The 576,716-nt window shown below is 39.3% G+C and overlaps 17 protein-coding genes, 2 long non-coding RNA genes, 9 other non-coding genes and 1 pseudogene across 35 annotated transcripts; 1 reads left to right on the top strand and 28 right to left on the bottom strand.

The window, feature by feature from the left end:
• Positions 1-16,523: 16,523 nt before the first annotated feature.
• dmrta2 (DMRT-like family A2) lies at positions 16,524-21,051 on the bottom strand. Its single transcript, XM_084723489.1, has 2 exons — positions 19,146-21,051; positions 16,524-18,276 (listed from the first exon to the last, which is right to left on the bottom strand). Exons 1-2 carry the CDS (start codon positions 19,603-19,605, stop codon positions 17,390-17,392), a joined length of 1,347 nt encoding a protein of 448 aa, XP_084579615.1. The 5' UTR covers positions 19,606-21,051; the 3' UTR covers positions 16,524-17,389.
• Positions 21,052-40,165: 19,114 nt separating this feature from the next.
• Positions 40,166-129,262, bottom strand: faf1 (Fas (TNFRSF6) associated factor 1). The gene is made up of 19 exons (XM_084723488.1): positions 128,954-129,262; positions 124,981-125,049; positions 121,356-121,402; positions 116,995-117,257; positions 116,787-116,878; positions 115,126-115,217; positions 103,586-103,691; positions 95,733-95,819; positions 83,435-83,530; positions 83,148-83,271; positions 82,888-82,951; positions 82,702-82,783; positions 73,571-73,725; positions 67,304-67,440; positions 67,118-67,206; positions 61,092-61,172; positions 59,508-59,585; positions 54,136-54,351; positions 40,166-41,255 (listed from the first exon to the last, which is right to left on the bottom strand). Exons 1-19 carry the CDS (start codon positions 129,011-129,013, stop codon positions 41,172-41,174), a joined length of 2,022 nt encoding a protein of 673 aa, XP_084579614.1. The 5' UTR covers positions 129,014-129,262; the 3' UTR covers positions 40,166-41,171.
• A 3,762-nt stretch (positions 129,263-133,024) lies between these two features.
• On the top strand, positions 133,025-142,730 carry cdkn2c (cyclin-dependent kinase inhibitor 2C (p18, inhibits CDK4)). 3 transcript variants are annotated; one of them, XM_084722268.1, is made up of 5 exons: positions 133,025-133,190; positions 133,498-133,574; positions 134,726-134,855; positions 137,322-137,679; positions 142,481-142,730. In XM_084722268.1, the coding sequence occupies exons 2-5, from the start codon at positions 133,555-133,557 to the stop codon at positions 142,483-142,485; spliced, it is 513 nt and encodes a 170-aa protein (XP_084578394.1). In that variant the 5' UTR covers positions 133,025-133,190; positions 133,498-133,554; the 3' UTR covers positions 142,486-142,730. The 3 variants fall into 3 exon arrangements, with proteins under 3 accessions (XP_084578394.1, XP_084578395.1, XP_084578393.1); XM_084722269.1 differs by lacking the exon at positions 134,726-134,855; XM_084722267.1 differs by lacking the exon at positions 142,481-142,730 and having other exon boundaries at positions 137,322-137,687.
• Positions 142,731-152,038: 9,308 nt separating this feature from the next.
• rnf11b (ring finger protein 11b) lies at positions 152,039-173,405 on the bottom strand. Its single transcript, XM_084723487.1, has 3 exons — positions 172,825-173,405; positions 155,302-155,471; positions 152,039-153,770 (listed from the first exon to the last, which is right to left on the bottom strand). Exons 1-3 carry the CDS (start codon positions 172,945-172,947, stop codon positions 153,599-153,601), a joined length of 465 nt encoding a protein of 154 aa, XP_084579613.1. The 5' UTR covers positions 172,948-173,405; the 3' UTR covers positions 152,039-153,598.
• Positions 173,406-174,267: 862 nt separating this feature from the next.
• ttc39a (tetratricopeptide repeat domain 39A) lies at positions 174,268-215,058 on the bottom strand. Of its 3 annotated transcripts, XM_084723485.1 has the most exons (21): positions 214,858-215,058; positions 212,894-212,944; positions 212,716-212,766; positions 212,048-212,104; positions 201,052-201,156; positions 192,036-192,167; positions 189,033-189,073; positions 188,418-188,485; positions 188,248-188,312; positions 188,008-188,107; positions 186,085-186,150; positions 184,721-184,829; positions 184,562-184,629; positions 184,410-184,469; positions 182,127-182,288; positions 181,559-181,650; positions 179,597-179,717; positions 178,372-178,483; positions 177,756-177,870; positions 177,391-177,507; positions 174,268-176,814 (listed from the first exon to the last, which is right to left on the bottom strand). In XM_084723485.1, the coding sequence occupies exons 1-21, from the start codon at positions 214,905-214,907 to the stop codon at positions 176,700-176,702; spliced, it is 1,857 nt and encodes a 618-aa protein (XP_084579611.1). In that variant the 5' UTR covers positions 214,908-215,058; the 3' UTR covers positions 174,268-176,699. The 3 variants fall into 3 exon arrangements, with proteins under 3 accessions (XP_084579611.1, XP_084579612.1, XP_084579610.1); XM_084723486.1 differs by lacking the exons at positions 212,716-212,766; positions 212,894-212,944; XM_084723484.1 differs by lacking the exons at positions 212,048-212,104; positions 212,716-212,766; positions 212,894-212,944; positions 214,858-215,058 and adding an exon at positions 207,345-207,619.
• Positions 215,059-219,541: 4,483 nt separating this feature from the next.
• On the bottom strand, positions 219,542-254,684 carry eps15 (epidermal growth factor receptor pathway substrate 15). 3 transcript variants are annotated; one of them, XM_084723483.1, is made up of 26 exons: positions 254,571-254,684; positions 248,133-248,174; positions 246,533-246,622; positions 246,384-246,431; positions 246,180-246,275; positions 245,911-245,973; positions 245,316-245,441; positions 244,339-244,398; positions 243,735-243,965; positions 243,334-243,479; positions 242,025-242,181; positions 240,171-240,253; positions 236,433-236,505; positions 233,219-233,380; positions 232,877-233,074; positions 232,362-232,784; positions 231,174-231,254; positions 230,281-230,446; positions 230,080-230,124; positions 229,556-229,953; positions 228,755-228,824; positions 228,539-228,609; positions 227,746-227,881; positions 226,941-227,137; positions 223,617-223,641; positions 219,542-220,923 (listed from the first exon to the last, which is right to left on the bottom strand). In XM_084723483.1, exons 1-26 carry the CDS (start codon positions 254,622-254,624, stop codon positions 220,790-220,792), a joined length of 3,375 nt encoding a protein of 1,124 aa, XP_084579609.1. In that variant the 5' UTR covers positions 254,625-254,684; the 3' UTR covers positions 219,542-220,789. The 3 variants fall into 3 exon arrangements, with proteins under 3 accessions (XP_084579609.1, XP_084579606.1, XP_084579607.1); XM_084723480.1 differs by lacking the exon at positions 223,617-223,641 and having other exon boundaries at positions 219,542-220,920; XM_084723481.1 differs by lacking the exon at positions 223,617-223,641 and having other exon boundaries at positions 219,542-220,920; positions 228,755-228,821.
• A 1,167-nt stretch (positions 254,685-255,851) lies between these two features.
• LOC146324190 (calreticulin-like) lies at positions 255,852-265,371 on the bottom strand. The gene is made up of 9 exons (XM_084723479.1): positions 265,082-265,371; positions 264,436-264,537; positions 262,529-262,732; positions 261,780-261,874; positions 261,303-261,512; positions 261,084-261,197; positions 259,088-259,231; positions 258,649-258,741; positions 255,852-257,228 (listed from the first exon to the last, which is right to left on the bottom strand). Exons 1-9 carry the CDS (start codon positions 265,173-265,175, stop codon positions 257,001-257,003), a joined length of 1,284 nt encoding a protein of 427 aa, XP_084579605.1. The 5' UTR covers positions 265,176-265,371; the 3' UTR covers positions 255,852-257,000.
• Positions 265,372-265,895: 524 nt separating this feature from the next.
• On the bottom strand, positions 265,896-273,104 carry tor3a (torsin family 3, member A). The gene is made up of 6 exons (XM_084723478.1): positions 272,780-273,104; positions 272,463-272,585; positions 270,350-270,615; positions 268,974-269,149; positions 268,033-268,157; positions 265,896-267,664 (listed from the first exon to the last, which is right to left on the bottom strand). Exons 1-6 carry the CDS (start codon positions 272,943-272,945, stop codon positions 267,417-267,419), a joined length of 1,104 nt encoding a protein of 367 aa, XP_084579604.1. The 5' UTR covers positions 272,946-273,104; the 3' UTR covers positions 265,896-267,416.
• Positions 273,105-273,835: 731 nt separating this feature from the next.
• LOC146324186 (uncharacterized) lies at positions 273,836-275,170 on the bottom strand. The gene is made up of 2 exons (XR_014771219.1): positions 274,651-275,170; positions 273,836-274,405 (listed from the first exon to the last, which is right to left on the bottom strand). It is a non-coding gene; the product is annotated as an uncharacterized LOC146324186 (long non-coding RNA).
• On the bottom strand, positions 274,486-274,558 carry LOC146324188 (small nucleolar RNA SNORD47). The gene has a single exon (XR_014771239.1). It is a non-coding gene; the product is annotated as a small nucleolar RNA SNORD47 (small nucleolar RNA).
• On the bottom strand, positions 274,754-274,817 carry LOC146324187 (small nucleolar RNA SNORD78). The gene has a single exon (XR_014771245.1). It is a non-coding gene; the product is annotated as a small nucleolar RNA SNORD78 (small nucleolar RNA).
• A 761-nt stretch (positions 275,171-275,931) lies between the features above and the next one.
• On the bottom strand, positions 275,932-277,167 carry LOC146324181 (uncharacterized). The gene is made up of 4 exons (XR_014771218.1): positions 276,999-277,167; positions 276,754-276,807; positions 276,520-276,555; positions 275,932-276,331 (listed from the first exon to the last, which is right to left on the bottom strand). It is a non-coding gene; the product is annotated as an uncharacterized LOC146324181 (long non-coding RNA).
• On the bottom strand, positions 276,177-276,257 carry LOC146324185 (small nucleolar RNA snR60/Z15/Z230/Z193/J17). Its single transcript, XR_014771241.1, has one exon. It is a non-coding gene; the product is annotated as a small nucleolar RNA snR60/Z15/Z230/Z193/J17 (small nucleolar RNA).
• LOC146324184 (small nucleolar RNA snR60/Z15/Z230/Z193/J17) lies at positions 276,403-276,483 on the bottom strand. The gene has a single exon (XR_014771242.1). It is a non-coding gene; the product is annotated as a small nucleolar RNA snR60/Z15/Z230/Z193/J17 (small nucleolar RNA).
• On the bottom strand, positions 276,626-276,706 carry LOC146324183 (small nucleolar RNA snR60/Z15/Z230/Z193/J17). The gene has a single exon (XR_014771243.1). It is a non-coding gene; the product is annotated as a small nucleolar RNA snR60/Z15/Z230/Z193/J17 (small nucleolar RNA).
• LOC146324182 (small nucleolar RNA SNORD79) lies at positions 276,876-276,958 on the bottom strand. The gene has a single exon (XR_014771247.1). It is a non-coding gene; the product is annotated as a small nucleolar RNA SNORD79 (small nucleolar RNA).
• A 317-nt stretch (positions 277,168-277,484) lies between the features above and the next one.
• LOC146324180 (small nucleolar RNA SNORD75) lies at positions 277,485-277,553 on the bottom strand. The gene has a single exon (XR_014771246.1). It is a non-coding gene; the product is annotated as a small nucleolar RNA SNORD75 (small nucleolar RNA).
• Positions 277,554-277,892: 339 nt separating this feature from the next.
• LOC146324179 (small nucleolar RNA SNORD75) lies at positions 277,893-277,958 on the bottom strand. The gene has a single exon (XR_014771248.1). It is a non-coding gene; the product is annotated as a small nucleolar RNA SNORD75 (small nucleolar RNA).
• A 258-nt stretch (positions 277,959-278,216) lies between these two features.
• Positions 278,217-278,300, bottom strand: LOC146324178 (small nucleolar RNA SNORD74). Its single transcript, XR_014771240.1, has one exon. It is a non-coding gene; the product is annotated as a small nucleolar RNA SNORD74 (small nucleolar RNA).
• Positions 278,301-282,544: 4,244 nt separating this feature from the next.
• Positions 282,545-327,769, bottom strand: osbpl9 (oxysterol binding protein-like 9). 2 transcript variants are annotated; one of them, XM_084723477.1, is made up of 24 exons: positions 327,646-327,769; positions 324,297-324,347; positions 320,401-320,479; positions 310,037-310,113; positions 302,498-302,593; positions 300,043-300,090; positions 298,222-298,251; positions 298,081-298,131; positions 296,837-296,875; positions 290,176-290,269; positions 289,210-289,314; positions 288,258-288,417; positions 287,889-288,001; positions 287,105-287,223; positions 286,811-286,896; positions 286,518-286,698; positions 286,115-286,199; positions 285,781-285,891; positions 285,613-285,676; positions 285,388-285,528; positions 285,195-285,273; positions 284,373-284,464; positions 284,139-284,274; positions 282,545-282,854 (listed from the first exon to the last, which is right to left on the bottom strand). In XM_084723477.1, the coding sequence occupies exons 1-24, from the start codon at positions 327,754-327,756 to the stop codon at positions 282,780-282,782; spliced, it is 2,223 nt and encodes a 740-aa protein (XP_084579603.1). In that variant the 5' UTR covers positions 327,757-327,769; the 3' UTR covers positions 282,545-282,779. The 2 variants fall into 2 exon arrangements, with proteins under 2 accessions (XP_084579603.1, XP_084579602.1); XM_084723476.1 differs by lacking the exons at positions 282,545-282,854; positions 284,139-284,274; positions 284,373-284,464; positions 285,195-285,273; positions 296,837-296,875 and having other exon boundaries at positions 285,353-285,528.
• A 4,232-nt stretch (positions 327,770-332,001) lies between these two features.
• On the bottom strand, positions 332,002-364,776 carry abl2 (c-abl oncogene 2, non-receptor tyrosine kinase). The gene is made up of 11 exons (XM_084723475.1): positions 364,068-364,776; positions 344,391-344,555; positions 340,835-341,130; positions 340,467-340,739; positions 340,114-340,198; positions 339,638-339,815; positions 339,335-339,519; positions 339,078-339,230; positions 338,704-338,793; positions 338,081-338,263; positions 332,002-335,933 (listed from the first exon to the last, which is right to left on the bottom strand). Exons 1-11 carry the CDS (start codon positions 364,282-364,284, stop codon positions 334,111-334,113), a joined length of 3,648 nt encoding a protein of 1,215 aa, XP_084579601.1. The 5' UTR covers positions 364,285-364,776; the 3' UTR covers positions 332,002-334,110.
• Positions 364,777-366,579: 1,803 nt separating this feature from the next.
• On the bottom strand, positions 366,580-376,524 carry soat1 (sterol O-acyltransferase 1). Its single transcript, XM_084723474.1, has 16 exons — positions 376,386-376,524; positions 375,777-375,919; positions 374,071-374,129; positions 372,865-373,013; positions 372,696-372,755; positions 372,412-372,519; positions 371,697-371,982; positions 371,435-371,513; positions 370,693-370,777; positions 370,563-370,608; positions 370,334-370,463; positions 370,108-370,205; positions 369,912-370,010; positions 368,858-368,993; positions 368,510-368,655; positions 366,580-368,201 (listed from the first exon to the last, which is right to left on the bottom strand). The coding sequence occupies exons 2-16, from the start codon at positions 375,916-375,918 to the stop codon at positions 368,124-368,126; spliced, it is 1,701 nt and encodes a 566-aa protein (XP_084579600.1). The 5' UTR covers position 375,919; positions 376,386-376,524; the 3' UTR covers positions 366,580-368,123.
• A 1,413-nt stretch (positions 376,525-377,937) lies between these two features.
• LOC146324174 (uncharacterized) lies at positions 377,938-391,010 on the bottom strand. The gene is made up of 32 exons (XM_084722266.1): positions 390,906-391,010; positions 390,757-390,801; positions 389,469-389,576; positions 388,026-388,079; positions 387,783-387,836; positions 387,549-387,602; positions 387,317-387,424; positions 387,078-387,131; positions 386,630-386,737; positions 386,362-386,412; positions 385,413-385,466; positions 385,237-385,290; positions 385,060-385,113; positions 384,873-384,980; positions 384,734-384,787; positions 384,482-384,535; positions 383,980-384,033; positions 383,843-383,896; positions 382,942-382,995; positions 382,782-382,835; positions 382,626-382,679; positions 382,154-382,207; positions 381,905-381,958; positions 381,773-381,826; positions 381,672-381,689; positions 381,381-381,443; positions 380,505-380,684; positions 380,273-380,408; positions 380,065-380,171; positions 379,534-379,614; positions 379,224-379,433; positions 377,938-378,465 (listed from the first exon to the last, which is right to left on the bottom strand). Exons 1-32 carry the CDS (start codon positions 390,987-390,989, stop codon positions 378,313-378,315), a joined length of 2,478 nt encoding a protein of 825 aa, XP_084578392.1. The 5' UTR covers positions 390,990-391,010; the 3' UTR covers positions 377,938-378,312.
• Positions 391,011-391,039: 29 nt separating this feature from the next.
• Positions 391,040-395,370, bottom strand: LOC146324173 (uncharacterized). Its single transcript, XM_084723437.1, has 14 exons — positions 395,312-395,370; positions 395,163-395,199; positions 394,907-394,960; positions 394,714-394,821; positions 394,278-394,331; positions 394,116-394,169; positions 393,239-393,283; positions 393,092-393,145; positions 392,694-392,738; positions 392,430-392,483; positions 392,138-392,191; positions 391,500-391,553; positions 391,271-391,324; positions 391,040-391,142 (listed from the first exon to the last, which is right to left on the bottom strand). Coding segments are annotated over exons 1-14 (756 nt in total). The 5' UTR covers positions 395,314-395,370; the 3' UTR covers positions 391,040-391,055.
• A 73-nt stretch (positions 395,371-395,443) lies between these two features.
• On the bottom strand, positions 395,444-407,683 carry LOC146324172 (uncharacterized). The gene is made up of 19 exons (XM_084723435.1): positions 407,580-407,683; positions 405,747-405,845; positions 403,556-403,939; positions 401,972-402,784; positions 401,158-401,211; positions 400,158-400,277; positions 399,745-399,783; positions 399,502-399,555; positions 399,340-399,393; positions 397,938-398,045; positions 397,712-397,765; positions 397,379-397,432; positions 397,246-397,290; positions 396,918-396,971; positions 396,726-396,770; positions 396,324-396,377; positions 396,197-396,241; positions 395,623-395,676; positions 395,444-395,524 (listed from the first exon to the last, which is right to left on the bottom strand). The coding sequence occupies exons 1-19, from the start codon at positions 407,619-407,621 to the stop codon at positions 395,444-395,446; spliced, it is 2,253 nt and encodes a 750-aa protein (XP_084579561.1). The 5' UTR covers positions 407,622-407,683.
• A 12,646-nt stretch (positions 407,684-420,329) lies between these two features.
• LOC146324171 (uncharacterized) lies at positions 420,330-422,879 on the bottom strand. Its single transcript, XM_084723433.1, has 2 exons — positions 421,103-422,879; positions 420,330-420,625 (listed from the first exon to the last, which is right to left on the bottom strand). Exons 1-2 carry the CDS (start codon positions 422,877-422,879, stop codon positions 420,561-420,563), a joined length of 1,842 nt encoding a protein of 613 aa, XP_084579559.1. The 3' UTR covers positions 420,330-420,560.
• A 4,780-nt stretch (positions 422,880-427,659) lies between these two features.
• Positions 427,660-487,548, bottom strand: LOC146324170 (voltage-dependent R-type calcium channel subunit alpha-1E-like). Its single transcript, XM_084723431.1, has 44 exons — positions 487,454-487,548; positions 486,788-486,891; positions 485,434-485,592; positions 483,408-483,598; positions 478,483-478,586; positions 476,891-477,006; positions 476,578-476,631; positions 472,457-472,552; positions 472,021-472,230; positions 471,451-471,563; positions 471,116-471,228; positions 468,180-468,311; positions 467,495-467,564; positions 467,204-467,321; positions 465,961-466,028; positions 465,674-465,765; positions 459,141-460,022; positions 456,929-457,173; positions 454,819-454,930; positions 454,530-454,659; positions 453,986-454,045; positions 452,380-452,486; positions 452,138-452,149; positions 451,820-451,955; positions 449,852-450,012; positions 448,995-449,132; positions 448,162-448,363; positions 447,407-447,571; positions 445,369-445,479; positions 445,201-445,281; positions 444,600-444,785; positions 444,369-444,460; positions 441,806-441,968; positions 441,440-441,567; positions 439,938-440,034; positions 436,523-436,628; positions 436,333-436,440; positions 436,083-436,183; positions 434,940-435,046; positions 434,621-434,783; positions 433,801-433,929; positions 433,488-433,635; positions 432,524-432,705; positions 427,660-431,563 (listed from the first exon to the last, which is right to left on the bottom strand). The coding sequence occupies exons 1-44, from the start codon at positions 487,546-487,548 to the stop codon at positions 431,042-431,044; spliced, it is 6,609 nt and encodes a 2,202-aa protein (XP_084579557.1). The 3' UTR covers positions 427,660-431,041.
• A 38,443-nt stretch (positions 487,549-525,991) lies between these two features.
• LOC146324169 (voltage-dependent R-type calcium channel subunit alpha-1E pseudogene) lies at positions 525,992-526,789 on the bottom strand (annotated as a pseudogene).
• A 28,087-nt stretch (positions 526,790-554,876) lies between these two features.
• LOC146324168 (uncharacterized) lies at positions 554,877-575,067 on the bottom strand. The gene is made up of 2 exons (XM_084723429.1): positions 574,975-575,067; positions 554,877-555,443 (listed from the first exon to the last, which is right to left on the bottom strand). The coding sequence occupies exon 2, from the start codon at positions 555,408-555,410 to the stop codon at positions 554,877-554,879; it is 534 nt and encodes a 177-aa protein (XP_084579555.1). The 5' UTR covers positions 555,411-555,443; positions 574,975-575,067.
• Positions 575,068-576,716: the final 1,649 nt, after the last annotated feature.

Here is a 576,716-nt window from a genome sequence, read left to right as displayed (position 1 = left end):
CTGATGGAAATATCTGGCTCTTTAGCTGCTTAATGTTCCAATATGTTCACCAGCTAGTCACTAACTGTGTCTGATGTTTGGTGAGAGGCAGCTACTGTACGGTAAATTTTTGGAGCGTCTTTTGGTAAAAAAAAAATCTGCCTGCTGTGAATGAAAATCATGCTGTCATAGCACTGAGCGTGAACAGAAACAGTAAATTTGCAGACCAAAAAAACGAAACAATGAGCTGAAAGATGTTAAATGCTCGGACGACATGAAGGGAACTGCAGTGTGAGGTGATAATTCTCTGTGGGTTCATCACTGTGATTAACATCTTTCAGATTAGACAGTCATTTGATCCATTGTCAATGCCAATATATTGAAAACAGTAACTTTAAGGAAAATGTTACAATCTGGGAACCAATCCGCGATCATCTGATGAGTTTCTCTCCTGGGGACAACAGCCAATGATTCAGGGCTTCTGGGGTCTGGGAGAATACTTCAGATACCAAAATAGGTCCTTTGCCAACAAATTCTACATTTTCATATGCAGATATTTGTTTACAGAGTTTAGAAATGCTATGACCATCAGGTTGCAAAAACTTGTGCTCATTTGGGCTCACACTCAACTTTCTGCAGACGCTGTATGTGTTGTTATCAAAAATTCTTACACAAAATAGACATCTATATATGCTATTCCTAATTTAGCAATTTACCTTCAGGCTGCCAGTGGCTAAATAAAGCCTCGGGGGCAAATTGAACTCCATCCTGCATCCATCCGGTCCTCCCACTCCCTGAAGCCCACCAAGATGCTTCCTCCTGGGACGCTACTCCCACTCAGCCTGAGGGCTGGAGTACATATGGACGTGTTGGAACCACCTTGAAAATCACCAGAGAAGAAGAAAAAAGAGGAGAGAGAGAGAAAACTCAGTTAAAATCAGGTTTGCATATATAAAATGATGTATTTCTCTGGTGTTTGTGCACACTTTGGTAATTGTTGAAAGATGAATATAATCGCTTTAAGTTAAATAATGACTTTGGGAGGACACACAGTCAGGAATTGCCATCAGTGATGGCACCCAGTGTAAACTCTGAGCTGGGCAGCTGCCTGCATGTCGTTTATTTCCTCCAGTATCTGCCTCCAGCACACTCACGCATACCAGCCAACAGGCTCCTTCTGTTCCTTTATCACGCACACTGATATTCACACATACTGTAGGACTGCAAAGGGAGTAAATGAGCGCACACACACGCGCACACAGAGGAGAGAAGATGAAAGGTACAGCGACTGAGGGAAAAAATAAGAGAGAGAGACAGTGAAGATTGCAGCTTAACCTCTTGGCTGCACTGTAAAGCAGCACTCACTCACTGGAGCCTTGCTGATAGCCATCTGTCTGGCAGGGGGAGACGGCCTCACCTTCCCAACACATCAGCACGCTCACAAACACTCATCCCACAAACACAAGGGCAGCCACGCACACACAACAAGCCTGCACTCACGGGTGATAAGTACACAACGTAAAAAAAGATATTTTGAGTGTGACTTTGGTGCTGAATAATTTTCATTCAGCCAACAGAAGTCATCGTTTAGATGATTCATCAACTGGATTACACAAACAATGATTCATTTAATCCAGGTTTAGTTATGATCAGATTTTAGCAAAGCTAGGTTTAAAATGATTACAGACAGATTTAAAATGAAGCAGTGCTCAACTGCACAATAAAAATGATCTCTCTCTGCTTAGTAAATCCAAGTTTAGTGATGCAAACCAACATAAAAAAGAGCTTAATAAATATAGAGATGTTTGCTCATCAAAATTAAAATAAATGAAAAAAAATTAAGTGCTGTCGGGACCTAGTAAAGGGGAGGCTCCATTGACTGCTCTGTATTTCTTAACAAAATGTTACATTGTTTTTTTAGAGTAAAAACTAAACTGAGGATTAAAGCTTTAATTGTAAGCTAGTTTAAAAGTTTGGTGCAGCAAAACATTAAACCATGATTCAATCAGCCTTATAAATTAATCATTGTTGGTGCAACATCAGCTTTTGTGTGCAAAATGAATCCTGTGACCCCTTAAAGGTCCAGTGTGTAATAATTGAAGGAATTTATGTACATAAATGAGATATATTATATATAAGTTTGTTATTTATTATTATCAATAAACGTAAACTCATAATCTATATGTTCCTGTTACTTTAGAAATAGCCATTTATAGTTACATACTGTCAGGTCGACTTACGGAGATCATCATCTTGTGCCGTCTACGGCAGCGCAGAGCGGACAAACTGCACTAACAGTGAGTCTTGGGAAGCCCATGGCGACCTTAGTAGACGCCGCAGCGTAAACACAGAAGTAGACGGGGAGGATAGACGCGGGTGATTGCTGGCAGACCATTTAGCGTTGTGAACCTTGACTGGCACAGTTTTGACAAATGGAGGATCATACATACACTGTACCAGAACAAAAAGCAGCGGACAGTGAATCCCCGTCATCCAAGAAGCGGAGACGCGAAGATAGTAAACGCAAGCATGACAGGAAACAGCAAAAACACGAATCAACATCGGCATAGCGTTTACACGTTGGAAATCACTGATGGAGGACAAACGTTTTCACAGTGACGCCGAGGTTGCCTGTTCTCTGCTGGACAGGTAAATTCATCCTACACACATAATTGTAGTTTGTTACAAGATAGCTTTCACTCGCTATTTTGTCCGCTGACAGCCACCGTACTCTTGGTGAGAGAGGGGCGGTGTCGGAGGAAATCCTCTTAGTTGCAATCTAAGGTTTGAACGTTAGATGCCACTGGAAATCACACACTTCTCCTTTAAATTCAACCTGCACTCCCTCAAGTCTCAACATAAAGTTATTTTTCTTCATTCATAAAAAGTTAGCTTTTTAGGTATGCAGCGTGTGCACCCAAAGCAATGACTAACATCAATTTAGAGTGAGCGTGGGACATTCATTGACAAAGAATGAGCTATAACTTGGAAATCCTGAACAGAATCCAAAACACTTTAGATTTTGGCTATAAATCTGGAGCTTAGTCAATAGCTCCCTCTCAAAGTGATGGCTGAGCTAAAGAAAACCTTTGCTGTATCCTCACCCCCTCCTCTCCCTCAACTCTTCCTCCTCTCCTCATCCTACTATCCTTTAGCCCCACTCTTAAAACATAAATTCCTTGAAATCCTCCCACTTCTCCACCTCCGCGGCCCTCTCCTCGCCGCTCGGTGTCCTCTCCACCCCTCGATCCATCTCTGTCCTCCTGATCAATAATCAATCTGCAGGGGCCGAGGCCAGGGGCCCCGCGCCATCTGTCTCCATCGCCAAACCTGAGAGAGAGAGAGAAAGAGGGAGAGCGTGAGAAAACGGGAGGGGAGAGGGAGGAGATAGAGTTCAATCTATCTCCATCTATCTCCATCCGTGGTCAGGTCCACTCTGCCGGTATAGATCATAATTTGGAGAGGTGTAATTGCTGGTCAGAGACTGGGGGTGGACGCTCGAGGGGGGAGGAGGGGGTGTCAATAATGTTTCTACAGTCCAGTCCTCCCCTCTGCCCCACCTCCCCACTCTCCTGCCTGACCCAGTTTTCCTCATCTTCTCCTCTTCATCTCTTCCTCTCCGTCTCTGTCTTCTTCTCACTTCTCCCGCTATCTTTACTTTTCTCAATTCAATTTACAAAGATCCACAGACCAAAACAACATAATTTATCACTCCTCTTCTTCTACTCTGTGTTGGTGTGTGTCTGTATGTGTGCGAGTGTGCGTGAAGTTTGTTTTCCACTCTAATCCTGGAGGACCAGCACCAACAACGCCTACCTTCAGCGTCTGTGCTGCATTTGACATCCGTTTGAGCGTTTATGCGTCAGAGGAGGATGTCGCTGCTCTGATAATGATCTACCTAGTAACACCTGCCTCGGAAAAATAACTCTTGGCTCGATAAACGAATTCTCAAATGCACTTGAGAATGTTGCGCTGAGCCTGCCAAGACCCAGTGGAGATTTTTCCAACACCCTAATTTGATCACACTATTACCTAAGCAAGTGCGTGACGTGTGATAGCAGCTCTGAGAGAAGCTCATCCAGCAATGTGTTTGTTTAAAGCCAGAGTAAAACTGTTTTTGTTTTCTTTGATCCCTGTGGTAATTATGAGAACAGATCCATACATTTTGTTTTATTTTTGCCAATTTGGCAGAAAGCAAGTTACCTCATTTGTAACTCGAGGATATTTTCACTCAGTCAGGAGCAGGTTTTCTCTGATAAATGTTGTCATGATCCTCATACATCAACAAGACAAAGAGTCAGCTGCCGTGCTTGCAGCTCTGTGAGGGTGTACTTTGGCACGTCAGTGAGCTAAATGCTAACATCAGTTTGCTAACATGCTGATGTTAAACAGGTATAATGTTTACCATGATCACCATCTAAAGACATAGTACAGCTGAGCATGATGCAGAGTAATTTGGACCTGATGATTTCTCAGTATGGAAAGTGAAAGGATCATCAAAATTATTACAGCAATGTGTGCACAACATTTCATGGCAATCCATCCAATAGTTGTTTTTTTTCAGTGAAATGTTTGTTTGAGACATTTCACTGAAAAACGTAAATGTCAACCTCATGGTGGTGCTGGAGGAAAAGTCTGGGCATCAGGAGTTTCATTGTACCTTAGCATTCTACAAAGGTTTCTAAGGTAAGGTTTTTCAAAGGAACTTTCTTTCCTACGAGTGTTTCCGAGACCATCCCTTAGTGGATGCACTAAGGAGGAGCTGCTAAGATATATCGTAAGTTGTATCTGTATTTCACTGCGGTGCTGAAAGTGTGTCAATCAATGTTATCAATTTCTTTTTCACAAGTTGGATTAGTATTATGGAGGGGTCCAATATTTTATTGTCATCATGATGAGAATAGACAAGTAAAATGACAACATTCTTAAGATGTGCCATGCACAAAAACATTTTTCATGATTAATTTTCATGAAGTTCATTTTAAACTAATATAATTTGTGTAAGTAGAATGGATACGTACTATATTGCATGCCTAATAAGGTTAAAACTGTGACAGGATGAGGGACAGCTTATGAGTGGTTCACAATGTAATTCTAAAAGGTATAACTTTCAGAACGTATACCTTAGCTAAGGAGACTGTGGGAATCAGCCCGTAAGCTAACGCACTTACAGTACAGCTTATGATGCACGTAGCTCTAAGGAGGCTCTGGGAAACAGGGCCCAGGAGATTACCAACAAGTCTGTTTAGTATTAACACTGATAACAAGTGGAGAGCTCAGGTATGAATGGACCATAGACACACTGACAACATACTGAGATCTGATTGGCCAGACCACATTTGGAGCCACATTCTGTTAGTAGTGTTTATGCAGTGTGTCCTGAGTCACAAGGATGGACTGCCTACTCATCTGACATCCTGTAAGTACACTCAAAACAGCTGTTTGATTATGATGCTGTTCACTGAAATGCAAATTATGTGTTTGGGCTCTTGCCTACCAGGATAGGCAGCGGGTGTTTGTGAACACACTAGTGACCACAATATCCCATGACGCACTTAACAAATGTGCAATTTTGAGATTTACTGAGTGAAAAGAAGCTCTGTAAACTTTGTGAAAAGCTGTCCATGACAAATTCTTGTTTATTTGAGCCTCTTCATAAGTCGTGTTATTTATTTTATTTTTAAGTTATTAAGTTATTTCTCTCTTTGTATAAAAAACATTGTGTATGTTTGTTTATCTTGGCGACTCATCTTCGCCACGAGAACATGGTGGATACTAAATAAATTTCGCTGAAGGGAGCCACAGGGTGCAGACCTTTTTTCTCATCTTCTTTGCTACTGTTCATGGCCCAGTACCTGCCTCAAATGATTTTTGGATGTGTGCAACTACAATACAGTGGCCTGCGTGTATTTGCATTTAGAGTGGGGACGTGAAACAGCCAACACAAATTTGTAATCATTTGTGCCTTCTTTTAAATATGGTATTAAATGCACTATCAATGATATTTCTTTCCTTGCAAAGAACATTATGTTGCTGTGAAGAGCAGACTGGAGAGATGCTCCATGGTGCGCTGGGATGCACACTTCTGTTTTCTCTGACTTTGTCTGTGTCAAACTGCATCCCCTCTGACAAAAATCTGTCAGGCTGTAAATGAAATTGGAGAGAGCTTCTGGTTGCATGGCAACTAGTGGCACCTCGTGAGTGTTGCAGGAATTACACCCTATCATGCTAGCGATGTTAACTAGCATTAGTGATTTTGGTGGAAAAACTGCAGTACTGCATCAATTTAATGTGGAAGTGAAATGGAAAAGCTGCCATGGAAAAAAATGTTAATTCGGTACTCAAGGAACTGAACTGAACAATAATTAGACCAATCACAAATCGTGTTCAGGGGTTTTAATGTGAGGCCCTCAATCATATGCTGGCTCCCCAAATTGGCACTCAGTCACTATAATTTTGAGAACCCCTCATCTAGATGAACAGTTTAAGGTGCATTTCACATTTGTATTTGCCTTGAAGAGCACCCTCCTGTGTCTAAGACCTTTATCTCCACTATAAACCCATGTAAGTCCCCAGTGCAATCTTCAAAGTTCAGGCAGGTCCTACAGGTCTGACACTGAGTGGGTGTTGCAGGTAAAAGGTAATGCATGCTATCGCTTCTTGGTCCCCTCTGAGCTGTAAAACACTAATTCTTTCACCTAGTGGAGAAGAAACCTCTCTCCTGCTCCACCAAGCTGCGCTAACAACGCTGTTAACCTATCCCATCTCCCATCTTCAATTAAAACACCAGTAAGAAGGGATGTGCTAATTTGAGACTCAATGACTCATCAGTGCAGCGTGCGTGTGTGTGTGTTTGTGTGTGTGTGACATTGTGAAAGACAGGGCCCATTTAAATGTGTGTTTGGGTTGTTTGGTGGGGGGCAAGAAAGAGAAAAGAGTCAGCAGAGCACTTGAGAGACAACATTTCTGTTGTTTTTCACAGCTCAACCGAGAAGGGTGTGTCATAAACACATATTCTCAACCCTAGCACACACACACACACACACACACACACACACACACACACACACACACACACACACACACACACACACGCACACAGCTGCGTGGGCACTGACTGAGCTCCTGTGAGTGAGAGTACCTGGTCTGTGAAGGATAACCCAAAGGGGAAACAAAGAGCCAATGAAACTTTAATGAGCTGGTCACGTATGAGCTGAAGCCTGCTGCTGCAGCTGCACCTCCGCACCGCTCTCAGTCTCTGCTCTGCTCTCAAACCATAAACTTCTCCCCAATCAAACCAGTACGGAAACTCAAAACCTCTCAGACAAAACCAAACACAGAAACAAACAGAAGAACCAAAGATGAGGATATATTTAGCTTGTCTGTTTCAGGTTCTGCACTGTTCTTCCCTAACTGCTCCCAAGAGAGCTAGTATTTGTTGTGCAAAGCCAAGGACAGCCGAATGACAATATATACTTTAGAAAATATTCAAATTGCCACCAGGCCAGTAAACTCAGCATGCAGAAGTAGACAAAGAAGTTTGGAGACGCTTTTTTCTGATTTACATTAACCTACTTGGTGTGGATTTTTGGCAAAAATCAGCACCAGAAAGTGTCAATAACTACATGAAGTTCTACATCCCTACATGAAAGGATTCTTCCTGAAGGTCTGCGGTTCTACCCAGAACCATTTGCTTACAGTGCTAACAGTAACATTGATTATTAAATTGATGGATGACCACGATATACAACCTATGGGATTCAATTATTTTTTTGGCTTATGTGTAGAATATGGTTCCTCGTAGAACCCTCAGAAGAGAGGGTTATAGATGAAACCCTGCACACTGAAAAAATATCATCATGATAATTTTATGCTTACTCATTTGTACCCATCAAATTAGGAAAAGTCATGAAATATGAAGCAAAAAAAAGGTCAACTATTATTTTTTGAAAGATAAACATTGAATGGGGTCAAATTGACCCCAAGGATGATAGGAGGGTTAAAAAAAAAGGGTACTTTTAGATCACATTTGTGGATTCTAGATGAAACCCTTGGAATATATAAGAGTTCTTGGGAGGACCACCAGGGTGGATTCGTGTTAGCACCCTTCAGGGAAAGGTTCTGGATAGAAACCCCAGAAATGGTTCTGGCTGGAACCATTACACTAAAGAATGGTTCCGTGTATATCCTCTAGGTGGCTCTGTGTGAAACCTTTTACAAATGGTTCTAGCCATAACTCTTTCTGTTGGGTTGTAGGCAGAACCTCAAAGGGCTCAAAGTGGAAGTTTTATAAATGGTTTTACCAGGAACCAAAAAGAGTTCTCCGATCAAAGAACCCTACACAGTTCTAGTGCCACTTTTATTTTTAATAGTGTATGTGTCTGTTTATTATATGCCGTATGTATTTATATTTAACGGGTTATCTGGGCTGTCCCAGAATACCAAACTCTACCTACCCTGGGTCTCACACAGATTTTAAAAAGCTAAACAGTTGCAAATATTTGACCTGCAGCTCTTATAACCATACCGTTACTGTAACCAAAAAAAAGGCACTATTGCCATTCACCCCATCTCCTCCATATGTAATATACATACAGTGTACTATATGTGATATGGTAATAAATTCTGAACACACGTTAAAATGATGCCGGCCTCTCCCAGAGCCCCCGTTCTCGCTGTTCCTCATCAATGCTTTCTGCTGAAACGTACGATTTGCAATATGCAGTTAATGAGTTGTTGAAGGCTGAGAATGAATCCCATTCTAGCCGTAATTGTGTAAGGTTTCCCGAGGGGGGCCAGTGTGTGTGTGTGTGTGTGTGTGCATGAAAGTTTCTGCATGTGCACTTCAGCATGTATGTGTGTCTCTCTGTGTGTGCCTGCATGGTGCCTAACTGTGTGTGTTCCTATCTGTGTGTGTGTGTGTGTGCATATCAGTGTGTATGTGTCTGTGGAAGTAGAAGCATCTTTAATCTTCATTTGATGACTCTCACTCAGAGCAGGGAGGCTGAAAATACTGTAAGTGAAAAAAGAAAAAGAAAGAAAGAAAGTGAGAAAGAAAAAGAGAAAGAAAGAACTAATGGCAGAAAGAAAGACCTAGTGAAAAAAAGAACAATAAATAACACTGCAGAGGGCAGAGTGAGAAGAAATATAAACAGAGGGAGAGGAAGAGGAGTGGAAAAAAATCTTTCCATGATCGTGAGGAAGATGTTGAGGAGGAGATCTCACCAGGAAAAGAGCCAGAGAGGGAAGAGCTGTTTCCTCACAGACCTACTTCTGTCAGTCAGTCGAATGTTGCTAAAAGCAGGGTGAGAAGCTGCAGAGACACGCACACATGCTCGGCTAATACTTGGCAGACAACAACAAATATAAGAAGAAAGAAAAACATTAAAATTGTGCACTTTGTGTGTAGGAGTGGGGATCAAACAATTGCTGGAGAAAGTGTCTAAATTTAGCATTTTACACTTTAACAATGATGTGTGGCATGAAAGTTAGTGTGTGTGTTTGTGTGTTGAGGTTTGCTATGACAGTGAAAGGTTGGGAGCTCATCACGCTTGACAAGACAGACGTGCTACATGTCCTGTAGGATTTCACACACATACACACATACTGTACATGCAAACATTATGCACACACCACACACAAACAGAAATCAACCCAATGCAAACACTCACACACACACACACACACACACACACACACACACACACATATTCACATTCCAGCACACCTTATCTGCCCCAGCAGTGTTGACTGACACTCTCCACTTGAGGAGATTAAGTGTGCTCATGCTGTGTCGGCACAGCTTGACGTCCATTTATCCTCAAAACTCATATGAAGCGTCTCCGTGAGCTCCGTGTCAGCCATGTGCACACACACGCACACGCACCACGTGCATGTTCCCCAATTTCAATGTACACACCTGCTACTTTATTATCACTGCTGTCGCTGGATGAAATAAAGTTGCACCCTTCGAAATAAAGGTGATAACTAGAAACATATAGGGTTCTTCAGCTTGTCCCCATAGGAGAACCCTTTCTGGATCTTCGTGGAATCCTTTATAAAGGTTCCATCTGGTTCTACATAGAAGCCAGCACAAAGGGCTATACCTATAACCATCTGTGTTCTACCCAGAGCCACCTATGAATCTGCTTTCCCACCAAATTAGCTCCGGTTCTTGAACTGGTTTTGAGAAGAACCTTTGTAATCAAGGATATCATCAACAGAGAGCGTTGCACAATGCACATCAACCTGTAGAATATGACAAGACCACTTTGGTTCCCAAGGACATCCTGCTATTTTGTGGTTCCAGCTGGGAACCAATTTTGGAAATGCTCCATGTTGGTGGAAAAGACCTACGAGAGGTTCCATCAACAACTTTTCTATGGTGTAATGGTTCCACTCAGAACCCTCTCTGGAGGTCCTATCCAGAACCTTTCCACCTTCTAAGGGCACCAACAAGAACGCACCCAGAGGGTTCTACCAAAAACATTTCATATTCCAAGGGTTTCATCTAGAACCTATCCAGGGTGATCTAAAAATACAATTTTTTAGGGTTTCACCTACAACCCTCTTGTCTTCTGAGGGAACCACATTGTATTCTAAAGATTTGGCAAATACACAAGAACACAAGTAAAATTAATTAAAGGGATTCCAGTTACATCTACATTAAAAAATATCATTCGTAACATGGATAAAAACTTGAGTATTTGAGGATCTTTTAACACTCACACCTTCAACAATCCTTGAAGAACTTGTTCTCCCTAAAAGGGTTCTTTTCTTTGGATGAGGGGGTTGATAATGAAACCCTTACCCATGGCAAACCCCTTCTTCAAAACAGGACTTTCTTGTGAAGCAAACGGTTCTGGCTGGAACGTCAGCCCTTCAGGAAGAACGCGGTAGCTGCAGCTTGGCTTCTCTTCCCTCTTGAATCAGGTGTTTACACGGTCATTTGTGTGCTGACTTGATTTCGGGGACCAGTGGGACTGTGAAACTGGGTGAAAAACCCTCCCATTGTAGGTTTTTCAGAAAATGAGGATTCTTTTCTTTGCTCTTGAAAACATTTTGTAGGTATGTGTTTTTCATCCAACATCAGCTGTGTGCTGTTTAATTGCCACACAGAAAAGAAGAAGCCTGTGGCGTTTGTGGTTCCAACAGCAGCAGATTTAACCAACACACACTATAAATACACACAGGCCATCTGGATACTTGCAGGGTACAGATAACTCGCTGGCAACTGCTGCGGGTCTTTCTTTATGCCTGTTAACATTAGTATATTACTAATTTTTTACCATTTTACAGTCTGCTGAGCTAATAATGGGGCCGAGGTGGGCTACATGAGGAGCCCTCCTGGGACGGACTGAGCTTATTACAGCCCAGTGTGGTTATATATAACAACCTGGTTTTCATTTCTGGTTTTAAAAGTGATATCCCAGGTAGCCAGCCAAGTTTTGTTTATTGCAGCTGTGTTTTGGCTCTCTTTGTTTTCTGGCATCAGAGGACAGAATGTGAACTGGTTCTGGTAATGGTTGAATTACCAACCAGGCAAAGAGGACAAGGTTCACTTTGTGTCATTCGGCTTTTGTTAATTTCTTTGAGAATTTCCATGTACAATTTCAATACAGGTGCCACATAATTAAGTCTTCAGTTATGTTGTCTTTGACATTGACATGCACTGGTTCTATTTAGAGGAGATTTGATACTGGCATTGTTCAATCCATTGACAAGTTGCAGCTGTGGATGTAATGGATGGATGTTAGCTGTGCTGTTGATGATTTTAAGCATTTTATTTTATGCAGAAAATTTTTGCATTGTTGACTCTGTAGTCACATAGACTATGCCTTTTTGATGTGTTTTTGTCCCCACCACTTTTCATCACAAAGTGTTGCCTTTCACTGTCCATGAGGGGAACTTGGAGGCAACAAGAAGCCCAACAACACATTAAACCCAGGGCCCCCAAATAGGTTTATCCAGCCACAGTTCTAGCCCACATATGGCCATCTGATTTGGCCAGAGTTTAGAGTTACTGAATAAGAATACGATTCAGTTTCCACCCGGGTCAACCTTTGGTTTCCCAGATTCTAGGCTGTCATCGATGGCACTAGGCGTGCCAGATTTAGACCACTGCTGAGATGAGCATGTTTGCCTACCTGGAATTCATTCACAGTTGCCAACTGCATCTGTGTTAGCTTCAAAAATGTGGGCAGGTTTCCTTCCTCTGCTGCATCTCTGAAAGATCACACACTGCAGAGGACTGCTGCATCGTCTCAGCTGTAGACTCTGAGGGAAAAACATAAAAATGTGTCAATTTTAAAGTCAACGTGCATATTTTTACAAATATAATTATAGAGTTGTTACAATAAGGCATTTCTTTTGTAGATATGTGCTAAATACCCCTTTTTCATCAAAGTTTTCCTTTCTATCAAAACCTGCAAAACCCACATCATAAGCAACACTGCGCATCCAGGTCAGAAAAGCCCGTGTTGATCCATTCACAGCACAGAAAAACAGAGGTTATTCCCACACAGTTGCTTTGATGTGAAAGGGATGTCACGTATGATGGAAGGATGGCTTGAGAGAAGAGAAGAGAAGGAAAGGGGGCAATCTGAGGAGGGGGTGAGGTTGGTGAAGGGCGCTTCTGGGGCAGAATGATGAAGGGACCCTTTGAAGGACAGATGGGAATGAGATTCCCGAATCAATACCATCCAAGGGTGTTTTGTTATTAACGCATACAGCGAGAAGCCCACGCTCGATACTCCTCACCTGACTGCTCACACACACACAGACACACACACTCAGCCTTTTGCCTGTGCTTTTATCTCCCTTTCTTCCCTCAGTCACACTTCTTCACACTTTGTGACATTCTATCTGATGGTGGGAAGCACCACAGCTCTCAAAATTGCTCACTTACAGTGCAAAGTGGGAAACTGCCTGGTTCCCCAGACACTGAGGGGCTCCAAAGGCCTCAGGTTCATTTGTTACTTTGTTTTAATTAAATAAGAAGAAATGTAGCTTCGGGTGTGCACTGTTTAAACACAACAGTAGCTATCTTATAATATGAGACAGTAGCTGTTAATGAAATTGAGTTCACCTCATGTTTACAGCGACAGTTTGCAGTTATTTTAACACTCATAACTTTATTATTGAGACAAGATTATCGTTGGTGAGCAAGAAAAGCTGTAAAATGTCTGTATGCATACTGTAGCTCAACAAGACAGTATTTATTTATTTCACTGTGAGTGTGCTGGCCTGTAAGAATCAGGACTCTAAATTCAGTGCAGAATGCGCACAATTGTTTTTGTCTCAATGTTGGTTTGTTTTGCCGTTATCTATTTGTTATTCTGACAGTAAACCAAACAGCGGCTCTGAAAATGAAAATGGGTTTTATGTATGGAGTAATAACCTAAATGGATTTCTCTCTCTCTCTCTCTCTCACCGCTCAGGGAGCCTGTGGCCATTTATCTGCCAGTGTCTAATTATTCATTAGTGAACACAGAGAAAGAAGCGTGGAAAACAGAGTTGTGTATTCACTGCAGCAGAGCAGCAGACCTCTCCAAACTGATGCTCCTTCCTTTTGTCTCACACTCGACTACTTCAGCTGGACTGTCACACACTGGGGCTATAGTGGTCAAGGATCTAACACCTGACATGTTGTAGATGAAGTTTACTGTGATTACATTTCAGGCACTATCTCCAAATACAAAGGATGTAAAAACAGGGTGTTTACCTTTAGCTGCTGCTAGAGTTCGACCACAAGTTGATGTAAGTCACCAGTAACCAAACAGGAAAGACAACCACTGCTGTGTCTGACTAATTAGACTAATTAGGCTAATCTTGTTCAGGTTTGACTGTGGGGCTACATACTGTGACTTGGTGCACTGCATACAAGTGGCCAGCAGAGGTCAGTGTCTGAGCAGACTTACTTCAAATCAAAAGTCAAAGCCAGCACCTCAAGTGAGTAATGTCTGTTTACACGCAGGCAATGTACATTTTATTAAATCACATTTTTCAGTAGTTGTCTTTTATGTCAAGATGTTTAACAATACATATTTATCAGGCATTATAAGACACAATTTAACATAAGTCCAAAATGTCCATGCTGGGACTCATAAATGTCCATATGCTGAAACACCCAGGCTTTTGTCAAATTAATTCAACTGAAAAATAAATGTATCACATGAATAGAGTGTGTATATTTAAAAAAAGAACCTGTACAGATGATGGTAATTCACTGTAAGTTGTGTTTAATTCTCCAAAGTGCAGCAATGACTCATTAATGTCTGCAGCTATAGCATCCCACTGTAAACTGTGTCATATTCGTCTGTCATATCTTAATAGCGGCTCTGCAGAGGCTTATTTTTTAGACAAGACTGTCATCTAGTGGTCCTGTCTGTGTCACCGCAACTGTCTGAATGTGAAGGCAGTCAACATGTTCCACATCAGCAGCATTAACATTAATATGGCCAGTGATTATTTGATTTCTTGGGCTGTTTGATATGATGACTGTTCTGCTGGATGTTTGCAGAATCTGCATTGTTCTTCCAGCCTATTAGATCCAGGGACAGCTAAAGTGAAATTAACTAGCACAACCGAAAAAAAGAAATGAATAAAATGCCTCTGTACTGCTCATTTGGCGTCTTATAAAGCCCCAACGTGACAAGTGGAGGTTAATGAGGAATAAACTGAATTTACAGACTCTGCCCAACATTACATCAGTGGCATTATTTATAGAGTTAGGGAAAACAAACTGGGCCTCTATTAAAGCCAGCAGCTCACAAAAATTATAGTTCAAGACTGATTTGTTTGAACTGGTCCCAAAGAAGATGTTGGCTGAGGAAAAGGTTCCATGCGTGTTTGCATACTGATCTGCTGCGTGTCTGTTAAATTTAGATTGCGAAATATTATTTTCGTGATAATAACTGCCAACAAATCAAAGTTTAGGTTGTTGTGTGCACTGTGGGCTTGTGTTTTCAACCTCCTTGCTTACCTCTTTCCTCTTTCAACCAATCAGCGTTCAGCATTTAATTGGAGCTGGGATGCTGGAAAAAAAATCATGGTACTGACAGTCAATGACCAGCAGGTGGCGCCACCGCTGTTTGAATGAGCTCAACTTTCTCTGGAGGCAGTGAAATCCCTGAGTGGACAGAGAAGTGACGGCAGACACTCAAACCAGTGGGCTGTCTGGATACCAGTATAACCAGCGGCAGCAACTGTGGCGTCCAGTCGGACATCGGTATTTACAGAATTAAGTTATTTTAAGGTTTTGTGAGGGGAGGGATTCATGCAGATTTGTTTCATGTTTAGGTCGGTTTCTACTCCACGTTAACCCCGCATGGTCAGAAGATTTTCTTAGAATTATGCAAGTTTTTCACATTATACATTTAGTAAAGTAAAAACAAATAAAGCATTACATTTGTAAAAGCAAAACCGGCCTGACTTTGAATTCATTCACCAGTTAAATTTTGTTCCACTGTTACAGATGAGCCTGAACATTACACCTTTAAACTTAATGATTTTTTACGGGATTTTTTCACTGTCACTGCGCTTCTGATAGCAATTATATTTGATTACTTCATGAGTAGGGTAGTTTAGTCTGTCTAATCCAATTATTTTAAGTTGATCTAATAGTCTAATTGGATTCCGATGTCGGAAACTGACCTGTCTGCTGCTTATAGAAGTGTAGAAGTGTACAAATATTTTATTACTCGTCTTCTTATCACATTATTTCTTTTATATCTACTTATATGCTGCTAAGTAGAGTGGATTGCTGCAAAAACAAATTTCATCGTGTTCAACATGCAGTGACAAAATGTATATGTCTGTACTGCAACATCAGGCATGTTACTGAAGCGGAAGAAGAAGAAAGACAAACACATAGTCTGTCCTCTGTCAGTCTGTCCAGCCTTAAAAGACGTTTAAAAAAAAAAAAAAAAAAAAAAAAAAAGTCCATTCCGGAGCCAATACATGACACGTTTTAGTGCCAAAACAAATACACTAAAATGTGTGCAATATGGTGCTTCACTCAGGTTCAAGTCATCCGTGTGCTGCTAACACTGTTACAAAAACTTAAAAATATATCGGTACGTTTTATGCTTGCCGGCTTTATTTAGATTCTGTAGAATTAAGTTTATTTTATTTACCTGGCAAGAACATAAACTACATAAGAAGTCAGTGGATGTACATAAAAAATAGATTATCTATCTATCTATCTATCTATCTATCTATCTATCTATCTATCTATCTATCTATCTATATTTCAGTCTCAAAATTATTTTCATTATCTGACACGCATGCCGTCATTTCCTTCATGAAGTATCAGGAAATACGTGGCAGCAGCAGCCTTTTAACTACTAGATAGATTATTGTGTTTTGGGTTTTTTTTTTTTTCAGACAAAATAATTTGATCTGCAGATCTAAATATCTGTCTCTTTCGGAAGGCTTTCGGTTTCAGCATGGAGACACGACTTGTGTTTTTATGTGCCTTTTGCAAGTTAAAATGTGTGCAATTAAAATAGCAATCTCAATAGTAAATAATTATACATTTCCACTTTCTTTAAAATAACATTTATTTCCAGCATATTCATACAATGTGACAGCACAGCTTGTAACATTTGAAGAGGAACTGACTTGGTCCAGCACTTTGTCACAAAATATTGGAGCTGACTAACGAATAAATGAAAAGTCAAATATAGCATAGCATTTCATATTACCAAATGCAATATATAATACAGGCAGTTGGAAACGAACTAAAAAAAAAAAACAGAGGTGAGAAAAGTGAAATAATACATAAGAAAAAGAGGGATGGCATTTACACATCATTAGTTCAACTTTTACATCAGGAAATAGTGTTAACATTCGTATAAGCTACATGTTATAATAACTTAATTTTTGCCTCGTTTAATAATCCATGAGTGTGAGAGAAAGGCATATTTAAAGTTTGATTTTTAAAATTATATGCAGTTCAGTTTCACCAACCAGCTGAAAAATTTGATGGGCTATAACTCTGATAAATCATTTCTTCGTTACTTTGTTTTAAATCCTGCACAACTGACATATAAATCGGTAATAAAATCACATATATTTTAGCCTTTTGTGCAACTGGGTTTAATTTTTAATTTCTCTATCGTGATTTATTTTGGAATCTATAAATATCTTTTCAGTTTAATGTTATTTTATTGATGGAATAATCGGGGAATGTCATCCAAACGTTTGTACTCAAACATATAAAATTATTTTTGAAAATTACACATAAGTGAGTTAAGTTTTTCCTCTCAGACCATTTGACTACAAGCCAGATAATCCTATTATGTACAGCAGCCTGTAGCCAAAACACATCACAGATTTTGTCCAGAATATTCAACACTTGTGGCTACAAATACAACGGAATGTGTCTCTGTGTCTCAGTCCAGCAGCCTCACTGTTTCTCCGGCGTGTTGTTGACCAGAGGCCCGTACAGGCCGCTGGCGTAGCCCTGGTCCTTGTGTAACATTGTCCTGTCCCTTATCAGGTCGCTAAAGGCGTAGTCCATCGGGGGTCTGAAGCCCAGGGTGGGCATCAGCCCGGTGGTGGAGTAGGGCGTCATGAACGCCAGTCCCCGGCTGTGCGCGGAGTAGGCCAGCCGCAGCGGGTTCAGTCCCAGGTGGGTGCCCAGAGGATAGGTGCTGGGGTCGGCGCCGAAGTGCGGAGCGTTGGGCTGGAGAGGAGAGAAGGCTGAGCGGTTACTGAGCGTCATGGCTCCGGGTAACATGGGCCTGGTCGGGGCGGTGGTGGACGCGGTGGAGGGCGGAGGCTGCTGCGCGTTTTGGAGCATCCTCTCGGCCGTCCACGTCTCCTCCGGCCCGGCCTTGTTGGGGCCCTGAGCGCCGCTGTTGTTGAGGATCTGCTCGATGGCCTGAACCACGTCCTTCCCGCAGCCCTGCAGCACCAGCTCCAGGACGCTCCGCTTGTGGCTGGGGAACACCCGGGTCAGGATGTCGATGGCGTTCATGTGCCGGGAGGCCGCGGAGGAAGGGGAAGGCTCCTGCTCGTCTTTGTCGGTCTCAGAGCCGGAGTCAGAGCCGAGGGAGCTGACGGAGCCAGGGGTTTCCCCACCATCTTTGATAGGTTTGGACACCGGCGAGCTGATGAAGGACTCGCTGTCTCCGTTCTCTGAACCCGAGCCTCCGTGTCGGCCGTCCGGGGACGAGATGCCCGGGGCCGAATCACTCTCGGTGGACGCAGGTTTGCCCACAGTCTGCTGAGGGGTGGCGGAACCGGACAGCTGGTTCTTTGGAAACAACTCGTACTTCTGGATACTTGAATCTGTGGACACAAACAGAACATCAAAGTGTGTGAGATGAGGGACGAAGCTTGACAGAGGAAGTCATAACAAGTGAATTAACACAGTGGTTTTCAAACTGAGGTCCAGGCACTAAGACGGGTCCTTGAATGGGTCGTTGTGTATTTTATTTCATAGAATCTTTTGGAAGATGGAAAAACAATTGAAGGAATAGAGTTCGTCATTTTGACTGATTGCAATCTGACTGACTATCCTCTTCAAAACCTTAAAATTCAAACCAAAATAAATAAATAAATAAAAATACTCAAAGGGGATTCCCTGACACACGGTCCTCTCAGATTGGAGTTTGTGGTCTGTGCGTCTATTGTGACATGAAAAAGTTTGTTGAGTTCCTCAATTAAGCAGCAGCCGAGGTCCAAAGTCAGGAAATAAAACCAAATCACAGAGGCCCTCTGTCAATTAAATAACCAATATGAAAAGCACATATCACTCACTGTGACACAAGTCACTCACTGCAGTCTCAATGTAAATCACCTGATAGGCCTAATGCATCAAATATGCCAACCAAATATCACTATTCTGACAAGCCTCATCGCAGTACACGCGCACCAAAATACGCACAGCCTGTAACAGTCTAATACAGCTTAAAAGGAAGAATACTTTATGATATTTAGGCCTACAGTTATTAAGATCACCCATTTTAACTTAACCTAACTTCCTTTGATTACTGCAGCCTTGCGCCTGTGTTTAAAGCTGATTTTTAGTGAAGCTTGACTTCTCCAGCTGCTCTAAAATAACCGAGAATTACACTTATTAGGCTTTCAGGCCTATTAAAAGTATAAAACGGATATGGTACTATACCTATGTAACTGCAAATATGTACTTCACTCACCTGAGTTACTCTCGCTGCTGACGGATCCAAACACCTCATAGTTGGGTCTCGGTGGGATGATGCCGTTGGCGGCGGCCAGGGCGAGTCCCTCCGCAGTGCCGTAGAGCAGCTGCAGCTCTCGGGCTTCGTTCTCCTCCTGCGCCTGCTGCCGCCGCAGCGCCACCTGCGCCGCCATCACCCGCTGCCTCTCGGCGATCAGGGTGCACTTGGCGCACATACAGTCCTTCCAGCGGCAGTAGCGCTTGTGGCCCTTCAGTGCGGACACCACGCCGTGGTTCCGGCAGCGGGCACACTTCGGGGTGCGCGGGTACTTGTCCGCGGCGCGCAGGAGCAGCGGAGGGCCACGCAGCAGGTTGCCCGCCATGGACACCGGGATGGAGGCTGCCGCGGCCGCTGCTGCCGCTCCCGGGTGGACTTGTGATGCGGAGGAGACTGTGGGGAGCTCCGGTCTCAGATCCATGCCCGTGTTCCTCACTGATGTAACTAAACTATAACAAGACAACGACTTTCTGATCGATCTGTTTTAGTTAAACTATCAATGAACCGCTCACATCTGCTCAGTGGGTCTCAACATCTCTGGGCAACAGGTGAAGTCAATTGTCTGTCTACTGGTGAGGCTATCATGTAAAAAATCTACTCTGAAAGTGTTCAAGGAGTCTGTAGAAGAAAAAGCAAAAAAAGTGAAGATACAGTCGAGTTTAAATCCGAGAGGAGCAGCAGGAGCGGAGAGGAGCGATCATTCCTCCCCGACAGAGAGTGAAAAGTGTCCAGGAGGAGCCGAGGTTGTTACTGCCGCAGCCTGAGACACTAACTTCCTCCAGAGATTGTCAGTGGATACAGATCCCTCTCTCCCCTCTCTATTGTTGCTCCTACGTTTTCATTAGACAAATTTGACAACAATGTGGCGTCTGTCATTGGCCAAAGGGGGAAGGAGCGATCTGATTGGCTTGCCTCTTTTTTCAACTGTGTCCACCTGAGTTCTTATTCCAAATATCAAGTGTTAAGAATCTGAAGGGAGTTCCCGGAAAGCTAAAATCGATGCTGTGTTATTTCCAAAAAAGAATTTTATAGATTTAAAACAATAGCCTATACGTTATTCAATCTATTCAGCTGTATCATAGGATGATATGCTACCAGACAAGACAGTGAAATATTAAATGATAGCCTTAAAAGCAAGGAGCGTTTTCATACTTTCCAATAACTTTCTATATATTTCTCAAGCAATGTTCTGTATCATTTGGCAACATGATCTTCAGTTTTCAAGTCTCTGTGTTTATAATTACAGACTAGTTTATGTAAGCCTTGTTTTTTCCCCAAAAATAAAGATGATGCGTGACTGTAATCTCATCATCCTGGAAGGTAAGTATCATTTATTTTATTGATTCAAGAAGAGTAAAGATAATTTGATCTGTCAAATAAAAGTCTATATTTGCAGAGGGTTGTCATTGACTGCAGAGAGTGAAGCTATCGATGATGCTAAATGGTTAACTTGCACTCGGCTACAGGAAGACTGTACGGAGAGTTTAACCCTGTCCAAATTATAACCTTCTGGTCTCGTATCGCTACATGTAACGAAATATTTTGAATTTTTAAATTTCTAACAGTTTAAATATTTGTTTTAAGTATTTAAAGAGGAGAGAAAACCCAACTAACAATACAAAATTTAGATTAATATATGAGCTATATTCAAAATATTACATTTCTTATATTATTATAATATTATTATATAACTTATTATTTCAGTCCATTTTCGTTGTATGGAGTTGTGGATTAAATGAGCATGCCAAACAAATACAAGGTTTTCTGTGTCTTTATTTGCTTTTCCAAACGTAAAGTGACAATATCTTAAATGAAACTCATCTGTAATAACGATTATTCGGCTTGACGTATCGTCAATAATGTTTTAAAAATAATTGTTGCTAATTTTTCGATTTTTCTCTAATCAGTCTGACACGCCGCCGTGCCGCCAAAGAAACCAGTTTTTAACAAATTCATTTGTCCGCTTTTGTGCATTTAATTGTGCTATTAAATTAATTATAGAAATGGAACAAAAAACACGTTTTTTATTGTTTATATTATTATTCATTTACAATATCTGTTTTTTATATGTAGCGCAGATTCCTGGAAATTATTATTTGTTTTGTTAATGCTATTATGTGTAGTTAATACTGATACTAATTCATTCTTAATAAAGCATTTACGTTATACAGCCTATACAGTGATTAAAATGGAAAATTAGGAATATATTATTATTTTTATTGTTATTATTATTATTATTATTATTATTATTATTATTATTATTATTATTATTATTATTACTATCAACAACAATAGCATACTAAAGTCTAATTAAGTGGAGCCTAATGAAATGAATTTGTCTCTCACCGTGTACAGATTAAAATTAATCGCCCGATTCGGGAATAATATTACAACAAAAATCGAAGGCTATATATTTCAGTATTTGAAAGGTTAGAAAACAGGAAATGTTTCTATCTGGGCTACAATTTAGATATATTTTTTTTTTTCTTTATTCTTAATTCGTCAATTTCTCTAAACGTGAAAAAAAAGCAAGAGGATTTACAAAAAATCGAATCTGTCTTATCGTTAAATAAATGCTAAATAAAATGATAGTTTTGCGCTGGAGGTGCGTCGTCCTCCCACCGCCTCCTATTAACTAACTCACGATAATACTGTAAAGCGTCCGGAGATTTAAGGAGTCCGCGGCGCGCAGAGCTACAAAAGGGCAACTGCACGCAAACCACCTGCTTCCTCACCTGTTCACTCGGCAGATAATTCATGCAGCTATTTGAATTCAGATTAAAAAGTTATAGATGTTTTTGGGGAAATCAACAATTGTCAGTCCCTTGGAGGATGATAACAAGAGTCTTAGTGAAGAACAACAACTTGAGGCTGATGATGAAGAAAGAAAGAAATGGCTGCTGGCTGTGCAGCAGTGAGCTCTGCCTCTCTCTTCTCTCTCCGTCTCCCCCTCCCAGGCTCATTGTTTACTTTCTGAATCACTGTAAGCAAATGCCATCTGTTTCCCTCGCCGCTGTCATCTGCACCTTAATTACCTAGCCAACAGGCTAATAGAGACGATATTAAAACTACATCTTTTTGACATTCAAAGTAATTATCTGCATGGGCGACGAGCTCTCTCGGATGAAAATCGCACGTCCTGCATGGTAAAGTGATAGTTGCAAACTGCAGAGAGGGCCCGGCGCTCACTGGAGAGATTATAGGCGTATACTTTCACCTCAGGATGAATGATTGAAAAATAAAACAGCCTGCTGTACGTCTCATTAAAGGCTGGCTGCTCAGTGTGAAAACAAAAGCGAAAAGAGAACAGTTAAAGACAACTGACTGAGGGAACTCTTGGTCTGATAGATCAGCTCTTATCATCAATTTCAATAATAACAGTGGATTTTAAGTGGAAATTACTTTGGACTTGACAAGTGTTTACTGAGCTGCAGGGGAGAGCGGGACATCTTGTCACACTTTTTGCTTTCACTTCAATTTCTCGGTCTCCGGACATCAAAGACAATATTTTTCAATATTAATAAAATAATAAATGATTGTGCCCAAATGTATAATCTTAAGATTTTTACTTCTTACTTTAAAAGATTTATAAATGCCACAGAATGTGCAGCTTTGAAAAGTTGCCCCATCAATACATGGGATAAATTGTCACATTATATTTTTCAACACACAAGATAAAAGCAGAGTCTTGACACACTAATTTTTGTTGGTAAAACTCTGATTTATTTGAACAGATGTTTCAAATATTATTATTATTTTCCAGCTTTACCTCTCTCACTGCCCTTAATATTATGTCGGGTGGTGTGCTGCCATTGTTTGCCATTGCCATTCTTTCTCCATTCTTTACTTTTCTTTTTTTCTGTTTGCATATTAAAAAGAAGATATTTTATCATTATGTATTTTTTTTAATTGAAGGCTTAATATGGACCCTCCTGTGTATTTCAACTATTTTGTCACCAAATCACTTACAACAACTCAGTTAGGATACCACATGAATACTGTGTGAAGCAGTATATCAAGGCACACATGGTTGTATACATGTTGCATAGCAATCACCAAATTTAGCAGCTAGCAGGTTGGCTTTGATAATAAAAACTGAACCATCACATCTGATGATTTGCAACTTTCCTGGGAGTAGCATGTGTGCTATTGCTAGCTGTGCTGCAAGACTTTGATTGAGGTATCAAAATGCACCTTTTCTCTGCTATATTCTGTGCAAGAATAAAATAATTTAACAAACTTACTTATCAAAGTTTTATTACCTTTACAGTGCAGTTTGGTTGTTTTACTTTCATGTTGAAAAATGTGAAAATTGTTCTCCTGACAGATGACAGTCAAGAGCAAAATGACTCCTGACCGGCGTGTCACACATGCAACTTTTCAGATAGCGCCCTCTGGTGTGAGAGAGCAGGGTTACAACATACCCTTGTAGCAAGAAGCCCTGCTCTCCCCTAATATTAAGTGTAATGTTATTTTTGCTCAACAGATCTTTTTATCTATCTATTTATCAGTCATTGTCAATTTCCACTGATTGTGAGAGTGGATTTTAAGCTACAATTTCTTAGATTTGACAAGTGTTTGTTGAGTTATATTTACCCAAGGAGAACTAATACCGCTCTGTGTTTAATATGATCACAAGTGAATTAATTCTGAAGGGTGTCCACTTAAATCAACTGCATAAACTTCTGATTTCAAACTTTTGTCATATTAGTTTGACTGAGCCTAACGGCAAGTTCATTTTTCTGAAAAAATATGCAGCATGATAGGGATTATGTTCGCCATTATTCCTCCCGGACCAATTAAAAATGCCCCCCGCGCAATTAAAAGTGACTGTGCGCACTTAGAAAATCCAACATTCTTTTAACCACTTCATTAGGCCTATGCATCAAAAAAACCCATGCGATGCTTTCATTTCTTTCAGGAAGGCTACAGACGAGTGGGTTTTTAACACCCTTTTAAGATCACAACAAAGGCCATGCTTGACCCAACATATGTAGCAGCATGTTTCCGCTGCCCCTGCACCCCGGTGCGGCTTTCTAGCGGCCTCTCCCACTGCCGCTGCCCCGCCTGCAGCCCGCATGGGCCCGGCTCCCCTCCCGCGTTCTCCCGCTGCAGCAGCCGGCTCTGTCACACAGAGGCAGAGGTTAGAGTAGCAGTTAGACAAGGGGCCGCCGAGAAAAGAAACGCACGGGGTTTTTCACTCAAGTATTTACACGCTTGACGGGCACACCGAGTAGGCCCGGGCTTATGGACAAGAGGCTGTTAACCTGCCACTTCACACCAGCTCCAGCGCGCAGGCCGGGGAAGTGGATCAAGCTAAATGCATTCCTTTAAGTGCAGAGTCAGGGGAGCAGGCTGGAGACATTAAACACATTATAGCCTGTTTTTTAACGCTGACATACAACAGTAACATAAAAAAAACAACTGTTTTACTGTAGTCTCTTGGGGCATATGGGGGCCATAATGCGCACTATCACATATGAGGTCTATAATTAGTCATTTTCAACATTTACACTAATTCTGAGTAGAGCTGCGGCCATTAATATTTCGCTGTCAACTACTAAATTGATCGTCATCTATACTTTGACTACATTTTGATAATCGGTTAATTGGTTTGAGTCATTTTTAAGACAAAAACAATCAAAATGATCTGATTCCAGCTTCTTAAATGTGAATATTTTCTGGTTTCCTTACTCTTCTGCGACAGTAAACCGAAAATCTTTGAGTTAGAGGACGTCATCTTGTGCTTTGGGGAACATGAACGCTATTTGTCATGATTGTCTGGCATTTTATAGACCAAAAAACTGATTGATTCATTGAGAAAATAACTGAGATTAATTGGCAGTGAAAATAATCGTTAGTTGCAGCCCTAACTGCATAAGAGTAACTGAGGGAGGATGTATTCAGGATTCTTTGCTTAAGTACCAGAAAGTAAAACCTCTCCAAGGACCTGTATCCAAAATTAAAGTAGCTAAAATACAAAAGTGTTATGAGCAACATGCACTTAAAATATCAAAATTGATGAGTGATTCTGAGAGTATATTATTCCATGTAAAAAAAAAACAGTAATTCATTGGAATGAAGTAATCTTTTCTCATTAACATTTACATGTTTAATTTATTTAAGTTAATTAAACTTTTAATTTCCAGTATTTATTTTCAGAACATTAGAGAAGGTATAAACATGAGATCCTCCAAAGTCTTCATGCTTTGTTTGAGAGTTAAAACTCTCCTAAGACCCTTTTTTATAATGTGAAGAAAACTAACATGATGAAAATTTGCTGTGTCAGTAACACACAAGTCATGGTGGCTTGTTTTCACAATAATTAATACACTGCGAACCATGATGATTATTACTGGATTCAGTCCCTACCTTCTTAAGATTTAATACGTTCACTGGGACAGTTTCACATATTCAAACTTAGAATATGTTAAAAGAAATCAGATTTGTTTGTGATTTTTGCCAGAGTTGTTGGTTCAATTTATTTCTTAAACTTATTGAACATGTTTTTCAAGTCCACATTAAAAAGTAAAAAAAATAGACATAAGTTATGTACTTTGTTAAGTTGTGTTCTTACATCATCCTAAATGTTTCCAACAAACACAAAGAAAAGCTGTAATTTGTTCAAGTTAAAGGTGTGTTTCCTGCTAGCTGTTGCTAGCTACTTGTTTTTTTGTATAACATCCGGGAAAAAAACAGGATGATGTCAGACAGTAAGGAAGGGAGTCGACGTGATTAAAACTTCAATATTACCCCGTTCGTGAAAATACTTTCTACCAGTTATGTCTGATAGATTTTCATCAGCTATGATGGTGGTTTAAAAATGAAGCTAACAACTCCCATGATGCAACACTTCACAACATCATCAAACTACATCTTTTGCTATAATTTTAATGTGAGAGAGACCCCTAGCGGAAGAGGTCATACGTTTAATATCTTAAGGTTACTGAACATGTTTTCTCAAGTACAACTGAATTAATATCAAGTTTATTTGACTAGAAAGATTTATTTGTTTTGAATCATCACAAAATCAACTCGTCTTTTCAAATGCAGTCAATTTAAAACTTTAAGGCACCCTGGACACCATTTTTTTGAGGTAATGCAAAATGTACACACTGTATTACAGGACTATAATTCAGTCAGTAAACGTGTAAGCATCATTTTGTTGCATCTGATTGAGGTGGAGCTCATTTTATCCACTTTACAGACTGTTTGGCTTGTTACATCTATAACAATCCATCATAATATTCTATAAAAATCAGCAAAGTAACTACACCTCGAGTAAAAAAAAAAGAGGCAGAAAATGTAGGGGAGATCGGGGGCAATTGTAACAAACCCACTGCCTCTAATCAGAAACAAGTTAGACTGATGACACTTATTCTGCACATGCTCATTAGGAGTCTCTGTGTGTCTGTGGAAGAGGAGAAGAATAATTTACCCTCAGCATAAGTTTTTAACCAAAAAACAATTTTGAGGTATTAAAGTTATTTTTTGGATGTACAGTATTTTTCTTCTTCTGTCTAAAGTTTAGATGACTGTGAATTTCAACTTAATATTTTATCTCTAGGTTATTGCTTGAAAAAGAACATGAATACACTATGCTTATAGTTTTGCTAGGGAATGAAAGATTTCATCGGGGCTGTAAAATCAGTGGCTATTATAACACTGAGTTGCAACTGCCAACGAGCCTCAATGCTCCAATGTAAGCACCTTGTTTGCCTTGTTGACACAGTTTTCTGTCGGAAAACGAACATATTTCACTAAATTTGAGTGATGAAAATCTAGTTACTGCTAGAATAGCTGCTCAGAAAACATGAGCCGTGTGCCAGATGTGCACATCATGTCAATATTGCATCAGTTGGTCCAGGACCAGATCTGTATGTCTGTGTGACATGCAAATCAGGTTCAGTATCTGGACACATGACTGTGACCCCTCTTGGACGTCGACAGGGAGTTTAATATCTGAACGCCTAGCTTGGAGACTTCTGGATGTCTGCGGATGTGCAAGACAGGTGCAGGAAATTGACATGCGATCAGTGAAATATTTTTTATTTGTAATTAAACCTATAAATAATTTGTATAAATTATTAACAACATATTTATTGTTACTGGATGGAAGGAGTGCATGATTGAAAGAGTTTTATTGATGCCTGTGAATGTCAGCATGTTTAGAAGGTGTCATAAAAACTTTCATTCTTACTATGACCAAAGATGTCTTTGGCTGTATCTTTACTCAGTGGGTTGCATTCTGCAAAAATATAATAAATACAGAAGTCATCAAGAAAAAATGTCATCACTTTCAAGTAACTTATTAGTGATTGTCAGTCAATTTATTAGTGCACATATGTTTTTTATATATCAAATATGACTTATGTATTTCAAATGGCCTGTGAGTTATGAAGGAAAAAAAAAGGTTACAATTGCCCCAGGTCTCCCCTAAGTCAAAACTGCACTTGATAACATACTTAGTTACATCTGGAGAAGATACTCAAAAGACACTGTGCTGTAGAAGAGTGTGATTGGTTTATCTTGCAGCCTTGCAAAAGTCTCAAAGACAAACAGTCATATAGGCTAAATTTGATCGGGATTGGCTGTTTGAGGCCATGTGCTGCAAACACTTGAGCTGAAGAGGCAGAGAGAGGTCTCTCAAGCATCACTCCTCACCCGCTAGAATAACACTTATTTGTAAATGGGGGATAACCCTGCCATGGCGTATGAATATTTCAAAGATCTGAAGGGTCCCTCTCTGCCAAAGCTGTTGGCCAGCACTCAGGCAATCTCTCTCTCTCTCTCTCTCTCTCTCTCTCTCTCTCTGTCATACACACACACTCTCTCTCTCACACACACACAGAAAAAAAATACCGTTTTTGTGCCCCCGAGGTAGGTTGGCAGGGATTATCTTTGTTTAATGAATGGGCTACAAGTGTTCATCAACACGGCGAGATTATTGGGCTCTCTCGCTCTCCCTTCTGCAAGCCCTATAGTGGCATATAACTCCAGTGTGTGTGAGTGAGTGTGAGCGTGAGTGTGTATGTGTGTGTGTGTGTGTGTGTGTGTGTGAGAGAGAGGGGGAAAAAAGACAGAGACAGACCTACACACACTGCAGCCAATTAAAATGCACTCTCCCCTGCTCTATCCCTCCACATCTGCCTCCTTTTCTCCACCAAACGAAAGGCGCAGAAAAGAAGGAAGCTCATGAATAGGCGCTCATTGAGATCACAGATGGAGTATGGCTTTCTTTTTGCTAGAAATTTGAGAAACACCATTGTCCCCAATCAAAACTCAATGTGTTCGCCTACAATGGTGCCGGCTTTGAGCTCCGCCGCTTCAATTGGCCTTGTTTTTGAAACTTGAAGTGTTCAGCACAAAGACTTGGCCCTCCTAGATGTCACCACCGCTTCGCTTCAGCCAGTGTGTATGCGTGTGTGTGTGCGTGTGTGTGTGTGTGTGTGCGCGCGCGCTCAGAAAGAGAAAAAAACACAATTAATATGAAGCTGTAATTACTCCCCTTCACGCCACTGCACCCATTCAGGACCCCACTGGCCCATTTATTGCTTTATCCCATGCGGCTGATAATCCGAATACCACAGGCTTTTATAAGGCCTCTGCAGCAGAGGAACATTACTATAAATGAACTGAGCAGCAAGCCGACACAGGCTGACGACTGCGCTCATAACACGTTCATAAATTAATGCATTAATAATTAGGAACCATTTTTTATTCCTATTTGTTTTAAAGGAAGACACCAGCGAATAGGGTAAAAAAAAAAAAAAAACAGATATCACGATGAAACTTCCCCAGTTGATTACTTGTATTAAGACTTTTTTTTTTTTTTTTTTTTTTAGACTACTGGTTCTCGTAAATGTTCACGTTAAATATAGAAATGAGGCGTGCTAAATTTAGGTGAAATTTTGCGAAACCTACAGGCGCACAAAAACAAAGCGTCAAATAAACACCTAAATGTGCATTTTGGATGTTTTCTTTCCACTACATGTCATAGAAGCAAATTATACCAAAATCTCAAAATTGAACTATTAATAACTGATTAACTGAATTAATCAGTTATTAATAGCCTCGTCTTTATTAGCATGTTCATATTTAGTAAAAAACCACACGGCTGTGCGGGGATTTTTTTTTTTAGTGCAAATTTCTGCCATTCATTTGTATTAAATTACAGCTATATGTCTTATCAAATTTGCATCTGATATTTTACAGATGAAAAGGGAAAATAATTACATTGCTATTTTATGACATTACAGAATTGGAAAAATACTAAAATGAGCTACATTTCTGATGTTTGCATTTGAAACTTGACTGCTGGAGCCACATTTAAACCACCGTCTAATGAGACCAGGTGCCACAGCAGACCTGCAGTTTCTCTCCATCAGCGCCCCCTGCTACAGTCCAGACCAGAACAACCAACTGCTTCAGTGTGTTCACATTAAAAGACGCGTCGAGAAAAGAAAGGAGGTTATTTTGGAGTTACATTAAGAGGCTAGAGTGTAGCCTATTCATGGACCGAATATAATCAATATATTTTCTCTCTGATGAATATTTCAGCATCAGTTTTGAGTAATACAAACCCTGAAAAGGCATCAGCTGAGCTTTTTTTTTTTTTTTTTTCAAATAAACCACACTGCAAACTTTTTTTTTTAACTCATAAAATGTCACATTTTTGGTCTGTTTAGCGCGAAAAGAAGGAGAGCACGTAATTAGTCGGTGTTGTTTTTTTACACTGAAACTAATCCAAACCTAAACCACGACAATTTAAGACAATCTTAACCACAAAACACACAAAAAATACAAACCAATGCAGCACTTTCAAAGTCTATTAAATTCGTTGACAATTCAAACTGAGTAAGACATAATCCTGTGTCTGAAAAGGTGAATTCCGCAGAAAAACAAACAAAAGATGTGGCTTAAATCGACGTATGATGTGCACGAGAATTGGGCTGCGCTGGTCAAATTTCCTTTCTTTTTATTTTTTATTATACTTTATTTTTTGCCCGTTTGTTTTGAACGAACGACAGCAGGAGAGAGAATCAGAGTGTCTGCTGTGTGGACGATCAAAGCTCCAAATATTTCATTAAAGGCTGCAAACGTCTCTTATTAAAAAAAACATTAACCCCAATAAAACTGTACTGACAACACAGAGACAAGAGGAGCTACCGGCTCTGATCAAACTGATGTACTGTGTATGTTCTTCCAGGTAGTCTATATATGAGCGGAGAGGTTTTACAACATAAAAATTTTATCACGTTTTCAAATTTTATCATATATTTGGAGGACAGAACAACAAGGGAAGAAACAGGGTTGGCTGTTTTGATTGAGTGTAATTTATAGGTGATCCTAGTTTGATCACTGATTAATTATGGAGATGTATTAGAAATTAGTAATCATTATCATCATTATTATTAATTAATTATTTAATTATCTTCTTCTATCTATTAACCCTTCAAATTGGAGGTTCGTGGTCTATAATGTCCATCTGTTGTGGGGATCCTTGACACAGAAAAAGTTTGGGAGAAAAGGTTTTAACAATTATAATAGTGCAACTGTAAAAAGGCAAGTTGAACATGGCGTATAATGAAATCAATTTATGTTTTTGTCTTCTTATCGAATGCATTTTCCTTTTCAAATGAAGGTTACATTGATTTATTGATTAAATTAGGGCCTGTGTATTTTCTCTGACCAGCACCGTGGAGACCGAGGAATTTAATTTGGCCTCTCTTAAAATAAGTGCACATGTTAAAACCTTGAAAAAGGATCCTACACATCCAAGCCTTTTAAGAATTTAGACCCATTTTTAATCAGATTGGTTACATGGCTGCAAGGAAAATGTGTTTTGTTTTTTTCTTTCCTTGTCTATTGTGTCATTAACAAACAGTACTGTGAACAGAGAGACAGAGAGGGAAGAGATGACCCCCCTTTTGTGCCCAGCCAACAGTTTAAGCTGCATAGATTCTGTTTCTTTGGGCAGGGCCGGCGTCTCTGAGAAAGTAAACTTGGGGTGACCCTCCAGGTTAGGCCAGTCTGGGATACGAGCAGAGATCCTGTGATGCTCTGAGATCTCGGCGGGTCCCACTTCAAAAGGAGGGAGGAGAGATCACTTGTGTCAGGAATTTTGTTCCCTCGCCAGTGGGCTGCATTCTTGACCCCGGCGGAGCTGGTTAAACATCATGGAGCGCTTTCCCCTTTTGTCGTCGGAGACTCAAGACAGCAACCTGATGTTGCCACCACTGAATCTGTGGCAGGGAAGCCGGCAGAGTAAGCTCATTACCACACAGACACTTTCTCATCCCCCTGTGTCAGATTTAAGGGGCGCTGCTGAGGAGGCACTGATTAAGACATCCAGCCAAAGTTTGACTCATATGTCAAAAAGAAGACACAGTCCAAACACTGATGTCTTCTCCTTTATAAAAGAAAATTAGATTCCACTTTACAATGAGACCAGGCTTATAAATATTTTAAAAAGGTTTATAATGAGGTTGTAAACACTTTGTAAATTGTTAATAAACAATTATGAACCAGTTATGGCACAGTTTTCATACATTAATGTCCCTTCCTCATTAATCTTACTAATGACTTACTAACATGTATAACTGACAAAGGGAGCCTGATTGTAAAGTGTAAAACAATATATGCCGAAAATGTCAAATATGGCCATAGCCTTAGTCAGGAGTCAGAAACCTTTATTATCAAAAGACTCTTTTTTTGTCCCATAAGAAAAAAAAATCTGTCTGGAGCTGCAAAACATGCTTGAGCCACATAATGAAGTTGAGGCTATTAAGTCTAAATTAGCCTAAGAATATTATAAACAGGTCTAAATGAGCATTCATTAATGTGTTACATGCTACATGTGGCTACTCTGCAGTGGGCTGTTTATAATTATTTGTTGCTTAAACTTTGCATTTCCTGTTAACATTTTTTAAATTTTTATTGGGGATACCGTCACCAACCAAATACAAAACTGATCATAAATAAACAGAGCAGCTATTAAGAGCTATATAGGCCTACTTTGAGTGTTTGTTCAAAAGATGAATAAAATAACATATCCGACTTTGATATATACAAATAGTAAAAATAATCGTTAGAGCCGCAGGGAGCCACTGGAGAGGGGCAAAAGAACTGCACGCAGCTCTGGAACTGCAGTTTGCTGACCCTTGCCTTAGTGTATGAATCTAGCAAGTTGATTAATCGGATGTGCTACATGACACTTTTTGACCATTTAGATATGCTGCCGGTGGTTAAATACCTGGAACTCTTTAACATATATCTGATGAAGCTGTCAGGCTCGCTGACGGAGAAGCCAAAGTAAACTAAGTAAGCAGTGAGATCTGCCACAGTACAGATAAATGTAGGGCTCATTATTTGGCAAGCAACAGGTCACTGTTGCCTTTTACATCTAACGTGCTCATTAATAATTTAAAAAGTATTAACAAATTAATTAATACCCGATTCTAAACCATTTATAAATAATTTATAAGACTAGTTGTCTCGTAAAGCGGTACCAAAAATTTTAATGATTACAAGTCAAAGTAAAAAGGCCATAATACTGTCAATTTTGAGAGGATTTTATGAGATGTTTCATGCACTTAAGCTTCCTACAAAAATGGTAAATCAAATCACTTTTTCTCTCTTGGACACAGTTTGTTTGGTTCATTACTTTCTGAGAAGAGGCCCAGAACTGATAACACTATCTCTATTGTGGGAAAGGAAATTACAAATATTTGAAAGAGAAATATATAAGAACATAGCATTAAAAAATGAGTACTGCACTGCAGAAGTGAGTTGGAGCCACAGATGGAAAATTAAATAGATTGAATGCTTATTTAATGTACAGAGTTTCCTCCTGCTGACTCCTCCCCAAACTTGAAGATCAGACAGGCTGCCTGCACCAACACTTTACCTACACAAGTCCTACACTGTTGATGAGCTGTTTATACCTGTCAGTTGTCTGTCAGTGTAAAGCTAAGCCCATTATCCCAAAAACAAAATCCCACTGCTCTGAAAATACACACTCTGGAGTTTGAGTTCAGTGACTGCCTGCTAAACCCCATTAACATATTGCTCAAGTTAATCGTTATAAACATCTACTACTTCTAAAAGATTATTGACTATTTGTTACGACAGACACTGACTTGTTTGGCATTAATTTTAACTCTAATTAACGTGAAACTGGTGAACAGAGACAGACGTTCGGGCCCAGAATGGACATTTCAAAGGAGAACATCCTGGTTGTAGCACTGTTAGCCGGAGAAGCCAGTATTTCAACTCAGCATGTCTCCTTAATCTCTAATGACATATACATGTCGTTTTATGATTTAGTACATGAAATACATCACAAATTTATCCTTAATTCTGTTTGTTAAAGCTATACTATGCAAAATCTCTCTCAGTCATTACTTGGAGGTGTCTGTATCTGCAGAGACTCTGTCCTCTACCTGTATTTTCTTATTTTCTCAGTATTTTGCTGTGATAGGGATACTTTACCAACCCGATGTCCTGTTCATGAGACTCAACAAGTAGCTATCTTCCTGGTGCAAAACTGACAAATCCTGCATATTCTACCTTTGATAATTCAGCTCTGTTTTAAATACAAATGAATACAAATAGGAAAAAAGTACTTATTTATTTAATCAGGTGACAAACCGTGTTACACAACTGTCACACTTCTTTCCCTCACACAGTTAAAAACCTGATGACTTTTCCCAGTGAAACAAAAACAACTGATGACAAGTTTGGTCAGGTATAATAGAGGGATATCATTATGTCTCACTGGCATTTCCTACCCCATCACCATCATCAGCTGCAGCCGTACAACGGGAACATGCCTGTGCACATTAAATTCAAAAAGCTGCGTGATAGAAACTGTAATCTCACACTTGAGAGGAGCTGCACTATGTACAGTGTTCCCCCGAGGAGGAGGACACACTCACTCTGACAGATGAACAGAGGTGCACCTGTCCTGTCTCTTGCATAAACGCACCCGGCTTCACGCTCACTGAGCGCCTTTGCCCTGCTCCGACCTCGCCCTTGCCCCGAGCTGCACGTGTCTGTACGGCCAACACGCACTCTGCAGCCAACTCCATGATATATCTGCACCCTACATCTGGGTAAGACAACTGTCATCCTAACATTTACCCTCAGAGCATTTTCCTTGAACTAAACTGCTCAGGTATAACACACATTTCCATCATGAGGTATTTCCTCAAGATGGAAGCAGTCAAGTTGGGGTAGAGGAACAATCATACAGATTTGAGACTTAATCAATACTTTCTTAAACCAACCACATAACTTCCAGCTGCAAGATTAGTGAAATATCTTCATTAAGTCAGGAATCAATTTCCTGTTTGCAGGAGTTTCTGTCAGCCAGTGGTCTGATCACTGAAGGATATCTGGTGAAATGTAATTTAATGTAAATGCAAGTACATTTACTCAAGTACTTAGGTACAAATTTAAAGTACTTGTACTTTACTTAAGTCTTTTCTTTCCATGCCACTTTCTTCTGCTCCACGAAATCTCAAAGGGACATATTGTGCTTTTTTACTTCACTACATTCATCTGAGAGCTTTAGCTACTTTAAAAATTAAAGTTTTTACACACCGAACATATGAAAAGTTTATAAAACACAACGCTTTGTCGTAAATTAAACTACCCAACAGTTTATTTATATAAGTACAGCTGAAAGGATTACTTGATTAACTAGTTAGGTGACTGACAGAAAATTAAATGGCAACAATTTTGATAATGGTTAGCTTTAGCCTCAGTCTGTTAGCATGATATCATGAGTTGGGCCCTGAGATAATCATTTAAATACTTTTTACTGTCAAAACATCAAGGTTTGCTGCTTTCCCTTTTAAGTTTTCCTTTTAATCGTTTAAATGTATTTTTTTAATAATTTTGAAGTTTGGACAGACTAAACAAACATTGTCAAGGTGTCACTGTCCTTTGGCTCATCGTCATGGCATTTCTCAGTTTCCAGAATTGTTACAAAGCAAACATTCGATCAAATGAGAAAATAATCAGCAGATGAATCCATAATGAAAATAATCATTAGTTTATCTCAAAATAATCCAAATGACTTCCACGTCAACCAACTACAGCAGTAAAATCCTAAAAACAAACACATGATATAACATGTACTAGTATGGCGGTCCTGAGGACAGGACATTTTTCTATACAGAGTACTTTCAATTTAAATACTTACAGTACATTTTCAGTTTGGTTTGAGTACTTTTATATAAGTAAAGGATCTGAATAGTTCCTCCACCACCAGATATTTGAGCTCTGTTACCTGTTAAAGCTTCTTGCTGTCACTGCAGTGAACGCTGCTTCATCCTCTCCATCAGTCCCACAGCCAGCCAGAGTCAAGGCCACGTCTACGGCTCCACAGGGGGGAAATCTCTCTGGAAACGGCTGCAAATTTGCCACAATACATGCATTTCATGGATGGAGTCAATGCCACAGAGCTTTTACATTTTTAAATATGAATCTGCATTTTGCTTACTTGTGGTGTGGTCCTTGGTTGACAACTTTCAAGGCCTTGTTTTCAAGTTTTTAGGTCTTTTCCAAGCTCACGCAAAACCTAAACATTGCCAACAAATAAAGTTTTAGGCTTAGCTACGTTTTCTCCATCTTTTCTAGAAGACTTAAGATCCTCTTGTGAGAGATACCAATATTTGAGAATGAGGATATTTTTGTTGTATCATGTTTAACAATAATGCTTAGACATTACTGGCTAAATATGTTTTTGTAAACACGGAAACAGAGGCAGAAAGGCGAGAGAATTAGTCCCGCAGTGTTTCTCTCTCACTGTCTGTCTGTCAGTGCCTTAAGCAACATCTCCTGTCTGGTCAAACCTGCGGAAGTGTGGCTGGCTGAGCACATTAGATCGACTCATTCCTCGCGTGAGAAACAAGACGGCCACAGAGAAACTGACAAACAAATACTCACGCTCGAGGGATGCTTGTGTGATATACTCACCGTACGCATCACACAAGTTCTCCCAGTGTTTTTAGTATAACTTGAATTACCAGACACAACTACATGGCTGACAACGACCTTATTAAACATTTTTAGACTTCTACTTTCCAACAATAAACTCCAGAGGATTTTCTGGGAGCACTCACAGAGAGATTCAGGAGATAATTGTCTGTTTCACCCACAAGGATTAAGTTGAAGCTCACAGAACTCCCATTTGAAACTTGACTATCTGAAAACAGCTTTAACAGGCTGGGTTTCCTCCACTTGTTTAATCTAAATTAATCTTAACCAGTTCATGAAGAAGATTTATACTACTCTGGGACTAAACACGGTCTTATATTGTTCCGCTAATTAGACAGAGATCAGTCTTGCAGTCAGGTTAAGTGTTCTTTGCACTAAAAGAAATCTGAGTGTGTGTATATTATAGGGTTTATAACCACTGAGGTCTGACTTTGACCCGTGTAGAGATTAAAATTTCGGGATTTATGATTTAAGAAAGACAGATTGAATAATTCTACTGTTAATAGCTTCTGTTTATGGAATTAAAGACTTATCATTTTCTGACACTAACTTATGTAATGTAATTTGTGTTTTCTTTGGCCACTTTAGTATCACAGCACTAATCAGAAATCACATCAGATCTTGATTTAAGAAAATTAAGAAATTACTACTTTTGGCCATCTTCACTGAAAGAGTTAAAAGTGACAAACATACAGCATTTAATGAGTCAGCCTATTCTTTTTTTTTACTCAAGAAGAAATAAAGCATTTAAAGCAAACCATAAATGAATGTTGTCATCATTTCCAAGATATCCAACACAGACATTTAAAGGGTAAAAAAAAAACTTTTAAAAACCTGGGCCCTATCTTTAAATACAACACAGGAGTTGCTGGTCTATTGTTGCTCCGATCGGTTAGTTTGTTTGTGTCATTATGTAACTTTGATGTTTTAGCAAGCTAGCTTGTTCGTATTTTGCAGCTGGTTCAGATCCGAATCAAAGTCGCATAATAACACAAACTAATCAATCGAAGCAGAAACTCCTGTGTTCAACCAGGTAAAATTACAGATTTTTGTCAAAGGAGTCTGGTGGCTTTGAAGAGAGCGATATAAGAGCCTCAGTTCCCTGTCAGAAAGGGCTGTACAAAAGTACTTTCTCCTTTCTCCTTTCCATAATGTTATTGGACACAGAATAACAGTCTCAGCCTGTCAGTGGCAAAAGCAAAAACTTTGAGTGGACGTACTTTGACAGGAACATTTACCTCCAATGATTACACTGCAGCTTGTTTTGCAGCTGCTGGCTGAGAGCATCTACTGGACCAATTTCTAATACTTTCTGTCCCTCTTAGTCATTTAGACTAATAGCTGGACCATGTCTAATGTGGTCACTAAGAAGAAAGTGTGCATAACATCAGTGAAAAACTGCACATTTGGGGTCTACTACATACACCCTGTCAACAATGTCTATCCCTCTCTCTCTGTCCGTCTCCCCAAAGTTTCATGTCAGTGTCCACTGTGAACTATTTAAAAAAAAATACATACAGAAAAACTGTGAAATGGCAATTTGGTGCATCTCACTGAACCCCATCAGTTCTTGTTCTGTTTTTTTTTTTTCCCCCCGAAGCAGTTTGTTTGTGACGCGCGCTCTGATGGGGTTCTCAAACTTTGCCTTTAGCTGACAGAGGAGCCCTGCTGCAGATGGAGGGCTAAGCCAGTGTGATCTCTCCACGCTGGAGGCAGGAAATTAGCTGCGGTGTGGCTGATATTACCAGGTGGTGTGTGAGTGGGAATATTAAAACATTTGTTAAGAGAGGTATGCAAAACAGAGATGTGAAGATGCATATCTAAACTTTGGTATCTGTAAAAACTAAAATTGGACAAGCAGGGAAAGATTAGCAACGTGCTCAGATGATCTTGACTGCAGTCAAAATGGGAGTTCTGTCAGGTTCTTGTTTAATCACTCAAAGCTCAGACATTATAAGAAGTTGAACAGCACGATCTCTTGGAGCCACTGTCACAAAACTGTGTTTGTGACCTTCTTGTTTTGGCTCAGGTTTCTGGTGTCTCTCCAGTTCAAAGTTAAGAACTCTCAAAGTTTATAGAGACAAATTTCAAACAGGAAACCTCAGATTTGATAATACTGCAATATCCAGAGAAAAAAAACCCACATAAATCAAAAACATCAAACAAATGTTTTGATTCGCCTAGACATCTATGATGCAGGATTTATGCCCTACACTCCTGTTAACTAGCACCATAAAGGGTTCTTTGGTTTGGCCACACAAGCAAACCCTTTTTGGTTTCTGGTAGAACCTACAACAACAGTTCCACTTGGAACCCTTTCACAGGCATTTTCCACCAACATGCAACTGGCCTGTTATGGTTCAAGCATCAAACTTTGAAACGTTCAGAACATTTCCTCCAAAAATAAATTAGTACCAAACCCAAAAAGTTAGTTACCAGCTGGAACCAAAAATAAATAGCAGGTTTTCTTTGGGAACCAAAGTAAGCGTGTCATATTCTACAGGTCATTGTGCAACGCCATCTGTTTGCCATCTGATGATGATTCTTAATTACAATGGTTCCGCTTCAAACTAGTGGAAACGCCGGCTGGTTCTGTAGACAGCATCAGGTTTCCAAGAATCTTGAACAGAACCGGTTCAAGAATAAAGCAAATTTGGTTGGAAAGGACATCAAGAGAGTTCTACCTAGAACCCCACATAAAGGGTTATACCCAGAGTCCAAGGCCCTTTTCCACCAACATAGAACCAGTCCCATTTTGTTTCAAGAACCTAATTTTGATCAGAGCATTTAAACCAAAAATGAACTCGTTCGGAACCTGAACAGTTGGTTCCCTGCTGGTGCCAAAAATATATTTTTTTCCTGGAGAAACAAAGTGGGTATGTGATATTTTACAGGTTGTTGTGCAACGTTCTCTGCTGATGACATCCTTGATTATAATGGTTCCACTGAAAACTGGTGGAAGCAAGCACTGGTTCACAATAGCACCGAGGTTCCAAGAATCTTAAGCGAAACCAGTTCAAGAACCAATGTGGTGGATAAGGGCCTCAGACAGTTCGACCTAGAACCAAACCTAAAGGATTATGCCCAGAACCATCAGTGAAAGGTTTCACCTAGAACACTCTTTTTGGGATTTTCCACCAACATGAAACTGGTCTGTTTCTGGTTCAAGCACCTGATTTTGAACAATTCTAAGCATTTCCACCAAAAATAAATTGGTTCAGGAGCCCAAAAGTTGGTTCCCGTCTGGAACCAAAGTGGGTGTGTCATATTCCACAGGTTGTTTTGCAGCGCCCTCTGTTGATGATGATCCTTGATTACAATGGTTCCACTCAAAACTGGTGGAAACTGGCTCACTCAATAGCACAAAGGTTCTAAAAATTTTGAACAGAACCAATTCAAGAACCAGAGCTAATTTAATAGAAAAGGGCATTCAGAGAGTTCTACCTAGATCTAAACATTAAAGGTTATAGTCAAACCCCCTGTTAAATGTTTAATTCAAAACACTGTATATGAGGTTCTACAGAGAACGCATCTATGGTGTAATGGTTCCTCCCCAAATGCTCTCTGGGTTTTGTATCCAGAATCTTTCCATCTTCTAAGGCTGCCAGTAAGAATCCACCCAGGGAGATCGTGAACGGTTTTATGTTATGGTACAAAGAACCTGATGAAAAGGGTTTTTAAATGGAAACCTTAGTTTTAGAAGAACCCTTGACAAACTCTTTCTCGAAAAATGGTTCTTCACAAACAAATAGTTCTGGGTAGAACCTCATTCCTTCAGGAAGAACCTTTTTGGAACACTTATTTCCAAGAGTGTTACTACCCCTGAAAGAAATGTCACGATATAGAACTCGATATTGATTTTAAAGTTCATATAAAATCAGGTTTTTTCTACTCTGAAATGAAGATTTAGATCATAACTGGTGTGTGTATGTGTTTGTCATGATGTGTTTCAACAGATTTCCGGCCGAGACGAATTGATGTTCATATTCATATATTTTATATAATGTATATCAAACTAAAACTAATACAGCATCAAACTTAAAAAGGATCAAGAGAAAAAAAAAAAAGAAAAAAAAAAACAAAACTGAAAACTGAGCAATCCATTGGCTTGTGGAGCAGTGGATGTTAAAACCAGGGGGAGCAGAGACCGAGGGGACACTGCAGATGCTGCAGGTGTCCCGTCACGTCTCATTCATCCCCGCGGCAGACAGCGGACGGAGGGGTTCAGGGGGCGGGGGGGCGGGGGGAGGGCAGGGAGGGGTTGGAGAGTGGATTTTGGGAAGGTTCAGGAGGGTAAATACAGGTGGAGATGAGACAGCCCAGACTCCTGCCGGGCACCATCTCTTCTTGCTGTTTATTTATTTTATTTTATTTTTTAGCATTTTTTAGATTTCAAACACAAAAACCATGTTCTAAAAAAGCAGCCTTGGTGTTGAATGTGGAAACAAGGGGAATAAGTCCATGTTTTTGTTTTTTTGTTTTTTTTAATCCTGTGACAAAGATTTGTCTACTCAGTCTCTCAATGCTGTTTTCATACTGTGTTGTGTGTGTGTGTGTGTGTGTTGTGAGAGAAAACCATGACACTGCAGCTGGGAACGTGAAGGTGTGAAGTATGTGTGAGAGATAGAGAGATAGAGAAAGAGATTTGGGGGAGGTGAATGTTTGGCTGTGTGCTTGTGATACTGTCTTTGCTCCTCTGTGCAACACGTGTACACCAGGCATTCAAGTGCCACGACCAGGCCGAGGGCAGAGAAGCTTACTTGCACTTGTGTGTCACTGGATGTGCATGCCAGTGTGTTCATGTACGTCTGAGAGGATGGGTTTCTGTGTGTGTTGGTGTGTGTGTGTGTGTGTGTGTGCGTGTGTATGTGTGTGTACTGTAGGCCCAGACTGGTGTGAGCCCATGCTCGGTGACTAGTGTGTGTCCAGCCAGTTCATCAGTCAGTCAGTCGGTCCTCTCAGCTATCAGAGGACCAGTTCCTATTCTTTAGCCTCCAGGAAGAGCGTCTCCTGTGGAAACAACTTGGCCTCCAGCAGAGTTGACCCTGGATCCAACTGGGTGATCTGAGGAGAGACAAAGAGAAGGAATATATCAGACAAATTCCTAAACAGTTTAATGCTACAGCTACGACTCCTGATTAATGTTGTTAGAATCTGACAATTTTCCAATTTAACAATTAATAAGAGAAAAAAAACAAAATCTAAATCAAAGCATTTCTTAATGTCAAGTTGTGCAGACAACCACAGAAAAAACCAAGGCGCTCCATCTTGTGTTGAAATAACAGTGTAAATAATTTCTTCCAGCACAGGCAATTAAACAGATCCAAGTGTAGAGGCCCAATCTGAGGCTCACCACAAATCGCAGCTCAACTGTCATTGCAAGTTTCTGACCAACAGAGTTGTCATTTTCACGCCCAGCACCGATGTTCTTTAAGTAGCACATGTATTTAAGTGGGTTGTGGTCAGGCGCATTGTTGGCACATTACTTCCTTTGAGCAGCAGAAAGCGTTTGAGCCACAGACCAACAAAAATTTGGTTTAAAGCCAACACTGCAGTATTTTCCTGCTACTTAAATGAGACATTACCGAGGTAGTAAGATGCACCTACAAAGATGAGCTCAAAATGCATGAACACTTTCATGACCTTGCCCATCCAATCTGTGAATTGATCGCAGTGCCTGGAGTTTTAACTGCAGCCTACACATCACTACAAGTGGATCAGCTCACCATCCCTGTTCACTTCTCCAACTTTCCAGTTCCACCATTTAAATAGAAATGCACCTGATGCAGGTGCGACTGCCATTTAACAGGAATAAGACTTGACATTCCGATTGGTTAAATTCAAATTATACTGAAAAAGCACACAATAATTAATGAAGAGACTAAATACAAGTTCTTTGTGCTTTACTTTGCACCCAGAATATGCTTCGTTTAAATAGCTAAATAGAGATGACACGGCCTAAACGCACTTGTGCCATGCACTTTTTGGCTATGTTCGAAGAGCAAATTATTTTAACAGAAGATGGAGTACTGTGGCGCCCCAGTGGTTCAGTTGTTAGGGTGTGCGTCCCATGTACAGAGGCTATACGTTCTCAGCAACCAACACAAGTTTGATTCCAGCCTGCAGCTCTTTGCCACATGCCCCCCCCCCCCCCCCCATTTCCTGTCTGTCTATAGGTGGCCTTTCAAATAAAGGCTACGGCTCTGTAGTTTCACCTGTCCCACCGAAGAGCACCTGTTGGACCAGCCATCAGAGCTATGCAGTACTTCCTTCTTTCATTGTAAATGATTAATCATTCAGTAAATAACATGTCAGAAAATAGTGAAAAATGCCAATCACATCATCCCAGATCTAAAACTGTCATCTTCACATTGATTGTTCAGTTCAACCAACAGCCCACAGTCCAAAGATAATAAATTTACAATGGATAAAAGCAGCAAATCCTCACATTTGAAGAGACGGAACCAGCAAATCTGGAACCAGCAAATGCTTGGAATTAAAAATAAACAATAGTTAAATTTGTTGGCTTAGAATTTTCTGCCAATGGACTAATCCATCAATTGACGAACAGTTTCAGCACTCCTGTTTTGGCCTTCCATTCACACTGGGCTTTTAAGACATCTTAACCAACGTGCTCAGCAAAGTGGAGAGAAAACTCCAGTATTAGCAACAATACTGTTAGACAAAATTTTATGGCAGTCTGAAAGGGGCAATGTCACACAAAAAAATAAGTTTTGAAATCTCCAGTTGATTTACACCTGTTAAAGGACCAGTGTGTAGGATTTAGTGGCTTGTAGGAGGCTCCGGAAGTATCTATTTTCTCACATCTTCCTGACATTTTACCAGGGTAACAGTACTTTGGCAGTATTTGTGTAAAACTTGCATAAAACATCTCAACTTGACTGTACTCCACTGTACTTCATTACTCCTGCAACATAAACAGAGCTGATTGTAATGGCATCGCTACATTTACAGCCCTGTCACTGTATATTTACTGCCAGACCGACAGCTTCACTGCTCACCTTTTCCTCCACTCGCCGCACGTTCACCGTCACTATCTGCCACCACAGACAACAATCAGTCTGTCACCTGTCTTCTCTCACGCTCGCCAAAGTTACACACTCAATACAATATGCTACTCCGAGCAGTTAACAGTCTGCAGGGTTTTCTGTCTTAACTTTATCAGTGGGACTAAATCCAAAATACTCCCAGAGAGGGGCAGGAGATTTTTCTTCTTTCTTACTAGTTAGACCTGTAACTTTATTTCCTGGATGCCATGTTTCTCAGCTCTGGTGCGCTGCCTTGTCACACCAGTAGAGAGATTGGTCTCTGATCGCGGTTTCTGCATACTACAATACACAATCTACATATCAGTTTGATAAAAAAGAGAAACATCTGTCTTTTTGACAGTACTGAAAATCACACTGACAATCATTTCTTAATAACATGATATATTGTAATACCTTTATACTGCTCAAGCCTAGCATGTAGCTGTGAACTTGCAGATTGCAAACACCTTGACTCTTTTCTCCCCATTCTAACATGCAGGAGACCCTACAGTGGCTGTATCTAGTCTGCTCTAGTGTACTATAGACACATGGCAGAGCAACATGGCAGAGCTCCACTGAAGGGGACCCGTGCCCTCTGTTGATATGTAAGATTCGTAATAAGGTAACAAAAACACGATGATTCTTATTTCTATGTGATTATACAGAAATGAAAACATACTTATGAATACTAATATGTCAGAAATACATATGAATCCTACACACTGGACCTTTAAATGATTAATCATTTAGTAAATAAAATGTCAGTAAATAATGAAAAATGCCCATCACAACATCCCAGATCAAAGACATCTTCAGACTGATTGTTTAGTTCAGGCAACAGCCCATAGTCCAAACATAACAATTTTACAATGGAGAAAATCCTCACATTTGAAGAGACGGTACCAGCAAATGTTTGGTATTAAGAAAAAACAATCGTCAAATTTGTTGGCAAACAATTTTCTGCCAATGGACTAATCCATCAATTGACGAACTGTTTCAGCACTCCTGTTTTGGCCTTCCATCCACGCTGGGCTGCCATTTCACAAAACCTAAGAGATCTTAACCAAAGTACTCTGCAAAGTGGATCGAAAACACCGGCATTAGCGACAATACTGTTAGACAAATTTTAAAATCTCCAGTTTAACCACAATGTGTAAACCTGTTAAATGAAGTTTTCTGATTCATCCACATTAGTGTGGACGGAGTCACTCTGCGTTGCTAAATCTCTTGGTGATTGTTTCACCATACATGCCCTGTGATCCAGACTGGGGAACAGTGTAGCTTTGCTGCTGAGTTAATTTAATGTGTGTGTGTGTGTGTGCATGTGTGTTTGTAAGAGAGTGTGTACTGTGTGTATTATTCTAACATCATGTTTTAAAAAGTCTAGGCAGTAATCTGAGCAGCGAGAGCTTTGTTTCCCTAAGAGGACCATCGGGTTTGTTTTCTTAAAAAGGCTCCAATCCAGAACAAACTGATGAAGGTTACAGGACAGGAGAGAGAGAGAGAGAGTGTGTGTGTGTGTGTGTGTGTGTGTGTGTGTGTGTGTGTGTGTGTGTGTGTGTGTGTGTGTGTTGTAAAAGCTCTTTGGTGTGTGTGTGTGCGCAGCGAGGATTGAAAGGAGAACTTTGTATGTTTTTGATGGATAATAATGACTAATTTCAGCCATGACCAAGGTCAAACGGGAACATAGCTGACGTAGAGGGGAGAGAAACATTTATCTGTTTTCAACACTCTGCACAACAGCTATTGTTTAAAACCAGAGAAATAATGCAGTGCCACCCACAACGGAGCTGATCGAGTTAGCTGACATGAAGGGGGTCTGACCTATGTTTTTTAAAACAGGACAATCTGGCTCTCCCTCCGACACCCACCACCGCTGTGAGCCTCTTAGCTTATGTGAGCTAATCACCGGAGGGGTTGTGTTACATCGGGCCAATCTAACACCTGGGCTGGAGGGGCGAGGTGGTGTGACACTGAGATGTGTCCAGGGCTTATCTGAAGACTGCTGCGTCAGCCCCTCTGATTAGGGCCCCCATTCTAACCTCACAGCGGGATAATTAACCCGCTCCCTGTACCTGCTGTAGAAGGTCGGAGGGCGAGCCAGCGTGGTAAAGGTCAACCTCACAACAAGCAGAGTGACAGGGCCGAGACAGGCTATTGTAGGGAATGAAATGTGAACTCTGACCATGAACTGATCCACAACTTCACCTTCTGTATGGTATACGACAAGTGTCCTATCAAGGGATGGTTAACATTATTTTAAGTGGGGCTGCATGAGGTACTTAATCGATAGTCATCATACCAGAGAGGAGAAGCAGAGGAGCACCAGTGTAGGAATCTAAGCAAGGTACTGCTGGGGACGAGGTCAGCAACAAAAGGTATTTTACCTACTTAAAGCTACTCTATTTACCCTGTGGAGAAAAGTGGTAATTTACTCTGCCATCACCACAAAATATAACATTGAAAATAAAATTATCTAAAGAAAAATCTTCTCGTTTCACTTAAACTGGCTAACACGTGTAGTAACTGTGAAAATGTAAACACAGGCTCGATTCATCTGATTTCAAGGAGAATTTGACTTGTTGGCAGGTATTAAGAATAACTATGTAGAAAAAGCTGCTACGAAAAAGGTCCACCTAAAGAAATCAGTTTATGTGCATGCTACATTTCCAATATTTTCACAACTAGCCTTGCTGTCACAGCTTTCCCCAACAAAAAAAACTGCACCTACAACAGCCAATTATTGCTCTCTCCAAACCAACCAAACTCCATACGTAAATACAGCAATTTTACATTGCAGAACACAGGAGCTGCTGGTCTACTGCTGCCTTGATCTGTGAGTTTTTGTATTATTGTGCGACTGCAATGAATCCAGACTATCCTTTTACACTGATGTCAGATAATAATACAAACAAACAAACAGAAAGAGGCAGCAGTAGACCAGCAACTCCTTGGTTGGTTTGTAAAGAGTAATATTTGGCTTATGTAACAGTGGTTTCACATCAGGAGAAGTAAAGAGGTGAAAATGTTATAAATATAGCATACACTTTACCTGATATTGACTTTTTAAGCAGACCTTTTTTTATTGACTAAAATTTATTGCTGACCCTGTCCACAGCAGTACATTATTTAGCTTCCTACAAGGGTACTCCTGCTGCTTCTCTTAACCGGGGACGTGCCAACTGGCATCTACTGTAGGCAATATACTGTCCATAGATAAGTACTTCATACAACCCTTCTTCAAATAATCTGAACTAACTCTTTAAAAACTGCAAATCCTTATAAATGAACCTATCACTTTTATCAAAAGACGACCACTAACTTTTTATTTTTTAACTTCTAAAGGAGAATTAAAGAAATCCTACTTCCGTCTGTACTTTGAACAATCTCAAAACCGCATGGTAATAAACAATGAGCCTGTGTTAGCTCCTGAAAAACAAACACTCAAAATAATTAAAACAATCTACACATTGTGTTAACAACAAAATCTGTAAAACTAGAGTGTTCATGGACTCTGAGAAAAGGGTGAGAAAATAAAAAAAAAAAGAAGGCAAGTAAATTAGGGGAGGGTGAGGAGGACATATCAGCATCAGGCAACCTATCCGGCTCCCATGGGTGTTTGGAAATGTCACACCATGTGCACGTCGGCGGTCTTTGACTCCGCGTCTTTCATCTCCTTGTCCTCATTTCAACGTGTCATTTAGACTCTTGACTTATCAGCGGGGTCCCGGGGAGCCCGGCGCGGGCAGGGAGGGGCTGCCACATCAACCTTATGGCCCTCACCTAGTCAGCTGCCTCATAGCACAGCAGGGAGTGAGATGCCATGAAGAGAGGTAAAATGGTGTGTGTCTTCATGAGTGTGTGCGCGTGTTTGCTGCAAACATATTTCATCCCAATGGTGGGGAAAACGACCAACAGGGCTGCTGCGTTCCTTTTCCCACCTCAGGAGCAGCGCACCGCAAATGGCTGCCATGCTAATGAACCCGACAGGCTGTTATGACACCACAGCATCAGGCAGGAGTAAATGAGGCTTTGGGGTGGAGCAGGTGTGTGTGTGTGTGTGTGTGTGTGTATGTGTGTGTGTGCGGTCTACATATAAGCATGTGTTTGGATGTGTGTGCTCTCAGTGAATTCAGGATGAGAGTTGGTGCTCATGGTGCACCAGGGAGAGACGATGGGGGGAGAGCAGCATCTGACTCTGAAAAAGAAAAGTAGGGAAACAAGATGCCACACTGACACAGGAGACGGGCGCCATCGGTGATTGTTTACATTGTTATCCAATTAACAGACCATAAGCATGGAGGCATCTGTCAACAAACAAAGCTGTTGTTTTTCCTCTGCTCTGCCTAAGCCATATTCTCTCCTCCTGTGCCTACACAGCCATGCATACATTCATACATACATACATAAGACAGACAAAACCTAGCTCTCTGCTTTGCAGTTTGTTTTTAACCTTGAGTCAATATAATTTTCATCAGCCAATTTACAGCAAATCAATCAGCTGAATTAGGGAACTGTCGCACGATTTTATTTAAAAGATTAAATTTATTTAAAAAGATTTATTTCATCAACATTTGTGTGGAAAAAAGGTTTTCCAGCTGTTAATCTAAAATCCACAAATTAACAGAATAAAAACTGAATTGAACTGCAGGAAGCAAAATCTAAAGATCTGGAAGCTCGGCATTAAAACGCCTAATTTTAAAACTGGAACCAATTAAAAAGACAGATGGTGCTTCTCGGCAATCTTTGATATTTTGTCTTTATTTCCCTGTGAAAAATTGTATGACATAAAATAATCAAGCTAATATCAACCCAGTGTATTTGGCATTATCAAGCAGCAGATTTCATCGGTTAAAACCACATAATTAGCACTTAATGTGAAGTTTAAAATAAATACCACAATTGTAAAATCACTTGATTCAAATGAATAAAACACACTGATAACAGAGGAGGCGACACTAAGCAACGCTCCGCCGTGAAAGAAAAGAAAGGGAAAATAAACACAGGCCCTCAAGATGTCCGCTTCCAACATAATCAAACGTGCAGCTGAAATAACGCATTTTTAATGAAGCCATTACAGGCCCTACTATGTTAATTAAAACCAAATAACTTGTCTGTTTTAAACTAGTGTTGTCAAGTGTTTATTTGGCCAATTACAAAAGCAGTGGGAGATCATTATCTGCTGCCAGGAGCGTTGACAGCACGTAGCGCCGGGGCGTGAACAGAAAAGAACAGACCAGAATACGGCACTTCAAAGGGAGAAATGCACCGCACAGACTGGAAGGGGGGTAGGACTGAGGAAAAAACAGGAAAAAAAAAACAGGGACTGCGGAGGAAGAGAAAAGGAGCGAGCAAGCAAAGTGAGGGGAAATAAAGACAGACTAGTTTATGCTTAAAATCCACATTTAAAAGGGTATTTCTTAAAGGTAAAAAAGAATTTGATTTGGGGGGGAAAGTGACGAGGCACATGCAGAAGGATACAAAGGATGCAGTGCAAAACAAAAGTGTCATTAGAAGAGATGGAGACTATGAGAGCAGGGAGGTAGAGAGGCAGCAGGAGAAGGAAAGAGGAGGGAAACGAGAGACAGAGGGAGGGAAAGCTGGAAGAACGAGGAAGACGGAGAGGGCTGGGATCCTTTGGGTAAAACTCTGCTTTTAACACTCCCTGTAGACATGAGACATGAAGAAATATCCGGCTTTGAACTGGGCTGCAACTAACGATTATTTTCAATGACAATTAAATCTGTTGATTATTCTCTCAATTACTTGATTGATTGCTTGGTATCTACAATGTCAGAAAATGGTGTAAAATGTTGATCAGTGGCTTTTTGAAAACCAAAGGTGACATCCTCAAATGTATTTTTGTATTAAAAAAAAACAAAAAAAAAAACCTCAAACTGATAAATCGACTAACAAAATAGTTGGCAATTAATTTAACAGTTGACAACTAATCAATAGAATGATTAATCTTTGCATCCATCTGGCTGAAAATCTGCTCCTTTACCCTCCTTGAAAAGTACAGAATACAAATGTTCCTACTACGGATGCACTGATTGTGAAATTCTGGACCAACAATGTTCAAAATAGTCAATGTTTTTTGGTTGTTATTTATTTATTTTCATTTATTTATTCCTCCTTTTGTGCAAGCAAAACAAAAAAACTTCAATCATGAAATTAACACTTTCAATGATTGTTTTAAAGCAATTCAGCCCTTCATTACACTATTATCTTTAAATGAGCACATCGTACAGAATGTCAAAGTTCTGTCAAAGTTGTGTGGCTTCTTCTGTCAATCAATCAATCAATAGCTGGGTATTCTAACTACTGCTGTGCAAGTCCGACCACAAATAACCAACACGACATTTAACCAACACAAAATGAATGTGGCACAACAGATAAATATCGGCCACAACCATCAGTGAATGTCATTCTGTTTGTCAACGAGGCAAATATCGGCTGATGCCAAAGTTCAGTCAATAAATCAGTGCGTCTCCAGTTCCTACTTCACTGAAAAGCAGTAGACAAAAAATAGTATAAAAGTATGTGTAGTGGAGGATTTAATTTCCCACATCACACTTGTGCAAGCTGCATATTGAAACATGATGTGATGTTAGAGAATCAGCTTGTAAGTACAAAGTGCAGCCTTTGCCCTTCAGCAGATGAATGTGAATACAACTTTCTGCACGTACATCATTCTGCACAGTGAACCTCAAACAGCCAAAGTGAAGCAGCAATAATCAAAACACACTGTTTAGTGAGGCAGCAAGGCAAGAATCTGGCAATACAATACATCACAATATAGAAGTAAAGATTCAATATATTGTGAGGTGATTTACTGTAATTTTTTTTACACCTACTTATTCCTGTCTCAGATTATGTTGGAGTGAAACAGTCAAACAGCTGAAGAACTACACAAAATGAACCACTGCATGTAAACTGTTCAATAGCATTTTTGAAAATTGATACAGCATCACAAAACGTAATACTGTGAAACTCAAGTGTATCAGTAATTTCTTACACCTCTATTACTGAGTGAGGGAGGCCTTACTGTGTATATGGTCTAACACAGAGCCATGTTTCTCAGTGATGCTCAGAGTCGAAGCAGAGTGCCATTCGGCTCTGTGAAGCTGTGGGTTTCTGTTATGTGGTGATTATAAGAACAGTCCTGTGGAAGCAACTTTGAGTGAAACTTCTTTTAAAATAAACCGCCGTAGTTCTTCCTGTGAATACGATTTGTTCAGATATCGGGACAAGAAAAACAAAACACAGCAGTAAAACAGATGTAAAATCTATTTCAGCACAACGCACAGCTTCTTCTGTGCCATTGTTTATTTTCTCTGCATCTCCGGTTTTGTCTAAGAATTATTCGGGCCAATTCACTGACAGAGCTGGAAGAAGGATTAGGAGAAGGTGAAATAGAGTACAGTATCACAGTGAGAAAACTAATACGCTGCTTTGACAGTGTTTGGGTGTCTATGAGCGGCCGGGCAGGAAGAGCCGCCTGCCGATTATTATAGCGGCAGTCTAAACATGTTCACCGCGAGCTGGAGGAAGAAGACCTCAGGCCTTTCAGCAGCGGTTTGTGCTCAACAAGTATCAAAGAAAAAGGAGGAAATTCTTGAATGAGGAGCTGAAAACTGAAACACTAAAAGTCTCCCCCTCCTTCCTCAAACTCGCTGACAGTCATCGAAACGGAGAAAGGGTTAGTTCCCTGAGCACGGCTAAGCCTAGTACAAATGATGCCAGTGTAAGGCCTGCTGTAGTGCTGAAGAGATAAGCCACTGATACCAAATGTTGAGGAAGCGACTCCGTCCAAAAATTGGAGACTAATAGACGGTTATCCTCAAAGCTACAGGAAATCATGAATCAATCAGACATCTGATCTGGCTCTGATGTTGTATCTGTCAAAAGTTGATTTACAAAGGAGAATAAACTCACTGATTCGCACTGTAGCCCTTTCGCCTGATCAATAATGTTGTGGTTTTAGCCAAAAATGCTTAACACAACTTCACTTCGTTTTCTCAAGTTGGATTGAGTAGATCCACTGATTTGTGTCAGAGCCGACTGAATGGAGATGAAATAAAAGGAGGCTGACGAGGAGGGAAATAGCAAAAGAAAGAGTGACACTGCACAAAGCTGCTGAAAACTAGAAAAGGGAAAGAAGGTTTCAACAGTTGTGCAGTATTACAAATGCAATAGTGGTCTATCCTCTATCCTCTGATCCTGGCAGAGCAACAGTGAGAGCGTCTGGACGGGATGGAGGCTTTCTATGCTCCCTCTCATTTAATTACAACACAGAGCTGCAGGATTAGACGGGCCTGTGTTCACAGCCTCATACTGGCACTACCACTGAGCTGCTTCCCTCTTCTCTTTTCCCCAAATCTCTCGCCTTTCTGTTTTCTGGAATTATCTCCCATCTTCTTCTTTTTAATATCTTCTCCACTTGTCTTCTCTATCCGTCTCTCTTTCAGACTGTTTCTCTGATTAAATCTTCTCTTTGTTTAGGCTTTTGTCTTCTCTGTTCTCTTTTTCGACTAGTTCTGCAGTCACCATCCTCTCCTCGCTTCTCTACCCCTCTAATCCTCCCATCCTGTTTTTGCCGGAATTTCATCTGCGATGCAGACACATCTTTATCTCTGTCTCAAACACATGTTTACTCTTGATTATAAAGAGACAACTGTGAATCCTTTAAGTGACAAAGTTGTGAGCGGGGCATGTGTTTGCTTGAAAATATTTGTGCATGTGTTGAAGTGTGTGATTGTGACGAAATGAAGAGTGTGAGCTACGCGTTAATGTGTGTGTTAGTTGGAGGTGTTTGTGCCCCGGCGGTCTCTACAGACTACGATGGCACACTGCCTGGGCAAGCCTACACACACACACACATACACACACACACACCTCTATACACCCACCCCTCCACATGCACTCCGCTCTTGATTAATGGAAATCCCATTTTTGTTTCCAGCAGCATGGCTAATTAAACTGGTGGTTAAAACAGTGCTCATTAGCTCGCTACCACAGAGCGCGGCGACCAAGCCCTCTAATGACTGGTTGTAGCTGAGTGAGTGCTGCCGGGCGTCAGCAGAAGAGCCATAGAGAATACAACTGTTAGTGCTGACAACTGTATCCTAACACAGTCATCGTGTACTGTATTCACAACAGACTGATACTAATTAATATTCACTGAATAATGCATGCGTGCAGGTGGATGGATAAACAGTTGGCTTAAATTGCCCCATCACAGGTACGAGTAAACAAAAGCAGTGATACGCCAGTGCTGCTGCAGCACACAAACAATAAAAACGATAATAATGAAAAGCAAAAAAAAAAAAAAAGCAAAGAAAAAAGAACTTAATCATCCACAACAGATTGTCTTAACTACTGTCCCTGCTGCTTTCACTGAGGTTCAGCCCAGGCCCAAACGGAAAAGCCAATTACAGCTGTGGATCTCTCCAGCAGAGATGTGAGCTGTGGCCGAGAGCCCTTCATAACCTGCTGCTACTCTCTGCAGTCAGGACGAATTTAGCACTTGTTTGTGTGGGCAGAGAACTGTTATGAAAAGATGGCACAAAATGAGATTGAGAAAATTCAAGTCTTTCCCTAGCCAACTGAGAATTTAACAGCTTAGATGTTTTGGTCTTTTAAAGCCTTTTCTCTGGACATATATGACAGGGATCAACATTAACCATGGTCCATGGCCAATAAAGGTATTCTATCCCCTTTTACACTGGTCAAAAAACCCACTAACACTAACATCTGGCTTTTGTCTTCAGTGGGAAAGGACTGAATTGGCATTCACTCACGGGTCATATGGCTCTGCAGCAGTCACAGGTATATATCGTCTCCAGCTCTGATCGGCAGTAATATGACACCCTGGTGGACACGCTAATTTCACCCCTTTTTGGCGAAGGTAATCTCCGTCTGTGCTTCTGCGACTCTTTTGCTCCTTTTTCATACACATGTGCTGCTTGGCTTGACTTGGTTTTACTCAGCGTGTCAACCCACAGCAGCAGAGTTTGGACCCACTTGAAGGTGAGTGATTAACTGATGAAGCGTTCATCTTTATTCAAACTTTATAAGTCAGTGATTATCTTGTTATCTAAAAGCTTGTATTATGAAGCAGCAAAATCAGGAAATGTTTTTTTTCAGCAGTAACTTAAAATGACACCATCACAGCTGAAAGCAAACATGACACAGTAAAATAAAGAACATACCTGAAAATACAAACAGTGATGCAGGAGAGAAACTAAACTTCAAACCACAGAGATTCAGTTCAAAACTGAACACACAGACACTTTTCTCCTGCACACACAAGGGGAGTCTCTGCTTTCCAGTGCACATCAGAAAAAAAACAGAAAGGCAAAACCTGTCTACTGGCAATAGGAAATGGGTCAATGGCCTATTTTTAGTGGATTCAGCCACGTTTAAAAAAACAGCATTTATGTAAAAAAAAAATAAAATACATGGCCCCCCATGGCCACCATATTTTATCCCTATACTCACCATACAGACCCACATACTTCCAGATTCATTTGTGCCCTTTAGTTCAACATTCTACTAAAACAGCAAAAAGTACTTGTACTGTAGTCGGCTAGCTGCTGATATGTCAGGGCCACTGTACTATGTGTTGCCTAAGCTGACTCAAACTGCTAACTTTTCATGGGAAACAATGCCTTCAGCATCACAATTCACTAGAAAAATGGACAACACAACTATCATAGTTAAGGGAGCATGTGTTAAGATGTCTTAAATTGTCTTTTATGTATTGTTTTATGATGTTTACTTTTAGGGCATCAAAAATGTACTCTGGCCACCAGTTTAGGGGCTTGTGAAGCTGAATTCTTTTGTAAACATGTGCTTGTGTTCTCTGCATGAGAGTAAGATGTAACACTTACATTTCTACGAGGGAAGGTGGTGAGGAGCTTGAACTCCTCAAAGGGGTATCCCTTGGAGGCCACAAAGTCAAAGAGGACCTGGAGCTTACAGCTGCCAAGGAAACGCCTTTCCAGAAACTCGCCACTCGGTGTGCGGATTCGCAGTTTGCTGATTTGCTCTCCTGAATCCTCGTCGGGCTCCGGCGGTAGGGCCTGCTCCAATGACAAGCGGATTGCCTGCAAGAGGCGGGGAAGAAAATACAGTTGTGGTCAGAAGGGGACATTGATAATTGTAGAGACACCTCATATCCACAAGAGAAACGTCCAGATTTCTACTGTCTAACTGTTGAAAGTAGGATTTCCCTTTTGTAATGATGACAGTTTTTCCTCACCTCATAAACTGATGCATACTCTATATAAAAGCCCATTTAAACTATGCACTGGATAATTATTAACACATACACATATAAACCCAGGAAATAATAACTATATTGTTTTATTTTAATTTATTTTATCCTATTCTATTCTGAATTTAATCATCTGTATTTATGTTGTGTGTGTGTACCATAAAGGGACAACAAATTTCATTTCACTGCACAACTCTCTGTTGTATAATGATAAATAAGTGACCTTGATACCATGAAGTCTGCCAATGTTATTAAAAAAAAGAACAATGAGAACCTTGTTATTACTATTATTTTGATAAAGTTTCCCATCATGATGACTGACAGTTCTTTTTTTCCCATCAAACTGTCTGAAATGGAATTGCATACTATTCTGTGTGTACTTATACATGAAAATGAATCAGGGAAAATTTAAGAAATGGAGAATGAAGTGGTGGTTCACAGTGTTGTGAGAAAGCAGAGATGTTTACGTGCAGGTGCTCGTGGGATTCAGCTGGTGCTGCAGGTCTGTTAGCATTACAAAGTCTCTATTTATTTCAGAGTCAGCACGAGCAATATTGTGACAGGTAACCAAGATTAAAAAAAGATTGATTAATGTGGTGATAATCTAAAATTACAAAATTAGTGGGTAGGTCTGCAACTAATGATAATAATTGTTATAGATTAATCTGTACATTATTTTCATGATAAATCATTTAGTTCATAAAATGCCAAAAAATTGTGAATGATACTATCAGAATCTAAAGTGATGCCTTTTTTGTCCAATCAACAGCAAGAAAAGCAGCAAATCCTCACATTTAAGAAGCTGGGACCAGCAATTGTTTGACATGTTTGCTTGAAAAATGACTGAAACGATTAATCGTTTCAGAGCTCCAATGAAATTGATTAGTTATCACCTATTGAATTAATCAGCAACTATTAAAGTACTTTTTTAACAAAAAAAAGGCAAAATGTTCTGATTCCAGTTTCTTAAATGTGAATATGTTCTGGTTTCTTTACTCCTCTATGACAGTAAACTGAATATCTTTGGATTGTGGACAAAACAAAACATTTGAGAACGTCATCTTTGGCTTTGGAAAACACTGACATTCTGCCATTTTATGAACCAACCAAATTAATCGATTAAACAAGAAACAATCAAATCAATTATTAAAATAGCTGGCAACTAATTTTATTTTGATAGACGCATAGTTAGTGGGGATTTTTAGTAACAACAGGACAAATCCCCTCCTGATTAAAACATTTTCTAATTTAGCTTGTTTGCACATTTAAAACACCACGGTAAAAGACACAATAATAAAACTGAATGAAGTGCAGGAGAGGCAGGGAGCCATGAAGCTTACACAAAGTCCTCTGGAATACAAGAAAAAAAATGAGATTCAATAAAGTGTAAAGATATAAAATTGCTGCGTCTCTCTGTTTATAGCAAATTTAAACCGCAGATTCAACAGTAACACTGGCAGTTCTGAAGATGACGACAGGCTATCCAAACAAGTATGAAAGATAAGCCAAGAAGTTGATTGCAGCACATTGCCTGACATTAATTAAAAGTTTTTCTTGTCCTGAGAATGTTATTAAATTAAGTTGCCCTGTGTCTCACCCTGTTCCCTAAAGCATGGCGGAGCTCAGAAGGTTGCCAAGTAGCATTTCAGTACATTAAAAATAGCAAAGTGTGTCCTGGTGCTTCATGCTTTGGTTCTGGTGCTTGGTCTGTTTGGGAAATCTGAGACTCTGCCTGTTGGATGTTTCAATGTCTACCTCACACAGCTTAAAGTTTCATAAGAGTTCAGAGTTCATTTTATAGACAATAAATTTGGTGATACTGTCTACACAAAGACAAACATCAACTCAGAGCAGAGCATCAGCAGAGCTAATCAGCTCTCCTGCGCACCAAAAGCCGCGCTTCAGCCGCTCCCCCGAGCCTTCCTCCTCTTTCTCCTCCTGCCCCCTCACCTCCTCCTCCCCCAGCTTGTTGTTCCTGTTTGGCCAGCCGGGGAGCATATGCTGTGACAACACGCCCCGGCTTTATTTACACACCATAATGCAATTATATTTCATAAGAGTGTACAACAGTAGCTCATTAGCAGCTTCTGGTGTTGGGTGGGCAGGGTAGCACGCGTGCCGCTCCGCCATCAGCTCCCTCAGGTACAAGAGCTGATGCTGACTGAGTTAAAGGAGCCCCTGGAGACAAACTTACACACACACACACACACACACACACAAATAACAGAAAGGGTTGTGTGTGTGTGTGTGTGTGTGTGTGTGTGTGTGTGTGTGTGTGTGTGTGTGTGTGTGATGGTGGACATACAGACAGTCAACCGCAGACACAAGCATAAACACCCACACCAGTGAGAGGTAGCGTCCCTAAAGAAACCACAGGACACACGTCTGGTCGAGCCTCGGGCCCAGGCTGCTCCGCACAAATAATCAGAAGCATCTATCCGTCCATTTATGTGCCTCGCAGCTCCGCTCGGCTAACCACAGAAAGCAAACAGATGACGGGTGTGCACCTGACAGCCACACAACTGTATGCTAAGACCCCCTGAAGGAAGTAAATAGTAATGTCAACCTACACAGGCACATGAAACACCCCCCCCCTCAATTCAGCAGCTCCTACTTACATCTCACTCTTCTTTGCACAAAGGCACAAAATCACAGAGAAAGGATTCCCACTAGCATTGTCAGCTCTCTGGTGGCAACTGTTGTTTTTGTTGTGTCTGCAGTTTCTGTCATACACAGTAGTAGGTTACTATCTCAACTCAACTGAAAACTGTAAACAACAAAAACAGTTCAAAGTTAAGATGGTCCAAGAGTAAAAAGGCTCTATTTTATATAAATACATATAAAAATATTATGTCATTAATGTTACAGTAAAATAGTCTGTTTATGCTAAATGACAACAGATTAAGTCAGGAAAGGTAAAAGAAGCTGTTGCCAGTAGGGTTGAAACTAACAATTATTTTCTTCAGTGATTATTTTCCACATTAATCAATTAGTTGTTTGGTCTATACACTGTAGGAAAAAAGTGAAAAATGTTGATCAGTGTTTCCCAAAGCCCAAGATGACGACATTCTCAAACACAGCCAACAGAGAATTTTGACTAAAAATACTGAAAATATCAAAATAGTTTGTGATAATGTAAATACTAAAATCCAATGTCTGCTCTAACAGGCATACATAAATGAAGACTTTTTTTTAAATTTAAATTTCCTTGCTTTATGTAGAAAATGTAATAATTCAGTCATAATTCAGCTAGTGAGTTTTTAATGGTCCATTTTTCTTCTTACATTACTGCTATTGGTATTTAAGTTAGTATGTTTTTTTTTCTTCATCAAACATGTTTGTATTCTTTTTCCATCCAAAAATATATAAAAAATGACAAAACGAATCACTCAAGAATGAAAGAAAATTAATTGCTATTTTGATAATCAATTAATCTTTTTTTTTTCAAGCAACAATGTCAAACATTTGCTTTTTCCAGCTTGTTAAATGTGAGGATTGTCTGCTTTTTTTTGTCATTTATCAAAGTAAATGAGGTTTTGGACTGTTTGTTGGACAAAAGAAGCAATCTGAAGACATTATTTTACATTTATCAAGACCAATTTCAACCCAAATGAACAGAACAATAACACACACAGAAAAGACTGTTCCTCGGTGCATCCATCAGTGCATATCACACAGGACAGATGTAACAAGACCAAATCAACATAACATGACGAAACAGACAGGAGAGGGAAACTTGACTGTGGAGAAGAGGTGAGGTGAGGTTAGCTTTGTACAAAAACAGCTGGCAGAAATGTCCCTCAGGCACATGTTACATAAGTATCTGTACTTCTACTTGAGTAAATAATGTGTGTACTTTTGCCATCTATGTCAATTAATGATGAAAATAATCGACAGATGAATTGATAATGAAAATAAACGTTAGTTGTGGCCTCAGTTGTGATAAAACAAAAGGGTGGCAACTTCCTATTTTAGGTCCTGCTTAAGAGGTTAAGAAACTTCGGCTGCCGTTGTCTGGGTCTAGTTGTTGAGCCACATATATCATGACTGTAGCACAACATCAGTGTGTTAGCTCAGGAGACACTATGGAAACCATCAAGCTTGGGCAGAGAAAACTGATATAAGTAGGAAACACAGGGCCATTACAGCTATTGTTGTTTAAAATACACAAGCGTGCACACACAGTTTGACTAGTGGACTACAGTGATATAATTAAGAAGGGCCGGGGCCTGGGATTCTTTTGTTGTTGTCTGTTTAACTTAAGTGACAAATCACCTGAGCGAGCCGGGTCACCCAATACCTCTCCTCAGCGCCCTCAGCCTCTGTGCTGTTGAGTAAACAACAATCAGCCAGGACTACACTGTATTACTACAGACTGTAATACAACATTGGTGCCATCCTCACAGGCAATTATTGTTTTTCCTGCGTGCGTGACTGCGTGTCTGCCTGTGTGTGTGTGTGTGTGTCTGTGTGTGTGTGTTTGGCCCCTCTTCACATACAATAATTGTTTTCAAGTGAATATGTGTGTTTGCTTAGGTTGCGTGTGTATTTGTGCACGAGCCTGTGCACATGAATTGCCTCAGTCTTTTGTTCACATGGAGGCTGTGTGCTGTACCGATGTAAAGCAGTTAAATAGAACAATAACTGTGTGTATGTAAGGTGACATTTACAGGGACGGGCCTCGCTGTAATTAGGAATATTTCACTCTTGTGAAATGGCTGTATGCCTGTTCACCCACACAGCACATGCTTCAATGACTGGCAGGCTTCACCAAAACCACAAACTAATTGACTCATTATTGTGAAGTGAGAGCAAGACAGTAAAAAAAAAAAAACGACTGCACAATGGCGCGATCACCAAGCGCTGGCAAAACATATCACTGTTCAGCCTTGTCGTGATGAAGTTGGAATATTAATTTAGGTAATTTGCATAATGCGAGTACGGTGTGTGTGTGAGTGTGCGCGCGTGTGCGGCTGTTCTTCTCACCTCCTTCTCCTCCTCCTGCTCCTTTCTCATCTGTTCCAGGCGAACCAGCTCGGCCTCTTCTCTCTCCTGGGCTTCTCTCTGGAGAAGAAAGAAGAGCAACAGCAGAAACAAAATCAGAATACCAAGTGACATGCAAAGCTGAAGACTACTGCTATCAGGGGTGGGCGATACAGCCTTCTATCACCGTTTACATAATTTTATATCACGATAATGGTATACATCAGGTTTTAAAGTTAACAGGTGCAAATAAATACCAGTTTGGTTGGGATACTTCAATTTGACTCTCCTCCTCCTTGTCACTCTCGTCTTTTGAGGCGGTTGGCACAACAGCTTAAGGGAGATCCTATTCTAATAGTGTCCCCATAATGCGCCAAAAATTGTCATATCTGCTGTTGTGCCTCATGCAAATGCTCAGAAAGTTGTTGGATCGCTTGGTTGTACACCCGCACAAGCATTTGTATGACTCTTCAGATCACAGGGACAGCCAAACGGCTATTAAATAGTGGACGGACACAGCCACCACATTGGGGAAGGATGAGGCATTTTGCCGAAATATATGAGAGATCACTTTGTGAAAGCCAAAAAACAGGCCTAAGGAAAGAGTGGTGACCCGGGGGGAAAAAGGCAGATAATAATTTCAAAATGGAGGTGGCAACAGTAATAATTAAGTACACAAATGCAATGCTTGGTGGTATGTTGTTTTTACTGTTGCCAAGCAGCCTAGGTTACATTTTACTTCTGCCCTCTCTGCTTAGAGGTGCATGACCACCACCAAATGTCGCTCTCGGTTCAAGTGAAACTGTGGTAAGTAGTCCTGCTGCTCAAATCACTTTACCTTGTAAGGCAGCTGGATTGCAAGATCAAGCAAGAATAGCTCTCATGACAGAAATTTTATTGCCAATTCTCTACCTACATTTCTACTGTCACATGGTACATACTGTCATATCACTGAACCCTAGTTGCAAAGTTTTCAAGTGATTTTTACTTGATAAAGGACCTAAAACAGTTGATCAGTTGTCAAGATGAATTCCAAATCATCTTCTGTCAACTGACTAATCAATTAATGGAGTGATTGTTTCAACCCTAGAGTCACTGTATTCCATTAATAGGCTTGTTGCGCTCAACAGCATCACATCCTGGAAAAGACAGCAGCAACTGCAACTTACAGTTTTATGAGCAACACAAATTAGTCAAAACCATACAAAAAGAAAATGGAGGGGACGTAAAATCATAGTAGAAATGGAACTTACTAGGAAAGTTTTTGTGAAACCTCAGTGAATCAATAAACACAGCACATGCAGTATTAGTTATCCAATGAGGATTTTCCTTCATCATGACCGCAGATATTGACATTTTATTTTGATTATACTTGTAATAGTCAGAGTAAATATTATAAAGTATAACCATTATCATTATCTGTGCAGGTCCTGATATTAGCTTCAGCCAAGTACTTGCTCAAGATGAGTACTTTTTTTTTTTTTTTGGATTAAACCAAAAATCTCTGTACACTGTTTGGTACATATCACCTAACATGCATGGATTCATGTAGACATTTTGTTTTGTTTTGTTTTATTCTGAAATTACCTTTTTACGGTCAGCCTCTAAAGACAGACGGTAGGCCTCGTCCTGTTCTCTCTTCACTGTCTCTCTTGCCTCGCGCTCGTCCTGGGTAGAGAGGGGGAGAAAGAAAAGTGGGGCCCATTAACTAACAACATAATAAAGGACACACAAGGACAAAACATCTAAGGTGAGGTACCGGGTGTGGGAGCCAGACAGAACCGAGTGTGGTTAGGTACAAACACCAGGTATGAAAGAGTAGCACCAGAGGGGAATTCATTGTGACCGGGCTGTCATTTGCCAGACCCCGAGCCTCTTTTATGTTTCCTCATCTCAGTTTCACCGTCCCTTTCTCTTTCATTCACTCTGCGTCTCTCTTCCTGTTTGTACAGAGGGAAGGGGACAGGCGGCCCTCCTCTTTCTACCTGCTGTGGCTACAAAGTGATTTATAAAGACTAGGACTAAATACGAGTGTCCATTGTGTTAACAGTGCACAGCCATTAGTTTTCTATTTTCTGAAGGCCCATGCTGTGTGCCAGCCCGGATATGGCAAAGTAAGCTTATTGTGATGATCAGAGGGCTACTGTGAGGCAAAGCGGTGGCTAAGCAAAAGCACAGTGTGCATTGTTGTATTCAATCAGAAAATGCAAAGGATACATTTGTGCTTTTGGCTCGCATAATAGATGAACATTGAAAGGAAACTGTAAAAGAATGGAGGAGAGGGACAAAAGCATCAAAAGTGGCGACCTTCAATAGGCTGGCCCTGAGTCACGCAAACAAGTCGCACAGTAGCTCATGTTTGATACTCATTGTGAACTGTTGTGATATGTTTTCAAATACATCGTCTGCTTTGAATGACCTAATGTGCATGAGAGGAATGATGTGAAACTTTAATCTACCATGGATCTGCTCAAACACAATGGGACTCTAAAGAGCTTATCTTTGAAGGAAAAAAGAAACAGATTTTCTACATCTATATCTTGGCTACTTATCAAGTTGGCTAAACATGTGCTGTCTTATAGTGGTGCTAATAAGCTCAAAGTAAGAAATGCAGAGTGGCACATATTTAAAGCAACATTATGTAACTATCAGTGTTTCTACACATCTGCACTTTTCAAGCATTTGCATGATGCATTTTCAAGCTCTTCCAGCACCTTGTAGCTGTGGTAAATTCATAAACACATACTTATATTTCACTGCATCACATTAAACCAGCTAGCATTCTACCGGAGGACAACTAATTAAAGGAACACTGAACTATTCAGTCAGATAGCAATTTAGAATGAAAGCAATACAATTGCAATTTCAAGAGAGAAGGGCTGGTATTTTGCCAGAACCAAAGAAGAGTGAGCTGGCAATGTAATCAGGCATAGAGGCTTCATCAGGGAAGAGGAGAAGAGGCCAAAGGAGACGTTGATGCAGGAAGGAAGAGTGACCGAGCAGCAGGCTGCCAGACACAAGTTAATGTCAGACCGGCTTTTTATCACTGGCTACAGCTTCCTGAAATAAAAGGCTGCAGACAGATGCCTAGCTGGGCTTCTGGCTATTTTAGCAAAGTGGCCAACTTGCTAATTTTTGATCATAAGTGATGTTCTAATAGAAGATCTCATGCAAAGCTGTCCATATTTATGAGAGTGACTAGTGACAAGCACTCTGAAACTGCTGGTGCCAAATCGCAAAAAATACCAATGCTTACATGATGTTGCTTTAATTTTTGGACCAAATGGCTAAGAGTGACTTTAATTAGGACAAATTTTATGTTGGAGGTGGGGGGGGGGGGGGTTGGACAGTACTGTGGCTCCCTGTCACATCACTGCCAAAAAGTCCATAATTAAATCTCTGGTCCTTTCTGTGGACTTTGCATGTTTCCCTGATGTTGGGTTATGTTCCCCCCGAGTGCTTGAGTTTCCCCAAACACTAAAAGATATGCATGTTTGGTGACCAAAACCGAACGCTGGTTAGTTTTGGCTGCTCTTCACATGAAACGCATGTGAAATTACCCAACCAGAAAATGGCCCACTTTGCAAACCACAAAACCTGCAATGAGTCGTCAGTCTGCTACTAACTACTAAGCTAAAACACAGACAACCATAAGAATGACTGTCGAGTCAATAAGGTTGGTTGAAGGCACAATGTGGCTGTCCAGCTGCTCCATTTCCAGACAGACACAAAAGTCAGTGTCAGAGAGGAATGTCTGGGTTGGGTGGATGTCTGTGCTCGTGTCTGAGTTTGTCTTTGGAAAGGTGAGGTGGAGAAAAGGACGAGAACGAAAAGAAAGAGGAAAGGGAGCAAGGGAGAGAGGGAAGTTCACCAACGCCTGAGAGCTGCTACAGTGAAGATGGGATTAGTCCAGTGTAAGGTTGACTTCACCTTGGAGATGAGATACGTCCTGTCAGATACAGGATATACTAAAATCCTGTGGTTATTGGTACTAATCATGAATAATCACACTGGAACCTTACACTTCAACATCACTTAAACTCCCTACGCTTTCTTCTAATGACATTTTCATAAGCTATTACCTTCTGGCAAACCTCACTTGGGTAATTATCACACTTTAACAGCTTTTAAGAACAGCTTTACTGCAGTCTTATGCTATGGCAAATCTTATCTCTTATTTCTCTGATGGATCTCAAGCGAGGAGCCACAATGATTATAAATTCAGTGATAATAACACAGTGATAAGATATAAATATTGTGTGCAGATAATCTAAAAAAAAGGGAATGAAGAAATTGTCTGCTGCTTTCAAATGCACAAAAAAAAATCTGCCTGTATGAAAAGAAATTCATGTGCAATTATTTTCAAAACAAAATTTTATGTATTTGTTAGCCAACTATGGAGGAGTTAATTCCAGGTTTTCTTTAAGCACAATAACATACAAATATCAAAACAACTACAAAATATAGTTTCAATAATGCTATTATTTAATAAGATTATACAGTGACATAGTGAACCAAATCAGTCCTCCAGGGCTGGGTTTTGAATGTCAATACTTTTTTGTTACCAAGAAAAATGTGTCAGCAGCACAGAGTGTTAGACACTGTCAAGTAGTGAAAGGTGGCACCAGAAGACTGCTCAGATTCTTGTTTACTCATTCTCTGATCAGCCAGGTCCTGATTTAAATGTAAATTTTGCTAAATTTACTGTTCAAAGTCAGCAAAGTTCTTGTATGGCAGCTTGTGTTTAGACAACGTTTAAAATTTGAGAACTTTGGCTTATATTATGAAAACATGCTTATATTTACAAAACCCATACCAAAAAAGTTGGGAGGCTGTGTAAAGCGTAAATAAAAACAGAATGTATTGATTTGCACATCCTTTTCAACCTATATTCAATTGAATATGGTGCAAAGACAAAATATTTAGTGTTCAAACTGATTAACGTTATTGCTTTTTGTAAACACACACTCATTCTCAATTTGGCGCATGCAACACATTCCATCAAAGTTGGGACAGGGACACGTGTCACATCACATTGTCTTTCAAAATCATACAGTAAGAGTTTGGGAAATGAAGATACAACTTGTTTTGAAAGAAAAATTCTTTCCGGTCTCATGTCTCTGTTATTGTATTCTGCACTTCATAATGCACCACACAGGAGACAGGTCTGGACTGCAGGAGTGACACAACTCTTTTACTACAAAGCCACGCTGCTGCAACACAGAATGTGGCTTGATAGTGTCGCGTTGAAATAAGCAGGAAGGTCCATGAAAAAAGAAAAATCATCTGAATTGCAGCACATGTCGCTCCTAAACCCGTATGTACTTTTTAGCATTAATGGGGCCTTCACAGATGTGACAGCTACCCATGATGCCATGGGCACTAACACACCCCGATACCGTCACAGATGCTGGCTTTTGAACTTTATGCCGGTAACAATCTGGGTGATCCTTTAGTTCGGACACAACTTCAATACTTCCAAAAACAATCTGAAATGTTGACTCAGACCACAGCACCAACCAATTAACCAATTAACTTCAGTCTTTTGTTGCCCCTGATTTTTAAAAGAACAATCAAGTTGATTAGTTTAAACTTAAATATCTTGTCTTGGTACTGTATTCAATTGAATGTAAGTCAAAAAGCATCTGAAAATCAATGCATTTTGTTTTTATTTATGTTTTACACAGCATCCCAGCATTTTTGGACTATATCAAAATAAGGTAGTTAGAAAAGTATCCTTTTAGTATCTGTACTAAGAATTCAAATGACACCCAGCCTCAAGTGTCAACCCACAGTACACAGTCTGATCTGACACAAGTACATACTCTGAATACCTCTTGTTGCTTCTTGTCATTAATGATTATTTGATGTGTGACAAGAGTGACACATCCATAATGAATCATGAGCAATGTAGCAATAATAACAACATAAAGGGAACAGCTGTCACTCAAAACTCAGTGACCCACCTGAGGAAGTCTAACCCTCAGGGTGTGTGAGTGTGACAAGATTCATTCCTGAACCACAGTTCTCATAACTGGAAAAGCTATGACTAGTCATGTTAGCCTTGTTAGAGGCTTTTTGGATGACTGAATGTTCAACTGTTAAATTCCTGATGCCAACGGTGTGACATCTGTCACCTAAGGATACAGTAGACAAAAAGACACACAGCAATGTTAGAGAGAAAAGTGTGGGAATAAGAGAGGCTATGACAAAGGATTTTAATACTGACATAAAGACCAAAACATCTGTGTTTGTGATACATACGAAGAAGAAAAGGGGAAACTGTATTTTCTACATTGTTGCCGATTCTTAAACCTCTGACAATAAGTTATTAAAATGAAAGAGACAAAGAAAGCTTGGGAGGATTACTCTAATACTCAGCTGTCTGAAAATCTGTCTGGACAAAAACGCACAGTGTGTCGTTCATTCTCTCGTTTGAACTCACTGAGTAAACATATCAGCAAGTGGTTAGGAGGGTCAGGTGGAAGTCTTTCACAGCGGGAGGAACTCTGTATCACACTGTCCCAAATTTCTGTCTGTTTGTCCACTTTCTATTGGAGTAAAAAAGGGAGTTGACAGACACAGACCAGCACAGTGGTAACTACACACTGTAGTGAATGAGCCCTGTACCTTTAAAAACCTGTAGTGGGTATATTACACTAGAACTAAAGGGGAATGAGGTGAAATGGTTAAGTTTTCTTGTCATCACAAGTATGCTACTGTGTAACAATGCCGTCTGATCTGTCCCAGCATGTTGCCATTCATCTCTTAAGCAGGACGTGAAAGACGGGCTTGACTGTCCCACTATAGCCTTTGAATATAGTCATAGGCTACATCAAGGAAATTAGGGCATGAATTGTTTCTAGAGGTCTTTACAAGCCCCAGACAAAACCTATTCCAAATGTTGGACCTTGTCTGAAAAAGACCTGAGGATAATATAACCGAATTAATGTGTGGTTAGACCCAAAAGACTCAAATAGAGAGAAGACACAGACACTGACAGCAGCATGGAGTGCAATCAACGAACAGCCTCAGCTGAAAATATACTGCTAATTTTTTCCCCTGCAACTCACCAACTTCATTTTATTATTATTATGAGATTTAAGGGTTTAAGGGCAACCATTTGAAAAGTATGACATAGTATGACATATTACATACATAACATAAACATATGACATAACATAAAATGTTTCATGTTACAAGATAACTTACGATACTATAATGTCAAAACTATGTTATACCATAAAACATTCCACATTATTAAGAGCTAACCCATATCCCTATAATGTCATAACTTTTTGTCTAAACATGGTACTAATTTGTTTTTCTTTTTCTGGTGTGGCAGAAATACCCTTCTGAAAAAAAGGATATTGACACTGATGCTGGGACAGAAAATTATTATTTTTTGTCTAGAGTGAAGGTTTTGATTGGGATATTAGTAGGGATGAGAGTTTATTTCTGTCCACAATACGTATCTAAGATAAGCAGACTATTTCATTTAAAAGGAAAGAAGCTCCATCACACACAAGCAGGTTGCAGGCAGTTACTTTTCAAAGTAACACGTTTAAGAATCAGAGCTTAATATTTGCATCCTGACTGAATTTAATGCCTACCTCATCTTTGATGTCCTCTTGTTGCTGTGCTGTGAAGATCTCCATCGCTCCCATTAACCTCATCATCAGCTCATCCACTGTCGTATTGCCTGGAGAAGAAAAAAAAAAAATCAAATAATCACAATCTACAGTGTGTAGTTTCAGCTTTCTGCTTTTACATTATACTATTAATAAAGTCACAATTACCTTGAATAACATTTAGAACTTCGTTGGATGTGCGTTTGCCCATGACTATAAGGAGCAGGGGGAACTGGTCTGTCTTGTATGTCCGTATAGTCTGTGTCACCACACTGCCAAAGTGCCTCGTACACATGGTGAGTAGTCTGGAAGACAAAGAAACAACCCAATTAAAATTTATTCTTTAGTCTATTCAATCCACTTGAACACATATTCCAGAGCATGTAATTTTAAAAACATACACAGATCATAAAGCAGACACATACATACATATGCATATACATACACAAACATTTTTACAGGATAATGAAAAGGAGGCGTATATGTCAGGTTTTCCAACTGCAGCAGAAAAGAAAAATACACACAACTCGTGGCATTAAGGACTTTAAAACCAATTCTGCATTTTCTTATTCCATCAGAGTGACATGCTATCTCAATTGGAACCATAGATGAATTAGTATTCCTCACCAGACACCCAGAATTGATAGGGCAAGAGAGGATTTCTTATTCCATTACAAAGACAGAACTTTTTAAATTAACATTTCAGAGAGGGAAAAGGGTAGCAGGCAGCCGGGGCCCCGCCAAGCTCCCTGTAAATGTCATAATATTAATGAATTGCTATAGACTGAATGCAAATATAGATTAGCTTTTTCTCCCGCCTTTTAATAAGATCTACTTTAATAACTGGCTGGTAAAATAGAGAAGTAATGGAATGGATGGAGGGACAGCGGGTCAGAGGAAGAAGATAGATGGAAGGTGTGCTGTCTGAGAGGGGGTGTAACTCATTAAAACATGAAGCCAATGCTGAGCTACTTGCAGACTTTCTCAAACTGTGAAATTGAGTATTTGAGCTCATTGTGGTACTTTTTAAAGTAATAATCATACCAGTAAGTGCTAAAAAAATATAGAAGTGAAAAATGAGAAAGCTCCAGCGCCCGAGCTCAAAGCAGAACTGAATTTAAGATATTTCAGGAATATAACTCAAACTGAAGTTTTCAAAATGCTGAACTTTGAGTGACCCACGTCTCGCAATGAAGAAGTTGGGTACCCTAAATCCCATTGATCATTTTGTCCTGACATTTGTCCCCGTTCAGACCTCGACCCAGGCAGACCATAACAATAGTCCACAGGGAAACTCTAACCTGTAATGAAAGGCCAGGGAACAATGGACACTAACTTGAAGGGTAACCCAATCTTAAATCTCCCATCAAACACAAGCCAACCTGCTTCGGTTTCTATCTCAAAACTAAGGAAGTCAGTCCACTACGGTAAAAATCACCACCACAACCTAAAAACTATTCAATCTGGAATCACAGTCTAAACCTACTATCTATCAGAAGTGTGACCAAGTCATTGTTTTCCAAGTGTCAAGAAAAGGCTCGTTTCTGCCACATTTATGTAGAAAAATAGATATGTCTCTTTGAAACGATGTTACCATCAAAGAAAAAGAAGCGTCAAAGTTTCTGACAACAACAAATATGGCAACACTGGAGGAGGTCGTAATAATGTACCTCTAGAGAAAGAGTCTAAAGCGAAGGCATTGTTGATAGCAGTGGTCAGTCAGTCAAAATAAGGACAGAGAATTCTTTTCACTAACTAAACGATGATGAATGTCATTTCCAAAACTTTTTAAAACTACTTCTTCGTCATGTCCTGTGGTCGTTTCTAGCCCAAATTATTTTAACTACCAGAGTTACTGCTCTGTTTCATCCGTAAGCTTTCAGAAAATGTGCACAAATACAGACAAAACGAACCAAGAGTACGGACAGAAAGCTTTGTCTGTATCTGTATGCATATCTAAGCTTTAGCATAAATGAGCTTTAAGTTTCAAGTCTTTGACCTCAAGTCCCAAGACAAGACAGGTAAGTCTTGAGTCAAGTCCCAAGTCCTTTACTTTGAGTTTCAAGTCCTAGACGAGTCATAATGTAATAATGAGTTTCCAGCCTCACTACCTTACAAAGTTACTTGACTGTTAAGCTAGAGTTAGCTAAGCATTAGCTCACTAACTATTTTAATATTAGCCTTGACTTATTTTTCTTTCTTTCTTCATTTGGTGTACTGCAATTAATTTTTTGTTGACGACTGCACTGTTTTGGTACGCATCTCTGGTATCATTTTTTTCCTACTGGAGCTTAGTAACGGAGCGTTAGCTCTTCATGGTTCTCTCCTGTAACTTGTTTGGATACTTTTGGATTGGTTCAGACAAAATGGATCTACAGATTGTGGGAAACCGTGTCAACTTTCTGGGAATGAACAGCATTTAAGTTAGTTGATTCAGGAAATGGAGGGAAATTAATTAACCCTCACTTTTCCAAGTAGATGGTGAAATCCCAAGTCCGAGTCAGGTCATGAGTCACTGGTGTTTTTAACTTTCAAGTCTAAAGTCATCACATTTGTGACTCAAGTGTGACTCAGGTCCAAGTCAACTGACTTTAGTCCACACCGCTGCTATGTATCCACTGTAACCAACAATGACAGAAGTGCTGTGAGGAGGATATGAACTACCTGTGGAACAAGTATGGACACAACTCTGAGGCCAGGAGGAAGTCAAGCTACTGCAGGAACTGAGGTGAACAGTTCAGCACCATCTCATCCACCCATAACATAACGTGGTAAAGAATGTAGCATCGTCTGTACCAGACCTGTGGCCTTTAAAATCCTTCAGGGGTAACTAAAAGTAGAGGAAACACCTGCATGGGACTCGCAGCTAACGTGAGTTTCAGCCTTTGCTCCAATGATTAATTTGATTGACAGCTTCTAATTTGTGTCACCCATCCCATCTCCACGTCTAACTGCACATCCAGACAGCTAAAATAGTTAATGTTTCCCTGGTCTGTCACATCGTATTTCTTCACATCAAAGTGTTGCGTGAAGATGCGTGTAGACTGGTAAGACCTGACATTTGCTCCAGTGAGCAGCTGATGAGTCAGGCTAGTACAGTAGCACTGCAGGGAATGTTTTTGCCAGCCACCTGTACGGGAGTATGTATGGGAACCGGATGCTGATAGCTCACTGTGTCATACACACTTTGTTTCAGAGCAAACTTGGACATGTTTTGATTTGAAAATGACATTTTGTTCTCCCTCTAAACCAGTTATGATTTCAGGTCAGAGGATGTCAAGAAGAGAAGTGAAGTGTACAGAACAGGTTTGCATGTTGGTTTCTGACACCAACTTACACTCAAAGGTCATTAACAAAAACATGAACACCTGTGTTGCTCAATAATTGTACTGGTCTGCATTGCACTGTTCATATTATTGTGTCAGGCTCCTGCACGCTATTGAAGGTCCAAATCTCTGCAAAAAGAATCTGCCAGAGAGTTTGCATCTGTGCATGAGGTTCTGGTTGCTGAAACTGAAAATGATGGCCATTTTCAGTCACCTTATTTTTTGAGTAATTATATACAATAAAGTTAAATGTCCACAAACACATCTCTCTCACATCTGTCAAGCCTTTTTATAGATATTTCATGGTTTGTTTTAGCCTATTAATTTTATCTCTCTTGTTGTGCTGTGTTTGAATTCTGTGTCCTGAGTTGAAATTTAACTTAATTTTTGTATTCTTTATATTTTTTTTTGTCTGTGTGAAGCAGCTTGTGACTGTGTGTTTTAAAAGTACTATATAAATAAAGCTTTATTAACCAACTTATTTCTACTTCTGTAATTAAAATGTGACATGAAAGGATGTTTAAAAGCTTTATTACAGTAACCAAACAAATTTCCTCATAGTTTGTATTTTTAGACTTTGCAGATGCCATACTCCGTTCCTGACACACAAAATACCACTAGTGCTGCTGTTGTCATGTTCTTGACAAAAATAAATCCAGCAAGTCACTGATTGTTTGTTCATATGATCTCTTTGTGCCGATTCCTACCACAGGTCCATTGGCCCTTCAGCATTGAATTCTTGGATTGTGGATCCCTCAAGTGGCACCAGCATCAGCTTGTCCATCATATATTGCACTTGTTTAGGATGTTTTCATCCCACTGTTAAACAATCTAATTTTCTTCACCATTGTGTTTTAAACAGATGCCTGTGCACATGCAACTAAATCCACTAATGCACATGCAGCATTGTCTGGTTCTGGTTCTCATGATACATATATATATTATAAGACATATGTCTGGCATTTGTAGACATTTTAAAGCAGAAATGTTACATATGAGAACTATAAAAATTGGTTGCCACTGATAGCATCCAAAGACCATAAATGAATTGCAGATTTTTCAAAATGGTTGCTAATGGCATCCAAGCAACTGGTACTGTCGAGCTCTGTTAGGAGAAAATAATGTCACTTTAGTTTACTTTTTAGAAGTGCTTGTACAGGTATGTTAGCATGGAATAAAATGTGTAACAAAAGATTTGGGTAAGAACGGCACACACTGATAAAATTAGCTACTTTCAGTGCGTTTATCTGTTGATAGATTCAATATTTGTCATGTGCAATGACAGTACAGCATCTGTACGATACATCAGATTCATTTCCCATGGGTGACTATTACGCAGGCAACCAATCAGCAGAACTGCATTTATGCATAATTAATCATTTAACTGGGAGGCCTGTGAGAATTCAGAGGAAAGCAACAGGCACATTCCAATATCAGCAGGTTCATCTCTCACACACACGCAGGATACCTTTCTAACAGCCTGTGCGATTGATGCCAATCACCAGTCACTTTGGATCAACCAGAGAGCGTGAGAATGCAGAGAGGCAGTGTATGTGTGAGTGAGCGGGTGTGCACATGTGCATGCATGCGTTAGCAGCAAAGCTGTGACTAGCTGTGTGTGATGAAAAGCTCCAGATGTTGCCTGCCTTTTAATGCGCAATAAAAAGGCTCAGCTGGGGCAAAAAGCAAAGGAGGCCAATGGGAGAGAAAGGAGAGTGGAATGAGGGAAGGAGGGAATTTCCTTAAAAGAAATAATGGAGGGGTGAGGTCAGGGTGCGAGTCTTTCTTAAATGGCTGCTACCAGAGGGCAGGCTTAACTCTGGAGCTTCTGGGGAGAGGGAGAGTTTGAGGTAGTGGGATAAAGAGAAGGAAAATAAAGAAAAATGGAAGGATCAGGAAGGAGGTGAGAGGAGAAGGAAAAGATGTAGCAGAAAGATGAGGAGAAGTAGGAGAGAAGTGAGGAGGCTTGCCCTGGGCACAATGCTAATGAGCAAACCTAATCAAACCCTCAGCAGGTCCACCTTTACTGCCACCTCTCTGTAGCTCAACACTTGAACCTGCAGGGGATCTGATCATCTATTGCAGACTAGATTTACTTTCAAATTCTTTTCAAATATTTTTCTACAGTCTTTACTATCCAGATATAAATATATATCCTCGTAGCAGGAGCTGTGTAATAAACAGGTGTCGCACAGACCTGCCAGTTACCAACACAGACTGCTGGAGCTGCACCAGCACTCTGAGCGTAAATGGAGAGATAGAGATGTTTGGGGCTCCGAGGGAGTCCTTCATCTCCCACTGACCCTCTATTCAGACAGCTTAGTCAAGATTGCCCAATCAGGGGCCTCACCATGCAAACACAACGCCTTTTGTTAGCATGCAACCTCTGAGCTTCAAAAAAGAGAATGAAGTAGAAGACAGAGATACAGGGTGTGAGCAATGGAGTGAGAGCTGAATGCCAGCAATTAAGGACATGTCCACACTGACGCAAATAGATTTGAAAACGCTGTTTATGTGTCAAATGAGGTTCCGGCATCCACACTAACATTTTAGATCATTTTCTAAAAGCTTTCCATCCATATAGAAATGACAAAATGAGGCTCTCATCATCATCATAATAATTATAAAACACAATAAACTAAAACTCCATTAACCTTCTCTGGTAGACAGATATCAGAATGGTTTTAAAAGAGTATTCTGACAGTCTGCAGACAATCAAGCTGCTCTCCTATAGATATATATTCAATATCCTCTTTACTAGATACAGTTCACTATGCAAACAGTCCACTCCCCCTGACATTACTTCACATATAAATAAAACATAAGGATTAAGCATGCAGTCAGGGCTTAGACGTCCAGTTATTGCTCTGCTTAAGTTCTCCAGAACTGCACTTATCTAAACTATATTGCTTTATGCTATCAGTTTAGGGTGAGAAATTCTAATGTTTTAAAAGTAATATCACATAATCAGCAAACAAAAGAGTATACTGAAGTAAGTTACGTCTTTATTCATACCAAAACTGCAATGTTGAATAAAGGCAGCGAGACAAACAGAGATAAGACTACAAAATACAACATGACATATGTCCCCTTCATCATGCTGTACTACCTGGCTTTGTTAGCTTCTTTAGTGACGTCCCAGGCCCATGTAATGAAGTTCTGGCTCAGGTAGGAGACAATGGAGTCAGCACACATCATTTGGGAGCAGAAGACGTTGCTGAGGACACTGTCATCGTTGTGGAGGTAGATGGCCAGCAGCTTTCTCTGTGGAGAGGAGCAGAAATACAAAGAGGAAAAAACTGAATTAGAGGTTAAAGAAGGAAAACACGTGCAAAATGTACCACTGATTCCCTCTTGGTGTTAAGCTTGCTGACATGAAAAGGCTCTTCCAACTAAGGACGTCTAAAGTATGGATACTTTTTCAATACCATGTGTTTAAAATGATTACAGATCCTTTAATTATCGTGTCAAACATACCAAAAGCTATAAAAAATGATTGTTCGGACTGAAATATGTGTGGCTTTTGTTGTACCAGAACTGTATACAGGTTGTTAATAATAATTACTATTATAATAATAAAAAATCTAATTATGTATCTTGGATTTTGCTGTGGTAGCAAAAGAGGTACCAAGTGGTTTTAGGCAACTGGACGAAAAGATCAATGATTTTCTAATTTAACAGTCTGCAGAGCGAGAATCGCTGCCCGGTGACACATTCTCATTCACAGCAAAGTACAAACCCTCAACCCTGAGTTGAAGGATGCGCAGGAGGTAAACAACCCAGGGAGGGAGGTAACCAAACCAAGGTTGGTGATTGTTGGAACAGTAGAAAGAGTTTTGCGTGTTATACAATGATTTTTACACTTTAGGGTGCATTCAAATGGGGTCGTGAGTCATGATCACAACATCATGAACTGGAAGTTTTCTATTCGCTCCGAGTTCACGACATTCTATTCACAACTTCTCCGTCGTCGAGTTCACGAGATCCATTTGAATGTAACAATAAGTTGTAGTTTGGTAAAAAGGAAAAACTTGGATTCAGAAGGTGTACAGCTGAGAATATATTTTTATATCCATTTTGTTTACTTATAGACGTAGTGAATGAACTTAGCGTAAGCAATGTAGCTGTTAAGAGCTCCAGTTAAGAGTTGTTGATGGGCTGACAGTGTCCAGCTGGTAAATTTTAACATATCACCCAACCCTCTTATCGAGTGTCTTTTTTTTTTTTTGGCTAGCATTGCACCAAAGTTTAAAACTCTTGAATTGTGAAAACTCAAATTGCAACTTTGTTTTTTAATTTGGAGTTCATTAATTTTAAGGGGAAACAAATTGTAAAGTCGTTCATTAATAAATGGATGCACAGCTTTTGTTACGTCTGAGGAAAACAGACATAAAAGATTTAGCCTAAATTGTGACACAACAAGTCTTACAAGTAACTATAACGCAAACACCTTTGAATATAATGGAATTTAAAGTCTATAATTATTATTATTTTTTTTTTAAATCTCTCAGCCTGGAATGAGTGTCTCATCACTGGAGAGAAATTTCCACATTACATGACTAAAAACTGACATGAGAGACCACTGGGTGCCGAGCCAGCATGACTTCTGCAGACCACAGCAAGGCCACAACTGGCAAAAAAGCAAATACCACGCAAAATCAAATGGAGAGCGGTGTAAATAAAACTTCTCTAGGAGGCGACGAAGATATGGAGAAAACAAAACAGACAAATCACTCTATTTATTTTACACCAAATGCCAGCAGCCTGTTCAGGTTAGTAGCGGCAGGGCCAGACAATATTGACGAAGCTCCAAATCCAAGGATATTGACACCATCATATAAGCCTGGCAGATTCTCCCTACTGACAATCTAATTAAAAAACAAACACACCCACAAACATAAAAGGTTCCAGGGGACAATGTTGGAAATAATGCTCTCTAAATTACATGTCACTTCTCTTGATATAAAAGAACAAATAAGAAAAACTCTCTCGGTCTCCGCTTAGTGCATTTTTAACCATGGCTGTGAGGGGGGAGTCAAGAGGTCTGTTTCTCAGGAGCAGTAATCTAGGCTACGCACGCCAAAAAGCAAAAAATCTACACAGGGCGTAAAACGTGAGGGGAAGTGAAAGAAGAAGTTGTGCTATACTGTGGCCTGTGTAGAATGGGAATGGGAGAGCACTGCTGTGTTTGCTCAACGATTAGTGCTTTAGAATAATCTCCACGGCTCCTAGAGAGAAGGAGCCGGGGACTCATTCATCGGGCCGATTCAACGGCCTGAAAAGATTAAACACTCATGCTGAGAAGACAAGCAAATTCAGTCTTGAGAGAGGAATGAGTGTGAGGGGAGGGAGAGTTTTACAACGTGGAGAAAAAAAACAACCTGATACACACTCAAACACTGACGTCCCGACACACACATGCGCAGATGCACAAACTTAACTGCGTGGTACCCAAACTCGCACACATGCATGCTCAATTAGAGCAAGTGTAAAGACTAATCAAAGTGGGCATTTTGGCAAACTGAACACCTTCATCTTAGTTAAACTGTCCGTACCCCTCTGTTCCATCTCTGCTTTCAAGTCAGATCTTTTGTATTGCCTGTCTTAGCAGGGAGGAGCAAATCCCTCCGTTCAGCTAAATTACTAGGTCCAACCTGAGCTAGATAGTGACCCCATAGCCCCTTCACACACCTGTTCACCTAAATCTGAGCATGCTTTGTGCGTGTGTGTGTGTGCGTGTGTGTGAGAGTGACTAAAGACGCAGTCGAACAGCGTTCGCCTTGTATCAGCTCTGACTGAATCAATGTTCCTCTTACTGTAACTGTGGATTAATAAGAGCTTGAGTCATCACATCAAATTTATTTATTTTTTTAATAATCAAAATTTACAATGACAGTATTTTTAGAGTGAAGCAAAACCTCATTGGCTTGAATGGAATATCTTGTATTGTGTTGTGGTGTGGTTGAGGCCTCTGGAAAGATAATCTGTGATCAATAAAACTGATTTATGTTTACTGCACTGTACCGTAGCAACAATCGTGGGTTTGGCCTTAACTCCCTATGAATTCAATACCACAGTGAAGCTGAAGGCAAAGTGGACATAGACGACCATAAAGTGTGTAGTGTTGCCAGACATCAATGCAAGTAATTTTTGAAAAGGCACTCTTTAATGAAAGCTTTGTCCCTGTACTTTATTTTAAAATAGAATAAGCTTAGTTACAGGTCAAAAGTTAGAGGTGTGCAGAATTTAATGGCATCTAACGGCGAGGAGTGTTTGGCTTGTCCATTCTGGGCTACTGTAGAAACATGGCAGTTCAACATGGCGGAGTCTGTGGAAGAGAACCCACGCCCTCTGTAGATATAAAGGGCTCCTTCTAATGTAACGAAAACAAAGCAATCCTTATTTTCTGGTTATTAAACACAAATGAAAACATGCTTATGAATATTACATTAATTTCAACCTTATTCTACCAACAGACCCCCGAAAAAATCTTACACGCCGACTTCAATTCTGTCTAACCAATAATAATGAGATATTCTCTATGGCAACGGAGAGAAATCATTTTTAACTTTCTATAATGTTTCCAAAAGAATTAGTCTGTATACTGCTGTTCAAATGATACAATTAAACAAAAGGTCTTTCTGGTGGTGGTAAGAGAAATTACATTTTTCAAGCAGGAAATCTCAAAAAGGCAAAACTCCTTCACTCCTCCTCTCCTCCTTCTCTACTCCAGAGCCTGTCCACCTTCTAAGGGTGGTAACAAGAACCCACCCAGGGGGTTCACTGGACACCTTGTATAAGCCTGATTAAGGCCAGATCTGAAATGTGCTGTTTTGCGAAAAAAACAAACAACAAAAAAAAACAATTTGTTCAGTGTACTGCAAGTGTTGTGGGAGTTTTGCCATTTAGAGTCCTCCTGTAAGTAGGTGACGTTGTGCCAAACACCTTAAGTTGCTTCATGCAGGAAATCTGAAATAACTCTTGACCCCATGGTAAACTGTATAAATTACAGTTATTATAGGGACAGTTTACCCCAAATCAAAAATGCATATTCTTCCCCTGGACTGCAGTGTTATTTATCCATCCATATTTTTTGATGAGGGTTGCAGAACTTGAGAAATATCGCCTGTAGAGATGTCTGCTGTCTCCTGATTTAATGGGATGAAATGGCACTAGTCCTGTGGTGTTTAAAGCACAAAAAAAACATCTGAAAAATTCAAAACCAGTGTCTCTTCCCAAAAGTCATAACCCAGTTGCTCGAGATAATCCATAGCAATGCAGCCAAACTAATCCCTTATCAATAACACTATTAAGGGTCACACGCATGGCTGTGGAGTGCACTCTGCATTAAAAGGTGCAGTTAATATTAATACAAGCAAAATCCCAGATAATATCTTGTCTCATATTGCAGTATGTTGTTTGACTTATACATTAAGGTCCTCTGTAGCCTTTTCTGAGTGTTGTACCTCATTTTTCTTTCATCTTTTCTGTCAGTCTCATGTATCAGACATTTAAAGCATTACCACAAACAGATAAGCGATATATATGTGACATTATCATATATTCAGTTTGAACGTTCTTTTGGGGAAATTTGGAAGGCAGCTCTGGAGCTCAAGTGGTGTCTTTTTCCTGACAGACAGCTAATGGTTTAAACAGAGGCCTGTTTTCTGTGGATGATATCTGTATCACATCAAAAACAGGCTTTTAATCACAGATTCGGTGTGTTTAACAGGACCAGAGGAGACTGGAGAATGAGATACAGACATGCACAGAAAGGCACAGAGGGGAGGAAGGACAGAGGAGTTCAGATAGTGATTGCTCTACAGATGGCAGGCTCAGTCTGGAAAAGCAAACACTTCAAAATGAAGAGCTCAAATGACTGATCTAATGACCATGAACACACAGTGGGAAAACACATTCAGATCGATGACCAACCACACAGGAAGCTCTCCACACTGCTGAAAGCAATTTACCTCTTTATGACTGAAACACCATAAAATCCTGAACACTCCGAATTACTTTGAACTAAATGCTTAAAGCTAAGTAAGTATCTGTTCGTCAAGGTTTTTTTTTTTTTATTATAATGTATGAGTTCTCTCTAGAACTGCCCATGTGGGTTCTAGATAAAAACCCTTGGAATATAAATTTGCCCTAGGGGGTTCTGGATATAACTCCAAGAGAGGGGTCTGGGTGGAATCATTACACCTTAGAAGGGCTCTCTATAGAACTACCTGAATGGGTTCCAGATGAAACTCGTGGTATAAAAAAAGGTTCTTGGTAGAACTGCCCTGGGTGGGTCCTAGTTGAAATCTTTGACATATAACAGGGTTCCTAACAGAATCCCCCTGGGAACCTTCTTATTAGCACCCTTAGAAAGTGGACAGGCTCTGGACAGAACTTCAAGAGAAGGTTCTGGGTGGAACCATTAATCCTTAGAAGGGTTCACCACAGAACCCCCTGGGTAAGTCCTACATGCAACCCTTGGCATGGGTGGGTTCTTACTAGCACCATTAAAAGGTAGAAAGGTTCTGGATAGAACTCCCACAGATGGTTCTAGGTGTAACCATTTATATTGACATCTAGGGAGAACTCTCTGAAAGGGTTTCAAGTGGAACCTTTATAAAAAGGTCAGAAAGGGTTCTCCTATGGGGACAAGACAAAGAACCCTTTATGGTTCTAGGTAGCACCTTTATTTCTAAGAATGCAGGAGGATAAAATGTAGGTTAAATATACTCACATACTGGAATCATCATACCTTAATTTCCTGCATTTTTACTCTACATTGATGTAACTCTGAAGGCACATATTAATGAATGAAGTAATGTTTTCATGCGCAATCAATGAACCATGACTGAGTATTGCTTCAGACTTACAGCCATAGATCTGACAGATATACGTACATCTATATGCCATACGCCACCCTGATTCACCACTGCTCTTTCCTCTTGACTCTGCGAGGCGATTGCTGGGTTTTAAAGCGGATACTTGGCAGTGATAAATCCCTGAACTCCCCTCTCCAGTGAGGCTATGAATTTTGATGTGTCTTTGTGTGTGGCAGACAGAAGAGCGGCGTGGAGAGCGGAGGAGAGCGGGGTTAGAGTGATTAACCACTGCGTTGATGGGGATTTAGTGAGGATCGTGGTTAGTGATGGGTGGCCTATCTCTCTGTACTCTCTGACTAACCACTGATCCCCAAGAGGGTTCAGCTCAGCTCAGCTCAGCTCTGCAGCCCAAAGCATTTTCATTAAGGATGGATTGAGTCTATCTCAACAGTCCCCCAACACACACCTTCAGAAACACTTCATCAAATGTAGTGTTTTGCTTAGTGATTAGCCTCTCCCAGGCTTTGAGCGAGTGAGACTGATTCCTCTGTTTATAAACCCACTGAGTAGACCCCTTCAGTCAAATCTGCCCTATTCCAATATCCCTTTAATGAAGTAGGCTTTTTCTACGGCGAGGACACAAAAACTAGATTCCTTTTCAAATGGAAGCAAAGAGCAAAGCGTAAGATGGCTGGATAGATGGAAGAAGTGACGGTGTAATCGTGCACATATGCTACTGTGTAATGAAACCGTCAAAAGCAGCATGTTTTTGGCCTGTCGTCTAGGACGCTTGTGACAAAACAGGACAAACACAGAACAGATCAAATAGCTTCTGTTTTCATGCACAATTCTTTGCACATACCCAGCTTCCCTAAAGCCATTCTAACCGCGGCACAGTTGGCAGACTAAATCAAGCTCACCCAGAATAAAACATAATACAGTGAAAATGAATACTATTTCGCCCCTGCGCTTTGTAGAGCACAGTGGTACAGTACAGAGTGTGTGAACACCAGGGAGACATCGGCCATATTGTGCTGGCTTAGGAGAGGAGATCAGCTGGGAAGCAGGCGAGACGCCAAGCTTCTCTTTAGGTTTTTTCCATCCCTGTTTATTTCACACTCTCTCCATCCCTTAAACTTATCCTCCAACCTCTCATGCTTTTATTCCTCTCTTTCTTCTCCCTCAGTCTCTTCCTCTGACTCCACTTTTTTCACCCTCCTCTCCTTTCAGACCACATTCCCTGTTTTGCGCCCTTACCGTCATCTATCCCACCCTCCCCTCCCTCTTTGTGAGCCTGGTGATCTGAACCCCCCTAACATCTTGCTGTGTCCTCACAGTCTAATAAGGCTGTAATCCACACAAGCTGTCAGTTGATACAAGCATCCTTAAAAGGACAAAAGCCAGAAAACAAGGGGGGAAAGTGGACAGCTAAAAATAAAGCCTCAGCTGTCAGGGTGAAAATTTGATGAGGGTTTTGATGAAATTATATCAGTGTGGCTATAAAGCCTTCTCCACACAGCATGATGACACAAGGAGAAGGCAAATAACAGCATGTTACTGTATGAAAAAAAAACTCAACTTGACTGTTTGTTAATTTTATTTTGTTCCTCTTTGTCAGTTCATCTGTGTTTGGCATATACGGTTATGATTTTGCAGTCCTTTCAGTGGTTATAAATACTTCTAACTGGCATTCAGACTATGTCCTGCATTTTAGGCAGTGGTTGTAATCAGTAGCAAGTTACTGCAGTTATTTTCCTCTTTGTGTTTGTATTGTTTTTCTTTTCCGGGGAATCTCAAAGAGGGGCCAGTGGGCCAGCGGCAGCCTTGAAAATATTTTGTGTGGCCCCTGGCGTGAAATGCCTGCATTATATTTTAATTATGTGTGGTCTTTTCAATACGTTCATTTCCAATATCCTACATTTTATAAACCACTTGACTGTTGTATCAACCCCGTAACAAGCATCTGTCAGGTTAGGACTGACAACTTGTAGAAAGCTACTGGTTGCATGGTGACTTGTGGCACAAAGTGAGTGTCACAGTTATTATTTCTGTCAATTCTATCAATGCTTGTGCTGTTGGTTAAAATGAATGATTTTAACTTATAAGTTTAATGTGGAAAATAGATGCAAAAGTCACCATGGAAAAATGTTGTATGGCTGAGGAAAAAAAGGAGATTTCAGGAAAAATAGATAAAAAAAATAGACCTCAAGGGACAGTTTAAGGGATCTGCCTTGCTTTAAATTATAACTCCATTATGACCCCAATCACAAATCCTATGACAAGTTCATGGGTTTTCCTGTGTGGTTCTGAATTATAAATTCAGTCATCAACACTTCAGGAACCACAGGTCTACTCTCTTTACATACATAGGTCCTTATGGATCTCAGGCTTTGCCCCATAATGTTGCATTCAGATCAACAAAAGCTTTGTGTCAAAAAAACTGCAGCATTTTATGAGACATCACGGGTGCCAATGCAGAGGGTTCCAGGAAAAAAATAAAAGCGAACCTGGCTGAACATTTTCTGCAGTGCAATATCAAGGTAAAACGTTGGATGGTCGATTATAGATGTGCAAACACACATTGAAGGAAGAACACCTGAACAGTGCAGTAATATGCTAAGTGGACTATTAAACAATCAAGGTGACGAGACCTTTTAAAAAACACTACGCAGTGTCCTGGCACCTGATAAGCCTTCAGACTTATGGATGTGTTTCTCAAACTGGACTTCATGAAGCATAAACCTTTGTTGACTGACTGATGCAAGTAACAACATAGCGCACCAAATGCAGCCTCTTGTTCATTGCTAAAGTGTTAGCTTCAGTCCCCTGCTGCTAAAGTCTCTCTGACTGGTGAGTACTGATAAGAACCAAAATCCCTGGCACTACTCTCAAATACATTCCATCTTCACATTGGTTTTATGTTGACATGGAGCTTTTGCTAAACTAACATAATGAACTCTGTCTCACAGGTCTTTTGGACTGGAAAATCCATTCTACAATTTATTGCTGCTCGGAAAAGACTAGACTAGGCATTTACTGGCCATAAGACTGACCACGGTGTCTTAAATTCCCACCAACTAAGTAATGAAGGAGAAGATATGAGAAACACAGTATCTCCCTTGACAGATAGAGAATGGATAATATCCTGCTCAGTCTGTGTTCCTCCTCTGTGTTGTCTTAAGCAAAGAAAACTGCTCAAAGAAAGCAGAAGCTGGACTACACCAAGCATGAATGACATCAGTGCAAAAGGATAAGCCAACACTGGTAACATCAGTACCTCATATCTTTCACAGTCAAAATTAAAAGTGTTTGAAATATAGGGGGACAAAGAAAAATAGGATTTTGTTACGTGTTACAGTATCTCAATAAATTAAAAAATCTTCCTCTGAGGCCTGAAAGACTCAGTCAGCTTACTTACATCTCTGGCTTTGCCATAGAAGGCTTCTTGAGACGCTGCCTCCAAAGACCCAATGTAGAACATTGGGTGGGTCTCTCCATACCTGCAGGACACAGGAACAGTACATGAAGACAGTGTTACATGCCAGCCCTCTTTGATTTCAAAGTCCTCTGAATCAGCATGAGAAGCACCAGACGCTGCGCTCACCTTGAAGAAAATTCAGCAGTAAAGTGCAGTAAGGCATCAGCTTCGTTCTCACTATTTTCTGGCACTGTAAGGGGACGAAAGTAATTTTAAGGTCAAATTTTGGAGGTGCATTTCATATTTAATACAATACCTTTGGCAAAAATTAAAGGAATAGTTCGGATTATTTGATGTACTTTGATAGTTAGTGTATTATAGGTGATGCCAGTTGGCACATCTCCAGTGTGGAGAAGCAGGGATCAAATATTATTGACTGTACATACTCATAGGCGATTTCCGACAGGTAGAGGAGCCCATTCCAAACATCTCTGAATCGTCCACACCAAACTCTGACGCATCCTCAAAATCATCCCCTTCGCTGTCGCTGACCATATGGACATCTGCACACTGTAAACACAAATCATTCATTAACTGCCTGACTTATTTCACCAGAAGTAATTAACAGAAGCATTTCGTTACCATACTTTATGAGCTAGCATGTATACACAGTGCCCAGAGAGAAATTAATCCAGAGCACAAACCCTTAGAGAAATACTGTGTGTATATATACCTCTTCTGTGGGCTCCTGGGAATTGGCTGGTGAGGACCGTCGACAAACACTGAGGCGATGGCAAGGATAGCTGATGCCAGAGACAGCTAGCGTCATCTAAAAACAGAAAGCATAACAAAAGAGTGATTAAGTCAACTTTAATGAGTGAATATGGGCAGAAGTGTTGACGAAATATAAACTTTCTTCAATCATGATGCCTGATGCTATTCTACAATCCTGTGGTTTAGACTGCAGACTGGAGTCTATTGTCAGTGATTAGCCGCTAGGGTCGACATTATACACTCCTCTCCTCTTTATTGCGCTGCACGTTGTGCTGTTTTTCTCTATGGAGGCCCAGTGTGATAAAATGAAAAAAAAAAATGATTTAGTACCTTAATATGCATCTTTTTACAGAACATATGATGCAGAAAATTATGATTGGTGTGATTTAGAAATTGTGTGACTAAATATTACTTATGTTCAGCTATTTATTAAATTTTTATTTATGCTTTATTTTCTCAGTGTTCCTTGTTAGAAGCACACAGCCAAAAAAAGTCCAAGGCAAACAACAATACATACAAAACGCACCTAAAACTGTTTTGCTATGTTGCAAGCCACATTTCAGGCAGAACAATAAAGACTAATACTTTTGACAACCTTAGACTATAGCATATGATGAGATACTTCCCGACTTTCAAACACAGCCCTGCTCATCTCACTAATCAGAGGAGAACTTGATGAGGTTTCTGTACACCTGCAGTAGTGGTTAGTGTGATGGTGGTTTGTAGTAAAAGAACACCTGACTAATGAGCTACCAAATCCAAAGCCAGGACTGAAAATGTCAGCGTTCAGCAGGGACTCATTACAGCTGGTGTCTCCTGGCTTAAACCTCGAGGGACATCAACAATACAGGAGAGGTGGGTGCAGGATGTGGTGTGAAACTAAAGACACCTCGCCTTTAAAAAGTGGTTGCAATCAAACAATCAAACCATGACTCATAGCCTGGATGTACTGACAGGCCTGTCATGATAATTACATTATCAACTGTTTGAGGTTAGCAAAAATGATCGAGGTCTTGTCCACATAATTAATGACATGGCCCTTTGTGTTTACATGTGTGTTTATTTATATTTACAAGGATGCCAATAACATTTTAGCCAAAATGATGGTTTTTATGAGACCTTTTTTTCAGCCCCTAAAAGCTGAATGAACAGGAAAAAAACAAAACAAAACAAGAAGCTGATGAGATATGTTTTGCTGTCATTTCTGGTCATTTCCTCTTGTCATCTGCTGTGTCACCACAGTAGAAAACGTGTTAAACGAGTCGTTTTTACCAAAGACAACTGCATAATTCCAGCCAGAAATTTTGTACAAGTAAATACAAATGGACTTGCTCTAGTGTGGGAAAATTTGGGGGTTAATTAATTTTTCCACATTCTGAACATTCTCAAAAATTTAAAGTTCTGTGGTCATAAAATGACAACAATATTGTTTTCATATCAAGGTTTGTAGTAGGCAACTGGACGTGATAGAGTTCTTGAAGACGCAATGATTTCTGGTACAATCTATTATCCATTAATACTATGTATCGACACTTGTCACAGTATATTCACTTAAGTATCAATTAGTTAGGAGGAAAGCAGAAAACCCAGATGCAAAAACTTTTCTGGGAGAGTGAACTTCTAAACAACAGGGCAGAGGCAGGGCAGGCAGGCTGGGTGTGATAAGAGGCAGAGAAGCTGCTCGTCCCCTGCAGAGGTCCTGTGATCTGCTCCATTGTCAGGTGCTAAGACACACAAAGAGCAGCTGGACATGGTTGAATCAGGAGACGATTACATGCAACGCCATTTGAGTCTGAAAAGGACTACACAGACCGCAGGGAGTTTCTTTTAAAAGAGAGGTTCCTCATGCTGGCCTCAGCTTCTATAGCAGAGAGAACAGTGTAACCACTGGACCTTGTCAGCAACATGGACTTACTAGTGAGTACTGCTGTGTACCTGCCACTGATAAGAACTAAACTATCTGATGTCCATTATTTTCCATGTTTTCACACCAGCTTATCTTTTTCAATGTTAGAAAAGTGAGTTAGCTGCAGCCAAAATATTTGCACAAAAAAACATTTGGACAGTTGTGGCTGAGTCACATGAGTAGGTGCAACTAGTGTTGGGCAATATGGTATACAATCAGATTATATAAAGAGATAATATAAATTGAACTTAACATTTATATCATACAATCTATCTCCTTAATATATTGGGTATATAAGACTATTTTGTCCAATGTGTCAAATCACTGAGCAGGACTGCTTTACGGTAACATTCAAATTTTATATGATTTTTTGATTAATCTTAATTAATCTGATTTAACCAAAAACAGACATTCCGGGCTGTTTTTTTTATATTCATGTACAGTTTCTTTATTGATTTTGTACAACCTCAAGTCCAAAAAAGTTGGGACATTGTGTAAAATGTAAATAAAAAAAAAATACAATGACTTGAGAAAACTTTTTGACCTATCGTCAACTGAATACAAAGACATTTAATTTTCAGACTGATAAACTAAATTGGTTTTTTGTAAATATACACTTACGGTTAATTTTGTGCCTGCAACATGTTCCAGAACAGTTGGGACGCATGTTTACCACTATGTTCATGTTCATCACCACCTTTCTTTTAAAAACTCTCAGTTAGCGTTTGGGAAGTGAGGACACTAACTACTGGAGTTCTGAAAGCAAATTTTTTTCCCATTCTTGCTTGATATACAATTTCTGCTGTTCAACAGTCCAGGGTCCTCACTGTCGTATTTTGCGTGTCATAATGCGCCACACATTTTCAATGGACTTTTGGACTGTGGACAGGCCAGTCTAGTGTCTGAACTCTTTGACTAAGCCACGCTGTTGTTACACATGCAGAATGTGTCTTGGCATTGTCTTGCTGAAATAAGCAGGAGCGTCTCTGTAAAAGAAGTCTGGATGGCAACATTTGTTGCTCCTAAACCTGTATGCACCTTTCAGCACCAATGGGTCCTTCACAGATGTACAAGTTATCCATTAGCTCACCCATAACATCAGACATACTGGCTTTTGAAGAAATGCGAAAGTGGATGGTCCATAGAAAAGGGGGAAACATGAGCAGAACTGTAAATGAGTGGGCTTGAATGAAATACTGGAAGTGAACTTGTGTTATCCTCCAAAGCTGAGGAAACTGTTCACAAAAGTCAGTTATGTGGAAGTGGTTTGGATCAGCTTGTGCCCAATAAGTCGGGAAACACAACAAATGTTTTCCATCACCTGAACAGGTACCACCCAGTGACCACAAAGAGTATGAAAATGCAGACCCATGTTGGTCTGCCTGCAAGTTTTTAGTGTTATTTATTTGTGTTATTTAGTCTTATTTCGCTGTTGGTATTTTTTCAGGCTTTGGTCATTATCAGGACAAGCTTGAAACTGGCAGCATAATGAAATTATATATTGTCGTAAATACTGATGTTGATCAATACGGATAAAAATCTTTTTCTTTTCTGTCCTTCTGTGATGCTTTTATTCAAACTGCCCACACCTGGGTGCAACCAACCATATTCTTTATCCCTTGGATGTGGTTATTCCTACTTCATATTTGAAATTATATTAACTGTTTACATATAGATTTTTTCCTAAACTGAGATAATGAGCTCTAGCTCACTGGTCCCCATGAGAGGGACAACTATTTCACAATTTATTGCAGCCTGAAAATAAAGTTGACTGGAGATATACCAATTATAATATCGACCACTGTGTCTTAAATTCCCACCAGCTCAGTAATCAAGCAGAAGATATGAGAAACGCAGTATCCCCCCTGACAGTTGGAGAATGAATAATATCCTGATGAGTATGCCTCCTCCATGTTGTCTTAAGCAAAGAAAACTGCTCAAAAAAGCAGTGGCTAGACTGTCCTGCAATGCTGAAACTATACAAACCAAGACTGACATCACCACTAAAACGACAAACCAACAGTGAAACATATGACAAACTGGGACGGGTAGTGACGACGAGTAGATGGGTATGGATTACATGTAACGGGAATAATGTATTTAGATTACAAAAAAAATAACTGTACTCAGAACAAATTATATTCAATCAATCTGTAATTAGATTAGAGTTACAGAGTTTAAAATATGTCATTTTCTAAATTCTGAAGCTTTTTTCATGATAAACAATGTCCTGTTAACTCATGAAAGGCACATCTGACATACAGGGTTTCTTAAAAAACTGCTCTACAAAAAGAACTCTGCACAAACACATTTTACTTGAAAAATAAGTAAATAAATAAGAATATTAGTGGAACTCAAATTTTTATGCCTGCCCCTATTTTTTTGTGTAAGGTGCAATATATGAGTTTGAGGAAATCCAAAAGCAATCCATAAGTATAAAGCAATGGATTACATTACAAATTATAGAATGTAATGTAATTTGTATAACTAATTACATTTAAAAATAATCTGACCAAACGCAGTTTACAAATATATATAAAAAATATGACTTCTGTTATTCAGTGAGGCTGCAAACAGTCAGTCATAGATAGTCAGAAACAATAACAGAGGAGTGCCTGCAGATAAAAGAAGAAACAGGTTGTATTTCTTGTGTATTACCAATTAGCAGCAAGTGTACTCTTAATAAGTGTGTAAATGTCACAGCGAGGAGAGGACAGCTGAGCTGGAACACCTACGAAGAACACTTAACTGAATTGCCTCGTCTTTGCTCATGTAACTTAACTCTAACTAATTTAGTACTCTGGCCCTGTTTATTAGATTATTCTGTTATTCATATTTTTCCAGAGAACTTTACAAAGTAATGGATAAAAAAGGAAGGGAAGTTAGCAATTTGTTAAACGAAAAAAAAACAAAAAACAACAACAACAGTGAAGATGCCAGACCTGAGAGCTGAATAAGCACTGAGAGAGTTGTAGGTATTGAACCAGACAAAGACATAAAGACATACAGGGTTGGAGCCTTAAGGATGTGAAGGCATGGCCCCAAGTCTATTCGGCCTATTCCCCAATCGAGTGGCAATCAAACGTGAGAATCTTAACAGCGGCTGCCGAGAGGATCCCCATAAACCCTTTTACCCCGACTATTCACAATGAGAGGCTTTCGTCTGAGGGCCTAATAAGTGTATAAATAAAGTTGATCACTTCCCCTGTCAAAGACAGCCTGGAGGGTTTTGGGCTGACATGGATGCAAGGAGGGGAGGTGAAAAGGGAAAAAAATGAGTTGAGTGCCTCTCAATCCTCTTCCTCGCTTTGACCCGATGGCTTCTCCTGATGTTGAGGTACACAAGTGCAGCTTGGCGGCTCAGTGGTAAAACGTGGAAACAAGGCTGAAGCGCCGCAGGGCACGGGGGGTGGGAGGACGAGGTTAACCCCCCCAAATGACCCTCTCCCACATCTCCACACAAAGGAACTGGCTCCTCTTTTTTGGATTCTTTTAATTAACACTTGCATTGAGGCTCTAAGCATTCAGGGGCCGATACAGGGAAAGAATTTTCTCTCTCCCTTTACCCCCCCTCCCTCCTTTCCCTCCCCTCTTCAACCCTTTCTTCCCTTCTCTACCCCTTCTTTCTCTTCCTTTCTCTCCCTTCATTCTTTCTGTGTTTCATTTTTTCTTTTCTAGTGTAGGCAGTGTTTGGATTAGGTGTCTGGCTGTGAGTGTGAGATAATTACTACTGACAGCTGCACTGACGGCAACCACAGTACCACCTTACACCACTTTCTCTTTGATGGAGCAAGGAAAGAACAGCGACGCAGCTAAAGGAGAACAGACAGTAAAGTGGATCGAGATGGACAGAGGAACAAGTGGGTGAGAAAGAGTGTGAAAAATTAATACTTGATAGGAGGAAGGAAGGAGGGGGGTTAGGACAGGCCAAGTTTGCCCCACCCTCAACACCTGTTGGTTTCCTCAGTTCAGGCTCCTTTAAGCCTTGCTGTAGAAGAATCTATTGATTAGTATCTGCACACTGTGTGTAATGTATGTAAACACACATACAGTCCGCACTGGAAGAAGTACTCAGATCATTTATTTGAGTAAAAGGACTAATATTAAACTGCGAAAACCTTACTTAAGCAAACATCATGCAATAAAATGGTGCCTGTCAGTGTTTTATTGTAATATGATGTTCTTGGCTTTATATTAAGGCTGCATTAATGTGTATGTTCCATTCTACTGCTGTAGATCGTTAAGATTGAGTTCATTTTAATGCATCATATTCTATAAGATCATCATATGTTTGTAATGTTGCCGGCCTGTGACAATCAACTTTTCACGGTGTCAGTAAAACAGCCCAATTTTCGGCTATATGACAATGCAGCTAATCCAAGGGAGCTTTTAAATAATTTATTTTATTTAGTTTGTAGTAGGAGAATTTTCTCAACCCATAAAGAAACACTTTCTTATTAAACTTTGAAAGTGACACAACATCCTTCAGTTTATCAAAAGCATTCAAAATCAACACATTTATCACCAGACAGGAAAGGGTATGAAAAATTTTACTTTTTTTGTAATTTGTAAAATAACCAGGGGCAGAGAGATATAGTGGTCGGCTGATATTTGCCTGCCTGCTCCCTATCATCATTTTCAGCATCAGCCCCAAAACCCTTGTATCAGTCTGGCCCTGCTGGAAAGAGCAGAGATGTAGTAAAGTAAAAGTATACAGTGGCATTAAATGGATATACTCAAGGAAAGTATAAGTATTTTGAATTTGTTAATACAAATACAGAGCCAGAGGCTGTCGTAGGCATTAAAAAAATGGTGGTAGGATCAGTGGGACGCCTAATAGTTGGCGTCCTCTCTTCCATTCAGCATGGTGTTGTGTCTTTATGATCACATGCAACTGGGGAGTCTAAAAGGTGACCAAGCTAATGAGGAGTAACACGCTCCTCCTCGTCAAATAAAAACATGACCATATATTACAGTTAGAAGAGATAAGAATGAGATAGAGAGGCTAACTTGATGCTGAATGTCACCTGAAGGCAGGAAATCTCACAAGGGAGGGGGGCTCTGCCTGAGCTTACTGCTGAGCCCTGTTGCTACGGAAACCACCATACCCCCCCCACCCCACCCCAAATAAACCCCCAGTTTCATTGGACCCTATCAGGTAGAGGAGGATTCCATTAATGCCAGCTGGGAAATGGAGGGAGGTGCTGGCCTTCAAGGGAAGGCACCTCGGAGGCACCGCAGCATTAATACATTAGCAAACACCATGAAACACTGCATAAATGTCAGCAATTACTGGCTAGAAGGAAGAGTGGGTGGTGGTGAGGCTGGAAGAGATGAGGGGATGTAATAAGGATGTCCCATTGGCTGTCAATCACTCCAACAGGTGTGGAGGAAAGGCTGCCAATCAAAACAGCTCCAATGAGATGAGGCCTGTCTGGAAGCTTTCCATGCTGTATTGTTTAGACGAAAGGAATAGAAGGAGAGAAGGAGACGGAGGAAACAGCGGAACAGGCTCAATCAGCGAATTAAAAACAGCGTAGGAAGTTAATGTCCTGTTGGCCTCTCAAATCGATTGTTGCCAAGACCTCTGTCATCATCTTCAGCACTGTTCAGAACAGCTTTGCCAAAGCCGCAAGTATCAGGAGGAATTTGAAGGCAGAGCTAGATCGTGGTATTTGCAAATAATGCTGGAGTATTTGTTTTAATCTACTTGGAGTAAAATGAATTCCATCAAGTTTTAACTATAGCAGAGTCCAAAAGTGTACTTTTTTCTGATGGAGGACTTTTCCAATACTGTCAAGATTGCTGTTATGCAGTAAACGCAATGACAATTAATATTTATGCCAAAACAAACACACACAAAGAAGACTGATAGTGTGATTCCCCACATGATCCTCTACTTGGCTACTCTGGCAAATACTACAAACTGTCTTCTAATGAATCTATGAGGAAAATTGGAAAAAATAAAAAATGTACGCCAGAAGAATTGAGAGAGACACTGACTACGTTTGCATGCAGAAAATATTCTGTTTAATGCTCTTATTCTGAAAAAGATAATATTTCCTACTAAGGTGTTTACATGACCAATGACAATAAATATTCCACTTATATTCTCATTTACATGCAGCTGTGCATACTCAGATTATGAAAATTTATTTATGGCAAAATAGGATTTTTACAAAGTTTTTCCACTGGTGGTGGAATTTGTTCAACCACCATATTGAAAGGGTTGGTATTGTGATATTTGTGCATTTCCAAAAAATATCCAAGTGTTTCATAATGTTCCAACCAGAAATATGGGCTTTTCTTAGGTGCATGCATGCATGCAAGAATCCAAATAAAGTATGCTGTTTACGAGACCTGTGTCAAATGATCATATTCCCAATCATAGTGGAAAATAGTGTGCATGTAAAAGCCAGGTCAACACAATCTGTCTGGCAGAAATGAGCATCACCTTACATTGCTACTGCTTCAACTACACTCTGTGCCACTTCCTTTAACATCACCACATACAATAACACAGTGCCCTGAATAAACTGATCTGTTGTTCAGTGCTACATGAGCATTATCCATCCTGATCCAATTTCAACTGTCCATGGGGCCTTGAATAATTCAGAGCACAATAAACAATGAAACACGTTGAGTGGACAGTATCCGGGGAGGGTGACGTAACACGTAACTACTGGTTTCCCTGAAAGGTGAGAATTTCTTTTTAACAAAGTAATTTCCTACACTCTAACAATACATAAACAAACAATGCCACCACTCAAATATCTTTCTCAGAACACAAGAACAACAGGCAATTCAAAGATACGAAGATATACTCTAAACAAGTTGACCAATAATTTTTACTTCTTGTGCCTGTAAAAAATATTTTTTAATAAACATCACTTATGACTGGACAATACAGCAACCAACCTGTCTGAGAACAGAACTACCAACTCAACTGCTACGACATCCACGCTCAAGGCACCTACGGTAGGTATTGGTTTAAAAAATATTTCAATAATGTTGCCAACACAATACTGCACTTTCGATACTGATACTAAAATGACACTTTTCTTAAAAAAAAAAAAAGAAAAAGAAAGAAAAAATATCAATTTCCCTATTTCAACCATCAACATCAGCGGCATCAGTGTCTAATGTTGTGAATTTGACTTTAATAAAATACAGTGAATATCTGAAAATCAGAAAACTGACTATTTTCCCATGCCAAAAATTTTCAAAGTTTGGTGATACAGGACTGCAATGAATGATAATTTCCATTGTTGATTAATCTGTCAATTACTTTGGCATTCAATCGATAGTTGTTTGGTCTATAAAATGTTAGAAAATGGTAAAATGTTGTCAAATGTCTTGTTTTGTCCACAACCCAATAACACAAAAAAACCCCACACATTTCGTTTACTGTCAGATAAGAGTAAAGAAATCAGAAAACAATCACATTTAAGAAGCTGGAATTAATGAATTTTGACTTTCTGTGTTTAAAAAAAATTCAAAAAAACTCAAACCGATTAATCGATTGTAAAAACAGTTGGCAATTAATGTAATAGTTGACGGCTATTTGATTAATCAATCAATCATTGCAGTTCTAACAGACACAGCTCAGGTGATAGCCAGAGAGAATTGGGGTTCGATACCCAGCCTTAGACACAGTGTGCACAATAAGACAAGCACATTCGCAAACACACAAACGCAAATATGCACACACAACACGCGCAAACGCAAATGCAAACACAGTTATATCACACACTTAAAGGTGAAGCAGAGTTAAGTAGTAATCGATTCCTCTGCAAGATGGCTAGTGTGCAGAGCTAAACCTAATCTGGGGCCTCTGGCTGCCATGTTTATTGGCCCAAACCCCGGGAGATGAGACTGGGCTAATGAGCTAGACACTAACACTGGCTCCCTACCCGCCTGCTAGGCCAGCCAAGCCCTGGGCTTTCTCTGTTAATACCTTCAGACGTTTCAATAAGAGGGCTGCGGCTAGAGCAGAGGCCATTATTACACTTCTGTCTCTGTGCTTTTTAATATCTCCTCATGCAGGAAACACAGAAGCTGCAGATGCGTGTCAGCCAGGTGCCAACCGGTCCTATGATGCCACAATGAGCTGCAATCTATTCATGATCCCCGGCCACCATATCCACAGCTACCTAGAGGGGAACTAAGCTAAGGAAGCTGATCTGAGGTTCACTCATAATAGGAACAGAGATCACAAAAATATAGAAGGTAAAAGAAAAAATGAATAATTTTACTTCATCCTTAATTATCTTGACATCACACAGACTGGAAGGGGCTTGCTTAGTGCTGAAATTTACAAATTACTATACATCGCTGGTTTTAAATGATTAGGTCACATATTTATGCAAATTAAACTAAACTGTTTGGTACAGATGCCAACAAATGTGACATCACTGCAATTTTAACATGTTTTTTTCAGTGAAAATGAAAAGTGTGAATCATATTGCAATATCTGTCATGTTTTTTTTAACTATATTGTGCAACTCTATTTTGAACTAAGGAACTCAATTGTATATCATAGATTTTAGAAATATAAATTCCTGGCGGGTGAAAATTGTTCTAGATGATAACAGAAAAGAAACTGGAGGCTGAATGAATTAAATATTTCAAGGCTTTGTGGTGAAATAATATTTAACTGATCAGTGTCATACAAAGTAAGGAAACACACTTTGTCATAAGTATTGTGTATTTCAAGATATGTTGAATAATTGTTTCCATGTTCACAGAAGAATCAGCTTGCTTGCTAAGTCTACTGCAGCTGTACATAAAACATCCTGAGCAGTTTTAAAAGATGCCTGCAGTTACCTCTCTTCCTCTGTCAGTGTGAACAAGAAAGTCATAAGCTGCATGTTGTGGTTGCAAACTGGAAAAGTAAGTCATGTGGTGTCATAATGCATGAGCACAATACTGAGGTCAGTCATTGTGCAACATGTGCTCTCAGATTAGAACTGGGACTTGTATTTCTGTTGCAATCCAAGGCCGTTTACTGATCACATAACTGGATGTCTACAAAGATAATGCAAACAATGGCAAATCTGCATCATAGCAGTATGGTTTGTTTGGTGGTTACCGGCTTTACAATTGCCTGCTCTGAGCTGTAATGGAACAAAATAAAGCAAACAATCTTCTGGAGTGAAAGGATGCATAACCTTTTGTCCTTTTCCCTTTTAGGCACATTAATGATGCAAAATGTGTTTGCTTTCACTGTTAATCTTAAAAGGTTTACATCAAGTCATAAAATCAGGAGCAGTTATTGTTATAGTTTTTAAACATGAACAATGGGGGACATATCACAAAACTGCACTACTTTATAAAAATAAATAGAAATTCTATAGGGTAAGTGCTACAGTAGAGTCAGTTCTGGCATAGGGACATGTATGATAACACTTGAAAAAGAAGTGAAACAAAGTCAATAGCAATACTTCAAACCAGACAAAAAGGAAAACGTTAGCGGGGGGCTAACACAAGAATGTGTGTATACAGCTCCTTGATGTAGCATGATAAACCATCCCATACAATTAGCATGGGAACACATATGCTGTCAAAGAAGGGGTGAGACAAAAGGGGTCAGAGGTTCCTCAAGGTTCTGTATGAGGGTCGCTTCTGATCAGCTTGACTGTGTGCAGAGTGAAAGGCTGGGAAGAGCGACCCTGGGACGGGAGAGGTCAGCGGGACTCAATGATGTGAGATTTAATGTCCACAGATAGAAGACACAGGATGGGAACAGTCTTTGACATCTTAATTAGCTTTAACATCTTACTCTCATGCCTCTGACAGATGGTTTCGGGGTGGATTACAGCATGTAGAACACTTTCCACTGCAATTTGCAAGTACTGAAATAATGTTAATCAATAATCTGTGAATCATCGGCTTTAATTTCTGCTTTATTTTTAATTATCTTCAATCTAATTATCTTTAAGAGGGTTGTATTGTTGAATTGCTGAGGGTAACATATAGGCAGCATTTACAGTCCACAGAAAAGCGAAGCTCATTGTTGATTGTTTTCCTGTAGGACTTAGTTATTCTGTTATGATCATTGAATTATTGAATTATTTTTTAGACCACAAATTGTGTTTTCACTGAAAAAAATGTATGTACCAAATAAAAAATTTTCATCTAGTGAGCAAGAATTTTAGGCCAGGGCACCTCTACGGTACTTCATTATAATTTTTATAACACAGTTTTCCTTTATCAAAAAACTACATCTTTTGCAATTTGAGTATTGGAGTTGGCCATATAGCCAATACTTTCAAAATATTTCAATTAGCCCTATGTCTGGGTAACAGGTGTTACATATTTGATTTTGTTTTTGTGTGCTTGTGCTTCTTACAGAGTCATCAGATGCTGACGCGGGCCATCCCTCCCACTGTTGATGCCGGACTGGGATGTTGGTCAAGTCTGAAATGTTCCTCTTCACCTGCAAATATAAGGAAAAGATAAAATTATTACTGTACACTCAAAGTACAAAAATCAGACTGACACAACACCAATAACACAAAATTTAAATTTGGAAATAATTATAGTACAGTAAATCTCCATTAAAAATGTTTTATACTTCTTTTTACCATCCTGTCATTATTGAGTAATATAAAAAATGAAAACTGGAATATTTCCACAACTAACTTAACAGTAAATACAATGTAATAAATTATAGCAAGGGCTACATCAAAGTATCCTCCATTCAGCAGTGTGAGGAAAAAGTGGGGTGGAGGCAGAGCGTGAAGGAGGAGATGAGTCAAAAGGAGAGAGGAGGAGGAAAAAAAACTAAAAAGACAGCCAGTGTTATCAGCATTCTTCAGATGCCACAGCTAATGCCCAGCAACAACAGCCCCACGCTCTGAAATGAACAGTATTTCTCTTTTCCCATTCATGCGCGGACGCTGTATCTGCATCACTTAATAACATTCCGTGCTTTTAAACAGTTAGCAGCCAGCAGCGCCTGTCCCGCCGAGCGCCGTGTTACACCGTCCAGTGGGTTGTTGGTTTAAAGCCCTAACGCCAGCCTGATGTGCGCCAGCCGAAGCTGATCAAAGCCCCGTCGGCGTCTGAGCACTGGCGGCCGTGGATTCTGGTGCATTTGTTCAGCAGAATCCTGCCCTTCAGGCCCGCAGGGCTGGACACTGATGCTGAGAAAACTGTCAATTGTGGTGCAAAGATCCCTCCACACACGGGTCAAATCCTGTCTTTGTAAAAAGCACCGAAGAGAGATGGATCCTTGGACATTTGTAGGGCTGCTGGTCACGGAGGTGGAAACTTAAAGAACGCTACAAACACAAAGTCAAAGCCAATGTCAGGAAATGCAGCTGCAAAACACTGAACTAAGAAGGCTGTGGGGGCAGAACTGGCCTGGCCACTTTCACCTTAATGCTATTATTACTTCATTTTGCATTTGTGCATGTATTTGTGAAGGTGTCTGAGGGCACAAACACATGATGAGCTGGTTGCAGAAATTATTATATTTAAATCCGAATTCATTCGTTCATTAAGCAACAGTACATATTCCATCTAAGTTATCAACATCTCAGAGAAATTATATTTTATTTGTGTAGGGCTTGGCACAGCAAAGCAATTCACAGTACAAACAAGCGGAGAAAAATAAAAGAACAATAATAAATGAGTTGCACAATCCATCCTTTGTCCTTCTATCGTAAATCCCACACCACACTGCTCGGCGTCTATCTTTATGAAGAGAAGCTATGGCCAGGATAGCAGGCTGGGGTCAGAGCGGGTGGCCAGTGTTATTACAGAGTGTAATATCTATGTTTGACCAGCCGGACTACAGGGATTTGACTGACCGGCTGGCCAGCCGATGAATAGAGGGGAAAAAGGGAGGAAAGGAGAGGCATAAACACTAGTAATGAAGAGGCTGCAGTCAGAGGTTAAAGCAGCATCAGAGAAACAACAAACTAACGCCCACCACAGAGAGAATGAAGGTGAGAGGTGGAGGAGGAGGAGAGTGGAGACAGACAGTGAAAAAGGCACCTGGCAAAGGACAACCTGATCTCACCACAGAAAGAAAACACAGCTACACACCAGGCCTGCCCACCTGAAACCACACAGCCAGAAGCTGCAGACAGACACTCATTCACAGAGGCTTTCTCTGACCATATGAAAAATACAGCGCTATTATAAGAATCTTGTGCAACCATATCAAAGACAAACAAAGCAATTTAGAAAATATAGCAATGAACAGGGTTCTCCAGGTAGCCAAAGTTTTTGCTGCAGCTCTCAGATCCAAAGCAGTGCATGTGTTGGCTACAGCAGCCATCACAGAGGGAGCAATACTGTCTAATGCTGCCCCCTGTCTGCCACAACAGCCATCTCCCTGATAAGTTAGCCTGAAACAAATTAAAACAATTATATTAAATCTGTGACTCAGAGTAACTCATTTTAGGCTACAAATTTTACTTACAATGACCAGCTAAAACTGGTCTGACCTACAACAATGGAGTAACGCTGGAATGTCATTACATGACAGCCGGCTTTGTAGCTTTGGAAGCAAAACATGTCAGCAATGATGAATGAATCCAGCAACTCATAAAAAGTATCCATCAACCTCACTTGTAGACAGAGATGTGAAAATGTAAAGGCAATGTCTTTAACAGAGCAGTAAGGGATTTAAACCAAATGGAGTTCAAACAATTAGTTGGTTAATCAATTCGTTGTCAGCTATTAAAGTAATCACCAGCCATTTTGATAGTCAATTTATCAACTTGAGTAATTTTTAAGAAAAGAATCTCTGACTTCAGCTACTCAAATATGAATATTTTCAGGTTTTGTCAGGTGAATTACAAATACCAGGGGTACTTGCCTATACCAAGTACTGATGCAATTACTTAATTACTTAATAATGCCATTACAGTTCTTATAATAACTTTGAACGTCATGTTTTATTTTAATCAGATGTTCCTCACTTTCTTAATGTAACAAATTGTTGTTACTGTTTCCTGCTGCTAGCATTAGCAGATTCCTTTGACTCTGTGCTGTGTTAGTTCTTGAGATGATTTATCCAATCTTGTGCTAAGGAGCTACTTTTCATAAATTAGTATCAGGTGTGGTGGATTCACAGCAGTTTTTTGAGTATGAGTACATGAGCACATTAGGTATCGGACCCAAAACTGTTTTTCATGGACCGAACAACTAGTCCATTAATCAAGAAAATAATGTACAGATTAATCGATAATGAAAATAATCGTTAGCTGCAGCCCTAAATCAAAGTCTTAATAATAACAACAGCGCTGCTGATTTTTGTGTTTGCTGTTCATGTTGAGATGCTGCAGAAGTGTATGAGCCAGTTATACACAACATTAGCTCGACTGGCTGTGGGCTGCTGGGCAATACGGCAAAATTAATGATCCAATCATTGTAAATGCCAATTGCCTGTAATCCCTGGCTGGAAGCGAATCAAAGCGAAGGAAAGGTTTCCGTTAAACAGTCACAAGCTCTCCCGCTCTAGCTTTCTTTCTTCGTCTCCCCTAGGCACCAGATGCCTTTCTTTCATTCCTTTTTCGATCCAACCTTCCCTTTTCTCAGCTCTGTAGCCCTGTCTGCATTTGGTTCCTATATGTCTCCCAGCTGCGGAGTAGGGATGGGGGCCCGGGCCCAGCCCCGGGGGGCAGTAGAGGAGGGAAATCCCCAGGACAACTGGTCTGGTCACGGACACCTCGAAACCAGCAGCCATCCCTATTCTACCCTCTACGTCCCTGGCAAACATTTGCTCTCCAGCTTAGCTCAGAAGCTAGCCAGCAACTTACCCCCACACTCTTGTCTGGTAATGCCAATCAGAGTCTACACAGCCCTGCGCTCCAGAGATGGAGAAGAAAGAAGGTAGAGAAGGGACACTGGGAGCGAAGAGATGGAGAATGAAGGGATAGAAAGGGAGGGGCAAGGGCAGTTCCCTGAGAGCCACAAGGCAAAGCCAGAGCTTTTGGCAAAGACAAACAAGAAGACAGGACTCTATCCCCATTGATATGCACAAGCAGGGACCATCGGCTGGTCTTCAGCTAAGACAAAAGGGAGAGTGGGGAGAGAAAGGTGCTCTGTAGTGAAGTCCATATGTGTCTCTGTGAGTGGACACAGTATGAGCAGAAAGGGGAGTCAGGCTGCCTGAATATGGTGTTACTTCTTTGTTGCACTCTTAATTCTTCTTACGATGACAGACATACGCTTGTTTGTGTCTTTTATTATTGTTTTTATCTATAAATATCACAACCAAACTCCTCGTCTTTACTATGGGCATCACAAATTACTCTGAAGCAACTTCACTGAGGTCATCAATAGATACTATTTTACTGACTGTCTCTACTTGCACCTGTAGCTCCTCAGATTGGGTACTGAACCTTCTGTATCATTCCCTACATACTCTGTACAAATGTTTTAATGACATATTACACTGTTAAAAAAAAAAAAAAAAAAAAAAAAAAGCTCTGAAAACTCAGAATTTCAAGACAACTGCCTTCACTAGATCTTTGAGCTTTTAATCAAACTCAAACCCTTATGTTTTGAAATAAAATTTAACTGACTTGTAATCTTTTGTTGAGATAATTTACTTTTCTTCTTCAGATAAACCTGAATCTTTGAATTTTGACACCCAAAACTTGCAACCTGCAAGGTGAACGTGATTTGTCATTATTTGGGTGTTTGAAAAACGAAAGCTACTACAAGGAGCTTTCATATTTCATAAATTTTGGAGGCCCCTGTGGACAAAAGCGGTGGTGTTTCCACCATAATAACCACAAAAACAGACATAAAATTATCTAAATTAAAATATCCTCCTGCTTCTTTTTAACTGGCTAATGTGTGACTCACTGTAATTTTCCCTGGAAAAATGTACACAGGCTCATTTCATCTGATTTCAAGGAGAATCCGACGCAGTGGCAGCAGTGGCAGACGTAACGTAAACATACCCATACAAATATAGCCGTTCTTTTCACGGATGGTCTCATGAACTTATTTAGGTCATAAAGAGGCACCAGTAATAAACTGAAACGGATTCATAACCAGCTAAAAAGTCCTTGTAGTAGCTTTAATGGTTATATTAACCATTGTTCACTTTCACCTCAATGAGATTACTCAACAATTTTTGAAATACGATTTTCTAGGAGGGTTTCTAAAACTCTTGGAAGATTCAAGTTTAGAATTATCTCAACTAAATATTAGTTTAAGTTTAAGTTGGACTCAAAACTCAAGAACTTATTGAAGTAAGTTGCCTTGAAATGTTGCATTTTTCTTCAAATTTTTACAGTGTATTTCTTAACACATTACAGTAATAAAAAAGGACAGACGCTTGTTCCTTGGCTAAAGAGTAAATATATAAAGAGCATGGTCAACATGGGGCAAACAGAGTCCAGATCTATGCAGGTTAAAGTTCTGGGCCTCATTTTCACTGCAGGGGGCCTTGAGATGCCTAAAGACAAGCATGCGTAAGGAAAAGACCACGACATGGAGGCCTGTTTAAGCCTACATTGTCCATTCTCCATCCCCTATGGCCTCTTACAGCACCCCCACCAAGCAAGCAGTCCTTTGCCTTCTTTCTGTGTCCATGGTTCCTCCCTCCCACACCGCAGGGACCCCTCCCCAGTGTTTGTAATCCCAGCAGAAACACTTAAGGTTCACAGTGGGTGCTCATCAAAACCATCTGCCTGAGATGAGGGTGAGAGAGAAAGAGAGGGAGATGACGGAGAGAGGAAAAAAAGGAGGGAGAAAACCAGGGAGGCGAGTTGCCTCCTCCAGTTCAGATGTTGGTTGTACTAATCTGTTCAATTAGCACCATTACAAGCCCTGCTAGTGGCCTGATTATTATCAGTGTAATCTTCACCCGCACTGAGGAGTCGGGCCTGAGCTGCAGTGAGCAATGAACTTAAAAATGAAGAGTATAAACAAAAAAGAAAAACAGGAAATCTAAATCATATAAAGTTGTCACAGGAATGACAACAACTTAAAACTCATACTTCCAGTCCAGTATATATTAAGTCCAAACAACGATCTTCACTAACCCCAACATGTAGGTTCCACGTTACTGTTTGTTTTTCAGTTGCCAGTTCAGGCAAGTGTGTCAGAAATCTATTTGCCCAAAGTCAGTTTTTACTTGCCACTGTACAAATTGTTTGATTAGCAATTGTTAAATGACAACAAAGACCAAAGTTACTTGTCATGTAATTTTGTTTTTGTCAGTTGAAAAGATCTTTAGTGTAATATGATAATAAATGAGAAAAAGTGGGAAATCTGAGAACATTTTCTCCCATTACGTATGAAAAATTACTTTAACAATTAATTGATTATCTAAATAGTTTTGACAGTTTAATGAGTTTTTAATACATGCCCGGTGAGTGAATTTCCAGATTTACTTGGCCGGCATGGCGTTTTACTCGTCCCGGGCGAGCAGACAATTCTAATGGTTGAGAACTGACATGTGAGGTAAGATCACTAAAGGGATTTCCAGAGATGGGAAGGAAAGAAGGAGAAATACTTCTGCACTTAATTAAGAGTTTTCAGGTATCTGTACTTTACTTGAGCATTTATTTTTAATTGTTTACTCCCTACATCTTAACATAAATATCTGTGCTTTCTACTCCTTACATTTTCAATACATTACTTCAGGTTTAATGCATTTGAGGGAAATGATCAATAATTTTTAGTTTTGCATCACTATGCACCATCCTCCAAACAACAAGACTGATTTCAACCTAAATGGATGGAACAATAATACATGATGATTCCTTGGTCTATCTATCAGTGCACATCAGGGAGGAGCATGCCAGACAAAAACTACATGAAAGATGTAACAAGACGAAAGACACAAGAGATGGGGGACTCGGCCACAGAGAAAAGGCATCTAGTGAATCTGTCAGTTGCTCCTGAGAGATTTTTTAAACACTGCAGCACTGATTTCTAGACGATGATTCAGAGACAAAAGAACCAGCCTTAGAGGCTGCACAAAAGGTTTTGGTAGTCCGGTAGAGATGTGGGAATTTCTGTGTGTTTTCATGTTGATTATAATTTTTCATGTTCTGTTGTTGACATTTAAAACTGATTTGCATTTCTGAGCCCAGTTTATGCTCATTATTTTCAGACTTTCTAGATCATTTTCACTGTTGATTAATCTGTTGATTATTTTGCAATTAAGGGATCGACTGTTTGGTCTATAAAATGTCAGAAAATGGTGAAAAACCTGTGGACGTCCTCAAAATGATGTCCTCAAATTAATGAAACTGATTAATTGATGATCAAAATAATTGTCAATTAATTGAATGGCTGACAACAAATAGATTAATTAATTAATCGTCACAGCTTTGTTTCAGAGACTGTACTTCTTCGCCTTAATTTGACTACAAAAGTTGAATCAGAAGTTTTACCAGAATCCTTTTTTCACACAAGTATCTGCACTTCAACCTGATTACCTGGCTTTTGAGGAGCTTATTTCCACTCACCTGTGACAGCAGGCTATCAACTGTCAATAACAAATGACACCTGCTCAGGTCTCCCTCTGCACAGGAGGTTGCAAGAGCAAGACAGTAATATGTCTGTATGTGTATTTAGGAAAGTGCTGAATTGAACTCACAGAGGGCCAAACTTTGACACAGACACATACACTTGCTCATCTACATGGGCAAGCAATCACACACATATTTTTCTGCTCTTCAAGCTTTAATATGACAATAGCTGTGATAGTAATAACCAATGGACAGAGCGGTGTACTGCCTTCACACTGGGTCCACTATGAGTTACTATAAATATTTCATAGGCTGCCAAATCTACTGTTTAGTTTCAGATGAAGAAAATGAATGGACTCTGTCTCTTTCCATTGCTGCCGCATGCCTAGATCAAACAATGTTCAGTATTTAAACCGCCTCCTTGACTGCTGAGACGGAGAGAGAAAGACGCAGCGAAGGGGGAGTGGGGAGAAAAAGAGGGGGTTGTACCAGACCGCAGCTGTGAGAGTAATTATGTGCTCGGAAATGTGATCATTTGTGATGAATAATGAATCGATGGCTGAGATAGACTAGCAATGTTTGGCCAATGGAATGAAAGCTGTGTTATGGGAGACTAGAATCGGGTACAATAATATTATGTATGTGAGAGTCTGTGGGTGAGTTACTAAGAGCTTTTGTGTGCGTCTGGGCATATAAAGCGATTTTCTGATGTCCTGTATGGTCTGTGTCTGCGTGTACGCTGGTGTCGTACCTCCTGTATGGTTCTGGAGCCGGGGAAGTTGAGATTGTAGTCCCTCTGCGCTTCACGGTGGCTGATGACCAGCAGGAAGTTCTGGTTTAACGACTCTTGGAGAGCACTAAAATGAAGAGGGAGAGAATTAAAAAAAAAAAAAACGTAAGAAATAGGGATGAACACTGTAAAGGAAATTTCAAAAAAAGAATAACCTGATGCAGAAAAGGAACATTTAAAAGAGGCAGAACAATGACTCAAGAGGAACGGAAGGGGGGCAAACAGGAAAACAAACATTATCACTAAGAGCAACTCAGTCAAGTGAAGGGCAAGCTGAAACTTGTCAACTAGTGGTAGCCTGCTGGCCCACAGGGAGGTGGGTGCCTCCTCTGGGGGTTTGTCGCCCACTTCACTGGTTGTGTCTTAACAAGCCTGGCCAGAGCTGCACTCAGCACAGCAGGCTACCTCAGCTATGACCACCTGCACAGTAACAGCATGGAGCCCATCAGTCTGCCTTATTGCTAACAAACCTGGCAGCTACTGTGAAATAACCCCAGGAGAGCCTTCAGCACCTTCCTAACGACAAACCCTAAAGATGACTAAAGGCTGTGACATACAGTAGCACAAAACTGACCACATCTGCAGGGTTTGGTAAAGTTGTTGACCAACACCAACAGCAGCTGCTAAAGGTACTGATTTTTGGAGTGTGTGGATAATGCTGTACATAAGGGCCCAGCACTACAACTGCTATCATTTTCAAGCTAAAAAAAGCTCACGATAAAGAGCCATTATTGTGCATCACAATACACCACCTCTTCAGCAGATGCTGCTGGATTACTGCTGTATTTGACTACTTCACTGTCTCTGTCTATCTTCTGAACCATGCAGATATGGTACAGCTGAACAGTTTATCGAAATTTCATCAAAATCACAATATGGCCTACTGCAATTTTCAAATTGCAGGAGATGACTGTTAAAGGTGAATTCTGTGTTAAAATACAGTTTTTAACACTGCAGGGATATCCTGGCCTGCACATCATATTCTACAGGGTTAAGAAAGCATCTTTGTTTGGTATATTGCTGCAAATATCATACGATAATGATTTTAACACGGTCATTCATGATAATAAGAATAATGGGAAAATTATCATTCTCGAATATTGCAAATCATATTGCAAATTCAACCGTTAAAATAATCAAAAGCCTAAAGAATGTTATTATCTCATCAGTTTTTACACGGTGAAACATTCTCCTATTTCAATTGAAATTCATAATGTACAACACACAGGTAAAGTGACAAGAACGAGTGGAGAGAAGCTCACAGGAGTGTTAATAAAACTAATAAAACCATTAAATCTTACCTCAAACTGCATGAATAGTTTGACCCCTAAGCAACTAAGCAACAAATCAGTCTATTCAATCGTAACAACCTGTTAGAAAAACGGTAAACAACAATCACTGCTGGGCAAAAAAAAGGCAACCTTCAAAATAATATCTCAATATTTTTTTCTATTCTGTGATATCTGGTATATATCTTGATATAGACTCAACATTTTGTCTAAAATAGCCTACTATTAGGGTCAGGTGATATGTACAAAAACAAATGTTAGAATATTTTTGACCACATACCTCAATATTGAGATTGTGTCAATATTGTGAGGATGACTATTGGTGCTTTTTCAAAATATAAACACAAATATAAACATAATAATCATGAGTAATATGGATATAACTAACAGTCTGGTAAGTTCAGAAAATTACATCACTTTACTGTATTGTAGCCTTTAAAACCTTGATAAGACAACACTTACGCCATATCACAATGTAACACTATCTAGTCCCAATATGGATATGAGATCTATAATTGCCCAGCCCTACAGGTAACCACCGGTCTGAGATATTCACACTATCACAGTGGACGTCATGTGCTGATTACATTGTGAACAGAGACCTGGCAGTGGCGACCTGTCCAAGAGGCCCTGAAAGGTCAGACTTTCTAGATTGGCACTGTAGTTCACACAGTAGCTGACAACGGTGATGCTGTGAATGATGCAGACACTTTGTGTGCTTCACGTAGAGAGGAGGAGGTGGGGGAATCAACTTTTGGAAGCTTCATTTACAATAAGCTGTGAGGTTAAGTAGCGTTTTGAGCAAACGCTGGGTCTGTGCAGCTGAATATCAATGGGAGGCTTAAGGGCCGAAGCAGGCACTTAATCAGGGCTCAGAACCCAAGGAGAGGAGGAAGAGTTGAGAGAAAGAGAGGGATGGGGGAATTAATATGTAGCGCACACATTAATTATGCAATCACACCCTTAATCTGCGCAGATCTGGACGAGCTTATGTTAACAGAAGCTCAAATTTACTGTAATGACAGCATATTTACATTGACTAAAACTACGAAATCAATATGTAAATGTAATGTTTGTTGTAGCTAACTGGGGAAGATTGGAAATGTGTGGAGTGGGAAGGATGGATGCATACGTAATAGGGCTGAGCAGAAGGATGAGAGAGATGTGTGTGCATGTGTGTGTGTGAGAGAGTGAGAATGAAATGGATGGGGTAGGGACACATAAATAAGGATCTAGCTAATATCATGATTATGTTTGGACACAGTCCCGAGCTACTGCTGGCAGGCAGCTAGACTCCTAAATAGACAGAGATAGAGGGTAAACTGAGTGGAAGTGTTACTCTGTCCTTCCAAGCAAAGAAGGAACATCTTATCAGTCATTTATGGCAGACCGACGAGCCATTTGGTGTGTGTGTGTGGGCGGTGTGCTGTTCAAGATTTACTTTGAAAAATCGGATTACTCGTTGTACTCTATAGTACAAATATAGCTGCTCACAATATCAATCACATTCAGAGGGGAGAAAGACTGCCATTCATAATGAGTCATTTCCTTGTTATTTCCCATCTGTCTGAAGAGGCCTGCTGGTTCATATATAAACAAAACACCCATGTTTCAAGTCTAATATCCCTTTGGCTCGACTGCTTTCACCACTGACGTTTTCAAAGCAGCTGTCTTCTCTTAGAAGCAGGCCCCTCAAGCAGTACGGGGTTGAAGTGTGGATGTCTCAGTGTTTGCTTCTGCCTTCAGAGGTCTCTTTCTCGCTCAACACACACACTCGTGACACCCAGGTCGGCCTGCAACATCTCTGGAGGTACTTGACATGGCATAAGGGTGCCGGGAGGAAAATGTCATTTAACTTTATGGACAGAGAAAATGGAGCATTTTGCAGGGGAGAGGAGCAGGCCAAACAGATTGGTTTCATTCTGAGGTAAGCCCATTGCCTAAGCTGCGAGTCCCTGCGGCACAGAGCAGACTCTAGACCTTATTAAACTAGCACTGCCAGACACACACACACATACACACACAATGTGACATGTGCCTGCAAAACACAAATACCAATACTAGAAATGTTCCGATCCCCTTTTTTCAGTTTCAATCCAATTCCGATGTCTGAATTTGGATATCTGCCAATACCAAAACTATACCGATATCAGCGCTCCTTTTTTCTTTACGATTATTTATTATTAGTAGTAGTATAGTTGTAGTTAGATTACATGAGGCTGAAGCTGAACTTCAGTCTGGAAAGCTTGTGTAGTTTGTATAATGTATAATCATTTGAGTAATGAAAACCTTCAACCATTACAGGATTCTGGCTTGTGACATTCAAATGTGCAGCTGATAGGCTCAGAGATGGCCCTCATTTGCATAAATATCCCATGATGCCCTTGCTGAGAATTTAAGTTATTATTAATTTAAAATTTGAAATGTGTTTGTCACATGTTTGTAATGGATAAACATGGTGGTTTATGGTAGCTTATGTTGGTAATTGACATTTTTGTGCTGTTTTATTGTTAAACCATGAGTGAGGTAGCTAGTACATTCACTCCAGCTGTACTGTAGCAAAGCAACTTCAGACATACTTGTTTCCTTTGTATTACATGCAAATGCCTCAATTTGCATTGTTTAGCATAGTGTTAACAATTAGAAAACATATGGCAAACAAGTCGCAGAAAAGAAATCAATCATTGAGTCCAACACTCAATGAATTAATTGCGTAAATATCAGGCCCCGATACTAACTGATCTGTCCCATCTCTGACCCATATTGACACAAACACTCTCTACTACTCTGAACCAAGTGATCCAAGATCTGGTTTTGTCACACCTCGACTGGCGTTCAGTAAGAAAGATCTAAGAAAAATATTTATTTTTCAATCCCCACTAATATTAATCAGATGCACAGAAGTCTGTCATGGCTTACTGTAGAGAAAAGATTACAGTGCAGTCCTCTGATTTTCTTCAGGAATGTCTTACACGACAAGAAACCACTGTAATTCTCTGACCAATAGCACTTTAGGATATATTGTTCCACCATGTAGGACAACCCTCTTCAAAACTACAGTAGTTTATAAAGCCATTATGGGATGGAACTGTTCACCAAATCACATCATTAAACACCAGAGCTGCTTAAAAAAAACAAAAAAACATTAAGAGTACATAAAGGAGCAATGTGTATGTATCTATGGTTGAAGCGAGATCTTTCTGCCCGCCCACTCCTCCTCAGACTACAGGAAGCTCGGGTTGGCTGCAAGAGCACTGCAGGAGTGCAAGACGCGAGTGCAACCTGGCAATAACAAGCAAGGATGAGTCCTACACTGTAAGTTGATAAGCCCCTTATACCTGTCAATGTAAAGTTATGTCCATTGTCCTGAAAACAAAAGCCAACTGCTCTGAAAATACACACTCTGGACATTGAGTTCAGTGACTGCCTGTCTCACTCCCTGCCAGACTCAATTAACATAATGCTCAGTTTAAACGTTATAAACATCTACTCCTTCTACAAGATTATTCATGATTTCTACGCTAACTCATTCAGTGAACATTCGACATTAATTTAAACTCTAATTAATGTGAAACAGGCAAACAAAAATACGTACTCCGACCCAGAATAGAAATGTCAAAGGGAAACACCGTGGCTGTAACACTGATGTCAGAGAAGTGAGTATTTCAACTTAACACGTTTCCTTGATCTCTAATGACATATTGGGGTTATTTTATGACTTATTACAGTAAATATATTACAGATTTCTCCTTTGTGTAACGTGTTGTTGCTGAATGTATAAACTATATGACATTTTAGTAAACCTGATGTCTGTGTTGGACCCCAGGAAGGCTGATGTCACAGCATTTGCTAATGGGAATGCTAATAAAATAATGAATTTTACCATCATGCATGTGTTTAAATCGCTTACAGACACACAAGCACACAACACACTGATCAGAGGAGTGCATGCCGTCTGACCCTGTTCCCTCCAATACGTACAGAGGAGGTCATGAAGTACACACAAGGTCTTCTTACCTCCTCCACATTTTGCATCCACAACAAAGCAGGAGGATTCGAAACCGTTGAGGTTCTGCTCTGTTTTGGTCTGCCATCTTGTCCCAGAGTTAATCAGCATGCTAACTGCTAGATACTTCCATTAAAGGGCTGCTTTAGCTAACCAGCTAGCTATCTTCCTGAAGCATCTGTGTATCTGCGACTGAATAGCTGACACACAGAGGGAGAGAAGTGGGGGGCAGGAAGCCACAGAAAAAACACACAAAACCTAATGAATCATTTTTGCAATTTCAAATTTCTTTTTGAGAGTTCAAATTAAAATAACCTTTCCTTGGCAAACATGCTTCCTGCGAGCTGAGCGGAGAATCGACGAGGAAGGAAACAGGCTCCATTGAAATATTCATCAGGCCTTCATCATTTATGCAAGAGATTAGCTCCTCCTCAACACCCTCTTGTATTCACAGGCAGTCATCAACATGGCCACAGAGAAAAACCTTCTTCAGACCGGGGCTTTAACGCTGCAGTACTAACTGCACATCATACCACTAACTAAATAACTACCTGAGATGGATTGGTGCTCAAAGGAAAATCTCCCAAAGCCTCAAGATTTATTTCTAATCAAACAAAGACAACTAAGAGGAGTTTGCTCAGCAGGATCATAATGACAGTGCAGCACTATTTAATCAGTCCGTTTGGTTTAGGTGTGTGTGCTGCCTGAGCCAAGCTCTACAAAGTAATTGCCAGGGATATTACCATTTATGGGACATTTGCATTTTTACTCAGCAACAATATGAAGCAAATAAACATTGTGAAATTAAATTTTGGGTGGATAACTGTCATTTCAGACTGCAACTACAAACTATCAAATACAGCAGACAGCGGTAGTTTCATTAACCTCATTTAGAACATATAATTAAAGATAACCAGTTTAACTGAGAATATTGGTCAAGTTCTTAATCAATAGAATTAGTGGTCATGACATTATTTTTACTGGGAGTAATAAAAACAGACATATTCTCTTACTCTTTTTTGATATTTATCAGAGTGTCACAACATTACACAGAACTACCTACTGTGCGGTGGCATTTTTATACTAGACATTAAACCACTGTAGGCAAATTTGGTTCTGTCCAATACACTGTTAAAAAGATTACGTCATGTCTTTGTGAGTTATAATCATGTTATAATACTATGACCAATGTTGGAAATGTACTAATACCAACAAGCAAAACAAGCTGGTTATAACATTAATTTCACAAGTGCAATTACTTTGTTATCTTGGGGTTGTTTTTTAAAACAGCCCTGCAAGCGAGCTGAATAACATTATCCAAATTATGAAGCTTTCTGATGGTGAGGTAATTAATTCATTAATTCATTAATTAATTCATGCAGGCTGGCTGTATTTTACTGAGTCTTGTGCCACCTTTCTGAAAATTAAATGAGAGCCCAAACTTACTTATGGTAATCTGTGTCACAGCTAGGATGTTCTTCCTCTTTGCTGCCACCATTTATGTTCTATATGTTACAACACTGCATACTTTTATTAATCGTTTATTTATTTATTGTGATTTTTTGGATTCATCATGGTTATTTTTCTGCTCAAAGACCTCTCATAGTTGCAGTGATTCTTAATTTTTGAAAAACCTCAAAAAACCTATATTACTGACTGCAGTGTTTTATACCAACAGCTGATTCCTCACTTCTCTTAACCAGCTGGTAAGGGCCACCAGTCATTAACAACTGCCATGCTAAAACAAGGCTTACCTATGCTGTTGCAGGCCACAGGTTGGCCTTTGTCATGGCTCAAAAACTGATATCCACAGAGAGGTTTGTTCTCATCTTAAAATGGAGCATCTGCAGATTAATTCCATACTTGATATGTTTTGATCCACTAAATTGAGGCAAGATACAAGGTAAATAAATCCCTATTTGGTTAGCTTCACCACCATCTCCCCTTATGCGTCTATGCAATCACCACATAGTAGTGGTGGCATTAAATTCAGTTACTGGGGGCGATCTAATCAGCTCTATGTCAAAACATAAACCTTCTGAAAAGCACAGTTTCCAGTGGGTTATGCAGGCTTTGATCAATGAAAACGCAACAGCATCACGTTTTTATACAGAATTTCATCTTTTGTGGCTTTCTACAAAAATGTTTGTTAAAAGACGAAACAAATTTGATACCATGGATGCATCAGTATCTATGGCCGTTTTATAAATTGGACAGGTCCAGTTGCAGTGGCCATGTTTAAAAGCTATGAGCACTACAACCTGTCTTTTGGAGATTTTCCTTCAATTGTACAGTCAAGTACAGACTTTTTGCAGTTTTTTCATATATTAGGAGTCATGCCACCAAAATAACAAATAAACAATTATTGATTTAATTTCTTAAAGAGATAATAGATAGAGAGATAGAGACAATGTGTGTAACAGACTCTACTTTGAGCAATATTGAGGCTGGGAAATCTTAATATACTGTACATGTAAGTTGCTAAAGTACAATGAAGTAAGCCTGAAGAGGCACACCTCTGTGATTAATAATTGTGGCAATAATATTAAGCACAATAATTGGGTTCATTAATAATTGTGCAGAAGTAGATAGTAGAGGATCTTGAGCTGGTTTGGTGGTGATGATGTGTGCTTCCCTACCTGCAAACATTATATTAAGGCCTTTATTGGCACTAAGTGCTGTCTGCTGCAACAAATTTACAGAAACTGCAAATAGTGTGGATTTACAGTGTGACCTCAGTTTATTTTTACTGCAAGCAACAGCTTGTCTGCTCCCGCTACGGGGTACTTCTCCCCCCACTACTCTGTGATGTGTCACCTATCCTCTCCCAGTATGACAGCAGGGTCACCATACACACACACACATTTATACACAAATGCATGTGCATACACACAGAAGGCCACCCACTCCATTCAGCCCCGACTGTCCTCCGAACAGAATAATGAGCTCCTGACACCCAAAATGATATCGATAACACTTGGAGAAATGGCAACGGTGCTGCTAAAAAGACACAGCAGTTGGTGGGGGAGTGAGAAGACGGAGAGGAGAGGCAGAGAAGAGAGAGCGCGGGAGGGAAGACTGGGGAGATGAGGGCCATTAGCTGCCAACACAATATAGCTACCACTTAGCCTAACTAGCAGGCAACACGGCAAACTGCCAAATGACTTCTTTTACAAGTGTTCTGGTGACATGTGGATGCTTGTTTGGCTGCTAACATGAGGAAGTGTGGGGAGAGTTACAGTACAATTTTAATTTTGAATCCACTGTCAACAAACAAACTAGGGCCGTTATGTGTGAGCCTATAAACAACTCTGGCTAATAAAGGCAATGGATCCAAGAGGACTGAATACTGTCAAAAATACATTATTATGATCTTATTTAATTTTCTTTTTGTTAGCAAGGGTAATTTCTTGAACCTTGAGTTCAGAGAGCTACTACAAAAATGATAATCAGAGGCTGTTATGCCAAAAGGTGTCCCAGGCTGACTCTCATGAATAGAACTTAATGTTTAAAAATGTTTTATTAAAAGAATAATGCAGTCCAATCAATGAGTTGGAGTCATAAACTGCATATTAAATAGGTAGAATCCTTATTTAATATACAGTCTTTGTTTGAAGTGAGTTGTTTTCCAATGCCCCCCTTCTCCCCAGCCTCGAAACTCAGGCAGGCACCAGGAGCACTGAACCTACATGAGTGCAACATTATATTTTGACAATGACAAGCGACAACAAGTCCTACACTGTAAGCTGATCAAAGTAAAGCCAAATCTGATAACCTCAAAACAAAAGCTGACTAGGCTGGAGATGGATTTCAGTGACTGCCTGCTTTCTGCCTGCCAGTCTCCATGAACATATTGTTCAATTTAACCATTATAAACATCTACTCCTTCTAAAAGATTACTAATGATTTCTTACAACTCATAAACAGACACTTACTAATCCAGCGAACAATCAGCATTAATTTTAACTCTAATAAAAGTGAAATGGGCAAAAACAAAAATATATTTTCTGCATTGGAATGGAAATAAGGAGAACTTGTTGGCTGTAATGTTGTTGGAGAAGCCGGTATTTCAATTTACCATGTGTCTTTAATCTCTGATGTCATATCATGGTTATTTTTAATTTAGTACAGTAAACATATAACAGATTTTTCCTTTAAAAAGTTTTAATTCACCATTTAAATTGAAAGATGACTTTTTAATAAAACATAATGTTCAAAACAACAGACTACTAATACAGTAGTAGTAAAGAGTTTTTAAAAGAAGTCCCTTTGATGTTTAAATTTATAAGATGGATGATAATGGTGATGCCTTGCCTGAAAAAAATCAGCCTGTGGCAACAACCCCTCCCAAAAGTCTCACGGAACATTAATTTCAACAATATTTATTAATTTATTTAACACATAAACACATATTCAACTGTTGACCATTTGCTTGTAAATAAAATGAATTTAATTCCCTGTTTATTAGATTTGCTTTGTGCTCCTAGACACAGTGATATGTAGCCCTCACTCGCATCATTAATCTCTCGTGCTGATCATTAATCAGAGTGAGGCTGATTAATGGTGAGCAACATGACTTCTAAATATATGAGTCATCATTTTAATAATCAGAGGAAGGGCGGCGTACATCCTAATCTCTCTCATTTGGTCTAATAATGTCTACAACCCACACATGTAACACAAGGACAATGACGTTAAGGAAGCGCACACAGACACACAGAAAAATCTCTCCAACTATACATATGTTGCAAGTATAACTGCAACAATTAGTCAATTAATCAATTAGTTGACCAAAACAAAATTAGTCAGAAAATATTTTGATAACTGATCCAGTCATTTTTCAAGCAAAACTTAGCTGGTTCCAGTTTCTTAAATGTAAAGATTTGCTGCATTTCTTTGTCATTTATGGCAGTAAATGAAGGACAAAATAAGCAATTTGAAGTAGGGATGTTAAAGATTAATCACCATTAAGAATTTAACCAATTAAAACAGTATTAATCAATAATTAATCAACAGAATAGAAGTGGCAGTAACTGTGACTCATTTGACATGATTTTGTCTGGCAGAACCATTTGTTGAACAAGGAAACTTAAACTAATACAGAGGAAACTATGAGAAAACAGCTTTTGTATCTTATCAATCAATCATGATAAACCGGTTAAACAATTATCAATTGTTAACAAAAATGCACAAATTTTGCAACCCTAATGTGAAGATCACTTTGGGCTCTGGGAAATAGTGATGAAATGAGAACAACATTTTATCAACTTAATGATTAATCAATTAATTGTGAAAATAATAATCAGATTAATCGATAATGAAATTAATCATTTGTTGTAGCCCTAGTTGCAAGAAACTAAGGCAAAAAAGACAAAACGTTCACACACACGCACACACAAATTCAAAAATGTACCATCACACATCTATTTATATCAGCCCAATGCTCTTATCCTCAAATTAAAAATAAGAAGGGTCTTGATCTCCCAATAATACACAGGTGAAATGAAGGGACAGTGTTTACCTGACACTGATGAAAGGACAATCACATGTTGAGCTGCCACCTGTGATTGTATTACTGCTTTGACTTTACACTGAGCTGCCTGACATTTCAGAAGGAAAGGTTGCTAATACTGCCGTGGATCTGCTGAAATGAACAGAACACCCTCTGGACGGAGAACACTGGCTTAATGAAGCTCTCTGAACAACTCTGCATTGTCACTCGGCACCATCGCTAATGCGACAGACTGGTGTGTTTTGCAAAAGAAGGAAAATAACGCTAAATAATAAAATAATAAATAATAGACATGAAGTCTAAGATGCAAAATAACCTTCGGCAAGCAACAACGTCAGGCTTAAAGAAACAAAGATGGAACAGAAAATTATTATTTACACAACACACACAGATTGCAGCGGTAGATGTTCCTCTCAAAATGTCACAATCGATGTGAGAAAATGAATGTGCATCGGCAGGTCACAGATCTCTTAATATACCAATGAAAATGGTATTTGCTGGCTGGGTTCTAGATGTATCGTCTCCATAACTGGACACAGAGTGCCACCTAGTGTCTGTTACTGGCTACTACGCCCATACCACCTCGGTAGTATTTCACAGTGGATGTGCGCCACGAAGGGAAGGAGTGTGAGGAGGTTTTACGATGAAATCACACACAGAAAGAGAGACTGAGAGAGAGAGCTGAATGCTGTACCTGTTTTTGCTGGTGCTGGCAGTAGGGGCAATGTCTGGGGTCAACACATACAGGCTGTTGTTCTTGGGCAGGTGTAAACTTCTCAGCACCGTCTGATTAAAGAGGCACACAGATACAACATCAAAATAGTAATTAAACACAGACACATCAGAACATCAAAATAGTTACAATATGTAAAGCTTCCATGTTAAAATTTCTGTCTATTTTGTTGAGTTGTGTGTTTACATTATCCCAATATTTCCAACACTGTTCAAAACACACAGTTTATTCAAAGTAACTATGCATTTCCTGCTAAACAATAGTTGCCACAACGTCTGGTAAAACACAGGATATGTCGGATACATCAGAGACTGGGGATGGAGGAAGTCAGCGGATGTGACTAAATAGTAACATGACTAAAACTTTGATATTACTTGGTCCATTCACATGATTTCTGCAATGAAGGTCATTCAACAGTAAAGTTAGCTCCCATGATCCCACACTGCTTCAGATATCATCAAACTACAATCTTTATTTCTTGTTTAACGTGAGAGAGACTCCTAGCAACAGAACATACATTTTGCATGTTTAAGGCCACAGGAATGATATATTCAAATAGTTCGTTTCTGTTTTTCATCTGACATATTTTCAGAGCTGTGTGACTTCATGTTGATCATCATAAGCTCTGGTAGCTCTGAGTAACTTGATACTTACACCCACATTTGTGAAGATATCAGAAATTTTACAGTAATCAGCAACACTTTCATCCAAGGATTTTCTCCTTTTAATGAGCGCCCCCTCAGCTGTACTTTTTCTATTTTCTCGTTCTCTCTTTCTCCTTTGCTGTGTTTTTTCATCACATTACTTGGTCACACATGGTCCATGCACTGACTTAACGTGTTTAAGTGTACAGGATCATACCATCAGGATAAAGCAGTCAGGATGGGTGATGATCTAAAGTTCTGAGGGACTGTAGCTGCCTACTGCTGCCCTGTGTTGTTTTCTCCTTGATTTGCACATTTCACTTATCATTTTTAACACTGGCCTGACACTCCAGGCCAATCAGCTTGCCAGGCCACCAGCACTTCTCCTGGTTCTCCCTATGGCCAATCCAAGCCGACTCATTACATCTGAATGTATACAAAACTTTTAACATGTCCCAATGAATATGTCGAGAAAAGCCTGTTATCTGCACTATCTGGTTCGAAACTGGAAAGACTGTTTTTAAGAATATCAAATAGTTTTACTAACTGTTAGGTAAGCAACAGGTCTGAATTATATTGGTAATAATGCCCAGGCCTCAGAAAGGACCTGAACAAGGCTGTGAGGCCCAGAGAGCCAGCATTAAAAGCGTAAGGTAGGCTATTTCTCAGTGCTACAAACATTGTGATCTGTATCTATCAGATGGTACTGTAACTCTCCACAGGCAGGAAATTAATATACACTGTATTATGAAAATGTTAGAATACATGCATCTAAAGTTTCTCACTCCCCCACCACCTGCATTTAAAAATAATCACATTTATTCAGTTCAAGACACAGAGCACAGTCAAACTGCAGAAAAAAAGACAAAAGAAAGAAAATATGAAAGACCTCTGTTTTAGCTGTTTTTTTCTTGATGTCACATTGTGTTTTAGCACTTGCATGTCTGTGAGAAGCATTTATAAGTTGTATTAACTCACACTATCAGATACATCTCCACTTTTCCATCCCTTCAGCTGCATTTTGGACACTGGAACTGCAAGCTCTGTCTCGAGGATTTGTTTGATTTCTCCTGTAAATTAGATTTATGCAGACCAGTGCAGAGTAAATGTTACATTATGCACAAAAAGGCAGTGCGATATGTTGAGTATCATACACATTGTGTGTATCAGTGTGTGTGGTGCTTACCGACTGTGCTGCCCTCCTCCAGTACCAGCTCTACAGCGCGCTGCCGATACTCCACCCTGAAGTTGAGCATCCGCGGCTGACGCTCTACAATGTGTCGGGAGGAGCTGCTGGGGCAAAAAGCTGAAGTCGAGGACGATGGGGGAGAGGAAGATGAAGATGAAGAGGAGGTGGGAGGAACTGCACCTCCTGCTGCTGCATCGGCTGTTTCTGATTGGCTTGGAGGTCCGTACATGCTGGCCTGGCTCGCCTCGCTGGAAAAGTTACTGTACACAGGTGACAAGGTTACTGATGGTGTGTAAGACTGAATGATGAAACAACAAAGAGTAGAGGTCTTCAGGGGTCACTCAAACCCTAGGACCTGAGACCTGATCCAGGACATATATGGGTTCTCATCCATGTTTTATACATTCAATCAGTTCCAGGTCAGTTCCCATTCTATTTGCACGGGTCCCTGAGAGGATCCAGGAAAACCCAGCAATAATCAGACAGTGCTAATCATGATGGATGTGCTCTGCACTGTAACTTGCAACATTCAGCAACTGCAAGCAAACTGCAAAGCGTATCTGTGACCTCAAAGTGGTGCTAAATGACCCAAGCAAGCAAGTGCCCCTGCTGAGGTTAAGAGCCAGAGAGCAGAGGTCAGAATCATTGTGAAGCACACAGATAATAACAAATTAGCAATGCTAGATAGCAGCTGCGGCAATGGACGCGCAAACCTCTAATACAGGGGTTCTCAAAGTGTGGTCCATGGGCCAATGGTGGCCCACTAAAACATTTTGTGCAGCCCCTGAACGTGGCATGACATGCATGTGTTATACTTTAATCATCCACAGTTCAATTCAGTACTTTCCCGTTCAATAGCCTATATTTAATACACTACTCTGCTACTGCGTCAAACTGCGTCTCCCCAACAAGTGTATTTCAGGTTAAGAATGACAGCTTGCACAAAGGGTTGCAGGTATTATGCCTTGTCATGAATGTCAGTACTGGATTTCTGTGGATCACTCAGCACTTTAAAATGGAAGTGATATAGTCAGTCAGGAAAAAAAGCTGTATGGTAGAGGAGCAAAAAAGGTTTCAGCAAAAATGATTTTCTTTGTCTGACCTCAGTGGACATATAAAATGATCTGCCTTATCTGCCAAGAGATGAACTGAATCCTCAAAGAATTCAATGTTAAAGTTCATAGGTTTTCTTGTACTGCCATCAAAATTAGCATGCAGTCATCAAAACTTTGATACACCTGATATATTTAAAAACTCAGGGTGTTTCATTGAGGATCATTTAGAGAGTGGAAAGAAGAAACAGTCAAGACATAAGTAAGATAAGATGCTATCAGAAAGACATATATGTAAATATTTATGGCCACATCAATCTTTGTTCTTGTCTTCGGCCTGTAATCTGATGCTCAAGAACCAACAGAGGTTTCTGCAAAATAGAAGAGTATACCAGGAACAAATGGCTTTCCCTCCCATCCTACCTTTCAATATCTGTTTATTCTCTCCTCCTCTGTTTCTCTTTGCTGCTTGCTCAGTGTGTGACCCATGTATCACACAACACAGTAAATAATGTCTTTTTTCTCCTGACCATGAACAAAGTGTGCCCTTTGTTCCTTCAAATGTAAGCAGCAACTGTCTTGCAAGAACAGTGCCAGACTCAAGGCTTTTTTAACAAAGACTGTATTTTATTTGGCCCACCACATTAGAGAGGCCACTGTCCTGAGGCGTAGGTTGGCGGTCAACAGCCATAAAACCTCCTCAAACGGGCTGGACCAAGAGGGTTGGGAATTACCCCAACCAGATGGTATCACATTATAACTCTCTCCTCCACTGGGCAACCACTTCAGTAACAGACCAAATGTGGCAACCAAACATTTATTTGAAGATCAAAATCTTTACTGACATTATAACTGGACAAGTACTGACATTTACTGGCTTACTAAAAGTAAGCTAATAATTACATACTGAATTTGTTCAATATTGACCTGTTCTGAGATCTTTTCACAAAAATATAAAATAGACTGTGTTTCAAGGGATGATGGATCATACAGACATTAAGTTATCTGAGTTAAGCCCTGTGTACGAGTTAATGGATGTGAAAAGACGGACTAATCCCTCTTTGGAATAACATGAAAGCCTCTGACAACCGTCAGAATTCTCAAAACGTCCATGAGTACATGTCAATATTTGCTGAAGACTACAGAGATAACACTCTCCACAAAATATAACTGTCACTAAGGTGAACCAGTCTCACAACTACTGTCATCTCACAAATGTAATGTGGGAAGATATGAAAACAGAGATGATATAAAAGTGAGAGAGAAAAAGTGGCAAGAGATTTTACTCCAAAAAACAAATGCAAAATGAGAGAGATCTTGCCAAGAAGATTTTTACAATTCTTGAAAGGATCTGAGAGAAAAAAAATAGTTTATAGTGTGATCTCTCACAACGAGTGAAAAAGACCCTGAGGGCACTTTCACCTAAACTTGGCAGAGCAACACCGAAGGCCGTTAAATTGTCCGTTGTTGCCGTCTGGGTGTAGTTTAACGTTGCCCTACATCTAGATGGCACTGTTCTCTTCTCCTGTGCAGCCCAAGACATGTCCCAATGACAGAACTGCTGAGCCCCTCACCCACTGACAAACTGTCAAATCAATAACCAAGTGCAACAGAGTATACAGCATTTTTATCTACCCCAGAAAAAAAAAAAAAAAGTTCGATGCCCTGCTGACCTGAGGAATTGTGGTTACTGATCAACAAGGAAGGCTTCTTATAATTCCCAACCTGCTTACTGAAGAGGACCCAACGGAAATGCATTTTAGACAGCAGCGTTGGCGTAGCCTCCAACTGGCTCCGGCTCAGGTCACGTCATCAGAGTCTGTTTACTGGGCAACGCCAGCCTACTCATACCAGTGCCAGCCACTTAGTAAATGTGTTGGCTGCTGGTCACACTGCCAGCCAGCCTCCATTCATAGCAATGTGTGCCCTTGAGAAAGACCAGCAATATTCTCATGGCCCAAGGGCCTGAACCGCACTAGAACACATGCATGCGTGCGCACACATGCACACAAGTGTGTACACAAAATACAACGGTTTAACAGAACGTCTCCAGTTTGAGTGGGTTCAGATCAGCTCAGCGCATTCATGAGTGTAAACTAACCGTTGAAGGAAAGTGAAGGGCTCAAAGCCTCTTAAAGAAACCTTTTCTATTCAGAAACTGTGTACAACTCCACTCTTGGCACAAAGTTTCCTTGCAGTTGCAGTGTCTTTTATATTATTCCTCCATTAAACAGCAGAATAGAAACCATAGCAGGAGCAATAACCTCCAACTCAGTAGCATCTATTTTAGTGTTATTCACTGGATGTGTATGTATATGAATATTAGAGCTGGGCAACATAAAGATATTACATCAATAACATGATATCAGACTAGATATGGTCTTAGATTTAGGATATTATAAGTGTGTTATCTATTTTTCCTTTACCTCAATTTAAGTATTTGATAAAAAAAAAATGTGATATTTTATTTTGATTTTGTCCATATACTATATACTACAAATGAAAGTTCTATATTTTAGAACTTACTAATGTAATAGTATTATTTATTACTTAAAGCAATCACTGTGCAATAAAATGGTCCGTCTGCCACATTAATGTGTATGTTGTGTATTATTGCTGTAGATGTTTATGGTTGAGCCAATTTTAACTACTTTGTATACTGTTGGGTAGTTTAGCAATACATCATATTTTATAAGATCATCATATGTTTACACTATTTAAGAAGTATGTTATTTTAGGGACAATTTGTATTTCGAAATATGTATTTTATATTTTTGTAAAGCTTTAAAATATGGAGGTATTATTTATAAACCACTCATCCCATCCGTTATTTAGCTATGCTTACTTTAAGATTTAACATCCAAATTTAATTATGAAAGCAGGTGACACAAAACATCCTTATCCTGTTAAAAAATATAGCCATTGTAATCATCTTCACTAAACTTTAAGACAGAAACTGAATCTTCAAGTTTCTCATTGCCTGGTCACGACTGAGGTAAGGAGTTCAATTTCCTGCTAATCAGGTTCACTCAGACATGGGTTTCACATTGCCTGCATTGTTTGACAGTTGCTTTATTTGCTACATTATAGATGCATATTTTGGACACACATCTCCACTCACACACCAACTCTTCATACTGTTTCCTTGGCACTGACGCATACTTTTTTTGCATGATCATTCTAGTGTGACAAAACAAAGAACAGCAGGACATTGAGAAGTCAGGATACGCATGATGTGCACACTCTTAGGTACCATTTGTTCAGTGTTGTAAGGTGTAATGTGTGGCAACATGGTTATTACTGTACCTTTGTAAGATTCCATTCTCCTGTGGTATCACTCCATTGATGGCTGCCTGAAATGAGAGTGGAAGTATATTAAACAATACAATATAATCCCATTTTCTACTCTATAAAGAGTAGCATATAATGATCATTTTAATTTTAATAAAATCAACATTGCGGCACCTCAATTAATAAAATCCTGAAAATGTTCCTTGTCTGGTCTAGTTGACAGCGTCATACTAATCCCAATATTAAACTAGGGCTGCAACTATCATTTTTTCATTAATATCAATTAGTAGATTAGTTGGAGGGAGTTTGGCTGGAAAAGCCTGATAAGATATTTTATTACACCTTGCCAAAAGTTTTACTATGAAGGTAACTCCCCGGCTTGCTGGAGAAATTGTGGAAATACAAATGCAAATCATTATCACGTTTTTTGGGACTGTCATGTTATTAAAACTTACTGGAAGGGAATACATAATGCAATACAAGAATTTTTTGGAAGTCACCTGCCTATGGAAAGTAAAATTTTGGACTCATGCCCGATAGATGGCCAAAAAGAGACAAATATCTGTTTAGTATTTTGTTGGTGGCAGCCAAAAAAGCCCTTACAAAGACATGGCTTTCTCGGGAGAGCCCAACTTTAAACATGTGGATGGACATCACAATGGACATTTGCAGGATGGAGAGAATGACAGCGGATGTGAATTACAAGAGGGACCTATTTTTCTCACGTTGGAAGAAATGGATGGATTACATAATACCACACAGCTCGGACTTTGAATGTTAATAAAAAGTAAATAAAAAAATCAATAGGTAGATTATTTGTTTGGTCCATAAAATACCAGATAATAGTGGGAAAAATCCAGATCACTGTTTCCTAAATACCAAGCAGATATCCTCAAATGTCCTGTTTTGTCCACAACCTAAAGATATTCAGTTTACAGTCATAGAGTAAAGAAAACAAAAAATATTAGGAGCATCTGAAATCAGAGACTTTTGACATTTATATCTTTAAAGTCTCTCAAAACATTTATTCAGTCATCGTTATTCTAATTATATTATAATTGGTGATTAATTTAATAACTGACAACCAACGATTCATCGTTACACCTATTTATTTCTGTATGTATTAATTTATTTATTTAAGTGACCTACATGATTACTTGCAAAGGTGACTGCTTTGAACCAACTAGCCAGTCCATACTGTATGTAACAGATTCTACCAATTTTATTTTAGTCAACTCTGTGTTATTATGTTTGTGTAAGGTTGTGTTATATTTACTGGCTGAAAGGTCTGAGACTAAATCTATCAAAATGTGACAGAGAATGATGAAGTTTTCATATAGGGTGGTTGATCACAACAAAGAGAGCTGAAAGGACAAACGTGACAGTAACCACTGTCAGCTTTGCACTAAGCTTTTGTTTGAATGAACAATTGATTGGATTGCTCTCGAACATGCACAATTCTTCACTGCAAACCAAGCAAAATAAAGAAGGTTGTTGTGTGCTTGTATAATCATATCCCCCGTTCTTTTTGTACTGAATTAGGAAAATGAATAATGGGGGAAAAAGTCAGGTTCTTACACTGACACTGAAATACAAAACTGATTGTATTAGTGGTCTACACCCGAGGCGAAACTGGATGGATACATTCAACAAGATAATGCTACTTGTCATGCTGCAAGAATTGTACAGGAAAGGTTCAAAACACATTCAGGAAGCAGCCCAGTGGAGTTTTATCGTAAACAAACAAAGTTCTATTTATATTCAGTGTTTTTCACTAAAAGCCATGCCGTATATTCTTGTGGTCTAATATGCTGAATACATTTCTCATAAAACATGTGCAAAGCCAATTTCATAAGTATTCTAAATCCTGTATTGTTTACATTCATGTTTACTTGCTAACAGTCTTCTTCTATCCCTGCCTTGTTGGCAGTTTGCAGCACGTCTTGGCGCATTACCACCACCTGTCGATTAGTGGAATAGTGTGAAATCATAAACAAACAAACATGAGATAAACAAAACGGACAGCTACTCATAGAGAAACAGCTCCACGGCGCTACTAGAGGTCAAAAACTACCCAGGGCTTCTTTAAGCTTCATTGAATTAATTATATAGACACCACAATCCTTTGAACTCCACTTACATCTTATAGCTGACTTCCAATACAGCATCTAGTCATCATCTTTGGGCACGTCTGTAAGGCACTAATGTCTGCATGTTCAGTTTACCAGGAAGCCACACATTCATTGTTGGGAAAGTGCCACAAACGGCGGTGGTGGTTATCAGGACTAAACACACTCCAGTGCAATACTAAACAGGGGTATTTGGTCACTGAAGATTCCAGTTTTCAATCTAGCTGTGCCTGGCCTTTTTCTAATTATGTTGTTCGAGGTAAACAATATCCTTATAGTCTCTGCACCATTGCTTCTATTGATTAGCAATGTGCAATGCTGTAAGTAAATCTAAAAGAAAGGAAACGGTAAAAGATTAAAGTATTTCACACAGCAAATGCCATAACTAAAAAGAGTATCAGTTGTTTAGAATGTCATTTACTAATTAAAAGGATCACAGGGAAGAAATCAAACAACATAAATATATCAGACAGTTTAAAAAGATCTACAAAGAAATTATTTTATGAGGTACAAAAATTAGGAAGGGGAATGTAAGGTACATTAAGGGTGATATTGTTTTTACTGGTTTTCTTTTCTCTTTTCACAGTCTTGATTATGGACATAGTGGTGTAAATATAAGGATGGATGCCAGGGAGGAGAGTGGGTTTATGTAACTGCTTGTTTATTGATGGATTAGTGTCAAATACGGGTAGCACCACAAAAGCATGTTGGTTCTTTGTACTGCTTTTCGGTCAGGAAATGTTCATTTATGTTGCTTATTGAAAGTCTGTGCATTTTTTGTTGTTTTTTGTTGCAAAGATGTTTGAAATAAATAAACCAAATCAAATCACAAGAGGAAATGCATCCAGATCTGAGCATATTAAGCAATTTCCTGCTCTGTTAAACAATATCCTGGGGAAAACACTGCTCAAGAAGATAGGTTGTGGGTGGAGTATCCCTTCAGTTCTTTTTTAACCACCCAATTCCCCACCTACACTGAGCAGACATGGGCACACAAGCACATTGGTTGTTCTCCATGTTTACAAAAACTAGCAACTACTGCAGAGGAACTGCAAGTCATCAGATTTACAGGTGCAGTGAGTCCAGGCCCCACTGTCTGTCCTGCCACTGCTTGGACTGCTGCTGCTGCTGCTTTGAACTCCTGCCAGCATCGCTCTAAATATAGACTGACCCCTTCCGATATGCACCGCGCAGTAACAGGCTCCTTATTTTTCAGAGTCATCATGAGTTAATACAAACTTGGCAGAACACATTCTTTTTCACAGCGTCTCTCAGCATTCTCTGTACCACACCTCTCAGGACGCCTTCTCTCTCTCACACTCACAGCATTGAGGGTGACAGTCCTGCCACCTGCTTCATAAAACATGCTGGGTAAACTGAAGAAATGATTTGGTCATAACGAAATTGTGTGTGTTATTGGATGTTTGCTGACCTCCTGAACTTTCACTCTAGATGGACTAAAGCCTGTCTGTCAAAGAGAAAAGCCCAAAGCCTGCAGATAATGAACTTACCACTAAATCCCAGTTATTAAGCTCTAACAGAGTGATTGCCTCTGCAATGTTGTCAATTCCAGTGCAAGCCTGTGAGGGGGAAAAAAGACAAAAAAACAGTGAATTACAAGAGAGACAAGTATAGTATGAATTCACCTGCAGTATGTTTATGATACATTCAGATCTGCCTGCACATAAAAATGCATTTCACAGCAAAATAAAGGAGAAAGGGTGAAATTAACATTAACATTTTAACTACTATGCTACAGCCCATGAAAGCAACATTTTAAGTGGTTCACAAGAATGACAGCCACTCAGTGATGTCTTGATCAGAAGGCCACCAATCTGCTCTGATTTCTGCATGGAATCTTGGATTCCTGAACCTTGCAAAATCAGACTAAACAAAATATGTTCTGAAAGGATTACAAAACTGCAAAGTGGGTCAGGATACACCAACTCTAACAATAGCTCTTATCTCAGATGTATCTCTGAGATTAGAGCCAATATGGCAAAAAAGAAAAAAATCTAATTGCAATTACTTTGTCGGATATTGCAATTGTGATATGATTTATGATTAGTGGAAATGATGTATTTTTGCACCAGAATTTTCATTACTTTAAAAGACCACACACCCAGACATGTGTTCTTACATATGGAGAACAAGATTTGTAAGCCAGGACATCTCTGCAGCACTATAGTACTTCATTATAATGCTGCTGTGTCACGCATTTTATCTTGTTCAAAAAATTGCAGCTTCTGTAACTTGAATATTACACTTGGCCATATTGCAATGTTAATAATATTTAAATTAATTGTTCAGTCCTACATTTCAATTAGTGTAACAGACAGCAGGCAGGTTGAGGAGCTGATGATGCAACAGCTACTCCGCTTACCTCCTTTTACAAACATGTAGAAGTTTCAAACTTTTTGGATTTCTTACTGGCTAGTAACACTTATTTTTACAGAAATTGTAATCTTGATCCAAATATTATTGATTGGCTTGTGGATATTTTATCACAGATACCAAAGGGTAGCTAAGTAAAGGGTACTTGCACTTACTCCTGTTCCACCAGTTTTCCAGGGTTGTCTTCTTTGTCCACTCTCTTTTACAATGTATACTAATGACAGCAGAGGCCAGCAAAGACAGGGGCATATCCTGAAGTATGCTGGTGATACCTTTGATCTAAATTTAGTTTCAGGACAGAAACAGGACTATTGACCACCTATTGATCATTTTATTCAGGTAGATGCAATGGTACCACTCTGCCAACTGCAAATACAGGTCAAAAGAATTAAACAGTGGACAATATCAGGTGCTCAAGCACCAGTAATGATAACAAACTGAGGACTGAATGCCAGCGAAACTGTCATGTTTTACAAGTGATTTAATACATTGGTGCTCTTGCAGTCTGTAATCTGTTTGTTTAGAAGTTTACAACCTTTCTTGTAGAACAGAGCATAAAATACCTGGCAAACAATTCCATAACAAGTGCTTCACAAAACCAGGAGCATTAAGACCAGTTGAAGTGATGAAAAAGAAACATAAAAATGCCTTTGCACCTGATAAACTATGATAAAAAATAAATATGTAGTAATGGAAACAAAAAAAGTACATTTTTCAGAAACACTGCACTTTCTTGCTGTTCTTGAACACTGAAGTGGCACCCCCAGTGACAATGCCATCAGTGGCCCCACCCCAATTTGAGTTTGGACTCCTGTATTGTGCACTGCATGTTCCTTTGTGTTAATTACTAACTGCTGTGAAGACAAAGTAGATATTTTATACTTCAGATGTCTCTTTTGCCTGTTTGAAGACCATGTAATGCTACTTAAACATTTCACTGTTATTATGATTTAAAACACATTACTGTTTAATGCTTATTTTTTAATTTAGTTTCATAATTAAAAGCTATTTTTGCTGTATATACACAGCATCTGTCTCATGAAGAATACCTCTAACACAATGCTTAATCAGACTCTCCAGTAATCACATAACACTTAAGGATACTTTACCCCAAGTTTCTGATTATATCTGATCTCATGTGTCCCTGAAACATAAACTAATGACAATGCAACACTCATTGCAAAGGCAGAGAGAATGATTTGCGTTAAAAGGAACAGTTCAAATTTCAATAAAACATACTTTTTTTTATCTGACCCTTTGGGATATTTATCCATCGAAATTGGTTTGGATTTTGAGATATTGGCTAAAGAGATGTCTCCCTTCTCTCAAATATGATTGAACTAGTTTGCACTCAACTTGTGGTGCTCAAAGTGCCGAACAATACATCAGACAAACTCAACAGCAATGTCTCTTTCAAGAAATTATGACTTGGTAACTCAAAATAATCCACAGACCCTGTTGTGAGCAGTTTCATGCAGGAACTACTTTCTTTCCACCATATAACTGTGCAGAAGGAAGCATGCATCTACTCATGTACAAGAGGCTTGTGACCATGCATGATTTAAAAATTGGCTGCCTCCTTTGCTGAGCTGTAACCTCTCGTCCATAAGTAGATGCACATTCCCTCCTGCATGATGATACTGTTGGTGGTTGTAGTTCAGTAGACGAAAAGAAAAGGAAATATTTCCTACATGAAACTGATCACAACAAGGTCTGTGGTTCCAAATCAATCCCCTTATAAAACATTTTACAACTTTAATATGCAGTTCTATTTCTGACATAAATACTTCAATCTATGAATGAATTATCTATTTTCATGGTCTGCAAGGAATACGATCTCCTGATTTTGTATGGCTATTGTTTGTTGTTTGTGTGTTTGTTATTTGTTACATTTGGAATTGTTTCATTATCTTGTTGTCATCTTTGTTTTGTTAAATGTTTTGGCTTGCTGTGTCTATACTATATTTCTGTTGTTAAGGAAACAAGATGTTTCACCTTAAGGGGTTATTCCTCATAAAAAATTTCAACAATTATTGTGAGTAAGTGTGTCATGATTTCTCAAAAGAGTCATTTCTGTTGAGTTTTCAGATTTAAATTTTTGGTGCTTTGAGCAACAAGCGAGTACCATCTAATTCCACTATATTCAAGAGAAGGCAGACATTTCTATGACCAATATCTCAGAACATCAGCAACTTACACCAAAACAATCTAGATGGATAAACAGCACTACCAATGTGTATTTTTTATTTTGAGGTGAACTGTCCCTTTAATAAAAGAATACATCCATTGTGGCATGTCCTAATCTGAAAGAACAGCATATCCACCCTAACATCCAAAGCAAATTAGTTAAGGGTGGGAAAACTTTTACATTACTTAGACCTGCTGTCAAATATTATTAAAGGGAACTTCAAAACACAAGGCTATAATAGCAAACCCACGAGAGGAACACACCAAAAAGAAGGCCTACTGTTAATTTCCTAATAGGAAGTATGTATATTATTTTATTATTGGTGTCATTAAGCATGGTAACCAACCAAACAGGAGGCTAAATCAATAAATGCTAATTTGGAGGAGAAGCATACTGTAGTAGCCTGATTTTTTCTCACCATCAAAATATAATATCCAACTTGCAAATTGCCCTAAAAATCTGGTATTTCCAATGGACACACGGTTTCTGACGAGGATTTAAAACCCTGACAAGACAAGTAACAATGTGTAAACAAGTTGACAGTTTGCGTGAGCGCTGTAGCTCTCCTTCAAGCTAACTGAATTGTCGTTATCTGTCAAGCCAGATAACGTGAAACCGGCACAAAACACAAATTATGCCACTCTTTAGATGGGCAGCTTTGGCCAAAAATTATTTAGTTAGCGAGATTATAGCTAATAATTGCCTTCGGCATCAGTTAGCAAGCTGTCAGATTGTTAGCTTAGTGTGCTAGCCACAGAAACCAAAGCTCAGCTCAGGTCTGCTGTTTACGACGCCAGTCAGGTCGTGTGTGCTGTTGTTGACAGTAGCCCGGTGAAATCCAACAACGGCAAACAGATTACTAACTACTAGTATAACATTTAGGACATACAAAAGAGACACACCTGAAAGTCGGCCAGAATCATTTCTCTATCCATGTTGCTATCGCCGCTTTCGGAGGCCATGGCAATGACTGGCTAAAAGCAATTCTTCTTCCACTGGCTCTCGTCGCTTTCTCGCCTCACAGAGGGACACTGAGTACTAATAAAATACTTTGCTTAGACGTGGCGACTAGTGAGAGGTTGGCAAATTGGAAATGTCAAACTTTGTCGGGATTTAACAGCTTCAGATAGACAAAATTCTGGAAAGTAACGTTACAGTGTCCAGTTATCTCATATCATTATTGTCATCTAGTCCATTGCTTTACGGCTGACGTAAAGTGGCGGCAGATGTTGTAAAATTCGAGCCGAGGATGTCGTGTCTAGAAGGGAACCCCACAGCCGCGAAAGATCTCGCGAGAGTGATTATTTTAACACAAACGATTATTTTTCCCTAACCATAACCATGGTTTTTCTCTCCTTAAACTTAAACTTATAAAACAAAATGTGTTAGTTAGTTACTTAGTTAGGTAGTCGGTCAGTTAGTTAGTTAGTTAGTCAGTTCGCAAAATGAAGAAACGAGCAATACTCGCGAGAGTTTCTCAACTCAAGGGTTCCCTACGCATAACCGTGGGACCGAAGAACTTGAAGTTGACTATTGTGTTGCTATATAAATATAAGCCTCTGTCTTTTTTTTTTTTTTTTTTTGGTCATTCCATATTTCCTTTTTCCATATCAATATGTTTGTGCTTCAATACTTAATGCACAGGGGCACAAAACAGACAGTGCAGGCAGTGCAGCAGTGGGGGCTGGGGGTGGGGTGCCCATGGAGAGGTCAGGCCCTCCAACAGTGTATTGGACAGAGAACAGGCCCTTACGAGTGATTCAGATTGCCACTTCATAAATACACCTGTGTTCAAAGAAGGAGTCATGTTAAGTTACATTTTAAAAACAGTGCCATTTGCTATATATGTCCACAAAAACAAACCCACCTCCTACAAAAATCAATTAAATGAATAACATCTTATTTGTAGTCTTTCTGTCATACACAGATATGCAATGATGATTGCTGGATAATGTTGCTAAATGTCATGTCTCTATTTGATCATGTAATGAGATGATACAATATATGGTACCCAGTTTAGGTGCAATATTTGTCAAGACTGGTAAGACTGGACATCACTGGACTGTAAAATTTTTTTATTTTTTTTTAAAGGTTATTTTTTTGGCATTTTTGCCTTTACTGACAGTGACAGCTGAAGGTATGACAGGAAAGGGGGGTGAAGAGACAGGGGATGACATGCAGCAAATGAGCCGCAGGCAGGATTCGAACCAGCAGCTGCTGCAGAGGACTAACAGCCTCAATACATAGTGCACACGCCCTACCGACTGAGCTATAGGGGTGCCCTGGACTGTAAAATTTAACACATTGTTGGTGAAATATATATGGGCCTAAGGGTGTGTGTGCATGCTTCATAACAAGTAATCAGCATACATCAAGACCCCTCATAATAACCTTCGCTCGGAACCGTTGTTACTTACTTTACACCACTGCTAATGTGCCTGCCCAGTTAAAGTCGTTTTGTCTGTGTGCCTTCACAGTAGACTGTACAGCACTACACAAAAGGTGAAATATATATTTGATCTTCTGTGAGCCAGAGTTTTCCACATACTTTCACACTTTTACAGGCCTAACTATTGTAAATGTAGGTGTGGAGGTCAGAGTAATTTTGCTTGTAGTCCTTCTCACCCCACTTTTGAGAACCACTGACTCAATGCCAGGACCAGCCCAAGCGTTTCTGGGGCCAACTCCATTGATTATTGTTAATGTTTGATTATTTGCACACCTACTGCAAATCTAACACACCCATTATCACTTTTGCCCGTTGTAGCTGTGTTGCTTACATCACACCAATGTCAACCTGGCATGTTTTTATCCTTCTTTGGTTTTTAATCTAAAAAATGAAAGCAAACTAACTAGAGCAGTCTAGTGTTAATAATCCTCCCCAGGTGTAAGCATGATGGGGCTCATTTAATTGCTTCTGTATGTGAGTGAGCGTGTGAGTGACTGTGTGTGTGATCACTGGACCTGAAACTTGTCTGCAGCTAATCTTGAATACTGCTAGATGAATCAGGCTAATTTTTTCATGACTGTATGCTGAATAACCACTGTGATTCAGAATTCTTGTAAAATAAAGAAAAGCCTTCCCTATGACTTGAGGGAAATTCTTCCAACATGGCACAAATAATCACTCAAAGATTAAGTGGTTGAATTTTGGTGATCAAAGGTCAAAGGTCAAGATCATAGTGACCTCACTAAACACATTTTTGGCCAAGATTTCATATGCCACTTATGACAAAATTACACACAAATATCTAATAGGATAAAAGGATGAAGTGATGACATTTCCAAAAGGTAATAGGTCAACTTAACTGTGACATCATCATGTTCAGTTCTCTATCAGTCCTCTGTCCTCCCCTGTTAAAAACAATCTCCGTTAAGACAGCATTTTTGTCACTGAAAATTATTCACTAGATTCATACATGTATATTGAGAACTTCTATTTTGCCAAAAAAAATATACTTTATACCTTCAATTAAATTCATTCAAAGTTAGAGGTCAATGTAACAATATTAAATTCCTGCAAAGTCTTAATTACATACATTATGTGAGTCTGGACAGACACGGATGTAAACTGTAACTGGTTGGAGGAGACATACAACTGTGAGGCAGTAATTCTGCTTTTTGACAGCTCTGTTTTCTATGACGATTGACAGCAAACTTCTCACTCTTCTTAACCGGCCACTAGGGGCCGCAGGTGATCAACAGCCGCTTCAGTCTGAAATCTTGTTTCAGCTAGAGATAACATACGTCAGGGTCATGTTAACTGCAGTAGGTGCTTCACCATCTGTTTCCTGGCTGGGATCTGCACTCTAATGAGTGCACTCTTCGAGTTTTCACTTCAATAGTCAAGGTTTTTGGCCTTCACTGTAGGCATGAATGTGACACCACCTCTGACAGAGGCAGCTTAAATTTATTAAACCTGTAGTATTAAAGAACCAGCCCATTAACATAATATTGTTTTATTATTTATTTGTTTATTTATTTACTTACTTAACAGAGACAGAGCATATTCATGAACATCAGTGTATAATGCATGATGTAGATATGCCAGAGTTAGCATAAATAATGTTAATTTACACCTGTAACATCTAGACAGGTAACGGAAGAAAAGAAGACAGGTGTTCTTTGAGCATTCAACAACTTTCTCTGTCTCTTGTTAACCCTGTCCCAACTTTTTTGAAAGATTTTGCAGGAATAAAATTCAGAATGAGTGTATACTTTTAAAAAACAAGAAATGTTTACTTGTTTGAATATCGAATGTGATGTCTTTGCACTGCATTCACTTGTATACAAGTCGAAAATGATTTGCAAGTCATTGCATTCTGTTTTTATTTACATTTTACTCATCATCCCAATTTTTTTGGAGTTGGGGTTGCAGCTGTCCCCCCTGATCGTGTTGCACCTGTTCCCAGGGCTGGGGTCAGTTGCAATATCTGTCTCTGTCCTTACAAGTGGATATTGTAAATTATATTTAATATGTATTCATCTTTAAATGGCATGGGTGATCAGCAGCATTTTTTTTTAAAGATTAGACTGGTCTAATCCAAATAGTCTCTGAGTAACTGAAAGTGAGAGTGATGCAACTGGCCCCCAGTCTCCCCAAAATCACCCCAGCGGTATAATGGACCAAAACCGAAATATCAAATAGCGACACTAGAGGGCGGCAATAGTTTGATGAATGAAAGTGAAATGTCTCTCCGATGATACAAGCCTCTCTTTCTCTTTCAGATTATAACTGAAGATCACGCAGGAAACGCTGATTACATTAATATGCTATAATATGACTGTTCTTTCTCTGGAATAAAATCTCTAATAGCAGTAATGAGTGCGGGCACCTTCATCACTGCTGCGTCTTTTAAGCCCTTTGTCCACGCCTCCTCAGCATCTACCAATCACGCCATCTAATCTTTTTTGGTTAGAATTTCAAAAGTGGGATTTACCCAGCTAAACTGTACTGCAAACGTACTGCCTCCTACAGCTCTATCTACACTTCACATGAAACGCAGTTTGTGATGACAGTGGCAATATTTCATCGGGAGCTTCACTGTGCTTGGATACTGAGGCTGCACCAGCGTCTGAGAGGGATTCAGTCGGACATCGCAGTGCTGTGACAGTGTTTAATGACATGGAGGATCAGCGGTATGTTTATTTTTGAAAATGAAGTGTAGCTCGTCATGATTGTGCGCGCAGACCGTCTCTCCTTTGCCTATCACTCCGCCTGTGCACCGCATGCTCACATCATAACTGCATGATAAACGAATACAGAAACGCACATCTTTTCATTTTGGCTAAATCATTTGAAAATGAGCGGGAAGTGACGGTGAATGACATCATATCATCACTTTTTTTTTTTTTTTTATAAATGCGTAGATGTAACCATTTTTATGTTAATTTCTGTCCTTTGTTGTTGTTGTTGTTGTTGTTATTTTTGCGTGACGTTTTTCAGCGCTCGACTCCGTGGGATGGCATCCAATGACCAGATACATGGAGGACGGCTCCTGTTATGGTTTTAATCATTTTAAAGTAAGGCTTTTTTCCTCAAATATCGATCTTACAAAGGAAAGCTTCGATAACCAAAGTTATTATGTGTACAACGTTGAAAAGCCTGTTGAAAAGACGTGTTGCTTTTGTGGGTTTTTTATAAATAGACCTCAGGGAAAAGGTTGAATACAACCACACATGAAACTATCGTTCATTCGATTAAATTCGGCCTCTGCCCCACATCATTCGGTAAACATCTGATCACAAGACAGCCAGGGCTGCGAGGTAGACCTCTAACACGTGGAAAAATAATTGTTTTTACAGTGTTGCCATATAATTATGACCTACAATGCTACAAACAGAATGAAAACTTAGTGTGCCAGTCACTCGGATGTACAATGTGTTTTGCAGCTGAGCTGCATAACATTATGGGCCCACGTAGAAGTAATAGGTTATTAATTTCTTTGAATTTGAGATACATTTGAGCTAAAATTCCTTTACCCGTTTGGATATTGATTGGACACTAAAATATTTTTGCCATAAATAGAATATAAGCTGTGAAATTGAGAAGTATTGCCTGTTATTGTGTAAAATGTAAATACTTAGACATAGCTTATTAAAAATAAAATGTAACCGTCACATTGGAGATGAGCTAAAACATGAAAATGTATGAGTTATGTGTGATTTAGTAAGGTATAAATAGATAATAGTAATATGATAAGTAATAGTGTATGATAGACATGATATATTTCCTCACCAATCAATATTGCATCAATATTTTAAATTAAATGGAACATAGAAACAATTTAAATAAAGTTACAGGTAAAGCAAAACAACAATAATAATGCCAGTTCCCCTAAACATTCATATTGCAAAGGAAGGAAGGAAGGAAGCCTATCTTACTCCTCTATTTTGATGGCATTCCTTAAATAACTTCTAAAGTTGTAGATTTTTGAGATTTAAAACATGGAAACATTTATTTGAGTAAGATACGGCTCAACTTATTGCTGTATTACTGTTCTATTTTTCCTTTTATGGACATTGGTGGGTTTCACAGATCAAACCCATGTGTGATGTAAGGATGGGAGGGAACTGCCTGGAGTGTATATATATGCCTTGCCTTCTGGAGTATGATATTTTTTCACAAAGTCGATCAAAACCTTGGCTTCTATCTCTTTATATTCTTTTACAAGAATGGCTGAAGGGTTAGCTGACATGCTCTGCAATGCCTCTGCCAGAGGAGACCTAACTGAAGTGTCAAGTTTGCTGCAAAATGGCGCAGATGTTAATGGAATAAATAAATACAAGAGAACTGCACTGCAGGTTGGTAAAAAAAATGTTTTTAAATTAGTTTGTGTAAAAGTGAGCTTAGAAAGATTTCTCAAGGTCGTTTTTTGCAGATGTAGTGTGACAACCCACATGTTTGACTTCCTTGTCTTATTGAGCTGTTGCATGGGATGAAAGGCCAAATCCTATCTTATCTTAAAATATCCTCGAGATTTTGTGCATAATTATATAAACGAAAATAGTCTAAATAGATATAAATAGTTTTTAACTAATCTGTGGACATATAGGAGAGAGAAGTTTGGATTTCAGCATGTCTGGTCTAAATACACTGAGTCAAAAATAGCTAAACAGAAAAACTAAATTGTTATGAAATTCATCATTTTGCTGTAATTCATTATTTAATGCAATATTATTAGACATACATACATTAATATGAATAAATCTGTGTTTTGTAATGGAAGAATAAGATGCTTTTTTATCACTAGAAATATCAGTTTCATGTAGCTCCAGCATAGATTTTGCAACTTTTGATCTACATAAAGAAGTTATTAAGATATATTAAATAAGAAGCCCATTTTAGTACTATTGTGATAAAAGGAAGTCATGCAACAAAGCAGAATTCATTTTGAGGGTCACTGGTAAGAGTGTGAGAAAGGAGTAACAAAATGGTGGAGATGGGTGATAAGGAAATGGTGGCTGAGGACTTCTCTTAGTTGCACAGTACCTGATGCTTTCACTTTTACACGCCTATTTTTTTGTTTTTAATAGTACGGTTTGTATAGAGGTCAAGTTCAGGCAATAATAGCAATAAAAAAATTACTATTACCACTAATAATCACCTTTTAATGATGATAATAATAGTAATATGATTTTGATTCTTCATTTTAATCTGTCATGTTTTATTGATCACAGTGTACACATACAACAAATTTGACTTTGGTTTTGTACTTTAAGAGATTAGATTTAAAATAGACATAAAAGCTATAGGAAAAAGGAAACAAAGCTAAACCAAAATGAGGAAGAGTAGATAGGATTGTTACACAAGAATGTGAAAAAATGGGCATACACATAGTAAATATATGAAAGTTTATGTATATATTCCATATTTTGTAAAAAATATCGGCAGATATATTGATATCAGAATTTTTTACTTTATTATATTGTTATTGACGTCTTCCTTAAAAATCCAATATCAGCCGGGCCAAAGTAAATATACATATACTGCAAAATATATGTAAGAAGCCCCTCAGGCCAACATAAATACTAACTGTATATACAAGTCAAGTGTTTGTAAGTACACATGAGAAATAAAACAAAAGAAATAAATATTGCAGGAAGATATACATAGAGAGGATGTTTATGTAAAGTATGTGCATGTATAGTGCTGGTATTGTGCAGGTTTAAAGGGATGATTCACCCCAAAATCAAAAACATAAATTTTTCCTCCTACCGTGTGGTGCTGTTGTTTTGGTTTGAGTTGCATCGTTTATTGGCTGAATAGATGTCTGCCTTCTCTGGAATGTAATTCGACTAAATGGCGGTCAGGTTGTGGTGCTCAAAGCAATAAAAAATAAACTTCAAAAACTCAACAACATTTCTTTGAAATTATGACCTGATTACTCAGATAATCCATAGACCTAGCAGTTTCATTAGAGCTATGTTTTGTAGAAAGGAAGTGATTCACAACTATGTCTGTGAATTTTCTGCATTATGATTTCTGGAAAGAGACACTGGTGTTGAATTTTTGAGTTGCAGTCCCATTACATTCAAAAGAAGATGGACATCTCTGCAGCCGAGATCTCCAAAACTCCACAACTCCAGGGTTACAACCAACAATTATTTTCATAGTCAATTAATTGGTCAATTATTTTCTAGATTAATCTATTAATAGTTGTTTTAAAATGTCAGAAAATTGTGAAATATGTCAGTCAGTGTTTCTCAGAGTCCAAGATGACATCCTGAAATGTCTTGTTTTACTCATACCCCAAAAATATTCAGTTTACTATCATAGAGGAGAAAAGAAACCTAAACATATTCACATTTAAGAAGCTAAAATCAGAGAATTTTGATGTTTTCTTAAAAAAAACATACTCAACCGATTAATTGATTGTTAAACTAGTTGGCAATTAATTAAATAATCGATTAATAATCGATTAATCATTGCAGCTCTGGACAACTGACACCATATTTTTGATTTTGGGGTGAAATATTCCTTTAATTATGAATCTAATCACATTTCATATGGAGATTAAATTTTGTTTGGCATCATTTGATTTAAAAAAAAAAAATTTTATGTAGGGCAATATTACTATAGTTTTAGTCTATTAACGTTAATAGTTTATAGAAGTCTAGGATTGCATAATTGCCTAAAAGGCCTAATATGAGTTAGGATGTATATGTTGCGGCCTAAATCTTAAAAAAATTGTGTTTATTTATTTCTTTTTATTAAGCGTCTCGCTGATCTGTTTAGTCTATTTTCCTGCTCCGTCTGTCTTTGTGCAGGTGGTGAAGTTGGGGGACCCCGACCTGGTTAAGACTCTTCTCGTGGCGGGAGCCCACCCTAACTTACCCGACCCGGTCCTCCAACTCACCGTGACGCACGACGCCGCACGCGAAGGATTCGTACATACTGTGCGCGTGCTGGTGGAGCACGGTGCAGACGTTAACCTCGCGGACGAGAGAGGTAACCTGCCTTTGCACCTGGCCGCCATGGAAGGTCATCTGGAGGTGATCCGGCTGCTGATCGGAATCACCGCGAACCCCCAAGCGCTCAACGGACAGGGACACACCGCCGCGCAGCTGGCGCGCCAGTACAACAAGATGGCCATTGTCGAATACATCAACGAGTATTTAAGCTCTCGTGAGTAGTTTGCATTCAAAGTTTGTCTTTAAATAAAATAGCGTGCACTAATACAACCCTTACTTTTAAAGAATGTTTGTTTTTATTTAATCTTAAAGCTTCACAGTTCAAGAAAATTAAAATTGCTACATCTCTGTGCGGTATAGGCCCAGAGTATTCAATGTTAGGTTTGTGGGCTTTTTTCTGCATATTACAAATAAAGACTATTTATGTTTCTCAGTCAGAACAGAAAATTGAGAAAACTGTGAAAACAGCTGACAGAATGTATAAACCTAAATTATGGCTACAGGCCTTTAAAGCTGCTGTTAGCCTCTGTTGACATTTCATAGAGAAGAAGAGTGCACTCTCAGATCTCTGCCAGGCAACAGGAAAAGGATATAACCCCTCTGAACTAACCAAATTTTTTGACTGGTAACTGTAATTTAATTACATTGTTTTTCTTATTACCTGTAACGGATAACAATTATATTCATTTTGTCGTTTAACTGTATAGTTACATGGAAGTATTGTCTAGCGCTGCTAGTATCCCATTAAACATTTGTGTTAAATTTTGTCATAATTAGCGAATGAATTCTTGAGTTATGGCCCAAAACGTTTGGCCATAAAAATATTTTGTGATTCCCTCTAAGTTCCTGATATATCACATTCAAGAATGGTATTGATACGAGGTTACAGTGACCTTTGACCTTTAAACACCAAAATCAGGTCATCATTGAGTCTAAGTACACATTTGTGCCAAGGTTGAAGAAATTCCCTCAAGGCATTGTTAAGATATTGTGTTCACAAGACTGGGATGACCACAATACTCGGGGAACACAATACCCATGGCCAGCTGTCGCTAATGTGGAGGTATAATAAAATGTATTTCTATGTTTTGTTTTGTTTTTAAATGTGGATCACAGAGGTCCTTGGGTATACAGTCATGGATGTGCACAAAAAATCAGACTGATGTGTCCAGCTGCGGAAAAGCTCCAGGTCAGCTGGTGATGGCGATGGAAACTGCCATGGTGTCTTTAAAAATAGCTATATTTCTATGCAGTATAGGCCTAACAGTCTATAACCTAATAGCTAATTGTATGAAAGGCAACATGTGAATTTAATTATATAATCAGTGGTCTAGGTAAGAAAATAAATATAAATATATATATAAATAACGCGATAATAATTCTATCAAGCCTATAGCTTCATAGCCTGAAGCGGCAGAAGATTTAATGTCTGAGCAGATTTTAGACCAGGCGGAGTCAAAAAAACAAAAAAAACTTGCCTTTAGCACAGCGATGGAAATTTGTCTCGTTCGCGCAGTTATCGCACACATTACTGTGGACCTGCATTTTTTTCATGAAACTTTATTTATAATATAAGGAACAAGGCAGGGACAAAAAACAAAAAAAAAATCAGACATCAGTGATGGAAATGATACTGCAGAAACCGAATGGAAACCGAAGAGGAGTCATACTGAAAATCAAAAGTAAGATTAAAAAGCAAAGGCCAAAGCAAAACAAAAACACACACACAAAAAAAAAAGAGAGCACAGAAACATTACAAAAGCAGAAATAGATTTGTACAGTGTAGTTTTGTTCCTTTTTTCCCCGGACTTTTCCGCGACTTAAAGTAGTTTGCAAAATTAAACGTTCACGAACACTGTGAATTATTCCGCTCCAATTACAAGCATGAATATATTTACATTGAATAATCACAGAATTGGCAATATCAGAAATATTTGCGTCCAGATCGTCCATAAAATAAATAATATCAGTGTAGGTAAATGGAGTAACGCGAGCCTACATGTTGCAGAAATATGTAGCGTTAAAAGAAAAATAAACGTCTACATGCATTTTACAGAGTTAAGAGCAGGCTGTCTGTAAACTGTAAGTATGTCCAAGTGTTAGAGCGCTAATTCCCTCGTAGCTTGTTTATATTAAATGCAGTTGGTATAAATTATTTTTTGCATCCTGACCAGAGGGATTTTATTACGGCTGAGGAAAACGGATAGGTGGAGTTATAATGAGTTATGGAAAAGTTTCCCTTCTGCTTTCAATTGACTTCAAAATCTTCCTTGTCATAGTTGGTTTGGCAATGACAGCCACGCGGTGCACTGCACTGGAACTAATGTATACCGTGGGAAAATGGGATTATAACCATCCACTTCTTTTAATTACTTTGCGAGGTAATTTATTTAATGTAAAGCGGTGTGTGCATCGATTTGACATGCTGCCAAATTATCAGTTTTACATGTTGGAAAGAAAGATGAGAGTATATGATGCTTGAGATTTGTGCGTGGGTGTAGAGAACTAGTGAGGACTGTGTGGTGGTGCCTGTTATTTAACTTGCACGTTTGACGATCAGAGTTATTTGTTTTAAACAGAAAGGAAGCTGACTGTCCCAATTTCTACCCTATTTGATGACCGTTTCCTTATATGTGTGCTATTTATAGTCTCTGACAAACTTAAAATATTACTTTATAGCCTATAATGTGTGAATAAACACGAGTTTCTTTTGTTTTGTCTTAAACGCCTTGTTGTGACTGTATTTTCCTACATTGCCGTCCTCCTTTTCAGTCTGTCTTTGAACTTAAATATTCTGTAATCTCATTACACTGTATGCTACTCACATTTAGTCACGGTGCTGTGATGACGGGGCATCCTTCAATGACATGAATCATTTAGCTACCAACTGTTCAAAGTGTGGTTATGGTTGTGCTTTCGTGTTTTCATGTCTTGTTTAATAAAGTTTAGGGTTGTGATTAATTCTAGGATCACTTCTTTCAAAATACGACACATTTAAGTAGTCACAACAGGACCACGCGCACGTCGAGGCCTGTGTTGCCTTCATGAACCAGTCGAGCAGGCTGCAGGCGCTGTAGCCTCGGCATCGAAAGTGAAAGTGTACCTTTTTTTCTCTTCTCTCTCTGTGTGCATGTACTGCAGGGTTGTGTTGTTCATTGGAACAAACAGGGACTTACCAAAAACGCTGATCGAAATAGTTCATACCTAAACGATGATGAATGATTAGACGCCAGTCAAGTTAAGGTTTTGAAATAATGCAAAACTTCTGGGACTTAATATTTGTCAATGCAATGTCCTTCTTCCTGATTTATGCTTTATAAGAATAGAAACACATAAAGGGAAGCAGTTCAACTTCATCAGTGTGGTCCTGTGTTACTGACTTGATAACATTTTGTTTTGATCATATGTAGTCACTTTGGGACGCTGTACAACCACAGCTACAACCTGATTACTATACATCTGAACAATTTACTAAAGCTCAGTGAAAGAAATATTTTACTAGTCTGTTTAACATTGACAGCATTTGATATACACTGCTAAGGCTAAATAATGTTCTTATCAATTCTTTTGTACACCCATTTTATTAATAAAGGCCTATAAATGTCGATTTTTCCAGCCACTCTACCCAGCCCTAGGTCTTCTACATACTGTTGCGGATTGTTAAACTTTGAGTAACATAAAGTGAACTGCTGTGGCCTATTTCACCCCAGGTGACCTTATGACACTCGTGGCCACATTATTAATAAACCTTAGCCACTTTATTTGTTAACTTTATGGCTAACAGAAATTGTATGGTTTCAAAAAGATAAAAATAACACTGACATGTGTTTCAGTGTTCTCTCTGTAATCCACTCACTCCTCTGTCTGCCTCACGAGCGTGTACACGCGCATCCCCTGTTCCCGCCTGTCCTCACTCATCCTCTCACACATTTAACTGCGACACCACGGCAGCACATTTTTTTAATACACTGCAGCTCAGTATTAGTATTAATGCACAATGTTGCTGGAGTGGGTGACGTTCGTGTCCTTTAACCCGAAATGTGGACAATGATGACGCTCTAGGCAGCGATTTCGTTTTCAAGTTTTATTCTAAAATGTGTCCGCAAAGTTTTCGGTATTTTTGCTCTGACTGAATTGATTTTTGACGTTGTTGTCTGAGCGCGTATGAAAAATAAAAGTTATAATTTCACATGCGGTTTATCTTATATTTCTCCTGCAAGTCTCCTTCACCTATTATGCTCCACTTTGCAACCATTTACCCTTCCCGGCTTTGCGCAAGAATGACCTGAGACTGCTTTAATGTCTCTTTAGGAGGGGAAGCTATATTTTTAATTGAGATGTCCTCCTCGAGTGGGCAGGCAACAGGCGAGGCCGGGGAGGAGGGTGGGTGCTAGGTTCTTTTTTTTCATTTAACACTAAAAAAAAAAAAAAGAAAAGGAAAAAGAAGCAGGAAGAGTCAACCATATATGGGGCTCAGTCCGTGAGTCATCTGACGACGACTGAAGTGTATAGGGTTTTTATTGGCTGGACAGTGTGTGGAAGAGGCTGGTCTTACAGCAGGAGCTGAAACAACGAACAAGTCCCAGAGTGTTTTCAGTCAAACCCGTCAAAGATTCAACTTTCATACAAAGGACTCTGCTGACTTTGCTGTCACTATTTACACCACTAGATCATATGCATATAAAACAGAGTATATGTAACTGTAATACGGTACCCTCAGCTTTAATTATTATAGCTAGTGGAATAATTATTTTGGGAAAACCGACTTTCTTTCCTTTTTAAATTACATTTTCCTCATGAAATAATAAATAAAATTATTTCAGGTTTATTACTTTATTTTAGGTTCACGGATCTACATACACAATTAAAGTGTTTATTTCTCATGTTATCACTTATGTCTACATTATTGGACCTATTTATTATGGCATTTATTATTTATTATGCTTTATTTATTATGGTGTGGTGTTTATGTGACTTGTGATATAAGCTTATTATTTTTTCTTTCTCTTTTACAGAGTAGAGGAGAAGGAGGATGAAGCAGAAACCTTCTTATGCATCTGCATTTTGCTTTTTGCTGATACTTTGACAATCCTCTATTTTCTAAATTAATAAATTTCTGAAAGTGCCTAATAAATAAACTCTTTTGGATATTTACACATTCATTCGCATTTGCATCATGTTGTATGGAGAGAAAGGGGAAACCAAGCACATGTTTAAAAATACAAAATTTCTAATTTGGAATACTAAAAAAGTAAAACAATGCTGATTAATATACGGGCAATAATACTGTTACTATTTTTGGATGCTTGTTTGTGCAGTACCACAGAAAACCACAGAGTGATATCAACTTCAGAGCATATTTTGGTTTTAGACATTCAGGAAGTTTCAGTACTGCTGTTATGTTTCAATAAGCTCATGAACAGCTAGGATCTAGGAGGAGTTTCAAAATGAATCAAATTATTTAAACACTTCATACAACATGAAACATGAGCTGTCACATTATTTCCAAATTCTTGATTTGTTCCAATCACTGCATCTACAGTGAGGCAAAGGACAGAAATATTACCTGCGAGAGTGACTGACTATCAAAACAATGTTTAGACAGGGTTACACCAACCAGGATTAATTTTTAAACCTGATTAAACCATGGTTTAATTTTAAATTATGTTGCTCCAAACTTTAAAACTAGCTTAGAATTAAGAAAATTACATTTAAACCTACCTTGTTTAGTTTTTACTCCAAACCTGAATAAATTGAATTCTGTTGCACCAAAACGCTAAACTCCTGTTTAAATTGTGATGCAGTATTAACTTTAAACTTACACTTTGTGAGGTTTAACATTTAAAATGACTGAACCAAATACTCAAGTTTGCTGAGCCATCAAGATTAGGCTAACTAGGGCAGTGGTTCCCAAACCCTTGGGGGGGGGGGTGAAGCCACTGCCGGGTGTGTATGGATGACTAGAGGAGAAATATGTGGAGCTGAATGAATATGATTTAGGGAAATAAACACTTTCACTATGTGATGTAATCATACCAATTGTTATTTCACTAAAATTCAAAGGGGGGAGGAGGGGTTGGGGCTTCTGAAGGGGGGCCTTCCAAAAGAAGTTTGGGAACCACTGAACTAGGATATTAAGCTGTTTAGCTAAATAATATCAAGTTGTTGTTGTTGTTGTTGTTGTTGTTGTTTGTAATTTTTAAGCTAGCTAGCAAACAATATAATGTTGTTGTTGTTGTTGTTTAATTTTTAGCTAGCTAGCAAACAATATAACTTAAAATTTTGTTGGCTAGCTAGCAAACAATGTAACATTTCTGTTAACTTTTTAATTAGCTAGCAAACAATACACCGTTTTCTACAGAGTAGTGGAAAGTTAAAGGCTGTGACGCTGTCAAAGTAGCATTAACTCAGCTCACATTGTCCTTTTTTCCACATGTGATTATTATTAAAAGACGTTTCTTATATTTTAGTCACGCTTAGAAAAACAAAAGAAGGAGAAAATTAAATAAACACTCCTCTCCTTTGTTTTTTCCTCTGCTGGTTAATCAATGGGAATGTAATAACGGAAAATATACTATTGTCAATGCCAAAGCATCAAAGTCATATATAAGCAATGTGACATAATAAAAGTCAGAAATTAAAATCCTTGTATGTTCACTTTTTTTTTTTTATCTCTCACTCGGTGTGTGTGTGTGTGTGTGTGTGTGTGTGTGTGTGTGTGTGTGTGTGTGTGTGGTGTCTTGTGTCCTGCTGTGACCTTCTGCACAACTTCCCTTTTTTTTTTTTTCTTTTTTTTTTAAATTATTTCTAGTCCTACTAACATTGTATGTAAACGCATTTGCTTTGGGCTGTTGTCCTAAATGTGTGACTGAATCCTCACAAAACTGTGGGCAAAATGTAAAATATTATGATCTTTGTAACAGGATTATTGTGAGGGGAACTCTTATTCTCTACTCTGTATATAAATATTAAACAATTTAAGACTATTTTTATCGCTAACCATTTACTTTGCCGGCTAAGGTATTGCGGTGAAGTTAATTTTAAGTGGGATATTCGACAGACATGGAGTCGGGATTCAGCAGCGTCTTCTTACAGTTCTCGGTTTCACCCGGTGTCGGCAGCAGGGCGACGGTTAACTCTTATCCTACTTCCGTGTCACTCGCTTCACCACTGAGGTTTGATTTAGGGACTATCAATAAATTACTGGGTCAGTGACACAATGCTGACTGGCTATAGTTATCTTGAAAATTTTGGTGAAAAACACTAAATTGGTTAGTTATTTTACATAAATAGCGTAAAAGAAAATAAAGGCAGCTTTTTTTCAAAAGCTTTCATGTAATATGACCCAGCGATTCAAAATCAATACCAGAAAATTACTGCTCCATTGGAAAAATTGAACACACCTCTTCACAGTACGTTTTGGTATTAATGTGGAGTGTCTTAATAACATTAACATGTTTAGAAAAAAAATTAAAAATACATATTTCCTATGAAATTATTCATATAAAATAGAAGACACTGAAATTTGAAGAAAGGTGAAGAAATTTTCCCTGTTTACCAAGTGTATATTTTCTGGTATTGATTTGGAAGTCACAGGGTCACATTCAGTCATATTTCATTGAAAAAACTGAAAAGCTACCATTATTTTCTATTACGATATTTAATGTCAAATAGATGAATTACACATAGAGTGCTGCAGGGATGATTTTCCCATTGGATTTGTGCAGAGAATAAACTCTGTGGTGGACAAAAGTTTATGATACTCATAGGTTTTGTTCAGCAAGATTGTCTTCACAAACAAACACCACTTTTACGATTTTTGAAGCATAAATGCAATCACCAGAAGTAAAAAGCTGATGCTGGGCTATAAATCATAGACTTTTTGTAGAGCTGGACAGGGATTTGCTGCTCAGCTCTGCTGCCAAATATTTCCAGCGGCCACTCATGATATTGTGGTGAAAATTCCACACAAGCCCAAAAAACATTTTCCTCCATAGGCCACTATTATAAAAAACACATCCAGAAAACTGTTGACAGGACACCTCGAACTGCAAACAACATCAGTTATGACTCTTACTATTTTGAATTTTTGATCCATGGATGTTTTATATTTGTGTAAAAACTTCAAAATTCACAAATGGGTTATTTACTGAGGTATAGAACTCATTCCTGCAGCACTCTATTAGCATCAAAATAAGGCTGTAGGTATCCTGGCTTTTGACTGTACATTTGCACATGCATTTATGGTAGCCTTGCGTATCCTGCGTCTGTTTGTAGTGATGGTTGTGCAGATCCTAAGAAATGACACTACACAAATGAATGTGTGGTAAAAAGTAAGTATAACACCAGCCTAAGTGTGTTGTATGAGAACAATTTATTAGATTTTTTAAGTAAAAAAATTCACAAATATAGGCAAGTAAATGTAAAGGTAATAAAAAGTATTGGTATTGTGACATTTAAACACTAGAAACAGAACATAATGGTAGTTTTTCAAAAGCTTTCATATAATGTAACCCAGTGACTCCCAACCAATAGCAGAAATTATTGTTACATTGGAAAATTACAACACACTACTTCACAACATATGATTTGGATTCACCGGGTCACATTACATGGAAGCTATCGAAAACAAATAATGAATTTTATATAAATATTATATAGATCCGTATATGGAGAGTTGTGTCTTATTTGGTCAGTTTACATGACACTGGGTCACATTACATGGAAGGTGTTTGAAAAACGATCGCTGTATCATTTTACCAGTAATTTATTGATGGTCCCTAAGTCCAGTCCCCAGTGGCTACGCGGAGGGTTGTGAGGAGAGCTCACCGTCCTCCTGCTGCCAAGAGCGGGTGAAACCGAACAAGAGGACGCTGAAGACGCTGCTGGATTCAGAGGGATTTTCGGTGGAATATACTTACATTATTATAGTTTTAGTTTGGCATAATTTTCAGTTCCAAATATACGCTTTTAAACCAAAGATTTGTGCGTTTACATGCATGTTTGAACAGCAAAACAAATCTCTATTCTTTGTTAGCTTTTGTAAAATATGGTAAGAATAACCGAGGGGGGGATTTTTAATTATTTCCTGTTAATATTTACTTGCAAATATCACAAATTAGGCCATTATATCAAAAAAGCCTCAAAACTTGTGTGATCAGTCCAACTATCATTAACTACGCTTAAAATGATGTTTTTAATATATAATTTGACACCATATTTATTAACCCACCATATTCTAAATAACTATGTAAAGATGTCTTACCTGTTACCTGGAGTTAGCATTGAAAAATGAGAGCCCCTTATGGGTGTTATGGATCTATGCAAATGTACATGATTCTCTAAAGGCACTGATTTATTTTGTGTGAGGTTCAGCCAAGCAGTCAGAGACATAAATTACATATTCATTTGACAGTCAGAGAGATAAATGACATAGTTAATTTAATTTGTTAGAGATTGATTGATTTGTTGATTGATAGAGAGATAAATGGTATATTTAGTGCTGCAACTAACGGTTATTTTCATTGTTCAATAATCTGTTGATTAATAGATTAGTTGTTTGGTCTATAAAATGTCACACAATGGTGCCAAATGTGAATTTGAATAAAATACCATCCTCAAATGACTTGTATTGTCCACAACCCAAAGATATTCAGTTTACTGTCAGAGAGGAGGAATTTTGATTTTTTTTCCCTAAAATTATTACTTTAACTGATCAAATCATTTATCAATATAGTTAGCGATAATTTAATAGTTGACAACTAATTGATTATTCAATTAATCGTCACACCTCTAGAACTATTTATTTGGTATTTACGAGGCTCAGCGGTTCCATCATTTGCGAGACCTGTTAATTTGTGGAACAAGGAAAAAGAAAAAAAGAAAAAGAAAACTACATTCTTCCCTTTCTAGAGCGCGCACAGGAAATAAAGCACACCCAGTCACTAGCAGTTTTGCTCTGTTGCAATATCTATTTATTATTTGCCTGCACATAGCATATACATATTAATGCCTACAAACAAGGAAAGTTGTAACCAGCAGCCATACACGAGCCACAAACCACACACACCATTCACATATTTCACATGCAATCAAACCTTTATGTTCAGTTGTAAAGCAGAAAATCACCCCCAAAGCTGAATTTGCTTCTCAATCCTGTGAGTTTGAGCATTTTGAATAAACAAGTCCTTGCCAAGATTCAAAGACAGAGCCAACTGTTTTATCTGGCCTGTGGTTAAGCGAGGTTTTGTGCAGCTGTTTCCTTGTTAGTGAATGTCAGACCATCAGTGTTGAAACCCATGAGTCATTTTCCTGGGATGTGAGCACATTTTCTAACTCAGAAGTTTAGGATTTTATGGAAAATCGGTCCAGGAAGAAGAGCTCAGACGTCTCATAACAGCCTCCCACACACTGACCAATGTATATTTGGGAGACCGCTAGTCATCAAATGAATCAGGGTATGTATATAGATTCTATTTCTGATCAAACTGATTCTTCTGAGTAACTATGGAAAATATAAACACTCATACACAATCACATTTTTATGTCCCCCAAAGCCCATAAAGACAGGAGGTCCTGTCTTAAAGAGGCTTTAAGATTCTTCATCATAAACTGACCTTTCCTTAGTCCCGCCCCATTTTGCTCTGTGCTCCAATAACAGTTGAGCAAGCTAGGCACCTGGTGCCAGCAGAACCATGGTAAATTAGCTAGCTAGGGATTGATGTAGATTAGCTAGCTAGCATTTTGCTAACAGTAGCTAACTTAAGATGTGACAATGTACATCACACTTTTACAGGTCCTCCAATATCATCTTTTAACCATCTTTAAAATTTAGTTTTAATTAGAACATACAAGAGCCTAGCAGATAGAACATCTAAGTAAAGAAAGCAGGAAAAGAGAAAGATGACCGAGGTTCTGCCAGGTACCAAAGCTTGTTCACCTGTTATTGGAACACAAAGCAAGAAGCGCCGCAACTCAAGACGGATCAAGTAGGCAATATTAAAGCTTATTTTTTCATCTCCACGTGATGGCAGTGCCTGGTTGTTAGATTAGTTAGACTGTTCTATTTGTTTTCCACGTGCTGTGCCTCATCAACAGGGGAGACTGGGGAGTGTTGTAACACTGGGTTAGTTGTAACACTTTCAGTTAAAAAAAAAAAAACTGTAAAAGTGCTCCAGTGAGGTCATAAATATGGTACACTGCAATTTCCTTTTTGAACTCACAAGAAAGGAAGCATGTCTCTGTGAGCCACACTGGATTTTATAACCAGATAACTGATTTTCAGGTAAGAAAGTACATTTTCAAGATTATTTTTACATAGTGTTGATTTTATTGTAGATACAATAGTTTGACTTACATAACCTTAAGCAAACATTTTTCTAGTTTAATTTGATGTTTTGCATTAATGCTACCTCCACGCTCCCATGTTAAAACAGTTAGCTATATAATGGCAGCTTGAGGTGGGGATGATTCTAAGAGTTCATTTAAGTGATTAAATTTCTGCACTGTGTGAGAAACACATTATATATATATATATATGTATATACATACATATATATATATATATATATATATATATATGGAATGAAATCTGATGTCATCCTACTGGCGCCATCTTCTGTTTTCAATGTGTATTATCGCTTAGCTTGATGCTAACACATAATGGGAATTACCATTAACATGCTAACTGAAATTAGCATTGTTATCATGGTAATATTTTCTAAACAAACTTCACTCATATTTGACTTCACATGATAAACATAAAAGAACATGTGAGCTCATACTTTCAGTCATATATTCCCTCAACGGGTCAAGACATTTGAGAGGCAGTATACATGTATTTTTATTTTTCTATTATATTTAGGATATATATATATATATATATATATATATATATATATATATATATATATATATATATATATATATATATATATATATATATGTATACACACACACAATTTCACATCAAAAATAAAATGATTTAAATTAAAATCTTCTCCTACTTCTCTTTAACTGGCTAATGTGCAGCTCACTGTAACTTTGTCTGGGGAAATGTATACACAGGCAGGTGTCAGTAATAAAGTGATTCATCACCAATTAAAAATTCCTTGTAGTAACTTTAAATTTCAATTGTGACCATTGTATTCTTCAAAAAATTGGATCAAAGTGTGGACCATAAATCAGCAAATTACCTCTCACTGTCACCTCACAATTATCCCCAGCCTGTTACAACAGACCCTAATAGTGGAGTAGGTTGTAAGAACAGACCTTTGTATTTAACAGTAACTCACATTATCTGTGACAAATAAGAGTGATAAACATCCAGAGTTTTTATTTATAGTAGACAAATATGGGAACTGTTTATCAAAGATTTAGCATGAACAACCACTGAGTTACTGATTCTCAAACAAAAAGTATTACAACCAACCCCAATCTCCCCTACAGTTTTTTTTCTTTTTCTTTTTTTTTTTTTTTTTGGAATTTGCATGGTCAGTGTCTATTGGTTGAATTCTGCTGGAGCCTTTCTCACCGACTCGATTTTGCCATTATCATTCAGTTTCCTTCAAAGGTTTGACCATCACCAAAAAAAAAAGGCACAGCAGGCAGAGACCACAAATATTAATATTATAGCTAGAACTACCAAAAACTGCCAAAACTTGGTTTGAGAACACAGAATCCACCAAAGTTGACATGGTTTAACAGTTTATTCTAACAACCCCATGTGTTCAGCCCCACCCAGCCTTGATTAGGTCCAGACTGGTCACAAATGGAATTTGATTGCATAACTGTTATCCACTGTACCGCAGACTGTTGCCGGGCAGATTCAAGTGGAGGAAACTGCTTGTGCAAAGCTACAGAACTTCTCGGAGAGGGAGCCAGGTGATGCGAGAGAAATCCAATCCAAACACCACAGTACACTGACAATTTATTTATTAGTTTTGTGACAATGTAGTTGGACAATTTTCTTGACACACCTTTTGTATTCTTTATGACATGACATGTACAATGACAGGTCGGCAGCAGCATTTACAGTCTAAAATGTCTGCTTCTTTTCTTGTTTCTGGACTCTGCTCCATATTTTAGCAGCTGATACCAGGCCTCGCTCATGTGTAACCTAAGGCCATGAGGCTCCACCTTAACGATGGAGGACAATGTACAACATAAAGAGTTACGTAGATTAAAGCACTGTGCAAAGACTAAGGTGCTGACACCCACCCGCCCAAATCTTTCTCAAACACTCACACACAAAGGCCTTAAAGCCTCGTACAAACACACACACGCAGGTATGCACACACATACACAGATCACTAAAGGCATGTTGTCAAACTGTGTTGGATCTGTATCATGCCTGCTATGCAGGGGGGGCATTTCCTGCATAATTCAAAGTATTACCGACTCACCTACAGACTGATGTTAGCAGGGAGAAGGAGAATATGACGGAACAATTGTATTTCTTTGTGCTTTAATAGTAAACTGGGTGACTTTAAAACGTGGCAAGATTATTTCGATTGAGGTCTCAACTTTATGAGAGGCAAATCAAAATAGAAATATGAGCTTCCTTAACTCAAACGGCAATGGCTGATTCTGACCACAGTCATCTTCACTGACAGCTCATCTCAGGCAGATTCATTTTTCCTGATGGTGGCACCTGACTGTGTTGACGGTTTCCTGTAATGTTTGCTTTAGATCTGGTTCTTCAGAAAAGTTGTTGCTGATGAATGAAGTGGTACATGAAATGAGCCCCGCCTTGTGGATCTTTTTTATTTCTATCCTCGACTTGTCCTTAGAATTACATGATTTGGACAATATCAGGAGAGGCAAACATGGGATTAATTCATTAGATAAGTTAAAGGGGTAGTTCTCATTATTTGAAGTGTTGTTATGTGAGGTAATTATTCATAGTCTGCGTATTACCTACAGTAGATAGCTGTTGGTAGTTTGTAGAAGCAACAGGAGTCCTGTTCTAGGAAGCTAAGCACTGAACTGCTATGGACAGAGTCAGCAACAGAACTTATTTTAGCCACATAAAAAAACAGAGGGAAAAAAAAATGAACATCACTTCAACTGTACGCTATATTTAGAACATTTTCACCACTTTCCTTTGCTGTGAGCCTTTTCTGACGGGAAATTTCTGTTATATAAGCCAAGTTTCGTCATTTTACTTTGCATTACACAGGAGTTGCTGGTCAACTTTGGCCTCAATCTGTTGGTTCATCTATGTTACTGGGTGACTTCTGTGTCTTAAAGGGTTTTTTCAGAATGCAATGAAGTCACACAGCACTACAAACAAACTGACTCATAGAGCCAGCATTAGATCAGCAACTCCTGTGTTCTGTGAGGTTAAATGACAGCAGTTTCCTGTTAGATAGGGCTGTTTGGCAGCAAAGTAATGCAGTATAAATATTCTAAATATAGTATAGACTATAGACTGATACTGATTTTTATAGGTGGCTAAAATACATTTTGCTTCTGACCCTGACCACAGCATTACACGGCTTGTTTTTTAATCCCTGTGAAGATGCATTCCATGTATTCTATTCTCAATTTCTTATTTTTACAAGAGGGCTTTATTTATTTTTTATCTTATTCTGCATTACTTATGACATTCTATTCTTGTTTTTGTGTTCATTTGATGTCTTTTTATGTGAAGCACTTAGTGCATATAATATCTTTGTTGTGAAGCACTTTAGGCTGCATTTCTTGTAAGAAAGATGCTATGCAAATAAAGTTAATTATTTTTACTACTATTGAAAATGTACTGATAATGGATAAGTACTTCCTACAACCCCACTTCAAAAGAATCTAAACTATCCCTTTAATGTCACTAGTAATAAATTATGTTTCCTTGCTGGTCCACAGAGAAAGTGGCTTTTATTACAAATCCTTGCAATGCTAATGAGAAAGTAGGTAATGTAAATCACATACTTCACCTTGACATAATTACTGAATGCATATGGTCAACTCTTGTCACAAGTCTGATTAATAAGTGCAAATATCTCTGATTTGTATCAATGGTTTGTCAACTGATCTATTTGTGCTTTAGCCAATAATTTCACTGAGATCTCACTGTCATGAGGAGCAACAGTCTACCAACTATCCATCACATTAGTGACTAAAGCACATGCTGTATTACCTTTTGCCGCATCTGTTTTGTTGGTAAACACTGGTTCAACTGAGCCCTTATGCTGACTGACAAAACAAACACAGAACAGATTTCACAAAGCCACGGGACAATCAATCAATTAATCCACCGACCAAACTTATTTTACTCCTAAAAGATCTATACAGACAGACAACTCGAGGCCAAGTGGAGGCCTGTGGTGTGTCTGCAGAATATGTTTGATGTCCATAGTCTTGAGTCCAACGTCCATCTCTAGCAGTCTTTGAATCTCATATCCGCATGTGGGGCAGTTTTTGAAGCAGATATGACTCACAGGCGTCTGTGTCGAGACACATCAGAGATCTTCTGAAGGGCGTTCCTTTCCCCTTGTCTTGCAGTATGATATTATAGTAATCAGGCTTCAGCAGTCCAACAAACAGTGTCTGCAGCCTGATGACGGTGGTCATCGGACGATGGCGTCTTGTCATCCTGCATTCTTTCACAGTTCATTTCAATGATGGGGATTACATAAAGGAAGTGTGTGCATTTGCGTATATAAAAGCGGATCTTGGAAAGGTTTCTTAATCATACCAGTTAACCGTTATCCATTCCTCTTGACTTCCCTTTACACTTGAATCCTCATTTCCTTAATCCAGCTCCTTCCTGCTCGTCCTTAACATCAACACTCTGTTCATTCCTCCAATCCTGTCCAGCAGGCCAAATGAGGAACTTGTGTGGCACACACACACACACATGCTCTCTCTCTCTCTCTCACACACACACACACACACACACACACACACACACACACACACACACACACACACACACACACAACCACACACAACCACACACACACAGTTCATCCAAAATCATTTACATTGTCACTGCTTTATGTGACCATTTTACTAATCCAGGATACAGGTTAGCAAGATGGAAGTTGTGTGTATGTCCATTTGTGTGCATATTTTATGTGTGTGTGTTCAGTCTACCCCACAGGTGTCTGTGGGGATATGTGGGAGTGTGTGTGTCAGTTGGTCTCGTAGGAAGAAAGCAGCGCGGCGTCCACAGGCTCCATGCAGGAGGGGCAGGTGAAGGATCTCATCAGCCAGTCGTCTATACAGTCCATGTGGTAAATGTGCATGCAGGGCAGGAACCGGATGGGGTCTCCATACACAAAGTCCATCATACAGATGACGCACCTGTGAAGGTGAACACAGACACCATTTACCATAAATTTGATACTACATCTTGTTTGGCATTAGGTATGGACAGCACAAAAGTTCACATGTGAAGGCAAAAGGAGTCAAAGAAACGTGCTTCATACATTCAGGGATGCATTAAGGGGTATTTAAATGTACTGTATGGAGACCTATAAGTTATTCTTACTGCTAGTGGTTCGGGAAACAAAAAATATTGTGAGAATAGCTGATCCTGCTTTTGATTTTGATTATTGAATTTGAAAACTATTTTGATCAATTTTCAATATAGAATAAAAATCATGACACCCATGATGTCCAGGCTGATAGTTTCAGTTTACATGAAAATTACTTTCATAATGCAAATGATCCCTATGTGGTGCTATGATGACAGGTTGGACTTTCTGGTGCGGCTGCCTGGAGCAGTAAAGCGAGACCTCCCGGTCACCCATGCATGATTAGACAGTCTGCAGCACCTGTGCCCATAGATATTGCACCTACCACCCATGGTAGACTCCATACAGGCTACAAATTATAAACAGACATTAATGCACAGCCCTCCTCTGTTTTCTTTCTTCTCTGAGTCAGGGGTCAGTCAGCATATCACTTAATGTTAGTTAGTCTTTACCACCAAACTTTTACATTTCTTCTTGAAGCAGAAAGGGCATGGATATGGGCAACTCTAATTGCCCTGTCTTTGTCTTTAATTACACTACACACAAGTCCTGTCTTGTCCAGGTAAGTCTTTGTCACGCCTCCCATGATCCCAGAGGTACAGGTTGATCCATTGACAACCACAATGCCCCTTCTCATAAAACTTCACCAAAGCTTTGTCCATCTTTGTCATTACCACAGTGGCTGCAATTCCTCCCTTGTCCACCTCTTCCAGAACAGATGAGACAGATGCTGAACCTGTCTCCATTGGTGCCTGATGTGAAGATCTTTTTCTTGAAAGAGTTCAGGGACAAGAATTTAAGTTTCCCTTTGAGCAGAAAGACAGGATCTAGGATCCCTGCTACAGCAGAAATGACAAATACAGACATAGCCTCAGGGAAGATTCGTGAAAGGGGACGTTGCCGTTGTCATGAATCAACCTTTTTATCTGGGATGATGGATCATTGAAAGAGTGCCAAAGACTTGGCTGGACAAAAAAGGACTTCTAGGTGTAGTAGAGTTAAAGACAAAGACAAGGCAGGGCAGTTGGCGCAACCCGTATCTAACAGCAGGTTGTCTGTACAGTTTAGGTTGTAAAAGAATTTGTAGGTGGTTTGTGGTTACACTTCCTGACTACTAAAAAAAAGAGAAAAAAAAGCACATATTTTTTGAATGACATGATTTCAGAAACTGTCATTGATTCAATTTTAATCCTGTTTTCAGAAAAATATTATTATTTTTTTAAAGACCAAGAAATACGGATATTTATTTATTTATTATGATTATTTAACCAGGCAAGTCATTAAGAACAAATTCATATCACTGCTCCAAACACAATAACTCCAAGTGCTCAGGCTTACCACCCAGAGTTAATACTCACTCTCTGATCTTCTTCTCAGAGCCATCCCGCCCCGGGTCGTACACACCCTTCGGGAGGTGCTGGATGAGTCCAATGCGCTGGGCGATGCGGACCTGCTCCTCTTCTGTCAGCTGAGTTGCCAAACGGGCTTGGCTGGGTGTTGGGTGGTAGACAGGCACATGTATTTGCTCCTACAAAAAGAAGGAAAAAAAAGTTAGACTAAACAACTGTCTTGTAATCTAGTCTGCAACATAAAATGACTGTGTGGGTTAAAATAAGCATTGAAAAGGCACTGAGAAAGACTTGGTTCTCAGAGTCAGTCTGTTTTGTAACAGGAAATGTGTCAAGAGGACTTTGAAGGCTGCTTACTAAATCTCTCTCCACCATTAATTCTGCCATTGTGAGATGTTAACAAAAAGCAGATAAAGATGATGATTGCTTTCTGTGGAAGTTGAACTCGGTCTAGCAGATAAACTACAACATCCCTCTGATTATGACACAAACATGTTCTGTGAACCAAGACATAAGCATTTATTTTAACACTGAGCAATCGAGTCACCACCTGTTAATATAATACCTATTTGCATTAGTATGCAAATCCCTCTCCTTGAAAGGTGGAATTCACCTCGGCTCACTACATGATGAAACTACTCATCTGACTAAGCTCACACTACCTATTGTCAGTAACTGATGTAATCAATGATTCATTTCAAGCTCGCAGTATTTCTGGCCACGTCGTGAAATTATGATTGCAGGCAGTAGGTGGTAGTGTTTCCCCACGCCTTGATCAAACAGCTGCTGCTGCAGAGAGCTGCTGTAGTTCCATTGTTGGTGTCACACAGACCTGATTTATGAAACAGGATTAATAAAACAATGTCACTTGACTTTAATTTAATTCTGCAGTTTAAAGTGTAATGAAAGATGAGCTCTGGCAAGGCTCTCTCTGAAGGAGTCAGCCATCAACTACTCTAAAGTGGAGTCACACCAGATTGTTCAGCTGGAAACATCTTGGTTATCTTTCAACTTTCTTGTTAATGTCCTCGAAACAATTTATTTTACATGGTTTAGTTTAAATTCCACTCTTAAAAGCATGGCCGGCTAATGCTAGACTGCACCAAACTTCAAAGCAGCCAAAACCTCCTTGTCCCTCTACACCAGAGGTGCCTAAACTGTTTTCCCTTGGAGGCCCAAAACTGAAACTAGGTGGTGGGCCACGGGCTGAAAGCAAAGACTATCGTATTGTATAGTATTGTTAAGATGTGAAATGGTCCTATGATCCCAAGTTTACTTAATGGACTGACTTTCTGCACAAAGTGCCGCTGTGCCTGCCGTACTCAGATTATGAAAAATAATGGCAGAGATAATGATATATATTATAATCTTTTTAGGAAATTTAATTTTCTTTTAGCAAGAAAAATCTGGTCGGCCAAACTGAACCTTGTCACAGGCCAATTTTGGCCCTACTAGCCCTGCTCTATATGTTGCTCAGTAAGAATCTGCCTTTGGTTTTAATCAACTGAAACTAAGAGTTGACATATTGAGGGTCTTTCATTAGATTGGTCAGCACGGTCTTACATGTTGGTCCACAAAACCACACAATTCAAAGATCACATCAAAATGACTAACAGGTTTCTATATCAGATCGTAATGAGTGTAAAAAACCCAAGGAAGTCATAATATTATATGACCTATATTATATACCACAAAATTAGACTGTATATTATACTGTAAGTATATATTAGATATTTTGAAAATTAGTATTTTCTCCAAAAGGCTGACTTGATGGCCATCTGAAATACAACAAACATCATACTTGTAATACAGAAACAGAAATAATAAAAAAATAGAGCCCAAAACAGACAGAAAATCTGTAACTATTTTAATAATTGCTTGATTGTTTAAAGGCAGAATGAGTATCGTATAAAAAACAATGTATAGACTCATACAAAAATAATCCCACTCAGCGACCAGGGGTCAGATAATAAGCACAGATCCAACTTGAAACTACAAAAATGCTGGACACAACACAGAAAAAACAAAAAGATAGTGAGACGAAAAAACAGAATTTGCTGCTTTTCTCTGTGTTATGCGTGTGTTAGTCAGGAAAGAACTGTTTCTCTGTCTTGCGTACTACTGCCGTCTGTAAGTATTTTTCTCATCTCTCAACAATTTTCTATTCACTCAACTCTCTCACTTTGTGGTCTATGATTGCGCCTCTTCCTTCACTCCTTCCTCCTGCTTTTCTGATACAAACTTATACACTCACTCACTACAGTCTCTTGTGGTGTCAGCACTACTTCCTCCTCATACACACACTTTTCAGCCCACTGACTCTCTTCTCCTACGTCACACCACTCCTTCGTGTCAGGAGACTGAAAGGATCCAACAGCCAGGTCATGGATTAGCTTAAGTCTACTCTAAGGCCATTAAGTGAGCTCCTTCATTCACCACCTGTGTATCCACACTGCACACATGACCTTTTGACACAAAGCACCACACACTTGACTGACTGCAGCTGGAGATCAGACCGGCCTTAGCGGGAAAGAAACTTATCAGCAGCCTCTAATAAACATCTATCTGAGAGCAGCTGGTAAAATAACAACTGTGCTAAAGCCTGGTGTGAAGCCGAATCGCAGACATGAAACTCTGTCTGTCTGTCTCAATTTCCTTCATTCTTTGTGGCTGAATGGTAGTAGGCAGGGTTTAAAAGTTAAGTCAGAGACAAGAGACAAAAAGGAAGGGCTGGAGTGCATTATGTTAGCCTGAATACTTTGAAGACTTTGCTATTTTTTTTTCATGGACAAAATATTTTTAAAAGGTATTACTCATCATGATGGGCACCACTGTTGTATAATGTCTACTGTGGCTCCAAAGGAAGCTTTTCAAAGAATGAAAAAGTAACCCTGAAGATGTCATCATGGTCATCTACATCTCAGCTTGCGTTCATGACTTTTTAAGCAGACAGCAAAGTGTGGCAGTTGAAATAATAAAATATGCTATTTTGAGATAAAGTGCGATTATGAAAAATGCAGGGTGTAGTGTTTTTGGAGCTTCACCTGTACTATGGACTAACAGCCAGGATTTCTCTACTTCTGCTGCTTCAATATTACCATTCTGTCAGCTAAATTGCTGGATTACTGGTCCCAGGGCACGTTCAGACTAGGGCTGCACGATATGTCATAAAAGTCGTAATTCAGTTTCTGTCTAAAATTTGAATAGCAATATGTAATACAATTTGTCAGAATAATCCTTAACCAAAAGAAAAAAAAAAACTATTAAAATCATGCAGTATTTGTTGGAGTCTGTACAAAAAAAACATGCTGTTTTACATCTGCAGAACAAGATTTGTAGGCCAGGGCATCTCTGCGGCACTACAGTACATCATTGTAATGCTGTTTGCCACACATTCTTTTTTAATCCAAAAATTGCAGCTACTGCAATTTGGATTTTAAACTAGGCCATATTGTAATACCACTTATATTTTAATCAATTGTGAAGCCCTTGTATCTTCAACAACAAATCCCCACCAGTTTCTGGTCCAAGTCCCCACCAAGTCAAGCATGGTATGTCGGCCATTAAATCAAAGCTGCTGCTTTGCAGCTTGTGTTTCCATTCTGAGGTTGTTTCACTTTGTTGTGGTTGTGCATTCAAAATGTCATCAACTGTCAGAGTAATGTAAATATGACTCCCTTAAAGTGCCCACATGTGATCAATGGTAAAATCACTCTGTGCTGTGTTACTGTTTTCCTATGAGGAGCCCCCAACTAGGGAATGGCTCTACCCTTGGCATGGTGTACCTCTCAAAATCGCCACCAAGCGCTGAGCTCAAATTCAAATTATTGCAACTCTGACCTCGGCTGCCAAAGTGCAACCACTGAGATAAATGTGTGATGATGTAGCCAGAAGCGACACATACAAGCAGGGGAGAGAGAGGGAGTGATGGAATAAAAGTGGTTCACAGATCCCCAAAGTCCACAACACAACATGAAAAACATAACATTTTTACTTTTTTTGGTCTCTAACCCTAACATCTTGTGGTATCTAACGTATGCCTGAAGAAAAAGACATTTCAAAAACAATGCAGCGTAGCTTACTGGTGCTTATACTACACTTGATATCTTATAGACTATCTTATTTACATATAAAGACTCTACAGTCTAACAATGACAGACCTGTCAATGCAAAAACAGGGGTTAAATAAAAAAATCAACTTAAATCATGATCTCAAAATCTTGACGCCCTCAATAATCAGATACAACCTGAAAAACCCATTCAGCATATTTCAATTACAAAACAAACAAAAACTCCAAGGCACTATTTGTCAATACCAGAGGGTGCAGAGCTGTGATCAAGGTAAAAAGGCCTTTAATAGTGAGATTCAAGCATAATTAAACACAGCCTCATTTTAGTTCTTGAGAAGCTATCTTCTATCAAGTTAAAAGATTTTCATAGAAAACATGCACAACAAAAATGTCCAGGCTAAGTAGCAGTCAGCTTCTCTGCAACACAGCATTTTAAGCTATGAGTCAGCATAACTGTAGTAGATGAGGCTGTCTGCTGCTCCTCTGACAGCCACTCCTTTCGCTCATGTCAAAAAGAGACGGCAGCCAGGCAGCAGGAATAAAAGCTACAGACAGGGCCTCAGAGGGGGGCAGCAGCTGCACTCTGTGTTAGGGTGTTTAACTGTGCAGTGGTCAGCAGTGTAATTGTTGTCATATGCCTTTCCCTTCCTTCATAGATGGTGTCAGCTGGGCTGTGACAACTGTTCATTATGTGACCTCAGGTTGACCAGAAGGATAACAGTCATAGAGATGGAGAGTGAGACAAGAGGAGTAGGCAAGAGTGAAAGTGGAACTAAGGGGGGAGGCAAAGTGCAGACCCTGGTTTCATCTGCCAAGCACGCTGTAGGCAGCTGAAGCTGTCAGCCTGCCAGGCCCTCACTGCTAATGGTGAGCGGGAAGGACAGTGAAGATTGTAGAAGGAATGAGAGCAGATAGAGAGAGAGACAGAGGAAGGGGGGGGGGTTATTTAGCCTCAAACCTCCATCATCCAGCACTAACTGAAAGAGAAAAAAAGTGGGAAAGTGAAAGATACAGGCACTCTCAGCCCACAAGTTCAATAACAAGCAACAGCTTTAGCTTCAAGAGCAAACACAAACACACACACACACACACTACAGGGAATAGTTTAACAGCAAAACCGTATGTGTGTATTTGTGAGTATGTGTGTGTGTGGCCATGTGATGAATGTGAAAATGAGTTAGAACCACATAAGCCACTGTCTCTTACATCATCAGTTCAATTATCTAGGCAAGGTCCTGATTTTTAGCATCCACAAACACAGTTTTCCTATATTGACATGATCAACAATGTCTCCTCATTAAATGACATTAAACATTCATATCTGGGATATTTTGGGTTAACTTGTGTACAGTGGGAGGAAGTGGAGTGTCCATCTTTATTTACAGTCAATGAGCCAGACAGATTTGGGAGGTTTTTTTCTGACAAAACAACAGCAGAAGAGTTATGAAAACTTGCACAGACTGCCTAACAGATTTTGAATCTTGTTTTACAGTTACATGACTGTCTCCCCAGCTGGACTGCTAACATGGTAAAGCAGTTTTACAGACATTAAATGTGGCTATTGAAAGTTTGTAATTTTCTACTTCTTTTCATTTCTGAAATGTTTAACGCAGTGTACTCTACATCTACAATGGGTTTCACAACAAAGAGAAAAGATATTCTCATAACACTCACACTCAACAAATCCCACTTGACACTGACTCAGTTCAAGCTAACCACAGCCTCTGTTCTCTGTGAATGGGGAAAGTACCAACAGTCAACACATTTTCTGCTGAAGGGAAAATATTTAAGGTGGAATAACACTATACGTTTAACAGGAACACCTTCACAGGGGAAATACAGTATTTTGCACTACCTGATTTCCTCTTGTGCTTTCCAGAGATGGGGTCACCTCAATGGCAAACTAAAACTGTAATAGAAACAACAAAAGTGTAACTTGTTGCATGCTTTTTTTCAATTCTGGGAATATTACTGCTTTATTCCCACTCAAGCTATGATGTAACATTTACAAAAATGGTCCTGAGCTGGCAGACTGCCAAGGTAGGAAAAAAATTTCAAACCATAGCTCCTGGCTGTGCCCGCATGATGCCGACATACCAGAGCAGCCAGAGCTTTTAAGGGCTAATGTGTACGTGGGAAAGGGGCTGCAGACAGACAGTATGATGACTGGGCAAAAATCCTGTTTTGAACACATTCTGTTTCGACAGCTTTGTTGTAAGATATTACAAATACAAAAACGTCTATTTTGTCCTCAAATCTTCCAAACCTCAATCATATACAGTACTTGCCAAATGTGGCTGTATCCTTTGTGAAACCTTAGCAGCGTCAAAATGCACTTGAGGGGAAGACACACCGGAAACATGAAACATTTGCAGGTTCTGAAATCTTAGCCCTCTATCTATGGACTGTAGAGTAACAAAATCTTCTTTGGACAAGGCCTGCAGACACCTGCACACAATACAGGCAAGCAGGCACTCAGTTAATCACTCAAACATGCACACACAACAATGGGAGAAGGATGGACATTTGCATTGCAGGATGTGTTTGTTGATGTGATAACAGTCTAGGCTAACAGTGTGATAATAACAGTTATGTGTGTGTATCGCATTACTTCATCAGCCTGGTACAGCAGGAAGTCAGGGCCTTGATGTAGGTTAAGAGTATTAACCCTAGTGTTTACACATAATGCATGACAAGCTCACACAAAGGCTTTACTGTAGTCACACAAGAACTGAGGATAAAGCATATAATGAACATATGTTGGTGGAAAAAAAATGGAGGGGAAAAAAGTTGAAGGTCCAGCAAATTTATTGTCAGAATTTAGCTGAAATGTAATACAATATTTATCACTATGTTTTCACTAGCTCCTCATCACCTGAAAATAAGAATTATTGTGTTTTTGTTACCTTAGCATGAGCCTTTTATAATGTAGAGAGGGTGCGGGTCCTCTCTCATCGAGTTCGCCATGTTGAATTACCGTGTTTCTACAGGAGCCCAGAACTGACAAACCAAACCCTGCCTCTAGATACAGCTTTTCATATTTTTCACGAGTTTCACAGCTGTCATAGGTTCTCCTACACATTTGGAAGGGGAGGGTGATGTGTAGGGGTGTCCCAATTTCAGTATTAAAAAGAAAATCAATTGAGATCAAAGGCAGAATCAGCAATTGTCCCAGTTTCATTTCTCTCTAACCCTGCCTACTTGCAGCATCTGGAAAAGGGACAAGCTAAGGCTGGACAGTTAGAAATCAAAATAGAAATCACATCATGGCTTTCAGCAATTTGAAAATTTCTGGAGGTGCAATATTTGTCTGACGGGGTGCCAAAACAGTCCAATCAACAGAACACCTATCTGTCTGTACGAGGCATGTATGATGTTTACAACTCCTGGTTCCTATGTAAAAGTGAGTGTGAACAGGAAGCAGACCAAAACTAAAAGGCAACAATTTCTAATTTCTTCCTTTGGTTTGGGTCAGATGAACTGAACTACAGGTATGAAAGCACCATCAGTAGATTTGGACAAGAAATGTTACTTTTCAACAACATCTATAAAAGAAATGCCTGGTGGAAAGCCAATAAGGTCTCTTCTTAATGTAGATGTACTTGGGCTAAAATAAATATCAAACTTGGAAACTTTTCCTACTGGGGTGTACATGTTCTTCCATCCATTGTTGTAGGTTACATTACCGTCAGAGAAGGCAGGAAAAGAGTGCGACTTCCTCACTGTGTTCAGATAACAGTAATGTCTTGGGCAGATAAGTTCGACATAAGTGCTTCTGAGTTCCTCACAGGTACAACGTAGTCACTCAAGACCAGATGCGGTTTGGTTTCTTAGCCTCGTCAGGCAGCCCCTTGTGACAGATTAGCAACCGTCTAGTCCTAATATGGTAACAGAAACACTTGGGGGGTGGAGGAGGCGGTGCTGACAAACAAGCCATTGTACTGCAGGTCAGTGACATAGTCTGTGGGCTTTGGCTGACACACAGCCAGGGGTTGCTGTTCCTGAGCACTCACCACAAGTACTAGGACTCAAATAACTCTTTTGTTTCTCCACGACTCCCTCTCACAGAGACAGTTGGCTCATATGATCAGAGGGTTCAGGGTGGTTTTGGCCATTATATTACAGTGGCATAACCAAGTGAAATGCCATTAAGGTCTTATATAATTTAGTACAGGATGTCAACTCCCCTGGTACTTCTTCATTAGCTGATGCTGTTCTGGCATGATTAAGCTAGTCAATTTTTAAATAAAAATATATAATTAGGACCAGTGTATAGGATTTAAAGGTGTCTAGCACTGAGCTCAGAGACTGCAAAAACCTAAATATCAAGAGACCACTGGTTTTATGTCCTGACAACTGTCATTTACATTTTCAAACACTTCCAGCATGTTGTCTTTGAAGTGGTGTTTTTTTCCTCTGACATGCACCAGACACTGAAATAGATAGGGGTGGAGAGAAAAAAATAAATACTATGAGACTTGCTGATCCAGCTGTTGATTTTGATTATTCAAACTGAAAGCTCATTTTGATCACATGCTGACTTAATATTGGTTACCCAAATCATTAATGAGTCAACTTTTGATTTCACACTTGGAAGCAGACTGAGAACCCCCTTTTCAGGTGGTTCCTAGGCTCGCTCTCGTCACCACTCCAGATTTGACAGGTAATTACAAACCACCCCAAAAGCAAACTTTTTCTTCCAATTTCTTCTTCTGGCCAAGCTGGTTGAGCTCAAACTAAACTGAAACTGAACTGCTGACTGCACTGCCTCTCATCTTAATGGTAACCCAGTTAGTTGATGGACTCTGTGCTCAATACTGATAACCAAAAATTACCTGCTTCTCGTGGCTGATGCAATCAGATAACCAAACATTTTACCTTTTTGTATAATAAAAAAAGTAAATACGTCTTGAAGCTTTTGCACACCTGAGGGGAAGGAAGGCTAAGATGTAGTGAGAAAAGATGGATTATTAATATTCCATAGCTCTGACCAAACCACATCTAACATTTACAGCTATTACAACAAAAACAAATATAAATTCTGTCATTACTATTGCCAATATTTATCAGTTAAATGAGAGAAACAGTAAAAAAGCTCAAAGAAGTTCAGCTGCTTGAAAACACACACAAACAGTGAATCTTTCTAAAGTCTGCAAGGTGTTCCAGCCAATAAGGTCTGGCCATAAAGCTAGCTGACAACAGCATAAAGGCCTTTGTGCCAAACTGACTGTGATCAATAAAAACTCCTGTCACTGCTCCCCATCTCTGAGGGTTACGAGGGAGACGGGGGCATTACAAGCCATACAAGGGGGCCAAATGCACGCACGCGCACACATACTTTCACATACACACAAACTCTCTCCCTCTCAAATACAAACGCACAGGGGTGCCTTATCTCTCGTAGCCCAGTCCCACAGCGATGAGTCAGCACTCGTCTCACCAGCTGCTTTCCAAATCACCAGACTCAACACACACACAGCCTTCACAATATTAGGAGCACAAACAGAACTGCACCTCCCTCTGCTTTTTAGCCTCCTCGACTGATACGAAACAAACAAGAGCACAGCTCACACACACTCACTCACTTTGAAATCATTTTGACAAGACCTTAAATGGTCCACTAGCCTAAGTGGTTGGCTCAGAGAGCTGATCTCATCCACTTAGCTTTCAACATCCATCCATCCACCCTTCCATTCAGCCTATGTCTATTCTGACCATGTCTATATGAACTGCCATATTCTAATAATAAGATAATTAAGACTGCTAAATCAACAGTACCTGTATTTTCTGGTCAAATGACACACACATTAAGACATATAGAGTATTCCACTTTATATGCAGTGGATTGTCACGCAGATGCTGTACACGTTACGCAATGGGCTTCATGCGAGTATATTTTGATGCTAACTTTCTCTTACTTGTTTTGTACGATGGGCTGGTATGAACATGTCACGTCAGATTCATCTGACTTCAGATAATTGTGTAAATTATTCACCTGTGCATGTTTGAGTGCACGCACATAAGACTTGTAAATTAGCATAATTAACGCCCCAATAATGCCATATAAGGCTATGCTTTCTTCTCCATAAGTGTTCATAAAGTAAAAAGAGATTTACATGCTTGGAGATTGAAGGCCTGCTTTCAGAGATCCATAAAATAATGTCATTCATTTTTACAGCGTCAGAAGTGGAATTAAGGGGCCTGCTAAAGCCGAGGAATGGGGAAAATGAGCGCTGTTAATCCTGTGTTACCCAAGGGTTGTACTGTCACTGAAATAAATAAGAAATGATTCAATATGCTAAAGGATTCAAGTAAAACGTCTCGCCACAGCAAGGCGGTCAATGACTACAGCCAGAGGAGGAGGTCAGGGTGAAGTCTCCATCACAGAGATAGAGGACAGAATATGTGCCACAATAGGTGATGTTTACTGACAGGCATCAAAGAGGAGGATGTTCCCCTGGACACCAACTTCAGAAACCTGCATGTGAGGATACGACCTATGTGCCTGACAATAGATAATAATAATACTACATCATGATAGGCTTTATGTGTAAACTTACAATTATATTATAAATAGAAAAGCATTCAAACAGGATAATATCAACATGACTATGAAGTGTATTTTATTTTTCACCCAAAATATCTCCAAACTAATGAAAAATACAGTCATTAGGGAATAACTTTGGAGTGGAGAGCAGCAAACTAGCAGCTGACTGCACAATGCCTATGACAGGTCTGCACCACTCATAAATTGTCTGTGCCTAAGAGAAAATTCAAAATATAAAAGAAATGCTGAATGCCCCAAGTTCTCCTAAATCATTCTTACATACCACTTAAGAACAAATTTGTTCATACAACTGGTTCTTGCATGAGGCCCAACAGTTAAAGTGTTATGACAGACCTAATAAAAATATCATCTTAGAATCAACATCTACATTGTTGCAGTCAATGTAAAAAGTCTTGATTTTCTCTGAATAGTGTATCAACAGTGTGTTGCCCTTTCTTTGTCTGACTGCAACCTCAGTGAGCCTTGAACCTTGCAGATGCCAGTGTGTGCACTGCCTCTATTCAGCCAGGAAATTACTCAACAGGACCAAAGCAGCCTCTGGTCAGGCAGTGGACAGATTCCAGATGCTGGAATTCACCCTCCTCTGATTCACCACTGACGGTGGATTCCTAGGAAACACGGTCTCAGTGTTGTTAATGTGACAGACGAAGTCGAGCAGCAGCAGACGTTTAAAAACCTCAGGGTGAGTGTCTGTAGAGTGGCATGCACTTATACTATTTCATAAGCACTCATCATGTGCACAGCAGCGATGTGTGCAAGCCGTTAGCCACAACTTCAGTGACATCCACCACTCCTCAATGTCTCCTACGATTGGTCAACGATGTAACCAGTTACATGTTTTACGTGTTCCCAGTTTATCTGTCGCAGAGCAGCTAATCTGATCATTTTAGATGGAGATCAGTATGATCTGTTATGATCTACTTTTTATGTGAATCGTAGAGATCGCTGTATTTAATGTCCTCTTAATTCTGTTCCCAAACTTAACATAACCTCATTGACTAGCAGATCCATGCTACATGAAAAAAAAACAACAGATGTAGCCAGGTAGATGGCTATGCTGACTGGGTGAATTACTTCAAGTGGTTTTTCCTCCGGTGATGCATGGTGAATGATGTAGCTGGGTTGTGAGTACTTAAAAAGTGTTTATTTATTCATGATTGATTCTATGTTATCTTTTTGTTTTTGTTTACAACTGCAAATGAAACTCAAGTTTTAATCACTGTTTTGAAGCCTGTGTTGTGTCTTCAATCCAATATTGTCTTTTAACGGCACAGTTGGAGAAATTCACAGACTATTTAAAGTCTGGCTATAGTCTACAGAGAACTTCAACTTAGATTTGTGGATTGTGATTCCAATTAAATAGATTGTGATATTATTTTTGGCTAGACTGTCCACCCCTAACCTGTCATCTATATAATTTCCAGCTAGGAATGACTGTGAAAAATGAGTCTGGGTAACTTGGAAAGAAATCCTCTACATCAGCTCCCTGAATGTCTGGAGGGGTTCCACTTCATTGCTGTTTCTTTCAATCAATAACTTCACTTGGAATCACAACAAACAACAGTTATTTTCATGTTTGGGTCTGAAACATAGTCCATATATAAAATACAAAAGACTCCAGAATTTGCCACTTGAGATACAAATTTTATTAAACTACACATATTATGTCAAGTTAATTATCCCATGGCTTTATTGTATTTCAAATTGACTGGATGAATGGGGGATTTTTAATGAAAAGACAATAAGACAACATTACACACCCATCCCATCCCTTCTCCCTTTCTGGGTTTTTCTTCTCTTTTTTGGCCTGTAAAAACAATACCAGGGTTCATCCATCTTTGTCTTTCTTCTGTATTTGTTTACGGTAACTTAAGCTCAGCTGGAGCTCATGTTGTCTTTGTTTTGGATTTCAGTGTTGAGATTTCCGGCATCATGTTTTTCACCATGACTAGAAAACCTCACCATCACACCTCCAGCACAGTGAATACCAGGGCATTTGCACCCAGGCCCGTACTTGGCAGCTTTTAAGAAAACGCCAAATTTCAAATAGAGTATAGCGGAGCCTTAAGTCCCTGTTCTAACACACGCAGCACTTCCAAACTGTGTTAAGCTGAACTGCAAGCACACGAAAATGTGTGCTGTGTTGTCAGGCAGGGTTCAGATGGTGAAGGTGCTGATTACTGTGGTCACCATAGAGAAAAGAGCTGGCAGGTTTTAAAGAGCCCTTTATAAGTAGGTTTTAACTAGTTAGCTAACCCGCTTGTGAAACTCTGTTGATACAAACAAAGTGCACAGAGATTTTTTTTCCCACACAACTGAGAGCTTAAGGGGGATTTATGATTGCCACAGTGTCTCAGATGCGCAACAAAAATGAGCTCATATCATGTTCGGTCAACACTCAATGCAAGGCATCATGGGATTGCTAGTGGACGGCTAACAACAAAAACTGTTTTCAACATGGAAAAAAAAGGATAAATTACCACAGAAGACATTCAGTTTGGGATTTATCATTATGGATTGATTTTGCAAAGTCTCTAAAAAGACACTACAGTTGAAGGATAAATTAAAAAGTGTCTGAAAGGGATACAACTGCACTGGAGCTGACTTTGTACAATGCCAGTGTTAGCATTAGCTTAACGTTAGCCTGCTGAGTTTACTTTAGATAAAACCCCATTCATTTTTCCATGAGTTGGGAAACTATAGTTGAGACTTTACTTGGTCTTGAGAAGCTACAACTTTCATTAACTGACACACTGTAACCTGTACTGTACATTTACTGCTAGATTGACAATTTACTATTAGTTAAGTTTCTGCTCTGCTAGGAGCAGCACCATCACTCATCTGCTGCTCACTCTACCTAACTTGCACGTCACACACACATCACACACTGCCCCATTCTTTAAAGGAGCTGTGCAACAAGTATGATAGTATCCTTCAATAAAGTCCAATAAAGCGTAATTATATGGCCAGTGGGGATACGTTGCTTTTTTTTACTGCAGTGAGAAAAAATCCATACTGTCATAGGCCTAGTTGTTGGTGCTTGGTCATGGATCAGGATAATGGTCAGGATTGCCTTTACAAACATCTGTATGACTCTTCATGTAAAGACCATTGTGTACTGATTGGACACTATATCAAAGGCACATAAAGATTTAAAAATGCCTGCCTGGTCAGAGCTCTTACAGAGAAACTAAGATTTGCTTGCTTTGTCTTTTAAACTATCACTTCTCTATGAGCAGAGCTGGCTGCTTTGGCCCAATTACACACTGTTGTATGCCAGACATGACATACTTGTAGCAGGTTGGTCATGGATGCATAACAAGGACTCCTGTCCCTGTTCAGATATTATCACTGACTGACTGTGAAGGCCTACTGTGTGTGATACTGATGCAAACCTCAAAGTGTCTAGCCTCTGACTCAGTGATGTTATAAGGATGTTGTCAGTTTGCATGAATCGTCCTAGCCCCATTTTGTACCTCTCATATGTTAGTGTACCTTTACGTTAAAATATTTGCAATTGGGGAGCAGTCGAACATTTCTTCCTCCAGATGATGATTATTAGAGTCTTAGAGGATCTCGAAAATGCATCAGAAAAGCAGTATTTTTTTTACCATTGCGGGTTAATTATCTCTTAGACAAAACAAATGGTTACATCTGTGACCATAATCTATGCTAATACATGAAAGGCGAAAACTGGGGCTGGCCTAACGTGAGTTTTCAACAGCGAGGACACAGCAACCTACCGTAATAATGCCCAGGTGCGCTATTACAGAATTTAAAAAATAACATAATTTAAAGACTAGTGATTTTTGTCAATACAATTTCAGCTTTTACACGCACAATATGTAAGCCCTTTCACTAAAAGTCTATCTCACATTAAAACAATGACAAACAACAACAAAAGACATAGTTTGGTGATATCGTGAAGTAGTGGGGGTTCATGGTTGCTGTTTTCTTCATTCAGCGATGTATCAAATTTTTATTTCTTGGTGTTCTTCCCGAAGTAATAGCAACTAGTGGCTAATAGAAAATGCAACGTTACCTTGAATAAATTTTATAATGCCACAAAATATATAACATGGGTCTAGTGTTTTTAGACATTGTGATGCAAAAATATCACACACACACTTATATACACACATTGACATTAACAGTTGCCCAAATGCCCGGGGCAACCAAAAATAACCAGCGCACAAGCAAAACCTGCCCAGACATGCCCGATCGGGCAAGCACCGACTCGGATCATTTTTCTATTATCATCATTATGTTTTTCCTCTCTTGTTTCTGTTACTACGGAGCCCCGGATTGGCCAGTTACAGTGTGTCGCTGCCTCCATTGGCTAAGCATCTCTGCTAACGTGCAGACGTCAAAAAATTTCTGGTCCTACCCTCTCAGTTCTTTACAATTTCTTTATCTCCTTTATCCTTTCTTTGTTGGCTATAATAGAGCTACTCTCTGAAGAAAGAAGTGTTGTGTAGTGTTTTATACATTCAACAGACAATGGGATTTAGTTAGAAATAAGTTGTGAGCAAAAGTAGGCACCAAACTGACAAAAAAATAACCTCCTTGGCAGGGCAAGTATGAATTTAAATGAGGCAAGTAGATTTGAGAAGTACTTGCCCTGCAAGGCAATTAGGAAAAAACCTTAATGTTGGACCCTGACACATATCCATTGGTAGACTGGGTCTTTAACAGAAATGTTTTGATAATAACACAAATTTTAAGGAGCACCACAGTGACCTCGTAACTGGTCAGCATGCATGGGTGCTGGTTAGAAGATCTAGATCTAGTAAAATCTAGTATCATCATCCAGTTAAACAATTATCAGTGTCAAACTTGCGTTTCAAATAACAGACAGCAATAGACCAAGACAGTAGGAAAAATACTCCTCCCTTTTACAAGAAGGGTTTGCACTTGGTTACAACATATTTAATTTAAAATACTGAATTAAATAGCCCTCTACAATAAAGCTCCCATGTACTGACCTGAGATCGCCTTCAGTTTCCCATGCTTTAAAAACACTTATCTTAAATCTACAGATAAGGCTCAGCTTAACCCAGTAACAGGCAAACTCTCTGCCAAAGCCTTACGTAACTCATACCAGCCGCCTCTTAACATAGAAAAACACACAGGAGAAGGGTGATACCATGAATCATATTTACAGCTACAACATGACCTGGTCTGTTTGTAGATGATCTAATTCAGGAAATAAGGACACCAGACAAACAAAGTTGCTGCCCTAGAGGAGGAGATCAGTGAAAGAAGCAGCTGAGAAAGTTATGAGAGTCAGCCTTAAACAGAGAACTGGGGTTTGTTTCAAGTCTATTAAATTAGTTTGTACTCTTTAAGTGAGCTAGAGGCTAAATGGGTCGAATCATGTATAAGGCAAAAGATCAGTAATTACCCTGTAGTATCTGGAAGCTGTTAAAATGAGAGAAAGTCAAGAAAAAATAAATGAGGACTAAAGCTTAAAGTCCTTGTATTACAATCAAATAAGTTTTGTAATAAGGAAATGAAAATATGTTCAACATTAAATAATTTTAAACCAATGTTTAGAAATAACATACTGAATGCATGATGATCAGCGAATGTCAACTAGCATAGTACCACAGGGGAAATGTGTAGGCTGATTATGATTTGTGTACCTTTGTTTGCTTTATTCTGATTATTTGCTCTTGCTATGTTATGAATGTTTACTATTATTTGATTTCATTGAGCTGTATATGGTGAAAACTGGGGCGAAAAGCTGGAATATTGACGCCCAAGACAAAGTTTATCAATGAAATATAAAAGAAGGGGAGCTAGCAGGAAAGCATCAACTAGAAAAGGCTCTCACCTTTCCTATCAGAATGCAACAGGACAAGATTTTGAAAAGATGAGAGTTGTTTACATTACACCTGCTGTACAAATGTCATTTGTTTGTTTTTTTGCGTTATTTATTTGTGTTTTTTACCTTCTTTAGTTTGTAAAGTGATTTGAGAATTGTGAAGGCACACTCTCAACATCCTGACTCTATTTATTACGCTTCCTTTTCTATTTATTTATTAATTTATTTAATTTTAATAGCTGTATTTTTTATTTACTTTGTTGACTCTCACTTGCTTGGTGGTGTTTTTAACTCAGTATTACTGCTCTCTGTTACAACCGTGTCTTATAGAAGGCTCAGAGAGATATAGTTTTTATTGTAAGTCCTATGAGAATGCTTGTGTTTGTATGAACCTTCATATAATCCAATAAAAAGAATTTCATAAAGAAACACAAAAAGGTGGGGTAGGATGTGACCTTGACAAGTAGGCACTTCTTCCATCTTGTTTTTGGACATAAATTATATACTGGAAATTTACTTAACATCACTTGCTGCTGATTATATTTGTTATTCTTATCTTATTTTTTGCTTTATTTTATTTTATTTTTTTTTACATCTTTTATGTCTGTGTGTCTTAAATAATCTCCACTCAGTATGAGCCAAAAATACATGGTTCTGTGTGTTTGAAGGGAGACAGTGGTAAGAGATGAGATCATATCAGTGAAGGATGAATCATAATATGACTTCAGGGAAATGGCAGACAGAGACTGGAGACCTTCGGATAAAACAAAGCGGATTAGTGTCAAAGCGCATGAAGGGACGGGGTCAGTGGGATGGGCTGCTGGCCAAGGGTGATGTTCAGGATCTGTAAACAGCTGATCTAGTCTCATATATGTGCGTCTCCAACACCAGTTTCTTGGTGTCTTCTCCTTTTCTATCGGCTAGACAATGAGCAAATTGGGCCAGACCTATTACACATCACTCGACATTACCTAAACTTAAGATATTTAATGAATCTAGTTAACCCTAAAGCAAAAACTCAATGGCTAACTGGTCATTTTTTGGTTCATACAGTTGGTCAAAGTTACCTGGTAAGGGGGCGGTGGCTCCTGGTCGGGATCAGCACCGTCTCCGTAGCTGGCCCGGTCCGACTGGGACTCATGTAGCAAAGAAATATCATCCGAGGTCGGAGATTTCAGACAGTTTCCCATCTCCTTCCTCTTCGGTCAAACTCTCTCCTCTCTTGGTGTCGCTGTACTTAGAGTTTAACAGTGGGGTTTCACGGGCCACTTTCACAGACAATGTCAGTCAGTGAGAAGGCGTCGAGAAGGCGTTTTTCCATACACAGCTGATGAATCTCCTCTCCCAGCCAGACGACGGGAGGGCTGCTCAGTTCAACAACAACAAAACATCCCTCAGCTAGCTAGCAGCTAGCCACACAAAGAGCTAGCCTGCTAACACCAGCTAGCACTCGTAGGGGAGCATCTATTCGGTTGGCGAAAAAAATAACGAATGAAACAATCTACCCGCAATTTTAAATCGGCAGACAGGGCGAAGCGGAGAAAGGAGTGATATCCTTCATTTAAAATGACAAACCTGATCGCAGTTTTCCTCTCTGAAAACCTCCCTGGCTGTCAGGGACTTTCCAGTTTGCAGCTGCCGAATAACGACAAAAGCTGGTGATGTAGCGGCACGAAGCACCGCCCCGTCGGAAAAACAGCCAATTAGCTTTCATCGACATCCAGGAAGCTCTTAGGCACAGCCAATCAGATTCGTGATCACGTTGTTCTTTGCTGAAAACGTAAACACTGGGCTAAAATCGAGAAATAATGCTTTGTTATTACAAATTAAGGACAGTTTTGCTATAACCAGTATTGTCCTTAAAATATTGAGTGAAAACCCAGTATTTCATCGGTCAATTTAAGTCTCATTGGAGTGCTTTCAGTTAAATATGATGTGTATACATCACCAACACCCCTTGTCTTTTTATCTGTGGCTGCCATTGCCTTGCATATCAACAAGATGAGACGACTTTACTGTAATCTTGTGGATTAGATCACACGTATGAGAACAATGCATGCACTGCCTCCTTGTTCTGTAAATATGACCAATGTGTATTGTGCACGTTGGGGCTACAACTAACGATTATTTTAAATGTCAATTAATCTTTCACTTATTTTCTATATTAACTAATTGTTCGGTTTATAAAATGTCATAAAATGTTGACAAAAGTGTTTCCCAAAGCCTAAGATGATGTCCGCAAATGTTTTGTTTTTCCCACAGCCCAAAGATATTCAGTTTAATGTCAAGGAGTAAAGACTACAGGAACTATTCACATTTTAGAACCTTCAATCAAAGAACTTTGACTCTTTTCTATCAAACATAAAATGCGCAAAACAGTTGACTGGTTATCATAATAGTTGGTAATTAATTTAATAATCAATTATTTTTCTATTAATCAATGCAACGCTACTGCACATTGCATTTTGTAATTCTGTTTGTGGTGCACAAATGACAAAAAAGACACAAAATTGGATGTGTTTTTTTAGTTGCTTATCATCATCATTTCATCTTAATTTACAATAGAAACATTCAGTATGTACAGGAATGTCATTCTGCTGAGTGGTAGCCGTGCCCAGTAAAATATGCTGATTGTAAACATCACAATGCCACTAAATTTGGTTAGAGTTTCTTTTCAGATATACCTGAAAAAACAAAGGAAAAAAAAGCTTAATTAATTATCAGAAAATAAAATATAATTTGTTACTGGAATATTCCAGAGAGCGACTGCTGTTAAAACAATATTGAAAGTAGCCTACATTTCCTCCACCATTAAAAAACATTGAAACTGACTCCTAGTCATCATCTTGAATCCCAAACCTTACTCTAATCATGAATAAATCAGCAGTGCTCTAATTCCAACACTTGAGACAACATCTGAGTTTCTAGGATTTGGACACTCTTGCTGGGACACAGCCCTTCAAATAACCTCACCATCAACACAATTAGAGGTCACCCCTTTCTGACTTATTTCATTACAAGTATTTGTTCATATACAGATTATTATTTGACACAGAGTCGTGGTTATGATGTTCAAGTCCTTCTATAGGTGCTTTTAGACAAGCGTTGCTGATACAAGAGCAGCAGAGGGTATTCACGAAGCAGGAAGACTGTGGTGGTTCCCGTTCAGAGCTTCTTCACTCACTAAAGATGCAACAGGCGGACAAGCACGCAGTCCTTCGCTGCTCGGCGTGAATGGCCTGTTTGTTCAGACTCAAGTACTGTTGGAGCCCGTCCCACACACCAGGAGGAGAAAAGGAGGGAGTCTGCCTTTCTAAAAGACACATTCATCTGTCCTCTTAAAACGGGACAATTTGTGTAAAAGGTGCCATTTACAGTATATAAATGTAAAGAACAACTCTCGTTGCAACTCAGATTTTTTTTTGGACTCTGGAGAGTTTGCATGGCTGGCTGATTTACATAGCTCTGTGCAAAAGCCATTACATGTATGTAACTGTAAATACAGCAGGATTGCAGATTTGATAATTTCTTTTACATGAATAAATTTGTGTCTTTCAGTGTTTCCACAGATTTCAAGGAGAGGAAGAAATGTTAAAATAAACAATAAAATGTTCCCTCACACTGAGAAACACAGTGAACCAAAGCTTATGTAGTGTAAAACTTAATTCAACATCTATAGAATTTATATATATTTAGGTCACATTGGTTTTGATGAAAAAAATATAATAAACATAGGTGAAACCTGTCAACCAAAATGTATCAAATGACATAGTACAAAACAGTCTCATGGTCCTCATGGACTATATGGTGAGTGATGTATGTGCACAGTATACCTGATGTCAAAATATGTCAACACATAACTATGTACCATACCCCATTTACTCAAGTCAAGATATCAATAATCTCTCATTTACATTAAAGGGAAAATTTGGCAGTTTTCCTGTGGATGCCCAGTCAGCGTTGATGGTAAATGTAGTCAACCAAAGCAATAAATTTGTCAGTGTGTGCTATATTGACCATGAGGCAAAATGTGGCTGCAGGAACAAATTTTCAGTATTTCAGCTTGGATTTCTCGTCTCTGCCTCTGGGTAGACAGGGTGTGTGCTAGATGAGTATTTTTGTCACCTAACATTGACAAAACAAGCCAACAAAGGAATTGCTATAGGCTATAGGTCATACACAGCAACATGGGTGTCAGAAACTTGCAGGCATTGCATCCTGGTACATGTAGACACTGCCGGCATGGCTCCTCAAGCTGGAGAACTCAGCTGTCTCAGTCAATATAGTGGCAATGAGGAATTTTTTGTTTCAGCTGACTACATTTATTATCCACACTGACTGGACACCCACATGAAAAATGCCGAAATACCCTTTAAATTAAAAGAAGTGGGAGAGCTTTGTAGTAACCAGGTCAGATGTTGCTGCTGGACTGAGTGTCAGTGGGGGCTTTTTGGCACTCTGGCTCCATCATTTCCAACCCTACAACCCTAAACTGGGCACATTTTTATGCTGGGGTAGTAGTGGAGGTATTCTGCAGGATATACTACATAACCGTGATCTTGTTTTCTACCCTAGTGTACCCCTTATGGGTGGCCACAGTGCTAGACAAACAAGCCAGCTAGAAGCAATGTTTCATAAATATAGGCACATTTCGCAATTTGTCTCTATTTCAAATCACATGAGGAAGTGAAGTTCATCAAAATATAACCCTGGAGGAGGGCATGGCAAACCCATCTAAGACAATCAGGGCCACACAGAGCTGCAGTTGCCCATAAAGATGGCACACATGAGAGAGACAAGCATCCATCTTCCCCAACCCTCCTGATGAAAAAGAAAACAAATCATCCGCCCTAATGGGCGGGGCTGGACTGGGCTGAGTGTTGCATTGTGGGACTGCAGAAACAGAAAGCTGTCTCAGCTCTAGTGTGCCCTCCTCTGTCTGTTATGGGCTGGAGGGAACATGGGTGCCATTCTCCCCCGTGCCCTTGGCCTTGTGCAAAGCAGCCTGAATACGGAAGTGTGTCCGTGATTCCATCGAGTAGTTTTTGTAATTAAGCCTGAAACAGAGCATACAGAGTCGTTTACAATCACATCAGGGATGAATCTCGATCTGAGTTCTCATTTCACACATTGTAATAAATCCATAAATCATAACGATGGTTTACAATCAAGTCAAAGCAAACATTATTCCAGTGTGTAACATTTACAGAATACGTACGAAATGAAATATTTTGTTACTTTAAAATGACCTGTTTACATCTGCTTAGGGAGTGGGTCCCCTGTCAGTAGCCCTGAACATACAAAAGCTGGTTCTAGATACTGCCTTTTGACTTTTGCACGACTTTAGCAACCAATGTACTGTAGGTTCTCCTAAATGCTTGGAAAGACAGAGTGACACAAGGTTTTTGTGATCTGCAAGCTCACTGCTAGATGCCACTAAATCCTATACACTGGTACTTTAAAAAACAATGTCAAAAGTGATGACTTGTAGTGTGCTACACACTATGTGAAAAATATAAGGCATAGTAAAATATTTCATTAAACTGCTGCAAGCATATAGAGAATATTTGATTAAAAAATCTTCTCTACAACCACAGGCAATTTGAATATGTTTTGCGTGTTGGAAAACTTACTTTGCTGCTTCTAAGAGTTTGACAGCTTCATCTCTTCGGCCTTGCTCCAGACACAGCAGGCCGTGCTCCAGCAGGGCGTTAGGAACCAGGTAGTGGTCATACTTGATCTGAGTCTCACTGCAGATAATGTCAAAAGACAGTGGTTACAGAATGTGTGGAGATAAAGTCAGTATAAACAAAGATTCCCTTCAACTGTTGTGCTGTTACTGTTTCAACACAGAACAGTCTTTATTCACCAGAGGATGCAAAACGAATACGACCAGCCTGATTGATGATTACACACTGCAAGAAACTAGAGCGGATCTGTGTTTCTGGTTTTATTAAGCATACTGTACATGCCTGTACACATACAGAGTAAGGCTTACTTGCAGAGGATGAGGGTAAAGTAGTGTTCGGCCTCCTCTTGATGCCCCAGGTGTTTGAGACACAGTCCCTTCAAGAGGCTCAGCAGACACTGATCATCTATGGAGAACTCGGTCCCTGACAAACACACAACAGGAAAGTCAGGAACAAACAAAAGGGGTACATTAATTCTGGACAAACATCAACAGCTGCTATGCCAAGCCATCATGAGAAGGCTAACTATGGTGCTAAACTTTTTAGCTAGCTAGCAAACAATAACGTTTTGTTACAGTTTCCTGCCCTCTTTTATATTTGGTAGGTCCCAAGAGCACTCAAGTTTATTATTTCTTTATTTTAATTTGGATAAGCAAGCATCTCCATATATATTAAGCTCTATTTAATTTTGGATTTACATCAGTGCAGTTGCATTTACTAAATGACTGTTTCAGTTTAAAACCAATTTTGCTAATTTCTGATTAGAACTAATCTTAGACTAAATTAATCTTTGTTGGTGCAACCCAGTCTAAGATGCTCACAATAATTATAAATGCAATCCATGTTAGCATATTTATATCAACATATATAAAATTCTAATCCATTAAAATGATCCTCTTGGCTCTGATAAATAATTTAGCATACTTGGGCTGCTCTCGAGTTTAGCCTGAGCCTCATCCAGTGTTTTCAGCATGCCCTCAGTCAGGTCTTTGTGTTTGCCAATGACCGTGTAGCCGTTCCAGATGTACATCATCTCCTAGAAAACACACATGAAATGAACACACGTCATACAAAAGCAAAAATTATAGAGTTTTCACTGATGTAGGTGAACAAAAAATGTAGCCGTAGACCTAAAGAATCCATCGGTACCATCCATGTCGTGTTAGCTTGTCTGGAAAGGGGATTCAATAATGCATAATGCTAAGTAAAAACTGGCATGGCTGTTTTTAAAGAGGTCTTTTGACTTCTCACCTCAAGATATGAGAATGAAAATGGGTTCACTGGGTACAATTTCCCCTAAACAGACACACCCATGTTATGCTAATCCCATGTAGCTTTGGGCAAACATTGTGCATTTTTTCCCCATGGAGCATAAATGCTATTATTTATGGCTATTCCATTTAGAATATTTCTGTGCACTGGGGTCCATAAACAGTATTAGAATATCATAAATTGAGCATGACTGGAAAGTTTTGACTGAATTTAATGAGCCCAATTCTATTCGTGTGTGACAATGACGGTGCCCCTTGCAGCCATTTCTTTGTAGCGAGATCATTTTTTTTAACTTGGCCTCACTATAAAAAATGACCAGGGATGTATGGCTTTCCTAGTTTTTGATACCAAATCACAGCATATTTTTTTTCTCTGGTGTTCCTCAAGAACTTGGTGTCTTAATGTGGTATTTTGTCCTGGTTCAGTCAATCAAGACAGATCACCCAAGCCCTGCGAGTGTAGACTGTATACATGCCTGTGGTGCCTTAACCGGCAGCCACGTCAGGAATCCAAGGAGTGGCACAATGACAAGGTTAGAGGGCTCCACCTAAGCTCACAGAGCTAGGTTTACTAGGTTTTCTATTTCATACAGACTGCGCCCTCAAACAAACACTGTAGGCTTACAGGGATAAAGCCTGATGCTTGTACCTCCCAGACAGGAGATCAAGATGAGCAGCTAGATGATATACTTGTGAAATGCCATAAATTAGCCTCTGAGCATTGTTCTCTGCCAATCTTCCACCTTCGTTACAGGATAAAATCTCTGCGAAACAGAGCAAATGTCATGGATCGTAATCCTTGATCCATTTACTTCAAAGAAACAATGCAACATATTGTAGTAAGTGTCTGTCATGCTACAAGCAGTAGCAGTACTGACCAGTGGAGGAGCGGGAAGAGGAATGGGGTTTTCTGCAAGGTAGCGGCGGGCTTTCCTGATAGCAAACTTCTCTGTCGGTAAAGATTTTCCTGCTATTTTCTGCTTCAGCCCTGGGACCTGCCTGGAATATGATAAAAAAAAAAATACACAGACATCAGACCAGGGGATAAAAATCAGAGGATCGCATACATGTTAATGCAATTTGGCATGTTTTTGAATTGCTGCTTGTATACATTCATGTCAAGTTCAACAAACCTTTGTTTTATAGACATGTCTAATAATTATTTGCGGCCTTACCTGAACCTGAGCGTTAATTAATAAATTATGGTTAATCGTTCAGCCGTTCAGTCTTCCCCCATTCAAATGTGTCAGTGAGCCAACAGGGCACTGCTAACATTTAATCATCAGATGAAGTTTGGCTTTAGCGTTCTCTGTAAATAACAAAACCTCCTTAAAGTAGTTAGAGACGACAGTCTGACGCTGCTACAGTAACATTATGACTGTACTCGCAGTACAGCAGCTAACGTTATCCATCAGTAGTAACTGTCACCAGCATCATTTACCACAATTCATGTACCTCATGTGCCCCAAATCTCAGTGTGAAAGCTTTGGTTATTAATACACAGGCGTAGGAGGTTTACTTTAAAAATGTATTCCAAAACAGTTACTAATTACCTGTTAAAGAATGTAACTTAATCCAAGTATCACAATATTAAAGTAATGTAACTTGATTACTTTCTGTTACTTTTGGAATAACTCAGTATGAAATATGGTGAAATTGTTCAGCCTAATATACTCTTTTAAAACTAACGATTATTTTCATCATCAATTAACTGGATGATTATTTTCTAAATTAATCGATTAGTTGTTTGGTCTAAAATATCCACAACTCAGAAATATTCAGTTTACTGTCAGAGAAGAGTAAAGAAACCAGAAAAGACTCACATGTTAGCAGCTGAAATCTGAGAATGTTGATTTTTTTAAATTAAAAATTATTCCAAAAAGAGTCATTGATTATCAAAATAAATGAAGAATATTTTCATAGTTGATTATTAATAGATTAATCGTTCCAAATCTTTTATGTTCCTTGGTTCATTTATTAGTTTGTCCAGCTATTCCTTCCTTTGTTGTGCACAATTTATTGGCTGATTGATCGATTTAAAGACAAAAAATGGCAAAATTTTCACCCAGTGAAACATTTTTTCACAAGAGGCAATGATAATGAATAGACAACTGTGCACACTGTTCACGGCAGTATATCATTCTCTATTATGAAATTGTAATCCTACTAATAATACTCATTTTTACTAAATGTGTCTGTAATCTGGTTACTTTTGTTTTGTCTCCAGATTACATAACCCCATTTCATGTAATCTATTACTCTCAGGCCTGATAATACAGATGTTTCTGGTATCTTATTTAGCATAATTTATACGAAAGAAGCTGATTCATATTTCTTATCATCAAAAAGGAATTTACACTGCTGTCAAAATAAACAATTACGGTTCTCTGGAGGTGAAATATTCTTGCTGCTCTCATTTTGGGATCTCTCTCTTTTTCTAGAAGAAAACCATCATCTTTGCCTCAGAAAGGGGAAGCAGCCTTGGTAACTGGGGGTTAATGACGTATTGCCAGTCTGATGTATACATATGAGTAGCAGGGAGAAAATATGTGAAACATGCTGGTAGTTTCTTCTAATAATTACATATCTTAAAAAATCTTAAAATGCTACTAGTTCACTGAAATGTTCAGTTAGTGTACCACCAATAGTTCTAGCTATAATATCCTATGAAAGAAATTGCATCTCTTATATTCCCTCGTGTTTCCTACTAAATGCAGTCTCTTCCCAGAAGAATTAGCTGAGATTATGATGTCATAGATATACATATAAATGTGAATCATGTCTGTTTCGCTGTGGGTGCTGCGACTCATTTCAGTCGTGCCTGAGCTCATGGTTCATACCTGAACAGAGTGAATGCAGTTTCCCCGAAGGTTAGGCAATCATCTGGAGTCAGCATGCTGAGGTAGGCTGCTTTCATATACGCATAGGTGGCCTGAGGGAAGGGAAAAAGTGGTTACTACAGCAATCCCATCTTTCCCGTTTTAATGAGATGAGAAGAGAAAAAACTACGACTGTGAGGAGTTTAGAGAGTCAGAGCAGGGCTGCAGAGCTCAAGTCATTCTTAGGCGTGTTATTTTCAGCCACTACAGGTTGCTGACGAAGCTTTTTGTCTCTCATAATAGTATAAAATGTAATTCATTTTTTTTCCAATATCACTGTCAAACATTTAATAGATTTTGTCTTCTGTACTGCTTTTGATTTACAATAAATGTGCCCTACTGGGACTGAAAAAGGGAGAAATTTCTGCATAAGTGTCATAAGTGTATGTGACATAACCAGCAGGTCGCTCACATTGTGATTTTTATCTGAAGGATTGCAATTTTTCCACAAGCTAAAAACTGCTTTCGATGAATTTGATAGATAAGAAACACTTGTCAAACTAAAAACAAGCATAATATGGTGGCCCACCTTGGACCAGGAGTTCTCCTTGCTGAGCAGGTCAGCGTAGAAGTAGGCCATCTTCCAGTGCCTCTGATATGTGAAGCACCACATCAGCTCCCAGTAACACATGTGGTGAAACTGCTTCCACTGCTGCTGAGCCTCGCAGCACTCCTCAAAACGTGTGATAGCCTGGAAACATACAAACCACCCAGGATGTCACCTTCTTTAACATACTCGGTGTGAATTTCACTATGTCGTGAGCAAGTCAACACATATTATGTTTGAATTAGTCAATGATTCATGCAAATTGATTTCTGATATGACTTGGTGTCATAAAGATGTAGGTGGAGTTTTCTTTGTGTGGTTAACCATCATGTGTCTTTTTGTTCTGTACTTTAGAAATTGATGAGGATCAAGTCGGCTGATGAACATTAAAATAAGAAGGAAAAAATCTAGGCAAATGTGTCCTAACCTATCATGCTAGGTGTGCTACTTCTACTACTATCGTCATTTAAAATTAAACTGAAAACATTCCTTTTTAGCTGTGCCTTTCAGTAGTCTAGTCTGCTGGTCTTACCTTTTGTGTCAATTTATTTTATTTTATTGTATTTGCATTTAACTGTTGGATTTAATTATTATTTTATTTTATAATATCTTATTTAATTCGTAAACACTTTTAATTTTCATGTTTTATTATGAATGATATGTGCTATATAAATAAAATTTTGCTTTCTTACTTTATTTCATTACATGTTAAAATGTTGCCTGTTGTTATTGTCATCATGAAGAAATAATCATCTTTTTTCACAGCAGCATATTGATATGAAATAGTAGAATAAACACAGGTGTTACCAGTGATTCTAATCAAGATCCATCCCATTTAATAGAGCAAAGCCTTTCTTGTGAGCCAACAATAGCACAATAGCAGCATCCTGACCGTTTGCACTACTAATTCGCGTCAAAATGGCTACTGTGTTCTATCATAAGGTCTATTTAAGACATACTCAGTATGCAGGAGATGTTTATAATAATTCTAACAATCCCCTCTAAATAAATTTTATAAAAACTTAAAGAATTTCTTGTAAAGTAAAATGTATTCTTGTTCAGTATGTCTCTGGATCTTGACAACAGAAATGAATTTTCACATTCATTACACCTATTGGGAAATACTGATCCACTGCAATAACACACAAGTTGTATCTTTAAATATGTGCATGCTATTTAGGGTAAACGTTGTAGATGTGTCAAGTATTTCCACACATTAAATTGACTGACATACTTTAAAAAACAAAAAGTAGCAGAATGACAGTGCTGCCACTGCTTTGCAAGATAAATTCAAATGCACCATTCAGCTATAGTGAATTATATGTGAACAATTATTGCAACCAACAAAGATCAAAATTCATCAGTAGTCACCAAGTTATATATTATTAATAAAGAGTGGTTTGTTGAAGTGTGACACGGCGGCAGGTTCACGCCTAAAGGTGTCAAACAGAGCTCTCGGTACACACATGCAATCAAATTTAAATACGGGCTGACAGACACACAAGACACTCACAGACTTTAAAAAAATGGCAATGGCGTGATGCATGGCTTTGATTCTCATGCACCAGACGTGCTTCAAATGTAACAGTGCTAAAGGAAAACTCTTTTGCTGCTTATGGGAATGTAATGTAGTCAAAAGTTTTTGGAAGGAGGCTCTTGATGTGGTTAGCCAGATAACAAAACTGAAAATCTCTTGTTTGCCAGAGTTGCGCGTCCTGGGTATTTATCCATTTACTTTTAATCCTAATAAGAGTAACTGTGCACTAATAAACTTGCAACTGAAAGCTAAGAGACCATTAGCTATAGGATGAAAAAAATGTAAACAAACCACATATGAATTAATATATTAAGGATCTTGTGTTGCTATGGAAAAACTAACATACATGACCAAAGATTTAGTTTTTAATAATATCTGAGGGAGCTTCACAGAGTTTTTGTAACAAAATGTTGGAAATGATAAATAAAGCATAAGATTGGGGCTGGACAACTGGAATAAGATTATGTTCAGTGCCCATGTGAGCTTCAAGATTTTTTGTACATTGTAATTACTGTAAGATCTGTATATTCACCTGTTTTAGTTATTATTTCTTTATATATTGTATTTGCAGCCAAGGCTAACCATTTTATTAATATACAATGCTGTGTTTTGCATAATTGAAAGCCCTCAATAAAAATACTGTTAAAAGATGTTCCCCATGAAGAGTGCAGAGGGGAATTTATATTTGCTTTGCTTGTTTTCAGGTGTATAGAAATGACAGCACTCACAGCATCCAAGTTGCCTTTGATCTCCTCGATTCGACCAGCGAAGAACAAGAAGATGGATCCCTGAGAGAAACACAACCCATGTTATGTTTGGGAACATGACACTTCTAATGATGCATAAATTAAAAAAAACACAGTGTTCAATTCTTGCAAACCTTAGGATATTTTTTGAGATATGGCTGCAGCAGTTTCTCTGCATCTTCAACGTCTCCTTCTCCAGTGCCTGTGAGACACAAACAGAACAAAACAGGCTAACCTTATCTGCTTTTTGTGGTTATCAGCAGCTGCGTGTGTACGTGTGCGTCCTCTCTCACCTAGTATGAAGCTCATGAAGGTGTGATAACAGAGCAGCAGCATGTTACATAGAAAGGACCTGAATGTGCTTTCTGCAGAGCCCTCCTGAAGCTGCAGAAGACCAAACTCCTGCACAAACACACAGACACGCACACATGAGCTCAGAACACACTAATGCATTGTGGAGAAATTTTCTGTGCCGGAGAAACACAGAGACAAGAACTACATCATGGTTTGTTGTAATTCAGTTTGTGCTGAAGGATGAACAGCGCCTGTTTGTCTACCAGAGTATTTTATCTGAAGAAAGATACGTCACAGATAGGTTTGTGGCTAAAACATGCAGTACGCAGTGTAACATGTACAGGATATTCAAGTTCACCGTGTCCAGATCATGTCAGCATAACTCGTGAGACTCCAGATGTCTTAGATAAGGTGTCTTTTTTTAAATTAAAAGATAAATCAGTAAAATACTAATAATAATACCCAGAGCATGATATAATACCAGGACCTAAACTCAGATTAACAACAAAGAACAGGGAGAGATGGCACAGAGAAACAGTACAGTCATTACTCTTTATGATCAAAGCAATATTTAAGTGATTCACCCGTCAAGTTGTACAGATGAAACAGTTTCATCTCATGCTTTGACTACAAGTGTTCAAATCGCAGGACAGATTTATTGTGAATCAATGATTAAGTGAAACTGCAATTACAGATACAGGTCATGATTATCTAGTGAAAGTCATGAATGAATTGTTCAACACAAACAACTCTTTACTCGTGACTCAGGAGTGACAAGTCCTCATCTCCACTGACTTGTGATGACCAGGTGGGGCCACATGTCACTCACACCATCGTGTAGCTCTTATATTAACTGTATTTGTAGAAATATATCAAGTTAATTACCGTATTAGTGTAACGCTATGAGAAAAGCAACCAATCAGGGGCTTGTTTCAACTCAGTACTTGCTCTCCCAGCCTAGAGCTGAAAGTCTGACTTCGCCTGCACAAAATACTCACTCACTCACCCAAATGACTTGTTTCACTTGATCATCTCAGTTTCATTTCACCTGTTTGGAAATTCTAGAAAAGCTGCATGATTATGTTACTGCACTGAAATTAACAAACGGCTAAACCGGAAGTTAGCCAGCTTGGTTGGTGGTGGGATTCACCTTGAGTGACTAATTCAAACTCATTTCAGTTAAAAGGAGTCAGTTAAAAGAGTCGAACCTCTTATCTTCCAATCTGGAAAATTCAGTTATCTCGGCAGTGTTAACAGCAGAGAGCCAGTACTCCAAACCCAGCACAAAACAATCAAACATCTCCAACTCAACCCATCAGTCCTGTCAGCCGTAACTCACTCCCCACTTGCCAGCAGAGCTCACCTTGTTACCAGAGAAACCCACAAACTCCAGCAGCCTGAGTGTCCGTGTAGGCAACATGGAAATCATCTGCAAGAAGTAGACAAGCGTGGGAGCGGGATTAACAAGGAAAGTTTCCACAGAAAGATCTTGAGTTTCATAAACATACCGTGGTTGTACAGTAATTACAGCAATTTTCCAAACAACAAAATTCCCACTGCCAGTAAATCAGGTGAACAATTATGTGCAAATGTCTTGTCAACATTTCTGTACTTCGCTTTACTTCTTTAATATAATCTATATGCCTCTCATTTGTGGTGAATAAGATAGGACTATCTGCCTTTTTGATGCTTTAGATGCTCATAAAAATTTAAAATGTGCACAAAACAGCTGAAAAACAACAGGTGATTGGCTATAATCTAATATTAATCAATCATTGCTGCATGAGGAGTACTAAACTCAAAACACACTGCTTGTCTGGATGTAGTACATTTACTCAGGCACTGTGAGTAAGTATAATTTGGAGGTACTTGTACTTTACTTGGATATTTGTATTTAATGCTGCTTTATTCTTCCACTTCACAACATTTCAGAGGAAAATATCCACTACATTTATTTGACCGCTTTAGTTACTTGTTATTTTTATTATGAAGATTTTACAGAATGGATCATATAACAAGAATTCAAAACACAACATATTGTTTAAGACTAAACCAGTGGTTTCCGTCATTTTCCAACCCTTCTGGCTTCTGACATGTAGCGTTGTCGGGGTCACATTTCAGATGTCTGTGAATTGTTAAAAGCTCCAACAAATAGTGATTTTTCTCTCTAAATTTCTCACATGGTTTTGTTTCAATGAACACTGAAATGATCCAAGACCCCACCAAAAATAAAAGATTAGAGAAAAAGTAGGAAAACTGAAAACAGATTTACGTATAAAAACAATTTTATTCTTCCTTCCTCTCCCATTAATTTATTTCATGACCCCTCAGATTTATCCATGGCCAGTTTCTAAAAAGATATTTTAGACTAGTCTGAATTTTGCTCATAGGTTAGTCTAAATGCAAGTCAGACCATTCACAAAAATAAAGACTGACTAACTGTAAACCAAAGGAAATACACACCTAACCCCCAGGCTAACTTGGGTTTAAGACCCATGTTACCATGGTAATAATCACTGCCACCAAACAGCAAAGAAAAGACAACAAAAAGTCATGTTATGGAGAGAGGAATGATTTCTTTGAATCGTATACCATAATTTCACATCTTTGATGCTCCTCTCAGCAGTCACTGCAATTTTTTCCATGAGATTTTTTTTTCCAAGTCAGATGTCCTTGAATTCCTCCAAAAGACACATATTTTCTGCTAGGTTAAGTAGAGTTGAGCGGTTGGATGTGGATCTTTTATTTATTTTGATAAAGGTCTAAATTTAGCCAAAATTCATTGCGCCATAGTCCTACTTAAGATAGTGAAGAGCTAAACTGCTTTGTGCAACAGATTAATTTGGACGTCTATCTGAAGTCTAACTATCTGTTATATCAAAGCCATAGTCATGTTTATAAAACTGTATGTACAGAAAGCCATAAAGTAGTCCTTTTAGTTCACTTTAAATACCTTGCTGCTAAAAGTACTTTTACTTGAGTAGGATTTTTCATACAGGACTTATATTGTTTTACTGGTACTCTTATGAGGGAATAAAGGATCTGAATAGTTTTTCCATCACTGATGTTAGATTTTAGCTTCTCATACTGTTTTGCTCTTTATCTACTTCTGGGTAATTATTAGCATCTTAAGCATCACAAAAAATATAAGGCAGGTAAGTAGGTGTCAATCTTTTTACTTGTTTAGTGAGTGATACTTTCTGGAAGTCTTGTCCCACAATTCATGATGTGAACAAGGATTTTTTGACCCCTGTATGATTATAAATGCAAACAGCCTCCTACTTACTAGATTAAAGGCTCCTACTCCCAGTTTCACACCACCCTCAAAATGGCCATGGTTGTCACCATGAGTGTATCCAGAGGACTGGAGGACTGTGTGAAGCTCTCTGTGAGAGAAACAGGAGACAGAGAGCCGATTAAGAGGGTTTTACAAAGTAATGAAAGATAGAAAAAAGGTTTTCAATAAAGGGTCTAATAGGAAACTGGAAATAACACTGAGATGAGATGAGAGGAAAGATATTCTCACTTGTATGTTTGGTAGCTGTTCCTCACTTTGATTCCACCTTTGATGAAACTGATCATGTTTTCATCCTGAACAGAGGGGGAGCAAAAAAGTGTGTAAGAGAGGGAAAATTAAAGTTAAAGCAAACCAGTGGTGGCAGATTCAGTGGCTTCTGGGTAAGCCTCATTCCTGACCTGAAGGAAGGTAAGCGCTGCCCTCTGCAGGAGACACTCAGCGTAGCAGACTTCAGCGTGAAGTTCCTCTGAGGTGAAAATCATACGTCACAGTTATCTTCACGCAGACAGCATGAAAGCTGCAGCGTAATGGCCGAACACACATATACATTCATACACATGCATATACACTACTTTAACATGAGTGCACACACAAACGTTTAAGGACTCACACATGCACACACGGTTGAAACTGCTTCCTTAACACTGATCAGCTAGTATGGAGATGCATTTAAGTCATTCTGTCAGTACAGGACTAAATGGAAGACTATTTGCACCAATGTGATAAAAAAAACAAAAAAACATCTTATACGTCATTATAATGTGTGTTAGTTATTCTGAAAAAAAAGTTATTGTTTTCACATTACTTTGAGAAAGTATTCCATTATTTTCTGGGATACTAACTTAGTAATTTGCAATAATAACTAATTATTTTGCATTATTAAGTCATTATTTTAGACACTAACTCATTAGTCTAAGTTACATCTCCTTTTCTGTGATACTAAGTCACTATTTTGAGGCACTAACTCATTATTTTGAGGCGCTTACTCATTGTTGTCATATGACTTTACTGACCTTCTGTGAAGTTCTTGGAGAAACTCGACTTCTTGCGGTGCCTGATTGAGAAATCGCAAAGCACAAAACCGTGATTAGTCATTGGTGTGTTGCATTTCCACTGAAAATCCTCCGGATTGTTTTTCAGCTGCACCTGCACTGTCCTGCATTTCTTTACTTATCTTGTTTCTATGCAAATCAGTGACTCAGCCCCTTTCCAGTAAAGGCAGGATGCTGAGGTGCTGACTGTGCATTAAATGTACCTGACAGTCACAACACTGAAAAAGGAAACTGCAGCTCTGACCTCCAGACCAGTGTTGGCCTGAAGGAAAGGCTTCAGTCTATTGAGTAATTACTGCAGTACATATCCAGTTTACTGACATATAACCCCAGTAGCTATAACACTCGATCATCACAGAAAATTCTCCTCATGGTCCCAACCAACCGAACTGAGCCGGCGAAATCTGCCTTTACCTTTAAGCTGCAAGCTGCACTCAACTTTACTTCTCCTTTGACACGTTTAAAAATATTTTAATATCAGTTTTGAGAAAACACACATCTTGACCAGGACAGAAGAGATGTTATTGATAATGGAACATTTCTGGTTAAAAATACTATAATAATAAATAAAATAAAGATGAATGTGTGTATATGTAGGTGGGCTAATGAGAGCTACTGTTGGTCCGGTCATGACAGATTCTCACAGTGGCTCCAGGACACATTTTGACAAACAGTTGCGACATTCCTCCGGTCAGTGAGTCTGGATGACCTCAGCATGTTCTCTGGTTTTGGTGTGATGTTGCTAATGGTAACCAGTGTACAAAAGATACAGTATCGCGTCTCTAAATGTTTAAATTAACAGTACAAGTGTTGATAAACCTGGCAAACTTTTTTGATTGTTTCTAAACTGACTTGTCTTCAGACCGGTGATCAGCAACCTGCGTCTCTTCTGCTCCTCTCCAGTGTCTCCCTGTGGCTTTGTCAAAAAAACAAAACAAAAAAAAGCTGTAGGCCTCAAGTCAGTCTTGCATTCTCCAACTGTAAAAAAAATATGAAGTCTCTACAGTGATTTAAAACATTGTTTTAAAAAATATATTTCTTTAACTCCACTGTCTATAGTTTGGCACCTTTTCCTCTGAATTTTGCTGATGTCTTGTCCTGTGCCTCCCTTGGATAGCTATGGAAGCCAAATCCAAACAAAAAGAAGAGAATTTAATATTTGCAGCTCCAGACAGATTTTCTTTTCTTTTTTGGCCAATTTGTTTTATTTTGATAGTAAAGGTTCCCAGCCCATGCTGTAGACGAATGTTTCCCAAACTTTTTTTTCCAGTGACCCGCTTTTTAAAAATACCAGACCATCACAACCCAGTTTACAATAGGCCTTATCAATATATCTTTGGAAGAATTCATTTGTGCATAAATGAACGATTCTGACCAGTTTTTACTGCCATTTCCACATCATCTGGTCATTGTAAACACATGCATGTTAAATAATTTATAAACGAGAAATAAACACATTTAGGATGAGTTAACAGGCCATCTAATTGTTTTTATTTTCTCTCATCAGGAAAACAATGTAGGACTTTTTAGCCTGCTTCATGAATTGAACAAAATAAGTATATTTAGGCAGATTTAGCGGGCTCTTTTTTCCTCTCATCAGTAAAACAATATACACATTTTTAATCTTACATTTGCAGAAATTCTTCTATAATATTTATGTATTTGAGGACCCAAAGGAAATTTCCTGTGACAACCCTGTGGGTCCCGACCCCGTCTCTGGGAATGGCTGCTGTAAACCATCTTAGCTTTCAAGAGACAAAAGTTGTTTTCAGATGAAACATTTCTGGTGACTCTGAGATAAACTGTTCACTTCCCCCATGACGTAAGTAGGTGTATCCTGTAGTACTGTCCATCATCAGATAGACAGTAGACCCACTTGGGCTTAAAATGTTTTTGTATGTCACACAGAAGTGATCTTGCTATATTAATCATCATGTCACTAAATCACTTCAGCATTCCTTTTGGTAACAAGTGGGTCTATCTGTGGAGGTATGGTATTACAGGACATGCCTACGGCGTGACGCATCCTCGAAACAGTTACAGTTTAATTAAATTTAGGCACCAAAAGTATTTGGTTAGGATTAGGAAAAAATGATGGTTTGGGTTAAAATAGTTCCTGTTATCCAGGAAAGTATCCCAGGCAGTGTGTGTGTGTGTGTGTGTAATAAATCGGGTGTGTCGTAGCGTGACCACATGTGGGACAAAGAGGAACACATTTCCAATGCAGAGAGGTAGTCTAAAATTTTGATATTAAAAATGTTGATATCAAAAAATAAATATTTCTACTCTGCCTCTTAGTTCATAACATCTGTACACTTTGCCTTCTGGTTGATTCAGTATCACATCATATTGTTATGGCTGAATTTTATTTTCTTTGTGGTAGTTTCCATCATTTTCTCCCTAATCTGCATAGCTTGTGACTTTGTGATGACTCCTCTTGGCCAAAGTAGCAAAGATGGTGACAATTCAACCTGCACTTGATCCACATGTGCACAGTTCGACATCACAGTCCTGTGACTGCAGCCTTCCTTGCTTTCGACACAGCCATTCAGAAAAGCCTCTGTCCTGCAGTGGTTTGACTTTTGAAAACTAGAGCCAATCAAAATGTGGAACACAGTCTCAATATGTGGGACATGGTGCAAGGGAAAAAAATGATGCGCAGTCCCACACTCTGTCATCTAAGTGCAGGGGGTTTTCAAGCCCCCCTCCCCCCGCCTCCTCCTCTGAGGTAGGAATTCAAAAAGTCCCTTGACAGACTGTTCTAAGAATTGCTCTGAGTTGTTGCAGATGCAATAAAAATGAAAAGGGGGTGAGCCTTCAGCTGTTCTTAGAACTATGAAAAGTAAAAACACCCCAAAATTCACACCTGCAGCAGACTAGAGCAGAACTTAGAAACTCCACCGTCACAGTTTATCAGCAGGTCATCTGGCATTATCTCACTCTGGTGTTGTGAAAAAGTCTTACCGTTGACAGATAGCCTGGGCCTCCTTCATGGTGTTTCCTGCGGCTAGGATGTGTTGGGGTTCAAAGGTCATCATGGCCTGCATCTCCAGGATGGTGGCGTAGGTCAGAGCGTGGTACATACTGTCTTTGGTTCTGTAAAAAAAAGACAACATGCAGTATTTGTGTTCAGTGAGGCTTGAAAATGAAAGAGGAAGTTGTAGATATTAATTTGGGTAGATAATTTGTATTTCGTCTCTGCACACAGGAATGATACAGAGAAAAACCTGCTTGAATAAGAGATTTATACAGCAGTCACTTTATTAATCAGTACAAATGAGAGGTGGAACAACGTGGGCACAGAATATGAAAAGCTGTAGTCAAATTCCTGCGAAAAAAAAAACAACAACAACAGTGCAACTGAGTACTTGGAAGGCTTAAACCCAACCAATACACAGAAAAGAGGAAAAAAACATCAGTGTCTATTTATAGCCAGTTGTTGACGTGTCACGTCACACCCCATATTTAACAAGAGGCAGGTTTAAGTGGTGAGGAGGAGTACAGTAAAAGTCTGGTGTCACATATTTCCACTAGATGTACCTGTTGTTCCAGTAAAATGAGCTTGTCATTACAGTTATGAACCATTATTTGAATTCATTATTTCAAAACCAAAATTGCCACCTTGCAATTGTAGACAACCACCAAGAAGTAAGTTTTCGTTTGACATCCATGTCTGTCCAGACTCATAATATGTGCAGTGAAGACAGTATGTCAACAAAAACATATTTCAACCGTTCCAACAATCACCAACTCTGATTCTGTCAAAATAAATCCTTTATTCTCCATTTTAGATGAAAATATGAGAGGAGTAGTGAGAGGCAAGTCAGACATCAGAGAACCAGCATGTACTGGCAGAATATTTTCACATCTAACGTGGTGAATTAAGGGTTTATTTCAACCAAACCGGAAATGGTGAATGTTGAAGCAGTGAAAAGATGAGCCAAGGCATTTTTGGCAACTTTTATTTTGTTTCTGTTGCGTTTGAATGTAGATGGTGATGCCAGCTAGCTAGCTAATGTTGCTAATAGTTATCTAAGACACTGTGGTGATTAGCAAAACTTCAACAATTGGTACCCAAACACTTACTGAGGGCTGTTAATAAAGATGGCGATGTAACACAGTGGTAAACATGCTCCTGTCTTTTTTGAAGCACGTCGTCAAATTCAGAATAAGTCTATATTTACAAAAACCTAAGTTTATCGGTTTGAATATTAAATATCTTTTCTTTATACTATATTCAATGAAGATAGGTTGAAAAGAATCTGCAAATCATTGCAGTCTGTTTTCATTTACATTTTATACAGCTTCATGACTTTTTTGGAAATGGGGTTGTAGAAATGTATGTGAAATGTTGTCAAAATTCCTGTTTTGTGAGGTCACAGTTACCTTTACTTTTTATCTTGAAACAGAAAAATCTCATCAGTTCATTCCTGGGATAAAATGACGTTTGTGCCAAATTTGAGGAAATTCCCTCAAGGCATTTCTGAGATAGGATGGGATGGGATGGACGGACAATCCAAGGGCGAAGGCATAGAGACAGTGAGTGTCTATTTATACCAGCATGTGTTGACGTGTCACACCCTGCGTCTAACAATGTTTTAAAGTAATGAAGAAGGAGTTAAAGTTGATGTACTTGTTATAAACACAGTTGTCATTCCCGTCATAAGCTATTATTTTAACTATTTATTTAAACAACAACAAAACCACAACAAAAGCATAGGTTTTGTCGTTAATATCCTGTCGTCCTGCAGTCATATTTGATGTTTGAAATAGCTTTACCTGTGTATTGTATGTTAACATAAAGGCAGAGGTGTGTAGAGAGGAATGCTGTCAGTCTGCATAACTTCTGTTCAGACCAATGCATGTGACCAGCCTGTGTGAAGTTACTCTGAGCTACAAACAGCATCTTTCATGAAGACTGGAAGCTAAATAATTTGTAGCAACAGATTTTTCTACCTCTGGAAACAGAGCAGAAAGACACACTGCCACATGAATCCTGTTTAACTTTTATCACTGGATTTATTTGATAAAGAAATGACATAGAAGGAAAGGCAAAGATAAAGATAAAAGTGGTATCATTCATGTCCTTCTGGGACATGAAGTTGCAGCAATAAATCAAAGTTTTAGTGGCAGGCAGAGAGAGTTTGCTGAACGTCAAGTCTCAGTGGAATTAATAATATTATTCTGAATCCAGTGACCGATCAGGAAACAAAAAACAACTCAGTTGCAATCAGGAAGCAACAGCTGACAGTCAGGGAAGGCGGAGGTACGAGCACAGAGATTTGCCTGCCTTACATTTCCATTGCGTCAGGCTTATGTAAGACGTCGACAGCCCAAACTCAAGCTGAGAAACCTTTTAAGATGGAGCTGTGAGGTAAATTGAATTGCTTGTAGCTGCGCTGAAAGTGTCTGAGAATTTAAAGTATTTCACAGGAGCACTCAGATATTTTTCAATCAGCATGACCTCAGGGTTCAGATCTTCACCCTCCTGACAGCACTGAAGCTGGGTCATCCACATATTTTCATCACCATGTTCTGCAGTGCAAGGGAAGAGCTCTGCTGTACTTTCCCAAGAACACATGGGTGCATGCACGCCTTGTTTTCAGTTCTGCACGTGTTGTTAGTAACAATCAGGAAGTCTGATGTAAGAGCCAGAGTGTACCTGCATGCAAAACAGCTTATTTTGGACAAAACGCACCTTTGTTTTCGGTGTGAAAGTTGCAGAAATTAGAAGCTGAGTTTCCAAATTAGACATGAAGCTTTAAAAAATAGTGAGACCTTCTTTTTTCTGAAAATGAATTATGAAACTTTAACACTCACAGACACATTGGATGTACGTCATACTTCTACTTCAGTGAGCCTCCTGCACCCACTCCCTGCTACAGCTGTGAGGAATGGGGCAGGACAGCAAGATAGGAGAATAAAATTGCACTGTTTTGACTGTAATTGGTCTGGTGGCATGTTTGAACAGAGATCTGGCAAATAAAACTAAGCCTGCGCTTGGATACCTCTGGGATTTGAAGGCTGATCAAGACAAAAAAAAACAAAAAAAAAACACTAGAGGCAGGCATGTTTCTACAATGTTGTGGTTCCTTGACTACAAGAAACATATCACCTGTGCCTCAAATGTCTGAGCCCTATAAGAGAGGAGTAATTTAAAGAGGTAGCTCTGCTCATTAGCTCATAAAACGTGGTATGAGTTTCTCACTGGCAGTGATATTGATGCATGACTACACAGCCTCAGAAACAATAAAGCAGGGGGACATCCTGTGCAGCTGAAATTAACCACAGCAAATGGGGTCAGTTAATAAAAAAACGTTTCAACCACAGCACGGCAGTCAAAGACGTTTAGTCATCTCAGGAGATGACGCAACATCTTTTGATTGTTTTCACAGAGCTCCTCTGTATCAGCTGCTTTGTTTGTTCAACAGTTCAACGATAGTCGATGAGACCCCAGCTTCTCTCAATCCTAAGTATCATGACATTACATTACATAAAAGACACTTTAGTCCATATGAATTCACACCTTCACATATAGAGCACAGCAGAGGTGGAGTCAAACTCAAGACTTTACTTGGACTTGAACCTTTTAAACTAATAATTCTTCATACTTTCCCCCAAACCTATAGATTAAAAAGCATGTCATTTCAAACGTGTTTTTATGAATCAATTCATTTCTCTTCATTTAAAGAACTAACATTAATGCTATTCATTTCCAGCATATCGACACTTCATCCCCCAGGACCACTCTGACTGAAACAATCCAACAGCATTCAGTTACGTTGCAGGAGAGACCCATGAAGAACTAACATTACACTACTGAGCTCCAGCTGGAAAAAAATATAGCAAAGATAACTGGGCAACAAAAAATGAATTGCAGAATGCAAAACGTGCAGTTTGAAAATAACAGATGGAGTCACTGCAACTTACAACTTCGTTCGACAATTGAAGTTGCACAAAGAATGGAAAGTTGAACGTTTGTTGTTAAAATGACATAACGTGATGAAGAGAGCATGATGACTCAAAACTCAAAGTTTAAGACTTGGGACTTGTCAGTCTTGACTTGGGAATTGAGTGTAAACACTTGAGAATTGCTTATGACTTGCAAAACAATGACTTGGTAAACAATGGCAAACACAATTACACGTGTCCCTTAAAAGAGGGTTATTTAAACCAACTTATGTTAAAAAAAAAAAAAAAATGAATTAACCTTTAAAGATCCAAAACATTCAACATCCCTAAATATTCTAAAATATCTAATTCACACTTTGCATTAAATGGTAACTGGTATTTTTTCATATTTTTTATGTATGTGACTAGAGCAGATGACAACTAGCTGAAATGTAATTCTTTGGGGCATGTGCACACCATCAAAGCCTGCCCACTAAAGAGACTTTTTTTTGCCACTGGCATGACTCAGATAGTTAAATTAAATGTCTGACAGTATTATCAGTTTTTCTGGTCTATTTCTAACCCAGGAGAACGAAAAGTCTCATTCTGAAGTCTTGACAGAGATCGCTTATAGCATGGAGACAACAGAGGAAACATCAGTGAGAGTTAGAGACAGGTGTGTCAGCCAGTTTGTTGTGTTTGAGTACGGTGTTTTTTCAATGTCATGACTAAATATTTAGCTGATATCAAACATGTGGGTGAGGCCCTTTAATGTGATGGCTGGTCATATTTATTTCAGACAGGATATACGTAGTAAGAGCTACAAAAAACTGAAGAGTGGCCAAGCAGTAAGAAAGAGGGGCAACAGGTGAAGCTCGGGAGGATGGTGGCATTTCTGTGGGTGCTATGACCCTATGCTCACAGGGGAAGGACTGGAGACATTATTTCATGTGTCCAAAATTAGCTGGACTTCAGGACAAGACTTCTCCTTGAAGGAGGCTTGGTTAGACACAGACCAGAACCATCGGAACAAGTGAAAGGTAAAGAAAAACATTTAATTTCTCTTTCCATACTCTTATCATGCACTTATAATAACAATATGAGCCTGTCAGTGCCAAAAACATGGACATAATTTGACGGTGTTCACAAGCCTTCAAGAATTACATTTAAGCTTGTTTCATGGCTGCTAGCTACAGCGCTCTCACTCAATACTGGACCTATTAAAAAAATGATTGTCCCCATTAGTCATGAACACAATACATGAGAAAATAGGATCTAAACTGAAAGGATCTTAAGATAAAAGTCTTCATAACGATGTTTGATTTCCAGTCCCACAGTCCAGTTTATCCCATGAGAAATACACAGATTTCATGTTCCAGTCTCCTTCCACAGTCGCCTCATAACTGTGCTCACTGGTACAATATGAGTGCATTAACTCAGTAATGGGTAACCCTGATTTCCTCCAAATGCATGCTGGGATTGGCCTCTACCGCCTCTGACCATAAACAGGAACGCAGAGGTAAAAGTAATGGACATATGTTGATTAAAGTCTAAGACAGAGTCCCTCTAGTATTTCAGTTTCAGTGTGCGTGCGTGTGTGTGCTGCAGAGACTCGTATAAGTGCCCGACTGCATCAGAACACAGCTGGAGGAAGACGGACAGAGTCACAGATCGAAGAAGAAAAGAAATGTAAAGCACACGTGAAATAAAACACAGGACAGACACTGAGGAGGACAACTTCATATCCTCGGGGCTGCTTCCCAAAGTCTTTCAACGTGTCATTCCCACAATGCACCAGATGTCATCACACCTTACATAATATTACATAAGTCTGATACCTCAAGCCATCGACTTCCTCATAAAATCCTTTTCAGAGCAGCACACGGGGAAAAAAATTAGAGGAGGCTGTGGGTGTTATTGGGTTTTGTACAAACCAAACAAAATAAAGCCCAATCTCAATTTGATTTATGTGCTGCATTCAAATGCAAAACGACGCTTTAATCTGACTGCGCCCTTACTGTCTGCTGAATTATTCTGTAGGGAGAGGCCTGAGGGAAGGAAACTGTGATTGTTCAGCAACTTGTATGTAATTAATTTAACTCTTTCACAAAAGAAAAGACAATTTCCACATACCTATGGAAGACATTTAGTGAGTAAAGACGACAAAAATACTGGACCAGATCACTATGGAGCCCCTGATTACTGTAGGACAGATTGGTATTTTCTCTTAAAGGGATAGTTTTTTGAAGAATTATTTGAAGTGGGGTTGTATGAGCTCCTTATGGATAGTCAGTGGGTGCTTTTCATTACACGAAATTAGGTCTCCTTGTCCCCTCTCTCCTCCGTCGACCCAGAAGTCTTTTCCCCTCCACCCTCATGAAGATCTTCCAGTTCCTTAAATGCACCTGGAGGAGAGAAGGAGCCAGGAGGGAGGAGGCCTCTGGAGGGGCTCAGGGCGAGGATACACCAATGTATCCTTATGCAGAGGTCTTTTATCGGGCATGATGAGAGAGTCAAGAGTTGCTGGTCTACTGCTGCCTCAATCTGTTAGTTTTTTCAGTTCGTGCGTGACTTTGGTTTTTTAAAAGAATAGTTCTGATTGACCAAAGTCACACAATAACATTAACAAACTGACCGACTGAGGGAGTGACAGACCAGCAACTCCCGTGTAGGTTTTTGCCTAAGGAGTTCGGTTAGTTTGAAGAGAGGGATATTTGGCTTGTATAACGGTGGTTTCCCATCAGAAAAGGTTGTCTGACAGCAAAATAAAGTGGTGAAAATTTTCTAAACATCGTGTACACCTAAACTGATCTTGATTTTTTAGGTGGACCTTTTTTAAGTGGCTAAATCACCTTTTTTTTTTACTGACCTTGTGCACAGCAGTTCATTGCTAACTTTATGTGCTGCTGGTATGCTCTGTGCTTCTTTTAACTGTGGCTGTGTTGACTGGCTTCTACTGTAGGCAACACAGTGACTATGGATAAGCTCCTCCTACAAAGCCTACATCAAATAATCTGAACTATCCCTTTAACTTTTAATCTACACTCATACCGGCCCACTGCATGTGTCAAATACAGCCATCTGGGCTCAAAACAGCTACAAACATGCACATATTTGCGACTCCTGTTTGTTCAGGTGCACTTTAGCGACTGGGAGAGGCAGAGAGAGCACACAGAGAGCAGCGGGAAGAAGATCGAGACAGAAACGAGGACGCCTGCTGAGCTGACAGATAGCCAAGCCTCAGGTGGCAGCCGCTAGCTGTGCTGGATTTAGACAGATTTTCCTCCAGGTTGAAATATTTCACAAATCCAGATTTAAATACTAAAACATATTATGATTATGACAACAGGGCCGCCACTTGGCAACAAAGTATTTATGTTCTGTACAATAAAACTTTCCATAATTAAGTCTGGGCTAAGAAATCAAATCCATTACATCAGTCTAATCTTTGTTGACACTTGTAGTGCCAAATACACCAAAATTACTCCTACAAACAACACCAAACTGACAATCGCTGTCAGTCTAGCTTGGGTACAAAATTACAAGAGGAAAGTACAATCTGACAGAGAGATGTTCTTCTGTTTCATCGTAAGCCTGCAATGAAAAGAAGAAACTGGGGCTAAGGAGTGGCCCCGCAGCCCCAGAGATGAACGGGAGGGTGGAAGATAATAGCAACAGTGTGATGAAGGTTCTGATAATAGAGGAGAGAATGAGCAGTGAATAATGGAGTAACTTGATAAGACAGAGAGGTTAGAATACAGATCTACAGACAAGGTGGGAGCCCAGAGACGGAGGCTGTGTTTGTCAGTCAAATCAGCACGGCAGTCAACTAAAAATTTACAGTGCAGTGTGTTTTTCCTTATTTTTTTTTTTTGGGGGGGGGTGGGGGGCATTTTTATTGAGCAAATAAATTTATCTTTTAGTCTTTCCAAACTCTTATCAGCAAATGTTTAACAGCATAACCGAACGTATTAGCTGAGGAAACTTGGGCAATAATCAACAGAGGAATTACAGTCATAGGTTTTGCTGAATCATAAATCAGCTTTGGAGCGAGATGACTTTATCAGTAAAGTCTAAACAAGATTAAAGGCCTGTTCACACCAAGAATGACAACTAATAACTATAAATACACTATTCAAAAATCATTCTCATTTAAGTGGACGGTAGAGTCTGGACGGCAATTTAATAGATGTGTTGTGGACTCTGGCATCCACTTGAGTTAGAATCAGTTTTACACTGATGTATTGTTATTTATGTAGAATTTTTTCTTGATGCAAACGGCCCTTAAAAGTCTACAGACATGCTAGCAGCTCTGTGAGGCTGCACAGACGTGCACTGAGCTAACTGCTAACATCCAGTGGCAGACAACTGGGCACGGACGGTGGGGACATGTCCTTACCACTAGCCAGCCAATAACGGACTACTGAATTGTCCCTAGCAATAATTCTGATCAAAATTTTTGAAGTACGACCACTTCTGTCCGTCAGTGTCCAGTCAACATGAGTTAGTTAGTAAGATTCAGTACTGTGACCAAGCACCTGTGCTAATTATAGATGCAAAACAACACATTTTGAAGTTTTAAAAAGATTGCATCCACGCCCCTTCAAACGCTTTGCAGTGGTTTGGTCCACTGCCTACCTATAGACATGGGTCTTTTTTAATGCCAAAATGTTTAATACATAAATTAAGCAACTAGGACAGAATCTAGTGAGACTTTTTGCCTTCTCATCGTAGGAAAAGCACAGGTGTTACAAGTAACATTAACAATTACTGCGTTCTGTTCATGTGTCCCTGAGTTCATGAGTTGTAACGTGTTTTTGCTAATTTTTACAGACATTGTAGAGGGAAATTTTTCAGTGGCTGGTAAGTTAATATAGAGAGAATGCAGCTTCCTGTTTGAAATCTTCACTGTCTAACACCTGAGGGTGCAAAAACACCCCAAAATCCAGTTGCTTACATGCATAAACATCATCTGTTTGTCTCTAGTTTTCTATATTTGTCCATGAAAGCACAAAGCCAGGTGGGTCAGAGCTCGACTACGGCTGGGAGCAGCAGCTGTATTAGCACGTGGTTCAGGTTGTTCTCCTACCTGCATCTGAGCCGGGCCTGTGCCTCCTCAAAGTGGTTCCTGAGGAACAGATCCAGGGCAGCCATGCAGTCCTCCAGAGCCAGCGACAGGTCAGACCGGGAGCACCTGCAGCACCAAAACACACACAGAATCTGAATGAGAAAAAAAATTAGTGTTGAAATTTTATTTTCTACTCTTCTCAAACTTTATTTAGTATGCACCCATTTGAAATAATATGGTATAATTGTTTTAGGAATTATGCATGATTGATATGTTTAAATTCACATTTTTAAAATCTCAAGTAGCCCCCGAAGTACTTAAATGTACACCAATGGGTATTAGCACCTCATTTGAGAAACACTGATACAATAAATAAATCAACCTGCTTGGTTGAAGCAGTTCTGATCTACAGAGATGGGAAGAAACTAAGTACAAATACTTTGTTACTGTATTTAAGTGGATTCAGGTATCTGTAAATTACTTGAATATTTATTTTTCAGACAACTTTTTACTTTTGCTCCCTACATTTTAATACAAATATGTGTATTCTGTACTCCTTAAATTTTCACAACAGGCTTGTTACTTTAGTTTTAAGGGGAATTTTAATTATTGCATTATGTGTACTGCCTTCTCAACATCAAGATCAAACACAGAAAAAACGATTTCTTGTGTATCCATCAGTGTCTACCACACACAACGCAATGAGATGAAAATGATATAAAGGCATTACAAGAAAAAAACGACAGAAGACAAATGCCATAAAAGATATAACAAGACTAAATCAACATAATAAGACAAAAAAGATGTAACAAGACATCAGAAGAAGAAAACAGTGTAAAATACTTAAAAAGACGAAATTGACGTAGCAAGAAAAAAAAGATCTAACAAGACATAAACAACATCAAGATGAAAACAATGTAGCAAGACAATAACAATGAAATAAGATGAAAAATGACGTAAAAGACATAACAAAATGAAAATGATGCAACAAGATGAGAAAGTAACAAGACATAACAAGACATAAATGACGTAACAAGAATAAAACAATGACATAATACGACATAAGAACAAGAAAATGGTGTAAAATATGTGTAATCGGGCAAAAGAGACAAAAGAGGGATAGTCAAACGCAGAGAAAAGGTGAGGTTCATTTAGCTTTGCACTGTATTTGTTCGTTTACACATCTGTGCTTCTGCTTGAGTAACAAATATATGTACTTTTGCCCCCTTAGCTGATCTATTAAAATATCAATACTGTGCAAAATTTAAGTGGAACAATGCATCACATTATCTCTAAATGAATCTCTGTCTATCTCAGCGCTGCAGTGACCCTGTTCTCATTTACAGCAACAAAGACAGACACTGACCAACAATACACAGTGGGATCTCGATGTTGTCTCAGTTTACTCACTCCTTACTGTTTTCCTCCTTTATTCAAGCCTTTCTACTCATCAGCCACTTCACAAGAGAAGCGGACACACAGGGAGGGTGAGCCAGAGGAGCAAACTGGCTCGAGAGAGTGTTTCGCTGTTAGTGTTATTGCAGTTTACATTACACCGCACATTACAGAGGGAATCGGCTTAAATCACTTGTACAACCATTCACTTTTATTAAAAAAAAATACAAGCTCGGTGGCCAGTTCTGAATACGATCATTCATGTAATGTGCAGATCATTGTTGTAAGCTGTCTTGGTGACGGTGAAGAATTACTGCGGATGATTGCTGATGATGCTGCTGTGTATTCAGAATTCATTACACGCTGCACATGACCCTCACGTGACGAGTGCATAGTGTCGCCAAACTAGGCACAAGTCATGAATCCTGCGCTCCTCCCCCCCCTTCATCACAAGGCTCCCTCCTCTTTGATTTCATTCACTGTGACTGATAATGGATCTGCTTAAATGTTTTATTTCTTCACTTCAGGCTGAGGGCAGCAGCAGCAGCAGCACAGCATGTGAGAAACACATTAACATCCAGCATAATGAACCAAATGAATTAAATGTGAAACACTAATGTTATTCAACATTAAGCTGATTCATTTCTGTCATTTGGATTATGACTTGTTTTGTGAAATTATTTTTTTGACACTTTCTAGATGCCATAATTTGCTATTTATGTTCATTTGTTTCATGAAATGCTTGAAAAAGTGGCATTTTTTCTGAGTTGCTCATTTGTTTGTCATTTTATTACTCAGTTTTCCTCTGAAAAAAACTCTATTTTGTTCCATTTTGAAATACAGTTTGGTATTGTGCTTTGAACTTCCAGACCACGCTATTGATCACATGGCAATTGTTCCTAATTTATATTCAAAGGAACAATTCATAACAAAATCCAAAAAATGAAACAACAAGGTCTGTTGATTATCATGAGTACCAGGTCATGATTTCTAGAATTGCATTTCTTTTAATATTTTTACATTTATCTAAGCATCACTTTATGCACTTTGACAGACAAGATCCATCTGCCTCCTCCTTAAGAGATTTCTATTCCTATCTATACATAAGGTCAATGTTTTTCAAACATTTATTTATGTTCAAACACTTGAATTGCAGTAAAGATACAATTCAAAATTTCTTTTTCTTTAAACATCTGCTCTAAATCAGATTTAGAGATCCACAGGGATTAATTGAATGTGTTACTGAAATCATCCTCATTGTGAGCCTTTAGATCACAGTGAAAGACAGCAATATGCTTCTCTTGGCTGTACATTTCCATTTCTTCCTAGACCTTTTCTTTTTTCTTTGCTTTTCTTTTCTAATGTTTTTACTTGTTGCATGTCTTGAGATAGTTTGTTGAATGCTCTTCAATGTTTGCTTGCTGTTTGCTTCTCATTTTTGCTGAGCAATAATGTTATTTATTCAAGGGGAGGACTCTGAATAAGCCTGTCAGCTTTCACTCCTCTCCTGCACTGCATCTACTGTCCTTTCTATTTGTTGTATATTATGCATTTTTACTGTGTAATGAAACTAAACTAAACAAAACTAAACTATGTCCGATATCTCCAAAACTCTGCATCTGAGACTAATGGCACTACAGGTAAGAGGTAAAATATGTATTTTTGATTCTGAGGTGAACTGTCCCTTTAAAGCTGCAGTCAACTTTACCTCTTTAACTCAGAGTTAGAGATGACAGCAGCAAACATGAGGCATGCACAGAAGAATAGGAGAGGAGAAACTGAGCAAACACAACTACGATGAATGTGTATAACAGCAGTGACTAATAGACGGTATTCACTTTACATTCCTGCCCATTAGAAACACAGAAGAGCTCATCTCACACACATACACACACACACACACACACACACACATTGCCATAAAGGAGCACACACACACACACACACACACAAACACACACACACACACACACACACACGTACGGGTGCAGCTCTGGCTAATGACATGCGGGTGACTGCTGCGTTCACCATATGACCAGCAGCAAGCTGAGCTTCCTGATAACAGCAGCAGACACGTTACACAGTGACGACTGCTGTCACAGAAACATGTATGTGGAGTTTATCTGTACGTGGACACACAATCAAGATTTCCAAAAAATGTTCAGAACTTAAGTTTCACGTGTTCAGACAAAGCCGAAGAACAGACGAACAAAGGAAACAACAACAACTCAACAAGAGAGAGAGCCTTTCATACTCAGGTTTTGTGGGACAACCAGCATTGTGTTGCAAATGAATTATGTATTAATGGACTAGAGCACTACTACAATATTATTAACAATTGTAATAAATAAGTAATAAACATTTTATCATTAAGTCCCTACTGACAACAAAACAATAAGGCAATAAAGGGGATCAATAATATAAACATTAATAACGGCAGGAGGATATTAAAACGCTGTAGCATACTGGAGTGTATATGTGTTTATGTCATTGATTTCAAGGATAATGCTGCAGAGTCACATGTTCTCTCATAGTGGCCTCTGACTAAATCCAACCAATCCAGCCAGAGCATTTCCCACTGTGTCATAACAGTTTTCTCTCAGTATGAAGAGACGTACAGTGACCGCCTACTGTCACATTTAGGTTACGGACGAACTTTAGATACCTGAATCCACAGCAATTGACTCACCGTTCTCGTGCTGAGTCAGCATTGACTTTATTATTCCCTGGACCTTCACTTTATCTTTAACTATCAAAAATACACGCCTGATCTTAGGGCTGTGCACTGTGACCCACATCTCATATCTCGATCTAGGTCATTTCACATCCAGAGAACAATACAGATCACAATATAGGACATTGCTATGAATTAAATGAATAAATACTGTATATAAAATATACAAATTTCTACATTTTGAATCATAGATTTCATATATTTGGTCATTTTTCACCTTTTAGTTGAAGCTTTGTGCAAATTTTCAATTCAGCATGTAACAAAATATATTTAAAAAAATGTAAATGTAAAATATAAAAAGGTCAAACATTGTTGCTTTCATACAATTTCGTTCCTGCATCCATGTTGTATGGAAGAAGGCAACGTGTCATCCATGTGACAAAAAATATTGCTGTAAAGAGTGTGATTTGTGACCCAACAAAATAAACGATAGAACATAATATGAAATGATAGACATTTTTAATATTGTCACTCGATGTATATGATCATATTGCACAGCTGTACCTGATCTTGACTCTGACTCAAATTTTAGCCAAAATTTACAACCGAGGCTTAAACAGTTTTTACAGTATATCACATTATTCAGTCTTTTTGAAAAAATTGGAAATTTTCTGTAGTCTGTTCACCTGCTAGATTTAGAACCTAAAAAATAAAAAAATGTCAACTTTTCTTGATGGTATTTTGGAGATCTTGTTTACTAAGTAGATTCTGTATGAAATCATGTCTCTGTACAAACTTCCTGCTGTTCAAATTGACATTTTCACCAGATGCTGCAAGAATCATTAAAGAGGAAACAGACAACTTTTCAACTCTCCTCCTCGTGTATCATTGCCACAAAGACAACATCTGTACACAACACTGGATCACTTTCCATTTCCGTGACAGAATGATCAACGCCATTTTATAAATAAGAGAGAAGAAAGAAACATGTTCATTGAAAAGACATATTGAAAGCTAGCATAATGATGTGCACTGCATGGTGAGTAATGTTAGCTTATTTCTTCGCACAAACAATAACTAAAGCAGGGGTTGATGTCGAGGTCAAGAAATGTTAGAAGAAAACATTACGAGAAAAAACAGAAATTTATTAATCAATTAGTTTATGCTAGAGAACAAATCTAACTGCGAATGGTGTCATTATTCTATCACCATTACAAAGTGCAATCAACATTTGCTTCAAAATGATAACCTAAAGTCAAAAACTCTAAGCCAACCACCAGAATAACAGCCTTTTCTCCCTACTGTGATTGGAAACAAGGTACCAGATCCACCAGACCAGCACTGAGAGGCTCAGGATTGTATTCTGATACTTTCAGGCCACTGGGATCTGAAATCAGGACACTACCTAAGACTGTACCAACCCCCTCATCACCTCTACTTACTGTCAAGAATTTTAAATTTTTGTAACTGTTTACGCTATTTAACCATTATTATTTGTTACACGAGAACTATGTTGATGTGAGGATAATGGGGGCAAACAATCAGCGGTTCCATCATTTCCTGATAGCTGGAAAGTAACTCGACTGGTCTTGACTGAGTGGTAAACAGGATTTTGGCAAGTTTACACCTTAAAGACCCGAGGGCAGTGAAAGAAAAGAAAGCAGCTCTCAGTCAGTGAGCAGAGATTATCACACAGTACAGGGCTACTGTGTCCTTTAAAACGAGGGAATAACTGGCGATTGTACGGCAGAAAGAAAAGGCCTGACAACCAGCACAATGAGGAGAGACTGTTAGCTTCAGGATGTGCATACCTCACATTGTTCCCATAATTTAATTTAACTTCATGTCAGCTGAAATACTGGGCTGATTTCTCTGGAGAGCAACTCGCACAATGATCATTATCAGTGAGGCACAAAAAACACTTAGCGCACAAACACTATTCATCACACCCCTGCATGTGCTCTTTCACACACACACACACACCTCCAAGAGTGACGAAGCATTAGTTTATAGACTAAGCTTTCACCACATTCATTCAAGCCGGTATAAGATGTTCAGAGGCCTCACAGCGGTGAAACAAAAGAGCCGAGCTGCTGCTGTAATAAACCGAGCGAGTTTGTCCACATGCCTGAGTCTCACAGCTAGAACACACACACACACACACACACACACACTTACAGAGCATCTTACAGAGGCCAGCTGAATGACAAACACACACCATCCAGACATCCAGCAGGTATCTTACCCATTTGACAGAGTCTCTTCCTCTCCTGACATTTTCATCTGGCAAAGTGTGTGTGTGTGAGAGAGTGTGTGTGAAAGACAGACAAGACAGAGACGGAGAAGGAGGACAGTGATAAAGAAAATTGCAGAAGTGAGTGTGAGCCTGGGGCCTTTCCAGCAGTGCAGAGTAATGGTGTGTGTCTCAGCAGCAGCAGCAGCAGCAGCAACAAGAGCAGAAGCAGCAGCAGAAGGGCAGGCGGGTGAAAGAGAAAGAGAGATAGAGATAGAGGGGGAAGAATGAAGGAGGGAGGGAGGGAGGAGGAGGAGAAGAGGAGGAGGAAGGACACAGCAGCAACAGCAGACCTTAATAAGATTGGGATGACTATCACACATGAGGGGAGAAAACAGTCTATCTGTGCTGTCTCTACCACACACACACTCACACACACACACACACACACACACACACATACACACACACACACACAGAAAAATCCCATCCCACCTCTTCCGATCATCACCCTTATGCTACACACTGCAGTCTCTGCTCTGATTGGTTAATGGAAAGTCGGGGGCGGGGCTAAGTCCCCAAGAATCATGGCCTGAGGAATTTTATCTCCAGTGGCAAACAAAAAAAAATGTACAGAAAAGGAAGAAGGACAGAGTGAGAGCTAAGAAATAAGTTGCAAGTCTTTCATTCATATCTGACATAAAACTTTATGGTGCTGACGAAAGAGTGACACGGCTTGAAAGAGTGAAAAAGAGAGTGCTGGTGCGTAGTGAGAATGTCAGCCGGTCCAGTCTGCTGCTGCAGTGTTCAGTCTCTGCCACTGCAGCGACCAGAGACTCCAGAAATAGAAGACATAGACGCAGTACAGCAGCTCATACCGAGAGCTAACGTGAAATCATGAATGAAAGATAGAAAATTGCCAGCAGTTATGGTGTTTGATAACAATAAACCACAGCCAGCAACTCTCCTGTTAGATGAGTGTGTGAACACACACTTGAAAGCAGATGAGAGCCTAAGACTCTGCATCCTAGTTCATTCACAAAGGCTCACTGATACACTTAAATAGAACAGGGAAAATTTACTTTACATGTGGATATCCAGTGATAGGAAATCAGCTGAAGCAGTGAAGTCCTTTGAGATCTCCTGCTGCAAAATCTGTTGTTCTTCCTTACATCCAGTGATGTCACTGTATGCAGGAAGAACTACAAATTATTTCAGCTTGGATTTCTAGTCTCCGCCTCTCGGAAGCCTGGGAGCAAGCTAGATATGTATTTTTGTCACCTTAAGCTATATTTTGACCAACAGAGTAATAGCTATAGGCTAGAGTGGTGTTAACACAGTAACATGAGCAAGGGAGTCACAAGTTTGCCCACAATATATCTTGGGACATGTAGGCACTTCTGCATGGCTCTTGGTCAATATAACACTCAATAAAGAATCTATTGCTGCAAATGACAGTGTTTACTATTAACACTAATTAAAAAGCCACATGAACAGCACCAAATTTTCTTGTCAAAGGCATTAATTATACCTGCTGTAATAAATAAAAATGTCCGCAGTGGAACGGGTCCATTATCTAATGTCAGAAAAGTGCTAAGATCATTAATCCTTTTGAAAAGTGGTGAGCAGGATTAAATATACTCTGGTTTGAATAAAGTATGTGCCAATACTGAAAACAAAATGTGTAACTCAATAGTTTTTCCTCCTCTGATAGTCTACTAGTAACTGCATTAGTGCCACAACTAATGATTATTTTCTCAATTAATCGTAAACCAATTAATACAAGAATGGAGATCCTCTGCTGATTTATAGGAAATATTATTTCTCCCCAGTCATTAAGAGGAAATTATTAAAGGACCAGTGAGCAGGATTTCATGGCATGTAGCGGTGAAGTTGTACATTGTACCCAACTGAATACGGCTTGCCTCCCCCTCCCCCTCCAAGCATGGAGGGGGAAGGGGAGGCATAATGAGAATAATATTCTTATTTTCAGGTGATTAACCTACTATTGAATATTATATTCCATTCCTGCCACATTCTGCCAATAAATCCCTGTATATTTTACACACTGGACCATTATATCTCCAGCAGTATGGTTCTATAACACACATACGCAGACACACATGCTATTAGTAACACTGTTAACATCAAGACAGCATAAAGATCACACTCATGTGACTGTGTCTAAGCGACCGTCACGTTTGACATATTTTTCTTCTCAATGGTCGCCCATAAAGACACAAGAGCAAAGCACTTTGTCCAGCACATAAACACGAGAAGCAATTTATCTATCTTTGTAGACTGCTGTAAAAAAAAAAAGAATTGTTGCTTCTATCTCTTGTGTGTGCTGCGAGGCACACAGAAAGTCATGGGTTTAAGGTGGAGAAAATTAGATTTGATATGCAGCCGTCCTCATGGTGGACAATTGGATTTGGCAACAGAAAAACAAGGACTCCAAGCTGCAGAAGAAAACATCATTTCATTATAATTTTGGCTGAAATATCTCATTTTGATCAGTGTATATCACTAACAATATTTAGGTGAAGGGTTACTGTGAGCTTCCACTCCTTAGAATTTATTTTTGTTTAACTGGACCTGGTCTGAATCAAACAAGCAATTAGGATTGGACAGGACGTATCACAGCGACTCTGTATGAAGAAGGGTCGGCCAGGTTCATGTCCTCATGTCTTGACATGAGCCCAGCAAAATGCACGTGCATGTTTGGTGCATTTCAAACTGTCTACTGCAGCTTTAATATAATAACACACACCAGTCTAATGCTTTCATGCACCACAGAATAGTAAATAATCCAAACCACCATCCTTTCCTTTAACAGCCCTCAACAGGATATGATGCTTTTGTTTTACAACACAAAAACAAGGATAATAGTCAATAATGACGACTAATAACATTTCTTACAATGAGGTACATGAAAACGCTGGTAGACATTTCTGCCACAGTTGGACAGAGTAGTCTTTTCCCCCCTATTTCCAGTCTTTATGCTAAGCTGAGCTAACTGTCTCCGAGCTTTAGCTTCATATTAAGCATGAGCAGCGGTATCAACCTTCTCATCTAACTCTCAGCGAGAAAGCAAACAAGCATGTTTCTTAAAATGACAAACTATTGCTTTGAAATAATTTAAAGGCTTGACACCTAGTTTTGAGCATTCCTTGGCTAGCTATGGATGCTAAATCCAAAAAATAAGAGTCTCAGAAGAAAATAGAGAATTTAATAGTTATGGATCCAAACAGAATTTTTTCAAAATAAAGGTTGCTGACCCCTGGGCCACAGTAACTGTTTACTCACAAAACTAACAGAGGCCTGAAAAATAGTTTGCTGCTTTGCAAACAACTGAGTTCAAGAGAGTCTGTTTCATTAGCTTTCATTAGCTCTACCCTCCGTGGCGGACAAACCACAGCTGGCAAGTTACTCAAAAAGTGTAATATGTCACTTTTTACTTATTCCTTCTTTAAAAAGTACTTTAATTAGTATTTGGTATCAAAAGTAATGTTACATTACTAGTTCTATTACCTTTCTACCTTGTTGGTGGCATTGTTGTGTTTCAAAGCTGAACTCCTGAATCACCCACAAAACTGTCGGCCGTGGTGGAAACAAAGTCGACCTCTCCGAGCGCGGCCTTTAAATCGAATTACACCACTACAGATGTTCTCTGGAGGAGCCGAACAAACTCCAAGTAATGACAGTGCTTTTACCTGTCGAAAGTATGTCCTCCCTCTTCCTCACAGAAACAGAGCAAGCAAACCATCTCCACTCCCTGTAAGTTAAAAAACCCTGAACTAAGTTTTTGTAAGTTTCCAAATTGAAAAAAAAGAGTCTTTAAGAAGACAAAAGCGGATACTGATGTGAGGCATCAGCAGGATGAACAGGGACATTGACACTCAGTAACTCTACTCCTGGATTACAGTTGCTAATTTGACCAGATGAACTCCAGTGATAATTCAGCTATAAAAGCACCTCCGATTTACCAGAAATATTGAGTTTGTCAGTTTAACTTTACCTCTCTGGTAGACACAGGGTGCTAAAATGATCCATTGCTGTGCTGAAATCTTCATAAGTTCATAATACTCTAAATGTAATGGCTTTCATCACCATTGTCTGACCTCATTTGACAAAATTTGTTTAATCTGAAAATCTTCCGAGATTATTACTTTCAAGCTCTTATATTATATTAACTAATTAAAAATGTCTAAATAATATGGAAGCAGCTTTAACCTTTATTTCTGCAAGGTATAATTCACTTTGCTGATCTTCCAGGCTTTTTTGCTTTAGTTCCCTCCCACAACAATCCTTCTCCTCGGGCTCACAATAAATCCTTTACATGCCTTGACAGAGAATGCAGGATTAGACTATTGAATAAGCAGCTGGTTCATGTTCACACTCATCCAGTCATTACTTGACAGAGAGAGAAGAGAGATGATTCTCGGGTTCTCTGTCTGAATTATTGAAAATGTCGAACAGCAGGGAGTCGCTGTGTTAATGCCGGTGACTTTCTGATGACCTTTACCTCAACGTGTCACTAACATGTCGAATAAATTCTTTAAGTAATGCTCAATCTGTTCACAGCCACTCACTGTCATGCAAGAGAGTTAAAAAATGAGCACTGTGAGAACTTTTAAAGGAGAATTTAGCAGGTTTCTGTGCCTTAACTTTTGTTTCTGAGTTTTGCTTTATGGTCATTCACTGTCCGCTCTTACCCATTTGATGGATTCGTTGATTCCTCCAGACCATCATTGTTTCCCGGCAGCTGTAACCTGAAACATACGAACAAAATCAAGGCTGTTTAGAGAAAAGAGGGGAATCTCAAGGGATTGAAAAGCAGCTGAAAGGAGAGGTATTGTTTGAGGAACATGATCGTGAGAGCCATAGAAACACAGACACTGATATACGTGGACACTCCCAGGATATTTATTTCTGTGAGGGCACTGCTACAGAAATTCATCTGAAAGTTTCTGGAACATGTCTGGACAATTGGTCTGATATCTGGACAGATCTTGGGAAAATTCTGGTGATGAACTTTAAAAAACAAATATCAGGTTTCGCAGACAGACCCAAGACATTTATTACATTTTGAACGGTAAACCAGAATACGCTTTCATCCGATTTTGACACCAGATTACATTATTAAATTTTCACTTCATTATGTAATAAAGTTTCCTGCCTCATTCGTAAAAATAGTAACATTATAACAATTTTTATTCTGGTCTGAATTATGCTGACTCAGAATTCATTAAGAGATAAAATTAGTTTCATTTTCCAAAACTGCATCACACCACATTTTATCAAGTTATTACATGATGTGGTGTTTTTACATAATGTGTTTTTACATACGTCCTTCAGTGGCTTTCAATTCAAAGACACTGACCTGAAGTCTGTGATGATGGGATCCAGTTCTGGACTGTTTATGACTGACAACCTGGGAACAGATATAAAGTCAGTGTGTGTATGACGAGTGCGAGTTGAAATGTGAACAGCTACCACCGTATTTGTAATTAAATCTGCTATTGGCACCGTGACACAGCTGGCTGACAATGTGAACGTACCGGCTCGGGGAGTCCGGGCTGTCAGGTATGTCTTGTGCCTGTACGGCGTCCCTGTGAAGAGGTTAGAGGTCAACTTAGAGAGAAGGCATGAATGGATCTCATGGTGGTGAGAGGAGGATGCGTGCTAAGACACTGGAGGTCCGACCTTAAGATCTGAGAAGGACTGAGGAGTTCTTTTGAATATATTCACAAAAGTACATGGAATCAGCCTGGCAACTCATGACGTCATCAACAAGGAAGCACATGACAACACAGGACTAACTAGATTCAAGCTGTTGATTCCTCATATTTTGGGTTGCATTTTACATCGCTTACATGTGACCATTTTTATATGTCAAAAAAAAAAAGTGAAAAATGCTTAGCACAATTTCCTAGAGCCCAAAGTAACACAACTCACCGACTCTTCATTTACTGTCATATATTACACAGAAAAGCAGCAAACCCCCACATTTAAGAAGCTGGAGTAACTGTTTAACAGAAACAGTTAACAGATTAACAAAATAGTTTCTTTTTTTTTCCAATGGACTAATCATTTAATGACCTAATTGTTGCAGCTCTAATTCAAGCCGGTGAGATTAGATCAGTGGTTCCCAGCGTCTTTAGCTTGTGACTCCACGTGCAGGTAACACTTTCTACCCCACGTGTATATCTGTGAGATGCCTGAAGAGGTACAACTACACAGCATATCACAAGAAAAAAAAAACAGCAAAGATTATTTGGTGTAACTGAATTCGGTTATTCACTATTTCTGACCAAAGAAATCATGTTGTAACCTTAAATCAATTTTGTGACCACCTTTTTGTTGTCCAGCCACCGTGTTAGACAACCCCCTCGTAAGATATGACTTTATTTAGAAATTCCCAAAGCATGTCTGTGTCATAATTGTCTGGAAGAGTTCAGTCATAAAATAATCAAATCATAATTTTGTTGTTTTTTGTTTTGAGTTGACATAAATGTAACTGACTGTGTTGAACAGACATATGAAATTGTTCTATATTGATCGCAGGTCTCTGAATTGAATTGATAATGTATCGTGGAGTTTGTGACATCAGCAAATATCATATTATTGTCCAAACAATTGCTTAAATGTTGTATCATGATAAAACTTGAGAATTAACGCCCTAGTGCTCTGTTCATACAGTTTTGCTTGTTATGTATGCAGCTCTACCAGTGAATGATGATAGATTTTTTTTTCATTTTTACATTTAAACTATGTCAGATCTACGCTTAAATAACATGTAAAAGTGTTGAAATGACATGGACGTGGAATATGCGACTGTTGTCAGTCAGGAGTATTATAAATTATAAATTAAACTGTTGACTGTAGTTTGCCCTCTTAATGCCCCAACTTCTTTACCCATTTTTGTTTGTCTTGGTCTGGTATCATTTTGTTTTTTTTAATGTGGGTATGTGCAAAAATACATCTTTTCAATGTATGAGTCATTTAGCATTTAGTAGTTTAATAAAACTAAAAAAAAGACCTAAAAATAATATTACTTTCTAAAAATGAAAATGCCACCACTCTGAAAGCCTGTTTAACCACATCATGATTGTAATGTTGTCTAACAGGCTACAAAGACTTCATGAGTAAAAAGGATCCAAACATAATACAATATTTTTCATGTTGGCTCACAGCAGTCAGACTTTATGAATTTATTAGATGGGCTCCTTTAGTAAAATGCAAAAGTTTTTCTGTGTGAAATGTGAACAGTGGCAACAGAAACACAGGACTAAACTTCAGAGACCATGTCTGTCTGTGTGTAATCTAAAGGGACCTGTGAGTCTCCTGTCCTCTGCATAACAGTGATGACAGCGCACAAACACACACACACAGACCCACACACACACATTATGAGACTCATAAAGTGCGATCCTCACTGTTGTCTCACTATGAACAACAGACAAGTACCGACAGAGTCAGGACTTGTACTGATTTTCTGACGCGTTTCTCTTCTTCTACTCACTTTTTGCTGTCATTTTGCTTCACGCTTCGTCTCCACTTCATAAAACTCATTCCACAGCACTGGGCTCCGGTGAGACAGCAGAATTATCCCGGACACACAGAGACACAGACAGACAGACAGACAGACACAGCGGGTTTACACGGAGGACATGGAGAGGACAGGACACAGGAGCGGATCACTGACTTCTTCACACTGACAGAAATGAGCGTCTTCCTTCTTCCTGACGTGGAAAGGTGTGTTGAACGCATCATCACCGTATAATGACTTTCACATTTAAATACACTGCAATGGAAGAGCTGCAGGTCCTCGCTACAGGGTCCTAAAGCCCTCCAATGTTGCACAAACGAATATACATATACACACACTGACAAGCTTAAAATATCTTAATATAGTAAAGAAACAGCTAAATAATACATAAAGTAATTTAATAAAAAAAAATAAAAATAATAATAAAGCCACTCATTTTAAAATTTAAACATCTGAATATATTTATCTATGGAAGCCCTAAGAGGCAAGTGAGGAAAAAAGTCTTGGTGCTGATTGGTCCTTGCTCCTAGTCAAATCTTTTTTTCTAAATCCATTTTAGGACATTTAAGGAAAGTAATGTTACTTCACTTGCAAACACACAATATGTAGGCCTTCCTTGTGTTTAAAGTGCATGAAAAAAATTAAAATTCACCTGGAAGAAAACATGAATGCATTTATAACATGGGGCGGTGATGCACTTCAGCCTCTTATGGCTGAAATATATATTACAACCATAACAAAAGAAAAAGAAAAAAAAATCACTCAACAACAACAAAATAATAATAATAATTATTATTATACTGACAAACATATTTTTTCACCTGCCAACACTATATCTCAAAGATTAAAAAAATTAATAATAAATCATTTTTCACTTGTTCTTCAGGTATAAACACAGGAGATAAAACACTTAAGATCAGAATTAGAAAATGGAGCATCAGATTTATTTTTTTTTTACCTGCCTCTCAGGACATCCATATTTAATAGCACATACTGAATTTTAAATTAACTTTAACTTTTAGGCCACTTTTAATTTATTTTAGAAAAATAATATTTTTAAGTATTACAAAACGTTATCCAGTGTACAAAAACAGGCCCATAATACAGAGTACAATATTCATGGTGTCCATAATAACATATGCGAAATTACAAAACTATAATGTCAAAATGATTGTTCTCTGCATGTAAATTTACCATTTTGAGCACATTTCACAATGTTTGCAGCTTTTTAAGTGTGTGCCAGTGTTTCTAATTGCTCTGCAAGATAAAAACATAAATGCATGTTTAAATTTACTAACGTTTTTGCATTTAACTACAGTTTTTACAAATACAGTAAGTACAAATAGCAGCTTCTTAATTTTAACTTGTATAAAATATGATATCTTGCTATTTGGACAGAGCTAAACAGGCTCTACATGGTTTTAAATGCTGCTTAGTCATGAATGCATCTATTGCCCCAATAATACTCCCATAGTACAACACATATAACAGTACAGGATTCTACATAATGAGTACTTTTACTTTTGTAGGTAAGTATGTTTTGCTGATAATAATTCTGAAGTTTTTATTCTTTACTTCAATAAAATTACAAATAAAATGTAAAAATACTCCATACAAGTAAAGGTTTAGCATTAAAAATCCTACAAAAGTAAAAAGTACCGATGTTATCAGCAGCATCATGTTGTTTTGAGTTTTACAGTATTATTTGTTCTACAGAGAAAGAACTGAAAGCATACTGACTGGAAATGTGACATCCCTGGTACGGGATGTGCACGGCCCAGGACAGGTGGACTCTGCAGCTGCATCATAGAGGTGAAACCACCCGAGACACAATCTATTCAACCCGCTACCATCAGACAGGAAGTACAGGGGCATCTGCTGCTGAACCACCAGACTGAAGAACAGTTCCTTACCTCAGGCTGTGAGACTGCTCGATTCATTCTCAGCACGCCACCTTTTTTATTTATTTCAACAATTTTAATTAATCACTTAATTAAGAGAGAACTACAACAAAATTTCATTTTACAACCTTGTTGTAAATGATAAAGAAATCACCTTATATCCTTGTATGTAAAAATACTCCATTACAAGTAAAAGTCAAGCATTAAAAATCCTATGATAGTCAAAAATATGAAAGTATCATTATTATTTGACCTATGTCACATTGTTATGTGTTATTGGATCATTAATACAGGTCCATTACTATGTGTTTAGTGTTGCTGTTGTTTAATCTGAAGTACAAAGTAGCATACAAATACCTTCAAAAAGGTATTTCATTACAGTACTTGAGTAAATGTTTACTTTCAACCACTGCTTTTACTCCACTGAGGATTTGAAAGCACAGTAATAATATTATAACATCACAGGATCCCAGTAAGAACACACAAACTGCAAAACTACACGTTTAATATTTATTCTGTTTCAATTAAATGCATTACATATTCTGGCCAAACCTCCCAATAAGGATTTATTTTTCTTACATGTTAGAAAATACAAAATAAAATACAATTAGCTTGAGTTTTAAAAAGCCTTTATGGGTACGGCTAGAAACATAAGTGGTTTTTTTGATTTGTAAAATTCGAGGAGTCTGTACAAGTGACATTAATGTGTCTGGTGGCATTTAAGTGTGAGAGGATGAGACCATGAAGTGTAGCATGACGAGGTGAAGAACAGACAGACGACTCTGGTTCTCTTGTATTTACAATAAACTGCAGTGTGAGTATGAACGTGCAGCATCAATCACTGACAGTAAACTGGTCAAACATGAGAAGGAGAAGAAGAAACTATGACACTGCTGATTCTAAACAAAGAGAAAGTCAAAACAGGAAGAGGAGTCCAAAATGTTGTGCATTATTTGGTCATAAATTAGCAAAGAAAATGAAAACAAAGGTCTCCTGCTCTTCAACCACAAACTTCCCTTGTTCAGAAACCATCTATCACAGTTTAGCACTCAGTGCTGAGTAACTTATAGCTCATTTTCTGCCTGAGAGAAACACACAACTACCCAGCAAGGAGAAGAATTACTGGCCAACCAACTGCTGCTGCTGTGTGGGCGTCAACAAGAATGAGGATGCGTTTATCCTCACAGCACAAGAGTAGGTTCTTTGCAAGTTAAATCCCCACAGACAGAGCTTGAAGTGGACAGACAGAAGACAAACTGCTCCACCAAAACGCAGAGACACCCATCAACTTTTGCTGACTTTGTGTAAGACTTTGAAATCCAGCTAGCCTCTCCTGGAAAAAAAAAAAAAAAAACATCCCGGAAAAAAAAAACAGTTGTAATGGGACCTGGTGTGAGATTTGTGACATGGATATGAGGAAGTTGATCTATTTTTAATACTCTTCTCTCATCAAAAGTAAGTTTCACAATCAGCCAACATGCTGCTGAAGTGTCATTCAACAAGACACTGATTTAGGCAGACGGTTCTGTCTAAATCAGACCCCTGCCCTCCCAGTGTGGGCGGAGGAGGCTCTCTATGTGGATAAATCTGGATAAACAATATTATAAACACTATTCATTTAATGAGTAAGAAGAACGGGTAAAGTGTGTATAAATCAGTTTTTCCACAGTCACACATGACAACTCAGTTTCTTTGTGAATCTATATCAAAATTATCTGTTCTGCAGCCACATTTATACAAAAAATAACATTCTTTAATCCCAGATCACATTAATAAAATGTCTCTGTAATTGCCCAGAATTGAAAGTTTCATATTAATTTAATGCTAATAAGTTTTTGAATGACAAAACCACATTTTTAGAGCTGCATTATCTAAGTCTCAGATGACTAAATGTAGGACAAAGCAGTTGTGTTCTTGTTTTGTGCAATCCTGTGTAGTGTGGCCCTGAAATTTAATGCTAATTACAGGGACAGCTCCGATTATTTGAAGTGAGGCTGTCTGAAGTACAAATCCATAGTCGCTGTGTCACCCACAGTAGATGACATGTCCACTGTTTGAAGGAGCAGCAGGAGCTAAACAATGACCTGATGCAGACAGGGTCAGCAGCAAAATGTATTTTAGCCACTTTCAAAAAAAAAATCAATATGGGTTAGGTGTTTGCTTTATTTCAGTATTTTCGCCACTTGCCGTCAGGCAGCCTTTTCCCCATGGGAAACTGATGTCATATACGCCAAATATTGCTTTTGATGAAAACTGAAATTTTTACTTTTGCAGAACACAGGAGTTGCTGGTCTACCGCTGCCTTTGTTTATGTTGTTGTGTCACCTGGGTGTTTTAAAAGGTTAGTTCAAATTCACAGAAGTCACACAAAAACACAAACAAACTAACAGATTAAGGCAGCGGTACACCAGAAACTCCCCTGTGGGGTAAAATTACTGTTTTTGCAGAAGGAGCTGTTTTCTGACACAAAAGTCTGAAATGTAAAGCAGTGAAAACATTTTAAATATAGTGTAAACTTAATCTGATGCTGCTTTTCTTTTAGGGAGGCCCTTTTAAAGTGGCTGTTTGGTGTTAACCCTGTCCTCAGCAGAAAATTGCAGTAATCGTGCTGCTTCTACAAACTGGGGGCATGTTGACGACCGTCTGTTGGTAATGCGCTAAGAATCTCCTACAACCCCACTTCAAAAAATCCCAACTATCCCTTTCATATGTAATCAATACATGTAATAGATGTAGTTTCATTCCTTTCAGTCCCCCCCCCCCCCCCCCCCCAAAAAAAAACATAAACTTTCAAACACAGACAGAACAGATGCTGGGTAAAGCAATGCACTGCTGAAACTGAAAAAGATATTAAATATCTACTGTAGAAGCTGAAAGTGGCAGCTGTGATGGATTTGTTCGATTTTAGTATAAATCTGCACATGCAATTCACATATCAGAGGACTGGTAACTTCCAGTTAAAAATGCAGAAATGATGAATTCTGTCATCCTTTTCCTGAACAAAAAAAAAAAAAAACTTTACAAATCTCATAGGCTCCTCTCTGCCATCAGACAACCCTGATTCCAAAAAAGTTGTGACGCTGTGTAAAATACAAGCAGAACGCGATCAAATTCAGAATGAGTGTATATTTACAAAAACACTTTGAACATGGAAAATCTTGTCATTGTACTATATTCAACTGGATATAAGTTTTGTTTTTATTTACTTTTTACAGTGTCACAACTTTTTTTTGTTGGAATCAGGGTGGCACAGAACCAGAAAAGTATGTGGTCACTCCATTTCAAAAGGACTTTGTTGCAGTGCCTCCAAAAATGCAGTTTTCCTCCAGGTGTCTGTCTTGAAACTAAGCACAGTTCACAATTAACCAACAGCCGGAAGGAAATTAAGGGATTATTGGGCTCTACAAAATTAGAAAGTCTGTTTTTAATGAAGGAAATCTCATGAAATCCTCAATATAACTTCAGGAGTTAGAATGAGCTGAGTTTTAATAACGTGTAGTGAGTACTGTTAGTGGATAAAGACAGGACTTTTGACAAGACCATTTCAATCAATTTGAGTGAAAATGTTTAAATAAATTACATTCGGGAGAATTAATGTGGCATTTGTAGCCTGGCGGTGATCTTAACATCTGACAATCTCTAAATCCATATTCACTGCATTTCATTCAGCGACCCATACACTCCATCTTGGTCCTCTCCTCCGAAACGAAACCACAGAGACCAACAGGATGGGAAAAAAACACGACACTGCCATGCCAGTGAACAGTGAACACAGTCTGAGGGGACGAGAGGGGCGATGAAAGGTTCAGATTCAGGTCTAAGTAAGTCTCTTCATGGGGTCCAGCAGGTGCTGCTGAATCAGTCCTATACAGTCCCCACTTTGCTTTGGTGCTTTCTGGGCTGGGCCAGGCTGTGCTGTGCCGTGCCGAGCCGGGCCAGTATAGGAGGAGGAGGAGGAGGAGGGGGAGGAGGAGGTGGGGGAGAAACGAGCTCCTCAGGAGAGTTCAGACTTGCTGAGTGCGATAGCCAGCTCCAGGTCCTCTTGTTCCTGCTGGGTGAGCCTGGCAAGTCGTTCCTTTTCCTCTCGCTCGCTCTCGCGCTTTGCCCACTCTATCATGTCTTCCTCTGTGGGATACTGCTCCATGAACACACACACACACACACACACACACACACACACACACACACACACACACACACACACACACACACACACACAAGGGGGGAAGGAAAGAGCAAGACATATGCAAAGAAATGTGGGGGTGAAAGGAGACAAACACAGACAAACACAAGTACAGTTAACAGATTCTCAAAGACAGCTTTTAGAGCCTGCTAAAGACAGATAACCAACAACGACAACAACACCTGGATGATATGTGCATGCCATTATCATTAAAGGGAAATTTCAGCACTTTTTATCTTAAGATCAATTGTAGATGGTAAAGTTTGTCAACTGAAGCAAAAAAAAAAAAGTGTACCAGGATGCACTGTAGCCAAGCTTGTGACTCCCACACCCATGTTGCTGTGTATCACCACCTTGGGCTATAGCTTTTACTTTGTTGGCCAAAACATAGTGTTAGGTAACAAAAATATTTTGCCTCCTGGCTACCCAGAGGCAGAGACTAGAAATCCAAGCTGAAATAGCCTGTAGTTCTTCTTCCTGCATCCAGTGACATCACTGGATGCAGGAAGGACAGCAGATTTCACAGCAGGAGAACCACGTTCTCGATCAGTGTAACACACACTGAGGAATTTATTGGCTTAATTGACTGCATTTACCATCTACACTGATTGGACTTCCACATGAAATATACCAAACTGTTGACTGCAGGTCTACTGTGCTACATTTTGTAATAGAACATTTTTGTGTTTGGTCCTCTAACATCCATATCCAACATATCATATTTACAGGTATAAGTATTGCAGAGCAAATGTTTTCACTGATGCTGTGTCACTGAGGTCAATACTGATATATCTCAGGTAAAAAGTTTGTCTTTTTAAATAAAGACAACATAAACTGTAAGATTCCCTTAAATGTGCTTATTTAAGATTTTTTACCTAGATGAGCAGCACATTTTACATTTGTCAGAACTCTGTAGTGAACAAATTATGAAATGGCATTTCTGTACTGCAATTTTTTGTTATCTTTTTTTTATTATTTCTATTTTTGAGCCATTTTTGCAGGAAAACTGAAAGGAGATGAGGGAAAATAAAGTGATGGGAATGACATGCGACAAAGGACTGGACTGGATGAAATCAAATCAGGGATGTTTCAGTTCACGTGGTACGCAACTTAGCCCAGGGGTCTCTGGCAGCGCGTCAGGGTCCATTAAAAGCTTTCAGATTCATTAATTTAGGACAAGGGAAGACTTCGGGCACATACAAGAGGGGCAAGTAGACCAAAATGTTGCAAAAGCAAGCCTGCACAGTCTAACTTGCAATATAAAATTTATTTGTGAAGTTTCAGTACTAGGCCTTAATCAGGCAATGTGTCAATGAGAATTTTTATATCTATCTATACATATATGTGTGTGTGTTTTACAAAAGGCTTCATAGTACAAATAATATTTTAAGTTTGAAGTCTAAAATAGTTAACAGATTACATTCTAATCTAACTACCTATAACAAACCTAAATAAATATATTTTTCCTCCTGCCAGTCAAGGACGCATCACCTACACGTCACTCATCAATGGTGAAACTGGCTCTCCCTAATTCAATGGACATACATGAGGTGACCTCCTACAATCCATATCATTAAAAGATTCAGAGAATCTAGAGACGTCTCTGTATGTAAGGAGCAAGGCCAAAAAACCAACACTGAATATCCTTTGATCCATCAGGCACCACTGCATTAAAAGGTCATATAATTGTATAAAGGACACTAGATGACCTCAGGAACACTTTGGAAAACAGTAAACAGTTTGTTGCTGCATCTAGTTATGACTCTACTCTGCAAAATGAAAATCATATATCAACAACATCCAGAAAAGCTACTGACTTCTGTGGGCCTGAGCTCATCTGAGATGGACTGACACAAAGTGCAAAAGTGTGCTGTGGTCTGACGAATCCACATTTCCCAGCAGGAATGGGGAAAGAATTTTACTTTCAAAACTTTCAAAACAAATAGCGTCCTCAGTTCCCACGTTTGTTAGGAAAAAGGTGACGTAACACAGTGGTACACATGATCCTGTCCCCACTTTTTTGAAATATGTTGCAGGCATCATATTTAGAATGAATGTATTTTTATAAAAAACAAAGTTTATCAGTCTTTGTATCGTTTTCAATTGAAAATAGGTCAAAATGTTTAACAATCGTTGCATTTTGTCCCAACTTTTTTGGAACTGAGGTTGTAAATCAATTTCTCAAATCAGATGGGATCATGAAGAGAGTGACAGGTTTTGCCCCACAGGTGCGTGTCATCACACATCTCGTGGAGGTGTGTGATCAGGACGAAAAGCGGAGGCCGGAGAGGGATATAAGCATGAAAATGGGGATTTCCACTGAGAAAGGAATGGAAGTCACATGAACAAAATAACATTTGTAGGTTCACAGGACGTGACGTTTAAAACACACAGTACACTGGTTAAATCAGTTAAACGTTACGAAACAGGGCATGCACTGTCATTATTCTCAATGAGTGACAGACAGAAGCATCACAGGTCATCCAGTGCGTATCCACCCATGCAAAGGAAAGCAGGAAGCGACGATGACGTTCAGTAGGAGGCATTTTAGAGCTGATGATTTCTTTGTAGAGGAGAGTAGAGCAGAACATGCATGATGAGAACACTTAAACATATAACGAATTTAGTAGAGAACATGCATTTATTACTTGGAGGTGATACATCCCACTGGTGCTTTTAAATAAGAATGAAATCAGACATCAATAAAGTACTTGGAGCAAGAGGAATGATGCGTTGTAGTGCTAAAGAAACCCTTCACATGTCTGGTGCATTTGTCTTCTTTACTTTAAGATGCTAAGGTGACTTGATGGTAATCTGTGAAGATACTTGACAGGACCATACTGGTGTTTTTGCATGTTTTAGCCCATTTGTAAAAATCCTATTAATTTTATATCATTGCCAAACATTTTCCAAGGCAAACTACAACGACAATTATTGGAAGCATTAGTCCTGCTTTCCATATGGCCACTACAGTTATCAAAATATATAAACATGAACTTGCAGAGAAACAAAACTTTATAATAGTGATTAATAAATAATAAATTGATAGTTAATTATAATTTATAATTTAGATTTGTGTTTATTTAGCAATTATAAAGTTTTATAAACATCAGTCGCAACTTTATGATGGCCATCCAATTAATGTTTTTGGACAATACTGCAGCTTGGTCAGTGGCCGTACACTGCAGGTATGCCTCTAATGTCAGTTTTGCACATGCAGGCCTCCATGGTCAAGTCTGCAATAATAAATATGTGACGTCCAGGTAGATTTTCAAAATAAAGGCACAAAAACTTGGGTAGGTAAGAAAAGACTATGCTTGGGTTAAAATACTATAACTACTTTACTTTGTATTTGTACATACGTAACATACATGAGTAGGTAAGATATTATAATCATCAGTTGCAACTTTATAGTAGCCATTCAAATAATGTTTATAGATGTTTACAGACTAATTATTAACCATTAATAAAGTGTTACAAATATCTGGTCCATCTGTCTGTGTAATGATTTCTTAAAGGTTTACAAATCACATGGTAATCATTAAACAATGCTTCATATTGTTTGTTAACAGTGAAATAAGTATAAACTAAAGTTTAATTAACTATCAACTTACCCTTTATTAATGAGGATTATTATAAAGTGTTACTGTAGGCTGCTTGAAGGGAAGGAAATAATCTTAAATTCAAAGCATCATTAAGCATGCTTTGGAAAATGTCAGCAGTGATGTTAAGTACAATATCACAAAATTTGTACTAAAATGAACTGCAAATGCAAAAACGTTGGTATGGTTCTTAAAAAGCTCAGGCATTTGCAGATAGTGATGTCATGGATGCACATAGAAGCCAGAGATGGTGCCCTTGATTCAACTCTTTATTCAAGTTTTATGACAGAGGTGTAAAGACACACACACACAGAATACAGGCGATCTGTTTCTCGACCTGAACTTGTAAATGACGGGATGGATGGATGAACAGATGGATGAACAGATGGATGCATGGATAAATAAATAGCAGAAAAAGGAAAAAAAAAAACACTGGTTGGAAGAATGGCAGAGGCAGTGGTATGAGTGAATGAGAGCCAGCCAATCAAACACACAGTTAGTGGGTGCAGGTCGGGGTTCAACAGGGACATGCAGATGCAGTCATGTGACGGAAGAGTCATCAACAGTCTTTTAATATCGTCATCCATCCCAAATACACTATGTGACAGTACATCTCTATGCAGTATTACAAAGGGAAGACCAGAGAGGATTTTAATACTGTTACTAATTTATTCCTGATATATCAACAGGATTCAGCCAGTGTTTAGACCAATATGCAATTACTCATGCTCCTGTTTTGCCACAACAGCTTCTTTTACTTCTTAAATAATAATTTAATTAGATATATTACTATTTGAACACATTTTAATGACTGAGACGAAAACAAACAGGGAACTGTAATTCCCTTTTTCTTCTCAGTTAAAGCAATACAATTATTACAGTAACCTGGCTCAGGAATTACACCTCAGCCAAATGGCCAGTGCTGTCGATGCACTAGAGTATGCCTGTATTGTCTCTTCTACCCACATGGCCAGTTTGGCTTGTATTTAAAACTGTTTTTCTCATGACGCACTGCAGTGAATATGCATAGCAAAACCTCTTGCTTTTCACTTCCGTGCATATATTAGCAGGTCTGATGTGCGCAGTTAGCTTCCTGTGCACTGTGTGCAGTTCTCAGCAAAAATAGGATATCAACAGATAATTTTTATTGTCTATCGACATCATACCAGCAACATCACACCTTTCACTACAGTTTAAATGTATTTATCTGTACAATGCATCATGGATATGAAAATATTGCGTGAGGGGCAGGACTTTTCTGGTATGCGCTCTCTCTCTGGACTACAGTGATCCCAAATTAGCAAGAAGACAGGCGACATGTCATATGACACCCATAATCTTGTTTCTAAAGTTAAGTATTTTTGCTGACATGTAAGGAATTGTTAATATGTCATATTTCTAAAACAGAGTTTGGTGTCATTTTTATACATTAGGGGGAAGTGGAGACACGTCATCCATTTTTATATAGTCATTGGTTAAAATGTTCTGAATTGGGTTCTCACTCAAGAAGCCTCGTTAGTCAAGGTCAACTAATGTGACGCCTTTAGGCCATAATCGATATTAACCTGAGATGCAATTTCAATGTAAAAAGATGCATAAGATGAAACACTTTGCAATAAAATATATATTTTATATTTTATTGTACTCATTTTGGAATGAAACATGCTGCATGCACATGCTGTAATGTCAGTGTGCCGAGTTGGGATGGCCAACAAAAGCCAAATGCAAGCAGCCTCTCATCTCTCCATTCACTGCCAACCATCAGGAAGGACTTGGTGTCGCAAAGATCGATGTGTAAAATTCATTAATGAGCAACAGAACTTGTGTCTGTTACTAAAAATATGTTGCAGAGTCAATATATGAATGTATCTAGATCTGCTATAATGACATTTCTGTACAAGTGCAACTTCAACCAAAGGGCTCAAATTAAGTGCAATCGCAATATAAATCAGTAACAAAAAATAATTACAAGTATAAAGAATCTTTATATGGCAAGGGAATATTGCATTCATAATAAAGAGCTAAAATATACACTAGCAGCAGACAAGATGCAAAAAACCAAATATCAAATATTAGTTGCTTATGTTAGCTAAGCTCAAGAAAACAAGGTTATCAAATAAACAAATGTAGCATCGAGAACCTGTGCTACTTTATGACACTTTATTTAAGTGATCAATTCACTTCTTTGGGACTTTTTAAATGGCAGTGGATGGAGTGATTCATAAAGCTGGCCTGATTTGCTTGATGGTTGTGAATTCATTAAACAACGACATGTGATTTGTTAGCAGGAGAAAAAAAAAAGAAAAGAAGAGGGCGTGACTACTGAGAGTCAGCTGAAGGTGAGGGAGAGGGCGAGAGGGAGGTGCTCACTTTGTCAAAGCTGGCAAATCGGTCAGCTTCCCGTACGTTGTGACGAGGAGGGGAGGAGGGGGCGAAGGGGTCGGCTAAAGGATCCTTGGCAGGCAGGGAAGAGGAGGAGGAGAAGTCTCCTGAGGGCTGTGTGAGGAAGTGCCCTCGTCGCTGGAAGGAGTCAGAGGACTCTGTTCTGGAGAGGGACGATCTCTTACCTGAAAAGGCAGACAGACGTATACAAGTATCAGTACAGAAACACAGAAAAGGAACTGATACACAAAATAAATACGATACACTGCAGAATAAACGGCCAAGCATGAAACAGCATATTCTAATTAAATATAACTACTAAAAAACATTTTAAGTTTTTTTATTTTAAATAACTAGGGCTGTTTTGTTCATAAGATCTACATTTGAATTTCTGCACAGTTGCAGATGAAGAACAGGCCACACTAATATTATTAGTATTACACTGTTTGTATAATTAGATTGCAGTGGTGGCTGCGTAGGCTTGTTTCTGACTTGTGTGATCCAAACATTCCCAAAATCAAAATTTATTTTCACTTACAGCTTAATCTGATAAAGCACTTAATTTAAATTGAGGATTTTGTATGAGTTTTTTTTTGTTTTCTTTTTTCGGGTGACGACGTTCTAAAATATGACAGCAGACATTCTGAGTTTCATTTGAAGCCTCATTAGAAGCTTCAAATGTGAAAAAATTACTAACACACACTATACATACATCCTGAAATGACTGGTTAGAGCATTACAATCTGACAGCAGTTGCCTTTCACCAGTGAGGCTGAACAATGCAAGTACTGACCTGGAGGTGGAGGAGGTGGTCTAGTTGGCGTACCCGTTTTTGGGGGCAGGGCTGGGGGCACATCAGAACCGGCAGACTGGCCGTCTTCCTGGAAAAGGTTCTTACTGTTGATGCCAAACTGGTCAGCACCATTTGACTGAAACAGAAGTTTAACACCAAATCAGATATTAAAAATTTTCCACCTTCCGGTCAGATAACTTGGCATCCGGCTGTGCCTTGAGGTGACTGCAGTGAAAACCTGAACTTGCACACATAAACAAAGAAACAAACAAAAAAAAAAAAAACATGGCTACTGTAGATTGGGGTTGGAATCACAGCAGCTGCAAGTCCATTTTGTGATTTGCTAAAGGCTTGATTCAGGGTGCTGTATAGTAAATTTACTAAATATCTGCAATTTGAAAAATACTGCAAAATACTCTGATGGGTGCACGACTGATTAATATATAGAGGCAACCTCTGTACAATAAACTTGGTTAGTTATGTTAATGCATATCCAATATTGTTGCTCAGTGTATCTACTGAATGACAAGTACAGTGTCCATTTCCTTCACAAGACAGAAATAAGTGTTCCAGCTATTTCCTCCAAAAAACCACAACACTCAACAACTTGCTCAAAGTCTTCCTGAATGTTCTAGTTTTACAGCAGAAGTGAGTTCACTGTGTCGCAACAAATTCTATTTGTACTAACTAACTGACAGTCATTATTTCTGAGTTGATACGCAGAGTTTCACTCTATACTACGTGTTATTTCAGCACTGTGTGGGTGAAGCACGGCACATGAACACTTGATTACCTTTGTCAAGGCACTGAAATCTGCAAAGCCCCCTCCAAATGACTCATTACCAAACACAGCAGCAAACGGATCTGAAACACAAACATACAAAAGTCACCGACCAAATAAAAATGGAAACTCACACAGACATTATAAATAGTGCATTTTGTACAAAATAATTTTAACAGGTGCAAAGGGATCTTCCACCAGACGGTGGCACCATTCCAGAAGTCATACCTGGATCTGAGCTGGCATTCACTGTGGTACCACCTGGAGCGAACGGGTCATTGGTTGCTGCAGTGTCCTTCTAAAAACAAAACATACATTACATGCTGCATAATAAGCTGCGGTCAACATGAATATCCTCAGACTTAATGTGATTAACTGGAACTATAAGTGATTTACATCAATCAAAAATAACACTAACACGACTGCCTGACCCATACATAAAACTTTTGTTCTCACAAAATTTATATTTAGCCAAAATTGCAGCCATCATAATGTTTGCCTCATTTAATTTGTCTTGAATTTGAGGTCTACACCGACTTCATAATGCAACTAATTCACAAATAATACCACATTTAAATTCTAACTGCTCCTCTGACTCCTATTTTGCAAGCGAGGCCTGGCCAAGACAACAGCATAAAAAGTTGCAAACAAAACACAGATACAATACTACTTTATATTGCTACAATACTACAAATACCCAATATGAAAATCTGTATTAAAACAAAGCTTTTGTTCCTGTTATTTTAAAGCCCCGGAATAAGTTAAAATTCTATGCTTTATTCTCTCCACTTAAATTACAGTTATAATTGCATAAAGTTAGTTTGGCTAGATGATGAAAAACAGGCTTTTTGTTAAACTGATTATAGCTAAAAAGATGTTTAAAAAATATATTAACTGCTGTGTTTACAAAAAAATCTACAACCACAGATTTGTTGTTGTCTCATTCCTTATATTAAGAATGTTCAATAGCTTCCTATTAAATTTGGGACTGAATACACCATGACCAGGTTTTCCAGCTGGCGTACTCACCACGGCCAGATCAGAGCTGGGTGGAGAGCAGCTGAAGGGATCTGTCCCTCCATCCTGAGAGCCAAATGGATCCGCCTCCCCGGTGGCGTTCATTTTGCCTCCAAATGGGTCAGAATCAGCCACATTGTTCCCTGCGGAGCTGAATGGATCCTTGGCTGCTAAAGCTGGATTGGTGGGTTTGGAGGAGAAGGGATCTGAACCTGCTGCTGGTGCAGCTGCTGCATCATTTAGCTTTGCTGCAAACAGGTCTGGTTCTGGCGCACCAGGAGTGGTACCGAATGGGTCAACTGAGGCAGCGAAAGGGTCGTCTGAGGAAAAGGGGGCGCTGGCGGCTTTTGTGAAGAAAGAGTCTGCAGCAAAGGGGTCAGAGCCTTTGAAGGGATCTCCTCCGAAAGGATCTGATTGAACAGGGACAGCAACAGAAGACTGTGAATATACTGATGCATTTTTTAGGATGTTTACAGGAAGTAGATTAGTTTGCCTTTTCATCACTTTAAAATCAGGGATCAACTTGATGAACTTACCTGCAGCATCTGCTTTTCCAAACGGATCATCTTTGAATGGATCATCTAAAGGTAAAAAATATGTCATCAATATCACTTCATACAAAAACAACAAACAAAACAAACAAATCAATTTGATAGGATATCTTTTTCTAAACATCAATATGAAGCCTTTTTATTTGTAAGGCGTTAAGTAACTTTCAGATGTTTGTGGGGACTCACGGTCAGTGAAAGGATCTGAATGGAAGAAGTCCATCTCAGGCAGGGAGGGAGGGCTGGTTTGCGGCGGCATGGAGCGAGGGCCGACTTGAGGTGGTAACGTGGAGGTGGTGGTGGTTTCTGGTGACTCCGCTGACTCCTGTTTGCTCTCTGGCTCTGGTGATGCAACCTGTTGAACAGCAACAGGGCTCTACTGACAAGCTTGAACACCATAGTAAATGATGTGAAAAGTTTGTTCACACAACACATTTGGATTAATTTATCTCTGAAAACGCAAAAATGATAGGTTTGGATCATATTCAGATCTGTAAATATATGATAAAATTATCAGAAAAAAGCATTTTACAAGAAAATCTGCTTGGCTACATGACAAGAATACACACACACAGGAATTTTATGAGAACAAGGACAGACCAATGTTGTCTGTATGATACAGATATACTTCATTTAAGGTGGAACACTGACAGCTAGCATTCAAAAGTGGGTACTGCAGTCCAATTTCAAAATATTGGAGTGAGCCGTCTCCCTCTGCCTCCTCTCCCCAAAACAACGCTCAAGCATTAGGACACAGAGCCCACACGAAGGCAAGACGGCCACAACATTATACTTGGACAATGACAGGATGATCAGCTTTTTATGAATCTGTCAACTGTCAGTCAATGTGAAGCTAAGCCTATTATCCCGAAAACAAAAGCCCACTGCTCTGAACATAACAAACAAAAACAAAACAAAAACCATTCTGTACCACAATGGAAATCTCAACGGACAACACGCTGGCTGTACCATTGTTGTCAGAGAGTTTTTCAACTTGCATGTTTCCTTCATCTCTGATGACATATCATGGTCATTTAGTACAGTAAATATTACATATTTATCCTTTAACTCTGGGTCTCTACCTTTGGTGGGCTCTCTTTAGGCGATTCCTCTGCATCATCTATGACCTCCGAGGAGTCGTCAGGTGAAGGGCTACTGTGTTCCTGGAGACATGAGAGGACAAAGCAGCAGTGTTACTTACAGAGACATATTCTGAGATTTGCATTACATTTTGCTTTACATTACTTGCATTACAAGCTGCTGTAGATACTACAGGCAACCTTCATTTAAAGTAAACACGGGAAAATGAACTTAATGTAGATATTACAGATGACCAATGGGACGATGCCTAGAAGAATGTGAAGATGTTAAGCATCTGTCACAGAATAAAAGCTTTTCATAAAGCCCATATATCCCCTTCTCAAACCAAATTCAATGCTGACTTCTCTCCTCTCCATCTTTAATGTAAAATAGAGACAGTTAGACTCACCCACTGTCTGTGGTCTTGTTTGAAAATACAGAGGTTTTGGCATATTGTAAAGCAGGAAATTAAGAAAAATCTTAGCAATCAATTTAGAAAGTGATCCAAAATGCCTGAAATCTTTACAAAATGCTAACGTTGAGGGCAAGAAAAGTGCAACTAAACTAAGTCCCGACTAAAACACAGTGTCATAAGGTCTTACTATGTTTCCCTAGATTACTTGACACGTATGCTACATGCTCACAACAATGTACTTCATATAACATGGGAGACTTTTATGTCTCATATTGGACTGGATATTTCTACTATTCTTACCAGAGCGTTTATGGAGTATTTTTTTTAATGTATTTGTCCTACATTATGTGATACCTTATGTGAGTCCTTTTCCTTTATTAATAGTCGTGTCTGTGAGCTGAGTTTGTTTTTGTTTGTTTGTTTTTCTTGGAGGGGAGTTGCCCCTGAATGTGTTTTGCTTTGGAAATTCAATAATCCTATATGCACAAAAAAGAAAGGAAAGTTGTTATATATTAATTATGAATTTGTTCTTAGCCCTTTTTTTTTTTTAAATTCATACTTGTATCAAACATTTTGTCAGAACATGAAAGCTATAAGACATTTCTTAGGACATTTTCATATCATGAACACCCCATGATCCACCTACCCCAACCTATTTCTCCATAGCTAAATAAATAGATCAGATTGTTACCAAAGAAAAAAAGCAATCAACAGTTGTAGTAGAAGGTGGTGTTGTAGGAATTATATTGGCAGGATTAATAAGTGTCTTTATTACCCTCACAGCGTTCTCCTGTGGCTTGGTGAGAACGGATACACTATTGTACAAATCAGAGGAGGCTAGACTAGTGTACAGATCATCCAAGGGATCAGGTTTCGGCTTTTCCTCCTCTGGTGTCTTTGGACTTTCATCCTCCTTCTCTTCTTCCTCTTCTCTCTCGTTCACTCCTTCTTTCTCTTTTTGATCTGAATGTTCTTTCTGCTCATTGCAGACAGCAGCTGGTTCTTCCTCCTTCAGTTCTTTAGGCTGGTCTTCCTGGAAGAGGTCCTGCTGGAAGGGATCCCCCACATGCAGCTCTACAGCAGGGCCTGCTGATCCGTTGACCATGACAGGAGAGCTGTCCTCCAGGGCTCTTTTCCAGCTGAGCTGGGCGGTTACTGACCTCTCCTCCACCTGTAAGTCGTTCAGTTTCTGCTGAACCTGAGAGACGGAGAAAAATAAATCATAGGTCCTATTTTTTGCAGAGAAAAGGAGTCTTTATAAGCACGAGACACAGCTTTACATAAACCAACCTGTGCAACTTGTGTAAAAGAGTCACGGACAGACTCTTGCAGAGGTGTGAGCTGCTCCTGAGCTGCCTGGACCTTCTCCTGCAGCCTCCTGCTCTCCTCCTGCAGAGCCAGGAGCTCCTCTCGGGCCTGGACCAGCTCTTCCTCATACTGACATATCCTCTGTTCCTGTTCTTCATGCTCGGACTGCAGTGATGAAATCTGGCAGACATAACCATTATGAATAAACTGATATCATTACTCAGGAGAATGGAGTTGTGTGCTAGTCTAGGTCAGTCATTTCTGCAGCTTTCCAGTAGTGATATAAATCAATCAGCAATGAAAAGAGACTTCTAGCAGCCCTACCAGTTGGGTCTCTTGGCTGGTCTGTTGGCGAATATGAGTCAGCTGCTCTTCCAGAGAGCCTTTCTGCTGGTCCAGCTCCTCCAAGGCCTCCTGTACCTTCTGACGCTGAGCCTGAAGCCGCTGCAGCTCCTCGCTCTCCTTTGCCACCTCATCCTGTAAATCCTGAGGACAACAAGCCACAGAGGAGACATAGAGATATAAGAATGTGTTCACAGGCGAGCACTCCTAAAAAGAAACAGAAAATCAGCTCTGTAGTAGCTAATATTTAAAGCCACTGAGCAGCTGCATAGACAGGCTAATAATCTAACAGACAATTATACACTTAATGGTTCCTATGAGCTCAATACTTGAATTTAATTTAAGAGTTTGTTTGAAATGTGGCTAATGAAGGAAAAGTAAATCTCTGGGTACTTAGAATGCTGAGTGATAAAAGAAAAATGTACCATCTGATTTTACTTTTAATATATGTTTTTTTTCACATTGTGGTTGACACAGAGGAGGAACAAATAGAACTGCATGCAACAGGAGAGAGAAATCAGTGAAACTGAAGTGACAGTCAATTATTTTGTGAAACATTCTGATAATCTAGCTTGCTCAGCCGAATACCAAATAATTACTAGCCTATTTCTCTGGTTTGAATCTTTTTCAACTGTGCTGCCTAATTAAGGCAAAAGCTTTTTTTTTTTTTTTTTTTTAAAAAGGGCAGAAATTTAGAATTACATGGAATTCACACAAGAAGTGACTCATCAGCATTCAGCTGTGAAAGTGTGGCACAAAACAAGCTTATTTCCAGTCCACAGAGACAACAATTAATGTTCAATTCAAACAAGGCTAACTGTTAGAAGTAAGTGTAGTGTTATAAGAAAGAGGAAGTAAACTTAAGCTGTATGGATTATTTTGGTTTAGAGGCTGTAGATTGTTTAAATACATCAGTGAGACTTCTACTGGTCTTTCAGTGGGGTTGGTTTCTGGTTTTGCCCATCTGGTCTGGTGTATGAGCTTTAACCAATGTGTTTTATGCAAACAATCTTTATCAAATTTGTTATTATGAGACGTTCTGGCAAATCATAAAGTAGACTCTATCAGCAATCTGTGCCGATGGCACTAAATCAATATCGTGTTTAACCTCCTCAGGTTGCGGATATTGTGTATGATATACTAAATCTCTGGAACATTGCATGCTAGAGGCTTCCTTTTTTTGTCCAGAGGGATACGGTTGTGCCTTTGTAACTGGGCACCAGTAAGCTCATATCCCTGTCAGAAGCTTTGTAATCCACCCTTGAACTGCAGTGTCTTTTAGGAGAAATCCAACAATGTCTCCTGTGATTATTTTATCATTTTTTCTGTGTTGAAAACAGTTATTGTTGTTAGCCATCTGGTGGCAATCTCATGATACCTTCGGCTGAGTTTGTCAACCAATTAGAGGCTGTGTTCCAGACTTTTTGACCAATCAGAGCGTGTGTTTCTGAGTGTGCGTGTGTGGCAGCTCTGATCTCATAAATAAACAATGTCAGTTTCATGCAGTGCATGACATTTTGATATTTTCTCTGTTTGTGCTATTTGGATTATCTATATTTCAATCACAATTCATAAATTTCAGAATTACAAACTTAAAGGTGAATTTGTTGTTATAACAAATAAAAACATATGTCACTCATTTGTCCTGACTGTGGTGACTCATCACTCTAATTCATGTGCTCCACTCAGGAACAGCTGAGTCAATCGCGACACCTAGTGGTAAAAGTCTGTATTACTGGTCTGGTCAGGTATATGACCAGTTTGAAAAATTTTAAATTGGCCCAGCCCCACCCAGCTGCTGGATAGAGCTTTGCAGCTGAAATGATAGTAGCAGTCCATACTAGACAGATGAATAATTAGAAATATGCCACCAGTCTGATTAAAGAACAAAAACAGTTTGCACCATAGCTACATGTCAACCAGTATACGGAATGAAAACAAGGGTTAACATTTTGTGTTTTTAATTTCTAATTTGAAGGTTTTTCTGCCTGTAATAACAGTCCAGAAGAACTGAAAGGTAGGAGAGAGGGAGTGAGATGCAACCAAGGTCTCTGGCTGCACTCAAACCTGAGATCACGATTTATAGAAAGCATCTTAACCACTAGTTCACCCAGACAGCCCCAAATATAGACTACAACGTCCATGGAAAGCCTATAAAAATAGATTTGCTTCACACTAGATTTTGCATACATTATTTTCCTTTTCAAACATTTATGAAATGCAGTGGAGAAGTTGTCCAAAATGGTGCCTTCAAGTGCAAATGTATTCTCTGTTACGTCTGGAAAAACATGTCAGGATGGTTTATTTGTGCAGCAATATTCGTAATTTATGTTGTTCTGTTTGCCTGTTTGGGCTGGGCACATAATTTGTGCATGACAAAATAATAATAAAAAAAAATCAAATCAAATGTATTACTTCCCCTTGTCAGATTTTAGCCAGCGAAAACATTGCCGTTGTTGTAGCCAACTTTGAAGTGATGGATGGCAGAGCTCCACAAATAAAACCTGAACCTATGAGAAACACTGCAGGGAAAGTCTCAGTGTAGAGTCTGTCAAGGGGTAGCAGCACAGATCACGACAAGCACAATAAGTGATGTCGAGGAATATATTTAGAAAAAACATCACTGTATAAATAGGCAAAAGCACTTGAGGCTACCCTGCAGTGCAGCTCAGAAATTCAGCTACATCAGCGTGAGACTCCCTGGAGATCACCACTCACACTCCAGCATCAGACTGAATTCCCAACAGCAGTGCAGACTAGCCCTTTAAGCCATCAGCTCCCAAAAATAGAGCCCATCTCTCAGGCTCAGAGCGGAGCAGACACGCCTACACAAGGACACAGCCTCTCCCTCCTCTGAGAAACATTAACTGTGAACAAGCGTCTAAGACTGCCAGCCAAATGTATTATTGATCTCCTCTTCCAGTCCGGTATATACATTACAACAAAAGTGAACAACTGCTTTAGCACCTAAGGATCTTACTGCCTCCTTTGTCAGATCTGGATTTTTATCATGTTTATTACTGATTAAAAGGGGACAAGCAACACTAGCGTATGAAAGGCACAGATTACAGAAACAAGGCAGCAAATATCTACACAACCATGAAATTGATCGTCTGCCCATAAATCTTTCTTTTCTCTGTTGCCACAGCACTGAGAGCTACAGAGACAGACTCACAGACAAACAGAGACACCTTACCTGCACTTCGCTGCTGCGCTGTCTGATGGCCTCCTCCTTCTCCTTGATCTCCTCTTCCACAGTGCTCTTCTCCCTGGGGGCCCAGCACAAGAAACAGGAGTATTTAGCCACCGAGGACAGAGAGGGGAGACCCGGTGCTCCAAGCCCGCCCAGCCCCAGCCAGCTCTCCGCTGAGCCTCCTTTACCCTGCCCCTGAACCACCACCACCAACTCTTCTCCCTGAGCCACCATGATGTCCTGAAATCACAACTCCACAGGACAGAGAGAGCTGCCTGCAGTTACAGCAGGTGTATATGTGTGTGTGTGACCCGATATGAGGAAAGTTGGAGAGTGCGTGTGAGACTTCAGGGCTGCGGCTGCACAGCGCTGTGAGTGCGATCAGGGTGAGTGTTGTGGAAAGTGAGCATGTGCTTGCTCAGTCAAATGTGTGGGTGATGAGGAGTGAGAAGCAGATGGCTGCCTTGAGGACGGTGGGAGGAGGGACGAGTGATGATGAGCCAGCCTAAAACATCTATCATTTGTTCATCCTCTCTACTTCACTCTTTAATCCACCCACCCAGAGAGGAAATGGAACAGGATGGAGTGATGAGTAGGGATGCATAATAACTTGTATAATTAATAAACTATATGCATTTTATTTTCCACTACTACTAATCATAAAAAGGCACACCAGAAAGACAAACATGTTTCAGTTTAACTCTCTTTAAAGGTGTGATGTACTTTATGTGTTACAGATGATGACTTATAATTTTTTTAAAATAAATAACAATGTGAAAAATACATTTACAAAAATAAAACAAATAATACGTAAAGGGTAAATTAATATTGGATTGAACAGTGTGTCCTTTCACGAAGCATCATGGAACCAAAAGAGGCGAGACACAACACAACAGCACGTCGATCACCAGGTGATTCTGCTCATTTACAATCACATAGAGCTGATAACCTCATGGATTTATAACACTAAGCTTTGTCTGGATAAACCAGAATAGCTTCCTCTGTTACTGATAAGTTAAAAAGATCACCCTATGAGATTGTCTGTGGGTCTTTTTGCATGGCGAATGGTAACGAATTGTCATGGAGCTACATTTCTCATCGTTTCTCCCTACAAGTGTGTTGGAAAATCTTTTTTATGATCACTGCCTACTTGAGTCTATCTGATCTTTAAGTGCATACATGTTTTTGAACAGGTGATCAGCGGAACCTTCATTTCCAACAGTATTTCTGTGAAAAATGATAACATCAGTAACCCTATGTGATTGGCAACTAAAAATAGTATGCTATAGAAATGACTGTATCTCAAAAACTACAGGGAGGTACATCAAATGCTTGGTATCAGTGGATTGTAAACCACTCAAATTTCAATAATATGCACTTTTCCAGTGTAAATCTGACATTTAGCACTGCAAATTAATGTTAAACTTATTTTTGTGAGTTTTTTTTGCAAAAACTCAAATTTGTATACCAATTAAGGCATATAAATAAGTGAAATCAAAAATATCTGATTTTGTCATGTGAAGCCATAATGGGTTAATAACATAATTTGAGTAATAACCTATTGATTTGAACATACAGTATAGTCCCTGGCGATAAAACAAAAGTGATATGTATGCAATATCAACACTTCATCAATAGCAATAAGAAAATTGTTCAATAAAATGTTAAATAGTTTCACTTCAATACAATGCACACAAACAGCCGAGAAAGCCCATAACAAATCCACTTATTTTTATTTATTGGTGTAAATTTATTTATAGTGTTATTCTGCCTTGATAATTAAATGGTTAAATCGAACATAAGGTTATGAAATTCAAAATAAAGTAGTCCACCTTTTTTTCCTACTGGTCTTTATTAAAATCATCATCATTAAAAATGATCAATAATGATCAGATATTGACTGAAATTGCATATTTTATCTTGATTTTTTTTTTAGCTGTATCACCCAGCCCTACTACAGGGGTGGGCATCAGGATAGGGAGCAGGTTAAGTTAGAAAAAAAAGGGAGAAAAAGAGTGAGTCTATTCATTAATTTAGTCTATTTTCCCAGAAAAAATCCTGGTGGCAGATAGATGAAAGCGAGATTCATAGGGAATCAGTCTAAACGTGGAGGGTGTCATTATTGTATATCCATTACACTGTGCAATCAATATTCACCTCATAAAGACAAGTTAAGGTAAAAAAAAAAAATGGAAACAAAAACGGAAACAAAACAAAAAAGTAACAAAAGGTAATATTTTAGTATGTATTACGTATAGTTGTTGTTCACACATACAATAACACAACAACAACACAAAACCAGGCATGAACCTTAAGAACTACTTATCCTTTGCCGTCCATTTCAACACTGACTAAAAATAACAGCAGCTATTTTTATATTCTCCATCTCCTCTCACATCAAAATGCACAATTCTCTTGATAACAGCACATCTTCTACCAGCCAACCGACAGTCAACTCATGCTAAGTATCACTCCAGTTCTCCTCTTACCCATCCTCCTCATCTCCAACTGTAGGTCGGGGCCACATTCTGAGGCAGTCGCAACCACGAATCATCTTTTCAAGCTCCTCTCGATCTGCTGCTTGTCTGAAGCTCTGATCTCTGTCACTTAGTTTTCATATCTCCCCATCTTATTTGCCTCTCCTTCCTACCTAGAACAGCTGTCACCTAGTGTGTGTGTGCACATCTGTGCATCAAAAGTTGGGGGGTGGGGTGGAAGCAAACTTTCTCACTTCTCACTCTCAGCTTTCACAAACCAGACAGACAAATTCTGTTCTGAAAATTAAATCCATTACAGCTGATACTCATAACCAGCCCTCAGAGAAACCAAAACTAAACATAAAAAGCAACACACACAAAAAATATTCTGCATCCACCTTTAAAATGAAGAGAAAAACGTAAACAAAGAAAATATCAGAAAGAGGAACTGTGTACTTTGGTATTAAAGATTATGTGTTTTCTGTCCTTCTTATTTTCTTCCTGATAAAAAAGAAGAAGTAAATGTTAAATAAAGATACTGGTATATGGTAAAAATATCTAATTAAAAAAATGTTGATAATAGTGTATGAAGGCATGAAGGGGGTGTGAACACATGCAGCAGCTACGTAACTCTGCTTTACAGCCATCTGCTGTTTGGTAGCCTGTAGCAAAACAAATGTTTATTTATTTTCACTGAAGCTGTGGGTGTGAGTGTTCAAAGACAGTTTGAGAGTGAGAGTTATGTAATTTTGTACACTTGAACCAGTGTTTCCCCAGTATATACAGTTTTTTTGGGCAGCCCACCCAGTTCCCTCCATTTGTTGGAAACAGTGCATCCTGCTTCACCTCTCTGGCAAAAGACATTTATCTTTTCTTCATCTTTTTCAAAGAATACCTTCTATATTTTGAAGACATCAACCTATATTTCCTTATAATTATCAGGTTATTACCACATTGATGTCACCATATTATGATTTTTTTTAATCCAAATACTGCACTGATTGAACCGTTTTATTGTTAGAAGGTTACCATATTGTACCCAAAATATTACTACAATATTACTAAAAAGTTTAGCCGTGTTCCCATCTTTGAATGGGTTTTGGTACGCAGTCATTTTGGATCGTGACCATCTTAATGAATTAGTGGAAACTTTAAGGGAAAAGGCCATCTTTAGGCTACTTTGTCTCCAACAGTGACATAATGTGCTGCAATTTTTTGTTGTTTTTTTGTTTGTTTTTAGACATATATAAGAGCAAACTCTTACCTTTGCAGTTCGACAATCTCGTTACTGAGAGAGTCCAGCTCCTTGATGGCAGAGAAGTCAGCTGCTAAGTTAACAACATTGTTCTGGAAAGGAAGTCGGGTAGAAGAAAAGACAGATGATTAAACTCACTTCTGAAGATAAAACGCCACAATGATGAGGAAACTTCCTATATTCTATTCTAAGAATTACATCTAATCACCTTTGGAAAGTAAAGATTCATTCTGAGAGCACAGCAAAATGGCTTATATGTTGATGAAAAATCTGAGATACTTAGGACAAATTACAGTGTAAGAGAAAAAAATAGTCACAGAACAAACAAATGAACAACAGAACTACACTGATGGCTTTACAAAAATTACACACACTGGCAGGGATATGAGGATAGGATAGGATAGGACTAACTCAGGGGTAAAGAAACTGGGAGGATACGAGCAATGATGAGAAGTTCTGGGTCACAGGATTTTGTTAAAATACATCTCTGAGTTGGATATCACGTTGTTCTCTAATGTTATGAAGGTGGAAACTACAACAAACCCACTTCAAGTCTTTGGTTTGCATCTACAGACCAGACATGGTGCCATTGGTGCATCCCGAAATACTTAAAACAGCAACCTCTGCTCTTGTCAGCTTACCTCCAACACATTAATATCTAGACAGCTAGAGGCCATAAACTCAGGGACAAATGAAGATGTAAAATTATTAAGTTTTAGAGGAAGAAGGTCAAATTTTGACAAAAATTAGAGTGACACAAAGTGAAAAGACAGACGGCCTGTTATAAGTAATGAGATGCCCCAAGTCAGTAAACTAGCACACACTCACTCAGTCAGTCAGTCAAGATCACTGCGCTGTACGCATGAAGTAGATGTAAGAGAAAGCAGCATAAAAGTGTTGCATAAGGAAGAAAACAAAGACACACAGCTGCATGCTTAAAAACAAACAAAATGCACAAAAAACAGGAAAAAGAAGGAATAATGTTTTGTCAAAATACACAAAGATAATAGATAAGATAAAATACACAATATACAAAACCTAATGACGTACAGAGACAGGCAAAAAACATAAAGTATATGATTAAGGTATATACTGCAAAGAGTTTGGCATTATGGCGATCACCATCTTGTTTCTTTGGAGCCAGAAATGAGCCTGTTTAGCCATAAATCATGCACTGCTTTATTGTCTATTTTACTCTAAATGAGGGCTACACAATTACTGAAAATATTATTGACACTGCAATATGACTCCAGATGTTTGTGTGGTACAGACTCCATTTTTTTCCGCAGTGAAAATGAAAATTATAATGCAAAAATGATCAGTCCCATTAATCATAAATCATATTGCAATTTCTGTATCTGTCAAAATAATCGCAATATGATTTACTTCATTATCATATAATTCAGCAGCCCTACATTACATGGAGCCAGAATTTACTAAATGACCATCATGCTGTTATGAAGCAGATTCAATACTAGCAACTGAGACCAATTGAAACTTTCTGTTTGTTCACAGAGGTAATAAATCAAGTGAGATGTAGGGTAATTTTCTCATAGACTTCAATCCAATTTGACTTTTCAACCAGTTGAGATGCCCCCTGCTGGCCATTAGAAAGTCTGCAGGTTTAAGGCACTTTCACATTGGCTTGAATTTTCAGACCCAGAACCCACATGAAGACAAAATGTTTGAGCTCTGTTTTTGTAATTAATGCCATCAATCACATCATTAGAATGCATCAGTTCCTTTAATTACAAATACAGTATATGGCCTTTTTCTGTATCATCAGGTGCATAGTGAGACCAAAAAAAAGATTCAGACGTCCCAAATCTTTATTACTACATGTGAATGCTGGGAGCCACTCACCTGTTTGATGTTTTGCCTGTCAGATGGAGGGATCATCTCTGGGGAGAGACTCTGCGGAGGGTCCAGGCCTTTCGTCAGCTTCTGATTGATCAGATGAAGCGCCAGGGCAAACTGCTCTCGGGTCAGTTTCCCGATGTCTCCAATGTCACAGAGCTCCCTGAGAACACAAACAGACCCAGGGTTACATAACGAGAGTAACGATTTACACCTCAGGCAACAGCTATTTTTGATAGCCTGACTGATTTTCTTGTTCAGCTAATCAGCCATGTGAAGATAAAAAATCCATATGATGATGTGGTATTTGTCCTGGTCGGATGTGTCAGCACGCACTGCAGCACTGTGAAAACCGCTGTTATTATCCTGTGACAGAATCACCCAGGACTGACCTTTTACAGCTTAAATGACAATCATTATTTGTTGTCTCCATATATTATCTTTAGATTAATAATCACAGGCATAATATTTCAGGGAAAACACTGTTTTCTTGTTCCACTCTTTATCAAAATGTTCAACTAATTTATTTTCCTTAAATTTAGAGCACAGCATGTGATTTTACACGATTTGTGCAGCTTACTGCCAACAAAATATTCTCTAGCAACTGTGATATTCTTGTTTGCACAATAACCTAACACACACATATATATATATATATAAATCGACTTGACTAGAGAATAAAAACTGTTTAATAATAATACCTATTTATACAGACCACGTGAACCAACTGGAGGAGAAGCAGAGGGTACATGTATGAATAGTATATTGTAAAAAATTAAATAAAGCACTGATGCTTAATGGTTTTTCACAATATTTCTGGGCTTTTGCCCGTTTATTTTATTTGCTGCTGGACTGTAAAAAAGAAAGAGAAAACTCAAAATTTAAAGCAAAGTCACTTCAATAGATTTTTGAGTTTTAAATGTTTTACTATTTAATGTTTTGTTTAGATTATTTATTTTCTTCTATAGATAAACTTGAATCTTGGGATTTTAGAAAATCCCCCAAAATTTGAATTTCAAAACGTGATGAGTTAATTAAGTAAAAATGAACAATGGTGAATAATTTAATATTTAATATTTAATAATTGTGTTTTTTTTCATTGCATTTAATTTTCAACCACACAAATAATGACAAATAAGGTTCAGAGCTCACTGACAACACTTATTTGAAATACATCTTCTTGGATTTCTAAAACTCAAAGATTCAAATTTATCTAAAGAATAAAAATAAATAATTACTGAATGAAACTAACGAACTATCCAATATAAAGGGGAAAGCTGAACATATTTTTAAAACATAACTTTACACTACATACCAGATACGTGCAAGTGTGGCCGAGGGGAGCCCAGTCTTGAGGAATATGTCTCTGACTTCAGGTCCAGACACGAGGCCGTCCATATCGCTGTCTGTCTTACTGAACAGCTCATCGTACTTTGCTTTGTCTGCTGGCGACACCACCCACTGCACAGGCAAGAAGACACATTTTTAACTTTAGCATCAGAGTTAATTCATAATGGAATTTAATACAACCTATAGCAGATAACATAGATAAGTTACTTACTTACCTTTATCTTCCCACTCCCTCTTGTCTTATTCTTTTGAAAAACACACTGAACTATCCAGTTTGAAATCATTTTAAGTGTTTGTTGTTGCAGCTATGTGGGAGTAAAATAAAGGTACTACAAGCACAGATGGAGAGACGGGTCCAGTACTCACAGGGACAGCTGCTGGTGTTGGGACAGGAGCTGGGGCGGGTTTAGGGGGGTGGGGCATGGTCTTGGAGCCAGCATGGGAGGAGCGACTGTCTTTGACTGAGGGGGGCGAGGGTAACAAGGGCATCACGGGAGGCACGGAGGGTTTTTTTCTCTTGGAGGGTGGAACCAGGGGAGGTGGTAGGGACATGGGGACAGGTTCGCCCTCCAGAGCTCTGTACACCAGATACATGGCCTGGGAAAAGGGCAACAAAAATCAATGATAAAAGACAATTACCAATGAACCATCCTGTAGTCAATTCAGTCATCACACTTCCTCCACATGTCTGGAGTTTGTTTCATTCAGGGTTACAGAAATTATTTTCACAGCCTGTAATATTTACCAAGATTGTACATAAAATATAAAAGCACATAAAGAAAGAAACAGGTTTAATAACACTTTCTTGAAAAAAAAAAGTTGAGAACTTTTATATGGTTTAGATTCCTGTAATATAATGAGAACTAAATGTACAAAGTTCAATATAGCAGTTCAGAAACAGCCTGCTAGGCTGAAACTAACTGTGACCTTTGTGGTTTCTTTCCATCTGTGATATTAGTTAATTTCTTACCACAGAAAATTCATCTCTGTCCAACATGCCATCTCTGTCGAGGTCACTGAGCTCCCATACCTTCAACACAGAGACATATTATTATTATGAATGCGTCATTACAAAACTATATGGCAGAAGTCCCTAAAGAGCGCTGACTCACTACTGATTCTCACTTCCTCTCTGATTTCATCTTTTACCCAACTGACTCTTAATTTCACATTCTGCTTCAAACTTTGTGCACTGTATGGTTTTATTTGTTGTCATTATTCATAGACTGTTACATAAGATAACCACTGTTTTATATAACATTTCTATTATTTGTCACTTACTTTGATAAAAGATAAGATATTTTAACAAGAGTGAAACTATTTTTTGTACTTCCTGTTCTGTGCATTGGTGTGGATTTGGTTGAAAGAATCTTGTTTGTTCATACATGTTGGAGAAATTGTGGGGATGATGAAGAAAATCACCACCACATTTTTGGGAGCTGCACAAAGATACAGCTGTTTTGGCAAAGTATTTGGAGAATCATGCAGCATTTTCTCAGGAAGCAGAGCACATTAACATGCATGTTACTTTATCTGAATGATCTGCCAGAAGGAATAACAGGAAGCAAGAGATACCTCCTGAATATTTTGACTATAGCAGCAAAAAACATTTTAAAAAAATAATTACAGACCAACTGACTCTTGTACTTATACATCGGAAAATGCACAAACTGAATAAAGTATTTGTTGGTGGCTTTCCGTTACCTCATCCTGACTGTTTAAAATCTCATTTACCTTCCATCTGCTGTATGCTCTATCAATCATGTAGAGTTAGATGCAAATTATGTAGTGCTGTACAGAAACACCCTGTCCATTATTCATAATAGATAATATCTGTTATTGGTTTGTGGATGTCAAAGTGCCTGGTAACATTATTGCTGAACTGTGCTGTTGATTATCTAACAAAATGTAAGTGTTAAAAAAGTAACTTTTGTTTGGAGATCATACCCTGCCGAGGATGTCCACTGGCAGTTTGGAGTTTAGCAGGACAGGCTTGACCTTGTCTCCTGTTAGAATCCCTCCTACTGGACCCAGACTGTCAAAGATGGAATCAAACTTCATCTTCTCTTCAGGCTGAGGGAAAGCAAACAGATGTAAAATAACACAAGCATACTCCTGTAAAAGAAATTGCTCTAATAAAAGACATAAAATGCTATGTTTTTAAGTTTGCTGAAGAATGATACAGGAAAGAGAAAACCCAGAATCCCAGAAAATTCGACAAGCAAAGTATAAATTCAGAAATATCAGCTGTGAAAGTAAATCATTCTAAAAGGTACTGTTTTATGTGCCTTTAAAGTTTTATGGGCACTTCTAGTTAATGTTTATGAGCAAATAGTTTGTGTCATATTTGAGTAGACATGATTTATTTGACATTTTCAGTGAAGAAACATAAAAGATTAAACTCTGTGATGGATATATATTATATTTGAGGAAGTCTTTTTTTCTCTTATGGTCCTCCATAAGGAAGACAAACATATTAAAGTAAATTACATAATACACACAATGTTATATTGCGACAATGATAAATCTGCAAGTGCCTCACCTTTACAACCCATGGTATGTCAACAGCCACTCCTCCTGCTAACAGCGGGCTGCTTGTGTCATGCTGGAGATAAAAAATACCACTCAATTATTACTTAATCTCTCCCAAAAAACATACTATTTTAATGTTTGGATTAAAAATAGGTTAAACTGCTAATTTAAGATGTCAGTCATGACATGACTATACAGTATGTCTAGAAAGAACTTAAATTACCAGCAGCAGCATTTAGAGTGTGGACAAAAACTGTTGCACAACAGCAGCAGACTTACAAATTTGGGGGGAGGAACAGCCACATTAAGGCTCTTGAGAGCCACCTCGAGGCCATTTTGAGCACACGCCACCAACCGCAAAGCTATGAAGAATTGCTGAGAGGAAGAGAGGTACAGCTGTGTCATAAAACTAGTAATCATAAGTATTTGGTGCAACTAAGACCAACAAATCCATTATGATGCAATTCCGCAATGCATTTATACCTGCTTGTTAAGAGAACCTTTACGTTCAGAGTCTGCCAAATCCCAGATCTATGGAGACACACACACAGTTTATACATTTATTACATTAATATAAACTGGAAAAGCAGCAGAGACGTAATGCTGCTGCATTAATCTGAGTCTCTGCTCACCTTCCCCAGGACCAAGTCTGCCAAGCCTGACCTCTTCAGGAACAGAGCTGCATCAGCTGCCGCCACCCGCCCGCTGCCAGTCGGATCAACCTGCACACAACCGCCAAACACACACATGGCCGGACACACAGTCATTTGAGCTTTTTAACATCTCAGAAACATCAATAACACATGTGTACTGCAAAGACAGACACTGAATTTGTTCTGAGCCAATAGGTTTAGGAGAAAGTCTCAGCAGTAGAGAGAAGCGAATAAAGAGCAAATAAGAACTGTGATAACTGTGATAACTGCCCTGTGGGATACGAGAGTCACTTAAATCAATACTGATAATAAACCAAAGCTTTTTTCTCAGTAGTCTATTAGCTTGACATTGGATCTGCTAGAAGCCTTTCATGAGGCTCACAGCGAGCTCCCCTGACATGTTGGGCAAAGGGAAACATTATTAATTCATAGAGGTACTTCCTTTACTGGACACAGAGAACTGACAGGAGAGAGGAGAGATCACTGCTCACTGCAACACAACAGTTTAGCTATAGCTAGTTAACAGTTTAAAGGGTCAATGCACAAAAACAGTATTTCTCTCCGTTTCATATCCAGAGCAATCAACAGTACGATACAGTCAGCCAAATCACATTAAAATTACGATATCCAACAGTAATTAGGGGTTGACAAATTATCAGCCTGGCAGATTATCAGATCCAACATTGAAGCATATTTATGATCAGAGTCAGTGTTTTTTTTCCTCCGATTGCCAGTCATACATATTATAATAATGTTGAAAGTTCTACTTTAATCAAACATTATGCTTACAACATTTCAGTGCAAATTTAATTTTTACTACTTTATTATCTCTGTTTAATCTATAAAACTTTGATGAGCTATTTTGTTTATTAATTTATTAAAAATTTCTGTTAACTTTAAGAAATGCTGGCAGCTCCCCAGCATAATGTTGAAAAGGTCTTTGAACATTGAACATCGGCTTTAAGCAATTCAGGGCTCAAAAATAAGGCTTGCCTGCTTGCCTGGAACCAGTAAAATGCAACATCGCGCAAGTAAATCTAGCGACTCACTTGCCCAACCAGGCATGTTGTAAAAAAGAATTAAACTATTAAATCATTTTGATAAAAGATTAATTGTTATAATAATTCCACCTGAAAATGGCAGACAACACTATTTTTGATCTCTCAAATACGGACATCCCTTGCTTTTATCATATTAAACTGAATATCTTTGGGTTTTACACTGATAAAAAGAGACATTTTAAAACATCACCTTGGACTTTTCACTATTGACTATTTCTGCCATGTTGTAGACACTGCAACCCTGGATTAAACATGACAATCAACTTTAGTCTATGTTATTTGTTATTATATAAGTAGATTTCTAACCCACTTGCCCAACCAGGCAAGTGTAAAAAACATTAACGTTGCACCCTGAAATTTTGACAAAGTTTCGTGTTGGAGTTTGTGCTCTGAAAAAAGCTCTAATAGTAATGGGCTCACTACTTAATAACATACTGTACACACATTTTAATCAATGTGAAAGATGAACTGATATAAAAAGACACAAGGGCTTCTATCAATAAACCATGTTTACATACCTGCCGATAATACTTGTCATAGATGGGATTTCCACTGGAGAGCTGTCAAAAATGAAAAAAAGTTAAGTTTTACAGATTGAATCAGATTGAATCAGACCAACAATAACTTTTACCACATTTATAAGCACCTTCTAAAACTATAACAACCTCCCGTGTCTGCTCATGTAGCCTCTTTCAGGCATAAAATTAATTCCTACAAATCTATCTTACCATTGAAATAATCTGATAGGGAGCAAAATAATATTAAAATGCTTTCTTAATCCTGCACATTCAGTTTGTTCAAATGAACAACAAGTGTTTGCTGGCTTCTGTAAGTGTGTCATCCACTGAGCCAAAGCAGCTGTCAAAAAAGGACTCATTCATTACAGATGGAGAAGCTTAATTGTTTGTCACTGATCCAAAACATCCAACAACACAGTGACTTTGATCACTGCTCAGACAAAAGGAACAAATGCAACTTGTCATTTAGTTCACTGTGCCAAAGAACAGCTGTCATGAGACCTGTTTCACCAGGAAAGAGGACAGTTTTTTTCTTAGTTCATTTTTTTCTGCAACATATTCAGTTTAAAAAGGCTAAGTAGAGCTGTGGCACCTAATTGATCAAAATAAAACTACATGCCAACTATTTTGATAATTGATTTAAAATGATTTCAATAATTTTTCAAGCAAAAACGTTAAACATTTGCTGGTTCCAGCTTCTGAAATGTAACCTGTGCTGCATTTCTTTGGCATTTATGATAGTAAATGAAGAGTTTTGGGGTTTTGGACTGTAGGTTGAACAAAAGAAGCAATTTGAAGATGTCACTTTGGGTTCTGGTGAAATTGTGAGGAGCCATTTTCAGAATTCTTTGACACTGTGTTGACTGAATGACTGATCAATTAATCGCGAAAATAATCAGCAGATTAACTGATAATGAAAATAATTGGCAGTTGCAGCCAAAGGCTAGCCTACGGGTAACATGGCAAGTCCACAGATGACAGTATCCTAAAGACATCAGATTAGAGTTTAAATTCAGCTATGTCTTCTTTTTGGCTAATCGGTCCATTACTTTTTCGATTAACCAACTCATGATTTAAAAAAAAAAAAAAAGCCTAAAAATTAAGCAGAAATGTTCATCACAATTTTCTACCCTATAAAAAACTGAGACACGTTCATTAGAGACTGATACAATGTACAGAAAAGCAGCTCACAGTGACCTTTGCTTAGGTGGCACCACCAGTAAAGTTTAACACTTTTGCTTAATAAATGACTTCAACAATTGATTATGAAAGTTGTCTGTGACAAATGTTCTCAGTCAACTAATGCTCTCGGCACTACCCAACTCCAGTAATGATTATCTGAGAAGGCATTACTATAGATTTTTTTTCTAGCAAAGATGTAGAAATTTCCAGTGGTGGACACAGTATTCGACCCCAGTACTTGAGTCAAAGTATTGATACTCCTGGTCAAATGTTACTCAACTACTAGCTGCTCAGACAAAATTTTAATCAAGTTAAAGTACTAGAGTACTTGCTTTTAACAATACTTAAGTATTCAAAAGTAAAAAGTACATTTTCTAATATTAGTACATTGCTATATTGTTTTCACGATGCATTTACAGAAGCTTGTAACTCTCTGAAACCATCTAATGATGCACTGACTTGCTTGTAGGACCACTATGCTACACAAAGCCTATAGAAACACCTTAGAAATACAGTCAAAACCAAAAAGGACAGCTATTGTCATTTTCTGACATAACTGTATTAAAATCACCACATAAAGTTAGATCGAAGCCAACTGTAAGGAGTTCTCCAAGTCTGTAAAATAACTAAGATTTCTTTCTGGCTTCAGGGGCAGTATATACATGAATTATGTGGTATTTTTCACCCTGATAAAAACAATCCAACCTTAAACACCTACCTGAAATTATTTCTCTTTTTCTATATATATATATATATATATAATGTATATATAATGACATCTTGAGATTTAATTTTGTCTTTCTCCTGCTCTCGCCATTACAGAGTTTTGTTTGAATGAAAGAGGGAGAGCTTGTTTGCTCTTGTTACAGAGCGTGGCTGGATGACGTGTTTCTGCTTTTACATCAGTCCCAGTTGAGAGCGGGTACTGTGATTGATTTCCTCCTGTGAGGAACACAGCATGTGGCCAAATGCATTTTAGAAAAGAAAAAACAGCAACAGATTACTTCAAAGCTAAGCTTAGCCTAAAAGTAACAAGTAACGACAACCTTCCTCAAAAGTACAATATTTGTCTTTGAAATGTAGTAGAGTGAAAGTCATAAGTTTCCAAAAAAATTAAAAAGAAATACTCAAGTAAAGTACAGATACTCACAAAATGTACTTAAGAGCATTACTCAAGACTTTGTTACTGTCCACCACTGGAAATTCTAGGAGGCATACAGTTACATGTATTACACCATACCCTGATCTCCTATGAGTCACAATGATAACACAAAGGTTTTGGCTGAATTTCACACAGAAGGAGTAATAACTTGTGAGCCGTTTGACTTCAGGATATACAGTAAGCACTTCCCAAGGCTACTGATGGTCAGATTTAGATAGTTACAACAGGGCGTCACTCCACAGACATCAGCTAATATGGCCTTCTGTCATATCCTCCCTAAACACCCCCCTTTCCTCTGTTAATATGATTGTCCACTGCTGGGCTGAACAGGAAAAGAATCATCATTTCCTTCTCCATATAGCTGAAACTGACAATTGGTTTCTGTGGTTTTTAAATCGACAGGTGCAGCGCAGGAGGAAAGGTGTGGACAGTTAATTGTCCAAACTGTGAATCAACTGGGGAGTGGCTACTCACACAGAAACACAGCAACAAAATGGCATACACCATCAATGTACAACAAAACCAAGAATATAGCAGAGATCTGTTAAAATGTCAGTCTTGTCACAGACTTGCACACATCGCTCTGGCACAGAAGAAGACTCACAAGAAAAACAGTCTGTGATCAGCATAGTTATCTGCCAGCTTTGTCAACTGCCAATTTACAGCGAGATAACTGATCACACACACACTTATCTTTCTCTGGCCAATACAACTTATTTCTCTGACACACAATAGTGTGCCTGGAACTGTTGGCGGCTGTAACACTGTGGTCATTGTACTGGTGACTCTTTAATTGAGCATTGAAAAAACACCCCTCAATCATTCCCCAGCGAGCCCATACAAAACTGCAGCAGATAGCAAGATGAATTGCAGCGCGGGAGTTGACAGGCCAGTCTAGTTTGTTCGAGAAATATCAACTCCCTAATCCACCCATGGCAATAAAGCACATAAATGTCACCAGCAACACTGAACAGTGGGTCAGCACAGAGGATTATCAGGTGGTAAAGCTGACAGCTCACTTAAAACAAGCATTACTGCCTGACAGACCAGTGAAGTCTCACAACACAGAGATATCAACACAGGGTTTTGAGCTCATCTGTGGAGGCAGACAGCTCCTGTCTGTTGTTAGAGGCAACAGTGGCTCAGGTAACAAGTCCAAGACTGTAACCTACTTATTAGGCCTGGCTGCTACCTGCTAAAAAAACTTATTTACCGTGCAAGCAAACACAATTCCCACACAAAGTGCAGTAATTTCAGACAGTTTACCCTAAATGGTGTGAGTTGCTGAGTTTTGGAGCTATCAGTCGTAGAGATGTCTGCTTTTCTTGAACATGATGAGACTAGATGGTGCTCAGCTTGCGGTGCTCAAAGAGCCAAGAAAACTCAACAGCAATGTCTCTTTCCAGAAATCACGATCGAGTGACTCAAGACGATCAACAGACCCTTCTGGAGGGAAGGCTTGATACCACTTTCTCATGTCCGATAACTGATATCAAAACTGCAAACTTGATCTGCCAATACCAATACCAATCCAATATCCTTTTTTCCTCAACTGCATTTTACTCATCGTCGACGACACCCAAATAGTAGTTGGTAGTTGTGGGAGATATTTTTTTTGTTACTAATAAATGTAGGCAGGACAAACATAGTTGAAATAGCAGAGTCCTTGATTGCCACTGAGAGGCTGTTTATGCATGAGCTGTGAGCTGATTGGACTAAACCCCCAGGTCAATCTTGTCCTATCTAATATGGCAGCGACATTGATGTGTGATTGAAAGGCTAATGCAGCATCTATCAACGCAAATGTTTTCATGATGGATAAGCGTCTTTCACGATGGATTAGTCTTTCCTTCTGTGAATACCTTACATCATGTTGGTTTAACAAGGCTGACCACAGATGCACGATTGGTCTACAATGACGCACAGTGTCAACTAATGGTTTTGATAGGCGACTGCTCTTTGAGGCCCTTACTGTCCGACAAATGGATCCTCCTCGGCAGAGCTGAAACATTAGCAGCACTGAGCTAGCTGTAATATTGTTCGGTAGAAAAATAACAGTTCCGACATGAAACTGCTAACAAGGTCAGTGGATTATTGAGAGTAACCAGGTCATTATTTCTGGAAAGAAACATTGCTGCTAAGATTTTCAAATGTATGTTTTTCACACTTTGAGCATCACAAGCCAAGTGCTTTCTAAATCCCTTAAATTTGAGAGACCACAGACATCTCTGCCGTCAACACAGCCAATAGGTTTGGGTGGCATAAAGTATTACAGTATACCAGGGTATTAAGAAATCCTGACGGTGTGATTTTCAATACCGGCATAAATACCGACACTCCTCTTTTTATTAAACTGAAACTGAGACACTGAATTGTAGTCTGCAACTTACACCACCAGGGGTTGATGTCAGCAGCAGACGAACATAGCATTCATAAAAAGAAGAAACATGGCATCTTGGGAATAAAGTTATAGGATTAATTAGTTAAAAAAAAAAAGAAAGAAAAAAGTAAAATGCGTCTGCCCCTGTTTTGGATTTTTTTGGGATTCAGTCCGGATGATAAAAATAAGTTAACAAACACTGCCTGACAAGTCATGGTGTTTCGTGAGCATTACAGGACAGACTACTGTCTATGGTGATAGTGTTACGGTGAATATGCGCTCAGCAGAGGGAAAGGTGAGCAGTATATGCCAGTGACAGTGCTGTAAATGTACAGTTTAGGTTTGAGTTGGTCAGTGAATAAACGCTGCAACTTATTAAGACCTAAGTGGAGCTCCGACATATGATGATCAGCTCCGGCTATGTTATGGGAGTATTACAGTACAGTAGTACAGTGGAGTACAGTGTAGTTGAGCCATTTTACACAAGTTTTGCAACAATACCGCCACAATATGGTATACCCTAGTAAAAACGTCAGGAAGATATGAAAATATGAAAAAGTGGATACAGCCCAAACCTAATCTCCAAGACTCTGAAATTCACATCAAAACAATCTAGATGGATGAACAGCACTACAGGTAAGAAGAAAAATATGCATATTTGATTTTGAGGTGACCTTCCCCTTTCAAACAAACATTACTGACTGACAGACCAATGAAGTCTCACAACACAGAGACATTAGTACAGGATTTGGAACTCATGTGTGGTGGCAGACAGCTCCTGTCTGTTGTTAAGGCAACAGTGGCTCAGGTAACAAGTCTGAGACTGTAGCCTACTTATTACACCTGACTGCTACCTGCTAAATAACTTATTTTCTATGCAAACAAACACAATTACGCACGAATTGCACTGCTTTACGTAGCAGGCAGCATACTGACATTTTGTGACAGCAGTGCTGGCTAGTGGCTACTCAAGCTCACTTCCTCTTACTGGTTACAAAACAACTGACAACACTATTTTGAGTTTCGGACACATATCAACCACAGGAGCTAACAGGCTAACAGTTTACTGTTGTCCACTTCATAAAGGTCACAGGGAAAACACTAACCCAGTCAGTGAAGCATGTGTATTCCTAATAATAGCAGGTTATTCAGTCTGTATAGCAAGCTACATAAGCAGCACTGAAATACTCAACGTACCGTTAGGCTATAACGTATAACGCCCGTTAACTTGCTTAATTTTTAACGGAAAACAGTGTTAGCAGAGGCTCTACTTGTTAGCAAAAATATGACAGTAAAGCCAGAACAGAGGCACACATGAGTATCTCGTATTAACATCTCTTTGGCCAGCACCAACTAGCCTGCAGCAAAACGTGATAATATTCACTCCCAACCGAAACGAAGCCAAGTAACGTTACATGGCTTATCTGAAGTTTGATAAAGCGGCTCTAAAACACCCCAACACTGCACACTAACTAGCTGTTAGCTAGCAGGCTAGCTAGCTAGCTACGCCCTTACGCAGTCCCCAAAGAGATTAGGCAGAAACTTTTCCCAGTCACAGCAGGACTAAACTTCCAAAAAGAGAGACGAGGAGCGAGGTAAGCTCGTCTTTCCGCCTGCATATTTTCACTAACACTGTTGAAATGTCTCCGAGCAAAGGAGACAGAGGCCACGAAACGTTTGTTGTCGTTATATTTGAGTTGTAAGACAGTGTTACCTGAGTAAGAGACAGAGTGGCAGCCATAGTGTTTCTGTTTCCCACTGCTTTCATGCTGCGCTGCTGCCAGACACAGACAGAGGCCGCTCAAAAACCTGGCACTGGACCACCTCCGCAAACACACAGGAATCAAGTCCAACCGTGCAAACTATCATCTGTCAGCGGCCAAAACAAAACACATGCATGACAAAATAACATAAATTCATAAAGAACAGGTGACAGACGTACTGCAACTAACAATTATTTTCATAGTCAACTAATCGGTCAATTTTTTTCTAATTAATCGATTCATAATTCTTTGTTTTAAAACGACAGAAAATGTTAAAAAATGCCTGTCAGTGTTTACTAAAGTCTAGGATGACGTCCTCAAATGTCTTCTTTTACTCACAGTTCAATGATATTCAGTTTATTATCATAATGGAGTAAAGAAACCAACAAATATTCACATTTAAGAAGCTGAAATCAGAGAATTTTGACTTTTTTTCCTTTAAAAAAATATTAAAACCATTAATCAATTATCAAAATAGTTGGCTATTAAGTATAATTAATTGATTAATTCTTGCAGCTTTGCTTTTTCAAAATTCATTCAAGTAACAGAGGCAATATAACAACAGGGCCTGAGCAAGGATTTTAGAAATACTGAGGTCCAAGTCCCCCAGTGCCCCCCATCCCCACCGATTTTCTGACATTTATATGATATATTATACACAGTGGTGGGAGCCAAATACTCAAATTACTGTAATTATTATTTTTGAAATACTTGTATTTGTACAGGGTACAACAGGTAATCTACCTAGTTACCTTTAACTGAATGGAGTAAAGACCTCAGGATGCTTAACCTGAGAGAGAAGATGACCTTATTGTCATCAAGGAAACCAATGACCTTGTAAAAAAAAAAAAAAAAAAACTTGCAACTATCACAATGTTAACAAGAAAAATACTATTACATTATTATTAGCACTATTAAGTGGAGATAATTTTGACTGCTGTGTATATTGTTGGATTGTATAGTTTTCTCAGATCATATTTGGTATATAAAATATGAATCTGTAAACTAGTAACTATAGCTGTCAGATAAATGTAGTAAGACAGAAAATACATTTCTCACTTAAATCTAATGGAATAGAAGTATTAGTTTAAAAAAAAAAGAGGAAAATACACATGTACAAGTACCATGGTTGTTAATGTACTTACTTACATTCCACCAAATGCCCTCCAGGTCCATGTAAGATAAGAAATGACTTAAAATATAATAAGAAACAAACTGAGGACGACTTCTGCTCATTTTCTTCTGGTTGATTTTATTGGACAGAGAACCTGTCTTTGTTTTTTACACAGCAACATGAAAATCTTCCCACTTCAATTACTACCATTAGTACAAAATGTGTCTTTTACAAAAGGATCATCTCTCGGACTGTTTGTCGGGGACAGTGTGTTGGGTTACAGCAGTGCAGAGATATTAGCATCAGAAATGAGGAGGCTGGTCGTGTGAGTACACCAACTACGAGTAAACTTAAAGTGAACGCTGCGTACCAAATGAACGGAAGCTTTTCTGCTACTGGAGTGCTCCTAATGTACATCTGAGTTTGAGCACAGTTTATTTAGACACACAAAGACTACAGTATGTGCATTGAAGTGAAAAAGTGTTAACTATACAGTACAAAACTATGCAAGGGATTTCATCTTAAAGCACCCCGTATTACCATCCTATAGATGACAGCTTTTTTTTGAACGTCAGTCCTGATGCACTCTTGTTGCTATTAACCCTTGTTTAAATCAGAGGTTTAAATAAGAGCGGGTGAGATGACCTGCATAATGATGTCCAACCCTGTCAAATTCTTCGAGATTAACATAATTTTTAAAGGTGGATCTTGAGACAGAGTGAGATAACTGACTGTTAAAAAAACAAAATAAAACAAAAAACGTGACACAGATTAATAACACAAACAAAACACATGAGGTAAACAAAATATTTTCATGGTATCATCCACAAACCAAATATAGCTTTTTTTTCATGTAACCACAACATTATACTTCATAAAAACCCAGATTTCTGCAGAACACAAATGACAATTTATAGATTTCTGTTGGGTACAAACTGCAAAACAATTCAGTTTGATCTTGACATTCGTTATGACATCTTATTTTTTTCTATCACTATTCCTCCTTTAATAATAATAATCATAATAATAATAATAACAATAATAACAATAGTAGTAGTAGTAGCACATGGAAACAGGAAACAGAACAATAATTGCCCTTTTTTTTCTCCTCCTCCCTTGCTTTGTAAACAAACAGAGAAATGAAAAACCCCATCCCACCCAGCCCCACCCCAGGGTGTCAGTCATGAGGGTCTCTCATCTCAGTCTCCAGCCTCGTTCCATTGGCTCATTGACACACAGACAGTCTCTAGTTTATTTTGTGAACAGTTTATAACTCGTCCTTGAGTTTAGAGTCTGTGCCTTCATCGTCCTCTTCCTCCTCCTCCTGCTCCTCGCCCTCCTCCTCTTCTTCATCTTCCTCCTCCTCCTCCTCCCCGTCCTTCTCCTCTTCCTCCTCGTCCTCTTCCTTCGCCTCTTCTCTCCTCTGCTTGTCCTCTTCCTCACGTTTCTTCCTCTCCTCCTCCTCTTGGCTTTCCTTCATTTTCTTCTCTGCATCCTGGAGAGAAGGAACATGAAGACAACTAATTAAAAAGTGATCAATGCATTGTTCCATATATACACATCCCGAAACACGAGTAAGATACTGGGGGTGCAGCAATGTATTGATCCATTGTTAAATGATCCAATATGATCATTGCAAAGTGAAAATATCGACCTATATTGTCATCTTTAAAATAATACATGTAACTGAATATGCTCAATGAACATATGACATCTGATATTGATTGCAGGCTTCTGAATTGAATCAGGTCGATCGGTGTGTCTCTATTTAATGTTGAAAGTACAAAATGCTTGTACACCTAATCTTTCGCAAACTCAACAAGAGTTGAATCCAAATGCCTTTGTTATACTGTTAAAAGCCTTTTAGGTTTTTGCTAATCGTGTTTGCAAATTTTGACTCGTTGACTTGCCTGCAAACACACCCGCTTCTGTGGGTTTACTCTCGCCTGAATTTTAACCCTTTCTTCAGTGTCCCTGTTTATCTTTTAACCTCTATTATTTCAGAGCAAGTCTCATTTTTGTCATCGCGTCTGTCATCTTGAACTGGTGATTTGTATCGTGCGGTCCCTCGCTCATTCCCTATTCAGAATATAAATACGAGGAACGACGTTGGCTAAATAATGGGCAGGAAACGCTGCCTGTTAAATAACTGTCAAATTCTACCAATATTTGGGTCAAAGACAAGCTGTAAAAAGTAGGTTAATCATCAGTCTAATCTTCATGAGGAAGTTGACTAAATTCATCGTAACAAAAGACTGTATGTAGGCGAAAAGAGACAGGAGAGTTACTACCTATATAATTAAATGCCATGTATAAACTATAAAACGGTGAATCACAATAATAATACTGAAGTCTAAATGACTTTAAGCATAGAAATTATCAATGTATCTTAATATTGCCTCATTTCAGACACCAGCTACAGTGATTAATCTCATTACAGACATTTTTTTAATCTCACTAATGAACGTATTTGGACAAATGTTCTTTAATTCAATCAGTTAGTGTAATTTTGCCTTATTTATATGTATTTTTTCTGGGTTTTTATGCATTTAATGATAGGACAGCTGAAGATGTAACAGGAAAGTGGGAGAGGGAGAGGGGGAATCACATGCAGCAAAAGGCCGGAGGCGAGAGTCAGACCCATGGTTGCTGCAGAGGACTCACAGCCTCAGTACATGAGGCAATCCCTCTACAAACTGAGCTACCAGGCCGCCTGCCTTACTTATTATTTTGAAGTGACAACATATATATATTTATTCAGAAAAGCACAACTGTGTTCTCACATTTGATGTTGCAAAATTTAATTAAACAGTGGCATTAAAAAGAATTAAAAAGGCTGACATTTAACTTGCTGATACATGCGGACGCCCTGCATGAGATATGAAACCTGGTAAAGATAAAAGATTTTGGCTGACCTTAGTTTTACCCCAGGTGTCGTCGCCTACTTCCTCTGCCAGGTTTGGGTCATTGGTGATCAGGAAGTTATCGAAGATTGTACCAGACTTGACCTGCATCAGAAAGAAGTCCACAGTTATATATATTTTACAGATCCAATAAAAGAAAAACTGTATTTTTAAAAACAGGTTTCCTCTATCCGCACAGCATCTCACTTCATTTTTTATTTGAAATGGAAAATAAACAAATTTGCACTGACTGACTAACAGAACTAGAAAGACATTCAAAAATAAAACTTTGCAGTGGCTGTAACTGAAAATATAATAAATAAGCATTAACACACTGTAAAAATAAAATACTCCTATTCTGGGATGGATATATTTAAAGTGCAAGTCAAACACTAGTTTGTCAGCCTGTATTAATCAGTCAGTAGGACAGTCAGCTACATGTTCTTCTTACCTGCCACAAGTCGAGTCCAATCACGCCGACGCTGTCGTATTTATAGATCTCAGAATCGGCTGTGTACTCCGGGTTGTCAATCTCAGGATGGATCCACTTGCCCTTGTAGGCGGGGTTGTCGATCTCTCTGGGCTTCCACTCACCCTGTCGACAGCAAACAGACGCAGAGAGCCAGACAGTGTGGTTAATGTCAAAGCCTCTGACGCAGAGGGATGTGTCAAAGTTCACAAAAAAAAAACAAACAAACACTCGTCTCCTTGTATTTCATGAAATATTTTTAACAGAACAACAGTTTTGTTGAAATGAGCCAAACCCACTCTCATATTCACTCATTTATCAATGACAAATGTAGAGTTGAATAACTGTAATTTCCATATCTACTGAATAGAAAATACATTTTTTGTTCCTATGTGGAGTGTTTGAGGGCACTATATGTATATACATTGTCCCTTGGCTTTGTTTTATTAGATTACTTTTTAAAATGAATCCTAAATATTTTCTGTAAATTTCAAACTTACAAAACTGAGAACTTAACAATTATATTTCTTTAATTTAAATGACATTTCACGGCCCACCTGTAGTACTTTCACAGCCCACCAGGTGGCCACAGCCCACACATTAGGAATCACTGATGTATAGTATTAATAGTCTGGTCATGATAATTACATCATCATCTTACTGTGCCATAAATGGACAACCTACATAGTTTTTGCTGACCTCAATATTGCCTGTTGTGTTTACATGCATGTTTTTTAAATTAAGAATGTCACCAACATTTTGACACCACAATAAACAACAGGAAATATTCACAAACATTCGCAGAGTAATCTCAGAGGAAATCTCTCAGAGCAACTCTGAGCAAAGAAGGGACAGAAACCTTTATCTCAGATGAGGTGTGGTTGACCTTGTTGCTATCTATGTATGACTCATGCTTCTAAAGTATGTGACTGGTTTGTCCAAAAAATAAAAATAAAATCTCTTACTGATAATGGACACAGAATCCACAGTGATTTAATTTAATTTAGTCTCTATTAAGACATGGTGTAATTATTAATACCAAGGACATCTCTGTGGATTAATTTATAAATAATATAATAATTATCACTCTATAAAAGTAGCCTAGGCTTATTTCTGCATTAGCCTGTTCACATGCTTATAGTTATATTTATTTGTTTATATTTATTTATCATGTTGGTAATTTTAGTACTTAATATATTTGATATTATCAGGTGGAGCTTCTATGTGAGCTGGTGAGGTGCGGACATCTATCACTGCTGTACGGTTGCATTTTTCCAAATATCCTAGTGTTGTGATCACTTTCATTTTTGGCTTTATTGTGTTAGGTGAGAACTATGTGAGCTCTAATGAGATGGACCACAAACATTATCTACATGATTTAACCTGTAGCATGTCATGAACTTACTGTCATTCAACGTTTGGAGAACATTTCTACGTCCTGCCTCTTTGTCTTTCTGCCATTTTCTCTTCTGTTTAAGTCCTCCTCCCTGCTCGTTACAGTTTATCACCGCAGGAGCTCTTTTAAGGTCTAAGATTCTTTGTAAATAACTTTTATCTTTACCAGGATCTACTCTTAACTTTAAGAGGAAACACTTAAAAAAGACCAGAGCTCTATGAAAACTCTAAGAAATTCATCACTAAGAGGCTTTGTGAATATGGCTCCAGGGTTTTTCAAGCACAAGAGTCCGTTTCATTTATTGTTTTGGTTGTGTGGTCTTATTTTATTTGTTTAATTTATTCAGGATATTTGAATTTTTTCACATTCAGGCTGACTATCCTTAAGAATTAAAAGTCTGTTGCCCTTTGAAAGGATGCACGTACATCATTTATTATTTTGCTATTATCTTATCATTATATCAGTGATATAAAATGTTCTTAAAATAACAGTAATGTCTTTTATTGCTTTCTTTACTTTGCTTATTTTGGACACAACAATAGTGTAATACTATATATTAAATGCTAAAATTTTGCCATTCACCTTGTAATCGGGGTTGGCAACCATAGGAGACTCCCACTCTCCGTCCATCTCGTCATCCCAGTCATCAGGCTTCTTAGCATCAGGGTCTGGGATGTTCTCAGGCTTGTCCCAGTCCTAACAAAGAGATACAGCAAAAGATAAATGTCTAGAAGTTGGAAAAAATGGGCCAAGACGGATAATTAAAAATGCAGACAAACAGGGACACTGAAGCAGACTGACCTCTGGTTTCTTATCGTCAGGGTCGGGAATCTTCTCCCTGTCGTCCCAGTCCTCTGGCTTTTTGGCGTCAGGGTCCTTAATTTTTTTGGGAGGCAGGAAGTCCCAGTCATCCTCCAGATTGCCAGACTCGACCTTCTTATTGTCAATTTTGACCTCATAAGTGTTGTCGGGGTTGACAATCAGTGTGTACAAGTGGGTGTACTCGTCATCCTGCAAGGTATAAAAGAAATGTCAGCAGCTTTTCTAATTGTGTTTTATTCATGAGCGATTTACATTTAATGTGTTTGTAATGCACAACACTTTCGTCGTCTCTTTGATGGTTTGGTTTTCTACTCAGGACAACAGCAGTGTCCTAAATGCTAACAAACTGCTACAAACTTTAGGACCAATTTCTCATTAGAAAAAGCTCAGAATAAGAAAAAACTTCTGCCTTTTCCCAAGTAAATATGAAAAAAGAACCATTTATTGATGTCTCACCTTGCATCTGATGTCCTTGTTGATCAGATGGTTCTTGCCTTTGTAGTTGAAGATGACGTGAACCTTCTTTGTACCAGGGCCACAAATATCAGGACCTGCAGGTGCAAACAAATAAAAATGCAGAATCCAATCCTTAAGTTAAGAGTAGACATTCAGCACACCACCTAAAATGCATAAATACAATTCTGAGGTATCAAATATGTGTTTTAGATGTGGTATAGAGGAAGACTTGTTTTTGCATCGCACCTTTTCGTGCAAAGCTTCATACCTTCAATCACGACTTCAGTGACATTACAACAAAACGTACAGGATTCACTTTCCCATTAGATCTGCCAAGTTGCTTCTTGGGTAATCTTACAACCATTAGTGCAGATTTTAGAAATGGTCAAAAAGGTTTTTAGGAATGGATTTGTGCATCACCAGGTAAAAAGCACAGCAATGACATGTAAGTCTGATGGAAGTCTCCTCACAGCTAGATGGGTCTAGGAACTGAATGGCTGCCTTCCACTTGACATATGATCACTTAATTACTCTCAGAAATGAATACAACGCCTTTCTGAAGACTTGGCAGCCCTATCTGAAGTGGACACCAACATGTATTCAACAAAATTAAGAGCTGTCAACCTGTGGTGAAACATGAAGAAAAAAATGGCACTAACTGTGACTGTGGTCTTACAGATGATCCGTGCTTTTATCACTGAAGAATATACATGAGAGAGAGAGTCTATAAACTATTCACGCTGACTCACCAAACATGATGTTGTAGACAGAGTCTCCATGCATGTCCTCCTGGTTGAGGTCGGAGGGGAACAGTTTGATGTAGCCTCCACCACAGTCGATGCTCTGCTCATGTTTCACGGTGAACTGGATGACCAGAGTCTTGCCTTGGTTGCTGAAGTCATCAAAACGGGATGACAGGGCGTAGAAGCGGGCGTCCTGGCTCGTCTGCAGACCTGTGGCAAAATATAAAAAATGTTACTGTCATGCATCTGTCTTAAAGGAAGAGCCGGCATTAAGTATAATCCATGTTGTTTCTGTAAAACTGTAAAGGTTAGATGAAATGTGTGAAGTCTCTTCTCAAGTTATAAAGCAGAGAGAAGACCTGTTGTTATGATGTCATATAGAGACAAATACAGGAGCTCCTCCACAGACAGTAAATCATGGAACAACTTTGAAAACACCCGGAGTCATTTTACTGGGATATGGGCACATTTTCATACACATAGCCTGAGGCCCTACATTCAGATTAATCTCATTTACATCTCAAACAATAATGACAGGAGCCCACAGACTCAGTGTCATCTGAACTCCAGCACAACTTAAAAAAGTGTCATTCACTTCCAGCTCTTATCTCCAGGTCAGTGAGAAAGTGTTGCATGTGTAGGTTTTGACTTATTTCTAACCCTGCTTTATTAACACCACATAACTTCTGTTAAAGGAAATATTCTGTACTTTTTAACTTTTTAACCAGTGTTGATGGCAAATGTAGTCAATTGAAGAAATTCCTGTGTTATATTGATAGAGAAAGCTGAGTTGCCCTGCTACAAAATCTGTTGTTCTTCCTGTATCCAGCACTGTCACAGTGGTGTAGTTGATGTTAAAGAAGAACTACAGACTGATTGAATTGAATTGAATTTCTAGTCTCCGCCTCTGTGCAGCCAGGGGGCGTGCTAGATTAATATTTTTGTCACCTCACGCCGTCACTGCTTCCTGTCATACAGCAAGCAAACAGTCTTGAGTGGATGGATGAAGTGTGAAACATCTTCCAGATATAGTGCAAGTTATGTAGCAGCAGCGCTACTTGTGATTTTTTTTTTCTCTTTGCAGATGAGTAGGTTACGTATTATTTATCCAGACCTAAAGTAATTTTCTTCAGTCTGTCTTGCTTTAATACATTTGGGGGACAATTTACTTACTTGTGACTCCCAGCAGCTACCTGTTTTCCTTTATCCTTATAAAAAGGGTGGTGTGGATTATATAAAATCCAAAAACTAGTTGCTTTAGGAGTTTCCAAAGATTTATGGGGGATTGCAAGGCCTTTTTCATTTTAAGGGGTGTAAAAAACTTTAAAAAAGACAAAATACAGTAGGCCTGTATCTCAGCACTTCATTAGTTTCAGTGAAAAAACTTCATTAACATAGTTACATATTAGCTACATATTTACACAACCTTCTTGTAGTTATTATGCTCCTTTTAGGGTTAATAGTGCAGTTAATCAGTTGCTCTGTCCTATTATGGTTATACCATGACTATAGTATGAAATATCAATAAAATATGTCACTTAGTCAGGGGTCATCAATTTACTCAGTGACAGAAAAGGATCTCTCAAGGACAAAGGTTGGAAACCACTGCTTTAAGCAATAAATCTCACCTCAGTATTGTGCCACTAGTAAATGTCACTTTATCAATTAAAGAATTAAGAGAAATGATTCCTTCATCCTAAAGGACACAATCAAAACTTAAATAAATCCCAAGAGAGCACTACGTCATAGTGAAGTCTCAGTCAAGTGTCACAGTAACTCTCCTTAAAACAGACCGCAGGCGGAGAGGACACACACCCATACTCTCATAAACACAGCTTAACACCCAAAGCAACGAGGGAGTCACTCACAGATCTACGGTGTGTGGGTGGATCCAGTTTAACCTTTCCACTCACCTTTGTCTTTCTCTGCATCTCCAAAGAACTTCCCTGCAGTCAGGACAAACAGGCCGTAGTCGGACTTGTGCTTGGATTCCACCCAGCGACTCTTCCAGGCATCTGCACAAACAAGTGTAGGTTCAGCTGCACAGCAGTCACTCACAGGCTGCTATAATCCACCTCTGATGATGCATCGGTGCAGGTGCACTGGGACTGTGTTACGCTGCAGGGGCATGCTTCATATTGTCTTCACTATCATACACGGTGTTTGTTATGAAAGAACAAGACACTTAGAGGTAAAGAAAGGTAACAGTGACTGAACAAGGGAAGGATGTGATGTGCAGCAAGGGGGATGGGGAGGAGACAGACAGGGTTTGATGATAGTTGGGGGGGTGGAAGGGATGGGAGGGGAGAAGAGGGTCAAAAGATGAATGGTCCCCATGTTGACTATATTCATCTCAAACTGAGCAGTGAGCAGACAATTCAACATAAAAAATGGAGACAAAATTATAAGATGTCAAAAATCATTCCAACCACCCAAAATGAAGAACAGTGACCGCTCATGCGCTGATTCAACACTGTAACATCTAATATATGTGCAGTTTCAACAAATCACAACAAGAGACCGTTACATAATGAAGGTTTTCTGTGTAAAGGACCTCACCCCCGTCCTCAAATTGCTCCCGCAGATACACAGTGGACTCGGCCAGTACAGATGCGGCCGACACGGCCATCAAAAGCAGCGACAGGGCTGTCATGGTGACGAGCTGGAGCACCCTGCCGAATAAAAAACTAACTAACTAATCGCCAATAATCGCAAATAAATCCAAATAATCTATCAACGGCGCACAGGAGGCGTTGTTTGTCGGTCCAGACTCTCGTACAGTAAGGTTACAGTGGGAAAACGCTGAGACGGTACCGCTGCTCTCCTCTCGGCTCGGAACAGATGTCTGAATCTGATTGGACGGCGTCTCAGGTCCTCAATAAGGAAGCGTTACCCCTCTCGACCAATCGGAGGAGAGGAAATCTGAGCGAATAATCGATGTAGCCAATGAGAGCAGACCACGCGTTTGCTTGATACACGCCCAAGGAAGGCTGATGCGCTGAAGGGTGAATCATATGTACGGGGGAGAAATCACAGTGAGCACGGCGAAATCAGAGTTAAAATCTGTTTTGTTCAAATGTACTTAACCAAACTAAATGGACTCATTTAATATATGAAAAACATTTTTTTTCTTTCCATTTTTAAAGATTCTCTCCAAACATGTTTCGACATATACAATCTGTTTACATTTTTCTTTTTTTCCGCCAAAAACAATGTAATAAAGTATCTAAAAACTCTTAAAACTCTAAAACTCTTTAAAAAAAAGAAAAATCCAGATCTATTAAATAATATAGTGTGAAGATAAAATCAATGACTTTCTGGGGACTTCTTTTTTGGTTTCCACTCACATTATTGCATTAAATACAAACAGCTCTTGTTGGTTTACTGTGGATGTTTATTTTCTTAAAACCATTTCTGACATTTCTTCTCACGTTCGTCTTGTGATGTGACCTGAGTACAAAATCACTAAAGCAGACCAACTCAGACCAGTATGACAGCATGTAAAAGGGAATGCACGAATGAATGAAAAAAAATATATTTGTTAACTATGCCCTTAATTAACCATAGGATATTATGTAATGATGGCAATGATACATTTATCATGTCCCTTTGAATCAATCAATCTACTGACAATAAAAAAACAAGTTATTAAAAGTACTGTCATTAAACATATTTACAATTAAAAGCTGACTTTCAAATAGATTCACTGCTTTTGATACATTTTTCCAGTAACCATTTCAAGTGACGCTTGCATCACAGCACCGTGTACGTTAGCTGTTAAACACTTCATACTCCTGTTCACACACACAGTGCCATGTAATATAATATGTAAGCTGTTAGGCTTACAGTATCACCACAGGTGCATTAAAACAACTCCACATAAAATAATCTGGCACAATAAGATGTTCAAATATGGCACAAATAAATAATCATTGCTAACATAAGCACAGTGTCTGACATGCAAATACTAACACATGAAGTATGTTTGACCTTATCTAAACATAAAAAAGTGCAACTCAGGTTTTGGCTGAGGTGAACAGACATAAATAGTGTGACAAAAATATTTTCTTCTATAACAGTGATACTCAACTTGTACCTCATTGGCCACTTCAAGCCCCAATATATTTATCAGGTCCTGCTAATCTCAAACAGCAAGGAGAAATTAATATTGCAAACAAAATCAAAGCTTGGGGACTTAAGAGGTGAATGTTGTATAAAGTCTTTCAAATGTTTCCAAAGCATTTATAACTTAAGCGAAGCTGCTGTTATCAAATATTCTAAAATACCGGATTGTCTCTGTCTCCCTGCACCAAGATAATTTAGCTAATAAATGAAGTTACTAAGTGAGTTAACTGGAGAATAAATCATTTAAAAGAAAGAGAAGTAATTGGCCTTTAAATTCATTTTGTTTGATAAATAATGTTATTACTAATCTTTGTTTATTAATTGGCCCCTGGCCTCCTATAATTTGGAAAAAGTGGCCCCTGGGCAAAGCAAGTTGAGTATCCCCGATCTATGACACACACTGCACAACCACTAAAACAGTCCTCTGCTTTTCTCAGTCTTCTCGACACTGTGAGGATTCAAACCAGGCAGGTGAGGAAGAGCAGCCGCGCTGCACTCAATGACTGTCTGGCGCTGCTCATATCTGCAGGGTGAGTCGTGCTGCTTTCTCCTCTCATACTGGTTCTGCCCTTCTGCCCGGCGTTCTCTGAGGGACCCGGACAGACACGTGTTGTATCTGTGAGGGGAGGGAGGGGGGTACATAGAGCAGAGCAGAGCAGAGGAGATATTTCTCCTCTGTGGCTCTGTATGCAGATGGGCTGGTGAAGCGATCTCACACCTCCTCCAGGTCTCTCCGTCTGTCTGTCTGTCCACCTGTCTGTCTCTCCTTCTATGGGAGGAAGAAGTTGATCCGCTGGGGTATGGACTTGCATCCCTGGGCTGAGAACAGTCTCTCCTCTTTGGGGACATACAGCATCGCCTTGGCCACCTCATCCAGCGTAGCTTCATCTGTCTCCAGCCCTCGAGCTGCATAGGCGTCCCGTGCACAGAGCTTGACATGGCGGTACTCCAGAGGTAGAAATGGCACGAAGAAGTCGATCAAGTGGCCGGACATTAGCTCACTCTGAGCAAACCCACCTGGACAAGAGAACCATACAGAAAAAATATTTAGTTCAGATAAAACTGCACTTCAAGAGTATCTAGCTTCTGTGTTGTGACAAATGAATCATTGATATGATTGGTTAAAATTGTTTGGTTCAAGCCTACACAAGCAAATGCCACATTTTGTTTTACAGGAAGAAAACTTGATTGGATTTTGAGAAGATAAGATTACAAAGAAACTGATTTATTGTTTCTTTTTGGGATATAATGTTAAATAATTATATAGATGTACACTATAATCGGGTATGTGTTCATTTCTTCTTCACTTCAAAGTTCCACCAATCAGTCTTTCATAAAACAATAAAAAACACTTGCTTTAATGTGAGAGGCTGTACTGCAGCTACCTTGAGACTCCATAGTTTCAGCTCGTAGCCGATGCTCCAGGTCTTCCATCCCGATGTCCTCTCGATTTTGACCAGAGTGCCAGAAGTCCAGTGCAACGTCATTGATAGTTGCTCCGCCAATATTACTGTAAAGACAATAAGCATGTCAGAAAGCGTGTAGTGGAAGGAGAGTTTGTTTAGTGTTTGATTAAATATAGATTGTTCTTGGACTAATTATCAAAGATCAGGGTTGGCCAGTGATTTGAAACTTCTTGAAATAATTCTGTTTGTGTTCATTAACTACATACTTAAATGGTAATACTCAGTTCTTGTGTCACAAATTTCTTTGGGGGAGCTGCAATTTTTCTGGATAAAAAGCACAATAATGTTTATTCCTCATCCTAACTGAGTGGTGTTCAAGGTTTTATTATATACATTGAGTAAGAAAGAAAAGTTTTTGGTTTTTTTTCTAGCTTTTTCTAACTTTCTCACCATTTTTAGCAATTTGCCAGTGGTCAAAAATCATTGAATTGTGCACCATATCTACGTAATAAATGGTATCATCTCAAACTGCTGCAACAACTTAGGAGATGAGCATGGGAGTAGCCATTATAGACTTCCATCATAATGTTTATACATTAATTAACATGTGATTTTGTGTGTGTTACCGTAGTGTTTTAGTGACTTCAAGCCTCTCCTACATCATATCACTGTGCCATAACCATGCAGTGAAAAATTTATTTCTATATTTGACTGAACAGATTATCTGTCAGCAGAAGTCAGACATGAGGAATAGAAAACATGAAAAATCCATAAAGAGGCCTAATGGAGACAAAGAGAGAAACATCCTTCATCACAGATGAGCTGCCAGAGAACCTGAGCCGGAGGTGTAATTCATCTGAATGGTGGCGAGTTTCTGACCCACCTTCAGCAGACAGTACGTGCCTGATGTGTAAACCAACCTGAGGAAGAGGAAGATGGCTCTGCGGTAGCTGACGCCATCCACGTTGTCATAGTGATCCATGTAGGGTTTGATGGCGTCGATGAGGCCTGGGTGAAGCTTCTCGGCCTCGTCGAAGATGAACAGAGTCTGAGGGCAGCGCAGCACCATGTCCCTGATCGCCTCCCTCAGCTGGCCCTGGACACACAGAGGAAGAACAAACTACTGTGTTAAAATCCACTAAAATCTACAAACCTACAAAAGAAAATTAAGACAAAATGTTTTCTGGAGAAATATGAAGAAATATGTAAGACCCTAGCATTCAAAAATGAGTACTGCAGTCCAAATATCAAGCTGGAGCCACAGACTGTATATTAAATAGGTTAAATTCCCATTTAAAGTCTATGGTTGAGGCGAGTTGTTTCCTTCCACATTCAGCATTAACTTTAACTCCAATAAACTTGAAACAGACAACAAAAACAGATGTTCAGCACCGGAATAGAAATTTCGATGGCAACAATGCTAGCTGTAGCATTGATGTCAAAGAAACAAGTATTTAAATGTGGCACATGTCCTTAATCTTTGATCACATATCATGGTCATGTAATGATTTAGTACAGTAAATCTATTACATAATTTTCCTTTAGGTTTTGAGTCTGGCACAAGTTCAAGTTTAAGTAACAGTATATTTTCATGTCAAATGTTCTTGTTCTTGTTCCACCTTTTGCACATTCCCTGCCAAATACTTTGCACAAGCCTGCACAAAACTGTACAGCCCTCAAATTTATATAACATAGTGTATATATTGTTAGAATATTTTCCATATTTTCTTGTCGGTTTTCTGTCCGTTTTCAGTTTTTCTTATTTTCTATACTTTGCTTTTCTTTTGGGCCATGTCAAATATAAATTTCCATTGCACTTACATCAATAGGGAAAAAGGTAATTTAAACGTTTTAGAATTTAATATTTATCACTTTAAGTCTCTTTCATAAAGGAAACCTTATCAAGACACGTAGCACAAATGTTTAGAATCAGAGTCCACATTGACAGATCCCACAGATTTTGATAGTATGAGTTGAAAGGTTATCCTGCGTACTATACCCTGTTAAATGAGGATTCATTTGTGTAATAATACTGTGTCAACACAATTATGAAATCTGATGCAGTGGTTGTGCAAAAACATGTTTGTATAGGAGCACATCTGTGACCTGTGACCTGGATGGACAGATGCCAGGTTCCAGGTATGTTCGATTTGAAGCAGCCGTCCAAATTGTCGTCGTTATCTCTCACAGACTGAATTACAACACACAGACCAAACACCTGACTAAGCAGCCGGGGGTCCCGAGAACCCTGCCAGCAACTCTCTGGCACACACCGTCAAACCGCGTGCCAGCTCACCTTGTACGTGTCCACCAGTCTGGCATGGGGGAAGTGGAACGGGGCGATGAACAGTCGGACACACTCGCTCTTCACCCCGTCACGATACAGGTTATCGGCGATGATCCGGGCCACAAAGTTCTTGCCGGTGCCGGACCAGCCGTGGAAGGAGAGCGTCAGTGGTTTATTGGACTCGGGGTTATTGATGAAACCCTGGATGGCTTTCAGAACCACAGACTGAGCCAGGTGCTGCCCGTGAAGCTTCGTCTGGAGGTCCCTCGCCAGACCTGCACAGAATCACAATCAGAAATACTTCAATAATCCCGAGGGGAAAAAATAGATGTAAGCACAGAAATGATAAGAGAATAACAAGTAGAAGAAGTACGTGCATTATATTATAATATGACAATTTCTGTAGAAAATTAAGAAATGTGTAAGAATATATGGTACAATATATATAAAAGTGTATATAAACAATAAAACTGAAAATGGGTTCTATAAATGTGTGTTAAGATGCAAGAATATTATAAATAAGATTGTTGATTGTTGAAATGTACAGTAAAATAATACAAATAATAATAAATAAATAAACGAAGGACTGATGCCAGTGTAAACTAGTATTATGCAGTGTTGAATAATGATTGCAGGTAGAGAGTGTGTGCTAAATACCTACAGTTATACAGAATATATTAATGTGTTTCTGCACCAGTTAAAACGTTTAAAGACAAAAAAATGCAAGGCCTTTTTAAGCCGAAGGTCAGGCAGATGTAGGGAATCTACCAAACCTATACTGATGGTCACATTTGCATAATATAGTTTTGCAAGCCTTATGCTATGTAGTAGTCTTTTATTTTTGCTGCAAGAGAGCCTAAAATTATTTGTAATTATATAAAGTTGAGAGGCTCTATGAGGCTGAGAAATTATTCCACGTATGTCTGTCCTACACAGTAGAAACTCCTCCTAGTAAGCAGGGATATTCTGTACTTTGTGACAATAATAAATGTCTTAAATTCAAAATCAAATCTAGAATCAATCAATGCAGCTGAACAACAGCTAACAAATCTTAATGAACTCACTGATATAATTTGGACATAATTCAATAATAAAATAATAAGTTTTCTTCGTTTCCCACAAGATTTTGTTGGTTTCAGGATGCAAGTGTCTCTCAAACAGACACAAATGTTTTCATTGTTTGGAGAAAAGTTGCACTTCACATCAATATCAGTCTGACCTCATGTATCAGGGCAACAACTATCTTCATTATTGATTAATGTGCCAATTATTTTCACGATTAATCGTCTATAAGGTGCCATAAAATGTGAAAAATGCTCATCACAATTTCCCAAAGCCAAAAGTGACGTCTTCAATTTGCTTCAGATTCCAAAGACCCTTTTTTTGCAGTTAGAAAAGGCAACGAAAAGCAGCAAATCTTCACATTTAAGGAGCTGGAACCAGCAAATGTTTGGAATTTTTGCTTGAAAGTGACTGAAATTATTAAGTGATTATTTCAGTAATTATTATTACAGTTTCTTGTGATAAAAACGTTCAGCTGCCACCTGTTTGACTGACTATAAATGATGACGCAATACTTGTATAAAAGACTGATACTCTATACCACAGAAAAAAAGAGTCTTAGTCAAACAAAAAAAAAGATATTTTTACTTTTTTTTTTTTTTTTTTAAATCAACATCCTACACAGAGGGCTGGTACAGAAACAGTCAGTTAGGATTGTAACAGTTAGATGATTAATTGATTGGTAGTCAATGATTGAATGAATCACCAACTATTATTGTTTAACTGATTTTTTTTTGTTTTTGTTTTTTTAACATTTAAACGAGTTGTCAAATGTGATTTCTTTTCCTGGTGTCTTTACTCCTCCATAACAGTAAATGATCAATATTTTTCTGGCGTTTTATTTGCCTAACAATTAATTGATTAATTGATCCAGCATGAATTTCAGCCTTAAAATCTATAACTAGAATAAAACAGGACACCAGGAAACACAGATACTCAATAAATATGAGGAAAAAAACATGTAATAAAATAAAATAATGTAAATACAGCAATGTCCGGAGACACAATCATCACACATGCACTTGTCCATATAAGCAGGCACCTAACTGTAGTGTGCTACCTGTGATATTGTTGGTTATCCTGCAGTCTCCAGACTCACAGCACTGGCCCAGACTACAGTACCACTGATGCAGCAGGCTGATGTAGTCCTGAGGAAATCCTGCCCACAGGTCTCTGGTAGGAACTGATCACAGCAAGAAAGACAACCGCACCGCTTTAATAACAGCACTATAACCACCGAGTAAGACATCAAGAATGAGGAACAGGAAAGGTTAATGTAACATGAACACCGGACATAATGCAAATTACAGGAAATTCTGCAAACATTACATAACAGCAGCTTGTGGTGAGACAGACTTCGCTTCAGTCTCTTCTCACCTTGCTGTGTGGCATCGTCCTGGTTGGGCTGACAGTCCCCCTCCCATATGTTACAATAGATGTAATTAAAATAGTAAGTGGAGACATTGGAGATGCTGTCGAAGTGGAAGAAGTCAGCCTCTGCGGACAGAGCCCAGAGGACAGGCAGGAAGCACCGCACCAACATCGGGGACACAGACGAGGAGGCTCCGACACTAACACGCTGCACGCCGAGGACAGATGTGTCTCTCCCATTTATTTAAACCTGACCGTGTGTCTGCAGCTGGCAGGCCTGCAGCTCACCGTCGGATATTTACCCCGCTCTCTCTCCATGGTAGAGGAGGAGGAGGAGGAGGAGCGCTCGATTTGCTCCTGGGTACAGCGCTGTGCGGGCGCTTAGCTCCGCCCGTCGTTAAAAGGGATCGCTATTACCTGCAGTCAGTGATTTATTAACTTGCAATATTTTAAGACATCTGCACGACTGAGTATTACGTCAGCATTAAGGGATAAAGAGGGAGTTTATTTTTAACATTGCATTAGAATAAAGTCGAAATTTTGAAAATTGTACTTATTTTAATTCTGTCAAAAAACTCACAGCACATACACATCGATACTGACAGACTTTACTGTGATAAGCAGATTAATGTGTCTGCCTTATTGACTTACGGCCTTGTTATACTTTTAAGATAAAAGTAAAGACTTCTCAACATATTCCATACGCACATGTATTATCATTTTTCCCACTGCGATTGGCCCGAATTTATATAGTTTTTTCAGCACCGCCCATCAGAGGTACACAGGAATATGAAACAAGCCCATCCGTGGTTAGCATGCAGGCTTTTATCGCGAGATTTTACAAACGGAAGTATGTAAAACATGGACTTCGTCATTTCCGGTGATGTCCCTGGCACATTGAGTCCTGATAGAATGTGCTGTCCACGTCCCCGTTATTTACCACTTATTGATTAACCCCGTTATTCAATTACATTCAGTATTTTGGTCAAAAATGTTCTCTTCACTCAACTCTAAATTTAGGTAGGACAAATCATTTCATTGATACTAATTTAAAAAGAGACATCAGGCATGAATATTTATTTCAGCATTTATTGAGTGTGACAAAACATCTGACAAGTCTTGTTATTCTTGAGTTGTCCCCAGGCTTTAAGGTCACCATCCAAAGCACAGCATCTGAGTAAGATAAAAGCAGTTAGTAATGAGCAAAAAGTTTTATACCAGAAACCAAAACTTATGTGCTCATCAACTTCAGTTTTATTTCCCTTTGTCCATCTCATTCATATTGAGAAACGAGACCAACTTTGAGAGCAATTTCTCACATTTTATTGCGTATGGGTGGGCAAAATATTTTACATCACAAAATACTGTCTTGATCTTCTAATGGGCAGAAGTGTTTTTTCATTTTAAACCCTGCATTACAGCAAAGCAATGCTTTTGTTGAACCCTAGTATTTGCAATAATGGTGAAATCCGATCTCATTGTGTCTGTTGTGAAAGCACCAGTAGTCAACCCAATACTGTAATGTTGTCAAAATATTTAACACCCTGCTAAGCAGCTATACTCACTTTATAGCAAAATGACATGTAGGTGTGAGGCTTGCTCCTGAGGGCCAACAGACTTCATAGCTTCATTCTTGGAGGGGAAAAACAGATTTTCCATTAATATTAAGGGAACAAATAACAGGACAGAAAACTGAGATTTACTGACCACATGACCTCAGAAATAATGGAACGGTAAGGGTTATAATCAAAGAATTCATTTGGCAGAATCTTTTCATCACAGGTAAAGTGGCCAATTTTGTCTTTGGACCCACAGATCAGACACCTGAATGCCGAACATGGGGCTCAAAAAGTTTACAAAAGAGACGTAATGCTCACCAAGTTCAGTCTGGATTTGCAGCCGCTTCCTGGAGACTGGGAAAGAAAAAAAATGACCTTATTACAAGTCAGTGACTGATGAATTAAGATTTAATTCACAGGGTTCCTCAGTAACATATTGTCCACATTAAAGTTCAGGTCAGACATTTGTTAAGACATCACTGAACCCACAGCAGTCATTCACATCTTGTGGCAGTGTTTGCATTCTCACCTGAGCTGATCTCATCTCTTCAGTTCAAACCAGCCTCAAAGCAAACAGGCACAACCTGTGGAGACAGAACAGCATAAGTTTAACACGAACACCAAACATTAAGGTGAACATTTGCACACTGACCAGGTCAGCTAGAGCTAATATACATGACTCCACGATTTACGGTCAGTATTCATTTTGTCATCACACAGGTCAGTCTACAGGGATCAAAGGGTTTACTACGACGGCAACCTAGATCCAACAAATATACACGTGCAGCCCTTTAGACCCAGATGAGGCAGAGTTCAACATGTCATTTTGGCACAGCAGAAACTTTTAACTAACGTGACAAACGCTGAACTATTTTGAAATAGTCTTTCATGAGTTTTGATAGGGAATAACTGTTTACATCATCTTCAAACATTAAAATGATTGCAAATATTTCAGCAATACTACAACAAAACCAAAAGAGCTCATGCAGAGGTAGGGCCAATGTTACAGACTAGTATAACATTATTCCAGATGTTTTTCATTTAGAGCAGCTTCTGATAGCATTCATCTGCTAGTAATTTGTTCAGTTTAATCAACTAATTTTGTTTAGCATATTTACTTGCAAAGTTGGCATGTGACCAATGTTATGGGCACCTCAAGTTATAAGCAGGAAGGCATGGCCAAGACCAGCATGCACCTGGGTAGGCAAATGCATGCAGGAAACATGATTCCTTTACTTTGTGTTTGCCAAGCATTGGAAATGCAGAATTTTGCATCAACAAATATTGACAATAACTTCAGGTATATCAACACCTTCCAAACAAATATTAACCTCCTTGGATTGTGAAGTAAAGCAGAGCTAATTGCAAATTTGATCAAATTGATTAATTGTTCAGCTCAAACCACATTAGATTTCAAAAAGGCATCAAAAGCAAATTTAAGATACAAACTCAGTCATCTGGATCCGAAGTGCTTAAATGTTATTTTTACATACTCACCATGCTTGTGTGACATCTAGTGCTCAGGACCACCACAATCCCAGTTGCCCTGCAAATTAGAATAGTTTCACGTGAATTAAATTTAAAAATTTTTTGATTCTTTTCCTATAAAAACAACTCAGATCAGAATAAATGACTAATTTCCTCAACTGGATCAGCGACCTGATTCAAATTCATCACATCTGAATGATATTAACTGCACAGTCCCAGTCAGTGACTGATACTTACCAACACAAAGCTGGCTGAAGAATCTCTTACAGCACAGTGTTAGGATGTCTGGATGGGATGAGAGAAAACATTTCTTACCAAGGGCTTTAAAACACTTGAGGGCTTAAAGACAACTGCATTTGACACATCAGCTAGGAGCGAAAGACGATAGATATTCTTCACGGTTTATCTGCTGAACTATGCGATCATCATTGTATCAAGAATCAAGAGACTGAAGCACATCAGCTTTTAAACTCACCTTCATGTCGCCTTTTCGTAGCACCAGATATGGTTTCTGTAAACAAACATGCACAAAAAAAAAGTTAAAATCTTTCAAGAACTTGGAAGCTTCACAGGTCATGAAAGCTGACACATCAGCTAGGAGCGAAAGACGATAGATATTCGTCACGGTTTATCTGCTGAACTATGCGATCATCACTGTATCAGTCATTAAAGATATGGAGCACCATGTTTTCAACTCACCTTCACATGGCCTTCTGCAGCCCCACACACTCGTTTCTGAAAATGAACATTGGGAAAAATTAAAAAATCACTTCAGAAACTTATGAGGCCTTGTTGCTCGTGGAGGCCAACACATCAGCTAGGAGCGAAAGACGATAGATATTCGTCACGGTTTATCTGCTGAACTATGCGATCATCACTGCATCAGACCGGTTTCCTTTATAAAATGTTAGTCAAAGCTTAAAATTTACCTACCTGCAAGTGATCCAAGAATGTGGAAACTGGATTGATGAAGCATGTGAGCACCATCTGCAAGTCCAACACCAGACTGATTAATCAAAGTCCACATTTGCATATATCCATATATTATTCATCTGCACTGTATCAGTTGCAAAGTCCTCTTTCACTCTTTTTCAGAGAGATTCCCATTGTTTTATAAACAAGATCATCATTGACAGTTTGTTTTGTTAGACCACAGGTAAAATAAGTTGGACAATTACCTGCTCTGGTTGTTGCTCAGTTAATCCAACCATTGTAAGTCCACCTGGAGGAAACAGGATATAAAATAAGCATTCAAAAGAATCAATCTCAGGCTTTCAGGCATTAAGTTCTGTGCCTCAGCAATATATGTGGTTGTAGGGTCGTCATCCATCAAGTCAAGAGTAGCAAATAAATGGTCATCACAGCAGCACAGATAATACACACAATTAAGACAGACTGATGCTTCTCTCTGCAAAACTACAATGTTTTGATGAAAGCACAACCCATTTATTTCAAGTTGCAAAACTGTTTAACAGTTAAATTGCAACAAGCGATACCTAGAGAAGCATAAATCCATCTTAGCTGCTATACTGACCAAATTTGAGCCTCACCTCCTTCAGCTCCATAATCTGCTTTGTGTTTCTCATCCTTCCTGCGACCTGCAAAGAGTCACTTTTTAGTACCACACATTGCCTTTGGAGAACAAAGTTCATTACCATATTGTAAGTCTCAGTGTGAAATTTCTCAGAAATCACTTCTGTCCACTACTCTCATACTTTAAATCATCAGTGACTTTCATTTAGAACAGGGTTTCTGCATGTTTCAACCAAAGTCCAAATAATGATTTTAAGATCATTGTGAATGTCAAGCTTTGTCAAGACCATTTATATAAACTTAGTTTTTTGAAGTTTAGATGTTAAAATGTGTAAACTTTGAAACTTGGAGAAACTGCAAAAACCCTGAAAAGGCATAACAGTTAAAGACAACTTACTCACCAGAATAATATATGAACAAAACTTTTAGTCATCACTTTGAACCTAGAGAAAGGAAAGACACTTAAGTCAAACAGCGACTGCACACTGTCCCATCTTTTAATGTTGATGAAAACGCAGTGTATCCAAACTCATTAATCCAACCTCAGTAAAGCAGTTTCAGAAATCACTTCTGTCCACTACTCTTATAATGAAACATCATTAGTTGTATAATCATAAACAGATCATTTCTGGTTCCTTACCATCTGACGTCCACCTCCATATTAGAGATCCTGTCCACGCGCCTGCACAAAAAAAAATTAACACACTTAAACTTGTGATAAGACTAGTTTAAAATGATGCAACTGCATTTAAGCAAGATCTGAACTATATTTAAATCCTATAAATTCCGTTGCACCCTGCAGGCAACAGCACGGGAGCAGTGCAGCTAGCTTGAAGCTAAGGTTAAAGTAATTTTAAGGCGTTGTCCCATGCAGTCAGAAAAGTTGGCATTTCTTCACATTTACTCAGATGTCCCTACCAACATTTATTTCATCATATATATGGGACAATAAAACAGCGCCTGAGTGACTGAACTGAATAAAATCTAAAGATTAGCTAGATGGCTACTTAGCATCTCAACATGCGCAGTGAGGCACGTGGCGGAGGCCTGCAGCTAACGTTAGCGCCACTTCACGTTATTTCAATAAATTAAACATTGAACTGAAGAAACAGCAGAGGTTCACACGCATATATATAAATATTACATGTCAACCACTGTAGTCAAACTTAAACATCAATAGTTAAGCAGCAGTAAAGACAGAAAAGCACATTTGAACAGAGTCGTTATATTTACCTGGAGAGCAGCGGAGGAGTGAGGACAGGCAGAGGGTGCAGCGACCTTTTATACGGGATGTCGCACAGGCTGATGGGAAAAAGTGCAACCGCTGGCGCCCCTGCTGGCCATTCGTGTCATTGATGGAAAGAAGTAAAAAGACCGATAAATAAATTCATGTAAACAAATTAAAAGAAAGAAACTAAAGACCGATAAACTAAATGTTAAACTGTATTATCGACTGTGAAAACAGCAGAAACAATGTGACCAAAAATAATCGTAACTCAAGGTCCACTTACTGTTTCTGGGGCTTTCAAACCCACCTCAGTGGAAGGACTGGAGCTTCTTTCTTCATGACGACTCAACAAACCCCATCTCCTTAGGAAGACCGTCAGATGATGTCGAAAGCTCCAGGAAAAAAAAAAAAAAATATATATATATACATCTTTGTCTGTGCAAACAAACTGATGCTTAATATTAATTACAGTGTGAAAACAAAAACTTCATCTACGAGCAGCAATCTAAAAATGTTTATAAAAATCTGTATCTGTATCTATACTCAAGATTATCTGAGGATTCTATTATAAATACTGTATACACATATTTTATCCTTCTTTTTTACATTTATCATTGAAATGTATCCATTTCTAACCCAAATAATATGATCAATCTTACGGGTAAATATCATATTCATCATAAGGAACTGAGACACAATAATTCCTCCTTTGTTTGGTTTATAAATGCTTTCAAGCCATTTGCTTCAACACTTAAAAACTGCACTCTTGTAATTGTCATAGAAATTATGTTGTATATTTATTTATTTTGATGCTGATGTTTACTTTGTATGTTTACATATGTTCTCTGCAAGTTCCTGCATGTAATATATTCTTAATGTATGTTAAATGAGGAAAGGAAACAAAAGAAATAGGTAAATAAATAAATCCCAGATATTTTATCTGTGCATCACATTACTAAGATTAATTGCAAATGCTGGATTTCCATAGGAGCAGAGTGGCCAACTCCCATTTACTACATAATTTTACTACAAATTACTATAAATTTATATTATTAATTTTTAATTAACAATATGTGAGTCCCGTCTTATTACCCAGTTTTCTTCTGGCCATGTGTTGTACAACAGATCAGTGTCAAAATATAGTTTCAGGAAGATTATTTCGATTTTTTTATGGTGTTTATATGGTGCATGTTTACAAATAAAGTTATTGTTATTGTTTTCCACCATGTAGTATACTGGTCTGGTCCGGACAAATAATACAGCGACCATGTATTCTGCTGTACTTAATGGGAACTTGAAGGTGACATGGTACACACACACTGGGTGGGAGGGAGGGATAAATAAAGGCCTAAACCCATCCATGCTCATTTGAAATAACCATGACAAAATCTCACAGGAATAAACTCATGGAGATTTAATATTATGCATCAATAAACAGGAAAATCTGATACAATCAATGGTTATGATCAGAATGAAATAAAAAATACATTTGATTGCTCTCTATCAGGCGATACTGAGTGATACTGAAATGTATGGCAAGGCCTCAATTCAATATAATTTACAAAGACATAACATGGAGGAAAAAACAAGGTAATAGCTTCAACTTTAGCTCAGAGTCTGAATGTCATTTGGCTTGTTTCTAAAAGCATTTTGTATGCTTTAGAGGTGGATTAAATTAAACAGCTGCAACTACAGACAGCACCACAAATATGTTTGTCTTTATTGATCCCTTTACCAGGTTAACTGATTTTACAACATTTTTTTACTTTCCATTCAGGGCGAATATAAAATCTTGAATGTTAACCTTTAAGGTAATACTCTAATGTGAGCTCACTACAGCATGGAGAGATATTCTTGCGCTTTTTCAGGTGAAAATTGTTTATTTTTGCATTTCATCCAAATATCATTGCATTTAGATCCAACCTATGTAGCTGTAAATAAGAGAATGAATGATGGTTCCAAAAAAGCAGATGTGTACAGTAGGATAAATATTGCCCTCTATGTGGTTGTTATCTTGAAAAACACTGGACAAAAAAAAAAAAGAAAAAAAGAAAAAAGAAAATTAATCTTACAAGAAAACTGAACTGGCAGAAGACAGTCTGGACTCTTAGCAGCACTATGAAACAGCAGCGGTGTTTCATGAGTCTACTCTGGTTCTCCTCGTTTTTCACTCTTCTCACCCTCTGACAGCACGAGAGTGAGCCGTCAAGGTGATGCGTGGAACAGGAGGGGAGACTGTACAGACTCAGTCCTAGCCTTACCATCCAGAAAGACAAAAATATGTAAACAATCATTTGTTCATAAATGCCTTCAGGTAACATGGAAACATTATTTGTTCTCTGTCCAGATCAAAGTCCCTCTAGCCTTTTATCTAAACCTTTTTGGCATAATGGACACCTAAATTTGTCCTTTTGACAGGCAATGTCAATGATCCCTATATTGCATATTATAATCCATAAATCTATCACAACTCTCCAGATCAGTGTGTTCAGATGCTATGGCTTTATAGTCTACATGCCAGCAGTCTGAACCCAGACATATTGAGTACCTTTTAGTTTTATGTTAAAGATGTAAAATATGGGTTGGCAGCACTTTGAAACTACCGGATGCTAACTTGCATATGTTGGGCAATTTGCACAGTTAGCATTTTCATATATATGGGCAATATTTCAGCGACTGCCTGGCTGATCTGGACAATATTGGAGTGGTTTTGGGGCTTAGCAAGGATGCTGAACCCATCTGACATTTTCCAAAACAGCTGTTTAAACCTTAAGGGGACATATTTCAACTCCTGGTGAGATGATACTTGATTAAATTTTAGCCATTTATGTTTTAAAAGGACGGTGATCAGTTGAACTGGACAGATGTGACTCACCTCTGGGTGTAGTGTGGATAATGTTGTTAATAAATACCCTACAATTTATAACCAAGTTGAAGTTATCTGTCCAGTCAAATCAATCAGCATTCTCTAAAACTTCTAAATTGCCCAAAACTTCATTAAAAAATCATCCCACCAGCAGCTGACATATGTCCACTTCAGGTTTAAACAGCCATTTTGAATTCTAAACACTTCAGAAATGGATTTAGCCTACTCGGTAACCCTCCAGACCACTCCAAGATTGTTCAAATCAGACACACAGTAGCTGAAATATTGCCCATACAGATGATAATGCTAATTAATGCTAATTGTGCAAATTGTCCACCAAATGCAAGTTAGCATCCAGCAGTTTTCTAAGTGTTGGTGTCTCACACTATACATTTCTAACATAAAACTTTGGCCTACTCCACATTGCTGGGTCCACATTAGGGCTCTATTGCCTGATAAATAGACTATTGTGCAGGGCTTTGCTTCTGGATAACACTGGAGACACAGAACAGCGTTAAGAAAGACCAAATAGGTGGCAACTTGAAATGGGAACAAAACATCAAAAGTGGAATGGAATGATTCCTAAAGATGTAAAGCCATCAAGTTCATATCCTCAAATATTTTACACTATTGCCAGAAAGAAAAAAAATAAACAAAAAGGGCATTGAAAATAAAAAAAGAATATATATATTTATATATCCATCATATGTATATCTATATATAAACAACAGTTACAACTAGTTGCAGGCAAGCGGAGGATTTCTCCCCCACCTCTTTAAGATTCATCCGTCCCACCGTTATAAGGCTGTCAGACTCTCGGAGGGGGCAGCAGCTTTCTTTCCTCAGTCACCAGATTCCCTGAGATGTAGAGCGCTGTTTTGTTATTTGATTTGAACACCATCAACCACACACCCCACCTCCGAAAAACCGTTGTGTGCAGAGAAACGAGTGCTGCTCTGGCTCGTCCCGTGGAGCTGATGAAGGGCGTGGTCATGAAGCTGACGGACAGAGCTGAGAGACCAGACATGTCTCCGCTCTGCGCTGCAGAGTCTCATGTTGGCGGGTATTGGTGGCGGTGGAAGTGAGACTGCCCAAATAAGGAAAGGAGCTTTACTAATTTTCATGTTACATCTTAGATGCTTTTCCATTTGATTTCATTCATTTCCATATTGTTATTTTACAGTCAAATGCAAAGCTGTGTACATATTCAATCATCAGTCATTCCAAGGCCTGGAAAAGTGGTTTTTGCAAAAGAGTTCTTATAAAGACTCTGTTGTGTGTGCATCTCTTTATGCATATGTATGTGTGTGTATTAGAGTGTGCGTAGTCTTCTCAGTGCCTCTGAGAGGCTAATCTCTTTAATAGAGGCTCATCGTAGACCCAACACTCCCCGTCCTCGTGGAATAGCTGCAGAAACACACAAAAAATAATAACAATTATTACACTTAAATATCAGACCAGTGATATCCTTGCATCTGTTCATTGCGTTGCAGTTGCAGACACACAAAAGCCATCACCGAATCCAAAGGAACCCCATTAGGAAGTACCAAGGTTCTCTCAAAACATTGCAAAAAACACCACATATCATTTTTTAAAATCACAAATTTATGACTTTATAATATAAATAAATAAAACAATAAATTTCTAAAACAAACAAACAAAAAAATGTAACAGCCCTAAAAACGCTGTCATAGAATTGATTATATTAGAGCTGATCACAAATTTAATTGCTACATTTTTTGACATTTCTAATACTGATCTTTGTCTACAAGTGTAACAGGGTTGTTGGATCTGTTGAACTTCAAGTATGGAGTATGCTTTTTGCCTTTTCCTGTTATTGTGAATGTAAATGGAAACAGTGAGTTATGATTGTGTTAAATTGATAGTTTGGATTATATGAAGTGGGACTGTAAGAGGTACTTATCGATTTACATACAGTAGATGGGCGTCAGCACATTTAAAATGATTTTTTTTTAAGTACACCTAAAATGTAATATTTTCTCGGCTTTAACTTGCTGTCCCTTCCCAATGTTAAACCTCTATTACATAGGCCAAATATCGCTCTGTTCAAAGCCACCAGATTCCTTTGGCAAAAATAGCAACTTTATGTTGCAGAACATGGGAGATGCTTGTCCTCCACTGCCTCAATCTGTTAGTTTATTTGTGTTATTGTGTAACTCCACGCTAACCTTTTAAAACACCAAAGTCACATAATAACAAACAAACTAATCAACTGAAGCAGAGGAAGACCAGCAAATCCTGTGTTCTGTTAGGTAAAATTACTGATTTTGCCAAAGGAGTTTGGTGCTATATTTAGCTTAGATAATGGTGGTTTCCCATCAGAGGTGACTGTCCAACAACAGGAAAAAGTGGTGAATCTATTCTAAATATACCGTACACTAAAACTGATACTGATTCAGGTAGTTAAAACACATTTTGTAGTGATTCTGTCCACAGCAGTAAATTATTTAGTTTCCGACACTGTTACTCCTGCTGCTTCTCCAAACTGGGGGTGAGTCAACCACCATCCACTGTAGGTAATACACTGATTACTAAGTATCTCATACTGTCTCTCCTCAAACAGTCCAAACTATCTCTTTAACGTCTCAGCATTTTCTAAGTGTGTACTCTATTATCACACAGTGTTCATGTTCTCTTTGTTCGATGAAGAACACAGACAGATTGTCTCACCCTGGTCTCCCACTGCTGCTCGTTCTCCTTCCTCTCTCTGGCTTCAGCTCTCTGTTTCTCCTCCAGTCGGTGTTTGGCTTCTGTTGCTGCATCGATGTCTTTCAGCTTCAGGTTCAGCGTCACATCTCTCCACAATCTGGTGAATTGAAGGGGTCAAAATTTAAGTCACAGTTTGTTTCTGAGTGAAGGTCATATGATAAGTAAGGCTGCTTAAAGACCAGTTTTATTTCTCACCTTCTGGACTCGTACTCGAGCTGGTCTTCCAGCTTTCTCACTTTCTTCTTAATGATGCCCATCTTCTTAGTGTCTATGAACACTGTGTTCTCCTGCAGACACACAAAACACATTCACTCATGTGTGAGTGCATCTATTTATTGTTAAACTCTTCCCTTTACTAAGGTCAGTGTATATTTTAGTTACTGGATTTTATTGTTTTTAAAAATCAGAAAACAAGTGGTGTTTTGATTTTCATTTTAAAACACAAAAAATGAAATTGTCAAAATGAAAAAAAAGTTTTCATGGTTAAAATGTTTAATTTTCATTTAATTCACATAACAAAAAATAAAATCACTACAAAACATAAAGGGAAAAAAAGGCCTCTATCTTCATATTCTGATGTCTGATATGGTCACATACAAGACAAGAGCACCAAATGTACCAGTGTTGCTTTAGTCCAGGCTAAAATGTCTTTGCAAACCTACTGACATGATTTTAGATATGGCAAAACAAGGCCTGTCATCTGCAGAAAGCTCACTGCGCGTAAGTCAAGAGTCGTTTGTGAAAACCCAGTCAAGTCAGTGACTCATAATATGGAAAAATAAAAGAAAACAGGACAAATTTTCTTGTTTTTAATACCCATTTTTGAAAGGAAAATCCAATGACCAGTAATTATTCTCCGGTACAATGATTTCCCTACATTTTGTTTTGCTTCAACTAATAAAGCATTGCTGATTTAGCTTAAGTAATTACTGTCTAATTTGATACGTGTGAGGCGCCTCCCACTGTTAAAAATACAAAAAGAGAAATGGAAACAAAAGAAATGCAGAAAAGACTCACTCCAGTTGCCCACTTGGCGTACATCACTCCGTTCCATTCTCCTTCAATGGAGCAGAAAGACTTCTTGTCATTAGGAGAACTGAAAGAAAAAAAGAAAAGAATTATGGTGAACTTTTCATTAGAAAGGTCACAGTCTTTTATCCAAAATCAGTCTGTGATTTAATTTTGTAGTATCCAGCCATTTTCCTCTTACAAAATCTCAGCGGTGATCCTGTGCTTCTTTCCTCCGTAGAAAGGTTTGGTGTGGAACACGATGTTCGCGCTGTAGCCCGACTTTGAGCAGGAGATATTGCATTCCCCGCCCAGCTCCACCCACGGGACAGTCAGAATTGACCTGGACAGACAGATGACATATCAGTGAGCAGAGATGTAATTCAGTGATGACTTGGGACAGAAATAGGAATACAGAGACACACACCTGCCGTATCCGTTAGGAAAGGTGAGGATGTAATGTTCATCGTGCTCCAAACACGACACACAACCTAAAACAAGACCAGCAAATAATTATTACACCAACATGAAGACGTGACTGCAAAGTGTGAAGAAATTGTGATTTTCAAGTGTATGAAGCAGTGCTCTCGAGTACCTTGTCCAATATTGTGGACACCTATGGACATGCCCAAGAACTTTGACTTGGTCCAGATATGAGCGTTGAACTGGATCTTCTTACTCAAACACTCTGCGTAGAATGCAGAAACTACAGACAGACGAGAGGAAATAATTAAGAGTTCGTAGAAAAATGTCAAACAAGCAATTAATAGGTGTTTAAAATCATTTCATTTACATGGTCGCTCTGTAATCACAGTTTGGTGTTTGTTTGTAGTTAATATGTCTGAATAATCCCATGTGGGGTGGGCCGTGAATACGACCAGACACGAAAATAAAATACTCATCCATTCATTCATTCATTCGACACTCACTGGGTGGGTGGTGAGAGACCTGCTCTGCCACAAAACGCACACTGTTGGCTGAAGACCACGGAACGGGACCATCTGATACCGTCTCCTGGAGGTGAAGGAGAGGAGAGTTGTATGGGAATGAGGTTGAGTTTTGAGGTAATAATATGATAAGATTCTTGAATAAAAATGTTAAAGTCTGCCTTGTAGAACTGAATGGGATAATGTTATGATTTTAGCATCTAAAAAAGCTAAATGCTTAATTTAGTGTAGTCACAGAACAATAAAGGAAACTGACTGGACTTCCACATAAAAAGTCCAGAACAAGATCGTGTACCATAGCTTATTTTATTTCAGCCACAGAAACTTATTTAATAGTTCCAAGCGGTCAAGAACCGGCTCATGCTGCAGAGGCATGTGGTCTCACCGTGTGAGTGGGAGGCTCCTCTGTTTCACTGGGCAGATCCCAGTGGCAGTAGAAGACTTCCCCCAGGATTGGGTTGTACGGTTTCTTGGCCACTGAACCTTTCCTCCCTGCATGGAAAGCTGACAGGTACCACTTCACCACCTGCACCATGCGCTCCCGGGGCTCCGGCTGCTCAGCGATGCTGGTGGAAAAACACACACACAAATTAGTTAAACTACTCTGAATTTTGGATGCATTTGAACACTTGTGTGATACAACAGCCTGCACCAATGAGAGAGAGAGATGACCATTACCTTACAAATAAGTCAGGATGTGCAAAGAAGTCCGCATACATTTCTAACAAAGATCTCCTTTCAAGGATGAAGGTAGGCAGGACCACCTGTGAAATATAATGACGGAGAAAAACTGTAAAACTGTAGCTGCGTGGGTTGTTCAAAAGAAAACAGCTTGCGCAGACAATTTCATTGTGAGTTAAAGGATAAAGGAGCTCTGCAGTGAGTAGAAATTCAGACAGAACAAAGAGACTGGAGTCCAGAATGGAGGGGAGCCAAGGTCATCGTTAAGCACGCTGGTCAGGGGGGCTTTACCTTCGTGAGGTCCATGCCCAAACGAACTTGAGAGAGGAGATGCATGATGACACTCTTGTGCTCCTCCACAGACTCGCCCTCGCCATCATCATCGCGGTCATCGTGGCTATCAAACGGGTCTGAAGAAAACAGAGGACAAATCTCACATGGATGTAATAACATTAAGTTCTCTGCCTTTTTATGCATCAAACATCACTTATCTTTTACCACTTGGTGAAACCAAACATTAGTCACCGTTAGCATCTTTTATGTCAGCAGAGAAGAACTACGGCTTAGTGTCTGAAGGGTAACTTTGGTATTTTTCAATCTGGACCCTATTTTCCTGTTTTTATGTCTAAGTGATGGGACAGCACTGCAGCCGGAGAGAGCGAAACAGAACTGCAACATAATCCCTCTAAGGCAACTGGTATGGTCAAATTATGTCCAATAAAAGAGCTTGTTTGGCCACTGACAGGCTCAGATTGTTATTAAAAGTGTCATTATTGAAAGGATCGCTACAGTGATAAAACTTTTTTTAAAGAGTAGGATCCTATTGGCCTACTCTGGCCTACCACTGCCTCCATTCGTTTATAAACCTTAAAACACCAAAAATCACACAATAACACATAGAAACAAAAACACAAAAGTCAAGTAATAAGCCCAGGTGCCCAGAGAAATTACTTTGCAGCTCATTCAGTTTCCAGGGTGAAAGATACCCAAGTTACCCTTTAATGCATGAGGAAGCACAAAAACTCCTTGGTAAAAACAGTTGTAATATATTTGTGCGCGCGTTTTCCCTTTTTACCTGCGTCTGTGGTGCCGTTGGACATGGACGAGTTGAGGGACTCTGTGGTGTCTGGTCGTTTCAACGCTGTTTCTTCATTAGTAAGGGGCAAGGCAGCTGGAGGCCCTGAGGGACTGAGGGCAAGAGGACAAGTCAGAGGGAGCGGAAAGGAGGCAGGAAACAGGAGAGATAAGGAGATAAAGAGTAAGCAGTATTTCACAGGATATTCTGCTGCAAACTCTTCTGACTTTATTTGCTCTAAGCAGCATTTTCTCACCTGATCTGCTAAATGCGGTAATTACAGTGTTGGTTTCAAGCTGTGAGGCAGTAGACTCACTGCACGCAGTGTTAGAGGTGCAAGGAGGCGGGGTGATACTACAGAGTACTCACTCTATGCAGTGTTTGGGGGAAGTGCTGCTCTGATAGAACTCATCAGCATCGTAGAACTCGTCCTCGCTGGAGGAATAGGAGAAATCTGGCACAGAGTGCGAGGGGATGGGGATGTGAGCTGGGGAGGCGACGCCGCTGCTGGGGCCTGATGGGCCGCTCCCTGACAGAGTGAAAAACAAAAATAAATAAAACATTATTGTCAGTAATGTCAGTGTACTCTTGTAGTGTTTTTGCTTTACATCTTGTGTATGTAATTAACAAGGAGTCTATATTTATACAGTATACAGGTCAAATCAAATTTATGTTGTTCCACTGGAGCACTCATTTTTGAGCACGGCCCAGCACGCTGTGTTAAGTAACATTAATCTGTCTTTAATATAATGATGCTTCCTCTGCAGAGCATATTGACAGAGCTGTGGAGCATGCAGCGTTCCTCTTTAGTGCACAGTGCAGCATTTTAATACTGCTGCCTCAGCACCGAAGACAAACAGCCATGAACCTCTCCCTTCCCCTGCTTTTCTACTGTACTTGGATTTTTTTATTTACTTTATGCTCATGGACAAAGCACTCCAGGTTGGAACAGAAGAGTAATAATTCATATTATTAAATTAAAATGTTATACATTAAAATAATTATATGATTATTATAATATATCAAAATATTACAGTTTTGCACAATATATTAAGAACAATGTCCTCATGTTGTATGTTTAATTCTGAAAACTCCAATACAAAGAGTCATGTTGATTATAAATTTAATGATTTAACAGGCTCTATGCAACTTTATAAATATAATTAAAACTAGAAAAGCAAGTAAACCTGTAAAAATGTCTGCTGCTAAAATTTACTTGTAAACATTAAGCACATTTGTAACAACAGATGATCTTTCTTCATAGTGGCATGACTCCCAGTGCTGCAGTATCATTGGCTGCATGATTCGAGTGAACGTTCACCTGTGCTGTTGGGAGTCGGGGTCTGCAGACTGCCCATCACCGTGACGACAGGACCAACGGGTAACGTGGAAGGTCGTTGGTCTGATTTACACACCTGAGAAGCGTCTGTAGAAGGAAAAGAAAGGGAAAGCAGATGAATTAGCGTCAAATCCTCAGAATGAAGCTAAATCACATTTAAAACAGTGTCACAGCCCAAAACTCAGGAGGCTGACAAATCAAACAGAGACGCTGCAGACAGAGGCTTCATCTGTGAGGGGGATTACACAGTCTATTAAGAGACTGAAATTAGAATGGCCTACTTTGCATGGCTCATTTCCACAGCATTTTTAAACAGTCTAGTCACAGTCAGCTGACCAAAATAGACACTAATTTTGGTCAAATCTCAGTCATGCAATTAAATTAAGTCAATTATTTACCAACTAAAAAGACTTAGGATTACACTGGAGGACTTGGGGAATCTGCTTCAGCAAAGAACAACACTAGTAACTTCATTTTCAGAGCAAATTACGTCTGAAAAATGAAATATAATCACATAAGTGCATGTAATAACCATAATGGATATCATGCCACTGGATCCTTAAACAGCCAGGACCTTAACACGTATCGATTTACCTTCAAACACAGAAATAACATTTAGTACATTCATCAAAACCATGAGTGACATTGATATTGTCACACTAGAACTTGCTTCAGGTTTCATCCCATTGACTTCGAAACTACAGTGAAACACTAGAGTTTGAAATGTTGAGCGACAGAATATTAACTCATGATGGTGTTTGTCAGTAAAAAAAAAACAAAAAAAAAAAAAACAGGAAAGAAAAAAAAAAATTGTCAGCAAACACTTGAGACAATTCTGGAGGAGATTGAGGTTTGAACAACAGGGGGAGCTGTTGTCAGCCTCCCCAGATGACGTTGGGTCTGTGCATGTGTCTGAACATGCATAGGAAATGGTGAGGCGGCTTGAACCTGTGGGTAGTGTGGTCTGTGTTGGCATCGTGGTGTTGTCTACAGGAGTGTCCAGAGGGGGCTGGTAGATCCCATCCACTGGGTTGATGGTGCTCTGGGGGAAACAAACAAAACCAAAATCGACGTCAACAACAAAAACAAACAGACTTGCTGCAACAAGAGCACACAGACACCACTGCCTGCTTACTCATCTCAAATGTTGTTTAACAGATAATTAGCCTTCAGATTGAAGTCCAGTACTGCTAAAGAGAGTTTAGTCATGACTTGTAAACGATCTACAGAGCTACAAAAAATACATCACCTGATTTTTGAATATCCAGAGGGCTGTACTACGATGCAGGAATAATGGGTTAACAAGGTATGGTGAGTCTAAAGTTTTCAATGTCACGAAGGTGGCTCTCTTTTAACCTGGCTGGATCGCCATGGTAACATACGCTGAACACACAACCTGGTCCAGAGCAGATTAAGTTCAGAGTTAAGGGTTGAATCAGCCTTAAAAAAGCAGCACTCTTCAGCTACTTCTTTTCCTGACGAGCAATACAGATCCTCAGCTGAGGGAAGACTCCACAAATGCAAACCTGTTAGGCTGTACATAAGTAATGTCACCAATCAAAGCTGTGTAATGTAACTACAACAGCACAAAGTGATTTCCATGTATCCTCAAGTGTCAGACCTAAATGCATTTCTTGAATATCAAGTTTAAATTTGTTGTTAAAGTTTAATGTTTGGTAGGATTGCGGTGTTATGAAATACCAGGATATCTAGAAATCCTGAAGGTATGATTTTTAATACTGCCATCATGAATAATGCCAACTAAATAGAAGAAGATGAAAATAAAAAAACTGCTTTTTTGGTGGAAAATAAAAATATAAAATGAAATTGATTTATTACAACAGAGAAACAGAAGAATTATTTAAAGGTAGAAATAAAATAATTGGCTGTTCATTTCTGCTCTATAGTCAATTAAATATGACTAGATATGGAAATCATCACGTGTTGTGATCATCTGTGGCAGCAAGTATCATGGGGTCATTTAGCAAGAATCTATCTATATAAGGGCACTTATTTCCTCTTATTTCTCTGGGCCATAAGTATTATAAGTTTATATAACCCAGCAAGACTTATCTAAGGAGGCCATTTGTATATAAGACACAAAGCACTGTAAGCTAGACAATGTCATATACAGTATGGACTTCTATCATCAGCTTTTAATTCTTTAACACCATTTCCATAAACCCCAGTGAAATGTCAGGTATGAGGGTATGAAAAAACAGATACCACCCAAGAATAACGTGCAGAAGAAGAGTCACATGACCCACCAAACTCCCCTTTCAACATGAATGTGCACAGAGCCTGAAGAGGAAAGCCTGCATTAACAAGGCAGGTCAATAAACACTGCCATGATACCCATCATCTCAGAGATTTTAAGTTTTGTCGAGACAGCTCACACATGGGAAAAAAAAGCCTGGCTTTGTTTTATAGTGCAGCCCCCAACCGGTACAACCAGACAAGCCTATTTTAACAACGTCTAAAACAAAGTATGCCAACAGGCAAACCACATGAATTTTCTTTTAACATCCAAGCCAGAGATCTGTGTAAGCTAGGCACCAACTTAAAACTTGTGTGTAGATTAGTTTAATGGTATACCTCCTACACATGCAAGGGCAATGAAATAAAATATGCCCCACGCAGCCAGGGAAGATCAATTTTCTTTCACTGCATTTCCTGGAAAGAGCCGTGATTCCAGGTTTCATTAATCTAATCAATGTAAAACCAACAACGCTGCTTGAAATGCAAACACCAGCAGTAGCATTACACAATAACTAACAGCGCGTCTTGAACTCAGGCTAAAAAGGAGTTAATTAACTCCACTGGGCTGCAGACTAAATCTGTAACATGTTTTAACTCTGCGGTTGGTGATTTCCCTGTGGTGAAAACCTGTGGGGACACTCTTATCTGCAGCAGCCTGCCCTCGCCAGTGCCACCTCAACATCATGTGTCTGTCCATGCATTTGAATACAGGCACGAACACACACCAGTGCACGCACACACATACAAAAAGCAGCCTGTTGGCTCTCTGTAATGGGGTCACAGGCACCAATGACCCAACTGACAGTAACATTAACAACACAAGCTAAAGCAAAACCATATCGACCCTTTATTCCCCAGCAACTTACCCTAAGGGCTCTGGGTGACACTGAAATTAGATGCAGTCAATGTGATGTGTAATATCCTATTACTCAAAGTTGACCTGTCGTCTGTGACTTTTACAGCTTTTTTCTTGGCAAGTCTTGATTAAAACACTTGAGATCAACAGGAACACGAGCGGTGAGTCAGAACATGACCCGAAACACGGCTGTGAGAGTGAAAATGCGGCGGCTGGTATAAGCAGCAGAGTTGGACTGGAGCACCAGGCTAACACAATCCCAGAATGCGACACCGAGCGTGTTACATAAAAGATAATGACCTCAGAAAAAGAAGAGCTGATTGGGAAACTTCCTGCTCAGTACTACTCTACTGACTTGGAAGTTTCTCTCCAGCCTTTGTTTTTTCCTGTGTTTTATGGGTCCAGATATGTTCCGCCAAATATTACAGTAACACTCAATAACTATCATTAATAAATGGTAATTTGATATTTAATTAAACTCAGTCATTAATCAAAAACTAATTGAAATAAGCATTCAATTTCAATAATCAAAATCAAAGGCAGAATAAAGGATTATCCCAGTACTGCTGCACCTCCACCTACTTGTGGCGTCCAGTGTGTGTCTGAAGAAGAAAACACAGTGTAGCTTACTGCCGGTTATATTACGCTTGATGTCGTATAGACGTTTTACTGTTTTTACAGAATTTAAAAATGTAAATATATCTGTTGATCTTTACAAAACACAACACACAGCACAATGGCAAAGCCGTCAGTGAAAAAAACCCCAAAACAATAACAACAAAATTAACAAGTTTGTAAATGCAGTGAATTGTAACCTTAAAATTTAAAGTCAAATTGAATCATAGATTGGAAGAATCATGACGCCCCTAATCACTGCAGATAAGAAACGATCACAATTACATTCGGATTAAATTAGTAAACTGTTTCTTGTTGCACACATGATAACATTTTAAAGTATTTTTAATGATTACCAAATAATATGACAACCATTACATAGAGACGTGGACCAGATCTCTGTAACACTTTGGAACACCTCAAAACTATTATTTGATTATCAAAATAGTTGATTTATTAGTTGACAACTAATCAAATAATTGACTAATCGTTGCAGTACGTATGTAACTTCTGTAAGAAGTGTACTCATTCATCCCAAACATGAGCTCGCCCTAAACATAAGGAAAAAATTATTTTGCCTGTATTTTGAAAGTCTACTCAGACATTAAATATTTATTATTATTGTTAACTTCATCTGGATGATTATTGCTGTAAGTTGCACCTGGTGTTTATAATACTTAATAAATACTATGTAAATATTATTTGAATGTCCATTATGACATTGCAACTGATGTTCATAAAACTTTGGTGGTTTGATGGTTTAAAAAGCATCTGTAAACATTATTTGATTGTTTTATATTTACATAACATAACTATAAACTAACATTTATTAACTTAAGTTTAATTTATCATAAATGTACCATATATTAATGATGTTTACTATGAACTGTCTCCAGTTGCCCTCCTATTTGCACTTCTCTCTCATATCTTCAAGCTTCTCTTCCTTTCTTTCTGTCTCCTCTCTGCGCTGCCCGATGCTTGCAGAGTCCACGTGCCTCCATGAAAGTAAGGCGAGGGCTACTAATTATAGCCAATTACAGAAATATTGGTCTGTCATGGTGGGACCTTGCACGCAGGAGCTTGAGCAAAAGCAGGCGGAGGGAAGAGAGTTACAGCTAAAAATGGCTGTGAGCACTGAGTCATGATCGATAGAATTTTTTTTTCTTAGTGAATGTAATATTAATGCAGCAGGTAGCTCGAGTAGCGCAGCAAACCTAAACCAATCAAAGCACATAAATTATTTTGACAGATAAATACTGAACAGGCTTCTAGTGTGCTTGCCTTAAATGATTCCTGCACTTTACGGGAATTCCCCCGGCAGTGCATCGCTTGACAAGGTCAATCACACACGCTGCTTGTGTTTCAACTGTTTTAACTGGAAGTCTGCAGTGCATTTATCAATTGCTCCACATTATAGGCATGCAGGCAACGTGACAGACGTGCAGACCCTCTAAAGATAGAGATATCTTTAGCACAAAGCTTATAAAACATACGTATATAAGTGAAATGTGTAGACAGAGCTTATGCTGTGCTATTTATATTACGTAATACTGTACTTAATGACTATGAGATTAAGTCAGCTATAAGAGCAATGCATGAGCTGTACGGCCGCTGTGGGATTCTTGCTTCAAAGACCACACAGGAGGTTTTCTGTATGTTAGTCCATTATCTACGAACCACTCAAATTACATTACCTTCCACTTCCTGAAAGTTTTTAGATTGATTTTTTACCTTCCAGGTACCCTCCATTCATTGTAGGGTGGTATAATCTCTCAGTACACTTTTCTGTTTCATTCATTTTCCAGTTCACCTCCCTCCACCTTTCCTTTCTTTTCCCTCTACCTCATCATCTCCCCAGCCTTTACACAGGATGAAAATCCCACTTGTACAAAAACACAGTTCAGAGAATATATAGTCCATTTGAGCTGGGGTTTTTTAACAGAACCAGATTGCATGGTCATGCTACTGTAAGCCAGGACTGTTCAGAAAAAAAATCACTGGTGGCCTTCTTGGATGCTCCAACATCTGATTGAGAACAGGTGACTGAGAGCACTGCATTTACAAGTGGTGCTGTCTGGAAGTCAAACAACACACAAACATGGGACATGTGAAAAAGATAACGAATGTTTGGTGGTTGTTTGCTCCACTTAAAAAAACTGTTTAAAGGTATGCTATGTTTAGAATATTTACATTGGTAAACCCTCTTGTCAGACAGCCTTTTATGACAGGAAAATTAAGTTATATCACTCTCTTCCCATCGCCAAACTCTTTTGACAAAATCAGTAATTTTATCTCGAAGAACACAGGAGTTGCTGGTCCACTGCTGCCTCGACTGGCTAGTTTATTTGTGTTACTGTGTGACTTCAGTGTTTTAAAGGGTAAGTTAGAATTCAACAAAGCCACGCATTAACACAAACATACTAACCAACTGAAGCAGCGGGAGACCACAAACTCCTATGCTCTGTGAGGTAAAATTACTATTTTTGCGAAAGGAATTTGGTTGGTTTGGAGAGAGCAAAACTTGGCTTGTATAACGAGCTGTCTGACAGCAAGGTGAAGAGGTGAGAAAAGTGGCTAAGATATATTTTGCTGCTGACCTTGTCCACCGTGGTACATTATTTAGATTCCTACACTAATACTCCTTCTGCTTCTCCAAACTGGGGGCCTGCTGACCGACATCTATTGTAGGTATTATACAAACTATGGATAAGTATACAACCCCATTTCAAAAAACTCTGATCGATCCCTTTAAACAAGCACAGTAGAGTACATGATAACTGTGAGGGATTATCAATCGAATGCATGCTTCAATTCTTCAAATTTGTATTCATAACATACTTAAATGAAGATAAATAAATGTCTCCCTGTAAGATAAGGAATCAATCTGAAAACTGATAGGAAACACTGTGGAAAATGGTTATCAGTAATTTAAAGCACATGTGACTCGTAAACAAAAACAAAACATGAAACCTTCACAGTATGGCCCTTGACATGAAGATAGGTCACCTGCAGAACCAGTACAGTGCTCTCTGGATGGCTTTAGTGCTCGATGGGTCAATAAGCAGGCAGTGTGTACATGATAAATCAATGGTAAATTAGTTGACTCTAATTAGTGGGTGAAGGGAGGTGCCACACTCATACACAGGCATGCAAACTCACATGTACAGTCTACGTACATATACATTCTCTCCATCCATGTGCATTTTCTGTGTAAAAGGACCAGTGTACAGGATTTATTGGCATCTATTGGTGAGCTTGTAGACTGCAAACCCCTTTTCTCACTCTCCCCTGTCAAACATGTAGGAGAAACTAAGGTGGTTGCAAAACTCACGCACAACATTAAAGGCCGAATCTACAAACAGTGTTTGGTTTGTCTGTTCGGGGCTACCAGAACATGGCAGCCTCCGTGTAAGAGGACCCACATCTTCTGTAGATATAATACTCATTCTAAGGTAACAAAAACACAACAATTCTTATTTTCATGTGATTTTATACTAATGAAAACACACTTACGAATATTATATTCTGTTTCTGCTACATTCTGCCAATAAATCCCCCTAACACACTGGCCTTTTAAAGGTTTGCACACACGCATCCACATTTTGTATCTTGAAGAAGAAAAGAATAGTTCCCAACCCACTGCTGAAAGAATTTGAATTTCAGATGAAATCAGGAAATTATTGACTTAATCAACAGAATAGTGGTGGCAGACATGAGGGAAAGAGCTAGAGATAGAGCTTATCTCCAAATTAGACAGCATGCACTACAGAGATCTGATTTATCTGATTTTCTACAGTGGATAGTAAATTAGGCAAGAAAAGAAAGTTAGCAGTTTGTTTGATTTAAATCTTTGTCATGGGCGGAGAATGTCAAACTTACTATAAGTCCGTTTGCGTGTTGCTGTTCGTTACTTTGGTCCTTAAAATTTTGAGAAGACAATGTTAGACTATTTAGTGTAGAAGGAGTCATTTCATAAAGCATCCTGAGCATCTGCGGTGCAGAGAGCACTGACATCCATCCCTCTCATCACATGGAGCTGCATATTATTCACCAGCTAGCCACATGCAGTACTCCTTTCATCACATGGTAAAACCCTGATTTCTGTCACGATCAATAAGAAGAAGATTGCTCAATTAGTCAAGCAGAGATGGCAAAAGTACACACATTCTTTACTCAAGTAGAAGTACAGATACTTATGTAAAAATACTCTGTTAAAAGTAGAAGTACTGATTCAACATCTTTACTCAAGCAAAGTGAAAAAGTACAGGCTCTGAAATTTGCAGAAATGAGTATTAAAGTAAAAAGTAGCCCAGTGAAGGACATTTCTGCCAGCTGTTCTTAATTTTGACTTTTTATTTCAGAAATGGCCTTTTATCTCATAATTTCGACTTTAACTCATTATTTCGACTTTTAAACTGATAATTATGACTTCTTATCTTATAATTTTGAGTTTTTAACTCATAATTATGACGTACCATGGGAATATTTTCTTCTTTTACTGGCAGAAATGGGCTTTCATACACTCTCTTTTCTGCTTGTCTTGTTATGTCTTTAACATCATTTTCATCTTGTTATGCCTGCTGTGCATGATGTGCACAACACGCACAACAGTGCAGTGATGCAAAATAAACATTATCAATAACTGCCCTCATATGCCATAAACTGAAGTAACAAGCCTGTTCTAAAATGTAAGGAGAAGAAAGTGCAGATATTTGTGTTCAAATGTAGAAAGTAAAAGGAAAAATGTTCCTGTAAAGTACAGATACCAGAAAACACATTTCTTTGAATCCTATTCATGAAAAAAGTGTTAAAAAAAAAAAAAGTCTCAAGTGTCACCACCTCACAAGCACATGAAGCAGCAATGATTGCTCCACTTCCTTTTCACAGGGCTGAATGGAACATGTGATGAAACGAGTACCGGGCTACACCCTCATCAACCACCGACCCAGATAGCAACTGAAAGCAGGGAACTACCCCAGAGACACATGGCAGGTAACACACAGTGTACACACACACACACACACACACACACACTGACATGGTCTCACAAGAACAATGATAATGGTGAAGTGGCAGATTAAAGTACAGAGACATGAATCAAACAGTGCTCATGTTGTGTTTACCTTGGCGATCTGCAGCAGTACAATACAGTGCTTGATGGACTCTACCATGCTCTGAAAGAAAAACAGAGGCATTTAGATAACAAGAAACTGACTTGAAAACTAAAAAAGACAGGAAGGGAAATGTGTTAAGTTCTGACTTACACAAGTAGTCTCTTTCAAATTTTCAATTTTCTGTAGAAATAGGAAAAGAAAACAGGCTGTAAAATCCAACAAATATGAAGTTCAAATGCAGAAGCGCTGATGCAACACCAACTAAACCATAGCTGGTAGAAAACATCAATGTAATGATGTCAAACTTAGTGCAGCAGCTTTTTGTTTCTGTGGAAGTCGACACCACTATTTCCCACATTAAGGAGTGCTAAACAACTCAACAACTCAAAGTGACCAAAAGCCTGCTGTGAGGGAGGAAGTGAATCACACAGCTGCTGGTAAACAGCTGAGACACTCTGAAACTGAACTGCTAACTACAACAAGACAGAACACCTATACAAGACTTAAAACTAAAATTTTAAGCCACAAAACAAATCCTTTTGTGGACTGTCTGGTCTTAAAAGGGTAGAAGACATGCAACTGTACTGTCAACCCCAAACCAGTGATGATCTATAATAACAGTATGCAGATTCTGACAATTGTTTTCATGTTTTTAATAAACAAGCATGGCCTCTTGTTCATCACTTACCACAAAGCCCTCAATGTGCCACATTTAGCCGAAGAGCAAACTGTGTCAGTGTGTTAGAGACACAACTATTATTAAAATCAGCAACTATTCTTATTAAGCATTCTTCAGTCTCGACGTAGAGACGACAATAAATGACAGATCATTTATCGTCATTTACATGTCGATACTTGAGACGTCATTTTCAGGCTTTAGGAAATTATAATGGACGGGTGTTTTTCAGTGTGTGGTCACCAGCGAGGAACCGAGAAAACAACCTGCACATTTGCTGATTATGAAAAGAATGCCAAGTTGCCGCCTCCAGTCTAAACAGTCTCTGATCAGAAGTCTGGCCTGTCAGTCAGTTGAGGACTAACTTTGTTGTGGCTGGACATGTACTGAAACCTGGATCTTACCAAAATGTTTGTCCATCTGTCTCAAATAGGCTGAATGCTGTCACAGTTATATATAATACTACACTATCCGCACTGGTTCCTGACTTGTCAGTACCAAAACAAACAAGGCTGCTGTTGGTTTATATGTAACACTACATTACAGCTGGCATGGATAAATGTTCAAATATGTGGGCTCACTTTTCTAAATTTAATGAAAATGCAGCTGAATGCAAAAACTCAGGAAACAATTTAACCTATTATTGGTGAAAATACACACTAATTTAAATCTTAGCACATCTTTTAATGTTTTGGCAAGTAGTATTAATAAGAGAATTGATAAGTAGTATTAGTACTGATATTGGCTTCAATAATATCCTAATGATACCCATCTCTATTATGTATACAGTAATTAAATTATAATGATCATTATGATTGTGCTGTGGTTCATGATTAGTGGGAATTATCATTTTTCTATCATATTTTTATTTTCACTGAAAAAAGAAACTGATGGTGATGTAACATTTGTTGGGGTCAAACTATATTACATCTGGAGAGAAAGATTTGTAAATCAGGGCATCTCTGCAGCAATACAGTACTTCATTATAGTACTGTTTTTGTCACACCTTTACAAAATGCAGCATCTGTGATTTGGATAATATTTCAAATAACTGTTCAGCCCTAGTGTACAGTCAGCTTTGAACCAGTACAATAAACTTTAAAATTAATCTGATATCTTCAAACTGACCGGCGATAGATATCAAACGTGTGCACCACACTGATAGCTATCATTTTTCATTCCTGAGCGCCACGTGTCGGCCCGCTTCCCCCGCTGTTAGCCGCGGCTCTAATGACAGCGAGAACAGCCGACCAGGAGCTGACACACAAGGACAGAGCTGCACTGCTGGTACTCACTCTGCGTGATTCATCCTCTTTGCAGTCCTTGATCTTCTCATCAAACAACTGTGGGAGAGTGACAGAGAACAAGAGATGAAAAGGACAAAAAAAAGAGAGAGCGGGAATATGAGTTAAGATGGGCACACAGTCACATTTAGTATTGAAATGATGAGATCTTTACACATGATGTGGCTTGAGATAATGTGGTGGCAAGTAGCGAGCTCTTCTTACAAATGAAGGACACCGGCAGGGTTTTAATTAAGGCTTTCTGACTTAGACAATATGCTGCTGCCGCTGCTTCTTTAAATGCATGGTTTTCTGCATTATCACCATGCTACCACAAATCTTAATCTTTATAACTTCTGCTTTACAACGAGAAACCAGATGGAGAACAATTTTCTGCAGTTACATGCATAGAACAATATGTTCACCTTGTTTGTCATTTTTTGCATAAACTCTTATACTTTGTTTTGTACTGTGCACATCTTTTGCACAGACTTTTATACTCTTTTCATACTGCGCATACTGTGTTAATTCTGTTTTATATGGCACACAGTGTTCTTGATAGTGGTTAACACTGTACATGATATTTTAGACTGTTTATCACGTCGACTACCTCAGTCATCTTGTTCTTGTTCCTGTTCCTTCTTTCTTTTCTTTTTTTGTCCTTTCTTTCTTATTTATTAAACTTAAGGGTTAAGTATATTTTCATATTTCTAAATAGAATAATTAATGACCAGGTAGATAGCAGACTAAGAATTACAATGCACTGATAACTTGTTTATAACTTGTTTATTTTTGCATGTGAATCCTGTGAGATAAAGCTGAAGTTTTGGTTGTCCCCCCTGATAATCGTCAATCAACAATCAGGCAGGACCCGGGGACCCTGTCCTCATCTTGCTGATCCAATCTGTGTAATCTTGATGTGATTTTTGACTAGTCAATAAGGACTCTGACTCAATCATCTTTCTTTCATCTAAAAAACATAGTCAAACTTAGGTGTGTTGTGTCATGAAATGAAATGAAGATGCTAATGCTTGCTTAGATTACTGTAATTTTTTCACTGGCTTTAATAAATCCTCCTTACACCCTCTGCAAACCATCCAAAATGCTGCTGCAAGGCTCTGAACACAATCAACACATGGTCACATATTACACCTATTTTAACCTCACTGCACTGACCTTACATTAATTCATTTTAAAATTTTGGTACTCACAATGCTCTACGTGATCAGGATCCACGGAGACCTTCTGCACCCCACACTAAAAGCCACTCTTGTGTTCTCCACCCAGCGTTTTCTAAGTGTACCTTGGACATGTTTTAAGACACAGGAGGTTGTTCTTTCCAATCAGCAGCCAATAAGATTTGGAATAGTTTGTCAATAAGCTTGAAATCTTTGGATTCTGAAGACTCTTTTAAAAAGCAGCTACAAAACCTGCCTGTCTGTTTGGACTATCATTTTGGCAGCATGGGGTATTTTAAGTTTTAATTTTGTGCCTTATGACTGTTCCCTTTGCATATTTCATCTGGTGTTTTATTTATTTGATTCCATTTGATTTTATTTCTTTGACTGGTGTCTGTGAAAGGGGACTGATATAAATAAACGTTGCTTGCTTAAAGAGGAGAGTGGGATCAGCAAGGAAAAAGAAGACGACAAATTAAGGGGAACGTAATGATACAGATTAAAATACTGTACAATATGTTTACAGATTTAGAGTAATTCTTTCACATGGACTTTCTTACCCCTGGATGTTTAGCCAAATACATCAGTGAGTGGCAGATACATCCTGCATTTCTCAAATCTACATGAGGGTGTAAAATACTCCAGATTAAGGCTGGACAATTTTGAAAGAACAACCAATTGTGGTTATTTTGACTGATACTGCAATTGCAATGAGACATCATTCTCATTTTCACTGATAAACACATTAAAATGATTACAATGTGTTTTTTGCACGGAGATGTTTTCTTAAGTTTTAATTGATTCTAACTGCTTTTAACTATATTGTTATTTTAGCTGTTTTTATTTACTTATTTTATTCTACTTTTAATTCACTGTTTTATCTTATCATCTTTTCCACATCATGTTTACTGTGTTGTACTTTAACCCTGGGCTGTCATACATAGTTGTTTTTACTATCAGACATTTGTTTTGCATGCATTGTTGGGCATTTCGACACCACTGTGAATGAGGATATTTCTTCAATATCTTTTGTGGTAAAATAAAGGTAATAATAATAAAAAAGTCTGTAAAATATGTGTGGACCAGGACAGCTGTGCAGCATGACAATATTTAATTTACAATGGTATTTAACACACATTTTGCCTTCAACAAATATTGAGCTTCCTGTGAAAATTGAAAATTGCAGTAGACCATATTGAGATACTGATCAAAATTCAATTAATTGTTCAGCCCTATTCCAGATGACATTATATTGTTATATTGTTATGCATTATTGCATTGATTCCTACCTTTAACTGGTCAATCAGAATCTGTAGGTAGGCATCAGCTTCGGCTAGCTTCTTATCAAAGTCTTGAACACTCGGAACAAATCCTGTCTCGGCCTCCTGATGATGGAGAAACAAACACAGCTGAAAGTTAGTGCAGCCCTGACCGAATCCATCTCAAATGCCATGCAAATATTTGCATAGTCAAAGTAAAATACGTAAAATACACAGCCACTACCAAGAATAAAAGCCAAGTTTTCACATATTATCCATTCATAAAAAAAGAGCTTGTCTGTGTCACCTCCTGGCCAGGTGAGCTTTGTAAACTGTTACACAAAATGGTGGACAGAAACATCAACAGTTCAGGAGAATCTTCCAGCAGCGTACTGTACTGGGGGAGATATGAACACTATTGTTTAAAGGCGAGCCTACATAAAAGGCCAGCAGGTCTGTCTGCCTGCCTGCCTGCAGGCCTCCTGAGTGGAGGCCAGCGAATTTCAGGCTTCAACAAAACTGAATCAAGGAAGTCCAGGCTGGAGAGGATTTAACATGTGTGTGAATGGGCTGAGGTGCACTTAAATTCATTGTTTGTTAATTAGCTAGCTTTAACAGCCCCCATCAGAATCAGAAACACAGACTACACACAGAGAAAGTCGGGCACAGACAATTCTGTTACATAATATCCATTAAAAGGTAATTACTAGACTATTGGCAGGACAGACGTGACCAGGCATCTGTCTCTATCTGTCTGAGCTCAAGCAAGCAAGAACAATCCAGTTGGCTGTAACACAAACCCAAAAACAGGAAAATGAGCAGATAAATGTGCGCGCAGCCGAGACTTCCTTAAAAAAAAAAAGAAAAAGAAAAAGCTGCGTATTTAATGCTTGAATCTGGCCATAACAAGGACACTCAGCACCAATGTCAACACAATAACCCCTTTACATCGAAGCAGACGAATCAGCAAGATGACTAACACAGTGTTTACTGCTAAAAAGCAGACCAACACGGAACAACACATCTTACATGAAAAAGCAGAGATCAATGACAAACGGAAGCCCTGTTAGTAAATCAAGCTCTTATCAAACCGTGTTGTGTGCTGCTGCTGCTGTTTTGGATTTGCTGCGTCGCATAGTCCTGGTGCGTCCTGACTCTGTGAGGGTTTTTCTTCCTGCTACAGACAGGTTCCTCACAGGAACGTGAAGAAAAGCCATTAACAGCCAAACACTGAACACTGCTGGCAGCCGCCCCAAACTGAGACCTGCTAAAGTCTAAACTGTAAAAACATACTAGTAACTTTGTAGAGAACAAAGTCTGAGTTAACGCAGCAGCCATGAAGCCTGCAGACAGTTAACTGGCCAAACTTCCTCAAAAGGATCAAAGGTGCTTTCACTGGTAATGTGACTGGAAAAAAAATATAGCTGGCCACATGAGTGCCTGATCAAAAATCAAGAACAATTTTAATGCAGATGTGGATGGCTCTAGACAGTATTAGGGATGCACAATATGGATCTTTTTTATTCAAGCCTGTATGATAACCAATAATTACCTGCTTCTTAAGGTTGATACCAATGAAATAACTTAAAATTTAAAAAAAGTTTTTGCATTTGAAAAAGAAGTTGACATAACTGTAGTTTATGCACTCACCTGAGGGTAAGGAAGACCAAGATGTAGCAAGCAAAGATGGATGATTTAATATTTCACAGCTCTGACTGAATGCACATTTTAAAGACTTTTACTTTTAGGTTTTACTCGTTAGCTTTACAGGCAGCGTTTTATGTATATTTGATCCGTTTTCTTAATTGAGGTTTAATATATACATATAAGTTTACTCCATTTGTATATTTTATTTATAGTTTTTGATAATTCTTACATGTGCCAGTGAAAGTTTACTGTTTCAGTGCCCTGATGTCAATGTGGACATAGATTATTTTCTGTATAAAGATATTGGCCGACATATCAATCTCTAATTTTTTTTTTTACAGCTGAATATTTTTACCAGCATCAGTCCCAAAACTGCAGTTTCGTTCGTTCCTCATGAATACAAAAACAAAAGAACAGTTCTGACTCTCAAGTGCTCATTTATTTTTTGTAGTAAATTACATTAAAAAACTTCAGACATATATTTTAGCTTTTATATCGCATCTGCGTAAGAATTCAAATTATGCGTCATGCGCGCAGCAGACAAACTGACCGTGATATCACATCCACCACAGCGCTGATAACAGCTACACACTCAGACACACGGCTGCATGAAGCTGGTGTTAGCAACAGATTCCAAGAGTAGGATAAAATCGGAGACAACTGACAATGTCGCAAAACAGCCGTAAACTTTGTAGCCCTTCAGGCTAATGTTAGCCAGCAGCAGACTGCTGTTCACAGAGGGACAGTGAAAATCTCACCTCCTATTCTGGCTGAAAAATAAACTACCTGTGTTGATATGTCTCCTAAAACAGTTTTCATCCAGACTCGTTTAACTTCTGCGTCTGTTTTTTTTCCATGGTAACGTTTCACTGCAGCAAACTGTTACATCGCGTCAGTCTCCGGTTTGTTTACGTCTGCTTCCACACGAGATCACGTGAAATCGCGTCCCGTGAAATCCCGCGAGAGTCCATGATCTTGCGAGATCGCGTTCCTCATATCCTAAATCTTAATATAAAACTATAATAAGGCCTGGCTGTAACCTGGAGGACTTTGGAGAAAATGTAAAGTAGTATTTAACGAATATTTAATAGTCAGTATTTTATTATAAACATATAATCCAAATATGTTTGTGAATGCTGTCACTCATAATTCTTGGAAAGACTAAAAATCGGAATTGGCCAAAATAAGAATCAGCAGGTCAGGCCCTTAAAAAAACAAAAACAAATCGGAATTGGCCAAGAAAATTGAAATCGGTGCATCTCCTACAATACTATAAATCTCCCATTATTTGCCCTAGTATTTATCATACATGCCTATACTGATCAATTTGTGTACGTGTGACTGGCACAGTCGTTCCAGCGCGAGCAACTTGCTCTAACTTGCCCTGTCTGTCTTACTCACAGTGCACTGGATAAATCACTCTTCATTCTTACATGACTCTTACATGACTTTTCTACCAACGCCAGTTTCAGAGTGATACCAAAACATATGCAAGTGCTTAAGTAAATACAGGGTGTGGACTACCTTTGCAAGTCAGTCAGTCTTATAATCTTAAAATTCAATGGTCAAGTGTTGCCATTTATTTTGCCATTCCATTCTGTTTTTACATCTGCAAATGAATCCAAAAACAATTCAGTGTACAAACACTGTGATTTAGAACAAGGAAACACTTTGCACATCTATTAGATAAGACAGGTGTGTTGGACAGAGGCAAGTAGACCAGAAAGCTGCAAAAGGACTCCCGCAGACTGTCTAACTTGCAATATATCATTTATTTCCGACATATCATCAGTGTGCAGGAGTCCTTATGCAACTTTTTAGTGTACAAACTCTAAAAGAGTGTAATTTAAAATTCATCTGAAAGCCAGCATTTACCATAGGGTTTGTATATTCCACTGGATTCACTTGTAAAGGTGTTATAACATATATTACAATTGATTAGGGATGTAATGATACCAAATCTCTGTGTATGATAATACCACAACTAAAAGTCCATGATATCATATGTATCCCAATAATAAAAAAAACTGGTGGCTTGAAAAAAATGTCCTTGCTAAATAATAAAGCTGATTTGTACAGCATTTTTTGTTTGTATAAAATTCATTTCTCCTTTTAACTTAAATGCACAATATATAAATTCTGCCACTAGGGGAGTCTCTCACATTAAAACAATGACAAAAGACGTTTGTGATGATGGTGTGAAGTAGCGTGGGATCATGAGAGTTCTTTTCTTCACTTGTAAACAACCGCCATAGCTGATGAAAATCTATCTGGCATGACATCCTCACTTTCTGACATACCCAACATATCGTGTTTTATTAAGTTAAAGAGAAACTAGAAAATAGGTAGCAACATGAGCTGGAAACACAGTTTCCTTACATAAATGACATATTTCTCTGTGTTTGGAGATTGTTGGAAACATTTGGGATAATGTGAGTACACAACTAAACAAAATATATCACATATAGTATAGAGTTTTTCTAGTGTTTTTAGACATTTTAATGTGTAAATGTTACATATTTTAGCTTAAAAATGATTCTGCATTCCTTCTTTACTAGAATAAAATAACAGTAGCAAGTTATTAACTAATCTGCAAAAAACTGGCATGAATTGTGTTTGGCAATGAATGCTGTAATTATGCATGTAGAAATGCAAAACAAGAACAATGCAGCAGTCAGCAGCAATCCTTTTTTTTTTTTTAAATTAACTATGTAATATCACTGTATTGCTATAGTCCACTGTGTTTGAGTATTGAGACATTTTCTATTGCAATGTCATGATATTTGATATGTTGTTATATCCCCACAACTGACTATATTGCCTTACAGGTCTAAAATACATGTGAAAAGATACTAAAACGACCTTCGAGCAGGAAAATGAAGCAAGCATGTGTGAGAAAAAAACACAGGAGAGAAAAATAAGACAGAGCCCCTATTATTACAGTGTTCAATAATTCATGTTGTGTCAACACACATAAAGGAGGGGAAGTGTTTTTTTACAGACAGAGCTGATAAGTTTGGAAGCGGAAAGTCAGAGGCAGGTGGTTGGTTTTCTTTAAACAGCCAGTGCTTCGTCACTGTTCCTGAAATATTCTGAGACGTCTGCACCTCCGCTCCCACTCATTCCCACCACACAGGACATGAATCCCTGTCCTCTGTGTGTGTGTGTGTGTGACTGTGACATAGTGGAAATATTTTAGAGCAGCCGGCAAAGTCTCACACATCAACACGCACAAACCCACCCCAACCACCCCAGACTCTATAAACAACACTATCCTCGCACCCTCCCCCCCGTTTCTATTTGTCTTTTCACGCAGTGTGACCCACTTTAAAATGCTGCTGCTGCCCCAGCCGCGCACTGCAGCCGTTAAAGTTCTCCTTGCTGTGGTGCAGTGGTGTTTGTGTGTGTGTATGTTTACTTACAAGGTGCCTCGCTCCAATGGACATGCTGCGTTAAATCGTGTACATCTCCCATCAGGCCATTTTGCCTGACACAAGACCGTTTCACTTTCTCTGTCTCTGTTATTCTCCTTTTCTCTCCCTACACCAACAAACTACCAGCAGCTCTGGTGAAGTTAGCGTCCCTCCTCCCTCCTCCTTCACACAGAAACAGAAAACAATCTCCTCCGCCTGCTCTCCACTGCAGTCTGCCAACATAAACCACAGCAGCCTGGAGTCAGACTGTGAGCTAGCTGAGCAGCCAGTCTGGACACAGTGTATCCCTCGGCAGCAGTTATCAGCTGAGCGTTCGGTATGAGGGCAGACAGAGCTGAGTTAATCCAGGACCCTCCCCTGGCAGGAAAGGCACACTTCCTCTCACGCAGGCAGAACAGAAAACACACAAAGCAGCAGCAGCAAGTGCTGACAGGGGAAAGCACTAACAGCCACTCTGATTGGCTAAGGCAGCACAGGCAGATGTTTGGTTGATCAAGCAAGCAGGTTTCAGACTGGTTACTCCTAGGTCACATGACGCTATGACAGCAGCCCGCTAACGCTGCATAAGTGTGTGTGTATGTGTGTGCGCACAGAGCAAGCAGGCACACGTAGCACATCAGAAGGATTTGCCACAGAGGGAGGGACGGCAGGAAAAAAGAAGGAGGGAGGGAGAGCAAATGAAAAGGTTGAGCATTTAAGATGAGGGTGAAAAGGAAGTGGAGACGGGTGGAAAGAGCTGCAAGCTGAGGATGATGAGGGGGGAAGAAGGAGGAAGGTTTGGCAGGAAATAAGAGAAACAACTGGAGGGCAGGAGATGCAGGAAAAAGAGCTGGCTGAGACACACTCAGTCTCAACAATCATAAAAAGACACACAAAATAAACAGGCAAAACAGTCTGCCAGCAGGGCAGCAGTAAATCAAACAGGGAAAGTTTCCATAAAACTAAACGCAGTCATGATGCCAGCCCAAAGCGGCCACACAACGTGCCATATAGCCCTCCATTACTGCTGACACGACTGTCACACATTTTCCATTTCAAAATTCCAGCCTTGTTCAGACTCACATTTCCAGAGTTCTCAGTAGATTTTTCAAGCCATATCTGACATTTGAGTACACATAGCTAGATGTTTATTATGTAAACAGATTGTTTTAAAATCCAGCTGTTACATTCTGATTATGTACATCATATTGCCATATAATTGCTAGAAGACTGCAGATACAAGAATGAGGTTGAAATACCATTTCAATGGTATTGCTATTGGTGGAATAACAAGACAGCCAAGACCAGAGCATGAGAAAACCTGTGAGCTCTACAGAAATGGCACACAAAAATATATTTTCAGTTAATAGATTTTTAACTGGTTAAATTCTTAACGGTGATTAATGATTAATCATGAATATTCCTAAAATAAACCTTCCTCCTCTGATTTTTTTGCCCCAGTACTCTCCAAAGAACCAAAAAGGAGTTGACAATAGGTAAATAATTCATCTGTGCAGCGTTGTTTGTTCACTGTGTGGGAACGACAACGAACGCAGCCATAAAGGTTTGGTTTCCTTACTCAGAAAAGACAGTTCATTTTCTGTTGTGATAATATATATATATATATATATATATATATATATATATATATATATATATATATATATATATATATATATATATATATATAAAAACTGTAAACAACAGACACCACTGACATGTAATTTCACACTACTGTGAAATCCTACTTATTCCCACTCTCCCACAAGAATGCTACGCATTCATCCACCACAACTTCTTTTTGATGGTGAATTTGCTGCTTTTAACTAAAATAAGGGGATCAGGTGTAAACTGTCAAATAGCTGTTGTGTGTCTATATGTGCCGAGGTGCAAATAGAGACTCTATTTCCCTTTTCTTGATTTACCAACACCTGGAAATTACAAAAATCAAATTCAATATGAAACAGGAACCATTATTTTCACGTATACCGGCAAGACTCCTTACTGACTCAGAACTGCTCTGTTGAGCTGAAAAACACATAGAGCTAAAAAGTACTAACAGCAAGATCTGAGATGCACAGTCCCTTTTAAAGTCATCATCATGTGCGTGCCAGTGCAGCACAGCACATGCTTTACAGAGTATGCAAACTCATGCAATCTGGGGTTCAGTAAAAATCCCACAATGAAAGCTCTGATACTTAGGTAACCTATGTATCTTTGCTCAAGGGTTTCCAAATTTACTTACCAGACTACCTTTATCAGTCTACTCATCAGGTATTGTAAAGAACTGAATATTTGCTTAGGAAAATAACTGGTTGGAGTAAAACTACATTGCTTGCATAGGACTTAACATAAACAGGCATGCAAACATCAAGAAGCCCCACAGCAAAACGACTTCTTCTTTTAACTTCAGTGGATGGATTAGACACACAAGACATACTAAAACGCACACGCGCATACACACACACACACACACACACAAATATACAAACAGTGCATAGTTACATACCCGGAGTTGAAGGGTGTGACGGAGGATAGTTCCCTCTAAGGCGTGGATCCACTTCTCCCGCTCGTCTGCATCTCGGGCTGAGGGCAGAAGGACACAGACACACCCAGTGAGCCATGTTTTCCATACACACACCATCAGCAGCCATGACTCTCATGTTACTCATTAATGGCACCAAAACACAACACTGAAATGACATGAGTACTGGTGAAGACGCAGTGATGACGCTGTGTGGAAATCTAGAAACTAAAGCTGGCGTTTCACTTAACATATGTAATTTAATGTAATGTAACCTCATGCTCAAGGCTTATCTATATTCACATGTATGCACTTTAACATTAACAAACAAATCAGTAACCACATACTTTACTTGTATAACCATTTTTGTATATGAGAGAGACAAACAGCAAGACTGACAGCTAAAGTAAACAACACAGATCACAAAACACAGACAAGACAATAAAATAAAAGAAGACAATAACAACAAACAGATTCAGCTGAGTAGAGAATAACTTCCTGACTGAAAATCAAATACAGAAAGATGTCTGGAAATTTCATATGACAGATTCCCATAAACTTCCTTAAAGGGAACAGTTCAGCATTTTGGGAAATATGTTCATTCATTTTATAGCTCAGAATTAGATGAGAAGATTGTTACGGCAAGGAGCCAGTTAGCTTAGCTTAGCATAAACACTGAAAGCATGAGTAGGAGGCTACAGTATAATCCAGGTTTTTGTTATGCGTTAGACTATTTCTTGGCCAGGTGGAGTCACTTCTTGAAGTGTCCGCTGGTTGCCTGGCAACCTCTCAGTGATGGCAAAACTGCAGAAAGCTACGCTGCATTCACATGCTCTGTGGATGGTCCCATTTATCGAGTTGAGAAGTCGTTCTTCTGACTCTTCTGACAAGGTTACTCTGCAACGAACAGCTACAACCTAATACGATAGGGCTGCACGATATTGGAAAAAACTGACATTGCGATTTTTTTTAACCCTGTGATATATATTGCAAATTAACCTGCACTGATCTTGCGACTCACTCCATATGCAGGGGCATGGCCTGCTTTGGCAAACTGATTAAAAATGATTGTGATTGGTGGATCAATGCGTGCAGTGTGTGTCAGGTACCCTTGAAATTAGATGAGAACACGTTTAGTTCATTTGCCTCCTACATCGCAGGACCTGCAATGTGACTATTGCGCACACGTACATTGCGGGGATGATGCTCAAATGATATATTGTGTAGCTCTATAATACGATGTTACAAAATCCATGTGAGCGAAAAATTTGCATGCAATATGTGATTTAATAAAAGATATAAACCAAATATAGCCTCGTCAGCCTCGTATATATGTCCACCGACAAAAATTCACAAAGGCAGGTTAGCAGCTTTCCCCCTCTTTAAATCTAAATGCTTAACTAAGCTTACCTTTGTATTACCACACAGACGTGAGAGTGGTATTAATCTTTTCTTCTAACCCAAATGTAGTACCACATTAATAATATTATGGTGAATCTATTCATTCATTTCTCTCCATATAAGGCCACTGAAGAAAGGCTCTCTGCCAAATTTTAAACACACCGAAATCAGATGCACGCATGTCTAATCAATGTCAAACACAGGGAGAGGCAGCCCATGTAGGTGATGATGGCAGGACGTAGGTATGACATGTGAAGTTGTTGATGTAGATAATTGTAATGTGAGACCAAAACTAACTGAATCAAATGCAAACAGAGTCTAAAAAAAATAATGACCCTTAGTTCGGACCTTGGTCCAGGCTTTGAGGTATGAAAGCACCCTATGATCATCTTTGTAAAAATGAGAAGGTAAAGCTCCTTCACTACATATTCTTGCCTGGTTTTTCACAAGGAGGCTTTGGGGTCCATGTGTGAATTTGAGCTGGGCGAGGCTGCATCCTCAGAGCAAAGACAGAGAACAAACAGACTGCCAGTGACATTAAACAGTGACCCAACACAGGCCCTGACACATGCACACACAGGCTGCGAAATGCCATTGACATACAGCCAGGACTGAGTGCATCCAGGTCAGGTCATAGCATGTATACAAGTGTGGTATGTATTCATCACTGACTTTATGAAAGATTTTCAGTTCCTGCATGGAAAATAGCTGCTTCTTCTTTACTGTACGTGTAAAGCAGAATGTAAACCATAACTCTAAATGCTGTGAAAAAAGGACTTAATAAGATAGATGCCACTGAATTAGCTGGAAAACTATATTCCTGTGTAAGAGCCATTTTTCACTGAGCTTGAAACAAGGCAGTATAGCAGATGAATGGCTGTGCTAGTGCACAGGCTGAGCGGTGCTAGAGCAGAAAAGCTTTTAAAGACATTAAAAGGCAGCCGAGGCTCGGGCCAATCCACTCAGACAGCGCCTCACTGGCCTCTCACTTTCCCCCTCAGCCAAACAGACTCTCCAGAGGAACAGATTACTGCGGCTAATGTTGTTTAGCTCTATTCATGACACAGGAGAGGTAGTAGAAGAGTCACTGAACCAAAACAAATACTGTAACTGTATAAACTGTGTCGCAAGTGCAATCTTTGTCCTAGTCTGCAGCTCACATGCTCACACTATGATTTACATTCCCAGGTAGGTGTGAGCAGTGAGTTAGTCAACTCGACAATCTATAATGTCAGCCTGCCAGCCAGAAGGTCAGTCACATGAGACAACATGCTGCAAGTTATGATACTGGCTGTCATCATGAGCCTCCCTTGTTCATCTGCAGTTACATATTCAAATGACCATCAAGTTATAACCCTGTATTTGTCTTGATACATAAAAAGAAGAGAAGGTCAAGCAAACATAGAGGACAAGACAGTACGGTTGGGCCGATGGCTGACAGTCTCATCAACCACCCAACCATCATCAACCACTTAAAAGCCCTCTGTATTTGAAGAAGTGTGTCCCTGCAGACTTCCCATAAGGCAGGAGAGTTGTTCTGTTTTTGACATGTGGGAGAGAAAATAAAAAGAAGCTGTTTTCTGCTGGTCATCACACTAATGTTACATCTTCATTTCCTATTTATATTCTTAGAAAAACAGACTAATTACACTTGATGTCTCTTTTCTGTGTGCAGCTTTGTCTCTTTTACGGAAGGAGCAGATCAAGCAGTTGTGGTCATGCAACTCTGACTTAGCTGTTGAGATTTTTCAATTTGTTGCACTGAAATTGAAAATTCCAATATTGTGACACCACCAGTGCAAGGTAGGGACTGAATGAGGTGAGGGACCGCCGGTAGCAAGCAAGTCGATGAATCAGAAAAAAATAAAACAATATTTCCTGATTGTTTCACAGCAGTTATGTTCCAGGCACAAATAAACATCACAGCACCGCCCTGCAACTACTTGTTGCAACACCTGATTGTTTCTGAGAGAGACAGTTGCAGGTTGCTGAATATGACAGGATAAAATAGAAATCTTATATAACAATACTATGTATGTTTTCATTAGTGTATAATCACCTGAAAATAAATTAACATAAAATGAGCTCTTTATATGCATGATGAACTGCCATGTTTCTGCTAAGGCTGTCAAAATTATCAAAGAATCCTAACGTTGTCAAAACCACGCTTAAAAAATCAAATATTAGCATTTGATAATATGGACAGAAGAGAAAGTATAAAAAATTGTCGTGTTCATTCAACATCTCAGTTTTTCTGCCTGAAATTTGGCTTGCAGCAAAGAAGTCAGTGTTCAGTGATTTTTTTGTACCAACGATGTGCGCAGTTGCTGATTCAGAAAAAGAAAAGAGGAAAATTATCTTATTTTGTGTGCCTACCAAGACTACGGCCTTTCATATTTTGGGCAGATTTTGCAGCCACTGTAGGCCCTCCTGCATGTTTGGAAGGGGAGAGTCAGACTATCTGTTTTCAACCTGCAAGCTCACTGTTACATTCAACTAAATCCTACACACCGGTCCTTTAATAGAGGAGCAAAAGGGACCAAAGTCTAAAAGTTCTGTCTTTTTTTGTCTCCTAAAATTGCACACGCCTGACATTAACAGCACGCTCTTAAGTTTCACAAAGCTGCTTCAGGCCCGCAGGAGTGTAACACGGTCTCACAGCCCGGCTGTTAACGAAGGTGTGCTTCTGCCGCTGTGCTGCTGACTAAACCCTATTACTGTAGGCTCTGATGCTTCTCAGCTACAGGAAAGCAGAGAGGCACAGCAAGGCTATTAGGAGAACAAGCACATACAGGAGGTGCTGTACCTCACACCAATAAACTCCAACCTATCCTCCCACACCCCCCTTCCTGATAAATACACGCAGACCCTGGCAGATATTGGATCAAGGCCCATGACAGATACAGACAGAGCTCTAATAACCCCACAGATGCAAAATGAAATGCCTGAAAATAAGATGCTTGAATACTGATGCCAGAGCAGCAGTCCTCAGTCAGGCTGATGTCCACATTGACAGTGGAGGTCATTTCATATCCATCATGGGAAAATGATACCATACATTTGCGATAAGAGTACATGTTGATGTTATTTTTTTTCACAAGATACAACTGCTGGCAAAACAAACCTGAGATGGATGATATGAGTAGAGCTGTGATACCAAGAGAAAAAAACAACTAAAATATGTGTAACGTAACAGACTGACAGTGTGGAAGTAAATCAAACCATCATACAGAGAACATTTGAAAGGTAATCTAAAGTCACTTTGTACTCCAAAATGCATCTAGGGCAGAGACACTCTTGCAGCCCTGGGGCTAAATCTGAGGGTGCCAGGTGGCCCTAACAACCATTTTCTAATTCACAATGACAACAAATCGATTCACACTTAGTAACAGAGAAGCTGAACTTTGCATGATGGACTTTCAGGCTGTGCAAAGGAAGACAACTATTAGCTGAAGAGGGGCAACAATTACACAGAAATGTGGACAATTCTGATCCCATAAAACAAACAAAAAACACACACACACACAAAAAAAACCTAAAATATATTATTATGCCCCTATTCTGTTCTTTCTTAATGGTGAGTACATAAACTTAGAAGAAATCTGTCAGTATTCTGGCATGTTAGACTGTTTCAACCCATAAACAAACAGAGGAAGAGACATCACAAAACACACTTAATTCACCCACAAACATGTCCCAGGGGGTAGAGAGTGCACTTCTTTGAGTGACAAACGAGAGAAAAAAAGACCAAACAAACAAAAAACAGGGGATGACAACAGATATTGACTGGATTAAGTGTCTATCAAAGTTAGTCTACTCGATTTTCATACTCATTTCACATATTTTTCACTTTTGCTTTTATTACATTGTGCAAACTAAAATATGAAAATGAGGGGCATGCAAGGTATTTGCCTTAAACTTTTAAAAATGTATTCTGTATCTGCATTCTGAAAATGCAATGAAACTGTTATTATATACTGTATACAACAATATACTGGCATACTGCTGGCATCCACAAGAAATGTAATATTATTATTGGTGCAGAATCATTTTTATGCTGATACTTAGCCAACTGTAAAGCAACTCTGACAAAATTTTCTAAGAATATGTCACTTCATGCTACTGTCCAAATAGTCACAGAATAAAAATATCACGGTTGTCTTTCAAATTAATTTACAGTAACCAGGACATGCTTGAAAAGCTTTGCTTGTTTTTAACCTGGTGCATTCTTAATTCTTTTATAATCATTTATTTTGCAGGTTATTAATCAGACAACCATCTCATGCTTCCCTGTTGCCTGATTATATGTGCCTCCTGATACTTTTCTGTTTCTGATTAAATAACATCTTGCAGACTGTATCAGAAAACCACCTTCAGCTTGGAAATTAAATGTACAGAAATTGAATCTTCTGGTAATTACAATCACCTAGACTGTGGTAAATGCCATCATAGGCATGTGAACAAACACAGAAGGTACTAATATCTACGTTCAGCATTGACAATTACTACACATACACACACATAGACAAATTAAGAAACTAAGCTAACGGCACTCGTGGTGTATTCCTGACCCAAGGATTCGCCACTAGCTGAGCGGTCAGGGTATCTTATGGCAAAGATTTCCCTTCACAATGCTCAGCCTCTCCCCACAATGCCGCTCATCCTGTCTCCAAAGGGCACCTGTGAATTATTCATCCCTCCCCTCTTCTTTCTCCTCCTGCCATCTTCAGACAAGCTGATGAAATGTTTCCGTACATGCTCCAGCAGGGAGGGCGAAGGGTCTGATGCTCAGGACTGCACCCGGTCAAAGAGCTAGCTTCCCAAATGTGGTGCAAAGAAAATTTCATAATGAATTTAATTTGAGGTCAGTTATGTGATGTCGTCTTATCTGTTCAGTACTTTGCACATTTAATCAATGATTTAGGTCCAACTGTGTGACAAAAACGTAAACACTTCAACATGTTGCTTTGGACTGACTGAGTCATGTGTGACTGATTTCGTTAGAGAGAATATGTACTTGTAACTAAACACACAAGGTCAGATCCAGTCCTGAAATGACACAGTGGAGAAAAATGAAGATCAAGTTGAGACATTTAAAAAAAAGGAATGAGAGCAAGCAGGTGATATCGAGGTGAGGCAGGACCCTGGAGATAAGGGAGACAGCATGAGGAGGGCCTCTCATCCTTGACTCATGCTCCGGACAGTCAGGGCGGCCGGACGAAGAGGGAGGAGACGATGAGACACTGATAGCTACTGTAGATACAAGGAGGCAAGTGAGAACAGAGGAGGTGGGGAGAGGAAAACGGGAAGCTACAGGGCTCTCAGGCAACTCTGATGCACCGCCGGGGGAGAGGGGCTGATAAATAATAGATGCCTCTCTAAATAGAAAGACAGTACAGAGCTGCACTCCCAGCTAGCACGGTGGCCGGCACTTCAACCTGTGAGCTGGACTGTCCTGTAAGAGAACCTGGAAAAAGATCTTACACCCTAACATGAAAAACGCTTTGATAATGACCTGTGTATCAATGGATCGTTTGGTATCAGTCTATAGTTCCTTTCTTTACAGCCTCTTAGTCTTAGCAGTGATTTTCTACCCATCACACGCACCATCCCAGACATAATGGCTCATAAGCACATATATATATAGACAGATACAGTCATATGCCGCTGTGAATCCTGGGAGACTGACTGCATAACACACTCAGACCAGGATCGTTTTACAGCAACACAGAAATCTCCTCCAGCCCAACATCCTGTGCATCTCTTGATATCCAAGCTAACAGCTGATGTATCCAGAATCTCATGTTCAGCACACATTAAGTGCCCGTTCCTGCAGTCGAGATGCATGAGATACACGACTCCTCTGGGTATCTGGAGAGCAGATGTGTCTTACACTGACATGTCATTGTTTTCTCTCAAACAAAAAGATGATCATGGGGGGGTCGTAGCGTGCTGCAAAGAGTTGTCTTGTGCAGATCTGAAAGATCACCTATTCCCACACTGCTGCACGAAAAAGTTACCATTTTATTGACATTGGTCAACATTTTTTAAATCTAATATGATCTATACAACTGTTAATATCATCTAGTACTGACGAAAACAGATGACTGGTTGCTCTTGGGAAATGGGGAAGCAAAAGCAGGATAAGGCAATCCAGAAACTTAAAAAAGCTTTTATTTTAGAGACTAAATCATTTAAAATGCCAACGTGTAAATCTTTGTCTGGGCCTTCAGTTTTCTTGTATTGAATTGTCATATTGACTGCATACATTGTATTGCTTTTGTTGCCTTAAGTTTTCATTATCAATTTATCTGCCAATTATTTTCACGATTAATGGATTAATTGTCTAGCCAATATAACGTAAAAAAAAAAAAAAACTTCCCAGAGCCCAAAGACTAATTTAATATCATAAATGACAAAGAAAAGCACAAATCCTCACTTTTAAGAAGCTGGAACCAGGATATTTAACTTGACTGGAATTACTAAATGACTGAAACAATTAATCAATAACTAAAATAATTGGCAACTAATTTTCTTTTGATCAACTACTTGATTAATCATTGCAGCTCTTCTACACATGCAGCCAAAACCAAATTAACCTCTTTTTACTGCATCGACAAGGGTTTCCGCACTATAATTAGAATTATAATATAATTTGCACACATTGCTGGTGTTCTCTTGTTCTCTGATGTAAAGTCTCTCAAACTAATGTAATCTAAGGTCATTCTGATAATATCCACTTGTGCTATAATTATTAATCAAGTAACTGATTGTACAGATCATATTAGATTTTCAAAATTTTGACCATTGACAATAAAATTCTGTCTTTTTCGTGCAGCGGTGTGGTAATAGGTGATCTTTCAGAGCAGCATGCCCTCGCACAGGACAATCTCTGACTCTTTGCAGCAAACTGCGACCCCCCCCATGATCATCTTTTAGTTTGAGAGAAAACAATGACATGTCAGTGTAAGACACATCTGCTCTCCAGATACCCAGAGGAGTCGTGTATCTCATGCATCTCGACTGCAGGAACGGGCTCTTAATGTGTGCTGAACATGAGATTCTGGATACATCAGCTGTTAGCTTGGATATCAAGAGATGCACAGGATGTTGGGCTGGACTCCTAAATTAGTCGCCAACCATTCTGACAATCACTTAATCAGTCTGAATCATTTTTTAAGAAAAAAAAAAAGTCAAAATTCTCTGACTTCACCTTCTTAAATGTGATTATTTTCTGGTTTCTTTACTCCTATATGACAGTAAACTGAATGTCTTTAAAGTGTGAACAAAACAAGACATTTGAGGGCATCGCCTTGAACTTTGGGAACCACTGACTGAAATTTTTCACTATTTTCTGAGCAAACAACTAATCGACAAATAGAGAAAGAAATTGACAGTATAATCGACGATGAAAGTAATCATTAGTCGCAGTTCTACTAACCACCAAGAAATGAATCAAGACAATTAGAAAAAACATTTTTTTTAATCGAATGGCTGCACCTTTAACTGGCAAAAGGATTAAAGCTGAGGCCAAAGACTCAACATAAACTGTGGCACAGAAAGTTCCAGAATAAATTAAGACCATGACATTTGAGTTAGTATTCACTGACAAACACATCTCTATGAAAACTTCATCTTGAGTGGAAAAAAACTATGATTACATAACAGTTTAGCCAAACCAGTGAAGAACAGGCCAAACACCGGTAACAACAAACATCCTTTTCTAAATAACACAACTAGTCTGTGAAAACATTTGACCGATTCGACACTGCACGCTCTCTTCTCTCCTTGATAATCCCTCACAGCCGACAGCCACTAAACAATCTACTTCACGCTGCTCTGAACTGTCCTTGAACCTCGATAACAAACCAATAGACCCGAGCGCTACGGAGCATGCTGCTCCACCCTGCCCGCACATCCCAGAAGACAAACAAACAACGCCTCCTCTCGATCCTTTCTGCCCGGGACTGGCATGCATGCGGACCATGAGATGAGACGTGCACGGTTTTCTCCTTACCCTTCCGTTTGTAGAACCACAGCATACAGCTTCGGAACACAGACATGGGAGAGGGCATGGAGGAGGTGAGAGGGGCGGGGGGCCCATGGACTGTGGCTGGTGGTGACCCTCGAGAAGGAGGTGACGGGGGAGTGCTGGTGGTGAGGGGTTTGGTGTTGGCAAGGGGGGGGGGGGGATGAATACAAATGGACAGATGGGAAGGACAGAGATGAAGGAAAGGTGGAGGAGGTTAGTTCAAGACCTGGTGGAGTAATAAGAGTAAAAAAAGGGTGTCTGCTGCGGTGTACTGGAGTGGACAGCTCCCTGTCAAGAAAGAGGGAAGGGTTGGCTGGACGGGAGGGGGTGATGCTGTAGCTGGGAGCCAATCCTGTCCCTATGAAGTGAATTGTTGTTGGATAGAGAGCGGCAGCGGCAGCGGCAGCAGCGAAGGGCGAACAGCAACCAGAAGAGACCTGAGCTCAGCTTCCACCTCAGCAGTATTCCCTTATTATTCCCAGAGGAAACACACAAGCTGCAATCTTCCTCCTCAGCCGTAGTTGGGAGGACCGACGGTGAAAAAAAAAAGCCTTACTTGCTCGTTCTGTTCCAGAGGAATCTGTCTAGCTTGCAGTGGAACAAATCTACAGAAATACGTGCCAGTCCAACAACTTCGCAGAGCTTGGAGAGCATCCACAGGGAGGGGAAAGAAAAAAAAAGCTCAGATGCACGCAGCACGCTTTGACATTGTGTAGATGCCTGTGCATGTGTTTCCTGGCATTAGTGCAGACCAATCCAGGTCTTTAAAAGGCGGGGAGTGAGAGAGTAAGGGAGAGGAAGAGAGTGAGGAAGAGCAAATGAACAACAGGGATGGAGGTAAAGGAGAGAACATACAGAGGAAGGACGCCAGTGAAGGCAACACAGTGGGGAGGGAATGAAAAGCGGGACGTCTCACCTTGGAAATGGAAAGTCTTCTGGTCCACAGTGATGGTGAAAGTGCTGTCGTCCTCGTCATCGATGCCGATCACAGCTCCCTGGGCAAACAGAGTCAGAGAGAGGGGGGGGGAAAAAGCAGGCAGTCAGACAGGACACGTCATACTCCACTTTCCATTGCCCTCCACATGTTCCACCAGCCTCTAACCGGTTATCTTTTGTAAATAAATTACCCTTGCTCCATCTCAGCACCTCAATCTCTCCCCTTCAAAAGCTCCTCATCATCTCCTTCTCACAATCACTCTGTGTTTCTCCTTTCACACACACACATATCGGAGTGCAGTCTTTTGGAACATGGGAGAGGAGAAGAAGAAGGGAGGGGAAGAGGAGGAGGTGGGATTTGGGAGCGAAGGAGGAGAAAAGGCAGTGAAGGGTGGAGAGAAACAGACACCGGGGACCAGCAGCTAGCAGCCGACAGGAGAAAAAGAACTGCAGAGAAACGGCCTGCTGGCTAGCTGGGACATTAGCTCCTAGCAACAGAAGCAGGGTGTGTGACTCACACAGCAAACCTGCAAATAATAAACACAACAACAACTACAAAGCATGGATAAACTGATACAAACAGCTGCAAGGTTTTATTAAATAGATTTTGACTTTGACGCCACATGAAACAACAATAACAAGCAAGGCATGGTCTTTGCTGCTTCACAGAACAGTCAGTTACTTATAAAACTAAAAGGCACACCAACAAGATGTCTACAGTATCTTGTTATGTCTTATTGTAATGAGGCTCAACAAATTAACAGCACAAGATCTAACTGGGACTTTCTCAGAAGTGGTTTCATCCTATCAAAGACAAGTTGCTCCAAAGTCTATAGCTGAGGGAAAATTAATAGTTGAAAGGAGGACTAATGTGCAACTAATCTACTCTCTTTGTAGGCTAAATGTTTCTTCATCGGACATACAAAGAGAGTGAGTCTAAAGGACTGAGTGAGCCATAAATTAACATAATGATAGCCTTGTAATTGTGGAGGGAGTAGAGTTATATATATATATATATATGTATACACTGAACAGTTCTTCCCAGGTGGTGACTGTTGCAGTCAAACAGAAAAACCTACTGGATTTTCAAATTTAATGTATGATGACTAATAACAGATTACAAATGAACCCTCTACAAACACTGTTAATGGATGTGGCACATGAAAGGGATGCATCATACCACATGATCTGTTTTTTGTTTTTTTAATTTTATGTTAATTTGGGAAATTTACGTTCAACATTTACATGGTATCAGTTTTACTTCAAGTACATTTACATCAAATATGTAGCCTAGTCAGATAAAGTCTGGCATTATACGTTTAACGTACTCAGTCCAAAACCTGGAAATGAAATTCTTTTTGGTCTTTGTGGGGAAATGACAACATTTCCATACTATGGGCTATATTTTATATAATATTTCTATCTACTAATCAGTGATGGGTGGGTTCTGATGGCCTACATGGTCTGTTTTTTTAAAGTTATTATTCTTTAGTCACTGTGATAACGTCTTAGAATAATAATAACTTCGACTGCATTATCTACACAGTATATCACAGTAGTTTAGTACCTCTGCCCTGATCTCTCCCCTTGTGTGGCTGAAACTTGTCAGCATTTAAAACATGAACAAGGACAACAGTTGTCCTTGTTCTGCATGAGAGTGCTGCAAGAACAATTTTTTTTTTGCTAACCACAAAGTATTATGGCCTCATAAGTCACCGTTAAGTGTGTCAGGATTACCAAAAAGGTAATGATTCACCGAAGGCTATTGCTGTGGACTGGATTGCACTATTTTCTACAGATCAGGGGTGCAAATGTTGTGATTGCGATATGAGCGACTATTTTAAGACAAGATAAGAGATAATCCCACAACAGGGAAAATATGCAGTGTTGCATAAGCAAAAGGGGGTCAGCAAAACAGAAAGACATATCAATAACAAGCAATAAATAATAGCTAAGGAAACAAGCAGTACAAACAAAAGGAAATAAACACGTTTAAAACGTATACAATATAAACAAGAAACAAACTCAACAGTTGAATTTACAACACTGAACATAGGAAATACTGGCATTGCAAAGTCGTAATATTTCAAACACAACTAGAAGGAATAGTAATTTTTGGATATTGTTTTCACTGAAAACTATAAAAATGACGAAGATGTGATCTTTGCAGAGGTCTGCACCAAACAAGCTTCTTCCCTTAAGTCTGGAGAAAAATTTGTAGGTTGGGGCCTCATTTCTAAGGGTATGTTGTGACACATTTTACCTTTTGCAGCACCTGCAAATTGCATACTGTACTGGCCAATATTACAATTTTGATAGTATTTAGAATAACTGTATATCCCTACTACAGAGCATTACGCTCTAAATCTCTAAAATTTTAGACATGAGCAAGTCTTACTTTAAGATGTTGGATTGTTTGACTATAAATAAGTTGAAAAACAATCCATCGGCACTATATTAGAGGCTAAGGTTACAGAGTTGTTTCAAACAAGACAAGGCATGCTGAGGTGCCTGTGGCAAAAATACTTTGAAAGAAATTGAAACTGACACAGTCGGCTCAGTGTTTGGTACAATATATGATACAGGGACAAAGGTCTGACACAAGCAGTTAAAAAAAAACAAAGACAGACAAGATATTAATTCTTTTAAGTCATAAACACTGTTAGAAGCTTAACAATTTATTGAATTTTAAATTTGTAGTGATGTTTTCACATTAAATACTTTTTTTCTATTATTGGTAGGTGTCAAAAATCCAAATCGCCTTGATTCATTGGGAGTAAATACTTTCAATAGTCACTGTAATTAATTTGATTTAATTTATAGTGATGCATTGTTCAGCTCCATAATGTATGATACCAAAAATGTCACAATGTCACATCTTGTCCTAACTGAAACCTCTGACCCATGATGATCTGTCCACAAATGACACTGGATCCTCTTTTCACGTAGTTTCAGGAGATACTTCCTCACCTCAGTGGGATCTAAGAAAACACTTTCAGGGTGCTTGTCAATATGTTTTGTCCTAAAACGGGACTGGTGGCATGACACGTGTCTTTCACCACTGCTTCTGTAAAAAATCATGAGAAAATTTGCCTTCTTGATTTAAAATAAACCATCTGACATATAACATAAGAAACACTCAATATGCGGCTGACAGCCTCTGGCGTGGGAAGGCTGCCGGGGATTTACAAGTTAAAAAAGTATGAAGTTGAGAATTTGGAAAAAAGACAAAGTCTACATTACCTTTAACAAAAAGTCAGTGACAGACCAAAAAGGTCAAGTAAGCAGTAAAGACTTAAAGGAAGAAACATAATGAGATTTCTTTTAATAAGGACAGAGAAACAAATGTTATTCTGAGTATTTTATAATTTGTCAACTTAAGCCAACACATGTAATCCTATTGTTTAATTCTTTCCCTCCGCAGGTTTCTTTCAGGACAAATACAACACCCTATATTTTCTTAGGAATCCTCCCTCCCTCTTCTTACGAGAAAGGTTAAAATAGATCCTATAGTAGGACAACTGCTGCCATCTAGTGGACATCAGGACTCAATACTGAAAAAACATGCAGAGAGCCGACACTTTTACTGCGAAAGCTAAATATTAGATGGGGCTGACAAATCAGGCCATTACCATATCAAGTGGAAACTGCACAATATTTCATACGCAATACAGCAGCCTTTTAGGATTCATAGAGACTGCACTGACAAAGCAAACTCTGTTAGAAAATCAGACATGGGATGTATCATACCGCACTCAAAGACAACAATGCTCTGAGCACGTGGAGAGCAGGCCAGCAGCTGAGCCAAGCATGCAGAGTATGCACTGAATTTATCAGAGACAGCTGTCAGGAATAGGAGGGACATGAGAATCTTACCCTGAGTCGCACACAACCTCTTCTGGACCCTCGCATCATCTTGTCCTTTGACTGTAAATCAACAACAGAACAAGTCAGGCATTTATACAGTCGGTATGCATTTTTTAAATTTATTCTTAAACCTCTGATAGATAGCGCAAGAGTAAATTATATTAATTTGGTCAGCAACAAACTTTTTCAGAATTGATTAATTTGAATATTGTTTTCACGATTAGGCTAATCGTTTAGACCATAAAATGTAAACAAAAAAAAAAAAAGGTGAAAATTGCTCATTTCCCAGAGTCCAAAACGACATCTTCAAATTGCTTATCTTGTCCAACCAACAGTCCAAAACCTACACAATCTTCCTTTACTATCAAAATGACAAAGAAAAGCAGCAAATCCTGACATTTAAGAAGCTGGGACCAGCAAATGTTTGACATTTTTGCATAAAAAGCTAGGAATTAAATTCCTTTCACTTAAATTCCACTTAGTTTTACCAGCCAATCAACAGAGTATCACTGTTTGTTTGTTATTTTTTGGCTGGTGATGAAGCAATGTGAAAAATATCTATACAGATACTATGCACATCTGTAGTATGAAGTTGTCTTGGTTAAGTTAGGAAAACTTAACACAAATCAATATGTAGAGTAGTCTAACAGTCCAGCTCTGTAGTATGTACAAGGCTGACAGCATATAAATTCCATTCTCAGTTTGTCCCATATGTTGTAAGACAATATCCATGAGCGATTTGATCCAACTGCAGTGTCAGAGTCTCTGCTTTTGATAAGATGTAAAGCAGAGGACTCTCTTAAGTCTTAGATGAAAATAGACCATACATTGGACGAAGTCAGAAGAAGTGTGACTGAAGTCACAACACTTGAACTCAAGTCAGAAACGAATCAGACCAACAGTTCAACACTCTTTTGTTGAAAAGCAGAAAAGCCCTCACATTTGAGAAGCTGAAACCAGCAAACATTTGACATTTTGCTTGTAAAATGACTCAAATTTTCTGTCAATCCACAAATCAATTTATTGTTTCAGCTCTACAACAGATAGGCCTACTATGTAAAATTACTGGTAGACTCTTGTTCTTTTGTGTTTTGATCAGATAAACTGTCTTGTTCATACCCCTGGATCACTGTGGCTTTGCCCTGAAATGTACAATAACTGCCATTTATCACCTCAGCAGACACCATATCACGACCACTACAGTGATTTTTTCATTATCACAAAGGTGGCTCTCTTTTAACCTGGCTAGATCTTCATGGTAACTCATACTGAACTCATAACCTGGTCGGGAGCAGATTATGTTCAGAATTTCAGCTTACATCGGCTATAAAATCATCACTCTTTCACTGTGTCTTTATCAGTAATATAAATTCTAAAGTCAGGGAAGACATCATATGTGCGAAGTTGCTGGGCTGATGTTTGTAAATTCACCAAATAAGACTGCATTACAGCAGCACAAACTGTTTGCATCGTGTTGTCCCAGAAACCTCAATTTGGTGAGGCAGGGTCATTTTTTCCCATTTGCTTTATGTCACACTAAGACTTTGACATTTTACACAGCATCATCCACACACTAAAATAACAATGAAGTTGCTACAGACAGTTTGTAACTTTGCAACTCATTTTGCACTGCTAATATTATAGCTCAGAGAACAGATTAGAAAACTAACTTTCATTACTTTGATTTGACCAAACAAGACTGACGTGAAACATCATTTCCATGTCTCCTTTAGAATGGGACAGCACAAGACCAACAGCACCATGTTTAAGCCTGCTCTATAAAGTTTAATTCCTTAATGTGTAATTATCACATTAGAAATAAACATGGCATTAAGAGCTCATTAAGTTGATTAGTAGATTTCTGCCAAAGTTCCTGTCTTCTTGTTTGCAGCAACAGTGCCTGCTCTCATATATACATATTTGTGTTCATCATAGCTCTCCATTATAACAACCTGTTCATCTTGACTGAAGTTGAATGAAAAGTTGATAACTATCATTGTGATACCTGTCATCTCTGAACAGGGTTTTAGGTTTTGTTGAGCCAACTCATGCAAAGAAAGCCTGGCTGTGTTGAGTTTTTTTCTTATCTGGATAACTCATCTGGATACAGATCACATTTTAATACCAGGTGTACATGTGGCCGTAGCCAATTGAAGCAATAAATTCCTTATTATAGTATTTGCTATGTTGACAGACGAAGTTGAGTTTGCCCGCTGCAAACTCTGTTGTTCTTCCTGTATCCAGTGATGTCACAGTGATGTCACTGGATGTAAGGAAGAACTACAGGCTATTTCAGTATGGAGTTTTAAGTTTCTGCCTTTGTTTAGCCAAGGGCTAACCTATTACCATGTTTTGGCCAACAAAGTACTACTTATAGGGTAGAGTGGTGATGCATGGCAACGTCACTGTCAAAAGCTTGTATGCAATGCATGCTGGTACATGTGGGCACTGCTGCACAGCTCTGCAGCAGGAGAACTCAATTTTTTTGTCCATATAGCACAAACTGACGAATATATGGCTTCAGTTGATGACATTTACAATCAACACTGACTGGACATCATCCACATGCAAATTGGTGAATTTTCCCTTTAATACATCTAATAAGCCTTCAGTCAGTGCTTAGGCTTATGTCTGCTTCAGGTTTTTTTTTTTCATTTATATCTCTTTAAAATAACTACGAAGTTACTGTACGGACTACTGTACAAATAATTAAGATAAATTAATGTTTGGCAACTTTCTGAGACGAGTGGGCAGCTCTTAAGTTATTATCTTCCTTTTAACTCGTTTCACTAACAGTTACACTGACAGTTTCCTTTCTGGTTTGTTCTCGACATTAGCTCCCAATTAGAGTACAGTGAATTTACTGTCGTGGGATTAATACAAATTTAGCTACAACTAACCTAGCAGCCTCTGTCTCCTCCCGTGGTGTCTTGTTAGGTATTTGGCTAGTAAAACAGCGAGTGTTCAGACTCTTATTCAACCGCCGGGGACAAATATTATCTCAACAACACAAATAATTCAATCTGTCTCTCAGATAACTCTAAACTATTCACAACAATGTTCCACCGGTTCTGAGTATTTCAGCTTTTAGCCTTGGTAGCTAGCTAGCGACATTAGCGGAAGTGTGGAAAAAATACTGCCATTCGATTGGTCAGTTGGTCTTCAAAGAGCGTTGTTACTGGCCAAAGGCAGGATCTGTCATGAAAAAGACCCGCCTCTTATTGCCAGCTGAGACTCCCAACTCCTGACAAACACAAGGCCCTTATCCCACTCCGGTTTGACAACCAGCGACAACTTCTACATTATAACCTCGTGGGCGGATCAGTTTAGCATTTACAAACTGTGGAAATGACCTTACCGTGTAGTATGACAGTAAGCCGGCATTGTAGTCCAAAACGAACCAACGATACTGCCAACCTTTCATAACGTTAGTCCACTTGCTTAGCGGCCCCTCCATGATGGACGCCATCTTTACAATAGAATACGACTGGGGAGGAGTCGGATAAGGTGTGGGCAGGCGTCACGGCAGGATGCTGCTGCTGCTGATGTTGGTGAAGATGATGGTGATGATGTGCCCCATATCTGGGATGCTTGAGTTACCCCAAGGCAGTGGTGAAGGAAGGATTCAGATCATTTACTGCATCAACAGTAGCCTATTAATACCAAATTTAACTTTCAGTTAAAGTCCAAAATATTTCTAAAGTATGAATATATAAGTAGTATTAAAGTATTAAAAGTAAAAGTATTATATTGCATCATTAGATCATTATTACTCATGCATTACTGTAAAAGTAGGATTTTACCGTTGTAGTGAGGAAGAGCATTTTTTAATGACCACAACTAGTGGTTATGGTAATTCTATGAATTAATCTGCTTATTATTTTCCCTGATCATTGATAATTTTTTAAATAAAATTCCTTAAAACAAAAAAAAACAAAAAAAAAACAATTTATGTTCTATCAATTGGCTAACAGGTTAATCTTTAATATCAGTTTATGAGCTCTTCATATGTTTTGTATACATAAATCTCAATTTGCAAACTAACTATTAACTAAACCTGGTAATAAACGTAGTGAATATATATTTTTCTCTGAAATGTAGTGGAGTAGAACCAGAAAATGTCTTGAAAAGCACTTGAGTAAATGTATTTAGATTTTACCACTGCTCCGTGGTCATAATACAATAAATGTTGGAAGTGGTCAGATCCTTACTTAAGTAAAAGTAATAGTATCCCACTAAAATACTCCATTACAAGTTAAACTCTGCATCTGCATTCAAAATCCACCAAGCTTACAAATACTTACGAGCAGTATTAACAACAAAAACAATACTCTGTGCAGAATAGCCAGTGTTGTATGGTTTTTATTACTGGATTGTCATTTTTGAATATGTAAGCAGTACTTCAGTGTTGTAGGGAGCCACAGTGGAGCCAGTTTAACTACTTCATACTTCTACTTCTACTATTGGTTCCTTTAATCTATAATAATGAACCATGTTTTATTAGCTGATCATATGTATGTAAAAAAACAATGTAGTGGAATTAAAACGTACAATATTTCCCTCTGGCTTCTAGCATTCAATGAGAATATACTGAAGTAAAGATAAGTACCCCAAATGTTCCTGTTTCTCAGATTACATCTCACAGTCCATGCTTCCTTCTTTAACTTCTTTTTTCTGTGTTGCGACATGTAAGCAACAACACTAATTTTAAAATTGTTTTGTGTTTGGAGGAAGATTATCAACCAAAAATGAAACAGTATTCATCAATATCTTTATTATTTACAATAGGCTTAACACTGATAAGCAAAACTTCACAGTAATATAACGTGAGCTTTAAATAAAAAAAAAACAAAAACACAAAATATATATTTTGTACAATAAAAAAGTTAATGTTAACATCTCTGCCATTTTTTCATCCCTGTTTAGATTCACATATTCCATTATTGTGTGTGTTGGTTTACATTGCACTCGTACAACTGAAGAAGTGGCCTTTGGTATAATGATGTGTACACACGTTCTCCAGAGCTGTTCTCCATAACAGGGAGACAGGAGGAAAAATAAAAACAACAGATATACAGAATACATGCAGGCAACATAAAAAAAGACAATGCAGAAGACTGATAATGAGAAGAAATTTGTGGTCAGTTAAGATATTAAACAGCATTAGTTCAGATATCAGATTTAAAGAAAAACAAGATTGACATCAAATCAATTTACTGACATCACTGATTGAGTGTTTACAAGTTTTATTTTGTTTAATAAAATGTCCAGATTGGAAATATGTTTGATTCTTTCACTCTTTGATAAGGCTTTTAGGGAAAACTGCTCCACAGAGATGCACTACAACAAATCGATATGAACTTAGCAGGCAAAGAGGCCAGACTGGCGCTTGGCAAATATGAAGGGATATCTTTTAGACACAATTGATATGACAGTCAAATTATGAGACAATATAGCAGCCTGGGTTTACTGTAGCAGACTAGTATGTCATTTGTTAATGAGGAAATGTAACCAGGCGTGGCTGCACTAACAGTGTTACTGGGCAGCCTCAATAACTGAGTATGTAGGTACTAGAGCTGCAACAACTAGCTGATTAAGCGATGGAAAGAAAATTAGTTGCCAACTTTTTTGATAATTCATTAATCATTTCCATTATCTTTCAAGCAAAAATGCCAAACATTTGCTTTTTTCCATCTCATTAAATGTAAGGATTTGTGGCTTTACTTTGTCATTTATGATGGTAAATGAAGAATTTTTGAGTTTTGGACTGTTGGTTGGACAAAAGTAGCAGACTGAAGACATCACTTTAGGCTCTGGGAAATTGTAATGAGCATTTTTTCACAATATTTTGTTATTTTATAGATTAAATAATCGATTAATCAATTTATTGTGCAAATAATCCTCAGAATAAGCGATAATGATAATTGTTAGTTGCAGACCTACTACATACATAATCTTAATAGGCAAAGTGCACCTTTCAGTTTCAAGTTTGCATCTGAACATTAACATCCGAGTGACAAACGTATTCTGTAGTGATATTCTTAACACAACCTCATGGCAAAGTAAAGAAAACAAATCAATGTTTTAATGACGAACCTTAGCCATTGCTGTGAATTCTTGCAGTGGTAAGTGTACTGTATGGAAATTATTTGTTCACAAAAAGGCACCAAGAATCATAAAAAAAGATGGCATTTTTCATCCTTGTTATTTGAAACTCACAGTGAATATAAATTAATCGTCAGTTTGTTGTAAAAGGATCCTGTTTGGCAAGAAATGGGACATTTATACTGACACACAAACATGAAATGCACCACAAAACAAGTTGACAAAAACTTTTACTTGGCAATCCATCAAGTGTCATTAACAGGCATTTTGAAAGTATTATGGACCTGCAGTGTTTACAGATGAGATTTTGTAGTATTCAACATGTGTCAATGAACCAATGTGTCTGAGGCCTTATCCAGTGTACACTAAAGGGATAGTTTGGATTATTTTAAGTGGGGCTGTATGTGGTACTTATCCATGGTCAGTGTATTATCTATAGTAGATGGCTACACACAGGCCTCGAGTAAGCACAGAGCTAAGCAATGAACTGCTGTGAACAGGGTCAGCAACAAAACGTAGCTGTTTCAAAAAGGTCCACCTAAAACAAATGGCTGAAATTAACTGTAGGCTATATTTAGGTTTTTTTTCACAGCTTTACTTTGTCATCAGACATCCTTTTCTGATGGGACACCACCATTATATAAGTCAAATATCGCTCCCTCTAAACCAACCAAGCTCCATAGGTGAAATCAGTCATTTTACCTCACATGACACAGGAGTTTGTGGTCTACCGCTGCCTTGATCTCTTAAGTTTGTTGGTGTTATTGTGTGACTCAAGTGAATCTGAACTAACCCTTTACAACACAGAACTCACACAATAACACCAACAAAGTAAACAATCAGAAACTCCTGTGTTCTGCGTGCTGTACTCTGCAAGATAAAATGACTAATTTCACCAATGGAGTCTGGTTAAGTGAGCGAGAGTGATATTTGGCCTATGTAACAGTCGTTTCCCATTAGAAAAGGCTGCCTGACAGCAAGGTTAAATAATGAATATTCTAAACATAGCATAAGGTTATATAGATGTTTTTGAATGGGCCTTTTTTAAGTGGCTACAGTAAGTTTTGCTGCTGACTGTGTCCATAGCTGTACATTGCTTCGCATCTATGCTGGTGCTCTTGCTGCTTCTCCAAGCTGGGGGTGTGTAAACCGCCGTCTACTGCAGGTAATACACTGACTATGGATAAGTACCTCATACATCCCTATTTCAAATAATTCAAACTATCCCTTTAAGATGTGAGCCAAAGCAAAGAAAATAAAGATGTCTGTGAATTGTGAGTGTGTGCGCTGTACACAGTTTTGTTGATGCTCAAAAAACAGAGCAGCTGTTTCTGAACTTAATTATTTAGTGTGACCAAAATGAAAAGTATGGGCCAATAAAACAATTATAATAAATAAAAAAGAGAGATTAAAGAGTCATGCAGATTAACATTCGACCGGATTCAGAACAGAAGAATAATACATTCATAAAGCAGATATTTAGATCTGGGTGGATGAGCCTCATAGTCTTGCAATACATCTCTTCAGTCAAAAACATTGCTCTTTATGCTGTAACCACACATAAATCTTTTGTTTCCTGGATATGAAATAAATCAAATATTTACATAACTTTTCTCTCAAAATAGGTCTGTGCTTTTAATAAAAAACAAAACAAAACAGGAATAATTTAAAATTCAAGTTCATACATAGACATTCTAAAAAGCATTTTTCTTTGAACCAAATAATGTACAAATCGCTCATGTGCTGAAGACATACTGCAGTTTGTTTGTTGAGAGATCAGTACTGTGTGATTTGTGTAAAAGTAGGTCTCTGCATTTCGCAGTGTTCATACATTGAACAATTTGAGGCACTGAGGCCACGACAAGGCTACAGGGAATCCAGCACTGTCCATACTCAGAAGGACACTTATAGAAATACTGTCCCAATTCACCTCCTCATGCGCTACCCTGTGCTCTCCCTCTCCCCTCCCTCTCCTCACTCCACTCTTTTATGCTCCATCATACAAGGAAGAAATGTGTGCAAGGATAACTGGACATAATAAATATTGAAATGCTTTAGGGGACTGGGGATTTTCCCCATGTATGTGGCACTGTATTAACGTGTGAACATCAGTCACGTCACTGAAGCGAAGACAAATGCTGTGCATATGATAAGACACCCCACATTCATTCATTCATCGTGTTTTAGTATTGTGGGGATTTAACAAAATAGATTCACATAAATCTTTTTTTTTTTTTATTTGATCAGCCTGTATTTGGTATTACTGAAACGTAAATCTAACGTTTCTTTTGAGCTTATTTACACGCTTGTCAAATGCACAAAACTTTCCATGATGTAAGTGATCCCTTCAGTCTTTCTCAATGGTCGCACCTTGTGTGGACAAGTGGGAATGTCAGCGTCAAAACAGTTGATTATTCTCAAAAACACACGGCAGTCACACGGCAGCTGTTCAGCTATTTACACCCAGCCTCCTAGTTTTGCTATAAAGAGCAACAAAGTCTTTGTACAAGAGAGGTTAGTGGATGAACAGATTAAGCACAGGACTCTCCACAGGAAACCGGGGTTCAGGTTTTGACCCGGGAGACTGGGATTTTAGTCCAGTGTGAAACTGGAACTTGGCTGACTTATTATTTTAATTTTTTCAGTTATTATATGCAGTTTTCACTCACGGTTTGGTTAGGTTTAGGTGACAACATTAGTTGAATAGGGTTTGTGAAAAAATACTTTGCGTTACGTTAGAAAAACATCATTCTTTGTTTCTGACATGCAGATATAAATAACCACAAAGGCTATTTAGCCCTGGGTGCAAATAGCATTGATGGCTACAGACACCTGGGTGCTTGTCTCTGCCATGCTAGGCTATGTGCACCTACGTATATATAGCCATATTGGATATTACTCCCAGAGTGCAAATAGCATTGTTGGTTACGGAAACCTGGGTGCAAATAGCATCTGCCTATATAATTCTATCGCATTTGTCCATCTACTTAAAAATACTGTCAGTTGCAACCTATGAAATGAAGTAAAAAGAAGGAAAAAAAAAAAAACACCTGCACACAAAATAAACAAAATTGAGACCCCAAAACCTTGAATCATGTTGACATTATTTCCAATCCTTTAGAAATACAATGGCTTTAAAAATGAATGGCTTATGGTCACTCAGTTCCCCAGACACTGAGTAAAATACTCCTCTGTGAAACACAGCGCACTCAATGGATGATTCACGCATTTGTGAAATGCTGTTCGAGCTTAGTCGGTGAAAACAGTTGTCTAGTATTCTCAGTAAGGCTGGGCACAACCACCACCATTCTCACTCAGTATGTGACAGACTGACAGATAAGCAGAGTGAGCTTAGACCTACTCTCTGGGACTGGCTACACACAGCTGATACACTCGACATTCATGTAACAAAGAGGCCTTTAACAAGGCCTGGTGGAGACGTGGGGCTAAACATTTCATGGTGCGACTCAAACCACATTTAGGTTGGTATAAACATTTCTCAATATGTACAGGTCAGAGCAAAATTAGTGTCCACACTGGCATTTTATGAAACGGTTGTTTGTAAACAATAAAAAGATTACATTTTGTAGTGATTTCTCTGAGGTACTTAAGAGATTCTTCTCATTTCGTCCCCCAAAAAGCTGAACCAGAAACATAAAAAAAAGGGAATATAAGCGATCTGTCGGGTAGTTAGAGGTGACGGCTGGTGTCACAGTGGCTACCTCTGCACTACATCACTAATCTCTTTAATACAGCTGTGCAGGTTCTCCAGTACAGTGTTGGGCCCCATGCCACTAAGCCCTCCCCCTCCTGAGGACGAGGCCCTCAGTTCCTGCAGGCTGAGCTCCAGCTTTCCCACCGCCTCTCGGAAGGCAAATTTGTTCCTCGTCTGAGGGATGCAGTCCACGTAACCTGAGCAGTAGTCTAGCAGCTGGTGGCCCGCGTCCAGCACCTGGCTGCTGGCAGGGCTTTCGGAGCTGGCATGGAGGGCGCTGCTCAGGCACTCAGCGCACTCCAGCAGGGCCTCACGAGAGACCCGCTCCAGGGGCACCCTCTCCGCTTGCTGCCTGGTCCGCCGGAGTGCCACTTTGGAGCCGGCAGACGGTGCCATGTGTGAGGAGGAGGCAGTGGTGGTGGCTCCGTTGGCCATTTTGGTGGGAGTCGTGTTGGTGGTGGTAGAGCAAGATGTGGAAGATGCAGGAGGCACTTGTGGTGGTGGCACTGACGGTCTGCCCGTCGTCGCTCCTCCCGACATTCGCCCTGACCTGTGACCTTTCAATGTGTCTCCGTTTACTTCCACAGGTGCTCCTCCAACCTGCTCCTCCCCGTCGCCACTGTAGGAGTGTTGCAGGCCGCGCAGAGTGGGAGGGGGAGGAGGAGCACACTTGGGTTTTACAAGTCTTGGCCTGTCCCGGTCTGCTTGGTGCTCAGACAGCAGTTTGAAGCGGTTCCCCTGAGAGTCCAGCCCGACCAGGTGCACGTCAGCTGGGCTGTGCTTCAGCGTCGGCGAGATCAGGACTGGAACTTTGTGGTTGTGAGTCGGTGCACCTGCCGCAGTCGATGAAGCACTAGAACTAGAAGACTTAGAGGGAGACGACCAGCTCTGCTGCCTGTCCAGTCCTCCCCCACCCTCCTCTCTACCCTCTCTTACCCGAGACAGACTGTCCGATTCCCCCACCTCCCCTCCAACCCCTGGGGCCCTCACCCCCACAGAAGTGCCCCGCGGTAGTAGCTTGGCTTTGGGCCTTTCCCTGATCTGTGCAGTCCCCTCGTCCATCCTCCTCAGCAGAGTTTCTGAGGGCCGTGCAGCCCCGTTCTCTGGCTGTGAGGTGGTGGAGGCAGTCCTCTCTAGAGGGGGTTTTGCACTGCGGTTCCTGGGTAAAGTCAGAGCCATGCGCTCCAGGTCTGGCAGCCCAGCAGACATAGAGGAGGTAGAATTGGACCTAGGGAAGGGTTTAGGCCCTCCAGCTATACTTCCACCGTCCTCTGAAGAGGTTGTCTTTCCTGTCCGTAGCCCCAAGGTCTTTTTGATGAGTCTAGGGGTGAAAAAACCTGCCAACCCGCCCCAACTGCTGCCACTCGTCACCTGTGAACCAAGCCCCCCACCAGAGGGTTTCTGTCCAAAAGCAGCGCCACAGCAGCGAGACTGACCCTGGGTGGGTTCTCCGTGGGAGTGAGAGGGAGAGGCAGAGAAGCCGCTGAGGCTGTCTGACTGGGGCAGAGGAGGAGGAGCGCTGAAATCAGCGGTAGGCTCGTATTTCTTGTGAGGCTGCGTTTCCATCTCCCGGAAGGAACTACTCCTCTTGGGTGGCGTTGGGAGGTTCTGTTGGAGCTGGGAGGATGGTGAGGAGGAAGAAGAGGAAGACTTCTTCTTTATGAAGGAGCTGAAGAAGCCAGTCTTGCGGTCTCGTGTAAATGTGCCCATATCCTGTGCATCCTCTAAAAGGCTGGCGGGAGACTTATCTCGTGGCTGCTGTTTCCTGGGCAGAGCCGGGGAGCTGCCTGATCGGCCATCCCCTCCAAATAAAGAAGACGCCCAGCCTAGAAAAAAAGAGAGACAACCAAATTAAAACTATAGCACAAGTAGGAACACATCAAATCTATCTTTGTTTAAAAATTGCTTAATACCTGTTGAGAAACAGGCAATGAAGAACACTGATCTGAAGCCTTTTAGTCTCTCAATAAGCTTGCCTATCCATTAATGTCACTCATTGTATCTGACAGCTATGTGCTCTCTGTCCCTTAAAGCTGTTCTTTCCTCCTTGGGGACTCATGAGTGAGGAAAAAGCTTTTCAGAAAAAGGGATGAAAGTTTTGAGGCTGTGCCAGTCATACGAGAATGATTTACAACACAGCCTTGTAAAAGATGGGATGATTAATATACTTGTACGACTTGCTAACAACACGTGCCAAACAGAAAGTGCCCTACCCCTCTTAATAGCAGGGCTGTTACATGACTTTACTCAAGGAGGGAAATAAATGTTTCACAGGTGTGCTGCACTATAAATGAAAATGAGGATTGATGGAGGTCAAAAACCACAAAATCTAATGCATTAAACCTATAAACATTATGTGAAGTGAATATATGCTAATAGTAAACTAACAACACAATATTTCTTACATGACATGGTTCTTTGTTCATCAATATTATTTGTATATAAATATAAATGTATACAAACAACCATAAAAAAAACAAAAAAAACAAAAACACAGACATGAACAGAAAGTATAAAGATGCTGACTGTGGTATCAACCTTTGTGGGTCATTAGTATAAAATCTTCATTTGGCGATGTTTTATAAAATTTCTGTTTTGTGCTTTATGACATTGTGAAACATTCTGCATGTTCACACAACTTATATTGTTTTTTTTAAACTCAGTGAAGCTATGGTTCACTTTATTGGAAAATGCTTCAGGGAACCAAATATGAAGGAAAAACAAAGGGGCCACAACGACAAAAGGGGAGAAAAAAGGAAGACCAAGACAAAGACAGAGTTTTGTCTTTTTTACACATGAGGTACACACACAAATGACACAAAATTTTATTCTGAATAAATAAAAACATAAATAAAAAATAACTTAAAGACAAGACAAACAACAGACAATATAATGTAAATTTAATATTGGGATTAGCAAATATGAATACATGATGTGTTACCCTATATTGATTGGAATGTGGGAATATTAGCAATGCAACAAATAGGACAAGGCAAAGTGTGAGCAACATCTTCATTCCATCACAGATAAATAGTTTTCACATAAATGTTTTCCATTAAATATGTAGTTCACTCTCTCTCTAGAAAGATAGTTAGACAGATGGATGGATAGATGGAGAAAGACAGATAGACAGATGGATAGATAGATAGATCGATAGAGAGAGAGAGAGTGTGTTTGTGGATAACTCTTAGATTGACCCAAAGGATCAAATGATAGATTGACAGATTGTTAGATTAGTTACAATGCACACGATAGCATTTACAGTAGTTTTAAGGAATGCACCTTTATTTTCTATTTGTATTTATATTTTGCGGTTCTGTTATAATTTTGTTTTACTCTTATCTTTAACATCTTTTAATTGGTATACTTTTAAAACAATTAAAATGCCTTTATTGTCACAGCTTGGTCCTATAAGACTAACAAACTTCAATGCATATCAGCATCAAGCCCTCGCCAGAAAGTCAAAAAAGACTTTTTAATTTGTGCCATGGATGTTTTTGGTGATTTTTGTGTACATGTGTCCCTATCCAAACAGCACCTCAAACAAACACATTTTGAAAGGAATCACTCTTACCCAAACATTTTTGATCTTTTAATTGGTGTTAGAAGACATGGACATGAGCACCGATGTTCACTGATATTCATGGCTGTATTAAATACTATATTAAAAATACCTTTTCCCAAAATTATCAGCTGCTGACACTGGGGTAATTATAGGTCAGTGTTTAGGGACTACACCAGGCTGTGCTTGCAGAACTGCCTTGAGACAGAAACAATGGATGATTGACCGGATGCTAGTCAGATGCCAGAACCAGCGGTCAGTCGGAAAGGAAAATGACGGCCCTTCTTTTCAGACGGCGGGCACGGCGGCGCTGCAGGGTACTCTGTGAATCGTTGTCTTCTGGTATACCTGCAGAATCATAACGTGGTGGAGCTGACTGGTTGGTAGTGAGGCGGACGTGTCTGGCTGTACCTGAGTGACTGTGCGTGCTGTGGTCTGATCGTCCGTCCAGTCCACCCTCGATGTTTTCCTTGTTTTCTGTGTGCTTGTGGAGTGTGCGAGATTTGGAAGGCAACAGGGGCATGTCGTGACTGAAGGAGTGCAGTGGTCCACAGTGACCAGAGGAGGCCGTCTTACAGAGCTCCTCTGCTACCTCTGCAATGGACAAAAAAGATTTCAAAAATCTATTAAAAGGCAGTCACAATCAAAATTCATACCAAAATGCATACATCATAAACGGCAGCATTTTAATCCTCATTCAATAACTCGTCAAAGTCTTATTTATGTGGTAAGGAACAGACTTCTCTAATTTTACACTTCTTTTTATATTACCCATGTTTTATACACTTTGCTCCAATGACACAGTTTTCTTTGACAGGGATTAATAAAGTTTCATCTGATATAAGACCTTCTGGCCATCTCTCAAAGAAGCTGAGCTGAGCAGCTGCACAAAATAAAGGTCAGCTTTCTAAATGAGCTCCAGTTCAGCTTAAATCAGAGCAGATTTCTGAGAGGCTTTATGAAAGCAGGTTTTGAGTTGCACCAAAAACTGACAGTTGCACTGAGAGTTGAGGATAAGCTACATGTTATTGTACCTTCAGAGATGCTGGAGTCATGGAACATTGTTTCGAAGGCTTGGTGGATCTCTGCGAACGAAGGCCGGTCCAATGGGCTCCACTGCCAGCCTGGTAGAAAGACAGAAAAAAGGCACTGTTATTACAATAAAGTATTATGTATTATGTGTGTGTCTTCATGTAAAATAAAGAATTCGTTTCTAAGAGGAGGATGGTGAATTTCAATACTGTATTGGAGGCGAGGCAGTATATTGTGACAACACAAAGATCTGACAGCCATCTAGGAAAGATTAAACTTTTTCAAACCCCTGCTGTCAACACTGTTCATGTGTTCCCACTCATGTTCAGCCACTTTGTGAGTAAGTAAGATGTAGGGTTAGATAGCTACTACTCACATGCTCTCATGAGTTCATAGACTTTGGGTGGGCATCCCTCAGGCTGTTCCATGCGGTAACCTTTCTCAAGGAGGTCATAGACCTGAGACAGATCAATACCAGGGTATGGAGACATGCCATAGGTGGCAATTTCCCATAGCAGCACGCCAAATGCTGTAAGAAAGACATTTTAGGGATCAATCATTAGCACAGTGGAAATAAGCTACAGGAGAGAAAAATCTACATGTAGCATGAATGTATGTGCATATATTGCTCACCCCAGACATCAGACTTGATGGAGAAGGTGTTGTATGCAAGGCTCTCTGGTGCAGTCCACTTGATGGGGAACTTGGCCCCAGCATGGGCAGTGTAGGTGTCACCAGTCATCAACCTGCTCAGACCAAAATCTGCAACCTTGACGACATGATTCTCCCCAACCAGGCAGTTCCTCGCTGCAAGATCCCTGAGAGAGAGACAGCGAAGAAAGTAGAAGAGAGGGAGATTGTGAGAGAGATTAGACCACTTTGACATATGAGATGGACCAAGATGGACAGACAAACAAAACTAGACTATCATCTTACCTATGTATGAAGTTCTTCTTCTCCAGGTATTCCATGGCAGAGGAGATCTGTGTGGCCATGTAGAGCAGCACCACAGCGTTCACCTCCTCCTTGTCACAATCTCTCAGGTAGTCCAGCAGGTTGCCGTGTGGCATGTACTCTGTCACGATGTAGAACGGAGGCTCCAGTGTACACACACCTGTGGCAGAGGCAGCAGTTATAATGTGTTACCAACTACGACTAAGGTTAGAACTTACTGAAATTAAACATTGTACATAAAAACCAAAAAATATTTAAAACCAATCTTTCTTTATTTTGGCCTGTTTTAAAAGTGGTTGTGATGCTGTGTTTGTTCTGTGTTTATTATTGTTTTGCTTGTTGTAACAAAAGAAGAAAAATAGACATTAAACTTGTTGCTGATTTATATCATGTTTTGTTAAATAAAATTCAAAAAAGAAATTAATATTGTCCAATCAGCTGTGTTTATAAATACTGACCTAGTAGCTGAACGAGGTTTGGGTGTTTAACCTCCTTCATGACTGCTGCTTCTTTCAGGAATTCTTCAACTTCCATGGTGTCCTCCTGTCATTATAGAAAATTTAAAAAATGTATTAAAAAAAGAAAAAGACAAGGACTTTATCAGTGGGTTGAACAGACACAGCATTTGGGAACAAGGACAAACAGTATCTGAAAGTATCTGAAGTGTCAGTCACATGTAATACCAAAGTCTGCCAGCAGGTGGTGATCTATAACCATTGTTTTTGCTCTTGCACCATCACGAAGAGATACAAAGGTACTGAGACAATAACCATAAAAAAACAGAAACAGTTTACTAAGAGGTCCTTCTCACCTTGAGCGTTTTGACAGCCACTGTGAGGTTGTACTTTTTCCACACTCCCACGTACACTTCCCCGTACTGGCCTCCTCCCAGCTTGTGCTTCATGGTGATGTCTGTGCGCTCCATCTCCCACTTGTCATGGATGGGTGACACACCGTACACTGTGGGCTTGTTACATTTGGGCGCTGGGTAGTGCAGGGTGGTGACAAGGCCATCGGCTACGGTGGAGTGGTGGTGGACCAGCTCGGCCAGGGTGGCAAAACGGCTCTCGGACGTCACATACACCTGAGGGGCAGGGGAAGGAGGGACAGAGTTAATAAACGTTTTGAAAGTCCTAACACCAACTTAAATTATTACAACAGCTCTTGATTTAACTCTACCTTTCCATCAGAGGCAGTGTTGATCCGGTAGTGGTAGACTCTCCCCTCATAGCGGAGAGAAATTGACAGCTGTCCGGGGCTGCTCTCACTTTCCCGGACGAGGAAACTGCCGTTGATGAGGGATGAGAGCAGGTACTCCGCGGCGCTGCGTGATACGGGTCCATGGTACCAGCTATGCTTCTCTAGACTGTTGACTGGCGTGATGTAGTTGGAGGGCACCCAACCCTGGCCGTTTTTAGAGCGCACTTCACTCCACTCTCCATTCTGGTTGTAGCCGAGCACACGCAGCTTCTCACCTGGACACAAGAGGTGAAACTTGTAAATCTAAAGTCATATAATAAACCTTGGAAGCCATTTAAATACCTTAAAAGGTAATTCTTTTGTCATGAAATTTAAGCGAAGGTGCTTTTTTTATGATTAAATACCTGATGCAGAGAGACAAAACATAGATTTAAATCTCTCATCAGGTCACAGAGTTGGTCATAATGCCTTAATAACAAATCACAAACAGGAGAGAGGAGTCATGGATACGACGTGCCTCTCGTTGAAACTACATCAAAAGCTATGGAACAATGATAGGGTTGGGTGAACTGCATATCTGTCATAGAGGGCTAGGCAAAACCAGGCATGTAGCAACTTGGTCTGTTGCCTCTGTCTGCCCGTGACGTAAATGCGGGAGACATGAGGGAGCGGAGCGGCTGATGTGCTGGAGACTGGAGGAGGGAGGGAGCCGTCGGTGCAACAAACAGCACTGAATGAACCTGTGGTCAGTCTGATGGAGGATTGGAGAAAGACAGATGAAAGAAAGATGAAAGAGAAAGAAGAGGGCAGTGACGCTCAGCCGGTGCAGGAAGAGAGGTGGAAGTATCAGTCTATCTACCTCTGCATTTCCACCACACATTTTCTACAGTCCCTTTTCTTCCTGTCTACAGCCCTCTTTATCTCTCCCTCCATTCAGAAGCAGTTTTAAATAAATTATCCCCAACCCCCTCGATTCTTTTAGCAGCTTCCATGACTACATGGTGACTTACCCTTTAGTGGGCATTCAGACTAGAGCTGCAACAATTAGTAATTAATCGAACGAAGGAAAATTAGCTGAAAGACACGGTAGCTGCCAGCTATTCAGATAATCAATTAATCATTAAACATTTCCTGATTCCAACTTATTGAATGCAAATATTTGCTGCTTTTCTTTGTCATTTCCAGTAGTAAATGAGGAGTCTTTGGGGTTTGGACAGTTGGTTGAACAAAAGGGGCAATCTGAAGACTTCATTTTGGGTTCTGAGAAATTTTGATAAGCATTTTTCACATTTATTTGATACTGGATACGATTAATCAAGAAAATAATTGACAAATTAATCGATAATGAAAATAATTGTTATTTGCAGCCCTATTTAAGGCTGAAAACAGCTCACTCCACAGCAAGGAGCTGTTTGTGTGGGCGTGTTACATCAGATACCAGTGAGACAATTACACTTGATCCAGGTGGATTAACAGATTAAGGCTTGTTAGATGTTTTGTCTGTTTGTGTGGTACAGACCAGAGCAAAATGAATTTTCCTTTGAGGATAATAAAGGATCTAAACCTAAAACACTGCACAGTGGTTTACAATAATGATCAATAGGTTTTCACAAAAACCCTGGAAAGTTATCATGGAGGCTACTATTTGATCCTTTGTCATGAGGTAAACCATAAAAATGTGTTAAATTTACCATACTGAATGACGTCATGTTGCAGAAAAAATTGAGACAGGTTAAAATTTTTTGTCAAAGTGCACACTTCATTCAAATGAATAAGGTGACTGCGGGCTAGAGTCGATCGAAATACGTCTTTAGGATATCAGGACTCGCTCGCATTCTTGCTTTAAACTGCAAGAAATGCAGACATTTAACAACAGTAAGTCTAGTCAGTAAGACAACCATTGTTCACCAACATATAACCGCTACCCAGGGCTGCAGGCCTAGCTCTTAAAACGAAACACACTCTGCTACCAATCCAAAGAACTACATTAAACAGAGATGGTTATCCACATCCAGCCCACCAATCCATCAGTCTCCTCTGTGTCTGTCCTCTCTGTCTCTAAGTTTTGTGGGAGTGGAAACACTGACTGCCTCCCTGCCTCGCAAAGGGAGCAATGTGTGCCTGAAGCATGGCTCTGGTCTGGCCTGGTTTGGCCTGGCACAGAGAAGAGACAGTGCTTAGCCCCAGACAGGGCTCCGCTAAGTCCCTCTCTGTGATCATCAGCCTCTGCCTGCTGCACTCATCCACCTGTTATTATTACAGTTGAACGTACTCCATATTAATGCAGCATTAGAGGCATGCTGGGGTGTTTCCACGTGACACAGCAAAGAGCGGGACAGATAGGAAAAGTGTGCAGTGGAGCCTGGGAGCGCACATGTGCTTGCATGTGGGCAGGAATCTCAGATTCACTCCATGAGTCAGGGTCTAAACATCATTTCCATCCCAGGCAGCTGCCGTGGAAGTCCTAAAACGATGGATAATTAACACACTCTGCCACGTTTAATGCTTTAGATCGGCTGGGGACACAAGCCGGGCGGTCTCTGGATAATATGAGGATATTTTAAGCTCATTACTCAGGGGGAAGCTTGCTGGTTGACCAGTTAACTGCTGCTGGTTGAGAGAGACAAGGTTTGGATTGAAAGAAAGTGTGTGTAATGGAGAGAGGAGTAAGAAATAAGAAAATAGTGGAAAGATTGACACACTGTATAAGCATCAATGGTATTTTAGCCATGCTGTTTGCACAAGTTTCAGATGACATTTCCTTGTTATAAGCTCTAATATTATTTTTCTGCTTCTGCTGGTGTTAAAGATTTTAAGTATAGTGTGAAAGAGGGATGTAGGGTATGTGGGTGGGTGACAAAAAAAAAAGGTATAGGCTGGGTCAGATACCTGCTGATGTCATAACAGGGTGAGATTATCGTTCCAGTTGTTTAAGCTCTATTGACACACCACATTCCTATGGCATAACTACACTTTTACTCATAAAACATTCTTTCTAGGAGTAACTGAGCTGCTAATCACAGGCACTGCCTCAAGGATTTTATCAATGACTCTTTGCTACATGTAAAGAAATCACTCTGCTGTGTTGCAACAAATGTAAACAGTGTTGCTTAGTAAGGAAGGCGTGGTTGACAGCAGAGTAACATCATGTAGCCAAGTAACAAACTTCAGTGATGATTAATGGAAACAAGTGTACAGGACAAGTCTTTCAAGTTTCAGCACACAGCACTGGGTTTCTACATCTTTTCTAAAGTCAAATTCAAGCACTTTTCAAGAATTCTGAAGGTGCATTTTATGCTTTCCAGCACCTTACAGCTATCAGACATTATTGTGCTATACACAAGCAAAATTATGCGCTGTGATAGCCTTCTACAGAAGGGTGACAAATTAAAGGAAAAGACAACACAATACTAAATTTGAGTGTGTTCTAGAATTTCCAGCACCCATACGAACCCTGATAATATCAAAAAATGTAGCTGTTCAATTAATTTACAGTGAGTCAGAGGAAAGAAATCAGTGCCACACCACTGTTTACCTTTAGTGATGCTGAGCGTGTTGTCTCCGCTGGCGACAAAGTCATAAAGTGCAACGAAGAGGTTAGGGTCGCTCTCGGCCGCCCCCAGCAGGTTCTCCTTGGAGCTCCAGCGCACCGCCTCCGTCAGCGCCGCCGAGTCCAGGCCGAACGGCCGGTGGAGAGCTTCTGGAACAAGATGAGGGGGCAAGGGTGAGGGAGGGAGGATATAAAACTATGAGACTAGAAAAGAAATGTGAGAATCCAAACATCATTTGCACAGGTGAAAAACAGTGGAAAAAATTACAGCCAAAATAGAGACAGAAAATGTGTGCAATCTACAGCAGGACTGCAACTAATGATAATTTTCTCACCTGTCATTTTTTTCAATTAAGCAATTAATTATATGATCCATAAAATGTCAGAAAACTGTGAAAATTTTTGTCAGTACTTCCCAAATCCCAAGGAGACATCCTCAAGTGCATCATTTTGTTGACAACCCAACAATATTCAGTGTACTGTCACAGATAACTAAAGGAACCAGAAGATATTCACATTTGAGGTAGAGGAATCAGAAATTGTCAATAGTTTTTCTTAAAAAAAAAAGACTCAAAACAATTAGCCGATTACCAAAATAGCTGGTGATTAATTAAATAGTCAATCAACTGACTCATCGTTGCAGCTCAAATCTACAGTTGATCACAAATAGCTGTCCTATTCCAATACTGTCTTGAGGCAAAACGCACTTGAGTAACTGAGTAGTCAGACTGATGTCCTCTAACCAAATGCAACAGATTCATTTTCCATAATCCCAAGAGTCCATGTTGCAGATGTTCTACCTGTGTGTCCAGGCGGTTTCCCCTGCCTGAGCCCTGTGCGGAGATGACGGCCGCTCAGAGCAGCCCACTCTTCCTCGAAACTGCTGCTTGCCTGCAGGCACCTCAAAATCATTACTTTAACAAATCCACTCTCTGAAGAGCACTGTTAACACTGGCTACACACAGAAACTTGCCGTGTCTAGCCTGAACCAGGTAAGATCTGAGGTGGGAGTGCTTTTGTATGTGTGTATATACAGAGAGCAGGAGGGAGGAGCTACAACACTGGGAGAGGAAAGGTTCTCTCCCTACACAGGACGCACTGATTACCATAGCTACGTTACACCCACAGACACACAGTGATGAACTAGTACATGCGTAGCCAACACGTACAACACTCAACAGCTGCTGCCAAAGTCAGTGCGTGTCTGGACAGCTGCTGGACGAGTGGGAGAGGAGGGTGGCGAAACAGGGGGAAGGAGAATGGAGAACAAGTACTGCAATATAAGCAACTTTCAGACAGAAAAGCCATTACATAGCAGAGCTTTTCTTGCTTTAAAATGAGGTGAAAGAAAGCAGTGACTCAAACTTTAACCTAGTGATCTTTAATTTACTTGCTTATAGAATACCTTAAACAACATCCTTAGCAGATACATAAGGCCTAATTTAGCTAATCTGCCTACAAGAAGCACCAGTCACAATCATTCAAGTTTTTTTTTCACTTGCTTAAAATGCACACACAGTTTAATGAAATTCAAGACAATCAGCCTTGTGTTTAAGTCCATTGTTCTTTTGGGAGCTGTAGTTCATTATATTTTTATTTAGGGCTGCATTATGCTTGGTGGTGTTTGGTATGTTTTGTCCTTCTGAGAAAACACTGAGAAACAACAAGGAAAGCAATACAAACCATATATCGAGGTGATCTGGCTGTATTATTATAAAATATACGGCCTGTACACATACAGCCCAAAACAAAAAAGTAGTTTGCAATAGACTACATTCACACAGGTAAGTAATTCCTTTATAATGGTGTGGTCTTGAATCCTGTAAGTTGATTTATTATTTTACTCAAAAAGCCAATAATTTATGCTGAAGTTTGAGATGGAGAAAAAAAATCATGTATGACTTAGAACCTTAAGAGAAAAAGAAAATATATGGCACCTCAGGGGACAGCTAAACAGCAGTAACTTCCGGTTTTCAACATCTGTCGTCACTACAGCCTAACACCTATACATTTAGGCATTTTAATGATGAAACTAGTTATTGCACAACAGTTTCTTCCTCCTGCAGCCGTTCTACTGTATTCTGCTCATTGTAAGACCTGCTTTTAATAACCAGCACTAAAGAGCAATCCTGTCATATTGTCTTTTCACCGCGAACCACCAGGGACTGACTTTTTAGTGACTGACAAATATAGTTGACATTTAAACATTTAAGGTACGTTGCTTAACACGGGTTTTATTATTGTCATTATTAATGGTTTTGGTAAAGGTGACCAAAAAACTGCATATTTAACAGATGTATTGAACCAAATCAAATGAAAAGCCTGTAGTATGGATTAGGGGTGTCACCGTATGTGAGTATTCAAGATGACTGTGATATTTAAAAATTGAGATACTGATAATGTGTTAATAATAGACATATAATAATCTAATGTAAACAATCAACGTCTCTTAAACAACCTGTAAGCTCTTAAATCATTTCAGTTAGTTTCTGTTCTTGCACCTCCTCCCCCAACAACCCCACACACCTTTTCACTATCCATTATGTGTATTTGCACTTTTGGAACACTTTTGTACAGTTATGGTTACAGACTGTCTCTCCGCCTCCCAACAATCATAATTTTGAGTGGAATTAAAAAAAAGAGAGAGAGACAAAACGCACAATTTTTCTGTAGATATCATGATAATGTTGCTATTATAAATTCTTTTTGCTATGATAGTTGTGTACATCAATATATCATGTATCTGATATCATGACAGCTGTAGTGTGTATAATTATCATTGATTTCACAACTGTAATGCAGCCTTTGGGAACAGAAAAAATATAAACAAAATAACAAGATATAACGATAAGATCATAACACAGATACATGTAATCCACTTCAAATAAGAGCACAGCCAGCCAAGCTAACAAATGCAAGAACAAAAGCATACTACCAAGCTAAAAGGAAACTGGTATAAAATTGTGTGATTGGCACAAACTTTGTCACAAATGTGGCTGACTGTGAAAACTCTAGGCTCAGCTTATGTGTGAATAATCACACACAGCTCAGAAGTTAACATTTGTTTAAGATTTGGTTTCTGATTTAGGAACTGAGAACCCAAACTTGATAAAAGTTGGATACCAGAAAACTTTTAATCATCAGGCCATATGAGTCAGTGAGTGACAATAGTGCAGGCTTTTCACTTCCAGCTTCTGAGACACTGGCAATTAAACTATGTTAAATACTTCTACTGGTCCATGCAAATTCAAAGTATTGAGTAAAAATGTGTGTCACTGCTCTAATCTTGCAAAGTTGGCAGAAACTCATCAAATAATTAAGCATTTCCCACTGTTAGTCTGCACCATGTGGCAGACACATGCCATGCATGCAGATCAGAGCAGAGAGACTTGAACACTTGAGACTTTCTCCTTTGCCAAACAATTTAGCTCCATATTGTCTAATCTTTCCACATGTATACACAAAGCTTGCCCACCTTTGTTCTGGACCAGCATGCACTGCAGCGCGGCGCTGGCCGTGACCTGGCTCAGCCACAGTTCCCAGTACATCTTCTGCCCTGGTGTGGTCAGCAACCAGCCCCAGTATATCCAAAGAAACAAAGTGGTTTTCTCAATCCGAACAGTTGTTATAAAGCTTGACTGTGTCTATGTAGCCTCAGACGATGGAGACTGAAAAGCACAAGTGTTCATTCTCCTGATGAAGAAAAAAAAAAAAGACTACGGAGCACAAGCTTCTCTAAACCATCTCCTTCACTGTGGGAGCACAAATGCTGTATGCGAAGCAATCTGCAGGAGACGGAGAGACCCCCCAGACAAAGTATTTACCCACGCTGTCCTTGAATCAAACCACCTAAACTTCTGAAGTTACAGTAGTGACTACCAGCCTCCTGCTGGGAACTCCCTACGAGCTTTGATGTGGCCTCAGGGAGTCAAGATTTCCAAGGTCCATCTGGAGAGCACAGACATCCATGACTGATGTTCTCTGTGGTTTAATGCACTGTAAAGGATGGCAAAAACGTGGCAGAGAGAGGCAGCGAGGAAGGCGTGTGGTTAAAGAGGGGGTGGGGGGGCATGTATATACAGAGGTTGGGGTGTAGGGCAGGGTGTATGGTATGGAGGAAAGTTGAGCTGAATGTGACGTGTGTGCATGTGTGTGTTTATGTGCAGCGGGGAGTGTGTGAGGCCTGGACCAGCGCTGTGGCCAACAGCAGATGGTTGGTCTTGTTCCCTTTGGAGGGGAGGGGGCGGGGGTCCTATTGACCCACACTTTTCTTCTGTGTGTATGTGTGTGTGTGTGTGTAAATGTGCATGACTGCAACTGCTGTGGCCAGGCTGAGCCAACTGTCAGAGCTGCTCCTCTTACACAGCTACGTATCACATCACGCTTCTCAGGAATGTTTTTAATGAAATAGAGATATTATGCCATCAGGATTGGGTAGTAACCGATTAAATATAAGTAGGATTATGTAATCTGATTACAAAGCATAAAAATCTTTAATCAGCCCAGATTAAATTTGATAAACATGTAATAAGATTATAGTTACGTTTTCACATATTACTTGATTACATTTTTGATTATGTCTTTAAAATGTGCCAATTTTTAAATTATGAAACTTCTTTCTCATGATAACCAGTGCCCTATTCACTCACATGTCTGACATAAGTGACTCCTCTCTGGTTGCTGGTTTTGTGAATAGTGACTTAAATAATACATGTTTTTAGGGATGAAAAAGATTTAGATTGATTGGTCATCTATATTTTTCATATATAACATGAATGCTGTAAGAGAATATCCAATAGTAGTAATAGGAATAATAATAGGAAGATGAACATTTGGAGTAAGTGCTCCTCTTGTGTTCCAAAAGCAAAGCTGTCCATGTGACCTTTGATTTAAAAACAGCAGTAACAAATACTTTTACAAACTTTGAGATACTTGAGATACTTTGAGATATTTGAAGAGAAAAAAAAAAGTGGAACTTTTTAAAAGAATAACACGCACTATTTTCAAAACTAACCCAAAACTATTCAAGTTTGATCACTTTTTTTTGCAATCCAATGCAAGTAATCTGACCCAAGCCCTGTATTCCATACACATTTGTCAAAGGTTTCAATTTGAGGAATCTCAATTACAGTCATCTCAGACAAAAGAAACTCAATCACAGTCAAGTATTCCAAGACCCAAATCAAATAACCTAATTATATTAAATTGTTTTCATAGCACGATCCAGTTTCATTAAGTCGATCATATTTCTTAAATTGCTTCTAAATCCTTCCTCTGCCAGACAAAAAGAAAGATGCTGTTCCACTTGGCCGAGCTAAAACCTCATGTGCTGAGTCGTTTGATTGAGTGAGCAGTTGGTCTGCGTGGGGTATGTCGTGTGCCCGTCGGGTGCCTCAGTGTGTGTGTGCTGTGAAGTGTAGCACATGTGCATTCTGAAGAAACTATGGCTTTGTGTTGAGCCGAGCAGAGAGGGTATTTGCAAGTCTGAGGGGCACGCCAAGCCTGCACTCTCTAAGACAGCTGGGACAGAGGTGACCCTGGCCCAAAGGCGCACACACATGACTTATAGACACACATCACCAGTGAGACTATCTCCTTGGCTGTCCGACAACCCCGCTGCTGCTGCTGCTTCCCCTGCAGCTGTTTGTATGAAGGTTTGTGCCTCCATGTGTCTATAAAGCTTTCACTTCACCAACCCACCATCTTGTGCCAAAGTATTAAACAGCACAATAACATCACTTACACACCCGAATCAAAAACAATACAGATCGTATCTGAGGCCCATGACCAGCGAGGTAAGGGTGTATTTTTAGCTGCTGGAGAACAAAACATAGCAGCATGACATCCAGAAATAACTCTGCAAAGCACATAGTGATGGTGGTGCTGAGATAGACGGCTGGCTGCCTGCAGGAAGCCTGAACAAAAACCTGAGACAATGCCGCGGATGAGACCCACGTACACAAGACATTACACAATCCTATAGGACAGGCCAGGGCAGATCCTGTGGCAGACTCACAGACAGAAAGAGTCACAGATATCTACAAAAAAAAGGAGGACTGGAGCCTCAGAGACTGGGTTACAGTGATCTAATCTATTGCATGTTGTAATATAGCAGCAGAATTTATTAGTCTTCTGATTTTCACTGAGGATCACAATGTGCCACACTGATGAATCATCTTGTAACAGCTCCTTTTTTGTTTGAACTGGCTCATAAAAACAAAAACATGGACATAGCATTTGTGATATCACCCATGGAGATTTGACAGAGCATATTAGGGTGTGATTAGTTGTTACAGCCAGAAATTTCAAAGTTAGGGAAAGACATGGAGTCAAGTCAAGTTAGGTTTATTGACACAGGCTCAAATCACTGTATGTCAAAGGACTTGACAATCTGTACAGTGTAAGACACCCTCTAACCATTTGTTACCCTTGAATAGGAGAAGGGAACACTCCACAAATAATCTATCTTCCAGTGGTAAACCATGTACATAGTGGACAGTTGTGGAATTTTGATGCAGAGAAACAGAAATATAGTATCATACCTACGATTAATTGATTAGTCAATCAAAAGACAATTAATCAGCAACTTAGGGATCAAACTATGATTATAGTGACCAAAATGATCAGAATTATCATGGTATTGTGAAAATGTGCTGGATTTGTTTGAAAAATGATGCACACACTGAAAGAATTTAGTTTTATATTGAGAAACTCTCAATGATTTGAAACGGCATCATGTCCTTTGTGATGTCAGTGTTTTCACTGCTGCAAAACAAACCCAAGTTGCTACTGTGTCTGCGTCTGGGAGACTGTTGCTAACTTTGGCTAATTTGGACAATATTTGCTATGGAGATTTTCATAGTCTGGTAGTTCAATCATTAAAATTTCAAACTGTAATACGCTGCAACTAATGATCATTTTCACTGTCATTAATCTGTGAATCATCAATGAATTTCTTGATTAATTAATCCTTTCACAATCCTGTCAGCTGAATAACAGGTGAAAACTGAACTCATCCATTAATCTGCTGATCATTTACTACATTAATCAATTAGTTGTTTGGTCCATAAAATCTCAGAAAATTTCCAAGATGATGTCCTCAAATGTCTGCTGTCCACAAACCAAAGATATTCAGCTTACTGTCAAAGACGAGTAAAGAAACTAGAAAATGTTTCCATTTAAGAAGCTGAAATCACAGAATTTGGACATTTCTTAGTTAAAAAATGACTTAAAGTGACCCATCAATAATCAAAATAGATGGCAACTAATTTAATAATGACTCCTAATCGATTAATCAATTAATCTTTGCAACTTAAACAGACATATGCAGTTTATTGTGAATCCAATTTTGCATTGTTTTCAGATGACACAGTTTTCAGATGTTTTGTAGATGAAAGACACAGGAGAGTCGAACACTTGACACACACCAATTGATTTGTCAAGAAAATAATCAACAGATTATCAGTAATGAAAATAATTCTTAATTGCAGCCCTACATGGTATTCAACTAGGAAACAAGAGAAATCAATCTTATATGTGGTATTGAATTCTACTGTATTAGTGTTATTAAAACAAATATTTCAATTTTCTAACAAGTTCCATGTCTGTGAAATTATAATAAAGCCTTTGTTCAACCAAGAAAATAATACGCTTTGTATTTTGTGTTTTAATTTTATCTTGTACCGCTGTAAGTCTAGATACAGGATACAACCAAGAACTGCTGATTAATAGACAATGATGTTAATAATTAACCGTTAAACATGAGTAAGAGTTTTACTGATTGATACTGTCTTAATAGTTAGTTATTAAACAAAAAAGGCACAGGCTGTGGAATCTATTTCTTAAATATGACTCATGGAAGCAGCACGTGCAACCACTCGTGCCCTTTCTAATAAAGCTCGAAAAAGAATTACAATATACAACTGAGGTCTGCTACAAAGACCAAATGTGTGGGGACATGTCGGTCAAACAAACAAACTGTGCAATACTTGTATAAACCGCTTTCAACACAGTGAGTGTTTCCATTATGAAATTTTTCATCATCTGCACCAACTGATCAGAAATACAAATATTGAGTTTTTAGGCAAAAGGATCACTTTGAGGTTCTAATTTTTTTTTTTTTTTACAATTTTACTATTATTATATTATAGAGTAAATGTTTCATGGATTTATCAGTCAAGATTCATCAATACAGGGAAACAAGCAACTAGTTTAACTGTATGTAAGTTAACAAGCTTGTTTTTAACATGTCAGACAGGATTTATGAGCAATCCTTCTACAATTTGAGAGTCAGTCCATAGAGAATCCACGGCTGGAGAGGAGAGAGGATAGTCAGTTGTTGTTCATGAGGACTGGACAAAGGACAATAGCCTCATTAATGCCACATCACAAGTGAGTGAGTGTGTGTGTGTGTGTGTGTGTGTGTGTGTGGACTGAATAAGGAAAAATTCTCTTGTTTATGAGGACTAGAAACACGTTTGTCTAACACTTCTGCCTGCTGATATTAAATAGAAATACACAATGAGTGGATCAGAACAGTTACAGTATATACTTAATTACTGCATACATACATGTGTCTTTTGCCCACATCTCATACATTTCCACACCGGAAGATTCATGTGTCTCCCTCAGTCAGACCCCCCGCCTTTAACACATCCTGGTGTTGCAAACCTCTCTGACTAAGTAGTTACACAGTCACATACAGGCCGCTGCCGGGAACGCCTGTCAGTGTTCTCCATTCATCTCTGTTGTCAGCCATCATGTCTGCTGTTTACACGGAAATACACCAATTAGGGGGTAGACAAACACCAGTGTGGGCCTAAGGGCCAGTGGATCATCATGGAATGGAGAGGAATGGAGCTCTAACCCACGGCTCACCCTTCCCTGCCCTGCCCCTCTCAGGGCTTGTTATGGGTTAATAATGGGCTCTAAGTGCTTCCCTTTACATGTGCTGGAAACAAAGCTAAGTGCTCCTTTATGTGACAGCAGAGAGGATGAGTGGCATACTGAACGATGACTTGAAACAAACTAGAGCGTTCTGCCTGACACATCGGCGACATAAAGCTTGACGAGCTAAGGCCAAATATAAACTGATTACAGTTTGATACATTTGCAGTACAGAATTAGAGCTGATATATGCAACACCCAAGCATCCAGGCTCAAAGCTCAGGCAGGCTGCCTGCAGGCTGCAGGGATACTAAACTTACACGAGCTCAAGATGAGTGCAACATTGTACTGCGTAGGTTACCGAACTCAGCATTTTAAGGCTACTGACTTAATAACACTGGTACTACAGAGTACCAATTCACATTAAAGCAATCAGTGCTAAATTTCAGTACCTGGGAGCACATCTGGGTGTGAGAGTAAAAGAGAGTATAGAGAAAAAAGAGTGTTGCTATACTCTTCAAAACTCAACACAGACAACACTTGCTGTAATATTTGTAAAGCACAATGCAACGCTGGTGAGGGTAACACGTCTAACCAAACACAAAATACAGTCTAACAGATGAAGAGTGTACCATGTTAGCCTGAAAGCCAGGTCCCCTGTAACAGCTGTGGTTAATGCCCTGCAGCCAGCGCCTAAACAGTGTAATCCTCCATGGAAAACAAAACTTCAAGTGAGGCATCAACATCTTCGTGTAATTAATTAGCGTGCTGGATAAGTTGTTGTTGGAGATAACTGGGCTTTTTTATTGTACATAATTCAGTGTGAATTTTATTATTTAGATGTTCTGCACTGGAATGTTAATTTCAAATATACTGGCTGTAGCATTGTTTTCAGAGAAACTAGTATTTCAATTTAGCATTTCCTTGCTCTCTGGTGAGATATCATGGTCATTTTATGCTTTAGTTCAGTCAATAGATTATATATTTCTCCTCTGGGGTGAAGTCATACTCACTCTCTGACCTGCAGAATACATACGAGTTTCTGTGCTTAAAAATATCATTCAGTCCTTGTGATGTAAAATTAAAAAAAGCAAAAACATGTCTTTGGACTGTTAACAAGTATTTCTACTTTAGCCTTGCTCAATCCCCCAGTCAAAAAGAAAGTGTGTTTTTCTGTCCAGCAGAGGCTGTAAATTCACACAAAAGAACACTGAATGGAAAATTTAAACGGACATGACTACAGTAGATGTCAGAGCGCTGTCCTCACTGCAGATCTGCCCGCTCTTGTTCAAAACATCATGCAATGTATGAATGATGTAAAATGTCTGACTGAGGTGAGTGTTTATGTTGCCAACTCCCCACAGGTAAAGAGGCGTGTTCACCACAGCAGATCACTCCAAAGCCAAAAAGAGACACTCTCCTTGTTGCCTCCTGCTTGCTTTTCTTCTTTCTTAGCAGTGAGGGTTTACAGAAGAATTCAAGGACTAATCTTGATGTCTGAACAGCTAATCTGTGTGTGGTGTGGTTAAGCTGTAGGATATACATTTAAGATGCTTTACAATGACTCAGTTTAAAGAACTGACAAGAGCCCACTATACTTTACTCCCACTGTGCTCTTCGTCAGATAGCTGAGATGCCTCTGGCTGCCTAAACAGCCCACTGGAGCGTCTACATTCAGTGTATATAGTGCCATGCCATTAGTCACTTATACACTCATCAATTCAAATAAGATTAACTGCCTTATTTAATGTAATGATAACACGCCAGTGGTGCAGCAGGGTTATTAGTCATTTAAAATGATTTTAATGCATATATGTAAGTTCTGCCACACACATTCAAACAATAACAAGACACCGTTTGATGACGTGAAGCAGTGTGGCATCATACAAGATGTTTTCTTCATTATTAAACTACAAATTCTGATGAAAATGTGACATCACCACCTGACGTAAGTGCACGACTCAACAAAATATATCATAGTTCTAGTGTGTTTACACATTTTTAAATGGAAAATTTATATATTATAGCTTTACAGGGATTAAATGCAAAGCATCTTAAAAACACATAAAGAATATTCCCTGACTCATAAACAGCCTACTATATCCCTTGATAACAGAGTGTGGTTGTATTCAGCCTCTTTTCTCCTGATCTTAAAAATGATCAATAATTACTGATAGAAATGAAATCTTATATCCTGATATATTTTTCAGTTTTATTACCCAGCCCTAGTTTCTCTATGCATCAATTAAAACTGGATTAACTGCACTATTTACCTGATGTAATGACAACACATAACAAGACAGTGTTGCAGCAGGGTGGCAGAGTTATTAGTCATTTGACATGATTTAACCACTGCTAAATAGTCCTCCATCGAGCAAATCAATAAAAGTCATGTAAAAGTGAACAACTTTTAACAGTCTCTTCTCAGAATAATCACATGCATCAGACAGATACTTGAGGACAGCCATGCCACAGCACACCCAGATAAATGTTTTCTGACTGACTGGTCAGCTGGTGGGTGATTACACTGAAGGAGTAGGACAGACTGGATAATCCTCATAAAGAGCTGCAGCACATTACAACTTCACTGACGAGGACAGACAGACAGAAAGAGAGACCGTGTGAGTAAGAATGTCTATGCATGAGCATGCATGTGGGGGTGTTTACAGTAAGTGTGTGCAAGTGCGCGTTTCTAGCCAAGTCTCCAGCCTGCAACCCAGAAGATAAGCAGCAGTGATAATGCCAGCAACAGAGGACTGATCCTGGAAGCGAATCAGCGCTTAACAGGCTTGGCATAGGGACTGCCCCGCTTTTCTACCCCATATCTAATTTTTTTTCCAAGCACCATTGCAGCTTAAGAGTGAAAAGTGTGATTTAACCAGGAGCCACTAAAAACAATTTGGCCAGACCTCTCCACAAAGTTGAAAACATTTGGTGTTTTTTGAGCTGACAGATGCAACGGATGGTTTCACCATCTGCACAGCCAATCGCTCACTGTTCTGATTAATCCTCACTCTTTAATGATATAAGCTCCAGAGAGCCGAGGCCAGGGAATAAAAACTAGGACTGTGGTTTTGGGAAGTAGAAGGTTGACTGGTAGCAGATGCAAAGGCTCACGGCTGTAACTGGGAGTTTTAGTACAGACACAACGACACAAAAACTTTAGGGGGAAAAAAAACAAAAATCTCAGCTATATAAAAATCTCAAGTAATTATTTGCCAGATTTCTTTAAGGGATAGTTTAGATGATTTAATGAGGGGTTGTATGAGCTATTATCAGTAGTGATTGTTAACTTCTGTAGATGGCGGTCTACATGCCTCCAGTTTGGACAAGGAGAAGGAGAGGCAAAGAAGCACAGAAGCACAGTAATGCACTGCTGTGGACAGGATCAGCAGTAAAACTTTTAGCAACTTAAGAAAGTCCAGCTAAAAAAAGCTACATTTACAATATTTTGTATATATTTTCATTGCTTTACCCTGCCATCAGACAGCCTCATACAATGGAAAACTTGTTGGGTTGGAGAGAGTGATATGTGGCTTGTAAATCCAAACTCCATGGGTGAAATCAGTCATTTTAACTTGCAGAATATGGGAGCTGCTGGTCTACCACTGCCTCAGTTGGTTAGTTTGTTTTTGTCATTGTGTGACTTCAGTGAATCTCAACCAACCTTTTTAAACACAATAACACAAACAACCTGACAGATCAAGACAGCGGTAGGCAAGCAACTGTTGTGTTCTGTGAGGTAAAATCACTAATTCCAACCGTGGAGTTTTGTTGGTTTGTTAAGAGAGGTATTTGGCTTAAATAATGAAGGTTTCCTGTCAGAAAACAGGATGTCTGACAGCAAGGTAAAGCAGTGAAAATACATAGCATATGCTTTAAATGATTTTTTTAGATGGGGATTTTTAAGTGTCTATAACAGGTTTTGTTGCTAACCCTGTCCACAGCAGTACATTGCTTAGCTCCTCTGCTGGTACTCCTCTCTACTTCTTCACAATGTGGGTGAGCTGTGGCAGAGACAGGGGTTAGAGAGAAGCAGAGCTGGTCAGCTGCAGGGACTCATAGTAGAGGCTCAGACTGAGGATAGAGAGGCTTGGCAGTAGTAGAAGGCAAGCTTGGGATCAGGCTGAAGGTATAGAGAGACATAAATTATTTAACAACTGTGTGCACAATGGTACAGTCTTCAGACATAAAGCATCTTTTAAAATGATGTGCACAGAAACACTCTGTTTCTACAAACACATTCATCTAATCACACTCATTTCCAACTCTGAGACAATCAGTCAGACTCATCAGTTCTGCCCTAATTTCTAACCAGTTTCACCCAGAGGAGGTGTGGCCATGGCTCCTCCTAGTGGCTAATGGCAGTAACTAGCTGTTTTTTTTAAATCAACAAATCATCTTTAGTTGAGGATATTATCTTTTAAAGCCTATTAAAATCTCAACCATAGCCACTGAAGCATCTGAAACTTGATTTTACTCAGATATTGCAGAGGCTGCTGTGTGACTTATCCTGGTTGTTGGGGTTTTAGCACATAGAGTCCACAGAAAAGTGGATTTGTCTCTAATCTAATTTCACCCGTGATGCAAATCAGCTTAGGTCTTTGGATCCTGGATCCAGGCATCTCTCCTCTCCTCTCCTCTGGGCAGCTTTAACAGTGCTGCACTTTAGGTATGGCTGGCTCCACATTCACTATCACCACTGCTGCCAAAAAAATATTCAAATCCACTCATCTGCCCCAATTTCTACGATCTGTTTAGAGTAAAAATAGATTAGCCAATCGCTTTGTTGATTCTATAAAAAAGAAGCTTCAGAAGCAACGTTAGTGGTTCTTTACACAGCCAATACACCATCAGGCTGCTTCACACAGATTTTTATAAGCAGGATACAGGTTTCATTTAAAGGGACGGCTCAACCCAAAATCAAAAAATAATGTTTTTTCTCTGGCCTGTAGTGTGATAAAAACCATCCATATTGTTTTGGTGTTAGTTGCCAAATTTTAGAGATATCAGCAGTAGAGTCTCAAAGTAGAGACTGTCTTTTTAAAGTAGAGTCTACCAGGACTATTTTCTTTCTGCAGTAGAATCTACTGTCTCTACTTTCTTTCTACTAGAAAGAAAGAAACTGCTCACAAGGTCTGAGGATTATTTTAGTTAGTGCCATTTAGTCCCCTTATATTTGAGAGGAGGCAGACATCTCTATGGCTGATATCTCCAAAAAGTGGAAATTCACACCTTAACAATCTTGATGTATAAAAAAAAAAACACTACAGCCCAGTGGAAAAACATGTTATGTTTGATTTGGGGGTGATTGCCCTTTTAAGAAAGTCAAGGAATCAATTGTATTGCAACCTTGCAACAGCCAGTTTTTCAGCAGATTCACCCCACTGTGTCAGTCCAAATGACTCTCACCGCAGTGTGTGTATCAGATGAACCCACTGCAGTGATGGAGATCTCTGAACTCCTGACAAGGCCAAAGAGGTGGAACCATCAATATGTTGCAGCCACTGATTCACCAATACTGCAATTCAACCAATACTCATGAGGTGGCTGTCTCCCTTTGAATCAGCACAGAGGCAGTCTGCTCCCTGTCTGTCCTTGTTTAGCTCAGTGTTTTCTAGCTGGCCTGTCTGTCTCGTGGTGTAAACATTGGCTTGTAGGGAGACATGGATGCTATAAATTAGTGATGAGCTGAGGAGAATTGCTGCACACCTGAGCAGGGGACTGGAGCTGACTCACCTTGTCTTGAGTGGAGAAAAGGAAAGACTGCCCAAAGCTCGAAACTACAGACACTGAAAAATTCACTACAACTGAGGAAATGTGAGACCTGACAGGAAAGGGCAGGTAGAGGCCACTGGGTCAGGCTTATTAACAACCAATTTATACCATTGTCCTCCAGCCTCTTGTGTGTCCTCCTGCAATGACTCATTGGTTTCAGGCATCATAGAGACTCGAGTGGAAGTGTGTGCACTGCACATATGATACCCACTGATACTCACTGGAGAGACAGGCAGCGACACACAGGCATGACTTCAACAGACAAAAACGTATTCTTCATAGGCTGGCACCTTTCAATTACATACAAAGAAGGCATCATTTAGCCTCAGAAGTGTGCTAGTCTGTTATAAAGTGGTTATGAAGCTGAATTAATAAAAGCCACTTCAACATGTTGATCTCTGATAGCTTTCAGGAAGAAGACTCCGCCATTCAGCCTATGACAACACAAACGCTATTAGATCAGGCTTTTCTCTCCCTATCTAAGTCAAGGATGGACCACCTTTGTATTATTAGCTATCACCAAAGGCATTTAATTTTATGCCAATACCTTTGTGCTGACTTAACTGTATTTGGGAAAATTCTTATTAAAAAATATTAAATTGGTCACTTATTTTGATTGCTAATGTGCAATTTCTTTTAAATAAACAGAGTGAGGGAATGACATACAGCAAAGCGCCATAGGTGGGAGTCGAACCCACAACCACTGCAGAGGACTCACAGCCTCATTACATGAGGCAAACACTCTACTCTTTGTTATTTAACTCTTTGTTCCATCTTGGTATAAAATCTAAATCCCTATGGACAATTTTATCTGTCAAATCAAGATTTCGTCACTTAACCACACTGTGCATGCCACATGTTCTCCTGCCTTTGCCACCTTTGCCACTACAACGCAGATTAGATTTGCTGTCAAACCAACACCTAGTCCCACTGGTTCAATTACAGCTATGCTGTGCATCTGTTCTTGTAGTTCCCTTTCGCTGCTGTGGCACTTCAACTTCCCATTGTGGGATCAATATCTTATCTTAACTTCCTCTTGACAAGACCTGACCGCATGAAGTCATTGTCATATCAACAGAAATCAAATCTAGCTACCTCATCAATTCAGTCAACACTATTTCTGAGTTATTAATCAAAGGAGCTGCTTGCTTATATATTGCAGTAGTGTTATTTTATTTCATACTATATGAAAATATTACCAGTTTAATGATAAACCACGATGGTTAGTACTACCATTCAAAATTTGGCCTATCATTAACACCGTGTTTGATTACCACATTATGAAAAACTCAGGGTCTAGCAGCATTAACCACAGTCTCTTAGACACAGGCATGCATGCACAGTATGTATTGTGGGTTTGTTTGGGGAAATGAAAGCGGTGAGCTCAGTAGATTTTTTTCACCATCTAAGAGGAAGGTAGTGAAGTGTGGTTATTTTTTGGTTTTTATAAAGTGCTGAGGCAAACCTGATTGAAAATGTTCACCCTATTTGCAGAACATGCAGAAATAAAGTTCCTGCAAGTACTTCAATCTCATATGTCATCTTTGTGACCACCACACATTACTTTATACTGAATGCAAAGTTAACTTATGGCTCACTGCATGATGTAGGGACCTTAGAATGGGGGGTGGGGTGCCATGGCTTGTCTGTCTAAGCTAATACCTTGTCAATAATGTAAAGTGAAGCTTTCAGCATTTTCTGTTCTTGTAAAAATACTACATATTGTTCTGCATTGTGTGTCTGCTGCAGACTGTAGTCACCCACTGCACACAGTAACACATTATGCTGTTTAGTCATGCATAAAACATATTTCAATTGTTTAAAATCTGGCAGTCATCATATTGGTTATAAAAGTGTTCCAACATGTGGAAAATTACAGACCTACAAGACTCCTGTCAAATATTGTGGGGCTCATCAATCACTTTAAAAAAAAAAAAAAAAAACCTGTTTGTCTTCATGTAAATTGTGCATGGGGTCAGTGCTTACAGGCCTACTCAAGGCCTTAACTGTGTGTGATGGCCAATGGATTTAATGGATTAATGGATTTAATGTTGGAAACAAAAAGTGCATAGTGCTGCTAATTTTGTGTGTGGAATCAATATAAAAGTTTATTAAATTATTTCAGTGTGTGCATCAGTACTTTCTGAACATTTTCAGCACACTTTAACTATACAACGATAGTGCCGATAACTGTGATAATAATTCGGTCACTATAATCATGATATGAAAATTTACCATTTCATCTCTATGTGTTAGTGGCTTCTCGTCATACTAAATTAGCAGCTGCAACACATCAATTTGGGCTTGTAGCCTGCATTTGTGATTTACTGACATTTTATGACTAAATGTTGAAGTACTTTATATAAAAAAAACTGACATATGATGAAAATATATTTGAGCCCTAATGAACACTGACTTTGTAACAATCAAAATAGCCTTCTTAAAAGAAAAAGTCCAGACTTAACCCCTAAGACATCAAGACGCGTACGATAATGCTGCATCACTACCAGAAAAAAGGCACTTTGATAGTCAGTGGAAGACTGAGTGCACAGTCCCAAGCTTCCTTTCTTAAGAGTCTTTGTTCTATTATTGTGTGCTTTGAAGAGTAGCAGTCTCTCTGCAGAGTGGCTATGTGACTGCATCCTGGCTGCTATAAAAAGGCCACTCCTGCCCCGACATCGCAGAGAACAGAGTGGTGCTGCACTTAGTAGGTCTGTCTGTCTGTGCATGCACTTCAAGGAGGGGAGGGATACTTTTGAGATGTGCCAGCCACAAAGTGAAAATGTGTTCCATTCCCAAAAGCGTGCACCTTCTATGTGTCCTTGCTCTCTGCAATGGTGTGAGGAAGTCTGGAACATCAGCGGAAACTAGAAAGGTTACACCAGCAGTTTTACATCTATGCAGCACATGTAACATGATCTTCAGCTGGGGGACACATATGAGTTAGAAACAAAGCAAACTGCAGGTACACATCACGGATCAGACCCAAGTGTACAATCAAGTCGAGCAATAGATGTCACAAACACACAAGAGAGAGAAGTAGGAGTAAACCTGTCTTAGAGCAATGATGATGATTTAAAGATCCTGTCATCCACATTACTTATAAGCTCAGATCAGCCACTGAGACAACCTGCCTGAGGGGAGAGAAGGCTGGGAGGAGGGAGGCAGGCCATCTAGGGCACACAGGGGTTGCTGCTTGGCTATTTCTCCATGACTCACAGAGCCAGATAGCAACATCAATGTATAGTGATTGCTCTGAAGCAGGAACACTGGTGATAGGAGGTACTGCCCCACCTCTGTTTTGTGAGCGCCTTTTTATATATGACTGCTTCCCCGCATCATTCCTGTAATACATGACTTACCTAATAAATTCCCTGAATATATGACAGGATAGACGTTAGGGTATTAAAATATAATCGCATAAGAGTAGCTTTAAACTTTGATGTTTGCATGAGTGTAAGCTTATAATGACAGAAGGTGACTTAAATAATTCACACAGATTTCCCACTGGATCAAACTGTGCAGTCAGCTTGCCGAGAGGGTTGTAACAGTAGACATTATCAGACAGAGGATGTAAGTGAGCATGTGAAAACCACTAGGTATTGTAATGTGAGCCTGTGGTGGCTGCTATAGTGAGTTAATGGGGTGGAATTGCTGCTCAACCTCCGGAGGCAAGAATCACTGTTTACTAAACCAAGTATCACACAGAGGGGCCTCAGAGGGAAAAAAAATAAGTAGCTTACTTCCAATCATGACCCTCAGGCTGAGCACAGTACTCTTCCTCTTTTCAAAAATATCTTTTATGGGGACCATCAGGTCACATGCAGCATATACATACAAACAGGGGACAAATTAATGAACAAAACTCAACACGACATTATGTGTGTTAGTAAGGTGAAGCTAGAACAGCTTCAGTGCACCTTGACACAGATTCTCTGGAAGTCTAGTGGACAGAGAAAACACAGTTCTTTCAAGATATTCCCTCATTTGGCGTTTGGATGATTGTGGCGGAGAGTACTGTCTCACACATCGGTCCAAAATCACTGATAGGTATTCAGTTAGGTTGACATCTGGTGACCTCCAAGGAATGTGATTCACATCATTTTCATGTTCATCAACCATTCAGTGACCCCTTGTGCTCTATCATTCTGGAGGAAACCACCCTCATCAGAATTAAAATGTTTTGTCATAGCATAAAGGTGGTCACTTTAGAGTTGCAATGTTTAGTTAATGAAATAGTTGTTAAGTATTAATTGCCACATATTTTAATAATCAATTGATCAGTTTAGGCATTTTTGCTTTAGGAAAAAAACCTGAGATGATAATGAGTCTCATATCACAGTATCAACACAGTATTGATATATTGCCCAGTCCTACAAAAACACCTGATTAATCAAGAAAGTGATCGACAGATGAATCATTAATGAAAAATAATCAGTAGTTGCAGCCCTAGATGAGAACAACTTAGAACAGCTCTTTAAGGGACAAGCAAACCCAAACTATCCCGACAAAATCCCCCAAAACAACACAGCAGAGCCACCGGATCCCATCACTGTAGGGATCACGCATTCAGGTTTTTCCTTTAATTTGACAACCATCTGTAATTAGCTAACCCCTAGTCACGACCCTGAGGACAGTCTTCCTCTTTCCAAAAACACTGTCTCTCCTTTAGGGATCATTAGGTCACATGCAGCACATATTATGCTCCATTACAATGTTAAATCAGTGCCAAATCTGAGTAATACAGTAATCCGTCGTATGAATACACGGTCTCCTGGCTATGTACACAGACAATAGACAAATTAACACACACACACAGAGTAAAATGGATGAGGCATGGAAAGCTAAGGTCTGTTGGCATGGCTATTTCCGCTAACGCGTCGTTGTCAAACTAGCATGGACTGCTAGCAGACGCTAATGAGCAGCAAACAAATATCAAAGTAAAACGGACTCCCTCGGTCACCCACACCTCTTTTATTAACATGGCTGTATCGTTACCTGAGTGCTGCGTGAATATATTGATCCCTGGGTCGGGCACGTTGACTGCAGCAGCCCTGCCTGGCGGTGTCCCGGTGCTACTGCCGGGTTCTCGGGGTCTCCTCCCGGCGCCGCTCCCCCGGTTCCCCTTCCCTTGGTGCGGTTGGGACGCGTGGGGCTGTGGTGGCTGCAGTCCGGTCGATGTGCCCTCACCGACGCGGCCTACCTGCTGTCCCATCCCCGGTAGTGTGGCGTAAGGACGTCTGGGACGAAGCGAGCAAACCCCCCTGCACACCTCTGGCTCACATTCCCCCAAGCTGGAGCGGCCTGGCCCGAATAGTCTTCCTCACTCCCCTCCCCGCTCTTCTTCTTCTTCACCAAGCTAACGTTAACTAGCTCGCTCGGCTAGCCCGTTAGCTAGCAGCTACCAGTGAAACCCACCCACCCTGCCTTTAACAATAAAATCACAACCCCGGCGCGTGACAGCGATTGTCTCTGTTCTGATAATCCAGATGATGTCCGAGCAGATATCGACGGTACCCGACGAGCGAGACTCGATCAAATGTGGAGCTTTTCAGGATCGTTTTGCCGTTGTCCGGCCGCTACGCGCCCCCTCTGACGCCGCCATCTTTACCGCAGAATAGAAGATGTGTTGCACAAGGCGGGGGGTTCGCTCGACCGCCGCGATCCCCTGTCACCGTCATCCTCCACCTCTCCAGCACCAACACCAACCGGGTACCTTCAGTCCCCGAGCACCGGTCACAGCGGGCGGGGGGCTGATGTGGGCTGTCTGATCCCAGAGTCCGTGAGACAGAGACAGAAAATCATAAAAGTCCACTATCAGCTATTGTTTTGTCAGTGTAGCATGGTGAGAAATAAAATCTCTCCACTGTAAAACTAATCACAGAAATGCATGTTAAAAAGTCCTTTATAAAACTATACAAACTATGTATAATCCATACACTTAAAAAGAACAAGTTACTTTTGCTTGACACTTTAAGTTGGAATAACTTCATAAGTAAATACAACAAATGTTTTAAATTGTCTTTAATATTAAACTATAACTAAGATGATATGGCCTGACTAAGTATGAAACTACAGAAATATACCAACTCTTTATGGCAAGACAAGCATCAATAGCTGATGCAAAATGAAATCCATATAATTACAAAGAACAAGTTAAAGCCAATACAAGGAGTTTTTAACTGGTTATGAAACCGGTGTCTCTATATGACCTACATAAGTTAACAGGAAGATTGACAATGTCCGTATGGTTACTCTTAATGTCTGCCAGCAGGTCAGATTTTCCTCGAAACCAGATGAAATGAGCCTGTGTTGGCATTTTCCCAGGTAAAGTATGTTAGCCGGTAAAATGAAGCAGGCGATTTATATTTAGCCAATGTTATTTTTGACATTTTATTTTGTGGTTATTAGGGTGGAAACCATTTAGTTTCACTGTGAATTAGAAAATGGTTTGAGGACCACCTGGGACTGTATCAGGGGCCAGATTTGGCCCCAGAGCCACAAGTTGAGCATCATTGCCCTAACATAAGGTAAATAAATTCTATTTCCTTTACATTTTGGTACTGTTGCTGTTTTTGGAGGTTTATGTCATATGAGCGGTATGGTAACATAACTGTGCAAAACATACCCTAATAAAATTCTTTATGATTAGTATATTTTATACAGACTACTACTACTACTACTACTACAGACTGTATAAACTTGCATGCAGCTACTGAGGCCATCATCAGTACTTAGGTCATGTATTCTATCTGAATTTGTGCAAATAAACATTCAAAGACTATTTCAGTAGGGCTGCAACTAACAGTTATTGTCACTGTTGATTAATCTGCTGATTATTTTCTTTACAATCGATTGTTTGGTCAATGAAATGTCAAAAAATGGTTAAAAAAAAAAAAAAAAAAAAAAAAAGCATAAGATGTCCTTCTCAATCATCTTTTATCCACAACTCAAAGATACTCAGTTTACTGTCTTAAAGGAGTAAAGAAACCAGAAAAAAAAAAAAATCACATTTTAAATCAGAAATCAGAGAAATTTGTCTTCTTTTCATCAAAAAGAATTATTCAAGCCCAGTTTAGTTAATTGGTGATTAATCGTTGCAGCTCTACTTTCAATACTATCTAATTGGCACATTGACCCTTAAACATGTAACAAATTCATCAAAGATAAAGTTGAATAAAAGAAGTAAAGGGAACATTCTTTTTTTTTTTTATTCTTGATAGTTCTTATACTTTGATGTGTCTTTACAGAATGTATCATACATCTATGTACATCCAAAAATAGAACATACTGATTCATAAAATTGTCATCTGACACAATGAGCTATTCAAGGCCAGAAAAAAAGAGGTCGCAATCAACACAACGATGACAGCAAGTATTTAGGCAACGCTCTGCTCCCAAAACTAAATACCTCATTCAAATTCATTCAAAGAGCATTTCTGCAGCTTGGCTCTTTTAACTTTCATAAATATCATCCTTATTGACAAAATCTTCTTTACTTATTAGTAAGTACCACAAGGTATTCCATTCTGCTATTATCTGTACATATTTAAAAAATAAGTTGCTGGTACTTGTGTTTGATAATATAAAATTTGAGAGCGACTCTGGGGAAGCCTCTCTTGCTCCTGACCACAACTCACAGCCACACTCAGCAGAGGATCCACAGTAAAAGCTTTTAATACAGTGCCACCTTGTGGTCATACGTTTTTTTTGGAAGTGCAGCTTTTTCCAATGCTGGTTTTTACTTTGCATTGTGCATCTCATTATTATCCACAGTCTCCCTGCATTGAAATTAGTAAAAATTGGCAACATTAACTTTGAGATTTCCTCAAAACAATACAAATGAGCACATTATTTCAAGACCAGAAGAACTAAAAGCACACTGAACACATAAAAAGTCCTTATTCCATTAGTCTGACATGGAAATTACTGTTCTGTGAAATATATACTTGTATGATTTTAACAACAAAACACTGTCTCATTAAATGTATCAGTATCTGACAAAGCAAACTGTAGCCCTTATTGCTAATCAAGTATTTTCACTATTTCAGTGTTATAACATTCTAGCAGCCAGCTGCAACAGTTACAGTAGTAGTTATTCTTTAGTGATTTTCACCTTCACAAAACTCTCAACAACGGTCCTGACCATAATAAAACATCATTTAGATTCACAAGAAATATTCTCTATAACAATGCATGTTTCAAACCAGTTCTACTGAAAATATTCAAATCATCAAGAATACATTCAGCAGTCGGAATATATTAATTTCATACAGCACACTTGTCATCCTCTTTTGTTTTATGAAGTTCAGGGTCATAATTTGCTCTGAGTGACCAACATCCTTGTGGCTTGACAGCTGAAGATAAAGAGGAAAGTTGTAAGTTTTGCAAACATTAGAGTTCATTAGAGTGTACCACAATCTGTAAATGCTCTACATCACAGATTCAGGTTAACTATAAATAATTTCCTTCATTTCCACTCTAGAGAAGTTTTCAAGTTATAATACAGAGGCCGCAGTTCCTCATAGATTTATACAAAACACCAAACAGTTGCCATTTTTCAAAATAAATCTTACTGGCAGTGAATGTCTTTCCAAACAACATACTGAATGCTATTTATAATAGAGTAGTACTTGCAAACGTTGTTAAATATTAACTATTACTGCATATGTGAATCATGTTTGTATAGTGTGATGTTTGTATTCAGCTGCCGTATCATGATTGCCACCATTACACTGGCACAAGGAGTGGTTTCACAGTTGATCAAGGCAAACGTAACGGGAATGGACCTGAAAATTAAATAAAAGTACATAAAAATAAAAGAGTTCACATGTGGTTTTATGTGAACTTTGTGAATTTTGTTTTGAAAACATAAAATGGGAAAGTAAGGCATCACTTCGCTGTTAAAATAAAGAGCATTTTGGCAAACACAGTCACGACCTTAGTGCAATAAAATAAAACAAACATGAAAGACCAGAAGTTATGGCAGTAACAGAAAGGCTGGTCAAGTTTAAGCTGATCAATGATGGTCCTCGGCAACAGTCCAAACACAGATCACAGCCCATCAGAGTCTGCAGCCAGGCCTCTCTGACAGCTCCAGGAGCGAGGTGTAACTAACTCAAGGAACGAAGGCTGAAAGGAAAATAAATAAATAAATAAATAAACAGACATCACTTGAAGATGAATTTGTGTCAGTCCTTAAGGTTGCAAAAACTTTTGCAAAAGCAAAAACTTAGGTACATAGGTCATATTTGTGTTTTTAAATGAGTTTTTTATGTGCGTAAATAAACTGTCCACATGTACTTCTGTTTGCACACTTGCTTGTCTTTTATTGCTCCTTGAGGGACAAATAAAGTATTCTGAACGAAAAATTGAATGAACCGAATTGAATCAAGGGCAACATTTCACCAGACAGCATGAAGCAGTGCTGCAGGTGTTACCTCCTTCAGGGGGCAGTAGCGCTGGGCATACCACTCCTGCGAATACAGACAGATAATGACTCCCTGACCCAGGAAGAGGGACGTCCACATGATTATGTTCCAGATGGGACCTTTCCTTTGGTCATGCAGAATGAAGTTGAACATCACTGCGAGAGGGTGAGAAAAGAAGACAAATGTGGGAGCATTATGATAAGATCAAAGCAGAGAGACATAACTTGGTTTTGTGTGTCATAACACGGATAAAATAATAGCATTTAGTAGGTTTAGCTGAATTTTCAAGATCGGGTGGCTGATTGCCAATAAAAGCAGAGTGAGAACAGTGAAGAGTAGTGAGCTCTTTTCTCTTACTTCCAAAGCACATAAAGAGGCAGAAGAGTACGGGATAGAAGAAGCCGAAGCAGACTGCAAGAATGTACTCGTGGACCACTGCAGACACTGTAAACACAAACAGCATGGCGGCCGCTCTGAAACGTTTCTGAGACATCTGGAATGAGAACAGCGGAAAGAAGAGACAAGTCAGAACAACAGTGGCATACATGTTTAATCTGATCCATGACTTTTTACATTAGCGCTAAATTGGATTATGTGTTCGATGTGGTTTTCACGCTGATGGTCGATTTTAAAGACCTTGGTACATACATCGAGAGCGGTCTCACCTTCAAAGAAAACTGACCACATCTTCAAGAAATGTCTCCACTTACTACACAAGCTGAACGATTTTAGAGTGAGCCAAAAGAAAATTGTGTGGCAAGTATCCTAAGTTTTAACATGATCGTGTGGTTCAGTAATCTGAACTTTGAGAGGAGGAACAAGCTGCAGAAAATAGTGAACATGGCCTCTAACATTTTAGGGAAACCAGGAAAGCAGCTAAGTAGTATGTATGAACTCTTCAGGAGTAAAGCTGACAAAATTATTACGACTTTTCTCTTTCACTGCACAGTGAATTTGAACTATTACCCTCAGGGGGTAAAAGTTTATACATTACAGATTACTGATGGCAAACAGAAATATGTACAATAAACACTTTGTACAAAGTGCTATCAAGGTAATAAATTAAATTAGGATCCGGTAGACTAGGATACAAGGTGGTGCCCCTGTCTGTGCTGCAGCAGGTCAGTGTGATAGGCTGTATTGTGTAGACTCATGTATTGTGAGTTGTATTTTGTTAATATATATGCTGAGATGATGTGCGTGTTCTCATTTTGTGACTTGTATTTTTTATGATTCTGTATGCTGAGACAAACTACTGTTGTATGTATTGTGTATTGTTGTTTTATGACATGTTTTATGATTAAACTGAAGGCAAATATCCGCATTGTGGACAATTATTTTATTTTTTTTATTTGGATTTGCATTCTTCTACTATTAAAAAATAGTCAACAGACATCCTAAAACCACTCACCCACAGGAAGTCCCGGTACACATAGTAGTACAGCCAGTCATGGACGACTACGTTCCACGTGCGATAGTAATTGGCAAAAGAGGTTGAATTCCACCAATCCTGTGATATATAATCAACATGAATTAAGTCAAGTATAAAGTACAACATAGGAACTTAATTTAAATATTGCCGTAGCTGGCAGTGACAGCTGAAGTACCTTGTAAAACATCCTGTCAGCAAAGCGCAGCATCTCAGCAAAAGCATTAAGCCAACAGTGGAGGAAGGCAAAGAATGCCAAAAAGAGAACCAACACTCCTGCAGAAGAAAAAACAGAACATTTCTTAAGAAAATGTGACTGTTGTGTTACTGCTGGATACACTGAGACTGAGTTAGACTAAGAAGAATTTCTTTACAAGAGTCCACAAACAAGTGGCTGTCCTTACCTGGCAAGATGGAGTTGAAGACACAAAGGACCATGGCTCTCAAGTCAAACAGCTGCAGACTGATGCTGTGGAACTGAGGGATGCACAGCCGCACAAACACGTAATAGGCATAAAAGAGACTGCCTAGAACCTGTAGGGTGGGAGTGGTTGACAAAAAATTGTCAGACAAATGTGCTTCAGTTTACAGTCTTAAGTAAGGTCAGCTTTAAATTATCAATGAGGCTGGTACCTGAAGCAGCTTTGTGGCCACATAGCCCCATCTGATCACTGGGTTCCTGCAGAAAGTGGGAAACAAGGATTTATCACACATGGAACTACTGCATGAAAAAAAACAGACATTAAGAGGATCTGCTGCTTACCTGGGGTACTTGTCTCTGTAGATGAGTGTGGGTGCAAACAGAAAGTAGAGATACTGAGAGACCTGTGGGACCACTGCGTTGGGGCCTACAGATGACAAGAGAAACCGCTCATCAACATGAGGACATTAGAAAAAGGGAACACAGTAGCTGAATGTCAAAATTTGTTGCTTATGTTATTAAGTGCTGTAAAATGAAATGTATAAGGGTTACCTCACGCACCGATTTCCCTCCTCTGTGTCATTTATGCATGGAAGCTACACTGTTAAGGGTTAAATTATGTGTATACTTGCCAAAGAAACACATTGATTTTTCAAGGTCAGCCATGTTTTTTGTTTACTTTTGGTGTTGTACACCTGGAATGCTTTAAGGTTGGAAATTGGAATTTTCAACTGGGAAATTCCAACCTGTGACGTCGTCTAGAGCGCAGAATTAAAGAGGCATGCCTCAACAGTAGTCCTTTTATGTGGTGTGTGTGTAGGCAGGCTCTCAGATTTGATTGAATCAAGGATGTGTGATGAAAACAAGCTAATTCAGATAAATACTGAATGATATACAAATAATTTATTTTGAATGGACACCATTTACTCTAACATACTGAATAGTTGGTTGGTATTCCCTCTTTAGCTGTTAATTAAATGAAAAGCAGTGTGATATTCTGTCCTCCTGAAGTCTCACCATGCTACCTTGTACCTCATCTTACAACAAACAAGAACAAAAGATGGAGAGCTAGAAAGTTACACACCTGTCTTTTCTTTAGCCCACGTCTGCACTCTAGGTACATTCTCCCTGACAAACGAGTGGGCTTTCATCATTAGACGCACCTGCAATTAGACAAATAATAAAAGCATACACAGCAGCTGTTAGAACTCTTTCTACAGAGTCAGTTCAAGAGAAAAGGTCAGTTTAGATATCAGATTTCAAAAAGCATTTGAAAGTGCTTTACATATGGCGGTGTGGATGTGGTCCCACTAATCAAACTAAAAGCAACCCCGATGGTCATCTACCTGTTCCAGGATGATGATGAAGCGAGATGCAGGTGGCATACTGTTGGTCACCACCATGTATGTGGGCAGGAATCCCAGGCCCAGAGCTTGGTAGAGCAGGAATACAGAGCCATACAGCAAACTCCACAACCTGGGGTGACTGTAAGAGCCAGACTGGGACTGTGACCACAGGTGGAACAGGGTGAAGGGAACCAGCAGCGCAGACAGAAACATGCAGATCCATGTGCACACCACCAGAGGGAACTGTCCAAACGCATAGACCAGCAGGTCAAAGTCCAGCACCAGTCTGAGGAGAAGGAGAGAAAGTTGAGATGAGAAAATTGAAGGATCTTAACAAGTTCAAAAGTGATAGCAATTTAAGGAATTCATCACTTTAATTAGTTATTTTCTTAGTCAATTAAGCAGTCCTTTACTTTCTTGATTAATCGATTAATAGTTGTTTGCCTATAAAATGTCATAAAATGGTAAAAATGTTGATTGGTGTTTCCCAAAGCATAAGATGATGTCATCAAATGTCTTGCTTTGCCCACAACCCAAAGATATTCAGTTTACTGTCATAGAAGAAAAAAATGACTTGTACGAATTAATCAATTATCAAAATAGTTGGTGATTAATTGTTGCAGCTCTAACTTCAACAAAAGCGACACAGAACAAAAAAGATGGCTATTTGTGACAAATATCATATGGCATTATACACTGAAGTCTTCTACATTACCTGCCTTCATCAATGAAATCTACCACCAGTGTACTGAGGATGAAGAGAATGAGCAGGGCAATAAACATGTGGTAGATAGTCCTGATGTGGTTCACCTCAAACAGCTCACTGCAAACAAACAGACACCAGGCGATCAGACTCTGTGCAGCTAAACTGACGATGACAAATGACTTGCAAGCAGCAGAGAAATCAATGACATGCACTGTGATAATCAAATGTTGTGATGCATTTTAGCCTTTAGGTTGGAAAATTTACATTTCGTTCAAGTCAATGTGTCGACTTACTCTAGGAGGGACCTGCGACTGACAAAGTGCTTGCCCTGGCCATGAGGAGGCCGGAAATGCCTGAAGGAAAACAGAGTGACATCAGTGACATCAGGAAATATATAGTGCTGAAGAAAAACCTGTGTGATAAAGAGAGGAATGAGGAAGATTTGTTCATATAAGGCAGTACCTGAGTTTGTTCCTCTCCTTGTCTGACATTGGGGGTGAGAAGACAGCAGGTAGAGGTGCAGGCTCCAGGGTGGCCGACTCCTCAATAAGACTGTCCATGAAGTCATTAACCTGACTGTCGAACTGACGCATCAGGTCACTCTTCAGGTACTGAACAGGAGCAAAACATGCAAGGACAGTTATCATTACTAGTCTGCAAAAACCTGAACAAATGTGGAATATTTTCTATTTATGCGGCAATAACAATGTTCCTCCTGAACACGCAAAGAGATCCGGAGAAAAGATTTGGGGTTAAAGGTGAAAAGTTTCATAGTCACAGTTACACTGACTTTGCTTTTCATTTTATGACACTGCTGAAGAGAGAAGAGTGTGAAAAAATGATTTCTCAAGTGTCCCAGGTGTCCTCATGAATCCCACTGAAACACCTACTCAGACTTCAGCGGCTGCTCTGGATGAGAGCTAAATAAATAAAATATGAATGTAGGAATATTGAGCACATTTCCTTGAGGTAGATTTTTTTATGGCACATCAACGATTTAGAAGGAATACTGAGGATTGCCAACAACATGCGTTAGCCCTTGTAATAGAGAATAAATTTGCAGCACTCTTAACTGCATTATCAAATTGTTTACGAACAGTCAACACCAAGCCAGAGTTTTTTTTTCCTGCCAGCAGCAGCTCTGTGTTAACATTGTGATGACACATTAACTGCCTAATTTACATATCACTGTCATTTTAAAACAGACAGTATTGGACAACAGCTCAGATGTGTGATTAAATCATGACAAAGCCTTTAGGTTCCTTCATTTTCAACTGTCTGTTCTTTCTAGTAGTCATCACAACTCCTACTTAAGTTTCACAGATAATACAGATTTTCTGCTGTCAGAACATCCTCAAGAGAGAACAAATTTGATTTAATGATACAACTCATGGAGGATCGAGAAGGACTGAACTCAATCTAAAATGTTTCTCAAACAGAAAACCCATCAAAACATAAATGAACCCAATAATCGAAGTAAGTCCTACAGGACTACTCCTGACAGAAATAAACATCACAAAATAATACTTTGATAAAATATATATATTGCAGGAAACCCAAGATCAATCAATCAATTAAAATAGTTTTCCTCTTTGTAGGGTGTTTGAAGTGGTCCGTTCTTACAGGCAGGTTGAGCCTTTTCTACATCCAAATTACTGATTTACTAACCTCTGCTTTCTTTTTCAGCTGCAGCTTTTTGCTGATCATGTGTTCCACTTCAATTTTTCCTGAATGTGGAAAGAGAAGACACAAGTCTGAGCATATGATGAAATGAAAATTGTCAACCTGCTCCATTGTAATCTTCCAATATCATTGGACACACCCAAATTAACAGCAGTTGCCAGGCTACCTTGTCTCAAGCAAACATTGACCTGGGTAAAGTAAATATCAATTCACACCATGTCAAATATTCCAATAAATGATGAGCAGATCATCCACTAATAACTATATGTGGTGGATTAGAGGAGATTTGTCTGGTTTTGCCATTCAACAAGAATTATAATCTAAAGCCACATTACAAAAGACTTCTTATTAAGAGAATGAAAATTACAACAGGAACTGTAATACTTCACAGGATGATAACAGTCGAGTACTGTAGATTTGAGTCATTGTGTTGTAAAAGGGCAACAGTGTGGAAAATAGCAGAAGTCTTTAGATCGACTCTAGCAAAATCCAAAACTGCCTACGACAGTGTGTGGCGAGTACAGCCTAGTGTCTTCCAAGCAGAGTAAATGTGACAACTTGTGGTAAAGGTTACCACAGGTTATTAGTCTTGTCAGCTGTCTGATGATCAAGTTTGTTCAGCTATTGAGGTCAATCATACAAACAGGGACAAGGAACAGTAGCACTCCACCCATATAACAGGAAGATGACAGCAAGCAGTGGAGCAAAGAAAAAATTACTCAACTTGACAATGTACCAAAAACAGGAAAGCAATCAAATACAATTTATTAGAATAATTCTGTAATTATTCAGTTTCAAAATGTTTTTTTGAGGGATCAATATTTTATTCTAAATATAAAGAGAGTTCATGTTATCAAAGGTCATGTCAGACTGCTGTTTTACAGTCATAATTAGGATACCAATACCAGTTTCAGAAAATGCATTTGATACTGCCTAAAATGCTGGTTTTGGTATCAGGAAGTACATGAGTGTATGTACTGATCCATTACCACATAATTAATTAACTCCAAAGCTAGAAATGCAATGATAATCAGTTCATAATAAAATCCCAGATGAACCTGAAATGGAACGTTGCTACTTTCCAGCAGCATCCCATTGACCTTTTCCCCCTCCAGGATGGTGAAGTCATGTTCTGTAGTATTCAATCTCTGTATGTATTTGTTTATTACAAAGGGTTTAATCTGATTGAGGCTATACAATAATTGCAGCAATCCCATCATTCCCACACAGGGCATACAGCTGTTGAAATTAAAATATAAATATTTTTTAGCTCACTGGTATTCAGTATTAGTTGATATGCAAAGTCCAGGTATCATAACCAGTATTGGGAAGGACACACTGGTATTGGAACATCTCTGGTCATAATTTCTCATGATCACTTCACTGACCATCATTTCTTGTGTGTGTCATTAAAGCCAGAGTCAGTTCACCAGTAAGCCTTCTGTACCCTGTCATTGTCTGTCTTGGTTAACCGCACTAACTGTACCACAGGTCACACATCACATTGCTTCAGAAACACACATCATCCCATGACCTGACTTCACTGACTAACACATCCAGGGAAATTCACTGAAATAAATAAAAGGATGTAGGCATGAAATCGACACTGTTTCTCAAAAATCTCAGTCATAAGAGGTCAATGTCCTCTCCTGTAGCCCTGTCAGTGAGGGACATGAGGTTTTTTTCCTCACCATTGCTGGTAATGTGTCTGTCCCCATTGCCTTGCTGATGCTCTCCTTGGTTACACTCCCTGACCAAAGAGCCGTCTAGATCAGGGAAGGTGGGGATCTTAGGAAAGCGACACCGGAGGACACTATCATCCCCTTTCTCCATCCTAAAGACACAGGTAAAACAGGTAACTTAAGTTAAAAAAAATTAGTGGGAGCATTAGCAAACTAGCCTTAACACATCATGTCTTGGGGACACATAAAGGAGCCAGTTCACAGTAGCATGGACAAGAATGCAGAGGATTTTGATTGACAAATAAACCAAACCGAGATGACAATCAAATCAGTCTCACATGACACAGACAGACAGGCAGCAGACAGACAGCTAGCAGTTCAGTTAGCTAATATAAACAGTCAGTATGTTAATTCACAGGGTGACCAGCTCGCCACCTGGCTTCATGTTGGTTTAATTACTCTTACAGTGAATCTTCTGCCCGGTAACACTAACGGCTGCTAGCTTTCGGTAACATCCTGTCAAATTAGCCAACTTGTTGACGTCCGTCGTTAGCCGCACGCCAGGTTGTTGACAGACATGGACGGACAATAGAAAAACGCCACTTCCTGAATACTTACTCGCTTCAACCGCCGGCTGCTCTCCTGTCAGCTGGACCTCCGTCTTTTCCGAGTACAGACTCAGATGTGTTGGTTTCTGCTTTAATGACAGCAGTGTGAGCTGCTGCTCACCTTCCCCATTGTGTTAACAGACGAGATGAGGAGCAGGGAAGCCGACGCTGATTGGTCCAAAGTCTCTCCTCCTTTTGACGTCACCAGCGCCCACAGTGTTGACAGGAGCTGTCATTACACTCCAACTCATCAATATGCTTATTATAATAATGAAAAGTGTTATAACATCCCATAAAAACAAAAGAAATTATCAAAAAATATTTGTTCTAATTAACTTTAAGAATTGAGTAAAATCCAAATAAGAAACTGGAGGAACTCTTGGAGTACTTGGAGTACATGGCTAATGAGGATAAATCTTTGAAGTTGAGCACTCACCATGTAGATAATATGCCTTATTAATTACAAAAACATTAAGTGAAATCCAAATTATACCCCAGATTAAACCACTGACTGCTGAAAGGCTCTAGACAGCAAAATATGTCACGACTCAATAACTTGTAACAAGTGACAAATATGAAAACATAAATGTCTCCACTTACACTACATGAAATAGCATTTACCACACCTGTTAACCCTGTTTCTCCAAATAACTCTACAATGTGTGCTACATTCCTACAGTATACTGGGCTCTGACACGGCCCCTGATTTGCTGTGTGATTATCTGATTAAACATGAACTTATTTTTCTTTTATTGGTTTATCTGACAGGGGCCTTAAAACTAGATTTTTATCCAGGGACCTGTTCAAGATGGGCCTATCTTATCATGCCAGTTGATATTATACTTAATTAAATGATATTCCCCCCAAAAGTTGCACTTAATGAAATTACCGCCCCATGGAATCTGGGGTTTTGTGGCAATTGCCTGATTTGCCCAGTTGGTAATTCAGAGCTTTTTATACCTTTTCTTTCAACTTTCAAAAACATTTCACTAATGTTAGTGAGTAAAACCACACAAGTAGCAGAAAACATTTAACTTATTAAAACAGTATGCTTGAGCATGTCTTGTATGTTATATTATACATATATATCATACATTATACATGAATGATTAATATAAAATACTAATAGAAAAATAATAATACTACAAGAGTAGAGGCATAGTGAATTTGAACTGATTTGAAATACCTCTGTATTGTTTTTGAACCTGTGTCCCCTCTAAGTAGAGCATTATGGGTCATAAAACCCAACGTCAACGGTCCTTATGAGCTGAGTGTGGCAAATACAATTAACAGCAAAGACACAGAGACATTTATGAAAATCCTGAACAACTCTTTATATACACATAACTACAGCTTTGTTGACAGACTGTGCCGTGCATGATTAAAGTACGAAAAAGGATCATGAGCAACCTTGTGGTCAGTCACGTCACATTTGTACAAAAATCTGTTGGAAGAGATTCTGTGATTTCTGGATAAACCTGAACTTGGACACTTCAGAAGTGGGTACTTTAAGGTTGGCATCTACCACATGATGCAGGCAGTAAAAATACAACAGATGCATGTTTCACTCCATATATTCAAATTTTATTTTGATAGTGCTGCTTATCATTCCCCCTGTGTGGATGATGAGACACTGAGTTGTAATATAAAAAGGTTCCAAGTCAATTTCATTCAAACATGCGGTGCTACAAAAACATTTAATAACATGATAAAATCCAACTATTCATTCAGTTTGTGACAGTTCAATAAATATACAAAAAAAAAAACAGCACTGAGCAAATTTATCCTGATAAAAGTGTTCATGTAAAATATCAAGACATCATAGTATCATAGTATATCCCTGCTTTTTATATCAAAGAGATATTTACAAAATTTCATCAGGCATGCACACACATACACACATACACACACACAAACACACACACACTCTTCAGGGGTCACAAGAAGCAGAGAGGTCCCAAAACAACAGTGATCTCAGGGACAAGGGGAGATAGTGATGTCATCTCCATACCCAGATCTCTGACAGGAAGTAACTCCATATCGCCTCGATGCAGCTCCGTGCTGCCTTGAACCCTCACCACCACCTCCACCTGCCGAGTGATCACACAGAAGACACATGAAGAGAGCAGGTGTAATTTGTTCTCTCTGGATTTATAACCTTAACCTGTGACTGAAGCCTTTTATGGTAGTATGAAGGTAAATGATGATGGATAAATGAATTTCCAATGCCCAAGGCCCCCTAAACCCACTGACATTACTACAGCAACTGTAAAAAACAAACAAAAACCTTCTGAATATATCTCTTTATTTTTTATTAATGCTATACATTTCAAATGATATACACACTAAATCATATTTTATGATATGACATGAAATATTAAAAATCTTTTTTGTAACCCTGTGGCGCCCCCTGGAGGCCCCCACTTTGCAAATCATGGATCATGGACATTTATTGCCAGTGCCAAAGGAAGATGCAATGTTCATATATTATTTGATTTATTGATACATCCAAAAAAGAAAGGGCTGATCTGATGCAAATGCAACAGTCTGTGCTTTGTTTCTTGTCTTAAGATGCCCTCTGTGAACCACTGCCTTAGTGGTACAGCAATGTGCAAACTTTTTTTCTCCAGAAGCTGAAAAATGCTCAACTTGAATTTTAGAGAAGTAAAACTCAGCATTAAACAGATTAATTAAACTTTGTTTCACTCTATATTTCTCCCCTGATCATCCACAGTGGCTCTGAACCCCAGTTTGGGAATCACTGCACTAAGGTAAGAGGAGAAGGTTTTTTAGAGAAAGCTGCAAAACTGACTGTGTTTTTGACAACAACAAACTTTCTCAGTCTTACCTCACTTCCTTTCCTGGACACTGTGGTGAGGTGTGAAATAATTTCTCTGCCAGAGTCTCCCAGGAAGTGGATAATCCTATTGGCTGAATTAGTTATACCAGCGGTACCAGTTTGGTTCGCTGGACAGACGACAGTCATGTGTTGGAAAGATGTGTGGCTGTGTAACCGTAGAAACCTCAGCTGGACAACATCCACACCGGGGTACTCAAACTATCAAAGACAGAAATCATTTCATAAGTCTTAGGTCTGAAGTAAATGTTAGATGTACAAAATGTATCTCAGTTAATCCACAAAAGTTTTACAGTCTTACCTTCTTTCCACCATGTTGTTCACTAAACCACTGGACAGACACTTCTGATTTCTTCTTCTCTGGCTCCCAACTTAATTTAATCTAAAGAATAATTTTTGTTTTTGACAAATGTAATTAACATTGTATTTGCGCAGTTACATTAATCAAAAAGTATGAATAGGTCATTGTAATATCCTTCTTTCCTAGGAGTTATTTTTATTAACGGGAACTCCCTGCCTTGGGTAAAATAACTTATGTATGCTGCTTTCTACAGTTGGCATCTGCTAACAAATCAATTAAAATGGCAATTATTGGTCTCTCTAAGAGATTTCACATCATTGCTGGAGGAAACTGGGGCAGTCTCATCTGACCATCACTGTTTTACTGTATGTTATATAAGTGTAGTAATATAAAAGCATCAGTGTGATAACACATGTTGTTGTTGCAGTTGAAAACAAGCGACTGAATGTTTTCCATGTTCTTATAACAGAGTGAATCTGTTCCTCACACGTTAATGTTAACCCTTGTAGGTTAAGATTAGATTAAGTGTACCTGTGACTGTAAAGGGTCAATGCAGGTTGTTCCTCCTGCTGTGAAGTTACAGAAAACCTTCACAGCGTCGTAGGGACAGCCTTGGTTGGGGTCCATGTAAAAGTAACCTGAAAGACAACTGACTTGAGCGTCCGATCACTCAGATTACTTTGAGTTGTATCAGCAGAAACACATCACACCATGCTTATGTGCCTCTTCAGACACTCACCATCCTTCAGATGTGGGTGTATGAGTCCCAGCTCATAGCAGGAGGTGGCAGGGTCGTCTTTGGTTCCTTGGGGCCAGCTGAAGGATTCCTCAGCCTCATCTGCTTGAGACCACCTCCTCAACACCGGTCTGGACCGCTACAGATGGTTACATCATTCAGTAATAACCAAACATTCAATCACAATGGCTCCTTGAATATAAAGCAAAAATGATAAAACAAAGCTTGTACCAACTTTTTGTTGTTCTTCCGTTTGCTTCCACTGGCTTAATGTTTGTCTGGATCTTGCCACATTTTTCGGTTTCAATCTTGCACTGGGTTTTGTTTTGTGCTCATTTCTTTGACCTGGTTTTGACTCAAGATTTGATCCTCGTCTTCGTGAAGACCTTCGCTTGCCTGGTGCACCTGGCTTTCCCTGCGAAACAAATGATTTGGTTTTACAAGCTTGCCACAAAACTCTCAGCAATTGAGCAGCATTCATCGCCATCCATCTTCAAAAACATCTTAAAGGCAAAGTCCAAAGTTTGTTGATGTGAGGTTGTTTAAGGTTTTTTGTTCATAGTCATTGCATTAGCTACAGTAGATGGCAGTTGGCATGTACTGTAATGCCCATCAAAAATGACCCATCTAAAAAAAACAATATTAGTTTTAGTGCATGTTATCTTTAGACAGTTTTCACTGTCTTCAAAGCAGCCAGGCTCCTTTGGCAAAATCAATAATTTTACCTTGCAGAACATGGGAGTTGCTGGCCTGCATCGCTGCATTGATAGATTAGTTTGTTTGTGTTACTGTGTGACTTTGGTGTTTTAAGGATTAGTTGTGATTCACCGAAGTCACACAACAACACAAACAAACTAACACATCGAGGCAGTGGTAGACCAGCAACTCCTGTGTTCTGCAAGATAAAATGACTGATTTTGACAGGAAGGTAAAGTGGTGAAAACCGAATATTAGCTACTGTAGATAAAACTGTGACTATGGATAAGTACCTCATACAACCCCACTTCACAAAATCTGAACTATCCCTTTACACAGTAAATTACAGTTAAATTTGTTGATCAGTTCAAATATTTTTTCACTTGTTTACTTTTGTGTGAGCAAAATATCTTACTGGAGGTCCACGTTTGCCCTTTATTCCCTTTGGTCCTCTCCCACCCTCGACGCCTTTCATCCCCTGTAAAGGAAAACAAAGTAATAATGGAGCAAACTAAAAGACATGAAATACTGAAATAAAAAAATAAAAAAATTGGCAACATCAGCTGTTCAGGAAAATGCTCTCATAATAAACATAAACTGGAAACTATATCTGTGATATCAACATGCTAACTTTTCTAATAAGATCAGACCAACAAACCTGCGAAGTCATAAACAAAGATTGAAAAAGTAATAAACCGTCTCTCACCTTCTGTCCCATCTGACCCTGCAACAAAGACAGAACAGAAATAACTTCAGAAAAATGTTTGTGTTACATAATTTTTGCAGCAGAATGTAAAAGTGACATACTGGAAATCCAGGGATTCCTTTTCGCCCACGTGGACCACGAGGACCTGTATCCCCCTGTGAAAATCACCCAGTTGTTTAATAACTTGCTTCCTGTTAAAAACAATGCAAAAACAAAAGTAAAGCACAACTTACCTGTTTTCCTTCAGGGCCTCTTTGACCTTTCAGCCCCTGCAAACCAGGATTTCCCTAAGAGAAAAAATAGACATGGTAGATCAACTTAAATTATTATTATGAATTCCCTCCATGTATTTGAATTGGTTCTTCAGTGCATATTTCCTCCCATTTGTCCCGCGGTGTGTCTGTATTAAATTTCCCGACTCCTTTTCATCTTTCCTTTTTGCATTTTAAAAGTATTTCATATTTAAAATCACTTCAACCAACCTTTAGCCCAGGTGGCCCAATTGGCCCCAGCATTCCCATGTCACCTGGAAAACCCTTAAAGTGAAGGAAAGGAGGACAAGAACAGATCAAAAACAGCCTCTCCCACAACAGTTACATGATGCTCAGACAATGAAATCTGAATTTTTGTCTGATTCCTTCACATGTGTTAGTAAAATCACTGTAAACCTTGAACTGACTACATTTACAAGACTAAATAATATTTAAAATAAGTTCCACTGACAGCTTCAGCATCAGCAGATGATGGACAGACTGTATACAGTACAGAAACATGACAGGTCAAAGTATTTATTAAAACTATGAGAAACTGCAACACAGCAGACGCACTGTGCTGTAATATAGGAGTAATGAGTATTTGTAAATATAAAAAACATATTATAAATGTTTAAAAAAAAAACTCATTCTCATCCAGGTGAGGTGAGGCGATGCACTGCTCTGTGTGTCAGACTTTTACCTTCAGACCAGTACTTCCTGTCTCTCCCTTCTCTCCTCTCAGTCCTGGAATACCCTGCATGGAACCCAGTGATGATGAGGAAGTTTACCATAAAAAGTGTTGTGTTAATTATTGGTGACCTTATAACGGAGAAAACTTGGGATCAGTCTTGTTTACCTTTGGCCCCATTGGTCCAGGGGGCTCTTGTTTTCCCTTTGGTCCAGCTTTACCCTGACAGATACAGCAGCACATCAGTACCATACATATTAAAATCTGTTCATGTCTCAGTCAACTCTATCAGTGAAAAGTGATCATATTAACTTTTGTATTTTTGTACCTTGAAGCCAGGTGGTCCGGTGTTTCCCCTGATGCCAGGAGGTCCAGGTTTTCCCTGAAATATTGCAGGTTTTTAATATATTTCACATCACAAAATGCATCTGTATAGCAAACTACAACAGATACAAACACAGCTGAAACAAAAAGCCAAATTGTTCCTGATCCTGTTCATCTCCTCTTTTTTAAAGAATTTGTAAAAACTGCCCATGGGCCCTCGAGCTGCTGCAGCAACCAACTGCTGGACTGGAACCATGTCCGTTATTGTTGTCTGTACTGTGCATGTTTTGTTATTATTGTGTGAACTGTAATTTATTGTGATGTGTATTACCCAACCTGTGAAGCTGAAGGAAAATTTCCACATTTGTGGACAATGAAGATTATTATTTTTATTGTTTATGAATAAAGGAAAGTTCCCATGGGTTTACAGTGTAATAAAACTGTCTCTTATTGTTTCTCTCATTCTGCTGTCATGTTAATCTCATTGTAGACAGTCTCTTCTTTAGCTCACAGGGTTATATTTCATGTAGAGGTGTTCATCTACATATTTTAGTGACTCACTGTGCTGACTAGGGAATCGTGTTTCTAACAAAAGCACAGTCTTATCAGACAGTGCATGGAAAGTGTGACATCTGAATGGGTCAAAAAAGTTGGAGTGAAACACTACAAACAATGGTTGTTGTATTAAGCAAAGGTCGGGTGCTTGTCTCTGAGGGAGACAAAATGTTACACATGAGACTGCGCATAAAAATACAGCTGAAATGTTCTCGCAGCTGACAAGCTGGAGAATCCATCTGCAGATGTGAATGAATATTGAAATAAACCTCTGAAAGAGCTGCTTCTTTGAATCCACTTATTTCCACAACATAGGGTTGCATATTATTCATGTCTGCTGTGGAACTTACTGTTTTGCCAGGCCTGCCAGGTGTTCCAGGAGCTCCTCTGAAACCAATATCACCCTGTGGGATGAGCAGAGGAGGGACTGAATTTAGTAAAAAGGTTGAATAACAGACTAAACTGCAGCATTGTACATTTTTCTCACCGGATCTCCCTCATTTCCCTCAACCCCGAGTAACCCATCCAGACCGCTCAGGCCCTGAGAACAAGATCACAAGACAAGTGATCAGTCTTTTCCAACATTTATTAAATATGTCTGTCTTGAGTTTTAAAGCAAATGTCTTGGATTACATTAAACCAGTCTGCTCATGTGGGTGGTCTTTAACATAATTACTGTTTTTTTTTTTTTTTTTACAAGCGACCAGCTTTAATTTAAACATGTGTGCTTTAGAGAAGCCAAGAAGCCGTGCTGGCGTCATACCCAAGTAAAACAACCAAAAACAAAAGTCAGTCTTAATTTTTTTAAAATTTTCTATGCCATCTCAGATTGTCTGAATGTAGCTGCAAATCACACAGCATTCCCAAAACACATACAATTAACTTAATTAACACTATGAAAGCAATTTATTGTTAACACTTTAAATGCATAGTGATTTAATAAGTGATAATAATAATAATGTATTTTATCTTTCAAAAGGAATACTTGCAGGTTTTCCAGGTCGTCCAGCAGGTCCTGGTTTACCTGGCAGGCCTTTAGCACCCTAAAAAACAGACTTTGTTGTATGAGCTTGACACCCAGACTAACACTTAACTGTGGGTTGGGTGATTTAATCCAGCCTTTAATGCAAATGTACAGAGTCAGAGATTAAGACAGAGACTACACATTTATCTGAAGATCAGTTATATCTGATGTTTTTTTTTTTTGTTTGTTTGTTTTTTCAGATTAAAATGAAACTCACCCTTTTTCCAGGAACTCCTTTGTTTCCTTTCTTTCCAGGTTGGGCTCTCTTTCCCTTCATAAGCACATTATAACAATTACATATATGTTTTTTTCAGTTTTAGATTTTCATCTGAGCTGCTGGTTTGGTTTCCTCTTACCTTTGACCCCTGACTTCCTTTAGTTCCTGGGAGGCCAGGAGGACCCGCGGGTCCAGGTTGACCTTTAGCACCTGGACTGCCAACGAATCCCACCTTCCCCACTGTCCCCTAAAAACCACAGTCACATGCATAAATGATACTATAACACCGAATGGTCTAATTACAAAGGTGAATTAAAATATCTTACCATTGTGCCTCTTGTCCCAGGCTCTCCTTTTGCACCGTGTTGACCTCTAATGCCCTGAGGATTACAGGATATTGCACACAGACACTGCGTCACTGTGGTTACATCTTCACTCACAACATTAAATAAGAGTCACCGAAATAATGGTGCCCAAGGGCGCAACACATTATGAAATCCCACCATGTTTCCTTTCATTCCGGGAAGACCAGGCTTCCCCTTCTCACCATGACTGCCCTGAGTTGCACAAGCACACAACAGAGACAGCATTTATTAAGAAAAGCCCTAAAGCTGGACAGATCACAATTACAGCGCTGGATCATTTCAATGCAGCAGAATGAATAAATAGTACGTTACACCTTTGGTCCAGGGATCCCTGTTTTGCCCTGAACCCCTCTCTTGCCTGGCAAGCCCTGAAAAAAAGATCAGGCCTTAAGGTAAGTCAGATTTGTATTGTATGATAAGAGCCCTCTACACCATTGAATGAAAGCAGTGGTGCATTTTTAATGTATACCTTCATGTATTTGACATTGAAATGTAATTTAAAGTGGAAACAGACAACTTGTCAGCCTCTTCGTGTTTCCAAGTGGTATCATGTTGTGCAAAGCAGTGTGCATGATGTAATGTGATGACAGATGCTGTGTCAAAATCTATTTCCCCATTGATGTGTGTCCCCCCCTTACTTTACTCTGCTACGCCTAACCATTACCTACAACTGCCACAGGAAACACTATCTGACGGTGGAAAGAAGCATGTTCACTGAAGAGGCACACTGACATGGTCACAATTTTATTTTCAGTTAGGGAATAGGCAAAAGGTATTTAATGATGTGCACTGCATAGTAATGAGTAATGTAATTGCTTTGCACAAACAAGTAACTACAGGGTTTGATGTCAAGCTGGAGTAACATTAGAAGGACTCATTAGGAAAAAAAACTGAGTTTGCTCATTAATTTAGACTATAATAGAGAAATAATTTTGCTGGAATAATGTGTTCACTGACAGAGATATCAAAGTGAGGTTTATACTCAGATAGTGTCGGCATTCTGCATCCATTACACTGTTCAATCCACATTTACCTCACAGTGATAAGATAAAGCAAAAAAGTTGTCTGTTTCCATGTTGAACACAAGCTGAGAAAATGTTTTTGCTGCCATCTAGTGGTTAAACATGGTGCATGCAGCATTTGTAGCAAAATGTTAACAGTACATGGTGACCTGGATTTAGCTTGAAACTCATGAAAGTTAACACAGCCATTTTAAAATGCAATAAATGTTGTGTGGAGTTTTTTCTTAATGCTAACACATACTGGTGTTGATGGTCCAATTTGTCCAGGGGGACCAATACTGCCAGGGGGACCCTGAAACGACAAGGCATAAAACTTACGGTGTTCATTTCCAACTGTGTTATATTGAAACAATAATATACAGTGAATCATGACTAAGAGTAGCATACATACAGTTTAGTAACCACATGGCACTTGACATAAAAAAGCTGATACAGATAGACATAACATGAAGACTGGTGGCCACAATTGGACATTATTGACGATCACAGAATCCAACTGTGTTACTAACGGTGTGTCCCTGGAGCCCCTTCCAGCCTTTGGCCCCTGCTGCCCCAGTGTTGCCACCTGGTCCGAACTTTCCTGGCCTGCCTGGTGAACCTCTGCTACCTGGTTCACCCTGTGAAAGAATCATCATCATCATCATCATCATCATCATCATCATCATCAACATCATCATCATTATAAATTTCAGACTCTAAACCAAACTTTCAGCATTCAGTCAGTCATTTTTTTTATGAAGGTCAGTGGAATTTTCTTTTGCTACAGCATTATAGATGAGTTCAATACAACAGTGTCAGGAATATCAGACATCACAAGAGACACAGCTGAGGACAGCAGACAGCGTTCATAGATTACCACAGACAAAAAGTTTACAGACATTCACAAGTTCACTTTGCAGACTTTGTCATAATTTCTCAGGTCAAGTCCATCATTGCCTCTCATTGAAAATGACTGACCTTGAGCCCTGAAACCCCTGGTTTTCCTCTGTCCCCTGGCGGACCCCCGTATCCCTGCGTGAGAGGGTTAATTGGGAGGACAGGGAAGAGGGGACACATTGTTCTGTCTTAATCCACACTTCAAAAATGATAAGCATGCTCCAGTTTCAGATGTCTGTAACTTTTAAGATGCATTTAAAGGACACAGGGTATTCTAGGATATTCTAGTAAACTGTACTTTCAAAACAACTCCTACCTACCTGTTTCCCTGGTGGCCCCTTTGCTCCCTGTGGCCCTCGATTGCCTCTGTCGCCTTCTGCTCCCTTTGGTCCTTTATGTCCAGGAGGCCCATTGCTGCCCTTGTCACCCTAAAATATGAGTAAAACAAATGGTTTTCAAAGTTTGATTAATATTTTTTTTCCTCGTTCACTTGGAGTCATGAAGAATATGTAAAAGAGTAGATGACAATTTTATAAACTGACATTTACTCACAGATATGCCTTTTTGTCCAGCTGGTCCCTCAGGTCCCCTAAGTCCAACTGGACCCTAAACACAAAAGCATCAGATTACTCTTACAAATGATCAAGCTTAATATCGATCAGTCCTACTGTAGAGGCCTCTTATTCTGTGTTGACATGTTACTACCTTTGCTCACAGTTAATATTCTAAAAATGAACGAAGGATAGAAATAAAAAATCTGTGGCAAACACAGTCTAATCAATCTACCTCCTCACCATCGAGACCAGCAACTCCCTCCTGCCCGACAAGTCCTCTCGATCCCTGAAAAGACAACAGAAACAAATATAAACAACTGAGTGATGAATTAGTGACCTGATTGTTTCGGACATGGCTGCACAGGCCACTCCATCACCTTGTCATTTTTATTAACATTTTCTGGCACAATTTTAGAGAAGAAAGTGCAGCTACATGAAGCATGTTTAACAAGCCTCAGTAAAAGTAAAACTTTACCTTATCTCCTTTGACACCAGCTGATCCAGTTGGCCCTTGAGGTCCATCTTTACCCTGAATGTCAAGAGGATAAAGCAACAGTTGCACAAAAAAGCCTGATACACTTCATATTCATGACGTGCTCCTCTGTGATTGCACATTGCTACTTGCCACTTCGATCATGAAGGTGATACTGGTGTATAAAATTGAGAACTTATAGCATATTGTTTAGAAAATATTATAGACCCAACACAAAACTGACAGAAGGGTCTAGCTGCTCCTACAACACCAGAGACAGCTCCATGGATTTATTAACACACTACGCCTTTAGACTGCTAATATTTCAGGGCCATGATCAGAATCATAAATTCTAACTTTAAATTTCAGTCAGATAAAGGATCAATGAGGCAGGTAGTCTCAAGGATCGAGACTACACTAATACATTCAACTGAACAACCTCTCTGCCCCTGCACTCTCTCTGCTGTCAGAGGATGGGGGTGGCAGGTTATTAAGGGGGATGCATTCTGGTCAGTTTGCTAACAGGGATATGGAATCCTCCCTTATCCCCCCTCAAATTGCTTACTATCAAAAATCAACAATATAAATAAAATCTGCAGTATCTAATGTATCCTCTAAGACAGGTATTACAACACAATGATGAATACAAAAATCCGAATGACGTCTTGATGGTTCTGATAAGGCTGCTGGAAACCTCAGCAAAGCACAGAACAGACCAAAAAAAATTAGTCTAAAATCTTGTGATGCTGCATAGTTAACAGAGTAAAATATAACAGCCTGGATCATCACCTGACACCAGACCTGACCGGTCTGATGACTAACCCAAAGAAGAAACTCTTGGTTCAAACAGGAATGAAAGACACTTTCTGTTCTTTCATTAGATCAAGAAAGTAAAACTCAAAAGTAATTTGACATTTTATTTGGCTAATATACTGACGTGTCTAACAAAACCGTGACCTATAATATAAAAGCAAACCCAAACCAGTGTTACATCACACTGACTCACTGATATGGTTTACTGATGTAAGCATTAAACAAAAATACGGTAGCAAAGATGACTAACGGCAACACACACACATGCATGAGAAAAATCAGTATCTAATCATTTTGGCTAATAAAATATTTTGTTTGCAATTATTTTCATTTTCAGCAGCATTTAATTTAATCACTGTTGTAAAGTAAGAGAGGAAAAAAGACTAAAGGTATTTTTGTTGTCACAAGATACTTGCACTTTGATATATATTATGCTCGGGTCACCTGTGTACAGTCCTGCCCAGACAGCATGTGTGTCAGACGCATTTTTACTTGAGTGTCTAAGAGTGCAATAAATGTTTTAGTTGAAAAAATAAGAATCGTGTGAGACAATCACGAATTCTTAGAGAGAAAAATTGTGATTCACATTTTAGCAAGAATCCTGGCCCCCTAAAAGTCATAAAATAAACTTACTGGGTAGCCTGTAACTCCGCGGGGGCCAGCTGGACCTCGTGGTCCCTGGTCACCTGGAAGGCCACGGGGCCCAACCTCACCCCATGGTCCAATGTTACCCTGGATACCCTGGAGGAGAAAAATATGCATTAATAGAACTGAAAAACATCAAGTTTGCTTATCATTAGCTATGGTTCCCAACCAAAACTAAGCATTCTGGGAGGACAAACTACGCAAAAAACTTTAACACATGAGGAAAGATAAAACCTGACCTACTTCTGGTGTTGCTAGAAGGTTTTGTTAAATTTTTCCTGCTTAATAAATGTCAACAACAGGTTCTATCTTATTTTATGCACTTACTGTGGCAAAAAAACAACAACTCGTTTTAATGTTCTGGAAGAAACCAGAGGTCCCACCTGTCAAGCTACGGCTGAAAGAAATAGTAAAGTTCTTTCACCTAGACAGACAGTTTGTACTTCAAAATAATCAGGTTCAGTTCAACAGGATTTAGCATCCACATTACATTAATAAGTCAAACTGAAAAGCTGCCTAATATTAATGATCCCCATTGACATGATACAAGTGGGAAGGAGAAAAGGGTGGGATAAAGTAATAGTTATGTATATGTACTTTTGTATTTTGTACTTTTGTACTTTATCTCTGTCTCTAATGTGCAGACAAATTTGTTATGATGGAAGTTTTTTTTATGACTGCTTTCTCAATGAAAGATATTTAAACTAAAACATGAGCAATGACGGAAAATAATCTATTGTTCTGCTTGGAGAACACGTAGTAGTTTGTGTGGCCAACATAGAGCTGAATGTCATCTGCATAGAAGTTTACAAGAGTGTTGCTGTAGTTACAAAAAGGCTGATAGAAGCAAGTATAAGTGAACATTCAATGATAATTGCAAACATAAAGTAAATGCTACACACAGTACATATGGGAAACACTCAAGGCTGGAATCTGGAGATGCAAAGCCAGCACCATGACAGTCTACCTTGAAAGGCTATTTGTTTGTGCAGACAGCTCAGCTTCTCTCTCTCTAAAAAGGGTAATTCTAAATCAAGCACAATCACATCTATGCAATATCTATCGGATTTGCATGAATTTTATGCTGAAACAAATACTTTTTTTTTTGCAGAAATCTCCCTTAAGACACTTATGCAGAATCTGAAGCACATTTGTAAGACTTGTAAATCATTATAGAACAATACTGCAGTAATCTACAGAAGTTGACTTCATGAATGAGGGCCGGATGAATGGATGTGTTTGAAATAATTGAACTGAATTAATAAAATCATCTTACAAGAGATCCTCTGTATCCCCGAGGTCCAGGCATGCCCATCTCACCCTGAGGGATAACAACACATGATGTTAGTAAAAAGGTATATAAAGTGGAACTGGTACTACATAAACTGAAGCATTGAAGCTAGTAACAGAAAATAATTTACTCACTGGGCTGCCTTGTTTCCCCCTTCGTCCCTCCTCACCTCTCTTTCCCTTCACAACGAATACAACAAGGTGAACAACACAATACATTGCTAAATGATTACCATGACAGAATGATGCAGAGTTCAACACTGACTGATGCATATTCTCACAAAACTAAAAGTAATGAAGCTTTGAATTAACTGATACCTTTAAGCCTTCAACTCCCAGAGGCCCTCCTGGGCCTTTTTTACCTTTAACTCCCTAAAATCAAAACCAAAAACTTATTCAGTGCATTTGCAATTCATTCTCATGTAGTATCTCATCTTTTCTTAGCAAATTATATTACATTATCAGAGCTTTATTGCATTGGAGTTATCATTGTAACTTACTCTCTCTCCTGCCTTTCCTGGCCTCCCCTTCATTCCTCTGCTACCAGCTTCCCCCTGTCGATTGACACAAATTTACAGCTAAACAAATTAAAATATTCTATCAGCACCACATACTTCATGTGACTGGAAATGCTAAGTAATGCAGCATGGCTACATAAAAACACATTCAATAAGAGTTAAAACAACTCCTCCTTCTTCACTCCATGAAACCAAGTTGATTAACACCCACATTTTTCCCCACAGGTCCTTGGAGACCAGGAGCTCCTGTCTTTCCCGGAAATCCCTGTGGAAAATATTTAGTAGAGAATTAGATACAGTGACACTGTACGGTAAACACATGTACTGGTTCAGTGTTTATTATACAGTCTACAAAATATGGGTTCCAAAAGGGTTCTTCCTAAATGGCAGAACCATTTGCTTCTGAGGAGCCAGTTTTTGAAGAAAGGGTTTGTCAAGGGTTCTTTGTAAGACTGAGGGTTGCATTAAAAACCCTTTTCATCCAAAGAGCCCTTTTTGGAAGAAAGAGTTTAACAATCCAACAATTTCAACAATCTTTGAAGAACTTTCTCAAGGGTTCTTTGTGCCATAATATAAAAGGGTTCTTGGTAGAAACCCTTGGAATATAAATAGGTTCTCAATAGAATACCTATGGTGGGATCAAGTTAAACTACCATAATCACCACAAAAGTGTTCTCTGTAGAACCTCTCATTGGGCATTCTGGGTCAAACCTTTCACAGATGGTTTTAGGTGTAACCCTTTATGTTGAGTTCTAGGTAGAACTGTCTGAAAGCGCTCCAAGTGGAACCTTTATAAATGGGGACAAGCCAAAGAACCCTTTATGGTAGAGTGTAGAAGGGTAAACTCACTTTTGGTCCTGGGGGTCCAGGGTCACCATTCATTCCATTTGAACCGTTGGGTCCCTGATAGAGAAAGATGATATTAGTTTTAAATATCCTGGTTACCCCGTTAACAGAACATAATATAATTTCCACACTCTTTTCATGGATTTAGTAAAAACCAGTCCAGCATACGCAGCATTTGGTAGACAGTCGTTTCTCATCTGGAGGCTACATGTACACAAACATGGAGTTTAAGAACTCTATGAGGTGATATATAAGGCAGAAATATGCAGGTTGACATATTGTTGGTTGGTCTTACCAGAGCTCCAGGAGATCCGTCCTGTCCCCTGTTCCCTGGGTGACCCTGAAACCCCTAAGGTGGGACACAGATGATGTGAGTATTTTTGAGCAGATGAACTATATGACAAATTAAATTCCCAAATTCTCTTTATCTATGCTGGACTTGAAAGGTTACATGACAGTACAATTACAGAAATAGCGTACTCCTCCAAGTATTACATTTTTAAGAGAGACTCATAATTTCAATAAGTTTACTTGACATTATTTATATAATTCTTATCACCTTTTGGCCTTTAGGTCCAGTCACTCCTGTGACTCCAGGCATGCCCTACACAGAAAGTTTACACGTATAAAAACACATGATCTCATAAACATATCTGGTAGCATCTATTTGAGAGACAGTCCTAGATCGCATGATTCATTCTAGATAATATGAGACTTACTAAACTAAAAACAGACTTACAAACAGGAAACAAATATTTGGAAGTAGTTTGTCAGATCGTCATGAATTGACACAAAGTTTATATTCTACAATCTACAAATATAACTGAAAATATATATTTAACAGCTTCAAACTGTTAATTAAAGTCATTCAATCAAGTATTGTAAAAAATAGTGATATGTTTGGACTGAAGACCGTAGTCACATTGGACAGAGTAAGAAGTGTAGCCACACAGGAACCTTAATACCAGGTTCTCCTTCACGTCCTCTCTCTCCAGATTTTCCCATCTCTCCCTGCAAGCAGAAAACACACCCACATCAATAGTATGGGTTTAGCACAATGATCAGCATCTAGAATGAACTTAATCTCCACTCACTCATACTCACAATTGGACCTGGCAGTCCAGAAAAGCCCGCTCGACCTTCTCGACCCTTTGACAGGAAAAATGACCATGATTGTTTAGGATATAATATCCACTCATAAAAAAATATCCACCATGCAAATTCATGGTGTTTTCATAGGAAAAAATCCAAAACTGAAATAATAAAAGTGGCATATAACATCATCACCTCAGACAGTATATTGGTGCCTCTTTCTATTTCTATTAGTAGCAATAATTTTTCCTCTCTCGTTAACATCAATGACCAATGAATGTGGTTAGTATACCACACACACACACACACACACACACACACACACACACACACACACACACACACACACACAGATTCTACACCATGCCCATTCAACTGTCAGCCAGTGAGCCACTCATCCATTTTATTTAAATAACCTGCTAATGTTCTACATTTATGGGTGTTTGCGTTGTTTATTAAATGATCCTTATTTTATTAGTGGGCCGTTCACTGGTTTTGTCTGTTGTTAAGCACAGAGACACTTATTATTTTAAAAGGTTTCAACTCAGTCTGCTTAAGCAGAGGGAATTTAGGAGTCACTGGCTGTATGAAAAAAAGATGTTAAATGCAACACTGTGTTTATTAAACCAACAAGCTACCTCTAATCTAGGACTACAAAGGTATACTGTTTTTTCTGTACTTTTGTACATATTGTTTCTTTTCAAATTGTGAAAACTAATAACGTGAAGAGAAAATTAAAGGGTGCATTGTTTTACTCTTAACTTTTCAGGTCTGACAAAAGAAATGTGAACATCTGGTCCCTTGCCACTTTACTTTTTATCTATAAACTATAAATACTGGTATTTTATTCCACATAAATTAAATTATTTAGCATCCATCTTTGCTCTACCTTGTCACCTCGAGGCCCAGGAACTCCCCGAATACCATTTGGTCCTCGGTCTCCCTACAAAAACACACACATGTACATGCATGTACACTTTCACAAACATTAAAATTTTCAATAGAAAAAATATACATTTCTCATGATTCTTTCAACTTGCTGCAAACCCACCTTTGGTCCTTCTTTCCCCTGCTTCCCTTGCTCCCCCATGATGCCATCAATCCCCTACGAACAACGATGACGGCGGGTACAAAACAAAACCTTGATTATTACAGTTGCTACAGCATCATTTGTGGACAGGTCTTCATCATTGACAAATATAAAGATGGACGACATGATAATCCAAAGTACATGTAAGTACATGTCATTTTTTTCTCAGTTTTCACGGTTTCTGTCGTGTTCTTGTCACACTGATGTATGTTCAGGTGTTAATTTTTCTTATACGTTTGGTTTTGATTAGTTATTTTATGCTGTAAAAAGCAGGATTCATGTTCGCGATAGTCGGAGGAATATTTTTGGGTCCTCGATACAGTGGGAGGATGTGGAGACGCGTCATCCATCTTTATTTACAGTGAATGGCCTTAATCATCAGGTTTATTTTACTCACAGTGGATCCAGAAGGTCCTGGTGGCCCCATTGGTCCTCCAAGTCCCTCAAATCCTGAAGGACCTCGATGCCCCTTCAATCCTTGTTTACCTGGAGGACCTGGAAGTCCCTGTACACAAACAACAATTCACTGATGTGATCAATAAACTGATCAGCAATCAACCAAAAAGATTGACAGGATGTCTCAAACTCACCAAGTCTCCCTTAAACCCTGGATCACCTCTCTCACCTCGCTTGGCTTTAACCCCCTGGTGGAAAAAAGTGCACACACACACACACACACACACACACACACACACACACACACACACACACACACACACACACACACACAAAAACAAAACGTGCAAACAGGTTAAGATCATTAAATATCGGCACAAATTATAATTGATGTAAACATTTTAGCTGCAGTCAATATTGAAATTGCTTTAAGTAATCTTACTGGATCACCTGAGGGTCCAGGCTTTCCTGGATTCCCATTGGCTCCCTGAAATAAGAAAGTAAAACCATATACACCAACATGACTAACTCACCACAGCACATCTGAGTTCATATGTGTCATATATGTTCATATAAAGACTTGGTCTCTGTTGTCTTACATTAAGTCCAGGTGGTCCAGGTTCCCCTATTGCGCCCTCATGTCCTGGATTGCCCTGGTGAAACACACAGAGGGCAGATGATAAGAGTGACCCTAAAATGATAGCTGCAATCTACCGCTACAATCTACAACTCTAGTTTCTGGTTGTTTCTCCTTTAAGTGTACTCACAGAGTCACCTTTATGGCCCTGAGGTCCATCTGGTCCTGGTTTTCCCTGTGAAAAAAAAAGTAAAGTTATTTTTTTTATCCATATGTTTTGTCTTCAGGTGATAAAACTGAGAAATATGACTGGTTCAAAAAGTTTTGTTATACCTGAGGGCCACGGACACCAGGAAAGCCAACCACTCCGTCAGGACCAGGCTCTCCCTGAAGCAATAAATGTATGTACAGTTTAGAAATTAAAGGGAAGATTCTGCACTTTTCACACAGATGTCCAGTCAGTGCAAATGTAGTCAACTGAAGAAATAAATTCTTCAATGTGTACTTTACTGAAAGCCAAGTTGTCCTGCTGCAAAATCTGTGATGTCGTTCGTGTTAAGGAAGAACTACAGGCGATTTCAGCTTGCATTTCCAGTCTCCACCTCTGGATAGCCAGGGGGCATCCTAGATGGGTATTTTTGTCACCTAATACTATGTTTTGGCTGACAAAGTAATAGTTATAGGGTAAGGTGGTTGCACAGCAACATGAACATGAGTGTCAGATGCATCCTTGGTCTCTATAGCACACACTGAGGAACATATTGCTTCAGTTGACTACATTTGCCATCAACACTGGCTGGACATCCACATGAAGAGAGCTGAATTTTCTTGTTAGGTTAGTAAATGTCATCAGATTATCATCATTCTGTCTCTGTGAGGAAGAGTACATCTTTAAGTGTGTAGTCACCTGCGGTCCAGCTGCTCCTCTGGCACCCATTTCACCCTGATGACCCTGAGAGCATAAAATATTGTTTCCAAGTATCTTTTTGTTGGTTAATTTGGGTTTCACCTTGATTGACTGATTGTTAACTTACTGGGGGTCCTTTAACTCCAAAGACACCTTTTACTCCCGTGGGGCCCATCTTGCCCTGAGAAGAAGACAAATTTATAAATATATTCCTTCCTTTAGTTGTTTGCCATTATTCAATCCAACATGATCATTTTATCCATTTACTGAAGACGCTGTAGCAGTGAGTAGGTAATTCATTATTTTTTAACAAGGGGGGATGAACCCAGTTGTTTCGTTGATCTGCAACAAGTGAATTCATGACCGATTATTATATATATTTAATTATATTTCTGAGGCCATATATTCTAAGTTGCACATGGCAGGTTACCAACATGGATACATTTTGGTCATCATGCGAACAAAGGGAATGGCATCGCCCCCTCAAGTTGCCTACTGGCAGTAGTATATATTGTATTAGAAAACTTACAGGTGGGCCTGGTGGTCCACTAAAGCCTGAATCTCCAACCTGTCCCTGAAAAACATCAGCAACAAGAACATCAGTGTCATTAAAATCAATGAGGGCTGTAGGTCTGATGGTCAAGATGATCTATATTTACATATTTACTGTTATTCATATGGATATGGATAATTATCACCCGGTGAGTTGTCTGACACTGACCGGAGGTCCTGTTGGTCCTGGAAAACCAGGAGGACCCCTGGCCCCAGGAAGTCCCTGTAAACACAGGACAGTCATAAATGAATTTCAGTGATCACTTTAACAACGATCAATTGTTTTTTTTTATCTTAATCATTTTCAGTCAAAATTATTTGAAATTACACTTTATGATGACTTTATACTGATGAGACCATAAAAGGAGGCATTAAAGCTAGCCAGATGTTTTTGGCATTGATAGGCAAAACTTACATAATAACCATTCAATGTATAGTAATTCAAGACAGACATTAGCACCTGCTCCTAAGTCAATACTAAAGTCATTCGTACTTACTATGTAGCCGGGGACACCACTGATGCCTCTGACTCCTTTTTTTCCCTGGTTACAGCAAAGACAGGAAATTTAGAATCACGTGAACCAGCCCTTGACTGCTGAGAAACATGTCTGTGTCCGAGGTAAATCTGACCTTGTCTCCCTTTTGTCCTCTGTTACCCTGTGGCCCAGCCTCCCCTTGATAACCCTGAAGACACAGAATAGGCGGTCAGACAAACAGCTATAAATAAAAAGTTCCAGTCTGACAATAGAGTGAGAACTTTGCAAAAGGATTTTCGCAGATCCCCAACACTTCTGTAATAACCAGTGCTAACAACCTGGTATGAGCCACTAAAACTGTGTGGGGTAGCTACAAGAAATGCAACAGTACTTTAGCATTTAGTCAGAGAGATGGATAGATCCACATACATACTTGGGGGTCCTTAATTTCAATCCCCATAACATTAGAAGTCCAGGACACTCTTACCCACTCACCCAGCTCCCCTTTGCTGCCGTTCTCTCCTCTGTAGCCTTTTGGACCCTGTGGTGAAAAGCATGAAGTAACGTTATCACAAACTAACTTCATCAAGCTGCAGCGGGACCACACTTACATGTGTGGGTGGAAATTACATTTACAAACGTATTAAGGGCCCATCTCATGGCATTACAAATATGAAAATACACACATATTTTATGTCTCTCAGCATATTTACCTGTTCTCCAGGTAAGCCAGGAGGACCTGGATCAGCGTACCGTCCCGGGGCCCCATCACTTCCAGGTCGGCCCTGGGGACCTGGCATACCTTGTGGTCCAGGACTGCCCTGAAGTACAACACAGCATGTAATGCAGTTTGTCTGTTCTGAAAAACAGATAATAATCTAAAAATATATTTTCTTCTTTATACCATAAATCAGCGATGAATTAGTTTGAATTTCACTGTACCATATTCTGGTTCATTACATTTTTATGATATTGCTAGTGTGCTTGCTGTTGAATAAAGTAATGAGAGCAGGAAAACCTCAAAACCACTGCCTCTTATCAGACAAAAAAAATTTCAACTCACCATGCTGCATTTTCAAATTCAATTCAATAATCTGAGAGTAAGTCAACTTGTCGGAGCAGGTAGATTTGAAGGTGTGGACCCAAGAAATAAAAACTATTAGTTACACCATTGTTAGGCACCTAGAGTCTCCATAGTTACTACAGGACATAAACAGTGATCCAGGAACTATCCAGCCATCCATAATTATACCATGACAAGAGCCATGAGCACCCAGTACTGTAGCATCCACCCAAACTCACTATTGCATTTGCTTGTAACACCATAGCAACTACCTAGCAACACCATGGCAACACCATAGCAACCACCTTATGATGTCTGCTAAGTCAGTCACCTCTCCCTTAATATCTACAGTATAACTACATGTTGTTATATGTAATTCGGGCAACTCAGTAAATCATCAATCAAAGTCATAGAGACGAGTTCAGTGAGTTTTTATGACAGCGATGATACCAGTAACAATACCAGTACTCTAAAGTGATTCAGAGTACGTCATTTGATACCTTTTTTCAAAGGTCATTCTTTATGAGGAACATTCGCAGTGTTTGGCTGTGAGAAACACTAGATCTGGATACAAAAAGGATTGGTTGAAAGTATAATCTGACTGGAGAAGTTTCAATCCATACGTAACCCTAAGTGTGTCTCTATGATCCTCGCTCGTCTTTGACTACAAGTTACTTCTTGTCACATTGATCATGGGGGTTATACTACTCTATAGATTACATAGGCTTTGATATAGTGTAGAGATGAGTATTTATAGTATACAGTATAGTGTAGAGAATATCACAAATATAAGAAAAAGGTGTAATGACCAAAGTCTGCTACTTCAGCACCATGGTCAGCACCATGTGCTACAGTTACTGATATTTCAGGGCCATGATAAACTAACTAGACTAACAAATTCAACTAAACAACCCCTCTGCCCCCACACTCTCTTTCATCCCCTGCTGTTAGGGGATGGAGAGGGGGTGGTGAAAGGGTAACAAGGGTGATTCAAGGGTGAAGCAAAGCCTCTGTAGCAACTCATAAGATGAAAATAAAGTAGAGATACCTACGATTTTCCCTTGAATTCCTTGTCGTCCCTGCTTCCCAGTAATTCCAGGTGGTCCCTGGAATACAAAATTAGCCACACGAGTCCTTCTGCAGTCTCTTTATGTTTGCCTGAGGAACTTTAAACCTAAATAGCTGTTCAAACTTTGCCAGTGTTGTATACTTACAACTGGTCCATCATCTCCAGGAGGTCCAGGAGGCCCCAGAGGTCCCTTAAGTTTCTGAAGATAAAAAAAAAATGTCTTATGACTCAGTCACAACCTGTCCTCATGGTGTACATGTGTATATTTAACTCTACACACACTAAATAAAATAACACAGTATGTTGGTGGAGTCCAGTCAGTCGAACTCATGCACAGCTGCTAATTTGTTTCAGTGAAACAAAAGGATTTGAAATGCAAACAACCTACCGGCCAGGTGGAAATCAGCTTTTTGTAGAACTTCTTTTTCTGTGAAGAAAAGGCAGAGAGAGAATTTATTATATGTTGTTAATCCATTTCTCTTTATTATTTATTATTCTCTTTATATTATTACTGATACTGTAAATATGTATCTCAGATGGAAAACATTAATACTGTGATATACATGAATACAATGTGACTGATATTTATAGCTAATATTGTACAACTCATACAAAAAAATATGCTATTTTGTGAAAATTTAACACACAAACAACCAAACAAACATGTGAAAATAATTATTTTCTTCATACTGTTTTGGTTTCAGTCACTTGGAATAGCTAGTGTATTGGGATAATATTACTTATTTTACCAGGTCCATATTCATACTTTCAGCATATTTCCAAACAAGATCATCAGTTTACCTTGAAAGCCTCCCATTCTTCTTCAGAGGTTTTAAATACAACAATAGCAGGCATCCCAGGAGGACCAATGGGGCCTCTATATCCTGTTCGCCCAGTCCTGCCCATAACACCCTGATAGCCCTGAAAACACAAAAACACAAGGCTGTATTAAGTTTTTTTTTTTTTTTTTTTTTTTTACCACTAGGGTGCAGAAGAGCTCCACATAAAGCTGACAGAAAGTGTCCTGAGAATAATCTGCCAACCATAGAGTGTGGTTTTGTTTGGACTCAGTAAAGTAGACCATTCCACACTTTCATGAAGTCTCATACAACATACATACAGTACATTTCATATCATAACAGCCATGCTGGTGTGAAATAACAGATGTTACAAAAGGCACTGATTAAGGTCCCATTCCATTTATTGTAACAGAGCCTTTCCAGTGAGCTAACATGAACAATGGCAGCACCTGGACTCTGTTTGACCTGAATGGAACCTTAATTAGCCTAGTTTAATTGGTAACATCAGCATTTACTGCCACTCAAACACTTGAAAGCAACAGTTTGACTTACTCTATTAATTTCAACTCACCTAAGCCTGTCAAACAGAGCCCTCTACGGCTGACACGGAGCCACATAACATTTACACTATTTTATATTTTGCCAAATTTATTTTGAAACAACTGACAATTGTAAGGCTGCTAATCACTTACTCATTATCTCAATGAGTAAGTGATTAGCAGCCAAATAAGTCTCTCTGACTCTGTATGTGCATGTTTTTAAATTTCCATGGTAATTTCTTTTTTTAAAAAATGTTCTAATCCACATTTTTTTTCTGTGTAACCCCAGTCAACTGCGCTGAGGTAAAACTACACCAGCTGCATACTGTGGCTGTCAGGCAGTATGTCAGACAGCATATTTTTTTTAGCACTATGAGCAAATCTTTCAAATTACTGCGAGTCCTTTGATTCAGTGTTGACACAAAAAAAGATTTTCCAATTTAGGTTTAATGTCATACATACTTTGTCTCCTTTAGGCCCCGGTGGTCCTGGTAGTCCAGGAGGACCCTGCAACCCCTGAGGAAAGAGTGAGAAGGAACATTTAGATCTGGATGATCATTACTAAAAATAAGCTTTATTGATAAATTAGTGTGGAAGAAAAAAAGAAGTTAAACTTTAACTTTGCTGGTTGGACACTGTCCCCCAGATGGAAGGCAGTGAAACTTTATGCACATATCCCAGGTAATTATGTCTGAATTCTGATTTATGTAATATTTGTCATTTAGGATAATGAATACAGGTTAAGAGAGATTTTTTAGGTATAAAAACACAGTATACTGTCCTCACTCTGAGCACCAGAGGCTGGATTTCACAGTGCTGCAGTTTAGCCAGAGGAGGGAGATGATGGCTTTCACTGAAGCGACTAACCTCTCCTTTCTACCACACACACACACACACACACACACACACACACACACACACTCACACACACTCACAGACACAAACACACACTCGCATGGCTTTCTAGGTGCTAGAATTGACACAGATATATGTTGCCATCTCAGTCATCAAATCAGCGCCATGCAAACTCAATTTCATTCAAGGTCATGATGGAAAATGAGATGAGAATATCACACAAATGTGATTAAAATTTCCTACGTCATCTGTTTATGCATTTATAACACCATTAACAATGTGTACGCTGTGTCACTGTGAATAAATCTGACGTTTAAAGTATTACAAGAGACAAAAATAACTCCAAGTGTGACATCCAGTTTTGATTATTATTGGTTATGAACATTTACACGGGGAGTGCTAAATGTAAACAATGTCTTACCCTTTGACCTCTGATCTTAGGTCTCAATCCTGTCCCATGATGTCTGTACTGTGTGTCTTCAGTCTCTGATTGGATAAAGGGGTCATCAGTGCTGAACTGGGAGATCCAATCAGGTGAAGACTGAGTAGAGTCGTCAAAGATTTCAGTGTCATTATCATAACTGTCATTTTCCATCTCTGCATGTCTCTGCACTTCCTCCTCCACCACTAAATCTGTCTCATCTTCATTTGTCTCTGTCCCATTCACTTGCTCTCCACCAGGAAGTTGTTGTGGTGACTTTTCTGTTTTGAGGGTTTCCACCCTGTCCTCGATTTCCTCTTTTTCTTTTATCTCACCGGCTAAAACATAACTCATGTCATGCTCCGTGTTCCTGGTACTTAATGCCTCTATGCTTTGCGGTGTGGGAGTTAAAACAGTCAGATTTGGGGCAGGATCTGTCTGAGGTACGTCAAAGTCCTCAGACGGTGCTGTGTCGAATGAGACGTTTTCTTCTGTCTGTCTTAAGAGTTTCACTGGTGGGTCTACTGGAACTGGACTGACTAGTGGTGACGCCTCCTGTCTCACTCCTCCGTCAGATGAAGGGTACCCGCTGGAAGTGACAAGCCCAGATTCTGTGATGGGACCTGAGATAAGAGTGGATCTGGTGGCAAACTCAGCGTCCTGTGGCCCTTCAGAGAGCGATCTTTCTGTACTTGAAGTTGATAGGACACCTGGAGCTGTGGGGTTCTCCGGTGGGACAGTAGGGCTTGAAATGGCCGTCTCAACACTTTCCAAGACAGATGTGTCACTTGAGCCTTCCAGTTGTCTTGGGTACTGAGCAGTTCCCTGGTGAAAAAGAATATTCTAAGTATGTTAATTTTTAGCATGCTTGAGTGTACTTGCAGTCAGACTACTCATCAGTGTACTTCAAGTGAGTTAATGATTAGTTAACTTAAAGTCTGCTAATTTGTAAGAACCAATTTTGGACTAAGTATATTTTAGTTGCAATTAAATTGTATAAAATCACAATTTGAAGTGTATTTGGTGTACTTTTATGTGTAAAAGTGGACAAACTTCAAATGTACTGTATGTATGTACTAATATACATTCTTGATTAATTAAGTTAAGCTTCACCTTGTTTGTGCTATCTTTTCAAAGTCCACTGAAGTAGCTTTAAATAAATAAATATTGAAGTGCACTTTTAGTAAGCATACTCAAATACACCTCTGAAGTGAAATTAAAGATCTTTTTAATAAAGCATACTAATAGTATATTAAAAAGGACTTAAAAATAATTAGACTTTTCAAAAGTAAACTAATTTACCACTTTCATTATCACTAAGTATTTGCAATTTAGAAAACTTTTTAAAAGTACGCTAATGTACAATTTACAATATGCTTAGAATAAAGTACACTTCCTGTAAGTACGCAGAAATACTACTGTAAATATTGCAGAATTTCTTTATTTTTAGTACACTGAAGTTGAACTTAATGACATCTATTTTAAAGTACACCTTTAAAAGTACACATTGAATAGACTTTACTGTAATAACGTTTGTATTCTTAAATTCTATTTCTAATACACTAAAATATATTACTTTTTTACCTGGGTTTTGAGTGTGTGGAGAGAAGGAGTACTGGTTATGATCGTTCCTTCTGTGCTCTGCGGTTCCTTCAGTGTCCCACCTCCAGGCAGAGTCGGACGCTGTGGTTCAGGATCTCCATCTTGATTCACTTCATCGCTCACAGTTGTTGGTTTGTCCTCCTCTCTGTTGGCTGGGCCGTCAGTCTGAGTGTCAGCCTGGTTTGTCACTACGGCTTTGGTGTTGACATCGACTGGAGCGGGGTGTGACATCAGAGCGCTGCTCTCTGGATCCAGTGTCAGCTCAGGAGGACCAGCCTGCAGAGTTGTGTCTTGGGGGGAATGTTCTGGTCTGGATGATGCTCTGATCCCAGGCTGAATGGTCGCCTCATCTGTAGCTCCAAACTCCTGAGAAAAGTTTACATAAAAACTAGCTAAGCACTCACAGTGCATAATATTTTGTTTAATTTTACTGTCTTTTGTGACAATAACAGATACGTAAGAGAAGTGCATTCTTTTAAGATTTATCAGTGGGTTTGAGATCCCCTGTTCACCTAAGCTAACACAGCTAGGCAAGAAACAAGGTGTGATAAATGCATTGTTTGCTATGGAAAATCCAATCGCTATCCTCCTATCGCTACATGGTTTAAAGAAATTTCCATTGCACAAAATCAATCTCAAAAGAAAACCACACCTCTTTGATAAATGCCAGTCTGATTTTAGGTGCTATATGGGTATTATTTCACTGTCTGTAGCGGGTTGATGACAACATAGGTTTGACCTGTGCAGGTGTTTTCTTGTCCTCTGATACCATTGCTTTTATTATGGTCCTTATCTGGGGGTGGGATGCACTGGTCGGATGGGATTTATACTTTTCTTCCTTTTCTTTTTTCTTTTTTAATATTTCACATAAACATTTTGTTAAAAATATTAAACAATTATCAGTTAATTTTGTACCTGCCTCTAACTGCCATTCTCCTCAGTCCCATCATTCAAAAGCAAGAGCTGATTAGTTCATTCTCAAACATGAAGCATATTAATAAACAACAGCGAGTAATAACAATAACTTATTCCCAAAGGAAATAATTCAAGCAATCTGAATACAAAATTGAAGACCATAACTCCAAATTGTAAAGCAAAAATTGCAGTTGAGTTCATGCTTTCTTTGACGGCGTAAAAATAGTCTGCAAACACTCCTGTAGAAAAATACTTCTGGTGAGCTCACACATAAATACAACACACAGTCCGAGACCAAAACAACTCAATTTTTTATGATGTTAAACAAACAAACACTGCCCGTGTGGCTCCCACAGACTGACTATAATAGATGTTTTAACCAGCAGAAAACTGTGGATAAATATTTTTTTAACGTGACCATGCATTCATACTAGCATGTCATCAATAAATAAAAATCACTGCTACCATCTCATCAAGAGCAGAGTTTTAAAACTGTAAATATAAGATGGATGGAGTGGAACTGGGAGAAACTGAGGCCCAACACACTCTCAGTTCATTTAACACAGGTGTTTCCACTTATTTCGCCCAGTTAGACCTCTTCTAATCAGATTGTGTGTAAAGCTTACTTGATATCCCCTGTCGATTAGCTTTGTTGTGAAGAGTTTAAAGAGCTCACACACATCCCAGTGTAGCTCCACCTAACTTCAACCTGTGCAGCCCGTTTCTCAAAGATAGACTTTGACTTTAGATCAAACTTTCCTCTCAACTAAACACATCTGTTGCACAAACATGTCTAGTTCTTGACTGTCTTCATTGGGACAAATTTACCATGAAATGTGGGTAAATTAAAAGCTTTTTCATGATAAAACATGGCTGACTGAGCAACCGCTTAGCTCCGTTCACTCTGGCAGAAAATGTTTGGCTTGTGGAAATATTCAACAATTAAGAGGACATTTCACTGGAAAAATTCAGCAAAGAGTCTAACAATAATAAAAACGTCTATGAACATAAAATCTCAAGTGCAAATTTTAGGCTTAATATTTATTTTTGTGAAACTGTCTAATCTAAGGGCAAAAGCAAAAGCAACAACCAATGTATTCCAATGAAATAGTCCTTATTTATTGTTTGTTATGCTGGATGGAACACTTTGCTTTCCTGTAAAGTTTAAAATATGAAAAAATAGCAGCAGCAACCTTGTGGGTAAAACCCTACAGGTCAGACGAGTGTCTGGTAGCTGACAGTAGTGTGTTGTTTGTACCTGTGTGTCTCTCAGAGGTGAGCAGGTGCTGTTGTGATCTTGACAGTGTTCAGCTGCTGTAGGATCTCCTAAGACAAAGAGCATCTGCTGGATGGTGCCCTGAACACATCACAAACACACAGGAGACAGAGGGTGACCAGCTTAAAGACTTTCACTGTAAAACCCTGGCTTATAGCTTCAGTGAAGTGAACTGTATCATATCATATTGTTATAATAGTCAGGTTTTTGCTGTCTGCTATATCTCTTTTTTGTGTAGTATCACTAGGGGGCGCCAAGGACAGAAAAATGAACATTTTTCATAGTCTAAAAAGATTACATATAATTTCTGCAGTCTTATACTGATTTTTTATAGCTATAAAGCTGTGGTGCAGAAGATACAGACATTTATAATGCACATTATGTATTTCCTGCTGCTCGGGGTCTCTCAGTAAAAACAGTAGCAAAAGCCATAGGTCGATAACTTTACGAAATAGTGTGGGATCATTTGAGTTGCTTTTTATGTATTAAAGTTTTTCCACATTAAGTTTAGTCACATTCACAGACTTCTTTCCTCATCATCTGGTGTTTCCTGTGTTTCCCCGGAAGTTATAGCAACTAGAGAGGGTAAAGGGGATATGATGCCACTGACACAAGACTAAATGAAGCGCACTGTTACTTTGAATAAAATTACAGATTTCTCTGGGTTTGAACATCGCTGGGAACTTCTGGAATAATGTAAGTACAACTGACAAAATAGATAATATAGGTCTGGTTGTTGTTGTAGTCATTTTAATGCTGAAATGTTACATATTATACCTTCAAATTTTAAATTAACATAAGTTAGAGGTTGGTCTGACTGTGCAGTGGATCACATACTGCCATTTTTAAGCCCTTTCCATCCAGAGAAAGTGGACAATAAAATTTGCAATGGAGATTCTGGCTCAACTGTGTACCTTTATTTATTTGTTTTTTATTGATTCATTGTTGAGGTATGAGAGGAACACTGTTGACTGACTAAGCAACTAAATAAACTAATTTTTTGCTATTCGTCCAACTTGTAAAAAAAGAGATTTCATGACCAGGTCTCTGTTTAAAAAAAGAATAATAACAAAAGGCTGTCAGAAGTTTACATGTATCACTGAGTAAACTAGGCAAATGTATCCACTGTTTTGTAAATACATGCATCACTCCTTTAAATGATGCTTGTTTCACTGACGGGCCTCATATATATTTATTTCGGCAGATCCACCATATTGATAATATTCTTAAAATTTCCCACAGAGACAAAGACGGTGACATTTCCCGCACAGTATTTTATGAGATTTACTCTTTGATGTCGAAACCGTCCTCTGCCTCTCATCCTCTCACATGCACATGTAAGAAACTCGCAAACCTGATGCAGAAATATTTGAGCTACAGGTGATAAACCCTGTAAAAAAAAAAAAAAAACACACACACAAACACGAACACAAAGAAACTGCTGCTTTGAAAACTTCCATTAAACCTGAGAGGAAAGTAAGTTGACGATAAGTTTGATTCTAAAGACGATGTGCTGAATCTAAATTTTACTTTTTACAGCATAATTCCAGAAAAATTAAGCTCAAAAAATAGTCCAAATCATCTCAGTGTAATCACATGTGCTGAAACAACATTTTAACAACTCCCTTAATATTCAAATGTTTAACCTTTTCAGAGCCTTTTAGATTCATATTTTTATAGACATTCAAAATCTAAACAGACACAGTTTATCCTTCTGCTTCAAAGTTTTACCACAAATTGTCAGAAAGTTAGAATTTAACCTGAATCCATCAGCAACATTTTAAAGAGACCAGTGATAGAGGCAATGGGACTTACGCAGCTCAGTAGCAGTAGCACCGCCACCACAGCACCCTGCATGGCTTCTGATAAAGGAAACTTCTGGACTCGTCTGACTGTAGCTGCCTTACACACTCTTCCACTTTACTGTAAAAACACACACCCCTCCCTGTGCGACTGAGGCCATGCAGCGTTGGCCTGACTGACCACACATTTACAGCCCAGAGAGATGATGAAACCAACAGACCAAGTCAGACACCCCAGGTCTCATATAAACCACATGGCACAAAAAAACACACATATAAATATATCCTTTCTGCTTCCTGTGGCAACACTGTGCCAGACAGGTCAGTGTCCACCACTTAACACTCAGTAACACCTTGGTGTGTCGTCTGCTGGGTCTGTTGCTGTACAGTAGGTGTAAGTCCTTTGTTTCCCAGGTGGATTAGACTGTTGGATCAGGCCGGATTGATGGCGAAAGAGACACTTTATAGGAAAAACATCTGTCACTGTCGTGGGTTGTGGATGAAGGCTGAGTTCATTTCAGCCTCCTTTATTTCCATTCTAGTATAACTCCTAAATCCTTAAACCAAGTGGTGAAATATATATAATGCTTATAATTAAAAATAAATTTAGAATTTGATTACTTATTGCTACTAATCTGTATGTACATTTGTTCTGGAAAATTGTTAGCAACAAGTGAAATAAATAAATTACTACTACTATTCCTACACTGGCTTTATCAGGTCACACAAAATACCTACAGATTTGCAAGCTCAAGGGAAAGTAAGAACCATATAAAAGGTTTACATGTGCTGCATTTCCTCCTTTTTTGCAAAGTTGCCTTAAATCATGGAGATCCTGGGATTTAGAGCTGCAAATTCAATTAGTAGTAAAATTATTTCCCAAATATTTTCAATAGATTAATCATTTTTCGAGCAAAAGTTTGTTGGTTCCAGTTTCTTAAACTTAAGAATTTGGTGCTTTTCTTTGTCAGTTATGATAATAAATGAAGAGTCCTTGTGCTTTGGACTGTTGTTTGGCCAAAAGAAGCAATTTGAAGAGATAACTTTGGGCTCTGGGATATATTTCACAATTTTATGACTTTTTTTTAGACTAAATGATTAATAAATCAATAATGAAAATAATAGCCAGGTTAATTGCAGCCTCACTGAGATTAAACCCCTTTCACAGTAGACTTTGCCCTTATTTCATAGCAAACGGATCAACTGATGACTGCCTTCTGCTTAATTCGCCATTGAACTTCACATTGGGCCCTCCCTCCTCCATCGTTTTTGTCTGGGGTCAGGAGGGGAGGACTGTGGCCCAGGTGAGGAATGTGACACGAAGATCAGAAGAGCCTGAGGAGGCTGCTGCCTGAGGAGGGTTGTGTCAGGTGAGGTTGGGGCTTACGGTAAAGGGTGTGTGGTGAGGACGTGAAGCTCCTCCCAGCAGCGTCAGGCCCGAAGTGCTGATCTGCAGTCCCAGGCCCCGACTCCGGGGGGCGCTCTCCTGTAGACAACAGTCCAGAAAGAACTCCAGTCTGGACAGTGAGACGGACAGTGAGAGGCTGTGCCACAGTCCATCCCACAGAGGAGCAGCAGGAAACCTGTCAGACAGACCTATGAGAATTTTATTGTCATACAGCACAGATACTGTTTCAGGGTCTCTGCTGAATGTACACCGGGCCTAAAAGCAGTATTCTAGTATCCTTTCTGACTTAAAGTTGTGTGACCACATCTAGCGGTGATATCATGGCGTACTGACACACCAGAAGTACACTTCTGCAACACTGCTGCAAGGTGGGAAGTTACACCACTGGTGTCCAAACTTTATGGCTAGATGCCACTAAATCTGGCACACTAGTCCTTTAAATTGCTAAGTGGAGCTATCAAAAGATGAGTTGGCTGAGATGCTGAAAGTAACACTCAGGCTGCATTAATTTGTCCCATTTTTTTTAACATTTTGTTAAAGTGGTCTATGTATTGTGTTGCAGAGATACCTGCTGAGGTAAGCATGCTAACCAGCTAGCCCTGGTCTGTCCTGTCTCGTAATACCACTTTGTACTGCAGGAGGTGATAGTGAGACATCCATTCTGTTTTCAGTCTGACATGAACAAGAAGTAAGTGCTTCCCCAAGGGTCAGAAACCCGTTGATGTCTTAAACACAGACACTGGATGCAATGGCATCTTTCGGTCCACTGAGGATTGCCTGCCTGGTGCATATGCCAAACAAGTTTTCTAGCTTACTCCCAGGGTCTGCAGCCCACTGAATATGCACAGTAGTGTTTCTCCCACTGGCCTTGTGAGTTCTAGTTTACATTGTGAAGAACTATGTGAGGAACTGTGCATTTCCTTGTTTCTTATAATGAGGATGGGTATTGCTTCCTCTGTTGAACATCAGTCTTTGAAAGCAAAATATGCCACACATTGCTGTAATTCCTACTGTTCACCTACAGGGGGTGATAACATTAAAAACAATTAAATATACTTGTAAAAAATGAATCAAAAGATAAGCTTTTTTCCCCCAGTATATCCTCTATTGCACTTTTAGTGGTAGATGTTTGTGGTTGACTTTTATCTGTAGTTGTGTGTGTGTGTTTGTGTTTCCTCACTCATAGTGTTGCTCCCAGGCACTGACGACAGTGAACACTCTTGGCTCCACCTTCAGCTGAAAAAGCTCCTCCCCCTCTTGCCCTAAAACGGCCAATAGCGTCGTCTCCCCTGACCAGCGCTGACCCAGACGCACACGCATCAGCACACTCATCTCATCTGGAAAACTGTCACGTAAACGTTAGCACATTCACAAATAAATGTACACATACAGACGACTCTCCCACACACTCATACATGCTTACATGCACATTTTTACTTAATCAGTCACTAGACATGGACAGCTGTGAAATGAACATACAGGACAGTATAGGTTTTAAACACACATGATGTCATGTTGTCACAGAGAGACTGAAGACTTCCCTCATAGAGAGCCGCTTCACAAGTGAATGTAAACTGTATCACAAAGCTGACAGATTCAGACGGCATTAGTGCTCTGTGTGTAAACAGTCAAGGTCAAGTGCAACACCGAGACCCTGAGCCGTTCAACCTCCACACAACGTGGAGAGAAAAACCATCCTAGATAAACAAGTTCTCTGCAGTCACGTGCGACCTTGTCAACTCTGTGAAAATGAAAAATCATCTTATGTAGTAAAAGATGTAGTAATCTGTTTAACTTGCTCACTTGCTTACTTACATCACTGTGTATGCTCAGTTTTTTTTTTTTTTTTTAAATGAATGTGTTACGGTCTGAAGAGGAATAAATCACATCATTTAGTTTTATTTACAGTACAAACTTAGCAGAGTAGGTGTGCAAATTGGAAATATTTTAAAAATAGCTTCTTATAATATTCACTTCTAATATTGTGTTTTAATATTGACAACATTTTTCACCTGATAATGCAGGAGGTGGTTAAATTAGATTGTGTGTTGAGCCTAATTAGTAATACTTACAGAGCGCCAAATGCTGTAGCTGTTGGTAGGGACAATGTGGCATATTGTCCAATCTGATATGCTGGACATCCTCGCTCATCTTCCGTTGCTGAGACATTGTAATGAGTGGCTGACTGCATGTCCAACAGCTGCAAAAGATCCACTTCTGCAAACACAAGACAGACTAATGGGCCACATACAGCCTTATTAGATCTCAGTTTGGCTGGACCAGTAAAACCACTACCATTGCAAATAGTTCCCTTTCATCTGGTGTAAAGAAGTACAAGTACAATCTAAATATGTTCACAATTAACGATCCATCCATTTGTCAGGCGCGTGATCTCTGCAGCCTTCAGCATGCATGTCTTTGCAAACTCACCCTCATGGTTTTGATGCTGATCCCACTTTCTTAGCAAAATTGTTGTTATCTTTCACAGATGCATCACTGATCACAGCTATGAGTAAATACAGACTGCTGTTTTCTCAAACCTGCCAACATTTCATTTATTTTCTCTGTTCCCAGTTGTCTTGCAATTTCTTTTTTTTGCCATGTTGAATTTGATAGTGGTGCAGAATATTATATTCCTCGAGCACTAAAAGGTGCTGTGAACACACCAAGCACACCGGCTTTCCACTTATCTCTTTGCAGAAATAGGAACCGGTCCATTTCTCTTGGAAAACCCAATAGCCTGTGTTCCCTTTTCTCCTTTTTGACAAACACATTTTCCATCAGTGGCTCCTGCATGAACGGTAGCCTACACTTGGCAGCGTTTTGTCTCATGGACTTTATGTAAACATGTGGGATCTGTGCAAGCATCGCCACCGCTACTCTTATTAGACAGCACAACCCCCAATGGACAATTTAGGAACAGCAGTGCGTTTTATTGAAAAACAGGAATCAATGACTTCTCTACATTTTTCACAAAATGCAAAGTCATCCACTGAGCCGGATTGGACTCTTTGACAGGACAGTTCTGGGCCCTAGACCATATGTTTGACACCTCTGTGGTATGTGGAACTAACTAATTCTGCACCACATTGTCTAAAGAGACAGTTCATCCCTGAATTAAAAATACATATTTTGCCTCTTACCCGCAGTGCTATTTATCCATAGTTTGTCTGTGAGTTGCAGGGTTTTGGAGACATCAGCCGAAGAGATGTCTGCCTTATCTCAAATACAGTATAACCACTTACAACAAACATTTGTGGAGGCTTTGGTGAATGCTTTACAACTCACATTGACAAATTACAAAAGATTCAAGGCTTTTCTGCCCTCTTGATGTCAAACTTATGCTTCTGACTGATGAATCATGTTACTTCTACTTTCTGACCTCAGAAATGATGTGTGGTTAATAAGTAAAGAAAATATTGACATTAGCAGCCAGATGACTCCACTTTGACTCTGAAGTGCTGAGATGACTCAGCAAAACACTGGAAATTGATGTTTTTGACTCAAGTGGATGAGCAATGCTCTCAGTAACAGTCAAATTGTTTCTGTGTGGTGAAAATAATAAAGCAGTTTCTTGTCAGAGTTGCCCAAAAGTTTCCTTTGTGCATCAAATCAGTCGACACTCAACCATCAAAAATTTAACTTTTCCTAAGTTTGCTTACCTTTCCTCACATGTCCCCTGGCCTTCCCATGATCCTTTGCTTCATGATGGAGATAACACTTCAGTGGTGTGCTCGCTTCCTGAGGCAGACGGTCTGGTTTCACCACGAACAGAAAGGCTTGGACCCAGCACAGCAGCAACAGAAAAACTGAGCTCAGCATCATGACCTGAGCAGATGGCAGAGAGAGAACTGATGCTGGAAGAACATCTCAGCTGATATCACACATGGACCAGAGGGCCGGGCCTAACTGGCATCTCCGTCTTCTCACAAACACACTCAGCTTACAATCTGATCTCTCAACAACAAACTAGATATCTCACCTACGTCTCTGCTCTGATTACAGGGCACTGAAACCTTCACAAATGGTTATTTTAGGAATATGTGAACATAAACACAGAAAAACGCAAAAACGTGTTGGTAAAGAGGTCAGTGTGTTTGTAATATGAGGCATCAACCTTTGTTAGTCGTCCAATAACTGAGTATGAAAGAGGGATTATAAATGTATTTTGGGGCACTCCTCAGAAGAATCACTACCTTAATACGAGGGAGGGGTTTTTGTGTCCCTGTGAGCCTGGGAGCTGTGTTGTTGGGGGAGTTAGTCCTGCTAGGGTCTCCTAAGCCAAACTGGTCCCAGGTGAGAGGCCAGACAGAGCTGTTCAAACAACTCAGGCATGAATACACTCTGTCATAAACCCACTTTTCAAGGTGACAACACAGCACTAGTCAGTTCAGTGTAAATCAGCGTGTTGACAGGACAGTGAAAAAACAAATTTTAACCATAGAGTCAGAAGATAAAAGACCGAAAGTCACTTTCAATCAAGTCCAAAATAAATATTCCAGACAACTCTTCAGAGTTGAATATAAAAACTACTTTTCAGCAATTATTAGCACAAAGAACTGTTTGTTCAGTGTCTCAAAATTTTGCCAGAGAAAACCCTCTTCACCAAAACAAATTAGGATCTGTGGGAAAGTTTTAGCGATTCAGTTTAGTAAAGAACAAAAAGAGTAAATCAACTCGCCAACAAAGTTAGATCTGTGGACAGGTGTCAGTTGTTTGGTCCATCCTCAAACAGAAAATCAAACACCAAAAGTTTGTGAAAGAAGAAAATAAACAGAACAAAGGGGAAACGAAGACCTGGCTTTCACCAACTCACTTGCACTAAGGGGCCAAAGAGACATGCAACTTAGTATGCAATGTCTGTATTATATTGAATGAGATTTTCATATTATCATATACAGTACTTACAGCTAATCATCTGTTGATGTTAATTTCCTAGACTGCTTTGGCAATATAAGTAAATTGCCAAATTTTATTTGAAAGAAATTGATAGCTATTAAGCAGGCATTGTAACAGGTGTTCCTAGGACCCAAAAGCAGCACACTGAAAATCTGGGATAGTTGGTAATGACCTTTATTTTAAACAGGAAAAGCAGGAACTTGTGCCGCCGCAGAAACACAGGGAACCGTTCTTTCTTCAGGCTCAAAGCCCCCACAGAGTCTCTGGAGGAAAGGCTCAGGGAATGTTGAGCCACACCCGGAAGCTGGACCAAGGACAGGAGTGAGTCCTCAGAACCGGACAGTACAATACATAAACAGGCGTCAGTACCTGAGAGGAGCTGGTTAGAGACAAGGTTGACGAATCGTTGAGTCAGAGACAAGCAGGGTAGGCAATAGGGAAACCAAACCGGGAATAAGGGCTGGAGAGTCTTGCAGGGAAATACTGAAGAACAGTCTGGGAAGGAGTGAGAGTGCTGGAGAGGCTTTATACTGGGCTGATTGGGGATGAGCTGCAGCTGAGCTCACAGGTGGGTAGAGTCGGGCTGATGAGGTGGGAGTGGCTGGCAGGTAGAGTGGAAAATCACTGAGGCAGAGTGAGAGGAGGGAAACTGGGAGAATAGGGGACAGGTCAAGGGAAACTGGGCCTGCAGAACTGTGACACCATCTATATGACTTATAGGCTTTTACCCTACAATGCAGTATTATGTTGAGAAAACCAACAATGATTATAATAGGAAGGGCTGAAGGATACAGCAAAAACATAAATCATATTGCAATTATCTTGACAGAAGTTGTGATATGACACATTATCAGCGTTGATCTTTTTTGCATGACAATTTTCATTTTCACAAAAAAAATAAAAAGTTTCAGTCATGATGATGTGACATATTTGGAGTTCTGTACGGGGATTTTTAGGGCATCTCTGCAGCACGACTCTGCTTCATTATAATGCATTCATAATAAGATGCTCCCTGTTAAGCAATTTGTAGAATTTTATGTAGTTTTATTTTGTTATTTAATGTGATACATTAGTTTTGTGTCTTTGGAGGAGCACCTCCTATTGCCTCAGATGGCATCCCAACCCAAGCAGCTCCACACCATGGAGAATGATGGTGAAAAATATTGATCAGTGTTTCCAGAAGTCCAAGATGACATCTTCAAATTCCTTGTTTTGTCCACAACTCAAAGATATTAAGTTTACTGTCAGAGAGGAGTAAAGAAATCAGAAAATACTCATATTTAAGAAGCTGACCATAATATATGTAATAAAGATTGCCTTGTACTCATGGATGTGGGTTTGTTTGTTATTTTTTCAGACACCTCAGGAGCACACGGTCAGAGCTGCTGTTGCTGCTGTTGCTGATCCAGCTCCTTCAGCAGCTGTGGGTTCTGCTGCAGTTTCTCCATCTAACGCTGCAGCCTCTTCTTCTACAAGTCACGTTGGACCCAAACCAAGCCTTCAAATGGCACTTAAAACTGCTCTTCTCTGAAAAATCAAATCAAAATCAAAACCAGAAGCTTACACAATGATCAAGTTCCACTTTTTAAGTACATATATTTAGCTTTGGCCTGCACATCTCAGTGGTTGTTTAATTTGTGATATTTTATCATTCCCTAGTTTGTCAAGTTACAGAGTGCTACACTCAAACCTAACCTCAGCCTCTCCAGAAACCTCAGGTACAATTCCATATATTGGCTTATGAATGTGGTCACCATTTTCTAATGTTATTTACAATACTTAAAGAAAAACTAGGATATGCTGCTGTGTATCTCTTCCAAATTCTGTGAATCTCATAGTGTCTGGTTTCATTTCACCTCACTTTATTATCCCTTGAAGAGGAATTTTCTTATCTTATGTTTTTTTATGATCTTATCCATTGTGATACATGAAAGTTTATCTAACATGATAAATTACTTTGTATTGAACTTTTTAAAATGTGTTTGAATAATTTGTATTGTTATGCCTCTCATAGAATGTCTCATTTTGTATCACACCATATATGTAATTTCTCTTTTCTCCCAGCCCCCATCCAGCACCGTCACCGTCACCATCACCATCATCAGTTTGACCTCAACAAATCCCAGTGTCCCTGGGACAGTGTGTTTTAAGACTTCTAAATTATTAATGATTAATCAATTGTAGGATAACACAAAATTTGCAACCCTAGTCTGGAGAGGTGACATGACATCAACAGTTAAAAGTAACTAACACTCTGAGTAGTTTTTGCAGCAAATACTTTGCACTTTTACCTGAGTATTTTTCTAACACCAGTACTTCTTCTTGTAATTGGGTAATATTTTAGCAATGCAACAGTACTTCTACTTGAGTAAAGATTTTCAGTTCAGTTCAGTTCCATAATCCCATTTTTCAGACAAATAAATTCAACACAAGAGGTACAAAAGGCAAGGCAGATTTATTTACAGTCATACAACACAGGGTTGTATATCGAGGTTTCGTTGTAGTTGGATGTTGCATGGCAGAGAGCTGAGGATGACTGAGGCAGTCTCACAGCCTGAGGGAAGAAGCTGCTCCTTAGTCTGGGAGTACAGGAGCGAACACTTCTGCATCTCTGAACAGGCTGTGCATTGTTCCTGTAGAATGACACGCATCGTTTCAGTGGCGGTGGCACAACATGAATTAATTTATATCAGACACATATCTTTGCTTCTTAATGAATGTAGGATTAAACTTAAGAATCAAATATATTAGAATTTTATATAGAATATTATTATTCTAGAGGTAAAAGGTCCATATTAAACTTACATTGGTTCTCTCCATGTTCTGCTCGGAGAGAAAAGAGGCAGATCATCAGAGAGTTGAGCGGGGACACCTTAATAAAAAGACAGTGGACAAAAGAGAAAGTGAGACATACAGGCTACTTCTCAAACCAAAACCATAATTTTTCAAAATGATGCAGAAAATCTTAACATTTCACAGGTGAGGCTTTGGCATACTTACAAATAGGAATAGTGGAGTTGAGCACAAAAAGATTTGGCAAGATGGTGATGACGATGATGATGATGATTGGTGCCTGTTGTGGCATCAACTGTGGAGACATGCAGCACAATCCTTATAGTTTTTCTTGAACCAAAAACATTATTTCTCAAAACGAGGCAGAAAATTTAACATTTCACAGGAGAGGCGTTTAATACTTACAGGAAGAGGAGGAGGGCAGAAGCTCATAGTTGCCAGTTGTGGCAACAAGCTGCTGTGTTTGCAGCAGTGAGTACAGTGAGAGAGGAATGTGGTGGTACCTTGAAAAATGGTAGAATACAAAGAAGAAAGATAAAGTGAGAGATACAGTCCAGTCCTTAAGGTTTCTCTTAAACCAGAATTTCTAAGAACAATGCAGAAAATTCTAACATTTCACAGGAGAGATGTTTAGATACTTACAGGAGGAGGAGGCTGAAGGTTCACTGGACACCAGTGTCAGATGATGAAGATCTGTAGCTGCTAACTTTGCTGAGGCAGCGGGTTCGGTGAGGGAGGGGCCTTAAAAATTAGAGTGGACAAAAGATAAAGTGAGACATACAGCCCAAAATCTTACTTTATGAAAACGATGGAGAAAATTTTAACATTTAACATGAGAGACTTTGAGACACTTACAGCAGGAGGAGGAGGCCAGAGGCTCACAGGAGCTTGTTGATGGATACCAGTGTGAGAGAAGGTCAGCTGAGGTGTTTGTGGAGGAGCTGTAGCTTGTGTCTGTGCAGAGAAAATGGGTATGATGAGGAAAGCCAGCCAAATCCTTAAGATGTTTCTCAAACCAAAACCATAATTTCTCAAAATGATGCAAAAATTGTTAACATTTCATAAGAGAGGCATTAAGATACTTACAAGAGGAGGAGGAAGCCAGAGGCTCAATGGTGCCTGTTGCTGGACACCAGTATCGGAGGAGGCCTTGATGTATTTTTCATGGTCAGAGGACGGCATTCAATGAGATACCTTAAGAATTAGAGTGGACAAAAGATAAAGTGAAACATACAGTCCATTCCTTATTTTTTTTTTTCCCGAACCAAAACAATGCAGAAAATCTTAACATTTCATCAGAGAGTTTTTTTAAAATACTTACAAGAGGAGGTGGAGGCCAGAGTATCATTGGTGCTTGTTGCTGGACACCAGTGTGAGAGGAAGCCTTGATGCGTATTCATCAAAGTCAGAGGAGACGTTTACAGAGGAGGTGTAGCTTTTGTTTTTTCAGAGGCAATCGATATGGTGAGGGAGGAATTCAAGGAGGTACCTTTAAAATTTAAATAGACAAAGAAGAAAGATAAAGTGAAACATACAGTATTATCCTTCTTCAAACCAAAAAGATTATTCCTCAAAATTAGGCGGACAACAGAACATTTTGGTTCTGACATACTTACAGGAAGAAGGGATAGTGGAGTGGAGCACAGTGGAGACACCCAAGTGGTTTTTTAGCCACAGGCTCATTGGTGGCAGCAACTGTAGAAACTGCTGTTGGTCTCCAGAAGAGCTGCAGCAGTACGATTGCAGCTGTGCAGAAGCAATGAGGAAGGAGAGGCAGGGCTTTGTCTTGACTTTTAACTGTAGGAGAGCATGTAGTAGGAAACTGGACGGATTGCAGTTTCTGTGGTTGATGAGGTGACAGCTGCTTTGTTCTTTGTTCTTTGTTCTTTGTTCTTTGTTCTGGCACAGAGGTAGACCTTTGCTCATAGTTGGTCAGTGGTAGGAGGATTTGTCCGACCAAAACGCCCTCTAGGGCCTTTGTAGAGCAGGTAGGGATCTTGGAATTCTTTGAGGTAGAAGGCCTTCATACTGTTAAGGCGTCTCTAGTGCCTTGCAACCACTCCCAAGCCCGGGCATTTTTTTTATTTATTTATTTTTTTGTAGTCTATGCCTTACTAGACTACACTTTGTGAGTGAGAGCACAAGGTAACTGAGGAGTTGGTACAGGATATATCTTTGCCAAAGCCAGCGACTGACCTGGTGCTGGAGAGGCTGGCGGTGGGAAATTAGAAGCCAGCTATTCATTAGACAAAATGCATTAAACCTAGCAACCCACTGGATCAGCTACCGGCTTGACTGATCACAAGGTTCCCAGGATGGTAACTGGCACACTGGGGCTGACGACCCGCAGACCAGAGACTGGCTCGGCTGGTCACTGTCTTCTGAGGATGGTCACAAACAAGCCAGGAGTAGGCACCTGTTGAAACAGCTACTGGCTTGGCTGGTCCTTAGCTCCTGGGGCTAGTTACTGACATGCTGAGGCTAACCAGATTAGGTACTAATGGTTGCCTTCTTCTCTTGTATTCATGAGAGCAGGCATCACTTCCCTGCTCTCATGTCTGTGAAGAGATTCGCAGTCATCCAGGTCATGACATTCGTAGAAAAAGTTATCTTAGGAAACTGGACTTGGTTGGGTTTTTGTAGATGTTTTGCTGACTAGTTGGGAGTTATTTACTAATACTAGTTGGGAGTTTCAGGTATTTAACTTCTGAGGAGTTTTAACATCTGAAGGCAAAACGAAGGCATGGCCCGGCGCATTCGCTGTTTTGTGCTCAGCGGACTGGAGTAACAATCACAATCACAAAACAACTTCATTCATGGTCACTCTCTTCCTCACACAGGAATGTCGATTAGTTAAGTGTTATTTGAACATATTTTCTATTTTATATATTTTCAGATTGTAGATACTGAAGCTAAATGTGTTCGCATGTGTCTCGCGCACACGTCACTACAATCACTTTTCATTAATGTTAAACAGCCGTACACGCATGTGTCTTTAAAGATAAACTCACTAATAAGGAATATATATATACATAAAGCCTATTAATTCTAAACTGACCGGCAAAGTGAGCGCGGGCGGGATCACAGCTGTCAGTTGACAGCGTGATCACAGCTGTCAGTTGACAGCTCGAGCAGCTGCAGTGTTTGTGTCTGTGTGTTTGTTATGATCCAGAAAAACCAACGACTAAACTAAATTATGATCTATAACATACAAAACATACAAGACACTATATCTGACCACACGAGTCCGGCCCAACCCGCAGAGAAAAAGGTTATGTGTGTGCACTTCCCACTTGCGCTTTAGATCAACGTAAGATACGGCTCTAAGACTTCACAGACATGAGAGCAAACAAGTGATGCCTGCTCTCATGAATACAACAGAAGAAAGTGACCATTAGTGCCTAATCTGGTTAGCCTCGCCATGCCAGTAACTAGCCTCGGAAGCTAAGGACCAGCTGAGCCGTTAGCTGCTTCAGCGGGTGTCTAGTCCTGACGTGCAAGAGACCATCCTCAGAAGATAATGACCAGCTGAGCCATTCACTGATCCAACGGGTTGCAAGCCTCAGTGTACTAGTTGCCATCCTGGGAAGCTAGAGACCAGTCAAGCCAGCAGCTGATCCAGTGGGTTGCTAGGTTGCTAGGTTAGATAAGCAAGTGCTCTCAGCACTTGCTTATCATTGACCAGATCAGTAGCTGGCTTTAGCCTTAATTTTTTTTCCTGTACCTTGTACTTCCTCAGTTAACCCTCCATTTAATCTGTTTCTACTGGGTGCTCTTCTTTCTTTCTTTTTTTTTTTTTTTAGAGAAAGTCTCCCGGGCATGTAAATAGTTAGTGGGAGTGGTAAAATTTAGGCCTACCTCTGTGCCAGATCCCTGCTCTCCTCATGACTGTGTTTACGGTCTCCTCACAACCGTCCAGCTCCATTGCTCAATGTCCTGCTCTTGGTGAGTTGTGTCAGCTGAAATTAAAAATGTATGAAATGTTAAGTCTGACGTTCAGTTGCACACCTGCACCTCTCAAACCACAGCAATTTGATTCTCTTGTTTTGTAGCAGGTTGTTACAGAATACATGCTAAACAAGGGCAAGTAGGTCCAATTTGCACTTAAATGTACATCCATCACTGAGCTTCATGCATCTCTGTGCACACAATTCAAATTTTTAACGCCTGTATAGTGTAGAAAGAACATCATATATGGTAAATAATTTACATAAATGGTACTCAAGTTAAAGTACAAAGTATTTGCTGCAAAAACTACTCAGAGTATTAGTTACTTTTAACTGTTGATGTCATGTCACCTCTCCAGACTAGGGTTGCAAATTATCTAATTGATAATTTAAAACACATGCCAAATATTAAAGCCTACTCCACATTAAAAAAGACAATGCAGACTTCTATGAAGCTTTAACTGGAAGTCTAAAAATTGACTTTCTTACCAGGTGTGCAGGAGGCCTCAGTCTCAACAGTGCTGGGTTCGAAGGAAACTCTGTTTGTCAGCACGACGTGGTAGCAAGAGAAACAAGCACGTCCAATCAGCAGGCCGATCTTTGAAGCCTTGGATCTCTGCTGCTTTTTTGCCTCTTTTGCCTGCTTTTCTATGTCCTCCTTCTCTTTTTTGAGTGCCTTTTTCTCTTCTTTTTCTTGTGTTTTTCTCTCCTTCTTCACCCTCTTGTATGCCTCCTTTGCTTCTTTCTCTTGTCTTTTTAGCTCCTCCTTCCTCCTCTTGTATGCCTCTTTTTCTTGTCGTTCTCTCTCCTTCTTCTCCCTCTTGTACGCCTCTTTTGCTTCTTTCTCTTGTTTTTTTATCTCCTTCATTCTCCTCTTGTGTGCCTCTTTCTCTTGTTGTTCTCTCTCTTTCTTCTCCCTCTTTTGTGCCTCTTTCTGCTCCTTCTCTTGTCTTTTTTTCTCCTTCACCTCCTGCTTGAACGCCTCTTTCTCCTCTCTCATTTGTTTTTTCTTTCGGGCCATCCAGTCTTTCAGGGTTTCCTCTTTTTCACCCTCGTCCATCTGCTGGCTGTCTGATGACAGTGTCTCTGGCCTCCTCCTGGCCCACTCCAGGACAAAGGACTGGGCCAGCCTTGTTCTTTCATCCTGTTCCCGTCTTCGTCTCTCCTCATCCTCCTGCCTTCTCTGTATCAGCTCCTTCCTTATCTTTGACCACTCCTCCTCAAAGGAAAGAAGGAGCTCGACCAGCTCTTCCTGCTCCTCTGTGATGCAAGACGCACTGATGGTAGACTTGCTGGTGTCCTCTGGAGGCAAAGGGCTCTCACCCCTTTGCCTCGGTGCCAGTGCGGTGGTGGACGGGCTGGTGTCCTCCGGAGGCAAAGGGCTCTCACCCCTTTGCCCCGGTGCCCGTGCGGTGGTGGACGGGCTGGTGTCCTCCGGAGGCAAAGGGCTCTCACCCCTTTGCCCCGGTGCCCGTGCGGTGGTGGACGGGCTGGTGTCCTCCGGAGGCAAAGGGCTCTCACCCCTTTGCCCCGGTGCCCGTGCGGTGGTGGACGGGCCGGTGTCCTCCGGAGGCAAAGGGCTCTCACCCCTTTGCCCCGGTGCCCGTGCGGAGGTGGACGGGCCGGTGTCCTCCGGAGGCAAAGGGCTCTCACCCCTTTGCCTCGGTGCCCATGCGGTGGTAGATGGGCTGGTGTTGTCCCAGGACAAAGGGCTCTCACCCCTTTGCCTCGGTGCCCATGCGGTGGTAGATGGGCTGGTGTTGTTCCAGGACAAAGGGCTCTCACCCCTTTGCCCCGGTGCCCGTGCGGTGGTAGACGGGTTGCCATCCCATGGCAAAGGTCTGCCACCCCTTCGCCATGGTGCCCTCATGGTGGTAGATGGGCTGGTGTCATCGTCCCAAGGCAAAGGTCTGCCACCCCCCTGCCTTGGTGCCCTCACGGTGGTAGATGGGCTGATGACGTCACACGGCAAAGGTCTGCCACCCCTTTGCCAGTGTGCCTTCACCGTGGGAGATGCGCAGATGTCATCCTCTGGCAAAGGTCTGCCACCCCTTTGCCAGTGCGCTCCCACGGTGATATAACGGTTTGAGCCTCCACGAAACAAAGGTCTGCCACCCCTTTGTTCGTGCGCCTTGGTGGTAAGAAGGTCGAGGCCTCCAGGAGACGAAGGTCTGCCACCCCTTCCTCCAGGCTCCTCCATGATGTTAAGAGGGCCGGTGTCTCCTGGAGACCGAGGTCTCTCAATGGAATCGAATCCAGAACTCATGCTCTTAGAACTCTCTCGAACCGACTTTGAAGAACTGCAAACACAAACACACACTGATTATTTCACTGATAAACAGTTTGCAAACATCCTGCTTCACTTTCCTCTTCCAACCTACAGTGACTGTGAAACAAGTAAAAAACGAGACAGGCAGTATCTGAGACCAGTGTTTGTTTTGTCTGTTCTGGGCTACAGCAGAAACATGGCGGTACAACATGGCAGCCTCCATGGAAGAGAACCCACAAACTCTGTACATATTACAAATTATTCTTATGTTCAGGTTATAATACCCTAATGATAACATACTTTTAAAAAAACATACTACAATTTTTTTCCAAGAAAGTTCACAATAGTACACTTTTCAAATTCATTTAAATGCAAATCCTAATATGACACAGTCCCAAAGAATTAACAGCAAAGTCTTGAGGCAGCTCTGAAAGAGTTTTATTGAGGTGAATTAATCTATTTCAGAGACATGGTAGATGGTGGCTGTGGTCAAAGCAAATTCCTTCATTTATATTATTATTATTATTATTAATAAACAAATAAAGTAAACAATTTAAATATTCAATGTCTGCCATAATCTGCAAATAAATCCCAGTAAATTTTAGACACTGGACCGTCAGTACGCTGTGCATCAACAAGTTCAAATTCAGTTTTAGAATAAAAGCCAACCAGAAAATATCACTCTAAAACACTGAAACATATGAAGAACAAAAGGTTTCATCTAAAGACGAGCTGGTTTTAAACTGAAATCAAGTATTAATAATGTACAAATGTAACTGACATTAGTGGACATTTAAAATCGTCCTATTTATTAACATAAACACTTACTTTTGCAACTTGGACTATTAATGCAACAAATAATGCTGATAATAATCTGCCAAATATGTAAATATACATTCATATAAACAAAGAGCATGACAAATTATTACTAGGTGCATTCTACAATATTTTGTCATTAAAAATAATAAAAAATAAAAGCATATTATGTAAAACGGTCACAGTTGACTACATTTTTAAAATACGTTGATAATATTAGTCTGTCAAGTTTCAGACTATTCTGTGAGCTACGTGGAGCCAGACACTGGAAGAAGCACTAATATAAACAGCATTAGTAATTTCTAATTAATCAAACATGAAAATCATTGAAAAACTGCAAACAAGGATTTAAAATAAGAATTTTTGAGTAAAATTTACTTAAATTTTCTTCAAATCATTTCACTCCACATGAAATTTCCTCTAGTATAAAGAAGAAACTATAAATGCAGTCAGTTTTGAACAAATGCATTTTAAACAGCAAACAAAACAAGTTTACTAGTTTAAGTTGTGTTGTGTGAAACAAAACGTGCAGTTACATTTCTCTGATCACAGACAAAAAAAATGTACATTTTGCTGCAATGTTATTTGGAAAGCAACTCATAAAAATGTATTTACTTCACATAATGATGCAAAGAAAATACATTTACTCCTTTCTGAGCAGAATACAGTTCAATAAAACCAAAACACACGAGCAAAGAAAATCATGTCTTACCTCATCAAAGGTTGGTTTGGGAAGGAGGCCCAGAATTCTCGGAATTCTATTTGAAAAAGGTTCCGTAGTGATGTCACTGACCCTGATGTGATGTCACTGTCAGAGTGAACACAACAGTTCTAATTCCTTTTAAGGACCTGCAGCCATCTTGTCACAAATCCATATTAAAAATATTTATTTTTCATTACTTTTTAAAGTGTACTTGCTATATTAAATCAGTGTTTCCTGACCTTTTCCCCTTCATCTGTCTTTGAGTAAACTGTCAGCCCCTGACTAAGTGACATATTTAAGCATGTTTCATATTATATTCAATACATAACAATAACCAGACAGAACAACTATTTAACTTTACAATTAACCAAAATAAAGAACACAGTCACTGCAGGAAGTTTAAAATGAGAGATTTTATTGAAATTTGAGCACATATTTTCCAGTGAATATTGCATCAGAGATGTTTTTTTCCCTGATATTTTAGGAACGTTTTCTCCAATTCTATAATACAGATGCATTATGTTTTTGTTTTGTTTATAGGCCTTAAAAACTTAGGTTAATAGGCCTATTAAGTATTTTTAGTATCTTTTCTTTTGGCAAATTTAGTTTTTTCTTCTTTCTTTTCTACTGTTCTGATGCAGGATGAGGGCTCTGTGAATATAGTTTATGTTCAGGTCTGCACCCCGTCTTTATCCTGTCAGATATTTTTTAAGTTTATATCTTAGAGTGCACTTTAAATTTTAAAGGTAAATTAATTGATTTGTCTTCACAAGACAATGGCAAGTTTTCCCTTTAAAATCAAGAAGACCTCGTTACCCTCTGTGACTCTTTGGCAGCCCATAGTGGGGGTCAGGACCCACAGGTTGGGAACCAGTGTACTAAATCACCACTGTCACTGTCTGAATCAGTAGCTTTTAAAAGTGGAGTCAATAGAAGTTGTCTTTAAAGGGATAGTTCACCCAAAAATAAGAAATTCAGTCAGTATCTACTCATCCTCATGCCGATTGAGGGTTAAGTTTATTTTGTCAGTCTGCAAAACAGTGTTGCAGAATCTCCCAGACAGTGTAAGCGAATGGTGACCAGACAGAAAAGACGGAAGAGAAAAACATCACATCACAAAAACAAACAAACAAACAAAAAGAAAACATAAAATGGCTCCATACTGCTTGTCTGACGTAATCCAAGTCTCCTAAAGTCGTGACAATTTTTTAGACCTAGCGAAATCTTATACAAGCCTTCAAAACTTGGTTTCAGGGGCGCCACTATGGCGCCACCTGACTCAGAATCGGCTGTTCATTCTCAAATCTCATCATCCAATCATGATACTCGCTTCCATTGTCACATTGAATTGGGGCCAGTCATGATACTCGACGTCTAATGTCAAATTGGAAAGAGACCAATCATGCCGCGGGGTGACATTGGACGTAGCCAACGTAACTTCTACACAGCCAACTTAACTTTGCGTACGTCGTTGCTGACAGATAGAAAGCTGCCCCCAGCGAGTGAATCAGGAGACAACTCAATGTCAAAGTATGTTACTTAACTACTTCATGTTTTCAGTCTAGTTTTTAAATTGGCATAAATGTTATATTTCCATCAGTTGAGTATTTTTTATCATTTTGTTTGAGTGCCACATTATTGTTATACGGCAACCACAGAATCGTTAACGCTACAGTTATCACTAATATTAAGTAACTAAAAGCCTGCTTTTTCTTCTTAAATATTCAGCCACGTTAGTTGTTTTTCTTCTTAAATATTTGGCCATGTTATGCTAGTTATATTTCTATCTATCTCAGAAAGTCGTTTTATCATTATGTTGTCGACTGTCATACTATTGCTACACAACATCTTCAGTCAGCAGACAGCAACCGTTTTCACTAGCTTTTTGGTAACGCTCGCTTTTTTCTTTAGAAATAGTACCTGTCACATAAAGTTGTTTTATCATGTTGTTGTCAGGTGTCACAGCTAACCTTAATACCTGTAATATTACTGTGAGTGGACAGCCATGTGTAACTCTTAAGTTACTGTAACCGTCAAAGTATTACCATAATTCAAGAGACTCTGGTTCAGTGAGTTTACTAAGAGTTGTGGCGCTCTCCTGTCATCCTGACCGTTTGGTGTAAACTGGTCACAACCTTGTGATTTATAACAGTGGCCTTACATGAATGTGTGTATCTGCTGCAATGTTCAGTGCATGTTCCCATTCAGTGTTTACTTATTGTCAAGCGCTGTTGTGGGTGTGTTTACAGTACCTACCGTTCTACTGCATTTATTAACTGGTTATCTAGCTACTTGGCAAATTACATTATTTTAAAGTACCTCCAAAGAATAATGGGATTTACTAGCCCACCTGTAGGCTAGGAAAGAATGACTGTACTGTAAACTGTTTTTCTGTTGTATTTCCATGTCATTGGTGTACCTGAATGCAAAAAGATGTTATCAGTGTAGTAACTTATAATGTCGCTGTTCAGCACATCATGTTTATGCTGCAATATACTTTTCAAAAATACCACAGCATATAAAGAGTTTAAAATTTTTCAGGAGTGAAAATGGGTGCCTTAGAATTTTGTTTGGTTAGACTAGAGTATTAGACTATTGTTCCCCAATTTTTGCACTGAAAGGGGATTATTGATCGGCTGGTTCCGGAAATATGGTCTTTTCAGAGGACTCGTGGCGTTTCCCCACGTCGTCTTTCAGACACCATCACTTCCCTTTTACCTCCATTATAAAGGAAGAGATGTGGGTCGACTACTCGAAAAACGGTCAGTGATTGGTTGTCAGGATGGACAGGTGACAGGGGCGTGGGCCTCATTCATTAACATTAATTACCTTTCCAGGGACAGTACATATCATTAAACATTACTATAAATATACTAGAATTGGCCTAAAGGCTAGTTTTTATTGACCAGGTGTAAAGTTGGCGACCTAAAGTCAATATGAAAATTAAGAATGAAGTAAATTAATTAAAGAAATCTTCGTGATAATCAGAGACAGACCACTTTGAAATGTGGACACTGTTTAAAAAGGCCTTTGTGTGGTCGCATGCCAAACTCAATATCAGCAACTTTACAGAAGCATTATGAAGAAATGAAAACTGGATAAGAAAATGTTTATAATTATAATTATATTGTGTCTTACACACTTGTATTTATAAGTGTACAGTAGTTAAATTCTAATAGCCATATTATCCCCATCTAGCCTCATTTCCTGTCATCTCTGTTCTTAATTCTATAATAAAAGCATAAAATTCACCCAAAATATTAGAAAAAAAACATATATAATGTTTAAAATCAGTAACATCAGCCAATACAGAAAAGACAAGTGATCTCTCTTTAATGGTCCTTTGAACAGATATGTAAACACTTCTTTTGTTAAAGTCATAGACAGGCATCATGATTCAAATAAAATATAAATGGTGCAATAAATTAAACATGAATTTATTTTGTACAGTTTATACTACATATTTACCAGAAAGCTTCTCTATCTATGAAATCCAGGCTTGATAGGGAACTCTTCGAGTTTCGAGTTTCCCCAGGCACAGATTAGGCTGTTCTGTACAGAGGACAGACGGACATCAAGGTTCAGTCCTAGGCTGCACTGTACACGTTAAGCACGGTCCTATAATAAACTACAGGCTGAAACCTTAACCTAACCCGTGTACTGTACAAACCCTCGCAGTCCACACTTCACTTCAAAGGGAGGGTTCTCTGCTAAAATACATCTTTTTCAGTCCAGGACTTTCTATTCAGATATGTCCCGTGTTCACATTTCAGAAACATGTCAAACTCAACATATTACATTAACACAACAGCACATGATATAAATATACATCTTATTTAAGGGGGGCGGGGACAACAAATGGTGGAAAGTTGGAATGTTCAAAGATATGGACAGTGAACGCTGGGACTGAAAAAGCATCAACTCTGCCTGCTGTTTCATAATTACTCTGTTGGTGAAATCCCATTTAATATCATGGATACATTAAAATAAGAACAATCAGGCAGCTCTAAGACTCTCACGTACGTATCTCTCACGATCATGCATGTGGTAAAATTACTATAACTCCGGAGCACAGAAAATACCGTAATGTCTGTTTCTACTGACCGAAAACTTAGGCTTCAATGTGACAGAAACAATGTGGCAGTTAACATATAGACAAACCATACTGCGCCCGTGATTCCTCTTTTGTAAAAGCATCCATGTTGCATCGCACGTAAAAAGGACAGTAATTTACTCTCATCGTTTTTGTCATCACGTGAAAGAAGGCATCAAGTCCCTGGCTCTTTGTACCGGAAGAAAATGGCTTAAGTCACCTCTCTGACACGACATGGACGGTGGTTATCCAGCACAGAAATGTGAAGAGAGAACATCCGTTTGCCTTCACTCGGGCTGTCTGTCCTACACGTTGGTCTGTCGTCCATGAACAGAGCAGATGCATGTGTAATCTCCTCTGGTGCAGTCCTTGCGACGGTCTCGACATGCTGATCCTGGGTTTGCAGACACTTCTAGTCCTTCTGATTTTCACAAGTCTTCATTTTGGGTCCCAGGTGAACAAGATTTTACAAGACAATATGTTACAAATTCAGTGGTCCAGTATCCTGAGACAAAACATCTCTTATTCTGTTCAAGATCTTTTTCACACCAAGATGACACTCATTGTTTTCACACAAGGACAGAAAAATAACTCGACCATCACTAAAGGTTTTGCTCACTTTAAGGTTTGGAACTTGACTCCTCTGTTGACTATTTATTGATTCGTAGGGTTGGGCGTTGAGAACTGATTGAAGATAAGAATTGATCCCACAATTACGATTCCAAAGGAATCATTTCGATTCTGCTTATCGATTCCTCCACAAATTTCACTCGCTCTAGTTTCAGATTAAATCGTGTACTGCAAACACTGACCGTACATCGACCTGGCTACCTGTCCGCCCCTCGAGACATGTGAGTTTAATGCCTGCATGTCTTCCCGTCTCCTAATACATCTGTCTTATAAAAGTGTGAGTCTGCTATTATTCTCAGTTAACCTACTCAGCCACTGCTAAGATACTTGACTGGTAGGTGAAAAATACAAATTATGTGAATAATGGCAACAATCACCTGCAATGTAAAAAAAAAAGTTAAGAAAACTTCAAGACTTCAAGGCAACTGCTTCCAGTAGATTTTTGACTTTTGTATCAAACTCAAACTTGTGAGTTTTAAAATAAACTAAACAAAGTTTTATTTAAATTTACTTTTCTCCTTTAGATAAACTTGAATCTCTGATTTTTTAGAAAGCCCTCAAAAATTATATTTAAAAAAATTGTTCACAGTAAGCTGTGAAGCTGATTTGTCATTATTTGAAGGCTTGAAAATTATCTAAAAATATTAAATTATTAATCATTATTCACTTAAGTTTTACTCAACAGTTTTTGAAATACATTTTTTGGGGGGTTTCTAAAACTAAAATCTAAAAGGTTCAAGTTTATCTACAGAAGAAAAGTAAATTGCCTAAAAAAGTATTAGCTGGTAAAACCTTTTCAAAACTTAAAAGTTTGAGCTGACTAAAAAATCTATTTAAGTAAGTTGCCTTGAAATTTTGAGTTTTCTAAACTTTTCATAGCAAATGCTAAAAAGGCTTTACAAGGATGTGAAACTCCTCTGTGGTCACAGTAAAGTAAACCCCAAAATATTCAAGATACCAGAACAAAGACCACCATCATTACAGTTATCTAGCTAATGTGAGCTTAGTTCAGTGCTTCCGATGGTTACATGTATCTGTGGTAATTACCATTTAATACAACTCAGCTGTGAAGAATGTAGGACACTCAAAGAATTGTAATTGAGAATCATTAAGAGCCAAAATCGGTAAGAAGAATCAGAATCGTCGAATCCAAATGATACCCAACCCTACTGATAAGTGACTCTGTAATGCCCATGAACCATGTGGATACTCTTGTTGTAAACAGGAACTGTGTTATAAACTGGCAACATCTGTGAATCTGAATCACCCCGTTTCACTGCTAATCTTCTAACTATGCACAGTAAAGACGAAGAGCAACCCTCTCACACGACCTCAACATAAGATCCAAAAGCTGAAATACATTCATCGTATTACATTTTTTTTTTTTTACATGCTACCTCTATTTTCACCTACACGAAAAACGCACTTCTTGGATTCAACGAGAGGTTTGGACACCTTGGATCGATGTCTCACCACATTTTTGTTCAAATAACAATCAAAACACTAACTTGTGTGGGAAGGCTTGGCAACACTTGCCTGCAGTGATCTACTTATAGTTCAGCCAGTCTCTGCTGTTGTCTTGATTTGGCAAATTTTCTCTATTGAGAGCGCACGCACACGTAAACACACGCCCATGTCCACGCACGCACAGAAGCCTCCCTCCTGCTACACCAACACCGACACACACACACACACACACACACACACACACACACACACACACACACACACAAGAACAGGTTGCACACAGACACTCAGGTATCCAGATAAATAGCAGTTCAGTCCTGCCTGTAATGCTACTGGTGCTGAGAGAGAACGTTCTCAGAGTCACAGAGGAGCTGAAACCTTGTGGTTTCATGTGGAACTTCTCTGAGGTGCTCTGTCCCTCCGTGCATCCTCTTTATCTTCATCTCTGTTTTAGCAGCGGTCATCCTCGTCTGTGTCACTTAGCAGCTCGCTGGCTCCGGCCGGACTCGTCTGGCCCAAATGCTTCCGGAAATGCCCGTTAGGGACCTGCCACGAATGTCTGAGCTGAGGGGCGGAGCTTATGGCGTTGGCTCGGCCCAGGCTGGTCGCCATGGCAGTCTCAAAAGTAAGGGTGTCCTGCCTCTCGCCTGCCTCTCCGCCGCCGACGTCCTCGTGGAATGGGAGGTAGGGCTCCGAGATGTAGCGGTGAGGAGATGGGTGGCTCGGCCCTGAAACCTGACCGCCCTCTTTGTCAGCTCTCCACGAGGTCTCCGTGGAGACGCCAGGGCCATCCTGAGGCTGGGTCTGTCCCTCAGAAGCGCTCACCGGTGTGGGAGAGGTGTGGGCTCGGCAGACCAGAGGGGAGTAGGAGATGTACGGCCGTGGGCGAGAGGGCGTCTGTGGCAGCTGGCGCCGATTACGAGGAGTGCTGGAATCTGAGGTTGAATGGGCAGGACTGTCTGAGGTGTTCACCTGCAAATAAGACAACAGACAGGAAAGGACTGTTATACAAACCTCAATTCCAAAAAAGTTGTGACGCTGTGCAAAATGTAATGATTTGCAAATATTTTTCTACTTAAATTCCATCGAGTACAGTACAGACAATATATTTAATGTTCATACTGATTAACTTTATTTTCACTTGTAAATATACGCTCATTCTATATTCAATGCCTGCAAGATTTTCCAAAAAAAAAGTTGAGATGTTGACACACTTGAACTCTCCTTCTCCTTCTTTAGACTACAAGACGTGACATCCATTATTTCCAAAAACAATGTTAAATGTGGGCTTGATCAGACCAAAGCACACTTTTCCACTTTGTGTCAGTCCATCTCAGATGAGCCAAAGAAGTCAGTGGGGTTTTTAATGCAGTGCAGGGGTCAAAGGTCATAGGCTTTCAATGTTGGTTTTCAGTCTTGCCTCCTACATGCAGAGATTTCTCTGGATTCTCTGAATCTTATAATTATATTGTGGACCCTAATTCCTAAATTCTTTACAATTGCATGCTGAGAAACTTTACAATACAAGTACAAAGATCTCCAAATCATTGCATGCTGTTTTTACTTAGTTGTTTAGTTCCAGTTGTTCTCCTCCTTCTGCAGAAGAAACAGAGCACTGCTGGTTTTTGCTCCCTTATTCAATTTGCAGAAACGATAAAAAAGACACACACATCCTAATGTTCACTAGAATGGGCGCTGGATCAAAAACATGACAAGCAGAGTTGAAACAAATAGCTCTTGTAGAAAGGATTTTTACTACCAGAGACAAAGGAACGTCATTGCCAATAAAAATCCTTTCTACGGGCGCTATTTGGTGTGCAAATCCTTTGTTTCGACCCTTATTGAATTTGTACGATACAAAGCAGCATGACTTTGGGTCACAAAGACGGAAACTGGTGCTTTCGTGTGTAATTTGCCTTGCTGTTCTCCTACCTGTCTCTGTAAGGTGTGCGTGCGTCCTTCACTCGGTGAACGGGACCGTCTCCTTTCGCATGATGGATCCCGACTGCGCTCCTCAGAGTTGCAGCGGGACACGTCAGGGGACAGGAGGTGGCGCCGTTCCTTAGATCGCCCTCTCTCATGACTGCTAGTTTCCCTGTGGTTCATTCTAGGACCTTGGTATAGGTGAAGATTTCAGTTAGTCAAAGAAAAAAGTTTTAAAGAAATAAAAGCACAGCAGTTTTAGGTCAGAATAAATAAGAAAAACATCCTGTAAATACAAAACTTGTTACTTTATATAAATTATACCAGTTAAAAGGCCCAGTGAGTATTTTTGTCACCATATAATTTACAGGTAGAATGACATTTGAAGGAAATTGCAACAATTACTTATTCAAATACTTTCAAATTTATTAATAAGTCAAATATTTATATCAGCATACTAATACAGTGGTCTAGTATTACTCCCAACAACCTACCAAACAAATGAAACACTTCAGGGGCTATGAAAATTGTAATTTCAGTAAATAATGTTTTTAATGTAGATTCATTTTGGTTGTTGATTCAATATAAAAACAACTCAGTATGTAATGAGGACTTCAATCCTTCACTCAAAGGTTACTGCCGCTTAAATATGTTGACTTTTTATGTTAAAGTCAGTTGTGATGATTCAAAAGTAGTTCAATTCATGTAAGAGCTTAACGGATCAGTGTGTTCAGGGTCTCTCTTTCACTCCTGGAGGGGGAGAGTGAGACCAAGTGTTTGTGTTTGCAATCTGCAAACTCACCACTAGATGCCACTAAATTCTCCACACTGGTCCTTTAAGGGTTGCAGCAGATATTATACATGTATTTACTTGTAGTTTTGCCTGGCCTTCAAAACTTTAAAACTTATAAACAACACGAAACACTGCTATGATGAATATGTATCAGGAGGTGTTTCAGTAACGCGATACGACCTCTGTAGCTCCTCTGTCGGGGCCTGTATGAGTCGTCAGGACTGACTCTCTCCAGAGAGTGTTGCTCCTGCCAGAGGCCGTTCACACACTGGTCTCCGATGGTGGAGAAGGAGCGCTTCATCAGCTTACTATCTGCTGACATCCCCGGCTACACACACATCCAGCAACCAGAGCAGAAATCACTTAAACAACCATGGATGTAAACACTCACATACATACAGACATATGGTATATAATATTTATCACATTATGTGCTGAGCAAACCCTACAAACGCTATAATGATTATTTTAATGTGTGGAAAATCTTTATTACCTGTGGATCAACAGCCAGTCTGGGCATGGAGGACGCTCTGATAGACGCCGTCCTCTGAGGTGATTTAATAACTGCTGGGTCCTGCCTGGCCTGCTGCATCACCTGGTTATACTCCACTACTTCTTGCACCTACCCAAATACCACAGAGAAAACGAAGGCTTTTAGAATCAAATAATGCGATAATTTTCTGAAAATGTAATAAAATATGCACTGAAGCTGAGAGTTTAACAAACACTGACAATCCGAGTCAAATGTTAGTGTTTTCAGCAGTCTAATATGACACTAACAGCATAAATTTTATACATACTTTAAATTTGTGAGAGAAAAAAACAACATTATCGGTAAATGACTCACCTGAAAGGTACTACAATATCTGTAAAAAATGTTATTACAACATCAGTCAGGACATTTTTATTACATTATTGGTCAAATGTTGGGTTTTTACGACTTTTTCAATCAGGTTAAGCGCCTTCCTTCATTACATTTTTATATTTTCAGGAAATTATTACATACTTGGGTGCTACAGGGCTGGTTGTTTCTCATTTATTTCTCCTTCAGAGTGTCAGGAAGACATGTTACTGAGTCTCTGAGCTCACTTAAAGTATACTATTTTATTATTCTCTCATAGCTGTAAAACAAGACTTAAAAATCACATATCTGGGCTACTTTCCACAAGGTTATTGCATAATTGACTGCTGATGGATTTTGCTGACCTGAAGTTCACCTTCAGCCAACTTTTCTTTGACAGTGCATTGATTATGCAGAACGAATGTGTAGATACTTCAGTTTTCTCAACACTACAGTACATGCAGGTGGTTACCAGTGTGTGTAAATGATGGTGGTGGTGTGGGTGGATGTAAGGGTGGTAGGGTGGACCGTAGTCGTCCTCTTCCTCCTCCTTCTCCTCCCTGGAGCGAGACAGAGGCTGCAAGAACATCTCTTGAGGAGAGATCGGGCTGAGCGCCACAAAACCTCCTCTGGTGCTGAAGGAGCACGAGAGAAACAGAAAGGGCAAATGCATTACAACACTGCACATGAATAAATTATATTCAGTTATTGGTGAGTTTTCTATTCCTACTAGCATAAATAGGCACAAACAAATGAAAATAAGGAGAGGAAAATTAAAGTTGGATATTTACAGAGCAGATCCGGCACTATGCCTGAGGAATGAAAGGGATTTGGCATTGCATAGGATTTCTTGAGGGAGAGAGGAAGCATCCATACGCTGGAACATAGGAGCATGTTTCTGTGTGGAGAGAAACACACAGGGAGAGATGGGAAATTAAAAAAGGCTACAAATACACTCCTATAATTACTGAAAGCACTGAAATAGCACTGAAAGAAAATGACGACCCATTGTAGATGGCCTCTCTGTTTTACAGTTCACATCTAATTTAGGATGATAGCACAGTCTATTCAGTTTCTTAGTACAATAAATACATAATTTAAAGACTGACTGTGTTTTTGTATGCACACGTCTCAGGATACATTTTAAAACAAACAGATAATTATGCAACATAAAAACTGCTTAATAAAAACTATAAAATTACACATAAGTGGCTGCTGAGTGCCTCGTGGGAATACATGTAATATTTATTTGTCATAATACACTGGAAAAATTAAAGGGATAGCTACTTATCAAGAGTCAGTGTATTTACGTACAATAGTCCACCACTTTGGAGACACAGCAGGGGCACTGGTGTGGAGAGCTAAACAATGTACTGCTGTGGAATCAATATCAGTTTAATTTTACACTATATTTAGAATATTTTCACCGCTCTGACTTTGCCGTCAGACACCCTTTTCCAATGAGAAGCCACTGTTATATAAGCCAAATATCACTCTCCCCAAAGCCACCAAACTCCACAGGAAAAATCTGTCCTTTTAGCTCACAGAACACAGAAGTCGCTGGTCTGCTGCTTCATTGATCTGTTATTCTGTTTGTGTTATTGTGTGACTTTGGTGTTTTAAAAGGCTAATTCAGATTCACTGAAGTCACAAAATAACACAAACTAAAAGATAGAAAAGCAGTAATGGACCAGTAATCCCTGTTTTCTGTGAGGTAAAATGACCATTTTTGCCAAAGGAGTCTGGTTGAGCGAGAGAGAGAATGATATTTGGCTTAAGTAAGGGCAGTTTCCTGCTGGTACTCCTGCTGCTTTTTCAGACTGAGGGTGTGTCGACCGCCGTCTACTGTGGGTAACACACTGACTATGGATAAGTACATGGCACAACCTCATTTCAAATAATCTGAATTGCCCTTTTAAGTATAAGAAAAGCACCTGTTCCTCCAGTTGCTGTCTGAGCTTCTTGGCCTTGCTCTGCTTGTAGTAGTCCATGATCATCATGGCGGCATAGATCTTCCCAATGGTCATGTCACTGGCTGAAAAAGGAGGAAGCAGAAACCATCACACCTCGGACATGACCCTTCAAAAGCATTATCAAATGATAAACCATTTACTACTGTGACTACTGTGGCAACAACAATTTATATCTTTCTTTTATTTGATATATTAATGAGTGTGAGAGTGCCTTTATGAATGGGAACCAGTAGGTCCAGTGACTTCTGAGAAAGATGAGGCCAGATGACACTAATCTCCTTCTGCAGGTCCAGGTCCATCTGATTTCTGTCCTCCCCTCCTGAAGACAAAAAGGACATAACCATTAAGCATTTTACATCACAATAAACGTGCGTCTGTGAGTTTGCGATACGCAGACGAACCTCTGGCGATCTTGATCTCCAGGGCGGTGCGGATGAGGGCCATCAGGGTGGAGGTGAAGTGAACGGACATGTCCTCGTCCACAGGCATGTTCATCAGGACGAGTCTCTGATGGTACCAGAGAGAGTGTCATCGTCAGTCACAACCCAGCACACTAACAAACAAATATATAACCTATCACAAAGCAAGTGGAAGCCCAGAGCAGCTGTGGTGGATCATAAAGATCATAAAGTCCTAATAACTTAATATTCTCATTATCTCAAGAGTTTTGTTACATTTTTCTTTCTTTAATCTAAGCCTGCTATCCTCAAAAAGGTCAAAGAGACTTGACAATATAAAAAATATAATAATGATAATAATTACCAGCGAGTTTGACTAGTCAATCATATATCTGTTAATGAGATAATTAGACATTAAAATTCAGATTTCAGGGCACTTGTTTAAAAACTGATGAGCAACCACGGTCTTTCTGGGTGTAAGTAAAACAGAGATGTTAAGTTTCCACTGTTAATAATAATTTCATATAGTATAGTTTCATTTGTTTAAATGAAAAGAACTACTGATGTACAGAAGGACAGAAAGAAAAGTAATTATCCAACACATCTTGTTTTGAGACACAAGATCCAGTAATTATTTTATGATCAAAAGAAAACCTGTTTTGACAACTTGTGACAGTATGTCAAGACCAAGATGTAACAAGAAAGAATGTTGTTAACACTTTCTACAAAGGTCATAATGTCTTATAAGCACATTCATAAGACATTATAATGCATTAATAAGCATCATACAGCTACTAAAAACACTATACAGCGCTGTCACTTAGTCTTTTTGCTTCATAATGCATCAGATATTTTTACTGGGAAACAGGTCTGGACTGCAGGCAGGACAGTTTAGTGCCACGGAGCCGCCCTGCTGTAACACATGCAGTGTTTGTTGACATCGTCTAAGTGAAATAAACAGGGACGTCTCTGAAAAAGACATTGTCTGGATGGCAGCATATGTCGCTCCAAATCTCTTTCTCTGGAATCTCTGAATCCCTCAATGACATTATGGATTGTAGAAGCAAGATTGAGCATCACACAACTTTTCTTATGTTGCCTCATTCCCACTTTTTTGAATCTGCTGCAGACAATCAATTAAAGATAGGTTGAATAATGCATAATGTACACCACTTACATTGATTTATAAACCTTGTTATAAGTTGTCATGCGTGACTATAAATACATTATAATGTCTTGTACATGTGCTTATAACCCATCATACACATAACTTAAATACAAAGTGTCATCACAATGTTGTTTTTGGGATCTCGATTCTCTCTGTCTCCTTCTGTCCTTCTGTAAAACAATATATGCTGTTTATCTAGTTCCATGAAAGAAGGTAAAACTCACACAATACGTCATCAGAGATGGAGCATGCTTGCAGGCTTATGCACACACAAACAATACACACATATTACACAAAGATGTAACATTGGGCTATGGCAGGAGGCACATGCAGACAGGTAAATGTAAGAAACAGAGAAGTAAGTTATGAGACATGAGAACATTTGACAGCAGACACGATTTAGCATGTAGATGTTTGACAACTCTCTGATTAATGCTCTCTAACAGGCTCAGAAAAATATACTCCACCAAGACTCTTTCATCAGATAACAGCAAACAGATAATGACGTCTTATTTTTTCGGCCAAGATGCAAAGCAAAACAGGCAAAATCATTACTGTAGCGCTAATCATCTGCCAGTGAAAAACTTAAACTGTTTCAACAAGCAAATACTCATATATCAACAGAAAAAATGCCTTGCTTTTCCAATGTATGACACACAAAATGAGCTTTTACAGTGCTTGTCCTCATTGATTACAATATGGAGGCCGTGCCTGTTGGTATCTAGTGTTCAGTCTACCTTATATGCCAACTTGGAGGGGCATTTCTTGCCCAGGCCTAGAGGTGGCGACATGTTGGTCAACATCTCATACATGTCAGTATAATGGATACGACCACTGGGGGCGCCAGGTAGCCATGAAGATGGGGATGGGAAAGAAAGAGGGGAAAAGAGGGAGGGAGAGGAAGAGGGCAACGATGTTGGAAGTGGAGGAGAAATTGAATAACGGTGGAGGAGTCAGGGAGTTTCGCAAGGAGTGGAGGAGGAAAAGAGCACAGGAGGAGGGGTGGAGGGTAAAAAAGTGGATGGAGGAGATACAAGAGAAAGGATTATTCCAAGGCGTCACGCAGGAGGAGAGAGCAAAGTAGGAGAAATAAAACAGGTTGTATTCTTTCTATGCTGCCATCAGGGCATAGAAATCTGGGAAAGGAGAAAAACCTCGGACAGGATGAGCAAAGGAATGACAGCCTCACTGGATCTGGTACAAATATCAGATACTTACATTGTGTAGCCGTGTGTGTGTGTGTGTGTGTGTGTGTGTGTGTGTGTGTGTGTGTGTGTGTGAGTGTGTGTGTGTGTGTGTGAGTGAGTGAGAGTGCTAAAAATATCTCTAAACCAGATCCAAAAGGTAGAAAGAGACAGGCGTCCCCCAAACTGCTAATAATAATCGCATCAAAAACAAGATATAGCCATTTTAAATGTATGTTCAGTCTTAGAAATAAAGGTGCTAACTAGAACCATAAAGGGTTCTTTGGCTTGTCCCCATAGGAAAAGTCTTTTTCCTTCCTTGAAACCCTCTCATAGAGTTGTTCCTTGAACCCACCGTAAAGGGTTATACCTAGAACCATTTGGTTTCATCCTGAACCCCTAGGGGTGGTTCTACAGAGATCCATTCTATGGTATAATGGTTCCACCCAGAACCCTGTCTGGGAGTTCTATCGAAACATTTCCACCCAAGGTGCCAACAAAAATAATCCTTTTTATATTCCATGGGTTTTATCTAGAACCCTCTATTGAGAACCCTTTTATATTCCAAGGGTTTTACCAAGAACCTACTTAAGGGGTTCTACTGAGCACTCTTTTATATTATGGTACAAAGTACCCTTGATGAAAGAGTTCAACAATCCTCGGAGAACTCTTTTTTCCAAAATGGGTTCTTTGGATGAAAAGTGTTCTTAATGGAACCATTTGTCTTACAAAGAACCTTTTACAAACCCTTTATTCAAAAAGGGATCTTCAATAGCAAATGGTTCTTGATAGAACCCCGGCCCTCCAGGAAGGAGCTCTTTTGGAACCCTTATTTCTAAGCGCGAATGATCACTTATAATCCTGACTGAGGGACGTCCTGTGCCTTAGTACCCCGAGACCGGAGTGTCGTCATTCTTTGACCCGAGTAACACACCCCTAAAGGTCAAGCAGGGCGGCGACAGCTGGTGAAGGGAGGGAAACGAGGGATAGGAGGAGGTCAGGAAGGATCCCACATGGAAGAGGCAGAGTGGGGAGGGGGGGGGTTGTTGACATGGGGGAACCAAACCTTGCATGCCACCCTGTGCGGGCAGTTCTTTCCAAAGCCCAGGGGAGGTGAGATAGTGCGTACAACTTTGTACATCTCCTTATAGTGGATCCTACCACTGGAAAGAACATACATGTCTTTAGTTGTGTATCATTACAGCCTGGAAGTCCACAAGAAGGCCGAATGAGACCCAAACGGAGGCTCTGTCCTCTCTGTTGTCAAAACAGCAGGTTTAAGACATCTTAACATTTTGTGTGTTGTCTGTGTACATGTTCAAAAATACTTATACAGTACTTTTCTGCTGGCTGGTGAAGTTTTTTGGGTAAGATGATCAGCATAGACAGTAGAAGAAGTAGATGGAGCTTTCGGGACTGAAAAATAAAACCAGTGCAGAAGTTAAACCTGCGTTCTTTTCAGCGGCCAGGAGGGGAAGACTCCACTGGTTGCAAAAAGAAGTCTGACTGTATAGAGTCTTATGCGAAAATTACCCTAGTTTTCACTTGATTTATGACCTCAGTAAACAGTTTCCTAATAAGTTTATTGTGTCTATTGCAAGTTTTACGATTGCTTCAATACATGTTGTTCATTTTGTGAATTATGGTCCAATTTAGAATAAAATAGGCAATTAAACAAGGTATGCTTTAGGGCGGGGACACTGTGTAAGGTCATTCTTCAGTCAGTCTACTTCTTGCTTAAAATATGTTATTAAACATTTTAGTGACTCTTCAGCTGTAAACTGAAAAAGATCATGACCACTCAGGCTGCCATTATTTTCTGCTGAAAACAAAGCACCACCCAAGTCACAGTGCGTCACCCACAAGCTTGACAGTCGCTGCTGTTGGAGAAAAACAAGATGTGGCCTCCATAACACCAACCTCGAGGCTTCGGGACCAGTGGCGGCTCCGTCCACTTATTCTACTGTCGGTGGTTATTTGAAGTGGGGTAATCTGAGGTAATTATTGATCATCAGTCCAGGGAACAGGGTGGAGCACCAGCACGGAAGCCACACAACGTACTATTGTGAACAGGCTCAGCAACAAAATGTATTTTTGCCACCTAAAAAAAGCAACATTTGGCTTATATAAGAGCAATTTCCCCTCAGAATAGGCTGTCTGATGGCAAGATGAAGCAGTGGAAATATTCTGAGTATAGTGTACACTTAAACTGATATAGATTTTTTTGGGTGGATCTTTTTTATGTGGATGAAATACCTTTTGTTGTATTCCTCTCCAATTCTCCAAACAGGGGGTGTGCCAACTGCCATCTACAATCCCACTTCAAAAAATCCAAACTATACCTTTAAGCTTGCCAGACAAATACCTCAATCCAATATCCAATATTAGACACAGTGCCAGCTGTGGTAGGTGTGAATTAATAAGAACAAGTGTAATAATAAGTGTATTATGGAGTTTTTTTCTGTTTTCATCATTAAATATCACTGAAAACTGTCACATTTGTATGTACACACCTGCACTATTGATAAAATGTACATCGATGTAGCATAAAGACAGAAAGACACTGACCAGGCGGCTCGATCATACTCCCCCCAGATCCGGACAAACTCATCCAGGTGATGTGGACCCAGGATGGATGAGTCTCTGGTCAGATACTCAAAGTTATCCATGATCACAGCCACGAACAGGTTCAACATCTGGGCAGAAGGCAAACAGCAGAGGACAGAGGCGTTTATTATTATGAGATGAAAGGTGCTTTATAGAGGAAATATCAGCTTAGTGCTCAAAATATAAAGAATGGCTGCTTCTCCTGAGATAACACAAAACAAAAAATATGAAATGTCAAGTTTATCTCCTCGACAGGGACACCAGGTCAAAACATTACAAAAGGCGCTGTTGCTGTAGTTCATTCACACTCCAGTTTCCTCGTCTTACCAGGAAGGAGCTGAAGAAGATGAATGAGACAAAGTAGAAGTAGGCGAAGTCGGAGCCACAGCCCCCCTCCGGGTCGGACGCCGGTACTGCTGGGTCCGTCTCACACTTCTGTCCCCCTAGACACGATAACATAATCTCCTGCCATGACTCCCCTGTGGCACTCCTAAACACACACATTACACAACATCAGGAGGAGGAGGAAGAGGGGTTGGCTACGTCCAGCTCACAGTTTATTCACAGTCGCATCTGCCATCTGGAAGGTGCAATCAAAGCATCAAGACTCGCACCGCTCACTTCAGAGACAGACTGTACATGCTCCAAATGTGAGACCTATAATTGTGCAGTCTAATGCACACATTTACAGTACGTTCTGTAGGCAATAGTGCTGACTTTTAAATGTGTGTAAATGGTAGTGTCAGTGTTATTTACAGCTGCTTTTATATTTTGGTTCTGTTAGTACTGGAAGTGCCACGAATCCAGCGAGTTATTATCACATTTAAATGTACAAATAAACACAATATCAACGCGCAACATGTGTGGAGTTAGAGAGGCTGGTAGACATCTTTTTTGGGAATTCTGTGGGTCATGGGATTCCTATTGGTTTCCTGCAAGATGGGAGTCAATTTCAGTGTTCATCACTGGAACGGGATGGGACAAGAAAAAAACGTCAGGACAGGGGCCGGCGGTATTGGAATCATAATAACAACCACTAAGTTTTTATATGTAAATATGCTGTTCTAAAATAAAACAAAAACACTATTTTCTTTATTTTGAACACAATGCTAGTCGTTCTATTGTCTTTTTAAATTATTTTTTTCCCCACTCTCCTCTCTGCTCTGGTGCTGATCAGTGCATGACGTGTGTGGACTGAAGATAGCTGGGAACAGCATGGGAGTGAAAATCCACTCCTGTGTCACACCGTGTCGCATTGTAGTTTGCGTCACACTGTGGTTTGCGTGTTCTCCTTGTGTTTGTGTGGGTTTCCCCCGGGTGTTCTGACACAGGACAAGAGTTGTTCCCAAGGTGCTGCACAGTGGCTGTCCACAGCTCCGAACACTCAGGATGGGTCAAATGCATAGGGAGTATAATAAACAATGAGCAAAGCCTTCATGACGTCACCCATATATTTTTGAAAAGCTCACATTTTGGTGGCTCTGGCTGTCGCCATCTTGGCAGTGCTTGACTCGGCTGACTCCTGGTTAATCCAAAAATGGGCGAGCAGATGGAGCGTGCATGGAGCTGAGGTGCCTGAATGAACCAGCTAGCCATCTGTGACGGTACCCACCAGTCACTCAACATGGGCACACCCTTAATCATGTATAACTTTAAGCCTTAATTTAACTTAAACAGGTGAGTGATGTAAAAATTCACTCCCAGTGCATTTGTGATGGATGGGGTTGTTATCTATGGAGATCAAAATTGTTTTTTTGTAGGCTGTACACGTTTATTATTGCTGTATAGCTTGTCATGGTTTGGGATTTTGTTTTATTTTTCTTACCTTTCCTCTTGTTTTGTTGTTATATTTCCTGCTTTGTCTTTATTCATCACTTATTAGTTTCACTTGCCCTTCATTAGCCCTCCCCAGAGTATTCAGAGTGTGTCGCCCTCATGTCTTTGCCAGTTTGTCTTTGTATGTTTAGTCAACTGTTCCAGCCCACCCCACTGTTTTTTGGACGTCCTCTTCATTTGTTGGACTCTCTGCATGTTCCATGGATTCTGGATTTCTTGTCCACCCCCTTTGGATTTGTTCGTGCCTTTTTTGTTTGTCTTTGGCAACTTCTCTTCTTTAGACCTGCCAGTGCCTGACCTCAGCATAAACCTTTCTGCATACATTGACTCTTTTGTGCTAATAAATCGTTTGAACCTGCACCTGCTTTCCGTCTAGTCTGTATTTTGGGTCCATTCTCTTGTCTTGTTTTGTTGGCCCACTTGAACATTTTGGTAAAGTAGGGCATTTTAATACAGGGGTCTATGGAGATTGCCTCGCTGTTGGAGCCAGCCTCAACTGGCCATTCGAGGTACTGCAGCTTTTGGCACTTCTACTTTGGCTTCATTTCTCAGCGTCAGAAGTTCCCGCTCAGTTAAATGGAGAGAACAAATTTCCCTCTGAGTATCAATAAACGATAACTTAACTTTGGTCTAGACAGCCATTTCATTATTTAACCCACTCAGCCTTTCATCACCAGATGTAAAACTTGCTAAGGAGGTAAGTGGTACACTGCAGCATCTATCACCCCTTGACACTCAGTGGCCTCTTGGGTACTTAGAAACCAAAGCCTTACTCTTGAAGCCTAGCAACACTATTCAGACAACATTGAGGAAATGTGTTATTTAGCTAACTGCGTGTAGCAAATCATGTGTCGTTTGGATCAGTGCTGGATCTCAAATTAACTGAGACACAAAGACGTAAACTACTCTGGAGTACTGAAGCTAAGCCACTGGATTTAGTGCTGAGTTTTAGATTGGATAATGGAATAGCTCCAAGCAATTGTTTCTATGTTGGTCTGAAACAAAAAAGTCCAAAGCTACCTGAAGAAAAGGACTGAGGCTCAAGGTATCCTACCTGAATAGTAGCATCAGAGCACTGGAGAAGGTCCTGAAGTTGTTGTGCTGGGTGATGTGAGTCTTGTCATTCAACTTAATGTTCCCAAACACCTGATTTAAAAAAAAACACACACAAAACAGATAGGGCATGATGTAAACACTGTCACTCTAAGATTCTGGATAAAACTGTAGCATGTTAAACACCAACTCCAGAGAGAGGCAGATTTGATCACGTGTCTGTCTTCCTAACCTGCATGCCAATGATGGCGTAGATGAAGAAGAGCATGGCGATGAGCAGGCAGACGTAGGGCAAAGCCTTGAACGACTGGACAAAAGTCCACAGGAGGATCCGGATGGTGTAACCTTGTCTCAGCAGTTTGATCAGACGCGCTGCTCGGAACAGCTTCAAGAAACTCATGTTGAACTTATCTACAGACTGATGCAAGGACACAGGAGAAAGGAGGGAGACAGGTGTTTACTGGTGGTGGTGTTTATAGGAATTCAGTATTAAAGGGCTAGTGGGGGGGTCTTGCATGAGGTACTTATCAAAAGACAGTGTATTATCTACAGTAGATGATGCCGGCAGTTTGGAGAAACAGAGAGGTGAAGCTAAGTAATGTACTGTTGTGGACATGGTCAGCTGCAAAATGTATTTTAGCCACTTATAAAATGCCAGCCTAAAAAAATGTCAATATCAGTTTAAGTTTATTTTCACCCCTTTACTTTGCAGTCATGCAGCTTTCTCTCTGTTTCTCCAAACTGAGGGCGTGGTACCTCATATAACCCCAGTTCAAAAAATTCTGAACTATTCCTTTAATGTTCACATAAACACACGGTGTTGATAATGTTACCTGCAAGTCCACCACAATCTCTGTGATGCTTCCCAAAACAGTGATGAAGTCAAAAATGTTCCATGTGTCTCTGAAGTAGTTCTGTAGAAACGGGAAAAATGCTTTGAGTCATTTCTAAAGGGCATCTTAAATCCACATCCAGGCTGCATGTTGCTCTTTTTCTCTCACCAGAAAGCCAAAGGCCATGATCTTGAGGATGCACTCGACAGAGAAGAGAACAGTGAACGCTGTGTTCAGGTGCTTCAGTACGTTCTCATATGCCGGCGGAGCAGAATAATACTGAAAATAAAAAGGCAGTAGGGGTTGAAGTACTAGAAAAAGTAGTGCTAGAAAGTTTCTATGAAGATCACATCTATAGTGCGTTATGGAGCGGTCATTTTGAATTATAATGCATTTATAATGCTTTATGACTACACTCATAAACGCATATAATACTAATACTTTATGATACACTATATCAACAGTCATAAAATATTATAAATGTGACTTATAATCAACTAAAAGTTCAGCTCTGTTGGATGGATGCTCTTGACCAGTTATAACACCTTATAACTATCTATACTCACCTATACACACCTCAGCAATCAACCGTGGTAAGAAATCTTAGTGTGCTATAATAGTCCATGCAGTAAACATATAAATAAGGTATCAATGTATTTGTTCAGTAAAATGAAATACACATTGATGCAGCTATAATAATGCAATAATGAATTTTCATGAATTTAAAAGAATCCATAATGCATCATAAGTGATTATCATGTAACATGCCATAATGCAGAAAAGTAAAGACCCCAACTCATTGTTTCCAGCCCATGGTGAAAATAAAACTGTTTTTTTTTCTTACTTTGAATATGAATAGGTTAGAAAAAAGTCAGTTGCTGTACACACATATCACCTGATTTTTTATTTTTATTTATTTTTTTATTTAGAGCTGAGATTTCTGTCACAAGGAGTTTTTTCAAGACATGATGTCTTTGACTTTTTTCTTTGATATGGATTTCTGGGGGCTTTGATTCCCTGCCTCACAAAAGAGACCAAGAAACTGCTGTGTGTGTTGCCTTCTACTCATCCATTCCTAAAGTTAAAGACACATTTTACATGTAATTCTCTCTCTGCATTTTTGCATCTTACATAATAATTACTCAATATCACAATGATGTCTGTATATATGCATCAGTGTTTATTACCTTGTGCATGCATGTATTTTTTCTTCTCCAATTGTGAAAACAAATAGAGTGGAGAAAAGAATAAAAAGCTGCATTGTTTTACACACATTTGAGTTCCTGACTTTACAGGTTATATATATGGAAAATTTAAATACCTGTTCCCTTGGCATTCTAAAAGGTAACCGAACAGGCCTGATGTAGTGTAAAGCATTATGCTTTATGAGTGTAGTTATAAAGCATTATGAATGCAATATAATTCGCTATGAGTGCCCCCCCACACACGATACACTACAGATATGATCTTCATACAAAATGTTACAGAAATCTGCAGTATGAGTGGGATAAAAAGTGGAATATTCCCCAAAGAGCTCACTGCAGCATAACCTCATGATACCAGTGTGATATTAGTGTGAACTTCAGGCCGGCACCCTGCAGATCTACAGGTTGATGGAAGATTCCTCCAGACCCATAAATAGTCCCTCAGTCTCTGCACCTCTCATCTGTCGCACTATAAAAGGAGTCATTCCTCTGGGGGCGGCAGCCACAGTTAATGAGGTCATGCTAAATAGCAGCCCCTGGACATTATAGATCAATATTTAATACAGGCTGAGTCACCCCGCGTCTGTCTGTCTGACTGTCTGTCTGTCTGAACAACCAGCACAGCCCAAGAAAAGGCCAGTTCAGGGAATAAATAGCGGTGACATAGGGGTGGAAAAAACACTAAAACATCAGTCGATCCAAATGAAAACATCACAGTGTGTTGAGGTGGTGGACAGCCATGTTTCTAGTTAGGAGTGACACATCTTGGTTTATTTTAAAACCGAAGTGTTAACAGTCACAAGTTCACGACAGAAAATGTTGCTGAGAAGCAACATGAGGTGAGTTTTTCCAATCAGAAAACAAGCATATGCGGGAAACGTCACGTCACTTTTAGGAGTGAGATGACAGATGTAGCTAATGGCAGAAACTGACACACCAGATGTTGTTGTCCTCTCATTCTGCTCCCACTAAAATCTACAGTTGTTCTGTGTTTTCCTCACCTTCATCATCAGTACAATAGTGTTGAGAGCAATCATGGCCAGCACGGTGTACTCAAAAGAGGGTGACACCACAAAATGCCACAAACGGTACTGGAATGTGTGCCGGTTTTGCGGCATGTAACGGGTCAGGGGCTTGGCACTGATGGCAAAGTCTATGCACGCTCTCTGAAATACAAAAAACAGGAGAAAGTGGGAAAGAAGGATACTGAAACTGTAAAAAACACAACATACAATATAAATATCCACCTTAATGACAGGGTTCTTTTTGTTTGTTTTAAACTCTAAAGGAAGAAAGGAACATTTTCTGCAAGAACATATAAATTCACAAAGATAGTTAAATGCTGTTTACACCTGGTATTAACACGTGTCCTGGGTGATCTGATCACAAATGGAGCCCCCCCATGTGGCATCCACGTGGGGGGCCAAATCACTGTAATGATAATAATGTGTTTGGTCTCTCTTGCCTGACAATATCAGCAGCTGATGTTTGTGAACACAGTATCTGTTTCACCTAATTTCACCACTGGAAAAGACTAGACTAAAAAAGACAAAAAACATCACAGGATTTTCAGGGTTGTTGAGTGAACTTGAAGAAGCTTTGCAAAACAGCTACTGCAAATTATTTACCAGTCATGCCTTGTATATTAAGCATTACAGCAAATGCAATGCATTAAGTTATTTCTTTCCTCATAAAAAAAATCACTGTCATTCGCAGCATCGCTCACTTGCCAACATTTAGCAACTGTTTGTCTAACCTCATTCTTTTCCAGGCTGCACTCCTCCATCATCTTATCCCCCTGCTCCTGGAAGGTGATGATGATGAGAGCCACGAAGATGTTGACGAAGAAGAAAGGAAAGACGACAAAGTAGATGACGTAGAAGATAGACATCTCCATCCTGTTGCCGTGGCTCGGACCTCTGTCCTCCTCTGTCACGTCCACCGAGTGCTGCAGAACCCTGCGAGAACCAGAGACAAAATGCTAACTAATGCTAAAGCTAATGCTTGAAACACAAATCTTAAAAGCTTGAGCAGCGGCAATTTTACTGTACCTTACAATTTTACTGTAACATACCCACTGAAAATACATCAAACTGCTTAAATCATATATAAAATCCCATATTTGTGCAGGATTATTTCCCTTTTTTAATTTGTAGAGGTATTAAAAAGTAGCTATTAATTTTGTCAGAAACAGTTTTGAAGTATTTGTTCACTGGGCTGAGGGTAAAATGTCAATTTGCTATTTAGAAGAGGAAATCATTTTAATTTATTTCTATAGCAGCAGTCAATTAACGAGGATTGAAACCACGAAAACCCTCAAACATTGTCAGTGAAATATTGGTCTAACCTTACTGTGGAATAATGAATGGCAAAATCTTTGTTAAGTTAATCACATCTATTATATTTCCTTCATCAAAGGTCAGATTTGACCATTACCAAAGAACCAGCCAGATGTTAAAAGGTTATAATGCTCATAAAAGCTAATGAAGCCTCTACAAATGGAAAATGATACGCGGGAAAGCTCCTGCTGAACTTCCTCATCCAACATGAGAATTAGAGCTCATCCCCTGCTTCCAGTCAGACACTCACTGAGGCCAGCCCTCTCCGGTGGAAACAGTGAAGAGAGTGAGCAGAGCCCAGATCACGTTGTCGTAGTGAAAGTCGTGTCTCTTCCAGTCTCTCCTCTTCATCTCCTTCTTGTCCTTCCCATAGTCAATGTAGTAACCCCTGGAGAAGAAGGAGGACATCGGGTACGACACACAAAGTTGTAACAAAGAAAAGCAGCAACAAAGATACATATAATAAGGAAAATGTTAAAAAATAATTAGAATGATGTAGAATTTAAGAGGATTTTGTAAGATTTTCAACAGCTTTCTCAACTTTAGTGTCTAGTTCAAGGAGGATACGGTGCTCAAAACAAATCACAGCTTAAAAAGGAATAAATGACTGCATGAAGGATGGAAGAAAAGAAAGAAGGAAAGAAGGTAGGACAGAAAGGGGAAAAAAGGAAGGAAAGAAAGATGGAGGAAGAGAAGGAAGGAAGGAAGAAAGTAAAGAGAGACTGGTGGAGAAGAAGGAAATAAAAAGAAAGTAAGAAAAGAAGGAAGCAAGGAAAGTGGACTAAGAGGAAAAGGAAGAAAGAAAGATGGAGGTAAAGATGGAAGAAAAGAGGGAAGACATAAGGGGGAAAGAAGAAAGTAAGAAAGGAAAGAAAGAAAGACGGATGGAAAAGTAAGAAGGAAATAAAAAGGAAAGAGGAAAGGAACAAAGACAAGAAGGAAGGAAAGCAAGATGGAGGGAAAGAAGGAGGAAAGGAGGGTAGCATGGAAGGACAGGAAGGAAAACAGAGATATGGACAGAGAAAGAACGAATAGAAAAAGGAAATTAAAAAAGAATGAAGAGAGAAGGAAAAATACTAAATATTAGTGTAAAGTAAGGAGTATTACTGGCAGTCCTTCTCTGTGTCCTTGGAGCTGTCGGTGCAGTAGAAAAACTTCCCCTTGAAGAGCTGCACAGCGATGACGGCAAAGATGAACATGAAAAGCTTGTAGACGATCAGGATGTTGAAGACGTTTTTCAGAGACGTCACCACACAGTCAAACACAGCCTGGAACAGAGACACACACACACACACACACGCACACACACACGACATGAAACGTGTAGTGAGATCAAGGATGAGGTCAGTACAGTGTGTGACTTCTGATTCACAGAACTGTTTATTTATTGAGTCAGAGTTATGGCTTCATCACACTGTAATGCAGTTATGCAAGTATGTATTTTTTTTGCAAAGTTTTCCTGGTGTGTTCGAGTTCATGTGGTAAAAATCAGACATTTAAGCTCAGACAAGAGACAAGAGTTTTCATTCACAATCCTCACTAATTTTCAATTCTGTACAATCCTGTTCTCGTACTTTTTGTCGTTGTTGTAGTTACTTCTAAAATCATAGCTGAGTTCTGAGCACAATTTGAATTAGTATCCAAACTGCATTTTTATAGCCACCAACGCTATCTGATCACAAACATGTCAATGAAAACTGTAACAAAACAAATGAAAACAAAAAAACAAAAAAAAGAATTTCACCAGTTAAAAATGTATTCATGGAGATTTAATCAGTCATGGGAGGAGTTGGGAGTAATTTACGCTCAAGTTTTGAAGAAACAGAAACCCCTACTGATAATGCATTAAACATACCCTGAGTAGTTTTTGAGACAAATACTTTACTTAAGTATATTTCCATGCAAAGCAACACTTGAGTACAGATTTTCAGTACTCTTTCCATCACTGTGTATAAATATGTAATACATACCGCGATGGGGTCTAAATGCCAAAGATTATCTAATTTTCTCATACTTTTGTGCACCTGTCAAATAAAAATATTTGTTCACACAGAATAAACTCTCTGAGACCTGAACTGATGAGCTGGAAGGTAATACATTTATGTAAAGATAATCAATAGGTTTTGGAACACATTCAGCAAAAATATTCATAAATTCTAGGCAGTTTGTAGCTAATATATTAAAAAATGTTAAACCATTAATGGGCCTTTAAAGTTAATGTTTTCTCACAGATCTTTACTCCCTCTCCCTGTGAATAGAAGAAGAAGTGAATTAGTCGCAGCAGTCCCAGGATGACTACCTGTTAGCACACTCAGACAATCCTCCAGCTGCTTCTCGGGCTGGTTAATTCCCTCCCTTCACTTTTAACCCTCCCCTCCCCTCCCGTTTTCCTTCATTCTCTGTAAATCGCCTTCCTTTCCTCTTTAGCCTCCTCAGTTTCCATTTAGGTTCTTTTTCCACTGAAACGTATATTTAGTGCCTGACAGTTTTTCCAAGGATATCCACCTGTGTATGTCTGAGCGTTTATGATTTGTTGTGTCTTCATCTGATCTCCCGTGTTTGTTTTCTTCCTGTAGACAGGCTACGTGTGAGGTTTGGCGATCCCAGCCCTGACAACATGTCTTCATGCCCCGATGCTCACAGTTTATCACCTCATCTGTCGACTACTCATTTTTTTTCTCTGCTCTTAGGTCTGTGACACAGTTCTAGGGGATGAAAGAGAAAGTATCTTTAAGATATAGGGTATGTTTGTGGCCTGGTAGCTCAGTAGATAGTGTGGACACCCCATGTACTGAGTCCTCTGCAGTGTGTTCGACTCCCGACTGTGGCCATTTGCTCTGTGTCACCCCGCCCCCCTTTCCTGTCCAAACCTCATTTCAGCTGTCCTATCTAAAGGCATAAAAAAAACCAAAACGATATATACACATATATACAAAAAAAGATGTAGGATATGTCTCTATATGTTTCTATCAGTGTGTGTGAGCAAAGTTGCTTATCTGCTTCCTGAAAGACAAGAGCATTGAGCCTTCTAATTTTTAACCCAAAAATATGTCATGGAGATGGAGCATCGCTCACCTTTAGTTTGGGAAGTCTCTTAATGGTCTTCAGTGGTCTGAGGACACGCAACACTCTCAGAGATTTGATGGTCTTAATGTCCCGTCCTTTGTTATTTCTGTGCAGAAAGACAGACGGTGTGAGCACGGTGCCATTGCTTTATACTAAATATCACATTTTTAGAAACATCATGATTTGCAGAACTGTTTTTCCCACCGTATTCATCCACTGTTACAGTACATTTACAGTAATCTGACATATTCTACATGTTACACGCTGAACTTTTCACATTTAAAGATGGCATTTGTTCTAAGAGAGGAAGACTTTTTAGTTTTTTACCCCATCACATTGCTGGTGGTCAATCCCACACGGGCATCATCCACAGACGGAGACAAACAGGAAAGAGGGACATGTATATCAACAGTCATAATGTTGAATACAAAATGGGAGAGAGGACTGCATGAAGCGAGACTACATTTACAGCAAAAAAAGCTCATTTATCGCTGAGTTAAAGACACTTTGATGTTTAGACATATGATCAGCGCATGTGTGCATAAATTTCAATAAATCATGTGACTGACGAGAGGGCGAAGGCCACCAGCGCTCCCACCACGACGATAAAGTCTAGGATGTTCCACAGGTCTCTGAAGTAGGAGCCATCGTGGAGGATCAGACCCTGGTCAATCATCTAAGGATGAGAATAATGTGTAAGATGAATAAATGTCCTTCACAATGTCCTTCAGGATAGTTTCCAGGGATGGAGTCAACTCTGTACTCACTTTTTTTTTCTTTTTTTCTTTTTTTAGGTATTTTAAGTTTCAGTTGAATTAAATGAGCAATGGGCCTGACAAAGCTGTTTGTTACTCGAAGGACAAAAAGCAAGATAAATGCGAGCAGTCGTAAGATGATTAACAGCAGAGGAAAGTAGAAAAACAATCATTCCCACCCCACGTTAGGCTTGTTTTGTTTTTTCAGACATCCCTTGAATCGTTTTCTTCGTAAATTACTGGTTAATTTGTCTTCTTTGGAACTCTGAAAATCATTTGAATGAAACAAAGAAACTTTTAACTGAACTGGTCACAACAAGTGGAGATGAGGGGTCACAAGTAAGCGTTGTTTCTTTTAAAGGGGACACCGGACAAAATGGTTGGAAATTCCTTTTCTTTTATTGTGTGTGAAAACCACTGAACAACAAATGCCTAAAAAAGACGTAGTTGCTGAATTCAGTTCCTGTGGCTCCATAGTGGTCTGGTCTGTCTGGTAACCATGGTGATTAGGATTAGGACTTGATTTGGGAAAAAGGCACAGATTAACAGTTCCTAAGTCAATGTTCCTATTTCATCTTACATGATCTCTCCTAACCTAGGATAGGATAACTCTTAACCTGTCCTTCTTTTAACTTTTCCACCTATAGTGGTAGCTAACTTATTAACTAGCTCATGAGTAATGTTTGCTAACAGTAGCTACTAGTTATGGACGCTGGATACAGTGGAGACTGTGTCTGCTATCTCAGTCCAGTGTTCTTGCAAATTTCCCCAAAAGAACTTCTTTAGATTTCTCTACAGATATTAACAAAACCTCTAATTAATCTGTTTTGAAGGCATTTTTTTTAGTGTTTCAGTATATTAAAAAAAACAACTGTTGAAAAGTTGTTTAGCTCAGTGAGATGAGAAAAGTAGTGTCAGTTATTAGTTAACAGACATAAAAGTTCATAAGTGATGGTGGATTGAGTATTTTTGAATTTTCTCACCTGAGACAGGATGAAGAAAGAGAAGATAGGATTCCTAAAGTTAGTTAGGATTCTATAATCAGGAATTGGGAAAAATCTTTGTCTCTTAAGATCGGATATGGACTTTCTGTAATATGGCCCCGGGTTTGTTGCCCAATAAGTTTATACATATGAGAAACTTGTGGTGCATAATGGTTTACACAGTACTTAGAAAATATAAGGGAAGATAAAAGAAAGTACTGCAAGTCAGGAGGTATACACAGAAAAAGGAGATTTTATAATGATTATATGAGCAGTATGTTATTTAAAAGAAAAGGCTGTATAGTTCAGTGACTGTGCAAACATTCACAGTATGCAGCATAAGAATATTTGAAATATGCAAGATAGTAAAAAAAAAGATATTTAAATGTTTTCACCACAGTGACATATTATTATGCCATCTTTACACATTAACTCACCTTTATAATCATTTCAAATGTGAAGACTCCAGTGAACACATAATCAAAATACCGTAGAACCTGCAGAGTGTGAGACACAGTCAAAGAGAAAAAAATTCTTCAACTTGTTGCATTGATTATGTGACATTAAAACCTATTTTACTTCACAGAATCTCATCTTATGGTGTAGTGCAAAACAGTCCACTCCAATGATGATAATACAGCACAAGATAATTAGCCTAATTCCTCCCATGAAGAACCAGGCTCAGTGTGTGTCAGACTTCAATATCCTCACAGCGATTTAACTGCCCCCATATCAAGTCACATTAGAAGCCCTTTGCAAAACAATTTAAGGAAACGTTTTTTAGAAATGTTGTCTTTTTCCATCATGCTACTTTGGCTGCTTAGCGTAGAGGAAGGGAGCTATTAAACCCAAGACACAGAGAAAGAGTGATTGGAGTTAACAGTGATTCAGGAGACAGTAAAAAACAGCAGTATTAAGTCATTAATGCTATAAACTGTCCCTGTCAAGCAATGATCTATACGTGAAAGTGAACACACAGACCTTATTCCAGTCAGAGGAGGTGGCCACAGGGTCCTCAGCAGCCAGTGCTATACTGCTCGCAGCTATGACCAGCAGGATGGACATTTCAAAGTACCTGAGGTTCACCACGTAGTGACACGCTCGACGCACCCTGAGGGAGAGCAGACAGCAGAGAGAAGATGTGCTGCAGGCGTCAGGTACCACGTCTGCTGGGAGTGAGACTGAAGCTGGCTGAAATCTAAAGGCGGCTGGTTTAAACGACACGGATGAAGACTCTGGACATGTTGAAAAAGTGAGCGGTGTGACTTACGGGTTGTCAGGTTTGAAGATGAACATGCTGTCTGGAGTCACGGTGTTGACAGGCTTCGTCTCCTCCGACTCCTCCTTCTCTGACTTACAGGTTTCAGGGTCTTTACTGTTGACTAGAGGAGGTCAGGAGGAGAAGAAGAAGACGAGGTAAGGACAGGTGTGAGGAGGAGAAGACAGAAGCCTTCCAAAGCCACTTTAAAGTGTAACTTCTGTATTTTTCAACCTGGACCAGATTTCATATCATGACAGGCTCTGATTGTTACTCTAAGGGTCTGACAATATTGTGGAAAGCATCCCAGTAGAGATAGACCTTTTTGTTAATGAATAAGATCCTTTTTGTTTAAGCAGAAACAGCCAATCACTCTCCCCAAACCAACCAGACTCCATTTACACAAACTGATTTTATCATTGTAAAACATATTTCATTCAAACTGAACAGAAACAAAAACCCACCAAAATGTCTTGGGTCGTTTTTCCGCTGTTCCAACAATCACCAACTCTTGTTGTTGGGTTAAAATAAAGCATTAATTCATGAGGTTAGATATGGAAATTTCTGGACAGGAGTGAGAGGGAGGTCAGACATTGAGAGAAGCAGCAGGGAGAAAATGGCTCGTGGAGCCAGAATATTTTCACATCTACCTCGATGAATAAAGGGTTTATTTCAACCAAACCAGAGGTGGTGATTCTTGGAGCAGTGGAAAGATGAACCGAGATGGATTTGGTGAGTTTTATTTTGTTTCTTTTGAGCTTGAATCGAGTTTATTTTACAACGATAAAATTACTGTTTCTGGAAAATAGAGTCTGGTGGCTTTGGCAAGAGGCTGTTTCTGGTTAAACAAAACATATGTTACTCTTGAACAAAAAGGTCTATCTCTTTTTACCTATTACCTTGCGAGGCAGCTGGATTCGTGAGTTCACGGAATCATGCAAGAATCCATCTTGCCAGGCTTCAAGTTATCCATTTGTGCAGCCAATCAGCATCCTAGAAAGGACTAGTGTCAGCTAGGAGCGTGGTTTTAGGTGTGACGACTTCTAGGCTACCTATTAGTTGTGTGTTAACACTTTTCATTTTTGCTGCCTTTTTAACTCAAATATGACCAAATATTCCTAAGAGTGCCTTTAATGCACAAATTTTCTTTATGAAAACATTGAAAATTGTCTGCATACATGCTTCTGTAAATACATACTTCAGACTACGACTTGTTGGTTTTCTCCTACTTTGTCACATGATTTATTGATCTGACTGGAAGAAGTTAGCCTGTGTTAGTTGTGTTTGACAGATGATTCATCCAATCACTTGCCAAGTGTTTCTGAAAGTGCCTGCCCTTTTCCAAACTGTTTCTCAAGACGACTTCCCAGATGGTTCTGTGTAACAAACCATCTGGCATGTCAGGTTAATCTCTGCAGGGATCCTCTCTATAATTTTGTCAGATAATTATAGTGACAATCTGAATCTGTGGCAAAACAAGCAGTTTTAGTGAACATACTTTGACGGTTCACACTTGCTTTTCAGGATTAAATGGCAACGACCAATTTCACAAATTGTCATCCCCACTGGTTACTTAGACACCAACGGGAAAACCGTGGGAAAATAGGGTCCAGGTTCAAAAATACTTAAGTTACAATTTAAGAATTGCAAGTTTAGTTTTCCAAAGCGGATTTTAATCTGGGAAATATCCACTGAGAATAGCTCGAGCCCAGCAGTGGTGAGCTTCTCGAAATGAACTGCGGAGGCAACAATTTACCCTGAAGCACAAATCTGTAACTGCATGGCCTAATTTCTCATCTCAGATTTATTCAAAAACTAAATTTGCTTTAGAATGTAGGAGAAGTGTGACATTTAAAGAACAGCTGTGCTTTTCCAGTTTTAAAATCGGCTGTAGGGATGTCCCACACTGATGAGTACTTAAGGATCATCTATAGCAGCTACTTGAAATGAGTCCTGTCCTAAGTAACTCCCTGCCAGACCACAATGATTGGCTGACATTGTGAGGTTAAAGCAAAGTTAGTAATATCACAAGTCTTGAGGAAACAAACCTCCTAATGTTACCAGCTACAGTGTGAAAAAGTCACTGTATCAGCACCTAAAAAGTACAAACTAACAGTTGTACCTGTGATGGTGGAGAGCTCCAGACCTGACTGAACATTGGGAACCTCGATGATCACACTGGAGCTGAGCTGAGATTTATCCTGGTCCTGCTCTGTCTCTGTCTCTTCTTTGTTGCTCTCGGGGATGGCAGGTGGACATGGCTCTGATTGATGAGGATGTTCTTCCTGCTTCTGAGGATGCATGTCATCAGTGTGGCTCTGCTCGTCTGGTGGGTCAGTGGCTCCTCTTTCACTCCTGTCACCCTGTCTGAAAATATAGACAAAGACTTTACTGGACAGACAGGAGGACAGCGACAGACAGCATGTCAGGTGGTCAATATATTGTACTGAAGCTAATGGAATCACAAACACTGATGCAGGTACATGCATGAATTAAACATGTAATCTATTCTGGAGAAAGATTGATGAGTCTCATTCCCAGGTGGTCAGATACATACGTTTTGGGAATTAGACTCAACTGACCAAATGATTGGACCAACTCTCCAGTCACGGCCTGAAAACAGAACTAAGAGGAGGAGTAGAAGTCTAGTTTTCTCTCAAACATCTTGAATCACATGATACTTAAAGATTATTATGGATCTGAAGCTACAAACAAACTGCCTACCCCAGCTGTAAATAATGTCTGAACAATATTCTTAACGGACAAGTTCAGTTAGCTCAGCATTATATGTGGAGAAACTGCTCACCTATGGTGATGTGAGACAGTCACAGCACCATGAATGGCGCTGCAGCACAATAGCAGAAAGACTGAGAGGAGAAACTATGAGGCCTAATAAGGAAAAAACAGTCCTCGTTCTTTGCAACTAGTCTGCTCTGGCATGGAATGGAAACAGGACATTAATGGGGGAAATAATACTCATAAAGATGCTCATAAGTGCAGAGAAGGTAGGAAACATGGTTTAAACCTGGAGCCAAATTGGGCTCCGTGATGGTTAAGGAGTTCGGCTGCCGAAACCAGAACATCCTCAATTCAGATCTGGTGTGTTGTATGTTGCTCCTGATCTCTCTATTCTCATTTCTGTCATTGCTCTACCGTTGACTATCCAATTAAGGCACAAAATGGTCATAGTAAAGAAAAAAAAACATGCAGCCAAAATGCAAAGAAGTTGGTAAAATGCTAAAGGGATGAGGTGTTATTGTAGGCCAACCCATCCATTCACCCATCCATCTTCACCCACTTATTCAAAATCGGGTCGCGGGGGTAACAGTTCCAGCAGGGGACCCCAAACATCCCTTTCCCCGGCTACATTAGCCAGCTCTGACTGGGGGATCCCAAGATGTTCCCAGGCCAGAGCAGAGATATAATCCCTCCACCTAGTCCTTGGTCTGCTCCGTGGCCTCCTCCCAGCTGGATGTGCCTGGAACACCTCCATAGGGAGGTGACCAGGTGGCATCCTTATATGATGCCTGAACCACCTTAACTGGCTCCTTTCTAGGCAAAGGAGCAGCGGCTCTACTCCAAGTTCCTCACAGATGTACGATTTTCTATTGAATTTTTGATTAGTGCAGAAAATCAGGTCTGTGGTGACCAAAAGTTTATGAAACTGGCAAGTTTTGTTCAGCAAGATAATCTTTACAAATGAACAACTTTTTGTGATTTTTGTAGTCTAAATGCAATCACCAGATGTTAAAGGCTAAAAGGCTATTAACAAATCACATCACCACCGAATGACTTAAAAGTCACCACTACTGTGACTCAGATTTGGTTTGATGATGTTAAATGACTCAGACAACCACTGTACTGTCATTTAGTTTTTAAGAAACATAATATCTTACAAATTCACAAACTGGGTATTTACTGACATTTTATGTTGTCGAGCAAAGCACAAGGATCTCTATTTGTGTTAACAACAGACATTATTTCAGGCATCTGACTGAAAAACACATTCAGGGAGTTGGAAGAGTAAAAATACTAACTCATTTACAGGCTTTAGGATTTGATCCTGCAGCACTCGATAAATAAATGTTCACATTAAAGGTGAATTTAGTTTGTGCTGAAACTGACAACTTAATAACTTAAACTTGGGTTGTAACACAGTCAGGTCATTGAAAATCACTGGCACTGAACATGTAAGTGTTAATCTGACTGGCGACCTTTGTTATCTTATTCCTCTCTCTTCTCTAAATCGTTCCTGTCTCTCTTGATTGACTTTGATTTTATCTGTTAACCAAATCTGAAACGTTCTGCCAAAACAAACTGTTGGTCTGTCTCACCTGCTCTCATCAGGTTTGGACTCCTCCTCTCCCTCCGTCTTGGCCTCTGCTTCCATCTCCTCCACTTTCCCTGGATTTCTCTTCCTCTCTCTGCTGACCGAGCGACTCGCCAAGTGGCTTCCATTCCCGGGTGATGACCCCTGACTTCTGGTCCCGCTCTGATGGTCACAGTGATGCCTCCTGCCCCTGATCCCACCATGACCTCCCATCTCAGGAGTCAGGGTGTCGAGGTTATCTGGTGGTCTGAACTTCTTTACTGGCCTGTGTTGGCGCTCACCGTTCAACCTGGGGCTCTTGCGCTCGCTGTGACTCTGATTAACACCCAGTTTTCCGCTCTCAGTGACGGGATCTCGTACAGAAGCATCAGGAAGGGGAACGTTCGTAGGATCCAGTGACTCTGGCACCAGAACCGACACTGGCGGTTCAGGTATGTCACTGGGGAGGGTGGCATCCAGAGGAATATCCACAGACATGGAGGAGCCTGAGGCCTGGATCTTTGCTGGGGAGGCTAAGGGGTCCGTCAGGCGCTTCAAACTCCCAGATGGCGTGTTTTCCATGGCCTTGCGGTGCAGCGAAAGGGGACGTCCATGGGCTGACGCAGGAGGCCCGTCCTTCTCCTCGCTAGGGCTGCTGAACAGGATCTCACGGCTGGACATCTGGCGGTGTCTCCGCAGCTGGCTGGTCCTCTGCTCCCACACTGACATGGTCATCCTTTTTCTTCTTTCTCTCCTGGACATGAAAGAGTTAGAGGGGTTGAGTGGTGGGGGTGGGCGGCCCTCCCTTACGCTGCCCTGGGCCTCCTCCAGGGAGCACGAGTAGGTAGGCCGGCTGCGGTGGATGGCTCTTTTCCTGTACAGGTAGGGCCGCCTCCTCCGGCTTCCCCTGAGAAAAGAAAGAGAAGACAACATGTCAGTGCACAGAGGCAGGCAATTTGTTCCAAGTAGCGCCGCATTTAACATGCAGAACATTTGATTTTAGAGTTATAATTCAATTTAAAAATTTAAAGGGATAGTTTGAATTCTTTGAATTGCAGTTGTATGAGGTACTTATCAATAGTCAGTGTGTTATCTACAGTAGGTGGAGGTCAACATTCCCCCAATTTGCAGAAGCAGAGAGGACTACTAGCATGGAAGCTAAGGAATAAGTTGCTGTGGACAGGCTCCGCAGCAAAAACATAAAACATTTAGCAACTTAAAGAGACTTTAAGAGACACTTAAAATATTCTATAGTAGTTTAAGCGTATGCAAAACTTTGAATATTTTTACTGCTCTACCTTGCTGCCAGACAGAATTTTCTGATGGGAAACAGCCATTATATAAGCCAAACTCCATCAGCAAAATCTGTAATTTTATCTTGCAGAACATGGAAATTGTTAGTCTATTGTTGCCTCGATCGATTAGCTTATTTGCATTATTGTGTGACGTTGATTCACTTAAGTCACACAATACACAAACAAACAAACAAATCAAGGTAGTGGTAGACCAGCAACTCCTGTGCTCTGCAAAGTAAAATTGTAGATTTTTCCAAAGGAGTCTGGTAGCTTTGGAGAGAGTGATATTTGACTTATATAATACTGGTTTCCTGTTGGAAAGGGCTGTCTGACGGCAGGGTGAAGAGCTGAAAATACTGTACACTTAAATTAATAGTTATTTTTTTATGTGGACTCTTTGTAGGTGGCTAAAATGCATTTTGCTGCTGACCTTGTCCACATTTCCTACACAGGTTCTCCAGCTGCCGACTGCCAACCTACTGTATGTAATACAATGACACAGACCAGTACCTCATACAACCCCACTCTAAAAAATCTTAACAATCCCTTTAATTTTAGCTTGTATTGTTATTTTTAGTCCAGGTCTGAAACCATTTTTGCATGCTGTGCATTCAAAACAAAAGTCTAATTTGATTAGAGTTTCCAAATGTGCTCTGATGGTCTCAAAATTTTACTTTCTAGGTTTCCTGTTCGTTCTATGAAATGTAAATTAGCAATTAAAACATTTGTTCCAAAAAATGAACATCACAGTACAGAGCAAGTGCTTTGGTCTGATGTTCGAGCGGTGTATCAACGAGAAAGAGCAATTTCATTTCAACATGAAGCAATTTACTGGATCAATGAAGATGTTAAGTGAAAAATTAACAAAGCCAGGAATTGTTGTGTGACTTTAATAACAAAAAGAATAAGATGCAGAATGAAATCAGTGGAATAGATATAAAGAATGTGGAATCAAATAAGGTTGGAGAGTTTGGAGGAACAGGACAGAGCGTGAACAGAATGCTACTCAAGATGGAGTCTGGGACATTTACCCATTCAAGAAAAACAGGCGTTAGTGAGAGATTCAGAGAGCTGAGCAGACAGTGTTACTTACTGGAGCGTGGACTCTTGTGTGGTCCGTGTTATCAATGAGCGATTGGTTGAAAACAAGACATTAGTGCTTTTGTGAGCAGAGACAAAACAGGCCAGGAGACACACAGCAAATGATCCTGAAATATAGATCAATAAATAAACTGGCCCTTCACACAAAGACCAAAGTCATCAAAACATTCGTATATAGACTGTTGATAGCATTTACCAGCTGTTCTGAACTTGTTAGCTGAAGGGTAAACTGCTTTTATAAGACTACACGCACAGATTAATTATTAATTTCATATTTAATTGCTACATCATGTATTCTGCTTACATCAGAGTATCTCCACTGACCATATGTCTTCTTTAAATGTTGCTTTGAATGAATAAAAGGATAAATTTAACTGGACTCTCGATGCTTTGGTGTGTGTCTCCATTGGAGCCAAGCGGCACATTGACAAACAAGATGGTAGCAGTATTAGAAACAATTAAACAACATGGTAACGCTTAATATGAAGGGGTGTGCAAAAGGCTGTCATGACACCATCATAACAATGCAGGACACCTGTCATGAACATGAATGGGCCTTTATGAATGTTCATAGCTGTTGCCATTCAGTGTCAGTCAGTCAGCTATGTCAGTTTTAAAGCAAATTTGACACTGGTTGTGGTGTCTTTGTTATGACAACTTCACCTTAATCAAGTCAAGAATATCTGTTATGACAGCTTGACATTCAACGAGCCAATAATGCCTTTGTTATGACCACTTGACATTAACCTACAGCGGTCAGTTTGACGACAGGGAAAACAATACCAAGGTAGTTTTCTTGCTGGATTTGTCTCTGGATGACTCAGCTGTACAGCGGCACGGCTAACCGAGCTAACTAGCTAACATCAGCTACAGACAACAGCAGAGAGTGGTTAGCCTACTTTAGCAACAAATAAACTAGCCAACCACTGCCTGTCCATGAGGTAACTGTAAGTCATCTTTGTACTGTATCAAAAAGGCCTCATAACATTTAATGACATCTTCATCACAAGTTCAAACTTTACTTAAGGTCAAGGAAAATATTCATAACACACTTATAATGTTCTCATGTCATTGTCAATGGTATAATGTCATGTTAAAACATACAGCGGAACAGTTTCTTTAAGTTTGATAATGTCAGGTTGACATTACAAAGAAACTGGCAGATTATTTTGTCTCGATTAATGTCAAGTTGTCATGACACAGACACCTCAAACAATGTCAACTTTGCATTAAAAAAGACATTATTTGCTGAATAAAGCTTAATGACCACAGCCATGAGCATTTATAAATATTCCATAATAGTCCATAATAGATGTCATAACATGACTATGACAGTGTTGTGACAGTCTTGTGCACACCCCTTCAAATAAAGTGCTACCAACAACATTCATAAACATCAACAGTAAGCGCAACATTGATAAGACATCTTAGGTAAGATTGAGATGTTAGACAGTCCGAGCTACAGTATGGGTACAGGTAGAAAAACACAGAGATGGGCTCCATCAGCAAACACAGGAAAAGAGGACATATTTAGATACCCTTCAAACAAAACCACCACATTGGGATGCAGCTCTGAACACGACCGCCACCTCAGAGCACTCACACATTAGCATTCTTTTAGGACATGCTAGAAGAGCTAAATGAGGAAATTCATGTGCCGGGCTTCAAAATGTTAGCTTCAAATATTCAGAATACTCAACAGCAGTTTGGGGAGGGATTAAAAGACTCCACAATGGAAGAAAAACTGTACACACACTGAAAACACTATCCAAATATCATTTATTATACGGTACATGAAAAGCATTCTCAGTGAGTGTGTGTGTGTGTAATTTCCATTTTTCTTCCTTTGATCATGCTGACCAGATACATGCGTTCATAGGACGAAATCATAATCAGCCTCCAACATGCTGCATCTCTCTTTTTTTATTGAGCAAATGCTGTCATGCAAGTTTCTTCAAGGTCAGCGGGGGCAGGTACCGCCGGGGTTTCATAGCTGACATCGGAGATGAGACCAGAAACCCTTAAAGTTCAGAGTGTCCTCTCTGAATACAGATGCCGGCCCAGACGACCCCGTGGTATTCCAGTCTTCTCTATGGATTCTGACAAGAGCCTGACCCTCAGCTGGCTAAACTGAGACTAACGCACATCTCTAGTTTTATTTCTGCTGTGTTTTAATTTCATTTCCTCTGAGTAAGTTTTAGGAAAAAGGCAAATGTTACAAGTTAGTGAGTGCTATTTATCCATCTAAATTGTTTTGGTGAAATCTAAAAAACATGACCTAGTTACTCAAGATAATCTACAAACTTCGTTGTGAGAAGTTTCAGGTAGGAACTACTTTATTTTTACCAAACTATACCCGTCAGCCATATCATTACGCAGACGAACGTGTGCCTCTTCTCATGAATGTAAGTAGCTCTTGTGACAGTGCATGATGTAAACATTAACTCTCTTCCTGCCACTGATGAAATATCTTGTCATTTAAGACACAACGCTGATGCTATGTAGCATGAAAACATCAGTGCTCAGCTGCAAATCCCCGGACCTCCACAGCAGCCAGCACACAACAAGGCTGCTCACACGGCAGGTCCTAGCTGGGGCTACTAAATATCAGATTTGTTCTTTCTTTTGATATATTCTATGTTAAGATATTTATAGAACTGAGGATGCTGTGGGTGTTGAAAAATCTGGCTTGCAACTTTTTAAAAGACTGCTGGTGAGGAAAGAGTTAATGGCCTCCTCCTCAGCTGAGCGATAAGCATCACTGAGCTGCGTAGAACAGTGAAATGATTGGTAGGTATGGTTCAGTAGTAAAAAAAAAACAGTTCAGTTCCTACATGAAACTGCTCATGACAAGGCAGAGATGGAGACTCAACTTGCACTCATGTCACATTTATATCACCACTCGTAGACCTGAGACTCAACTTGGACTCAGATTTCAGACTTGTGAACAATCTTCATTATTATTTTTTGTGCGCACTACAGACTGCTGCTGCAACACATAATGATCACATCTGCAGCTGCTGTGGCATCCATCACAACCTTTGGCTATTATAACTTCACACAAGACCCAAACAAGAGAACTGCGAAATGCAATGTCTGCAATGATAAAGGCTGTTGGATCAAACACATCAAACTTTATCACCTGACAATGCTATGGATGGTTAGCAAACTCAGCATCAGCTATCTAATGTTGACTTGCTTCTTTTGATTAGATTGACATTTGCTGAATATTTTGAAGAGATGAGAAAATGAGTGTTTGCTCGGCGCACTTGTGCTGCACTGCCATGACTGTAAAATAATAGTAAAACAATATAGATGGATAAATAGCACTACGGGTAAGGGGGAAACGTGTGTTTTTGATTTTGGGGTGAATTGTCCATTTAATAAAATGTTATCATGTAAAGTCTTCCACATGCCCATGCAACAAACTGATTATTTCTCAATACACAGCGTGCACACAGAGCCAGAGGTCTCCACTCTTGTGCATGCACATGCACTTCTACCACCTACGACAAGGCACTGTGCAATCAATCCCTGAGAAAAAAAGACAATCTAGTCTGCGAGCTGGAAACCTGATGAGCATTGAGAAAACAAGGTCACGTTACTTAATCAATCAAACTGTCCACAAGTGAGAACACACTTTACACTTTACTCTCGCAACAATATCCACTTTACTGAGTACAGGAATTTATTACTGTAATATGCACACCATGTTAATTCGGACACCAAGTAACCCTGTCTCCATGACAACAATGTAAGCACCTCCCACCTTGGAGTGGAACCAGTAACCATGGAGACATACGTTAGACTTCAATTTGGCAGCAAATTGCAGTGTTGGGAGCAGGCAGAGGCTACATAGTAGACCTTTCAGTAAAGAAGTATCAATAAGTCTCCAGTGGGACTACACCAAATACTCAACAGGCCCTAAGTGACATTTAAGTGCACAACTTGAAGCTCAGTATTGATGACCCTCAGCCTCCATCTATAACTGTTCCCCTCACCATTTTCTGTAGCTACAGCAACTCGTGTTAAGCGTTGCCACTGAGGCTTAGTCCTGTATACACAATCCCTGGAGGTAGGAGAGAAGGAGGGAGGGAGAGGAAGATAGAGACAGAGGGAGGAGAGGAGAGGAGGTCAGGCAGGAGGAGGATACAGCACTTACTCTGAAGACATGAAGGAGGACAACGGGCCGACCTCCTTCGCCTTCTGCAGAGCGTGCTTCTGGTTGAATGCTGCCTCCGCTTCTTCTTCATCCTGATCAAAAGAGGAAAAAGAGCAGAAGGCGGCTGAACATCTGTAACATCCGTGAGTTTAAATAATTAAACAGAATCAAAGCAAAGACAAGAAGACAGCAGGTCTGGACATGGTGGAGCGCATGTAACTTGAATAAAACCAGATAAGACGGGGCTTATTCTTTCAATTATGTCTTTGTTATTAATTTTTTGTTACCTTGGTAAGTTCTTGTGCATTGGCAAGGTTATCCACAGCAATGGCCAAGAAGACATTCAGCAGAGTGTCTGGTCACAGTTGAGTTAAGGACAGGGTCAAAGTGCAACAAGGCAACGCTGGCTACAATACTGACTTACACAACACTGACTCCTTGGTAATAAGTAGAACTTCCACTGAGAATCAACAACAAAGTCTGAATCTCAGCAGCTCAGCTGGTCCGTGAGATGTAATCCAGATATAAAATCAAAAACCAAGACAAAACCTGGGCTGCAAGACAAGTGAGTATTTGGATTACATTCAACAGGTGTCCAGCAACAAAACCACAATGGGATACATACATTTATCCGTGTCTGCTGCTTATATATATATTGCTCCTTCCCCTGGAATACTGTACAGAAGGACCTGAAGCTGTCTGAGCTAATTACAATGGAGGAATTTAAGTCAGTTTCAAAAGACTGAGAAAATAGTATCCTTGGTCAATGTGATTGCCCCTACATTTTCACTGAAACCATTTTAGAGAATTATACCAGTTTACACATCATAACTGGATTTTTGTCCTTGGTCTCATTTTGTCTGTTAACTTTATATTGTGTTCACTCACTTGTAGTGTGTGTGAGTTATATTTATCTGTTTGTATTTGTGTTTATTATTCTAACATTTATTTAGTTTATGTTGCTCTCTTTGTCTTGAAAAATAGTTTTAAACTCAGTGAGGCTTTTACATGTTTAAATAACAGATATATATGTGCAGTAAACAGGTTTTTGCAAACAAGTTAATCAGTTGATGGTAAACAAATTTTGCTCATTTTGGCGTTTTCGCCCACTTGTTATCAAGGAACACGTCATGTTTTAAGAATCTTAATTTAAAATGAGTGACAAAACTGTTATTTTGACTGTGTAAGTTGTCTTAAAGCTAAGTATAAAGCTTAATGCTAACATAATCACAATTTGAAAAAAACAATCAGAGTAGAACAGTTGAAATCTACTTCTACAAATAGTACACTATGTAGAAATACTTGGTTTAAACAGCATAAATAGAGATGCAAAAACAAACAAACAAACACACAAAAAAATGACTGTGCTGCATTCAATGTTGTCAATCAATGTTGAATTAGAATTTTAATGTCAACATTATAAACAAAACATCGAGCTATTTGGTACAGTCCTACTAAAAAGAGTACTGAATATGGCATTTTGGAATGAAACTATTCATATTTCATTTAAAAAACAGTAATGAAGGATACAATTTCCAAATAATGTGAGCACTATAAAGTAGATAGAGGACCACATGCCAGACTTCACTCCTCCTTGAGAGCGAATGCCGTTGTACATCACCTCATTCCAGTCCTCACCTGTCAGGATCTGACAAAACACAACACACAATAACACACACACCCATGCACAATATCATCCATCAAAATGTCCTGATCATCACTGTTGAGCTCAGCCATAAACTCTTACACTCATCTTTATTGGCATTAGTAATAAACTCGTATGAAGCAGAGAGCAATAAATCATCAGGTTTATGTCCAGACCTGAAAGACGGTCATGATGGCTGCAGGAAAGGTGTCAAAGTTTGTCGGCGTGTAGTCTTCAAAGATGAACCTGTGAGAAAGATGTGACACTGAAGAAAGCAGAGCTGGGTCTAGTTTTTATTTTATTTTATCTTCTCAGTGAGAGAAAAATCAATTTTCCTCCACTCAAACTGGCTGTCTGATGGGTTTTTTCCATGTGCTCTGTATTCTAGAGGCCAGTTCATACACAAGGCCGTGCTGATCCACCTCGGCCAGCCTCTATTTAAGTGACAGCTTGTGGGAAACAGCCTTTGACTCGGGGGAAAACCAGGCAACAATAGCTGTGTGTGCGACAAAGGCACAGTCTTAAATCTCGATCGAGCTCTCACAGTCTCTCTCTGTAATATAATGAAAACAAGTGCGAACAGGCAACAGGACAATCTGTTCTCTCCTAAACTATGTGTATTCAATAAAGAGGAATCTACTGAACCATGAAGTCTACTTTAGCCTTGTTTTTATGTTTGTGAATGTGTCTATACTGGAGCTGAGTGGGAGAGGAAAAACAGTCTATATATGTTCTACCAGATTGATTAGACTTGTCTCTCTGCCCGAGTGGTTCCTCGCTTTACTCAGTTTCTTTATGGACTCATATGGAGTGATGCACAGAACCGTAAGTATTTCACTCTTTCAGACAATTTTATGTTACCTGCCACCGAAGAGCTGCATGCCAAGGAGCGCAAAGACAACGATGAAGAGGAAGAGCAGGAAGATGAGGGAGATGATGGACTTCATGGAGTTCATCAGGGAGACAACGAGGTTTCTCAGAGAAGCCCAATACCTTTAGAGACACAAAATATCATAAATACCATGAAAAATGTTAAAATGTGAAACACATTATGTAATGTCTTTGAGAAAGTTTGTCATGTGTATGTTGTAATAATCTGCAGCATTTTGTAATAAACAGCCTGAACATAATATGCAATTTTCCTGCATTTTGTAATGAATTATTACATTTATGGTGGTTTTTACAAAATGCAAGATTTTCCCTTTGTTGAGGAAAATGTAATAATACAGTGCATAGTGTAATAACCAACCAAAATCGATGTCTTACTTCCTAAAAATCATTATCACATGAGAACAAAAGTTCAATTTTATGCATTCTAGGATAAGTCATACTGACCGAAACTTAATTTTAGAAGATGCAACTAATTCAGTAGATTAGTAGTATTTCTTTGGCCCAAACTACATCATGTGCCACTGTATTCCTTAGCTTAATAACTACCACAATATGTAATAATTTATTACGAATTCGGGGACATACAGTATATGTGTTCAGACTCTTCATTACAGAATGCTGAACATTATTACAAAATGTGGGTGTTATTACATAATGAAGTGAAAATTTACAACATAATTCTTAATTAAAGTCACTGTAAAGAATTCAATGAAATTAGGAGCACTACTCCTGATCAGTGCAATAAAAAAGACAAATACAAAAACACACAGGAACAAATCCAACCTCAGTAACAGTATGAATAATATGTGAAGAAGAATACTAGAATAAAACTAGTAATCAAAGACAAGAAAAATAAATAAATCCAATGTAAGTGGCATTAGAATATGTACATATATTATTGTGCAAGAACAGTTGCAGTAATATGGATGTAATTATTATGAATAAATGCAATTATTGCTCAGGAATACATGTAATATTGCACTAATATAGTTGTATGCTGCACAAGAATGATGCAGTTATTTCAAAGTGGATTTTTCATAGAAAGAAAGTCTTGTGAATGTGAGGGGTCGTTCAGTTGAGTCAGAGTTTAGTGTGCTCATGGCCCAGGGAGAGAAACTGTTTTTAAGTCTGGTGGTCTGTGCTTTGATGGTCCTGACTACCAGAGGGCAACAGGTCAAACAGGTGGTGGCCAGGATTTGAGAGTCCTTACGAATGTTTTTGGCTCCGCCGAGGCGGCGGGAGATGTAGATGTCTTCCAGGGAGGGCAGAGAGCAGCCGATGGTTTTCTTTGCAGTGTTAATGACTTTCTAAACAGTTCTTCTTTCAGCTGCTGAGCAGCCGGTGCACCACACTGAGATACAAAATGCCAGTGCACTCTCTATGGAGGAGCAATAGTAGGCCACCGGCAGCTCTTATCCCAGTCTGTTTTTCCTGAGCAATCTCAGGAAGAGTAGCCGCTGTGGTGCCTTCTTAACAACTGCTGTGGTGTTTCCAGATCAGGAGAGCACCTCAGAGATGTGGGTACCCAGGACCCTGAAGGTGTTAACCCTTTTTGCGCACCCTTGCAAACAGTTTGTAAAAACAGTAGAGAAATAGCAATTTAATTTGCCTTAACTGTGACACTTTTGTTATTCGCTATTCCCACAAAAAAATAGCCAGAATTTTCAGCTAGTTGAGGAAACTGGTGGTGCACACCTCGTGAATTTTTGTTGGCATTTTATTTTTTCCATTGTTCGCTTTTTGTTTCTCTGGCTCTTCTGTAAGGATCATGTTAGCAGTATGAGTAGACTTAGTAAACCCAGACTTCAGCAACCCCTGCATATCGGTAGCTAGTCAGTATTGTTTGGAGTTTTTGTAGAACGTTGAAGGAAAAGACGCGAAGAAATTGGGATGTTTATGGAACTGTCATTGTGTTGGCAAAAGCTGGCAGTATGGGTATAAAACTTTGCGTTCACAGGGGGCCACCTATGTGGAATATTTGGTGGCCAAAGAGTAACTTTTTTAGCCATGAGCAATCAGGCCATGCTTACTATCAATCACTGGTGAGTTAGGGTCTGCTCTGTGCTTCCTGAAGTCGATGATGAGTTCCATAGTTTTTGTGTTGATTAGTGTCAGTGTCTGAGTATATAAAAAACAGTTTGATAAAGCCTTTTGTGTCCCGAATGACCTATGTGAAATCCAAAAAAAATGACCTCAGGTCTTGTTTGGAAATGTTTGTTTGTAAATCAGTGAGTTTAGCAGAGCTCTGTAGCTCGCTCCTCATCTGTGCTTGAGGCGACATTAGCCACTAGTTGCAAACTGTAATACACTCCAATATACAGTACAGCCAAACTGTCTGTGTTGCAGTTGTTTTTCACTTTGGGTAATGTGGGCGTCAGGTTTTGACAAGAAAGTAGGATGCATGGAATAAAAAAGACAACATCTCTGGTTCCACTGCATCATTTTTCTATCCTTTCATCCTTTTTTTTTTTAAATGTCCATTGTGAATCTGAGGGAAATGCTAAACCTGTGGAGTCTTTATGTATGCCACCTCCTCGCTGCATGCAACTTTCTTTTTGCTAGGAATATGAATGTCATGGGAATATATTAGAATATTTAGGGACGTGTCAGTCGTTTTTGTGGTTTTGATTTTTGGTTTGTTTTAACTTGTTTTAGGTTGGACTGGCTGCACTTGCTTGTTTGCTTCATAAATATGTATAACAAAATAATGTATAGAAAAAACAAAATAAAAAGAATCCCACAGACAACACATCACATATTAAAGTAAAATGTAGAAAACTGCATATCACACCAACACGACAAACTTAACACTGCTGCTAGCTTTCAGTCAACAGTGAAATGTTCTTTGTAAATAATGTGAAACATCTCAACAGATGGCAAAGAGTGAGGAAGGCTGCGACACTAACTTGGTGATCTTGAAGATCCTCAGCAGACGGAGAGCACGCAGGACACTGATGCCGAAGGAAGTGCCAGGCCTGAAGAAACCCCACAGCACTTCAAAGATGCTGCCAACGATTACCTACAGAGACATACAGTATATTCATAAGGATTTTCTTCTTTGATAAAAACACACTGGAACAAAACAATGTGCGATAACATCTATGACAGAGTGACAGAGAAGAGAGGCAAAGATGAGGCAACGCAGACAGATACAGAGGAAGGGAGGGCTGATGCTGCATTTTTTAAGAGCACAAGCATTTTGTGAGCAACGAAAATGTGGAGAGTTAGATGGAGTACTGACACTGCAGTCAAAGCAGTTAAAGGAAGAGTGAAAGTAGAGACGTGGTCCCAAGCTGTACATCTTCAGAAACATCTCAGTCAGGAACAGAGCGAGGAACAGGAACTCTGCATAGTCTGGAAAAACAAAAACACATTCAATTTATATGACAAAACAGCAGCATAATAAAGCTTCAGGAGACCATGAGCTCGTGTTTCATGATTTTGCTGAAATCAGTAACACTTTATCTGAGGGGGTGTTCATAAGACTGACATGACCCCGTCATAACCAAGACATGAAACCTGTTTTAAACATGTTTTAAATTCTTTAGTAGGAATAACCTCTTGAGATGTACCATCTCATTTTCAAGGGGGCCGTTTACAACAAAATTACAATATAAAAACAACAAAATACAATATAAACACAGTATGGGAAAGCATTGTCATGACCATTAAGGACTCTTTATGAATGTTTATAACTGTTCTCATTAAGTGTCATTCAATCATTTTAATGTAAAGGTGACATTGTTGAGATGTCTTTGTTACGACAACTTGCACACCCCTTTAAATTAGGTGTTACCCTGAAACGACTCACAGAGGAAGTTGGACAGCCACAGGGGCTGGTTGTGGTGAACGATGGCCACACACAGCGTGTTGAGAGCCACCAGGCCCAGCACTGTCCAGTAGAAAGTGTGTGTCTTCACCACACGGCGGATGGAGATGCGCAGCAGACGCTCCTTGCGCCGAAAATACGCTGTTGGACCTCGCTTGGCACTCCTGATACTTGCTCTGGCCATTGGGATGCCTTGAGGGATTAGCGAGAGATCGAGAGTGAAAGGTAGAAGGAAACTAGCAAACTGTGTCTGTACAACTTGTTCCTGCTCTGAATCTTGAACTCTCAACAGCGTGATGTTTACCACAGTATCATATATACATTTCTAAAGGCTGCAGGAGAGCACAGCGTGTCCTGCTGGAGTAAACCTTACACAGTATGTGCTCATATTTACAAGCCTGTCAAGACTCCCACTCACCCACAGAGGAGATGTCACCATATTGTTCCTCCCCTGGTTGTCCTCGATGCACCGCGTCCATCCCTCTCCTCTTGATGGTGGTGGCTCGCTTCAGCACTGCGGACAGAGCAGGTTGAGCATGAGAACAAGCTGTTCAAAATATATAATCAATACATTCTGTGAAATCAGAGGGAGCATACAGTGAGGACAGTGACACAAAGCTGACTTTTGGGCAATGTGGCCACAAAACAGACTTTCTGCCTTGATCACATTGTGCTGAATCAGTGGATAGATTGTTTCCTTACTTTGCTGGTTTTACATTAAACATAGTACAAGGAGTTTTGGTAACACTCGATTTGAACGGGTGTACAAAAGACTGTCATTTCACTGTCATAACAATGTCATGACACCTGTCATAAACACGAGGGGGTCTTCATGAAGGTTTATGACTGCTGTCATTAAGTATCATTCAGTTATGTCATATTTAATGCAACGTTGACATTATTTGTCTTGTGGCAACTTGACATTAGCTTGTCACGACAACTTCACATGATCAAACTTAAAGAAACTCTTTACTTTTTTAACATTATTTTATTATATGTGGTTAATTTAGAACTGGCTGTCATGAGACATTTTCCCAACCTCCAGAAAAGTGATATATTTTGGACTTGTCATAAAGATGTCATTAACTTTTATTGACCAATCAAATGCTTTTACTAAAGTGTCATTAATAATTTCCTGGACTTCATCCAAAGTTATACCATTTTTTTACTGTCTTGGTCAATGTCAAGTTGTCGTAACAAAGACATCTTGAGGTTTGCATCAAGAATGACATAATTAAACATTAAACACTTAATGACAACAGTCAGAAATATTTATAAAGACTCCTTCATGGTCATGACAGGTGTCATTACATGGTTATGACTGTGTAATGACAGTCTTATGCACACCCCTTCAAATAAAATGTTACCAGAGATTTTAAATGGTTATGAAAAGCCTCTGTATGACCTACATAAGCAAAGAGGACTATCAGCAGGAATATTTGTTTATTTCTATAAAGTTATGTTGCCCCCTGGGTCAGATTCTCCTTGAAATCAGATGAAACCATTTTCACCACGCAGACCAGAGCCTATGTTTACATTTGCCCTGACAAAATTATATCAGCTAGTTAAAAAGAAACAAGAGGAGATTTTTCTTAAGATAATTTCATTTTTGATGGCATATTTTGTGGTTATGGCAGTGGAAACACCATCACTTCTGTCCTCCAAAATCAACACAATATGAAAGTTCTTTGTAGTAGGTTAAATGGTGCAGTGTGTAAGATTTAGATGGATCTAATATGGCAAAATGCAATATAACAGTCACAAGTCTGTCTTCATTAGTGTATAATAACCTGAAAATACCTAAGAATGAGCTTTGAAGGGGAGGGTGAGGCAAGCAGTATTTAGTTGTTTGTAATCTGTAACCTCACCGCTAGATGTCACTAAATCCTACACACCGGTCCTTTAACATGGCCCAAAAAACTGCCTTGTGCATGAAAACCCATACATCTTTTAGACACTTGTAGGTAGACTCAGGCAGTATGCAAGTGTGCAAAATTATGATGGAGAGAAAATATAATGATGAAGCAAATGATGAGAAGAAACCACAGTGAGGATCATCTGCAAGACAAGCTAATGTCTGTTAAGTTTTAGCTGAGAAGGAAAGTTGAACTCATTAACTCCACAGCTGAATGAGATAAAAATGATCATTTAATGTTGGTGTAATGATCCAAACAAGTGAATGCAAACCTTCTGCTGCTATTTTATGATCTCTGTCATGGCAAACCATGCTCTGAGGCGACTTGACGGTCCATGCATTTTCTCTTCATTTATGTGAGCTGTGTTCAAGTGCTGCCATACACGTCGTGCAGTGCACACATGCTGAAGTGAGCGTGATGAGTATGTTTTGACCTTTTCATTGACTGATGTGTTTATGATTACCTTTCATCCCATCCTACCCCCATTCACACCTTCCCGCTACCTTTGTGATTTCTGAATCTACTTGCAGTCAATATTTGCTTGGGGACTTTTTTTTAATAAGCCACTGATCAAACACACACAGAAACACACAGATACACAACAATATTGCTGCCATTTCACACACACGGGAGTGTTTGCTAAAGGCAGGAACACTGAGTCCTGTCAACACACAAACACACTCACACACACATATAGAAGCACATACTGCTGCCTTTTCAGACCAATGGTTGCTGAGGCAACCGCAGTGCGCCACCTTTCTTTTTAATCAAAGCTATCAGAGCTTCTGCATGTATTACCATCACAACAGCTGGAGCAGCTACCTGTTTTACTACAGATGTGAACCATTTAATCTATTTTTACTTTGCCAGAGTGCCTTTGTACTTCAAGTGACATAGAGACGTAACAAACAAGTGTTTGCTTTCCTTTTTCTATGTCAAAGCGTTCGTATGTTTGCATCTGAGTGGCAATGTGCGTGTATGGCAAATGGGGTGGTGAAGTTGGTGAGAGGTAGAGAGCAGAACAGCGGACGGTTCTCACCATAGGCACCACCTGTACTCCACTCTGGGAGCCTCCTGAGAGCTGCCAATCAATCAACATTTAATAAAAGGCCTGCTGGTTTAGCGAGGAGGAAAGGTCAAAGTAGAGTTGAGAGGGTCAGAGCTGGCACTTAGCTGTCTGTGGGGCACCGTGTCTAGTGGCAGGCTTAGCACTATCAATGCTAATTCTCTCTATGTGGCATTGAGAGCTGTAGAGAGCAATGTAATGGTGTAAGTGACCTGTGTACGCCACATCAGCAGCGAAATCTGGGCAGTACAATATATCCTGAACTGACATATTATACTGGATCCTTTTTACAATTGAGGTCAAGTCTCAATTATTTTCAATGTTCCACCCCAGTAGAAATATTTCAACAAGTCTACAGCCACGCTAGCAGCTCTGTAAGGCTGTATGCTCAATGGTGCTTACAGCTAAATGCTAACATCAGCATGCTAACATGCTCAGAATGACAGTGCTAAGATTTATGACATGATAACTCCTGTAAGGGAAGAGTCCTGCAACAGGTCAGGTACCTGCAGGTAATGGGTAAAAAATAAAGCCTATTTATATAAATTCACAGGTACACGCACAGGTAAAAATAATTATACTAATACTACTACTGATACTGGGTGGGTGAGAACAATAATAAAGCATGTACAATTCAATATGTTTTTCCCCTGAAGAAATCAGAAATTAAAATGATTGTGCAATATTTTTGATATTTAATTCCGTTCTATAATATCAAGCTTAATCAGCTGGCAGGATTTTATTATAATGAAAGTCTGGATCCCAAATGTGACCAAAAAATGGGATGTCTCTTTCTGATTCTTCTGTCTGACATATACCTGAGAGCAATGATAGCTAAAACAGGTGATGTAGACAATACATTGTTGAAGGCCAAGTCAGTTGTTTGGAGGAAAATTGGGACTTGGACCAGAAACTGGTCAAAGACTGTGAGAATAATGTTGTCAGTGGTTTTGCATTGTAAAAAAGTATTAGCTTTTAAGTCAGGGGATCAGCAAAGTTATTGGGATTCATTTCCAGGGAAACAAGAAAATCTGTACAAAATGTTGTGTCAACCCAACAAGTAGATGTTGAGATATTTCACTGGATAAGTGAAAACTTTGACCTGCTGGTGACACTAGATGAAAAGTCATTGGATCACCAAAGTCTGTAGGATTCATCCTCTAGGAACCAGGGATGTTTGAACAAAATTTCATTGCAATCTGTCCTACAGTTGTTGACACAGCCTACTTCAGTCTGGACCAAAGTGGTGGACTGACTCACATCATCAAGAGCCTTGATGAGGCTAGTATGGCTAAGAACGATGAACCAGACTGAATTATAATTTAACTTTACTGCAAAACAAATTTTTATTACTGTATCTGTATCCTGAAAAAGTGCAGACAACTGCATAATACAGTCTTTAACAGAATATGCCTGAACACCCTTTATAAAGCACATTTGCATGCCAGCATTAAACTGATTCAGTTGAAGAGAGACAGAACGTAAAGCCATGTGAGGATAACAGAGACAAAATGTGCACAATGAAACCAGGAAAAACAAAAATCTCTGCTAACTTACCATCGAGGGCAGAAGGTCCTGCGTTCTTATTCTCCTCGGCAAGCATCACTTCCTCTGGAAAGCCAAAAACCACAATCAGAAAAAACGAGCAGCAGATGATAGCTCAGATGGAAAGAGATATACTGGCATCTTTTGTAACTATATTTAAGTCTCAATTGTGGTGAAACAAACAGCTGACAGAAAACATCAGATAGTGCTTCATTCCCCAATTGACAGGATTAGACTTAATGCTTAAAGTGAAATATCGATTTTCCTTTTCTCATCAAGAGCCAAATCCTTGGTCTGCCTGAGCTGTGACTGAGACTAAAGCCACCTGCTCTGTCGATCCAGGCCCGGTAGCCGTTGAGCTCTCTCTCAATCTGCTGTTGGCGTCTCAGTTTCATGAAGGCCCTGCGGTTTTCCACCCTCTCCCTCTCCTTGGCAAACTCCCTGCAGAAACAATCCAAACCACAGAATCATTTATTTACTCTTTGAGGGCACAGTGATTTATAGTCACACAGATAAATAATTCCTCTTGGAGATGATCAATGGGGGGAAAAACTATTGCTGTCTTGAACTAAGCTCATCTCATGGTTCATTCACCCACAAGAAGAGAGGAGAGACGGCAGAGGCGAAGGGGGCCTCTTCTCTCTCACTGAGGAGATAATGACAATAGATCCCCCATTAACCTTTCTGTAAAACTAATTAACCTGTAGCAACTTTGACACCATGTACTGAAACAAGACTGTTTGGTTTGACAGTAGCTAGTTTGCCAGACATTCATCCAGTCAGTGAAAAGGCGACTTACACTGTCTGTGCTCAAGCTGAGCGTGGCAGGTCCTAAATCAACAGGACAACAAAACTGCTCAAGCCCCTTTGAGGGATGTGGGCTATACTGTATACCTGAAAATTAGGGTGAATCAGTGCCCACTTTATATAATATTCAGTCCATCATAACAGCCACCAAAATGAATAGTGCATTTGAGCAGTCCTAAGTTAGTTAAAGGGGAACTCAGGTCTCAGAAAAAAACACATGATGATATCACCAGTAATGTCTGTCTGGGCTTGGAATATAAATTCCTAACAGAAAATTTGCATAACAAACAGAAAGTGCAATGCAATGCAAGCATTTCCCATTTAAGGAGTGTCTAACAAAACATACTACCTGTTACATTATGGGTAATGTAGGATGCATGGTCTAAAGTGCACACAGCAGGTGCATTTGGGGTACAATATCAGTTTCCTATTTAAATGGTGCATAATATGAATGAAACCAAATGTCCACTTCCCTTTAAGGTGAGCCTGCCCGTTGCTATTTAAATGGTGGATTTGGCAAGTTCGGAGAAGTGAACAGGGAAATAATCCTCTTGTACTGATGCCGGCACTGCAGCTAATCTACACCATGCTTTATTCACCAAATCTCTTGCTTTCATCAGGGTCGTGTCTGAGCTTGTTTCCTGATTCTTTACTGGAAAAAAAGTTGTGCAGCTATTATAACAACTATAAAAAGACAAGGACCACCTGAATGCAACGTTAGTGACCATCATGCACTGTATTACAATGGCAACTACATATTTATTGAATTACTTATACATTATTTTTGATGTGTGAATAAATAAATTGTATTGAATCGAATTGATTGAAGGCTGCAAAAAGGCAGCTACTTAGCTAGTTCCATTTAATTAAGTTACAAAATAAATGTAATTGCAATCCATTACAGTTAATGAGAAAAATTATGTGAATAAATTACAGTTACACATCAAAATATTTGTAATTACAAAGATCCAAATATTTTTTTTAGGTTGACTAGCAGAGAGCTGAACTTTAATAATTGCACTCTTCTAGTTTTATTATTTGTTGATAAAGGGAAAAAGGTCAACATGGCAGGCATGATTGAAAAACTAGTGAACTGAAATGTGAACCTACCCAGACAAAACTCCCAGCACCAGGTTCAGGACAAAGAAGGATCCGATGATGATGAGAGGGATGAAGTAGAGCCAGTTCCAGGTGGGGCCCAAGGCATCGTCGGTCTGAAACATCAAAATAAAGTCTAAATTCAGTAAAAAACCAAGCCGGGCAGGAGCAGACTCATACTGCCACTGTGATACGAGACAGAAATACACAAGTGTAGGTGTTCGGGTGACCAGGCTGGGAGTCCAGGCGGGGCACTGAACAGAGACATCATGCGTATCGATCTGCTATGGCCTCATACAAAGAGTGTGGAGGAGAGAGGAGGTATTCTGTATACTGTATGAAGCCAATATAGAAACAGTGAGTGTTGCATCTCTGCTTTACTTTAAAGAACCTGGACCTGAGAAAGTTTTTTAATGTGTGATGTGACTCATGCATAGTGTGACTCTCCAGTACAGTGACTGTGCATGTATGTGTGTGTGTGTACCTCTGTGTATGCAATGCTGATTAAACTGAAGACAATAATCATCATTACATTAAGTCTGTACGGTCAGCAGTCCTTTTTCAGTAGCATGTCCTTCCTCTCTTTCCTCCCTCCACCGCTGTTCATCAGTAAAGCTCATTCAGCATCACTTTAGACGACATAATACAATCACTCTGGCAAATCATCTGCCTTCATCCATCTCAATAAAAACTGAAAGAGCAGGCAGCTGACCGCAGATTACACCCTGGCACAGCAGTTTGTGTGACTGACTGCACACTTATGATCCTGGCTTTATTAAGATAATCTGAGGTACAAGAAACTGCAACAAAAAATTAGTTAATACATCGTAGTTACATACCCAGCATGTGGCTCGACTTATAATCTGTGGATGTCATTTGGTTTCCAAATATTTTCACAACTGACAATTGTGATTTTTGTCCACAATAAAAACAATTCTAAGTTTAGAAGCAGTACTTGCAAAAATCATACACTAATGACCTACATATATGTGCATCTTTCTTTCTTTTCTTCTGATTAAAACTGACCAAGTAAAAGAAAACTTCTAGATTACAGACAACTGAACAGTAGCAGAAGAAGTACTCAGATCTTTTACTTAAGTAAAAGTACCAATACCATGATGGATAAGTACTCCATTACTTACTCGACTAAAAATCCAAAACTATTATGATCAAAATGTACTTAAAGTATCATAAGTAAACATACTTATAGGGGATCATGTGATCCTGTATGCATGTGTATGTGTGTGATCATTAAACCTGCATCTTATCTGGAGTTAATCTTGCAAACTAATTTTTTTGTGCACATTCATGGCTGCACGCTGAAGGAACTCTGTGATACACGGTTTTTGAAAAACCTTGAAAAAAAAAAACGTTTTTATGGCTCAACACCTTGAGTGGCCAATTGGACTCAAGGATGAACTGATTAGATTTTGGTGGTCAAAGGTCAAGGTCACGGTGACCTCACTAATTTTAATTGTAGTGGGTTAAAACTATATATGTCCCTCCGAAAAATAGTGAAGTATAAGAAAAAAATAAAATGGAAATACTACAAGAATTTTATATTACTTGAGTAAAAGTAGTTAAAAAAAACACCCTACCTTGTTTGCATTTCTTTAAACCAATCACAAACATCTTGGATGGTGCAGTGATGAAGTCCAGGATGCAGTGATGGTGCTGTTCCAAAATAGTGCTGAGGGGGAACTTGTTTTGGTGGAACATTTGCACGTTGGGAAGTGAGCTCTGGTATTACACTGACTACATCACAGCTATTAGCTTGTTTATGTTCATAGCATTGCAATTTTCAGCGTGTACGTTGCAGAAGGTTTTTTATTGTTTCCCAGCGACTTTGAAAATATAGACAGGAACACCATGATGCTGTTTGGAGCAAGTGACCAACGGCAGGACTTAGACTCACAGTGTGCATCCAGTGAGTCAGGCTCTCCAGTGAACCTCATGATAGTAAAACTTCATGCCTAGGAATTTTTTGAGAAATTTATTTTTTTTAGTTTTTGGCCCTGAGGGAGAATTAACTATTTTATTTATCTATTTCTTTCTTTATTAAATCTTGTTTTGATTAAATTTTGCCAAAACTTCTGTAGAGCATCTTGGACCTGGAATATTGTGTTTAAAAACCGGCCCTGAAACACTCAAATGGTTTGGCTGCAAAAGCTTTTTGAAACATTTCTTTCATATCTCAGGCAATACCAGTACCAAATCATGTTTGTTTTTCAAAATGTCCTGCTATTTGAAGAAACAAATTGGAGTAAAATGCACAAAAGTTTACTAAATTGACCAATCTCATCAAAAATAAAGCAAACCAAAATGAGAAAGTTTTTCTGATGGCAGCACTGCAATACTGTAGGATTTAGGACTGGGTATCTGCACTCGATACATTTAAGGTGCTAAACACAACATTCAGCCTCATCAGTTGTCAGCAAACAACAATTTGCAGAGTAAAGATATAGCTGAGTCCTGTCTTCCTCAACAGAGAATGACATACACAATCCCTGTTGTCAGTCAGTCCTTCTTCTTTAGTTGGGACAGTTGCATGTTTGCATATGTGCACATACATGTTCGTGCATGTGAGTTCCTCTCAGCATTCCCTGTGTCTACATTCAACATGGCAGCCTGGTGAGTAACTTTTAGTTGAGTAACTACTCAACTAAAAGTGAATGTTGCTCAGTAAAAATTTTACTCGAGTTAAAGTACTAGAGTACTTGCTTTTAAAAATACTTCAGTATTCAGAAGTACAAATTACAAAGTATATCAATATATGCATTTACAGAACCTTGTAACTCTCTGAAACCACCTAATGACGCACTGCATGGAAATGCAATCAAAAACAAAAAGGTTTGCTGTTGTCATTTTCTTATGTAATTGTATTAAAATCACTGCATTAAATTAGATTGAAGCCAACTGTAAGGAGTTCTCCAGGTCTGTTAAATAACTGAGATTTCTTCCTGGCTTCAGGGGCAGTATATACATTAGTTATATATAATAACATCTTGAGATTTAATGTTGTCTTTCTCCTGCTATATATATGCTAAATAATGTATTCACACAAACTGCACTTTTGAAAATTTCAGAAGGGTCCACGCTCACACGAACAGAATGATTTTCTTTGCTCTGTTAGCAGAAGTAGCATACTAGGATTTGTTTTGTTTTTTTTACAGTGCTCCTATCTGAGCAGGATCTTGTGATTCGGCTGCAGCCAGAGTGAGAATATGATTGGACTTGATTTATTGGGTGGTCATGCAGGCAACAGATATATCAAATTAGCAAATGGTGCCACTGCCTGCCACTGCTTGCCTTTCTGTCTACCTGCTGTCTGTGTATGTCTGCCTGCCTGCTCTGCACTGCTTCACTCTGACACAGAGGCTCATGAAACACGGTGCAGCATCTCATCTCTGCCATCCCTGACAGTTACTGTACAGCAGAAAGTGACACTGTTTCTGGTTTCAACACTCATTATTGGCACACATGTCTCTATGAGGTGCAGCATTATACAGTGTTTCGCTGTTTTCTGTTGGATAACTAGGAAAACATTTCCTCTAAAAGTAAGGCTGGTGGAGAAAGAAATGTCTGTTTAGTACTCTGAGTCAATCTGTCCTTGTGGTCAATCCTACCAGCCTGACCCGCTCTCAATGCTTCAAATACAGCAGCTTGGTCAGCGTCCTATTACTTTAAACTACACTATGTGTACTCCTTCAGCATTATTTGTGGAGATGCTTCTCTAGGGTTAAGATTTGATGTGCCATCAAAATCAGGTGACATAGTATAAAGAGTGAGAAAGTCTGCCTATGGAGGGTGTGGGGTGGATGGACGGTTCAAACAAACACAGGACTTTCACCAAGGAGACCGGGGCTTGTGTCCTCTGTGAAACCAAAAGCAAATGCTGATTTCCTTTTAAATTACTTAATGCCAGAGCTCCCTGACAACTCGCTTCGGTAAAGTTTGACTACCAAAAATTACTTTAAAAAAGTTAAATAACATACGTAAGTTACATAAGTTTCCTAAAACTAACCAAGTAGTTTTTGTGCATTTATTCTGAAAGTCTATCCAGGTGTTACACATTTATTATTGCTAACTTGATCATGCAGCCCTGGACATTCAAAACTGACACTATAGGGCTGCATACAGCATCATAGTTTTATGCACAGGACCCCCAACCAAGCTGCTGTATTTGAAGAGTTGGGAGTGAAAATGTGTTGATCCTACAGAGCAACAGCATTTCTGATGCAGCCCGCTCTTACTCTGAAACTATCTTTAAAAATCATTAGTCTTTGATGACCAGGAGGACTTGAAGATGTCAGTCAAGCAGGATGACAAAACTATACACGGTTTGGATGAATACAAATACATACAAATGACCCAATATGTCACATAAACACGGAAGAATAAAGACAGTGTTAGAGACATGACTTGAGTAGACAGTATCCTCCTGTTCTTCATATTCAGACACTACGTAGATGAGGCTTATACACTCCTTAATCCTAGATTACAGTCTAAGAGATTCTGAAGCGTGCGGTGCTTCCTAACCAGGGGGTTAGAGTAGAGAGTCTACTCTCTATTCAAGTCTTGTGGCAAGGTGCAGCAGGTTATACATTTCTCAGGATAGATGGAATAAAAATGGCAGGCTGAGAGCAAAACAGAGACCAACACAGCACTCTGCAGTATCAACACTGAAAGCACAACCCAGTAACCCCCCTGCCCATGTTCTCCATATGCAGGCAGTGTGAGTGAGGAGGATCCAGGGGTTGCAGACCTCCACTCAGCAACCATCAGTGTGCTGGAGCCAGAGACGCCTCTGTTTATTGGGCTTAATGGAGTCTAAATTGTGACAAGAAACTGCTCCACCTCAATAATTTGCAGAGTTCCGGAAAAATATTATGACTGGCACAACTGTGTGTGTGTGTGTGTGTGTGTGTGTGTCTTACATTGTAGAGTACAGTGGTCCATCCCTCCATGGTGATGCACTGGAAGACAGTGAGAACAGCAAACAGGATGTTGTCAAACTGAGTGATGCCATCATTAGGGCCAATCCAAGTATCACTGCAGTTGTAGTTGGCCGGACACTGACGCACGCCACACGGAAACTCCAACTCAGAGGAGTCCACTGTCTCGTTTTCTAAACAGAAAAGTGCACAGATAGAGAGAAGAAAGGGCAGAAATACGTTAGATGTCTGATATAAGACAAAACTCCCAACAAAAGACAGCAGCCCTCTCCTGTACAATGAAGTGCAACGTTCCCAGACATCAAAAAGTTGGTCCTATAGGTAATCACTAAAATTTGCTGTCATGCATTCAACTGAACACAGCCTCAGAGACTGACAATGACAGAGAATTCAGTACTGATATGGTTTTCTTGCTGGGTTTGGCTCCTGGCACCCTGGGCTTGAGTCAGCATGGCTATCCGAGCTAACTGGTAATGCAAGCTACAGTTAGCAGCGGGTTAGCGGTTAGCCTACTTTAGCAACAAGTAAAGCTAGCTATCTGTCCATCACGAAACTCTGTAAATCACTTTGTCACTGTGACGGCAGGTGTCAAAACCAACCACATATGACGGTTGTATGTAATGTTAACACAACAACCCTCAACAGAGATTAGAAAGATGACGTGTGTCACTTGCAGCTACTTCCATCAACGGCTCCATAAAAAATGTTCTGTTTACATATTCTGTTAAAAAAAAAAGTCTTAATGTCAAGTCAAGTGTCAGTACTTACCCTCCACTACTAACAAAATTCATGAAGTTCACCCCTGACGTCCTATAAATTATCTTTAAACCCATCCATGTACCCAGTGAGCACTGATGCCCTGTTGCAGAGTGTCTGTCTGAGCAGTAACGTGACTGTTGAGCGACAGAAAATACTCACCCCAGTCTGTGTGTGAGTGTGTGTGTGTGTGTGTGTGTGTGTGTTATCTAACTGTTCATTCAGCTTCAGTGTGACAGACCAGCTCGGAGGTTAATGACAGCTGTGAATGTACAATGAGCCATTGTAGCACACTGAATTGTTGGTTTTAATTATACCGGACAGCGTGGTCAGTTTGGTTTGATCAAGCCTCCAGGTGCAGCCTGGCGTGCCATTGTTTGTACTGTACGTGTGTATGCATTTCTGATTAAGACAACAGAACATCTACAGAAAGAGCTACGTACACAATACACGGCCACACACATACATTAGATACACACACGAGAACAACAGCAATAGAATGAGCTCAGTCCGACTCTTTGCTTTTGTGGTCCGTGGAGCAGTTTGCTGTCAAAAATAGTTCTAAAATGAGTCTTTTATCTGTTCGCATTTATGAATTATTCACGACCATTTCAAGCCCTTTCTACAAATTGCTCTCTTTTGTTGCATCCATGCCATCAGTATGTGGAAGAGGTTTTGAGACAATTTCCTGTTGCAATGCAATTCAAATGAGATCTTGGCTTACGATGAATAAAATATCTGAATAACAGTAATCACAGGATGTCACTATTGGCTACGAGAACAAATGGAGTTATATGAATCATTGCACATGTACTGTATGTGTGTGTGTGTGTATTTCTGCTGGATCACTGACTTAGTACACGTAACTGAATAATGGATTCACCAGTTGCTTATGTGGACTAAATCACACACTGCTATATTTACATCTCTTTGACTTCCTGTCGGTGTGAAATACTGGGTGTGTGTTTATTTGTGTACTATCTGTTGGGCACAGAAATATTTTTTATTGTAATTATACATCGACAAATATTTGAGATTGCTTCAAACGCTCAGTTTCAGGTCTTTACTACCAGCATGAACTCAAACTGAGTTCAAATAATAGATTTCTATATATGAGTTTTACATATAGATATACATATTGTACACATCCTGTACAGAAAAGCATCTTAATAAGCGTCACTATTCATTTTCTGCACAATATGCAGCGTGTACGCATGTGCTAAAAAGACAAATGCAATAAGTATGTGTGTACCCAGTATTCCAGGTTCTTCTTTGCAGGTGCGGTGCAGTTTTCCGCTGTAAAACTCCAGGCCGATGATGGCGAACATGAGGATTGCAAAAAAGAGCAGCAGGCCAATCTGCAGCAGAGGAACCATGGCCTTCATGATCGACTTCAGGACTATCTGCAGACCTGGAGGCAGAGCACACAGTGACCAGCACAGTTCAAGTGTGTGAAACACGTGCGTGATAAAGTGTAACATTTCAACCTCAGATTACAATGATTGAAAGAAAATGTTTTTTAGGTAGAGATGAAATGATTAGTTAGTTCATCAATCACCAACAAGGTTTTATATTATATTCAATAATCATTCAAGTAATTCAAGCAAAAATATCACAAATTCACTGCTTCTCAGATGTGAATATTTAGTCTTTTCACATGTCTACTAGTTGACTTGGTCTTTTATGATGGTAAATTAAATATCTTTTGATTAACAGTTCGTCAGACAAAACAAACAATCTGAGGATGTCAGCTTGAGCTGTAAAAAATAGTGAAGGGCTTTTTTTCCACTTTTTTTTATGACATTTTACAAACCAAAAAAATAACTGATTAATTGCAAAAATAATCAGCAGATGAATCACTTTTGAAAAACAATGATTAGTTGCAGGCCTGTGTGGTGCCCTGAGGTTAGACCAACGCCTCATGCTAGTACTGGACTGGAATGAAATATCGGACATCACTGTTTACTTAATTACCTTAAGCTTTATTCATACTATTCAGAAGACATCTATGAATGCACCAAGCTACAATAAAAGCATTAAACAGCGCAATCAGGTGCTGGTGGGTCGCAGGATATTTTCACTCTCACATGTACCAAACTATGCATATAGTTTTCATTTTATTTTATTGTACCTACTTCCCAATAAAAAAAGTTGAGAGAGTGTATTGTTAAGAAGCAGAGACATGTTTTTTCTGGGAAAAAAATGTATTTGATTTAATTTAGATTATAAAATGTTCAAGTTTGTGTAAAAAAAAAAAAAACAAAGCCTTGAAATCAGATAAATCTGCAAGCTCATGTTTCATTTGGCTCTGGCAGATATGCCTGGTCACTCTCATGTTCAGAGAGATTTCCACACACCCTGGCTTTTGTCCGGCCAATCACAACCTTTGATTTAATATGGGTCCAATTTGATGACTGACAGAGGAGGTCGTCTAAAATTTGCTTGAGCATGTGCCAGGAAAACCACGAAACAGCATGTGGTGTAGCTGTATAATTGTCTTTTTTGGTTTGGCTGACTTGGCCCTGTGTGCAAAAAATACAGAAATGAAGGGAAAACCTACAACGACTACTGCAATAAAAGTTGATGTAATCATACGCAGTACTCACTGGGGATGCCTGAGACCAGTTTGAGAGGTCGCAGCACTCGCACCGCCCTCAGAGTCCTCAGGTCCACTGAGATGTTCATGTGTGTCCCTGCCGCAGCCAGGATCCTACAAAGGTAAACACAAACCCACACACACAGGACACAGAGCAGGATTGTCACTGTCTTACAGATGCATATGAATGCTGCAATTTTCACGCTTTATAATCTATGTGTCAAAAAGGGGACACACACACACACACACATACACATAAATACAGTAAGGCCATCACACACATTGTTGGAGGACGGCTGCAGCGCTTAGATATGGAGAGTGAGGACGTGAGGGTCTCCAGCAGGCAGAGAAAACAGAGGAAACAACAGGGATGCTTTTGGGGGCTTTTGGCTGTTTCCCTGCGTGTGGGAGGACGGCTGTGACAACTGCTATTTAGTAGGCGAACAAAGAAAGCGGCTCCATCAGGGGAAGGCAGGACACCCTTAGGCTGCAAAGACATGAAGCTCATGGACGAACACATGCGTGGACACACACAGCACTATCACATCGACCTCTTATCTGCTCCACAAAGCCAGAGTCCTTCACAAGTTCCATTTTTACTTTGTCTTGTTTTGTCTCCGCCTGTTAAATACACCTCCGTGGCCTTCAGCCCTCAGACAGATGAGAAAAAGAAAACCAGTGTCTGGTGATCTCCTCCCCTTGCTTCCTCATTAGTCTGCCCTCCTGCTTCTCTCTCCTCTCCAAACCCTCATATATTTGCTCTTCATCCATAACCCCCTTTTCCTCTGCTCCAATCTCGCTCTTCCTTTTCAACCTCCTTCCCAATTATACTCGCACCTCTGACTCCTCCTCTGTTTTTTCCATTTTCCACTGACCTGAACACACATTTATTCCCCTTTCACCTGGATGCTCACTGAGAGAAAGACGGAGATTGATGGAGAAGTAAGGTAAAAACAAAAGGAAAATAGAGACTGGGGAGTTGAGGAAATGTTTTTGCCAAGAAGAGAGAATGGAACAGCATTTTATTTCAAGACCTTGACCTCAGAGAATCATAAGATTTACCCTTTTCCTTCCCCAAAACTTCAGGTTATACTGAACTACTACTGTAAGTGCACACCACTTGTCTTCTGACTGCTAAAGGTATAATTCAGATTATTTTTCTGTAAAATATGTTCAAGAACCAACACAAATCTCTACATCTGCCCACAGACCCAGAGAACAGAAGAGCAGAGAGGATAGAAAGTGTTTCATTGTGTTATGTTTAGTAGTAAAAAGTTTAAGATATTCAATAGCAAAAAAAATATAGAAATCAGGCTTATGGGAATATAGAAGAAGACAAAAATCCAAAATCCAGATCAAGTCGGTAGAAATCCCAAAAATCCAGGAAAACACAACAAGGGCTGGGAGACAGACACATGACTAAGTACAAAGAGAAACCAATCAGGAGCAAGTGAAAACAAACAGTCATCAAAAAAGGAGGGAAAAAGACGAAGACAGGAAGTGAAACCAGAAACAAGAGGGAAGATAAGAACTTCAAAATAAAACAGGAAACCACAAAAACCCCAAATGATGAGAAAACATTTATTTTTGATGAAAATGTGTGTAGATTTTACTCCGTCAGACTGCTTTCTCAACAAAGGTTGTGCTAATTTCCTACCCTGTCAACAGCAAAGTGCAACTTTGATGAGCACCCATTTAGACTATAGGTCACTCAGTGGACCGTGGTTGATTTAATTCAGATTATTTTGCACATCAACAAATTGACTGGTTGAAGACAAACCAAACTGTCTTTAGTCCACTACAGCCCTACAGTGTAGGAAGCTAAGCCATGTACAGCTGTGGAGAGGGTCTCTCTGAAACAACCAGACTCCTTTGGCAAAAACAGTCATTTTTACTCAGAACACATGAGTTGTTAGTCCACAGCTGCCTCAATTGGTTAGTTTGGTTGTGTTATTGTGTATCTTCAGTGTTTTAAAAGGTTAGTTCAGATCCATCAGTGTCACGCAATGACAAAAACAACTGAACCAACCGAGGTAGCAGTACACCAGCAACCCCTGTGCTCTGTTAGTAGCAGTTTTTGCCAAAGGAGTCTGGTCGCTTTGGAGACAGCAATATTTGGCTAATATTATGGTGGTTTCCCATTGGAGAAGGCTGTCTGATGACAAGGTTAAGTGGTGAAAACATTCTACATGTAACAAATACTTAAACTGATACAGACTTTTTAAAGTGGGTCTTTCTTTGGCTGGCTAAAATTCATTTTGCTGCTGACCCTGTGCACACAGCACATTGCTTGGCCTTCTACATGGTACTTCTGCTGCTTCTCCAAACTGGGCTCATGCTGACCGCCACCTACTGTTGGTAATACAATGACTACGGATAAGTGCCTCATGCAACCCAACTTAAAAACAACAATTTAAATTAATTTTGAACATGAAGAGAAGACAAATATGAAGGCAGCGATATATAAAAGAGGAATTTCTACGGTAGCTGATAGGTTGATTTTGTAAAAGGATTGCAGCTCTGTAAACATATGATTGTGCAGCACAATGTTAAAAAAACCTTGTTTTTATGTGGTGTAATTTGCTCTAAGATGATGGCATGCTTGATCATCACACAGCTGGAGAAACAGCAACACAGAGCCAATTACATTCCTGTGATACAGTGGTGAGAATTAGTCCTGTCTGTAGTGTTAGCAGACACACAGAGCGTCATCTGATTTAATTAAGAGAAGAAAGAAGGAGAAAGGGAGCGAGAAGGAGAGAAAGACTAAAATAGCACACCATCATCCACACAAATATAGAAATAGGATCATCCTCGTGAGTTTCACACCTCTAACTAACCCCTTTGGATTTTCTCCCCTTTTCACCTGAGACCTAACACTTCTGCCTACTTTATCTTTTCCCTTTCCCTGCTTTTTACTCCAATCACTCCCTCTGCTGCCTTCTGCCACCTCTGTCATTTCATCCCCCACTTCCTCCATCTCTCAATCTTTCTTCAGACCATTAGTCAGTCCTGGCTGCTCTTTAGTTGTTATGGAGACTGGGGGATAGAGGGGCTAAAAATGGCTTCCTCATTTAGCCCACTGTTATTCAGTGGATGTCCTGAGCCCCGTTTTCACATTGACGAGAGTTTGCGGTGTGCGTTTGAGGCGAGGGATGCTCTTAAAGTTACAAAACAAATTTGTTTTTGTTGATTTGTGACCTTTGTTTGTTAGCTCGTTTAAGCTGAGGTTCAAGACAAGATGTGTATGTGTTCGCGCTGGCAGATAAGAAAGAGACATTACAGCGAGAAAGATAATGTTTGCTTTGTGGCTCTGTGTCTGGGGCTTCTGTCTGGAGGTCAGAATCATTGTCACACTAATAAAACAATGGCAGCTACTGCTAAAGCCTGCTTATACACATCACAAATAAATTACTTTGACTGGCTAGATGCACAGATATTTCTTATTGAGAAGCAAAGTCTAGCCTCTATCAATGGACCGCCATGGGACCTTATTTTAGGAAAAAATATGTGCACGACGAGACACATCTAATTTTTTGATCCAGTTTGAATTGTGTCATGAATTATACATGTGTTTGTCAATTTCACAGTTTGTGATGAAACTCTTCAAGCACACATAACTGTAAAGACTACACAACCAAAAGTTGCGTGACCTCGTTTAACACTCACCGAAACCTTGTAGAGCCGGTCCCCACAAAGTGGCTCTTAAGCAACTGACTTACTCTGTTTTTCCATCGCTGCAGCTCTCAACATTGACAGACCGGTCGTGATTTTCACCTTTTTAAACACTTTTTCCATCATTTTGGAAGAATGAGGTGAAATGTGGCAACATGCCAGCCATGTTAGTGTTGGTGAAGTACATTGTGTGAGACGAGAGATGTAGTTGACTGTGCAGTTTCATACAAAACCAAACGGTATTTTTACACTTTATTATTTGCAAACTGTAGCAATATAAATTGACAAATTATCAAATAATCCAAAAAAAAAACATCTGAAACCACTCCTCCAAAACTAAGTCTGTGCTGTCCATCCATAAACTCTGTTACATTTCAAACGTTTATGTTTTAACCAAATTAAAGCTAAATAATAGCCTTCAAATCCACCAGCTCTACTCAGTTGGCTGTTTCTCTGAATATAGAAATGAAGTGTAACAAGTTTATACATTTATATTTAGAAAGCATTTTTTCTATTTGTGTGTTTTTCATAATTGCCAGTATAACTTTACTATGCCCTGATGTGATTTTGGACAATAAAGTTTATTGTTTAACTCTAAATATCCTGTCTCCATCACATACCTTTGTGTGTTTGATTGAGGAATCACTGCAATATTGGCCAATACACTGGTATCAGAATTTGTTCTACTCCTTTGTTGAACTTTTCCTGGTACCTGGCCTGGTCTGATTGTCAATCATCGATATAAGAGGCCAGCGTCTCTGTTTTCCTCCCCTCTCATCTCTCAGTCAGTACTCCTCACATACAAGAATACATCAAAGTGTGTATTTATTTCCTGCTGACAGATTTTTATTGACCTCTTGCCTCTCACAGGCTGTTATTGTCGGGAACTGGACATTCTGTATCAGGAAGAGCAAATGCTAGTTCACCTCCACAGTCCAGATAAATATCAGAAATATGAATTTATATGGAGACACTGCCAGAAAATCCAGGAACCTACACCTCCCTCCATCACAGTGCTCTGCACTGATTGCTATGACAGCTATGCTGCACCCTCCTCCTGTCTGGACACTGGCACATATGACAGGGATGAGGAAGGTGAAGGTTGGCCACAGAAACTGGCAGATGTAAATCAGCCAAAGGAAGCACAACACATGGCTGATTTGGCGCAAATGAAACATTTGGCAGACAGTTTATTTCCTCCCTGTAGTTTCTCTTCTCCCTCATGTAGGACTATTCATTTATCCGTTTATTGTGAGCGTAAGGTCTATTTTATGATTGAAGTGGAGCCGCTCATGTTGTATTAAACACCATTTTATGCACAGTGAATATCACTGGTCATGATAACAGTATGAGAAAATGACTGTTCCTTCAGCTAGTTTGGATTGTTTTGTTTTTTTTAAAGATTATTTTTGGGATTTTTTTTTATATGGACAGCTGAAAATAGGACTGAATGACAAGGTGTTTGGATTTGGCTTGTTAATCTATTCATTTCTATGAGTGTCTTTATTTAAATACATTTCAGAAACAGACAAAAAATTAAACAACTGGATTCTATAGCACTCTACAATTCCCACATCTCTCCCAGTTTCAAAGGAGTTGCTGAAGGCCAAAGGAAAACTTTGAGTTGTAGTTAGTTTTATGGGGATTGGGGTGGAAATCCTGAACTGGTTCCAAAGTGTCTAATCCATCAAAATCCGGGCATGTTTTTCTGAGAGCTGTGCATTGCAAAAAAAAAAACTGATGTCAAACTGTGTCTACACTGGAAACTTACAACAAGAGGGTGTCATGACGAGTATGTGAAATACGCGCTAATGCTGAAGTTGATTCAATACACAATATACAAGATTCAAGGATGCAAACTAAGACAAACAACTATCAATCAACTTTTTAAGAAGTGAATCCAGTAACAGTTTTATGTGACAAATAATTTTTAATTATTATTGATTATTAGTGACCCCCCAAATATTGCTACTGCTTATTTCACACTGTGGTCACGATGGAGAGGTAGAAATTATCCAAAGTGTGTCTACTTTTTACAAAGAGTGATGACAAAATTATCATTTCAAGTAAGGTGGAAACACCAGCAATATGCTGAAACATCTTCCTACACAGCATGTGTTTGAACGCCAGGAATGCCATGTATTGTGCATGATAGTCTACACACAAGTGCCACTGCTTCTCAACCAAACAGCAGGGCTGTTATTGAGGATGAATATCCCATGTAATGATAACATTAGCACCACACAGGCTGGCTGAGCAGATTTTATCTTTGACTGTGAAAACCTAAATGAAAACGAATGCTGTACAGATATTCTCTCAGTTCATCCATTTTCGATGATGAGTGTTGCTACAGCTCGGTCTCCAAGCACTTGTTTGACTAAAACTGATCAGGAGTCAATAAGAAGAATCGTTCCCACTCCCTGTATTGGGATGAGGGGGTCGCAGGGGTTGGATTGGTTGAACCCTGGTGGTCACTTCCCTCACTGATCCCAGAGACGACACCCATCTGACAGGTGCCTGGTGTATCTACAAGTTAATAAAGTCACTTTTAGTCACCGGGAGCTGTCACACAGACAAACATCTTTGTTCCCCCTGCATGTGTCTGCAGGCGTGACGTGAGAAACACACTGTGGTGAACTGAGCTGATGCCCTGGCCAGAGTTGTCAGCCATGATAAGTGAGTAACAATGACATACCCTGCAGAAGTGACAGCTCTCCGCTGCGTGACAAATCTGTCATGACAACCGTCATGCCGTGATACTGATAACGTTGTGGCTTATGCTCCATGTCACTGTCAAGCTGCTAACTAATGTGATGTGAGTGCACCTGACCAATGCAATGATATTAATTGCACAGCATGTGTTATTTACACCACCGGTTCTCAGCTCAGAGGGGTTGCAGGATAATTTTGGAGTATCACAAGATGTTGTCTAATAGACAGGAGGCTCGTTAATGCCACAAAATGTCAAATATCAGTAAGATTTATAAGGTGTAAGCAGGCTGTAACCGTTTTCATTAAAATCGTCTGAATTTTGCATGACTTGACTTGCTTGACTTATAGCAGAGATTAAACGTGACTCGCTTGAAACCAGACCCGACCTCAAAATCCAAGATGTTCGCTCCATGCATCAATAGTAGTGAAGGCTGTTTATTAGCTGTTCTGTTGTTTGTGTCTCATTAAATCAGTCCCACACACAGTCTATGGTGTTTGTGAGTGCAAAAACTGCATAATGCATCAATATTAAGTAGACAAAAGTTTTTGTTCTGACTTGTTGTACATGAGCATGGTGAATTTATCGATAATATCATTCCCAGCTCTGACTTCCAACCTCCAAGGTAAATGTAACGCACCATTACTCCAACCTCTACTTCTGATACTGAAATGGACTGAATAAAATCAAACAACAAAACTGTGAAAATGCTGGTTGTGGTGGGATGTGAGAAGTTTAATTAGCTAAAAGAAAAAGCTAAAATAAAGTTTGCGAACCACTGATTTGTAAGTGAATAAGTGCTGACAGAGGTGCACATGATATGGACTATAACATATCACATGAAGAGGACATTAGCTGGACATACAGAAGATTCACTCCAATCTATGTTGGCTGAAAAAAAAAACTGATAAACAGTTGTCACTGCAGACATTTCAATTAGACAGGTGTTTTCGATAACATTAATGATGGTGTTCTTCCATTAAAGCCCCATCACACCTATAGTCCACCCACACAGATGTTCTCACTTCTGAAAACATCTGTGTGGGTGTGCACGTCCCAGCATCCCAGCATGCACATTTTTAGAACCCTAATCTAAATGAAATGTAGTCAACATCAATGTTATCAGTTTCATCTGTGCTTTTCCTGCAACGACACGTCAGAATATGTGGTTTGAAAAAGGTTTATTCTGCTGATTTCTATGTATTAAGGTCAGCTGGAGGACGTCTGCACAGGCTATTTGATGATGGTGACACAGTTTATTGTACTTTGTTCTTGGAAAGTGGACTTCTGGGAGGTTTTCCACCCAACAAAAAGCAATATATCATACAGTATACAGTCATTAATGTTTCAGTGTGTACAATCCAGCGGCATTACTTGCAGTACATTGCATCAGGCAGAGAGGATCCGGCAGCACTAAACACTGGAGAAACACAAACCATGAGCTGGAAAAGCTCAGCTGGAGAAAAACTGAAAAATCCGTGTCCTGTTGAGTGTGGATAAAGCCTTTATGGTGGTGCACAAAGAAACATGCATATTAGCTTGTGTAGTATAATATGGTGTAACTCATTTATGGTAATCACATTGACTAAATGCAAACTTTAAAGCAATTGATTTGATTTTGGGACATTTATTAGGTGAGTAGACATTTAAAAAGCACACAGGTAAAACTACTGGAGATTGGCAGCAGATTTAACTGCAATAGATGATGCTTTACACCATGTTTACATTTTTTAATTAGATTGTTTTTGTTTCATCCTTTTGCTACACAGGGATTTTTTGGGGATATTCCTTTACCATTCATTGTGTGGCAGATATCTTTTAATGCTTCAGGCTGTATTCAGTTATTGTCTGGTTATAAATCCCCCCCCTTTTCCTCACCCAGAGTGGAATAGCTCCTACAAATGTCCAGCAGTGGCTCAGTTGTTGCGTTTAAGAGCTTTTAAAGACTGTTTTTGTCAAAGGAGTCTGATGGGTTTGAAGCAGGGGCAGTTCTGTGGGGGAACCAACAGGGACCGCTGCTCCTTATAACACTGAGTTTGCTTCTATGCTGGTACTCCTGAGAGAGATGTCAATCAAAATGTGATCTGCCACTCCTACACAGCCTTAAGAAACAAGCTGTTCTTTGAAGAGGGTTTTCTAATAGTTATGTAACGTTTATTTTCACATAGTTTCACAAATACATTTTTACTATTTCAAGCCAAATTTCCAGAGGCTTTAAATGTAAATTTGCACAAACAATTTGGAGGTTTTTTTCTGAAATAAAACATCCTGCATTGAATTAACAAGAAATTTTCAGTTTTGAGCATGGATAAAGTTTGTTCAGGCACAAGAAGCAAGGAATGGATCTTGCCACACAGCGAGCAGAGAAAGTTTTGCACCTACACTACTGTACACTGCAGCCTGACCTCTCTGTAGGGGGAAGGGAACAGTCAGGATTTTTTTTCTTTAAAATCATGCATTCGGCAGGACGATGAATTAATATAACTGCCATGGTGGCCCACAGTGCAGTGGGTGGTGTGTGTACAGCAGATTGTCTTGACAGAATAAGGAATTGTGTGGAGCAACTCCTACAGTGCTGCTCTGGATGGTTTAGTTAATATAAGCCTCTCTGCCTCCCACAGTGTGTGCTCTCATTTTTACCTCCCTCCTCATCCTTTTTACTCTCCTTCTCTCTGACACACACACACACACACACACACACACACACACACACACACACACACACACATGCACACACACACAGAACCCCCTACATTCACACACAAGACATTAAAGTTGTTATACAAGATCAAGTATTACTCCGCCTTACATCAACAGCCTGGGACGCTGGCCTGGCGCTCTGTGAATCAGTCATCAGTTGAGTATCAGTATGCATATTGGTTTATGTGTCAGTTAGCTAAATGTTTGCTCTTTGGCCCGAATGAGTAATTGATTTGGTAAATGATTTATTAGCCATCTGTTGGAAGAGGAAGAGAGATTGAGAGATAAATATAGAGGGTGAGTGAGTGAGAAATGTTAATTTAGTGCAGAAATGAGTTGTTGGCACACCAACTCTTTCTAGGTTACAAAAGTTCACATACTGCATGTAAAACCAGATAAAACTGAAAATCACAATGTTGCATAATAACGTCATAAACATGCTGCCTCCATACAGTATATTTATATTAATACATTATGTCACAGGCAAGAACACTGCTGATTACCAAAGTCAAAGGTTTAGAAAAATATAAAACACATCACAAATAAATAGTCAAACAAGTTGAACATAAAACGAAGGATTCAAACTCAGCTCTTCTCTTGGTTTTGTAAGGATTTCTAATCCCAACAGGCAGTAATGGAAGAAGTAAAATAAAGATAAGATCCAGATTTTTTTTTACGAGTCCTGAATTCAAAATGTTACTTCTGTACTTTTATGATCAACAAAATGCATTTTAGTATCGAAAGTAAAGTAGTAGTCATCATGCAGCAGAACTGCTACTGTCAGTCATATATTATTGTTTATTACCTCTGCAAAGGAGGTTATGTTTTCAGTTCAGTTTGATTATTTATATGTCTGTTTGTCAGCAGGATTATAAAAAAAAACTAGTGGCCCATTACATTTTGGAGTGGATCTGAATCATGGGGTTGATCCACAAATTATTTTTTTCCTTTTGTGAGAAAGGTCAAATGAAACACCAGCATCAATGTAAGAATCAACTGAATTATGCAAACTAAAGTGAATAGTGTGCCAGGACCTAACACGCAACAAAATATAACAGCCACCCCACCTGCAGCAAAAAATAAGCAATGTCAATGTCAGAATCTCTATAGAGCAACTACAAAGAACATCTCTCAGATAACTACAGTATTTCTCTCTGACTTTAAGTGGCTTCTCAGGTTTTCTTTGCAATATATAGTCTGGAAAACATCCAAAGAAAATATTACTATCACATTTATCTAGGGTGTTTTCTTTAAACATACAGAATTAAAGATGAATGCATTCTGGCTTGGAGTCCTGTTTTGTCTCTTGTGGACAATGAAAGCCAAATGCAACACACTGCTTGTTGACAACAACACAACCCTGACAGCAGCGCTGCTCAAGACGCTGCTTCAGCACCAACTCTGTAGTGACACTGACCAAACATGGAGTCCTCAGAAAACCCTGTTCTTTATTTTATCTGTGTCTATATTATTATCTTCATTATTTACAAATTTCAAAACAGTGTATTAACACCTTGTGCTAAGGAGGGATGCACTTGACTCCCGCAGACTGAGGGATAAGTTGATTGACGGGAAGATCCTTTGATTATGTAATTTCCACCCCAGCCAGACTCCCTGCGGGGCTCATAAGGGATCCTCTATAGTTCAGAGTCTCTAGAGGTAGACATACTGTATCTGTGTGGTCCACCATCAGTCGTAGTGTAGTTTCTGCATAATTTATCTCTGTGTCCGTGCTGCTTTACTTCAATACAGAGTGTAAGATTGAGGCTGAGTAAGACTTGTTGTTTCTCAACATTATGCAATGATCTTATTGACTCCACCAGCCCATATTAAAAATCCACAACTGATAATCTTTTTGCCTTTAACTTTACTTCATTTTCTGCCACTGATAATTCAACACACTGGACCATGATGCACCAAACAGTGGAGATATTTCAATCTACCTGCAGTCTCCTGAATTTCTCTCTTTGGTGCACTTAACATCCCTCCCCTGTGGACACGCATCCATTCAATCTCGCTGCTTGTCAGAGGCACTCGCTCCAATAATTCTCAACATCCTTGGCCCGTAACCACGTAAAGAGAGGAGACACGGCTGTTAGCCGCCATCACAAAAGCACAAAAACAATTTCTCTAAATTAGCTCTGCTTGAGACTCCCATATGGGCTGCGTAAAAAAAATAAATAACTCAGTATTTGCAGAGAAACTGTGGCTGTAACAGAGCACAAACATTTCTCCTGCCAACAACACTGAGGGTTGATTCTTCTGACGCCTCTTAAAAGACATCTGATGCTGGTTAAAACAAACACTAACTGACATATAAATCTTACAACCCACTGTATTTTTTAATTGAGACCACTAGCAAGGAATTATCTTAGATCATCTGAAATGAAACAAGGTGAAAACAATGAAAATGTTTTGATTGGGATCAATTATTTTAGAATCAAATTTTTGTAGCAACAACTGGTTCAACTCATAGACTGCGCATTTTTTCTGTTTTGGCTGCAGTCAGAGATTAGGTTCAACCATTCACCGAACCTAAAGATGGATGAGGCGTCTCCACTTACTCCCACCGTACAAAACTGAAGTCTCCCAGACCCGAGCACTGCCATCTTGCACCAGTGATGAAATTTAGAGTCACAGTGTGCACAGTAGTGATCAAACTGATGAGGAAAATGAACTCTTGAACAAACATCACCTTGATAAGAACTAAGATGACCTACAACTTTTTTTGACATGCACTCTGATTTTTTAGTTTGGCCAGTGTCCCAACTGCTAACATGGAGGCAGCAGGATTTATGACCTACAGTATAATGCAGCCAGGCATCAGGAGGTGATCGAGTTGTTTTGACTTCATTTTCAGGTGACTGTAATGTCGTCCATCTTTATATACTGTATGTCAATGGGTTCAAACATGAGACATTTTTTCTGCGTTGTTCAATCTTGTGAATGGTTCTAAAGGAGCCATTTAATATCTAACTCTAATGTTAAAACAATGTTTAACCTTGTTTTATGTAGGGATGTTCATAGCAACTAATTTCCCTGTCGATTAAATGGGAATTTTAAGTTCAATTTTTTTTAGATGATAAATCTAAAAGTAAAAACAAAAGATGTTAAAATTGAGGTAGACATTGTCTGAAAAATAAATAATGTGTGTATTAAAAGCCATTTGACGCCATTAATCAAATTTTCAATAACCAAATTGTATTTTAAATGCCACTGGAATGTGTTGCAATTATCCAATAAAACATGACAACATCTCACTAAAAGTGTTTTCTTTTCAGACTGAACAGTATCACAGCGTCTGCAGGTAAATGACATTGTTTATCTGGAGGTGATATTATCAGCTGCACTGTGTGGCTAACGTTAGCAGTGCCAGTACCAGCAGGCTGTTCTCCTTGCAGTTACTGTCCACATATCTGCGCTGAACGTGGTTACGCATCGCTCCAGTCGAGTGGTTATATGTCAGTTTATTTTGACACAGCCTACACACAACCTTATTTTCATTTACCAGATCAAAACTACTTAGAAACAACGTGTTTATGAGATGTCCCATACTGTCACACATCTGACAGAGCTGCAGCCCTGACTTATAACAGTTAACTGATGCTAGATATTAATAAATTGTTTAACCGACTAGTATTTTTTGTGTCGGCCTACATATTTATCTTTTTCCAAAGAGGGCCTCAAACAAACCCAACATGAGTACGAAGCGCTCTTACCCACTGATTTTTTTTTTTGTAAAAACGACAATTACATGCCGGACTATTTCCTGGTCGCGGGGCAGTAACCCCTGGATTCTTCTTTTGTTGCCTGGCAACTGCTTCCATATTTCCCAAAGGGCTGCACTGCTGCTGCTGTAAAGGTTTGATGTAGAGAGACTTTAACTGTCCCCATCTAGGGACAAAAGTCTTATTTGAGCGTCCAAGACTTGGCCCACAGGCCTCTATTTGCATACCACTGTTTGATAGGTTGAAATCACACTGACACATATCGTGTAATACACAGGAAGTTATAATGACTCCGGTGCAGCCTGTCTCGCTGTGAAGTGAACAAGGATTTTACAACTTGGTCTCAGTGTCTACAGTACAGCCTGCTGACACCTGCTGCTCCTCCATCTCTGTCTGTCTGAAACCTGTAATTTAATTCTGAACTCAGAGTCAACACTAATTTAAGTTGTGGGAATACAGTGTTCCCCCATGTATTTTGTTAACTTTTTTTTTTTTTACCAGAGCCTGTTCAGGAACAAATGTCAGGGCATTTATAAATGTAATTCTCATAAAAGGGTTGTCTCACTCAAATTTAATTTGCAAAGATAAAAGTTTTTAATTGAAAGATGTTCTAGTGAATATCAGCTCAGTTTGGGTAACTTTTACTCGTAACTCAACTGGATTTAATTTGACATCGGGACCGCTTTCATCTCAGTGTAGCACCTCATCTTCTCTGATCAGATACCAGACTAGACTGCATAAAGGCCCTCGACATTGTCTTTGTTTCCCGGCCCACTCAGCCTCTTTAGAAAGACAGAGAGGTAGAGAAGGGGAGGGCATGCAGGGACAGAGAGTGAGCTTGTTAGACTGTCAATTTCCTCGACACCATCATCATTATTCACTGATTTAATTGAGGATCACAGCTAAAACACCACTTTTACTCTGAAGATGTCACTACCTACACACTCTTTGTCACACTTTCTTTCTTCATCTTAATTCACGAACAGATTCATGTTTCACTTTGTTTGATTTGTGGAACAAAGGCTTGTTGAAAAGTGAAAGAAAAGTCTTGATTTTTTTCTGTCTCACACATACACACACTGAAAAGCAGGTGTATAAGCAGCACAACCCCCCCCCCCCCACCCCCCCACCCCCATCAGACTACAAGAAAATCCATCCTGTTCTGGTCTAATTGTGGAGACATTGACCAGAGAAGCAGCAGGACTGGAGCCAGTGACAGCCTGACCTGGGGCGGGGTCCTCCATCACCACGGTAACAGCTCAGGGGGACATATCCACCCCTGCTGTGTCTGAACTCATCAATCGATCAGACAACAGATGGGAATTAAGATTGGAGAGGACAGGACTGTCTGTGTATCTGTATGTGTGCGGTTGAATGTATCCGATTGTGTGTGTGTGCCTTTGTGTGTGTGTGTGTGTGTGTGTGTGTGTGTGTGTGTGTGTGTGTGTGTGTGTGTGTGTCTGCGTGTGTGTGACAGTTCTAACAGGTATATTACTGCCAAACAGACAGAAGGTGCTGTTGGCTAAAAGACATGCAGTAGTGGCACATTTGGTTCATGCACATGAATGCACCGAGACACACACACACAGACACAAATCAGAGAGATGGTGCTTTCAGCTTTCAGTGAGTCAGGTACAGTGACAGTACGTTCACACACTGATAACTGGAGGAACATAGCTGGAGGACAGATAAGAGAAAAGAAATGAAAAGGAAAGGAAATGAATCAAAAGAAAGGCAACAAAAGGAAAAGGGAAAAATAATAGACTGTGCTGGAGCTGAAGAGAGGATAAGAGAAAAATTAAAATGTCAGCACACATGCACTATGAAACTCCTAATATTCTTGCATTTGTCTCACTGGCTTATATTAAGTGTGTTGTGATTGATGTGAAGATCTCATGCTGGCTGTCCCGCGAGGCCAGCAGTGGTAATAGAGTAGAAATAGTCCAATTTTGACAGCGACATAAAGATGGATGGCTGCAGCATCTCTGTGTTCACACAGCAAAGAGGACACTGCCTCTCTCTGTTAATTAACACTGGAGGAGTAGAAGGTCGGCAACTTCAACAACTCTGTTTTATTCCAGCCACACGACAAAATTGAATATACACAACTAAGACAGCTGCTTAATTTGATTACAACAGAATTAAAAGAAGGCGTATTGCTGTCTGAAAAGCAGCCATATACAGAGGATTATTTGAAATTTGGTTTTTGGGGAATCCTCATGGTCTAGTGGAGTGTTTCCAAAATTTAGGGTCGCAAACCCATTTTTATTTGGTCACCATTTGGTAGATAAAATACAATTTTTCCTCAAATACTGACAGGAATCTAAACCCAGCACAAAAATAAAAATCAGGCTGCCAACATACACCACCATGTTCTCAACAGAAGACGGTGCAAGACTGACAAAGGTAAGCTTTGCACTGTGGAACATAAAACTAGAAGCTAAATTACAGTAACAGACTACTCAGTCCAGGCATAATGGGAAATGTGGGGCATCACTAAAACATTTTAGTGTGAAGCCTCGTTTAAAGTTACTGCATTACGTAGTCAATACAAATTCAGCACTTCCTGTATCAGTTTCCAATTAAGTTCCTTGTGAGATGGTCAGAAATTTAAGATCGCACTCAGCAAATTTACTGTATGTAACAAATATAAGTTGAGACATAATAAGACCTGTTATCAACATGAGAAAAACTGTCGAGCTTAACTTTGCTGATGTGACGACAAGCAAATCGGTTCCTGCATCTTAGTGTATCTGAAAGATAGATCTTTTCGTATCATCTTTTCCTTTCTGTATCCGTTTATCTCCTCTGTTTTCTTTGCATTTAACCCCAAAAACTTTCTGAATGTATCTATTTTCCACTTCCCCTCTCTCCGTTGTTCTTGTTGCCTTGCCTGATCACTGCTGCTCCTTATCTTCTTTTTTGATCTGGAATTCAACTTGTCTTGGTATTCAGTTGAAAGGAATGGTAGAAAAAGCTTCAGTTTCCAAAGTGAAGAGGAAAGAGCCTGAACCATTGCGACAAAAGATTTAACAGACATGTCTGTGTTGCTTAAACTCTCCTGTAGTTAAGTGAAACAGAGAAAAGGTCGAAATGCTCTCTCCACATCTTCACTCTCATTAACTCCCTCTGAGCTGACTCCATCGCTCCTCCACTCCCTCTGTATCCCCCGCGAAGTGTCTGGCACATAGTGGTGACACAATCCCTCGGTGGGCGTCGCCCTCTGCCAACTGTTGCCAGTCTAATGGAGGGCTTGCCAGCGAATGAGACTGCCAAGGTGCCAATTAGTACGTACGATTACGCATAGAGGCATCCTTCTTATTTCCTCCAGCTTTATCTCTTCTCTATTCTTTACTTTGTTTCTCTCCTGTCATGTTCTCCAGGTTATCACCTCCTCCTCTGGTCTCTGACTTTCCTTCACAACTTTACATACGAGTAACTGGCCGGTGAAGCCAATCACAACAGTCCTCACATACACGATAACAGCCTTTAAGGAAACAGCGAGTGCCATCTGGTTTTTCATACGTCCCTCCCACTCACTCTCTCTGTGTAATACAGGCCGTCTTGAAACACCACAGCAGCTTGCTGAGGTAATCATGGCCTCCAGCGTTGACACTGTTAGCAAATGGTTCCATAATTACACGTGTTCACACATAATGTTGAGTGAGTCAGGGGTATCCACTGTGGAAAGGTTCACAGGCTTTGTAGCCTCAGCTAACAGTCGTGTGTTCTGCCTCCATAGGCAACATTTTCTACAATATAGTTAAAATAGGGATCCTGCCTGTGTGAGTCAAAGTGTAATGTAAACCGTCAGTTAGAGTCTAGTCAGTGCAGTCAACACTTCTCTGACACAACAACAACAAAACTGAACATTATCAGCCTCATAAATGATAGGATTTACTGCAGGACAATGTTGATCAATTGCATTAGATTATACAGGTATAACCAGGTAATGATATTAGCGCCTGCCACCTGCCAAATTAGATGTCAGTATTTGTATCTGAATATGTTTGACGAAAAAAATTATCTGTAACTGTAGTTTGATAGAAGACAGAAGTCACAATAAAACGATATTTCCCAAACTTTTTCTGGGATGCCCCCTTCAGAAGCTGACAAAAGTTTGTAAACCCCCACCTGTAATTATTATAATTATAAATATTAAGAAAAAATTTGGAAGTGACTGATAAAAAAAAGGATTGAAATTGAATTTCAGTGAATAAAGGTCAGCATCATACCATCATCAAACTTGTTTGTTTATTTCCCCCACATAAATCAAACTCGTTTAACTTCGCTTCACTCTATGTATGTATGTTAGATCATGTCTGAAGACTGGTCCAAAGGTCTAATTCTCAAAATCGCCAAGAAAGGCGACACCAAGAACTGCAACAATTGGTGAGGAATCACTCCTCTATCTATTCCAAGCAAGGTGTTTTCTCTAGAGGATGGAGGCCGCCACCGACGCCAAGCTTTGACAGGGGCAGGTTGGTTTTAGCAGTGGACGAGACTTCACCTACTTGGACAGCGGGACCCAAAAAGCCATCAGGTTGGGAAAGGCTCTGGGTGCCCTCTCTCAACTCCGTTCCATCTGGAGATCCATGCAATACAGCCTTAAAACAAAGATGCTTTTGTTTAACAGCAGCAGCAAGTCTGCTCTGCTGTATGGTTCAGAGAGCTGGAGCGAGGTCAAAACAGACAATGAGGAGAGTGGAGGCCTTTCACAACGGATACCTCAGACAAATACGCCAGATCTTCTGGCCAAACAAAATCTACAACCATCAACTGTACAAGTTTGTTTGAGATGGCGAGGCCACATGCTGAGAATGGAGCAGGACCGGATCACGAGGGTCCCCTTAAGATGGACACAAGAAAACCTGGGAGGCCCAAAACCACCTGGTGCAGAACTGCAACACAGGAGCTGGAAAAGATGAACCTGTCATGGTGAGAGGCACAACATGCTGCCAAGAACCGAACATAATGGAAAGAGCTCATTGAAGCTTTATGTCCCACAGGGGATGAAGAGGCGTAAGTAAGTAGGTATTATATCAACTGTAAGGTACCAGTGACTCCATGTTTACAATTCTAAAGTCTTCTACATACATTTTGGAAGAGGCAGGCAAAAAAAATGCGTGGCTGTGAGGAAAAAACTTTATTTCAGACCCTGGGTATAACTAATAAACTGGTGAGTCAGTGTCATTGGCTATTTTAAGCATAGTTTTGACTACTTGCTGCACACAAAGCCTGAAGGGACAAGTTGCACCTGTGTGTGTAACCAGAATCCCTCAGTGCCTCAGGGCCCAAGTAAACAAGTAAATAATCACCAGTCACTGTTTTAACTGTATAAATACATTTTTTTTAAGTTTATTTTAAATTTTATCACCTGAATTCATAGTCTTCATGGTCTTGTGTGCAGTTGATCTCTTTAGGATTCATAAAAACATATTTTGTCATTTCATAATACATCAAATGTTTTCAATTACCAGTTTAAAAAATGTGTTGGTCTCTAGATTGCATCATCGAGTTGCTCGATGTCTCTACTGACTCATACCTCACATTTTTCGTTTACTGTGCACTTTATTTGCATCATATTGTTACATGTTTTCCAAATTATAAACTGATTATTGCTACTTTTGTCTCCTGTGTGTATACGGCTATTGAATGTCTATTGTCTTTTGAATGTCTGTCCATTCAGGAAGCCGAATCTTCAAGTTTCTTGCTTCTTTCCCTTTAAACATTTTACCTAATCTAATTAAAAAAACATCTTGTAAGAACAGAGGGCATCGTACAGTAGGTTACTGAGACTGTAAAACCCTTTGTGATTGTGTACTGTATATAAATAAAACTGACTTGGGGAGTCTTGTAGGGATCAGTATGGAAACGATGAACCAACCTTTGCTTCATGTCATTGCTCTCCCCTAATTTCCTTAACTTTGAATTATTAAAAAGTAAATTATTTGCAGTAAGTAGTGAAAACTTAACGTTTGTTTGACTACTCTACTAAACTAGAAATGTTGAGTGCAAGTAGAATTTTCTTTTTTGTTTTTATTAAACTTATAATTTTCAATTAATGAGGGTAAAAGGTCAATAAAAAGATTCCTAAAACACAACAAATATTTTAGGAATTTAAAAACTATTTATTACTATATTGACTTTACTGAAAATCAAATGTTTTTTACTTTTTTGTTTTTATACTGAGCTGCAGTTACTGAAAATATCTGCGTTAGCTTAATCAGTCATTTTAATTTCACTGCAATCAAATTTAAGCTCCGATAACCTCCGATTTTTGATTTATGTATTTATTTTGCCTAAAATTTAGTATTGCTATTTTATTTGGTTTTCACAGTGCAGTTAGAAAAAAGGTTCACAAGGCAAAGTAAAAATAGAGGCACTCTGATAAAAACTTTTCATTTCACTGTGTCTGCGGGTTTTTAGGTTGGGGGTCTTTGTCTGTTGCATATTTGTAACACAGTCTGTGACTCCTCGGGTCTGCAGAGGACTCCTAATTACTAACTGATAGACAGCACTGGTGAGTCATCTAATATTATCAGCAGTTCTCATAATCTTCATTCACTCTCTAATGGGGTTGCAAACCTCGAGTGATGGCCTATAGGTGAGTGAATGAGTGTGTGTGTGTGTGTGTTGGATGGTCTGCGCGTGTGTTTCAGAGGAAAAGAGAGAGAGAAAGGGAGAGAGAGCAAGAACATTTTCATTAATTTATCTTTGCTGTGGCCAGAATGATAATTTAGAGAGGGATCTATCTGCAGCGCACTTCATCATGCTGAATATTAATAAAATGAGACCTGGAAGGCTATTTCACCCAGATCGAGCACATCTCCTCCCTAAATCACAAGTGGTGGCTTAGATTCAACCCACAACACATAAAGGCAGAACAAAGGCCTTTATTGTTTCCTGTTTTTTGGGAAGCTTATTTAGAAAGTTTTGTAGAAAGAAGCCTTTGTCTCACTGTCAAATAATGGTGTAGTAAATTAAGCCTTTTTTTTACACTGGACTAACACCCACTAACATCTGGCTTTTGTCTTTAATGGGAAATTGTACAATCTGCATTTCTTGGTAGGTTGAATGATTCTGCAGTAGTCACATGTATTTATTGTCTCCGGCTCTGTTTGGCAGTGATGGAAACATGATCCCCCCATGGACATGATCATTTTTGCTCTTTGTCTGGGTGGATGATAAAGGCTTGTCAGCTACGTCAGTAACTACTGCAACTCTTTGGCCTGTTTTCTCCCTAACAACATGGAAAACTGCTTAAAGTTGTGTATTTTATCCAGGTGCTTGTCTTGAGTCTGTCCCATTCTTGTGAATCTGATAGTTCAAGAACAGCTTGAGGGAATTTCTTCAAACTTGACACAAATGTTCACTTGGACTCAAAGATGAACTGATTCGATTTTGGTGGTTAAAGGTCAAAGTCATTGTTAGGAACGCCTGGAGGGAGTTTGTTCAAATTTGGCATAAACATCCACTTGGACTCATAATTCATAAACTAATTAAATTACAAAATAATGGAATTGTAGTCTGTTATATTTGCTGAAAAAAAATGTAATTAAATGCATGTATTAATCAAAATGTTGGTGGTCAAAATGGAGTTGCATTAAATTATTCTTTTCAGGTTGCCTGGTAGAGATGTGCACTCCACTGAGAGACCTCTTCTAGCTTTGTTATCTAAAAGCTTTTATTATGAAGCGGCAAAACAAGGAAATGTTAGGTTTCCATCAGCAGTAACTGAACACAACTTAGCTGAAAATGAACACGAATGATTAAAATAAAGCAGATATCTGAAAGTACAGAGAATGATGCAGAAACTATACTTAAAACCCTAGAGATTCAGTTGGAAGCTACTTTGGCTTTCCTGCACACACCAGGAAAATAAACGGAAAGGCAAACTTGCCTAGTGGTAATGGGAAACGACTCAATTGTCTATTGCTAGCGGGTTTATCTGCCTCGGCACAGGCTGACCTCTGTACTGCCTGTCTGTATACACAGAGCTCACAGAAAGGTAAAGTCTGATTACAGCATCTGTCAGCCTTGACTTTTCCTCTGTCCTCCCCATTCAAGCAGGTGAGATTAGAACAATCCATTAGCATGTGTCTGTCTCTCTGTGTTTTAATTAAGCTTCTAATTTTGGTCGTATAGTAACACGCCGCGGGGTTGAGTGTTCTCGACCACTGTCACACGCCAACCGATCAACAGGCTGGAGGGGCAGGGAGCTCTCTGACCATATCTTTCACGACTTTTACTCCTCTCTCCACCTCGTCTCTCCTCCAACCTCACATCCTTCCTCTCTCCAGCAGCGAGTGGAGTATCGTTAAGAAGCCTGAGCTCGGCTCATCAATAATTGAACAACCAGAATCATGTAGAATTCTCTAAGAACCCTGTCTGCCGCCCTTTGTACTTCTGCTCCATGAATTGATTAATATTTCATTTGTGTGCGTGTGACTGCATGTGTGTGAGAGAGAGAGAGAGAGAGGTGTTGAGGTTAATCTGCTGTCTCATCAAGCTCCTCCTTTGAAACCATAAACATTTCCTCTCTCTGCTCTGACAGTGAAGCACCCACCTCTGCTGAGAAGAAGGTGCCTGCCTGCTGCTATAAAATGGCTTTTAATGTAACACCTTTCCCCCTTAGAACAGACTAGCTGGTAAATGTAACTCCCCCCTGGGCCTTTAACTGCCCTGTAATTGATATACTGTGAGTGCACAGAGTGACGTGATGGTTTACAAGCTGTAACCACCTCACAACAGCAGTCCACAGCTGCTCGTCGGCTGACTTCAGCTCAATCAACAGCTTCTGCGCTCACGTTAACCCAACACGGTGTTCAGGTTGGTCTTTCTATCTTGTTTATTTACTGCATAAACTGTAGAGTTACCTGTGCTCTCTAATTATATTTAAGTGCAGTATTTACGATGCCAAGTCTCAGGTCATTTTGTACCTCTTGTTCACACTGAATTTGGCAATATGCTATTCATAAATGGAACAAGCTCCAGAAACATATGAAGTTGCATTCTCTTATTTCATTTGAACCTTCTAAAATGTTCTACTTATGTACTTGAAGCCACACTTGCAATGCTTTTTTCTTAAAATGTTTTGTGTGTTTCTGTCTGTCTGTGATTAAACTGTGTATGTTTATTTTTGTACACAAGTCTTTCTTGAAAAAGAGATTCCAGTCTCAGTGAGTCCACCTGTTTAACTAAAGGATTAAATAAATAAAATCTTCACTGTCTGTGGAAAAAAAATCTATGTGAACATTTGTGCCACTAGGACTTACACTATTTTTGGCTAAAGGTCCTGCAGTGTAATACCTAAACTTTGCCAGATACTGTGTAAATACTGCTATGTGTCTCCAGCCTTCCTGTGATGCATCATTAGTGCCCAAAATCCTAAAGTGCTTTAACTTGTCATTATGATGTAAGTACTGATTACAGAATAATGACTGTACAATGTCACCATCCACATATATTGGTTCCCTCTGAGAGTCACTTTCACCATGAAAAATCTGTGTACCACCAGGCATGGTTTTACCTCAGGAAAATCATTTCTCCATCATAGACTAAACTGATGAACAAATTCACGCTTTTCATCCTCAAGCTTTCTTCTAAAGTTACCCCCCACCTCAATGCCAACCGCTGCTGTAGTTACTGGTTTGTGCAAAGTAATAAATCAAACTATGTTATTATTATGCAATGCGCATTTTTTACGACAGCTTTTAATGTATCTCTTCAGTGGACAGGCTTCTTTCCTCTCTTTTATTTATACTTGGGAGCTAAGCTCTGAGGTACCAGAAAGCCATCCAGTGTTGTGTGTCTTAACAATGATGAGATTTGAAAAGGTGTCCACTTTAATTTACAGTTGTTAACTCTAGTGTTTCTTTCATTGAACAAGTGAATGAGGGAGTGATTTTGGACACATTGAGAGTTTAGTGAGAGTGGTTTATTTTGACCTATTAAATTAAATAAATAAAGGAAAATAATAACGGAGTAAAATTGAGAAGGATGGATGGATGTATTCAACATTAGATGAAGTATCTGAACATGGCAGCACATTTATTTTAATGAAACATGTTCAATACATATACAAATGAAAAAAGTGTGATGTAAATTTCTGCCACAGTTTTTCTGCGCTGTGTTTTATGATTTCTTTCGGGGACCAACAGTTCTGAGAGCTTTTTTACTATTGGTTTGGCACACAGCGCTGTGCTCCGGGCTATTTATATTCAGATACATATATCTGTGTCATCACATACTGACCCTCATCTGGTCCCTGCCTCGATGTTGAGAAGACCACCTAAACTGAGTGAAAGTGGTCACTGAAAAGTGACCAGTCTTCATTACTACAACACTACCTTCCCTAAGCAGTAAGTGAAGTGCAAGTAGTAAACACCTGAAGCAGTCAAACAAGCAAAACTGTTTAAGGTGCACTGATGCTGCAACTGGAGACATGGAGATGAGTAATACTGTGTTTGGAGACGGGTGAGAAAATTATCTGATCCAGCTACAAGAAGTTGCAGCCAATGACAAATGTTAAAGTGTATACAGTATGTTGCTGCCATCAGTCAGATCCACCAAACATCTGATATTGCAGGGTTAACGGTTAGCAGAACTCTATTAAACAACCTTCTTGTGTGACTTTCCCTCAAAGTATCCCCTTAAACTGAGACAAAGAAAAAGTCTGGGAGAAGTCAAAAGTGACTAGGTATTAACATTCAGTCCCGACCAACAAGCAACAAAGAAGCAAACTGCTCGTCAAACAAATCCAGCTAGAAATAACTGGGAGCCTTTAACAAGAGCACAAGAACACTGGGTGTTTTGAATACGGTAAATCTCACCATCCCATTCAATTCATAGCGCTAATCCTGTTTCACAGCATCCAAATCCATCCAAACACACACGCACACAGACTGTTCGACTCACCCACTGAGGACCACGATGAAGTCCATGACGTTCCAGCCGTTCCTGAGGTAAGAGCCTTTATGAAATACAAAGCCCAGTGCAATGATCTTTATCCCAGCCTCAAAACAGAACATCCCGATGAAGTAGGGCTCTGTCTTCTCCTGCAAGTGCAAAGAAAGAGATGATGAGTGATAAATTAACTTAGTCTGTACTGAAATGGAAGCACTGTGCATGCAGATGCCATGTCTGGGTTTTCTGAGGATCTAAAGACTCCATCAGAGGCAGTTCAAACTCATTTTTTAATTTCAGCAACTTGGCCAAAAATTGTGAAGTGCGGTTTTCCGTGCAATTGTTTCCAAGAGTGAATATCTCACCAGTCTCTTTGACATGGGTGTTTTGTCCTCTCCAGGAAGGTGCTGCTCCAGGGCCAAGACGATACAGTTGGCGATGATGGTGGTGAGGATCATGTACTCAAACGGAGTGGGAGGCTGAAGTTAAGGATCTTTTGAACAAACTGACGTTCACTGTCTGATAAAGTATCTTAATCTAAATTATAAAGCTGGTGAGCTCTATATTCTAGCCATGAACCTTGGAAAAAACAAAACCAGATGCATGTTAGTCAGTCCCTCAGCACAACCTACTCTCAGTCCAACCCTATAACAGGTTATAAATGAACAGGTTCATTAATTTCAGCTTGGAACTGTGGTTTTTGGCAAACATTACGCAAAAAGAAGTAAATCATGCATTTGTTAGGGACTATTTTAAGCCACAGATTTGTTCCACTAGTGAGTATGTACTGCAGCAGGATGTATGTGGGATCAACTCACAATAATAGAAAATGATACACTACTCATGTTCATGGCAGTGAAGGAAGATGTCACCCAGAGCAACAACGTGTCTCGGTGGTGTGTTTGAATAGTTCTTGGACGAAGATGGAGATCTGTAAAACAGAGGAAGGGGGAGTTGCAGGGGGAGGGGGAGTTGCGGGTCTACTGCTGCCTCAATCTGTTAGTTTGTTTGTGTGACTGTGTGACTTCGGTGTTTTCAAAGGATAGTTTGAATTCCCCAAAGTCACACAATAACACAAACTAACTAAAAGGTGGAGGCAGCAAAGACCAGCAACTCCTGTGCTCTGTGAGGTAAAATGACTGATGACTGGCTGGTTTGGAGAAAGCTTTTCCCATTGGAAAAGTCTGTCTGACAGCAAAGTAAAGCGCTTGAGATATTCTACATATAGTATACACTGTGATATTGCTTAATCAACTGGGGGCGTGCTAACCACCATCTACTGTAGGTTATGCACCGACTATTCATAAGAGCCTCACACAACCATAAATCAAATAAACCTTACTATCCTTTTAAGTGACACATATATTGTTCACAGGAAAGCACATAGTCAGACAGAGAAAACTCTAAACAGGTTTCTAGGTCACACTCAAACACAAGTGCGATGTGGTCCATTCATCAGAGCACAATAGTAGTTCAGTAAGTGTGTGTAGTGTAATAAATGGCTCTAAAACTCTTTCAGCGATGTCTATACACAGCACAGAAAGTCTATGTACTCAGAATAGAAAAGATTCAGATACACAAGGGAAAGATAATTGAGTTAATTACAGTAAATCAATCTCAGCAGCACTGCAATTACAGTGTCATGTAAGCACAGACAGACAGGCTAACATTGATTCCTCTGCATGAAACAGAATTAACCTGGCATGTTATAAGCCCCGGGGCCGTAGACACGACCAGACACAGGCTGCACCTTATCAGAGGTCAGCTGCAATAGACAGCGACACACACACACACACACACACACACACACACCAACGCACCAACAGAGCGAGGCAACAGAAGGCTTGCGGAGGAGAACTGAGTGGGTGGGCCTGAGACGTGATCCTATAAACAGGGTCACCCCCACTACAAGCTCAGCTGCCTGTTCCATGGGAATTGCACCGGTTGTCGGTTCAACTCCAGCCGCTCTCGGGGGTTGAGCTAAGCCAGCAATGTGCTCTTTATCTAATGCTCTGCGTGGGCAGTCCCCCTTTCTCCTGGTTATGTGCAGAAGAGGTAGGAAGGTAGGGAGCTTAAATCCGCAGAGTGGAGACAGCGGAGGGGGAGCGGAAGGAAGAGGGAGGCAGAGATAACAGGCAGGAATGACACAGGAGAGAGTGATAAGGAGGATGAAGGGTGATCAGTGGAGGAGAAGATGATGGTTACATAGAGACCAGTGTGTGAGGAGGAGGCAATGAGACCGAATAAGACTGACATCGATGTAGCGCTGGCAGCTGTACCCAGCAGGGTTACTCAGGGACAAGTGAGCGATGAGAAGCTAAATAAACAGAGCAAATACAATCTTACTCCCACCAGCCTGCAGGGATTCTAACTTAAACCTGGGCTGCGCCACAGATTGACTCCGTGATTTCAGGTTAACCCTCTAGACCCCATGACGCCCCAAAGCGCCTTTTCTATTCTATTCTATATTTCACTATAGTCCCCAGGATGCCTGGACATTTTAAAATGATTCCCAAAATACAAAAAGGTTGGGCAAAATGTAATTAAACAGTACAAACACAGGATATTTAATGTTCGAACCAATTAACGTGATTATATACACTCATTCTGAATTTGATGCCTATAACATGTTCAACGTGGGATCTGAGAATACAAATTTCTGTTATAAGTTTTGAAAGTGAAGAACGTGTCTTGGCATTGTCTTGCTGAAATAAGCAGGAATACGTCATCTGGATGGTTTGTGAGCGTGAGCATCCAATGTTGGTTTCCGGCTTTGCTCCTTGGTGCAGAAATTTCTCTGGATTCTCTGAATCTTTTGACGATATTATGTAGTTTTGTGTTGAGAGATGTCGGACTGTTTGCCCAGACAGTTTTTCACAAAGTGGTAAACCTCTCCACAGTGCCTGCGAACAACTGAGCCTTTCAAGAATGCCCCTTTAACATCTAATCATGATACTGTCACCTGTTAACCTGTTTATCTGGTGAATGATCTGAACAGGTGTTTTTTTTTTTATCATTTCACAATGTTCCCTCTTTTATTGCCCCTGTTCCAACTTTTTTGAAATGTGTTGCAGGAAATTAATTCTGAATTAATGTCTTTTTTGTTTTTTTGTATTAAACTGAATAAGAGAGAAAACATATCTGGAAATCACTGAATTCTGTTTCTATTTATGTTTTACACAACATCCCAACTTTTTGAAGCTGTATTAAAATACAGAAAAAAGTCCTGAGCTTTGTGTTGTACGTACTTGAAGTTGTCATCAATAACCAGAACCAGAAACATGCATTGTAACATTGAGATCTCACTGCCGGACTCAGATGCTGTTTTCTGGGGGGAAATGTGACAAAGAGATGATAGGGACAACTGTCAGGGTCCCAACTTTTCCACATATAAATTCAGCAGTTTTTCTAATACAAGTTGCAAAAAGACTCTACCTACAACAACACGGAAAATGACCTAATCACCATTAGGAAATAGCGGGACCTACTTGGCTCACACTGTCTGTTTTTTGGGGTTAAGTGTGCTGAAGACAATTAGGTGATTTCTCTCATTTGAGCTGCCATAAACACTACCTACTACCACATTACTGATGTTTGTTCTTATAACAGCTGTGTGAATTACTGTAAACTACTTTGAAAGCCCAGTGTTATCCAGTGAAGGATCTATTGTTGTCAGACTCTGAATGTTGATACAGGAGGTAAACAGAGAGAAATAAATGACCTGGAGTTATTTTCTCTTCTGTCAGACAGACTGAGTTTCATTACATCCCGGCTATTTACAGCATCGTAAGTGCTGCTTGTTCTGTCTAAAAAGCTGCACGTGTCACATGTCTGGTATCACATTGGAGTGGAAATTGTGTTTTTCAAATAAAAACAAATTGTGATTGTCAATTTCTTTTTTGATATAGAGCTGTTTGTTTGGACTGAGCAGGAAAATGTTCATGTAAGTGAGGATTCTCAGCGAACTGCAGCACCACTCTAGGACTGGAGACTAGAGGGTTAATCGCTGAGAGGTTTTGGAAAAACAAAACCATAGCAGCCATCAACAACCACTACATGACGAGGATCAAAACAGCAAAAAGTGGTTTAATTGGATAATATCTGTCTGGGGTTGTTTTTCCAGCATGTTTTCAGCCTTTTCAAGAAGTGAAATGTATGTTTTGATTCACTTCTCTACAGCATCAATTTAGTCTCACTGTGAGCTCTCAGCAGCAGCCAGTCGCCACACCCAGCATTCCCTCAAACACACACAACAAACAGGAGGAGGAAGAGGAGGAGGAGGAGGAGGAGGAGGAAGGGGGGGAGGAGATGAAGGGAGAGATGGAGGAGAGAGAGGTAAGAAAGGGGAGGAAAGAGAGAAAATGAAGATAGAAAGACAGAGGTATCCACGGCAACAGGCTTCTCTCCCAGCCAAAAGTCAATGCTATAAGACAGTTACTGGGCAGCTGAACTATCTCTGTCACTAACACACACACACACACACACACACGCACGCACGCACGCACGCACGCACGCACGCACGCACGCACGCACGCACGCACGCACGCACGCACGCACACACACACACACACACACACACACACACACACACACACACACGCACGCACGCAGGCTAAAGATTTGTGCTATATATCAGGATAACTGATACAGTCATATATATATTTTTAATATTTTTTGTTTCATTACGTTTCTAGCTTTCATGGTCTACTGTAAATATCTCATTTGATGTTGGAACAAAGTTGACCCGTGTATAGAGTTCCAAGTTTAATCAATCTGTTTTTAAGACCCTAAGGTCACAACCAGTCAGTGTTTTAAACTAAACACTTTTTCACTTGTTCTAAGTGTGCCTGGGGAGCAACCACTTTTCTGTAACCAGGCTTAATAAAAAAACCCAAAAACCCTTAAACCTTGGGAGCTCAGCACTGACATATTTGTTTTAGTTGATATGGCAAACACAATAACAAACAGTCACCAGCGTAAGTCAGATATTCATTCTCATTTTAGCTCTGTTTTGGTCTCAGCCAAAAAAGAAAATTAGGGTTTGATTTGTTTAGCTTTGAGGAAACTGAATCTTCTCCTCTTTGTAAACCAGTTGCTAACAGTTGTTAACTGTATATGGGTTCTATCCACCTGTTTTCATGCAGACTTTCAATTTGTGCATTAAAAAAATCTCCAAGTGGGATTGCCATCATTTCAAGAAAATCTCAAAATATTTTAAAAGGTTTTCATGCTTGGCTGAGGTGGAAAAGCTGGTGTATCCATAAAAGCAAAATGCAAGAAATGGAAACAGACTCAGCGAATAAATCATGATGTGCATGAAGCATGTGACTTTAATATCCAGTGAAGAGACAAAGAATATCAGCAGACAAAAACATCAGATTTGTTTGGGGCGAAGAGGAGCATTCCTCAAATTATTATATGAAACAAACAAAATGTTATATGTTTATATTTTCTATGTTGCTTTTCAAAGTTTGATGTTTGGCTGGCAGCCGTTTTATCACGTGATATTGTTGCACCTTCTTCTTCTGCAGTGATTTAATGGCACCTGAGTGGAGAACTAGCAACACCAGCTGATTATTTTAATGAACCAACTCCTAATAATCCCAAAATGGTAGCTGCTTGAAACACGCATTAATTCACACTGTGTTTGTTTGTTTGCTGTTTGGCGCTGGGTAGGAAGTGTACAGTGGGTTTTCACTGAAAATGAGCTACCTGCTGTGGCCAAACATGACACAATGAGAGACGTGAGAGTGAATCACAACCGAAAAGTTGCAGAGAAGATAAACAAAACAATGAGCTGAAAGATGCTGCAGAACTGCAGAGTTGGTGATAACTCTATTGTTTCATCACAAAAACCAACCCCCTTTTATACAGAGCCATTTTATCTGTTGTTATAACTGATTTGGCTTCTGCAGTCTTTTTGATGCACTCATAGATTCTGTGATCACAGAACTGTGTTGACGTATTAGCCTCCAAACAACAGCTGGGTTATTCCTGATATAACTGATGCTCCCTGGCTTCCCCAGACATTTGAATAAATTCAGCATCGAGTTCACCCCAAGTTACACACTCAGCAAGTGTCTTCAACCAAAATCCGCCCCTCCTCCATGCTGTTCTGGTGTGTGACGTTAATCACGGATCGTCTCCCAGCTTTAGCAGCGAGGCGTCTCGTGAGCAATCCTGTGAGTCACAGTGACGCTGGCACCGTGCCTCAATTCCTCAAACATGCGTGTAAAAATAGACATGGAGACGGAGTGTGATGCCCTGTGCATCTGTGAATACGCTTGAGCCCAGATTGGATCCAAGCCCCTGTGATTATTATTACATAGAGGTGAAAATCAAAGTGAATTACAGACATCTGAGCCTGGCTTATTGGAAATCTGCGTATTATCAGCGGCCTGTGTGTGTATGAGCATGTGTTGAAGGCAGAGAGCAGCATTTAATATACAAACACAGAGAGGAAAGCCAGCGGTGTAATCTCCATTTGGAATGAAATTAATTCTATTCACTGTAAGCCTGAGGAATGAAAACACTGATACACTACAACTTCAGTTTCTATTGAGAATTCAACTGTGTTCTTAATAAAATCTGGGTAAAATAAAAGACAGGCCTGGATTGGATTGCGCAGAGATGGATTAATTTTTAAACCCAATTAAATCAAACTTTAAATTATGCTGTACCGCAGTTTTAAACTACCTTGAAATCAAGAAATATTAAATTTTATCATCTCTTTAAACCTGAGTTTAGTTTTTACTCTAAACCTAGATTAAATTTAATTCTGCATAACCAAATCTAAAATTTAAAAATGTATGATTGAAGAGGTTTAACATTAAAAGAGATGCCTTTTTTTAAAAAAAAGATGGATCAAGCAAAATAAGCAAACCACTTACATTGTATGATGTGTCTCTTCTTAATTTCACTAATAATTCAGCCAACAAGTTATTCTCAGGAGGAAAAATTAGAGCTTCTCTACCATCATGAGTATAGCTAACTAGGCTAAATAACTTTTTATCAAGCTAACAAACTATATTATATTAAATTTTTAACTAGCTAGCAAACATCATCAGGTTTAGTTACATGTTTAGGTGGCTAGTTAACAATATAATGTTCAGTTAGATAGCAAACAATGCAACATTTTGTTAAGTTTTTAATCAGCTATTTAACAACACAATGTTTAGTTAACTTTTCTAGAAAACAATATAATGTTGTTCTTGTTGAAACTTTTTAATTTGCTAGCAAACAACGCTCAAATTCATTATTCATTTATTTATTTATTTATTTTGTTAGTTAGTTATTTTAATTTGTATAAGCAAGCTTTATATTGATTAAATTCTACTAAACTTGGATTTACTAAACTGAGCTTATTTTTTTTTATTGTGCAACAGTGCTCGTCTTATTTTTAAATCTGGATTTACTCATTTTAAACTTAGTTTGATTAAAACTATGATTAGGACTAATTTTAGATTAAATAAAGTTTTGTTGGTGCAGCCCAATCTTTGTCTACTGAACGGATTTAACGAATGGCTGCATCTAACATGGTTCAATCTTTCTTTAATTCCACATCTCCTCCACACCTCAGTGGCCTGCTTGAGCCAGACGATCAATCCTGAGGATAAATGTGCCCATAGTTCAGTCGGGCCTGTGACTAAACCGCATCAACTCAGAGCCACAGCTCGCTCTTATATACACCTCTCTGTCAGGAAATACAGAGGCAGGTGGATTTACAGTCATGATATCAGAGGCTGCGAGGTAACACCAGAAGCAGGGTGGTGCATACCTCGTGTGTGATGTTTCATGGATTGAACTTTCTATAAGCGCAGTGGAGATCAGTGCATACTTAACATAGTGCAAGGGCACAATTGCTAGTGACAGTTTATTCAGATACATTCACTCTTATTACATAAGTAAAAAGACAAGCAATGGGTGGAAAATAATGTTTTTGTAATTGTAAATAAATGAGAGTAGGATGAAAACTACACTGGAGACACCAGGGTCATTTCCTTTCTAAATCTCCATTTCCATTTTTCATGCAAGGATGCAATTTAGTTAGAGGGAAATTAATGATGCTTTTCAAGTATAAGCTCACCCCAGAGGCATATACAAAGAATTTACAATCTAAAATGCATCCTTAATTAAATTACCATCTGTGTATTTTAAATCCTGGTTAGGCCTCTGAGTGAGACCTACGTGAAAAGCACAGACAGTGGAAGAAGTCGACTGAGCTTTCAGGTCTGGAAAATGAAAGTAACATAGAAACGCTTTAAACCTTAAGTCTTATGAGAAAATGACCGAGCTTCTGACTTGATTTATGACCTCAGGTTAGAGTTTATGGTGTCGATCACTAGTTTCAAGTCTTTTTCAATACAGCATGATGGTCATTTAGAAAATTATGGTCCCATTTAGGGTAAAATAGGCGATAAAGCAGGGTATGCATTCTCCCGTCCAGTGCAAGGCACCACAAAACTCCTATGACTTAACATTCATTCACCACATTGCCATCACACTTCTCATTAGTCTGTATGACACTGACATCTGCACATTTCACATGTATGTGCACACGAACACCAGGACCAGACGGTCCACCTTTATTTCCTGCTGAGCAGACGAGCCAAAATGAAGGACAACAGCAGTATGTCACCCACCAACTCCACGCTCTTGTCGGTACCGCACATGCTCTGGTAGAAAAAAAAAAACAAGATGGCAACCCGATAATCCTTTAAAAGGGTAGTCCAAGAACCAACAGGTAACATCACGGTGTCTCGGACCACTTATTATTTTACTGTCCATAGTGAAAATATAGTTTAAAAAAAATGTAGGGCTGCAACTAATGATTATTCTCATTATCGATTAATCTATCAATCATTTTCTCAGTTAATCCATTAGGTATTTGGTTTAGAAAAAAGTTGAAACTTGTTCATTACTGTTAAAGCCCAAAGCAACATCCTCAATTGTCTTGTATTGTTCACAACCCAAACATACAGTTTACTGTCATAGATGGCTAGAAACCAGAAAATATAGAATTTGGACAGCTTTTCTGAAAGAAAAAAAAAGAGTCAAATCAATTAACCTTAGTTGTCAGCTTTACAAAAATGTGTGTGTGTCCTGAAAATTCTGTGTGCCCTGATGAAACAAACTCTATTAAATCCATCAATCAATTATTTAGAGGTGTACCTTCTCAATGGGAAACTTCCCGCTGCAGGAGATCCCAGTGGGGATCAGACGGGAGGAGCAGCTGCCAGTCCTCACCAGGCCTGCTGCACTAAACTCAGGCCGCGTGCTTAATTAGCCCTGCCTCTTCCCTGCCAGGCCTCCGTCAGCCTTCCATCGACTGACACCTCAGGCAGGTAGGCTGACAGACTCACACACACACACACGGACACACATGTTTAGCTACCCTTTACTCTCATGAGCGTGCACAGAGGTGTATAAGAGAGAATATGCACTCAAATAAATATCAAAGCACAGTGTAATAGGCTCTCATAAACCCACACACAGCACTCTGGCTCCTGTTTCACGCTCAGCCACAGAAACCTCTGGATGATTCCTGAATTGATCATCTGCTGTTAATTGAGCACTCAGAAAAAAAAGAGCCTCTTACAGTGAGGTGACAGTACGCTGACCTTTTACTAGATGTCCTGCAGAGATAGTGTGTGTGTGTGTGTGTGCTCTAGTATTCCTATTTCTGTGAGGACCAATTTGATTTTTAGACGACGAAAGCAAGGACATTTGTGGGAATGAGGATGTTTTACGGTGGTTTTCACTTGCTCAAAAGACTGTTTAAGGGTCAAGACTATTAGGATTAAAATAGAATTAGGTCTATGTTAAGGCTTGAGGTTTAAAAGAGTACAAAGAAAAAAGTGCACACCCAAAAGTGCACACCCAAAATTGCTCTTTAAAATATTGCATGCTGGAAAAAACTGCACAGATTAGAACAGTGATGAAGGCTTAGTGAAAACACCTGATGTTTGCTGGGCAACCATGGAAAAACAAGAAATAGTCCAGCATAAAACCGCCTGGAAAACCGTGTTCATCATGTTATTTTTACACTTTAAAATGTGTTAATTAGTCAGATTTAGAGGTGCGGGTAGGTGGAGTTTCTACCTTTGAACCAAGCCAAGCATGTTGCTTTCCCTTGAAAAAACGTTTTGAAACAGTCCCACAGGTTACAGCGCTGATGCTTTACCCTCTCCTCCTGCAATCTAGGGGGTTTATATGTAGCATTGTCATCATGCAGAAATCTCCAACAGGTTACTTGGGAAAATGGTTTTAGAAGGGGTTGGAAAAATAACTTTTTGATGATAAAACATCCACAAAACCAGTTTCATTGTTGTTTCATCATTTGAACACACAAGAAACTCTACAGAGAAGCTACACAATTACATAAAAACCTCAAAAGCCTCAAAAAAAAAAGTAATGGAGCTGCCCTTTGACCTACAGAGAATTATCACCAATATCTGCAGCTCTCCTTTATGGAGCTTTATAACAAGTTTCAGCTCCTTGTTTAGCTCTTTGACCTGCAACTTTACTGTTTTGTTTCACTCTCACTGCTCTCATAAGTGTTGTTTTTCTACACAGAAGTATGCTGTTGTCAATTTAAGCAGGTCTAAAACCCCACCGTACACAATGTGCTCAGTGCCAAAAATCAGACAGACACAATTAATGGCTAGCTGGTTAAGATAGTGAAGCATTTAGCAGCCAGATATTTCCCACAGAAGCTGGTAGAGACCAAAAACAGAGTGAATATTGGACTTACATTTGCTACATGGCCAGAAATACGACTTCAAATGTATGATAATGTTACAAAGTTGGATGTGTAAATAAGCAATGGTTAACCAGTTTGCCATGTAAGAAGCCTGGGAACCAATCAAATCTGCGAGCTCGTGTTTTATTTGCTCTGGCAGATGGTTCAGAAAGATTTCCAGCTGACCTGGAGAACCATTTGTCACAACAATTTATCTAATATAGGGCAGGTTTGACACGATGACTGTGTAGAGGAGGGTCATTAAGGCATTTTAAGGCATTGAATCTGTTTTGCATCATAAATGAACCGAATGGTATAATTTTTCTCTAAAAGAAGAACAAAAAGTGCATCTTTTTTAGCTTTTGTTGTTTGTCGTACTTCTGACAAGATTTTGTAGATTTTTTAAGATGAGATGCGTCCAGGGGATTTTGGTCTGTGCCACATGGAGATTGAAAATCAGCTGAGAGACTAATTTGCATTTGCAAAGTGGTCTGGCCAATGTTCAAGTGTGCAAGTTCACACTCAGAGAGAGCTGGCTTAAAGTTCACTTCACAGAGATTAAAATGAACTTGTTCACATTGATAGTTCACAATTTTGAATTCTGAACTAAATTCACACTTCCAAAAATGAAGAGTCTTTATAATGATATCATTCTAAGAGGTGGATGATCTTGTTTTAATTTGTCCCACGATTACTCATATCAAACTGTTACGGACAACAGTTTACAACAATTTGAGAATGTTTTGCACTGCAGCACACAGAGCACACATACTGTTGACATTTCCAACTAGAAACTCAACATTACAACTTCCCAGTGCAAACTGAACGCCCCTAATACATGAGAACTGCAGGGAGATGGAGAGGGAGAAGAGACAGAGGAGAAAAGCAAATGCAGGTCTATCAGTCTGTTTTACACAGTAACACAATCTCCAATCTTCTTTGTAGTTCTTACACTTCATGCTACATGATCAAAGTTTTTACACCGCGCTGACATTTCTGTCTATATTTGTATGTTCTGTCTCTCTCTCTGCTGCGATCACACTTTTTTTTTTATCATCTGACAATGTAAGTGCCATTATCTCTCTCAGGAGTGAGCAACGCTTATGTCAACATTCACTGATTGCAAACTGATCCATTTAGTCACTGCTCACCAAAAATACGTGCTCATTCACACACAACACTATGTCTGGCAAGGTCAGGCTGCAATATCAGCTTACAAGTGGATGAAAAGTCAATTGTGTGTTCACAAATTGTTTTTGCTGCCCCCAGTGGCCAGGTCAAGAACTGCAGGTCTAAGTATAATTTTGCTAGCAAGGTCTTCTGTGGTATTGCCGCTTTTACTAAAGTAAAAGATCTGAATACTTCTTCAAACTCTGGGCATTAAAGGCTAGTAAAGGAGCTGAGGGTCCTCACAAGTGTGGAAATACAAACATTAACAACATTAGCCAGTACTCAGTGTGCATGAATCTTCACACTCCAGACATGGCTCACACACAGCAGTGTATATTAGAGAGAGCCACTCATCAGAGCCACAGTGGATATTGACCAGAACACAGCAACACTCAGCTCAGCATCACTCCCTTCAAAACCATATTAGCAAACAATATAATATAGTATAACTGAGTGAGTAATGACTTGTTGTAATCGCATATGACACAGCGATCAGACATCATTACATATAATTCCTGTTAATGTCTGTTAATCAGATACAGTGGAGCTCATTAGATGTAATGAGACACTCCCTCCATAACAGCACATTAACCTGGAGGTTACTCAGTCTGACTTGTTTCCTTCTGGTCACCACAGCATACACAGTATTTTGACTTAAAGCCAGCTGTATTCTTGACACAGAGTATAAGACCAGGCTTAATGTACAGATGCAACTGCTGTCGGGCTGAAATATCTGTAGCGAGATAACCGACGCACACGCTTCAACCCTTTTTCCTCAGCTGTTGATTGAAATTCATCCTGTTTCTATTTTTAATCGCCTCAGTGGATGGGCAAACCCAGAGAAAACAACAATAGAAACTGTGATCAACAATAGAAGCACACTAATTCTATTTGCTGGGCTTTTTAAAATCAGCAGTGGGCCAGTCAGTCAGTCAGGAAGCTGCTGAATGGAGCAGAACAATAGCAGCGAAGAGGCCACACCTGGCCTGGACACCTGGTGAGCTGCACAGCAGCAGCACAAACACACCACCGATGGACATTTGCGTGTGGTCTTCATGCTCAGCAACAGGCAGAGGAAATAATACAGCATGTCTCTTATCAGTAATAGAAGAGGGAGCCATTAGGATTGAGAAAGCAGCAAAGTAATCATTAATGTTAATAACACTACCGAGAGTTAATAAACGTGTTATGTAATACAGATCTATGATTTAATTGCAGTATTTACGCAGATAGTTAGTCAGGTTGTGATAAGCGGCTGAGTTTAGCGCTGCAGTTCCCCACAATAAAATACAAAATGGTACAGAAATGCCTTTCACAGTTTCACAAAGTTGAAGGAGATGTCTTCAATGGCCGAATTAAATAAACTTCCTGTCTCAGGTCTTAAAACAGGATTTTCCTCAATTTAGTATCACAGACACAAATCCTAATTAACTTTAGGAATCCTATCTTATGATACTTCATCATATTTTACCTAAGGTTAGAAAATCCTAAATACTCAATCCAACATCATTTATCAGATTTTATGTATGTTACCTAGCAACCAACAGTACTTTTCTCATCTTGCAGAGCTACAAAATGTTGCTATTGTTGTTTTTGTAAACATACTGAAACACACTTTGAAACATACAGAAAATGGATCAAAAACAAAGATGGGCAGATAATTTCAAGACAGATGGGTTAAAGGCTTTGATCACATCAGTAGAAATGCAAAATATGTTCCTTTTGAGAAATTTACAATAATGCTAACTTTGGAAATATAAGAAAGAGAGCAGGCTAAGTTAGCAGACACAGTCTCCGCTATATCCACCATCCACTGTGTAAACACAGTCAAAGAGCAGCAATACAGATTAAACAAGTAAGCATATACGACCATTAGCTACTGTTACAAACATTACGGTTTGCCATGGTTAGCAAACATTAGCCACTGTAAGACAACACTACCATTAGCTACCATTAGTGAACACTACCATTAGATACTGTTGGCAAACACTACTGTTAGCTACTGTTAGATAACACTACCTTTAGTGAACACTATGGTTAGCTATTGTTAGCAAACACTGCCGTTAGCTACTGTTAGAAAACACTAGCATTAGCTGCTAATAGCAAATTTTACTGTCAGCTACTGTTATACAACACTACTATTCGCTACTGTTAGCAAACACCACCATAAGCTAGTTACTTAGTTGGCTAATATTACAGGTGGAAAAGTAAAGGTTAGGACAGGTTAAGTTATCCTAAAGTTATTATAGAGTTTTTTTTTTAAGATTTTGGAAAGTTAGGATGTTTGTGTAACACATGTTTCCTATCTTCTTTTTTTTTTTGGGGGGGGGGGGGGGGGGGGGGGCATTAGAATAGGAACCGTTCATATGTAATGGCTTTTTTCTTAATTGTTCTGTCCAATCAACAGCCCCATAGCAAAAGATATTCAGTTTACAATCATTTAAGCAGAGAAAAAGCAGAAAAGAGCAGCACATCCTCACATTGGAGGAGTTCACAGTTGAAAATGTTTGTCTTTTTTGCTAGAAAATGAATTTAAATTATTACCAAAATAGTTTGACAATTAATTTCTGTCAATCAACTAATCAAATCAACAAATCTTTGCATCTAGATGAGTTTGATACATTTACTGTGCATAGCTAATCAGGAGGGACGGGAGGTCTTCATAGCCTTTTGTTGACAGAAAAGATTCACAGCCATAAGCAAAGAAAAATCCTTCCTCTAATCCACTTTCCACTGACACATCCTCCTCCTCTGCGGTAGTTTTAGTCTAGATATACAGTATAGCTATTGTCATAACCTGAGTCAAACTCATAGTTAATTTCGTCCACATTTGGATTCCTGTCCACAAAAGACATTGTTGTAAAGTAATTCTACTTGTACACTCAAAAAGTCTGATTTAGTGTTTTTCATAACCTATTCTACTGTGTCATCTCCTATTTCCTTGTTGTACAGTAATTAAGCAACCAATTGATGAAACAACAAACTAATTTATCACTTAAACAAATCCCAGACTGAACTCAGATTGTATGTGTGTCTCTTTCTCTCTCTCTGTGTGTGGTGGTTGAATTTTGTCATGTATTGCTCTGTGTGTGCTGTCCATGGTGCTGAAATTCCCCATAGACTCTTATTCACAGAAAACAAGGGCAAAACACTGGGGCTGGAACTTTCAATTATTTTCATTATCTATTAATATGTCGATTATTTTCTTAATAAATTAGTTGTTCGGTCTATAAAATGTTGAAAAATGTTGATCAATGTTCTCCAAAACCCAAAGTGACCTCCTCTTATGTCATAGAGGACAAAAGAAACCAGAACATATTCACATCTGAGAGGCTGAAATCAGATAATATGGGCAGTTTTTCTCAAAAAGATGACTCAAAACAATTAATTGATTATAATTGTTGCAAAATAATTGTCTGTTTGAGGACTTTTGTAGAAATAGGAGAAATGTGTGTTGAGGTTGGGGGCCACAAATTGGTTATGAAAATGTATGTACATTTTTGTGCATTTGTCAACACAGTTTACCCACCTTTGCTGCACATCTCGGGTGAATGTATGTACCTTTCACACCTTCAACCCGCTTCATTTGCACCATGGAGCAGAAAAAGGATATGGCCACTCAATGATTTTCTTGGCGTACTTCCTGACCACGTTGTCCTCGCCAAAGATGAAGAGGGACCTGTTGACGGTGAAGCAGTTCTCCCTGACCGGGATGGGGTTGTACAAGGCCATGGTGCGGGCACGCTGCGCTTTGGTCTGCTTGAAGGCTGGGGAGATGCCACCTGTGGACACGGCCGCCCCATCGCGGTTGCGGTTGCGCTCGGACCCTCCATCCCCGGAGCTCAACAAACCCGGGACGTCGTCTCCAAAACGGGCCATTCTGTCAAAAGCAAAAACCACACGGAGAGGGAAGACAGTGTGAGACAGGAGGAGACAGAAAAAAGGAGGTTAGTGTCTCCTAGAAAGCGGCAAGGGCGCGGTGCTGCGCTCGGTGTGGCAGCGATATCCTGACCGGTTTTAGTCCATCATCAACAGTTTTATTCGCCAAAAACACCGCGCTCAGTGCTTTTCAACTTCAAAATCTGCTCAAAACATTCACCAGTTAAAAAGCCCAGTCCAAGAAGCACGTCGATTCCCTCCTTTCAAGTGCGCTCTGCGTAAAAAAAAAAAAACAGGTACACAAATCCAAAAAGTAATTCAATCCCGCCTCAGTTACCAATCCGAAGCTGCGAAAACTGGTTCATTTTGCGGCGTTTTATCCATCCGAACACTAATAGGTTGGAGAAAAGCTGCAACAGGTCACGTCTTCAGCCATCCTCAGTCCCCTGAGCGAGAAGCATGCAGCAACAGAGCAGGCTGATCCATGGATTTTTAAATAAACTAGTCCACACTGAGTAATTCAGAGCACATCACTCCTGTCTCCTCTCTCCTCTCTCCTCTGGTGACCACCTACCACAAGAGCATTATCCTACTGCATGCATGCGTAACAGGACGAGCGGAAAAAAAAACTTTGGCTTTTTCCACCACATTTTTCCAACAAAACAAGCTGTCACACAGGGAGCGAAAAGAAAACGCTCAATCCGCCTGGTTTGCAGTGGGATGGTGAAGGTGGAGGAGGAAGTATCTCCCTGTCTTTCTTTCCCCCCCGCACTGTAAAAAAAGAGCAGGAGAGAGGACAACAGTGTCTCCTAATGCGACAGGATCAACACACCTCTCCCAACCTCTGTCCAACCCTGCACAGGCGGTTTACTGTGCGCAGAGCCACTTAACAACATTTAAAATTCAAGGAAAAACAGTCACAATCTAAAGAAAACAAATATTAGTTGCTGTTGCCTCTGTCTTGACGAGCAGAGATTATACACACCAATTATATTGACCATTTGACAGCCTGTAAACCTGCTATTCCAAATATTAACCTTTGATTTATGCTTTTCTATACTTTTTTTTTGTAAAATATTAAAGGGTTACTGTGACTGGTAATAAACTGCCATTTGAGGAGCCGGGTGCCACGCTGTGATATTGGCTTGGACTTGTGTTGTTCACCCTGCGTGGTCACGCCTCAGGGCGAGCAAACTGAATGCTGGTCACGCATCATCAGATCTGGAGGGGAGTAAACACCTGTTGTGGAATATAGTACCAAGAGCCAGCAAGGCACTCTGGAGGACAGCAGCGAGCATCTTTGGTTAATTACAGGGTTCAGAACCTACTATTGTAACAAGGCTTGATAGTGAGGGGGCGGCATACTGCTGCTGTGTGCTGGCTGGAAGTGATTGTATCTCCTCTCATGGGGATGAAGCTTTTCACAATGAAGGAGGGGAAATGGTGGAGCAGGGGCTGGTGCATGTTGGGTTGGAAGGGAGGAGGTGAAATGTTGCTATTACAAATAAAAGTGCTAGTGCTGCATATTAGGGCATTTCCATAAGTTTTGAGTGAAATTATTAGAATTAAGGATGTCATCAGCAGAGGACGCTGCACAGTGTACAACAACCAGTGGAATATGACGCACCCACTTTGGTTCCCTCCAGGAAAACCTGCTAATTTTTTCTTTGGTTCCAGCTGGGAACCAACTTTTCAGGTTCCAAACCAGTTTATTTTTGGTGTTAATGCTCAGAATGACTCAAACTGAGATGCTTGAACCAGAACTGAGCTGTTTTTATGTTGGTGGGAAAGGACTGTGAGAGAACGCTTTTTGGTTCCTGGTAGAACTCTTATATTGGTTCCACTTGGAACTATTTCCCCAACATAAATGGTTATACCTATCCATCTGGGGAAAGTTCCACCCAGAACCCCCGATTAAAGATCCTACAGAAAAAAAACTCTTCTATGGCATAATGATTCCCCCTAGAACCCTCTGTGGGAGTTCCATCCAGAACGTTTCCACCTTCTAAGGGTGCTAACAACCATCCACCCATGGTGGTCTATCAAGAAGGATTTAATATTCAAAGAGTTTCTCCTCAAACCCAGCCAGGGTGTTCTACTGGGAACCCTTTAATATTCCAAGGGGTTCATCTAGAAACCACACAAGGTGTCCTATGAAGAACCTTTTATATTTTATCTAGAACCCACATAGAGGTTCTACCAAGAACCAAGAATAGATGATTATATCTGGAGCCATCTGTGAAAGGTTCCATCCAGGATCCTCTGTGAAAAGTTCTGCAGAGAACCCTTCTGTGATGTAATGGCTCCAACCAGACCCCTCTTCCATTGAGTGCTAAATGTGTTGTAATGCATGGCTTAAAACAGTCCAACAACAGCAACAACAAAAAAAAAAAAAACATTTCCTGAAAACTATAGAAATTACTGGGCCTTTTTTCAGAAATGAAACTATACACTTTCTGAGCAATTTTAAAAGATTTATATATATGTAAAGAACCAATGACCTTGAGGAGGAGTGCCACAGAGAGGGCAGGTAAGTCAGAAAGTCTTGAGAGGGTGACTAACACATTATTGGTTTTGGTCTTTGCACGGGATCTGCTCATAATAACAAACATCACACATATACTTTAATTGAGACGAGGCTCCACTCAAAAAAAAACAAAACTGTCCACTGTCCTGAAAAGATATAATGAAAGCCTTTATTCTGAAACAGCATCAAGCTGAGAGAATCCATGCAAAGTAAAATTCTCCGGCCATCACCATGTACTTTTTAAAACTGAGATACTAAATGGATGGTGATGTCAAAGAAAAGATGAACCACAGGAGAGAGTTAACCACGACGCTGACACTGATGGGTATTTAGTGATGGTGGTATGACGAAGGCAGTGATCAATGGTGTGTGGCCTCCAACTCATTAGTGCTCCAACACATTATGAGCATTAAAAATAGAACACATAACAGACAGATTTCTGACGTCTCCTCATTATAAATGAGACAAATTTTCCTACAACAGTTTCCTTCAGTTATAAGACAAAAAAAAAAATCATATTTTACTTGCTTTTTGTTATTTCAGTCTCAGCTGATAGAAACGTTAGTTCTGCCACTTCCTCTGTGCAGCGGTAAGCGGGTGATACCATTACATTGTTTTCTACCAGGATGAGAGCGTGCGGCAGCCACAGCTTTCTGGCTGAGAGGTGAGGGGTGAATTATGGTAATTAGGTGTTAGCGACAGGGATGATTAGGGTGGAAGGATGATGGTTCTTTCCTGGAAAAAGGCAGGGAGTGAGCTCTTTGTTGTAGATGAGGCTTCTTTGAGTCCTTAGTTTCGTCTCTAATTAAAAAGCACCTTTTTTGACTCAAACTAGCAGTTATTGTATTGAAGGACTGTGACTGAACCCAACGGAAACAGGCTCAGATCAATCAGTCCCTAAAGCTTTGATAAGACTGGTCAAATAAACAAAAAACACTAACCCCAAGGTTAGTTGGTACCACTTTTTAATACCACATCCTTTATGAAGATCTTAAAAGTTGTAACTGATGGTTTTATTAATGGTTAATAAATCCTTTACTAATACATTATAGATCAGTTATGAGCCATTAAGAAGATCTTAAAGCAGGATGAGCCCCCAGTTTGTTACAGACAAAAAAAAAGAGGTAACAAGACCAAAAAGGCATGACAAGATAAAAACAACAATGTGTAAGACTAAAAACAACATAATAGACAAGTGATGGAGGCTTGACTGGAGAAAAGGTAAGGATCTGTTAGTTTTGCACAGAAACAGTCGTTAAAAATGTCCTTCAGAGGGCTACTTTTTACTTTTACATTTCAGATCCTGCACTTTTTCACTTTCATCTGAGTAAAGAAGTTGAATTAGTACTTCTACTTTTACCAGAGTCTTTTTTTTTTTTTTTTACACAAGTATCTATACTTTTGCTTGATTAAATAATGTGCGTACTTTTGTCACCTGTGGTTGTGGAGGCAAAACAAACAGAAAACTAAAAATTGTATTATAAGCAGTATATAAATATTTAACAAACGGTTCAAGTCTTTATAATGCCGTTGAAAGAAGCTATAAATACCTATTAAGTATTCATCAACAATAATAACTCCTCCTGTGGTTAGGGTTTAGGGTGTTATATAAACTTTGTGGATGACAATATAATAAAACATAGTTGTAATGATATAAGTAATAAATAATAGTCTTCATAGGAGAAGTTATAATTGCTGAAATATACTGTATATTACCTGTAATAAACAAGCTAAATGTCTTATATCTGTTCACAGCTGCATTATAGTATAACTAATTTAATGTTTATATACAGCTAATAAATGATAAATATGTTGACTAAAAGCAAAGTGTGACCTAAAATAGTAAGTAAAACTTCTTCAAATAGAAATCCTGCAAAGTAAATTGATATAAAAAACAAAAATACTATAAAAACATAAACTGAATCAAACATCTTTCCTATAGAAGTAAGACACAGCCTTATAGGATTTTTGAGTATTTACAGGAACCCTGAAATATTGTACTGTAACAGCTGAAAATTTCATAAAACTTTTTGACTGGTTTGTGGGCCGACTGTATTAAAAACAGCAGACTATAGTGAAAAAAAGAATAAATTTAATTAAATAGAGTTATAGAAGGTAAATACTGGTGGAGAAGTGACATTTAATTTAACATTGTAGACATGTCAGTGTTGGAACGTCTTCTGCGAGCTGCAAGTTGTGTCTAGCTTGCAAAAAATCTGGCGCAGGAACATGGGGTTACCAAGGTTACCTGCTGTCATGACAGCAGGTTGACAGTCCCTGCTCTGGTAATGGGACTTCTTGCCACAGGCCTGAGGTGTGAACAAAGATTTTAACTCAAAAATAGAACGTGTGGACAGAGGAGACACCTGGTAGGCTCGTATCTAAAACCTGGTCATTACCACGCTCTCCTGTTAATAGCCTTGAAACTAAATTAGCTGCTCACCCGGAGGGAGAAATGGTCATGTGGAAGCCCACATGTGAATTCACAGCACTTGTTTGTCATATGTGACCATTTCAGCAGTTTCCGTCTTCATCTGCCAACATCTTTCCATCAAGCTCCCACACTTTTTTGAATTCACATGGCTTTTCATGTGGCTCATACCACTGATTCTGTGAAAAGTTAACTATCTTCATGCTACAGTGTAGAGTTTACCCCTATTTTTGATTTAGATATCTTACCAAGGCAAAGTTTATCGATTGGTGATTTTGCAATAGCTGGGGTTTGTTAGGGTTAGTCTGTATGGCAGGTCTTGAATTTTACATCACAGTCCAGCTGAAGCAGAGCAGTAAGATGATGTGCAGCTCTATGCTTCATGGTTTGCTAAAAATATCAGATTCAGAAACTTTATTACTACAACTTTAGTTTCCTGACATGTGCCAACTCAGCAAGCCAACAGGACCATATATACTGTGTAAAAGAGCAGCATGGGGCAAAAATAGGACTTTTATATGAAGGGGTGTGCATAAGACTGACATATAACCTTGACATGACACCTGTCATGAATATGAACTACGAAGTCTTTATTATTGCTCATAACTGTTGTCATCACATGTGATTTCGTCAATTATGTCATCTTCATGAAAAGTCCTAATTTTACTTTTTTAGTTGAGTTGATATCATCAAGTAACACTTTGATATTGATATTTTAATGACTAGTCTAAATTGCACCATTGTTGCTGAGGTCACAGAAATGATTCATTACACACTTATAATGGTCTCATAACAGCCAATGTCAAAACCAACCACATGTAACAGTTTAATGATTAAATCTGCTATGGTATGTTTATGACAGCTCTTGTTATGCGGTCTTGATTAATGTCAAGTTGTCATAGCAAAGACATCTTATACAATGTCAACTTTGCATTTAAAATGACTTAATTGAATGACAATAGTCAGAAACATTCATAAAGACTCCTACAGGTTTGTGTCAGGTGTTACATGCTGGTCATGAAGGAGTCATGTCAGTTTCATGCACACCCCTCAAATAAAATGTTTTTAATTTTCTGCTCCAAATATACATCCTGCGCTGCGCTTCGTCACAGTTCATGTGGTCCTTTTGTCCTTGCTGAGTTGGCACATGTCAAGAAAATTAATTAAGTTAATGACACCTGTCATGAACCTAAAGGAGTCTTTATGAATGTTCATGACTGCTCTCATTAAGTGTCATTCGGTAAATTATGTCCTTTTTCATGCAAAGTTGACATAGTTTGAAATGTCTTCGTTATAACACTTGACATTAACCAAGATAAAATTAACCTGTTTCTCACCTGCCATCCACACGTCATAGCTGGCCTTACTATCAAACATGACATTAGACTGTTATATGTGGTTGGTTTTGACACTAGTTGTCATGAGACCTCTATAAGTATGTCATTAATATTTTCCTCAACCTCAGTTACAGTGGTACAAATTAGACTAGTCATTAACATGTCATTAAGTGTTATAACACTAAACACGTCAAACACTTTGCAGAGCACCATTCAAACGCTTTGAAGACACTGTCATTAATGATTTTCCTTGACCTCAACTACATTGGTACAATTTGAACTTTTGATTAAAATTACATAACTGACAGAACAGTGATAACACACTGAAGAATCAAGAAACACCAACTCTTACAAAATGTTCAAGACGTCTTAAGAAACATTAAATTTAGTTTTTGGGTGTCACAATGAAGCCCGTACAGTCTGATCCTCGGAGTACACATCAGCTCTGAAAGGAAGAAATACTAAATTATAAACCTGTATTCACACACACACTTTGTCTGTTTCTAATTTTTGTTCCTTTGTTGAACGCTTCAATTTGAAACCAAGTCAGGTACATACTGCACAGCAGAAGACAGTATTTACACAGTGCTGAGACAGACGTCAGATAAGGAATCTGTGTGTCTGTATGAGTAAGACGTGTCAACACATTTTCATCAGAGTGGAGTTTGCGCTTGTTGACAGTTGTGGGAGGAGCTTTGAATGTGCAGGTATAAAAGAGTAGATAAAAACACACAAACAGGCTGTATGATCAGAACATCACCATCCTAAAAGAGTTCACTACAGCTCTTTTATTCCACAAGATGTAACTTTTTTTTTTTTAAATATTCAATTTCAGTATATTTCATTTAGTCTGAAGGTTGCATGATTGGGGTAGTGTAGTGTGTTACAGTATATGTGGTTCTCAATCCAGAAGCATGGAGTCTTTGATCGTGCACAAGCTTATTCACTGGCTGAGTTTAAACTGTGCATGACAACAGTTAATGTTAGCTTGGAAGCCCTCTTTACTCTTGTCAGGATAACCTAACAGAAAATTTTCTGCCTGTCATTATCACATTAGTCTCTACAGCCACAAGACATCCATGAAGAGATGCGTTTTCACATGTTGCCTGGAATATGAACAACAAAGTAGTTTTACCCAGTGTTGCTGACACACCTTTAGCCATCAAGGCCATCTGACAAGTAATCAAAGCCTCCCAGAAGAGTAAAAACATTTGAAAACTCTTCATATTCTGCAGTTTATTGTGCAGCATAAAAATATCAAGTATTTAATTAACACACACACTGAAGACACAACACTATAAATAATTAATACATCTAGCAATTATTATGTTAAGTGTTTTCTAAGTGGCTGAAAGTCTAAATAAATGTGGCAGTGGCAAATGTTTTGTCTAAGTGTTTGGTCACAAAACCCTGTACCCTCACAGAGTTTGCAAGGGGCAGATGTATTGACAAGGTTGCGGTGGGAAAACCAAACTTTAACTTATAATCCATTTTATCAAACCAATCATCAAACTAAGCCAGCTGGTTGTTTCTGAAGTTAAATTTCTGGCTGACAGTTTCAAGTCTGGTATTGAGCTTTTGAAAATACATTATATACATCCTGAGTGTGCATTCGCTGTCGCCATACTGAGGCAGCAGCTCAGTGAACATCAAATTCAGCTTCAAGTTGAGGATAAATGACCTCAGAGCCATAACTCCCAGTCTGCTCTTTGTTTGGTGTTCTAACACAGTCAGATGCTGTGTTCATTTATTACAAGCTCTGAGTGCATGTCTCTGAAGAATACCAGTTGATTAAATTTTTCTTCCCCACCACAGCCTCCCCTCATACCTGTGTAAATTTGCACCTGCTCTTTAGAGACAGACATTTTAGCAGAGATAGCATCATGCTTGGACTGAAATCAAGTCTGTTTTTGCACATCATTTCAGAGATACGCAACAAGGATGGACTGGTGGAAAATATCGAACTGCATCAGCACAAAAACAATCTGTTCCCACAGTCTGTCTGCACAGCTGATGTCTGCTGACAAACTAATTAATATGAGTGGAAACATAACCATGTTGGCAAATGTAAAAACAGTATTCTTTGAAAACAGGGACCACTTTCTCTGTTTGCAATGGAAATGAGCGTACAGCACAGTTGGAGATTTGCTACAACAACATTGAGTTGAGAATATAAAATTCTTCGTTGTCAATTCAGAAAATGTATTATTTTGGATATTATTAGTACAACAGCACCTACTACACATAATTTCAGCATGTGTCAAGCATTGTGTTGTTATTAATCAGCTTGTAGGTGAGGTGATGCTCAAATCTCCAAAACAACAAATTAAAGGACCAGTGTGGAGGATTTGGTGACATCTAGCGTTGAATTTGCAGATTGCTAACACTTTGTCTCACCCTCCCATCCAAGCAAGTAGGAGAAACTACGGTGGCCATGAGACTTGCAGAAAATGTGAAAGGCCGAATTTACAGCCAGTGTTTGGTATGTCTGTTCTGGGCAATGGTAGAAACAAGTAGAAATGAGGTGAACAACAAACTTCATCTATCTAATACTGTCATTTATGTAATAATTTGCAACAAATGTTTGATAAAATTCATGTGCCTTATTTAAACACAGACCCTTCAGAGATCAAAAATGAAAATGATTGTGCAGTATTTTAAACATTAATAACCTCAAATACAGTAGTATGAAGCCTTATCAGCTAGCAGGATTTTATTTTGAAAGGCTATGACACAACCTTTGACCCCACATCCTGCCAAACAATGGGACGTAACTGTTTGATCTGACAGCGATCTAGGCAAGCTGCTGGCTAAATCTGATGACATAAAGGCAAGAATATCACGGTGGAAAATACCAAACTGTGGGCAGTACATTGTCAAAGGCCAAGGTGGACGTTTGGGAGGATTATGGTGTGCTCAAAGGCTGTGAGAATAATGTCGTCAGTGACTTTTAATGCGTGTAAAAAATTTCAAAAAGTATTAGCTTTTGATAGCTGCAAGCTTGGCTCGTCATCATTATAGCAGAAAATGAGAAACACAAGTTCATGAAACACACGAATTAAATAGACACGGAACTAATGAGACCCAGGTGAAACAAATGGTAATCAAAAAGGGCGGGAAAAGGACAGAGACAGGACGTAAAGTCACAGAAACAAGAGGAAAGACAAGAACTACAAAATAAAACAGCAAATAACTAACAAAAATCCAAAAATCCCAAACCATGACACTGGAGGAATATTTGTGAGAGGTTTATGTTTATGTGTGGATGATATTTATGTACTGTGCTGTTTGATGACAGCGGATCAACATATCAGAGTGTTTGTTTTGTAGTTAAAGTGTCTGAGTGATGGGTCATATAAACGTTCAGTATATAAAAAATTAATTCATTCATTAATCTTTTTAATATATCAGTGCAACATAGCGGCCTCCATGGAAAAGAGGACCCACGTCTTCTGTGGATATAACTCATTCTAAGGTCATGAAAACACAATGGTTCTTATTTTCAGGTGATTGTAGACAAATGAAAACATACTTAGGAACTATTAAGAACTATTATATTTCTGTCATATTCTTGTAAATCTTGCACACAGGACCTTTAAACCTATTAAGTTCCCCAAAAATATCCACTGTGCTGGGTCAGTGTGCCATCGGCCAGACCCCAGAATCCAACATGACACAGAAAAGCTCAAGGCAAACACTGAAGGACAGACGACAAAGCCAGACCTATTGATGTGGTGAGATGAAGGGGCCGGGGGGATTGGACTATATTTAGCTTCATTGAGATGGTAATGGTTGGAACATGAGAGGACTGTTGTGTATGTGTGTGTGTGTGTGTGTGTGTGTGTAGTTTTGCATGTGTCTGGGTGTGTGTTAATGATGAGCTGTATGAGAGCCACTGTTTGAATCTGCGGGCTTTACATTGGGAAAATGTTTTTGATCATAGAAACAGGAATAATTACAAGTGGGTTTGGCAGAATCAATAGTCATCTCTCTGTAATAACACATCATGGAAATAGCAGCACTGTTGCTTTCCTTCCTGGCCTTGATCAGAGCCCGAAGGAAATAAGATGAAACACATTTACCCTGCGGCACGATTTCTCTGCCTGTCTTACTCCCCGTCTTACCCTCCTCTATCTCTCCAGCTGTCTTACTCTCTGTCTCCCTCTCTACCCAACCCAGATTTCTGCCTTCCACTGTTGTCTTCCTCCTACTTGTTTCCTAGCAACTGAACTGACATGCCCCCTATTCTCAGCCCCGTGAATCTGTCGCCGTAACCCTAGATTTCACGGAATAACCTATATAAATCATCACTCCCCACGGGGACCTGAGTTATGGGCGTCGTCTCCAGACAAACAACCACATCCACAAGCATGTTGTTAACCTGGTTTTTCAGACATATTGCAAGTTTGGAGTGGTCAGAGCAACAGTTGGGCAGTGAATGGTGCGCTGCAATCATCAACCAGACAACAAAACAAACATCAACACTGATTTATACAACCGTCTGAGAGGCTAAATGACTTGTATTAGAAAAATAAAAAGGAGTGTTTTAGGGTTTTGCAACATTAGTTGCAGACAGATGTGTCTTTTTCCTCTTACATCTGCAGTGGTAAACTTATTTTTTGAAAGAGGATTAGCCTTATGACCAAAATGATTTAAAGAAATTCATTCATGCAGGGTTTATGTGAATTGATACTCAAGCAAATTGAGCCACAGATAAAAACACTGCAATGCAGTCTTTGACAGCATGCTGTCCATGTTAAGATGAGCATAGTCAAACACTAATAATAACAGTGGGGTGGAAAAACCCCTGAAACAGAATTTCATGAAAGACAGATCATATAAATTACAAGTATTCACACCGTTTCTGCAAAAATCTATATTCAAACTCAACTTTTAGATGAAAAACAAGGATTTTGTGTTTCTGAACTGACCATAACAGAAAATAGAACAGCAATTAAAGATGTTTGCATTATTGATTAATCTGAAGATAATTTTCTAGATTAATTGATTAGCTATTTGGTCCATAAAAAAACAAAAAAAGATTGGTCACTGTTACCCAAAGCCAGAGACGATGTCCTTCAATATACTGTATGAAAATATACCCAAAGATATAGATTACTGTCACAGAGGACTAAAGAAACCACAAAATATTCACTTTTGATGAGATTAAATCAGCCAATTTTTATATTTTTCCCTAAAACATTGCAATTTATTGTCACTTCAGCTCCGTTTTTCGTCCCCACCAACTCCTGAAAAGAAAAAGTAGCACTTTAGTGAAGTTGAGGGGGACAGTGAATCTTTAGTTGTTAAAAGCTCACCTGTGTTCACCAGACAGTCGCTAACTGTAGGTGAGTTTCCATCCACCAGTTTTTATTTACATTTTCAATTTGTGCATTAAAGAAAACTGTGAGGAAGAAGCAAAATGCGACAAAGTGCAACAGAAACAGACTTTTCACATGTAAGAAGCTGAAATCTGAAAAATTTTGATTTTTTTTCTTAAAAAAAACATTAATCAATCATCAAAATCAATGGTGATTAATAGCTGACAACTAAAGAGCTAATCAACTAATCGTTGCAGCTGTAATTGAAAATATAGGCGCGTTTTACTAATGTGCTTACAAACGTTACTGATAAATACAAACTTGTCACAGCACCAGAAATCATTAATAACTTGACTTTAATGGTTGTCTCGTGTTCTTCTAGAAAAAAAAGGAAACACCCCGTAATTTTGGAGATATTTTAAATATCATTTAACACTTCATTTGGATCAAAGATTGTATATTTTCTTACCTTTTTCTTGAGGTGAAGTGATACATCAAACCAATACAGAAAACTCTTGGAAACATTAAGTCTTTAAATGAGTAATAAATTCATGAGAGATATAATTAAACAGTTAATGGAAGAATCAATCGTGCAAAGAAAATTGGATGTCAGGATTATCAAGCTGTTTAAATGTATCTGTCAACAAAGAGCTTCCATCACACGGAAGGTGGATGACATTTCCAGTGCATATCTAATATTTAATAAAAGGCCAGTGCCAGCATCATATATCAGTCTAACACTAATTTATATGTGTACTAACGTTACTGTCAGATTGTGCATCATAATGCTGCACAAGCCTTCCCTTACTCAAGAGTGGAGGGACATACGATTGTTGGGCAGTTATCTCCATCTACTGACAAATAAAGGTATTACACCATTTAAGGAGACAAAATTCATCAATTTCAATATTCTGTTTGTCTGGATTATTTTAATTACAGATGTTTTTGTCAGAATTCTGGTCAGTAATTTGAAAAATAGAGTTAAAGAGGCTGAAAAGGTCTAACAATCAATATTACTGTCTGACTATCTACATCCTTATTTAGTCAGTTGTTTTGACGTTATAACCAATAGTTAATGAGTTGAAATAATAATTAATATCACTAAGGAAGATGAAATAAAATTTTCTAATCAGCCATTTTTCTACAGTATTTTGTAGAAACTATTAAAGTTAGAAAGGATCTTTTTTCAAGGCTGTGAACCTTGTAAAAGTGATTTACTTTTTTCAGCCACCTTGGGCAATGTAAGCACTTTCTCTGATGGCACAATATGAAAAATATATATATAACAGAGGTAAAAGTAGCTTGTAAAATGTCATTTTCTTGCTCAATGAAAGGCAATTCAGGTAATGTTTACCTAGTATTAATGGGAAGGGATTTAGAGACTTTCTTGCTCCAAACGTTTCATAAACATGGTGCAAAACCCAAAGAAAAAAAAAAAAAAAACATTAAATCCTGATGATGGAAATCCATCATAATATACAGTGGAAGGGAAGCAGGAAGGCTAATCAAAAAAAGAAAAAGCCATGAATAAGGATTTTTCAGTGACTGCTTGGTGCTGCAGCCATTTACTTTTTAAATTAAACCATCCATTATTCCATATATCTACCTAGCTCAAAATTAGAGTGAATGAAAAGTGTGTTAATAATAAAACTGGAAGCCCAACAGATCAATATTGTCAACAGGCGGCTATAAATTTACCACAGAGGTGTACGAGGGCCTTCAGAAGGCTGGTAAGTTTGTGCATGGCAGGGAAACCAGAGGCTGCATCACAGAAACGTCCAAATTTTAGTCTTGAGTTAAGATAGGAAGACTTTAAGGGGATATTTTCCAATTTAGTCTTACACAATCAAATCCTTACATTAGGAATCCTACAGTAAAAGTATTGTGCAGTGAGCATGAGAGGAAAGGGTCAAATGATCAGACTGGGGCCTCTGGATTTACCCCAAATTCCCCTTCCTGACTTCCTCACATCTCTGATCCAACCAAAGGACTGAATGAATATCAGGTAGCTTGTTGATTATGTTTATATTTTCCTCAGACTTTCCACTGAGCTATTGGAAATAAGCCCCAAAACTCAAAAGAATAATAACATCAAATCTCCAAGACCTAATCTAAGATTATTACCAAGAGTGTCCCAGCAGTGGCAGATTGGGTATGCTTGATTCTTCACTCCACACGACAGTATTTCCCCACATCATTACCTAATGGCTTCTTAAGTGGCAGCTGCTCTGATCTGGAAAACATACTGTGCAGACAAGCTCAGCTGAAGCCTCAGTGAATCACTAAGACTGTGGATTATGAATGCCCTCTGGCGGGCTAAACGTTAATTTAACACACACAGGATCAAATCAAACTTTGGCTTGAGATGAATAAAATGGAGGAATGATTCATCAGTTCTGTCTCTTTGCAGTCTCGACCCCTGCTTCTCTTCATCAGTGTTTCAGCATGCAAAGGGGGTTCCACTGCCAAATTAAAAGAGCTTTAAAACTTTCAATGTGTGAGGTGTCACTTTCTTGTTCTCATTGTTCGTCTGCATGAATAATTCTCAAGAAATCCTATTTTAATTATCCCTCCTCTGTAAATCCCTCCAGTTGGATTTTGATGTCTCTCATTCAATATATTTATGCATTCATTTCAAGTGACAGGATATAAATTAGTGATTACTTGACAGGCTAAATACCATCCATTTGTCTCATGCATGCAAGAGCCTGTCTGTGCAGCAGGCAGTTCTCAGCAGCTCCACCAGGGGTCACAGACATGCTGCCAAAGTCAGTTTGCTGCTACGCTGGATATTGATGATGTCTCAGTCTGCTTACCCAGCATCCTGATCCACATTTGTCAGACCTATTCCCTCCTGGAGCAAAATAAGTCAAGCAGCTGCTACATTTGGGCTCCTTCTTGTTCTGGGGGGAAATGGATGTGATGAATACCTCTCTCTCTCACACACACACACACACAGACACACACACACACTCTTGAGACGTGTCTCTGGCTGGTTTCCCCGCAGGCTCAAACATCGGCTAATGTGTGGATCTTGATGCTGACCACATACTACAGACCATCAATGAGCCTAAAACAGGGGCCAAAAAAGGCACTTTAGATATAGCGAAGTCTCGCTGCTAAACCCATTTGGCTTGAAAGCATCAGTGGCTGAAAGAAATCCTGTTGCACTACAAAGGTATTATTTGCTCCAATAAGCTAACAGCATTGAACTCTCAGAGCGCAGCTCAATCATCTTTGATATTTAAATCGGAAGCTTTGAATAAACGGATGGGAATGAATTCAAGGTCTACGAGGGGGCGCACATTCATCCTCATCACGGTGTCAGGACTTGTGTCCAAACATGTATGTGCCAGCTTGTCTAGTTTGAGCATGTATGAACAGAACACATGAACATCTTCCTATGGAATGACATTTAAGCCATTAAATAAATACCTCAATAAATCAATATGCCTATAATTTTAAAATATGGCTGTGAAATAAAACATGAAATACCTCATAAATGAGGCAATAAATATATAAAAATTATAATTAAAGCTGCAGTAAGCAGCAATTTTTTGGCATCAATGAGAAATAATGATAATTCAACAATTCACCATATTTTAAATCAAGTGGTCTTAAAGAAAACTTCTGCACCACTCTTGGCTCTGTTATCAGGATTTAAGAAAACTGGCCAGTGACGGCTGACTTAAACCAATCACATGTCATCTCAGACATTGGGTGTTCCTATTGGTTGTTCTAAAAGTGCAGCTGCATGTGCATGTTCTGTCAGAAATGCAAAGCGTTCGAAAAGTCTCTAAAACCAAATTATCAGAAAGAGATTCTTCAAGAGTTCAGCTAATGAGCAACGTGCTCAGCCCAGGAGTTTGTCAGCTCACCTGGTTACTTCTGACTTTACTTTCAGATGCATTCATTCACATGGGACTTTTGCCGAGGGCCGAGAGGGCCGGGTGGAGCAGAGACACAGAGCCAACAGACAGCTGCTCAGAGCAGGAGAGCTCTGGATGAAAGGGTCAGGGGCAGACTGGAGTTTCTGAAGGAAGAATCACTGCTGTTGCTCGGACGGCGACTCCTTTGTTGGCAGGAGGGGAGCTCAGAGTGTATGCTTCTAACTTTTAGGATTAAAAAGGATATGTTAGGGAATCTTATTTCCTAATGCCACATTTATTATTATATTTCCATCTGTTATATTCAAATGAATGGGGCGTGGTTATCTCACATTTAGACCAAAGCAACAATGTCTGAGACTGATGGAAGCCAGTTTGGCGGGGGATACAATACAGAGATGGTTTTCTTACCCAGTTGAACCCCCTCTGTGAATATTCTCATAGATAGATAGATTTATTGTTGCTAAAGTACCTGCTAACTAAAAAAAACACTAAATTGGTGAAATATATGCCAACTTAATCCTGTCATAGAGGTATAATATCTTCGCCAAAGAAGCAATTACATTTTAGTGATTCTTTTTTTGTTGTTGATTTTTATGAGTTGAGTGAGTTTATGAGTTTCTGTGATATATTATTTGATTTTTTATTTATAACTTGACACTTTGCCACCTGGAACATTCAGGCCCCAAATCACTTCCCTCCTCATGTTAGCTGATAGCCTGTTCCCATTCTAAAAAGGGTGGGGTTAAAGGTGTCACTTCTCCAGCTGAACATCATTACATGAGAGCCTTTTATTTGTCTGTGTTCATGTTCGGTCGAACAGGGTGACGGGTCGCGTTGCTTCCTGTGCGAAATGGTTTCATATCGCAGGCCAGTGTGGGAGGTCAACACAAAGTGCTGCTTTCTCTGACTGAACCTGAACAGTAAACCAGCTGCTCAGAAGAAAAACTGTATCTCTCCAGCAAATAAGCGAGACAGGGAGCAAGTAAATCAAGTTAATGTAATTATCTAACATAAATCTACTGATAGAAGATGCACTGAGGTCCATAAGTGATGACTGATTTCTTAATCAAGTGTTCAAATAATTCTGAGCAGCTTAGATTGAGGACTCCTCAGGCAGTTTTCTGTTTTATTTTCCAGAAATACATTTAGGACAGCTGCACTTCCTAGAGCGGACTCACTTACTTAAAAATAGATGTAAAATTACATAAAATTCCATCCAGCACAGAGCCTGAGACATTATTTTAAGATATTGCTTGTAGTAAGCGAGTTATCAGCACATCAATGGTCTTTAATTATTAAACAGATAATAAATGTTGATCTATGTCTGTGCCTGCAAACCATATTCAACTCACAGCTGCACAGCGTGTGTGTGTGTGCGCTTGGTGCATGCCCATGTGGGTGTGAATGTGTAATAGTAAATGAGAGAGCACGCTGCCGTCATGTGGTGTTGAATGGGAGCACTAGAGGCCATATTTCACACAGAGCTCTCCAGGAGACATAACTAGTGTCTGTAAAGCAGGGCATGAGCCCAGAGATGCATGGTTGTAACATTTAATGCTGTAATACTGAAAGAATGGGGAGCAGGGAATCGGAGCGTGCAGATGATCCTCAAAATATAGGTCATGTGAGGCTGTTGAGCTCTGAACTCACAGCACTTTAGAACTGAATCACAAAACAGCAATATCAGCCTGTCGGTCCGGCACTCTAACTCAGTTTAAGCCGAAACATCTCAACAACTATTGGAAGATCGTCATGAAATTTGGTTCATGTTTCCCAGAGAATAAATCCTACTGACTTTGTTGATCCCCCGACTTTTCATCACACACCACCCACAGGCTTTCTTTTTTCCCTGTGAAATATCTCAACTAGATGACTTGCCACAATTTTTTTTTGTCCAGACATTTGTGTTTCCCAGCTGATGGATGCTAATGACTTTGGTGATCCCCTGACTCTAGTGCCACCGTGAGGTTGACATTTGTGTTTGTGAGTGACTTGTGTCTTGACAACTGTTGGATGAATGGCCATTAAATTTGTCACTCCTTCCCCCTAAGGATGAAATGTAATCGCTCCTGCAAAACTGCTGTAATTTCCTTTGTGTTTAGTGATAATTACAGTACCATATTAACATTGTAATTTCTGGCACGTTCAGGTTAGCATTAAGTTCAAAGCACAACTGAAATAAATAACTGAAATGAGTGCAGCCATAGAGAGCCACTAGTATGGCTCTAGACAGTTATACCGGGTTCACACCAGCCTTGTTTAGTGCGTCTGAACCAAACTCCTGGTGTGAACGATAACTCGTACTCTGGTCCGGCCCAAACTGGAGCTGCTGGTTGAAACATATGACATAAAAGCAAAACTATCCAGTGGAGGATAACAAATTGTGGGTGATACATCGCCAAAGGCCATGTTGGCTGTTAAGGAGGGTTATGGGGTGTTTTAAGACTGCGAGAACAATGTTGTCAGTGACTTTTCTGCTTGTAAAAAGTATTAGCTTTTGATAGTGGTGAGCGAGGCTCACCGTCACTATGGAAACACATCGACAGCTGCAGCTGCACGCTTCTCTCTGTCCTCCTATGTGTGCCTCTTCAATGGATAGAGAAGAGCAGCAGTGTTACCTGAGTTGTCAGAAACTCGTTACATTACTGTATGTGAAATCAAAGCAAGAGCAATTTATGTAATCCATGTAACTCCAAAGATGGGCATATGTCGACCCGAAACCAGTCGAGCCAAAGCTAGTCAGTCTCCCCCTCAAACAAATGTGTGTTGGACAGCTGATGATATGGCAGGACAGGAGGGGGGATGAAATGCAGAGGACACCGAGCCTCAGTACATGGGACAAACACTCTACCAACTGAGGCACCAAACCACAAGAGAGTTGTTTCTAAAGTGTATGTGTGTTCAGCTCGCATTATTTTGTATTTTCTAGCTGAATCACTGTGATTTGAAGTTTAGTTTCTCTCCTGTGTCACTTCTGTATTTTCTTTTCAGCATCTGCCTTATCTTACTGTTTCAAGTTTGCTTGGAGTCGTGTTAACCTACTACTGATAAAAACCCAACATTTCCTAAATTTGCTGCCTCGTAATAAAAGCTTTTGTATAACAAAACAATAGGATACATTTACTGTGAAGAATGTATAGGAAATGAAACCATCACCGTTTTAAAGTTACAGTTTATGGCTTTACAATTTTTGGACCATTTGAGTTTATCCTTTCTGATTAAAACCTTCCCTCACTCTTGTTTTTTTGGTGTTCTGTCAGCTCTGTTGTTCTTTTGTCTTTCTCTGTGTTTCCCTCTCGTCCCGTGTCACCTATAATCCTACCCTTTATGTCTGTCTATTTGTTGCTCTGGGCGTGGTGTCCCCTCTTCACTCTCCTGGCTCCAGCCTCTCTCGCCACACACCTGTTCATCACTGTAATCAGCACACCTGCCTGCCATCAAGCATTCACCTCCCTGCTGCAACGAACTCCGCACTGACAGCCAGTCAGCACCAAATCATAGGTCTAGAGGGCCATCAAAGAGGTAGATGCTTCTACATCTGAAGCCTGTTTATTTTGTTGGGTTTTCTCATTGTCTTCAGGATTTCCTGCCTGCCCATCTCACCATCTCTCAAGTGCATCAACCAGCTCTAATCCCTATGATTCCACCTCCTGGATCCCTTCTCCCCTCACCTCCACCACAAACTCCTGCTAGCCACCATCTCTCCACACCTGTGGGTCTGCAATAATAAAGACTTGAGTTTCTTCACCTTCTACTCCTCGTCTGTTGTCTGCATTTGGGTTCAGCCATTGATCTTGACAAGTAAGACTGACAGATTCTAGATGAGCACAGAAAGAGGGAGGAATGACATGTAACAAAGATCTCCAGCCAGAATCGAATTGGGGCTATAATGTAATAATATAATAGGCATCACAAAAGCAATTTTAAGCAATGACTAATTTAATCAATCATTGCAGTGGCTTTAATCATCACAACCAAAGAGAGCAATGACTGTGCAGTAATTGGAGCAATAAAATATTAATTTTATTAATCAGGAGCTTTATACAAACCAAAAATGAAAGAGCAACACAAGGTCACCCACACACAAAAAACAGTCAAAATGTTCATACCACTTCCCTCTCTAGCTCCCTCTTTGCTCTTTGCTGCAGTCCTGAACTTTTCCCCATCCCTCCACTGTCTTCATTTTACACCCCACAGCAACATTCACTCAAACCTGGACACCATCATCCACTGACAGATCTCACATCTCTGTAACTCATGACCTCTCTCCATCTCTGTGACGGTCATCAGCAGTGTCAGTCTGCAACCTTTTGCCATCCAAACACACCAAGACAGGCGGAGACAGAGTGCAAAGAAAGAAACTGGGGAGGGTTAGTGTGAGAGTGACTGCAGCAGTATATCATGTTATCATTTAATGACAAGCTCTCTGCCCTGAACACTGCTCAAGCAAATACACCCTTGTCACAAAACAAATATGCCAGCTTGAATTAAATGAAAACATTATTGCAAAGTGAACAAACCGTTTTGCACTTTCCCCTCGACACACATTCTGTCTGAATAATCCCCATTCTGCATAATGTTTGACAGACACATGGTTTTGTGGCATGGAAAATGGCTTTTCAGCGTGTCATCATTAATAATTCACTTATGACAAACAGCTCTGACATTTACACTGCGCTGGGTGTCTGTCTGACACTGACAGGGAGACAATAATGAAGGAGAAGCAGACCGATACAGGGACAGACAGATCCTCTCTCAGTTGTGTACTGATGAAATTAGAAAGGGTCAGGCCTAATAAAGTGTCAGACCCTCAGTAGTAAAACATTGATGGAAGAAGCAAAGCTGCCTGGGATGACCTTTTCAAAAAATCATCCACTGACCTCAAATTGAGTTTAAGTAACTGTAGCTCAAAGAACGATGAAGGATAACGCCAGAGTGCAGCCGAGGAGCCCCTTAAGCAAATTTAGTGAAATTGGTATGAATGAGCAAGCAGGTGCATGACATTTAGTTTGCATGGCTTGCTGTCCAATTATGCCTTTGTTCGAAACATCAATCACACACTCCCTCCTCAGTCTTCCAGAGACAAATGTAAATAAAAAATGTGTGAATGAGCTGCTGGTAGACCTGCAGGCTGACTAAGAGACAGACTTTATAAATCCCCGTCTTCCTTCCTGAATATCCAATCTGACTCGCAGCTCAACAGGTTGAGAATAAACGCGATGTGTGAAGTCCTTCAACGGCAGCAGAGTGCAGAAGCTCTTTCGGAGCTAACGCTTTGTGGTCTGACAGACACAGAGAGAAGCAGATAAATTGAAACCAGAGGGGGTGTGACTGTTTCTTTTGCTAGAGTCTTACTTATCTACCTTGTAAAGCAAACACTTGAATGTTATCAAAGATAGACAGACATGAAAGCAACAAATTGCAGGGATCAAATTGTGCAGAATTTTTTTCTTTGGATGTTATTTCGAAAATAATAACACCTCTGCCAGAGGAAGAGGACAAAAAGTGCAGGTGATTCTCTACAACAGTCAAGCCTACACTGTATTTTTTTTTTTTTTAATTCTTCAAAAAGAAAATACAAAAAAAATAAAGAAAAGTGTTATACACTGTGTATTCTGAGGATTATCAGCATGGCTTGAATGCAGCTTTGAGCATTTACGTCAATACCTTGAGTATCTGCCAAAACTGATCAAATATCGTCTTTGTCTTTCCTTTAAGCTGCTAACAATATCTTTGTATCGATGCACTTTGCTTAACCTAGCCATCTAAAAGACCTCATGCTCAAACTGAGAAAGACATTCTACTTTGATGAAGGAAGAAATACAAAGCTGACAACATGACTCATTCATACAATCCCGCTACTTCTTTTTAGTTTTAAAAATTGCATAAATTGCACTTGGCTAATTGCTCATCTGTGTTACTTGTGACATATCCTTCTTTACAAACTGCTGCTCAAAGTTTAGTTAAGCATTTACGTGATAGTTTAGGCTAATGGATGTAGCATCTGAGTCCAAGGCTAATTTCCCTGTGGGGACAATAAAGTATTTTGCATTGCATCATATCCAGCACTGCAGTGATTAAAAAACAATAGGGTCAGCTATACTATGACACTATAAATGCTAAATAACACTATTTGTTCTTTAAAAGATACATTAACAGCATTTACATGGTACCTCCCAATACAGACCTGACCATATCATATCGTATCATATCGTATATTGTATCATACATATCGTTTCAACACAGTACTTAAGTGTTTTCATGAAAGGATGAATGCAACATCTGTCCTGTCTGTACAACAGTCAGGTTTTGACCAATTCTCTGGGCAGTATGGATGTATAAAATTTCATATAAATCCATCCAGTAGCTGTTGAAATATTTCAGCCTGGACTGGTTGCTATTTCCAGAGTTATAGTGCTAGCATGGTTAAAAGGGAAGTCAGTCTGTCTCCATGCAGTGTTTCAAGAACCCTGAACCACAATCCAAAGATTCTACCCATTTTGTGTATCAGTGGATAAATAATGAGGCTTGTGCTTGGTGTGTAAAGAATGAAAACAGGAACACTAGTGTAAACAAGCAATTTTCCAACTGAAACTGTGAGAAATGAAGTTGGGCGGATGCTTTATGAATTGTGAGCGGGACAGCCACTGTGCTCCAATCATGTTGTGATCAGAAGAAATAAAGACCACACACAGCGTGTCCACGTCTGTAAACACTCCTGCAGAGAATAAACCAACACGGACCAACACGGCACAGAACAGCCACTGATAACTCAATGCTCACACACAGATATACACCCACGCAAACACACAAACACACAGCGGCCACAGCAGTGAAGATGTGCTGGTGTCTTCATCTTTCATCTGTAACCACTGAGGCCCGCAGCATTTAAAGAATGTATCACCTGTGAAGTATTACATGAATCATTGAGCTGACATCCCTCAATATGTCTTCAGAATACTGATTTGTGTGTGTGTGTGTGTTGCAAGTCAGCATGGCAGTCAAAGAACTACAACTACACACAGACAGTGTGTCAGACCATTAAAAAATGTGAAATGCCTGTGGTGGCTGTGGGGCTGAGCAATATATCCACATGATATCGATATCATGATGAGACTAGATATCATCTTAGATTGTTGGATCGTTATATCGTGATTTGGCATAAACGTTGTCCTTCCTGCTTTTATAAAGCCTGCGTTACAGAAAGGTCTTGGTGATTATTTATCAAAAATCTCATTGTGTTGGTCTTTTCTGAAAGCATCAATAGTCATATGACCCAGCCCTACTTCATATACTGTTGGATAGTATTACAGCAGTTCATAATATCTTATTAAATAGCATCTCTATCTGAGAATTTTGAATGTTAGAGAAAATGTGCATATGGCGATATATATCATATATCATGGCGTAGCCTAAAAATATTGTCATATACAGCCCAACAGATAGACTTATAGGTCCAATGCCAATACCAATATTAGCAGTGTTGGGCAAGCTACTTGGCTCAGCTACAAGTTATTCTACATTCAATGACGCTTAACCTCACTGAAGCTACCCACCAGAGAAATGTAGCAAGCTAAGCTACCATAAAATGACAAAAGTACGTCAACTATATCAAAGCAATTTTTTAAAGTAAAAACAAAGTATGTATCTGTCTGTCTGTGTTTAGTAGTATATTTATTAGCCCCCTTCTGTAGTAGGGGCCATCTAAACAAATATCAAATTATTTATTTAAATTGACCACAACAATTTGGTTTTGTAGAGAAGTTTGTAAAAACACACAAACAAAAAACTGCACAAGTAATATTTCTGAGTCACATAACCTAAATGTATACTTTTCAGCTTCTCCTGTCTTCTAATTTTTCTTACCTCTTCCTGCCTAAATTCCCTTCACACACATAGACACGCACGCGCCACACAGTTTTATTCTTTTGCTGCCAAAGGACATGTTGCTAACTAGCGCCATGTTAGCCGTTGGTGTTTGCTGACTGAGTTGTGATGATTAGCTTAGCTAGCGATTGTTGTGTTAACATGGGGAAATACCTGAACGTGTGTCCTTAAATTTGTGTTGGACGTCTTGGATGTTGACAGGAGCTTCCGTTTGTGGTTCCACTGTAAACACCGGAACGTGTAACTGTTCTGTGAGGACTGGATAAGTAACACGAACTTGTTAAGGTTTGGCCATGGAGATTCACGACACGTACACGTCTCTGCCCCTCATCCTGCCCCGCTGCATCAGACAATTCGCGGGCATCTTTTTATACCCAGTCAATGGTGGGCATCGGCAGGAGGGCAGGTACGTGACGTCACACGGAAGAGACGCATTTAAGGTTTAGAAATGCGTGGGGAAATGTAGCTTCTGTGGACTCTACCGCGTTATTTGATCACTAAAGTAGCTTAACTACTGAAAAGCTATTTGATGTAGAAAACAGCGACGTCGCGATCACGTTACTGAGAAACGTAGTTAAACTAGTAACGCCGTTACTTGTAACGCCGCTACTGCCCAACACTGGATATTAGTAAGTTAAAAAATCCAATTAAGATATATCAGCCGATATTCTTTATTTATATATTACAATCAAAATGACACAAGGGCAATGAAATGGTAAGCTTTCACTGGTATTTGTTAATAATTTGAAACAACTACAAAAAAACCCAACTTGAATTAAAAATAAAGATCAAATATACATAAAATGTTGCCAATAAAACTAAAACTGGTAGGAATCAGATGTTTTTACCCTGCAATGATAATGATCTTTTTGAAAAAGTTCCACACTGAAAATGTTTTAATGATGGCCCTGTAGCTGGTTCCAGCTCACATCAAGATTTTGGTCTATTGCCAAGTAAGCAAAGTTAAACAAACAACACAATTTGCATACATGTAATCACACGTTAACCTTTGTGTTTGTGAAAAGGGAAAGAAAAAACTCTTGACATCTGTTTTAATAACACCATTTAGTAATCACCGTCCAATTGAATCGTCCAGAGACTGTGGAGCGGCATTATTGTGTCATCACTGCTCGCTGTGTGGTCACTTCAGTCTCATCGATGCTGCATGAATCCCTTTACTGTACACGTGTCCCCCGGAGCTGAGGAGTGTGAAAGAGCCCTCAGAGAGACACGTTATTCACAGAGGACGATGACAAACTCACAGTCCTCGTATGGTGTAATGATTTCAGCCAGAACCTTCTCTGGGGGTTCTATCTAGAACCTTTCCACCTTCCAAGGGAACTAAAAAGAACAGACCATGGGGGTTCTACCAATAACCCAGCACTGTATTTAGAACACATTCAAGGGGTTCTACTGATAACCTTATTATTATTCCAAGGTTTGTATCTGGAACACACCCAGGTGACTCTACTGAGAACCTTTTTTTTATTCCAAGGTTTGAATCGAGAACCCACTCAGGTGATTCTACCAAGAACCTTTATACATTCCAGGGATTTTATCTAGAACACACTGAGGGAGTTCTACTGATAACCTTTTTTTATTATGGTACAAAAACCCTTGATGAACTCTTGTCAAAAGAATTCTTCAAGGAATCCAACAATCTTTGAAGAACTCTTCCTCTTTTTTGCCAAAGGGTTCTTTGGTATGAAAAGTGTTCTTTGTAGAACTCTTTGTCTTACCCTTAGTCATACAAAGAACCACTGGCAAGCCCTTTCTTCAAAAAAGGGTTCTTCAGAAGCAGATGGCTCTGGGTGGAACCTCAACCCTTTTGGAACCCCCATGTCTACGAGTGTGCATTAAAAATCATCCTGGGGTAGAGCCTCATTTAAAGTGCAGTCACTTGGAAACCGGCCTTGTGCTCATGCTGGATCTTGCCACTGTCTCAGAAGTCTGGCTCAACTTTTAAGTTCAGCTTAATGACTCATGGGTTTAGCATATGCTGCCATTAGTTTAACAGCTCTGACTGCCTTGAATCTCTCACTTTGCCACATCTAAATTAACAACTACTCCCACACAGCCACCAGCTCATCTTTTACTGCTCCTCTCTTCACTTCAGTGAGGATATTCTGGAAAATGGGGCTTCCAGTGCTGAGGGTATGTCTTGGGGTCTGAATAATTATGTGACAACAATGGGAGCTGAACACACGGTGGACAGATTTGTGTTGTACAAAAAAAAATCCTTTAAAATGTAAATCTGCAGAACATTATGTTAAGTTCTTGATGGTACATTTTGTTAGTCACGTTAAAGTTTTGTGAATCATATATACAATTGTGGGTCCCAAATTACAATAAGACTACCCTTATTAATCACTTACAAAAGGTTTATTATTGTTGTTAATTCGTTGTAAATACTTTATAAATCTTCAATAAACATTCAGAATAAATTCTAACACTTTTCACACATCGATGTGGGCTCACTATTTTGTGAGATCCAGGTACTGTTAACCACTAATTAATCCTATTAATGAGTTACAAACATTTTAAATGCTCATTGTAAAGTGCAAAATAGTCCATGGTTCACATCAAGGTAAACAATATTGCCAGGGTAGTTTTATCGTAAAGTGGTACTGCAGTGGTGCAACCAAAAACTCATGGCATTTTAGCCTTTTATTCTCTCTTTTTGTCTGTGCTGCCTTGTCCTTCAGAACTGAAAACACACACACACGCACACACACACGCACACACCTTCAACACAAAAATGGCACCAAGGTCAAATAGAAACCACAACATGTTTGGAGCGCTGCTCTATTTATGACCCACGTCGAGCCCTGATGCCACTGAAACACCTGATTGATTCAGTCTGATTACTGTCATTAAGGCCACGCTATCGCCAACTCTAAGTACTGTTATTTCATCAAGCACTTCCGATTAGGATGTCTTTATCCAGATCGCCATGTGTGAAATGCTAACAGTGTACACACATACATGCAGATTCACCCACACACACACACACACACACACACACAGAGTACACACACATCTACACAGACTACTAAAAGCAAAACAAGACCAGAACTGGAGGCTTTAATTGCTTCATTTACAAAGCAGCAGTTGCTGTTTCAACATGTCTTTCAGCTCTGTGTGACTGTGACATGTGACTTTCACAAGATTCTCACTGAGAGCACAATAAAAACAAGACTACAGACTTAAGTCAGTGGCTCATAGAAGTTGTGTTGTTATTGCCATCCACAACACAGTGTTCAGAAACACACTGTGATGGTTTTGTTATTCTTAGAGCAAACCAACAAGGGAGGCTGTGCGATTTTGGGCTGTCTCAAAGATGACTAACGTGAAAGAAATCTCTTAGAAATATCTTTGGTCGCGGCCATCTTTCTTATATATCTATTTGCACTATAGCTTGCGATTCAGTAGATGTGATCAAAGTGTACATCAGTAGCTTTCAAACTTTTGCACCCATGGCACACAGAAGGGCACAACTGTACACAGATCCATGCAAATATATATAGCCTCTATGACCAACCTAACCAACGGAGGCAACAAGCACTAGACAATCTGAGACAGAGCTCGTGGAGTATGGGTGGGGAAAAAAATAAGGCATCAATCAATCAGGCCTTTTCATTCTTCAGTAAACGGAGAAAACTGCAAGGTTTTTAAAGGATGCTTGTAGGGTATAGAGTTTGCCTCAGTGTTAAGAAATGAATGACAGTAAATTAAAAATATTAATTCATAACTTTTTGTATAGCTGTATATTGCAATGCAATGTATGGTTGCCACAAAAACCCAAGACAGACCTGGACTTGTCATGAATAAAATTATGGATAGATGGAAAACTTTAGAGTGATAGCGGCGCTATATGACAGGTCAGGGGGTTACTAAAATTTTAAAAATAGTTCACTGGGGACTCCATGCATCCATTCGATATATCAAGGCAATCTGGCTAGCAGTTTTTGAGATATTTTGCTACAGATTGAAGTGAACCAAGGGACAACCTGGGTGATGGACTTAATGATGTAACTATGCTTGAGCTCTGCTGATCGCTAGGCAAAAACTCACATATCCTTTCTTTTTCGCTCGGTCTAAAATCAGACTGATTTCTTTGAAAAACAAAAGCAGGTGCACACTTTGGCTCAGGTGCAACATCTCATTTTCCATCCTCCTGTCAGGTGGCTGTGGGTTTGCTGCTAAGTGACCCTGAGAGGTGGATGTTCATGGTTGTAACGCATCCTGACTCACTGGTCATTGTTCTCTCAGCAGCACGAGTGGAGATCTGTCATGGACTGTTGCAATAATTATACTAGGCAAGGCAGAGAGTGGTTATCTGGTCCATGACCGAGGATCTCCACAGGTGATCCAGTATTCAAACACATCAATACTACTGTCACATGGACTTAAATATCAAATGCAAATTATAGCAGGAGAAGTTCTCATAGCTCAAATTAGTCCTCGTATTTTAATTTGTCTCATCCCCCTGCATTTATTTTCGCCATCCATCTCCTCTCCACCTCCCATCTACCCCCCTACTTTCTCTCTGCCATCATGCTCCCCTCTCTCTCTCTTTAGCCACAGACATAGCTTAGCATGGGATGTGGCATCCTGTACCTGTGGTGAGGAAGGAGGGTGGGGGGCACAGAGGGTGCCAACGCCACTACAGGTGAAGCCCTCGCTTCAGCAGGGAAACAGAGGGGGGCATCACTGCTATAATCAGCTAGAAATTCCACAGCGCTGTGGGGCAGGAAACCAGTAAATACACACATACACACACATACACACCACACAGGCACTTTAACATTCACATGCACACATGCACGTGGTATGAACATGTGAATGAGTTTACAGTGAAGACACACACAAAGCTACAGTATGCTGATAATGACTGAATGAGCATTAGACAACGGAGTTGAAATGAGACTGTTATATACTATTACTATTTTCTCAATCCCACATAACATTACGCACCCCTAAAACAAAGGTTTGGGCCCCATTTAAATGAACAGTTTCAACATTTTAGCAAATACTCTTAATTGCTTTCGGGCGGACAGTTAGGACCCTTTTTGAGATAAACAGCCCTAAAGAAAATATTGGTGCTTCAGACTACATTTACAATAAAGTTCAGGATAATTTAGCAGGTAGGGAGAAAGAAAGAGCAGGGTTTTGTATTTATATCAGCATCATACTCACTCCCACTCCTTGCGTCGTGCCTGTGGTGTGCTTTGAATCTTATGAGCCTGGTGGGCTTTGACAATGTCCCTCTGCTCGATCAGGCCGCCTCGACGTCTCTTGATCACATTGGGACTGACCGCCAAATCTCCGTCCACCCCCAGCATCCCCCCTCCAACTTCAAAAGTCGAGGTCACATCCAGAGACAGGCCGAGACGGTTTGGATGTAGAGGGGGAGCGTGGCTGGACATGTGTGGGAGGTAGAGGGTGTCATAGCTGGTGGAGAGACTTTGGGGCTCCAGGAGGGAGTGGGACTCAGAAAACAGATTCGACCCTCCGGCCAGTCCTGCGCGATGCTTCTGCCAGTTCTCACAGTCCGCCGGGGACGAGGGGAGGATGTGGTGCCGGGGGGTACTGCTACCACACAACGTCCCCATGCCCAGACCGACCACCGGACACTCCGACCCCGCCGGGGCCCTAGGCGGCCCCAGAGCATTGTGGTCCCCTGTCAGAGACTGAGAGCTGACCGAACAGGAGCCAAGTTCCAGCATGGTGGTAAGGCTGCGTGGGATCTCAGCATAGTGCTGCAGGAAGGACAGGAAGTAGAGAGGAAATGGAACACAAAAGACACAAAATATTAACATACAAACATTAATTGACATCAAAGATTCAAAAAACATCAGTTTTTAAGGCTGCATTAATCTGCAGATTATTTTGATGATTAACTTAAAAATTTAAATTTAAAATAATTTAAATTGCTTCTTTTGTCCAACCAACAGTCCACAACCAACAGACACTTCATTTACAACCATAAATGACAAAAAAAAGAGGTGCAGCACAGTGAAACTTTGACACAATGTTAGTTGGTTGAAACTGTTGAAACCAAGTTGCAGTCAAGTTTCGTGGTGTAAAGTGCTCTACAAGGCACTTGAAACTTGTCTGAAACTTTTTGTGAAAGAAATTAACAAAATAATAAAACAGAAGATGGTCTCTTGGATGCTTGAGAAGGAGATTATCATCATAGACCTCATGCAGGGTGGATAATGCTGTCAACTACTGTCAGCTGCTGACATTATGAAACAAGCCAGCCAGCGCCAAAAGAAAAAAACGCACTTCCAAATTGATACTATGAGAAACGAGAAAACACTAAGAAATAAGAGTTGCATGTTGTAGTTGTAGTTATGACACTTCCCACTTGATATAATCTAGTGAGAAAAAAAATACAACAGATCAAAAAATAACAGCTATTATTCTTTTGATCGTTGCAGCTCTACAAGTTTGGACCAGCTTCACATTCACCTGGCCCTCGTCCAGCAAACTCTAATTAAAGAAAGAAGAATCATGCAAAATGACACTTCTGACCTGCATTTCCTCACTGTTAAAACCTCCTGTTCTATTAATTTCCACTCAAACCGTAAACTGCACAGTGTTTATTTTGACTCAGCTTAGAGCAGCATAACCTCCATAGACCGTTGTTTAAATTACACAAATGCCCCACTGTTTATATGTTGTGAACTTATAAATAGTATCTGTAATGACTGATCAGCGTCTCCGGTGTTGCTGTGAGATCTTTGGTTTCATTATGGGATATACATTTAAATAAAGGCAGTTTTTTTCCTGTGGAGCCTACAGGAGCTGCTGTTGACAGGACAGCTGGTTCTTAGGATAGAAACGGTCCAGTGGAGGTTATAACTGGTGTGATTTTTACAGACCAAACACTTAGATGCCGCTTATGTCTAGCTTTTAATGTGGATTCCCAGTGAGAGGTGTAAATGGCAGTAGAAAACAAGTGAACACCAAAAATGAGATAGTGGGTGAGATTTTGAAAGTTTTGTGAAATCAGGAGATACAGATAGCAGTTTCGTGTTACGCTCCTAGTGCAGACTGGATGGAGCAGCATCATTCACGCTTACAGGTGCAGACACTCAGCCAATTTGTGCTTAGGTGTTGGATTACAGCCATTAAAGCCAAGTCAGTCAAAAGCCTGAAAAGATCCAGCTTCTGTGTCAGTATGAATCTGTTCAGCTAACCCTCCGCGGCAATTTGCCAATGGCCCAATAGCTCTCACCAACCTCAGTCAGTTTAAAATATTACCTCTGAGCATCAAAACCAATTAGATAAGCTGTAATGCAGCCCTCAAAACAAATAATCATATAATACTGCCAGTGCTGAGCATAATGGTGCAATTAGGAAGAGGGAAGAAAAAGAGGGAGGGTAATTTTATCAACCCATCTCCTCTTTTATCTGAAGAAAATTGAGGACTAGTCTGGTTTGTGGTGTGTGCTAAGCGAGACTTGCACACAATACATCTTATTGCCTGGTGTGCAGCAAAGGCACGTCTGCACTACTGCTCCAGCTCCAGCTTTATGGAGCCCTCACCATTTTAGTTAGCCGAATGATAGATTTCTGTTTTTTACAGTCCCTCTGAGAGAACTGGTTCTACAGCAAATAACTTAAGATACCGAGCAGTACAAAAGAGGATGTAGTGTATTTGTATAAGGCAGATAAGATGAACGGACGGAACCTATTCAGCTGTCTTGAGCACCAGATTAAAATCCATCAGACTCCTTTAAGCAGCCTGAGAGTCATTAATTAGACTGCTGTCAATAAGTGGACACGCTGCTATGAATGAACTGCTAATGACCAGAGATCCTCTCGAGCTGGTGACGCTGATGGTATCACTTGTGCAAGAAAGCTGCATCTCGATTTCAAGAGGTCTCCGCCAACACCTCCACACATCAGCGTTTCTGCACGAACTGAACTGAATGATCCTGCTTGATTTGCTAATATCTTGTGAGCACTGAGGAGGATAAAGCCTGCAAGCCTCAGGGTGAGAAGCTGCAGAACAAAAGTCGATATGAGAGATTTTTTTTTTTTACTTGGACTGTTTACCAAAACACGAATAAACTATCACAATTTGATTTGTTAAAATTATTAGGCACAAAGCGAAATTGTCAGGATAAAACAAACGAACAAATGTGGCAGAAATACTGCAATTTAATCATCAAACTTTTCCTGAGGCGAGGATGACTGGCTCGGCTCATTAGAGCTAATAGAAATAAACCAACTGACACTACCGCTGGTTTAAATGCTGTTTAGCTGAACTTTGCTTTACCAAGTCCAACATTATCATCTCTCTTTTAGTAGTTTTCCAGGGACAGGCCACCAAAACGGGCGCTGTCCCCAGAAATGTCCCCATTTTTAACTGTGTGTTGAAGAAGACTGGATAGGAAGAAGGGTGAAAAAGAAAGAGGAGGGAAGCTACAGAGCCTGACAATTTATTTTTCCAAATAATGTTTTTGAGATAAAAAACAAACATGAGGCAAGCAATGAAAATCTGTTAACCAAAGTATTTTATCTAATAATCTACTGCAAAACTAGAAATGTCCCAGGTTTTCTAAACAGAATCTGGTCACCTTATCTTTTAGCATCTTTTAACTCATTGTTTTGTTTTTCAGACCACTCTTGACTTATGATCTTCTCATTTTACATGAAAGACAACGCGTCTCCACCTCCTCCCGCTGTACAAAAATGAAGCCAAAATATCCCTGATATGAGTGCTGCCATCTTGCGCCTCATGTTTGGGTTCACACCCGGCTGTCTCAAATCATGAGCAGCGCTCAGTCGACCATGACATGCCTGCTTTATATAGAAACAGATAACTAATTAAAACCAAAGTTATCAGAAAAATGAACACCTGAACCTACATCAGCTTTAAAAGAACAACCTAAAATGACACACACCTTCTATGGGAAAAATTTATTTGGTGAGTACTTTGATGTTTTAGTTTGACTCAATGTCCAATCTGCTAACAAGGAGGGTGGTGGGATTTATTGATTAATGCATGTTTAACTGCGCAAATATTAAACAAAAAACATTATTTATTCATTTTAGCGGCAAAAATATGATCCATTTCGGTTCATTTGCAAATCTGTGATTGCCTCAGCAGAATGCATTAAATCATTATAATTAAAATGTTGGAAAAGTTACCAACATTTTCAGAGATTCAATTACATTCCTTAACAGGGAATTCTCATAGTTCAGTGCTTTTTCCAACTATTGTCTGAGCTAATCTCATTTATGATAGGCATAATAATTAGAGACAAAAAATGAATCAGTCAGTGCTGATTATAACTACAACACACAGCAGGTGCAATGCTTAGATTAGGCAAATTCAAAGTTGTTTTGAATTGATTTATTTTTATATTACTGCATTTAGGGTCCTGATTGAAATTATCTACACTGCAAGAAATCAATTAATTATAAATAAATTCTTTGAGCACAATTTAATAGCTTTTTGAAGACAAACAATCAGTAAAGTGTCTATAGTTTCTGATTGACTGTGCCCATTACCTCTGACACGTTAAACTTCTTGCTCTCTTGGGGGTTAATGGTATATAATGACAAAGCTGCTCTGGAGACCAGACAGCAATGGGACCATAAAGTGGCTTTAATTGTAGCTGCTTAATGAATATCCAACAGAGACAAAAAAAAAAAAAAAAAAAAAAAAACACCCAGAAAACACCAGACATGCCCTCATCCTTCCCGCCATAGCTTTACTGAGTGCTCCAGAATGATGTCCATAGAGTGAGACTCATTCAGAGACAGCCAGCAAAATATATAGATATGAATATTGTCCATACTATTGTCTGTCCTCTGTGTGGTTCCTGGCAGGGGAACCTCCATTGATCCAGTGCTTACTGAGGCCATTTTGCAAATTATGTTTTCAGACTGGCTGGACAGGAATGCCAACACGATTAGCTGATATATTAGGGACGTTCATCTGAGTATGATGCCAGAAAAGCAGCAGTAACATGAACAGGAAAATACAACAAAAACAAAATAAACTGGCTCAGAAAGGTGTACGGGCTGGTAATATCCATGAATATTTAAACACCAACACATATTCGCCAGACTTGAAAGGTAGAGGAAATAAATTTTTGTAGACAAATATGGTTAGCGAATGACAAACAGGCCTCTTCCAGTCAATGAAAGCCACTAAAATGAATACAGGCATTAATGTCAGCAAGAAAGTATATATGACAATAAACACTGGCTGTATGTTGCCAAAGGCACAAGGCCGCTTTTTAAGTCGCTCCAGTTCTTATCAGCGAATGAGCGCACTTCTCATCTCATCAGTTCATCTATATGGTGTGTTTATGTAAAGGCCATTTAGACTGTGTTTACACTGAATGTTCATATCATACGTAGCCTTCAGTATATTCAACACTGAAGTGATTTGTTTATGGTCGTCTACCATCTGCCAGTGAGACTGATAAAGTGAGATTAAATAAAGAAAGATACAAATACTCTAATCCTTACATGATGTATGTATTCTCAAATGCTGACAGTAAACTGAACCGGCGAGGCCCTTCAGGTCCTCAGGCTCCAGTGTTTCAGTTGTTCCAAAGTGCAGGTGTGACATTTTAACAGTCGGCCTGAAGATCTGAGGTCAACTGGAAGTGATAACATCTTAAAACCTACTTCCTTGTTCCTTATCATTGTTTTATTCATTTTAATATTTTATTTGTTTTTAATTTTTGTTCTGCCTTTTTTAGTCTATTTTATCAAGTTCTTAGTCTAGATTTTATTTAACTCTATATTATTAATATTGCATTTAAATCCGTTTGATTGTTGTTTATATATTTCTACACATTCTTGTGAACATAATAGTGTCCTTGTTATTAACTGTTATGTCTACTCCTGTGTACGTACACCGAGAGTCAAATTCACAGACTTGCACACATACTTGGCCGGTAAAGGTGATTCTGATTCCACATTTAGGAAAATAGACTTTTCTTTCTTGTGATGATAAGATTGCAAAATTGATTATCAGTCCTTGATACCTTCAAGGCAGTGTTCCCCAACCCTGGTCCTCAGGGCCCACTGCCCTACGTGTTTTAGGTGTTTCCCTGCTCCAACACACCTGATTCACATGATCAGCTCGTCATCAAGCCTCTGCAGAAGCCTGACAACAACCTGATCATTTGAATCAGGTGTGTTGGAGCAGGGAAACATCTAAAACATGCAGGGCAGTGGTCCCTGAGGACCAGGGTTGGGGAACACTGCTTTAAGGTATCGAGCAAAATAATCCAGTACCAAATCGTATCCGAACTTCTCCGGTCAAACAATACCTGCATTCAATCCTTTTTGTACCCAGATGTAGAAACAATGACTATTTGTATTGTTTTATTTGCAGCCAGTCACTTCAAACATTCTTCAGTTTGACAGAGCTGGCAGTGCAGTGTGCCAAGATGACACCAAAAAAAAGGTGTCAAATGAAATGTTCTCTGCTCTTGGTATCAGTATCACTTTGCAGGTACTGGTATTGTTACTGGTGTTGTATTTTTTTTAAACGATACCCAGCTCTAGAAGGTCCATACCACTCTCATGTCTGTCCGTTAAATATGAAGCTACACCCAGCAACTGGTTATCTTAGCTATGGCAGAAAATCTGGAAACAGCTAACCTGTCTGTCCAAAAGTAACAAAATCCACCAGCACTTTTCAAACTCAAACACTAAATAAAAATATTAACAACAAAATTCTAAATGGTAGGACGATATATATTTTTTAAAGATTTTGTGCCTGTAAGAAAGTTAAGTGCGGCAGTGTCTGCATCCCGGTCAGGATGCTTTGCCAACCCAAAACGTTGGTATTTGATGTCCTGGGAATGAGACTCAGCAATCAAATATCTTTCTGTGCATTTACAAACAGCAACCAACAAAGTATAAAACAGGTGATATCCAACCCATATAATAAACATAAAAGAATAAAAACTTAACAGCATACAATATAAAACAATGGGTGAAATAAAAGGCAAAACATAGGAGTGCCAAAAAATAAAACACATACACCTGTTGGGAAATTATCAGCAAGAATTTCCCCAAATATCAAACCTTTCCTTCAATATTTTCATGAACAATAAGGTAAAAAAAAGAGTGTGTTGAAGAAGAAGTATTGTATTGCGCCATCAGACAAAGTTAAATTTTATAAAAGAAATCTTTGTTTTATTCCACTCCCTCATGCTACCATTATCGTAACCATTAGCACAACCAGACCAGCACCACCAGTCAGAAGACAGACCTTCACCACAGAGCTCTAACAAACAGCCACAGCACAGTGTACAGACTGAAACATCAGGGCTCAGCTGCTTCCTCTGCACTCAACTGTGGTTTCTCCACACAATTACCTACACCATACTGCCAAGAAAGTTGACTGTGGTTTGATGTAATTATCCTGATTAGTTTTTAAGAGGCTGCTTGTTGATTGGCCTTAGCCACTGAGCTTTCATACATCCATTATCACAAACATCTCATGTGTTACTCACAACTGTGTGGTGACGTTCCAGTTACTCGGGTCAGACAAGAGCCGTCTTTGACGAAATCTGAATCACAGTCTTATGGAGGCCAAGTCGTATTTACGCTCTTCGTTGGACAGCCAGGTGTCTGCAGGCTCACTAATGAGGAATGAAGGAGAGGCTCAGGCAGGCGAGCAACCTTCTCACACCTGCTGCCCTCAGCAGCCCACTCAACTGCCTGATTACACATCATATTTCACCACATCCGCCCCTCAATGGCCAAACATGTGTCAGGAAGTGTTATATCACCTGAAACTGCTCTAATGGGCGACGTGTTTGAAAGTAGTCAGGCGTAAAATTTGAGCCAGCTGAAAATAACCATCGTGTTTGTAGGAAGGTGCAGGAGATTCACACGCTGCGTTAAGAAATCATCCCGACAGCATAAAGAGTCCAAAAGGGGAATCAAGGAAACACATTTCATGCTAGAAATCAGATCATTTCAGTCACATTCTAGTTACCAAAAATACTTTCTATGATTTTTTTAAATGTCATACAGTCAGAGTGCAAGAATATGATAACAATATGTCAGGTTAAACAGATATTACAAAGAAAGGGTTTCATTAGCTGCACACTCCTAAGGTACTAACTAGAACCATACAGCGTTCTTTGGCTTATCCCCATAGGAAATCACTTTTTGGCTCCTGGTGAAACCTTGTATAAAGGTTCCATATAGAACCCTTTCAGACAGTTCTACCTAGAGTCCAACATAAATGATTATACCAAAAACCATCTATGAAAGGTTTCACCCAGAAACCCCAGTGAGTCGTTCTACAGAGTACCCGTCAACGATGTAATGGTTCCGCCCAGCATCCTATCTAGGGATTCTATCCAGAACCTCAAAAAGTGATAAAAAGAGCCCACCCAGAGAACACTATATATACTCCAAGGGTTGTATCAAGAAGCCACGAAGGGGCTTCTACCGAGAACCCTTTTTATATTACAAGGGTTTCATCTAGAACCCACTCAGTGGTTCTATTGACGACCCTTTTATATTGTGGTACAAAGAACCTTTGATAAAAGAGATCTCCAAGGATCTCAACAATCTTTGAAGTGTTATTCAAATGAGCAAATGAGCAGAATGAGTAGAACCTTAGGCCTTCAGGAAGAACTCTTTAAGAACCCTTCTGGTGTACAAAGTCTTTCCATGCCAGTGCAATGCATCTGGTTTGAGTTTGAACGTACAGTAAGACAAACACCTGGGAACAGAGGGCAGAGAACAATATTCTGTACACACATGACTCAGACGAGTCAGAGTTATATTATTCAGTAATTACTGGTCGCGCTGTGTGCTTTGGGTTATCTTGCAGCTTTGTTTGCCTTGTACACACTGCAGAACAAAGACCAGTTGAACTGAACGGCTGACAATTCATCCAGGAGTAAGGAACACTGACTGCTATAAATACTGTAGTAGCATTGAGACGTGCAGTATATGAATGTCTAAGTATTCTCTCAGTGAGAAGTCTAATTTTCTCCTGCTCAGCAAGCGTCTGCATTTGAGCAGTGACTCTCTCAGAGCCGCTCCATATTACTGCTCTCTATTATATAGAGTGCATTAGGCGGTGCCAACATCTACATATTAAATTTACAACTTTCTATTACACACTGTGGTGAATTACAGTGACCAAACGGGAGCAACAAAAATGCAAATGTATAGCTTGTGACAGGCAAATGTATATAAAACATTTCTGGATGTGGCTTCAGGAAACAAAAGGACAAAAAACACTGAGAACATTTCTACACACCAGAACAAGACTGTATCGTAAAAGAGTGCATACAAGCACAGTGGTACTTAGAGCTAAATGCTAATATCAGCGTTTATTTACTGACCTTGTTGGTTTTATAAAATTGATCCTTTGGATATTCTCTCACAGTAACTGAGGTCACCCTTCAGTTCATTAATGTTTTACCTTGTATCTCTGTGCATATGACAAATTAAGAACCCTGCACCATGCTAACATGCTAACACAGCGACAAAGCTAACATGCTGATGTTTTGCAGGTTTGCTATGTGTTACATGTGTCCAGACTGCAAAGCAAAGCCAGATCAAATGTCTTTAACAAAGAAATCAAAGGAAAGGAAATCAAAGAAACAAAAGAATCCACAAAAGGGCAAAGTACAAAAAACAGCCCAGGGAAAAGAGTACAAGGCCGAACACAAGAAGGCAAACCAGGAGGTTAACACACAAAGGGCAACAACAACCTGACAAATAAACAGAGAAACACAGGAACTAAATAGACAAAGAACTAATAAGACACAGGTGGACAGACAGGTGAAACCAACGGGAATCAAAAAGAGCGGGAAAAGGATAAAGACAGGAAGTAAAGACAAGACACATGAGGGAGTACCAGGACTACGAAATAAAACAGGAAATAACCAACAAAAAAACCAAACCATGTCACCATGACCATTATCATAGTTAGCACTGTAATGAATGTGTCTCGGGTATTAGATCATAAATCAAAGTGTTGGACAACATGAAAATTTGACCCGATGAGCTGCTCTGTCTCACTCAGTGATCTGTTTCTTAAGTATGAAGCATGAGTCCCACTGTCCTCCACAAAGGACCTGGGTTAAAATATGTCTTCTGAAAGACTTAAAATCAACATAAATTTATAATTTTTTAATATGATACAGTTGAGGCTCTAATAATAAATAAAAACAGCATCCTTTATGAAGACGAGAACAATATGTATTTATAAATTTGATAATTTAACTCCCTTACTGCAAAACAAAAATGTCTGTGCTGAAAATCCTGTTATTTTCAAATGTGCTCTGTTGGCCACACCCCCACAATATGTTTTCACATGCTTGAAATGACATGATAAATAATAAAACCTGAAGAGTTTCACAAGACATGGCCCATGGTGGACTATCTGACCTGAAGAGACTTACAGCAGAGGACTACGTCTGAGCAGTGAGACAGAGGGTGCAGAAGACGTTGATTGAATTGATGGATAAAATCACAAACTGGTGCATAACAATTCACTAGAATGCAGGAAATAAAGCCTCTGATACCTAAAATTTCATGGATGAGAACCTCCCCAACAGGCTTTATTTGTGTCTCTGGGCACAGTGTCCCTTATTTTCTACACCGATGGTAGCAAAACTTGTTAGGTCTGTGAAACTGCAGACAGACACCGAACAGTTGGTGGTTACATTGTGGGTAATACAGGTTGTGACAAAAGAATGAAAGAAATTAAAAAAAAGAAAATATCTCAGCTTCTGCTGCATGAGTTTTGATCGTTTTTGTTTGGGGCTCACAATGTGACAGGAGAACAATGTTGAAGTACTTTTTTAAGGCACCACTAAAGTTATTTCGATCTATCCTGTGGGGACATAAACGTCCGTACCAAACTTAATGGCAATCCATCAAATTTTACCCCAAGCCACAACTGTAAAAGTCTTCATGGTGGAAGAGGTCAAATTAAGAGAAAGTAAATATGATGCATTGTTTGTGAACCGTGAATGAATGACGTCTATCTGTATAAAATGTCAAGGCAATCCATCCAATAATTAAGATATTTCAGTTTGTACCAAAGCAGACAGATCAACATGCAGACATTGCCATCTCTAAAAAACAAACCAAAAAAAACCAACAAGTATATAGATTGACAAATTGATAATTCACCCTGACTATGAAACACAATCTCATTTAACTACTCCTCATCCAAAATTGATGCACGTATTTTTTCCAGTTTAGTATTTGCAGGAGGGCATCCCCAACGATACAATAATAGCTGCTGAAGGATACAAGAACAATAACTACACCAGTACAACTTTTCCACTGCACCTTGCCAGCACAATTTACTCCACCCACCCCTGCACCACTCTCTGCTTCTATTGCTGTCTCTATATTATTACATCATCTCCTCTGTATTTGGAAAAAGAAAATTAATATATTCAATAACACAGACAACCTACATGTTTTCTATGTGGATGTAACACCTTCTGTAGACGTGTTAATGGAAATACTAAACACATTCTGCTCATCCTCTATACAGGTTGTAAATTCCCTTCTGTTCCTTTCTTCTTCTCATTTTTCTCAGTTTGTTTTATCTATAATGCATAAATACATTCAGGTTATGTCATATACCCTTTTTCATAGCTTCCATTTCACATTCTTTACATTAATTCTGCATTATGTGTTTTGTTTTTTTATGTGTTATGCACGTTCTGCATACATGCTACAAAGTTTTCCTAAGTTTTCCTTCATATATCTCCACTTTCTATTACTCCCGTGGAGCCGTGTGGTGCTGTACTTGCCGTTCTTTTAATGCATCCATTTGCTTTAATGTTGTATTTATTTTATTCCATGATTCTTTACTGTATCCTTCCATTATGACATGTTATTCTGCAACAGCAATCTCCCTGCAGGGTTTATTAAAGTTTCATGTCATCATTATGTAAGTATTATGCCATAAACACTGAATCACCGCAGACTGAATAGATCAATTAATTTAATCAAGCCTGAGTAACAGAAATCTGACACACAGGGTAACTCAACTTGTGGATTAGTAAACGGTATTATCTCTCACATTTTGTGGACATGTATTGGACACTTGAGTGCTCAGCTGGACCAATAAGGAACGTTATCAAACGACATAGTGTAGTTTTGAATTCATGGCATTTCTGAGTTTGAAAAGTTGTCAGCAGCTGAGTCACACCTCTCACACTTTCGCAGAAAAAACTAACACTGACTCTTAATTTTTCTGCTTTGTGCTCGTTTTCTTGAATAATTTATTTAGGCATTTATCAGGCGTTTTGTCTTGCATCTGCAGCCGGATATGACATGTAGCCTTCAGACGATGAAAAAACACTTCTCAAAGGGATGCTACCGCTGTGATGACCTTCCAGGAAAACCCATTACTCAACACCACTGACACATTAGATCCGTAATGATCAACACTACTAATAAGCTCATCACGCTGTTATGTAATCCAGTCACTGGAGGGTAAAGCAGCCTCATGGGGAACATGCTGGAGGGTAAGGAACTGCTGTATGATGTAATGATCATTTTAGGCTTTATAACACCATACCTAAACTTATTTCATAATGTGCAGCAATCATACAACAAACTAATACAGTCAGGCTACCTTTATTCTAAATGGTTTAATTAGGTTATTAATTAGGTTGTAAACACTTTATAAAGTATTAATAAGGTGTTACAACTCATTACATAAAAAGGGTAATGGTGACATGTTGGTTGGCAACATTGTTCAGTTAAGCCTCAGATCTCATTTCTTACTTTGCTTACTTTGTCTTCTCCATCAGCCAACCTTTATACCCGTCACTTCATCAGATATTTAAGTTACTAGTAACTCACTGGTAAGAATAATAAGCAATAAGCGGATCTTTTCAGATATGAAAACTGTGGTAGTTTATACTTGCTTATTAATGAAGTGGTAACAACCTAATTAATAACTTAATTATTAACAATTTGTATACTTATTGTAAAGCGGTACTAATTACTCAAGTTAAAATATCTAGCAAAAATACAGAGCAGGGCCAAGCCACTGTTTTTCATTTGTCTGTTTGTGGGTCTTGAATTCTAAACAAGAAATTCTTCACTGCTTCGAGGGAACAAGAAGGTGAAAATGCACTGTGCACTCTGGTGTGCCATGTGAATCTCTCATAAAAGTTTCATTGTTGAGGTGTTTGGTGAAGGAGGCCAAGAAAGTTTTTTTTTTACTTCAACCTTGTCCATGAAATGTTTTTGAAATTGTTTGGCAAAGTATGTCTTCATCTTTGTCAGTGGGGCCACTAAGTTGAAAACCCTATTTTGGTTCTGTATTTTTTTTTAAGACAAAACAGAAAGAAAACTGGGACTCAGAGAAAAAGTCATAATTACAAATCCGTCTGCTATTTCAGCACCACAGACAGCAGCATGGATTTATCAATACAGGGCACAGATGGACTGCTGATATTTCGGAGCCAAGGTCAGGGCCACAGAAACAACCCCTCGACCCCTGCACTCTCTCTGCTGAGTGAACAGGGGGGATGGCATCGGCCCCCATACTGTCTACTGACTATGTAAACAATAGCAAAATGTCTCTGTTGAAGCTAAGCAGACATAAAGTCGATCGTCAAATTCAAGAACAAATGGACTGACAAGTACTTATTTACTTTGCCAGCTGTAGTAATCCTGGGTGTTTATTGTGCAGTGGATGCATTGCTGTGATTTAAGAAAAGAACATGAAAAAGGCACTACAAGTGAAATCATGGCTCATTTTCTGCTAGTTTTCATGAGGACCTGGAGGAATGGAGAAGGAAAGTAAAGGACTGCCAGCATCTTTTCAACTGAGTTAAGTGATTCTTGGTCATAATGATACCATTAAAGTGAAAGAAAAGGGATGCATGTGACTAGTTTATTCCATGTAGTAGAGCTGACAAAGTATTCGCTGTGGCTGAATGGCCCTATATTAGACTTAAACCATACTTTACTGCTTGGAGTAGATATTATGATTTAGGTAGTTTGTTATCATAGAACATAAAGTACCTAGTGCTGTTCTGAGTTACCTCGGAAATGTGTCAGGGTTTGCATCTCAGGCGGGTTCTGATGTTGCACTCAGCAGCTGCTATATAAACATGCTTCACTGCACATTTTGATTATTATTTTTTATTTTTTTATTTTTTGCATTCATGCTTTTCAGTTCAGACAGTCTCACTTCTGTGCAGGGTAAATTGAATAACATATTGATATAAATATCAAATGATTAAATTTAATGGGATCATGCCACAGAGGCAATTGAATTTTGTGAAAAGAAATTGTCTGAGCATGAAATCATAAAAAAAAAGAAAAGCTTTTAGTACATAATGTCTGAACAATTACATTACAGCATTCCAGCCATATATATGTAATATTAGGAAGATTGTCTGGCACATACACATTATTGCTGTGCACTCTGTTCTTTCCACAGGGAACACAAAACAAAAAAGGCTGTGCTGACTTTTAAATATTTGCCAAATTTATCCACGAAGCTGAGGTTAAACCTCCAGTCTATACAGAACATAAAAAAGATTTTAGCTGTTCTGAGATAAAATAAATATATTAGTATTATCTTGCTTGTTATACACCTAACTGTGCAACAACCAAGATAATACAGCTGTGAAAAAAAGTGTCTGTTGCATTCATTACTCAGATCCAACATCAGGCTCAACAGGAGGCCAATACACTAATGTGCACAGTGTAATGAAATTAAATTATCGTCATTAAATCTTTAACCGTAAACTACTTCATTTTCTGAAACAGTATGTACTAACACAAACACATCAGTGCAGCACATAGTGAAGCTGAAGCAAAGTGTACGCGAGGTTGGAGGAACGACCACAAAATTGGAAAGTTTGATCCCAGCTGCAGCCGTGTATTCTGCCACAGTAACACTGAGTGAGACCTTAGGGCAAGGCCTGCTCACTTGTTCCAGAGAGCAGCAGCAGCAATTGAATGGGGGAAAAACATCCAGTACAGAACGATGAAAAAGACATGCACACCCAAAGTGTCCACTAGGCTGAGTGCTCGATCTGACAAAGTTGAAAAGGACAAATCTTCACACTGAGAAGCTCCTCTTACAAGGAGCTTAGTGACATTTCAGTTATTTTTTTGTTAAACGACAAAGAAAAGCAGCAGAACCTTACATTTAAGGTTCAGGCCAGCAAATATTTGAAATTTTTGCTTATAAAATCACTGAAATGACTAATCTATGATCAAAATTGTCAGCCACTAATTTTCTTTGGCTTGACAAATCAATCGACTAATTGTTGCAATTGTTGCCCCAAAAATAAGACTGAAAAACGAATCAATTAATAGAGAAAATAACAGATTAATCAACAGTGAACATAATCACTGACTGCGGCCCTAAAAATGAGTATGTGTCTCTTTTCTGGCAGCTCTTTTATGCCTCTAATTGACTGTCTTTGATGAATTGTGATCAGTTTGTATCTAGTGTTTCACTTTAACCAGACGGCCCCCACCTCTGGTGTCATTTATTCAATAAAGCATTTGTTTGTTTTTCATGCATAAAACTGTAGACATTCTTCATGTACATATTTCTTTTCCAAGAGTTTAACAGAAAGACAGACTGAATTCATTGCGCATCTTGAAGCTATCAAAGATATGATTAATCATTTTTGCAAGTGGTGAATCACAATTATTCAATATTTTAAACATGTATTGTAGGTGGTCCAAGGAACATGCAGCGTTGTTTCAGTTCAAGAGGTACAGGCAGGTTCAGTTTTATGATGAATAGAGGCACTAATTTATACACCATGAAAACCAATTTACACCCCGTCCAAGGAGAGTGGTGTTATTCAATCAGGACAATGAGAGCACTTGACAGGAAAAGATTAACAAAAGACAATAACAGCAAAATATAGCCAAACTAGATTGGGGGTGGTAAGTGACAAATGTTAATGTGATGAAATAATTAACAAGACGCTCCAGAGAAGCAGGATTGATCCACGCAATGGTCCATTTGCCCTCATTCTAAAGAAGATCATTTGATCAGCTCTGCCTATTGAACCACTGAACGGTAACTGGGTATTGCAGGAGATTGCATGTCTGCACTTTTAAGACTCAACTTTGGGGAAAAACAGAGATGTGAAGTGATGAAGTCGACTGTCATCACAGTGTTTTGCCTCCAGCAGCCTGTCATCTATAACACAAACACTGATTATTCAAACTGCCTGTTCCTTTATTGTCAAACTCCAGGACTTGAGAAAACAGGCTGTTATGCTGCTTCTGATGGATTAGTTTATCTTAATATGTCGGGCCTTAAAAGGCTAGTTCAGTTTGTTTGAAGTGGAGTTGTACTCCATCCAGAGTCCAGCGTATTACTCACAGTAGATGGCAGTCGACATGCCCCAGTTTGGAGAAGCAGCAGGAGCACCAGCATGGAAGCTGTGCAATCGTACTTATTAAATAAGTTGGTTAGTAAGTTATCATCATGCCAAACATCTGGCCGTCACAAATGAGATTCACAAAATCAACACGTTTTATATTACTGAACAAAAATAGCGCACAGCAAAAACACCAAACGCCATTGTCAAAATCAGCATTTTACCTCGCCAATAGAGGTTTAGTTGAGCAAGAGAGAGCGATATTTAGCTCATGTAATGTTAGTTTCCCATCAGAAAAGGCTGTCGGACAGCAAGGTAAAGCAATGGAAATATTCTAAATATGGCATACACTTAAACTGATATAGACTTTCTTTCTGGGGGCCTTTCATTTGTGGCTAAAATACAATTGCTGCTGTCCCTGTCCATAGGTGCACATTATTTATAGACACGAGTTCTCCTTTCTGCTTCTCCAAACTGGGGACATGTCGATGCCATCTATTGTAGGTAACACAGTGACTATGGATGAGTACGTCACACAGCCTCACTTCAAAAACTCCAAACTATCCCTTTAACAAGGGCTAGTTTTTCTGATGATAATAAAAATAACATAACATTTGATGAAGTCCTCGGTAATAGAAATACAAGGACAAACAGACAAATGATGGTATTTTAGCATCTGAAACCCCATCAACAACCTGTCAGACACACACACCTCTGTGTTTTTATTCACTGCAGCAGCAGCAGCAGTCTCGATTTTCTCATCTTTAATTAATTCCTCCCTCCTTGAGGTAATGATCGCTGCTACTGAGATTGAACTGGGGAGATTTCTTTTCCTGCACTTGAAATTTTTATCATTATCTGGTCTGGGCCCACTTGATAATTAGCATAACCTAATTCAAGTCTGCCTCCATGTGGCCCTAACACTGACACCTGCTCTGTCACTCCGAGTGAGCGGCAACACTGCACATGAAGATTTCAATCTCCTTGTATCAGTATGAGTTTAATGTCTCCTGTCTCATCTTGTTGCACAAAGTGAGGAGAGATTAGTGCTTTGTCACAGTCTCAGCACACAGCTAATTTGGTCATGTTTTGTAGGCTAATTAAGTGAACAATGAGCTAAGATGAGCAGACCAAACGTTTAGAAAACAACATGCATCTGCCCTCCACAGTCTCCTAGACACAGAGGAGTCTTATCTTAAAGGCAAATATTCATACAAGAACACAACTGTAAAACAGGAACTATGGTAGACTGGGGACAGTTACAACAGGGGATGGTTGCAACAAATCTTATTTCTCCAATTAGCAACAAGCTGCTGGATTTGTTGAAAAAAAAAAACTTGTTTTGGAGAAATTAAAGTATTTTTTTCATGAGCTGTATTTTTTGTCATTCTGTCCTGACCTTTTGTATGAATTAAATCAAAACTTACTGAGTTTGAATCATTGTTTTGTTGACTCGTTTAGTGTGTGTCTAAGTCAGTGTGTCTGGCAAACACAGGATATTCTGTCATGGCTGATTGAGTGGAGACGTTCCAACAACAGCAGTCAAAACCAAAACAGACCAAACAACTGCATTTTTCAACATGAACAACATTGTGAGGTAATTAAAATTGTATAAGAATAGTTCACACACTGGAGTGTGACAAAATCAGTTGTTAAAACAGATGCAGATGTTTGTACAATAACTACATGTTTATTAAAAGTTACTTGCAATGCAAATTGTTCCCATTTTCCTGTCTCACACTGAATTATATAGATTGTAACATCTGTAACATCTGCACATTGACTCACTAACCTGTCTGCCCAGACAGCACAGACTGTGTCACTGTGCAGTATTGGCTGCCAAATATAGCACTTTCTGCCACAAGAAAAACAGTGGGATATGAATATATAGAAATTTAGAAATATAAATTGTACTGTATTCAACCTACCCACCACGATCTCCATCTGTTTACTTGTGTCTTGTTGTTATTATATTACTAGTTGTCTTGTCCCTGCAGGGCTACGTTGCTGCCCTGTAAAAACCACTTATCTCCAAATTTGGTGAGTTTGAATTTTTCATGAAAACTGATGCAGAGATTGTTCCTTTGTGACTTGAGAAACTTCTTCTATTTCTTAAGCCAAACAAACCATTTGCAAAGCCACAAAATAATCTGAAAAATTCACGGCCACCAAGCTGAAAACATGACTCTGTTTCTTAGCTGCTGAAAATTTACATTTTGAGAGATATGTGTTTGTCATGGGACAGTGACAAAATAGTACAATATATAGTATGTAGTTGTACTTGACTGTTGTTCTTGATTTAATTAAATAATAACTTGACTACACATTTTACTGATATTACTTATATACTTGTATTTGCATTTCTCTATTTCATTATCTTCTTTTTTATGAATCATTGTTATTTTCATTAGTATTGTTAAACGTCTTTAATACTGTGATTGGGCTTTGGCAACACATGTGAAATGTCATGCCAGTAAAGCCTATTAAACTCACCTGAACTGAACTGAATTGAACTGAACTGTTTCAAGGTAAGCCTACGTTATCTGCTTAAACAAGCAAAACTGAATAACTGTTTCTTGATAAGCATTGCTAAATAATACTATAATGATACTGTATTAATAAATAATAGTATAACATTCCTGGAAAACAGTTATTTTTTTCAGTATAAAAAAGATCAAAAGTTAATTAGTGAAATTTAATGTATTTTTAACATGGTGCAACTCTCCCACCACTGGGATCATCTAACTTCTTCCTTTCACATAACTATTATGAACGATATCTCATATGTAATCATCTGTAAATAGCAGTGGTGGAAAGAGTACTGTTACATTGCTAAAATATTACTCAATTACAAGTAAAAGTACTGCTGTTAGAAATATACTTCAGAAAAAGTACGAAGTATTCATCTCAAAAACTACTCAGAGTATTAGTTACTTCTAACCGCTGATGTCACCGCAAATTTTGTGTGTTTTCCTGAACCAATAATCATTAATAATTTATTTGATAAAAAGCATGTGTTTTTCTTCATTTCAATATTTTTCTGGGGTTTTTTTTGTTTTTGTTTTGTTTTTTTGTTGCTGTTGTTTTTGTCATTTTTTCTCATTTTAAGTCAAAGTTCAATTGTCTTTATTCAACAAACAGCTCGGTGCAAATTGCTGCCGCATCTATTGATTAAATATCCATGAATACATTTTAATTGGTTAAATTCTTAACAGCAATTAATTGATTGATGATTAATTACTAAATTCCTTACTCAAAATGCATGCTGCCGCTTTGTTTTCATTGGCCAATTTGTGATCAGATCACCTGACTGTCTACCAAAATGAAGATGAAAGGCATCGATATGAATTCAAATTGTAGTCAGTACTCAACTTTGATTTTAAAAGTAACTAAGGAGATTACATCTTGGAATGCATACTTAAGTACGAGTAAAAGTGTAGACCTGAAAATCTACTCATGAAGTACAACTACCCAAGAAAACTACTAACTAGGATTTGAGTATTTGTAATTAGTCACTTCCACCCCTGGCAAATAGCATGAGTAATTAGCAAACATCGGTTTAATATATAAATGTTTCGCTGGTCTAGTCTCTGAGAAACTGAGAGAAATGCAAAAAGTGTTGCAGCCATCCCCAGTCTCCCCTACTGTTGAATTATAGTGTCAAGAAACATGTTTTTGTACCAGCAGAACTGCAGGCTGTCTGTCGAAGGTTCATATTCCAGCCCTTCTATTTCATTGATAAGCATTATCATTAATGAAGACTGAAGGAGGACTGACTCCTCATTATAGATCTCTGGGTGGCACACTAACATAACCTGAACCAAAGAGATGTTTAGTTGTCGGATAAGATCAATGCATGCGTGTTTTAAATAACACCAGTCAAAAAATAAAAATAAAATAAAATAAAATATTCAGGATTTCTTACCTAAAAAGAGAGAACTCCTTTCCATTTCGTTCACCTCTCCACAGAAAATGAAAATGTGGCAGCAGATACGACCACGTCCGCCGTACACTATCCCCCTGCTGCCAGTACAGAGAGAGGGAGAGGGCAGACACACACACACACACACACACACACACACACACACACATACACACACAGGGGAGAGAGAGAGAGAGAGAGAGAGGGAGAGAGACAGAGAGAGAGAGGAGAATGTACTGGGAGGGGGAATTGGAGCAGTTTCCAAAACACCTTTTATTGACAAGACTCACAAAAAAATACAATTAAAGCCACTATTATACGACACAGGCTATTCGAAATCTTAATGAAATTTCATGTAACCATGTGTTCAGTCCCACATGCGCACGGAGCCACAGAGTGAGTGCTCATAAACAGGTAACCTACTTGTTGCCTTCTGTATAGTCAAACAAGCAGCCATAATAACCTGGAAACCTGGATGCTTGGCTCCAGGCTGCTCCACACTTTATGTATTTATGACTCACCAGTTAACAGTGAGCACACATCCTATCATCAAACTATTTCGCCCATTTTTTTTTTTTTTTTACAACGTACACTACATTTGTTGCCATAGGGACCGATAAACGAGAATCCAGACTCGAAACACAATAAAACCCCGTGCAGTGGAAAAAAAAATGAAGCAATATTTTGAGATGAAAAATGATTAAAATTAATTTGATTCAGAGTAAGTGGAGAAGGTTTTATTTCTTTTGAGTCAGTGGACTGTTCCAGGTGATGCGATGCACCGGTGTATCCATGAGTGAGTCTGTGTGTGTGATACACACTCAGGCCGCTGGGTGGCAGTAAAGGCATATAAATTGACAGTAATAAAGCAATCTCTGCTTTGTCTTCTCTACATCAGTAAATATTTAGTTAATTTATAACAGGTAAAAGTTTAAGAAGACACATTCAATTCATCAATCAAAAGACAAAAGTTTATAGTGTATTAGCAATAAAAGCCCCAGGTAAAGCCCAACAGTTTTGCGAGGTGTAACATTATATTAATACAAAAATCACAACATCAAACCAAAGACATTTTTTAAAAGTGCAAATTAAGTTTTGTATTAACTGTCCAGTGTGTTCCAGGGAGGATGTTGCCAGCCACAATTCTTATATGTAAAACATTTATATTTTATTTTAGATATTTATTTGTTTTATTCTTTTGTGATTATTACACTTTATTATTTTGAATTGTTACAATTTCTTTAATCATTGATTAATTGTATAATTATTTGACTATCACCCCTGATGTCTCTATGTCGTCTCTGAGTATGTAAGTTTGCTAAATAATTCAAGTTACTGAGAAGATTAATTTACATCAACCCTGTGGAATAATAGTGCAAAAACAAATATGCCAATAAGTGATGTAGGGTGGGTTCAGTAAAGCCGAACACGTCACTTCTTGCCAAATGCACTATATGAAATATTCTAAAGTGGTACATGAGTACTTTTGACAGCAAAGATAATATAAGATAATATAATCCTTTCAGACAATGCAGTACGTCTCATGTTTTATAAATTGGATACGGTTGATATATTATTGTTGTTGTTGTTGTTTATTTATAGCGATTGTATGATTTGTTTGTATGCGCCTGTGCTCATGTGTAGAAGGGAACCCTGGGTTTACAAAACTCTCGCGAGATATTTGCACGCATTGGTTCTTCATTGTGCACGTTCTACAAACCAATTAAGTTTTATAACCTGACAAT

Source organism: Lutjanus erythropterus, chromosome 7 (assembly GCF_056507025.1).
Source record: "Lutjanus erythropterus isolate fLutEry1 chromosome 7, fLutEry1.hap2, whole genome shotgun sequence".
Taxonomy (NCBI): Eukaryota; Metazoa; Chordata; class Actinopteri; order Lutjaniformes; family Lutjanidae; genus Lutjanus; species Lutjanus erythropterus.
Note: the sequence above shows the minus strand (reverse complement) of the source record. Positions and strands in the feature narration are given on the sequence as shown.

Excerpts from the sequence above, each read along its gene's own strand:
- dmrta2 (XM_084723489.1), bottom strand. The coding sequence starts at position 19,605 with ATGGATCTGAGACCGGAGCTCCCCACAGTCTCCTCCGCATCACAAGTC. Across the intron at positions 18,277-19,145 it reads CAGCAGCGAGAGTAACTCAG|ATTCAAGTATCCAGAAGTAC; the intron begins GTGAGTGAAGTA and ends TTGTGTCCACAG.
- faf1 (XM_084723488.1), bottom strand. The coding sequence starts at position 129,013 with ATGGCCTCCGAAAGCGGCGATAGCAACATGGATAGAGAAATGATTCTG. Across the intron at positions 95,820-103,585 it reads GCTCCAGAACCATACAGGAG|GTGAAGAGGAACATTTCAGA; the intron begins GTACGACACCAG and ends TTATATTTGCAG. Across the intron at positions 83,531-95,732 it reads CGTCAGCATCTGATGACTCT|ATGACGCTAGCTGTCTCTGG; the intron begins GTAAGAAGCACA and ends TTCTGTTTTTAG.
- cdkn2c (XM_084722267.1), top strand. The coding sequence starts at position 133,555 with ATGGTTTTAATCATTTTAAA. Across the intron at positions 133,575-134,725 it reads ATGGTTTTAATCATTTTAAA|AATGGCTGAAGGGTTAGCTG; the intron begins GTAAGGCTTTTT and ends TTCTTTTACAAG. Across the intron at positions 134,856-137,321 it reads ACAAGAGAACTGCACTGCAG|GTGGTGAAGTTGGGGGACCC; the intron begins GTTGGTAAAAAA and ends GTCTTTGTGCAG.
- rnf11b (XM_084723487.1), bottom strand. The coding sequence starts at position 172,947 with ATGGGAAACTGTCTGAAATCTCCGACCTCGGATGATATTTCTTTGCTA. Across the intron at positions 155,472-172,824 it reads AGCCACCGCCCCCTTACCAG|GAGCAAATACATGTGCCTGT; the intron begins GTAACTTTGACC and ends TTCTTTTTGTAG. Across the intron at positions 153,771-155,301 it reads TCTGAGAAGAAGATCAGAGA|GTGCGTCATCTGTATGATGG; the intron begins GTGAGTATTAAC and ends TCACCTTCACAG.
- ttc39a (XM_084723485.1), bottom strand. The coding sequence starts at position 214,907 with ATGAGTTTTATGAAGTGGAGACGAAGCGTGAAGCAAAATGACAGCAAA. Across the intron at positions 184,830-186,084 it reads TGGGTTTCTCTGGTAACAAG|GAGTTTGGTCTTCTGCAGCT; the intron begins GTGAGCTCTGCT and ends GTGTTTGTGCAG. Across the intron at positions 184,470-184,561 it reads ATCTCAAAAAATATCCTAAG|GGATCCATCTTCTTGTTCTT; the intron begins GTTTGCAAGAAT and ends TGTTTCTCTCAG.
- eps15 (XM_084723483.1), bottom strand. The coding sequence starts at position 254,624 with ATGAAAGCAGTGGGAAACAGAAACACTATGGCTGCCACTCTGTCTCTT. Across the intron at positions 246,276-246,383 it reads AAGGTTCTCTTAACAAGCAG|CAATTCTTCATAGCTTTGCG; the intron begins GTATAAATGCAT and ends TCTTCCTCTCAG. Across the intron at positions 228,610-228,754 it reads GAATGCCAGCTCAGATCCAG|ATCCGTTTGCTGCTGTGTTT; the intron begins GTATGACTTCTG and ends TTTGTGTTTCAG.
- LOC146324190 (XM_084723479.1), bottom strand. The coding sequence starts at position 265,175 with ATGACAGCCCTGTCGCTGCTTTTGATGGCCGTGTCGGCCGCATCTGTA. Across the intron at positions 258,742-259,087 it reads TTGGACTCGACTTGTGGCAG|GTCAAGTCTGGTACAATCTT; the intron begins GTAAGAAGAACA and ends TTTCTGATGCAG. Across the intron at positions 257,229-258,648 it reads ACACCTGGGGTAAAACTAAG|GATGCAGAGAAGAAAATGAA; the intron begins GTCAGCCAAAAT and ends CCTTCTCTCCAG.
- tor3a (XM_084723478.1), bottom strand. The coding sequence starts at position 272,945 with ATGTTGGTGCGGTGCTTCCTGCCTGTCCTCTGGGCTCTGTCCGCAGAG. Across the intron at positions 272,586-272,779 it reads GGACGATGCCACACAGCAAG|TTCCTACCAGAGACCTGTGG; the intron begins GTGAGAAGAGAC and ends TGCTGTGATCAG. Across the intron at positions 268,158-268,973 it reads GCCATCTTCCTCTTCCTCAG|TAATATTGGCGGAGCAACTA; the intron begins GTTGGTTTACAC and ends TTGTCTTTACAG.
- osbpl9 (XM_084723477.1), bottom strand. The coding sequence starts at position 327,756 with ATGGCGTCCATCATGGAGGGGCCGCTAAGCAAGTGGACTAACGTTATG. Across the intron at positions 310,114-320,400 it reads GAAGACTTTCCATTTCCAAG|CCCGAGATGCAGACGAGCGG; the intron begins GTGAGACGTCCC and ends TTCTGCCCTCAG. Across the intron at positions 300,091-302,497 it reads TTCTGATTGACCAGTTAAAG|TTGTTTGATGAGAAGATCAA; the intron begins GTAGGAATCAAT and ends ACTCTCCCACAG.
- abl2 (XM_084723475.1), bottom strand. The coding sequence starts at position 364,284 with ATGGGACAGCAGGTAGGCCGCGTCGGTGAGGGCACATCGACCGGACTG. Across the intron at positions 339,520-339,637 it reads AAGAAGAACTTCATACATAG|GGATCTTGCAGCGAGGAACT; the intron begins GTAAGATGATAG and ends TCTCTCTCTCAG. Across the intron at positions 338,794-339,077 it reads CTATGAACTCATGAGAGCAT|GCTGGCAGTGGAGCCCATTG; the intron begins GTGAGTAGTAGC and ends TCTTTCTACCAG.
- soat1 (XM_084723474.1), bottom strand. The coding sequence starts at position 375,918 with ATGGAGAAAGGGGATGATAGTGTCCTCCGGTGTCGCTTTCCTAAGATC. Across the intron at positions 372,756-372,864 it reads AAGGAGAGGAACAAACTCAG|GCATTTCCGGCCTCCTCATG; the intron begins GTACTGCCTTAT and ends GTTTTCCTTCAG. Across the intron at positions 370,011-370,107 it reads CTGACAGGATGTTTTACAAG|GATTGGTGGAATTCAACCTC; the intron begins GTACTTCAGCTG and ends TATATATCACAG.
- LOC146324174 (XM_084722266.1), bottom strand. The coding sequence starts at position 390,989 with ATGTATTGTGTTGTTCACCTTGTTGTATTCGTTGTGAAGGGAAAGAGA. Across the intron at positions 385,467-386,361 it reads AAATTGGACCATCAACACCA|GGCTTGCCAGGCAAGAGAGG; the intron begins GTATGTGTTAGC and ends TCTTTTTTTCAG. Across the intron at positions 384,034-384,481 it reads CTGGACGACCTGGAAAACCT|GGCCTGAGCGGTCTGGATGG; the intron begins GCAAGTATTCCT and ends TCTTGTTCTCAG.
- LOC146324173 (XM_084723437.1), bottom strand. Across the intron at positions 392,484-392,693 it reads CTGGACCTAAAGGCCAAAAG|GGGTTTCAGGGTCACCCAGG; the intron begins GTGATAAGAATT and ends GTCCCACCTTAG. Across the intron at positions 392,192-392,429 it reads ACGGATCTCCTGGAGCTCTG|GGACCCAACGGTTCAAATGG; the intron begins GTAAGACCAACC and ends TTTCTCTATCAG.
- LOC146324172 (XM_084723435.1), bottom strand. The coding sequence starts at position 407,621 with ATGCAGGGTGCTGTGGTGGCGGTGCTACTGCTACTGAGCTGC. Across the intron at positions 397,766-397,937 it reads CTGGCTTACCTGGAGAACAG|GGTCCAAAAGGCTACAGAGG; the intron begins GTAAATATGCTG and ends TTTTCACCACAG. Across the intron at positions 396,972-397,245 it reads GTGGTGTCCCCGGCTACATA|GGACTTCCTGGGGCCAGGGG; the intron begins GTAAGTACGAAT and ends CTGTGTTTACAG.
- LOC146324171 (XM_084723433.1), bottom strand. The coding sequence starts at position 422,879 with ATGAGTTCTGGATTCGATTCCATTGAGAGACCTCGGTCTCCAGGAGAC. Across the intron at positions 420,626-421,102 it reads TGAGGCCTCCTGCACACCTG|CTGACACAACTCACCAAGAG; the intron begins GTAAGAAAGTCA and ends TTTTAATTTCAG.
- LOC146324170 (XM_084723431.1), bottom strand. The coding sequence starts at position 487,548 with ATGGATGAAGAGCAAATATATGAGGGTTTGGAGAGGAGAGAGAAGCAG. Across the intron at positions 468,312-471,115 it reads AGGATCTTCAAGATCACCAA|GTATTGGGCTTCTCTGAGAA; the intron begins GTTAGTGTCGCA and ends GTGTCTCTAAAG. Across the intron at positions 444,786-445,200 it reads AGATTGTGGTGGACTTGCAG|TCTGTAGATAAGTTCAACAT; the intron begins GTAACATTATCA and ends TCCTTGCATCAG.
- LOC146324168 (XM_084723429.1), bottom strand. The coding sequence starts at position 555,410 with ATGCTGGAACTTGGCTCCTGTTCGGTCAGCTCTCAGTCTCTGACAGGG.